This window comes from Rhea pennata, chromosome 20 (assembly GCF_028389875.1).
Source record: "Rhea pennata isolate bPtePen1 chromosome 20, bPtePen1.pri, whole genome shotgun sequence".
Taxonomy (NCBI): domain Eukaryota; kingdom Metazoa; phylum Chordata; class Aves; order Rheiformes; family Rheidae; genus Rhea; species Rhea pennata.
The window spans coordinates 7577046-8153761 of NC_084682.1; the positions used below are offsets into that span (position 1 = coordinate 7577046).

General features: G+C 44.7%; 12 protein-coding genes across 25 annotated transcripts; 7 read left to right on the top strand and 5 right to left on the bottom strand.

Annotated features, from left to right (window-relative positions):
- Positions 1–8777: 8777 nt before the first annotated feature.
- DTX2 (deltex E3 ubiquitin ligase 2) lies at positions 8778–54886 on the top strand. 5 transcript variants are annotated; one of them, XM_062592244.1, is made up of 11 exons: positions 8778–8837; positions 15326–15712; positions 20536–21130; positions 32800–32858; positions 40511–40642; positions 48524–48568; positions 49852–49922; positions 50911–51069; positions 51159–51320; positions 52050–52139; positions 52880–54886. In XM_062592244.1, exons 2-11 carry the CDS (start codon positions 15409–15411, stop codon positions 53102–53104), a joined length of 1842 nt encoding a protein of 613 aa, XP_062448228.1. In that variant the 5' UTR covers positions 8778–8837; positions 15326–15408; the 3' UTR covers positions 53105–54886. The 5 variants fall into 5 exon arrangements, with proteins under 5 accessions (XP_062448228.1, XP_062448231.1, XP_062448232.1 ...); XM_062592246.1 differs by lacking the exon at positions 8778–8837 and adding an exon at positions 9425–9499; XM_062592247.1 differs by lacking the exon at positions 48524–48568.
- A 1974-nt stretch (positions 54887–56860) lies between these two features.
- On the top strand, positions 56861–58164 carry LOC134149596 (uroplakin-3b-like). The gene is made up of 6 exons (XM_062592834.1): positions 56861–56918; positions 57059–57208; positions 57288–57507; positions 57584–57660; positions 57749–57872; positions 58017–58164. The coding sequence occupies exons 1-6, from the start codon at positions 56861–56863 to the stop codon at positions 58162–58164; spliced, it is 777 nt and encodes a 258-aa protein (XP_062448818.1).
- Positions 58165–58522: 358 nt separating this feature from the next.
- Positions 58523–60639, top strand: LOC134149597 (uroplakin-3b-like protein 1). Its single transcript, XM_062592835.1, has 6 exons — positions 58523–58574; positions 59276–59425; positions 59507–59738; positions 59856–59932; positions 60262–60388; positions 60534–60639. The coding sequence occupies exons 1-6, from the start codon at positions 58523–58525 to the stop codon at positions 60637–60639; spliced, it is 744 nt and encodes a 247-aa protein (XP_062448819.1).
- Positions 60640–63409: 2770 nt separating this feature from the next.
- On the top strand, positions 63410–73642 carry LOC134149598 (ras GTPase-activating protein 4-like). Its single transcript, XM_062592836.1, has 21 exons — positions 63410–63518; positions 67154–67210; positions 67397–67510; positions 67865–67926; positions 68117–68246; positions 68394–68475; positions 69050–69181; positions 69282–69373; positions 69803–69920; positions 70051–70204; positions 70305–70369; positions 70766–70878; positions 70988–71180; positions 71597–71611; positions 71770–71907; positions 72151–72295; positions 72372–72541; positions 72800–72937; positions 73015–73150; positions 73237–73357; positions 73441–73642. Exons 1-21 carry the CDS (start codon positions 63454–63456, stop codon positions 73640–73642), a joined length of 2442 nt encoding a protein of 813 aa, XP_062448820.1. The 5' UTR covers positions 63410–63453.
- A 363-nt stretch (positions 73643–74005) lies between these two features.
- Positions 74006–75440, top strand: POLR2J (RNA polymerase II subunit J). The gene is made up of 4 exons (XM_062592740.1): positions 74006–74106; positions 74259–74348; positions 74464–74638; positions 75388–75440. The coding sequence occupies exons 1-4, from the start codon at positions 74054–74056 to the stop codon at positions 75421–75423; spliced, it is 354 nt and encodes a 117-aa protein (XP_062448724.1). The 5' UTR covers positions 74006–74053; the 3' UTR covers positions 75424–75440.
- A 393-nt stretch (positions 75441–75833) lies between these two features.
- LRWD1 (leucine rich repeats and WD repeat domain containing 1) lies at positions 75834–92777 on the bottom strand. Of its 3 annotated transcripts, XM_062592735.1 has the most exons (16): positions 92570–92777; positions 90801–90947; positions 88341–88575; positions 87163–87282; positions 85397–85549; positions 84225–84365; positions 83283–83624; positions 82520–82646; positions 82168–82277; positions 81507–81714; positions 79818–79890; positions 79588–79728; positions 78693–78790; positions 77947–78108; positions 77127–77251; positions 75834–76225 (listed from the first exon to the last, which is right to left on the bottom strand). In XM_062592735.1, the coding sequence occupies exons 2-16, from the start codon at positions 90878–90880 to the stop codon at positions 76082–76084; spliced, it is 2259 nt and encodes a 752-aa protein (XP_062448719.1). In that variant the 5' UTR covers positions 90881–90947; positions 92570–92777; the 3' UTR covers positions 75834–76081. The 3 variants fall into 3 exon arrangements, with proteins under 3 accessions (XP_062448719.1, XP_062448721.1, XP_062448720.1); XM_062592737.1 differs by lacking the exons at positions 88341–88575; positions 92570–92777 and having other exon boundaries at positions 90801–90877; XM_062592736.1 differs by lacking the exons at positions 88341–88575; positions 90801–90947; positions 92570–92777 and adding an exon at positions 87512–87643.
- Positions 92648–94812, top strand: ALKBH4 (alkB homolog 4, lysine demethylase). Of its 2 annotated transcripts, none has more exons than XM_062592738.1 (3): positions 92648–92787; positions 93449–93646; positions 94107–94812. In XM_062592738.1, the coding sequence occupies exons 1-3, from the start codon at positions 92686–92688 to the stop codon at positions 94743–94745; spliced, it is 939 nt and encodes a 312-aa protein (XP_062448722.1). In that variant the 5' UTR covers positions 92648–92685; the 3' UTR covers positions 94746–94812. The 2 variants fall into 2 exon arrangements, with proteins under 2 accessions (XP_062448722.1, XP_062448723.1); XM_062592739.1 differs by lacking the exon at positions 92648–92787 and adding an exon at positions 92998–93321.
- A 5369-nt stretch (positions 94813–100181) lies between these two features.
- ORAI2 (ORAI calcium release-activated calcium modulator 2) lies at positions 100182–113906 on the bottom strand. Of its 6 annotated transcripts, XM_062592379.1 has the most exons (5): positions 113135–113201; positions 111291–111336; positions 109816–109872; positions 108407–108647; positions 100182–102661 (listed from the first exon to the last, which is right to left on the bottom strand). In XM_062592379.1, exons 4-5 carry the CDS (start codon positions 108632–108634, stop codon positions 102116–102118), a joined length of 774 nt encoding a protein of 257 aa, XP_062448363.1. In that variant the 5' UTR covers positions 108635–108647; positions 109816–109872; positions 111291–111336; positions 113135–113201; the 3' UTR covers positions 100182–102115. The 6 variants fall into 6 exon arrangements, with proteins under 6 accessions (XP_062448363.1, XP_062448364.1, XP_062448362.1 ...); XM_062592380.1 differs by lacking the exons at positions 109816–109872; positions 113135–113201 and adding an exon at positions 113663–113723; XM_062592378.1 differs by lacking the exon at positions 109816–109872.
- A 2043-nt stretch (positions 113907–115949) lies between these two features.
- Positions 115950–125120, bottom strand: PRKRIP1 (PRKR interacting protein 1). Its single transcript, XM_062592385.1, has 6 exons — positions 124991–125120; positions 123424–123502; positions 121833–121933; positions 120927–121012; positions 119065–119132; positions 115950–116693 (listed from the first exon to the last, which is right to left on the bottom strand). Exons 1-6 carry the CDS (start codon positions 125108–125110, stop codon positions 116578–116580), a joined length of 570 nt encoding a protein of 189 aa, XP_062448369.1. The 5' UTR covers positions 125111–125120; the 3' UTR covers positions 115950–116577.
- Positions 125121–128020: 2900 nt separating this feature from the next.
- SH2B2 (SH2B adaptor protein 2) lies at positions 128021–146905 on the bottom strand. The gene is made up of 9 exons (XM_062592422.1): positions 146900–146905; positions 139126–140013; positions 136826–136927; positions 134842–134933; positions 133463–133557; positions 132763–132957; positions 132321–132514; positions 131041–131212; positions 128021–130502 (listed from the first exon to the last, which is right to left on the bottom strand). The coding sequence occupies exons 2-9, from the start codon at positions 139984–139986 to the stop codon at positions 130210–130212; spliced, it is 2004 nt and encodes a 667-aa protein (XP_062448406.1). The 5' UTR covers positions 139987–140013; positions 146900–146905; the 3' UTR covers positions 128021–130209.
- Positions 146906–157334: 10429 nt separating this feature from the next.
- CUX1 (cut like homeobox 1) lies at positions 157335–428201 on the bottom strand. Of its 2 annotated transcripts, XM_062592854.1 has the most exons (24): positions 427968–428201; positions 375986–376096; positions 317399–317446; positions 304117–304195; positions 292912–293049; positions 289468–289591; positions 287435–287511; positions 286556–286622; positions 255471–255519; positions 245280–245384; positions 242437–242625; positions 236885–236943; positions 231743–231791; positions 230573–230669; positions 228803–229474; positions 227749–227814; positions 226259–226360; positions 223139–223965; positions 221520–221685; positions 220830–220886; positions 199962–200264; positions 195339–195527; positions 190332–190596; positions 182248–184858 (listed from the first exon to the last, which is right to left on the bottom strand). In XM_062592854.1, the coding sequence occupies exons 1-24, from the start codon at positions 428028–428030 to the stop codon at positions 184141–184143; spliced, it is 4620 nt and encodes a 1539-aa protein (XP_062448838.1). In that variant the 5' UTR covers positions 428031–428201; the 3' UTR covers positions 182248–184140. The 2 variants fall into 2 exon arrangements, with proteins under 2 accessions (XP_062448837.1, XP_062448838.1); XM_062592853.1 differs by lacking the exons at positions 182248–184858; positions 190332–190596; positions 195339–195527; ... (5 more) ...; positions 227749–227814; positions 228803–229474 and adding exons at positions 157335–157991; positions 158091–158155; positions 158559–158639; ... (4 more) ...; positions 163695–163761; positions 164132–164268 and having other exon boundaries at positions 427968–428190.
- Positions 428202–536980: 108779 nt separating this feature from the next.
- Positions 536981–559001, top strand: MYL10 (myosin light chain 10). Its single transcript, XM_062592575.1, has 7 exons — positions 536981–537083; positions 544637–544723; positions 547509–547584; positions 549075–549179; positions 552828–552906; positions 557948–557996; positions 558749–559001. Exons 1-7 carry the CDS (start codon positions 537081–537083, stop codon positions 558845–558847), a joined length of 498 nt encoding a protein of 165 aa, XP_062448559.1. The 5' UTR covers positions 536981–537080; the 3' UTR covers positions 558848–559001.
- Positions 559002–576716: the final 17715 nt, after the last annotated feature.

The following is a 576716-nucleotide window of genomic DNA, read 5'->3' on the forward strand; positions in this document are numbered from 1 at the left end:
GGATTACTCTGCTCTTTCTGCTGCTCCTGAACTCCAAGTACCTGGTGCGACCGCCTGCAATGAGGGATTCCAGAGAAAAGAAGCAGCAGTGCTGATTCTAAAAAGTACATTCCCTAGTGACAGCTCAGGACCATGATTTCCCTCCTTCCTCATGACCCAGAGTGCTCCCATGAGATCACAGGACCAGGAACCTGTCCTCCTCATGCACATGAATCTGTGTTGGGATCCCAGCAATCTGAAAGGCCTGTGAGAAGGCTGAATCAGGCCACCACCAGCTGTGCTTAGTTTTCCGTAGAGAAAATCAGCCCTTCAGTCCTCCCTCAACTCCACAGGGCCAAACTCAATATAAGAACTGGATTTTCAGTGGTATTTGCACATATCTGAAGGGGGCTTTGACCAGGGCTTACCATGATGATTTCAGCTAATACTGGTCAGTAGAAAGGTACTTTTGGAGTTGGAGCTGATTCAGGATAGCTCTTGCATCCAAAACAAAATGGGCTTCCATAGCCTTAGGAGAAAGGGAAAGACCTAATCATAGTATGAGACCATATATGTTTCACCTCCTGTCCAGGTGCATAAATTCTGCCTTGGTGCAGCTGGACACATGGCCCAGAGCATCTTACTGGTTAGCTTTTGTCTCATTTGATAATTATTTTCTATTTTTAACACATACTCTGACAGCTCTACACACCATTAAAAGCAAAGGGAAGGAAAAGGCAGTGGAAACAGCAGCTGCAGCCTCCAGAAAGGAATGGCATTTGCACACGGCTGCAGCAAGATGGAGTTCAGCAAAAGGTACCCATCCCCTTCCTAAACAAAATCACCTTTGTTTGTTCCAGTAATCTGTTTCCTGACAGAAATGTGCTGCAGAAACCACCGCAGCCAGGTGAGAAAGAGCAGCTCAAGGACACCACATTAAAGGAGGCTCTCAGAAGGGCCAGCTGATCTGTGCTGCCCAGCTGGGATCCGGAGCGGCAGCACAGCAGCTGCAGTCCTTAGGGGGAAGGAGGAGATGGGACCCTTGAGTAGCTGCCTCCCTTCTGATCACCCAACCAGCAGACAGTCTCTGCTAAGGCACTGGATATGGGCTGTTGCATGGGAAGCACAGAAGAACCTCTTCCTAAAAGCACCTTAAGGCACACAAAGAGACACTGCACAGTCAACGCCCCTAGGGAATTTCAGCTGTTTACTGAATGTGTCTAAGCTAGGCAGCTATTTATCTGTGGGACCTGAGTACCCAAAGACCACTGACGACAGCAGAGAGGGTGAAAGTTTCAGGTTCTTTTCCTTGCACAACATGAGCAGGGCTGAATCTTAAGATGGTGCCCTGGAACAGCCTGGAGACAAAACTACTGCCCTGCTGCTAGTTAAAACCTGTGTTTGCACTGCACAACTGCAAATCATTACTGCTAGGGTATGCCTGTAATTCCTTCACTTTTCTGCATCCCCTTTCATGACATTACTTCTCCTTGGGGCAAAATTTCAAGCAGGCTCCAGGCAACAGGATCCCATGGGACAACAAACACATATGACATGTCCGTTGGGACTAGCACACAGTGCACGTTTCCGTTTAGGTCTGCGGCGATGGTGAATGCAGACAGCCTGCTTTTGCTGAAACATTACTTATTTTAAACAGGACTGCTTACGTCACAGGATTAGAGATTTTTAGTAAAAACCATATAACCCAAACCTCTCTGAGGTTTATGATGTAGGAAGTGCTGACCCATATGGGAATATACAGTCTAAGGTAGGCAGTGGTGGACGCTGCTGCTTTCCACATGTGAGAATCTGTATGGGGCAGAGATGCCATGTCTGAGCCACCTTGCTCATACATGTTCATACAAAGATGGCTCTGATCTTCCACAAAGATCTAGAAAAGCAACCATTTGTTCCAGAGAGACCTTGAAGATTCTAAGTTTACACACTCTCCAAACAAAACTTGATATTAATAATAAAAAAAAAGGTTGCATAATCTTCCCCCAAATAACTGAGTTTTACCAGCATCTCATTATAATCCCTGGCCCTTCCTTCTGTCTCCTGGGGATGAACCCGGTTTTAATGAGCCATTTTCAGGAAGCAGAGTGGGTTTTTGCTTTTTCAGCTGCCACATAGTTCAGTATACACTAGGTGGCACACATTTTCAGGAAGAAACACTTGATGCAGCTCCAGCAGGATTTAGTTTGGGAAGAGACCAAAGCCTAGCTGTTCCCAGCCCACGGGTCAAAGACTAACACAACAGACTGGGTAATTAAAGCAATTGGCAAACAAGCCTAATCCAAAGTCGGGAATGTACGCTGCTAGTCAGCCACAAAGCAACAAACAAACAAGAAAACAAAAACAAAAACAACAGAGGTAGGGAAAGCCACTAAGAAAGAGAGAAGGGAAAATGCTTTCTGTAATTAGCACTCTGGAGCTAATGTCAAGGTCAGACCGGCTAGAGCAGGAAAGATGAGCACACGACTGCAGAATCCCCGAGGACTCAACACTGGCAGTTCCTTGGCTGCATTCCTCTAGCTCTATAAAGGTAGATACAAATTTCCCCAGAGAATAAATGAAAAACACGAGGCACAGAAAGGTTAACAGATGTTGATTCTCCTCCTACCGTCCCACTGGCATAGTATGTAACCTCAGGCAGGTCTCTGACACTGCAGCTGCCAAATTCTGTCTCCACTGGGAAGTCTCTGTTTTGAAAAGTGCCTTGCTGAACTTCTAAGGCTCTCCTACAGATCTGCATCAGCCTCTGACTTCAGCGGGAGCTCTGAATGTTTGGATCTTCGACAATATCCCAAGTTCAGTACCCTGAGCAGTAGCCACTACTAAAACATTTCACTTAAGCAGCTCGAACATCAAGTAAATCAAGCATCGGCAAGGAGAGAACACCAGATCCTTAGACTGCAGGCTGGCACCATGCCACATCCCTGGCACTGAAGGGCACCCTGGGCATCTCCCGTCACAGCGAGGGACAGAGGACATGCCCTCTTCCGCAGCTAAAGCGATTGCTGTTTCCAATGCGTCAGAAAGCAAGGTCACACAGTAAAAGAGGAATTTCCATAACAGATCAAATCTGTGGTTTGTCTAATCAGTCCCTGACAGGAACCAGCACCAGCTGCTACAGAGAGAAATAAAAAGAAATGTCACCTATTACACTCTGCCTGCAGATGAATTTCTTCCTAATTCCTGTCACTTTGGGTTTGTCTGCTCAGGGAAATTAATCTGAAATCAAGTAGGCTGTGAATTTAGAGTGTCACAGCAATCCGAGAATAGCTTGGTCAGACGGTTTTCTAAGTGGTTGGGTTACTTCCCAAAGCACAAGGCTAACCCTAGCAATTTAACTGAGCCTGAAGCATGAAGTTTTACATACATTAGTGTAGAACTTTGAGTCAAAAACCTGTGAGATGGAGCGATCATAGCGAAATTAATTCAACAAACTTGCAGCCTTGCTGCAAGAAAAGAAATAGAGACAAGAAAATTATTTAGATAGTTACCCCAGGGTCTAGATTGCTCAGACAGAAGATGATCCCGTGTTGGAAGACTTACTGTTTTACATACTGATTTGGGGAACATGCAGACAAGGTCATTTGAGTGCATGTGCAAAGGAAGTAAGGCAGCTAGATGAAAAAAATGCATAAAGAACTGTGTTAAACTCTGGATTGTTAGGGTACAAACTATATTGAACATTTCTGGAGCAGTGAGGACTATGAAGTCTGCATCCACGTGAACAGTGTCCTCGGTGTCCAGTTCTCTTTGTGGACTCTGTGGGGGACGTTTCAAGCTTAAGGAACACACAGCTTCTTTGCAGACACTCTCATACAAAATAGTTGAGGGAATTTGCTCAGTGAGATCTGAAATTCACAAACAGTTTATCAGACCCAGAATTCATACTGTATATGATACCCGGGCTCTGCTTCCAGAGTACTTGAACTGCCATGGTATAAAAGTGTGGCTTGTACAAGTGAAGAAATGCTGTGAGAAAAGGACGACTGAGATCCAGCAAAGAGCTTGTGTTGCCAAGGCGCTCAATAGCTCAGCAGCTTTGTGCGCATTACAGAGCTTCCTGGCTATTCTGCTGCAGGATGTTCTAGTAGATCAGCTAACGAATCTCTACCTTCTCCCAATAGCTCAGCCAGCGCACTTGTAGCTTGTTCCTACAGCTCACCCAACATCTCTCTAGTTTATTCTAATCACATACAGACCATGTCCCTTTGCCAATAACCACACCCAATGCCCTGTTCTGCTCTTTAACCTGCCAATGCCCTGCAGACCTCATCCGTAACATCTGCCAGACCCTGGGGGTCCAAAGCGCTCATCCAGCTCCGTACATTTTAGCTGACACCCCTCAGTCCTTATCTGCAGCATATCTTAATATTCTAGTCATGCCTTACTATCTCAGATGTGTAGCTCTGCCAGTGGCCCACAGGCTTAATACAATATATTCTTACCCTTCTTAATTCTCTCCTGAAAACTTTTTCCTATTTAGGATCAGAGGATATTTAATGCCTGTGCACCTCTGCAACCATACAAATAAGAGTCTGTTCACTGCATGGTTTTATAAAGCATACCTATCCTTTTTCAGGCCCATGTGTTCCTGGATATAAAGGAAAGAAAACTTAATACTGCTCTTCTGGTTCCTTATTATAGCTGCAGGGAGACATGAATTCTAAGCATCTATGCCGTAAATGTGGAACTTATTGCTTAAATAGACACATTACAAGCCCACTATCAATCACATTTGGCAATTATTAGTACTTTGTGAGTATTTTGAATTCAAGTATGTGACAGTCTCATCTATCCTGGAACAGATAAATCTATGCACATTTGCATACAAGGCTAAATTGCAGGGAGCTACAGCTCAGGAGAATTTTTATTTAAGTAGCAATTTTAACATGCTCAGCACTATGCATGTAAGATCTGTAACCAGAAAACTGACCCAACATTAGTGCTGGAAAGATGCATTCCAGGTATCTAACCTAGGAAATAAAATTTTACAATACTGTTCCATGTCCATCGTGTAGAGCAGCTCTATACAGCACTTTTCCTATAATTACTGATTCCAGACAGAATTTATTCTATAAGCTTTTTTTTTCCAAGCATGAGTGTGTTCATAATGGAGACAGCATTTCTACTACATAACAGTGGCAGTACTGGTACAGGCCAACAGGGAAATAGGATTCCTACAGGGTAATAGCAGCAGTACTGGTACAGGCCAACAGGGAATCTTTTCAAGACATTATTGAATTAAAAGTGTGTAATTATGAGAAATACTATTCTGTCAGATGGTGGTCACAAATCTTAATTAGCCCATGCTCCAGAAAGACTGATGGTAAAATTGAACTGGAGGAAATGAACAAAATTTATTCAAATTGAGAAAATGAGTGGATGGCAGATGATATTGAATTATGTACCTGAAAAACACAACAGGGAGACATTTGGTACATCAAGATACACTATATCCCAGCACAGATGAATCAGTACTGCCAGCTGTAAAGTCCAGAAAAGTTTAAAGTCCAGAAAGGTTTGATAAGGATTGGCAAATGCTTCCCGATTCTGAAATATCTTGCTGATCCTACCTGTAATGCTACATCTAGAAATAATCTACCTATCAGCAAGGGGTTCCAGAACTAATAATTAATGTGTTCTCTAAATAAATGCATATGTCTTACAAGAGGTTTGATCAAGATTAAACAGGCAGCTCTCTGATAGAGCAAAATAGTACTCTATTGTTAGAGATCTGCTGTGCAAATGTATTATATTTAATGATTCTCATTCTGTGCTTAAACAACCGTCATTAATCTCCAGGGAGTTATTTCTGATTTACATGAATGTAAATGAAACAAAAAAATAACCTCTCCTCAAGGACATTGTTGAGCAGCTGATCAATCTCTCAGCTGAATTTGGTTTTAGGTAGTTACAACCTCCCTAAGAATCATGAGCCATCTTCAAAGTGAATTAGTGCCTAGAAAGCAGTGCCTAAAGTCTACACCTAGAAGCACTAAGCAGCGTTCCTAGCTGTAACTCTATAGAGACATAGATATCATATGTATTCATGTTTATATACATACCTACAGTGTATCTGTGTGTTCTACTCAACTGTGATCATGAAGTTAACAAGACTAGGAACACAGGACTAGGAACACAAGTGTACCTGCCATTTCTCTAAAAAGAACAAATTCTTTATTCTAGCATCCAAGTTATCCTAGGATCTGAGGCAGAAGGAGACCCCAATCCAACATGTTCCATGGAAACTATGACCACTGCAAGACATTCATCTCTGGCAATGAGCAACAACGCACACTACACCGTTATTCTGATGCAATTTGCTTCGCACAAAGCAAAATAGCAGATAAGCGATACAAGAAACATAGAAAAAAGCAGCTGCCAGGCTACTCAACTTCAGATTTATATTCTCCTCAAGATCTGAAGTTTGAAGTTTTGACAGCCTCCCAAACTTCTCCAGTTGTTTTGCAATTCTGCAGGTGTGCACTCAACACTTGGCAAATCTACAAAGCATTTCAAATCTTTCCCAGCCCTGTACACCTTTCCCATCACTGAGATCAAAATTTGACCCTTGCTAAATCCAAAGGGGAGGGAGAACAGAGAAAGCAAAGCTTTAGAAGAGAGCTAAAGCTACATATCAATTGCTAAGCAACAGCTCCAGTATCTTTCTTGTTATATATGACAAAAAGATTTCAACAAAAGGCATCAAAATAAAAATCTTCAAAGTCACAAAAGTAAGGAAGAGTGAGGTCATTTTATCTCCTGCTCTTTCTCACTAATCCTGGATTTTCTCTGCAAAAGTACTTGATTTAGATTGTCCCAGAATTTTCAGCACAGAGAACTGACAACTTCCCTTTGCTTCTCTCCATGTTTTCAGATCTTTTAAAGACTCAAATCTCATTCTCTCTTTGTTGCTCACCTTTACAGCAATATACAAAAAGGTCCTTTAATCCAGCAGGTGATTCTCTTTTTCTGTTGCTTTTATAATCCTCCCTTTATCACCTGCAGGCACAAATGCAATGATTAGTGCTCCCTGGATGCTGGTTATGAAGCTCTGCTTCTTGTTCAGTCCTATTAGGCCCATTTCATATTAGAAGTGTTACAGAATTAAGCAATGCAGAAAATTTAACAGACATTCAGGATAAAGCTGTATATATAAATCTTCTTAAGGACCCTAAATTATTGATAACCAAAGTACAATTTCTATTTTATGAGACTTTCTGTTCTCTCCCACACAAAAGCATCAGATCTCCGATGTTTGTCTTTAATCATAGAGATAACTAGTAAGGCAGGTTGTTTCTATCATTATGCTTGAATAATAAAATCCACACCATTTAACTGAATAAAACAGCTTTTCTCCAGACCATCTCTGGAAATACAGTACAAGGACTGACTACATTTTTCTCTCTTTGTCAGTAAGAGGTGTAAACAAGGAAAGAGAAGAAGCACAAAGAGAACCTGAACGGAGCTGATGGACAGATACGTGTGGTTCTTTCAGGTGGGAAGAGACGCAGAAGTGGAGGTTCTTGGGCTAAGGAAGATGAAACAATGCAGAAGAGCAGAGTTGTCCTACTTGAACAGACGAACAGAAGGAGAAAGGAATAAAGATTTCTGGATCAGTGATACAAGAGCCCTTTGTACTGTATGCGCTGCATAAAGAGGCCTTCAGCTAGGAAAGAGTAGCCTGCTACAGAGGTGCTGCAACCAGAGCACGCCTTGCGCAAGGGGTTTTGCTCCCAGCTCCTAATAAAAGGAGAGAAGTACGTGGGTCAAGCACAACAGCCACTCTCGGCTTCTCAAACACTGCTCTGCGGCGTAACGCAGGCTCCGGCGCGATTATAAAGCTCCTCTCAGCCACGTTAAGGACTGTTAAGAAAGAACAAAAGTGGTCACAAAGCCCGAAAAGGCAAATAAGCTTCAGTCCACGTACGCCGCTGCACGGCAAGGTTGTCCAATCCTGCAGCGCGGGGTTCTCAGAGCGGCAGCGCACACGCGGTGCGCGCGATTTAGCGCACACACCGAGCCGCCGGCCGCCTGCTCCGGCGCAGCCGGGCCCGCGCGGGCGGCCACCCCCGGCCCGCTCGCCGCCCCCGGCCCGCTGCAGCCTCCAGCCCCAGCGGCCTCGCAGCAGCGACCGCCCGGTCCCGGCTCCGGCACACGGGCTGCTGCGCACGGACAGGCGTGCGCGCGCGCCGGCGCCCTTCCCGCTCCCTCACCCGCGCCCGCACACGCTTGCACACGCGCTCTTGCGCAGTCGCTCACATCCTGTCACTTATTCCCACACCACCGCGGACACGCTCGTCCCCTCCCTGCACAGCTACCCGCCCGCTCACCACCACACACACGCCCTCACAGCCCCTCCGGACACGCGCCTGCCCCGTGACACGCGCGCTCCCGTCGCAGCCGCGCACACCCGCACGCTCCCTTGTCACACACACACACACACGCTCTCACACCCCCTCCTGACACACGTACTGTCTCACACATACACACACACGCACGCACACACACACACACGCTCTCACACCCCCCCGACACGCGCGCTCCCGTCGCAGCCGCGCACCCGCGCGCTCCCTGTCACACACACACGCTCTCACACCCCCTCCTGACACACGCACTCTGTCTCACACACACACACACACGCTCTCACACCCCCCCGACACGCGCGCTCCCGTCGCAGCCGCGCGCACCCGCGCGCTCCCTCTCGCGCACGCGCACTCGCGCCCCCTCCCCCCGCACTACATCCCCCAGGCGGCCCCGCGCCGCGCATGCGCGCTGCTGCCGCGCCGCCGCCGGCCGGGAAGTGGCTGCCCCGCCAGCAACGGCCGCCGCCGGGAGTCACGGTGAGGGGCTCGGCCGGCCGGCGGGGAGAGGGGAGCGGCGGGGGCGAGCCGCAGCGCGGCCGGGAGCGGCAGGCCCTCGGCGCGGCTGTGGGTGCCGGCGCCCGGGCGGAGGGGCAGCCCGGCGGCCCCGGCGCGGCCGCGTCCCCCCGCGGGACGGGCGGGCGGGCAGCGGCGGCCCCGCGGGGCGCGTCGCTCCCCGGCGAGGCGCTTCCCGCCCCGGGCGCCTTCGAGGGGCGTTGAAGATCCGTTGTGCCCTCTGCGCGGCCTCGCCGCAGTCCGGGCGGCGGGGGCGAGCTTGGCTCGGGCTCGTGTCCTCGCCTGCCCTGGGAGCTCTCCGGGACTGCGGGCGGGCGCGTGGGGACGGGCGCGCCGCGCGTGGGGACGGGCGCGCCGCGCGTGGGGACGGGCGGCGCGCCGGGGGCCCTGGCAGGGCTGTCCTCGCCGAGCTGCAGCGGAAGGGCTCTCGCCTCAGACCTCGGCCTCCTGCCGTCGGGGCCTCGCTGCGCCGCGAGTGCTTTTACACCGCGGCTTAACCGTGCAGTTGCTCCGCGACTTGGTTTCCTAGATGTGCGCAAGGTCTGAAACAGTCTCCCCTTGTCTGTGGGTGACAAGTGACCCGGCCTTTTCGCTGGAGAGCTGAGTCTCAGCACCAGCCTCGGACGGTGAGCATCTCGGATGGGTTATAAGCATAAATAGCAGAAGCTATGGTAATGAGATGTCTCTGGTGCTGCAAAACTACTCTGCAGCTGTGGTTCTGCAAGCTGTTCGGTGCCGCTAGGTGGGCGAAGTCCTCCCGCCGGTCCTGCTTGCGTCTCCTGCAGAGCTGCCTCAACTCACCAACCCAACAGAAAGCCATCTGCGTTTTCCCCTGGTTGTGTTTTCTGCCCGGTTAGTGATTTGATTAATTCTGTAGAGGGGCCTGAGGAGCAGCAGAGCTCGTACAAAATAAAATGTCAGGGACAGGTAGTTGGGAATGGGGTCTCCGTCTTTTGGAAGCCCTGAGCTTCCAGGGCAGCTCCTTTCCTGTAACAAGGAATCACCCGATAGTGCTCTGAAAGTCTGCTGCCTTAACTTTTCTGTGCTTAATGAATTGTGCTGTAGTTATGTGGCCTAGAGAACAAGGACATAGTTCTCCTTTTACGAGACTCTGAATTCCTCCTTTGCCTCCAGCCCACGATCTCTCGTGTTTGTGTGGGTGTTTGCTACTGCCTGGACAACTCCTGCTTTACCTCCAAAGCTGAGGGCAGGTTTTGTAAAAGGATCTTGGAAATAGCAAAGTATCTGCAGGTAATTGTATGTGCTCTCTGGTATTCAGAGGAAGAGATGGTGTATTTAAACAAGGAAATGGTAAGACTTTGCTGATGTAAATCTGTTTGTGCCATGTCATGTTTTATTTAAATCTTCTATGGTCATCTTTAACTACTAATGGGTGTGCTATATGGCAAAGTGGCAGGACTGGCTGTGAAATGAATGAATCACCAGCTCCCATTGGCAGGGACTTGACTTTTGACTTCTCATACAGTGTCTTGGGATCCTGCTGCATGATCCGGCAGGGAGCTTGTCCTCTAAACGGCATGAGTATTGGCGTCTTGAGAGAACTGGCTTCCTGAGACTGGGTAGGAGGTTTTCTTTCTACCTGCAAAAAGCAAATGGGGGAGGGGGGAGCTTTCTTGTTACTAATTGAAGTTTTGAGGAAAATGGAGAAGCCTTCCTGATTTTGCCAGGTTTGCATTCCCATGAGTAATCTCCCCACAAGTAAATAATCTGCTGTTTCAGTGCCCTGGAAGGACCCTGGAGCAAGTGAGTGGGATGCTGGGTTTGGTTTGATGCCAGGCAATTGTTCTTATATTCAGGCATACCTACCCTGTTCCCTTTGCCTCAGCATTCCTATTCATTCGTGCCTAAAATAAGCTCTCTGCCTAGTTGATAGGCAAATGCTTTGTTCTGCTTCAGTTGCACTCTTTATTTCTTCCTCCAAAGAGAATTTTCTTGAAGCTTGTTTTGAATGGAGGGAATCCCGGTTTTGTGTGGACAGGTTTTATTTCTTCCATTCTTTTGGCTGTCATCCTAGCCACCTTGCGCTATAATTACCAGCAAAGGTTACGAGAAAACAGGACTGTGTTGTGGTCTGGCTGGTACGCATTGGCATTGCTGGAGTTCTTGCTGTGACATCCCCTCTACCACTTTGCTGCATTCTTCCCCATCTCCTGGGTCACTGCTCTCTGTTGTGCTACTTGGCACTGGGTGTATGTGTATCCGAAGATGTGCTTACAATAGCCAAAGCAACAGAAATCAGATTGTTATAGATAAATTGTTGATAAATTAGAAAAAAATAAATGATGGCCCCAAGATGGCCAAGCTGGGCAGGAGTCTGGCCTCTCCTAATGCTCACTTGATTAATCTGTTCCCGTTTCTCCCTGTAGACACCACTGTGGCCTGGTGAGGCATCACCTGCTGCTGATCTTCCTGAGTTCCTGCTCAGGACTGAGTGTCTTTTTGCAATATGTTCCCTAGTTTCCGAGGGGCTTGAAACAGCACTTATAGCGTTTTTTGCCGGCAGTCAGACTACAGATGGGTGGGGAGCAAAGTCTCTGAGCAGCGGTGGCCTGAGCTGGGCAATCTTTCTCTGTGGGTGGAGTCAGGCTGAGTCCCGTTTGGCCCAGAGCACCCAGGAGCGATGAGGTGTTTGGGATTTGTGAGTTGAAGGCCCATTTTCCCTGCCAGTATATTCCCTCAGATATCCAGCAGGAGCTTCAACCCCTTGCAGAGAGCCTCCAGAGAACCTGTTGCACAAGCGTGTTTGCAGCTCCTATTGCACTGGGTGCAGAAGGGCGGATTAGATGTCACAGGGTGCCGCAGGGAGGCTAGCTGAATACTGTTCCAGTGACGCACCCCCTCTGCAAAGGGTCCCTGGCTTATTACAGTGCCCCCACTGCCTTCTTCTAATTTTGCATGCACTTTTAGTCCATGTATAATATTTCCCAGCAGTTATCTATAAGGGCTTGTTTGTAACCCTCCCAGTGCCATCTCTCACATGCTGTTAGTGGCACTTATAAATCTCTCCTGGGCACTCTCTTGTCTGAACAATTTGCTGAAAGGTCTCTGTGCTCTGAAGGCCCCCATTCTGCTGATTATTATTATTTTCTTTTTTTGAAAAGTTGCAGGGCCTGCAACTTCAGCCCAGCTCAAGGACTCCCAAAGCCTTGTCTTTTCCATTTGAGGTACAAACTAGCTCATCACTTAACTTTCTATCAACGCTGGCAATTTCAGGTCAGAAACCTAAAAAGGGATGTAGGATTTTTGGAAACCATCTCTGACTTCTAAGCTCTTGCTTTTAAAGGAAGAATCTGTTTTATGTGAAGTAGAGCAGCTCTGAGAATTAAATGTGGCTTTTAAATGCTTTAATTCCCCTCGTTCATACCTGCCCTTCCCCTGGCTTTCTCACAAGGTTTTGCTGGAGCTTGAGGAGCAGGAGGGGAATCTGCTGGGAAACGCAAGTGAAATACACCAAATTCTTTAACTTATCCAAGTCTCCACTTAAAGCCTTGTGGGCAGATGTTGCAAAAGGTCTGTTAGGGCACAGAGAACAAACCAAACAAATCCAAGTTCAGGATCTGAATCCAAGTTAAAAATCACCTTGTAAGTGGAGGACACTTGGCTAGACTGTTCTAAGTTTCCACTTCAAGTAGCTGGGTTTGTGCTTTCATTTGGGACATGGTGGTTCGTTAAGATTTCTAATTGGAGCCAGAAGACTGACTGCTGAATAAACGTAGCTTTTTGGAGTAAGTTTGACTTTTGGGTCAAAGTGCAATTTTATGCCTTTTCCCTCCCTTCTTTGCCTTAACTCATGCACTCCTGTAATTTTGGCTTACCGAAGTTCTCTCCTGCAATGGATGGTGTGCACCCCTTGCTTCCCAATCCTTGCAAACAGCTGCCAGCTAGAGCACTGTTCAATGATAAGAACTGACAGGAGGCTGAAACGCACCCCTTGTACCTCCTTTGGACCAGCAGTCCCAGTGCAGGAAATAGCTGTCCTTACTGACAGGAAGCGTGCTCGTGTGCAGCCAGTTGGGTACCTTTGCTTGCATGTGGGAGCAGGTTGATGCACGTGGTCCAGAATTCAAAGCATCGCTGCCTTCCGAGGAAGTGAATAATAGACCTTTGTTACCTCTCTGGTCTCAGCCAGTGTCGTGGTGAGTGCAAGGTGGTATGTGAACGAGATGGTGTTCAGTGCTTTTCTACTGTGATCTCTTCTTTTTTTTCCATTTTTTGCCACTGTATTTTAAAAACGAAGAAAAACAAACTGGTGGCTCCCTCCAAAAAGGCTCTTACTGCTTGTCTGCTCTGCTGATGACTGTAGGATCTGCAAATCAGTGTTTGGTGACAAAGACTTTGGGGAAAACAAGGTGTCAGTTCTCTAATTGAGGTTCAGAGCATCTAATGAGAGTGTACAGCCCCATAGTGGGTAGGACAAATTCATACTTCAAGCACAGTGTGGGAATGCTGATGATCTCTGAGAAGTAATAGTACTGGTGTGAAACCTGCCCTGAAAGAACCAGTAGAGGCAGGTGTCAAATTTGATATCAGATGTTTGTGTAAAGTAATTTACTGTTTTGAGCAGTAAAATAATCATCATTGGTGTATTAGGTGGAGAGTGAATTACAACAAAAAAGATTTTTTTTTGTGACTAGAGCCTTCTGCTAGAGCAGTTTGTCACCAACAGCAGTCAAGATGAAGGTGTTCTGTAAAAATTTAATAGAGCAGCTCATAACTAATTTTCAATGAATTCTCGGAGAAAACGTTAGTTTCGTCTTATAAATGCAGACACGTGGGTGTGTCTCTGCTCCCTTTTTTCTCTCCCCCTCCCCCCTTTCTAAGCTAGCAAACCACGCAAGAATGATGGTTGGGACGCTCCAAGAGCTTAGGATCTTCCCCCATCCAGCAGGAATGTCATTCTCCGTGCAGATGGCATCCTTCAATAGGTACCACCCACTGCTTATCTGCATCTTGGCGACCTGAACCTTTCTATTTTATGGGAAAGAGCCTCATAGCTCCCTGTTGAATGGTAGTAGTAAAGTGAGCAATCAGCAACATGAGACCTTAGGAGGAAGAAAGTGATTTTATTTTAAAATGAAATTGGTTTCATTTGTTCACACTCATGCTGTCATACCCACCTGCACAAAAGCACCAATATGGGTCTCTCCAAGTGTCTGTCCAGCACTCAGGCACCAAGATGCACATGTCCAAATGGTCTGGACAGGATTTCTTGTAATGACACAGCAGACAAGGGATGCCAAATATTAAGTCCTCCTGATGTCTCTTGAACTCTTAGCTTGGCAGTTGTGCTGGCTTGAGTCTGCCTTTTTATATCCTTTGGGAAGTAACAGTAATTGTGATCTTTTGTCTTTGCATCCTGTCACTCTTCTGTGAGTCATCAGGATTTACTTGCTAACCTTTGTCTCTTTATCTGGGTGTCTTAAGGCTCCTATTCCCTCTTCTTCTCAAGATCATCTCTTAATGGCTTGTGTCTTTGTTCAACTGACACTGTCCCTTGTTTCAGGATGTCCCTTGTTTTCCAACCTGAGAAGCTGCAGGTAGGTATGATAGGATCTTGATGACCCACTGAATTTAAGTACCATAAATGAGGTTTCATATGCCCTTTGATACTTCTTGTGCCTCCATACTTGCACATTTCCATTCATTTTTCGTTCAGATCAATCTTAACATTTTTTTTTATAGTGTGATTTGTAGACTCTTGGGTTGGGCAGAAAGGATTACCTTCTGGCTTTATGTGTATGTATAATGCACAGAGGGAGTCAAAGGACTGATTCTGGATCAAAACTGAATGATCAGAAGCCTGAGCAGAACTGGCTTCGTAGCCTTTAGGTTCAGATCACAGCAAGAAGAGTTTATGAACAACTTGCACACACAAACAACTTGATTAAACAAGTGCTCAGAGAGCCTCTACTCACAAGCTGGCAACTTGCTTTGGGGTGGTTTGAGAGCTAAACGCTGCCAGGACCAGTTCTGAACGTGGGGAGGAATGCAGGATAACTGCCTGTGATGGCACATCCCTGCCTGGTGAGCCTCTGAGCTCTGGTCAGGGCTTACAGATATGCCAAATGTGAATTATCCTCTGCAGCTTTGGGGTAGTTCTGCACAGGTCTGCAGCAGCTCCAGTAGTATCTGATTCTACAGGCTGTAGGAAGCAGTTTCTCCAAAATGCTTACAGTCTAAGCTAGTAAGAAAAGTTACCAGCTTTGGTAAGGAAATATGGACTGTGGGGGTGGTATGTGATCCGTCTTTGACTGGAGAGGATTTTGAGGCTGATCTAGTTCTCTGTAATCTCCTGAATGCATCAGTGAGCATCTTCTGTGAAAGGCTGAGCTTGTTTCTTTCTCTTAAATGGTTTGTGATGTGGATTCAGGGTGGCATGGGTTTGGGGTGTCATTCTCAGCTCAGTGTGCTCTCTTTGTTTCTTTGTGCAGGTCCCTCAGAAGAAGATGATATAAAGCCAGCCAGTGCAGCTGCTGCTTCCAATTGCTTTGTACCCTAGACCTCAGAGTGGAAAATGGCAGCAGCCCAGGGGGCAGGAAGCAGTTCGGCTGGGCCATCTGGGCTCCCCAGCTCTGCCCCAGGGCACAGCAACTCCCCAGCTGTGGCAGTGTGGGAATGGCAGGATGAATTCGGGAGGTGGAGGCCCTACCGAGGGAACGTGTGCAGCTACATTGAACAGGTTTTCCAGGCCTCTCAGCAGAAGGGCCGACGCTTTGGGCCAGGGCCTGTCAACAGCATCCCCTTAGGACATGCTGATGCTGTCTTGGCCCCCTACGTCATTGACATCCCAAGCTTGACGCAGTTCCGACAAGATACAGGTAAGGAAGCCTCCCAGCCCATATTGGATTTTGTTGAGACTGCATGTGTGCTTAGAGTCAAGTGGAGCCTGGTTCTGGCAGGAGAGCCCTGCAAAGCAGTGCTGTCTGCTGCTGCTGTAAGGCCGTTCTTTGGAGGGTCTCTGATGGGTGGTGTGTCTACTCCTCTCCTGGTACTGTCTGCCACCCAGCTTACCAGCACACGTGCAAGTTGTTATTGGCCAATGTGAATATGCAGGGCTGTGCGGCTGGGCTCAAGCAGGCCCAGCTCCTTCCCAGGGCAATGATTTCAGGCAGCAGGTGACCTCTTAAGGAGCCTTATCATGGGAACTCTGGAGCTCAGAGCTTGTGAGCCAGAGCCCACAGAGCTGGAAGCTGTCTTCCTGCCCCCATCTGCATTCATTCAAGACCACTCACACAAAAAGGCCTTTTTACAATTCAGACTCTCCCAGTTGATTCCTTTGTTCCCTCTGTGACTGGAGTGCCAGCTGCTTTACCTTGGCATGCCGCCCTGCACAAGCTGCTTTGCAAAAGCCTGCAGCCCCCGCACAGTGCTGAAGTGCTGCAGCAGAATATCCCCCTGCTTCTCCTGTTATGTGAGGCTTGCTTGCTTTCTCCCAGGCAAGAAGAGGATGGGCTGGTCTTAGCAGCAGGACTGAGACCTAATTTTCATTCTCATCTTGTCCCCTTTGGAGTCACTGAAGCTAGCAGCTCAGAATTTGTTGAGATGGCTCTTACCCTCTTTTGCTCCAGATGTGCTGAGCAGCTGTAGCATAGAAAAGGAATGGGGGTGGAATGTGTGCTCTTCGTCACCAGAAAATTCAGGAAGATCCCAAATTACACACCCTAAATGAATGTCTGCTTTGGAAAATTCTCCATGAATCAATTCTCCTCTACCAACACCCTTCTTGTTATCCCAGGCTGCTGTCAGATGGGAGATGCAGGAGATGGGGCAGTGTACTGGTTTCTTGCCACTTGAAGCAATAAGTGAGCAGTATCTTGAATCAACTGATCACACAATTTTTAAAGGAAGGAGAAGCAGCTGGAGCAAAATAAATGGTTGTTACAGCTGCATCTGTGTTCATATCCTAACATTATAGCACTCACCAGTGGCCTTGAGATTAGTTCTGCCCAAGAGTTTCCTGGGCAGAAGGAAACCAGAGCTGACACTAGTAACCGTTTCTTGCTTTCTTAGTGCCGAATTTGTGAAGGAACCTTGGGGTTCTTGCCTTTTCAGCCAGTCTCCAAACACGTAGGCAACAGTCCATCTCTCTAGAGTACCGTCCGTTTTCAGAAAATGGCCTGTTGATGATTGCTGGGTTGGCACGTGATCAGAAAGGCTTTTGCCATCAGTTTGTTGTGGTTCTGATCTCAACCTGCAGCAGTGGATTATCTGTGGGAGCCTGTGAGCAATATGTCCCAGGGTAAATAGGACATCCTTTTTCAGCAGTGGAGTGGTGTCTCTGTAGATGTCTTGCGTCTCTTTAGTCCCTGGGAAAGATCTCAAAACAGCTGGAAATACTGTCCATTGCAGAAGAGTTAGAATTTAGTCATCTCTTGGGGGCTAGCCCTGGAAGCACCAGCATTTTCAAAACCGTGTTGGCTGACATAGCCTCATCATTCCTCAGATGATATCTGTGGTGGAATCTTTAATAACAAAATGTCTAATTCCACTTCGTAGCACTCCCACAGTGTTTCACACTTCATCAGAGTGGTCAGACCTGTGAGTTTTCTTCCGTGAGTAACTGTGCCCAAATTGTCTTTCAGTGTGAGCCTTGAAAGTGCTCTCATATCCCCTTGTTATGGCCTAGATCTAAGCAAAGCTCTTTTCCTCTGCAGGGCTCCCTACCTTAAACATGAACCTTTCTGAACAAGCAGCCAGCTGACCTTTGTCATGCTGGAGAAAAGAATCTCTGCAGGAAACACCCTCATGAAAAATCTTTAAACAGAGCAAAAAATAGGCTGTTGTATTCTGCTCATTAGCTGTTACAGACAAATAGGCTCTTCAAAGGAAGCCAGGGAGAATAACAGGAAGCCAGTGTTAGCTGGATGAGCATCCCCACCAACAGGAATGACAGCTGTGGAGGGGGGGTCTTGAGTGCAGGATTAGCCACAAGCTTCAGCTGCTAGTCTAGGCAGATTAGCTGGAAGTGAATGTAAGTGAGCAGCAGAAGTTGTCCCCTCACTACAGCTGTTTGCCCACCCTGGAGAGAAATGCCAGTTTGCCTGCCAGCTTGGGGGAAGGGGGATATTTTCCAAGAAGCACTTGCTCTCAGTCTTGTTGTTGACTCCTTAAAGCTCTTCTCCTTGCTGCTGTTTTGGGATCATAAAGATACAGGTTGCTTACCAACTCCTGAAGTCCTTTCTGTGCTGCTTCTGTTCTGCTAGTGCAGCAGGGACAGCTTTGCTTATCCCATCTTATGTGTGTGTCCTGCTGGGCTTTCTGACACCTTGCTTAACATGGGGAAGTCTCTTCTCTGCTGGGAGCAGGTACCCTTACTTGTCTCTAAATATAGTGCATTTCTCACCATCTCAGCTCCAGTACAATCCTATCACTAATCCTCCCTCCCCTGGAGAGTTCTTCTCTGCTGTAGCCTGCCTGTTAAAACTGTAGATTTGCACATGCCTTTATTTAAAGCTTGGCAGGACTTGTTTGCTGAGTACGAACAGTTATTGCTTGAATTTGCTCTTGGCTGTGTGCTCTCATTTCCCATATAAGAAGCTGCTTCTTGGCTGGGGAAGAGCAGCTTGGAGCTGTTGACACCTTTGACCCTGATTTCTGCAAGATGAAGGTCTTGTTCTGGAGCAATCTCTAGACTTTGTGGTTGAGCTATTAGAGTTCAACTCAGTTGAATCTTGTACAGAGGAAGCTACTGTATTGCACTGTTGGGTGGTAGCTTCTTAGTTGGTTTGATTAGATGTTTCCTGTTGGATAGCGTCAATGAAGAGCTGCAATAAGCAGGGAATGCTTAGTGCTGCTCGTTAGCTGAAGCACTAGATTGGGATCGTCCCTGGCTGCTTGTTCTCTGCATGTACGTGGACAAGTTGTTTCAGTTCTCAGTGCCTTCAGTTCCCTAGCAGGAAAGCAAGTCCTGGTATTCCTTACTCTGGCACATTCTGCCTTTGAGAAATTGTCAGTCTTTATTTCAGCTCTGAAACTCGGATCTTTTTTTTCCTGTTTTAGTTCCTGGAATTACACATTAGGATATCTCTGTTCCACAGCGCAGGGTCCCATTATGGTCACACTACCAAAGCACTGTGCGGAAAACATAAGCATCGTTTACAAAGAAGCCTGGGAGTGTAATAGGAGGAAAAGATAAGACTTCCATGCAGTCTAGTACAGTTTTTAGCAGGGATATATGAGGCATTTAAGTGCCCTTATGATTTAAGTCAAGTCCTAGCAGTTTTCACAGCCTCCCAAAAGTAAGAGATAGAAATGATAGCAGTGTGAAGTAGAGATGCTTGAACCAGCATCAAACCAGCCAGAGCTTGAACACAGCTAGCAATCAGGTTTTGGTGGTGTGGAGTTCAGAGTGCGCTGTTCCTCATTCCTTGGGGTGTGATTGTTGGTTGTTAAGCTTACTTGGATTGCCTGCTTCCCACAGAAACATGAGCAAAATTCTGGGGCAATTCTCTGCAGACCAGAGATGCCAAAACTTGTAAATGGGCCCTTTTTCACCTTGGCTCCTGAAACTTGGGGTCATAACTATCATGACACCTGTAGAGGCTTTTCTTTCTTTCTCTTGTTGCTGTTCTTGTCCAACTTCTCCTTTATCATAACAACTTCTTCACTTCATTCCTGTTTGCCACCCTTCTGCCTTTATGCCCAGATGTGCTAGCCCTGCAGCATTTCCTGCCCCTCTTTCTCAAGGCTGAGGGCTGTTGAGCATTTTCTGAGCAGGAGCAGTTTTGACCCTACTGCAGGAAGCCATTTTTGCAGAGGTTAGACTTCTGTTCTGTTAGGTAGCTTGCTTCCTTCTCATTAGACTTTTCCTTTAAAAAAGGAAAAAAAGCAACCCAGAGTGAAGTCACCTTGGAGAGCGAGGCTTTCAGCAGATTTTGAGCTCTGGCTGTTGCTGCAGAGCAGCCTTGGAAAAGCAGTGTGTCTGTTTTCATTCTTCTTCCTTTGTGTGAACAGCTGTTCTCTGCAGTTTCCAAACTACTTTGCTGGCTTTTCCTTTCTAGTCTGGCTACGTCACCCAGCAGGCAGGAGCCTCAAGAAGTTGGCTCTGTTGGTCCTCTGTCAGGAGAAGTTCTTGTCCTGCTCTTGTAGGACTTTACCTACTCCCCTAGAAGGGAAGTTGTCCGGTCCCTTGTGTAGTCAGAGAGTAGTTGTTTAGCCCCTAAGTGCTTCTGCAAAGCACTTCCCAATGGTGTCATGTCTCTATAGTTACTCTGTTGTCAAGGCTTTTTACCAGATCTGTGCCTCAGCCTGATATTTTAACAGCAGAGAGGCATATGTTATCACTGTGTCTTTACGCTTGGGTGTGTCTGTCTCTCTAGCCTCTCTCTTTCCCTCCCTTCCCACCCTTCCTTCCAGCAGCTTTTGAACCTGTTGTCAGCCCTCAATCGGATTTGGCACAGGGACAGAGATCTTGGAGTTATTGCATATCTCTTAAGTTTCTCGAGCAAGCACAGCCATCTTGGAGAGAGAAATTCTGTTAGCCTCCCTGCTGAGGGAGAGGTGAGGGGGATCATCCCCATTTAGACACTAGCAAATCTGTGCACTAATGGGTCACTGAAACCACATCCCTCTTTTTATTTATTTATTTTTTTTATTTCCCTCTGCTCACAAAATGGTGCATGTGTGTGTTTCCCCCATCCAGGGACAATGCGAGCTGTCCGCAGGCACCTCTTCCCTCAGGACTCTGCTGCCGGGCAGGGCATCGTGTGGGAGTGGCAGAATGATGAAGGTGGGTGGTCCCCCTATGAGATGAACGTCTGTGTATTCCTGGAGCAAGCCCATGCCACAAACCATCAGCGGGTAGATCTTGGACCCTTAGGCTACAACTATGAAGTTGACTTTGTGGCTCAAGTCCAGACCAACAAGACCACGAAGTTCCGCCGAAGCGTTCAGAGGCGCTTGGATGTTCCTTATCCAGTGACAGCCACCTCGGGGGCTGTTCACTCAGGAATGGTTTGTTCTTGTCAACAGTGCTGGTTTAACAGTGGGACTGGTCCTATCACCACACGCTACCGGCACTCAATGATAAACTTTCCCAACTCCTCCACTGCACATCAAGTTTCCAGTAGGACGACGTCGATAAGTTCTTCTGGCGTTGGCTTTGTGCCCTATAACAAACCAACTTTGTCTGGAGCAAAGTCAGCACCAAGACTCAATGCACAGAGCACGTGGGCTTTGTCTCAAGCTGGAAGTGCTGGGGGCCCCAGCGCAGGACTGTCTGCATCTAATGGAGTCAGGTACAGAACCTCATTCACCTTAGAATACGGTGTGAGTGTCTGAGAGACCTGGTGTGCTCTGATCTTCGTTGTCTAGGAGCCTTTCAGGCCCAGAGGACTTTACAGTGGCCTTTTCCCTAAATGGAAAAGGAGGTGTTTGTGCCTTTGTGTCCTGTACGGTGGATAAGAAGGCTCAAAAGCTTGTCTTCTCTGCTTTCTCTTCCTTTTCTCCTGCTTGAAATATAGCCCCTATCTGCTCTGCAAGTCTCCGTGAACCACTGGAGAAAGTAGTTAAGTTGTACTTCAGGTTTGAGGAAGCTAAAGGTGATTTCTGTTTACATTTAAAAACAGCTTAGGGGTGGGGGCTGGATGAATGAGAATAGGACTTGTGAATACCCATATTTTATTCAAAGTATGCAGCAAAGGAGCAGAAAACTGCTCTGTGTTCAAAGCTCTTCACCTTCAAGGAGGGACTGCAGAACTCCACATGTGACTGAGGCCCTGTGAGTTCTCTGACAAAATTAGAAGGTCCATGTTTGACCTTTCTAAGGTAAACGAGCAGAAACAAAACAAAACTAGATTTGCTCAAGGATTTTTAAATCTATCGTGAAGATGTTCAGAAAACTGTAGTACTGAGTCAGTATTTTACTTTCCCTTTGCTCTGCTCTCCCTTTCTTTGAAGACTTCCTTAAGCCATATTGATCTCCATCTTACCTGAAATCAATGGGATAACATTAGCAGTATTAGAGTGGTTCCAGGCTATTCATCAGACTAAAAGCTGATGCAGAGCAGAGATACCGCTAGATAATCGTGGAAGAGGTTCCATGTGTAAGTCACTAAGTGACTTTAAAATCTAGCTAAAGCCTTACGTGTTGAATGTTTTTGGACATTTGCTTTCTCTTTGCCTTTCTTTAGATGGCTGAGTATTCAGGGTAGGTTCAGGCAGCTTGGCAGGAGTTGGTTATTTCAAAGGAGGGCCTGCCAGTAAGTTGTGTTGGGAGTTTAGTTTTCCTTGGGGTCTCCAAGGTGCAACCCCTCAAATACTCCAGCTCACCACAAATACTGTGGATCAGCCTGTGCTACCTGCTGATCTGTTTTCACTGTAGTTGTTCTCTAGGACTGAAACATATTTATCTGGCAGCACAGAATGATTTTATCCTTTGTCTTGGAGTGATCGGAGCTGAAGGAGGGCTGTGTTTGCACATTGCCAGTGTCAGAGGAATTGTTTCATTTCTTTTCAGGTCTTTCAAGTGTTGCAAGCTAAATGAAAAGCAGTGTCTCATGGGCTCACAGCTCAGCTCCCCAGCCTCTCCCCCACCCATGGGCTGTTTGACCAAGATATATTCATTATTGCCTATGGCCTGGAATGATTCAGAGGCGGCATGCTCCAGCTGGGGAGCGTGGTGCTGCTGGAGAGAGGCACTTCCCTTGCAAAGTGAGGGATTTCCCTCTGCATTCTTGTAGGATGGCCTTTATGAGGCTTTGGTAACCCAAACTAAGCAAGATATCCACCAATGGATTTTTCAGGGGCTTAACTCTCCCTTGGCACACAAGCCTTCTCTAACAACACACACGAAGGTGTTTGTAGCCTGTGTATTTTTGAGGGTTAGATGATGATAAATAAATTAATCCCAGATACATTTGGATTGAACTGAAGACTAAATAAGTGCTTCTCCCTCTATAAATGGCTATAAATGTATAGAGCAGCATAAACATTTCCTAAATAAACCAGAGACTGGAAGATTGTGTGAGATCTGAGAAACAAGAGGCAGACTGGCCAGAGCTGGTGTAATTGTCCAAGCTAACTCAAGTGCAAACAATAAAGATGTGGACAGGAAATCCAAAGGCACAGAGGCTGAAGGTTTGAGGTTTCTTTTGAAGCTCACTTGTATCTTCAACAAGACTGTGAATCTAGAGATACTTTTCTGTGTAATATGAGGATTTTTGCTCTTCAGTCTTATTTGCATAAGATGACTTTCTGCATCTTGTTCCTCTGTCCTGTATCCTCTTTCTGGTACCGTCTTTTCACTCAGTGATGTTTTTTGTGGCATCTTGAGCATCTGCAGCATTTCTGTGTTCCAGTCATCTTGTTTCGTCTTCAAATGGGCTGAAAAACAGAGCTCTTTATCTGCACATGCCCCAAGTAAGGCTCTTAGTGTGATCTGAAGAAAGTGCCAAATTTTCCTTCTCACAGGAACTGCTGGTCAGTGTGCTGTGCCATAAGGCTGCCTGGAGCCAGCTTTCCTCTCCAGTTCATGAGGGCTATGTCTTAGTCTACAGTGGATCTATGTTAATATGATTTATGAAGTGCCTTTTGGGGTGGGAAAAGATAAAAACAAAGAGCAAAATGCTGCAGCGGCTGCCCTATAAGCCTCTGCCTGTAACCGATAAGGGGTTGTGTGTTGTGCGCTACTGATGAGGAAAGAGCTGTCATGAAAGGTGGGAGGAAGGGAGAGCAACATTCAAAAATAAGTGGCACAGTTACTTCTCACAACCTGGGGTGCCCATGGTCTGAATGGTGCTCACTAGAGAAGAACAGCCACAAGATCTGTAGGTGTAATATCTTATTAGCTCAACCAGAGTGGCCGAGAAGATTTTCTTGGCACCCATCACTGCAGTGCCCTGTCAGATGCTGGGTTGTCCTGTGAGCTCTTGGGGCAAAGGGCAGCTCTTGGCAGGCCTGGTCAGCTTCTGCATAGAAAGACTCTGGCAGGTGAGTGCTGGCAGATCTCATGGTGGGTCAATGTGACAACCCTCAGCTGTTGACCCCAGTTCCTGTGGTTGGATATATCCATCCTCCGAGCAGTGCTGGCAAAAGGGAGCCTTTGCTTCCCCCTCAGCTGCTGTGGTTCAGCCATATCACCAAGTGCTACTGAAGGTGGCTTTTGTGGCAGGTACATCTGTTCCCCTCCACAGCTGCCAGCCTGGGGACAGCAGCAAAGAGCAGAGCCCTCTGATCATGCCCTCCTGGAGCACTGGGACCACTGCATTGCTGCGAGCCATGTTGGCAGTGGACAAGTAATGTGGTGGCCGTTTGCGGTCTGACTGCTGTAATCTTTTTTGCAGCTCAGCTGTTTGTGGTTTGGATTAGGTGGTGAGTGGCATCTTTGCAGTAATCCCTGGATAAGTCAGCCCTTCTAGGGAACATGGAGGGATTGTACAACTAAATCTTTCCTAGGGTCAGCAGAACGTGCAACACAGGGAAGGTGCTGAGGCCCTTGGAGGGGAGTGGGAGTTCTGCCAGGCTTACGTGAGAGTCGACACCCTCTGTGCAAAGTCTGCACTCCCCAAGTTGTGATCGGAGTGCCTTAGAGGAGCTCTTCTGGCTGTTGGCCATCTGTCACTGTTACGATGCGAGGGTTGAGCAGGGTGTATTGCTGGTAGTTGCTGTGGTGAGTGTGAAATGATCCCTTGATAGGACCCAGGACTGGTCTGGACAGGGAGAGCACTGCTGATTTTCTTCGTTGAGTGCACACCTGGCAACTGAGGTTGTCTGAGAGGCAATCATGCAGGCAGGATGTTACTATCTGCTGTGTTTATCTATTTAACTCCTTTTCCATTCTTTAACGCTGACAGTTTTCTGTGGATATATCTGTGGAAACCTCTGTTACCATGTACTCCCACGTGGGAGTGGATTCCAGGTGCAGGCTGTGGTCCTGCACCGATCCCAGAGGGTGAGCCAAGATAAGGGAGGCAGGCAGCAGCTGGGGAACTAACTCAAGCTGATTCTGGAGAAGAGAATCCTTTGGAGTTATTTTTCCTAAGAGTTCCCCGCCTGACAGGCAGACAGATCCACGCCGGGGGGATAGCGGCAGTCTCTGGCTTCCAGTGGAGTGCAGTATGTGAAAGGGAGTTTTTCCAACATCAGCTGACAACTCAAGATGGCTTTTCCTCTTTCTTCCTGTGAGCATTCCTGGGTTACTCTGTCCACTAGGTTTCCCGTCATTCCCCTCGCTCCGCTTTGCTTCGCGGAGCAGTTAGCTCCCCTCGCAGCTCTGAGTCTTCTCCTTCCTCGCTCAGTGAGTAGTGAGACTTCAGTGGCTGAGAAGATGAGGAAGTAATTATCCTGCAAAGGGCTTACGTCCAGCAGGCAGCTTAGCTGTGACGTGCAGTCCTGTGCCGCTGCGGGGCCCTGGTTGTTGGTGTGTACTTGGAGGTCCAGGCCTTGCAACGGCAGCTCTGCCGTGATATCGCAGCAAAGCCATCCGGGGCCGCGCAATAACTGCGCAGCAAATGTGAGGCTGTTCTGTGACCTCCCGGGTGCACAGGATGGGCCTGGAAGTGGCCATCTCCCTACCGGCCCCTGCAGCTGGTGCTTACCGGCCAGCTAATGGGTTTCCTGTTTTGAAAGGGAGGAAGGAGAAAAGACGGATAAATCATACAGTTTGGAAAGACGCCTGGCTGCGAGCGGCTTCCTCGGCAGGGAGAGGCCGTGAGGCTCGGCGGGGAGCTGCACGAGGCCCTGCTCAGCCGTGTTTAAGCAGGGACTGCGCAGCCCTTCCCTCTCCTCAGCTGTGACTGCAGCTCAAGGGCACCACGGTGGCGCGAATGGTTAATCGAGAGAGGAGCTGTGCTGGGAGCAGCAGAGCTATGCGTGTGCTGCAGGGAGGCGAGCAGCAGGCTCCTGTGGTTTCTCTGGTCACTAATAAGGGTTGTGTTGCGCTGCCCCTGCAGCATTTAGCTCCAAAGCACACGTGGTGGTGGATTACTTGCTCTTACTGCTTCTCTTCAAAAAGCTTTCGGGGGTGTCCTAGCTCTGAGCTTTCTCCCTCTTTGAAGTCGAGTTGTAGTTGGCGGAGGGGCTCAAAAGCCGTTACGGAGGGACTTAAGACAGCACAGTTGTATATGCTTTTTTTGAAGGGGGGGAAATGATGTTAAAAATGGCAGCACTGAAGAAAACATTTCTCCTGCAGGGCTGAGAAGAAAGTGTATTTCATCCTGGAAAGCTGCCTAACTCCCTGTGCGGTTGTGACAGTTATTTTTAATATGTAGGCAGTAATAGCCCTCAGTAGGGGCTGTTAGTAGCACAGACTTGTCTAGGGTTTTGTGGCATTGGCAGCAATGCAATATATTTCCTGCTTGCTGTGGGGATGGAGGGCAGGCTCCAGGTGTGGGAGGGTGGAGTTCAAACACTTCAAATTGCATGTTTAATTTCCCCGTTCTCTCAAGAGGGTCGAAGTTGCTTGGAAAGCCCAGATAAGAGCGTTGTGCAGTTCAGTACAGGGAGCAAACCAAGGCTTAAATAGACGTTAATATTCTTGCTTCTGCCACTAACTTACTAAATTAATGTGGGCAAGCTATTTCGCTTCTTGGTGCCTTTGGTTTCCTCCCGTGTATTAAACAGAGTTAATGAGTCTGGCCTCCTTCACAGACTGCATAGAAATCCGCAGATGGAGCGTGCCACAGCAGGGGTTGTGTCCTTATTGCCGGCACTGTTAAGTGGATTTGTAAAATAAAAATCAGCACCTTCCTGTGTGGAGTTCCCCGGGCTCCCATCCGCCTCCTGGTGCGATGCGAAACGCCCCGTGTGGGAAAGCGTCTGTTCCCAAGGACGAGAGCTGCGTCGCTCCCTGGTAATTAGAGAGAGAAGGGCGCTGCCGGGACTTGGTGAGGAGTGCCCTGCCTGGAATAAGAATGAGCAAAGCTACAGGAAGCTGCCTTTTGGGGGATAGGTTAATTTGCACCCGAGCCACCAAATCCCTGTTGTCCCTCCGTTGGCCCCACTGAGCCTTGTGTAACCCTTAGGTGCCTTAGGTCCAGGGCATGCTTGCAAGTAAGGCTTGCAGCTCGTGGGGGAGTTTCTTGAAAAGAGTGTATGAGGTCTTGGGGCTGAAAGGAACTTGTGGTGTTCCCAAGGAATAGGTCTGGTACTAGGACCCCAAATTTCCCAATGGGAATGACACACTCAGCACTTTGTAGGATCAGATGGCGAGATCTAGGCACCAGCACCTGGATGGGATGGTTTGCCTTCTCTCTCCTTTTTCTCTTTCACACCTCTCAGCATTTTTTGCCCATAGCCGCAACAGCAAGCTCCTCAGATCACTGCAGAGAGAGTCTGTACAGTCCCTGGCTCATCATGATGCTGATCCTCACCAAGCCCATGGAAGCTACTGTGACATGTCTTTCAACCCTTCGCTTGTAACTAACCTGCCGTGGCTCTGTGTGGCCCAGCAGGACAGTTCTGCTATGCGCTCCATGCACATGTCACGGTGCCTGAGCCAGAGCAGGTGACTCTGCCCCTCTTGACACTGAGAGTGAAACCAAAGGATCCACGTGGCTGTTTGCAGTGCCCCAAGAGGTCCCTTTTAGAGGGATTTAGTCTAGTTTTGGGGATCCCCTTTAGAAGAAAGGGAGGGGAAAATATGCTGTATTTGAGGTTTTGAGAGACTGCATGGACCAGAAAGTCTGTTTTCACAGCTGTGCCTACAGGGCTGGGGCCGAGCTCATTTGTTTTGTAATGAGGATGTGCAAGTTCAAAAGCAGGTCAGATGTAGCTGTGTTAATGCTGATTGATAGATCAGTGTGTAAGGCTGCCAAGGAAGCCTAATACAGTCTCCAAAAAATTGACGGGTGGAAAGGGGCAGGATTATCGTCTCACTCAGCTTTCCCTGGGCGGGTGGTTAGATCTTGGGGTTGCCGTAATGCTTGGTGCCCTCATGAGGCAGGGCGGGATATAGCCTTCAGCTGGGAAGAGAAGTGCCAGCTGCTTGCCCAGAGGACTACAAATACACTGATACAGGAACACGCAACTTGCTGGCCTGTGCGCAGGGAGAGAGGAAAGGAGTCCCCTGCTGTCTTCCTCCAGTAGGTCTGTGTCTACAGCAGGCATTAGAGACCAGGACTGAGTTCCTGGTCTGCCACATGCTCCCTGCATGGTCTTGGAGACATCGCTGTCTTCCTCCACATTCATCCTCCCGTGGTAGTGGCTGCATCAGTAGTTGTGAGGAGCTTGTAAGGGCTGTATTGGGCAGAGTGTGCAAGTTGTCACGTATATCCCTTAGGATACATGTGCTCATGCAGCTTAGGTGATGTTCAGCTTGCATCTGGCCACCTGGTTGTAAAAACAGCAGCAGGTGCCTTATCCTCTGGTCTTGTAGTTTGCTATCTCACTAATATTACAATATCTTGAAATTCTGGAGAAGCAAATGCTTTTGTCATGCTGAAATATCAGTCTTGGGCATCTGCCCATTGTAGCAGATTGACACACTTTGTCTATAGCCACTGGTGATAGCAGATGTTACCAGGATTTTGTTGCTGAATCTTTGAGGAAAGTGTCTTTCTTTGTGTCCCTTTATTCTCAACCTGATTTTTCCCTATTGCACTCTCTCAGCTCCTGTGTGACAGGGAGAGTAGGAACTGCAGTGAACAGCAGGGCTGAACTGGACTGGGGAGGAATCAGCACCATGCAAACATGCAGGGATTTCATGCATTGACTTCCAGGTGTTACAAGCACAGCCTGCATATTTGGCTAAGAATTAAAGACACTGATTAGATAGAAAGCTTGTTTGTGAGGAGTGAAGCTAAAATCCCCTTCAGCAAAGGAGAATGATGGGCAGCAAAGGCAACAGGAGCAAGCGCTGCAGTGAATTCCTCTCATCTCTTTGCACTGCAGTGCTAGCTCTTGTATTGCTCTTCTCCAGACTTCCCCTCACCTGAGTCCTCACTGTCCTGCTGGATCCAGTTTTCTCATAACTGAGCCTCACTTGAGTAAATCAACAGCATCTCAGCCCACCTTGGCTCCAGGACTAACCCTTCTCTCTTCTGCGAAGCCAGTGCTGATATGACAACACTTGAGTGGCTTGAGTCCTCCTGCCTCCTGTTGGGAACCATGAGTCAGGCTGAGGGACTAAATACAGGCTGTTTGTGCTGCTGGTTAGCCTGTTCAGAGTCAAGGCACAGCTTGTCCTTCCCTGTGATAGCAATATCCTTCCTCATCACCACCCCCACCTTCCACCAAAAAACCCTCGATCTGAAGAGTAAGTTCTGCATAGCATTTCTGTATCTTTTTTGGCGTGGCAATACTTCCTCCTACATACTGTGGCTTCAGATCTACCCGGCAGTGTTGTGGCAAAGGTACTGCAAAGCAACATGAATTTCCCTTGATTTCATCAGCCTTGTGTTTGGGATTTCTACGGATGTAAAAGAATGTGCGTGGCAGCCTTGAGAATTCATTCACACGGTATCATGCAGATAAGTTAGCACTTCCTACAGTGTTGTTAGCTGAGATGCTGTTAGCTGAGTGTGTGTGTGTGTGTTTGTAGCTCATGCCAAATGTGAAATAAAAAGTATTTGGTTCTGCCATCATCAAATCAGTTGGCTTAAAGCCTCCCAGCAGTCAAAGCTGACATGCTTTGCATTTACCATACACCAGGAGTGCGTCTGATCAGTGACTATTTTCTGGCTGATGGATGGTAATCTATCTGCAGTGCATTTGCAGCTTCCAAAACTTGATTGCTTGCAAATGTATCAATTGCTTATTCATTTCCATCTGTAAATCTCAAGGGCTCTTCTCATTTTGTAAAAGCACTCGCTGCTGAATGGCTTGGTCTTGAACCTTGCAATGAAGGAAAGAGTAGTGAAGTATTTCTCAGCCTGTCTTCGCAAAGCATTGTTACTTGTGATCCTCTTTCCAGAGCAGCTGTGGGTTTGCCTTCTTCAGCCTCTGGTGTAGTGTGCCCAGAGCTCCAACCCTTTTCTGCATCTTTACATTTAAAGGAAATGTCTGAATGATAGTTCTCATTGGTGAAGTTTTGCTACTGCTTTGCAGGTGGGAGGACAGTGCTCTTACCAGTTCAAATATGGCTGTATCAGTTGTATGAGGACCTCAGGAGCAGTACTGTCTGCCTTGCTAGCAAAGGTGGAACACGTGAAACATTCACAAAAGAGAAGGTGAAAGACTGTTCCAGGCTATGAGGATGCAGCAGGCAATTGTAAAGAGAAGAGATGATCGGCTCTACTTGGAAGGTCAAGAAGGAAATCCAAGCCAGGAAGATTTTAGATGCAGGACAAACACTGAGTAGCAGGACTGAAATATTGCCAGAAACTAATTAGGCAAATTGTGGTGCTCCTTGTGTTAGACATTTTCAAGAACAGATTAGACAAAGAGTTGCTGGTGACAGTTTGTGTCCATTTGTCTCTGTCTCAACGCAGGGAGGTGGACTAAGTGATGTCTGGAGCTTCATTTCTACAGTTCTGTCACCCACGTCTTTTATTCTCCAAAAATACGAGTTGGAAGAACTCCCTGTTGCCCATTTACTTTCCTCACAGAGCTGAAGGTTCAGCTTTGTGTTCTGCCATTTTCTTTTTTTTTTACTTTCCACAGGAAGGGGGAAATGAAAGTACCCATGGTAGCTGAAGCTCTTTTTGGTGTGATGAAGCATGAGTTTTTCACCATCAATCACATGCAGGGATCACAGCCTGGGGGCAGAGGAGTGGAGGGGATTCCCAGCCCCCCTACTCCCTTCTGTGCTGTTGTCTTATGGGAGAAGATGGGGGGAAATACAGGATGGAGTATTTTGGTGGGCGAGAGCAGAATGCTTCACGTCACTGATTTTTGGGAGTAGGTTTCCAACTTCCTTTCTGCCTGCTGTTCCTTGAATTCCCTCCTTGTCTGCAGCTGAAGAGGATGCAGTCCTGCTATTAGCCATCATCCAAAGAGGACCATAGGTAGGAGCAGACTGAAGCAAAGAGAAGGATAGTAATAGGTATTTGTTTCCTCCTTCTCTAAGAAAGTACTGTGACGAAGAGGCTAAATTAGGAAAGAAGGATGTTGTGAAGAAGAGTCACACAATCTAATTCAAAGCTGTCTGAGGAGAGAATTTCCACTGTATTCAGTGAGTCTTGAATTGGACTGTAGTGAGAGCAATCCATTGCATCATTTGGAAACATTGCAAAATTAGGTACAGCAGAGGGGAAAACACAGTCTTTGAAACAGGCATAAGGGAGACCTCTGCAATCTGGAGAACTTTTTAAGGGTCTGGAAGAGCTCTTGTCTGGGTTGTCAACGCAGTGCCAAGCCCTGGGTTTTGCCCAGGGATATCTTCAGGGAGCTCAATGCTTGTGTGCGAAGCTCTGACAAACTGTGGCAGGTAGGAGAAGAGGGAGGTGGGGGTGCTTTCTGGTTGTGAGGGTGGAGGACAGGGGTGTGTTGCTCCTCAGTCTCTTCAGCTCTGCTCATTGTTAAGGAAAAGCGGACAAAGATTCTGGCAAGGCTGAAGAGCGAGACCTCTGTCAGTGATATTATTCTGGATACAGTGGCTGCTTTTGCATCGTATCTAGGGAGAACTAGGTTCCCTGTGGATAATGAATGTTATTTGGGGCACTAAACTATCTTAATTTGCTGTGTAAATTCCCAGGAAGTTGGCCAGATTTGATGTAATTTTGGATGTCTTTGGGAGTCCTTTGAGTCCTGCTGTCTGACTGTACTATGTGATTATTTTAGCTGGTGTGCCTGAGCCTGCATTGCGACAGGTGTATGCATCACACAAGACACAGTCTGCGGAGGGCTTCTCCATACCAGCGTGTTAGATTTTAAATGCTTCTGCTCTGCTCCTGTGGATCCGGCTTTCTTTTGCCTTTAGTGACTTCCATGCTACTGCTTACACTTTTCCTTCCTAATTCCTGCTGTCAGCCAAACATGTCCCCTGTCTGCCCACGTATCCTCAACTAACTTGAGGTGGGGTTACCAGCCCTGGGAAACACTCCCAAAGGAAGTAAGTTGGGAGCCTGAAAGGAAATGTTTGGTGTCCAAATCCTCTTGATTTCTGAGGGAAGGTGGGTGCCAAACTCTGAAGATTCTTTTGATATTTCATCTCCCGTTCCCATATCTTGCAGTAATCTAGTGAATGCATAGTGAGAGTCGAGACTTGGTTGGGCTGCAGTTGCATGTGCTCAGGGCTGCAGCTAGGTGCGTGCCAGCAATTTGCATGGCTTTTTGGTGCCTTGATTTCTCCATCTGAAGGGGGCGGGGTGGGGCAGGGGCAAATGCTTTCCTCTTTTAACCTGTACAGCTGCAACATCTTGTAGAACGTGGGTGTGTGTTCTCTGGTGAGCCGCTTTTCCTTCACTGTTGCTAACAGCATGTTTAGACCAAGTCATTTGGAAGGTTTAAGATCTGTTTGCTGCATCCAAGCCGTCCCTGGCTGCGTATTTGTGCTGTGGATCTGCTGGCGTAGCAATCTGTACGTAGCATGAGTCAATGCTCTGGGGAGGCTCTGTGTCAGAGCAGCCAGAGCAAGGGGGTGATGACAGGGTCTGTTGGCAGGCCTAGACAAGGGAAGGTGATGAGTCGGGTCCTGGCTCCTTCCAAGGAATCCATTCAGGAGCAGTAGGAGACAGGACTGGAGCCAGGCTACCTTCGGTGCCGTAAGTCTGAGGTCCACCCAGGAGACAAGGCTGGAGACGGGTACACCTACAACACAGCTTAGGCAAGAACTGGGCTCCTTAAATATAGCGGCTGGATCAGTGGGCAAAAGGTCCCAGATCCTGGATGAGGCCGCTCTGGGAAACGAAAGCCTGTTATGATGCTCAGGGCCCTGACACTGTGGATTGAACATGATGTGAATTGTTTCTCTTTTGTCTGGTGATTGATCTGTGCTATTGAACTTGTCTCTCTCTCTCTCTCTCTCTCTCTCTCTCTCTCTCTCTCTCTCTCTGTCTCTCTCTCTCTCTCTCTTTTTTTTTCCCTCCAGCACCCTAAGCCTGCCAGTCAAGATGCCCAAACCCAGCAGAGTGAACCAGGCCTTGGCAGGTAATGATTCCTTTCTGCTTTATCTGCTTTGTCCTTAGGGTTATGCAGTTAAGTGTTTTCATTCTCTATGGTGTGTACTTTCCTTTTTTTTAGTTTTCAGAAAGAATTTAAAACCTCTCTGAGGATAGAAGGGTGTTAGGCCCAAAGACTGTTCATAAAGGCAGAGAGAGGGCATATTTGAGAGAGAATGGGAAGGTCAGACCTTAGCAACGTTTTTTTCTGCTGTGCTAGTCGCAAGGCTTTGTGTTCCTGACCCACTTTGAGCGAGGGTTTGATGCTGGTCAGTACCTGAGGTTGAAGGCCAATGCCCTTCTAATGCAAGCTCTAACAGGACATGATCCAGTGTGTAGTCAGTCTCTCTTAATAGAAGACATAAGCGGATGGAGCTTGCTGAACGGGTCTCTCGAGCACATTTCTGAACCTGTGGTCTGTGGTTTAGAGGTGGGTCACAAGACAACAGAAGTTGGCACGGAAAATGAATGGGGTTATTTTGGGTTTGGGTTTCTTCTCCTGTACATGTGTGTGAGCAAGTAGCACAGGGGAGCACATGGATCAGGCTAAATGGTAGCTGTTCTCTCACTACTTTTGTTTTGTCAAGGAGAAAGGCTGCACTGCAAGGTGGTATGTGGAATTTTTTAATGTAACTTTATTCTGCAGGCTGAGGTGGTCCTTTAGACTGAAAAACAGTTGTGGCACATTGTGCTTAGGAAAAGGAAGAGCCCGAAGTTGAACCAGATGTTCTTTCCTGTAGCAACAGAAATGAAGGTTTCTTGTTATCATCAAAACCTGTAAATGATCCTAAACATGCTTGGGGAGACAGTCTAGGAAAGATGAAAGTGCCAGTTTTCAACCTTCGTTTTCAGAGCAGACTTGCCTGTTAAACATGAAGTAGCATTGCCTTGAAAATGACAACTTGTACTTGCAGCTTTCAGTGAAAGCGTTTCTAGTTTGTGTGCCAAAACCTGTCAGGTGTTTGATCTATTTCGATTCAGCTAGCTCCAAACCCAGGGGACTCTGGTACCTTAGGAGCCACATGTTCTGCTGGTAGCAGGTGTCTTCTCTGTACCAGGACTGACTGTGCACTTGAAATCATATCATGATGCTATACCCCAGAGGCAGATGCGTGAAAAAGACCTGCCATACGGTATTTTCCATGGTTTTCTATACCAGCTTTGAACACAACCAAATATCTATTAATCATCTCCTTTCTCCGTCTTTGTGCATGGTCTATTAGGTTGTTAGCGCCTTGAAAACTGTGGACTTTGCTTCTGAGCTTATACATGCATGTTCTTACTCTCTTGAAAAAACGTTTACTACCCTATTCCAGGAAAGACTATTGTGTTTTTTCTCCTGAGTGTAGAGTTTTATCCTTCCTGAGAATGATCTACCTGTGTTGATGATTCAGTTGTCCAGTGTTAGTACCATCTTGAAAATCGTGCCTTGTGTGCCTCTAAAGCAAACTGGGTGCTACATAAAAACTAATACTGGATGTCCTCTAATAGATCCAGATGATCTAATCTCCTGGTTAGCAAATCAGTCTAAAAGACTTTGTGGAAATGAGATGTTATGTCACGCTCAGACCTGATACAGGTGGATGACCTGCTTGCTTAAAAAGCTGTGAATTTGGTCCCCTGGCTAATAGCAGTGACTGTATGATTAATTAGTTAATCACATAGAGGTAAATACAGTCAAGAACTGAAGAGTCCTGCTTGATCTAACCTATGTGAATGTTGTTAATTGTGACTATGTGCAAGTCACTGGAAAAGCTGAATATGCCTGGTCTGTTTTTCCCTCATGTGCTACATTTGGATGTAAAAGGCTACTGGAACCCTCTATAGAATTTAATAATTTAACATCATTTCATAAAGTAACGTGCAAAGGTTATATTTGCAATCATTTTCTCCTGTTGTTGGAGGCTGGGGGTGCAGCAGAGAGAAATAATTATTTATTTTAATAATAATCTGTAGCTCTCTGTGAGGCAGCTAGTGAGAAGCATGCTGAGCTGCAGTGGAGTTCAGAGCTGTTTATGCTAGGATGAGTGTGGTCAGTGCAAGCACCCCTCAGGGCTGACATCTCCTTCAGCTCCGAATCTTCCTAGGAGATGGCTCTAATCAGTGCTGTGCTACTTTCTGCCAACTGTGGCAAACCTGAGGTGCAAGGGAGGAGAAAAGTCTAAATGTGTGTCTGTCTGTTAAAATAAAGTAGAAGCAGAGGAAGGATCTGGACGAGCTGATTAGCAAGTGAGAGGAAACTAAATGGCTAGGAACGTTTCTGGTAAAAAGCAAGCAGTGGAGTAACTGGTAACAAGGCCAAATTTTACTGGAACTTTAATTGGCTGGGACTTTAGGGACATCTCCTCCCCCTCTTGCTCTGCTCTGTTTCTAGGACCTCTTCTGGGACGTGTTATTTTGTTCATATTTAAAATCCTGCAGATGGTCTTTGATTTACTTACTCTTCAGATCATTCCACAACACATAGCCTAGGCCCCTTCTGTTTCTCAGTCCCCATGGCAAGACCATTTTCTTCAGAGTATTAATGATGAGAGGGGAAAGACTGGGGACCCAAAGGCCTCTGCAACGACCATGTGGGAAAGGGGTGTTTATGTGGTCTCAAACGTGAAATGCGGTTTTATAGGGTCTGGCTCACAACATACGTTGCTCTCGTGGCCTGTCTTGGGGTGTGTGGCCCTTTTGGGATGGTTAAAATGCATGTGTATCTGTCTCTGGCTAGCTAAAAGCTGGATGTCTAAATTGCTGGCCATGTATGCTACCTCCCCAGTCAGTAAAGAGAAATTAGTCTCCTCAAGCAGTAAAGCACTGTCAACCCGCAGCCCACGGGTGGTTCTGATGATCATCAGAAATGCTTTCTCAGCCATAGTTACAAAGATGAGCTAGGTGAGCCCCAGCCTCGCTGCTGAACTGGAATTCTACAGAATTCTGCCTCACTTTGTTGAAAAAAAAAAAAAAAGGAAAGTTGTATCCAAAAGTGTCACAGCCTTTGGTCTCCATCCTGAGGTGCCTCTCAGCAGCTTTGATTACAGTTTGAAGTAGGAAAAATGAAATCCCTGAATCTTGTGGATTTTCTCTGGAAAGGCTACAGATACCTCTGGAAACAAGGAACTTCTGATGAGTAAACAAGTGATCCTGCTGCTCTGAATGAGGAGATGGGTTTCATTTGTGTGGTGAGGGTCTGGGGATCCCTGAGTGAGAAATTCGTAGCATTGTCAACTCCATGTGTTTTCAAAACACAGCTTGGAATCACAAAAATCGTGAAGCTGACTTTAAAACCCTGGCTTATGCAACAAAAAGTTCTTTTTCCTTACTCTTTGCTGTATTAACATTTCAAGGTGCATCATGCATGGGGAAACTTGTCTTCTAAGTTTTTTTTTTTTTTTCATTCAACATTTGATTAGTATGGTGAAATGCTAGCGTAGAGGTCTGAGCAGACTGTTGAACCATAGTGTTGGTGTTTAAGGATCAGCTGGACTAACATCTGTAGGGAGTAATGTAGTTTATCTGGTGTGCCTGGGGGCTGGGCAGTGGACTAGGTGGTCATATGAAGTACCTTCTAATATTGTCTTTAAGATGAGGGTTGGAAATCAGAGCTTTTGTTTTTTAATGAAGCCAAGTGTTCTTTGTTCATGTGATTCCTGGATCTAGGACATTTTGAAACACACCAAACTTAATGATTTTGCTGATGGATATAATTGTACAAATTAGCAGTGCTCCACTCTGACTCCAAGATCTCATGACCTTTTCCTCAAGTTCTGTCATTTCCCCTCTACCTGCTTAAGTCCAAGACTGGAACCAAATGCATAAGCAATCTGCGCAAATATACCAAAAGTCTGTGCAAATACAGATTAGCAGCCAGAACCAGTGACCAGAGGGACATGTAAGACTGGATGCATGAGTAAGTGGTTGACTGACGCTCATTATATTATGCAAGCGTGTTTTCCCTATGCTGAACTCTGGCACGTTACAGGATATTGCAAAAGTGCCTTATTTACATAGCAGACCGAGAAAAGCTGCTGGATGTTGTCATGGCTGCAGTGAAAATAATTTTAGCCCCAAGGAGTTGGTGATGTTGTACTTCTCGCCAGATAGACACCTTGAGCAAGAGAGAAGAGGCAGTTTTCTTTGTGTGTGTGTGTATTGCACACATTCATTGAAATGTATCTGATGCCAAAGCACATTTTGCAAGGCTTTCTGTCTTTGTTCAGTCCTTGCAGGGAAGAAACCCAGTGGTCAATGGAAAATTCAGTAATATTTTTCAAACTCCTAGAGGTTGGCTAGTGAGCAGCAGTAACTCTCTTAATAATGCAAGGGCATTCAAGCAGTCTTGGTTTGTGCAGAGTTTTATCTTGTTGCATCTGGGGCCTCATGTCTTCAAGTGAGAATTATCCAAGTCCCGGGCCAAATTCAGTCCGTTCATTTGTGTGTCTCCCCAAAGGCAGCAGAGGGTAGAAGTGGAAAATAACCTTTACCTGGCCAATGTAAGATTGTCACTGGGAGAACACCTGGTGTCAGATAATCCTCCTAGTCCCACACATGGCCTGTGATTTTATGCTCCTCTGCAAGCATAGATGTGTTTGCAGCTCATGAAATAGATAAAATTTCCAGAATAAACGTTTATTTTCTTTGTGATGACCCATGATACAAGCCAGTAATTTTGGAGTCGTTGTTCAAGGCATCAGTAGGGCTATGTTAAAGAACTAAGCTGGGGTTCTGTGACTCATGTTTTCACTTAATCTAATTTTGAAGGAAATAATTTTGAAGGAAATATTTTTGTTCTCTGACTTTAGGAATCTCTGAATTCAGTTCATCTTCTGCTTCTGTTTATATATATATATGCACACACATTGCTTAGAAGCAGAGGTTTTGGAGACGATTTTACCACTTCATTTTCTGCACCCCAGCTGAAGAACTGCATTTTGTAACCTTTGTTGGGTTAGATTCTAATAGCCTGAGATATTCTGTCTTTGCCACAAGGAGATCCAGCATCCTTCCTGTTTCTCAAGAACACTTTTTTAGGGCTCTTGAATCAACTGCTGTTCTGGTAATACCTCTCTTTGTCCTTTAACAAGCTGAAAGTGTAAAGTAACTGCCTGTTGTGCATGCAGGTGATAGCTTTGGTGCTGTAGCTGAGCTTCAGATGTTCTGCTTCATTCCCTTAGAAGGCAAGTAGATTTTGTTATGGGAACATTTAAGCTATTGCTTAAGGGTTTGTGGAAGTATTGAAGGACTTTTGGCTTGAATTGGAACAGAGAGCACAAAATAGTCTTGTGGTCTGTAGTTCAAGACTTAAAAAGGAAGTTATTTTGATTGGGAAATTTCTGGATCTGATTTTCAGTTAGAGGCATGCTAATTTATACCAACTTCAGAGGTCTGCTTGGCTCTAGCTGCTGAGAACCTATTGCTGTGCCATTAGTAGGCTGAGGGTTGCTAACTTAATGTTTTCATGCCTTACAGATCCTCTTCTTTCCCTGTAGCTCTTGGGGACAAAGGAGAGGGGCTACACATTGGATCTAGATTGACAAAGGTGGTACCTGATGGGGATGATCTGAGCCTTCCTGATTTGGTGTTACCTATTCACGTTTGGAAGTTCATGGTACCCCATGCAGAAACTCTTCCGTGGTCAGGAGCATGAGCTTCTGGGGCTACACATGGCAGGAGCTACAGAGGAGAAAGTTTCTTCATGCTGAACTGCAAATTTGAGAATCAATGGGGAAGGGTGGGAATAGCCTAGACAGCTGCGTCTGGGCTGGTGCTCATACATTGCAACTATTTTCTGTGCCTATTTAACTCATTTGCTGAAGTAATCTTTCTACCATCACTCTTTTTTTCATCTTTTTAACACAACTACATTTTGATCATGTTTCTGTGATGCATGCCCATTGCCTTGGTGTCAGTCAGAATAATTGTTTACAGTGCTGGAAGGGGCTAGCTTGGCCTTTTGCTTTCTGGTGTTATTTTCCAAAGAGGAAGTGCATGTTTAGTTGTTAAATGATCCATTGGGCAGCCTGATCTGCTGGCAGAACCAGCTCTGCCAAAGGTTCTTGGGTAGCCTTCTGTGCCCCTTTCCTCATCTTGTGAAATCCCTTCTCCCAGGCTTAGCATCTGTCTATAAGTCTTTTCATGTTCTTAGATGAGAAGACTTTACTAAAGCTTCTGACTGTGGATAAAGAAAGAACTCAAAACAGCTACTGGAATGTTTATTGTACTTCAGCCTTTGGGAAATAGATGCAATACACAATCAGGACGGTACAGGAATGGTTCTGACTGTGGGGCATTTCACACAGACTTTGCAGAAGGGATGTTCGGTTACGACATGTGGGTTCTTCACTAGCTGTATATTTCAGGCAGAAAATAGTCTTACCACTTGCACACAAAGCTGATCGATGTTTTCCTATGATAACCTGATCTTCAGTCATTTTTGCTTTGCAGGTGCAAGGTACCTTGTTTTATCCTGAAAGAGCATGTTTGCTTTTACATCTTCCTTTCCCAACTCAACTGAATATAGACTTGAACAATAAAATCTGTACAAATTTCAGCTTTGCTTATGAACTTCTGTGCAGGGTGCTGGCAAAATTTTCCTTAGTGTGGTTTTACATGGGTTACTGTAAGAGGTAGCCTTTGAGGAAATGCTGGCTTTCAGGTTGTCTGCTGTGAGTCTGTATTCATGAGCATTTCTTTTTTTTAGTGCTGGTGGTAGCCTTGGCAGGCAAGAATTTGCTTCTTGGGAAATCCAGGACAGGTGTTTTCTTGAATAAAGCAGTATTATTACCTTAGAAATGTTATGACTTGTAACTGGCCTGGTTTTCATGGGCAAACATTGTATTAGATCGGCATGATCAGTCCTGTAGCTCTCTGTGTGCCAATTTTACCTTCAGGGAATTACTGTCCTTTTTAATGATTCATTAGTTTTAACAAAGTGCATCCAATGAATGCAGCTGCTCTTGTTGGCTGGGATGGGGGAGGGTGAGAAGTCACAGACTTAAATTGCAACTGGGGGCACTAGGAAAAACTTAAGTGCCAAGGAAGAGATCATGCAGGGAGAGAAGGGAGCTGCCATCGCAGATCAAACAGGCCTCATTTGGCAGGGGTTGAAATGGAGCAGCTCCAATTCACTATCAGCCCAGCACCGTGCAGAATTTAAAGATAGAAAAGCCAAATTCAGCATTAGCATGGGGATTAATTCAGCGTGATGCCTTTGAAACACTTAGCTTTATGGGGGAGTAGCTGAGCAGGGCCATGAGAGGTTGCAGTCAGTGTACCCGATCTTTCAGGCCCTGAGGGTCTGTGCTGCTTGCAGGGCTCCTGGGAGCTGAAAGAATTTGCACCATAACAGACCTAAAATGCAAAACCAAGGCAAAGGGAAGGGTCCTGTTCAAACACCAGCTCAGAGTATTGTGGGTGAGACTTGTGCCCATATTTCCCTGTGCTTTAATTTGCTGTCAGAGCTCCTCCCTCTAAAGGCTACTGGATCCCGTCTTTGTACTGACTCCAACCTGACTGCTTCTCAGATGTTTTGAATCAAGGGCTGGGTTTTGTTTTATTTTATCTTTCTATTTTTTCTTTGAAAGATTTTTTTTTTTTAATGAATGTGTTTCCCCGTTGTTTCCTTCCTGCATGTTGATCTCGTATCCGCTGTAGGCATGACGGCTATTCTGATGTCAGCCGCTGGACTCCCCGTGCACCTCACCTGTGTGCCGCAAGCTGCCAGCACCCATAAAGCCACTAAAAAACACAGCTCAGTTAAGGAGGGGAGGAAAATGTCCAAGAAAGGTAGTTTCTGCTCAAACTCTGATATTTGCTTCCATCTCCTTCTTTTTATCTCTCTGCACTTATTCTGCCTCCTTCCTTTCCTCTTGTCTTTCCCTCTACCCTCTTGGCTCTTCTGATTTGACTGATGATGTTCATCCCATCAGGACGAGAAGCAGGGCACTTCTTCTCTGGTCTGCATGGTCTCTGACAGGCTGTAAAATAAGATGATGAAATAGACCCTACCCTGTGGAAGTTCTGCTTGTTTTCATCAGTCGTTAAGGCTGGAGCAACCCAGCAGTTCTCTGTGCATGTGAGAGGCCTCTGCAGTCTCCCCCATGATCCCTCTATACACTCTTGGGAAGTCCTGGAGATCCATGTGCCATGACCTTCTCTGACTCATTTGTGGAGCAAGACTGGGAGCTGGAGAACCCTGATGGAGAGCATTTATCCATGTGTTCATTCAAGAGAAGGACTGCTCATGAGCCATGCTTGTCATGATTGAGCCATGGGATGAGAAGGATCTTTCAGACGAGCAGATCCCTGAGTTATTTAGGGCTTTTAAGGTCAAATTATGTTGCATTTATTTTCTCTGCTCTGCCTAGGGTGGAAGGTGGTGAATTCGAGCCCTCTCTGGTAAACATGCTGCAGCAGGAGGGCTGAGAAAGGCCACGCTACCCCAGCTCTCCTACCAAGCTGAGCCATCTCCAGACTAAGGTCTTTGTTCCTCCTCTTGTGTTGCTGGTATTCTGCACCCTCAGCCTTGTGGAGCCTGAGGGCTTCCAATTTACAGCACTCAGCAGAGCCTGGGTCCCATTAGGGTGTGCTGACCATGCCTTGGGGCCCTGCTAGGGCTAGTGAATCCAGCATGGTGTCGCTGTATGTATTGCTTGTCAGCCCACGCACAAGTGTGCTGGGACAGTTAACTTCCACCACCAAACCTAAGATGCTTCTTCAGTTAAGAGGGGAGTTACTAGCTCCAGATTTCTACCTGAGGGAGGCATTTAGCATGGAGATAATTGTATTTAAGAGAAAGAGGGAAGAGGCGTCTGCTGTCTCAAGGAGTGTGTTGGTGCCAGTATCTCTGTCCCCGGAATCTGTGCATGCAGTGAGGAGCAGTGTGGGTCAAGGCGTGACAGGGAAGTGAGGTCGGAACCTGTTTGAAGGAGACAAGAAGGAGGATTGAAGGAAAATAGTAAATGTGGAGGGAAGTATCTTGCAGAATGTTTTATGGAAGGAATTGGGGGGGGAGGAGATGATGATGGCAAGAACAGGAGAGAGCAGACAAATGTGGAGTAGGATGTGTGATAGAGGAGGAGGAGAAAAGCAGGGGGTGGCAGGAGAAGCAGGAAAGAACAGGTGGAGCAAAAGAAAATGTGAAGTAGAGGAGAAAAACCAAGTGGAGGTGGGTGGCAGAGGGTGGCTGAATGAGGAACTCGCTACGCAGAGCCAGCTGGCAAGGTGGCAGCTGAAACCTGTTCCTGGTATTTAACTTTCTTGGTGCAGGCAGTATCGATACAGCCCTCTGCAGCAACAGTTTCTGCTTCAGGGTGTTCCTGGCTGCGTAAGAGGGATGAGGCTGCACAGCAGAAATGCCCTGTAAACTCAACAGTGCAGAAATAGAGCTGCTGAGTGTCCAGGACCTCCTACAGAGACACTTAAACACGTCTCTTGCTGTTAGTGCAGCTCCGACAGCTCGCAGCGGAGGTGGATATCAGTGGTGTCCTGCTAGGGAATAGAGCCTGGCCATGAACTTGCAAGGGATGGGAACAGCGTGGCCCCATAGGTGCTGCTCATGGTGAGACTGAGCTATGGGAAGGCTGAGAGCAGAGCCTGAGAAACCAAAAGCAGGATCTGCAATGGGTGTCAGTCACCTACTGCCAGTTTATTTAATAAACATAGTCTCATTTACTGCAAGGTGTGACCATAATCATAGAGTCATGGTCCCCTGAAGTCCCTCCTGCCCTGCAGTGTGGTTGTCTGTCAGATGCTTTGTGGTAGTGTCCATCTCACTACAGCACTGAGAGCAGAAGGGTTCTGTGCTGCTCAAAGCCTCCAGCATCATCCGGGGTTGGAGGATAAGCCATTACGGTGTAAGCGTTTGGGTGGTTTACAAGAATGTGATGTTATTAGGAGGATACATCTTTGGATTGTCGAATGGGATGGGGAGAGCAGCCTGCACAGAGCATGAGATGAGTGAACGGAGATGGCTGGTGGGTGAAAAGGATGGGGCAGGAGGTGGGTGTGTGAGTGATACCTGATCAGGTATCTGCTGAGCGGGTGGGTTTGGAGGGAGCAGAGGGGTCTTTGTACTCATGCCAGACATTACATATCCAGTCTACCAGCCCAGGACCCCATATGCTATGCAAGATGCATGTTCGTTGGTGCTTGGGGCCGCCCCTGGGAGGGAGCACACGCTTATTGCCAGCGTGGGCTGTTAGCTGCACGCCAGCCAAAGGCAGGGTTTTACTCAGGCAGGGGCTGAGCAAACCTTCCTGCAGCCCCGTGCCCAGCCTTGGGGGAGCTGGCCCAGCCCCAGCCCCAGCCCCAGCCCCGCGCCGGGGCTTGCTGGGCCACCCCGGAGAGCTGGGCCCTGCGTGTCTGCCAGCTCCCTGCCGCGGCTCACCAATGCCATCTGCTGGGGCGAGAAAGCTTCAGGCCTGAGGAGCGCAGAGGGGACACTGGGAGGAGGGATGAGTGTCTGTGCAGGGACCAAACAGCTGCTTCTCCCACCTGGCAGTGCAGGATTTGCCGCAGCCATCCCAGTCAGGATGCTGTAGTGGAGATGCATTGCCTGCTCTGCTGGCTCCAGCGCTGACCCGTGAGAAGGGAGAGCCTTTCTTTGTTCTAAATTTGTTAAAATCCACCCACTTACTTTAGAAAATGAGATTGCCAGTCCTGCAGAGCACTGAGTGTACAAGTCCCTAGAGGCAGAGGGTGCTTAGTACCTCCTAGAAACAAGCTCTGCCTGTACCACACCCCTCCTGGCTTAGAAACACTGTTCTGCAGTGAAAGTAATGAGCCTGGCTTCTGATCAAACTGTTCTTTTTTCCCTTTACAGACCCTGTAGCTGTAAGGGGCAGAGATGGGCCTATTTCATGCTCTACATTTGTGTCACATGCCCTTCTCTTTCCTCTGTCTCACCCCTCCAGATTTTTCCATCAAGCACTCCAGCAAAAGTTGTGCATCCAGGTGCAAGAGCATCGGTATGCTGCTGCAGTAGGTTGTGGTGGGTGCAGCATGCCCCTGCCAGGCCGCTTCTTGCACCATATATTTCAAGTACACGGAATATTTTAAGGATGAACCTGTGTCTGCGTGTCAGTCCGGCTGCATGCTGGTTGAGGCAGGGTTCATGAAACTGCAGCCAGTTTTGTGACTAGCTGGGTTATGTTAAACAAAGATGCTAATTTGTCAGGACTCGTTACGGTTGTCGCTGTTCTGGCAGTGATGTGCCTGGTGCAGATGAATCCTGGGCTGTAGGTGCTGCAGTTCTCCGTCTCGGGGAACGCGCGGTCTCTAGGCAGGCGGCGTGCCGCCGGTGCTGGCGCGTGGCCCGGCAGCGGCTCTGCCCTCGTGATCGATGAGCACTGCATTCCCGCTGCTCGGCAGGGCTCTGCGCTTCCTCAGGCTGCTGCAGTCGCTGCTGTAAGCCAACGCTTGGGCCGTGCTGTGCAGTCAGTGCACGCTGAGACTGCGTTGGGTTTTCTGAAGGCGGGTGGGTCGTCCAGCTCTCTAATAGTGCTGCAAAAACAGTGGAGACTGCAGCAACGGAGCTTCTCAGCCTTCCCAGGGGACTTCAGAAGGGAGAATGTGCCTTCTAGGGGCTGGAGGCCTCTTGTTAGCTTTTGGCTGATGGGATCAGCATGCGCTGGTGTGGAGGTTTCTCTGCAGGCCCTCTCAGGGGAGGACGCTCGCGTGCAGAGTACAGCAGTCACAAAGGCAGAGGAAACGAGCACACGTGTCCTTTCCTGCCAGGCACGACCAGATCTGACCAGGCAGGCAGAGTAATCCCAGCTGATTCTTTCAGATTGCTCCCCTGTGTCCCGTCCATCTGCAGCAGGTGCTGCTTTAGTTGCCAGCAGACCATGCCAGTGCCTGCAGGAAGGGTGGCACTGGGGAGTCCATCGGAAAACAGGGAAGCTCGCTGTTCCGGTGTGGGACCGCTTCTGTAAAGCAGACGGGCTGTGGTAACAGGGAAGCTCTGCACCACAAGCAGGGCAACCTGATCGTTAGGCTTTCCTACTGAACCGCTAAATATGAAGAAACTTGTTTCTAATGCTAGGCCTCCCCTCACCCTCCTGCTCTTTGGGCAGCCCGCTTGGGAATTGAGACCAGTAGGTCCAGCCCTGGCAAGTCCGGAAAACGGAGGGCACAGATGATGAGAGTTAAGTGGCTGTCCATGACATTAACTGGAAACAACTTGTGTCTGGCCTATGTAGGGTATCAAAAGAAGAGTCTGCTGTCAACCATATGGATCACTTTGGGTTGTAGAAGGAGGTATGTTGCTGCTGCAAGCATTTGGTTGCTGAGCAAGGATTCAAAACACATCTGTTAAATGTTACCCATGGAAAGCCCTTGCTTCAGCAAGCAGTTTATTATCTACAGGCAGGAAGGCGAAGCATTAAGAAAAATCATTATACCTCTCTTCGTAAATGAAAGAATGGTAAACATTCCTTCACATCCCAGATAAATCAATAGCACAACGTTAGGCCAGCTGGTGATAAACAACATCAGTCAAGTCTACCATAGCATTTTCAATACGTTATTGAATCCTGATAACTATAGGGACTGAACAGGCTTTGATGATCCCAAGGGATCAATAAAACAAAGGAAATTTGGAAGCAAATATGTCTATAGAGCAAATGGTCCAATAAGGAAGAGATTCATGTGCTGAACAGTGGTGGCTCATGCTCTGCTAGGTGCTGTGACTGCATAGGCCTGGTTCTGCGTCCCCTGTGTGTCACTGGGAGTTGACTGCCAGGTATGCTGGTCTGCCTGGGGAAGAGCCTCTCTGAGGCAAGGCTGTGTGGGCTCAGCCACCTGTGCTGAAACCAAGTCGTCAGTGTCAAAAGGCTTTCTTGAGACTGGACATTCAAGCACTTACAGCTGGGAACAGATTTCCTAAAAGCATTTGGGCTTCCTAGCTCTTTCTCTAGACAACCTTGGTGGAACTAGATGCATCAGAACATTATCACAGCAAGGTGATAGGAACACTGCATTTCCTATGCCCAAATCAGGGATGCTACCATGCAAACCCATCAGGTGTGAGTTTCCTGGGGTAGACTGAGGGTTGCGTTCTCCCCTCTTCTGCCCATCTGGTTGCCTCCAGCTCCATGCTAATCCTGGTTGGTGAGATGGTGTTACACCATCTGCTTTGTCCAGAATCCCTGTTGTACCCTGCAAACTGCAAGAACATTGTCCTCACTTTTACTGAGCTCTGACCCTGGGATTTTTGCTGCCTCTTTTTGATCTCAGTTGAATGAGCATGGCCAGTTCTTGGGCAAGACATCTCTTTGTTTCTCTGGGCTGCTACAGAGGAAGGAAAGACTACAGTGAGAGTTCTGCACAGCAGAGGCTGCAGGAAAGGAAAGCCCTCCACTGTCTTGATCAAGGTGAATTTCTTTAAAGCTGGTCAAATTTGTTGTGCAGATTGGAACAGGTGATCTGGGGTGTTCTGCCAACTAGTGGGCTGGTGTCTGTGTGCTGGTGTAACACAGCCTGTCTGCTGGCTTTTCTTCAGCCACTTCATCCATGCATCTCTCTGACATAGCCTTCTCCAGCCCTTTGGCAGAGGCTCCTGGAAAAAAACAATCAGAAGGAGAGGACTTGCCAGTCAGTCTGGCAGGCAGCATGGGATCCTCAGGAATGGTAACATCATGGTCACTATGATCAGGTTTTCATGGAAGCAAGTGGAGGTATGGTGGATATCATTTCACCCTGCTCACATGGTGTTCTTCAGCAGGGTGCTCAAAACCTGCAAAGCAGAGGGAGCTGAAGCCCCCATCTTCCCTGTGATAGTGAAGGGCTCTTCCCATTACAGACTAGAGCTTGATTCCAGCTGCCACATGTGAAAGTGCTACCCCTGTATTTCCCAGTTATTAGCCTGGAGCAGGGTCATCTCAGAGCACTACTCAGCTGGGAGGGCTGCAGCCACAGTAAGCACCAAGCTATGCTCTGATGATGAGCTGAGATGGTTCAGACTGATCACATCCCCCTGTGACTCATTCCGGGCTACCACCTCTGCACGCATTGCCTGTGAGCAAGGTCCCAGCAGAGAGCATTTCTGGATCCATTTCTCTTCTTTGGAAAAGGCAAGGCAAGGAAGAGGTTTTCCTTGTGAGGTTTGGTTATGAGGCCTTGAAGCAGCTCCTTGCATTGCTGAGCGCTCTTAACCTGAGAGCTGGAAGGCTGGGACTTGCCCAGCCACTTGGCTCGTTTTCCCCACCCTTGTGGCAGCTCATGTAAACATGATTCCCAGGGGATTTTGGCATGCCATGAGGTAGAAAACACTTGTTTCTGGGTTTGGCTTATTATTAATGCTTATTTTATCCTGTTATCTCCTTCCTGGCTAAGAGACTCTGGAGGGCTAGATGGGTGATCCTCAGAGGACTTCTCTGCCTGAAGTATCAGGCATACCTTCTCCTGCCCAGTGCTGGAGCCCAGCACCAGCCTGTTTCTGCAGGGACTGCAGCAAGGAGCCTGGGGGGAGGCTTTCTTTTCATCTTCTGGCTTCTTGCTCTGTGCACTCAGTCATACCTTGTTCCTTCTCCCATTGCCAGAAGCCTAGTGTTTCAGGACGGCCAGGAGTCCCCTTCTGAAAACATTTCTTCGTAATGACTGTATCTTAATTTAGGAGAGCTTGACTCTCAGTTCATCTGTCTTCCTTAGCTAAATGGTTTTTCCACCCACTGTAGCTTTCTGCCTCCCTTACTTGTATTGCTCCAAAGCTAACTTGTTCCCAGTGAAAAGATATATAACTGATTGCATCTCACCAACTGCTTCTGTCATGAGGGCTTGTTCTGTCCTCCAGGGTGCCCCCAGAGTGCTAGCTGTGTGCGGAGGTGGCTGTTTGGGGAACAGGAATCTCCTACTTGATTCAGGATATAAGGAAAGGACCTGAGCCATCCTGGTCTTTGCCTCTTTAATGACAGGGCATCACTGTGACACGTGAGCTGTCCTCCCCTTCTGCTTCACCATGTTTGCCTCTACCATGAAAAGTGACTATCCAGAAAATGGCACCCATCCCTTCCTCACGGTGACAATAACTGCTTTTTTTGGGTGACAGAACAGCTCAAAGAGGTAGTGCTGGCTCTGGTGTGGCTGTCTCTTTGTCCAAGCATGGCTTATTCAACTGCAGAGACAACTCTCATGAACCCTCCATCTTCCCTGAAGTTGACAGAGCTGAAGATGTGTGGTGTGCAAGTACACCCACAGGTCTGACACTCAACTCTTGCACATGGCGATGCCTCATGAGGTACACTGGTGCTCTACTTCTGCCTGGGATTGTGGCTGTTAAAAGCATATTTCTGTATTAAATCCCAATCAGTCCATGCCCGACAGTAGTTTAGAAACTTCTCCAAGAGCAGAGTTCTTTATGAGAAGGTGTCTGGAAGTCAAGGATGCCCTGGAGTGTTGGGCATCGATGCTCCTGAGGTGTCCAGCCTTTGTTAGTACTTTCCTTGCTCCCAGAGCAGCATCAGCAGCCAGGATAAGAGAAGAGAACACACAAGAGCTACACCTTAACCAACCTATCACTGCACGGCTTTTCTCCCTCATCTCTCCCAGAAGTAGATTTGGGGCAGAGCAGGAAAGACAAGGAATTCCCCTAGCCAAGTGACAGATCTCTTTTTTGCGTCCTGCCAGATGGAGTCATAATGCTGCTTGTGCAAATGTTTCCTTTTATAGGCTGGTGGAAGAACCTGGCAGCCTCCGTGATGGGCCTGATGACTGGTAAGGAGCTCATCATCTCTTGCATAGGACTAGGCGCCCTGCAGAAGTGTTGGAAGTGCTTGCTGACTGTCTGTAGGGTGACAGGACCAGCCACAGGTTTGTGCAGGCAAGGCCTTGCTGCGTAGCTCTGCTTGCAGCAGAAAGACTGGCTGGAAGTTGAAGCTATATCTGATGGCCTCACCAGGAACGTGCTCAGGATACTGTGTTTTTGCTGCTTGATCCTTTATGCTGGCTCTCATAGTGCTTCAGAGGGGACAGAGCATCTGCGAGATCCGCTCTTGCATGCAGATAGCATGCAAAACTCCATCCCTGGCTTCTTGCAAAGTGGAGGCCTGCATTTGAGAGGGCAGGGCTTGTGTGATGGGGTGGGGGCCAGGCCTACCTGGCTGGCAGGCTGCACTGGTGTCTGTGCTTGGGGAGAGGGGAGCAGGGATTACATTTAGAGAAAGATGAGGGTGTCTGTGTCCTGTACTGCAGATAGGATGCTTGTTATGACACTGGTTTATTTTTTATGCCTTGTGACTTGTTCTGTGTCTTGCTGAATTTGAGTATGTGAAAAGCTCACAAGAAAGGCTGCTGTTTCTTGTTAGGGATGCAAGACTAATTCTACGGTGCTAAAAATAAGGCCTGAAGTTTAGTGTATTGCTGGATTTCTGCTTGTCAGCTGCCAACAGCAGTGTTTGGCTATGTCTCACCTCGATGTGGAAAGGTCCAATGTCAACTAGGGCAATGTGGGAATGCTTTTTTCCCTTTAACAGCACAGAGATCATAATCATCTCTTTCCCACTGAGACTGCAACATCCTTGAGTTTTGTCATAGCTGATTTCTGGTGTGTGCAAAGAAAATAAAGCCAGAACCTGGTTGTCATCCTTTGGGGTATGTGGGGAAAACTGGAGCTCAGCAACTACGAGCAGACCTCCGGAGTGCTGCACAGCAGCAAAGATCTGCTGTTCTGTAGCAGCTCCTGCCCTCTTGAGAGAGAACCTGCAAGTGAGCAGAGGTTCAGGCTGGTGAGTTCTCCAGTCTGTGTCTCTCACAGTGTTAGTGCTAGCCATCTGGTAGCAAAGCATTTGCAGGGCTTATGTGGATCAATTGGAGCAGCTGCTTCAGCAGAGACCTTTTCTTCCTCTCTAACCCTACCTTTCTTGTTGGCGTCCTGGCCAGCTACTTGCTCTTCTCCCCTTCTCCTTGGCATCACCCTTGCAGCCTGTCATATTTCATGGTGTGTCTGATTTTTTTATTTTTTTTTTTTGTCTCTTTTTCTCACCTCTCTCCTTGTGCAGCAACACCAACTGAGCCAGAAGCAGTGGTGAGGAAGTACCTGGAAGAGCTGAAGGGTGCTCCTGCTGATGAGGTAAGAGGGGAGGAAGAGGCACGCATGTTGGACTACTCACTTTATCTTGCTGCTTGTTGGATGAAAGGCTACCCTAGCTTCCTTCCTGCCTGCCTGGGTGCCCATGGATGGTGGTCCAGCCTCCTCACCTTAGGAGGAGTGCAAGAGTGAGAGTGTGCAATAAAGGAGCAGAGGCAGTCCTAATTTTAGACTCAGGATCTCAAAGCCAGTGTGGTCTTGGCCTAGGTAATTGTTACACAAGGCTCACTTGAAATGTCACCCTCCTTGCAACTGGAGCAAGCTGGGATCCAGCTGATTCAGTTGTTTTATAGGATAATTAGCTCAGAGGTAAGTGTTTACATCCCCTTTCCAGTGAATTGACTTTGGCATGCAATCCTGTGCTGAGCAACTAAAAGATGCTGAGTGAACTGTGCCCTGAAAGTGCCCGTTGCTTTTCAGTGAAGAGAGGAAAACTGTGGGTAAGGGTTCAGATGGAGACCTGCAGGTACCCATGAGTAGGGAAATGTCTCTGGCTGTTTGCCTGTCTTTTACTTGCAGAGGATTGTGGCAAAGGAAGCACTGTGTGGATCAAATAGCCTTGTGATTCTACCAATGCCTTCTGATTCCTCTTGGAACAGGCTGCAGGGTCTTGGGTGGAACAGGGAATTTGACTGTTGTCTCTTCCCAGAGCTCAAATTCACAGACTCTAGGCCGTGAACTGCACTGAAGCTGCTCTGTAGAAGAACAGAACATAAACATGCTCAGTTCCCTACTTGTTCCTTTTAACTGGCAGTTCTTGTTCTGAGCTGTCCAGGAGGTAGTGGAGTGAGATGGAACCAGCTGGATGAGGAAATCTATCTTGACCCTTAAACCTCAAAGAGGAGGTTTAAATTTAAAGGCAAATCTTCCTAAAATGTCTTCCTGATCATTTCCTTAGTGGGTCAGTCACTATGATTGGCTTGGTGCCCACAGTACATGGTGGTTTTGTCCTTGCTGTCTTGGACTCTAGGACTGTATGATCTGTATGGAGAAGCTGGCCTCCGCCTCGGGTTATAGCGACGCATGCGAGTGCAGCACAATCAAGCCGGAGATGGTTGGTCGCCTGACAAACTGCCAGCACTCTTTCCACATGCTCTGCGTGCTGGCCATGTACTCCAATGGAAACAAGGTACCAAGCCAGCCCATCTCCAGTGGGGTCCTGTGCCCTGTATCCAGGTGAGTGTGGAGGTCTGATGCCTGTTTCTGTTTCCCCTACAGGATGGGAGCTTGCAGTGCCCCTCTTGTAAAACTATCTACGGAGAAAAAACTGGTACTCAGCCCAAAGGGAAGATGGAATTCTCCACTTTTCCCCAGTCCCTTCCTGGCCACAAGGACTGTGGGACAATCCAAATTGTGTATCACATCAGCAGAGGCATTCAGGTGGGTACAAGGCATCTTGCAGGAATGGCTGCTGTTAGACAGTGCTGAGGCTGGCGGGGAGAAGCTGTATGAGCCTCCCAGAGCAGTACCGGGAACCCAGTACAGTACCTGTTGGGACAGCCCATCTTTGTGCAGCCTGTTTAAGGTGCCTGGAGCTGTTAGCTACACAGGGTGGTCTTCAGTGTATCAGTGACTTTAGTCTCCTCCATGAAGGATGTTTGCCTACTTTATAGACCCTGGGGCCAATCTGCCTCTCACTAGCCTTTTACTTTTACCTACTGTAAAAATTGTCTACCTAAAGCAGGGAGGAGACTCCGCCAGTGCTTACAGGGTGGGAGAGATTCCAGCGTCTTATTTCACAACTCACATCTGAGCTTTGGGAGGTTGCAGTGAGCTGGAAGGCTAGAGGCAGGTGGTCTTTCTTTTAGGGCATCCTTAGACTATGTAGAGAAGCCGTGGCTTGAGGCTGCCTCTGAAGAGCTGACTTTACACGTATCCCAGCCTGAGGCATCTCATGGAAGATCTGTGGTATTAGCATGTCCCATAGGAACAAGTCAAATACCTCATACTCTTAATCAGCAATACATTGCTCCTTTTGGATGGAAGAGCTGGTTTGAGATGGTCCTATCCTAAACCCTGCTGCTGATCCTAACTCTTACTACTGAAGAATTGTGCAATCCATACAAAGGTGGAAGTGTCCATGCAGAATATGTCCTTTATCTGTTGCAGGGCCCTGAGCACCCCAACCCTGGGATGCCTTACACAGCAAGAGGCTTTCCTCGCTATTGTTATCTGCCAGACAATGAGAAAGGCAGAAAGGTAAGGCTGCACCTTGATTACATGACCCCTCCACATTAGTCTCTTGGCTCTGTATTAGTGGCTTTAAACAGTAGGGCTGTTTCTAGGAGAGCTGCTCCTGTGATGCTAACCAGCTGTTCTAGCTGGTTGTCCATGCTGTTGTTCCTTAGGTGTCTTCATAACCCCTCTGGCCTTAAAGGTTTTGCTTTGTGTTTACAGCTCTGACTAGGAAGATTAGTTCTCTTTCACCCCTTGGCTAAACAAAAGCCCACCTCTTTTTTTTTCTTTTTTTTTTGAGAAAACACTCCTGGCCTGTTTTGAGCTATGCTGTTATAAGAGTTTGCTCATAGAACCACTGAGCTTGAAAAAAATCTGTCTGCTGACTTTTCCATCACCATTTCCTGTGGGTGAATGTTTGTTTCAACTTGCGCCAGTATTTTTCAAGTCCTAGAGGACTGGCATGTAGAGGGAGTTAATTGTCCTTCGCATTAGAGACACTGCATAGATAACTAGGAGATGGAGTTGCCTCTGTTGCTGGTATCTTCAGTTTCTTGTTGCTACAGCAAGGATGTAGGTTGTTAAGCTTCTGGCAAGCAGCTGCGTCCATGTCTCACCTGAATGTTTCCCTTGGAAAGGACAATGGAGGTGTTCCCACAGCCTGGCAGGAAGGGGCTGCTCATCTGATTGTTTAGTGACTCAAGTCTCCTAGCTGCTGGAAAACAGCTTTGATATTTTCTTTTCCCCCCTTCTTCCACCTCTAGGTCCTGGAGCTCCTAAAGGTGGCCTGGAAGAGACGCTTGATTTTCACAGTGGGCACCTCTAGCACCACTGGTGAGAGCAACACAGTGGTGTGGAATGAGATCCACCACAAGACAGAGATGGACACAAACCTGAGTGGCCACGGCTACCCTGACCCCAACTACCTGGACAATGTGCTGGCAGAGCTGGCTGCGCAGGGCGTCACTGAGGACTGCTTGAGACAATGAGTTGCATTGTGGGGCTGGCTGGGCCATGCACACCTCCAGGGCCGTCTGGTTTGGAGGCCTGTCTAGTGCACTTACTCCTGTTGCCTTAAGTTCCCGCGTCTGACCACTTGTCACACTGAGCAATAACACTGTAACGCGGGAGCTGTGCGTGCTCTGAGCAGTCTCTTTTTCTGGAGGGAAGGCTACTTTTGTAGAAAGTGGGCTCGTGTCCCCAAGTAGGGCTTATGGCCACAGCCAGGACTGGATAGGAGAATTGCTGTGAGGTGACAGATCCCCTTGCAAAGGTAGGACCCTCACCCTGGTAATACTTTGGGGACAGGAGCAGGGAGAAGGGAACATCTCACTCCCACTAGATCACTCAAGGAAACTGAGGGCCTCCTTGCTGCAGCATGTCACAGCTCTGTCTCTGGGGTGGTTCTTACAGTAAAGCATCCTGCCCCTGTAGCTGATGCCTGTATCTCTGCTTGGTCATAATAAACACTGCATTGCCATGGAGAGTCTCTGCTTTGCCTTCAAACTGCCTGATGGCTTGTGGTGTCTCCTCTCCTGTGGCCCTCTTTGAGGGAGCAGCCTGCTCTGTGGAGCTGGGGACACTCGATCCAGCCAGGACAAAGGAGGAAAAGCTCAGCTCTGCTAGAGGAACATGAATCTCTGCAGGGGCAGGACACCAGGCACCCATCCCTGGGGTCTTGGGTTGAAGGCCGTCAGTGTTTTCATCTGCTTCCCTCAGGGGCTCTCCTAGGGCTGTGCTGTGATTCAAAAGCAAAGGTGTTTGCTCTGTTTCCTCATTGTGGCTGCACACCTTAGCCAGTTACTCCTTTCTCTACCTGTAGCTGTGCATCTCTACCAGGCATGGTGATTTGGGCAGGGCCCCCCTTCACCCGTTCTGACTCCACAGAGGTTTGGGGGTTGCAGCCATGGTGCCTGCAGAGGTGACCCAGCAAGAAGGAACTGGCAGGACCTGGCCCTATCTATCTAGGACACCACAACCCCTGCTCTTGCTGTGAACCATGGTTCCTATCACCACTCCTATCACCCTAAAGTCCTCGTGGCAAGGCATGCTCCTAAAGTATATCTTCTTTTTCTCATGTGTTAAGTGCAGCAACAGCCCAGCAGTTTGGGGGTTGTTCCTTAGTGCTTTGTGTCCAGCTGTTCTGTGTTTGCCTGCAGTGAAATGGCTGGCAGAAGGAGGGGCTCTGTCTGCTTTGTGCTGCTGCCATCAGACAGCCGGGGATGGCAGAGGGAGCGCTGGTGCCACCAAGTGGTGACAGGGCCGTTTGCTCCCCTGGTCTGTGCTACGGCGCTTGGCTGGGAGCAGATCTGTCCCTCTGGCCGCAGCGATGCAAGTCTGCTAGCAAAGATGGTCTCCAGGCAGGAGCACGCTCCTGCGCGGCCACGTCTGCTCGTTCAACGCGCCGAGGCCCCGGGAAAGGGGCATTGCTCCAGTCCCCTTGACCTTGGGCTCATCACCACCTTGGTGCCCAAGGCTTTGTAAGAGCAACTGCTGGTTGCTCCTCTCCAAGGCTACATCCCCCCAGCTTGCAAGTCCCTAGAGCTCTGCCTCCGTTAAATCTGCCGTTAGTTCCCTTCGGCACAACAGAGCCCCCGGTGCCTTCTGCCGCTTCACCGCTGGCCTAGCGGCTCTGAGACGCAGCCTTGGTTCCTGGTATCTGCCGGCCAAGAGTCCACATAGGACTAATATGTCCTATGTCACCAAAGCAAGGGGCAAATTCTGCTTTCTGTCACCAGTAAAATAAAAATGAAAGATTTTTTCAGAGCTACTATGAGCTTGGGGAGTTTTCCCTGGTGTCTACCTTGTACTTGTGTATTCTTCTTGGTTAACTCTCTGCTCACCGGACAGCAGCCTAAGCTCCGGCCGGGCTTTAGAGAGGAAACACTCAAATACCCAGCCACGTCTGGAAGTGCTGCAAAAATGGGAGCTTCCGGGGAACAGCAGGTACACGTCTGTGATTTGCTGAGCTCTAGTAAATGGTTCCGTCTGCTCTTCTCCCACTCTGGTTGCAAAATGGAGTGGTTTCTAGCTTAAGCCTCAGCTTTCAATCCGCAAATCACGTTTCCCCAGCAAGTGAAACACTAGATTGAAGAGCAAATTGGGTAGGGTTCACGTGGTCTTGTGCTAAGCAGGAATTTCCTGCTGAGCACGGCTGAGGGCACACGAGCCCTCGCTTTGGCAGATGCTCTTCTGTGCATGAATCAGAGGGAGCCACCCTGTGCCTGGGCCGCTCCAGGGCTGGGGAGCTGCAGGGTGAGCCAGGCGGGCTTGACTGCTGACCCCGAGTCCTCGCCTTCTCCCCTACGAGGCCACAAGAGGTCTCCAATAAAAGCCTGTGCTCTGCACAAGCTGGAGGTGAGCCCTGAGGCAGCTCAACCGGCCCGGGAAGGGGGTGCAGGCTGCAAGGCTGAGCTGTGCGGTTAAGCAGTCCTGGGTGCTCCACCACTGCTGGGCAGGAGTGTTGGTCACCTCCCTTTGCCCTGGGGCTGGAGGAGCTGCTGGCTGAGGGCAGACTGGTGGAGGGCCAGTGCACCACGAAGGCATGACTGCAATGCCGTGGTGCTGGTCAGAGCTGGGAGGGAACAGAGCTGAATGAGTGCTTATAATGCTGCCAAACAGGTCCGAAAGCCTTGCTCGCCTGTCGTCCTCCAGCCTCGCTCCTTCCCAGAGCCCTCTCTGGCCACCACATGGCCAAGGGCTGAGCAGGGCTGGTACCAGCTGCTCCAGGTGCTGCCCTGAGCCACTGCTGCTCCAGCACCCGCCGCAGCAGAGCAGAAGCCGGGGGGGTCGGGCCAGGCAGGGCCAGGTCTCGGGTGGCAGGTGCTGTCCGTGCATGCAAGGCACTGGAGGAGCCCGTGGCGTTTGCTCTGGGACAGGCCGGTGCTGCAGCCCCATCAGTGAAATCTCCCCAAGAGGCAGCAAGTCCCAGCTCCCTTGGTACCCGGCCAGCCTTGCTGCGCCATCAGGCGCGTCGTTGCACTGGGACTTTCCAGGAGCAGTGTCAGGGCAAGGGCCGGGCTGCCCGTGCCCCGCCATCCTCCGGCTCCCCGCAGCCCCTGGCACTGCTCTGGCTGTGCTCACCAGCCTCCTTCCTTCCCCGGCCGTTGGGCGCTGCCTCCCCCTGCTCCTGCTGCGGCTGGAGCACCCACCCTTTTCTCTACCCAGTAATGCTGCAGGCGGAGGGGGGGGGGGATTTCGGTTTTCGGGTGCAGGCACCTGGGCACCAGCTGGCTCGTCATGCCCACCCCACGGCCGGCCCTTGGGGACCGTTGCCTGCAGGGCAGCCCCAGGCTGCTTCCCCTTGGCGCTCAGCCCACCCCGAGGAGAAACCCGGGCAGCCGCAGGCAAGGCTTAGCCCAGCGGGTGAACTCCGGCCGGCCGGCTGCCCCCGCGCGCAGCCGGGAGGGCGCAGAAGGGCCGGTGCCCACGGAGCGCCTTTCCCCCCGCGCAGTGCCGCGGGCTCGCTTGCAGCGAGGTGGGTGAGTGTCAGCCGAGCCCGCGGGAGCAGCAGCACGGCGGGCGCCAGGGCGACCCGCAGCCCCCGGCCGAGGCGCCTCGGTGGCGCAACCGGCGCGGGGGCGCGGAGGTGCGCTCGGCCCCGGGGGCCTGGCCGGGCCGGCGGGGCGGGCGGAGGAATGCGGGGCTGGGAGGGCTCCGGGGGCGGCTGGCCGGCACCGGCGGCCCCTCGGCAGTGGGACGCGGCGAGCGGAGCCGGACGGCGCGTCCTGCTCGCGGCGCCGGCCATGGAGCTGCTGCGGGTGCTGCTGGCGCTGGCCGGGACGGGCGCAGCCGCCGGCCTGGGTGAAGCAGCCGGGGGCGGCGGGGCGGGACGGGGCCGCGTTTCTCCCTGGGGTCCCCGCAGGCTCCCCGCCGGGGAGGGGGTGGGCGCAGGGGGCAGCGGGGCGCCGGGCAGCGGCCGCTCACCGGCGCCGCCGCTCCAGCCCTGCTGCCCTACGTGCCCCGGGTGCCCCGGCAGCCGCTGGCGGGGAAGGTGACGGCCACCACCTTCGCGCTGGACAAGCCCTTCTGCGTCTTCGACGGCTACACGAACGCCACCGACGGCGTCTGGCTCGCCGTCGTTTTCGCCAACGGTGAGTGACGCCGCCGTCGCGTCCATCCCGTGCGTCCCGGCGCCGCTTCCTCCACCGGCCTCTCCCTCCGCGCCCGCAGCCTCGGCCGCCTTCAGAAACCCGGCGTCCACGTGCGACATCCCGCCCTACCGGCGGCTCCGGGCCGCGCTGGGCTACATGACGCTGGAGACGCCGGCGGCCGCCTACGCCTGCGGGTCGCGGAGCGCCGCCGTGCTGCGGGTGGGCGGCGAGGCGGCCTGCGGCGCCGCGCGCGGCCCGGCCTCCTGCAACGGGCCCCTGCCCTCCCCGGGGCCGTACAGGTGGGTCGGCGGCGCGGCCCCGCGCCGGGCGCCCCCGCGGGCCCGGCCCCACGGCGCGGCCCCTTCCGCTCCCCAGGGTGAAGTTCGTGGCGCTGGGGCCGCGCGGCCCCACGGCGGAGACGCTCTGGTCGGAGCCCATCGCCCTGCGGCAAGGTGACGCGCCGGCCCCCCTCCCCGCCCAGCCGCCGCGGCCCACGGCGCCGGCCGCCCCTCGGCACCGCCTCACCCGGCCCCTCCGCAGCCCGCAGCCCCGGCACCCTGGAGCGCGGCGTCGCGGGCCGAGGAGCCAGCGCCGCCCTCGTCATGGCCTCCGTCCTCGCCGGCCTGGGCGCCGCGCTGGCCGCGGGGCTCTTCACCGCCGTCCGGTACGGGGGGCTCGGGGCGGAGAGGTGCAGCCGCGGGCGGGCGTTTATACTTTAAAAAAAGGGGGAAAAAAAGCAGAAAAAAGCCCCTTTTCCCGACGGGGGGCACGCGGCCCCACCTGACCCCGCTGCTCGTGCCTCCCGCAGCGCCCGCGCGCGCCGGCCCGAGCGCCCGCTGCAGCGCCGGCTCCCGGCCGCCGCCGGCTCCTTCGCCCGCCGCTCCTACCGGACCCACCACATCCCGCCGGCCGCCCCGCGGCCCCCCGGCGCCTGCCCAGCCCGGGCCCCGCGCTGAGCCCGCCGGGCCGCCCCGCGTGCCGCGGGCCCTCGCGCCCCCTTCGCGCCGAGTAAACTCCCGTTTTACGCCTTCCGCCTGCCTCCCCCGCGCCCTCCCTCGCCCCGGCGGCCTCCCCGCGCGCGGGCCGTTCCCGGTCCCGCGGGCGAGCCGGCCGGGCCTCGGCGCGCCGCCCCGGGGCGCGCTCAGGCGTAGCCAGCGCTCCCCGCGGGGGAAACCAGCTCGACCTGTTTGCGGCGGGGAGGCCGCGGGGCGGGCAGGAATGTGGGCGGCCGCCGGCCCGCGGGCGGCTCCCGCCGGGACGGGCTGCGCGGCCCCTCGCCGTGCTGCCTGCACACGGGCCCCGGCCGCCGGCGCGATGCTCCCGCTGCTCCTGCTCCTGGCGACGGCGCCCGGCGCGCTCGGGCTGGGTGAGTCGGGCGCCGGGGTGGTGGCGGCCGTGCAGCGTGCGTCCCCCCGAGAGTGGGGGGGCTCTCGTGCACAGACACGGGGACCCTTCCCGGGTTGGGATCCCTCATGCACGGACACAGAGACCCTTCCCGGGGCGGGATCCCTCGTGCACGGACACAGAGACCCTTCCCGGGGCGGGATCCCTCGTGCATGGACACGGGGACCCCTCTCAGGTCAGGGTCCCTCGTGCACGGACACAGGGAGCAATTCCAGGTCAGGCTCCCGCATGCATGGACACACGGACCCGTCGCAGGTCGGGGTCTCCTGTGCGCAGACTCACGGACCCATCCCAGCGCATGGTGGTTACCGGAGGGTGCAGTCCGTCTGGTGACACCCCTGTCCGGGTTGTCACCCCCGGTCCGGACGACAGCTTTCTACCTTATCTGGGTTCGCTGGAGGACAGGCGCAGCGTGGGGGGTCTCATAGGGGTGTTGCTCCATGGGTGGTGCCATGGTGGGGGCTTTGCCACTTATTTTCATGGATCTTGGTGTCTCCGAGTTGGAAACTGGTGGTGGCGGGGCCAGGCAGCCGGCGTCCCTCGGAGCGGCTCCTGGCTGGCCCCGGCGCTGCGCGGCCGCCCCGCCGTGCCCGCTTGCTCCGCGGGCGGCGTTCCTGGTGCTCCTGGCAGCGCCGGGGGCCGGCGGCTGATTTCTCGTCTCAGCCAACATCGGGTACGTGCCCACCCTCGCCAACCGGACCCTGGAGGGCCGGATAACCGCCTCCACCTTCATCCTGGAGCAGCCCCGCTGCGTCTTTGGCGATGCTCAGCCCAGCACCCGGAAGATCTGGCTGGTGGTGGCCCTGGATGCGGGTAGGCGGGACGCGGGGGGCAGGCGCGGGGGCCGGGGGCGCGCGGAGCCGCACGGATCCCTCCTCACCTGCCGTCCCGCAGCCGCGGGGCAGTTCAACGCCAGCGCGGCGGCGCCGGGGACCCCGCAGCTGGCTTTCCAGAGCTTCCCCAACAACACGGCGTACGCCACGCTCGGCACCTTCCTCGCCAACTACCCGTGCCCCCCTCGCCCCGGGGACATCACGGTGCTGCGCGTCGGCAGCGAAACCGCCTGCCGCCACGACCCGACGAGGCCCAGCTGCAACGGCCCCCTCCCGGGGCCCGGGCCCTACCGGTGAGCCCGGCTGGCCGCCCGGCGCGCGGGCTGCCCGGGGCAAGCGGTGCCGGTGCCACCGCCGGCTCCGCTCACCGCTCCCGCCGGCGCGGCCCAGCCTCTCCTCCTCCTCCCCAGGGTGAAGTTCGTCACCTGGGACGAGTCCGGACCCCAAGCTGAGACCTACTGGTCCGAGCCCATCACCCTGAAAACAGGTACCCGCCGCACGGCTGGGGCAGGTCGCGCCGCCCCGGTACCCTTTCGCGGCGGGGGTGGCGCACGGCGTTCCTGCTAGCGGTGGGGAAACCGAGGCAGGACGCGCGGCTGCAGGCACCTCGGGGCGGCACCGGCACGGGAGCCTGCTGCAGCTCCGGCCCGGCACGCAGCCGCCCCCATGCGCCCGGCAGAGCCACGGCACGATTGCACGGTGCGATTGCACGTGCGCGCGGCGTGCTCCCCTGGCTGCAGCTCTCCGCCCGGCCCGGCCCCCGGGGCCGTTCGTTTGCCCCCGGGGGCTCTTCCTTCCCTCCGGTCTCCCCTCCAGCTCAGCAAGCTGACAACCTCCCCGCGACGGCCGGCGGACGCAGCACCGGCATGATTGTCCTCACCTGTGTCCTCTCCATCCTCTTCGCCATCCTGCTGGCTTGCCTGGTGGCCCTGCTGGCCTCCTGGTGGTGAGTGCCACCCCCGGCGCGTCCCGGTGCCCGCGGTGCCGCCGCCGAGGCGTCCCCGGGTGCGTGGGGCAGGGCTCGGCGCAGCCCGCGGGGACGCTGCCGGCACCCGCTTCCCGGCCCTCATCCGCCCGGCCCTTCCCAGCTCCGACTCGTGGGGCAGCAGCAGCGTCTTCAGCAAGCCGGATGCGGTGACGGTGAGGCGCTACAACACCCACCACGTCTACGACCAGCCGGCCGCCCGGCTCTGAGCCCCCGCTGCCGCCGCCAGCCGCCCGCCCCAGCACCGGCTCTGCCCTGGGAGGAGTCGCCCCCCGGCGCCCCCCGCTTCGCCGCTGCGATTCCCGCGGCCGGGGCCCCCCCGCGCACCCGCCCGGGGGTGCTGCCGTGGCCCTGCAAGGCTGATCTTTCCGCCCGCCCGTGACGCTGGGGACCGGAGGGGATGCGCCGTGCCGCGCCGTGCCGTGCCGCGCCGGGGGCTGCGTCCCCGAGGAAGGGTCCCCGGCGCGGCGTGGGACCGGCGGCCGGGGCGGGGAGAGGGGCCGAGGCGGCGCGTCCTCGCCGGCGCAGGGTGCGGGCGGGCACCGGGCGGGAGCCGGCGAGCCGCGGCGCAGGGCGTTCCCGCGTGCTTTGCGAAGCCCGAGGCACGCGGGCCGCCCGCCAGCGCCGCGCTTCGCTCCCGCCCAAACCCCCCCCAGCCCGCCTGCTGCGGCCTCCCCCCGGTCGCCCCGCCGGCGCGCTTTCCCTGCACCGCTGCCGCGTCCCTCGGGGAAGAAGCCAGCAAAGGCGCAGGAAGCGGAGCGGCGCCCGCTCTCCCTGGCGCTGCTTCCCAACCGCAAGACCTTGTGGCCCAGAAGCGAAATAAAAAGCTGTTGCTTTACTGATGAACGCTAAAAAGGTTCGAGAAAAGGTGCTTTTCTCACGTCCCTCATGCCCCGACGTCACTTGGAGGAATGCGTGGGGTGGGCTCCCCGCTTCCCGGCCCTCTCGCCGTCCTCGCTGCCGTCCCTGCTCCCGCGGGTGGGCTCGGCTGCCCGGTTCCCGCGGGCGGTCCGTCCCCATAGCGGCGTTTGGGCGCCTGGTCCCCGTGGGTGCTTTGGGGCACCCAGTTCCCCCCGGGTGTTTTGGGGTGCCCGGCCCCCCTGGCAGGGCGGGTGCAGCGGCCCCTCTACCCCCACCGCCTATCACGGCAGTTCCCCGGAGGCAGGCTGTGGGCCTGCCCACCCGCATTTCAGCCTGAAATAAGCCGCAAAAACACCACCCCGGCGTTTTCTTCAGCAGCCGGAAAGGGGAATACAATCTCCGAAGGCGTCGCGCAGCCTCTTCAGGCACTTCGCGGCCAGGGCGCCTTTGGCAGCTAATTCCCCCGCTGCCGTGCCGGCCCCGGCGGTTCGGCCCCGGAGCCGCCGCAGCGCAGGGCCCTGCGCCAGGGAGAGAGCTGGACGGCGCTGGAAAACGATGCCAAAAAAAAAAAAATGGGGAAATGTGGCTGTGATGCCCAGGGTGGCGGGGGAGCTGGCAGGGGCTGTCGAGGGGCTCGCCCCGAGGGCCATTCCTGCGCTGGCCCTGCCTCGCCCGCGCTGCGGAGAGGAACGTCCCCGAGACCATCCGGGCCGCAGCGGGCGGCTCTTCTCTCCTCCAGCAAATCCGCGTTCCCGCAAACTCCCCCCGAAGCGAGACGCGCGTTTCGCCGACAAAGCGGCTTAGAGCGGCCTGGCGGGGTTCAGCCGCGAAGGCCGCGCGGAGCCGCCGCGCAGGGCGTCCGCTCGCCGCGGGCGGCAGCAAATGCCAAGGCCCCGGGACGGAGCGGGGCGGGACGGCGGCGGCGGCAGGGCCGCGCAGCCCCGCGCCGCGCACGGCGTCCGGCTCGGGTTTCAGGGCACCGCTCTGGCCGGGATTCTCCACGGACGGCGGCGTCCCGGGACGAGGCCAGCCGAGGCGTCCCGGCCCAGCCCGCGGCGCTCCTGCCCCTCTCGGCTCCCAAATGCACCCGCGGGAAGCGGGAGGAAACATAAACGCCCTAAATACGGAGCGGGGCCGGGGAGCCGCGGCGGCGGCGAGCCCCCTGCGGCGCGCCGCTTCCCGGCCGCTCCTCCCGCCGGGAGGGGTTTCCCATCACCTTTTCCTTGCATTTCTTTCCCCAAGCCCCCTCGGAGCACCCCCGGCGGGGGCGTTTCTGGTCGAGGAGCAGCAGCTGGGAGCGGGTGCTCTGCCCCGGGGCCGGTTTGGGAGAGCCGGGGGCCCGGAGAGAGGAGCAGCATCGCCCCGAGCCGGGACGGGCCGGAGGCAGCCTGCCTGGGGTTCCCGCGGGAGCGGGCCGGGATTCCCGCGGGAGCGGGATTCACCCGCCCCCGCCTTCGCCCCCCGGCCCTGGCTCCGGACTGGCAGCGGTTTCCCAGCGCCTCCGCCAGCCCCGTGGCGGAGGCAGAGCCGGGATTTCGGGATGTGCGTGCCAGCACCCGACGTGGGGTCCCCAGGGGGACCGCGGCGGCGCAGGGTGTCCCTGCCCCCTGCGAGACCCACGGCAGTGCGGGGCGACCCGTGAGACCCACGGCGGCGCGGGGTGTCCCTGCCCCCTGCGAGACCCACGGCGGCGCGGGGCGACCTGTGAGACCCACGGCGGCGTGGGGTGTCCCTGACCCTCGTGAGACCCACGGCGGCGCGGGGCGACCTGTGAGACCCACGGCGGCGTGGGGTGTCCCTGACCCTCGTGAGACCCACGGCGGTGCAGGGCGACCCATGAGGCCCACGGCGGCGCGGGGTGTCCCTGCCCCCTGCGAGACCCACGGCAGTGCGGGGCGACCCGTGAGACCCACGGCAGCGTGGGGGTTCCCCCAAGGCCGCGCCCCACGCGAAGCCCCGCCCCCTGCCGGAGTGACTCCGGATCGACCCCGCCCCCTCCCCACCCTGCCCAACCGCCGCCGGGAATGGCCCTGAGGCTCCGCCCCTCGGCCCTCCCCCGCGCGCGCATTGGCGGCCCGCGGCGCCGGCCCGCACATGGGCGCTGGGCGCGGGGCGCGGCGCTGCCAGGGCTGCGGGTTCGGGGCTGCCGCTCGCCGCTCGCCATGGCCCGGCGGAGCTCGCTCTCCATCCGCATCGTGGAGGGCAGGAACCTGCCCGCCAAGGACATGTGAGTCGCCCGCGGGGGTGGCCGAGGCTTCGGGGCTGCCCCCCGAGAGGGCTCCGGGTTCCCCCCCCTGCAATTTTTTGGTGCCTTGGGGTGCCCCTCTGCTAGTGTCAGGTGCCTCGAGTGCTCTCTTGCAATGCCTGATGCCTTGGGGTGCTCTCCTGCCATGCCTGGTGCTTTGGGGTGCCCCCCAGGCAAGCCTTGGGTCCCCCCTTGCTGGTGTCAGGTGCCTTGGGTGCCCCCTTGCAATGTGTGGTCTCTTAGGGTGCTGTCCCTGCTGTGGCTGGTGCTTTGGGGCACCCTAGTGCTGCCTTGGGTTGCCCCCTTCCAGTGTTAGGTGCCTTGTGGTGCCCCCTGGCAATGCCTGGTGCTTTGGGGTGCCTCCTGGCAGTGCCTGTGCTTTAGAGCTCCCCCAGGAGCCCCTGGTGCCCCCATGCTGCCATGGGGCAGGGCTGCCCCCCACCCACCCTGTGCACCCTCTGCCTGCAGCTAGCTTGGAGCTGTGTCCTCGGTGGGGCCCGGAGCCCCCCGGGTGCCAGGGCACGGACACGCAGTGGGGCCCTGGGCACAGCCGTCCCGCGGCCTCTGAGAGCAGCCGCGGCAGCCCTGGCGCTTCCCGTCCCTCCCGTCGCTTCTCCTTTCCGAGCCCTGGCTCGAAACCAGCCGCCGGGCGCGTGCTTCGGTGCTGTGAGCGCTGCGCCCGCTGCTCTTCCCGTGGGACGGAGGCCCGGCGTCGGGACGGAGCGCACGGGGGCCCGGCCGCGGAGCCGGCGGGACGCTCCGGAGGGTGCGTCGAGGAGCTGCTCCGAAGCCCCGCTGGGAAATCACTGGAAAATTTTGCTGGAAAATCAGCAAAAAGCCTCACAGCTGTTGTGGTGGACGGAAAGAGGATAAACAAGAAAAAAAATCATGCCCCCCCCCCCCCGCCGTGTGTCAGACCTGATTTAAATCCTTTGGAGCAACTCCCTGCTGGGAACCTGAGCTGGTGACAGGAGGTGGGATTTCGGGAAGGCTGCGGATGCAAGACCACGCTTTAACTGGAGGTTTCCAAATCTGCGGGCAAGGCAGCCGGGGAAGGGGCAGGGAGCCCCGGCCGGGGCTGGGGAAAGGGAAACCGGAGACCCGCCTGCTTCCTTCACCCGCCGCTGCCTGACCTTGGCCGCGTCTCCTCCCGGCTCGCGGACAGGGATTTGCGACGCCCCTTCGCTCGGCCGTGCCCGGCGTTGGGGGGGTTTCGCCCCCGCGCAGCGTTGCCCGGGGGGCCGGGTCCAGCCCAGCCGCCCTGACCTGCCTCCGGGGTCTTTCGTTCCCTGCTGGTTTCCCCGTCCCCGGGGCTCGTTCGCAGGTCTGGGACCACGAGACCCGGCACCTTCGTGGGTGATCCCTGGCCTTGGGGACCGGCGAGCAAACCCGAGCTGTCAAACGCCCGGCCAGTGGTTTCTCCTTTGCCCTTTTCCTGAGCAAATCCTGCCTCTGGCTGTGCTGGGTTTGCACCCACGGGATTCTCGTCTGCAAGCAGAGACCTCCCCCGTGGCGGTCCCCGGTGCCAGGAGCGGGTTTCGGCTGCGGCCAGGAGCTCTCTGCAGCAGCCTTGTGCCGAGGCGCCCGCTTTTCCCCTCCCGCTGCAGTAACGGCACCTGTTTCCGCGGGGTTTAGCCCCGGGGCTGTGAGTTTGGGACGGGCTGTCTGGGGGCCGGCGCCCGCCCGGGGCTGCTGCACCCCGCTGCAGCGCCGGCACGCTGGCTTCAGCCAAAACGCACCCGTCGCTCTGCCCGCGCGCTTCCTCCCTTCCTCCCCCCGGCGCAGAAAAGCCGGAGTTTGTTTTTGTTCCTCAAGCGCTTTGGCACCGGGTCCCAGCCCTGCCACGAAACCATAAAGCTGGCTGTAAACAGGCAGGAGCTGGCTCCGTCTGCTGTCCTCTTCCACGTCACCGCGAGTACCGGCGAGCGAGCCAAAACCTGCAGGAAATGGAAGAAACCCAGGCAGAAACCCAAAGCGACCTGCTGGGGCTGCTCCCGCTCCCCCTCCTGTCCCCGTCCCCAGGGAGGCTTGAAAAATCCAACCCCCCCCCCCCCCGGATCCTTGTAGCAGGAAAGCAAGGAAAGCTGCGTTTATTTTTTTTCTTTCTTTCTTTTCCCTTTTTCAGCCTTACTCCCCCCCTTCCCACCCGTTTGCCCCCCGTTACGATGCACCAGCCCTGCCTGGGGGGCGCAGGCAGAGCACAGCCTGTTTTTATGGGGGGGGGCAGCAGGGTGCCCGGCGCCTGCCAACCACCTTGCCGGGCGCTTCGGGGGCTGCGACGCCGCAGAGACGTGAGGACCCGGTGCCGGCTGCCGGGCGCCGCTTCCCAGCTTGCGTTTGAACAGGGGATTCGCGTTACCCCTGCGCGAGCCGCGGGCTCAGCGCTGCGGCCCGTGGAGGCGCAGGCGGGTGTTTCCCTTGCTCGCTGCCCACCGGCTCGTTTGCACAAAGCGTCTCCGGAGACGTCAGCAGTAGCTTCTGCTTAACGGTGTTTAATCCGCTGCTCTCGTTTAAAAGCTGGCCGGAGCGCGGGCGTAGACGGAGCCTGGCTGGCAGGAGCGCCGCCGGCCCCCTTGGCAAGCTCCAGCGCGACGCGGGATTTGTCTGGAAAGCTGCGCCGGGAAGGGATGGGAGGCAAAACGGCCCCGAAAACGTGCCCCCCCCCCCCCCCTCCTTGGGGATGGGGCCGGGGGGGGAGGAAGGGCCCTGCTCCTGCTGCGCTCAAAGAGCTCGAGAGCTGCCAGGTTTGGGGTGGTTTTGTTGGCGGTGTTGTTTTGGGGTTGTTTTTTTCGTTGTTCTTCCCCGCGATCCGCTGCGCAGCGGTCTGAAGCCGGCTCCGTGAGGGCAGGCAGGCGTCCGTCCAGGCGTCCGTCCGGGCGCCCGTCCGCCCGGGCTCGCTCCAGGCGCGACCTGTCCCGACCTTCCTGTTTTCGGGAAGGGAAGTTCCTCCGTGCTCGGGTCTCCCTCGCCCCCGCCGCCTGCCCCGGTTCCTTCCCGTACCTGGAACCCCTCAGCCGCCTCCGGGCGCCCGCGTTAATGAGTAACCCGTCGCTGGAGCCCGCTTCCCGGCGCCCGCATCCTCCTGGCAGCGGCTCGGCTCCCGCCTTCCCTCCCCGCTCACCTGATTTCCCGGGAGCTCGGGCCGGGCCCTAAAACGGAGATTTTCTTGGCGGCGGCTCGCGGGAGGGTGCGCGGCCGGGAGAAGCGGCGCAGCTGGGCGTCCCGGGCGCGGGGTCCCTGGGGGCTGCGAGCGCAGCGCCCATTTGGGGGAAAAGGGAGGGAATTTGGCCTGTTCCTCGCCTTCCTGGCGGGAGGAGAGAAGCCGCGCTCCGGCTGCCGGCAGGGCGCCGCGGCCGGGCGCCGGCGCTGCCTGGGGACAGCGGTGCGTTCGCCGCTCTCCGGGGGCGATTCTCTGGTGTCTGATAAGGGTTGTGCTTCGCCTCCTAGTCCTCTTCGGGTTAGCGCCTGCCTTCAGCTCCCCGTTTCTCGCGATCCCGCGTGGGCTCGTGGCCGACGGGACTGCTCGGGTGCGCGGGTCTCCCGCCGGCTGCGCCGCCCGCCGGTGCCGGGCCGTCCCGGGTCGGCGGCGCTGACGGTGCCGGGCCGTTGCGTTTCAGCACGGGCAGCAGCGACCCGTACTGCATCGTGAAGATCGACAACGAGGCCATCGTCAGGTGAGCGGCCGTGGCACCCCGCGGGACGGCTCCGCTCGGTTTCGGGCTAAAAACGCCCGCCCCGGCCCCCAGACTTCCCCTTTTCCCGCTCCGAGTCCCCGCGCGGTTCAAGCCCCCGCTCGGGGGGCGGGCGGTCCGCGGCGCGGGAGCCCCGTCCCCCCGCCGCCGGAGCCGGCCGCCCCGCAGGACTGCCACGGTGTGGAAGACGCTGTCGCCGTTCTGGGGCGAGGAGTACGAAGTGCACCTGCAGCCCGGCTTTCACAGCGTCTCCTTCTACGTCATGGACGAGGACGCGCTCAGGTACGGGCAGAGCGCCGGGGGGCCCGGGGGCCGGGCCGGGCCCTCCAAGCTTTACCGCAGCCCGCAGGACTGAGCGGGAATGGGTGACTGCAGGGGAAAGCCTGTCCACGGGCAGGCTGCTCAGCCCCATACGAGGCACTAGAGAATCCCCCCGCTTGGCCGGGACGGGCCGGAGCGGCGCGCGGGCCCCGGGGTGCGAGCGAGCGCAGCGGCTCGGGAAGGGGGTGGCGGCTCCGGGACACCGGGCGCGGGGGCCGTCCCGTGTCCGGCTGCCGCCTCCGAAGCGCTCCGCGGCGCCGGCGCTCGCGGCCGGCCCCTCCGGACCGCCGGGGCTTCCCTGGGTTTGTTTTCCAGCCGCGACGACGTTATCGGGAAAGTCTGCATCACCCGGGACACGCTGGCAGAGCTCCCCAAAGGTAGGAGGGAGCCGGGTGCCGCCGGGCGGGTCGCCCCGAAAGCAGAGATGGGCGATCGCTTCTCCCCCCCCCCCAGCACCCCCCTTGCAGCGAGTCTGGGGGCGCTGGGAGGAAACCTGCTAACGACGGGGAGGAGAAGACCCGCGGCGCCGGCACGCGCGGGCCTGACGGCGCCCCGCGCTCCCCGCAGGCTTCAGCGGCTGGCTGAGCCTCAGCGAGGTGGACCCCGACGAGGAGGTGCAGGGCGAGATCCACCTGCGCGTCGAGGTCCTGCGGAGCGAGGCCGGCCGGCGCCTCTGCTGCCAGGTGCTCGAGGCCAGGTGAGCGCAGGCGCCGCTGCGCGCCGGGGCGGCCGGTCCAGCGCGCCGTTTGCGGTTGGCCGGCAAAACGCGCCCAGGGGAGCTGCCGCCTGGGGTCCGAGGAGACCCCGAGGTGCCCCCCCCCTGCTTCTCTGCTCTCCTCCGCAGGGATTTGGCCCGGAAAGACCGGAACGGCGCCTCCGACCCCTTCGTCAGGGTGCGCTACAACGGGAAGACGCAGGAGAGCGCCGTGAGTGCGGGGCTCCCTCCGGCGGGGATGCTTTTCCTTGGGATTTTGGGCATCGTAAAGACGAGGGGTTGGCACAGCTAAATTTCTAACCGGGCTTCGCATTAGTAGTCTGAACGGTCTCGAGGGCCGCGGTGGTTGCTTCCGAAAGTCGGGAGACCGACTTGAGAAACAAGCCTGCTGGGTTTTTTTTTTTTTTTTTTGTTGTTGTTGTTGTTGTTGTTTTGGGGTTTTTTTGCCTAAAAATATGCCTACTGTGTCTTGAAGCCCCGGAGTGCGAAATTCGGGTCGGTCTGCCTTTCTTCCTGAAGATGTCTTTGAGAGTGTTTTATGTCTCAAACCGTCTTAACAGATTAAAGTGCCTTTAACAGGAAGCGTTTTCTGGTGAAGAAATTCTTAGGAGCAGAGGGCCACGGTGACCGCCAAACGCGCTGTCCCGGGAGCCGGCCGCCCAGCAAGCCACGGGCCCGGCTGGGTTTAATCTTGCGCCGGAGCCGGGAGCCCCGGGGCCGCGTCAGGCCGCTCCGCGGCGCCGGCCGGGGGAGGCTGACGCCGTTACCTTCTGCCGCTGCTGCAGGTGGTGAAGAAATCGTGCTACCCGCGCTGGAACGAGACCTTCGAGTTCGAGGTGCCCGAGGCCGCCGGGGAGCAGCTGTGCGTGGAGGTGTGGGACTGGGACCTGGTGAGCCGCAACGACTTCCTGGGCAAGGTGAGGGCCGGCGCGGGGCCGAGGAGGCGCAGAGGACGGGGGCGGGCGTCCCGCCTTGCCGGCCGCCGGCCCGACCCGTGCTCCCGCACGCCCTGCCCAGGTGGTGCTCAGCGTGCCGGGGCTGCAGGCGGTCCGGTGGGAGGAGGGCTGGTTCCGGCTGCAGCCGGACAAATCCAAGCCGAGGGAAGCGGAGTGAGTCTCAGCGGCCGTGCCGAGGGCTGGCGGGCGGTGGGACGCGCCGGGGACGCGAGGTTGCGCTGGCGCCGGGGCCTGGGCAGTGCCGGGAAGGGGATATTGCTGCCAAGCGCCCTTCATCGGAAGGGCGGTTACTGGGAAGTGGCCTGTTCATGGCCAGGTTATTCCCTTCCCTTGGGAAGGGCACTTTCCTCCAAAGGGTAATGCCTGGAAAACGCTCTTTCCTTGGAAGGACAATTCCTAGGAAAGCCCTCTTCTTGAGGGACAATTCCTGGCAAAACCCTTTGCCCAGAGGCTGGGAGCGGGAAGGGTGAGGGTGAGGCAGCTCAGCCTGCCCTCCAAGGACGTGCAGGCCTGGGGGCTGGCACGTCGGGCTGCCTCCTGCTCCGGGAAGTGCCTCTCCATCCTGCACTCGTCCCATCGCAGAGGCACCCTGGGATCCCTGCAGCTGCAGGTGCGGCTGCGGGACGAGACGGTGCTGCCCTCCAGCTGCTACCAGCCCTTGGTCCAGCTGCTGTGCCAAGAGGTGAAGTCGGGGCCCCAGGTGAGCGTTGCCCCGGCCGAGCATGCACCGTGCATCCTGGGCACGTCGGCTCCTCGACGCGCGGTTGTTCACCGAAGCAGGGGTATCTGCTTCCCTAGTGCCGTCATATCTTCACCCCTGTCCCCACCAGGACGGCAAAGTGCACCTGATCACCCTCCTCGACGAGACCACCACGGCCGAGTGCCGGCAGGAGGTGGCCATCAACCTAGTTAGGCTCTTCCTGGGCCAGGGGCTGGTCAAGGAGTTCCTGGACCTGCTCTTCGAGCTGGAGCTGGCGAAGCCGTGTAAGGCTGGGAGCCGGGGCTGGCACGGGATTGCTGCGGGGCGGGTGACATCTGTCCGTTGCCATCCCCAGCATGGGACCGTCCATCTCACGTTTTGCAGGTGAGCCCAACACTCTCTTCCGGAGTAATTCGCTGGCCTCCAAGTCGATGGAGTCCTTCCTCAAGGTGCCGTGTGCCACCCTGGCATGGGAATGTGCTCTGCCCTTCCCGCTGTCCTGCCGGGCTTCGCTTTGCCCACAGCGGGATCCTGACGGGAACACTGGGCCAAACCCTGGCATTTGCAGGTCATCCCAGCTCTTTGGTGTCCCTGCGGGTCAGTGCCCCTGGGAGGGGGGCTGGCTCTGGGCAGGAGGGATCCTCACAGGGATCGCATCCCTGGCTTGCAGGGATGCGTGTTGCTGGGTGCCAGGAGGTGCGTGGAGGCACTAGGTGGTGGGGAAAGGTGTCAAAGAAACCCCAGGCGGCTCTTAGCAGGCGGATTTGGGTTGTCCGTAGCAGGTGCTGCCGGCAGAGCGGCCGCAGCGTGTCCCCAGCACCATCCCCTGTGCTGTCCCTCGCCAGGTGGCCGGGATGCAATACCTGCACGCCGTCCTCGGGCCCACCATCAACCGTGTGTTCGAGGAGAAGAAGTACGTGGAGCTGGACCCCAGCAAGGTGGAGATCAAAGACGTCGGGTAAGGGGCAGTGCAGCGGTGGGACGCGGACGGAAGGGGAAACGGTGGCCCGCAGCACCCGTGGGTGCCCCTGCCCGCGGCGGGGGCTGATGGCGGGCTGTGCCGCCAGGTGCTCGGGGCTGCACCGCGTGCAGACGGAGAGCGAGGTGATCGAGCAGAGCTGCCAGCACCTCCAGTCCTACCTGGGCGAGCTCCTGGCCGCCGTCGCCACGTCGGCCCGGGCCTGCCCCGCCGTCGTTCGCGCCGCTTTCCGCCAGCTCTTCTGGCGCGCCGGGGAGCGCTTCCCCGAGCCACAGCACCAGGTGGGCATGCGGGGAAAGCCCCTGGGCAGTGACGGATGATCCACGGCCCCGCTCTCCCTCGGAGCGGCGGCTTCCTGGGCTGGGAGCCTCGGCTCGGGCTGCGGCGCCCCAGGGTCCCCTCCGTGGCAGGGAGGTGGGCGCACCCCCCTGGGGTCGGTGCGCGGGGGAAGCAGGGGCACGCAGCGCCGATCTGCAGCTCCCGCGAGGCCCTGTGGCAGTGGCTCAGAATGGCAAAATTTTCTGGCTTCAAATTATTTGCAAATTGGAAGTTCCCTTGGAGATCCCCAGGGGATGGAGGACTGGAGGCATCGCCCCAAATCTTGGATCCTAACTCCTGGGGAAGATGAGTCTCTTCTTTGCAAGAAGAAGCTCTTCTGGCCCTTATCACCACAACTTCACTCCCACCCTGGCTGCAGTTGCATCTCACACAAGTACGGGATTCCCTTTCGTGCCATGGAGCCAGCTGCCACAGCCTCCCCAAGGCACCGGGGAGGAGCCCAGGGAATAAATCAACACGGGCCGTGCCTGGGGGATGTCACCACACGTCATGTGTGTCTTGTGCCCTGATGCATGTCCCATGCCCCTGCAGAACGTGAAGTTCATTGCCATCACCAGCTTCCTCTGCCTCCGATTCTTCTCGCCAGCCATCATGACCCCCAAACTCTTCCACCTCCGGGAGAAACACGCTGACTCCCGCACCAGCCGCACGCTGCTTCTCCTGGCCAAGGTGGGATGGGGATGCTGAAAGGGTTCCTGGCACCTGCTGTGGGTCACCTGGGCCGATCTGGGGAGGAGGGAAGGTGGGGCCCTGGTGCTTCTGTCCTCCTGGCCAGGGTGCTGTGTGGACCTCCCAGAGTTTTTCAGGTGCCTAGCCACCTTCTTGCAGGGCCAGCTGGTGAGGAAGGGCCAGGAGACCTGGGCTCCCTCACAGCGCCCGTGGCCCTGACCCCGCTGTCCTTCATGGCTTCAGGCCGTCCAGATCGTGGGGAACATGGAGGTGGCAGCAGGGCGGGCCAAGGAGGCCTGGCTGGCCCCGCTGCAGCCCACACTGCAGCGCGGTGTCGCCCAGATGAAGGACTTCATCACTGAGCTGGTGGGCATCGAGGAGAAGGAAGGTGAGGAGGAGAGGCCGAGGGGATGGGCGCAGCCCCATGGTGCCTTCCTTGACAGGCGCGGGGCTGTTCCCCACAGAGTTGGACCTGCAGAACACCCTCACCCTGCAAACACTGGTCATCAAGGAGGGCCCGCTCTTCATCCACAAAACCAAGGGCAAGGGACCGCTGCTCTCCTCCTCCTCCAAGAAGCTGCACTTCTCCCTCACTAGTGAGGCCCTCAGTTTTGCCAAGACCCCCAGCTCCAAGGTAAGGGGGAGAGGGGATGTGTCGCAGTGGGGCTGGCGTTGCATGGGGAAAGGTGCTGGCAGAGCCATGGGCCCTGTCTTTGGGATGTGTGCCACCTCAGGGGGCCGGGCACAGGGCTCTGTATTGCATGGTGGGTCAAGGCTGATGACAGAGACGTGGCAGTGCCCCGTAGCTCCCTCTCCTTGGTGGCTCTCGGGTGTCTCTAGGGGCTGCAGGAAGGGTGCTAAGCCCCACTTTCTCCTCCGTCCCCCATGGCAGAAGAGCGGCTCCATCGCGCTGTCTAACATCCGGGCGGCCGAGAAGGTGGAGGAGAAGAGCTTCGGCAGCTCCCACGTGATGCAGGTCGTCTACGTGGACGAGGCAGGGCAGCAGGAGACGGCGTACCTGCAGTGCAAGGTGGGTGCGGGGGACCGGAGCTGCTGCGTGCCCCGTGCCCCCCTCGCTGCCCTGCCCCGTGTCATCCCACCCCGCAGTGTGTCAACGAGCTGAACCAGTGGCTCTCAGCCCTGCGCAAGGCCTGTGCCAACAACCCCAACATGCTCTGCTCCTACCACCCCGGTGTCTTCAGGGGGGACAAGTGGAGCTGCTGTCACCAGAAGGACAAGACGGGTACGGTGTGGTGGTGTGGGGGGGCCGTGGCCTGGCTCCCCACTGGGAAGCGGTGGGTCCCCAGCGGCGGCGGGTTTGTCCCCTAGGGCTGGGCTGCGACGCCACCCGCCACGGCGTCACCCTGCGGGAGTGGAGCGACCCGCTGGACCCCGACATGGAGGCGCAGCTCCTCTTCCGCCACCTCTGCGGCCTGCGCGAGCCCATGCGGTGCGGCGGGGCCCGGGCCGGGGCGGGCCGGGGGGCACGGCGGCGGCCGCCTGGGCCTCACGGCTGCGTCCCTCTCGCTTCAGGGAGAAGTGCCGGGAGCTGCTGGAGGCCGAGGCCGCCCCCGGCGGGCCCCCGAGCCGCCGCTCGCCGCCCGCCGCGGGGGCGCCGCTGCCCGAGGGGCTGGGCCGGCTGCTGGCGGCGCTGCGGGACCTGGAGGGCTGCCACGGCCGGGCCGGCGCGGGCCGCGCGCCCGCCGCGGGGCCGCGCCCGGAGCTGCCGACGTGACGGGCCGCGGGGCCGGCGGCAATAAAGGCTCCTCGCACCCCGCGCCCGCTCCTCCTTCCCGGGCGCGGCGGGGCGGGGCGGGGGGCACGGCGGGACATGGGGGGCGCCACTGCTGACATCACTGCTGACGTCGCCGCTGACGTCGCCGCGGCCGTCGCCGTGACCCGCGCGTGGCGCCACAGGGCAGCGCCGCCGCCGGCAGCATGGCCCGGCGCGACGTCACTGACGGCGCCGCTGCTGACGTCACCGGAAGCCGCCACCGCGGGTTCTGCGCGGAGCCCTCCGGGCCGCGGCGGGGCGCTGGAGGCGCCGCCCACCGGCAGGCGGGGCGGCCGGAAGGGGGGGGAAGCAGGCGGCGGGCGGAAGTGACGTGGTGGGCGCCGTGGTAACGGCGGGGCGAGCGGCGGCGGGATGAACGCGCCTCCGGCCTTCGAGTCCTTCCTGCTCTTCGAGGGCGAGAAGAAGTGAGCGGCGGCGGCGGCCGGGGGGGAGGTTCGGGACGCGGGGGGGGGGACGGGACAGCGGCGGCTCCGCGAAGAGAAGCCCGGGAGGGGGAGGCCGGGGGCGGGGGGCGCGGGCGCCCTGTGCGGCGGTGACGGGTGCGTGTGGCTGGCAGGATCACCATCAACAAGGACACGAAGGTGCCCAACGCCTGTCTCTTCACCATCAACAAGGAGGACCACACGCTGGGCAACATCATCAAGTCGTGAGTGGGGCAGGGCGCTGCCGCAGCCGAGGCGAGGTTGCGGGGTTTTTTTTTTTTTTTTTTAGAGGGTGGTCGCGAAAAAGCCGTTGGGCCCTCACTGCTGCGGCCCTTCCAGGCAGTTGCTGAAAGACCCACAGGTGTTATTTGCGGGCTACAAAGTGCCGCACCCGCTGGAACATAAAATCATCATCCGCGTTCAGACCACGCCTGACTACAGCCCCCAGGAAGCTTTCACCAATGCCATCACAGATCTGATCAGCGAACTCTCCCTTCTGGAGGAGCGGTTCAGGGTAAGCTTGGTTATGTAGTTGTATTTTATTTAATTGTAGAAAGTGCATGTACTTGACAGTTAACCAGAAGGACTAGTGTGTTAGAACTGCTGCAAGCTTGTGGAAATGAATTTGTCTAAAAGTCAGTGAACTGAGACCTTTGATAACCACACAGCTCCTGTCAAGGGATGGTGGAAGTCTGGCTGCTCTTATGGGGGGGGGGAAATGCGCTGGCAACCCTAGAGGAGTTAAATGTGTGCTTTGTCTGCCTTTGGTGTCCAGAGTTGGATTTCTCATAGCTATACCAGTGTGGAAAGCTATTTTCTAGTTCAAGCTTCTTTCCCTTACCCTGCCTGCCAAAACTCTTTTTATGAGACAGTTTTGTTTTAAAATGCTGGTTAAATCTGCTCTACTGTACAATCTCCAATATTCAGCTCCAGATTTCTCAGACAATCTAGTTGAAAAGTATGTATGTATGTATGGCAGACAAAATGGTTTGAATAACTTACTTAGTATATGTATGTGTAATATGCTTTGATATGCTCATAAAAGGTAACAGCATTAGAAATTCTTTCATAAGTATGTTTTGATTTTACTTTAAATATTATTTAGTATGTGGTCTAGAGATTTCTTTTGTGCCTTCAGCACTGTTGTTTCATAGTTGTTCTTCTGGTTTACAGGTATCATCAGTCTTCTATATTTAAAATAACTTTGGACTTCCATCTTGGTGATACTTCTTGTCTTAGTGTCTGTATTTTCTTGTTTTACAGGTTGCCATCAAAGACAAACAAGAAGGAATCGAATAAAATTATCATGTTTAGAATGGTCTGTATTTCTGATATAGAGTGATACGGCTATTTTAGTTGAATGCTTTATTTAAACCTTCATTTGTAGCGAAGATTTCCTACTTGTCCCACTTGTTTTCTAATTTTTGACAGCAACTACACTAGTTTGGGGGATTTTTGGACTAGTTTTGCAGTCTGCCAAGAGGATAAAAGTCCTGTTTGATGGATAATTCATTAAAATAATTTTTACTTTCCTAATGGGAACCGTAAGGCAAATACTTGTGCTAGGCTGTTGACAGGTGTGTGTGTTAGCCCAGTGACTGTACTTCCAGCATGAGAAATTGCTGAGTAGTGAGGTAGATGAACTCTCCTAGCACTGCCCCATTCCTACTATTTTTTTTCCCCCTCCAAAAAGTCTAAGCACTGCCAACTGAACTGGTATTTTGTTTTATTAAGTGTCATTTCTATAAAACAAATGCACAAATTGTGAAAACTTACAGTAAAAGAAACTGGATGTTTACAATGACTTGATGAGTTATAACAAACTCTTCCCCCCCCCTTTTTTTTTGTTTTCTTGCACAATAATAGCTGGTCTAGAAAATCTCATGGTTACATGGGTAACAGTCACTAATACTGCACTATGTCAAAGCACGGGAATGAAACGTTCTGTTACAAGTAACTATGACTTCTTCTTCCAAATGGCTGTTATGTTCACACTAGTTAAAGCAACAAGATAAGTGAAGGTTGGGTCTGTTATCACATTGTTTACTAGCACTTCAGTCAGCTGTTCCCCATTTACTCGAAGCTCTGGCCACTTGAGAATCTAGGAAGAGAACAGAGTTTGTGTAGAAAAGGAATGTAACTTGGAGGATACTAACTTTGCAAATCTTGGTTTGACCACTGGGTTGCTGTGGAATCTGCTTCCAGAGCAGTGCTCTATCCCTACCAACCTGGGATCCCCTTTCTCATGGTAAGACATGCACCTTTTTTTGATTGTCTTACATTGACCTAGTTCTCTCATGTCTTTTTCAAAAGGACTAGGATTTAATGTAGAAGGATTTCATCAGAAAGGCAAAATTCAAAGCAGCTAGCCCTCACTCCTGGAAGAACTGACTTGATTTGGGCTTACAGTCATAGTGAAAGTTTATGTATGTTACTGTTCTTTGAACATCTTTTATCATGCAGGAGGATACTACACACCTAAGATAGGACTGTCTCCAGAGGCCAGGAAAGGACTAACCAAAAAAGTGGCAAAAGCATAGCAAAGCAGCCAGCAGGCTTTTGTATGTGCAGGTCTGCCTGCAAACAGCTGCTATGATTATCTTCCCCTCAGCAAGTCAGTGAATCAGTATCTATCTGCACACTGGTTAACTAGGTGCAGAAATTAAATCTCTTGTCAGGATGTCAGTTTAAGCATAAGTTTTGTTATAAAAGGCCCTTCCTGCTGGGAAGACTTGTCAGGCTGCAGAGTGCAAGAGTAAATAGACTTGTTCTACAGCTCCTTGATCCTTTCAGAATTGTGTTTCTCTGAGTTTTGAAAGATGGCCTCGGTCACGCTCTGAAAAGATTGCTTTTAAAGGAACAAGTCAAAGGTGAACGTTAGAGAAAACAATAGGCCAGCTTTGGTATAATTGTGCTTAAGAAACTCAGGCCAGGTGGCACCAGTCTGAGCAGCTGCACAGGGAAGGACAAGAAGCCAGTTCCAAGGGGAAAATGAGACCTACCTGCGTGGGAGGGATTCTCTTGTCTGAGCGTTTTCCTTTTGCAGTACTCCATGCTGTGGTGTAGTTTGAGAGACTGTACATCCACACACTTCCCTTCTCATCACCACAGAACACATATTCTTTTGCTGTAAGAGCAAAAGAAGCAGCTGGAAAACTACTGTGAAGCTGAGAGTGCATTTCTCTATAAAGTACAGCTCAAGACAGTGCTGTAAGATCCTAGGAGAGGATGTCACATTTCAACAACATTCTAGCACAAAAAGCCTAAGTTACTTAGCCTTGGATTAAAATTCTATTTTGCTTAAATATTCTAGTCTAGTAAAGAAAAGCTAGTTATAAATGTTTTGGGGAGATCTCTCTGACTTTTAAACTTTCCAAGGCTGAAATAAATGAGTTGGCTTTGGAAAGTGGATATCAGATGAGGTTTGTTTATTCTTTGTTCATTTTAAAAACCAGATGCCTTCTGTGTGGAAGGCTTACCACTTGTTTTAGATGCAGTAAGTAGTAATATGGTTTCAGGAAAGCTTTATCACCAATGGAGTGCCTCAAAGACCCTACAGGGAAGACGATGTTGGCACTATACAGGCAGTCTAACACTGTAAGCTAGAACTGTTCCCCCTTCTATGGGAAATGGTATGCCTGCATTTATATAGCCCGAACCCAAACCCTGCTAATACAGCTGCAGAGCTCCCAAATAGGAGCTGGTGCCTGTCTGCCGCTACGCTCTGTTGGAGCGTGCAGTGCTGAGGTGAGAGCTCCTGCTGCTCGCAGGGAGGCTGATCAGAGGCTGTCCCTCAGCTTGTGCAGGAGCAGTGCTGCCTACCTGGGCAGGTGCTGAGCGTGAGGTAAGACATGTCTGTTGTGGACCACTCGAGCTCAGCTAGAATAACTGCAGATACCGTTCGCTGACAGGCTTTCCCCTTTCCATCAAATGATCGACTCCAGCTCCATAAGTATATGCAACCTAGTTTAGAGCTCTTGGAAACTATGGATAAAAGACAAGAGATGCAGTGTCAGCTGCTGATAATGCCCCAAAACAAAGGCTAGCACTGAGGTCAGGTGTTCTGTCCTGACTGTGAACCATTACAACCTCCTGTGCCTTGTTTCAGGATAATGTGAGGCTGCAGAGAGGATTATTCATCCCATGTTTATGTTCCTGGACTGCTGGACAAGTGTAAGCTTTTCAGTGGCAGAAAGACCTTCTCCTACCCAGTGCTTTGAGCATCTTTCCAGGCTGGGGAACCCTACTTTCCTGTAAAACACTGCTGCCTCCAGCCTTAAAGGCAAAAAGGACTCATCCGCTCCAGTTCGGCAGTGCCAGGCTGAGTGTGCTCACTGGGACGGGTCCATCTTCCCTGCTTGAAGACAGGTTTGTGCCTCTCGTCCCTGTCTTGCAGGAAGCTAGGTGACTGTGAAAGACAACTGGGTTCTCTGTAGCCCCCAACAGCCTGCAGGAGTGGTAACTGAACCCCACGCAGCAGCCCCTCTGCTCAGCACACTGGCTTCAGACTTCCTTATTCTCGGGCGCCCAGCTCTTTTTGTGGATTTGAGTAATGTGCTTATACTCACCTATGACATCGTCATTCAAAAATGCCAAACCATCAACCCTGTGAGAAGTTGTCATATCCCCCTCATCATCAGGAAATTGGAATATGGCTTCAAAAGGCCTGCAGAGGAGAGGAAGGGTGAAATACTGCACAAGGCCTGAACAGGCACCAAGATCTTAGTGGCATAGCCTAAAGATAACTGAACTGAAAGGACACTTGGACACACAACCCAGGAAATGAAGCTCTGTCATTACTGAGCCTCTTGCTAAAATGAGCAGAAGAATGCCCAGTTGAGACTGCTTATGCTTTCCACTAGCTGGGTTAGTTAATACAGCAAGACCTCCGCTTGTGTAAGCGATTGCTGTTTTAACTTTCGGTAGGCATCAGGATTACTATCTGTCAGCATGGCAGGACTTCACTTGCTCCTTTCTTATAGTATTTTTCTGGTGCCTAGAATGTGCTATTCTAGCATAGCTGTGGCAACTCATGTTGTCCTGTATACTGCCAGTTTCCTGCGTAATGTCACATACCAGAACTAGGGTATGTGCTACTATAAGAGGAACTTGGTCCAAAAATGAATGCTCCCTTCAAGACACATTTAAGATGACAGCCCCCTTAGTTTTAGGCTATTATACCCATTTATATTATACCCATTTCAGCCTTCCTTCAAAGAAGTCTGTAACACTGAAGCATCAGTGGAGCTTAATAAAAGCAGGGCTTCAAATTTTGAGCACACCTTTAGCATTACGCTAGTATTATTACGCCACTACAGAGGGGAAAAGCATGTTCTAAGTTTGGTAGGACATGCTGATTTCCTTGAGCAGCCCTTGAACAGAAAGGAAGTCGCTGTTAGGATTAGCTGCTTGTTCCTGCTTGTTACGGAATGTGAATGTACATCCCCAGCTTTTGGTTCTCACCTGCTTTTCTGCTCCTTATCCAGTTTTATATTCCAGGTAAAGCAGCCTTCTTCACAGCCAGCCAGCAGGTACTGATCCGGGCAGGTGGGGACCAAGGCAATCCGTAAGGGAATAGAGAGGGCTTCCAGCACCAGCAGCTGGCTAACAACAGAAAACAAACAGTTAAGCGGTGCTGCAAAGTGACAGTTACAGGCTCCTGCACTGGCCACATCTAGTTTTTGAACCTTTACCTTGCTTTGAAATTGTAGTCACAGTCTGGAATCCCAATATCCCAGAGTGCAATTCGCTTGTCATAGGATGCAGCTGTGGGGCACAGAAGAGAAGCAGGTAGTGGCACCACTGCCCATCTGGCTCTTTTTGGGCCAGTTGGAAATTCTACCTGTGTCACAGGCGGTAATATGCTAAGCCTGTGGCACCAGAGAGTGCATTAAAACACAGCAGCAGTCACAGAGGCTCCTGTCTTAACAACACTTCACAGATGTTGTCAAACATGCACATTCACTTATTTGCATTTTTTTATGTGTACACGTTTAGAGAAGTGGACAAAAGGAAAAAGTCTGTTTCCTGGTGTCCATTATTAAACTGTGGTTTCACAAGGTCATTAATTAGTGCCAATTCGAGCTCATTTTTCTGATCGTTCATTTGTCCTAGTGGAACTCTAAATTGCTGGTTTCAACTCCTACTTCTCAGGCATATGCCACTCTATTCTACATATCCATGGCTTACTGTGTTCACATCTACAGCAACTCCCATTGGGAATTCAAGCTCAAATCTGAAGAGTGAAATATTTTTAATGTCTTTTTGTTCCCAAGCTGATATACTGACAGTAAAAACAACCTCAGAGCAACCTGGATTCTAATCATATAGAATCCCTCACATTCAAGAGTAAACAAGTTACTAGCCAGTCTCCAAAGAGGCACATAATGGCTGTCAATTTATTAAATTTATCTGGGCAAATAAATGAACCTTGCTGTGCAACCTAGAGGGCACCATCAAGATTGTAAACCTTTGTCAACTGAAGTGTTATAAATGGATGTGCTATCGACCTCCTCATCACTTTAGGCTACTTCCTACATTCCTGAGCATACTCTTGAAAAGCATTCACTATGATGTCTGTGTTTAAAGAAACAAACAAAAAATAAATAAATAAAACATTCTTAATGGTTCGCATAACAATGCAGTTACTCCAGGGTGTGGGTAATTCCAGGCAAAAGAAACAATATGTCCAGCAGGGTGAAGGTGTGGGCAGAATGACTCCAAAACAGCTTACTTTACAGGCATGACAATGCAGCTGCAATTTGTAATACAATGGTTCATTTCCCACCAGTCCTTAAACCTCAGTCTCTGTGGACCCTGCTGTGGTAAAGCTCTCTTCTACCTCAGGACCTAATAAAAACTTCTGACAAGGCACAAGACTTTATCAAAAACAACTAAGCACACAGTTTTGCTCACTGGAAAAAAAATGAAACCCAACAGCCCGTTATACGCTGCATTGCTCCAGTTGCCGAGCTTGACAAGAGCCCTGCCAGCTGACCACTCACTACCTGGCCCCAGCCGGCCGCTCTGACTATCATTCTTCTTACTTATCCCTGCGGAACTGATCTGCTGCTCGCGTGACAGCCACCCTGAGAGGTGGCATGCCAGGAAGCTACTGAGCAAGAAACAGGAGCTGCCACACCTCAGCTAAAGTGCCAGACTTTGTGGCTGAAACAATCTGTACCTTCTGTAGATTAATGCAGTAGGAGATGTACATGACTCACTCCGTAATGTCTGTCCATGCTCTTTGTACGTGTGGTCCCTCTGAGTGTCCACGTACCAATACCTGCTTGCACACTGATGACAATTTCCCCCTATTAAGGAAGCCCAGCCTTTTCTGTGTTACTCACTAAAACTAAAGAGATTTTGAACTAGAGACTTACTGAAGAGGTGAGTTTTGTGAGATGGACTGAAGCAGATAGTAGCAATGGGCTTTTTATGAGCCTTTATCTCTCCGTAGCAGAAGTCAGCCGCCACATGAATCAGTTTGACAATCCCTCTCCTCCCAGCAGCTGCCAAGATATTATGAGTTTTCTTCCGACTGTCGCTGATTACCATTGTGAGAGTTGTCCATGCAACACTGAAAAACTCCTAGCATAGGAAAGAAACTAAGAATAGCATGAAAGAGAACAGTCAGCAGGATGGCTGCTAAGTCAGAGATAGGACAACCATCAGGAGAATTATTCAAGTGAAATGACATGACTATTCAAGCCAGAGCATTGAATCTCAAAACAATCCTCAAAAGAACACAGACTATCAAAACAGACTGCTGTCAGACATTCTTAGCAGCCTAGATACATGTACATACACCTGTGTGAGGAAAACAGAGGTGGACTAATCTTTTAAACTAACGAAAAGCAGGCTAAAAGGATCACCAAGAAATGTTTACCATCTATCTTCATCCTCTTCAGACCTGTCCACACTAATGCTTGAAATCCTCTTTGAGAACAGTTTATAATATATTATGATGTTTACATATACGCATTTATTATAATGTATTGTGGTATTTCCACTTAATGTTTACTGCTCCCATTTCCAACCTACCTCTGTGGCTACCTTATACTTTTTCAGCACCATCCCAGTCTCACAATCAATCAGACAAACAGACTCCCCTCCACAGGTTGCCACAGTTCTAGAGGAGCTCACAATGGGATCTGAAAGACGAAAAGAAGTGAGAAATTCCATGTTAATGGGTAACACCTGAAGACTGCAGTTTACCGCTGCCTGGTGCTTTTTCAGCCTTCTGTTTTCAAAGTCAAAGTAGTATGTTTGAAAGTCTCTTCCTGACAACAAAGACTACAGCTTAAAGGAGGAGCAGGGGTCTAGCACATGGAGCCTGTTGAGATTCCAGAGCCAGGGGCTTTGGGGAATCCTGCAAACTGCTTTAGTAGCTCACCTTTCCTGGATCCACAGTCTAGCAATGGCTCGAAGACACAGGACCAGAGCTGCGTTTTAAAATCCTCACGGCTGTTGCCTTTGCTGTGACACTGAAGAAAATGCAATGGCTCTGCACTGACATCCTCCTACAATAAACCATCCACATTTAGAAAATTCATTCCCCTGACAGTGGTTTGTGTGAAAGACATGCCTAAGATTGCCTCAACAGACCCCTCTATTGAGCACAGCAATCTGAGTTAAACTGAAGTGTTTTTCAGCCCTCTGTGCTACATACAGAGAACAGGAGAGACTGAGGTGCCACCAATGCTCAAGACTCCTAAACCAGCAAGAAACTGTTTAGAGAAGATGTGTCCAGAAGACCCCAGCAGTGAACCCCATATCCCACTGCAGAGGTATGTGAAAACCCTCTAGATTCCCACTGAGCTAAGCTGAGGGGGAAACACCTTCCCCCATCCAGCTGTTTGACCTGAAAGCAAGTCATGCCAGTCCCGTTTCTAAGAACAGGCTTTCAGTGCACCACCTCAGAGCGCTGGTCCATCCATCCCCTGCAGAGTTCACTGTCTCCAGGGGGGTCCTTCCCTCATGCCTCTGAGAAAGATTTAAAACAAAACAAAACAAAAAACAAAACTAAAACCATAACTCACAATAAACCTGGCCAGTCATGAGCTCCAAGATGTGCAGAGCTCTGCTGAAATCTGAACGTGGCTCCTTCCGTTAGACCAAGAGGCCAAAAGCCTTTCCCAGAGGGCTGATGGACATACCTTGCCCTTGAAGTTCTTTACTGGGGTCAAGCTAACAACCCCATTGTCTTGCTCTTGGCTTTTTTGTTCAGCTGTCAGCTGGCTGGATCTTCTATTGCTTTGCCCCTTGGGAAACTGCTCTCCATTCCTATGTGTCCCTTCAGCTCCCTGGTCAGGAGTTGCCTCTTTGGCTTGCTGGTTTGATGCTCTCGGTTTATCAGGAGCTGGGTCATCCTGCAAGTGACTGGACTTTCTGGGACTAAGCGCAACCTCCTCCTTGGTGTTTGCCTGAGACTTGGACCTCTTGTTTCCAGAGCCTGGTGTTGAATGATTTCTTTTTCTCTTGCTGGGGGTCAGTGTGACCTACAAGATATGCTGTCAGTTTCTGCAGAAGTCAGATACATTCTATATTCAAATAAAAGTACCCTCCCACAGTTACCGACTGAATTCCCAAAATCACAAGCAAGTCAAAACTGCAGAGATCCTAAAGACAGAAGGTAATGAAAATCACATAGGCAACCTGATTTTGAATTTAATTCCCTTGCCTGAGGTATTTGTGATTTATACACGATATAGAAAAGCAAATCTGTCCCCCAGACCAATGGGGCTCAAAATGCAGCCATTTCAAAGAGGCCCAAACCCATCATGTTCTAGCCATGTCAGCCCAGCTTTCTCATTAAAAATATCCTTCCCCAAAAGAGCGGTCCTATGGGTAGGACTATACCCACTAAATCTTTTGGGTCTCCTAAGAGAATGGAAGCTCTCTCCTCTTGGATAACAACCAAACTTTCTCATTGCCAAGAAGGTTTCAATATAACCATAATAAATGAGCCACAGCTGTTGAATATAGTCCGGGGCCCAGGACTGCCCACAAGGTTACCAAAGAAAGTAAACTGACAAGTGCTACTGAATATGTACAAAATAAAAAGGAAGTTGTTAATTTAAGGGGAAAAAATCACTTACTTGACCAATGTCCTCTGCAACTTCCCTGGGGCTTTCTGTACTTTCTTCCTCATTCTCATCCATCTCTTCCTCTGGTACGGGATCTGTATTTTCTTCAAGACCCAGTGAGGATGCCAGAAACTCTTCTGCAATCATTTTCACCTTAGAAGTAAATACATGCATATGTACAAAAAGACAAAAAACAACAGCAGCCAAGCTCTGGTGCATAATGACAAGGCACACTTCACTGGATTTCTAGTATCTGCTCCCACTATTCTATGTGAATTTGCCAGCTGATGGAAGAGCCCTCAGCTGACAGACCAAAATGTACTGACAGAGCCAAGCAGAGAAGTTCCTTGTGCTGTCCCTATACAATATGCCTCAATCAAAGGATCACGATTCAGAAGCTGGAGTTCAGACATATTCAGACTGCAGCCCCTCAGCTGCAATTGAATAGCCAGAAGTACTTATCACCGTGTGCAGAAAGGGACAGAGGTGAAGAGTAAGACTGTGCCCTGGGAAAGTACGTGCAAGTCAACAATGACAAAGGAGCTCAGTGAAATCACTGATCATATGGAAATACAGCAAAGGTTGGAGCATCAGTGCCATGGCCCCTCTGATCAACCACGCAGAACACCTGGATGCTGCAGATGGCTCAGGACAGACCAGCACACGAGGTTCTGCCCAACTTAACACTGCAAATGAGTGATTACAGTGACTCCTGTAGATGACCACTCTGCCGTGCATCAGATAGTAAAGTACCAGCCTGCTGGACTGGACAGTTCATCTCCACATATCACATCACTGGTGGTTTGTGTTGCTGACTAGGTCTATGTTATGTGAGCCAAGAACTTCACTCTATCATGGAGACTAAAGGCTGCCATTAGTTACTTGTCATTTGCAAACAATTAAGTGCTAAGGATATTATAGTCATGTTAATAACTCTAAGTATCATCATCGCTTATAAATTAAAAAGCAGTGTTCAGTAACAGTCATTGAATCTTGGTGTGCATTTATTCCTAGTGCTTCTGTAACTGCTCTACAAACTAGCAGGCAAAATCACAAAAAATGATACCACACCTTTGTAAGAGTCCCTGAATGCAAATCCATAGAGCATTTTTAATCAATCTGCTCAAAATCAGGCTGCAGAGTCCTTGCTTCAACAACAGGAGGGTGAGTGAAGCGTGACCTACCCGCCAGCGGGTGAATTCGCTGAGTGAGCTGGGTCCATATACTACATTCGTTTGTACTGACTTCAGGAATTTTTTCTTGATAGACTTCACATGCTCAACTGTATACTTCTCAGGAAGTTGGTCACGGAAGAATTTTTCCCAGTGAGCAGTAACCTAGGCAGAAGAACTGGGTTTACTCAACAAAATATGGCCAAAACCACAGAAGAAAAACACAAGAGTACCTGTAAAAGCATTTAAGAAGCTGCCAACCCTGAGGCTTCATTATCTACATAATGGCATTGCTTCCATTTATTTGGTCACTCTTCAAACCACCAGTTCAGCTAACAAGACATCCAGTCCCTCTGAACAAAGCTTAAGTTAGTGCGGCTAAGCAAACACTGTCAACACAAATCCAGAGCAATGCCTGAATTCATGCCTCCAAAGCCACAGCAAGAGGTCTTAAGAAGTCTTGCGCTGTGTGATACTGAAAGGGAATACCAGACAAGTACCTAATTTGTAACAGGCATGGGACAATGGGGATGTTTGGGTTTTCTTTTAGTTCAAGTGTGTACATGAGCAGGACAAGTGCACACCCTCTCACCATCCAGAAATAAAGACACTGCGATTCCAAAAGCCATTTAAACTAGGGGTACAGTGATGCAGACACTCACCTATCAGTGCAGTTTCCCATATGAGGGTTTCTGGTGGGTAATATCACATCCACAAGTTTTTAGGCCCAATATGCATTCAACACCTTACAGACACAGCAATAAGAACTGGGGAGCCAAATACATAGCAATAACACTAGGAAAAGTATCTGGGGCACAGGCACCCGCACAAAATGAACAGTACAGGGGAACATACTGTGTCTCATAACTGATAATTCCAGCGGCTACCCATGCCCAGTTGGCTGCAGGATGACAGGCTGAGCAGCCCTCACCAAGACCTTTGCGGTACAAGGTATTACACAGCTGATACTTAGCACAAAAAGCCATCTCAGTCGTCAGTGTCTGATCTCTCCACCACTGCTACTTGGAAGGAATTAACAAGATCAGCTAACTAGAACATAAAGAGTAAGAGCAATAGTCTACAAAATACTCTGTTCATAATGGAACAATATTTATGCTCAAGACCACGACACATGTGCAGGGAGAATCTGTCAGGAGACAAACTAAGATGTAGGCAAAGAGTGAAAGTAGTGCTTCAAACACGCATGACCAAAGAAGAAAGACCGAATCTTTGTTTCTGGTATATGTTGGAGAAAGCAAGGTTATCCCAATCCTGGTTCTGTGCTCCCCGTCTCTGGGGCCTGACTAGTAACATCAACTAGATGGAGATGTGTATGCAGCTGTTCTGTCAGCACCTGCATTCTCTCATTTATGAATGCCTATAGGAATGTCCCAGAAAACTGGAGGCCCAGATTCACATCTTGCTAGCCCCTCTCCTGTGTAGGGCACAAATCCTTTCTCCTACACAAGAATCTTCCAGCTGTCGGTTCCTGCCAGCTTTGCAGCCCTGGTATACAAACAGTAGCCAGCACCCAGAATCAAGCCTCACACTGACTGAAACTGAAGACAGCAGCTGGCCACACGGAACAGGAGAAACAAATGCAATTGGTGAGCAGAGAAAGTAGTAACAAGGCTCATACTGTGGGCTGTGCTCAGATCATATCAGCGTTATCATAACTGTTTGATGCCTATCTGCAACTCTGTCATTCAGCTGAACACAGCACTGTATGTCATTATTTGTCAGGCATTCACATATGAAGAGTAAACCACAAATCTTACCTTGCTGGTGAGCTTACGACTATTCACATGCCTCACATGATTAGCCAGTTTGGTTATATCCTTGCCATTGAGTAGCCGGAGATTTTGCAAAAGAAACATCACTTTATAGTCATCATTGGGCTAGAAAGAGACGATATTAGGGTTATGAAAATTGCACACATGGTACTTGCTTTAACTACGGATATATGTTCTTTATTGAAATGTAACCAAAAAGGACTAGAACGTATTTATTCAGGAAAGGACATTTCATAAAATCCTCTCAGGACTTCCAACTCAATATCATCTGTTACTTGTAAATTAACATTTTCCTAGAAGTTGGGATCTTTACCTCTGCAGACACAAACCCTACCTCACACTTATGCAGTACTAACATCCAACACAAGGTGGCGGCGGTGTAACTAGGCTGATCTGCTCCTGCCTGAGTGCAACGTGGGGTATTCCATTCACATCTTCTTGCTTTGAGCATCTAACACAGAGGAAGGCCTGCCCTGTGTAAAGTGAATACCAGCAGGGTTTTTCAGCCGGTAACTTTTAAGGCAGACCAGTTCCCCAACCCAGTTCACCAGGTAGCCACACAGATCGAACAGCATCTGGGACAACATGGCTTATGCCAGCTAAAGCACATATAAAATTACAGTTTCACACGCCTACACTGAGAGCCTCAAGTCCCATACAGTCAGCACACAAGTCAGAGAACCTAAATTAGAATAATCTCCAAGTTTAACCTAAATTAGAAAAATCTCCAAGTTTAACCTTTCAGCAGAAGACTAAATCTGCTTTTCCAGGGCTGGGACTGGAAGAAGCACCAGATGGAAAAAAAATTTTAACATATGAAGAGGAGGACATTTCTACATAGTCTTGACTACATATTACACCACTAAAGTTTTATACAAGTACAAAGGTAAGGTAAGGCGCTTGAGAAGCTGCCCAAGATGGGACTCTGGCCAGGAGAATCGGGAGATTCAGGACACAGGGATTTTAATCTGTGAGCAGTCTGTGGCAAGTCATCAATTTGTGCCACAATTTCCCAATCTGCAAAAGGGAACTAAAAAGACTAACTACTTTCTGAGATGTCCTAACACTTGCTGATTAAGTGTGATGTATAAGAATGAAGCATAACTGTTATTTATTTCTCGCTCCATTTAACACTTAGTATGTAGGGATGGGGAGTAACTCACTGTCAAATACACATTGTTCTCATAGGTTAGCTCCTCAAGCAGAGGGAACTGTTTCAGAGCAGTTACATCTTCCAGCTGGTTGTTGTTGCAGTTTAGGACACGCAGATCAGGCAAAGTTAGACTGTTGGGAAATTTATCCAATAAGTTATCAGAGAGATCGAGTTTCTGCAGATGCCTCAGACGGGAAAACAACCGTGGGTCTAAGTCTCCAGTCTTCAACTGCAGCTTGGATAGGCTGAAAATAATAGAGAACACAAACTGTCTGCAGTTTGTTGGAAAAACAAGTGCTGAATTTCCCTGGATATAAGGTCTCATCTTTGTGGCACTTCTCAATGTAGCACAACTCACTGGGTAAATCTGACCAAAGCCCACCTTTGTTTTGGGAGAGTTTGTTTTTTGTCTGTATCATTCTGGACCTCAAATACACATACTTAGAGAAGCTGTGTCTGAGATAATAAACACAGCCAGAGATTACAGTCTACTGAATTATTTGATGTACAACTAATCTGAAACTGTGATAAATTTCCTATGGATAACAAAGTTGGTTGTAAGCAGTGAATCACTAGAAAAGTTCTTGGTCCTAAAAAAACCTATTACATCTCCAGGAATTTTGATACATTTTTCCTTTGCAATGTAAATTCAACAGAATAAGCTGTAGCAATATGAGACAACACTTTTTCCACTAGACCATCCATCTATCCTGTCCACAGAATCCAGTAGATGCATCATTTGCCTCATTTATGTAAATTACAGTGTTACAACTGGTGCAAGCAAAGGCTACACTGTTTCTGAAAAGGCCAGTCCTATTCTCCCCTTTACTTCACGCTGGCACTTGCATTTACACAGCTTTGTGGAAAGTTTGATCATTTTGCTGATCTGGCTCAAAATTTCTTTATTTCTGCATTAGGAGTACGTTCAGGCTAAAGGTAAACCAGCTTCCCAAAACATTCAGCCGTTTCCTAAGAACTTTTTTTTTTTTTTTTTTTTTAAGTGATTGATGATTACATTTATTTTACCGCAAATTTGGCTGCAAAATCTTCCACTGGTAAGTATGGGAATATATCTAAAGTTCACAATGCTGCCACCAAAACAGGCACATTGTCGTGTAAGAGGAAGATGTAAAATACTTTATGAGGGGGAAAAATATACCCTCTTGAGAGAAACTGAAAAGCACACACTGTAAGAATGGAGGTTATTTAGATCTGTCTGGAAGGGGCTCCAAGAGGCCCTTCGGGGTCCAGTTCGGCTCCAGAGGGAACATCCAGTCCTGAGAGCTAACATCTCTTGAGGATGCAAGCCTGAATTTCTTTAATAAACAGAATCTCTATCCACTATGATCAGCAAAAGAAGACCTTCTAAATGCAAATGAAACGTGAATAAATGAGATAAATTTAAGACGCAAGACCGCTTCTCATTCACTTATCATTTCAGAAGCCTAACTAGTTGCTCAAAGCACATAAGAAAGAAAGGTTGACTGCAATTCAGCTGGCTGCAAGGCTGACTGTGACCACTGTGCCATTTTGGTTTCACGCATGAACCATTTGGAAATGAGATAGGGACAAGGTCTGTGAGAAACTCAACACAATGTTCCACAAATGGACCTTTTAGAAATATTACCCTTCAAAATCACAGTATCAAGCTCAATGGGAAAAGCTGTACTCTAGAACACCTCAACATCACTTTGTCACACAGATTATTGCAACATACATTCCTCAGATAAACTTTTTAGTTTATCTCTAAAAAGAAGTATTTTATCATAAGACACAAAGAAAAAAATAACAACTTAAAAGTATGAAAAACTCTTGCATCAGCAACAAAATCAGCAAAGGCACCAGCTGGAATTCAGCTAGTTTAGTCACTCAGGTTGACAAGTTCCGAAATAACAAAATTCCGCTGTATTAAACACGTGGAAAGATATTTATTTTCAATTACCATAATTAAGCATCTGAGCAACAAAACTGTTTTTAAAGGTTTCTGTACGTGTCATAGTTTATTTTTGCTCTCTGCAATGCTTGAATAGTCATAATCTAGGTATTGGATTTAGAGCAGATGGAAAGTGATGGAAGGATAAAGGAGGGAAAATAATGCGAAAGCCATTAATAATATCCTCTAAAATCCATGCCAGAAGTGATTTTCCTATTCACATTAAGCAACTGCCATCAAAAACAAAGGTGAAGGGGGCAAGTAAAGTACCTCTTAGGACAAGGAAATCAAAATCTAGTGCTAAGCAATTTTACAGAAAAAATGTGGCATATACAGAATACATATGGTGAAGAAAGGTAGTAACTGCTGCCAGCTGAACTAATGTTCACCAGTCCTGCACTAAGAATGCCATCTCCTATTCCAGTGTTTTGTAATGGTCTCTCTTTATTTCAGTAAAAGTACTTAAGCAAACAAAGACAAAAAGGATCGCCCATGTTGAATTCAGCTGGAATTTTCCATGGGCCTGTTTGCACTTACTTCAGCGTCTCGATCTTTCGCAGCCTAGTAGATCTTGGAACTGCTCTTTCCAAAAGAAGCTCTGTAGTAATTTTTGACATTTTTAATCTCCACCTCTCTTCTGAATTCACAAGTCTGCCAGTTGTAGGAGCTCTTCTTGTAACCCGCCTGGTGAAATGAACAGGAATGAGAGGAAATCCTTTGGAACTGATTCCAAAAGAGGGGAAAAGAAGTTATCAGCTTAGCTACTGCTTTTGCTGCTGTGTTTGAAGTAGCCCCTTTTCATATGGTTGAAACGATGCCATCAGGGATCATTATTAAACCAGGCACAGGCTCCCAATAAGCTGCCCAAACTGTCTCCAAAACACTGATGATAAGTCTGCTGCCTACTACAGTACAAGGCTTACTGCCAATAATAGTGTCCTCAGGGTGAAGGCACTCGGGATTAGGGACAGTCTTCCAGGTATCAGCTTGTACTTCTCCTGAACAAGAGGGTTCTGGTCCAAGAAGTCCCACAGGCAGATAAACAGGAACTATATGATTAAATGCACCTACACAGATTTCTTCCTCTGAAAGTAATGTCACGCATCCTTGACTGGCCTGACCTGATGGACAGACTCTTGGTTAACAGTCCTTAAATTCTCTAAAATGTTGCAAAACTGGATTACCTGCCATAAATGTAAGCACCACTACTTGGTAACGTAATTTCCACTCCAAAAAAAAAAATCAACAGCAACATTCTGTACATTTGGGGGAATTAACAGGAGATATTTTCAGGCATCACTGTGGACAGGGCAGTGCACGTGCGCACAGAGATTCACGGCGACAGTTATAATAAAGCTGACAGAGCCAGCGCAGCTGCATAAACTACTGGATCACGTCTTACCACTCTTCCCAACGCGGAGCGAGAAAAGAGGGGAAGAAAAGAGGGAAGAGGTGCAAGGCCAGGCTCACAGCTAGCTTTCTGGGCTGGTCTCATCGCCGCCCAGCGACCGCTGCCCCGAGCCACCAAGGCCGGGCGAGCTCCCAGGCAGCCCTCAGCCGGGCGCTTCACCCCGCAGCGTGCCCTCGGCGTCCGGGCCAGCGCGTTTGGGGAGCTCCGGGCCGCTGCTCTGCCAACTCGTGCAGATGAGGACGGTCTTTGGTTTAAGGCACATCCCGCGTTTTTAGGTCTGAGTAGAAGATGCAGAGTCTGGGAAACCGCTTGGAACCGCGATGCGATCTAAGGAAAACTCGGCAGCAACGACGGCGGCTGTGCTGCCACCCTCTTTCCTGTCACCCTGGACGCGCCAGGCTCGGGCGCGAGGCCCGCGGGGCCCCTCACGGGGGCCGCGACCGCCCGGGCGCCGGTCCGGGCACCGGCCGCAGTCGCGCAGCCACCGCGAGGGGCGGCTCGGCGGCAGCCTCGCCCGGGCCCGGCGCGACCGCGGCGCCCTGACGCCTCCGGGCCGCCCGCTTCCGCCCCCGCCCCAGCCCGGGGACCGCTGCGAGGGCCAGATCGCCCCCTCCTCCCCACCCGCGGCGGGGCCGGGGCCGGGACCGCGGCCGCCCCCGCGGTGAGGCGCCCGGTCGGGGTGGAGGGAGGAGAGGGGAGGAGCGCGCGGGACTACGACTCCCAGGAGCCCCCGCGCCGCCCCCGGGCCCTGCACCGCGGCTCGCAGCCGCGCGGCCTGCCGGGAAAGCGAGTCCGCAGCTCAGCCCACCCCCGCCGGCCGCGCGGCCTGCACGCCGCCCGCTTGCCCCGCCGCCACCGCCGCGGCGGCCTCCCCCGCGCCCGCCGCCCCCCTCACCTGGAAGCGGGCCGGGCCGCGGCAGGGCGCCGTGAGGAGGGGGGGGAGGAGGGAGGAGGAGGGGCGGGAGGGGAGGGGAGAGAGGAGAAGCAGCGTCCTCAGCGGAGCCGGCGGCGATGGAGGCGGCGGGCGGCGGCGAAGGCCCGGGCTGCGGCTGCAAGGGGATCCGCTCCTGCCTGCTCTGCGAGGGGCCCGCGCAGGCCGCTCCGCCCCCGCAGGTACCGGGGAGGGGGCGGCGGGGCGGGGCCGGCGCGGGGCGGGGCGGAGCCGGCGCGGGGCCGGGCGCGGCCGCCATGTTGCCCTGAGGGGCGGCCGGGCCCGAGCCCCGGCACCGCTGCCGAGCGCCGCCCGGGAGCACCGGGGGCAGGGGCGAAGCGGCGCCCGGGGCGCGAGGCCGGGCCCGGCGCCCCCCGCGCCGCTTCACCCCCGCAAGGGCGGTTTTGAGGAGAATCCCGGATTGCGGGAGCGGGCCCGCCCGGAAAAACCATCACCCTCGACCTCCGTGCGTTAAGAGTGGTTCTCTAGAGCCTTTCCCCCCCCCCCTTTTAAATCAACTTTCCTCATTCAACGTTTAGTGATAGGAGGAGCCTTATCACTCCGCTGGGCCTGAGAAACGGCAACCATTAATCTTAACATTTGGCACCAAGGATCAGCTGCCCTTCCTCGTCTTTGCAGCATACAGATATTACTAGGAAAGAGGGAAGAGTCGTTCCCGCAAGGAAGCTGTAATATTGCTCATGTCTGGAAGCTTTGTGCGTACAGTTAACACGCTGCCACATCAAGGTTGCAGGGCTAAAAAAAACTGTAGAAATACCTTATTGTTAGAAGTTCTCTCTCGCCCCCCCCCCTTTTTTTTTATCTCCTCTGTTATTTCCACAGGGAGAAAATAATTTCACTTACTGTCCAGCAACAGGCCTAGCTGTTGGAAACGAGCACTCAGAGTTTGCTGGCTGGGCATTTCCATTTCCAGGGGTGTTTTTGACGGAGGAGTTCATAAGTGAAGACGAAGAATCCGAGATAGTTGAACTGATGGATCAAGATGACTGGAAACCATCACAGTCCGGCCGAAAGAAACAGGTTTGACTTTAGAAGCTCATCCGTCCCCTGGAAAAGGAGAGCTGTCTGCACAGTTGAAACCCCATGCAGTTATATGTTTAATAAAACGCTTTCTTTTGGAAACCTTTCCTGAAATCAACTGCAAGAATTGTAATTACAATCAACTTCTTGCATAAGTGTCTTTATGATAATTACAATGAAGAGCACCTATGGGTGCATGTGCGGGCATTACAAATTATACAATATCAGAGTGAGACAAGTGTTTTTCTTGCTTGATAGATGAGAAGCCTAATCCAAAGAGATTAATGCAATTTAGACTGAGTCATTTGGTAAACTGATGACCACGTCATTGGAAGAGAATAGAGCAGAACTCTTTAAAAGTAGTCTTGACCATCATCCCTGTAGAGGTCACAACCTCTCCAGAAAGACTTACCCCAGATTTTTGCTTAACATTCGCTTTTCCCCTTTTCTTTCCCGACAGGACTATGGACCCAAAGTGAACTTTAAGAAGCAGAGGCTGAAAGCTGGTAGCTTTATTGGTTTGCCAAGTTTTAGTAAAAAGATTGTGACACAAATGAAGGACTACTCTGTGCTAAATGGTTTCTTACCTGTTGAACAATGTAATCTGGATTACATGCCAGAAAGAGGTTCTGCTATCGACCCACATTTTGATGACTGGTGGCTTTGGGGAGAGCGCCTAGTTAGCTTAAACTTGCTCTCAAAAACCGTGCTGTCCATGTCTTGCGATTCAGAGGAGAGCATCCCATTACTTCCCTCTTTCAGTAAAGAAAAGAAATCAAGTCCCTCCGGATATCTTGCACAAACGTCAGCATGCAAAAATTCAGACAAACAGAGAATTAGCTGCACTTCATCCCCAAGGCTTGTTCCAAGTAAAGAAGTGACTGTTGCCATTCAGTTACCCAGAAGGTCCCTGGTGGTATTGTATGGTGACGCACGTTACAAGTGGAAACACGCGATTTACCGCAAGCATATAGAGCATCGCCGAATCTGTGTCACGTTCAGGGAGCTGTCTGCAGAGTTCAGCGTGGGAGGAAGGCACGAGGAACTGGGTAAAGAACTGCTAGGAATAGCGCTTTCATTTCAAGGAAGACCAGTATGATCAACAGAGGAAGCTGGAAGTGCACTCTGTTATAATATTTGAGAAATAAAGTACAGAATTTTTACAACTTGGTTTATTTCCGAAGTATGTGTGAAAACCCGGTGTGTACAGACATAAGGTCAATCAAATAGAAATCTAACAAATAAGAAGGTGAAAGGAAAAGTTGTTTGTTTCTTTGAAGACTCTCCTGGGCAATGGTAGCTCTTAGGCAAAAGTCAAAAAATAGCTGTGGTATTCATTAACTATATTGTAACCAAATGCAAAAAGCAAATAGTCAATTTTAAAATACTTCAGTGAAAACAAGACACAAACTTAGGATCATTAAGCTGATCTGAGTAAAACACCCCTTGGCACTGATTCAACCGAAGTCCTGGAGCAGATTTTAACCTTTGTTGACCTATACTCCGTTCTATCATAACTGCTTTTAGAGCACCGTGCCTGAGGGACACAGCTATCTTCTCACCCACTTCAGATGATTCAGATAGATCCTTTAGAGATCAGTCCTCCAAGGGAGGAGGGTAAGCAAGCATCTCTCCAGAGATAATACAACACACAGACCTAGTTAAAGTAATTATCCTTTGCTGAAGATTCATGCTGTAACAGTGAGGATTAATCATAAATACAGTGTGTGACCTATATCTTCTGGGACCAAAGAGCAGTATTTGCAGAGGGCCAATGCAGACGCTTCTGCAGAGACAGCTTGGACAGGTCATTTGTCGTCTCTGAACCCTGCTGCCAACTCTCAGTAGCAAGAGTCTAATTTTAAGAATAAACTGGGAGACAGACTGCAGCTCTAGGGGCTATCATTTTTTTCTTGGCACCTCTAACTATCAGGTTTGTGTCATACCTTGTACCTAAGATTCAAGGAGTTGACTGTAGCAGAAGCCGCTCAGAACAAACTTCTGTGCTCTTGACAAATGAAGGTGTGCCATGGAAGGGATGTGATCCTTTAATAAACACAGTTGTGTAATCAAAACCATTCAGTGCAGTCTCACCTACAGTAATAAAACAACAGTTAACAACGCTGTCTGGTTTTGGTCAGTAAGAGAAGAGGGTACATTACATGGGATTTCAGCATCCCTGTATAGCCATATCCTGTCTTAGGAGTACTTCTTGGCACAATGAGCAAGTCTTAATGTACTAGTAGCGCACTCATATAGTAGACACTGCTCTCTGCATCAGGCATTGCAGCGGAGGGAGCTCTTCAGCCCAGTGAAATTAACAGTAGCTAGAAAAGCCTTGAATCAGGATATTTTTAATCATTTTACGTATTCAGATACAACTACAGTCCTCCATGTTTACAATGAACCAGTTTCAGTTCACCCCAATATTTAACCAGAAGCGGAAAACAGCTACATAATAGTTCCAAGAGGGATCAGCAAGGGCCGCTCCCACCAGCAGACCTAAAACACAAACCTCCACCCAGCCATCTACACGCTCTGGCAACAGGTAAAACATGTCCCCTCTGATCGAAGACAGCCAAGCTAAACAGAGCCAGCTGAAACTTGCTTACAGCTAGTAGGCTCACAAGCTTTATGAGAGAGATGTTTCCCATAGGATACAACCTCTTTAGTTCACTCCCAAAAGCAGGGCCAAGTAACCTATGCTCTTAAAATAAGGGTTCCCAACCTTTTCTGGTAGGCCTTGTGGGATCTTCACCATACTGCTGGTCCCCTACGGACTAAGACAGCAGGTAAGAGCGCTCTATCCCAAGGTCAGTACTGGGTGTCCCAATCGCTTCCACCAGATCTGGGCACCTTCGGCTGAGCAGGACAGGGCCGGTAGCCAGACAGAGCTCAATACAAAGCCATGTTAAGCAAGGAAAGAGAGTGGACTTTAATAGACATAGCCTCTTCTTCCAGTACTTAGTCTCTTCAATAATCAGCTCTTAGCTTAGCCAACTGCAGCAATAAAGTATTTTCTCTAATGTTTGGCCCTTATTTGCAATACCCTCTTTTACATTTACATTGTGTTCTCCGTCTGTTCAAATACGTTCTGTGTGCCTACCCATTTCATTCTTTCTGCAAAGGAAGGCTTCCTTATGAATCAGAGCGCCACAATAACAAGATAAACAATATTAGCTCATATTGTGCTCCGCCTTTATTAGCTGAATTCTTCTGCCTTGTTCAAACTACAGAGGAAGGTGCTGTTCTTGCCAGAAAATTTCAGCTCTTCCTAGTTGATATCTTAATTGTTTTTAAATGAAAATTATACTGAGCTGAAAGCCAAGGGCTTTATCTTAAAAAGGAAAAAAAAAAAAAAGTGCCCCAAACTTAATCTAGTCACTATTCAGTCATTACTATGTCTAGCTTCTGACAATTTTCATCCATTAAACAGCACCTTGGGCATCTTCTTAGAGAGTTCAAAACAGCATAACACACCCAGCTGCCCTGTATTGCTTTAAAAACTTTATGTACATTCTCTCCTAAAAAAGCTAGAATTGCAGCATTATAGAACATTCACAATTAGTTTGGGTTATCAAGTATCATAGAAAACTAGGGAAAGTATAAATAGATTTTAATCTCAACTAATTAGCTGTTAAAAATAATTTTGGCTACGATGCTAGTATCATTAATGTAAGACAAACTTCAATGGTTTTCACGCTGTAGTATTTTCTACTGCAGCTGTTTACCATCTTAACCAAGATTAGCACTTGTAAAACATGCTTTTAGTAAGGGCCTGGTTCTTGAAACAAGTGCATCAAACTGGTATATTTTAAAAGGAGAAGGGTAATATCTGACAGAGCTACAAAAGAAAACAAAAAAAACAGAACAAAAAAAACCAAAACAAAACAAAACAAAAAACACACAAGTTAACCAACAGAGGATGCTGGAGGGCTTGAGAAATGAAAAACTTTGCATGTTTATCCAGTTTCACTCATACAACTAGACAACAATTGATACAGGTGTCATTGTGCATAAAATACTGTTCATGCATAGATAAAACAAAAATAGGCAAAGTTTAAGACACAGAGACTTTTTTTCCTGCTACCACTTAACTGAATCAACATCCCGCTCATTATCGGTCATTAACAACTCCAGGAAGAAGGCAAGTGCCGAACTGTACGTACAGGTAAATATTCAAGTTTTTCAAATTCAATCAGTAAATAGTTACTGGAACTGTTTTCTTAGACAGCCTGTGAGAAGAGAATCAGAAAGCGAACATGCTGGCATAGCTGTGCTGGGATCCAAATTCGAGCTTGTGGCTCATTGGCAGGGGTTTATTGAAGAAGCTGTCTTAAAAGTAGAAAAAATAAGAATTAGAAGACAAAACTATAAAAGCAGGGGCTCTTGAGGGGTGTCTGTGTTTTAAAGGAAGGGAAAGAACAGAAAGGACGTCGTGAAATCTCCAAAAGGAGCCGTGAGTGCGAGCAACGTGATGCTGGCTCACCCCGCTCACCGCAGCCGTCTGCCCATGCGGCGGGCTGCAAACAGCAACCCTCCGCCCGGCGCCCCACAGTCAAGAAACGGAAGGGTTTTAGGGTTTTAGCTCTGCGGCTGCACCTCATCCACCAGCTTTCTATAAACGCTTCCACATATCTGAGCACTTACGGCACGGCGCGCTCCACCCGGGGCCCTTGCACAATATTGCTTTCATCTGTCACCTGGCTCAGGCCCAGCTTGTTGCATCTAACATCTCTTTCATCCCCTCCCGCATAAAGCTCTCCCGTAAGAGCCATATATCCAACGACACAACAGGGGCAGGCGAGGAGAGAGAGGCCTGCCCCAGAGCTAGGTTAAAAATAGGTAGCTTGCAAAATGAGAGCTGCCACTACCCGCAGCCGGAGAGCGAACCCGATACTGCTCCCAGGTGCTGTGAGCTTCTCACGCTCGCTGTCAGGCCCGGCCTCGACTCCTGCAAACCGGGAAAGGAGAGAGGAGTCACCTCCTGCTTTAGGAGGTGCCTGGGAACAAGCAGCAGCAGGGCCGGGGCGCGATGCTGGAGAGCTTCATCCCCTCGCTAGGGAGGGCAGGCAGCAGCCGGCCGAGGAACCCTTCCAGGGCTGGAGTCGGCAGCGGGATGCTGTCTGCCAGGGAAAAACTGCTCAGAAGCACTGGAGAAAAGGAGGACTCGAGGCTCTGGAGCAAGGCGGTGGCTGTTGGCCCAGCAAGCCCCGGTGGAGCCCGGGCCCTGGGTGAGCCTCGCTGAATAAGCAGAGGAATGGCCTGAACGAGGTGAGAACCGGCCCGGAGACTCCCAGCCCAAGGGAGCTGAAAATTAGGGCAAGAGCCACCCCCCAGTGCAGTACCCCAGGGCCCAAGATGGTTCCAAACACCAGTAAAACCATGGGGGAGACCCTGGCCAAACCGCAGCCGGAGCCCGGGACCCTCAGGAGAAGCATCCCCACGCAGGCAAGGGAGGAACCGGCGCGCCGGCGAACGGAGCCGCGCGAAGGCCAAACCCACGACAGCAGCGACGCTACGGCGCAGGGCACCCGCGGCCAGGCACCCGCGGGCAAACACGGCCGCAGCGCGACGCGCTGCCAGGTCCGCTGGGGCACGGTGCGGACAGAAAAGCATCTCCGTGCTTCACCGACGGGAATCCTGCCGACGGCCACGGGGGCAGCAGCAGAAGCAAGGAGGATTTCCTGGCACCGCAGCACAGAAACAACTTGTCTGGACAAGTACAGCGTCCTCCTTGATGGATTAATTCCCAATTCTGTTGCTCACAGATACCACAGACAATCTTTCTGCAACACAAGTCTGGACCCAAACAGCAGCAAAGATGTAAGAGAGATCGAGGAAGAGAGGCAGAAGCAGGAGAAGGCATCGCTGTTCTTGGGAAAAACGAGTAAGAGGAGCTACACTGAGAAGGCGACGGATAGACTAGAAAGATCCACGACGCCAGAGCCAAAGAGCAAAATTCTCCCGTGGGCTTTCGGGAGAAAGGAGAACTCAGTGCCCAGAGAGACAGCAGAAAGAACTGTGAACAAAAGCAAGGGGAAAAGGCATGATTATGCTGTTTTAAGTGTATTCACCCTCGGGAAACTATCTCAAACTACCCCAGGCTCCCCGCTGCAATAAGGCGATCCCTCTCCAGTCACAGCTCTGCTGCCTTGAGACCATCTTGAATCCAATCCTAGCAAAGCCGTACCAAGTTATTCTAGAAAAAGCGAAGCACAGCCTCTGCTGCATTTCTCCGTTTGCTGAAGTTTTATATTTGCAGTGAATTAAGTGAACAATTTGGCTGTTTCAAAGTGAGCTGCATTGTGTTCACAGCACTGCGTGCGCTCTGTGAAACTTGACTTCTTTTTTTAATTACAAAAACAGCTCAATACTTTCTCCACAACTGATTTCAAACCTCCTGGGCTCCACAGCAAGCACAGTAGTACAGATAAGAGATTCATCCTGTCTGGTCAGGCCCTAGTCTCACAACAGAAAGCGTGTTGGTAAAGGAGCATACATACGTAATAGCTGGCAAAAAACTCAACTCTGATTTTATTATATAAACCTTTAATTTTTATTGTGGTAAAAAAAGAGACAGGAGGGAGAAAGGGCAGACTCCTGAGGACACCAAATGAATTTTATGAATTTATGACCACCCACTTCCTGGAGGACACTCATTTTTTGCATATGAGCACAAGCAGTACAGACTAAGCATTTAGCACACATTTTCTTTGCTGCAGATCAGCCAATATGGTACACACCAACTGGGGTAAGAACAACAGATGAAAGCCACAGACATAGCGCTAAGCAACTTGTTCAGCAATGATCAAATTCAAATGTAAACAAGAGAGATTAGAGTTTGGTTCCCAAGGCTCTCCTCCGAGAGAAATATAGGGATAATGTCTCCTGTTGCCCTGGGATTTACGTGTACCCTCCCCTCCAGGAAGCTGACATGTAGTATACTGACATCAGATTTCTTGAATCCCAGTGGAATAAAGGACCAGGGTAAAATAGAACATTACAAACATCCTGAATGATTTCAGAAACCTGTGGCCTGAGAGACTGTAAAAACTGTGATGGTCAAGTGCAGAGCAGGGCCAAGAAAACGTGCTTATGCTTCTTTTAGTGCTGTGTGTCAAAAAGCCTTACTTTTCCTTAAAAGAGCTCATGGTTGCAAAATACTTTTCCCTCCATAAAGTTACCATAAATCATAAAGTTATTTTTTATAGAAGTTTTCACTGAAGAGGATGCTAGTAGAATTTACAGACTTTTCTTGCTAAGCAATACAGACATGCAAGGGTTGTTTTTGCTGCTGCTGAAAAAAAGCCAGCTTAAATGAAATGTGATAGCTCTTTAACGACATACAGCTCTCCCACTGGAGCCAGCTCCATCAGACTTATAACAACTCCAGGTTCCACCAGAGAAGTTGTTTGCTTTGGTGGCAGAGAAGGAAACGTTAATTTTCTGTGGGCTAATGCTACAACTGACAACCAAAAGTGATGAAATACAGAGAGTTGGGGCTTGCCCTCTCCAGCAAACCAGGCTAGCAAGAGACATTGCAACCATACATAAATGAAGGCGACATAGCAACAGATTTCCACAGTATGCTATACACTATTGCTCCCTACCTCCTTGAAACTTGCTTTTCTAGTCCTTCAAAGTTCTATGTCTCATTAAATTCCTTGCCACTGTTCTGTTTTAAGAATGTCCTTGTTAAAATTAACACACCTGTAAGCCTTCCCTGGGCACTCTTGCCTTGTATTGGAAAGATCACACGATCTTGGCATTTGTTCGATCTAAGTTGACAAATGCTGTTGAAGTAAGTACGACAGAACTTCCCAGCCTCCAGTAATCTGAAATTCTACCCTCCCAGCTGTAAAAATATAGTAAGGAATAGCAAGAAAAGAAAATAAAAGCTAAGGCTGATTTCTTTCTGGTTTCCTATTTCTAGAGCACCCGTTTTGGAGCAAAGGTGGTGAACAGTCAGTTTCTATTGTGCTTTCTTGAATATCCTCAAGTCGACTGCAGATACCATCATTAACCAGCTCAGCTCTAGAAAGAAGCTGCCAGTTAAGTGCTGCTGCACTGACAGCCAGGGAGGTCTGACACACAAGACAGGTCCTACACACACACTGGCTTTTTAGACAGCTGATGCAGTTTTACACTTGGCAAGAGAATGTTGCATTTGTAAAAAATATAGATATTTGGCTACTTGTACCAACATTAATGTAGATAAAGTTTTGGCCTTAACTCCATGGCAGTGTCTATTTAAATATACAAGTGTGTAGGACCAGAAACAGGCCAGAAACCACAGCATCTGAAACAGCACTAGAACCCACAGCTACATATGGCAGGCAATTAGCATTTAGATATTTAAGCCTCAAAACAATCCATCATTGGTGTGTCTCGCCAACTATCAAAACAGGTGTTTTGCTCTTAGCCTCAGCTCAGTGGATTTGCTGGAAGCAGCCCTCTCCCTCTTTGTCACACTACCTGCATGCCTCGGTCATGCCCGTCTAACTGCACTTTCAGTTTGTGAAGCTCTTCAATCTCCCGGTTGTGGCGCTCCGTTTTGTGCCGCACCAAAGACCGGTAGAAGTGAATGGTGAAGACGACGAAGATCAGACCCACTGGGACCATAATGATGGTGGAGACCAGGGCTGCCTGCCAACCTGCATGGCCACTGGGCTTCTGGATGGTAGTGGTGTCATTTTTCAGCATGGAGTCCACAGGCAGAAATTTTATCCAGCAGAGAAGCACAACTTCCGCCAGGAAAAGGAGGATTCCCAACACTGTGGAGAAGCCCCATGCCAACTCTATGTAGGGATGCATGCGTTCATGTGGGGATTCACTAATGGAGTTCAGGTTGTGGATGTTGCTCACCGCTTCCACATTAGGCAGAATGCAGGTGCTGATGAGCAGGGCAAAGAGATGAACTGCCACTAGCACTGTTGTGCAGGCACTGAAAGCAATCAGCAGCATCTGGGGGTACTTGTACTGCATTTCCAACTGCACCTCCACCATGGCAACCTAGAGAGAAAGGAACACAAAGCAAACAATAACAAAAAGCTGTCAACAGCTGCTAGTCCTCCTATTTTCCTCTTTCCAAGGCTCTCATCCAGGAAAGCATCTTTACTCAGGAAAAGCACCTAAGGTTAAGTACACACTTAAATGCTTTCAGAATGGCAGCCCAAATCAATCATTCTCATTTCCCATGAAGAAGACATACATACAGTCTGCAGGTTGGCCTTGCTCAAGGCTTGTGAGCATATTTCTGCACTGTAGTTTTCTGAAATAACAGCTCTCTCCTTGCAACCACGAACCATACGTATTCCATCAAACCAAACACACAACAGAAGGAACACATTAGGCAGCCAGCGTAGCTTGGCGGCAGCTGACAGCCCGCAAGCCCTCTTGCTCATCACACCTTCCTCTTCCGCTCACCATTAGAGATTGCAATGCAGGAAGTTTCAACTTGAGAGTAAAGAAACTCAACTTGAGCCTAAGGAAAAGCAAAAGCAGCAGCCTTTCTGGCCAGCTACCAGAAAGGTTACACTACCTCCCATGGGAGGCATGCAAGCGTCTTTATAGCTTAAGTTATTCCACAGTTAAAATAGCTGCCTTCTATTCTTGGAACATCTTAAGTCCTTTTTATTACAAATATGCTCAGATACAAGTTATTTATATCCCAAAATTTCTCCCTCGAGATCTAATACCTTACTGATTTATTCAACACAAGTGGACAGTTACTGGTGTATGGGTGTGTTAAACAACTCCACTAAAAAGCTTTTGTTTCCAGAAAATAGACTCGGATCAAGTAAGTTACTAAAGCTATTCATTTTGTACGCAGTGTGGAATTTTTTAATCAAGTAAAACTTAATAAACAGAGTAAGTGCAAGAGAGCAAGGAACTCTACCAGAGCAAGAACAAGAATCCAGGTACAGATTTGTAACTGGTTTAGTGTAAGAAATTGGAAAATTATTTAACCTATCTATGAAATAAAATAGTTAACCCCAAAACTTCCTGGGTTAGTTTGTAAAGTGTCACCCCTCAAAGGACTGCAAAAAACTTCTGCTAAGAGAAGCTACAAATACCGTTGACAAGAACATCAGCCATTCCCCTCTACTACCTCTCTAGCAGCTTGCTTGAATCTGCAGCTGCCCTTCACCATTTGGGCAGACAGTAAAATAAAGCCTGTCAATAGGCCAAACCTCTGGCAATCCCAGGCAACTTGCTGTTCTTATGCTGCATGTGATAAGAAAAGCAGAAGCTGATGTTTGCATACCTGCCTCAGGCCAGCTCCTCTCAAGACTATCATGAGAAGGCAAAGTCAGAACAAAGAGCTTGATTCTGGGAAGCAGAGATGGATTTTGCAGAACAGACACATCATTTCTTTATCCAGCCCTCACATAAAACTAGTGCTGCACAGTCATTTCAGTCTCTGTATAATAATCTGCATCATTCAGTCTGGCATTGCTTGTGGATAATAATATTTAGGCAGTGGATAATACAGGATAAGCTCATGTTCTCACTGCTGGTGGCTCTGAAGATGTTTAGAAGGGGACAGAATCAGTGCTTGTATTGGCATGGCTACTGTCTTATCTACACTTACTTTGCTACCATCAGTAGTCCGGATGAAGGTGTGTCACAGTCAAGCCTGGACACATCTATTAGCAATCAACATTTAATATTTGGTGGCAAATAGATTTTATACCTACATCAGCTCTTTAAGATATTAGAGACACCAAAAGTGGACAGTGCTTGGACATTCTTTGCTTTTGCTCAGGTTACAAAGGCTTTGTAGGATTCTTGTTTGCACTTCAGAGGAGTCCTTATCACACAGTGGAGAAATAAATGAAGGATTAGCTTCATTATCTATTGCAAGCAAGGCCCATTTAATTGAAACATACATCACACTGCCTTGCCTATGTTCTCTTTGCAGTTCCCCATGCATTGATTCAAGGAGATGAGACTTACTCACTGCTGTCCTGTTCTGTACAATATGCTTGTACAGTGCTGTGACTGTCAGCCACACCATATCAGACAGGAAAAGCTACAGGTGAACTGTTTGCTACTGGGTGCTGTAACACCCAGAGACCTAGCATTCAGCAAGCTGAATAGGAATTGTACCTGCATGTTCAATTTATAGCTTTATATTAAAGCTGAAAGCCTGGCTGATGTCAACATATCAATTCCTACTTGTTAGCCTTCGCATGAGCAGCAGTTTTCAGCTAATTGGATGTTTCTTCCCACACTAACCTATTCCCTAGGGCTAGCTTCAGCTGTGCAACGTGATGAATTTTTAACACTGACTGATGGCTCAGTAAGAGGTATTTCAGGGAAAAACATCAACAATCCAGATCCAGGGCAGCAAGGCAGAAAAACAGTTCATTTAACCAAAACAGGTACTGGAAAGGTGAGCGATCTCTTACCACTTTACACCATGATGTATCATGTCATTCCCTGACCGGGATAAGAGAAAGAGGACAAGCTGACATAACCCATTTAAAAATCATTAAATACGCTGCTTAGCCTGTAACACTACTAATACGTCATGTTTGATACAATTATACTCTTCTGTGATAACAGACCCTTTTATTTTAACCTGCTCCCAGAAGCCAAGATAAGGGGCTTGACTTTGCAAGGCATTAAGGCACTCTGCTGAGTAGCCAAGTATTTCAGCACAGACTTAATTTTAACCTGGAGAATTGTACTATTGAACTCAACATTCACAGGTTTGCTAATGGACCATGTGCTCAGAACAGTTTAGAATTAAACTGCAATTAAATTACATATAATTATGTTTTTTTTTTCAGATCAGAATAGTGCCCAGATTGTCTACAACAAAGATGATGCTCATCTTGAGAAATTTAGATTAGGACTGATAATATCATTCAAGAAGATGACAAATGGCTTAACATAAAACATGACATTCACACAGATGGTTTAGCAGTCTGTAATAAATATCAGTCCAGTAGATCTGTTGGATTTTTTTTTTTAATATCAAACATACCTCTCCTGTGACATTTGGACAAATGCTGAGAAGGCTGGCAAACAGCAACAGCTCTTGTCCCCATCAGGAAAATGATCAAGGAGGTTTATGAAGCTCTAAAATAAATGTAGTACTTCTGAAAAATACTAAACTAAGAGTATTAGGAACTTATCTCCTTCATCTGCAGCCTTCCCAGGGCAAATCCAATAGCCTCAGCAACCTACCCACCTCCAAATAGACCTGGAACCAGAATGCAGCCACATCACTCTAATCTGCCCATCTCCCTGCCAGAAATACCAAAGATAGCATCAAGTAATGAGGAAGGTTTGTATTATTCTACAGCCTGTCCAGAAGGAGTTGGATCAAAGCCACTGCCTGTTAATTAAACAGCCATCAGCTAGTAATAATTTTCAGCCAATATGGAACTGGCTTGAATCAAACACACTGGCAGGGAGGTAAATAAAGCACTAGCCAAGCCATGTATAATGTTTGTTGACATAGTTAAATGCACATAAGACTCAGGGCAACTATTTAACTCTAAATAACTGTGCTGCTTTCATCAATAGCCAAACAGATGCTCTTATTAGACCAAAGTAAACATCTGCTTACTAAATACCTGTCTATCAAATTACCAGTGAAGAAAGAAACAGGTAGCAATGGAGAAATAGATCACCTTTAACCAGAAGGTCCAATATGATCAGCTGAGGAAAAGTTTAATAATAAACAGAATGCAAGCACTGCAATATTTTTATTTCTGAGTACTACCAATTCCAGATATACTTAATATGTTAAGTTGGTGATCCGAAATTAACACTGCCTGCACCTATTTGGTTATTTGATGTGATTTTTAAACAGTTTAAAAAGGAAGTCAGCAGCAGTCCCTAGTACCAGCTCTGGTGTCCACTACAATCAGACTGAAAAACCGAGTGGTAAAGGAATCCTTTAACAATTGATCAAATAACGTGAAGTAAAGCAGACAACTGTAGCAGACAGCTATATGTGTCATAAATAGAAGTTACATAGTTTAGTCTGTACTTCTGCTGAAAAGTATTCAGCACTTTCTGTTCTGCGAGTTGAAAACAAATGCTTTGTTTTCAGATACGTGTTTGAGCCCTGCAACGCAGGTAGGCTCCAAGTTTTTGTGGTGCGCGAGGGATGCCAGCCGACAACACACCCAGGCACAGACGCCTGCTTGCCAAATCAGGCTGCCTAGGTATAGCAAAGTTCACAACACTATAAAATCCTCCCTATATTCATTTACTAACCATGCTAAAAGAGGACAAATACAAATAATTAGCACAGAACTCAAGTAACCTAGAGGCACAGTCAAGAAGTGAACTGCTTTTTAGAATAAGAAAGTTTGCCAGTCTGGAGAAAAAAAAAAAAACAAAAAAACACACTTCAGGAGACTACTCATCCTTTTTAAAACGAGAATGTACCTTCTGCCTGTTTCAGCACGTAAAACTTGGTTACAAACCAACATATGTTGAATGGACTGTTTTACAAGCATCCCATGGATGCAGTCAGCAAGGAAAGAGAAATTGCAAAGGAACCAAACACCCTTGCAGACTATCCTCACTTTACTCCCTGCTCACATTTTTGCAACTTCTGTCCCAAAAAACATGCTTGTCATCCAAAACTAGAATTCACTCTCATAACGTTATAGACAACTCTTTTTCGGGGAAGTGGGGGGAGAACAAGGGCAAAAGAGAGCTGAAATAAAACAATAAAAAAGCTATCTGAAAAGTTTCCAAGATCTCTCTCTCTCCCGAGCTTCAGGATATAACCCCTTTGCATCATCTCCTGCTCTCACACCCTGCCCTCTGCAAGTATGCCCTCGGTAGCCAGGCTTGGAAAAAAAACATGTCTGCTCATTTCCTGAGCAGAAAACCTCCCTGAAACAATTTCAAGTCTCACTTTCAATATGCCAGAACCAGAGGGAAGACCAGAAAAAGTTCATCCTGTCACATCACGTCAGTGTTTTGCTAATGCCACTGCTCAAATGGGTTTGAACACTTGACTGCTGATGGTCCATGCTGTTCATTTGCTTGCTGCCTGACATGGTTCTGATCCATGCAAATAGCTTCCAGATAACACCCAAGTGCTGCACCCAAGAAAAGCAACTACTAGGAATTACTTCCAAGAGGCAGCACTGACAAAAATATATTAGGTTTGTCTCCTCTCGAGACTACACAATCATCTCAATACCAGCCCTGGTGTCTGAGCGTGCAGAGCCTCTGGCACAGGCACTCGAAACACTCCCCAAGATATAACACGATCTCTCGGTTCATGCTATGGAAACTTCTCTCTGGCAGACTATGACCCAGCCTCTGCCTTATTTTAAGGCGTTGTAACCTGAAAAAAATGCATACATAAATTAAGATAATATTTATAACTACAGCAACCACAGGGTGCAGAGGAGCTGCACAAGCAAGCGCAACCTTATGTATGTGCTGAGCCAGTGACATCTGGCCTCAGGGCCAAGGGAGAGCTTGGGTCCCATTTGTTCAGCAGTACTGATGCAACACTTAGGACCACTGGCTGGTAAAGGACCAGTATTTTACATGGCTGATTTGGGAGCCATACATTCTGTATGGCTCTCTGAGAGAGAGACAACATAAAACTTTTCAACAGCAGCCATACAGAAACCCACAAGCAAATGCCTCCTACCTCTTCAGGAAATAAGAGTACATCCTCCTTCACAGGAAGGAAACAACACTGATTAACAGATGATTTTACAGAACTCAAACTTTCACAAAGTTTTTTCTGTGAAATAAACCTACCATGGCAAATCCAGAGAGCAGAGCAGAGGTTCTGCTGGAAGCTTTGAGTTTGGCTCGGCTCAGGTACAATTTTCTCCATGAAAGGGCCTGAACGGAGTGGTGATTTGATGTGACCAATTCCAGATAGCTGCGTCGGACCCAGTCCCGATAATCCATGCCTTTTGTGCCAGGTTCAGAGCAACAAGCAGGAGTGGAAGGATCCACCGGAACATTTAATTCAGAACTCATGATGAAAGAAATGCTAAGGAAATAAAAACAGTCATATTCAAAAGGAGGTAGCAGAAAGAATAAGTATCAACTACTGATATAAAAGACTGGAGGACTAGTCTAGTGAATGGGCAGGATAGGAAAAAAAGCTATTTTAAAAAAGGTTACGCTTAGTCAGTAGATAAAAGATGGACCAAATCGTATCAACTTGAGACACACAAAGCAGACAAAGGACCATCTGTAATTGCTAAAAATGACCATGAGAACTAGAAAAGATTCTACAAGTAAGGCTGGGAACTGTTCCAATATGAATTCAGGAAGACAATCTGACTTTTCATTTCAAAGCTGGCATCAGCTTAAGTCTCAACTTTCCCCTTTAATGCCCTAAAATACCTACCCTTCTTGCCCATGATTACTTCTTTTTGTGTAAAGATTTTGTAAATATTTTGCAATTTGTTTACATATTTTTTAAACTGACAATTTAATTCCACATTGCATCATGAGCCAGATTCGATGCATCTTACAGAGCACCAAACTAACTCTAGCAAACGTATTTAGTTTTTCCCCACGCACACTTGAAAAACAGGGTTTTCAATTAAACCAGCACTCATCATAGCAGAGTTCTGATGGGCATAGTTCTACCCCAAGACTGTAAACAGTCACACAGCTGAATGCTGTGTAGGGTTAACAAACAAATTTGCTGAGCTCCTGCAGTGAAAAGTTAAAATTCTTAAACCACTCACACCCACACTGCATTTATCAGCCACATCTGACCACTAACTGCATTCCATTGCTTCCGTCAGTGCCTCTTAGCACAGGGAAAGAAAAATGCAATTCCAAGGGGAAAAGCAGGCTTCCTTCCAGGGAATTTGAGTGTCCTCAGATGCGAGAGACTGCACTGAAAGATGTGAGAAAGCAGCAAGATGCTATCAGGTCATTAATGCCATAGCTGTCAGCACAGACAAGTTCTAGATCCAAACCAAGCCCCTCCTTACACCACAGCTTAGTCACGCAGTTGCCCAAAGGACTCCTGTTGTCTCAGTGTCACTCTCAGATACAGAACAGTATTTGGATTATATTTTGCATAAGAATTTGTCAAGTCTGGCAAACATCTGAAACTGGCAATCTAATTCCCCGTCTGCTGAAAAACAGAAACAGTGATTTTTCCGATTAGTCCTCACACCCACAAGTCTACCACTGACCTCCCTGGCAGTGACAGGTAGCAACGTCAGAGCTGCATCACATGGGACATCCAGCTCCTAGAAGGAGTAGACATATGCAGAGAATCATGCATGAGGTAGTACTAATTAGGCTCAGCACTACGCTTCGAGGGCGCCTTGCTGTTACTTTGACACGAGCTTGAGCCCTGACTGCATCCCCCCTGCACCAGCCAGTTCTCCATATACACAGGCCATATGGCGACTGAGATAACAACTAATAAACCAATGTTTGCTGCAAGACTTAAGGAAGTGGCAGAGATAAAAGGGCATCAACTGCCCACAACTCCAAACGTCATTTTTAAAGAGGAACAGGGCTATTCCAGGCACAGTAACCCAGATTAGACTGCAGCAGCAAATAAAGGAAAGCATCACAGGTTGTAAGAATCTGTCCCTCCCAAGCACTGCTGTCCCATGAGCTTTCAGATTTTGACACCCTCAGACATAAGGATGAGAGCGAGAGCGTAAGACCACTCTTCTAGGCAGTTTTTGATAAAGTGATCATTACAGCCCCTGCAGCACTTGGGTGCTATCTGGAAGCTATTTCCATAGGTCAAAACCATGTCAGGCAGCAAGCAAATAAACAGCATGGACCATCAGCAGTCAAGTGTTCAAGCCCATCCGAGCTGTGATGTTAGCAAAACATGCTGTGACAGGATGAACTTTTTCTGATCTTCCTTCTGATTCTGGCATACTGAAAGGGAGACTTGAAATCTGTTTCAGGGAGGTTTTCTGCTCAGGAAATGGGCTTTTTTTCTCCCTGAGTCTGGCTACTGAGGGCATACTTGCAGAGGGCAGGGTGTGAAAGGCCCAGTCTGGCTCCTGAATTGCTGAGGAACTAAGAGTTTTCAAACTACTTGAGGGGAAAAAAAAAGATCTGTAAGTGTAAAAGACAAAGGTTGTTTATAAAAACACCCCAAGAATCACAACAATGCAAAACAGAACACAGTAACAGAGAGAAACCTCCCTGTTTGCTCTGTATTTCCAGAAAAGGCAAGAATTGCCTATTTTTCAGAGGGGGGAAAAGGCCTGCTGCAGGACATGGAGCAGAGAGACTCTGTGAGCAGCGAGACTATGAAGCTCTGTTTCCTGTGATAACATCCTGTGTGGATTCTCTGATGCCTAGGTGGGGTGAACTTATTAACTTTCTCCTCCATTAGAACACTGAGGGCCTCTATTCTGCCATTTATTTTCACAAGATGCGTAGGAACTTAGCATTTTTAAAACATCAGCCCCTCCGACTAACTCCACTGAAAAGGGTTCAGAAGGTCTAGAGGGAGAACGAGAGCATCCAATCACATCTGCTTGTTTCCTTTGGAAAATAAGCCAGAAATACCACAGGGATGAACTTTCACCCTGGAGCAGCTCAAGAGATGTTCCCAAAGAAGTAAACAGAACTCAGAATAAAATCTGTAAACACAAGCTCAGCTCAAACAAGCAATAGTGTGCAACACACTCACCTTGCTGACTACAGACATGGAGGGACTGGGTGAAGGGCTCTGAGGGCTGAAATACAAGACCAAAGAAAGATTTTTATATGCAGTTACCTTAAGAAGCTTTACTCCAGAAGTGCTCTCGAGCCAGGTAATCTGTGTTGCAGAGAGCTATTCTGGAAATTTCACGCTCCTGACTTGCAGTTTTAGGGTTCAGGACACTGGCTCTTAGACAAATACGAACTTTCCTACAGGGCTTTACAGCACAGCATCAGCACAGGGCTGTTCAGCTCTGGCCTGAGGATCAGGACTTCCCCAGGAGACCTCTCCCTCAGCCTAACAGTCAGCTCTGGCTGTTCCTCCCCGCTGTGTCTTTACTCACCTCTGTCGCACCACCAGCGCATTTGACCCCACTTCATTTCATGCCACGGAAGATGGAAAGCTCTCTGTGAGCGCTACCTAGTATTGATTTTATTATCCCGCCCAGCAGCAAGCCCAAGAGGGAAAGGCTTTGCCACACTTTAGCTCTCAGCTGGCTCTGTACAGATGCAAGCGCACGTGCAGGGATTTCCTCACGGCAGGCAATGAAGCAAGCAGCCAGGCTGAGATACGTGTATCACCCTCCCACCTCCAGCATCTCCGGACACCTCAGCCTGCAGAACGCAGTCTCGGCAGTGCTACCAGCTCCTCTGCGCAGCTTCAGCACTCCAGACCCTTCCCCTCGTACCTGGTTTCTCTCCTGTGCCTTGGCTGCCAGCCTGAGTTCGCTGAGCATATTTGCACCATCATCCTTCTCTCCTGAATAATAGCACTCAAGACCCCATGCACCATGGCTGAGCCTAAGCCCTTGACCCACCGCACTGCCTGCCTCCGCGCACGCTGTGCTCAGACCCTTTTGCTATAGGCAACAAGAAGATCCTCATGTGGTGCTGAGCTGGAACCCCAGTTAGGGGAGGCTCCTTCTGGCACTGCGGGCACGGGGCAAACACGGCCCTAACAAGCAGCTAGCAGCAGGCCAGACTCCTGCCTGATGGAGCACCTTTCCCTGCATCTGCTTCCCTCGTTTCCCTTTCCCCAAAGCCAAGATTTCACATCCCTTAAACACGTTTTTCTTCCTCCTCCTCCATCACACAGGTAAGATGCGGACCTCTTCCACTCCTCTCTAACAGACCCCAGGCAGGGACCTCATTCCCAAATCTCCAGGGGATCCCCCCAGCTGCAGCCCTCGTGCCCTTTTCCCCTCCGCTCCAGCGCACAGCGGAGCTCCGCGGGGGCCACACGGACCCCGTCCCCTCCTCAGCCGGGACCCTCCTGCCAGCCCTCCCTCCCCTCTTTGCTCCTGCCACGGGCTCCCTCGGGAGAAGCTCTTCCCGCGTCCCCTTCTGACCGGGGAACACCCTCCAACAGCACCGCTGGGACCTCACGTCCCCAGGCAGCACGGGACCCCCACAGCTGAGATCCCCCCTCCAGCAGGGCATCTCCAGCAGGGGCTCCCCGTGCAGGACGGGACCCCCTCGCCCCCCACCCGTCGCTCGCAGGGCACCTCCTGAGCAGAGGGTCTCGGCGCCTCCTTCCCAGCTGCTCCCTACACCCCTCAGGCAGGATGGGACCCCCCACACACACAGGAGGGTCTTTCCTCCAACAGCACCTTGAAAGAAACGACCCCCCCGCCCCCATGCAGCCCCCAAGCAGCCGCCGCTCCCCCCCCCCCGGCACCCTCCGCAGGGGACGATCCCGCGACGGCATCCAAGGCCCGTCCACAGCCCCCCGGCAGGGTGGGACCCACCCCCGCCTCGGCCCCAGCCCCTCGGGCAGGACGAGCCCCCTCGCCTCGCCCCGTCGGGGGGGGATGCGGCCCCCTGCCCGCTCACCGCCGCGGCCTCGCCACGCCGCCCCCTCCGCCGGCCCCGCTCGGCGCCGCCGCCGCCTCCGCCGCTGCCACGGCAACGCCGGGCACCCGCCACGTGACCCGCAGGAAATGCGGCGGCGGCCCCGCCCGCGCCACGTGACCGCCCGCTCATTGGGCGGCGGCGGCCGAGGGGCGGGGCTGCGAGGCCACGCCACGCCCCCTCCCCCCCTCCCGCCGCTGTGCAGCGCCGAGCACCGCGGGGCTCGCCCGGCGCGGGAGCGGCGCGGCGGCGGCCGCCGCCCTCGGGGCGCCCCCTGCCAGCGCGCACTACGGGAGAAAGTCCGGCCCGCCGCTCCAAAGGCTCACGGTCTGACTGAAAAAAATAAAATAAAATAAATAAAAAGGAAAACGACCACTCTGATAAAAGCGTTACCCCGGTCTGGACCGTGCACCTCTAAATCTTTCCACAGAAAAAGTGTTAGTTCAGCGGGATCGAAATGTGCTTTTATTCAATTATGAATTATATACACACCGCCGAGTCACCACTTACATAAGTCCAAAAGGCAGCGCCGACTTGTGCCTCCGCCGAGCTGCAACAACCTCTGGCTGAAGTACAAAAAAGACTTGCAAACGAGGGCTATCAACGCCAGACGGCCATCGCCCTGCATTCCTCCTTGATTGGCTCAGCAGGAAATCCTGAATAAACCCATCAAAGAGCAAGGACGGCAATAGACTTATGGGAAAGAGGAAGGAGTTCCTTCCCTGAACTCGAGATAAAATGCTGCAGGGCAGTGCAATGTGTCAGCTTTATCGCAAAGCAAGCTCATCCTCCTGAATTTGTTTCTGTTTGGGGAAGAAAAAAAGATAAACAGAGGAAAACAATCCCTAAAAGCTTATCTCATTAAAGAGACAAATGCACTTGTTATCCTAAGTGCGCCTTTCACCTTTAAGATTGCAAATACCTCTGCTGGGTTGCAGCACTAAGCTGTCGCTGTGGTCCCTTGGGGGCTCACATGCACGTGGAAATGGAGCAGCAGCAAACCTAGCCCCCCCGAAGGTTAGTCTCCTCCATTAGAGGAAGGAGAGGGACTGCTTTAGGAAAGAATCCAGAGCAAGGATCGAACTTAAGCAGGTCACGTTTCTTGGCTATTTAAATCCTTTGTTTTATTACTCCCTTTTCGGTGCTGTATTTGGAACAGAACAGTTGTAGAATTGTTCCTACTTCTACTACAGATAGGAGCACTTCCCTTTCTGTACTCCACAGATGATGTTTCCCCGTTTTGAAGTCACAGAGTATTTGCATTTATTCTTAACAAGTAAACACCCCTTCAGCCACTCACTAGGAAGTGTCTTTGTGTTCTGGAAGACGTAGTACTGATGCTGAAACAACCACAATATAGCACAGTATTTTTCAGAATTCATAGCAACACATACCAAATACAGCTCCTACTGCTACTTCCAGCCACCCCAGCAAGGAAGACTGTCAGGCAGATACCACCTTCAGCAACATGTTCTCTTTGCTTTTTATGGATTTCACAAAAAAGCTTAGCATTCCTTGAAAATGTGCGCATGAATAATTCAGCATGGGTAATGATGGAGTCCTAAGGAGACAGGACAAGGCAGCACAACCAGAATTCCTTCAGTTCACCAAGACTGATTCAAGTCCATCTTCTCCACAACAGAGAGACGATACAGCACATCTGCCCTACTTCATGCAAAATAACACTTATTTATTCAGCTCAAAAGCCTGACAAGCTCAGAGGCAGAACAATCTTGGTTTATTTGCGAGATGCCTGCTTCCTTTCTATCAGCAAAGACCAAAAAACAATATTTTTAATCTCTCAACCCACCTCATAGATATATCAACATGGTTTACCTACCCTAAGGGAGATTCAAGTGAAGCAGTTCTCATAACTCATCTCTCTCCAAAGGGAAAATGTCAGCCACTGCAGAACATTCATTCTGCATCTTCAGTCTACTCTCAGATTGGAAGTGCTAGAGAATGAAACACTATCAAAACTTATTCTGAAGTACCTGCTTCTACAGAGGTTAAGTGCAAAACAGTTCTATGCAGATCTATGCCCCTAGAGAAAAAAATTGACCTTACAGCTCAGAAAAGCTATTCAGTGCAAAGTCTTTGGGAATGTATGGGGAAAATGAACACAAACATCACTTGCACTTGATCACATCTGCTTCCCCTCTGCCACGATAATGCCACAGAGAAGCCACTCATAAGCCCAGCTCAAACAAGATGCCCAATTTCTGGCAGAACTGCTCAACAAAGGCTTAGTCTAAAAAGAGATTCTTCCATTTTTCTTGTTTTTACTTTAGGTAATTTGGCATTAACAAAGGCTTGAAAAGAAGTGGCACCACATTCTGGATGCTGAGGTCCTGGGATGAGTGTGTCTAAAAGATGACAGGCACTTCTAATTCAAAGATACACTGAAGACAACAACCTAAATTACACACAAAACCACAATTGCATATGTTTTTCATTTACGCACCAACAAGCGTGTGCGTGGGGCTGAGCAGGGAACCCACAGTTCAAAGCAGAAAGCTCAAGCAGAGGTAAAGCTAGGTATCATTACATGAAGTTGCACAGAAGCAAAATCATGCCATTCTGAGCCTTTCTACCACAGGATTTGGAGGCCTGATAGACACAACCTTTTGGAAAACCTTAATACCATTCTAATCCCAAAGCCAAAAGTATGCAAAATGCAGCTTCTAACAGATTTTCACAGATGCCACATTACTCAGTCTTTTTATCCTTTTCTCCAGCACTGCAAACAAATCTTCATTTTACCAATACCCTATTCAAATAAAAGCAGACAGAACAATCCAATACACCCCCTTTATTCATTTAAAAAACCACGGAAGAAAAGTAATAGGGAAAGTTTTAGCAATAAAAAAAGGGATCCTGCTTAAAAACGTACAGAACTTGTCTAGCAACATAAACTGATTTCTTTGGGTTAGAGATGACCCCATACAAAACCCCAAATTCAGAACACTCACAGTGCAGGGAAGTCTGGCTACAGACCACTTTTCTACTTTAGGCTAAACACTTCCCTTAGATTCAGGTATCCCATTGCCACCAACTTTGACATAAGTAGAATATGTAGCCCTCACAGTAGTATTTTCCCTTAAATGATAACAGGTATGTTTTAGATTTCAGACAGAAATACACTTTGGGCCATGTTAGAAAGAACTCTAGGGTCACAGAGACTTCTGGCTGACTCTTTAGAGCAAACTTAGAGCAGACTGCACAGCAGTTACAAAAGCAGTTAAGAAAGAAATCTCTTATTTGGCATTTCTCTATCAATAGCTCTTGGACTGGTGGCGTGAAGGTCATCCACCATTAAGCAGATACAACATAGGTCAATGGGTTCTGCTTGGCTGAGATGGAAAGGCTTTCATGCTCCTGAATATAAAGCAATGAACAGTGTTTCCAGCTGTCCCTGAAAGGCCTCATCCTCTTCCCATTACAAAACTTGGCTCTTCAGCATCATCTTCCTTCTCTTCCTCCTCCTTGCTGTCCTCTTCATCATCCTCGCTGCTTGCTCGCTCTTGAGATTGATCAGATTCTAAAAACACAAACAGTATGAAGCGGTAACATACTCCCACGTGTCTTCCTTGTTAAGCAGCGCACAACAGAATAGTCTCAGGTGCTAGGCAAAGGTATTCTAGGTCATACTAATTAGTATGAATTGGTAACATATTCCCTCGTGTTTTCTTTGTTAAGTATCTCACAACAAAATCGTCCCACATACTAAGGAAATACATATTAGGTCCTAATAATTTTAACAAGTGATGCCAAATTCTGAGCATTGAATTCTTCCTCAGAGAAATACTCCCTTTACTTCATTATTCAAACTATACTATCCTCTGCCTAGTTCACCATTAAACTACTCCACCTCCTTACTGAATATTATCTCAGATGCAGGTCATCAACCACTAAAGCAGCAGATTATCTTCTTCCCAATCTCATCTCTTCATGAACTTCCAAACATCACAAAGTATCATCACAGAATGCAGGCACTGGGAAGTCACGTGCCAGGCTCAGGGTATTTCAATGCCTATCCAAGCTTACAGAAATTCCATAAGCTGCCAAGATCTTTTACACGTTGTTTGGTCTATTGCAAGTACATGAACTCTAAGACACGTGTCACGTTAAGTTCACAGAAAACTCATAATGTCTTACCTGCTAAAAGACCAGAAGAGAAAACACCTACTGGTAACCAAATACTGGATAACGGAAATTAGTCATCACACAAAGTGGGACCTGGACCTAACAGCCATTCTACTGTTCCCAGTAGCTCTTATATCGTTATTAATAATCTTCCAGAGCTAGTTATGGTCAGCTCAGGTTCTGAACATTTATACTTAGCATTTAGGATTCGTTGTCTGATGCCACCATGCGGTGAAGTTCTGTACTGTCATTTTATATTAGGGGGATCTTTAGAATAATGCAACTTAACAGCTGACATTAAGAATAAAGCATGGCACTAAAATAATGTTTTTACTATAACAAAGGTGAAAGATGGCATATCAGACTGAGGATTTATTTATTCATGTAAAAAAGAAAATAAATACTTGACTACTACATCCAACAAACACACTTTAATTACTTTTTAAAAACTGTCAGATTGCAACCTGAGGTCCACAAAACAAGGAAAAAAAACAAACAAACAATAAAAAAGCCTATTTTCAGTAGACTAAAAATGGCTATCAGTGGCCTGTACCTCCATAGTTTTGGGGTTTGTTTGTTTTTACATAGAGGACCAGCAAGTCTGAAAACCTAAGAACTGTTTTAAAGACAGAGAGAGGAGTTTGGATTCTGGCTTCCAAAAGATGCCTTGTTTGTGCGGAATAAACATTTGAGCTCAACAACCTGTATAAGGCAGTTCCTTACCAAAGTGCCAGTCCAAACCCCTTTCCCTCAGCCACTCTTTAAAGGGATGTTTTTTCCTTTTTTTGTTAAGATTCAGACTTAAATTCTCCTCCCAGTCACAATTTATAAACTTGTAGGTTTTAGAAAAAGCTACAATCACTTCCTGTCACAAGTACAATTAATCCAAGGATTAATTTAGCCTCCCACGTTTATATGGGAAGCTGGCAATGGTTCAATTCAAATATATCTAACAGCTCATTGTTCTAACAGAATTATCAGGAACTGTTGTAACTTTGAGACTAAGAATTACTGCAGAGTTACTGTGTTAATCCACAAAAGGAGAACTATTTTTGAGTAAGCTAAAGTGCACACATTCAAAGGAAGCAACCAGCATTCAAAAGTTTGAATAAAATACTGATGTTACTGAATGTTAATTTTTAAGACGATGAGAGAGAGAGAGAGAGAGAGAGAGAGAGAGAATCAGATTTTTCATGTTTGTTTTTATGTAAAATAGTAGAGTTGTGGGGAACAGATGGCACCAGGGCGGCTCAATTTCTTGCACACAAAATCCTAATTCAGTTTCTTGCTGTCCAAGATGTGCATTTTGTGTGTGTGTGTTTTTTTTTCTTTTCTTTTTTTTAAAAAAAATCTCACTGTGGTTGTTTTCCCATATGCATTCAAAATACACATAGAAAAGAACATGCTGTAACAACACTGGTTTTTCAAGATATTCTAAATTTTCAGTTTGTCAGAATATCCAGTCAACAAACTCAGATTATGATGTTAGCTGTCCAAAATTTCCCCAATAAAGGGAAAATATTCATAAACAGGCAAGTTATGTTTAAGATTAAATCTCAAGTTTTCCAAGTTATTTGCAAGATTAAATTTCAACCTAAAGGACATTCAGAATGAACTTTTGAAATATTAGCCGAAGTATCAAAGTTAAAGTCCAGGCTTCCTATCCAGGAATGGTTGGGGTTGGTATGAAGGGTGGAACAAACCTTTCTAGGCTTAAATTAGGGAGCAGAACTAAGTCTTGACAAAATAAGATTAATTTCACTGACCTTTTTCTTGCTTCTTTTGTTCAAGTTTATTTTTCTTAGCTTGCAGTTTCTTCTCTTTTAACTTCTGACTATCAAGAGAAAAAAAGTCTCTCAACATTTTAATGCTTCTACACATTCTAATCACGTAGTGATAAAGGACATATTGGAGGCATTTTGGAAAAAAACAGAAAAAACAGACTTGAGAAGAGAAGTTCAAATTAAATTTGGTCTCAACTAAAAATTCAGTGCGGACAAATTTAGACACAAGATCAACAGAAACTTTTATATGTAGTTTTTTGTCCAATGGAAACTTTTTTTAAAGTCTATTCCTTGACATGTCTGCAATGAAAACTACGTAACACACAACAATCTCCAGGAACAAAAATGAAACTAACTCTATGTTTTAACTACTCGACCTAACAAATAAGAAAAAGGAAATAGTGCCAAGAATCTGGACTGCTGAAATTGAACACAGAAGAAAAAATTAAGTCATCACCAGTAACATATACTCTAACTGAAAAAATAATGCATTATGCATTGATTTTTCTTAGTCAACATGATGGGTGCATTGGGTAACATCAGGGATGAGGGGTGATTTCAGTTCCTATGACCAGTTCTGTTTGCCTGGCGAAGGTAACAAGGCACGCCAACTGCAGGCACAGGGCAGAACCACCTGCAGTTTGTGCCCCCGCTCAATACCTTGAGTGAATTCTCTAGAAACAGAGAGCCAGCTACCATACCTGTTACCTGGGCCTGAAGAGAATGGGTGGTGAGGGAGGTCAGAGAGGCTCCTACTGGCTGCCGCCATTTGGTACCATTAGACTACTCTACAGAAGAGGGTGGGGAAACGAGGAGTTAAATTGTTCAGGCAAAATTTGCTGCTTGAATAGCTGTTCTCCACCTCAGCAAGGGAAAAGGCAGCAGGCCAGATCTGACTTGCTGGCCATCTGTTGGACCACATTAAATGAAAGCAAAATGGTAACAGTGTTTTTGTTGTGTAGGTTTGTGCTAACATACCACTGAGTCACTTTGTACAGGCCTTTAAGAATAAACTTTAAGCCACAAGATGTGAAACCCTGACTTTCAAAGAGGCAAGAAGGAAGCTGCCCATGGTTAGCACCTCTGAAAGACCCAAGCCATAATACCTTGCTGTTTCTAGAAGTTATGATTGTCACAGAGTATGAAATTTCAATTCCTCCATTACAATTCTCAGACCATTTCTTGAGAGCATCAATCTCTGTAACTACTGTTTCACTTTGGCTAAAACATGAGAGTGAAGCATTTTATATTTCTTAATGTTTCCATGCAATTTAGTAGATCTGACCTGGCAGACGTATCACTGAGATAGGCAGAAGTAGCTGCTGCTGCTAACAATATTGCCTTTCGAGTATTCACAGACAAACTATGAACTGGACTAGTCATATCGATGTACAGACAACAGTATCCTGCGAGGCCCATCACACACTGCTAGCACAAACCTGTACTTGCAACCGTGATGCAGCAACTATTTTTGCACTTAAAACTTCTTGATGTCAGATATTACAGACATTTCTTGAAGCCAGATGTACATACAAACATATGTAACAGATACACAATAAAGTATGTTGCAGCCTACACCAGCGTCAGTAAGAAATGCTTCCATAGTCAAAGTTTTCCTGCTAGCAATGGCACTGAAAATAAATCACCCCAACAAAACCTGTCAAGCTTATAGCTGCCTTTAGGAACTACATAATGATATAAACAAAATTAATTTCCACAGCCAGACTTCTCAGGTGATAGATGTGGACGCAGAATGATAGTATTTATCCAAAGTACATAGCTACAGATCAGGTGCACATCAGGAGGGCTCTATGTCAAGCCTCCTGGGAACAACCTGCCCTTACCGCTTCCTTCTGCGTTTTGCTGTTTGCTCTTCCGCAATCATCTTATTCCTCTCCAGTTTCTTCTGGAATTCCTCATCTAGTTTTTGCTGTAATTGATCACATGTTACACTTTGGTCACAACCTAAATTAAAGTACTTCTTTCCAAAGTATTTTCTTTTAGGGAGAAGTATTCTAGCAAAATACAGAAGGGAGCTTTGCCAGATTTTGTCCAGCTTCTTTTTTTAACACTTAACCCATGCTCCAAGGGATGACTTCTATACAGATAGCATTTTTTATCTGTAGTCTGGACCAAACGTTAAAGATTTATGAGTGAGGAATCCTCACAAAAAAAAAAAAAAAAAAAAAAAAAGGAGGAACTTTAGGCTTCTAAGAATACTCCAGTAAAAACAATAGAATAATTTGAGTATAAAGCAATAAAATAATTTGAGAGACATAAACATTAACACAGGAATCAAAGGACTCATCTTGCAAAGACGGAGTATAAGAGCACAAGTCTTTGAAAAAGATGCTATTCTACTACTGGATTAAACTTAGAGAGATTTGGACTCTGTGTACACGCACTTCCTTTGATTCTGTCTATGCAAAGTAAGTAATACTAGGGATTTAATTTCATTATCAGAGACATTTCTACTAGTTTTTAAAGCATTTCTAATCCAGCATGAGAAATAGAACATTCTTTTTCTGTCTTACTGGGCCTTAGATAGGGCCACCACTGAACAGAGAAGATAGAGTGTGCCTGATAGAAAGCACCAAACATATCACGTATTCCTACACCGTCTTCCTCTGATAAGAGGTGGTTTGTAACTGAATTCTATGCACATGATTTTAAAAGAAAAAAAAAGAAAGAAAAAGTAATGAATACCAAGTGGCCAGAATAAAAACAATTGTAAGAAGAGGCCTGCTGACCTTCTCAGCCATGGCATCCATGAAATCTTGCCTCTGGTACTCTCGCCGACGAAGATGCCGGTACACGTGAAACTCCCCACTGCCAGCTCCAGCACTGGAACCTACAATAAAAAAGGGTTAGTCTGCTAGAAAATAATACATACTAGATGTTCACAGACGACTATAGCTAGGTGCTGAGGAGCAGGACATACTAAAGGCCATTGCAGGATGAAAATCTACTGGAAATAAATAACAGCATATAGAGCATGTAACCAGTTTTTATAAGCTCAAACCACTTGCAATCAAAAGCCGAAGTGAGGTGCAAAACCACACACTTACGGTTCACTACAGCTTTTACTGGTCAATGCAAGTATCAAAACATCAGCTACCTCCTTAAGGATAACTCAGACTTTGCAGAACATCCAGACAGTAAAAGAACTACAAAAATCAAACTCATATCCCATTTTCTTCTAGATAGAGGCCAACTAAAATATCCTACTGAGGCTGTTTCTCACCTATTTTCACATCTCATATAAAAGTGAAGGTCAACAGAAAGGTGAGAAAACCTGTCACCTTACATTTTCGCATGCAAGATGAATACCGCTGACAGTTTTTTGTTTTGTTTTCTTTTGTTTTTTAAAGAGCAGATCCCTACAGCTCTGTCTTCCTGGCATTAATCTGCATGTTAGCCACATAGAAATTTTTCATTCAACATTATACTCCATTCCCTCCTTGTCTCCTGAGCCATTTCTCAATGCAAGTCACATGTGTGTGTGCAAATATATGCTTAAAAAAAGACATCTAATACTTAAAACACAGAAGCTGGGACTGCAACAGGGGTGCTCTTAACTATCAATACAGTCCGAACACCTCAAGTGTTACCGGATAAACAACCCAGTCCTGCTCCAGCACATGCCAAAGCTATTTGGAAATGCCACAAGGGAACTACAATACGCAGAACAGTTTATTCAAAACTGTATATAACCTTTAGTCCAAGATAAATTATTCTGAAAGAAGAACAAATCTTCTAAAAAGAATCATTAATAAAGACAAAGATCACAAATAAAGAACTTACACATGCAGATACAATTTATACCACAAATAGTAAAATTAATCCAGCAACCTTGTCCCCACAGATAAAACTTAAGTGTTGCCAGAATACTTAGACTTGATTCCCTGCACAGATGCTAGCTCCTTACTGACCATATACAAACAAAAAAAAAGTTTGTTTCTCACTAAGATTCAGACACAAAGCAATCAAAGGAGGGACTTCACAATTATAAGTCTTCAGAGCACTCACTGAACTATGGAAAGGAGAGATTTACTTGTGTTGTCATCAAAAAATACAGCAGCAGCTTATTTCCTTGTATACAGTCAGGCACACAGTCCACATGGCGGATTGCCTTAGGCACTGTTCACTTTGCATTCTGACAACAGAAGTAAACCTCAAGAACAAAGAAAACTTGAAAAAAATCAATTCTAAAGGCACATTTTGTACTCTTTCTCCAGCAGAATGAGCAACAATAGAGAACTGTCTCTACCTCTTCGATTAAATACTTTTCTAAGCTTAATGTAGCTGATCCTGCAGTTATCTGAAGAACAGTATCTTTACCCATCACATCTCTAACAAACTCCGGGGGAGGTCGTGGGGCCCATTCATTCAGTTTTTCAGGAATTGGTACAGTCTTTTCCTGCAAGAACAAACCAAGCAGCCATTAGTATCTTCTAGGAGCAAAGCGTGCAGTTTTAACACGTTGTAGAAAGGTGGTATACGTATGACAACAGACTCTTCCCCCAGCTGACAGATCTCAGAAGGAGCAGAGCTGTAGTAGTTTCTTCATGTGCAGGGACTGGGAACATGCAGAAAAACACGCCCCCGTTCCTTCAAATTCAGCCTGCAAGTCAACAAACCCTAGGAGGATTACAAGGGTCCACACTTCTTTTCAGTATGGAAATCAGGGCAGGTAAGTTAGCACCTCCGTGTACCTGTGGAAGTTGGCTACATCCCCACTGAAAGCACGCTGGGAAGATAGGAAGGGCACTCGTGCACCCTCCGTCTCAGCTGTAAGGAGGGCAGGGGACGGAAGGGAAGGCAGGAACACGCGGCGCAAAGTCAGAGGAAGAACACAGAGCGCGAGGAAGACTCGGCACACAAGCGGGAGGCTGAGACTCATCCAGCGGATACCTCCACCACCTCCTCCTCCTTCTCCTCCTCAGGAGGAGGATCACAGCAGCCCGGCAGAGGGATCGGAGTCAGGCCCTGGCCGTCCCCGGACCCGCTCCTCACGCGCTCCCGCGCAGGGGCAGGCCGACCCCCGAGGGCGCGCCGGGGCCCTCCCGGCTCGGCCCCAAGGAGGGTCGCTCCCCCTGCAGCACGGCGGGGGAGCGTTTGGGTGTGTGGAGAGGACTCAGTGCTGCTGCGTGCGGGGGGGCCCGGCCTCTCCCCTCCCCACATCCCTGCGGGGGTCCCCTCCCCCCCGGGGGGGGTCTCTCCGCTCCCCTCCCCGCACCCCCAAACCGGGGGGGTCTCTGCCCTCCCCTCCCCGCACCCCCAAACCGGGGGGCTCTCTCCCCTCCCCTCCTCGCACCCCCAAACCGGGGGGGTCTCTCCCCTCCCCGCACCCCCAAGCCGCGGGTCTCTCCTCTCCCCTCCCCTCCCCTCCCCGCACCCCCAAGCCGGGGGGGGGGTTCTCTCCTCTCCCCTCCCCGCACCCCCAAGCCGACGGGTCTCCCCTCCCCGCACCCCCAAGCCGGGGGTCTCTCCTCTCCCCTCCCCACACCCCCAAGCCGGGGTGTCTCTCCCCTCCCCTCCCCTCCCCGCACCCCCAAACCGGGGGTGTTTCTCCCCTCCCCTCCCCTCCCCTCCCCGCACCCCCAAACCGGGGGTGTTTCTCCCCTCCCCTCCCCGCACCCCCAAGCCGGGGTGTCTCTCCCCTCCCCTCCCCTCCCCGCACCCCCAAACCGGGGGTGTTTCTCCCCTCCCCTCCCCTCCCCGCACCCCCAAGCCGGGGGTCTCTCCCCTCCCCTCCCCGCACCCCCAAACCGGGGGTGTCTCTCCCCTCCCCTCCCCGCACCCCCAAGCCGGGGGGGGGTCTCTCCTCTCCCCTCACGGGCGCCGCCGCCCCCGCCGGGGCCGGGCAGCGCTTTGGGGCGGGGTGGGGCGGGGGGAGCGGCCTCACCGGGTTCCTCATGAGCCGCTCGAGGCGGAGGCGCTGCTCCTCCGCGGCGCTGCGCGGGATGACGAGCGGCTGCGGCTCCTTGCGGGGCCGCGGCGGCCGCGGGCCCGAGGGCGCCGCCATGCTCCGGCCCCCGCCCGCCGCGCGGCTGATGGCGTCAGCGGCGCGCGACGGGGCGGCGCCGCCCTGCGGCCGCGGGGCCGCCGCGGCGGCGACATGGCGGCGGCGACATGGCGGCGGCGGCGCCTCGCCGCGCGGGGCCGCTTCCCGGCGGCGGGGCCGGCGCGCTCGAGGCCGCGCTCCCGCTTCCGAGTAGCTCGCTGGAGCGCGTTTACCGCCGCCTTTGCGCTCCCCCTTCTTCAGCGCGGCCCCCGCGGGACGCGCCGCAGCCTCGGCGGGGCGCGGGGCGCGGGCGCGGCTCCTCCGCGGGGTCGTGCTCGCCCGCCCTGCGTGTGCGAAGCGCCCCGCGGCCTCTCGGCCGTCCGCGAAGACGGCCCGAGCGGCGCGGCGGGTTCAGGCCTCGCGCCGCGGACCAAGGGCTTTCCAGCCTCTTCCGAGGTTGCTATGGAGACAGCGCCGGGTTTTGCCTCCCGTTTGTCTTAGCAAGCTGATCTGTAAAAGAGTGGTGTGAATTTAGGGTTGGCCGCGTTCCCAGCCAGCCGGGCTGCCCTGGAAGGCGTCCCTGCAGTCGCAGCCCTGGCCAGAGCCGTGCAAACGGCTCCCCCCCCAGCCCGCCGCCCCCCAGCTCCTGCCCTGCGGCCTCCCCGGCCCCGGGTCCGGCTCTTCTGCCTCCCCCAAAGAAGTCAAAAAGCTCCGTCTGCACCCGGCCTCCCGCTGGGGACCGGGAGACACCGGCCCCGCTCGCAGAGGCCAGGGCAGGCACGCGCCCCCGTCGCCTCTCTGTCAGACTTGGGGCAAATTCCCTGAGTTTCCGCTTCCCTCTGGTCTGCTGAGTCCTAAGCACAACGCAGGCAAAGCTAGCGCAGCAGCCCGTCAGTGTCCCCCCGTTTCTTCCTTCCCAATGCTGTGCCCCCCCCCCCCCCCCCCGGGCGAACCACAGCCTCCAAAAGCAGGGACCCAACTCGCGGGGTGAGTGATGAGCTGTCGGGTCTCAGTGCTGTCATGCCAGCCCCACTGGGAGAAGGCAGAGCAGCAGCGGTGCCGGCAGACACAGCCCTGACCCGAGGAGCCGTGGGAAGCAGCTGGCTGCCTTGATTAACTAGCCCAGAGCGTGGGTCGGGCCGGTGACAACGTGCAGCCCTAGGAAACAACAGGCAGTTGCCCGTCATCCCATGGAGCCCACACAAGCAGCGTGGGCAAACAGGCCTGGGAGCAGCCAGCTCCCAAACCGCATGGCCAGGGAATGACTGCAGGCCCTTGGTGTATTATGCACGTGTTTCTTTTGAGATGTATTTGGGGGAAACAGGATTATTATTTGGGTCATATCAAAATGGGAAGTATTTCATCTTGTCACCAAAGATGAAATCAGAGCACTGGGCTGGGATCTGGACAGAATTACCGGGAGTTTTGCATTAGAGCAGGGAAGTGTGTTCATAGTTCCGTGCAAACCAAACAACAAAATTCAGCTCCCTGATCTGTGTCAAAGCAGCATCTTTGTGTGTCAAAGCAAAGGCATTATGAGGTGTTTTATTAAGAGATTCTTCTGGAAGCGTGTTAAGCCTTCGGTTAACCTGCTCAGGAAAGTGCTGTGTGCCAATCAGGCAGGAGCAGACATGGACAGCTCCAACGTCCACCCGGCTGAAATGTGGGCAGCTGCAATGCTGCAATCCTTTTGCATCCTTTATCCTCTCCGAAACATGTGCGAGCACGCAGCTTAGCTTCAGCGGCCTTGCGGCTCAGTCCTGCTCCGTCCCGTCGCAGAGGCAGGGCTGGCAGTGTGCACCAGCCCTCTCGCATGCTACAGCTGCGTTTTTGTTGTCTCGCTGCTAGATCTCTGGGTTTGATGCACAGGGCTGTGGTGCCCTGTCCCTGCCCTCCTGGGAATGCTATGAAAGCAAAATAAAACATGTTTTTTTCCAGCAATAGCACCTTTCTGCACAGCCTTCACCACCTGCCTAGCGGGCTCGGAGAAGCTCATCTGCTCTTCTGGACGGCTGTTACCTCGCCAGCTGCCCAGGTCCCGACGGATGAGCTCGCCAGAACTAGTTAACATGCTCTGGAGACTCTTGTGGGGGAATTTTTTTCCTGAATGAATCATGATGCAATCGTGGCCTGACTGCAGAGTTGAGTCGCTCTCGCCACCCCCCAAAAGCCATGTGTTAGCAGTGTCTGGGAGCCGTGTCTGTCACGCTGCTTAGTTGTGACAGCGCAGTCTGGGACAACGAACCAGCCCTCCCAGGGGATCCTGAGCAGAAGACAGCATGTGGGAAAAAGGCAGACACGGCCGTGTGCGCGGCACTGCTTCCCGGGAGAGACCGCAGCAGAAGAGGAGGGAGAGAGGCTAAGGGAAACGCAGCTCCAGCAGAGGCCTTTGGCAAGGGAGGAATATTTTCACTCCCCAGGGCTGCTAACTCATTATCATCTGCACTGGTGTCTGCTTCTGGGTTGACCTAACCAGTGACAAACCAAAGGAAATAACAGACGGGGCAGAGGGGAGATGCATCCATCCGCTGCCACAGCACGGGACGAGCGCCCGAGGCACTGCCGGGAAGAGAGCTGGCGGTGGGACCGCCGCGGCCAGCCCGGCAGGAGCCCGCTGGTCGGAGGGAAGAGGAACGACGGTCCTCGTGGTTACAGGTGCCACGATGCAGGCTGACAGGCTGCTCTTCCCAGCGAGGCAGCCGGGGTCCGGCAGCGGTGCTGCTTCCCCTGCCCTGCGTACATCCTCCACCGCCCTCCGCTCAACGGGGACAAAAGACTCCTCTCCTCCGTCCCCTGGACTAGCTCCATCGGGGAAAGGTGGTCTGAGCCCTGCTGCCTCAGGAGGAAGAAGTCTACACGTGTGACATGACAGCACCCGTGCTCTCTCTTTTCTTTTTTTTCATACAGCAAATCCAGGAAAGCCCCAAGCTCTTGTTAATGTGCTGTTCTTTTTGTGAGTGGTTTTATTTCAAAACTGAAACTCAAGTTCTCCAATTTTTAGCAAGTCACTTTTTAAAATAAAATTAATTTATTCTACAGAACAGTAAACTCTTCCAGACTCTTCCTTATTTACAAATTAACATTTTTGCTTGCAGATCATTGCTCCCCCATCCTTTTCCTATCCTGTGATGCAGAAGACTAAAAACCAGCCAAGACGCAAAGGTCTCTAAGGCAGTGCTCCCATCCACAACACCTGGTCTGTTGGGACCTTGGCGGAGACCAAGAGTGATGATGTCTATGCCACATCCAGTGCTCCTCCCATGTGCATGTGAAGGAAGCAAGCCCACATTAAACCCAAGGACCAAGAGCATCTGGCCTCTTCCTGCAGTGCTCTGTAGCATCCTGAGAGCTGCGCAGGCTCCTCTGGACGCCTCCAAGCTGGTAGCTGTGCTGAGCAAGGGCACATACCGCAGCCAGCTGCAACGGCTGCATATTGGGGTGATGGGGGCATTTGCAGCAGGAATGAGACTTCCCAGCCCTCCTCCTGGCTGCCACCCTCACGTCCAGCCTGCCACAATAGCAGCTCTTACACAGCAGGAGAGACTAGGAGCCTCCAAGACATGTTCCCTGCCCCCATGAAGGGGGAGAGACAAGTTAGGCTCAGGCAGGGCAGCTGGCACAAGCTTTGCTAGCTCGAGGAAGAAGGCACCTAAAAAAAAAGAGAAAGCCCAACCCAACCCAAAACTGCCCAATGGAACAACTCTCCAGGCAAATTCAAGTGGTCTTGAGCCAGATTCTGGCTCTGCTCGTACCATCCCTGCCCTCAGGATACCTTCTGGCTGGGCACAGCTATGCAACAGGGCATCTGTCTCGTGGTGGTGGTGGGCTCTGCTGTCCATGGAGACCCACCAGCCAGCTCCAAGCCCCCCATGGTGCGGAAGAGGCAAACTGGGAGGGATGTGCCTCTGCTGTGGCCATCTGCAAGCGAAGCTGCCCTTTAGGAGGGTCTCTCACCCCATGTGAAGCAAATAATCCTCATGAACATCCTGGCCCATAAACCTGCTCCTAAGGGCTCGAGAGACCCAGAGGGAAGGCAGTGATAGCTGTCCACCGGCTGGGTTTACCCCTCCCGGCTGAGCCTCTGCCGGGGAGGGAAATCCCAGCTGTCCACAGTCGCCCTGACCTGACCCCTCCGTTTCATTTAGCTGCCAAGCCTCCAGGAAGCAGCCCCGTTCCTCTTGCTCTTCCTGGGTATTTCAATTTCTATAAGAAAAAAAATCTTCAAAAGCATCCACTGAAGATCCGTAGTGTTTTCCTTTCTTGGGAGCCCAGCGGGGCACCTGCCCATTACCTCCGGAAACGAGGCCACTGATGCAGCGTGGGCTCACTGTCACATTTGTCAAGGTGTGCCATCAAGCGATGGACATTATTGCCTAGCCATGGCAGCAAAAAGGCAAGCGGCTGAGCTGACACCCTTGCAGAGAGCTTAGGTTTGAAAAACTGCAGGAGAGGAGGACGAGAAGGGTTATTCAGGGACTCTCTGTAGCTCCAGTGAGGAAGAAAAGGCTGAAGGAACGGAAATAGCAGGAGAGCAGGAAAAGCCTTCCTCCAACGGGGGACATTCACAGGTCTCCTGGCGGAGAGCTGACGCACTTAGTCGGGGCCTCGGGAAGCTGGCCTGGATCAGCCCCTTACGGCTCCCGCAGCAGTGGCGGAGGGCGAGCGCGGGGGCTGGCGGACCCGTGCGCGCGCCTGGCTGCACCTCTCGTTTCTTGGAGCATCCTGAAACGCCAGAGCCCTGCGGCTGCTCACTTGCAGGACTCGGGGGACATCGGCCACGTCGAGGACATTGGCCTCGCTCTGGCCCCAAGCCGAGGTGCTTGGCTGGAGCAAGGAGCACCTCAAGGCTTTGCACTGCCGGCCCAGCACGAGCGGCCCCCGGGAGCCCTGCTCGGCCCCGGCCGCCTCCCGGCCGCCACCGCAGGCTCCGCAGCCTCCCGAACGGTGTGGATGTTTCCAGCCTCCCAGCCCCGAGCGCGGGCACAGCGCCTGCCGCGGACGTCGCTCCGCAGAGCGGCGGGAGCGGCTCGCGGCCGGGTTGCTGGCGGCGAGTCCGGCTCGGCAGCTCGGGGCACCCGGGGGGGCGGTGCGCGCCCCGCCAGCCAGCCCCGGGCGCGGGGTCAGTAGAAGGAGTATTGGTTCTCCACGGCCCGGGTCCGGCTCCGGGCGCCGTCGGCGTCGTGGTAGTCCTCGGCGCTGGCGGCGGGGGGCTCCGGCCGGCGCTCGGCGCTGTCGCTGCGGCTCCGAGCACCTTCCAGGCGGTGGTAGGGCGGGGGGCCGGCGGCGGCCACCCCCTCGGCGGGCGGCGGGGCCGGGGGTCCGGCGGAGGACGTGCCGCAGAAGTAGTGCGGGGGCGGCAGGTCGGGCCGGCAGCCCGGCTGCTGCGAGGCCGGGGCTGGCGGGGGGCCGGCGTCTGCGGGGGAGAGACGGCGAGCTCGACCCCTCGGACGCTGCTGGGGAGCTTGGCACAAGCTCTCCGTCGCCCGCCTCCCCCCCAGCCTCTCCTTCCCCAATCCTCCCCCACCTTGTTCAGTCTCCCCCCGACCCTCTCCCCGGGCAGGGGGCTCTGGGCACCCGCGCAAGCCAGGCAGACCCCCGCTTTCCCCCGGCCCGTCGGGAATGGGACAGCGTCGCCGCCCGGCGCTTGCTCAACGCTTTGGGGTCCCAGGCGGGAGTTTATACAGCAGCAAAATCCTCTTTCCTCGTCCTCGGAGAGGGCTGCCTCCCCGCGGGAGCGCGTCTCCGGAGCGAAGCAAAGCAGCGCTTGCTTTTCCCCGCGGAGACCGGCGCGGGGGCAACCTTGCCGGCAAGGGCGCAGCAGAAGGGAGGGCGCTGGTGGGGAAATCCCGGAGAATGGGCTGCTTTTGGCTCCACGCAGGATCCCAGCCCAAGCCCCGCGCCTGCAAGCCCCACGGGCAGCGCTCCCCGCGGGCCCGCCCCCCGGCTCCTACCCGGCAGCGGGCTCTGGGCCACCACGTAGCTGCGGAGCGTGATGTCGGCCGCGCCGCCCGACTCCAGCGGGATGGGGTGCGTGTGGAAGTGGCGCAGCATGTCGAAGATGGTCTGGAACCAGAGGTGCTGCACGTGGCACTGCCCGCTCTCGTTCAGCGACAGCCGCAGGTGCTGCAGGGGACGAGGCGGGAGGGTGAGCTGCCGCCGCGGGTCCCAGCCGCGGTTCATCCCGGCCACAGCGGCAACGTGCCGCCTCCTTCCAGCCAGGGAAGGTTTGGTTGCCTCCGAACACAGGATTAGCTTTTTTCCTGCCTCGTGTCCCATTCCTGCAAAACCCTAGTCGCTACTACCCGGAGGGAGACGTTTGTCACTCCTGGGGCCGAGCATCGAGCACCGCTGGGGAGCGCGCAGAGCACAGCGGGTGCCCCGGGGGCAGCTTGCACTCTGCGTCTCGGCAGGACACTCCAGCTTCTGGCTGCCTGCAAATTCAAGGCATCTGGCGGGCAACGCGCAGAGCGTGCACAGACCCGCTACAAAACCACACCGCAGCCTGGAACAAATGCAGGGGACGGGGCAGGGGGTGACATTCAGGCTGTACGGAGGCTCGCTTGCGGTGTTCACCGCTACGCCGGCTCGGCAGGCGCTGATCCCGCTGAGAGAGGGCTCAGGCAGTCCTGCCGCGGCAAGGGGCAGTGGCGAGGCCGAGCTGCGGCGCAGCCCGCGGCAGCGGTGACTCGGACCACGGCAGCGTGCCTGCCTGCTCGCGGAGCTGCAGCGGCCGACGGGCACGGCAGACCCAGCGTGTCACCGTGCTCCCCTGTGCCTCTCCACCAGCATCTCCCTGGCTCGAGCCTACAAGGTCCCTATGTGCCCTGGGAACGTGTCCCATCCTGCAGGGATACGAGATGCAGGGTCTCTCCTGGAAACTCGGTGCACGAACGTCTCCAGTCCCCCTCCTCACCCTCCCGGCTGACTGCAGCATCCCAGTGTTTCTCGCTCATGCTCTCCGTCCAGCTTCCAGATTTCAGCTCCGTATCGCGCCTTGCAGCTCTGGACAATTGCACCCTCCAAGCAAACGCCCTCCCCTTTGCCAGGCAGGCAGCTCTGCCGCTGCGTGGGAAGCGGAGCCGAAAGCCGGACCCAGGCAAGTCAGGGGCAACCAGGGCTCCATCGTGCAAGCCGTGCAGGAGCGATGCCGAGCCCAAACGAGCCCGGGGCAGCAGGGCTTGGCTGGGCACCGAGCCCACGAACTGGTCAGCGAGAAGTCAGCAGCACCCACCTTGGCTTTCCCCTGGAAGTTGAAGGTCAGCACGTACTCCCCCGGCCGCGTTTCGCTCTGCCGGATGACGAACAAGCCGTGGCTCCTGGTGCCCCCCAGCAGCACCAGCTGAGCTGCCTTGATCCGCGACAGAGTCCCGTGAAACCAGGGGAAGTCGGAGAGGTTGATCTCCACTTCTGTCTCGCTATCCTCCCCTGGCCGCGAGGACAAAAGGATTTTAAGGCGAGAGAAAGCAAGACCAGGACTACCTTGACCCAGGGCAGGCACCACCTCGATGCAGAGCCTGGCCCAGGGACAGCAGAGGAGATAGCTGCAGCCTGCCCTGCTCCCAACCCTTCGTCCTCCCCTCCTCACCCTCCTGAACGCCCGTTTGGCTCAGGAGCAGTTTCACACGGACACAGTGACAGGGCCACGTGCAGCAGCCCGGCCCCCGCCCAGGTACCTGCCGGGTGCCCGCCGGCGGTGCCGGGAGACTCCAGGGTCTGCAGGAAGCTCTCCAGCGGGACATGGGCCAGCAGCTCCCCCACCGAGTCCCTGGCCCGGCCGTGGGGCGCAGCGATGACGGTGGCCGTGGTGGCGGCAGAGGCAGCGTTGTGAGTGCTGGGCATGGCACATCTGTCGGGCGGCCTGTGCACATCTGGAAGGGAATCCGCAGAGGGACGTGCTCACGTCACGTCACGGGCTGCCTGCACTGGGTTTCCTTCTGGGGGAAGCTGGGTGGCTGGGGCGGGCGAGACCTCGGCGTGGCTGTGCCTTGGTTGGCCATGGGGACAAGGGTGGGCAGACGGAGCTCGACAGCTCGCCGGCGTACACAGACCCAAGCGCTTGGAGCTCCAAGCTCCATTTTCTACGCGAACCTGTGCAGATGTCTTCAGGAGCGGTGGGCCACCACCCCAGGGCAAGTGGCAGGTGCAGCCGCGGGCCGGGCTGGGAGCCCCCCCGGCTGGCTGCCAGGCCGGGGACGAGGAAGATGACGGGCAGAGGAAGACCCATCCCCAGGGCGCGCGGTACTTGACAGCGGGAGGGAGCCTGAACCGTGGCGCCGAGAGGATCCGGCTCCCCAAACCGGAGCTGAGGGGCAGAGACACCCTCCCTCCCACAGGGACGTTTCCGGGCACCTTTGCTTTTCGGGGCACCCTTACCGTCAGCCAGAAACTCGCAGCTGCAGGAGGCCGCCCGGCCCGGCAGGCAGGCTGCCTGCGCGCAGGCGGCGAGCTCGATGTCGTCCCCGCTGTCCCTGGGAGGAGAGCACAGAGCCGAGGGTCGCGCGCCGCCGCCGCCGGCCGAGGGGGCCCCTCCGCTCGCGGCCGCTTGTTTCGACCGCCCGTCGCCATCGCGGTGAAATTCAGCTCCAGGGGCTCATCCGAGCCCGCAGATCGCGGCTCGGCTGCTGATCGCTTCCTCCCGGCGGAGCAAAAGCCCCCGCGGCACGGCACGCGCGGCGGAGCCGAGCGGCGGCCTGCAAAGCTGAGGCAGCTGCCGCCGTGCCCTGAGGGCGGCTCGGAAAATTCCCATCCCAACGACAGGGCCGAGGAGCCCACGGCGGGAGCGCTAAACGCTCCCCCTCGGTGCAACGAGCGCCGAGGCCGGCGCCCGCCCCGCTGCCCGCGCGGGGAGGCACGCTTGCCTCGCGCCCCGTTTTTAGGCGGGCCGCCGCGGCAGGCTCGGTCCCTCTCGCTTAACGGCGGGCGCGTGTTTGCAGGCAGCCGAGGAAGCGGGCTGCGTTAGCAGCAATGGCTCGCGAGGGAGCTGCTGAATAATTTAGTGACCAGTAAGTGAATCAGCCATTGGGAGTCATTCAACTGCAACCGTTGGGGAGGGAAAAAAAAAAAAAAAAGGGAGGAAGAAAACCAAAACAGACTGAGCTCTGCACAAAATCCGTTGGCAGGGCACTTAGAGGCTTCAGCTCGGAGTCCTTGGCAAAGGGCTCAAGCGCTGCACGCGGGAGCCGAATGAAAACGCGCTGTTGGCACCGCGTGCGTGTGCCGGTGTATTAAGCAGCTCGTTATTATTTGCTTTAGAGTTCATTATTATTTGCTTTACAGTCATGTCCGGAGGCTAAAGCGGGATTGTGTTGGGCGCTGAGCAAACACACGCGGATGAGAGGCTGCGAGAAGCAGAGCGAGGGGCGATACCGGGCTCTGGCTGAAGACACCTGGGCGCCTTCGCCGCCGGCCCGGGGAGCGCGGCCAAGGCACCCTGCCCCTTCGGCCGCGCCGGCCCCAAAGCAGGCGCTCGCAGGAAAAGGGGTTTTCTGTGTTTGCTTGATTTTTTCAGCTTGCACACCTCACTTTCTGTCCCGTACGCAGAGGGATCCCTCGCCCTGCAGCCCCCCGGGCAGACCCGAGCACGGGGAGAGGGCAGCGACGGGTGCCGTCGCCCTCGGCCAGGATCGCGCCCCGCGGAGCCGGCGGGGCTGCAGGGGGGGAAATGCAATCTGTGCTCGGCACCCTCGTGCCGCGGGAGGTCCGGGCGCGGCGAGCGCCGGCCCTGCCAAGCGGCTCCCTCCCGCCGGCCTTACCCGGGGTCGATGCAGTCTTGGATGTCCGCCACCCAGGAGTGCTTCTGGAGGGAGTCGATGGTCTCCAGGATATACTCCGCGCCGTTCTCCACCTGGAGGCAAGGCGGGATAGCGCCGTTGGCCAGGTAGGAAAATAAACGCACGCTCCCATGCCGGCGAGCAGACTCCGAGGGGGACGCAGCACAGGGAGGCATCGCCCGGCACGGGACTGAAGTTGGGGCCGGAGGAGAAACTCTCCTATTTTGCCAGCATCCGCAGCCGAACCTGGGCGGAAAGGCCTGGCGGGGAGCCCGCAGCCCAGGCGCCCCGCGCCGCGGCCCAGCCCTGCCCGCGCGGCCGGGGGTCCCGAGAACCTCCCCGAGAGCCGGCGCTGCCCGGGCAGCAGCTCGGGAGCCTGCTGCCTCTCTCAGGGCACCGAAATCCCCCCAGACCCCTGAATCCAGGAGTCAAAACCCTCTCCTCTAGGTGCTTTTATTTATTTATTTTTTTTTTTTTTTTTTGCCTGCTGGTCCAGGAGGCTTCTGATTTCCCAGCATTTCTCTGCAACAGGGTGGGAGAGAAACCCACTCAAACAGGAAAAAAAAAATAAACAAAGGAGAAGGCAAAGGAGCCGGGAGCCGCCCGTAACCGCAAGGCCGAAGGAGCCGAGCCTTGCTGGGGACAGGGAGCAGCCAGAAGCACAGGTTTCCACAACCTGGCAGTAGGGCACGGACACGGAAACCGGGGCAGAGGGACTCCGAAATCGCCCCGTGCAAAGTTCAGTGCCGGCTTTCCCCGCTCCGTCCCTCCCAAGCGCGTTATACAATCCATTACCTAACCGGCCAGGCAGCCCCGACTCCGGAAGGGTATCGCGTTGCCAGCTGAGACAACCTTCTAGCAAATTTAATTAATCATGTACAACTGAATCATTGCCCTGAAAATAAACAGGGCGCGCAGGGAGCCGAGCCCAGGGCCGCGGCGGCGCGAGCCTGCCCCAGGCGGGGTGGCAGGATCCCTCCGCCCGCCGTATCTAACGGGGCGAAGCGGCGTCTCGGGCTCTCCGAGCAGGAAGCACGGCGCTGGCTTGGGAGAGCGGGCTGCCCGCTCGCCCGGCCAGCAAAGGAGGAATGCAAAAGACCAGGGTCCCGGGGAAAAAGGGCCGGTGCAGAAAGTCAGACACAACTAACACGGGACGGGAAGAATGACACGAAAGCCTTTGGTGTGCGTGTTTGCAAGGGGAAGGGCAAAGGACTGGCGGGTCAGCAGGAACGGGGGAGCAGGTGACGCACAGGCAGCCCGTGTGTTTAATGCCTTTTTTTTGCCCTGTGCCTCGCTAAAAGGATCAATCGCAATCAATTAACCCTGCGCCGGGGGTAAGCGCTGCGGCCAAAGCGAGGAGGCGCAGGTTAGAGGGCACCTCCTAAATCAGGCTTTTTCACATGCTGCGGCTCGATGCATTCGCCCCCGGGGTATTTAAGGGAACGGCCGAAGCGATCCCGGCGACGCTTCCGGCACGGTCGGACGCGCCTCGATAGGGAAACCCAGCGCGGAGGAAACTCTCGCAGGGGGATCAAAAGACCCGATCGCCCGGAGCGGAGGAGCCGCGTTCCAGGAGCGGAGATCGACGGCGAGCTCGCGGCATCGGGGACTCTGCCTCGCACGTGCTCCTTTTCATTAATGATTAGCACAAAAGCGAAGAGAGGACGACTAATAAAGCCGCGGACGGCGAATAATAAATTCGCCAGGGTGCCAGCGGGTCGGAGGACGAGGCGAGAATTCAAACGAACCCGTCGGCTCCCACGCGGAGGCGGGAGAGGAGGCGCTGGGGCGTCCAAGGGGCCCGGCCAAAGACAGCTCCCGCGCCGGCAGAGCGCCTTCAGCTAATTAATCTCATTAGGCAGAAAGGGCTTTCTCAGGGGGTCGCGAGCTGCAGCGCGAGAGATTTTTGCTCTCGGCTTTCTCTGGTCTGCTCGGCGCGGCGCCCGGCGCAAAGCCCTGCCTTTACCTTCAGCACGAAGGTGTTGTCCTTGTCGGGCATCTCCAAGGGCATGGTCGTCCGGACCTCGATGATCGCCGACAGCGGGACGCTCACCTTTGGTTTGGAAGCCTGGAAAAAATGAACACGAACTGATAAGGAAAATAAAATAAAATAAAATATAAAAGCGTGCGACCGCATCGAACTCTTCCTCTCTTGGCCAAGACGCGCCTGGCGGGAGAACACCGCTGCCCGGCCGGGGCAGCCTCACCTGTGCGGGGAGTTTGATTTGTATTAAACTGAAGGAGAGCGAGCGTCCCGCGGGGGCCGGCGGCTCGAGCCCCGGCCCCCCCAGCGCAGCCCGGGCGCCTGCCCGCGAGCTGCCGGGGCTGCAGGTTGCCAAAGGTTCAGTTCCCGTTTTGGGGAAAACCCAAGACGACTAGCAGGGGCATGATTATAACAAAAGAGGAGACTATTTTCACAAAAGTTATCCTAAAGTCATTTTGCAATTGATTTTTTTTTCCCAAGATGCAAATCAAAATGCATAAAAACCCAACCCTACGAGCAACCCGTTAAACGCTCCAAGAGCAGCTACTGCTCCTTTCTAAGCCGAGCTCCTCGGCCCCGGCTCGGAGCCCCGCTCCCACGCACAGCCCGCGCGCCCGGGGAACAGCGCGGCGCAGCGGAAAGGCTCGGAGCCGGCGAACGGAAACGAGCTCTTCCCCTCGTCTGATGACACCCGCCACGGTCTCGCCCTGATGGATTTTGCGTGTGTCCTGCCGCGGCCGGGGGTCGTTTCCTTCCAGCTCGGTTTCACGCGCGTCCCCAGGGAGAGGCAGGTTCCTCGGCTGAGGAGGACGCCGGAGCCAGCTACCAGGGACGTACGTCACGCGTGCCGGCTCAGAGCCTCTCTGTGCGAGAGGTGCGCTCGAGTTAAACCCAAAATTTATAGTCCAAGAGCGAGAAGAGAAGATCAAGTGGGGAAAAGAGGGCATGGACTAAAAGCGCCGAGGTTCATTTTCGTCTCGTTACAGCAGAAAGCACTTTAAAACAAGAACTATTAAAACATGAACTATCCCGCTGCCCTGCGTGCAATGTATGACACCATCTCTCTACGAAACGCCCGCCGAGACCGACGGAGAAACCTGCCCGGCCCTGAGGCCGCCCTGCGGAGGGGCTCGCACCAGCCCGCCTTCGCTGCCGGAGGCGGGAATACGAGTGGGAAAATCCTGGAGAGAAGTAAACGAGTTTTTTTTTCTTCCCAAGTATTTAAATAACCTGAGATTTCATTACCAACACATACAGCTAGTAAAACCCCAGGGAACCGCTTAATATTTGCACAGCGCTCTGCAAAGCTGAGACCGCGGCGTGGGCACGGGTCCGGGTCGCGCGGGGCGCCACGAGCATCCCCGCGTTCACCCCACGGGGCGAGACGCTCTCGCCGCGGGAACGGGAGCTTCGGGAGACTGAAGGCGAATCCCCCGACACATAACCCACGCTGCTCGGGCGAAGCATCGCGCCGCTCGGCCCTCGCCCCGGGAGGCAAGGGGACAGCATTCCCCGGCGTCCTCGGGAAAGCGGGTGGCTGCGAGGCGTCGGAGCGATGGGAGGAGCGCGCAGGAAACGCCGGGTTTGCTGCTTTCACCGAGACGCCAGCAGCAGGAAGGATGCAGGCACGGGAAAGCGGTACCGTGGATGATGACAACCATACAATGGTGACGACAATAATAATAATAATAATAACAGCAATAACGGGTGCTCCTCCGCGGAGGAGGGTAAGCAGCCGAGGCTGCCTGGGGGGCGAGCTGCAAAACCAGCACGTGGCCGCGGCGCTCAGCCGAGCATCGCCGGCATGGCACAGCGCGGCACGGCACGGCCCTGGCGCCTTTGGGCTCCGCTACCGGAGTCCTGCCGGCGGGGCGCCTTGCGGCTGCCCAGTTCTCCAAAAGGGTTACTTCGAAACGAAAAAAATAAGCTTTCGGAAAGCGGACTGGTGACCTGCAGAGATTGAAAACACGAAGGACGTTTCAAAGCCGGGCGGGAGCGGCGGCCTCGGCCCTCGCGGGTGCCGTGCCGGGGCCAAGCCCGGCGGCGCGCGGGAGCGCTCGGGGGAACGAAGAGCCCGCAGGCGAGCAGACGGCAGCCGCTGGGGCTTTTCCCGACGGAGCCGCTCCGAAGGCGCCGTCCCCACCGTCCGCAGAGCAGAGCTGGAGTTCATCCCAGCTCAGCAGCAGAAACGAGCAAACGAAGAAAACTAAAGAAACTGCGAGGCCACGGAGCGTGACGGCTACGGATGCAGGAGCCGCGTCCCCGCCGAGCCCGAGACTTACCTTCGGGGGGACGTAAAACTCCAGCAGGAACCTCTCCCCTTCCACCTTCACTGCCTTCCTGAGCAGCAGGCGGCACTTCTGCCACTGCGAGCTCCCCACACAGTTCGTGTCGTCGGCCACCATGTAGCGGAGGGTCCCCTCTCTCTGGATGTCCACCAGCTCCACCTTGGAGGACTGCGCCTTGGAAAGCCGCAGCTTGTGGGTCCATTTCTCCCGGGGGTCGCCGTGCTCCTTGCTCCCCGCCGGCCACGGCTCCCTCTCGGCCCTCCTGCCGCCCTGCGTGGCCTCGGTGCCCGGCTCCGGAGAGGACTTCCGATGCCACATCTCCTTGACGCCGTCCACCACGCACAAGCTCATGTTCCTCAGTGAGAAGCCCTTCTTGAACTTGGGCTTGGAGGTGGCGTGGACGGACACGTCCTCCGAGCTGCGGGACTGGCCGTAGGAGGACACCTTGCGCGCCTGCGCCTGCTGCGACGGGCTCAGGTACCTGTGGGCACCCAAGGGGTGGTCCATGCTGTCCAGCGACTCCGTGGAGGTCTCCTCCTTCCGCTGGGTGACGTCTCGCCCGTAGGGCACGTGGCAGTTCTGCAGCCCCACGAAGGGCACGATGTTGTACTTGGTGGGCGAGTCGGACATGAACACCCGGCTGACCTCCAGGCTGAAGATGTCCAAGAAGTTGGCCGCAAAGTGGTGGGAGAACGAGGCCTCGGCGCCGGGGGTGTCGTAGTGGGGGTTTTCCTTCAGGAACTGGCAGAACTTCTGGGCGAAGTCGACGGCGGCCGCCTGGGCGTGCAGCTCGCAGAACTCGCGCCAGTCGGGGAGCGGCGAGGAGGGCTCCTGGCAGAGGGCATCGCCGTTCATGACTGCCCCATTCCACCTGCCGGCGGGCTGCGGAGGCAAACCGGAGACGGGGTTAGCGCCGGCGGCCACCCTGCCCGCCCGCCCGCCCGCCCGCCGCGTGGCTCCCGCTCCCCGCCGCGGCTTCGGCTTTTCCTGCAAATGGGAAACACGGTTACGTGCTACGGTTTTCTTCCCGCGCTGCCTAAACCCTCTGGGCCGGGGGGTCCCCTCGGACGAGCCGGGGTGGGGGGCAGCGCTCGCTCCAAAATACCAGCCCCGACCGCAGGCAGCAGCCTGGGGGGCACCTCCCGGCGCAGGGTTCCCCTTTGGGCGCCCGCCCCGGCGCCGCGGGGGAGGCTCCGGCAGCGCTTCTGCTTTTGCCGGGAGCATCCTCCTCCGGGGATGCGGCGGGGGGGGAAGGGGCCCCCGCTGCGGCGCCCGCGGCAGGCGGCCAGAGGGAAGTGGGATTTCGCGGGGCTAGATCGGGAGCTGCCTTGCCCCCGCGCCCGAGGCCGCCGCGGGCTCCTTCCGCCCCCTCCGACGCCGCGCCTGCGGAAGGAGGGGTGAAACCTGCCTTCCTCGCTGGGAGGACTAGCAAAAACACCCCCCTGCCCCCCTCCCCAGGCCCTCGCGGTGGGCGAAGACGAGGACAGGCAGCGCCGCGGGACGAACCCTCCTCCACCAGCCTCGCAGCGGCTCCTTCCCCACGGCCGGGCTGGTTCCCCCATTTATCTCGCCGAAACCCCTGTGCTCCCCCAGACGCAGGCACAGGGGCACCAGAGGCTGCAGCAGCCCCAAAGCGGGTTCCTCCCCGCGGCGTCCTCCCTTCGGACCCGCGGAGAAGCGAGTTACTCGCTGGCCCGGCTCAGCCTCAGAGCCCGCTGGCGGGAGGCAGCGTGGCCCCGCACGGAGGCGGCTCCCGTCTCCCCTCGCTCCTGCACCTCCACCGGCACGTCCGGCCCCGGAGGCTGCGCGCCCCGCGGAGAGCCGGAGCAAGGAAACGCGGCGGGAAGGTGTTTTTGTGTAGTTCCACTTCTTCCGCTGGACAACTCGGCCCTGGCAGCAGCCGTAAGTTGTTCGTTTTATGATTACGACCATGCAAAGCATTATTGATTCCTCGTAAAGCCACGAAGGACTCCCAGCCTGGAGGAGCCAAGGGGGATTCGCCTGCGGGACTCACACTGCTCACCTTCTGCCTCGGTGGCGTGGCAGCATTTTTTATTAATTTATTTGTTTTTATGGTCCCCGCTTGCGTGCAGACCCTGCAGCCCCCTTAGGACCAGAAGGGAGGTGGGTTTGAGGGAAAGGGACGGTTTCCCTTCGTCCCTGCTCAGCGCTCCTCTCCAAAACCCAGGTGTGGGTCATGCCATTTCTCAATCTGTATTTTAGGGTTTTTTGGCTGTTGGTGTTTCCCTTTGGAAGGGCTGCCTTAGAAGTGATGCAGCTCTTACTTGTTTGGCTAGCAAAGAGCAGTGGGCAGACCAACAGCGACTCAAGGAGATGCTCCAACTCTGCTGGATCTCTGCTTCGGCGCCTCTTCTCGTGGCCCAGCTCCGGGCAGACGCACGCGAGCATCTCCAGCTTCCTTCCTCACCCTGCAGTTTCCAAACCTCTGCCCTGTTCTGAGCGACCAGGCACCTCCTGGGTCTCCTCTCTTCAGCCAGAGACTTGACTTGCGCCATGGTTTTAGCTCTTCTTTGCAGCATTAAGGCAGGAGGCAGCAGCGAGGGGAGGCACCAACCCGGCGTGGTGACAGCTTTGTCACAGGCAGGGATGGTGATGGGGCAGCCAGGCTAACTGGACACATGGACAGTTCCCCTGATCTTGATGTTTTCTGCTCACAGAGAAGCTCCTTTGCTTGGGAAAGTTGACTATTGCTACTGATAAGTCATTGCAGCAGCTTGCACGACCAGTAATTAACCACCAGTCGGGGACCTGCACAACACCTGGGATGGGGCAGACATCGCGGACAGCATGAACCTTCTCCTCCACCTCCAGCCCCCAAACAGCCCGGTCTCCAAATCCATAGAGCATCAGGAGCAACCTAGGGAGAAAACCAACACCTTGGAAGTGGCTTGGGCTCCAACAGAGCAACCAAAATTACCTAACTGGATGGGCCCAATTTCTCCTTTTTCTTCGAGGCAATAAAAGCACTTGAGGATAAAGAGAAACCTCGAGTTGTTTGCGAGAGCCAGACCTGGGGGCACATAGGTTCTTCCCATCTTCAAGATCAGCCACTGCCAAATTTGGCTGGAAACGGGCCACGGGTTCAAAAGCCGCGTTTACGGGAGGGGTCCCCAGCGCAGCGGGACGGCGGCGGCCGGCCGCGAGGGCAGCGCTGCGGGGCCCTGCGCTGCCTTCGCCAGCACGGGGCTGCGTTTCCCTTCCTCCTCCTCGCCCGCGAGCCCTCTCCTGCAGCAGCTCGCTCACGCCGGCGCGGCACCGCGCAGCCCCTCTGCCCACGGGCCGAGCGCTGGCAGAGGTCCTGCCAGCTTCGCATGGGGACGTCGGAGGGGGGCCCCGAACCGCTCTCAAAACGACTTCTTGCGCCGTGGACGGCTGCTGCCAGCAGAGTGGTGGAGGTCGGGGTGGAAACAGGCAGCAGATCTAGGCTGCTTTTCCCCCCAAAACAAGGGGGATTTGCTTCCAGCCCGGCTTGCCGGAGGGCGCAGCACGCTCCCAGGCTCCTCGCGAAGGAGGCTGGACCCCTTCGCAGGTGCTGCCTGCCAGCTCAGCCGCCGGCGCAGGAGCTCTGCCCCGTGTTACGTGGAAGTGGAGACAGAACAAGCTCAAAAACCGCTTCCAGGCTTAAATAAAAATAATTAAAAAAAAAAGTGATTAAAAAGAAGAGGAGGGCTCTTCCCAGAGGAAGCTGTGTGGCCACATAAAGTGGAAATTGAGATACCAGACCGGTGTGGACTTCTGCTGCTGAGCTCCTAAGCCACGTGCAAGTTAGTGCCCAGCCATCTCTCGGAGCAGAGCAGGGCCCTACTGCTGCTGGCACTTGGGAAAGCAATTCTGGATTTTAGAAAAGGAAAAAAAAAATGTCTGGGGCTCAGCCAAGTGGAAACCCTGGGTGCAAGAGGAGGTGGGAGGCAGCTGCTGGCAGCGCGGCTGCGACGAGCTCTGCTGATAAGCTGCGATGATGGATCCTGCGCACCGGGGACGCGTGGCAGCGCGGGCGAGGAGCAGCGAGACCTGAAAGTCGAAGTAAGCTCCTGACCTCACGACGAAATGAAATTCAAACCGTCAGCAGAAGCGCAAGAGAGCGCAGGGAGGGGATTTCTCCGGTCAAGCAGGCGCCAGGAGCACATACCGCGGGGCTGATCCAAGCCCAGCGGCGCCCCGGCGCTTGGAGCGCGCGGCGGGCGCGAGGACGCCCGGGCGGCTGCCGCCCCCCGAGGAGCGGCTGAGCTCAGGCGCCTCCCGCGTGCCCGGCGAGGGGAGATCCCCGAGTCGCGAGCCGGCCCGCGAGCAACGCGACACCCCGGCAGCCGCCGGCACTCGGCCGCCCCGCCGCCCGTGCGAAGCATGGGCTGAATTTGGGAAGGGAAAGCTGCAGGGGAAAAACGCCATCTGCACGTGCTCGCTACGAGTTCCTCCAGACACACTTCCCGTCCCCACCGCAGGGCTGGGACGGGAGAAGTTTACTGCTCTAAAAACGCTTTAGAGATCTTAAAAATCAGACAGAAGTGGAAACAGTCTTTCCTCCCCTCCTTTACCATCCATCCCCCTGAAATACTAATTGAACAGCAGCTTGGCCTCAAATTCACTGGTCAAACCACCTGCCTTGAACAAGTCTCCCATCAGATGCGTGCTCGGACTCGCTGCCCAGATGGGCCCTCTCGTCATCCGGAGCCTGGAAAACATCTGTCCGGAGCGAAAAGGCTTCTTGGGCGCGTATCCGCTGCCCGAGCGGCGATTCCTCCAGCCGCGGCGCTGGCAGGAGCGGCTTTCGGAGCAAACGCCTCCAAACCACCACCAACATCCCCCAACAAGAGAAGAACCAGCTATTCCTGGGGGGGGGGGGGGGGGGGGAAAGAGGTTTTGGTAAAGGAGGCAAGAGACCTTCTTTTCCCTCTGCCAGCTGCCTCCACTCAGTGCTTCCAGCGTTTCTGCCCGCGGTCCGGCGGGTCCTGGCGCACACGCGTTATACATTAACCACGGGGAAGAAAAGAGAGACCTTGCTGCCGTCCAGCTGTGCCCACGGGGTGGGAAAAACGCTGATCCCGCCCGCGTGCCCGAAAGCCGGAACGCGGCGGGCACAGGGAAAAGCCCCACGATGTAAAACCGGCTGCAGCGGCACCGGGGGACCCCGGCCTGGGTGACCAGGGATGAAGGCTATGGTGGGCTTCAGAGCCTCGGCCACAGCCAGGGACTTTCCTCTTCATTTGGGGAAAGGCAGGGAAGAAAAAAAAAAAAAAAAAAACCCACCACACACCGCTCAGTTCCAAGACTGCTTTTCAGTTATGGAAATTCAACTTGGGAAGTTCAATTCTACCCAGCACAGTACCCAAGACTTCGACAGTCGCTGCTAATTGCTTAAGTGGCGTATTAAGGAAAACACCTTGTAAAAATTCCAGCAGGCTTCAAAAAACCCTCCTCAAACAGACGACGCCAAGAACTCCCGGTTACCACTGCAGTGCCTGGCCAAGGATTTGGCCTCAAGAGCCGCGTTCGCGTTTGCTGTTGCGGGGAGCTCCCCGGTGCGCGGAGCTCCGGGCGCCGCGGCAGCCCCCGCCGGCGAGCGCCTACAGCAGCGGGTCCGCGGCTGGGACGGCTGCAGCCCGCGAGCCCCGCGCCCGGAGCGGAACAGCACCTCGGTCCCCAGCACCTGCCTTTGCTTCTTAATCCACAGCCAGAGCTGGTGAGTCTCCTGAAAAAAATCAGGCAGCAAAAGGGAGACCTGCGGGCACAAGGGCTTGTCGCTAGACTCGCCTTTTAACTTCCTACTTCTGCAGCCCGTGCTTGGGAGCCGCCGCGGAAGAGGCCGGAGCCCTCTGGAAACACGAGCCCGCTGCAAGGCCAGGCTGGCCCAGGACCCCGCACCAGCGGCACGGGGTGCTCCCAGGGCAAGCCGGTGCTCCGAGTGTTTGTTTTCCCCTTAGCAAAAATAAGGTCTGGGATGCAGGCTTCTCCCCATTAGCAATACCCCCTCATCCCCCCTTCTGCCCATGGAGGCAGCTGGGATTCCAATCTGTCGTTCCTGGGAGCGAACACCATGCCCCAGCGCCGCCAGGCCCTCCGAGCCAGCCCTGCCGCGCTGCGCTCCGGGCTTGTACCGGAAAGCAAAGCCCCGAGCCAGGCACAAGGTCTCCGAGGCTGCCACAGCACCAAGCCCAGCCCTTCTCCCATGGGCTCCCTGTCCCAGGGTGGGAGCTGTGGGCACGCACAGCATGTGCAGGGAAGGGGAACGATGCAGTGCTCAGTCCCACGGTGGCCAGTGCCGCCCAGCTCCTGCCACCCCAACGGGTCCTCCAGTCAGGCATTGCTGGCACTTTTCTTTGGGAAGCAGGACTTGCCATGCTGTCCCACTGAGCCCTCTGAGAACACACCCCAGTGAACATGCCCCCTCAACCACTAGGATGTGCCTGCATCCCCCAGGAGCTTCCCCACGAGCACGTCGCAACGACGGCAAAAGGGGCACAGACCAAAGCTGCACCCCGGGGAGCATGCAGGGGCACAGGTAGAACAGAGCAGAAGCTAAGCTCCTGCCTGAACTCAACTCGCATCAGGGCCTTGAAAGTCCAGCCCAATGTCAGGCTGGGGCTCCTGTGACCATCCAGCCCACGGAGCAATGAAAGAAGCCTCCTGCATGCAAGCAGGACCAAGAGCAACAGTGTAAACAGGAGGAAAGTGCCAGCTGCAATGGTCTTTGGGACTGAGAAGACCAGCAAAGCTGGCATCATCTCCCAAGACACCCCAGACAGAGCCCAGTTCAGCAACCACAGCAGATATGCAGCCATCACCAGTTTTCTCAGCCTGACCAAGAAGAGGAAGAAGAGGAGGAGAAAGAGGAGACGAGACCTTAGCCAGCAATATCCTCATCTAAAGGGGAAGAGGCAGCAATTTGCATCCAAGAAGGAGGGACTACTGAGGCAAGAAGAGGTTGAACAAGATGACCTCTTTGAAAGCCCTTGCCCTCTTCGGGAACCCAGGAGATCGGGGGACAGACCTGAAGATCAACAGGAGCAGCCAAAAGATGCAACTCTGGAATCAAGCAACCACTGCACCCTTAACAGCAATTTTTACCCAAAAAGCCATACCCAACCATGCCAAGACATAAGGAGCAGGACAGGGGAAGCTCCATCCTCTTTTGGCCCCATCAAACATTTCCACTCAGTGACGCAGGGAGAATTTGCCGCCTTGCTTTGGGTGAGAGACGGCACAGGCTGGCAGGCACAAACACACGGATTTCAAACACGCATCAACAGTCTGGAACATCTCAGCCAGAATTATGCAACTTTTTTTTTTTTTTTTTCCTCCTTTGGAAAGAAGTTATTCAACTGTCACCCTGGGGTGCGATGCAGCGTTACAGCAATGGAGCAGCACTGTGAAGCAACACCGAGGAATGTAAGAGAGGGGAAGGGTTGACAACACTCGGGATTTCGTCTGAGCACATTTCCTGGCAACGTACAACCACCTGTCTTTGCAAATGCGGTAACCAGCAGTGCCGAGGCAGGAGGCCTGACCTTTGCAGAGGAACCTCGGTGACCAACAAGCACGAGCCCCCTTTAGAAGCACAGCTCCAAATGCACAGAGTCAATCCCGTTCCCTCTCTGAAAGAAAAACATTACCCACTCCACCCTGTCCTCCCCACCTTCCCCCCTAAAAAGGAGAAGAGGAAACCGCTCCAAGAAGTGGTGACAGCAAAGTGAAGAGGCTGCCTCGCATGGGTTCTGGGCAGGGTGCTGAGTGGACAGAGCTGTTTTACCTCCTCTCCTGTTCCACTTCAGAAGGTCCGCGAGGAGCCAGCAGCGAGGTTCTTCTAGGTCAAGTGCATAATTCAAAGGGTGAATTTCTACACAGGAACGAGGGGCCAGAACAACTCAGAGGGGCCTGGAATGCAAGTTTTTAACAGTCAAGCCCCGGCATGAGTGCACTCATCCCCAAACCATCATCCCAAAACACATTTCATCCCCGTGACACTGCTCCGCTGCACTTGAGCCCGGCCAGCTACTTCAGCAGAAACGGGAGATAAATGGCAGGGCCGCAGAGAAAGTCCCCGAGCTGCCCGTCGGCCTCCCCTCGGCGGGAATCGACGGGCAACTTCACCAGAGCTGCAGCCGGGGGAGGCCGAGGAGACGCGGCCGCCCCGGGGGTCTCCCGGAGCGCTGCAGGGGTCGGAGCCGCCGGCTCCCCGAAGAGACCCGGCGCTGCTCAGCCCTTCCCGGGACCCGGCTGGCAGCAGGGAAAGGCGCTCGCCGAGAGGTAAGCGCAAACCGGGCGAAAGCAGCCTGCAAAGCTCACGCAGGAACCGAGCGCACAACAAAACCCCTCCGGCGAAGGGAGCTGCCCGCCCCCGCGGGGGGCCGCCGCCTGCTCCGGCCCCGTCCCTCGGGGGCAGCGCCCAGCCCGGCCGGGCCCCGGCGAGGAGCCGCCGCGCACGCCCCGAGCCAGCGGCGCCCTCCCCGCCCGGCACCTGCCCCGGGGCCGCGGGCGCCGCTGCCCGCCCCGCCGGCCGCCCCCGCAGCCCGGTGGTGGTGGTGGGAGGGTTGTATGGGGGGTGCGGGGGGGGGGGGGGGTCCCGTCCCCTCGGGGCCGGCGGCGGCGGGGCCGGCTCCACCCACCCGCCGCTTCCCGCAGGAAACACCCCCCCCCCCCCCCCCCGCCGCCGCCGCCGGCTCCGCGCTGCTCCGCGCCGGCGGGCGCCACCCGCCCCAAGCCGCGGAGCGGAGCCGGGGGGGGTGGGGGGGGCGCCTCTCCGGCAAAGGCCCCCCCCGGGCAAGCGCAGACCTCCCCCCTCGCCGCCGCAAAAGGCGAGAACGAAAACACCCCGAAAACGGGAGCCTCCCCGCCACCCCCCCCCCCCCCCCGCCGCAAGGCGATGCGGTAGCGGAGGATGCGCTTACCGGCGCGGTGCCCCCGCGGCGCCCGGCTCGGCGCGGCTCGGCTCGGCGCTCCCCGCTCCGGCTCCGGCTCCGGCGCTGCCCGGCCGCCCCCCGCGCTCCGCCGGCAACACCGCCCCCCGCTCCGCCCCCCGCCCGCCGCTTTAAAGGGCCCCGCCCGGCCCCGGCGCTCCGCGGCCCCGGCACCCGCTGTCGGGGAGGGCGCCGGGGATGGTCGCCGCCACCCGCCCCCCCCCCCGGGCACGCGTTTTCCTCTGCTTAGCGGCCGTTTCTCGGGGGGGGGGGGGGGGGGACGGACCCCGGGGCTGCTCCCACGTCTCCCCCGGGGGCCAAATCCAGCCCTCGCCCGTGGCACGTGGGGCTGCGAGATGCGGGCAGCTGGCACCGCGCCGGCCGGACTCATCTCCAGGTCAAGGTGTCCAGGCCGGGCCTGGCATCCCCCCTTAGCAGATGTATTTATAGAGCCCTTCTCTGAGCACCTGCCTTTGCCAAGGGGGGTCAGGACGGATTTATAATCTACGGCTCGCAGAAGGGGAGCCGAAGCACAGAGAGGTTTAAGTGATTTAGCCCGGGTCACGGAGGAACCGGACCCCGCGTAGCAGCATCCTCCTCCAGGCCTTTGCCGAGCTGTCCTTGGGGCCCGCTCAGCTCGTGGGCCTCCCTGCCCGCGGCGGCCACCGGGGCGGATAAGGATGACTCACCAAAAAAAGGATTTGCAGGAGGAGCAAATCCCTTTTTACTTCTGCAAAGCACCTGTAGGATTAAGGCAATGACTGTTATATAAAGGGCGTCGAGGGTGGTGGCTCGCAGTAAGCGGTGCAGGGACTCTCAGGTGGAGCGGGGCGGTCGAACAGAAGTGATGAAAAGTAAAATGCAATGACTTCAGCGCGAGTTTTGCGCCCGGGAAAAGTTCAGGACCCTCCCTGGAGGTGGGAGGGCGTAGTTCCGAACTACGCTTCGTTGCTGTCCTCTTACCCAGCGCTGCTGCTAGGTTTTGGGAGAGGCCAGTTTTGGGGAGGGCACCGAGACTGGGTGAGGGAGGTTGCTGTGATGCATTTCTTTTCCTTTCCTATAACCCCATGATGCAGAAGAGCAGGCCCACTCATTCCAGCTCAGCACGTGCTCGTGTGCGTTGCAGCTATTAGCCAGCTGGCAAGCGGGGAAGCTGAGGCTCGGCGAAGATACATGGGTCTCCCCAGCCTTGGGGTGGTTGGCAGGAGAAAGCAGCAATTTCTGGTGTCTTCTTTTAGCCCACGGCCCCTGCAGGCCTCACTGCATGTGCCCGCGCACCGGGGACACAGCAGCTCTGTGCCACAGCGCGCCATGGCAGCTTGCAGCTCGGGGCGCTCCGTATGAACCAGAGAGGTTTGGTCAGTGCATTTGAGGATGTTATCTGAGTCGTCCTGGTCACCGTTCTTCGCTTCCTCCTCTGCCTTCATTCCGCCTTCCTTCGCTCAGCCATTAGTTATTTTGAGAATAACAACTGTAACGTGCATCTAGGAAGAGGGCGTGCGTTAGGTGTGCATCTGGGGAGAAGATGTGCGTGCCGCGTCAGAGTGCTGCAGCCCCGCTCTGCGATGCGAGGAGCCTCTTGCCCAGCTGCAGCAGCAGCAGAAGCAAAATATTGCTTGTCTGGAGTTGGCACCTTTCGCCTGGGCTCTGCCGCGGGCCCTGTGGGCCCTGGCCAGGCTCCCTCTCGGGCTGCTCTTGTGCCTCCGCCGCAGGAGAGCGGCTGGGCATGCGCTGGTGCCGGCTGGGAGACTCTCCTCGCACTGCTGTGCTTGGGCAGCCTTGGGCAAACCACCGTCACGGGCAAGGCCCTGTGTTGGACAGCACGCAGGAAGCCTCCGTAGGCACAAGTCGGCTTCGCCTGGCAGGCATCATCTTTTTAAACCTCCTTTTTGTGTGTTTTTGGCAGCTGGAAACAAAGGGCAAAGGGAATTTGTAAAAGCCAGTGTCCAGGAGACACAACTGGGCCGTGGAGTCTTGACTTCTCTTCCTGGTTTCATCATCCCTGTTTATACGATTTGGGGTGAATGTCCACTCTTTGGACATCCTGCTTTCCCAGGGCAGTTTTGAGGGTTAATGAGTGCTTGCCAAGAGACTGGAGCCCGCTGCGGACACATGCAGCCTGTTTTGGACTGTTTGCGTTTGCACATGTCCTTGTAGCCACCGATGCGTCTCTTTACTCCTGCCCCCTTTTCCCCAGGCCCTCCTTCAGAAAGCCTCTCTCCCATTCATATACATTTTTAAAGAAAATATACAATCAATAGTCTCTTAGGCTGAAATTTCATTAACGGTTTCATTGCACTTGGTATCGATTGCCCCGGGAGTGCTGGGAGCTGCGTGGCAGGGGAGCAGCAGCTCCGACCGACACGCAGACGATGCTCCAGCCCCATCCTCGCCGCGCTGCAGGACGCCAAGGCAGGATGCCCTGGCAAAGCCCGGGAGCCTCCATGGCCCGTACTGCCATGCAGAGCCAGGAGCCAGGAAAGAGAAGGGAAACCGAGGCTTTTTTAAAGCCGATGTTCACGTGAGCATTAAACCTCAGGGGTCCTCTCGTGGCATCCTGCACGACGCCGTGGGCTCCCTGCCGTATCGCTGCCTGCCTTTCCAGGCTGGCTCACCCAGGAGCTGTAAAGAAGCTGTAGAAATCACTGGGGAAGACTCCTTGCGCTTCAGCTGGCAGGGGAAGTCCTCGGTCACCTTCTCACCATCCCCACGCAGTGCTGTATGGGAATTACTCACTTCAAATCCTGCTCTTTGCCCCTCTTAGATTCCCATTACCATACGGACTTCAGAAAACCCTCCTTCCTAGCTTTTATTGAACGTCGCTCCAGAGCAAGCGTGCATTTCTTTATGCCTAAACCACACGCCCTTGAAAGGGGAGAGCAGCTCCGCAGCGCGTGCTCCGCGCAGGGTGTCCGCCCTCGGCACGGTCCCCTGGCACGCGACAGCGCCCGCGCCGCCCCCCGGCTCCTCCGGCCGCCCCGGAGGCGCTCGCTCGCCGACGACGGCTGAAAACAGAAACCTCCGTAGGACTGCTTCCAATTTTATTAAAATGTTTGTATTTAAAAAAAAATTACAACAACAAAAAACATTTTGACAGCCTTCTAAAACCATCTGGTCTACATTACGCTTTCGGCAGCGCGAGGAGGGAAGGGGGAACCCGTTTGCTGCTGGCTCTACATACAGCCTGCCGCTTCGGCCGGCACCGATGCTAACGTCGTCTCAGGTGCGATGGTCACTGCTTATTTTCTGCCGGTTTCCTCCCGTGAACAGGAACAAATGCTTGGAAAGAGCCGGCTTGCAACGGAGAGGCTCTTCTCCCTTCCCTCCGAGGGAATGATTTAAAACTGGTGGTGAATAAACTTAATATCTGCGCGCTCCTGCCAATTCTAATTACGACGGGGCTCCCGCGGCGCTATTAGCTGCCTTAAAAATCTCTACGAGGAGTAAAGAGAGCAGCTCTTGGAGAGAGCCGCCGCTCTGAGCGCCGCGTGCCCACGAAACCCTTGGCCCAAAGGCAGGTACCGGCGCGGTGAGGGACGCCGCACCCTTCGCTGTCCGCCCGTCCCCCGGCACTGGGGGGAAACCAGAGAAACATGAAGCACCGTCGCAGCTGCAGATTGCCCAGGAGTGGTCTCTAATGAGATGTAGGCGAAGGATTTGCTGGGGGGGGGGAGATGCTGCAGGGATGGAAGAGGAAAAGGAGAGAAACGGGGAGAAATCGGTGTTTATTTTTTTCATCTTTTTTTGTGCAGCAGAAACTGCTTTAAAACGTCCTTTGGCATGTTAAAGAATGCAAACACCCACTGACAGCTTGTCTCTACAGCTATAGAGCCTTCGTCTGAGGATCGCTTTGATGTGAAGACCTTGACGTGTAAATTCCCGTCTCCTCCTCAGCCCCCGTATCAGGACTTACCTGCCAGAGGGAGAAAAGCCCTCCCCTTCCAGCAAAAAAGGTCCTGGCTAACGTTTTCTCTGCACCCAGAACTTCTCTTTCTCTTGATTCCCAGGGTGTCTCCTCACCCTGGTGGAGTGGGGCTCTCCCAAGATGACTTTCTTGCCCTTGTGGAGGAGCAAACCTTGCTGTGGACTTGCCGAGCAGGAGCAGGTTGGTCAAACCCAGCCACGCTGCCTGCAGTGGCCGAGCGCCTGTTGGCACAGTTGGAGCATTTGCAGATGGAGAGCAAATGGCCAAATGGTGTCTTCTCCCTCAGAGGCTAAGGTTGGGTCTCCAAGATGTGGCCAGCAGCTTAATGGTCCTTGCCTTGCCATCAGCAATGGACCAGCTCTGACCTGTGAGAAGCTGGTGAGAAATGATGAGGAGTCAACAAGAATGCAATCCTTGGAGCAGCTTGTGGCATCAAAACTTCATCTGGCGTCCTTCTTATCCTCATGCAGCCAGTCCCCTGCCGTGTCCCAGATCTGCTGTGTCAAACACCTGTTCGGGATTGCATCCTGTGACCTTACAGCGTCTCGCCCAGCCAGAAGGAGAGCTGGAGGGAATATTTGGGATGGATGAGCAGGGAAAGAGCCCAGCCTCCCGAGCACACTGCTTTGCATGTCAGGTGGAGAGGGGCACCCAGCTCTTCTGCTGTGTTTCTAGAGGCGCTGGGAGTGAGGTGAGACATGGGCAGAGATGCCCAGCTCAGCGTCAGCAGGCATGACCAAGGGCTTCAAGAGCGATCCCAAAGTGTTTGCCTGAGTAATCTTGATACCTCCAGGCAGGGGGGAAGCCTCTTCTGCTGCATCCTGCTGGCTTATCCATCCTGAGCTCAGCAGGCTCCTTCGACCACCCCGACCCTGCTGGGGTGCAGGCAGTACCCATGATGCGCCCAGGACCTGGGGCCTGGAGGAACCAGCAGGTAACGAGGACACTGAAGCAGCCAAGAGTGAGAAGCACGTGCAGAAGCCAGTGCTTGTCCTTCTGAGGCAAGGTGTGTGGCAACTCGCTGAGCATCTCTCGGGCGCGCGGTCTGGGAAGAGAGCGCTGCATTCACGAATTCAGAGGACTTGTCCCTCGCAGCGAGCAGCGAGGTCCGCGGAGGAGAAGCAGGAACACGCTGCCGACGCTCTCTCTGCTCTTCTTCCTGCTGATGCAAATGAAGAGCGATGCTCTTTCGGTGCTAGCCCCGCCAGCGCGCGGGCCGGCGAGGCAGCAGGTGGGGAGCCCGCGGAGCGTGCCAGGATTTGCATGCCGCCTGCAAAGGCATCCGTCGGGGCGAGCGCCCTGCCGCGGGGGCTGTGGGCGAGCAGGGCCGAACCTACGTGGCTCCGCACCTGGGCCTGCAGGGCTGAAGCTACGGCAAAAAAAAAAAAAAACCCGGTGCCGCTCCGAGCAGGCCTTCCCGGGTGCCGCTTACCCAGGTGTGAAGGTTTCGCCTTTTGCTCAAGGCCGGAGAACGCCCTGGCACCAACCTCCGCTCGAGCCCAGGCGCACCGCGGCGGGTCGGCTCGCCCCGCCGGCGCCTCCGCCGCGCTTGGAGGCGGCTCCGCCGGGAGCATCTCTGAGCGCCTGCACGCACGTGTGTTAAAAAAAAAAAAAAAAGAAAAGAATTAAATATTAAAGGAAAAAAACATTTTTGCCTGGACTCACAGCGCCTCTTAAAAATGTTGGCAGCGCCGAAATCCCAACTCTCCCTTAGCTCTGAAAGCTTCCTTGGCCTTTCCACCACCCCGCGGGGAGCCGGGAAGAGGCGTGTGGCCGCAGCGAGCCTGGTGGGCGAAGCGCCTCCGAAGGGCTCTGCAGGGCCAGCCCGGCCCCCAGCGGCAGCAGCTGCTGGACTCAGCCGACCCCTCCGCGTCCTGCAGGACCCCCCCCCCCCCAACCAGCTTTCAGGTGCCCCCCCCCAAAAAGCTCGCAGGGAAGGCGGAGATGCTCCCTGCGCTGGCAGAAGGGGTTTCCATAGCGACCGACTCCGGCGCGGCGCGGATGCTCGGTGCAGCCGCCGCGGTCCCCGGCGACGGGCGAGCAGGACCGCGCCGGCGGGCCGGGCGCGCTGCAGAGGCGGCAACACGTGCGCGCCGGCCCTCGCCACGTGCCCAGCGCGGCCGTCGACGGCTTTGCCGCAGCACTTTCCAAGCGGGGCGCGCGGTCCGTTGTGCTCCACACCGTCACCGCGTCTCATGGACCTTCATCTGCTCCGTGCGGCACCCGAGCACGCTTCTCCCTGTATTTTCTTCCCCTCTGGGGTGTTTTTTTCTTTTCTTTTCTTTTTTCTTTTTTTTTCCTTTCCCCAAGCAAATGTGTAACTTCAGCCCAGCTCAGGCTGCTTGCGAAGCTGCAGTAGCATGTGCATGGGCTCCTGCTCGCCGAAGTTGTCCCCCTGCCACGTGCCCTGGGCGCCTCGCGTGGCTCACGCAGCCTTTCCCTCCGTGTCTCCGCCACCGCGGGGCTCCAGTGGGCCGCTGCGGGAACCTGGCACCGCCGTGGGACCCTGGCACGATTGCAGGAACCTGGCACCACTGTGGGAACCTGGTGCCACCATGGGACCCTGGCACTGCTGTGGGAACCTGGCACTGCCATGGGAACCTGGTACCACCATAGGAACCTGGCACTGCTGTGGGAACCTGGCACTGCCATGGGAACCTGGTGCCACCATAGGAACCTGGCACCGCCGCGGGAACCTGGCACTGCCATGGGAACCTGGTGCCACCATAGGAACCTGGCACTGCTGTGGGAACCTGGCACTGCTATGGGAACCTGGTGACACCGCGGGACCCTGGCATCACATGGCCTCCCCGAGGCCGAGTGGGACAGTGCTCCTATGGGTAAGTGCCGAGCACCCAGCCCGCCGCGACGCAAAGGCAGCGGGCGGGTGGCAGGGAGCAGCGAGGCGCCCAGCCCGGTCAAAGCAGATGGCCAAACTGCGCTTGGCTGAGCAACACCTTCTACTTCATTAACCTCATCAGAGCTCAGCCCGGGCTGCGCCCCGGCGGGGGCCACGGCTGGGGCAGGCTGCCGGCGCCTGGCCGCGCTTGCACGTTAGGACATAACTGCAGATGCACTCGGTGGGCAAAGGGCAGCGCCGGCCCGCCGAGGAACCATGCTGCATCCCTGGGCTTGTAGTCATAAGGATTCGAGATCGAATTCCTAACTCCTGCCCCTCTGCAAGGATGCATCACGCGCTCTTGGCCCGTGCCCGGCGGAGCCCCTGTGCTCCCGGCGCGCGCTCTGCCCCGGGCGCCCGATGCTCGGCCCTGTCCCTGCACCCGCCCAGGTGGGTGCCAAGGGCTGTGGTTTTCAGCTCCGGTTTGCAAAGCAGCCTGTCCTTCCCCGGGGGCCTGCACAGCAGGACGCACGGCGCCTGCAGAAACGTCACCCGCTGCCAGCCCTGCTGAGCGTCTCTTCGAAAGCAGAACCGCGCTCGCTGGGCTGGAGCCGGCGGCCCGATGGAGCGGCCCTCTCGGTCCGGTGCCCTGGGCCCCGGGCTGCCCGGGGACGCTGCTGCACAGGGCGAGCGCGGGGCTTGGAGGGAGCCCCCAGCGCCCCGCGGAGCGGGACGGCTTCCCCTCGTGCCCTCGCTGCCCCCGCACTCTCGCTGCCCCCGCACCCGCCCTGGCTATTTTCAGCCGCTTACCCAAGCGGCCGCGTGCGAGCCCTCCCCGCGGGGGTCGGTGGCGGTTATTCTGGGCGAGAGGCAGCGTCAGAGGAGGTTGCTGCTGGGGCCACGGTGCTGGCTCCGACCCGAGCCGGGGGCGGGGTGGGGGGCAGCGCCACTTTGCTGCTCCAGCGTTGCGGAGTTTCCACCTCATTTTGCATTACGGTGTCAAGTTCAGAGCGGCAGCATCTGTGCGGCAGGGAAAAAGCACCGTGCAACGGGGGAAAAGCATCGTGTGACGGGCAAAAAGCAGCACGTAATGGGGGAAAAGCATCGCGTGACGGGGAAAAAGCAGCACGCGAAAAGCATCGCGTGATGGGGAAAAAAGCATCGTGTCATGGGGAAAAAGCAGCACGCAATGGGGGAAAAGCATCACGTGATGGGGAAAAAAGCAGCACGTAATGGGGGAAAAGCATCGCGTGACGGGGAGAAAAGCATCGTGTGATGGGGGAAAAGCACCGTGCGATGGGGAAAAAGCACCGTGCGATGGGGAAAAAGCACCGAGAGCGGCTCGCTGTGGGCACCTGCAGCCAGTGCGCCCAGCCCGTGGGCCGCGGCAGCCTGCGTGCCCCGCCGGGCCCCCCGGCCGCGGGCTGCCCTCCGCCGGGGAGCCCGTCCACCCGGCCAGGCGCAGTCGTCTGCAGAGCCGAAGCCGACCAAGCCGTTCTCGGCTGCCGGGGTGGCGGGGGCGAGACTGGCTCAGGCAACCCACGTCCTCGGAGCTTCTCGTCCTGGCGCCGGCACGGCCCCGCCGGTGAGCGGCTTAGCGGCAGCCGGCAGGTAACCTTCGGCCCGTGCGCGAAAGCTCCTTAGGAGGGTATTAGCCCTTCCCAGGACTCTGCCGGGGACTTTGGAAGAGCAGGTTGGAAAAACAGGAATTTTTTCCCCAGCCCGGTGAGCCTCGGCGGCGGCGGCCTCCCCGCCGAGAGGGGCGAGGGGCCGGGCGCGCGGCTCCGCTGGCAACGCCGGGGATTTGCGCCGGGGCCGCGCAGCGGGTGCGCGCGAGCCACCCCCGGGACCTTCGCTCGGGCCGAGCCCTCGCCGGCAGCCCAGCCGGCTCCGAGGCCTCGCAGGTCGAGCAGCCGGAGAAAGCCCTGGGTTTCCTTTAATTATTTTCCTGCCTACGCGTCAATACTAATTAAGATTGTTTCCCGTAATTGAACCTAAAGCAGCGAGGGCGAGCAGAGCGCAGCCGAACCCTTCCCTTCCGAGTCACGTCCTGGTCAGATGAGCTTTCAAACCAAATTAGCAAAAACATCCATGCACAAACATGCAAACATGCACCCATGCGCACCCCCATGCACCCACGCACCCATGCACCCCCATGCACACCCCCATGCACGCTCGTGCACACATGCACACCCCCATGCACACGCGCACACACGTGCACACATGCACACTCCCATGCACCCCCATGCACTCACACACCCATTCACACCCCCATGCACCCACACATGCTCGTGCACACATGCATACACATGCACACACACACACACACTTGCGAGTTGGCCCGGCAGCAGTCCCCAGCCCTGCAAGGCAGCAGGTGCTGGAGCTCCTGCCATGGATGTCCAAAATTAGCTGCGCACTCTGCCCTTGCGTTCGAGCAGGACATTTCGTAGTTGTTTAGTATCAAAAGGTAAAAAAAAGGAGGAGAGAGAAAAAAAAGAAAAGGAAAAAAAAAGCACAAAAGCAGTTCAGTCAATGCAAGTCTAACTTTATTTGATAACTTGTCCTGCGTAACTCTATATCTATTTTAAGTCATTTTTGATGAGTACAAGTAGCTATGGAAGTTCTGCAATTCTAAGACATCACATCTAACTCCTAAAAAAGCAAAATTACCTTTCCCTACGAAGCCTGAATGCGAATCCCACCCTTCCCAGGATCATGGCTCTGCGCTCCCGATTTCACACACCAAAACATCATTTCCAAAGCGCCCAGCGTTCATTAGCTTACGGAGAAGCGGGAGAAGCTGCCCTCAACTCCCCGGCCGGGGAGCCAGAGCGCGGGTGCCGGGCGCCCCGCGCCGTCCCGTGCCGTGGATGCTCGGTGCCGCGGACGCCGCTCTTCCGGCCAGGCTCCGGTTACGGCGCCGAGCCGAACAGGTGCCGTTTGGCGCCCGCGCGCTTATCCCTCGCTCTGACTTCGGAGCATCTTGCAGCACCCGCCTCTCCCGCGACCCTTTTCACCCCGAATCAATCCCGATCCCTTCCCGCCCACCAGCAACGGATCCGTCCAAGCCGCGCGGCTTCCCGAAGGCCGAGGCGGCGCCGGGGGAACGCGGCTCCGGCGTCACTGCCACATGGCGCCGGCGTCGCCGTCCTCGTGGAACCGGTGCACGTGGTCGGCGTACCTGGGGGGAGCCGCCGGCGGGTCAGCCGAACCGCGCCCCTCACCGCGGCCCCCCGGCGCCGGGCCGGGCCCCCGCGCCCCCCGCCGCCCCCGTACGCACTTTTTGGCGCAGTACGCGGCGCAGTCCCGTCCCACGCTCTCGCTCCAGGCCGTTCTGTAGAGCACCTGCGGGACCGGAGAGGCCGTCAGCGCCGCGGCCGGAGCCCCCGCCGGCGCCGGCTTTCCGCAGCCCTTTTGCGTCTCCGCGGAGCAGGAACCTCCCGGCCATGTAATATTTATGATTTCTCTTTTCTTTTTAGGTTAGCGCTTTAATGTTTAATGACGACAACTTTTTATTTTCTTTGCTCCTCTCCTCACCGAAACAGCGAGAGGTCGATCTAACTTTGAGAAGAGCGGGATGGAAATATTGTTCCGATTCGTCTTTCATCTCGTTTCACTGTTTAATTATTGATGCTCTTTTTTTCTTATCCCCCCCCCGTTTTTTTGTTCCCCTTGCAGTGATAGATAACCCCCCCGAAACCGCGCGGGGAGGAGGGAGGCCGCAGGAGCGGCGCGGGAAGGCACTCACCAGGAAGACGAGGCAGTGCAGGAGCAGCGTGTAGAAGAAGGCGACGGTGCGAGCCGCCTTGCTGGACAGGACGAGCCGCCCCTGCAGCCAGAGCACGCGGCGGGGGAGAAAACAAAACCAAACCCGTTTTAACGCCGGTCAGCAGGAACGGCGCTGCGGGCACCCAGGCCCCCCGCGCGCGGCCGTCCCCGTCGCGAGAGCCGCGAGGGCCTGCGGGCATCGCCCCGCCGCGGCCCCCTGAAATTTCTATCCCTGCCCTAAGAACTAGGGATTCGTTACGGACCTAAGTAAATCCCCCGAAACGCCACGCGGGGCATTTCCGAAGCGCGCTCCGGCCGGGCCGGCTCTGCGCCCGAACGCCCCGGCCCCGGCGGCCCCGGTGGCCCGATGCTCTTCACCGTCCCCGAGGAGCGACTCGCCCGGGGCCGGGTTTTTCCAAACGCCTTTCGTTCATTCTCCGTGGTGCGGGCCCGCCACCCGATCCATATTCATGCTGCCATTTGCTTGGGATTTATGCAAATGGCGACTTTGCCTTCCTTACAGTGTATTTCTGCCTTCTGCTGCGGCCCGCGGTAGCCCCCGCCCCCTCTTTTCTCCGCCGCTGATTTTTTTTGGAAGGGGGGGGAATAGCAGAACGGGGCAGGGAGGAGGCTTTCTGCCGCTGGCCTCGGTGGTGGAGCGAGGCCACGGCGCAGAGGCCCAGCTGCCGCGGCGGCGTCCACGGCGGCGCCGGATTCCGGCCGAATTAGCAGACGGGAAGGGAGCGGTCGCTGCTCCCCGGCCCCCCTTGGAGAGGGGCGCGAGCCCGGCGGAGCCCGCGCCGCTGCTCACCATGCTCAGCGTGGCTTTGTCCCAGGGGCTGAGGCTCAGGTACTTCCTCTGGCGCTCCTGCGAGGAAGGAAGCGAGCGGAGGCGGTGAGCGAGGCGCGCCGGGCCGGGGGGCCGCGCGCCGGGGCGGGGGGCCGCGCGCCCGGCCCTTTCCCTACCTTTCGGCTGAAGGAGGAGAAGGGGTCGAGGCGCTCTTCGTACTGGGAGGAGTAGCGCAGCTCCGTGTCGTCCCGGCTGCCGCCCTGCGGGCGCACGGGGGGCCGGGTGAGCCGGGGCGGGCGCCCGCGCTCCTCCCGACGGACGGGATCGCCTTGGCCACGGGCAGGGCCGAGGGCGCTGGGGACCCGGCTGGGAGGAGGGAGGCGGCGGCCGAGCGGGGGGACGCGGCGTTGGGACGCGCTGCTGTTACCAGCCGCGGAAACGGGGGGCACTCCGTGAAGGAAGTGCAACATTTAGACGGCTCCGAACCAGCGCAACTCGCGCGCTCCTGCCCGGCTGCGCTCCGGCAGCGCCGCGCACAGCTCCGGCCCAGCCACGATCCCGGGCTGAGGCGAGATCCCGATTTGGGGGCTAGGAATTCCTTACGCCCCGGCCTTACCGAACGACCTCTGATGATTATTTTTAACTCGTTACATGCCCGACTGGGTTCCCAGTTACGTAACCCCCCCGCCCCGTGCTGACGCGTCGAAGGCTTTCGCCCCCTCGATCACGGGAATGCCTCGGGGGGATACGCGCCCAGACGGGACCTGCCACGGGAGAAGCAGGCAGAAACGCCAGAGGGGCCGACCCCGTTCCACCACGGGGATATAAATAAAAACGCCACATAAGGTCCTGGATGCCTGCAGGAGTCCCCCACCCCAACGAGCTATCAACACATCAGCCAGTGAAGCGGACCGAGCCCCCGCGGCGTGGAAAGGCGAGCGCTCTGGGGAGAACTGCGGTACCGTCGCCACCGTCGTTTTCAGTTATTAGAAAAGCCTGGGGATGCGATAGCCCAGCTCAAACCAAAGAAACGGCTGCAATCGGCCGTCTGAACTTGCTTGGTGGCCAAAGCTGGGGCTCTCCTGCCACCCATGCTCAGGGCATCTCCGGGGATGAAGCCTCGTGGGAAGCAGTGCATGCAGAGGCGGTCCTGGGCAGCGGTGCCCACACCGCAAACCCGGCGTCCTCGCGGTACCTGGCTGGCCCTGCCCTGGCTCAGGGCTCCTTTCTGTTCCCAGGACCGGCCTTGGTGGCCCAGGAGCAAGGGAAGCAGAGGAGCTCTCTCTGCTGGTCACGAGAAACTCAGGCTACGAATGTGCCAGATGGGTTTGTGGGTCAGGCGAGCGGGGGGGGGGAAAGGCGAATTTCGCAGCTAATCATGGGCAATTGGACACGGTGCGCGGGAAATCAGCTGCTGCTTTCAGTCGGCCCCACAGGAGATACAGTGAAAGGTGCCGAAAACTGGTGACTAATGCACTGGGAACGATGCCCGATGCCCGTCCACCACAGACACGGCTACGAGGTCTCCTAGCCCAGCTTGTGAGACGGAGAGCTTGCAAAAGTAGCACAGGTCACTTCCAACCGCCTGATACAACCCTCAAACAGTGAGAATGAGTCACTACATGAAAGACTGAATTGTTTTTCAGCCTCTAACTATAGGGCTTTGTTGCCGGAGGTCCCAGTTTAACGACGTGCTCTCCAGTCAACCTGGAGCATCTGTAGCTCACCAGCTGGAAAGCAGTCGTGGGAGCATCAAAGCATCTCCTAGGGGCTCTTTGAAATAAAGTTTCTAACATCAAGGACGTTGGACACACTTCAATACAGTTAAAAAACTGCCCCTATGGGAGAGGGGCTGGGTACCTGCTCCTCTAGAGGGAGCGCTGAGCCCCTTCCCACTCCAAACACTTCATGCCAGATGTGTGTGGGTAACTTGCAATTTCCCCACCACTCCCAAACACTCAGGGCGGTGGTCTAAGTTTGGGGGATCTCTGCCTAGAGTAGCGCGAGCCCAGCCAGCAGGACGGCCACTCACCCGGCCAGGATAGCTCTGGAGGAACTTGATCTTCTCGTAGAGCTTGATGTTGTCAGCCCGCAGGTTGTCCAGCTCGCTCTGCAGAGCGTGCACCGTGTGCTGCATCATGCGGTTCTCCTGCAGGGCAGAGCAAGGGGGATGCCATCAGGGCCTGGCAGATGTGCAGGGATGGACCTAACCTGGTATGAGGGAGATGGGGGTGTCTGCTGCAACCCAGGAGGGCTCAACCCAATGCTAACAGCCCTGCTCCACAGCTAGTTCCCCCTCCTGACTGCAGCTTCAGAGCCAGTACCTTGAGCACAGGTCTGAGGAGCATAAGAGTGGGGTGGCCAGATACCCAAGGTCCTCACCATACAAACTTGGGTGATTTGCTAACAGTCCCTGTAAAACCATGCTTGCTGACAGAGCTTGCAGAGAAGCTAATTAAATCGAGTCATGCTGCTCCAGTGGCACTGGGAGATGACCAGGCTATTTATTGATCTAAAATCCCCAGTAAAAATCCTTCACGTCACGGGTACAAAGCTGCATGGCTTAGTTGGCTGTGTGGCATCTCCCCCGAACCGACCACGCCGCTGGTTTGGTCGGGCCTGGCAGACAACGGAGATGCAGTGGCAGCGGGGGGGCCCGGTGCAGAGCTCCCAGGCCGTGGCGTTTGCACCCGGGATGAGAAACGAGGGCAGGAGAGGAAACGCTGAGATGCAACCCGGTACCGTCGCAGCAAGCTGGGGCACCTTGTTCACAACCTCACTGTCCCCTCTGGGCAACCTTGCTCCTAAATCACTCCTGCCTCCCTCCCTGCAGGGCTGGAGAAAGGCCGGGGACTGGCTGTAGCCGTCCCCCAGGGAGGCACAAAGCCCACCCACCCGCTTCCCAACACCAACGCTTCCAACACCCACAGAGGCTGTCTTGAACCGCTGATAGCTGTAGAGCTATTGGGTAACACTCTGCCACATTCTCCCTACGTGCCCTTTAGGAGGAACTGCAACAGCAGGACGAACTCAGACCGGTCCTTCAACAGGAGCAACGCTGAGGGTCCGGAGAGGAGGTTTTGGTCTAGGAACCCGCCAATACCAGAATATACTTTTCTCTCTCCTGCAGCAGTAGGAGATGGAGGTAAATGGAGTACCAGCCCTCGGAGACGAGCACGGGGCGCAGGGCTGGGCCGTGCTGACCCAGCAACGGCGTGGGAAGGTGGCACCGCTCCAGCGCTTGGCTGCCAAGCGGACGTGGCGTTCATGGACGCACATTCAGCAGAAAACAGGCTACGGAGGCCCTGGCTTTTGTGCCGGGGCATGAAACCTGCCTGGCACACTGTTGGAGGGCTCAGAGAGAGCGCGGCAGTGCTGCGCGGCCGGCCGGCCCCAGCCAACGTACCCCTTCCAGCTCCTGGTTCCTGGCCCGGAAGCGCTCCCGCTGGCTGGAGATGATGGACAAGAGTGAGTCCATCTGCCCCTCCGGGAACGATGTGCTGGGGGGCGGTGGGTGACCTGAGGAGCAAAGCTCAGCATGAGAGATGAGTGGGCAGACAGCCACCGTCCCCCAAAGAGCAACCAGGGCTTGTCTGAGGTCCCCCCAGCGTGTGGGTGGATCTCATGGCCATCACACTCGTGCCCACAGGGGTTACAACAGGGCTCTGCAGCCACCACCGCAGGGTCCTGCGCGCAGCCAGCAAGCGCTCTGGCTGACTGGCTGAGCCTCCCCGTCCGTCCTAGCAGCGGGAGGCATCTGCCGCCAAGGAGAAACGTGTCCTAGGAGGCAGTGACTCAACCCGTCTGCACAGATGGACTATTCATAGCACAGGATGGGTGGCTGCAGGTTATTTGGCTTGGTGGAACTGTTGCCATGATATTGTTTATTATGTGTTTTCAAAACCTTTCAAAACAAAACAAAAAAAAAAAAAGAGGGAAAGGAAGCGGGTTCTCCTCCAGAGGAGCCAGCCGTCATTATTGGTTTGATTCATTTTCTCCAGCAGGCTGCGGAACAGGAGCCAACGTAAAGAGAACATTTAGCTCGCTGGCTCCAGAGGTGAGTTTGGGGTGGAAAGCTTAGGAGTCAGAGCACAAGGAGCTGGGTTCAGCCTGGATGTGCGGGCTTGGCATGCATCTGCTGCATGGTCTTGGTCTGTGGGGCAGGAGAGCGTGTAGAGGAAGGCAAATCACGCTGAACATGGAAAACCAGTCAACAAACAACAGGCTGAGCAAACGACATCCACGCTCAGGAACATCTGCCTACTGCTCATCTTGTGCCGGTGGAAGAGGTGACCGGACTCCGCCACAACCACCCCAGCCTCTTACCGTAAAACAGAGCCGTTGCCTCCTTGATGGGCTCAGGAATCTTCTCCAGGCTGTGGACGGCTGCGCCCTGGGCAGCATGAGAACAGATTAAACGCTTCCCACCCGTACCACAGTGCACGAGCAAAGCAAGTCCTCCCAATGCTCCCCTTGGGTCCCCGCTACGGCCCGGACACCTGGGGCGCTGGGGGATGCTTCGCTCTCAAACAGGCCCCAGACAAGGCTCAACGGCTGGGACAGCACAGAAGCAGCTTCAGACTGTGCAAATAATCATTTCAATTACGTCCATGAGCAAGCAGAGCAAATACCAGATGTGATCCCTCCAGCGCGCAGGGGAGGCCGGTGCTTGACCCTCGAAGCCTGTCCCATCCCCGGGGAGAAGGAAGAGGAAGAGAAGGGCTGGCTGGTGCCGGGGCCTACCGCAGCGCGGGGGGCATTACCTCCGCATCCGGGCGACGCATCGCCGACAGGGCCTGGATGGTGCTGAGGTCCTGCTCCAGCTTGGCCACGAGCTCCTTCTGCTCGGCCACCGTGGAAACCGTCTCTGTGAGCTGGATCTGCAGCTCCGTGCAGCGCACTGCAAAACAGAGCCCGAAATGCAGGGGCGTCACCCACCCGCGTCCCCTTCGCCCTCCCGGGGTGCCAGTGTCCCACGCGCGCACACGCAGCCCCACGCGTGCAAAGCTGGGGGCAAGCCTATTGCCAAGCACGGGGCAAAGGCACCCCAGGCGCTGGCTGTCGCTCTTTGCATGTGTTTTGCCCACTTTGAGCTGAGACCGTTCTGAAGCGGCCGCGGTGGGAATTGCTGCTCCACGACACGTGCCTTTAACCCAGAAGTTCTGCTGAGGGAAGGCCGAGACTCTGCAAAGTCCCTGCCCGCAGCACGAAAGCAACGTTCAAATGAGCCCGTCTCCTCCGCATCTCCGTCCCCGTTTCGGGAGCTGGCAGAGGGGCTGGCTGCAGCGGGGGCCGGAGCGGGCCGGCTCCCGGCAGGGCTCGGGCGCAGCCGAGCCAGCCCCAGGGCCGCCTGACACCTTGGGGCCCCTGCTTGCCCCCATTGCCACGCACGAGCCACCTTACAGCTGCCCCCAGAGCCAACCCGCACCGCGGGCGCTTGCTGAAGGCTCCCGGAGCAACACAAACATCTCCAGCTCCCTTCATGTAACCCCCCAGCCCAGATGCAAAGCGAGGCAGAGACATTTCTGGGCAAAAAAAGAACTACGGAGGGAGGAAAAGGACCAGCACGGTAGTACACGCTCCTTGCAAGATCTGCAACTCCAACCACACCTAAAGACCGAGCATCGGCAACAAGGATTCTCATCCTACAGTGGAAATCCTGCTTCTCCTTCCTCCCTTGTTCCTAGCAAAACCTTGTCCTCCGTCTGGCAGAAAGTTCAGCTCAGATAAAGATTTAGACCTGCGGTTCTACACTGCCAGGACAGCAGGATGCGTCCCTCCGTGCCTGTATTTCCAGGTGGGTGAAAGCTCAAGTACCAGCTGCTCACGTCCCTCCCTGCTCATTCCCCATCGTAATTATCCCCCTGAATTCCAGACAGCTACAAGGTAAAAAAAAAAAAAAAGAAAAAAAAAATCCTCATTTATCAACAGCCAGTGAGCAAGAAATGCAAAAGCCGCCTGGGAAGGAGCCGGGCTGGGGGGAGAAGTCGGGGCAGACTGTTACACCCACGGGCCTTTCCACCCCCTCCGAAGGCTTCAGACAAGAAGGTGCAAAGTGCACGGGGCAGATCCCAGCGCACCGGTTCCTGCCGGGCTCGGAGGCGCCCGACGCGGGGAGCAGGAGCGGGCCCCTCCGCGCAGCGCGGGCGAGCCGCGCGGCAGACCCGGCGCTGGCGCCTGCCGGCACCGTGCCGCAGCGGCGCCGTGCTGGGAGGTTTGGATTAGGAGGCACCAGCGACAGCGGTTCAAAGAGGAGTCATGCCGAAAGCAAACCCTGCTTTCCCGCGGAGCCGGGGCTCTGTTAGAGCATGTTTTTATCTTTTTTTTTGTCTGAAATGTAATTTTTACATTATTTGTACGAGACCAAACCTGTGTGCAGGGAAAGGCGATAACACATACTTTGGACACAACACAAGGACTTTTTTTGTGTGTATGTGTCTGGAATCTATGTATCTGCATCTTAGGCCCCAAATCAAAGGCTCAGAAGAGACCCACCAGCAGCTGCAATGAACGCGCGCTCCCACTGGAGGTCAGTGTTCCTCAAGAAATGGGGAGTCACTGTGCGTGCCCAAAACACGGGTGGCCTGATGCAAAGTATTTGCATTAGTAAGGCTTGGAAAGAAGAAAACCTCTTCCCTACGGTTAATTATTTAATTGACTGTCTCTTCAAATTTAATTGGGAAGCGATTACTAGCCAAACATGGGCTGTGGGGCCCAATTCTGCACAAGTCAACTCTGACGAACTCACGAGGGACCCAAAGCTCGGCTGCGGAGTCTCCGGGGACCGCGAGCCGCCTCGGAGCGGAGCCGGGTGCCCTCCTCCAGCCGGGAAATTTCAGCAAAACTACATTTTGACACCCTATTACAGGCAAATCGGAGACCCGGAGTGGAAGCTTTCCCAGCTCCTGAGTTTGCCTTAAATTATGTTTATACACTTGAGTTAAATACACTGAGTTTTTCAGTTTGCTTAGGAGAAAAAAGGTCACCAAAGAAACAACTGTCCCCATTTTAGAAAAGACACGTCCTTCTTTTGCTTGGGTGCCAGGTCCTTGGCTCTGGCCCATCAGTCTTCCATAAACCTTCCACGAAAACAAAAAAAGACTGGAGCCACTTCTAATACAGAAAGCAACTGAAATGCATAGAGCTTCCATCTGATCTCCCCTTCCCACAGGTGTACTTTTTTAATAATAACTTTTATTTATTTTTTTAAAGGGTAGTTGCCACCTGCAATCTCATCACTTCTCTGCAAATGATCCTTAACCTCCAGCGGTAGGTAGATGTTCTCTCCTAGGAAGTCAGGTCATTTTAAACATTGAGCTTGAGCAAAAGAATATCTGCCTTTGTCTTCTCTAAGCTGCTGTGCTTGAAAAACCTCTCTCTGACCCTTCAGATGTGCAAATACATCAAAAACTGTTGAAGATGGAGAGATACTGCAGAAGATAATGGGACAAAGAAGGTGAAGCCCTAAGGAAACTACAATTTTAAATCACACTTCTTTATTCTCAAACTCCCTCCTCTCTGACTTTTGAGGCAATGGAGGAACCATCTCCAATTTGCAAGGCCCAACATTTCCATTTTTTCATGAAGAAAAGTGATGAACTGCAGCAACTGAACAACCCAACAGAGGCAAAAGTTATCAGCCCTGCCTGTGACCTACCACTTCAGGCATCAGTGCTGCTCAGCACAGGAAGGGTTGGGGTTCCTTGCCAGCCCTACCTGATACAAAGAAAAGCAGCAGCTGAGTCTGAAATACTAGTGGAAAAAAAAAATCTTTTGCTTTCCCAAGAGTCCTTGGCAAGGTGACAGAGCAGATAGGAGCCGAACTAAGAGTCTTCCATGGGGCACAAGTGAAGTTATTAGGCAGCGGTTGGCTAGGTGAACTTGTGCCTTCTTGATCAGGATTTACTTAATTCACACCCCGATGACACCAATTGTAAATTTTTGAACTTCCATCTGGCCTGACCACTCCATAACACATTGATCATTATGAAATTTTCATGGTGTCTGACAACAGGCTCCCAGGAGTATGACACAAACCACCTACACAAACACAGACGGGACATGCAAGTCCCCAGTGCAACCACTGAGCTATGGCTACCAACCATGAAACTACAGCTACCAACCACTGAACTTTGGCTACAGACTTAACACTGCAGCTCTGTAGGCACAACTGCAGGATTTCCCTGGGGAAGCCAGGGCTTCAGGAGAAGCACCTTTCACTACAGCTCAGTGATCAACCATGGGCTTCTTTCCACCACCGTACACAGTTCAGACCTGGAGAAGCAATGAGGGTCCCTCCTTGCTATTAGGAAACTCTCTCAGGAGAGAAGAGCACTGATCTGTCACATTTTAATTAAGTAGATACTGGAAAAAAATCACAGATATGAAGTAAGGATGAAAAAGCCTAAGTCCTCCTTCCCCCAGGTATCACCCTGACTATCTTCCCATCTTGATCTCCCTCTCCCAACCAGAAGATCTTGAATTCTTTCTGCTATATCACAGTTTCCCCAGGAAGAGTAGAAGGAAACTTCTGATTTCTATTTTCATGAATATCTGGCCTGATGAAAACCTAGCAACAGTGAGGAGACAGATCAGGCCCTCTGCAAGGAACCAAACACTTTGCAGAGACTGGTCATCCAGGAGGAAAAGTAATATTGATAAGGTTCTTGAAAAGGATCACACCCTGCCCAAAGCAGAACGAGTGATTGGAAGTGTCCTCTGCTCAGAGGGGGTGCTGTAAGAAAATGCCAGTCCTGTGCAGCCCATGCTCCTCCACCCCCTGCCTGAGGAGTGCAGCTATGGATGATGTGGCCAAGAGATGTGTGTCAAAAGATGTCAAGTGTCTATGTGGAAAGGGTATGTGGGTAATGACAACAGTGTCTCAAGCAGAGAGAAAACCGAATGGCCTCTAAGTAAGTTGAGAATAAAGGATTTAGGTCAATCTCACACTCGTTTTGAAGAATATAGTGAATCTCACACTCCCCCTGAAGCTGCAAGTTAAAATTCTTGTACTGAATATCAAGGGAGGAAAAAAAAATCCTGAAGCCATAGGTTCCAAGGGCGCGTTTCTGGGTAGCTCCGAACCCAGCAGATGTACGGCCTCATCGGGAGCGGTGGCGAGACAGTGAGTCCGGTACCATCACAGAGCAACAGGAACTTTGACTCCTGCAACAAGCCCCAGCAATTGGACTCCCTTGGCAAATCATCCAAAATAAACAGCATCTGTTTTCACAGATGGAGAAAATTAAGACATACTAGCAACTTAGTTTGAAGTTATAAGGCCAGACATAAATAAATGAGAGGCAATCTTTCCATAAGATGGTGGCTTGATTACTGAGGATACAGACAGATGAGTAAATCACCTTGGGGTGAGATAGGCTGTAACTTGCTACACATCCCTGGGACTGGAGTAACTGCTCATGTGTATCCTCTTAGCCTGAAGGAAATGAGAGGTAAGTGATATTGCTGAAGGGATCTGCAGGGTAGGAGCACACACATGCGTAGTTACTGCAAATTAGCTGATGCTCTGCAAGATCCCACCCTGATTTGCCTTATGGTAACTTTTTAATTTGCTTCCATTACTGTCTGGACTCCTCGGATTTACATAACTGTAAAAAAAAAAAAAAAGAAAAAAAAACAAGACAAGAAGTGATGTGGCACGCTAGCAGCTTTCTTTGAAAAACCATCCTCTCAGAAGTGAACTGAAGTGCATTGAAATTAAGTACTTCAAAGGTTTTAAGCCTACTTTATTGACTGGAAGGAAGATGATGTTACAGATAACTAAGTCTTGGAGTACCTTGACATTAAGGCTGAGAAACTTGGGCACAAAGCTGGAGACTCACTTCACACAAAACACTAGAGTTTAAGAGTGCCAGGACGAGGAACATGATCCAAAGCAAGAAGCCGGAAATAGGGGATGCGACTGGTCCTTTGATTTTGCCACCTGACCGACCCTTTCCCCATGGGCCATTCCTGTTAACGACCGCGTTGCTGTGGACAGTTACATAGATGTGCAGAGCTGAAATGATCATTCTTCCCCATACAGAAATAAATAGCAAGGCTTTTTGGCATCTCTCTTTGATGAGCATTTCAAGCCAATAAAGTCTTAGCTCCAGCTCCACCTGATGCCAGAGCTCCCAGGTTTATACATAAATTAAGGTACTATTTCAGGCTCTTTAAATACTTGGCATTTGGCTTTTAAGGAAGTCTGAAAAAGACGGCACTGTTATTGCCCAAAGTCCTGCTCCCCTTCCAAGACAATTAAGGGAGATGGCCTGATGCTGCATTTCATATCTGAAGGCGTGAGGGGGACACTGTCCATACGCTGCAGATTCAGTCCTGGAGGAACCTGTTTCGAAGCCCAGCCAAGCCACTTCCTTATGTCCATGTTATCTCAGAAGACAATGAAGAAAAATCACCAACCCACCACCTAAAAGGCTTATATTCTTCCAAGAGTCTCTCCAGAGTGAATGAGGACGTTGGTGATGAAGTCAAGAGCTCTAGAGACCCCACCAGCACTATGGAAGTCACACAAGGATTGGGCTTTTTGAACATTTTGAGGCAACCTCTCTAGAGGTTGGAAGAAAGCTCAGTCAAGTCCAAGAGGACCTGGAGGAGCCAAATTGCCCACATCATATCAGTCTGGAAATCATCCTGGCCTGCAACTTTACCCACAGGAAGCAATCAGTCTGTACCTGTTTATCATTTCTGTACCTATCACAACATTACTCTCAAAAATCAGAGGGCAAAAAAGAAGGTAAATGATGAACAGAAAGGGATGATGATGTCTATAAAAGCCACCTGCAATTCCTAGGCACAATCTACTTAGTCTTTGGTTACAGTAACCATCCCTGGAAAAGCTCCAAGGATAAACTGGACAGATTGTTCTGCAGATATAGGAGAAGTCAAAATAAACCCTTAGCGAGCTCCTTCAGGGGTGCACATGGAGTATGTGCAGTTCCAGACAACAACGAAGGCAGCAAGAGCAACCCTTCTAATTTTTACTTTAAGAATCTACAAAACTGTACAAGTGTAGAATGATTCTGCAGCAGTGTATGTGCACTGCGAATAAGAGGACAAAAATAGGGACAGCAGAGAGCAGATCACGTCTAAGATCCTGAGGACAAAGTTCTAGGTGTCGCCTGCCCCCGTGACGAAGGGTTTGGCGTACAACGGGACCTCAGTCCTAACGGACTCGTCACAACCCACGAGGATCCCTTCTGGATCTCTCGCAGCCCTTCTTCATCAATGCCCTAGAAACAGCAGTGGAGGTGGCCGTTGAGAAGAGCAAACCGAGCTGCCAGGACTCGCTGAGACGAACGCTCCCCATGCTGCACGTGGAGCAGATGCCGCGGTGCCAGACCACGCGGCACGGTAAGCACCGCGCCATCGAAGTCAGCCGAGTCGCCCAGGCCTCCACCCAGGTCGACGATCTGGCCTAACTGATCAAACCATTTAAAAAAATGCCTCTCTCTCCGCACACACGCGGAGATGGCCCCTAAGGTGCAACCCTAAAGTCCTGGGGGAATGACCATCACGTGAAAACCAGAGGGGCCTCGTGCTTCGACACGTTAGCTCGGCGCACCGGGGCGGCCGCAAAGAGCCGCGTTCGCCAAGTCCCAGCGCTTTCGCTGCCAACTGCCCGGAGGGGTGGTGCAGGCGAGATTTCTGCTCGCTCCGCTCCTTTCCCCCCTTTTTTAATGACAGCTTTGGGATCGTGAGGGCCCCCCCAGGAGAGGAAGGTTGGAGAGATTCCTCCTTCCCTTTCCTCCTGGCCCAGACGCTCCAAAATAAACAAAACCACAAGAAACACGGTACCACTTAATAAATTCATCCTGTAAGGATAGATAGAGATTCCACAGAAGAAGGGATTATTTCTAAGGCTACTGAGATAATTACATGGGTAAGCAGGAAGAGTTCAAGAGCACAGGTTGAATCTTCTTATCAGTTTTCTATAGCTTGGAGCAAAAAGAAAATAAAATGCTTTAATATAATCAAATGTTTTCTGAAGTCCTCTGTGGGCAAATGCACCATTTGTTCACTGCTTCCCTTACCACAGAAATACCTAGAAGAAAACGCTAGCATTTTGAGACAGACCGCTTCTCGCCGACCACAGGGCCGGCACGGGCACACCGCCAGCACCCGTGGCCCTGACGGGCTTTCGCCGGGCGCGCTGGTGCTGACTTGCTCCCGAAGCTGTAGCCTCCAACCACCAGGTTTTCTCCTACTCACTTAGCAAACACCTGTACTACTTCCAAAGCAATCTCCTACTACGTTAACCAACGCCTGTAATACTTCCAAAGCAAAACCTCGCTCTCGCCACAGCGGCCAGCTCCAGAAGGAGCTGTGCACCACCACCAGTGACACACAGGTCCACCCCAGCAGCTATTGGATTGGATCCAAACACCACCAGGAAATACCCTGAAGTATCTCGCTCCTAACTTCTGGGACGTGTCCTGGTGGTTTTGGTTGCCTTCCTAGTTTCCAAAAATAAGCTTTTGGAGATGTAAGCTCATCCTGATGTAACCTGCAGCCTGGTTTTACAGTGGATATACGCTTCTGAGCTACAACGAAGAACCTTCAACCTCTTTCGGACAAAGGCTGCGCCTTCACAAACATAACACATCTTTTGCATGATTGTATTTGTGGATTCAGTCCTTCAGCATCGATACCACCATACCTAAAGAAAAGTACAAGTTATAAACATACACATTAACCAACTTGAGTCATAACACTTTAAAAACGTAGGTGCATAGTATCAAGCTTAAAATGATTAGGTCACATACACATATACAAGATAATACCATTTATAGCAATCAACAGTTTGACCAGTCATTAAATAGAAGGACAAAAACAGTATGTTTTAAAACCAGAACTTTTACATCATGTAGAACAAACGGTCACAGACGTTTCGAAAGCAGAAAGCATGCATTTACAAGGAAATGAGGGCATTCAATAGCATTGTCAACACGTTTTAAGGAACGACCCGCTCCTGCTGTGCTAAAGATGGCAAAGACTCAGGACAAACACACGCACTGACTTAGGCAAAGCGCTATGTTGAACCACGGAGCCTGCGCTTTAAACCAGCTGATCACATCTCAGCAATACCTTGCAGGAGGAGCAGAAGCTGCTAAAGCGCCGCTTGACTCTCTGCTCTCCAAGACAGATAACTTGCAAGTCTGGATCCATCCTGCTCCCCAGCAAACACGCTCTAACAGGCGGCAGGCAACATGTACGCTTACAGCCCGACAGCACAAGTATGTGAGAGAGAGGCATGTGCAAGTGCAGGGAAGGAGGGGACAACGTGCAGGTCGGTGGCAGCCTCGCGGGGCTCGAGATGTCCTTCCATTCGCAGGGCAAAGAACGGGCCAGGCGCGGGCAAGGACGTGCACGCCTGTCCCGGACTAAGATCTCCCTCCCTTACCAACACCAAGCTTCAAATACCAGACTCTCTGAAATTACTCTGTATTCTTACAGGAACAACATTTTATAAGGCACTAGAAGAGGAATTAAAACTCCTTTATATAAAGCATCTGTAAAAATACGCAGTGAGCCAACCACCTGGCACAATTCTGCTTCGTTTCTGAAAGCAAAGCACTTCTGACCTCAGATAACGTCTTCAACCTATATTCTTAAAATTAGTTAATATCTATTTTAGTCCTCAGAACGATCCCTCTTCCAGTCTCACGCCCAGCACACATCTTTTCCGCCTGTGAAGCCAGGTGTCCACCTCTCGCTGCCCTCAGCGGGAACCTTCCCGCACCAATTTCACTGAAAACAGACACAGTTCTGAAATCTGACACTTCCAAAGTTGATTAAAAAAGAGAATTAACAAACAAAAAGTAGAAAAGTAATTTTTCCTCCCCTAGTCAGAACAACCCTCCCACCCCCAAACCCACCTCTTCACTCCCCTACCAATGTAAATGTTTGCTGCTTGGACTCAGCTCTCACCTCAATAAAAGACAGCCCACGCGGAGTTGTGTTTGTATAAAAGATATTTACTTCAATTATCACACCTAGGGTGCTAGTGAATAATAATAATAATAATACATCGTGTGAGTTTCATACAGTGATATTGCTTCTCCATATCATATAGGGACCGTTGTACAGTGCTGAGAACAAACATTATATGGCTAACCAAACGAGACAGGAGAGACAACGCCGTTCTGCTGACGGAGGGAGCGCTTCCCCGCTACTGCCAGCCATATAAACTCTTACTTTAATGTTTAAACAAATACCAAGAAATAAAATGTTACAAAAGATGAGTCACAGCAACACAATGTGGGCTTCTCAAAGCTACTTGTACAAAAAAAAAAAAAAAAAGACATTTTTTTTTTGGTCAGTCGGGTCTTTGTGAGGATCTTTTTTTTTTCCTTTTTAAAATCTGTGATTGTGAATATAACAAACAAGCTCTAAAAACATCTAAGACTTAGTGCGTTACAGAAAAAATATAAAATACTGCTAAAAATGTAAGACACCACAATACACTGGGGTAAAAAACTGAGCTTATTATTTAAAAAACAACGAAAAAAAAAGTTCTCAGGAAAAAGTACACCACTTTCTGTTCGAGTTCATCTTGTGCTGTGTTAGTAGTCGGGGCATTTCAAAGGTCTGCCCATTATCATGGCAAGTAGTTATTGCACAAATGCAAAGAGTTAATTTTTTTAATTAAAAAAAATGAAAAAGGGACACGAGGGAAACAATTAAAAAAAGAAAAAAAAAAAAAAAAAAGACACCCACCTCCCCCCCCCCAGCCAGCCTCCATTTGCTTTGGAAATCACATCCAAACTCATCCATTTGACATTCTCGGAGCATTTACAGCGAGCGGGATGCACGGTGCCCAGTTTTGCAAGAGGAACGGTAGAAAAACAGTTTTTGACACAGAAATGCATAGAGTATTGTGCCGGAAACAAACTTTTTGCAGAGGTTATCCCATAGTTGCCGTTTTGGGATTTTTTTTGTGTGTGTGTGTGTGTGTCGTTCAGCCCATGCCAGAAGGAAAGAACCTCGCATCGGAAATCAAGCGGGTGTTTTTAGTGGGACCCCCCCTCCCCGAAAGGCAAAGTGCAAAGTTGCTTCCGACCCACGGAGGTGGCACGCGCCCTGCCCGGCCCTGCACCCTGCGCCCGCCGCGCCGGCGCCGGCTGATTTTTCTCTTTTCATTTCTTTGCTCGCGGCCCGGCCAGGGGCTGCCCGGCCGGACGCGGTTTGGCACGGCACGGCACGGCACGGCACGGCGCCGGAGCGGCTCGTCCCCGGCGCGGGCCGCTCCGCAACGCGCCGCGCGCCGCGAGAAGCTGCCGCCGCGCAAGGCAGATTTTCTGCTTTTTGTTGTTTTTTGACCAAGGAGAAGGAAAATCGGCTTGGAAATCAGAAATCAAAACAGATGCCAACAAAGATGAACATCACAGGAAACCAGTCTCTCATTTTGAATCAACCCTCTCGAGTGAACGGCAATGTACTTCGACCCGGGGCGCTGCGTCTTCACCACTTTCTCAGTAGAGGCTCTAGGAGGCTAAGGGTATTTTCTCTCTCTGTATATTGTAAGTCTCTTCTCTCCCGACTGAGGCTTTTGCATCTCAGTCCTAAATTATCTTTTAAACTATTTAAATAATATTATTTATTAGGCATTTAGATAAAATACTTTTTTTTTCCTAAAAAAAAAAAAAAAAAAAAAAAGGAAATGATTGCTCTAGAAAACACAACAGGGGCACGGTGATATGGATACCAAGACGAGCAGATACCACCCCGCTCAACCACCAGCTCAAACTTTCTCCAACGTCCACTGACGGGATATGCATACTCCTGTTGTGTTCATATTTAAAACAAGAAAAAAAGAAACTGTCAAGAACAATTTCATCATAAATAGGAAATATTAGATTGTTCCTCCTAATTACAAAACCACCTGTATATGTTTCGCCTTATGATGCTGTAAGAGAGAGCAAGCTTCAAAGCTAACGCACAAGCGTTGGTAAGGGCTGAGGACGTCGGGGTTAGGTAAAAGCCTGTCCGAAGCCAAGGCCGGATTAAACCTGGGATGACTCCAGAGGGTCTCGCCGCCGTGCGGGGCCGCCGCGGCCCCGCGACGGGCAGCCGGGCCGGCCGGGGCGGGAGGCAGCGGCGGTCGGAGCCCGCGAGCGTCTCGCCGACGCCGGCCGAGGGCTGGCGCGCCGGGTGGGATTTTGCCGTACGGGGTCCAACGCTGCCGCGGCCCCAGCGGAGGGAGATTCCTCCCCCCGGCCCGGGACGCTGCCTTTTCCCGGCCCGGCCCGCGTGCCCGCTAGCCGAGGGAGCTGCCACCGGCACGGGCCGCCGAACCGCGGCCGGCGGCGCACGCGGCAGCCTAGATCGCTGTGCTTTCGGCCGTCCTCCGCGGAGAGATCCGAAAATAAGGCACGTAGCTTTCCGAGCACGGAAAGTCTGTTCAGCAGTAAAGTCTTTGAAAGCAGCTGAAACAAAAAACTTCCTGGGAACGCAGTCGTGTACAGGATTTTGGTGACATGCACGCTGAGCTAAAATAAAATCATTGCAAGCTCAACTAAAATCTTCTCTTCCCCCCCCCCCCCAAAAGCTCTGCTCCAAGATCTTCATCTTTCTAGAGGAGGAAACAGAAGCCCTGAAAAAGCGCAACGAAAAGCACGACGCAGATGGGACCCCGCTCCTTCCCCGCGCGCCTCCCTTCGGAAGGAGCCCGGCGAGCGCTCCCCGCACGGGCTCGCCGGCGCTCAGAGGTAACTGGGTACTTTGGAAACACTTTTAAAGCTAGTAATAATTACCCACATCCAAATAATGCATGAAAATAGTACCAAGGGTCTAATGGCAGCTAGCAGAAGCCAGCGAAGCTTGCCTGAAGGACTGATCGTAGAGAAAAATTATTATTTTTTTAGTTATTTGGAGAGAGGGTTGGACTACGGAGCAAGTCACGTGCCGAGAGTTTTATTTCTCCTCTTGCAAATGCAGGCGACAACCTTCGCAGAGGAACTTCAGTCTCACTTCTAAGAATTCTTAATTTTTCAGGCTAGTAGGGAAAGCAAGAAGGAACTGCTGCTTTTAATTTGATACTAGGCTTAATTTATCCATCAATTGTTTTAAATATCTTGCAAATGTTTGCACTGTTTACCTTCCCACTGCACTTCCAGACAGATTATATTTTACACGTGACAATACCTACGGCACCAGTTTTCTGCAAGCTGCCTCAAAGCAACGCCCACACGCCTGTGGTTGCTGTATGCTACCAATGAGGTTAGACCCTTAATTTCAAATTACTTTGCTTTTGCACATCTCAGACCCTTGGCATTATTTTTGTGTATTCTGAATGTGATCTTTTCCCTATTCGTGCTTGCTAAACCCGCGTGTTTCAAACAATCTGATCTCTCAGAAGTCTAATCCTGACTTTACAACATGGATCTTACTGAACAAGTGGGAAAACAGCATCTTATGCATTAAAATACACACTGGTTTTAAGCCTCCACTCACCTATGTCCCAGATGATATTACGCACCCGGCCGCCAGCAGCAGTCCTACTCTGCCTTTAAGGTCTAGCAGGTAAATAGGACACACATAGGGGGGCTTTTCCATACTGGAATCATGCACATATACACACTTAACTCCTAAAAATGCATACTGATTACCCGCATAGACAGAAGATGATAATACAACACCATTATTATTGTTACCAATAGAGAGGTTGTGCTGTTATGAACATTACCATAAAATTACACAGTAACTATGCAAAAAGCAGGCATGCCACCGTAACAGCAGGAAATTCCTGGGATGACTCTCCATTTTTCATGGCTCTTTGGACGAGTATTGTACTTAGGTAGCACAAATACCTCTAAAAATCAAATGAAAAGTCAAAGACGCAGATGTCACGGGGAGTTTAGACATCTACTTCTGTTGTACTGTTTCCCACACGCTATTCTGCTATGGTTAAGGATTTAGTCATTCTCTGCACTTGACTGTTTCAGCGTATAAAGAAGCAGAAATGATACTCTGAAGTCAACAATTTCAGTAATAAGAAATCTAGAGAACCATGGCAAAACTCTTGCATGCGCATGACTTCTGCTAACACCAGTGAGAGCTACGCAAACTTGGGCAACCGCAGAAACTGTCCTTTGTAGCATAGCTAGACAAGGAAAAATGCAATAATCTCATTAATTTTTGAAAAGGACAGATTTCCTTCCAACGCCCTTTTGTGCTTGGACATGTTTGTTAATAACAATGAAAAAAAAATCAACCCTGGAAACCAAATTCTTTTTTTTTTCATCCATCAAATAGCTGTAAAAATGCACACTTCCCCCAAACCACCGAAGTACTTTGGGTCGGAGGTCGAGGTCTCGGGGTTTGGGGAAAGCAGGAGCGCCGCCTCCGGGAGCTATCAGCCCTCAGCCCTCCCGGAGGACGCCAGCGAGGAGGCTCGCTAACAAAATCCAATGAACGACTTCTGTCAACTGGAAAATGACCTTACAATAAGTTATATTACACATGCCACAGTACCGCTTGACTGGGGTGAAAATCATCCCTGAGGAGAGAGGTGGCACCACGTAACATACCTACTTTTAAGGCTTTTTGAAAACTTAAGTGCACAGGCCTAATGCTTACCTTCTCCAAAAGGATAAATTTCATCTTCTGAGCACAAAAACTTTTTTATCCTTGCATATTAATAGGTTAGGGTTTAATATAGGACCTGGTCATGTAGGACAGATCAGTCCCTAGGCATAGCATAAAGAGCTTGTCTCGCTTTTAAGTTCAGTATTAAATATATTTTATATATGGCATAGTCAATACATCCCATAAAAGGGATGGGGAGGAAAGAACGAATCGGTGGAACAGTTCTGCATTTTAGAGCTCAAACACATCTGTGAAGGAGACTGGGACCACCAGGTCACTTTACTAACCCAGCGACTGAGCCAGAAAAGAAATCTGGATCTTGTGCTTTCCGAGCCAGTGATTCTTCTTGCAATTTAGAATCAACTGGTATGAGTACAACTGCTTAAACACTTTTTTTTTTAATTTGTACAGAACTTTAAAATTCTCTTTTTTAAAAAACTAAGTTGATTGTAATGCAACAAAAAGGAAGAAAATGTTGATGTTCAAACAGTGGGGCAACAGAAAGTGCAAGGGAAAGCAGCATGCCAAACTTATGACTAAACTGAATATTGCTTTACAGGTGTTTTATCTGTGTGAGTTATATTTAGGAATATGAGGATATAAGCAGCTTGTCGCATTACGGGACAAAAAGCCACTTACGTAAAAGGAAAGACTTGATTTGGTTTTCCTGAAAGTTAAATCAGGCCCCCAGCTAAAAATCAACTTTTCTTCTCCTCTGCCCTCTATTTCTGATAGTCTTCAAGAAATGCTCACAGCACAGAACTCGGTCATACAGAGTGGTTTTAAGACAGAGAATACTCTGGGATATGTACACTGAGGGAGGCAAGCAAGAAACACAATTTAAGAAACTCATTTGTTAGGAGACACAAATGAAGCAAAAATAGTGCCCTCCATCTGCATGTTAAAAATGTCACTACTTTTCTTTCTGTTTGCAACAAATTGCTCTGTTAAGTAAGATTACTGATCTCCCTGCAACCTTGCTAAAGGCACTACTCCAGATTACTGCGTCGTTTCAGTTTAAATAAAGAAACTGTTCTGGATTTAAGTGCAAAGAAGTGTCCAAACCCAACTACTTTCTCTTGTGTATTCTCATAATTTATGTATGTCAAAATGTTTTTTCGTTCCTAACCTGCCCTGTTTTTGCCAAGAGCATTTTTATTTCACCTAAGTTCTACAACTACCTGGAAGTAGTAATTTTATGATGGCAAACGACAGACCTCTGACTGCAACTGTGCTAGTAGGCACTGCAATCACTGTCAGCCTCTTCCACTACTTCATTGCATTAGTTGGTCACAATTCCCCTCAACTTTATTTTATGTAAATTAATCAGCTTTAGAATTCGAGTTATCACCAGAATGATGCACTTCTCTGGCTTCCTATTTCTACTGATAAAGGACTGAAAACAGCAACTTCTCAGTAACTGGATCACAGAATATGGCATAGAATTCCATTAACTTCCTCTCTACACCATTCCCGTAGGAAAAGGTTATATAAAAATAATGCAAAGATCTCTTAACTAATGAGAAAGGCACACAATTTTGTTTTTTCTAACTGCAAGATAGATGTTTCTTATTACAATGAAGAATTTAATATTAAAACATCCACTAATTCACAATACGGGCAGATTGCACTGATACAGGCTGCCTTGAAGAGAGGTGTTTATATGCATTTTACAGGTGAATTATATGAAATGGTCAAATTCTGTGGCATCAGCAGCAACTGCAATTAAAACATTTCTGCCAACGAGAACATGCAATTCTGTTGGCTGAAATCTGTATCCTCAAAAATGGAAGTGTAACGACAATCATATCGTATCTGCCCTCTGCCAAGGGACACTTTTCACTTGCTTTTAGCTAAACAAAGTATTATGCTTTTTCTCTTCCCTAATCAACCAGAAAGAAAAATGACAATTTTAACTGCAGTATAAAGGTATTTATGTTAAAATAGCCTAGGCCTTTCCTCCACTGCTTTAGTAAGATCCCAAGGAATTGGGATCAGAAAGAAAATAAAAATACTTTCAAAGAACGTTAAGAAAAAAAGAGTTTTGAGCAAACCTGTAAAGCCAGAGTCTACCTGTGCTTTTATCTATCAGGAAAAGAAAAGTCTTCGGCGAGTGCTCTATTTCCATGTTGTCTGCCCACAAAATGACTCCCCGAGAGCTTAGCCCGTGCCATCACGAGAGCCTAACAGCCTTTCACCTTTCCATTTTAATCAGTGACTCCAGAGGGTAAAAAGCCACAATGTCACTCTCTGGAATTTCTTCTCCTCCAACATTTTTTCCCCCTTTTTCTTTTAATCAAGGAAAAAAGTTATTCCAATACACTCTTTCCTGAAAGCGTTACTTTCAGAAGCCACACTCGATTAGAAATACAGCTAAACGCTTTCAACCTCGCGGAAGTCACGTCTTTAAACCAGGCAGGTCTTTGCCAGGTTCGAAAGCCAGTAGGTAGCTCATCTCCAAAAGGAGAATCGCAGCAGCAGGTTAAGCTAATCCGTTTTACTTTGCACTGAAAGAGAAGAGCAGCTGTGACCTTGGCTAAAGATCGGTAACAAACAGCTGGGAACGTAACTTAAACTAGACGATCTGAGAGCGTCCGCCTGCCCGTGCCCTGAACCACGGCGGTGCCTAAGGAACGCCACAGAGGCTCCCGGCCGGAGGGCCGCGGCTGCTGCAACAGCATCTGAGCTGTCTAAGCCACATGCAACGCAGATCATTAAATACGAAACAACAAAAAGAGCTAAGCCGTTAATAAAGTGCCAAAAATATAGGAAATACTGACAGCATTTTATTTGATTAATTTCATAATAGATATCAGTGACAACCCTTGGCAGGACGGAGTGACTTCTCACTTATGAATGCTGTCTTTATCCAGCAAAATTACATGATTCAAATGTAATAATGATGCTTAGAATTAACAGTTAGTGTTATGAAGAAAACATTTCCTCTAGGGCAAGCTACAGATATGCTTTTAAAAAAAAACGTTATAGCATTAAAAACTGGGCAGACACTAAAGAATGCTAAAGAGATAGTGGAAACCTGGAAAGCAACACAGAAAAAAAAATAAAGAAAAAAGATACAAGTTTCAAGGCACTTACGTATTGCTTATTAAGAAGAGAGATTGACCTTAAAGGCTGCATTTGTGTTCATCCTGTGAATACAGTTCTGCAGTTCTGTTATGCAGCCAGAGCTCTCAGTAAGCATTATGGAATGCAATCATATAGACACAGGCACAAGAATAGTTTGGGGAACATTAATTAAAAAAAATATCATAAACCAGAAGAAAATCACTATCAAGAAAGAAGAGCATAACCACTTCATTGCATCAAGCACCTGGATCGCAAATTAGCAAAAAAGGACAGTAGAAAGACAGGCAAATGCATTGCCTAGAATTAACAACAACAAAAACCCAACCCGAACCAAACAACAACAACAACAACAACAAAAAAAAAAAAAAAAAAAAAAGGAAGAAAAAAAGAACATAAGAAAATACCTGGGTCTTCTAGCTAGAAATTCTATTTCTCAGCTGAAGACACATCTTGCTATGACTTGTATTAAGGTACGCGTACTTTGACGGGACGTGCATTTATAGGTGGAACTGTGCTTTCTAAGTCAAACCGGAACACTGTATGGATGCAGGGAGGTAACACCTGGACTCACCGCGTTATTTTCCTTGCTAACCATTCTGCCAGACTAACTCTATCCCAGAGAAGAAGAAGCCGTAACTGCCTCCAGCAAGTGCTCTCATCTGCCGGGGTTTGTTATGAGAAATGGTCTCCTCAGCTCGTCACAGAAAGGGGCAGTTGCTCTCTCTGTTTCTCAATTTTAGTTTTGCATCACAAGTCCCCAATTACCCAAGGAGGTATCCTGAAACAACTAACAGTAAATATAGGAAATAAATCCCTGCCTTTCAGCCTCCTAGAGCCTTCTTTTCTTAATTGTGAAAAGGATTGGTTTTAGTGTACTGATTCTTAATTTGTGAAAACTTGCGCTAAGTGCTGCTGTTGCATGTTAAGAGACTGTAAATGAAATACATTAAGTTCTAAAACATCATGCAAGAAATGTGGTTTCACATCTTACAGTCAAAAATCCTACTGATGAATTAATACAAGCACACTGAGGTGTAATATTGGGAACATACTTTTAAAGTCGGAACTCCTCTCCCCAACCCTCCCTCCCCCAAAATCAGAAAAGTAATATTAATTAAACTTAAGAAGTAATGAATGCACCATTAAAGTGTCATCAAAAAGATGCTGACCTAAGACAAAAGTTCAATGATACACAATACGGTCAAAAAGTCTTCAATCAATAATATACAGTATGACAACTACATCTTGTAAATTATACCCAATACTGCCGGCAGTCTATCCCTCTAAAGAATATTTGCCCCCTTTCATCCCTTCCTAACAATCAGATAATAAAATACAGCACCTATAAATAAGCAAAAAAAAATTATATATATATATATTTTTATATATATATATATTCCGAAATCATCTATTGTTAGTTTTAAAGATATGGCAATAAAGGAGTCTAAATTAGCAAACTTGTAGAAGCCATAACTGATAAAACAGCTTATTGAAAAAAGGTGGCAGTAATGCACTCTATGTGTGCACAAGTACGTAAGAAAATACACAGACGTATAAAATTGCACGCACACACTCACGCACACACATCCTTCCACACACCTCTATGCTCACGCATATACATATAGACAACAGGAGGAGTTAGAGACAAATTAGAATTTGATTTGTACTTTGATCAGCCCTAACCTGTGCATAAAATAATGGGAAAAGGCTGGATTTCTGCAGGGCAGAATAGTCTAGACTGGGACTCGAGAGCGCAAATGTTTTGGTTTGGAGGTTGGGCTACGTACGCCTCGGTAGGAGCCCATCTGGTCACCGCCATGTACTCTCTTTTCCACACAAAAATAAGCTTCCCACAACTAAAACGTATTTAAAATCAGTGCTTGTGGTGGGAAGAGAGTCAGTAAATGGCCACCAACAGCAGGAAAAATTCTCTATCTGCGGCAGCTCCAGTCCCCTCTTAGTGGTGTGTGACAGCAAACGTACACATAAACTATACTTAAATTGACTCCAGGTAAGTTCGACACTTCGGGTTACAGAACATGTCCTCAAAGTAGCAGGCTGAAATGTTACTGGCCAACATTTTTTTGAGTTATCTATTTCTTAATGAAAGGAAATTGGATACAGGGCAAACCGAGTGAAACGATCAAGTACAGGCTGTTCTAAGTTGTCTCCTAAACCTCCCAGATATGAGGTCTGATCAGCGTGCTCTGTGGTTAGAGGTTAAAAAGCAGATTACAAAATACCTAGATTCAGATTTTTTTTTTGTCCTGATTTGGCCTAAAATGGAGTGTATTAAACAAATTCTGGTCTGCAAAAGACCAGAATCAGTTAAAGCTATGAAACAATGTGCACTACGTGTCAATATTCTATTTCACTTACAAGAAAACACTAAGTCAGCTACCACAAATTAAGATATTTTCCTGATGTGACTTTTTTTTTTGTTTTGTTAAAAAATATGTGGAGTAAATGTGTTTTTTTTTCTTTTTAATTCAAAGTTTCAAACAACAAGATTCTTTTCTTTTCTTGAAAATATGTAGGAATCCAAACTAGTGTGTTTAGAGTCGGTTGACTGTGCAATCTCTTAGTGGCAACTGAACAGCTACAAAAAACTTTTTTTTTTCTTTTTTTTTTTGAAAAATCTCCCCTTTTTTCCTGGTTTAAGAAGATAATAGTGTATTATCGCTCTGTAGCCATTAGATGGCAGATAAAAAGCCCCCTTTTAATATGTGGGTTTGATTTTTTTTTTTTTAACGTTTTTGTTTTTTTAAAGCCCACACCAAAGAGGAGGGCACAAGGCAAAGCTGTATGAGTTATTCCAGAAACTGTGGAAATCACTTAGGGCAATAATAAAAACACTTCAGGGTACAAAAAAGCTTGACTACACATTTCAGTTTTCTTCCTCGAAAACACAAACATAAATTGGGCTTAACGCTCCTTTTTTTTCTGTTTTCTATATGCACCTTGGCCTATGGCGTTTTTGCCCTGTGGCCCGCAGGGCGGTAAGTGCGCAACACAATAAAACCAGTAGAGGTCCAGTTTAACTTGCCCAGCTCTCTAGAGTTGGGTGAGTTTAATCTCAAAACTCCCACTCGACGGCCTCTTCTCGACTAGCGGCCTTCTCCAAGCGGTGGATTATGTTGTTCAAGTTTGCGGCTTTCTTTTTCCTCAAGGAGTTGTCTCGCGTGTTCTTGGAGCTCGCCGCCTCCGAGAAGCTGAACAAGCTCTGAATCGAGTTGGCTTTCTGTGAGCCTGTGGCCACCGTTGAGCTCGTACTTGGCACACTGGGAATTTTCTCCGAACTTTCTTTCGGCTTGTAGGAGCTCTCCCCTGTAAGGACTGAGGTGGAGGCAGCTGAGGTAGAGGCATCCCCTTCCGTAGCAGAGTTTGGCAGTGTCTCCAGACTCTCCCCTGAACGCTGAGATCCTGGTGGAGAGCTTTGCCGTGGCGCTTTGAGCCTGCCCTCGTCATCCGTATCCTCCAGGCTCTCCATTCCCAAGTGGAATGGCTCGCTTTTCTCTGAAGACCTGGCGCCCTGCAGTGCCTCTTCCCCCGCCTCGAAAGCCGACTCTGCTGGCCCTCCCTGAGACTTTGTGGTTGCATTGCTGTACTCATCCGCCTCCGGGCCGCCCGCCTTCCCTTCGGGTGGGCCTTCGGCGTCCACGCCGTCACAGCTGTCCCCCTCCGAGCTGTGCACCGCCCTGTTGCTTCTAGCCGAAGGAGAGTCGCTCGCCCCAGCCTGGCTCTGGCTTCCCGCTTGGATTTCTTCGATGAACAGCTCTCGACGGATGCGAGATCTAGGAGACACAGGAAAGGAAGGGTAAGTTGGCCACTCGGAGCCTCACCGATATACAATACAGGCTTGCACGATGGGGCACCAACGAGGAAAATTAAAAAGCACCTTTTCAGACTAAGCCCGTTTTCCTTGGGACAGAGGGGCCAAACTGGGCTGGCAGAAGCGTTCGCATACCCAGATTCAAAGGGCTGGCTCAAGGGGCATCTGAGAGAACGTAAAGCACCGTCTAGATGCCCTTAATCTCATTTTCCCCAGCCATGCACACACGCTCTTAAGCCTCTTGGGCTGGAAAGGACCCAGTCTGCAAAATCTAGCTCCACACGAGAACTCTTCCACAGTGCAGTACCGAGGAAGGTGGGTTGTTTCTGGCATTTTGAGCAGAATACCATGTTTAATAGCATGTGCAGATATTCACTATACAGCAACACTTAATTCTGAGATTGATCAATCTGAATTCAAGCTGTACTTTGCAAATTTATTGTCTGCCTGACTTCCAACGACTGTTCATTCTAATAGCCACTGCTGACATTCGGCAATATAGCAAATATATAACCTTTACCCACATAACTACTAAAATAGGTGGAAAACAAGGCGAGATCATTTTTCCTTCTTTACACTTTTAAATTTAAGTAACATGCATACTTCTATGCCAAATGTCAGCTGTCCTGGACATGGTTTAAGGGACACAGATGAAAGACTCTGCTGTCTCCCGTTCTCACTGAAACTGTGACATCAGGAACAAGAAACTTTAGAATATACTGTATCACTGAAGGTACGATTTAAAAATATAAATACATTTTTAGTAGAACCAGAGGAAAACAGTTTGCAAATACAACAGAATTCAGATTCCTGCTAAAAGGGAGCCACGGTTTGTCTAAACAAAAAACATACAAGGAAAAAATCTGGGAAAGAAACCACTAAGAAGAAACCACGATGAGAACAAAGTCTGTCATTCTGAATCCGCTCTAGGAAAGCGCAGCCTTTTGACAGCTTGTCAGTCCACGAGCTAGTCTGACTTCTGCCTTATTTTCTTATTTAAAAAAATTGATTTCAGAACATTAATAGTGACATGGCAAGCAGTGCATTGCAAGGGAATTAAGGCTCTTCACGTGTGGTTAAAATTGCCCTGTGTTCCACCTTGTGCTTCCTATTACACAAAGCGTGTAATAATTCCCAAACAACATATTGCTTATGTCATTTAACTTGTGTCTTTCCTCCTCATTCTTCCTCTGTTTAGCAGAGTTTCCATGGTCCTTACAAGCATAACTGAACAGTTCTTGAAAAAAGACTTAGGGTCTAGGTCAACTATTTCTCTCTACTGCTCTGTCCATTTATGACCACTGCACAGATCTTAATCTGCAACTAAGGTGAAGTATCAATAACCTGTAGTCAGAAAAGACATTATAGACACAGGAGCGGTTTAGCAAAAGTATCTTTGAGAATGAAGAAAACATTATTTGTTTTATCAAGAGAGAACTGTTTACTGTCTTCCAAATTACAAACGAAACACTGCCCCAACATCAATGTCTGTAAGGCATTTTCATTTTCACCTAGACTTGTTGCAAAAGCCAGCACATGAAGGAAAATATCAACCTAAAAGCAGAATGCCATCAGAATACTGTATTTGGAGCTAATGGTATTATTGACTTACTTCAAATAGAGTATTTCAGCAGTAACTGCTGATTCTGCATTTTTGAAGGATTTCAGGGGGTCTGTGATTTTCCCTGGGAGAATATTATTCATCTAACAGAAGACCATAGGTGCTAACAATAATTTTCTATTAACATTAAGAGCAGGCATACTGCAACATCGATTATCGGGCTCTATTTATGCCTGTAATCTCCCTGCATGGACATTGATCCAGAACATGCTGCTTTGGTAAGATTCCCCAAGTCAGCAGAGGAAACAGGTAAGAGCTTCATGCCCGAATAGCTTTTAAAACACTACAATTCCAGCTCATCGAGTATCTGACCAGAGCTCTACAGAAAACAGGTTTGATGCCTGTGGAAATCCCTGGACTTCGTACTGAGCATGTTGCTCCTTGAATCTAATTTGTCTCCCGATTAATGCAGTAACTAAATCCCCAGACCAAAGAAGACCTGGCGACAGTGCTTAGGGAATTCTAGGGAGTGCATCTCTCGGTGGAAGGTGCTGACCACTACATCAACACAACCTGAAGGCATTCATCAGTGCAACTCAAAATATCAGAGATCCCTGGGGGTGTATTTGTTTGAGTTCACTGTACAAGCCTTTACACAACTCCAGCAACACATCTAAACAAGCAGAACACTACAGTTCACTGAGAAATAAACCCAGACTAAAAGCAATGAAATTTAGGTTACAAGAGGACTGGATTATAATTCAAGAAAGCTGGGTTTAATTCCCAGTGCTACTACAGTGATATCTCTGTAACCTCACTAAATCTCTGTGCCAGAGTTTCTATGTCTGATGTGGGATAACAATCCCTTTCTCCTACTCTTTTGCACAGACAATGGAGCCTCAAACTCTGATGGAGCCTGTGAGTGCTTCACTAATGCAAAGAAGTATAATTTAACGTATATTCTTATGTTCCCAGAACTCTGCAATCAGTGTAGATGCAAAGTGAAAGACTGGGATGAGTTTGCAGACACTGCAAAATCCCCGATGCCTATTTATATTCTGAAGTGAATTATTTCTTCTCCAGCTGAGGATTTAAGTTTCTTTTGCTGTGGTGAATAAATGCTAATACACACTTCCCATACAGTGGATAAAAAGGTGGCTTCTAATGTAGCAACCACCTCTGGAAAGTGAGCTTTATGCTGAATCCCAAAGGAAAAGCATCACTGCAACAGAATTCCAAAGAGACAATATCCAAAGGGACAGCACAATTTTGGGGGCTGAGAAGAGGGATGAATGAAAAGGAAGTATCTTGATATGTAGAGGCTCTGTATTAAGAAAGCAGATAGCATGGTAACAAACTACTACATTCTTGAAATAAAGACCACAAGAGATTTTCTCTTGAAACTAGGCTCTTTCTAAGAAATAATCTCTCTCTGATGTTTTAAGATTGCCTATATGTAGGAAGACAAACTTTTCCAAACCTGTACCCTGTCTCATGTGAAGTTACTTTGAAGAAAAAGTCATACTGAAGAACAACTAGCTCTGAGATGGGGAACTGCTCCTGCATGAAGACTCTTCAGGTTTGAAGAGAAACAGCTGAGGGAGAATATAATAGAAATACAGTTGAGAAGATGAACAGGGGAAAGACTATTCATGTCTTATAATACATGAACTGAAGAACACTCAGTGAAATTATCAGCCAGTGGGTTCAAAACAGCAAAGGAAAGCACTTTTTGACAAAACACACAACTGAGCTGGGGATCTCCTTGTCACAGGATGTTGTAGAGGTCAAAAATATAAACAAATTCAACAAGCACTTAGAAATACTGAAGCAAGGAAAGTCCATCATGGATTTCTGAACACAACACAGATACAACATCTGGCTCAGAAAAGCCCTAAGACAAAGACATTTGGAAACTAAAAAGACATACTGACAAAAGCATCACCAAATGTATTAAAGCAACACAGAGCAGACCTTTCTTTGGCACCTGCCTTGGATCACCATCAAAGATGGTGCATGGGCTACGGGGACAATGGGTGAGACTCTGTTCCCCTAATAGTAAGTGAACCTTGCATCTCTTTAGCGATGTCCTGCTAAGGATTTAAGAGTATTTCACGCATGAAAACTATGATAATACATGCACTCCAGAAAACAGTCATATGGTTTGATTTTTCAGTGGTGGTAACCACTCAGAGCCGCCTGGGGTCCAGCAAACTGGGAGCAGTTCTTGGAGATCCTGCAGACTCAGCAGCACATCTGGGAGCAGGCCCAGATCACTTAGCGCTATCAGGCCTGTGCTGCCCACTAGCTTATAGTACCTTGTTTATAAATCTTTTATTTTGTATACAACTGTCAGCAGCTAGTCTACATTAATGTATAGCTTGGTGTGGCTCAACACACTGATCAATCATGACTTGTCACGCTTTCTCACAGCGTGCCTAAACAGGGGATCTCATGGTAATAGGAAGATGACACATGCCACCAGTGCTCCTTCCTTCGGCAGTGTAAGTGAGAACAGCACATTTTGCTGTCAGGCTGAAGGGAACGTATTTTCATAGGCATTCCTCCAACTTGTGTATAAATGCCTAGAAGTGGGAATTGCAAGAGGCCTGTATTTGGAGAAATCTGAACAGTTAAAAAGACTGCTTCAGTAGCAAACTTAAATCAGTGAAAACCAGTGTAAATGTGTTGCATTGGTTATAATTTAAAAGTTTTCCACTGTTTAATGTATTATTCTGCTACTGTACGTAGTATTTCTGAGATAGCTCTTTAGACTGTGCCTCCTTTCCTTCAGTAACTTTCCTGTTAAAAGCTGAGAAGGGCTAAAGTGGAAAATACCCTTTTAATGTTAGCAGTTTTCTAAAAACAAACAAGTTTAACAATCAACCGTTATGATAATTAGGAACATTACTGGCTCCAAGTGAAGGAGCAGAATGGCTTTAAATCTGGTCTCTTAACTGTACCTGTCCAATACTTATTAGCACAAATTTATTGGAGAAAAGTCTGCTGAACTAATTAAGATACCCAATCCCAAGCACAGCCAAAAATATGTTTATGCAAATACTTCTAATTCTTACATGCCATTCCAGCATTGTTTATTTTTTATTGGTGTCTTTGTATGAAAACCTACTTCCACTGTGCAGATGTTGGGAAGTTTCCTTCTAATAAGAGAAAGAAACTAAACAGACCAAAATACTATTTTATTTCAGTATGACCTGATGGTTTAATCATGATAATGAAATAGATCTCTACGCACATCTGACTTCAGTGTTATCAGTTCTCTGTGGCTGCACAGAACTACTCAGAAATACAGCACATGGTTTCCCCTATTTTCAGGGCTTATTGGACCAAGAACTGGAAGAAAATCCTCCTGTTGTTCTTATGCCTAGAGAATGTATGATGGGAAGAGTGCAGTTCTGATGCCATCCAGTAAAGGACGCTTCCCAGCACCTCCCACCAAGTGGCCTAGGCATAGCACATTTTACACATGCACACAGGTATATAGCTATATATACATGTCTGCATACGCATGCAAGAAAGATCTGTCTTGGGAATTATAAATATTTAACATGACACTGGACTTTCACATCAATTTTCAGTCTTAGGCCCACACCAAAAGCCAGACTTTCCGCTCAAAAGCGCCACTTACACCAGTACGTGAATATTTCTGTTCCTCAGGGATGACTTAAAACCAGTCTATAGCATTACTGTTAGTTAGAGCCTCCCTGCTGGTGAAACAGCTCGTTTTGTACAACCGCGCAGCATCGGCTGGAGCGGCTACAGCCTGCTGAAGCAGAGCAGCACCCTGCCAAAGCAAATAAAATAAAAGGCTTCCCGAGCGGGGCTCCCGGGAGAGCTCGGCGGGGACGCGCACCTGTAATTGTGGAACCAGTTGATCACGGTGCTGGTTTTCAAGTTGAGCTGCGTCGCGAGTTCCTCAATGGTTTTTGGCGATGGGTATGGCTTTTGCTGGTAGGCTCGTTTCAGAGCTTCCTTCTCCTCCGGCGCCAGCACGACGCGGGGCTTCTTCAGCTGGTGCTGCGGCTGCGGGCTGGCCCCCTGGCTGTAGTCTATGCCGGCCGACGAGGACTCGCAGGACTGACTGTCGCTCACGGAGCTGTGCCGTCGCTTCATGTAGGCTGCGAGAGAAGCACAGGTACAACTGAGCACCGACAGAAAAATCGGTGAACGCGCAGTAACGGCCGCGGTGTCGGGCTGCGGGCGGCCGGTGGGCTATGCCGGGAGAGCAGAAGGGAACAGGCGCAGGCAGAGCCGAGAGGAAAGCACGCGCAGGACAGGCACGAGAGACAGAGGGGAAAGGGGAAGACGACAAATTGGCTGGAAACCCGTCAGTTTTCTGCATTTTTCAATGAATACGGGACATGAGCAAGGATCAGTTAACATGACTCGTTTCAAAGTCGCTCTCTCGTGAGGAGGGCGCTTCCACACAAGCACCTGATTAGGCCAGTTACACTTCATTTCAATTTAAATGTTTCTGATTGCTAAAGACTTACAGCCCCCCTCAGAACTGAAAACGCAGCTGCGGCGGCTGAACGGAGCCGCGGCCGCGGCCGACACACGATGGCGCTTGGAGCCCGCGCGATCCCGACGGCCACCCGAGCAACCCGGCGGGCGGCTGCTGCTTTTTCTTTGCTACAGCGCTGACAGGTTACGAAAGGAAAACAGCCCACAGCGCCTTCCTCCCCTACGCACGGCTCTTTTAAAAACACAGGCACTCTTCAGAAAGCCCTTGCTGCACTGATGCAGCTCGGCAAGGCAGACAGCAGAAGCCTGTGCGGCCGCCGCCGCCACCTCTCCTCCCCACCGGGGCCTGAATTATCCTGGCAAATCCAGCCAGGAAAGGGCCCCAGCAAATGGTCTCACTGACTTGATTGATTTCTGCTGGGCCAAGGGAGGTGGGATTTACCACACCTGGTGGTATCACGCACCAGCGTGGCTAAGGAGGGGGCTGCAAGCGGCAAATACAGATGAATCTTGTCAATAAAATATTTAATGGCCTGTTAAATACCTTCTAGATATTTAAGAGTTTAGGTATTCAAGAGCTGCAATTTGATAACCTCGCCTATTATGTTCCAGATTACACCCGGCTGACATCAATCAAGCAGGCACTAAATCTCCAGCAGCCAGGAGCTCCGATCGGAGCCAGAGAGCAATGTGGAGCACGTCACAAGGGCCAGCCACCGAAGCCTGCACAAAACAAATTTCTCTCTCCCCGCAGCTCCGCCTTTAGGCTGAGGGTGCATAAAGAATAAAAATTCAATGCAATTAAATTAACTAAAATGTTGAAAACCCTTCTCACACAAGCCAACTTCCCCTGGCAGAGTCCCTGCAGGAGTGTCTAGGTCTGCTGTCTCCAGCGGGTTTCATCATCTCCGTCGAGGGGAGAGGATGCTGTGTCATACTATCTTTGAAGTGAATTTTGAACACACTGTGTAACCTTTGGGGTTATCTGCATGGCCCTCATTTTGTTTTTCTTGAATATGACAGATTACCTGTGGATTGCCTACTGTGTAAGATCACTGATACGGAACAGAATGCAAGTTGCTCATGATCCATCACTTTGCCATGATACAGTCCTACACACGTTTGAAATAACTAGAAAAAGGGAAGTTATTCTATATTTTTTCTAATAAGTTCTATTAAAAAGCCATCTATTTAAGTTGTTCCACAAGATGCAGAATTGCAAAGTGATTACTGGTAAACACACTATTTCAAGGTGACCTTTTGGCCCTGTTTTTGCAGCATTCAAGGAACTGTTAGAGCCTTCAACCACAGAATTAATCACTGTAGCAATATAATCTTAAATTTATATGAGGTCTTTAATCTCAAAGACTCCGAGGTGTTATTTCAAACTTGCACTGACATTCCAACTCCAAGGTGTTATTTCAAACTTGTACTGACGTTCCAATACAGTACTCTCGTCTCCTTCAATAACGCAACCACCAGGCCTGAGAGATGGCATCTTATAGCTTCAGCAATGCACAGCAATTCAGAAGAGGACATGAGACAAAACAGAACATCGCATGGAAGATGGAGAAGGTGTTTAGGCTATCTTGAACTGGGATTTCTGGAATTTGCTCAGGCGGCTGACTTAATACCAAACACCCATGCATGGGGATGCCCAGAATCTCTGTTTTCTCTGTCCTCCAAAGGATGGTATTTGTGGCAGCACAGAGCTCCCATCTTTAGACTCACACAAGCAGCTCAGGTGAAGCACCAACAACAGAGCACGGAGCCCTGCCCTATGTGATAGCTTGCAAAAAATCTCATGCCTGAGACCTCCCTCGGCTTTTGTAACCTCACACTGGGTCTGCAAAAGGTTCAATGCCTTCTTTGGGTCTCTCACATGTAAGTGTAACAAACTGAATAAATGTAAATGTCTCCCTAACCTAGAAATATAGATTTCCCACTGTTATTCCACAATCAATTCTTTTTCTGGATGATAATATATTATAGGAACAAAATTCCACTGGGCAAAAGGCACAATTCTGGCACTTGTCAATGTGCTAAGCTAGTGCCTACGCTTTATGCTTTAATGGCATTTTCCAGAAACTCTGGATGACGTTCATCAAAGCATTTCCTTTTTAATTCTGATTTTAAACATGTGTTGAATGTAGACAACATAAGGAGATCATTCAGCACATTTTCAGTGATTGGTCTCCATGTCCCAGAGGACCTAAGAAAAAATCCAAATGTAATCTGGAGAAAGGTCTGGATCTGAGATCAACTTGTCAAAGCCAGCTCTATCCCCTGAGTTTTACTACTTTCCATTTCTTGTTGCTGCAGACCCAGCATCACCACATCCCTCTGGAAAGACTCCCCAGCATGTGTTTAGCTACAGATGATGCAGATGCAATTGCAGAACTAGCGGCTGCCCACCGAGGTAAAACAGAGCCCCTTTTAATATAATTTTTGTCTTATGCAGTATTGAACAAGATTATTAAAAAGTGAAATAATGGGGAAATAAAGGGAATTAAATTTTCTCCTGACAGCAGGCTTCAGTACTGTTCAGTGAGGAGTGTGATGTTACCAGCAGCACACGCAGTGGAAGGTTGTAAGAAATAGGAATGAAGACTTCGAAGGGAGGAAAGGTGGGGCAAAATGTCCTAGCCTAGTGACTAAAAACCTCCATCTTCTTTCAAAGAGGTTATTTAACATATATTGCAAATTTTCAGAACCCTTTAAAATGGACATTTATAGCATAAACTTCAGACTGGAAGAAGAGCAAAAAAATATATATATGCAGCTCACCTTTATCATAATTATCAATTTATTCCCTTAATAAAATGTGGCAGAGAAGTAATTGGTAATAATGTTTCACTGGTAACAGACACAGTTGCATTGTGCTTTAACTGACATTAGCTGAAAGGAAAGTTAAATTGTTAATGTGGCTCTAGAGCAATCTAAAAGGTTAAATCATGGAATCTTTACCTACATGAAAAGATTCTGCAGAAAATACAGGGTCGAATTCACTTTAGAGTGCTCTGCTATGAGGACTGCACTTACAGTTCAGGAGCTCAGTAGAGTCTCAAATGATTTATAGCCTTATTTCTATTCAGGTACAATCTATACAGCATATGTATTGCACAGTATTTGATAAGAATCCAGTTTAGAAAATTGTTTTGAAAGGATATTGTCAGTACTATTTTAAATTATTTTTATTTTATTTTCCTATATTATGTTGGATATTCTCTAAGACGCTATAAAAATCCAGCTAGTTGACAATTTTATTTCTGCCGTATTTCTAATATGGAAAAAAACATCATGGCTCCCTTTGGTTTACAGTTTTAAGTGAGAAACCCAAGTGGATTTTACTCTCAGTGGAAGCTCACACAAAATTTGCAATAAGATCCTGCACTGCACTGTATTGCATGCATTTACTGTAACAAGGATTTGAATTTCCTCTTGAAATTGTGTAAGACTGCTTTTCCCAGAAGCTACCTAACTACAGTTTTTAATATAATCACAAAATTCTTGATCAAATGTGTTAATGCTTTCAGGACATCAGTCAACAGCAGTGCTTTCTGCGCACACGGTTAGTACTGTCTGTGCTAATATCATTAAGGGATAGTTCTTGAGAGATGTATATATCATTAATTAGTTAACTGCTGATAATGACAGCCTACAAATCTCTCTGTTGTAGAATCACATGAACATACTAAAAACAGGGATCTGAATAACCTCTGTTTTTTAGGGATGAATTTTAAATATAGAGTAGGCTAAAATTCTCAGGATACACTCCCTAGTAAGATACCCAGTAATAACACTCGTGACCTACCTCTTTAGGCAAGCCTCCCTCAGCACCATCACCTTTCCCCAACCCTATAATGGCTACAAATTAAACTAAGCAAGTGATTCTCAAATACTTTTTTTTTTTTTTTTTTTTTTTTTACAAAGGCTGCAGTTTTTCTTCCTCCTAGTGACCGTCAGTGCTAGATAGCATGAAGTTCTCCCAGGAATTGGTGCACAGCAACTCCAGCCCGACATCTGTGACCAGCTGCAGCACTATTAACTAACAACCCAAAGCCGACTCCCAAACTCACATTTCTCATTTGGTAAGGCAAGTTATCAGCGATACACCAGGGCCTCAGTAATTAATCTATCGGAGAATCTAGCCATGATTTCCTGACAGCTGGTGAATACTCAGGGTTTGGAGTTTTTTTGTTTTGTTTTGTTTTTTGAGATGCATCTTCAGAAGCTAGTACCAAATCAGGCTATGAAAAAGCTGTCATGAAGCCCTTTTGCATAGCCTTTATAATACTGGATCAATGCTGCCTGCATGCTATTTACAGAGTATTTTAAAAGACATGGTCATTTCTGAACTATAAAAAGCACGAGTCCGCAGTCTGCTCCAACTTACCTTTTTTCTCCATTCTTTTCATATCCATCAACTTCTCCACGTTGTTGGGATCATTGAGCCACAGCTGCATGCGGACAAAGGGTTCCCGTCCCTTCAAACTCAGCTTGTGCCAGGGCTTAGGACGAGCCAGAAGGTCTGAGACAGAGCCTTGTGTTAGCCCTAGGATTGTCTCCCCAAACAAACGCTGACCTAATACGAAATTGAAAATCACATGTAATCATTCAGTTAAGAGACAAGATAAACAAAAAAAAAAAAAAAAAAAGCAGAACATGACTATAAGATCATTCACCAATTATTCTTACTTCAGAATGGCTTGAAAACCCAAAAGAAATATTCAGAGGAATAAAAACTCTCCCCCCACTAAAGGTGTAAATATTAAGCTTTAGTTTAATCCTTGGGATCTGACTGTGGCAAAGAGGGGACTCAACACCTTTTGGGATCAGGACCTTACAGTGGAAACAGTGCGCAAAAAATAAAATTAATGAGATTAAAAATAAACCAAACTTTTAGTTAAGCAGGCAACTTCAGGGAGAGCAGTGAGGCTACTTGGTTCTTATGAGGGAAGATACTGTAACAGCTTCAATGCAATTGAGTAAGACAAACATCTCAACCTGTGACTCAAAACCAACACAAACCCCCATTCAGCCATAGTTCTGTTAGTGTCCTCAAAGACACACGTAAATATTTTCTGTGTTGTTCAGTTATCACTGACATTCTAATAGTGTTTTAGCAACTGCAGATAGTAACATTTTACAACAGCAACTTTTTTTTTTTTTTTTAATAACCTCTACAGTACTTCTAGTTAAGAATACTTTATCTTAGTTGTCTTTCAAAAGGCTGTAGTCTACTATGGCAGAAACTACACATGCTTTTCAATGTATCATTTATACATGCATTAATAATTTTATATAGTTAAGATCTAACTTATTAAGGACTATGCAAAATGCCTGTGGAGTTTAAACCCAAACATGTAGCTGGTTCCCTAAAAACCTTCACTTCAATATTCCTCCTAAGCTAAACTGTTTTGATACATTACAGCTTTTGTTGCAAGACTGAGCCTGAAGTCTTCTGAGTCATAACTGGCAATTTCTGATAGAAGTGTAGCTATCATGCATTTCAAGGTAACCCAAAGATCTTTCCCTACCTACCAAGTTTAGGCCTCAGGGTCTCGTGTCTGTTCCTCAGCTTTTTGAATGCCCTCAACTAACATGCAAGGCAGAATGCCCTTCTCGGCTTCCTACATGTGCCAGCAGCATTAGCCAGTGGCACCACACAGCTCTGGGGCTGGTGCAGATGTGCAGGGGCTCGTGCTGCTCCAGCTGGGCAGAGCATGCCCACACTCAAGCTCCCTCGTGAAAACACCACAGCAAATAGCTCTTCCACAGACCTTTTTCTTGGCATCTCACTTTGTGAAACTCCTCTCTTTTTTAACTTTTTTTTTTTTTTTCCTTTTTCCTGCCTGCGTGGGTGGAGTGGAGAGAAGGGATGGTGGGATCAGTTTTAAGCTGCTGGGCTCCCCCCACGGACGAAGGGGCCTGCTGAGATTTTGTAGGAAGCAGTTGAGATTGTGAGAGGTGGAGAGGGGAAACAAAGACGGGGTAGAAAGAGAGCCCACTAGCAATCTCTAAAACTAACCCTGAGCTTGGTTCTTAGAGATGAAACACAAATCTAAATTCAGAATTTACTTAAGTTTCAAAGTAATACGTGATTTTCAACTAAATGGCTTAAATTCAGACTTTTTTTCTTCCAAACCCTCAGTATCAGAAAAATTAGGAAAAAATAATTTGTAATTCATGGCCAATTTTGGATCATCAATATTCCAAAGTTAACCTGCTCGCTGTTTCTCTTTGTAAATCTGAATATGCTATTTAAAAAGAGCAGCAAGGCCTTACCCATTTATCTTTAAAAGGGCCAACTAGTTGCAAGTATGCACACTATGACAGCTCTCTTAAACACCTCTTTTCTTTTGCCTTTGTGAACAACTTGTCATCAACATTTCCCACCACTTCGAAACCCCCGGGTGCTGAGGCTGCGAAGGGAGAAGCGTATCTCTCAGTGGCCATGAGAGCTCCCAGGGCCGCTGTGCTGTGCCCTGAGGGCCGCCGCAATCGCCCGTGTGGCTCCGTGGTAAATTGGAGCAGGGAATTGATCTAAGTCACACTAATCTATCAAAAATATGGTGGTCCCTTTTCACTCAGACCAACTCTCTGCTCTGTTTTACCACGTGAACACACGAACAGGAATACCAGCATGGATTAGCAATTCTAGGTCAGAAATAACTGGCCCAGGGCAGGTACTAGCAACGCTGCCAAAGGAAAAGAACTTCAAACTACAGCCTCAAATTTTTAAATCCAGAAGTGGAGGGGGGTAGCATCATGTTCTGTAGATACTATGGGCAAAGCTAAAGATGTTTGTGCTATTTATTCTATTCCAGGATACAGCAGGACGGGTTCAAACACCTGAAAGACTCCCAAGCTGACTGGGAATGTATTAGAAGTCATTCTCAGGAGAGAGTGGGTGTATCACACTCCATCTTCACCAGAAAGCTATTAGCTTGAATAATTTTAGGATCAGTTTTCATAAAGCTCCTTTTAATTCCTCTATTTTTTGCCTAATATCCTTTGTGCATGTTCCCACTGATGCAGCTCCTGAAGGACCAAACTTTCTGTAAATTATGCTAGCTTCCTGGCTAGTCCTGGCCCATCCTGCAAACTCCCCCCAGCACTGCAATTTTTCAATAGCTCATTGCATTTTCTTCCCTCTGTATCTAAATGATATGTCGCCCTGACATATGTAAAACTATGATATTTGTGCCTAGGAATACTAAAAGGAATGGGAGGAGAGACCCGCCAAACATGTTCTGGTTTGCCAAGTCATCTAAGATAGTTTCATGCAATCATGGTCTTTAGTGGCTGCTAATATTTGAACAACCCAGCCACAAAGACCTGGCCTAGGACAGGTTCACAAGGCCCTGTGGCCTAAGACAGAGAAACCTGAGCACCAAGTCAGTCTGGTGCACTAGCACACTGAGGGCGCAAAAGGAGACATTGAAACTGGTTCCACACCTAATGCAGAGTTTGGGGCACATTTCCTGGCTCTTCTGCTGCTTTTTAGGCTTGTCAGCCACACTGTAGGAAAACAAAAATCATGGGAAATAAAAAAGACTAAGTAAAAATGGCATCAAAGCAAATGTAAACAAAAATACTTTTCAAACCTCTCTGGAACACCAGAGCAGGTACAGCACTCAACAGCATTTTGCCCAAAAACTAGGGGCTTGAACCTGCTAACTCTTACCATGACTTGTGGCTTTATTTCTACATTGACTCCACTGAACAAGCAATTGCTGTCTGCCCATGCCAATGTGCATGAGTGGGTAATTTTGCTGGGTTCAGTGGAACACACTCTCATGAAGGAGTATGTCCAGAATCAGGTCATTTTCTTTCTTTCTTTCTTTTTAAAATTATGCTAAATGAGAACTTGCCACCTCCCTTCCCTCCACCCTCAGAATTCTTCCCATTTTTTAAAATCTAAGATAACACCATCTGTTATTTTGTGTCTAGCTGAGAAATGGTCCCTTCTATGAAAACAAGAGAGTCTTTACTTATACAGTTACAACATTCAGATGATTTGGGTAGAACCCTTCTCATACGAATATTATCAGTCTAAATGCAAGCTTATCATTTTGGTCCCCCCCTCTAGTGAATGGAGAGAAACTGGCACCTCTGGAGAGTGATTCATCCAACCATCTCAGATATCTGCTTTGAATGTCTAAACGCAGATGAGGTGAGTCCCATGCTAAGCATCAGAAGCACATATAGGTTAACACTGGAGCAGCCTTACTGCTTTCCAGCAAGAGATCTCAAAGAACTCCTATGGGTTTCCCAGTGCCTTGAGAGGGAAGTGACTGTTAAGCAGACAAGAACTAGTGACTTACTCAGAGGCATTGTGGAAGTATTAAGTGTGGATCTCCCAAACCTCCCATACTCAGGTCAGGTTATTCCCTTCGCCTACTCCAAATATTGCCAGCCATTAAGTATAGTCAACATTATACTTAACCTGGCACCCCAAAACTCATCTGCAGGCAAAAGCAGCCTTAGCTTTACAGGTGTCTAAGCAAAATAACTAAATGGCCCTGCAGACTTACCTACAGGTTCACATAAACCTCGACCGAGTCTTAATTCACCCTTCTAGCTCTACAGGCACACTACACTTTTGCCTCTGATGCCCTTCCCTTTCCAGCCACACTGGGACTCCTTTATTTCACCTATGCCTAAAATGCTGGGGCCCTGAATCTACAAGCATTTGGGAATCAGTATTTCTCAAGAGAACAACTCACTGGCTTTTGGATTTGCCGGACTGTATTTAGGGAGATGGGAGCAGTATCTGGCTGGTGAGCCAGAAGCAAAGCTTAAGAAGAGAAAGGGTGTGATGACATTTTGTTATGAAGCAGAGTACTACAATCTGAAAGCATTTTTCTATTGGGTTACGAAAAATTCTTCTGAACAGATTAATGTTCAGGCCAGAGCCTAAAACCAGGTGTCCTTGCCTACGGAAACATAACTTAAAAATCAGAGTACGAATATTTCCTCTTTTATCAACAAAGATGAGAATAAAGTAATTTACCAAGATTGTTGTCCGTTAGCACTTCTTTGACCCTTTTTGTAATGCCATAGGTATCCAACTCAGGTGACATAGCAACCAGCTCTTGAATGCTGAGGGCTGAGTGGCCAGCCAGAGGCAAAGGTGTTGTAGACTGGGATTCGGAGGCAGGTGGCTCACTAGATTCCTGTGATTTGCCATCCTTACTTGTCTCTATAGCAGGACAGGGTTGCTGTACCAATTCGGTCAGGCTCTTCACTGATTCACTGGAGCTCATAGGAGATTCAGGAGCAGGACTGCAACTGGCAGAAGTCTTTGGAGTGCTTTCTGTAATTAAAAAAAAAAAAAAAAAAAAAAAGAAAAAGAAAAAAGAAGACCTCACTTTAGCATAACTGTAATGTTTTGATTGCAGGATATTTAACTTTCCTTCTCATTTAAATTCTATCTACTTAAAGAAATGCCTAAGTACGCAAAATGCTACTTCTTATGACTTGGTTACTGAAAAGCTTCTTTTCAAAAACAGAATTATTTTGTAATTTTATCTAGAGTCATCTCTGCTTTCTCATAAAGGCAAGATGTACAAATAAAAAAAATAAAATTAGGAATAAATGAAGTGCAATACTTTGTAAGGCTGCAAGGAATTTCCTTGGTCAGGAAATCTCATTGTCTAGCTTTTCACATTTTCCTGTAAGAATGCTCTTACATTTACTGTTATAGACCAATAAGAACTCATTTAACCACTATACTGTAGTGTCAGTGAAGGATTTTCTAGAAATGATAGAACTTATCTTGAGAATATTGCTGATTTCATACTCTGTTCATCACTTGCATCACATTTTCACATATCTGCTCTTTGTCCAGAAATAACTTAATTATAAGATAACTTTTAATCTTGCTATGTTATGCCAGATAACACGTTCACAGAATCCAACATAAAGATAGCTAGGGGATCAGGAGACACCAAAATTTGTTATGTAAGCATTTTGTTTGAAAGAAAGCTTTCTGAATCTGTTAATTTTTCAGTAACAGTAACTTCCGTACAAAACGCTGTTTTCCCTTAATAAGTTCACTTTTATCTTTAAATAGAAGTTACCAACTACTTAAGGCAGAAAATCCAAACATCTAATGTAGAGTACAGTCTGAACTTTTCCTTTAAAGCAACGACATGTGAAGAACATGTTTTAGAAGAAAAATTCCCCACAAATGATAAGGAATATATTAGATTTCTCCATCCACTTTTCCCTTTCTGGAGGATCGCTTCCTCCTTGCTGTCTGTCCCTCTTTCATTACTTGACAACATTATCGTACGTATCTCGGTTTCACGCATCAGTGGATTCATCTCGAGCTCTCTGGAGGAAGCTTAGGAGTCCATCTCACAGCAAAAACTTGGTCTGTGCAACAGAACTGTGTGTGTTCCTGAGCACTGCGACACCACTGTGACACCAATTCACTCCGCAGCGCCAGGTCCTACCACGAGCAAGGCAATGGCTAACATCAAATTCCACTTTTTTTCCCATGTTTGTTCATTTTCCAGAAGATGGTCAAATAATTGCAAAATATGCAGATCATGCGGCATGGAAAGCATAGCCTAAATACTAGAGCAAAATGCTGCTTTAGCAAAAATAGGGTTCAAATGAAGCAGGCTTCACGGTAAAATGGTGTTATTCAAGTTAATAGACGCTTTTACCATACTTCATTTAAGAAAGATTCCCTGACACACTTACATAAAGTTACTCTCTCAAATCAAGCAATTGGGATTCTTTTCTCAGCGGTTTATGAAAGATGTAGAAGAGGCAGATAAAAAAAGGAAAGCCAGGTTCATATAAATCTTTAAGGCAATATGGATCCTACAAATCTTATTTCTTTTCTCTGCTTCACCCTAGGTCATCATACAACTGAATATAAAACCCAGCAAATGTTATTTTTGTATCAGGAGCAGCAAAGGAATTGTACTGTAAATTTGCCCTGATTCACCCATGCGAGGGACCAATTTGGCAGATCATCCATCTTGTTCACTGTACACTGTCAGGGATGGCATGAATTCCCTACATGATAAACAGATTTCTTTGCAGGTTTGTGTCCTTTAACCCACAGCAAGGTCAAAATTATGGCTGCCTAGCTAATAAACCGCACGGTGCTGGTTCAAGTTCCCTCTAATTTTGTCCCTTGTGCCAGCTTATACAAATCTTACTGAATAACTAGAGCAGCTGCAAATTTCCTATACAATTCTTCATCCGTGCACTGCAAACCACACGCACGCACGGAGTGCAGAAAAAATCCAACTCCCTCCCCAACCCACCCAGGACTAAACAAAAGCCTTCACAAACGCTGCCTCTTCCCTCTCCCTTCCCTGCCCAGCCTAATTATGTAAACAACAAAGGTAATCTATATTATCATCTATCACTGAAATGCTCCATGTTGCTCACATATTAGCTTATTTATTTTTTATATCGCATATCAAGAGCTTGCTTGAATTTCATTTTTAAGACCAATCTGCTGCTTATTTACTCAAAAAGGTAGGATTATCTGAATCTAATTTTGGAAGGCAGTACAGATGACAAACTGTTTTTTTTTTTCCTCCTCCAACAAAACGCAAGTGTACAGTGATTTCAAATGAGGCGTTATGCATGTATACTTCAGATCACTCAAAATATGCCCTCCATTCATTTTTAGCACTTTCCCCTTATGGAAAAACATTTTCAAGATCACTTAAATATTTGTGGGAAAAATCCATTATTTGGAAAACTCTATCCAATAATCAAATAATGCAAACATTTCCTGTTAATCTATTTAAAAAATTAAATAGACATGTAGAGTACAAGTAACTGCTGACAGAACAAAGGGGAAAATTGAATGTATTCACTATTACAGATTTAACTGTCAATCTACAGTCATTTCATATGTTTTATGAAATAATTTGTCCGTATTCATTCCTCCCAGGCTCCCCACAGGACAAAGAAACAAATTCCAGATATCTGAAAATACATATTAAGATTTCAAAAGTAGCAATTGAACATTTCCAACGAAAATAATACAGTGAAAGGATATTTCTTTAAAACATGCTCTCCTTTATTAACGTCAGTCTTCACTGAAGAACAGCACCAAGTTAAGAGTAATCCAGTTTCCTAAGGGTGCATAACTGATGCTCACCGAAGGCTTACATATGTTTGTATTTAGTGAGAAAGAGATCATTTTGTCAATATGAGTACAAAATTGCATTATGATAGGCTATGGGTATCCCATCATGCACAACTGGCCTACCTCAGGGCCACCACTTACTGACAAAGTTACTTTAATAAATTCCAGATAAACTTCACTTATTCCAAAGGGATGTTGTGTTTTATTTAAATTACTTCCCTGGGGACTTTCCTAGAAAATTTCCTTTTCAAGCTACATAGGAGAGAACAACTATTTCAACTGGAATATTTGCAAACATGGATTACTTGACTTTCCAAATGACTCTTGGCTGTGGTTTCAAAAAGATTTTCCTGTCATTTCGTTAAATATTTGCTCATAAATACCAGATTTCAAAGAGACCACTTGTAGCATAGAGTCTAGCCCATCCGGTAAGTGCTCAGTTCAGGAGCTTCCAGGGAACTCTGTGTCACCAAGTGCTTTCCAAGCCCTGTTAGCAAGCAAAAGCCCTAATGCTGCAGTAACAAAGTGCTAAAAGTAAACAGCTGGTGAGATCAAGAGCATCACCAACGTACTAGTTCACTGCAGCAGCTGAGAGGGTGATTTTATTTTTTATTTTTTAAAAAAGTCTCAGCCACAAAAAGTGAGCCATACCCCGCAATTTGTAGGAGAGGGCAGCAAGGACTCCAGCAAACCAGACTGCCCCCAAACTAACCTGGTGGAAAGATGCCATTCCCACTGTAATCTCGACAACCTATGTGCTTTTTAGGAGAGACAGGCCAGGGAGGCGAGGTGGTGGAGTTGCTCTTTATGTGAGAAAGCAACTGGAATGCAACGAGCTCTGCCTAGGGGGGGAGGAGGAGGAGGAGGCAATTGAGAGCTCATGGGTAAAGATCAAAGGACACCCACTATTGTAGGTGTCTACTACAGGCCACCTGACCAGGAAGAGAAAGTTGATGAGGCCTTCTATAGACAGCTAGAAGTAGCCTCACGATCACAGGTCCTGGTTCTCATGGGGGACTTCAACCACCCTGACATCTGCTGCAAGGACTACACAGCAAGGCACAAGCAGTCCAGGAGGCTGCTGCAGTGCACTGATGATAACTTCTTGTAACAAATGGTGGAGGAGCCTACGAGGAAGGGTGTCCTGCTGGACCAACAGACAGGGACTGGTTAGAGATGTGAAGGCTGGGGGCAGCCTTGGCTGCAGTGACCACGAGATGGTGGAGTTCAGGATCCTGCAGGAAAGAACTAAGGCAACAAGCAGGATTGCAACCCTGGACTTCAGGAGAGCGGACTTCGGGCTCTTCAGAGACCTAATTGGGGGAACCTCATGGGTTAAGGCCCTAGAAGGAAGGGGGGTCCAGGAGAGCTGGCTAGTATTCAAACATCACTTCCTCCAAGCTCAAGAGTAGTGCATCCCTCTGAGTAAGAAGTGCAGCAGAAGGGGCAGGAGACCTGCCTGGGCGAGCAAGGAGCTCTTGGTCAAATTCAGACAGAAGAAGAAAATACAGACTGTGGAAGAGGGGACAGGCTACTTGGGAGAATTATAGGAATGCAGTCAGAGTATGTAGAGATGCTGCGAGGAACGCTAAGGCTCAGCTGGAATTGAGCCTGGCAAGGGATGTCAAGGACAGTAGGAAGGGCTTCTTCAAATACATGAGCAGCAAGAGGAGGACTGGGGAAATGTGGGCCCACTCCTGAATGGGGCGGGGGCCCTGCTGACAAGGGACACAGAGAAGGCAGAATTACTGAATGCCTTCTTTGCTTCAGTCTTCACTGCTAAGGGCAGCCCCCAGGAATCCCAGAGCCTGGACGTGAGGGAGAAAGCCCAGAGAAGGGAAGACTTTCCTTTGGTTGAGGAGGAAAGGATTAGAGACCCTCTGGGCAGGCTAGACATCCACAAATCCATGGGCCCGGATGGGATGCACCCACGGGTACTGAGGGAGCTGGCGGATGTTGTCGCCAGGCTGCGCTCCATCGTCCTTGAAAAGTCCTGGAGAACTGGAGAGGTGCCTGAGGACTGGAAGAAAGCCAGTGTCACTCCGGTCTTCAAAAAGGGTAAGAAGGAGGACCCAGGCAACTATAGACCGGTCAGCCTCACCTCCATCCCTGGAAAGGGGATGGAACAACTCATTCTGGATGTCATCTCCAGACATATGGAGGAAAAGAAGGTGATCAGGAGTAGCCAGCATGGATTCACCAAGGAGAAATCCTGCTTAACCAATCTGATAGCCTTCTATGATGGAATGACTGGCTGGGTAGACGAGGGCAGAGCAGTGGACGTTGTGTACCTTGACTTCAGCAAGGCTTTTGATGCTGTCTCCCATAACATCCTCCTAGATAAGCTCAGAAAGTGTGGGTTAGACGAGTGGACAGGCACTGAAAGGCAGAGATCAGAGGGTTGTCATCAGCGGAGTGGAGTCTAGTTGGAGGCCTGTGGCTAGTGGTGTCCCCCAGGGCTCAGTACTGGGTCCCATCCTGTTCAGCTTTTTCATCAATGACCTGGATGAGGGGACAGAGTGCCTCCTCAGCAAGTTTGCTGTGAGAGCTGGGAATGTTTAGGCTGGGGAAGTAAAGACTGAGGGGGGTGGATCTTATCAATGTGGATAAGTACCTGAAGGGAGGGTGTCAAGGGGATGGGGGCAAACTCTTTTCAGGTGTCCCATGTGACAGGGCAAGAGGCAATGGGCAGAAATTGAAGCACAGGCAGTTCCGCCTGAACGTGAGGGGGAATTTCTTCCCTGTGAGAGTGACGGAGCACTGGAACGGGTTGCCCAGAGAGGTTGTGGAGTCTCCTTCTCTGGAGAACTTCAAGGCCTGACTGGATGCAACCCTGTCTAACATGCTCCAGGTGACCCTGCTGAGCAGGGAGGTTGGACTAGATGATCTCCTGAGGTCCCTTCCAACCTTACTGATTCTATGATTCTATGAACCAAGCCCCAAGCATGCCACAGAGATGCAGTTTGACAAGACAACGTTAAATGGCCAAGAAACTTGTGCAACTTTTCTACAGTGTCTCTTATTAAATCATTATAAGCTGATTGAGAGCAGCAATGAAAGATTAAAGTACACTATAAATGCATTTAAGTGATCCAAATATTCTAAAGCTGCAAATAGAACTGAGTCATAAAAGCTGAAAAGACTCCTCCATGCACCTTTTACATTATTCATTCAGAATATATGTGTTTAGGATTTTGAAGAGTTAGGCACTTCCAAACCGTTTTTAGAAAGCATACTCAAATATGCAGTGTAGAAAATAATAATCAAATGTAAATCAAATACTAGGAAGCGATGTCTGCATGAATGTGCCAACAGTCTGAAACATTTGAAAAGTGTGACTGGCCTCCATTCATATCTAAAATATAAAGGCAACTGAAATATCAACCCTGACTACTTCACAGCTGAAAAAAACACCTAGGAAGAGAGAGCTATGACCATACAGGGAGGGCCAGAACTCAAACCTTTGATGACAAATATGTCTTCAGAGACACAAACATATCTGATGCAGTTTGTGAATACCAGAGCACCATACTCGTGAGGCATCACGACTGGCAGAACATATGGTCCTTGTCCCTAAGTGAGGAAATTCTTCAGTTTAGTTTTCTTCTACTACAATCCTAGAAGGGTGAAGTATCATCCAAAATGAAGATATATAAATGAATGTAAACAAAGCCAACATTATATAAGTATCTTCCAGATATTTCTTTTTCTAATTTCTTTTTAAATGCTATTTTTCTAATGTAAAATTGCTCCTTGAACGACCACCAACAAAAAATAACACAGTCATTAGAACTTGCCCAATTTCCCTCCATTTAGTACCTGTCAGTTAAGAAAGAAAGTAAACATTGCAATTTAGAGTCTATGACTAAGGTCTGTTTGAGCATATAATGATACTGGCTGGGAACAGTATCAATTTGACCTTGCTTTAACTATATGAACACAGAAAATCGTTTGTGGTCTTGCATTCCTTATTGCAACAGATGAAGCCAAATGATGCTTTGGTCCCTTCCATCCTCTCTCTATGCCTTCCTCATAGTTTCTAGCATGACAAAGTTCTGGAAAATATGAGACGGTCTAAAAACAGAATTCTGGCTTCAGTTCACTGGTTATGGTGGTTTTCCTGAATCTAACATTAGATTTTCTTGTTCCTCCACAACAACAACATTTCCTGCCCCATGTTGAGGTTCAAATTCCCTATACCAGACCTACGTCCTGAATTACTTGAATACTGACTGTACAACATTTTGGACTATGATTATTCCACAGGTGTCCTCGAAACTACCTGAAAACATTTCCCTTAACACAGTGTCAGCCTGTTATATTGCTCTACAAGGTCTGATCATGTTCTCCCATCGTAACATGACAAAATTCCTACGGGGTTTAATGAAGCTCCTGCTGAGCAAGAACCAGCTGCCACTTGACGGAGCCAGGCTGCACTGCGCTCCTTTCTCATGCACCAGTGCGTTCCTGAGGATCACCTGCTTGGGGTTGCATCATCTCAGAAATTAGAAACACTTCACTATATCCTGCAAAACTGCAGGACACTGGTCAAGGGGGATCGTTTTTGAGATGTACAGTAACTCCTCTGACCGTAGGTAGCAATGTTTGCCGACAGTGTTTGCCCATACAAAAGCAGCAGGCAGCTCAGATCCATGGCACAGTCAGAGAGAACCTCCTGCTGAAGCTCAGGACACCACTGATGCAAAGACTTGCAGGTGACGCCTGTGACAATCCCCTGGAAAATCACAGACATCTACATTACCTGCCATCAGTCTCAGATGCTTTCCCATCAACAGAGATATCTAGACAACAGTGCAGTGTTGAGACACAGATACCATTTCACTGGTCCCAGAAGCATCACACTGCTGTCCGCCAGCATGCGGGGAGATTCCTTAAGTGGGATTTCTTGCAGTAATTTTAAGAACCTGGCAGATAAGGCATTTTTGTTCAGACCCTGTTTCAATTCCTGCACCCAAGGCAGCAAACTTACTTTTTACCCACTTGTAAATCGAAGCCACGCTCAGGGCAAAGATGTGCTACAAAAGCATTCAATTCTCAAGCAGAAAATTCAAGCTCAGTGCACCAAGCCTCTCTTCCCAGCACGCTTGCCTGTATATACAGAATACCTGCTACCTCTGTGGCTCAGGAGCTGCTGAGTGCCTAACTTGCCCAACCTTTGCGACGAACACAAGCTCAGCTAATAGGCTGCAAAAGGACTCATGGGGAATAAGGTACAAAACAGGGAGAAGTTGGGGGAAGACCATGCAAAACACAGAAGGTATTCAGGGGGCCTCTAAAAGGATTATGAAAAATATTATATTCTAAAGACAGCAGGCAGACAACAGCTGCCTTAACTTTTAGACAGAAGTGGATTGAAAAAGCAGACCCACTATAATTTTCAGAGACAAATCTCTGTAGTTTATCTGATCCACTATTTAAATTTCAATACACAATCCCTCTATCTGCAGTAATAATAACCTAAATTCCATTTAGTGTTCATTTGAGCAGTCAGGATAAAGTCATTTCTTATTATCTCCCCACTGTGTAAAAAACAGCTTGAAGGTAGGAAGTCAGCAAGCATTTTCACCAAAAAGTAATTATTGTAAGTGACATTTTTACTGCTGGCATGCCATAAGGCGAACTGCGCGTTTGGAAGGACAAGTTGCTAAAGCAAAATGACAGGGTACTCTGTGACATTCCGACAAGAACCCAAACATTAGTTAACTGGCGGTTGGTTTGATGTACCACTTTTTGTAATGTCCAAAAGCTCAGGCTTCGGGTCTCTGCCAAACTAGTCAAATTCAAAGTTACTTCTAAATGAACGGCAAGAGCGGCACCGCCGCGCTCGGCGCTCCGCTCGTTCCCTTTACAGCAAATTACTAGAGAAGATGAAAGCAGACAAACGCGGACAGGAGATTTCTCTGCAACCTCTTAAAAGAGCATTTGATACTGCAGGGCCTGCATTTACCTACTCTTACAGATGAGTTAATGGACAACAACAAACCTGGCAGGTTGCCTGAGATCAAAGTGTCTCATACTGGGACTGGATTAGTTTCCGTTTTCCCCTAATTATTAGGCTGCAGAGTCTGGCCAATTTCTAGACCGAAAAAACAGGGTAATGGCAAAAACAAGCAATGGCAACATAGGCAGGACAAGGGAGTTATTCTATTTTCTAGGTTCTGTAAATTTCAGACAGATTCTGTTCCTCATCCTTTGACTTAATTTTAAATTGAATTTTATGTCTGCCTTTACAGGATCTCCTAAAGCATCACAACTTTCCAGGTACCACTGGTGGAGCGCAAGTTGGAGCTATGTAATAAATCAGCTAAGCATTTGTGGCACGATACAGCAATAAAACCCTCTTATGACTAATTAATAGAATACATTTATGAACGCTGAACACTTTCTCACAGGTAGTGTTTTTAGTGGATTTGCTTTAAGTGAGTGGTTCTTGCCTAGTCACAATTTGCAAACTGATATGGTTTATAAATATACGAACCTCCTCAGAGTCATAAATTTGTGTGCACATATAATGATACAGAGTATGTAGGCACATGCATTCATGGTTGCAAGTGCTTGCTACAGCTGCAATTACAGATTTCCACCATGACCGTGGGGATTTTGTTTATTTCACAAATGTTAACTTTGGGGAAAACGTTATTTTGGTTTTTGCTCAGAGGGAAATCTTGTGTGTGTGTTGGGGGAGGGGGGAAACCCCTTTAGGAAAGCGCACAGATGTACGCTTATCTGCACTGAAAGGGGAGGAACCAGCTTTGGTTAACTCAAAAATTACTAGGGGAGTATTAAAAATAAAAGTCTCCATTCTGTCTATGAATATAGGAGCACATATCACTATCTGCATGATCAGGGTAAAGGTTAAAAGTACCTGAAAAAAACTGCTTCTGAGTATTGTTAAGGGATTACAGGATATTGTTGCAATTCTATGCTGCATATTCAACAGCTACATGTTAGCACCAACCTTGAATTAAAAAAAAAATAGTAATAATGTTAAGCCACGGGTCCTAGAAACCAGAAGCTAGAGAAATCAGACAAAATTCAGAGAAAAGAAAGATAAGGAGTTGGAGTTAGTCTCATGAAGAAAGATTGATGTCGGACTTTCAAAAGAACATAGGGATGTTAGGTGCCTAAACCTCATTTTAATGTGTGTGTAACCACAAAAACCTTGCAGACACTCTTGAAAATCCCACTGCAGTGCCCCAAACCACCGAAAGACTGCAGAGGCTCATAATCAAGAACTGACATCAATATTTGTTTGAGATAAACCCATCCTGGCTCCATTCTTTACTTCCCTTCCTGCCCTTCAGTGAACCACTGCTGTGCTGTCCCTAGAGTTTGGGGGACCAAAGCTGTGAATCATGTTTTACACAGCAACTCTCTCCCCAACACACACACACACACCCCCCTAGCAACAAAATATGGGGGGGAAGGGGCTAAGAATATTAGTCTGGATCTCCTTCCTCATCTCCTTCACAATTCAAGCCCACGTACCGCTGTGCCAGCACAGCCAAGGCGTGAGCAGGTGAGGGCACAATTTGTTATGTGAGAGGTTACGGAAGAACAGTCTCTTACGGCAACACCAATGTTGGACAAATTATGAGAGAAGTCCTAGTGCAGCCTTGAGAGTTCAGCGTTGCTTGCTGAATGATAACTGAAGAAAACACTGTGCTCAGGGACACCTGACCAAGCTTATAACTAGCCTGCAGTAGGTCTAGCTCCATGGCAATCTCTGACTGCTCAGGCTGGGTCATATTTAGCTAGAAACCGGGTTATTCGGACTGTCTTCTTCAGCTCACAAGCTTAGACTGGATCAGATTTTTCTTCCTGCTTCTTCCAAAGCTTTTGCCACCTGGCATAAGCCATTGCCATCACTCAGGTCCAACTCCTCCTTCTCCAGACCACTGGACAAGACATTGCTGAAGGCACCACTAAGGAAACTGCTTGCAGCCCTTTGCACACATCTTTCAGACCACAATACCTCAAGCAGCCTAGACCACACCTTGTATCAGCCGGTCCCCTACCACAATTTGATAGATGCTTTGTGCCCCACCAGTGCAAAACACTTAATAAACTGAAAAAACCTCTGTTCCGCATAAAACACGCACCGTGGTACAGCTGGATGTGCAGAGGCAAATTCAGTTTCTCTATGTAGGAGGAAAAGGCAAAAGCAACCATGTTGCAGAACGCTGAACAACAGTAGTATGGAGTAAACTCAAACCATCTAACCTCTCTCAAGTTAGGATGATTCTCACAATTCTAAGTTGATGGACAGCCATGGTGTGGATGGGCTTGTATGGGCAAGCATGGATTCCTATGAAACGTGGTTTGAACATCCCAAATGTCAAAAATATTGTGCAGAGAGATACAACTTGATTTAATCCATTGAGAAGAAAAGTTGTATTGAGATCTCCAACTTTGGAATGGAGGTATCACCAAAAACATCAGATAAAACTCTAAAATATAATGCTTTAAGGAATACTTCTGAAATAGCCTATAAGGAAGTTGGAGGTCACTATCTAGCCACAATTTTAAGTGCTGTTTTACAACCACGAAAGGGGGAAAAAGGGAGCTTGATGCTTCTTTTAGCTCGATGTAGACATAGACTCAGAAACATCAGAAAATCCCCAGAACAGATCAACAGCCCCCCCCCCCCCCGTGCATCCCCAGTCACAGTGGGCAAAAGTGGATGGCTGTGGAAGAGGTACACAACACAACAAGCATGTAGTGTTGATCTTCTCAAACACACAGCTCCTCCTGCCTTCTTGAGCCAAAAGTAGGGCCTTTTCAAAACAATATGTAAAATAATACAAAATAATGTGGGTTTTTTTTTTTTTTTTTTTTTTTTTTTTTTTTTTTTTTACTTCTCACCTTTAAACAATTAGAAAAAAGCTTTCTAAAATGAAATCAGATTTTAATTTAGGTGATTAACGGCAAAATCATGGCTGCTTTAAAATACATCACTCTCCAGTTCTAATCTTTACTTAATATTCTGATTTTTCTGTGTTTCCATAACTTAGTGAGAAGTCAATATTTAGAAATAACTGTTGGAAAAGACTTTTAATAACCTTCTTATTAAAACAGCTTGTGTGCAGAAGCCTTCTTAAGGATTTTCTGAATATTAAAACAAATATGTCACGAAGGCAATCAATCAAGATGCCACAACTCCACATATTTATATTTTTAGTATAATCAAAATAAATGAGTGCACAATACCTTCTGGAAAACAGACTTAAGTGCTTTTAGGGGGTCTGCTTCGGTTTACAGCGCCTCTGTTGACTTGCTGACCTTGTGATCAGGCGCTACGCTTTGCCGTGTTGCCATCATTACGACTTGTTTGCTGTCCTCCACCACCGTAAGCCTGAGCACGAAGGTATTTCTACGTTCCCCTTTGAGGTTTTAACCTCTTGTTTGCTTCAGATAGAGAGTATGAAGCAGAACACATGCACGCTGTGCATCTAACTCTACCATCAAATACATTTCCCCCTCTACAATGTAGATATTCATCTGCTATAGGCAAAATCCTCACGGGATGGATCAGAGGCTAATGACTGGATTCTTTCCCTCCTAGTAAAGTCCTATCTAACATCCAGGGCACAGCGGATTGTTCTTCATCTTAAAGAAAGCACTCAAAGAAGAGTGACCCTGAACATTGCTACACTCAGCGTGCTCCTATTCGGGAGCAGTACTGGCTAAAGTACTGAAACAAAATGACATTTACATTGCACGCATCAATATTATAAAAGCTATTAAGGTACATTATTTTACACATCCTCATAATCTCGCCATACTGCTTTACTTAATTTGTGATAAAATTGTTGAGAAAGGGTACTTAATGTAGGACAGTCAGTAAAAGTAATTTATCATCTTCCCGCTTCGGTGCTCACGTTATCAGCGAACTCATTTTCTGCATTCATCATGCAATCAGCCTATTATTTGCATATTAATCAGGCAGTGGACCATGAAAGAGCCGCATCCCAGCCAAATGCTGCACTATCTCAGGAGGAACACTCAGTAATTATCATACATCAGTGTTATGATGTGGTAATTGATTATAACATCTTTCTGTTGCCCCTGGGGAGTCCCACTGCTAACCCAGCTTCAGGCATTCTGTGCAGATTTTTCCCTGAAAATTAGAGAAACCATTGCTGTCCTTTTATTAGTTTTCCTTTTCCTTTTTTTTTTTTTTTTAACCTTTACAATAGGCAGCTCTCTGAGCATTTCCGAGGTACTTTTTTTTTTTCCTGTAATGAAACCTTCATTAGAAAAAAAACTCCATCTGCCTCAGATCAGAAAATTAAAACAAAAACCAGAAACAAAACAGTTGGGCTTGTTCTTGTTCATCCTCTCTCTTTCAAGGCCTGGTGGCTTTTTAGGTGCTGGTATTGCTTACATAATACCCTTCCCCATCAAACAAAATAAAATGTTGCAACTTCAATAGACAGTAATTGCAAAGTTCGTATAAAGGCAGTTAAGCTGCTTTATTTAGGTGCCAAATGAGAGGCTAATTTTGGTCCTCTCGGAAAGGACAAATGAAACATCTGCCAGTTCAAACTTGCACTATTTTTAGGATCCCAGTTGCAAAAGAGAGAAACACATAAGCAAACACAACTGGAGCCACACTGCAGGTCCCGCGCTCGTCTGGGCAAACCCCGGAGGAGGAGGACAGGACCCATCCTGGGCCTTTTCCTCAGAAACAGAACTGAAATGGGCAGACTGCTTGGGAAAAGACACCTGCGGGTGCGGAGGGAAAAGACACCTGCGGGTACGCAGTCAGAGACACGCGGGAAGGAGCTTCATCCGGGCTCTGCGGCGAGGCTGGTCCAGCCGGGGGAGAGCTGGCGGGAATAACGCGACGGGGCGAAATTCCTCTGCAAAGCGTCGTAGCCTCGTCAGAGAAGCTCCCAAGACCGACAGCAAAATGGGGATATTTTGTAGACCTCAGGTTTTGCCAATAAAATGGTGCTCAAGTCATTCCAGAGAATGGTCACTCCTTTCAGTCACATCATAGGAAATAATATAAATACAAAGATCTATCTATTTATCTATCTAGTTATCTCTCCAAGGAAATAAGTACCTTTCAAGTTACTGTTAGCAATACCTTTGGGATTTATAAATGTGGGATGTTTACGTATCAGCCTTCTTTTTTATTTCCTTTGGCTTATTAATTGGACAGACTTCTGCTTCAATTTTTATTCAAATTCGACTTCCAATCGATTTTCTTTATTTTTTAATGCAAGTGGTGTTTTTTTTATCAATTTAAAATAATCACTGGATTCTTTAATTTACAGTTTTTCTGGATGGCTGTCAGCAAATTTAAAAACCTCCAAAAGCTATCAAATTAGGTGAGACAAATTCATCAGCTTTTCCCCTGTCCTGCAGCACTCAAACACAGGGACAGGCTAGAAGGCAACTTAGAAGGTATCAATTTTCTGGTAATTTTTTTTTCCTTTTGGGGAATGATTCACTATCAACTAATACATAGCTCATAATAATCAAAGGAGCATTTGTTTGCTAGCATCTAACAGGGTGTTTATTTCTCCATTTCTCAGCTCTTTTGCAGAGAATGCAGCTGCCGTGCAGCAACAGCCCCGTTCCGTGATGGAAATCACAACCCGCACACCTTTTTGCAGCATTTCAGGAGCAAAATAACTCATCACCTGTCTCTTGCCTCCCAGGAAAGTGCTCTGCCCCTGCCTCAGGAGCGCTGCACGATCGCCCGGGCAGCCCGGCAGTGCCCGGGAGGGGAGCAGCGGCCACCCGGCACCCCACGGCCTCCGGCACGCACACGAGCCTCTTGCCCACGAGCAACCAGAAGACAACGTGAGCCTTTGCCAGCTGCCAGCACTCCTCTTCCCAGCAGGAAGACGCCCGGTCCCGTTGGAGCAGAGCCCTCCCGACCTATCTCGGAGAAGAGCCCTCCCAACCCATCTCGCAGCCGCCGGGGAAAGGGCTTCCCCACCACCTCCGCTCCTCGCTGCCGCCCGCCCCGGGGCTGCCCTCTCGCTCCAGTGCTGCTCCAGTGCTTTTTCTTCTTTGGCTTTCTAACGTCTCAGCGCATCGTTTTCCAGACAAGTCCTCGGTGGTTAGCGGCTGGCAGGAGAATGCCCAGCCTGCCTGCGCAGAGGGGCCAAGGTGGGCCCTCGCCCCGAAGAGGGCTCATGACCTCCAAAGGAGCAAGCAGAAGAAAAAGAAAACACTGGTAATTACTGAAATGAAATAATAAGTAGTGAAATGATGGAAGTGGAGCCAGAACATTTGCTACAGCATTTCTTTTGAACCTGACCGCTTCATGAACGACATCTACTTTTAGCAACTACTATGCTCACTGGCAGTTTTCCGAACAACCTGAGGAGCGTAGCAGCAATAATGGCCCCAAAAGTTTGTTTTTACATATGTTTTAAAAAAATATTCACTAATTACCTCTATTCTGATAATGAAGAGATTGCGGCGGAGGCATTAAGGTGCCTGGCTGAAGCTACAGAAGAGCCGCACGCATGTCCCCTGCTTGGGGATCCCTTTTCACTTGCACCAAAGCAGAGTGAATGCAAGACCCACGCTCCCAAATTAACCAACACAGCTGCAGCTTGACTGGGTCACTTCTCCCTGATGAGGGCTATGAACTCCTAACCATACTTCAGAGTAAATTCAACTCGCCTTCAGAATACGGTAGCAGGCTCCTCTTTGCCTTTTTAACGTGAAAAGTGTGTTGGTGCTTTGTCATTATAATTCAGCTGCAAAGAATACCTGCCTAGAAAATCATGTTTATTCCATGATTATGTATTTTATTTTAGCACTTTTATAACTGTAAAGCTATGACCAAAATGAGGATGGAATTATCTTAGGCAACTTTAATCACTGGGTGGTTCAACAAGCAGAAAAAAATACAAATAGGACAGGAGTTTCGCCTCAAATATTGACTGATGGCTGAAGAACTATGGCCACGCGAGACAGCTCATGGAGGAAAGCCGTAGGTAACAGGCAGAAACAAGCAGACGGTATCTAGCAATGCTATCCAACGTTATATTAAGAACTAACTGGAAACACTGACTTCACTCTGTGTTCCCAGGCCCCAGTAAGGTGCCTGGACAGTGAATCTCCCAGCTTTATTGATACCATAAAGGCTGCCAGGAAGGTTTTCATGGTCCAAATGTCAGGGAAATGGCACAGAGCATAATCACACACGTTACAGACAGACTACAACAGCTGCCCTTATGAGGAGCCAACCGATATCCTATGGTTTGAAATCAAGACAGCTCCGGCCAACTGCTTCAGAATTGCAATCTCAAGTGCACATAAAGAATGTGCAAGCTTAACCAAGACTCTTCACTATACTTTAGGGTTCGCATGAAGGTAACTGTTTTGTTCAGCTCCAAACAAACTTCTAAAATGTATTTGACATCTAGCGCAAAAACTCAAGAAGTGGCCATCAAATATGACCCATCTACACCAGAAACTCTTGCAGTCCTGCAGTCCTACAACTCAGCTGTTAAAAAGCCAAGTGAGCTCCCTTTTCTTCCATTTTATGGACCATGTCCACCAGAGCCGTTTCAAGTCATACACAACTTTAATAAATGACAGCACCAGCAAATTACTGCAGTATAGGCTCTTTCTTCTTTTGAATTCAAAAATAAAATAACCCAAATTTGGGAAGATCTATCAGCACGACTGACCATTTGTGTGATCTCAAGGCACCGAGATTTAGCACTCCTTGTGCTAATCTGAATTATGCTAAGGAGCACCACCTCAGACAACTATGTTTTTCCAAAACAAGTATAATGAAGGAAATAATCATGAAACATGGAGAGGGAAGGTGAGGTTAGAGCTCTCTCCATTGCCACCATATGGCTAGTGAGATCTTCCCGTAAGGATAACAGGACGATAATCCCGAATATGAATTGCACTGAATCCAAGACTGAAACACCCTCCCGCTCCCCTTATTTTTCCCAGGGTGGTAAATACCACAGCATCCTTCCCTTATTGGATAAACAGGAAGAGCTACCCCGTACACAGTTAACTACCTGCCCACCTTGCAGCTTCTGTTCTGAAAGATATTACAGAAGCATTTTAGAAATAAAAATGTAATAGATAGTCAGGTCTGTCATCATTCCACAATGTATCTGTTAAAATCTTTACTACACCAAACCATAGATTGCACAGGTTTTTTTTTGAGATTTCTTTCCCAAGAGATGATAAGAAGTAATCTCCCTATTGTTACAAATGTTTTATTTTGAAAATAAAGCTTTTATGCATATTTTAGTTGATCTAAATACAGTAGATCTTGGGTTTTTAAATCACCAGATAATATGCAATTATCTCAAGCTAGATTCTGATTTTGAAACAAGCTCTAATTAGCTCCCCATTTTATGCTGCTATAATCCTTTCTTCAACTCCCATGAGCGTTACTATTGCTAAGCAGCATGAGGTTAGGAATGATGGATGATACCCAGAAAGGAAGACAAACAAAAGGGAAATTCAAAATCCCCTGAGATCACCCGCAGCTGTATCGGCAAATGAAGATTTCCACATTAGGTCATAAGACGACCCTTACAGAAACACATACCAGAAAGGCATGTCTTTTTCCCACTGAGTATTTGCAAGTCTTTAATGTAGTACATAGAGAGTATATGTCCTTCACAAAGGATAAATACAAAAGTGAATAAAAATTCAGCTTGCCTGGAAGTAGCTTTGAAATCAACAGCACCAAAAGAGAAACTGTCCTAATGTGATATAGATGCTCCATAAAGATATAGAACCCCAAAATAAAACAAACTAACAAGAGCTATATACAGTACAAGTATTTAAAAAAACACCCAAGCATGTAAACCTTCTCCTGACACGTGGCTGCTCTCCAAGCCCAACCCAGTTCTGCCCATCAGTAATGGGCCAAATTCATCAAGAAAAAATGCTGATGCAGTTGGGTGACACTAATTCAACTTTTTTTTTCCATGTGATTTGGTCCATGCTTTTGACACACAAATCATTAAAAAGGCAGATTTACCCAAGGGCATTAGAGCATTTAGGTGGAAGGAAATACAGGAAAAAATGTTAGAAAAGGCACAGTGATATCATTTTTGATCACCTAGGGTACAGACACCATTTTTGTCTAAAACACATTCACTGGAACTTGCACAAAAATCTGTTAATCACTAAAGCCATGACTAAAGCTCACAGAAAGAGAATACAGATAAGTATCTGTATATATCTGGTTATAATTTTGGTACTGACCGTGTTTTTCAAAAACCCTTAAATAGAGCTTGAGAAAAGAAAAATGAGCTTGGCTTCTCTTTGCCATCTCAAATTATACATGTATCTGCTTATCCATTCATTCTTATATCTAAAAGGCTGAAATTCTTATATCTAAAAGCCTGATATGCCCATCTCTCCATTCGTGACGATGAAAAACTCTGGACAAAAGAACAGATTTCTCATGAATGAGGTGTTAATCAAAACCTTGTGATCTAAAAGTGAAACTATTTGGGTCAAAAATCCAGAAAATCCTGCTAGTTTGACATAATAATGCCAAACAGTAATGAAAATACTCACAGCTAATAAAAGCTGGAGACATTACTATGCATGTTGACACTCTATACACTGAAGACCTTCTTGGCAAAGCACTCAGGAGCCACTGGATGTATTAGTTTAATTTCACTTCTTTCCCTTCATGCATTCAACAAGTTCCTAGCCAATTATATTACGCAGAAAAGGCTCCAGATCCTTTCTTCGTTTTAAAGCTGTTCTGATTAATTTCTATTTTAAAATTACAAGTATGTAACCTTTTCTGCCTTGATTTTCCTGGGAAATGTTCTTGGAAGACCTGAAAATTGGAGCTGTTTTTTTTTTCCTGCCCTGGAGTGGAGGATCTTTCACAAATGCATAATTATTTTTTACCTTTTCCAAGCTGTTTGCTGTGCTTTTAATTACAGAACAGCTGTTAATAAAAGCAAATTATCAAACTGCCCTTCTTCATTCAAATAATGTGGTTTTGCTCGTTTATTCTGAGTAATGTCACAACCCTACTTATTCTTTCACATAGAGAAAGGTACCAAGAAAAGAATGTCTTGTAAAACAATTTTATTTTTAATCATCAGAAAGCAGGCAGAAAAGAGCATGAACCCATTTTCTCATTTGTAAGTTTGCTTTAAGGAAAGAAGGACAGCGATCATCAATAACACGATTTTAGTAGCTGATAGGAACGTGTCACATCACAAAATATTAGCTCAAGGGCAGGACCTAAGGAAGGAGATGGGAGTGTGGGAGTGGAACAAAATATCACAGTAGCAAAACTGAACTTCCTGAAGGAAATCACTTTTAGCTGCTGGTGACTGTCATGGGAATCCATAAGGTTGTCAGATTTTAATACTACAGGCTTGTCTTTCAATCTTTTTATAATTACAGTTAGAAATAAATATGATTATTAGCAATAACAATGCAGCCTTTTCCCAGCTCCTCTAATTTCAAATTCCTCTTAAAATGGCTTTAATTAATTACTCATATTTTCCATGCAGTCTTAGGCATTTGTAACTGTAACAGTTACTATTGCATAGCACTAATGCTACAAAAAACCCGTCAATGCATGCTTTTAATGAAGAGCAGCGTATAAAATGTCTCAGAAAATTTCCACGTTCTCTGTCTGCCTATAAGTAACAATAGCTCTATGATTATTTATAATTTTCTCCAATTTTGGTTGTAGTTTCATGGCTGTTTTTTTCCAGGGGCATTTTTACTTTTATCTTTATTTGCAACTGTTCTTGAGAAAAACATGGATTGAACATCATAATGGATTTTCTTCCAGTAAAATCTTTGAGAATGCAAAACAGTTTCCCAGCAGAATGAGGAAAAATAGTTCAGTTGGGATATTCAGAATAAACCCAACGAGCTACAGAAAAGACCAATGTTTCAGAACGGCACACGAGTGTGGGAAGAAGAGTATAATCCATCCTTCTCTTTATCCTGAACTGCTGTAATTCTCAAATACAGGGCACTGGCTATAAGTACAGAAGAGGGCACAAGTATTTTTCTAGAGGACAAAACAGCCTGAGTGGTTTACGTCAGTTAAACATATCACTGGTAAAAAGACTGTGTGGGTAGAGTTTGGTATCTAACAGCAGGAACGCAGCTGTTCTGTTCCAGTCTCCTTACCACACTGTGGCCATCTTCATAAAACCTTTAGCAATTTGCTTTTCTTCGACACTCATCTTTGCTACATCTGCCTTTTTTTTTTTTTTTTTTTTGCAAATGGAAAGGGCGAGGAGAGAGAAGGGATCCGCTTGGAATATTTACCAAAGTTTGACAAAGAAATATGTAACGTGGTCTCTCCCCCACCTTCAAGTTAACAAAGCATATTTTGTGCAAAAGAAAATGGGAAAAAATATGCCAGCAAATAAAGCAGCTGGAGCATGCAGATCACATTACAAACGAGAGGCTTGTTTTACAGCCATTGTCACATGTCAACTTGATAAGCTGAACCATGGTAAAAAACTGCAGAGCCAATGATCTCTACGATCAGACAGACTCTCTTTGCTTAATACACAGCTAAACGGGTGTACTTCCTGGATCTGCCATAGCAACAAGGAGAGGAGGAGGAATTAACTGTGTTAATCAAAAATAAGAGAAAAATTTAAGGTTTTCCGGCATGATACAACAAAACACAAGAAACCTCTTGGCGTCAAAGCAAAAGAAACTTAACCAAAGCACAGCGCGTTATTTCAGCGGAAATCATGAAAAGCGGCTGATTACCTGAGCTTGCACATCCCTGCTGGAGGGAATCCTGCAGTGATGCCACAGAGTGAAGGACTAGATAAGAGAGGAGAGGAAAATCAGGGAACGGTCAAAGGCGAAGCCAAACCACAAACCACCCAGTAGGCAGGCTCAACAAACAGCAAAAGGCCGAGCGCGCCGAGGGCACGCTGCTCGGTTAAGCCAGCGGCGCTACACGGGCACGGCCGAGGCCAGCTCTAGTCTGGCCTTTCCGTATCAACGGATGCCAGGATAAGAAGGGGCCACAACAAAAGTGGAATGGCAACGCTGCCCTCCCCCTTTAAAGCTTAATTCTTCTCGCTCGCCTCCTGAGAAAGCAATCAATATTCTCCTAGGGACGGTAATAGCCCCCTATATGACTCTAGAAAACCGCACACGAGACCTTCCAAGCGCATTAGCCAAAATTTGGGGAATTACGTATCATATTTATGCTCAATAATATTACCCTAATTAGGGACTTGATAACTGTTGCTTATCAATTACACATAAACGAGCGCTTCTTTTGTAAACATTCCCAGCGAGTCCTCTTAAGAACAGGCTGCGATGCAAGGGGGGACACTTCCACTTACAGAAATGCCTCAACTAACGTAGGGTTGAACTCTCGCTTACTGCAACTTTAAAATGAATTCCTCCTCCTCAACTCAAACAACATAGTGGAATTTTAATTACCTTGTCCTTGTTGCTGCCCTTGCGCGGGCAGGACACACTGTCCCAGCTCCCCATTCAACCAGAGCTGCATACGAATAAATGGTTCTCGGCCTTTTTGGGTCAATTTGCTCCATGGCTTTGGCCTGGAGAGCATGTCACTGACACTTCCTTGGGACAGCCCCAGTACCTGAAGTGAAGCAACCAAGAACGGCACGTTAACACCTTTGATTTGGAAGGGCATAACTTAAGTAACTTTGCTTTTCTTTACTCATATATTGCTCATGTCGATTTTATCTTGTCGAGGAGTAAAACTTTCAAGTGACATATATAGGGGCTTCGACTGAGTTGCTTTTTCCCTGCTGCGATTTTGTTCTGGTGCATATTTTTTTTCCTGCCGGAACAGCGCGGCAGTACGAACACCAAAACGACGGGGAGAGATTTGCATGCTTTTCATATTTTGTGTCAAATTTCATCAAATCTAAAGGAAAAGCACAGAGTCCAGGCACTGAGAGGTAGATAAAACAGCAGATGATTGTCATGTATTTTGTTCTCAAACAAAAATAATTGGGACTTTTGAGACTAGTCCTATATTTGGTTGTTTTTCATTTTTTTTGTATGAATTAGAATGATGTGTGCTTTCACCTGTAGCCGTGGCTGCTCCATGTAAGTAAATATTTAAGAATACAGCCAACCAAAACTAAGCTGGAATTTGAGACAGGCGGAACGTAATTACATTTCTGGAATTCAGCACGGGTACAGGAGTTAAAATTCATACTTAATGAAAGCTGCCATGGGATCTTTAATGACCCCAAGAGGTCAGGCTTTTCATTTTACATCTTATTGAAAAAATCATAGTGCAACGCTAGCTCCTATTATGTTATTATATTGATTTAATTCTTTATAAGGAGAAACACCAGATGTCCACCACTTCCCCAGCCTGGAAGGTGTTCGCTGGTGCTCTTCCATCTAACCCTGACCCTCCCGAGCTCCCACATGTTCAATGCTCAGAGCCCAGAATGCAACAACTTCAGAAAGACTCGTGTGTGGCGTATCTGTAATCACATACTGCTTAAAAAGTCCAACAGCACACTAAGATCCTGACCAACAGGCAGAAGCAATGACTGCGAGTTCTTGACTTAGGACTAAGGAGAGGGTAGGGGATTTTTTGTGTGTGTTTGCTTTAATACTCTTGTGCATATTTCTGAATTTGAAAAAAAAAAAGAAAAATGCTCTCATGTTCATAATCTTCATTTAAAACAAATTTTAAGACTCTCCAGTCATGACAATGGTATTACTCAAATATTCCCTGAATTAAATACATTAAGCATGAAGTAGTCTTGATAATATTTGCTCGAACTTTCAAAGTTTCTAAGCTCAGGGGCCCCACTCCTTACTGCAAGCAACTGAAGCCAATCTTTGTAATAAAATCTACGCAATTCATGAAACACAGGAAGACCAAGACTTTGCCTTGTCAGCTTATTTTGAAAATACTTAAAAAACGTTTTTGCTTAGTATGTTAAATTATATGTGGCATATCCCCTTCCATAGGCGTGGTTGTGTTAAACTCAGTTCCTTATCGACATAGGGAGCCCAGTGCACATTCAAAATACTGCTGTAACAAGAGAGAACCAGTGCTTTACCTTTTCCCCAAAGATCCTTTGGCAGATGCCATTCTTTGCTAGCTTCTCTTTGACCTGACGAGTTAGTTCTATCGTATCCACCTCCTGGTACATATAAATCTCATACTGCTCAGGTGTCAGTGGAGGAACCGAAGGTTTGGATGGCTTTGACAAAGACACAATAGGGGATGAGGGGAGGGGGCTATTCTGTGGTGTCTCGCTGCGACTTGCCCCAGTCATGCTCAATTCAGAACTCTGGGAGTACGGAGATTCAGCGTTTGGCCACTCTTTCCAATACTCTGAAGAAGATGGTCCTTGAAGCTGGCTACGTTCTGGCCTAGTCTGATTGCTGACCTTTTCTTTTCCAACACCGGCTTCCTCGACTTTTGTGTCTTCGGGAAGAGCTGTGTTTCTTCTCTCATGCTGAACAGTATTCCACCAATGGTCCTTCCAAACACCACCACGTCCCAACTCATTTTTAACGTGCCTCAACATACCCTGGGCAGAATCGCTTATTCCATGAAGCTCTAAACCAGATGCCTCCTGAGGCTCCTTTTTGAGCCCAGAGAGGTTCTGCAATGCAGAGATACTGGAATCAGTGACAGATGAATGTTTCTTCAGGGACATAGCCAAAGGAGAAAAGCTGGAAACTGAAGACATTGCAGGTGTAGATACTAGTTTGGGGGACAGGATAGAAATGTCAGCTTGAGATAAAGGTGGTGTTTTTAAGGCAGGTTCAAGGGCAGCCTGCTGTGCCTCCATTTCGCGTCGGGCTTGTTGCAGAATGGACCGAATAGCATCATCAGAATTGCCACTGCTAGATGCAGAAGGTGGCTGAGCCGGCTCAGCTATGAAAAACAACCAAAAGACTAAATGCAACACAGGAATATGCTTTATATTCAGCAAGTCATACTGTAAATATTCTCCTGCAAGAAAAGGGGCTGCAATACTTTTCTGAACGGGATAGAGAAGTTTTCACTAATCAGAGATTTTTGCTTTTCATTGCTTTTCAAAATATGGTAAGGTTTCCGAAGTTCTGTACTGGGAAATTTTTACAGTGGCCAAAGGGCTAGACGTTCGCATATGCACACTCAGCTACAAAAGTCTATTACTACTTGCCCATTTTCCACTGTGGTAATAATTTTCAAATAAATGCCTTTGAAAATCAAGCTCTTCCTCCCACACCTCCAAGAGCTCAATAGCTTTTTATGGTTCTGTTTACTGTTATTTAACCCTTCACTTCTCCCCATCTTCACAAGGGAATCATAACATGCATTCAGAACTAAATACAGCTACATCCACCTGGACAGACGATCAGTACCCTTTGACAATATAAATATGGCGAATCCTTTTAACTCCAAAAATACAATACATAAATTACAACAAATGAAGAACTTTAATAAAAGACTTTGTTATTTAATTTGACAAACTAAAGCTGCTCCTGCTTCCTGTTTTCTCGTTCCACGAGCCTCATCACTGAATTAAACAGCTTAAAAAAAATCACGTTGACATCTGGCTGCCTCTCTCGGCCCTATCAAGAGAAAGTCTCAGAAAGGAGCCGCGGGCCCTTCCTGAAAAGATAACACCTAACTCAACTATTTCAAGGGTGTCTTCAGTTTGTGGGGTTGTTTTCCAATAGTTAGTGGGTGAGGGAAAATTAGGACGTGGGTGAAGAATTCTCTCTGCAGGGCTGGAGGATTTTGGCAGCATGGCTTCTGTTTCGATTTATGTTCGTCTCTGCTGAGGTCTCCAGTGCTTGAAAACCAATTCCTCTGAGAGCTACTTGATGAGGAATGGGAAAAGTGAAGCCTGGATAACAGCGTGGGACCCAGAGACTATAAGAAGCAGCCTCAGAGTGAAATAAGGTTTCAAATGTTCTGTGCGTTATTCTAGTAATATTATACCTCATCTGAACCCATTTCTAAATTTGCCCCCTCTACTTTCCTTCCTGTTACACACTATAAAAACAGATGAAAAACTAAAAAAATTTGGGGGAAAAAAAAGTCAGCAGGACCATCTCTTCTGCTTTATCTACTGGTCTCATGACAGGGGTGAGGCTGAATTAATAGTTGAAAAAAAAGTCTGAGATTCTCAGATGACACATGCCACTGAACAACTTGTTTGCATTTTACTGCACAAAGACCATATTTTTCTGTAAGTAATCATTACTTCTACAAAGTCATATTATTTATTTAAATCATACATTGACTAGTCTTTTACAGTTTGCTGTGAGATTAGCTTGGTTTTCATTTCAAAGATGACTACCCAAAACTGTAAATCAGCATTTACTGTAAAGAAACAAAACAGAAGTAATGCAAAGGACTTTCTACTTCAGCGTCAGCTCCTTAGCAGCATTGGAAACTGTTTTAAAGTTGTGAGGGCTATAGAGTAGGCTGAAATGTTAGCTACCTGACAGCATAAAATAGGAAATTAAACTTATCTCAGGCCAAGCTGTTAAACATTTATGATGTTCTTCAGAAATGAAACGCTTTTTGAATTTGCCTGCCCGTTCACGGGAAAAAGAATGATTTCCTTGCATTCCACAACCAAAAATGCAGTCATGTAGAAGTCAGGCCAGAGTTTGACTCCATTATAATTTCAGGACATGATGTACACAGTGAGATTGTAATATATGACCGATAACTGCTGGCTCAGTCGTGACCTTCAGACAGCCACGAAGGAGACGAGTCTGTGCAGCTCCCTCTCCCATGCTGTTGTCCCTGGGGCCAGAATTAGCCTGGGGAAAAGGGAAAGCAGGAGCTGCTCCCTCTGCACGGAGGCACTGGTAGAAGAGGGAACTGGCAGATGCACGCTCCATGGTGGCTACCGGCAGCTGTGCAAAGAAGGCAAAGCTTTCGGCTTCGGAAAAGGTGCTCAAAAACCTCAGCTTCCATCCTGCAAGGAGCGAGGCGAGACTGAGGAGAGCACGGAGCAAAGCCTCCATCGCAAAGCAAAGTGCATCAGCCTGACTTGGGCTGCACTACAGGCAAAAACAACTCCACTGGAAGGAAAAAAAAGAAAAAGCTCCTCAAACCTACACTCAAGGTTTTAAGAATATAATTAACTGACCAGAAAGCTCATGATAATTGTTTTAATTAAATTCTGAAATAAAAAAAAATAGGAGGCAAAATGAGGCTGTACCTGTTTTCTGTACTTGCAGCTCCCTTTTGGCTTGTTCTAAAATGGATTTGATGGCTTCATCAGAGCCTGTCTCTGTGGTTCGGATCCTTGTGGTTATATTACCTGAGGAGGAAAACAAAACTAATGACACCAGGAAAACTTTTGTTTTTTTCTCTTTTTCCTTTGTTTTGTTTTAATGCAAAGACAACACACACTGATATATTGCCAGCACCGCCTGACAACAGTTTGCACAGGACGTTTACCGTCATTTGCTAATGTAAGAAAGAACTTCACGTAATAAACCAAAAATATCCTCTTTACAAAAAAAGCCTGTTTCACTAGCTACGCTGGAATGATGAAAACACTGAGATTATCAGTAGAAGAACTAGACGGTCATATATTCATTATCCATTAAAACACATATAGGTCTATTTTCTTCCTTTTCCTTTGTTTAGAGGAGGAGAGGAAACAGAAGGGTTAAGAATTGGAGGGGAAAAGAAGAAAGCTAAGATCAGGAATCCTCCTTCAAAACTGCATTAGCTTCTATGCAAACTAGGTTGAGTACATATTCAGCCCAAAACAAATTAAAAAAATAACTAGGAATAGGAAATTAAAAATAATTTTTACTTCTCTAGAGGTTAATACATTAAGAGAAACATTCATTTAAGCACTGATAACTATCTGAAGTGCTCTCCAGTTAATAGCTATTTGTTTTTTTTTTTTTTTTTTTTTTTTTTTTAACCACTAAGGGAAAAAATGGAGGGAAAATTCCTGTGATTTTGAAACCTATTGCACTTAAATGCACTGTTCATTATGTAAGTTATCATTTGTAAGTGATCTGGATGACTGACTGGAATCAAAATAACTGCAGATTTTTTGGGGATACTTCTTCGTTTTTTCTTCTTGTCTTGCTAACAGAAAAATTCTGCAACTAATCCATAAATGAAGAAAAATGTTCAAACTTCCTGTTCAATGATACTTTACTAACCTAACGTTCACTTATCGAGTGTTCAGACTGTTTCATATACCATACTGAAGCAAGTCTCACGCTAATTTAACAGTATCTTAAAGCGTATTTGTTAACATAAGCCCCATGAGGAGAAAGATGGATAATATATAGCAGAAGCAGTACGCTATTTCTGTTGGAATTACACGGTATTGTGTACTTCTCTTGCTCTAGAATCACAAAAATAGCAAAGATAGCATTTCAGGAGATTTGCTGGGAAGAGATTTTATAAAGCCACTTCTACCACTTCTCTCTTTTTATCTGCGTACATACTGAGGTTGGGAGTGGAAAAAGTATCCAAACAGGGTTAAGTTAGTACAGCGGCAGTGGAATTAGAAAAAGCAAAGTGTTCTTCTAACCCATGGTTTGTTTTATACTTACTGTCTGTTTTTCTATCAGATTCCAGGCCAGAATCAAACTGCACAGTTTTAAGGAAACACACAGCTAAAGCACACTCCACTCCCTAGATATCGACTGCAAAGAAAAACACCTGCCTGTGACGTACCTTCAGACCCATTTCTTCGTTTCGGTACTTCCTGAAATAGTCTGTTCAGGTTCTGGCCTGGATTCTCTGTTGAAAAACAAGTTTGGTAAGAACAAAACAATCAGGGGATGGTTGCTCTGACATCATGGGCTGTGCGACATGAAAAGATAGCAGCGTGTCCCTAAACGCGAGCGCTGGAGCTCGCCTCAAAGCCTCGAGTCTTTGAGCGCTGGAGGAGCTGGCTACTTTGGAAGAAGCAAGGCTGGCTGATTTGTTAATAAAGATTACAGCTACGTTCGGAAAGGAGATTAGACAGATATAAATAAATGCCTAGAGATACCAAAAATGAAGAGGTTAAAGATGGGCAGATAATCCCCTCAAGTGCAATCATCAAAAGGAAGAGCAGATTATAAATCTAACAGTGTTCGCTTTCAATTAAACAAAATCTAGGAAAATCCTGCCTGTCCTTTCCAGTATTTCTTGACTGTAAACAACTTACTTTTCGGTTTCTCTAAACGTAAATCTCAAGTCGTTGTTCAAGATGAATCACAATGAAATGCATATGTTATTTCTTAAAATCATTGTCTTAAATATGCAAAGCTGCTTTAAATTAGGATTTTTACCTAATTAGTCATCTCATGCATCACCTATGCTATTTTGTCAAAACACTCTGGAAAAATTGCACAAGTCAAAACAAAACTCTGTTCTCAGTAAACAATCCCAAATAAAAACTTTCAAGTAATTCAGAGGGCTGACACTATTAGTAGCTACTGACCCTTTTTGCACAGTATTTAGCTCTGACACACAGCTATTTTGAAGAAAGAGATTTAATATCCCTGTTGCTTGCCCTGCCTCACAAATACAAGTGGCTAAAGAAAGTATAAGCAAACAAACATACTAACCTGTATCAGTCCTGAAAATTAGACCTAGAAAACTGTACTTTCTGCACCTACATCTGATTGAGGTGAAAACAACAGCAAGGCATAAACGGCCTCATAGGCAGAAACTCGCACTGTTTTTTACATTTGTAACTAATAGAAAGAGACGGCAACCCCCTTAGCCAACAAGCGCTTACCTCTTTGTCTACCCTGGATGCTGCGAAGAGCCAAGATGTTCTGCTCGTCCGAGAGGAACTGCTTCATCTTATGAAATGGCTCCTTGCCTCTCACAGTCAGTTTATTCCATGGCTTTGGCCGGGCTAGTATCTCACTCACAGACCCTTGAGACAGTCCCAACACATAATGTCCAAATATCCGCTGTCCAATATTGTGCTTGATCAACTGCTCTTTCACCTGACGTGCAATTTCGGCCGTGTCTATCTCCTCGCCTTCAGAGATGCTCCCAGCACTTTCTGACTGGCTGGGAGACGGGGCCATGCCATTTACGTCCGGACTTTGTTGTAATGGACTTTGGGAAGATATGGAGTTTGTGCTGTAAGGACCTGTTGAAAAAATCATGCTTGTGCTTCCTGCTTCCTGCATTGCCTTGGAGTAGAAGGACTGCATTAGCTGTCGCTGGAGGAGAGAGTTTAGTGCAAATTTTCCTGTGGAGGCCAGGGGTAAGCTGGGGCTTGCCAGGGATGAGCTGAAAAAGTCTTGACTTAAACCCGTTGGTGAGAACTGGTGTGTACCATTAGTATTGGAAGCCTGCTCCCCCGCGTTGCGGAGCAACTGAGAAGGAGGGGAGGCCGGCAAGGTTGCAGGACGCTGACTCTCAGGCTGGTCTTTCCCTTTTCTCCTGGCTGACCCTACAAGGAAGGTCAAACATAATGCATTATGGGGGATTAAAGAGGGAAAAACCAAGATAAAAAATGCAAAGTTTGCCCCGCAAAGGGAAAAAAGTGCAGATTTACAAGGGCCAATGAGGTGGCGGTGGGACATTTTTGTTTTTGTTTTGTTTTGTTTTTGTTTTTGTTTTGTTTCATTTTTTAATAATTGAAATTTTAATAAGCCAAACAAGGCCCCCAAAACAAACAACATGCATTTCATGTTTGCACCTTTCTTGTATGTTGCAGCCTGGAGAATCCCCCTTACAAACATTAAAACTAGAACAATTACATGAAGTGCAGTCATACATTTAATATAAATTCAGTTACAGACAGCAAGTCTCTTTGATGTCTCTCATTCAAGACATTACTCATTGGACCTGACTGAACCCAAATGCAGCAAACATTTACATTTTGGAACAAACCAATTTGATTAAAGAAATCACCATTAGGTGGATGCACCAAGATCACTCAGTTTAAAGTCATAAACACTTCTGAATTCAGTAATCCCAGTGCCAGTGGCAACTTTTAACTTTCTTCCAGCTGCAAAAACCATAAGCATTAAAGTATCTGGAAATTCCATGACTTGCCATTTAAAAAATGTGCACACAAAATGTAAAAAGCCCACATTAGGAAACCTGAACGGCAAACACGCTTCGCTAAAAAGAAAGTATTTTGTTTTTCCAAAACTGACCTGCTGGTAGTATATCTAAGTATATCAGACAGGAAGATTATTGTGTTCTACATGCAAACATTTTGCATAACATTGTGTGTGGGGGAAGAGACTTCTGGTGCCACAGATGAATTTGTTCCCAAAACAGAAGACAGCCTCAAACACTACCACTTGGTACATCTTGTAATGCCTCGCTTCTCTAACCTTTAAAGAGTCTCTGAGGTCTCCAAGTTTTATTTTTACTATCCAGTCTACAAAACAGCCGAAATCAAACCTTATTCAATGTTCTTGTCGCCTGTTAAGTCTTTCTGCCATGCACGAGCACAGACTCTCATCTCTCATTCAACCCTCCCTCCCTCTACAAGATATCAAACAAACCATAATAGCGGAAAATCGTGTCAACCTACCACTCAGGTCACTATTAGTGATACGCAGCGTGGCGTTCTCAGACTGCAATGAGCGGTTCTTCTCCAGCAGCAGCACCTCCAGGGGCTTAGATGCATCCTAAAGAAAATCAAAGTGGGAGGTTTGTTTCCAAAAGCATTAAGAGACTCACTCAGTCACTAAAAAGGATTTCAGAAGAGGGGAAAAAAGTGCTCATCTTTGCTACGAATGTGGTTGGGGAATTCATCATACATATATCTGGAGGACTCACTGAATGTTCCTTCATGAGCTGTAGCACAAATATACTGTTTAATTTTCATTGTAAACCATTCATCAATTTTGTATTATTTTGAGATGTGTAATGGAACATTTTCTTAATCCTACTTATTTTAAAATGGTACTGGCATGCTTTCAAGTTAAAAGCTGCAGACTTCTTTTAATCTGATTAAAACAGGAGTTAAGATTATTTTATTTCTTCTACGTCAATAGACCAAAGTTAAGCATTTCCTTGATATGCTGTGTTTCAGTGTAAACAGTCTGTTGAAAAATAAAATCAGGCACAGAAACCTGCCATTTACTTTCCTCGAAACATCTAACCCATAATTATTAAAGAGTACACTGGAAATTAATCCTAGTACATTGATATTCAGTTCACATTTCAGAAGCAGAAATTTAATTCACAGCCTTCGATCTTAAGTGCGATTAACTTGCTGGAATATCAGAGATTTTTACTCCTCAGTACTCCAGAGGTTTATTTCTTTTCTTTCGTAAATGTTATATTCAAGGCTAACAAAGATTTAAAAATGCTGAAATCCTTGCCCAGTGTACAATCAGTTCAGGAAACACGCACATTTCAACACAGCTGTATGCCAATGCTAGTATCTCTATAATAAAGACTCAACTTCACAACGTTATGGTTATCCGTTCAAACGGCAGCTGAAACGTCATTCTTTGTCCTTGACCACTTACAAGAAATTAACAGACAAAAAATGTTCAGTTCAGCTTTTTACACAGGAAAATCAGGAAAGCAAAGATCCACCCATGTATCTCAGTATCTTACGGATATGTAGGAGATCACGGTTTACAGATCAATAGGAAACTGCCCACATTTACACAAATGAACTGTAGCTCAAATATTCTGTTATTTAATTGAACTGCTGAAATAATTAAGAAAACGAAAGTAAATTCAGTACCTGTGCACCAGAGCTTTCAGATGGTGCAAACTCCATGGATTTCAATATACTGTGGAAGGTAGAAAAACAATTATTTTCTATTTCTTCTTTTCATAGTAGCTCCACTAATGAGCATTAACAGTATAATTTCCTGCTCTCCAGCAACACTATCGGAGATACCTCAACAACTTTCCTTGCAGTAATGCAATCCGATAATGAATACAGAATAACTATTCAAACTTGTTATTGGATAAGAAAATTTTCTCAAGCGTCATCTAAATCATTCCATATGCAATCCCACCAGGCCAGTTTAAAGCGTAAATTTAAAGGTTAATAAGGATATAACATTTTAAGCTGTCAGAGACGATATAAATTTATCTGTGAAGCTTGAAGGGACTGAAAAAGTTGTAGCAAAGCAAAAAAACAGGGAAATCACCATTACGGTTATGATACTTTGTATAATATACATCAGCTCACATATCAAGAAAAATATGCACAAATAATCTTCCCGATCAAGACACTACAGGCTAAAAGGCAGTTTTTCATTTTAATAACCTTCTAGCTCTGTGGCAAGGGGATGACACAATGGCACAGTATTTCTTAAGAAATATGACAGATCCAAATATTTATAAATATATTAAGAGAAGAATCTGATAGTCTCATTGTCAATATTTTATTTAAAAAGTGAGTAGTCAAAGGACCTCTCTCTTCAAAGTCTTCAAGTTAGTCCAGTAAATGAGAATCTTACAGGAATTCAACCTTATTAATTTGCTTTGTCTTATAAATTTTTTTTAAATAGGCCTGCTGCAGGCAGGATGTTAAATTCCTAAGACTGAAGCAATAAATGATTTCAGCTTCTCACTGCACAATGAAGACATTCATTTGCTGAAGAAAAATACATAAACAGATATAGTGTTTATAGAGCATTTTTTCATATGTAAAGCACCAGGCACTTTGTGAGGCAGAGAAGAATAAATTTAATTATGTAACAAACGTGGAAACTGAGTCACAAAAAGCAGAAGGCCAGTGTTAACATGTATAAAATAGTTTAGGATGCTACTAGGAGTCAATCAGGAACCCAGTACTCATTAGCTGCCTCAGACCGCCTGGCGTCAAGCACCTCTATAAATCTGTCTGTGCATTAATCCAGAATTAGATGTACCATCAATTGACGCTCTGAAAATCACTCGTCTCAGTGACTCATACAAGATCACAAAGTCATAGCAAATCCAAGAGAAAAAAAAAATCATCCTGAGGCAGAACCTCATCTGTTTTGCATCTGTGCATTACCCATTGCATACAGTGTTAATTCTGACAGGCATTCTTAGAAATATAGTAATTAATAAACCCCACAAAATTCAGCCCATCAGATTCATAATATTACCACTGGACGACACTTCTCGCCAGCAGAAATCCCTGCAGAGGTAGCCTCTACATAACATGCAAGCACACGAAGTAAGACTGTCAAGACTCCTCTGCTTTACGCAGGCACAACAGTTCACCTATGTGCCGAAGTGCCTCTTTTCCGCCATTAATGGCAAAATTGTCAAGCAGAACAATTACTTACTAATGGCTTTAGTAGTTAAAGACCGTGACATTACATTGACATCACAGGCACGTTTGCCCAGGTTGCTAACCATTCCTGGAAGCAAGTGTTGCTTGGGACACCTACTGAGAGGCAGAGTTCTGTCCGCCAGGACTTGAAGGGTAGGGGAAGACAAATACAGAGAGACCCACCTAGGAAACAAACCCAGGCCCTGGGAAGTAACTTAGTTTTCACCCTCTACCCGTAGACTCTGCAGAATATGGGCTTCTGAGAGGTTAGCAAAGAGTGATGCATCTCCTTATGATGGTCAAATGAGGAGACTCATCTCAATTAACGAAATAACAACCTGTAACAGCAATTTATCACATGGCAAACTTTCCATACCAAATCACAGGCGTTTCTATTTTTATCATTTTAGTTTGAATCAGTAGTACACTTCCAAAGCAAATCTCCCAGTAACCCCCACTTACCACACTTGAGTTTGCCATGCAGAGCAGTCTTGGAGCATAGGAACTGGGTTCCCCTTTGGACGAAACTAAACCGACAGAAGCTGCGGACTCTCGGAGGAGCGTGCGTGATGAGCTCTGACAACTCACATGCTACGCTCACTACAGAACCAGACTAAAACTAGTCTGAGCTACACACTAATCCTGAACATGTTGAATGTGAATATTGGGTTTTCGGTACCAACAGTTCTTTTCTACCAAATCTGTTCAATTCCCAGGGCTCACTGTCACCTGGGACCAAACGAGATCTTGAGCGCTGCAGCAGTTACTATTCTCAGTGAGTTTGGAGCAGGCTTAACCCAAATTCAAACCTCTGCTGCAAACTTTGCAACCTTTGCCTGTTTAGAGACATTCTTTGCTACCTGAAATAGCCTTCTAGCAATTACACAGGTAATTCCCTATACTCTTAAAACCCCAAATATATTAAAAACAGGTTAATGGCATCTTGAATTGTCCTTGGAGGACTATTCAATACAAGTTTATTTTTCAAATCATGTGAGACTTAAACAACATGAAGCCAAAAATGACTCTCCAAATGAGGGAGTAAGATGTTTCCCCTTTGGATTCCAGAAGAATCTTTGCCCATGAGGTCTCAGCTCAATCCATTGCTCATTGAGATCAGTTACCAGTATTTTCGAAGAGTGATTCTGTGGCTCAAACCTGCACTTGGAAGACCTTGTTCTAAACCAAAATGTGCACTGAACAGCTCAACATTTTCTTCCTGTGATGCCAGCTGCAGTGCAGGAGGGTCAGTACCTGAGAGGCCTGAAGGGAGAATCAGAGCTCTCAGATCTCAAAGCCAGGTTTAAAGCCCATTTGGAACAAAAGCCAAACCAGACAGTAAGGAATTCTTCTGCCCCAGTGCTCAATATGGACTCAGTTAAGTTCCTCCAAGGATAAAGGTTGGCTCCTGTTCACAATTCCTCATTCTAGGATATCTCTAACATCTTTGGGATGGTAAAGGAAAATGGAGGTCTTATAATTCTTCCACTTTTGGATTCTACTAGAATCTCAAGCCCCTTTGGACAGGCTCCACTTAGCAATGTATGTCTTAACTCATACAAACCGATATGAGAAAGCTACAATTGTTAGTCAGCAACAGCCAGAGGTTGCATTTACTGTGGCTTTAGGAAACATGCATCACTGCTGGCTGTGCTGTAGCTGCTCTGGAATTAAATGAGAGTTTTGAAAATTACTCCTATTTATATAGAGTTGAGGAGCAGACAAACTAAACCACACAGATGTTCATGACTTTAAGATTTCATACGAATGACAACATATTAAGGTGAGCATGCAATTCCTCCTGTTTGATTTTGTGAAGAATATTTTAAATTACACCTATACTGTAGCTTCAAGTAACCAGTTGCTTGCAAGATGGACTATGCGCTGTCTGGTAACTAGGAAGGTGAGAGGAATTCACTTGTACTCCTTCCCTTCCTTCTCCTTTGTCAGCATGGAGCCGTTTTGGAGATTTTTCAGGCTCCAAGAGTATTCTCTGAGTCACAAACGGAGCCTTGTAAAACTGCCCCAGGAGGCCTTGACCCCCCACCAGCCAGCAGGATGGTGGAAAGACTCCAGAGCTCCGTACGAGCTGGCTGGCTGGGCCTCCAAAGCCACCCTTCTTGGAAAGCCGCACTCCCAGATGAGAAATGCTACCCACGAATCAGGAAATATAAAAGCAGGAACAAGGAACCATCTGAATTTTCAGAGATCCAGGAAAAACTTGTCAGTTCCTGCAATAAAGAGATGTCCAAGAGGACGGGCAGAATTCTGCTTTCCCAAAACACAGGGCCATATTAACACTACTGTAGCATAACTTCTCATGGACCTCCTACCTGCTTTCCATCTATCCCTCCCCTCATATACATTAGTCTTATAAAATATATATATATATATAAAAAGAAAGCAGTACTGCCAGAAATACAGAGATCCAAATGAGTTCCGTATCTAAAGTAAAAGCAATAAACCAGGCAAGATTTAAAATTCATTTGCTGTTTCAGTACATTCACGTACACACTCACAAAGTGAGTTTGAAGGCTCTGGCCTAATTCACATATGCTACTTAAATACGAGAGCACAAACTGGCTGAAATCTGAAGCTGCATTTACTTAAGTTAGGAGAGAAAACAGACATATTTAGCTGTGCCACTAAAATGGATTAGCTTTTTTTAAGACTAGTTAATATTCAGGTACAGTGATCAATTAAAAAAATGGGTAACTCATTTTATTTTATTGCAAGTTTATACCTACACCAGCAGGTAATGTAGCTGGCAACGAACCAGGGCTGCAGCCAGTGGGGCTTGAGTTAAGGGCAGCGGGAGCCGGACAGTCACTGGGCTTGCAAAACCAAACTGCCTTTGAATATTCTCCAGTGACTTGTAAATAAAAGCACATGACTCCAGGCTCATCTGAAATCCCTCATTAACGAAGGTAACATTGTTTCACTCTCCTTAAAAGCTGCACAAAAATGCCAGAATGAGGAAAGAAGAGATGCAGTTATTTAAACCTTGACACCAAACATATTTCTAGTGAAAAACTTTCTCTTCCGAACCTGACAGCTTATCTTGTTATAGTTTAAAATAAGGCTCTTTTAAGTCTCTTAAGAAAACCTTGCATCAGGAAGAGACTGTGGCATTAGTTTAAAACCACAACATATTAGCAAAAATATACTGTGAAACAAGCATTAAAATGGTAAGTGCTGCACAATGGCTGGCAGAGGTAGCGAACGGGTATTATGGCCAAAGGCCTGGTATTAAATTCATGGATCTGCATTAGAAAATCTTAACCAACAGTTTCATGTAGAGTCATCAATCTAAAATAACAGAGATTTTCCAGCTTTTTACCCTGAGTGGACCGTAATTTTAGAGCCCTTTCTTCATGGACACTGTCATTATTCGCTATTGCAATATCCTGCTGCAGCAAAAAAGGAGTGCTCTCAGATACAGCAGTTGCACTGGTTCTGGATGCAATTTCAGCCAAGATTCTTATTTCTCTGTCTTTGTGGTTTTGACTGAATTCTTTATTGTTCCAAGAACACAGATTTGTGGCTTTATTTAACAAGCATTATTAAACTAAAGTTTGTGAAAAAATTATGTAAGCATTTAACACTTACTTTAATTCTTTCTTAACCTCTTCATAATCAGCCTGTCCTTTCAGTTTTTCTTCCAGTTGCTTTAAAAGAAAGAATATGGATTTAATTATTTAGAATTTTTTTCTGATTTTTTTCAAAATCATCTTTAAATTATTCCATATATACAGCAGTGCACAAGTGAGGGTTAATGACTCATACCTAATTTACATATATTAGAAAACAAACTATAACCAATTCAACATAAACACAATTATACCTCACTCTTTCTACAGAGTGCCAAGCATTAGAGAATTCAGAAGGTCACAACTGGGCTGTTTGCAATGCCGCTATCACACATTTGATAGAGATTAGGGGGGAAAAGGCATTAAAAATGAAGGTGGTTCAAATTTTTTCCGAAACCAATAAATCGAGCAGATAAGAAGAATGCTGTGGCACACACTGTATTCTTAATATGACACTTCTCGATAACCTTATCTACATGATAAATAAATAAAAAAAACAGAAGCTCTTGTTGCCTGGAACGCCTTAGGTGCGTAAGATTTCTATAATGCCTCATGCCCAAACAAAACAGCTGGACCAAGTCATTTCACAAGCGTTACTTATTGCAATAACTCTCACGGTTGCACACCGGAGACACAGCATTGAGACCCGCTCTGCAGGTCTTTTTGCTCAGGTCCGCCTGACCTGGGGTGGTCTCAATGGCTTCTCCGTAGCGTGAAGATGCCACAAATGTCGAAACAAACCTCCTAACGCAATCCAGAATGCAATGCCACACATTCGGCGCTTACCCCAGAGCCCTTGCTCCCAACAACAGTGCTCAGCACTACAGGATAAATGCGTCAGGAGGCCTAAAACATAGTGATACATAATGGTTGCTGGTTACGTTGCTTGCAGAAGCCACATCAATTTGCAGTAATCGCTTCTTTGCTTGGTGCAGGCGCACCTGATCTAAGCAAAGAAAGAGCAAAACTCACGGGCTGGGCTTGCAACTTCTGTGGATAAGCTGCAGCTAGGTCTGCTTCACTTGAATATTTCGTGGCCAAATTGGCAAAGCATCCCCAAGGTCACAGAGCACAGAAGCAACACAAGGACGCGCTACTCTCAAAGAGAGAGCATCTACCTTGCAAAGCAGAGGAATATGAGACACAGAAAGAGAAAAATGGGCCCTTCTGCCTGGGAGAGGCTGTCTTCGGCAGAGAAATGAATTCCAGGAGATCCTACAGCTCCTCCTGAGCTGCGTGTTTGAATGCAGGGATGGGCGTGAAGTGCGAGTAAGAGCTGGGATCATCTCAACACCCCTGTTCAGAATCCCTGCCCCACCATTAGTATCTATATTGAAAGGCAGTGACAAAGTGGTCATCCGCATTATCAATATATGGGCCTTTTAAAGTTCTTTTTCCTGCTTTTTGATACCATAATCCACAATCCTGCAGTGCTGCTGTCAAGAGGCATCCTTCAATTTGCCTTCCTGGTAATACCCAGGTGAGAGCCACTTTGGCTAATTAGGCAAACCACCCTAACGAACCACCTTCACCGCCTACCGAGGAAGAGCAGAAATGGGTTTTAAATGTGGAATTTGTACTCTGTGGGACATTGATGATATGAACAGCCTCTAAAAAAGTGTTATGTCCTACCATATTAGCAATCAGTTATTTGTGTAGTTATTCTAACTGTGTTAAAAAAAGAAAAAAAAACAACTCATCTGAGCTAAAACAAATTTCTTCACCTGGCAAAACACAGCGCAAGCATTAGTGATTTCTCCTGACATCTCCTGCCTTACCAAAAGGAAGACACAGGAAGTATTGGCTTTGCTTTGCTTTTATATAGCAGGCATGGCACTACAGGTGTGTTAGCCTTGCTGAGAGATCCCATGCCGATGTAAATAGGAAAATCCTATGGAAATATCACAGCTGTTTTGATGACCTCCAATGCAGGACAAAATCTCATTATGCAAACCTAGTATGTAATTGCCTGGGTCCAAGAGCATCACTTTGGTTCTGGAAAATTGTCTGCAAGGCCAGTAGATGCCACAAGTTCAAGCAGCTTTTCGAGCTCCAGCTTGATGCTGAGCAGAACGCTGTTCACGTAACAAGGCCTCCAGATGGTAGCCCTGCCCGGGCTCACGAAGCCGCGAGAGCTGTCCTTCAAATGAAGGCAGTGAGCTCGCGAGCCCTTGAGACCGGCAGGGCGATTCTGCAGCGGGATGGACAGTCTTAAAACTTGATGCAGGTAAGGGAGGGCAGCGCAGGACTTCACACTTGCATCTGTGTGCTACCCTTGGCCGTGTTACTCTAATCAGTTCTAACAGCATTTTGCTTTTCTACAGCAAAGGTGCATTACAAGTCATCTTCCCCTCAATACTGCAACTCGTATGACAGCACAGCATTTCTGGGTCTAAGCAGAACAACTATTAAAGTAGGGACAACTATTTTTTATACTGAGAACTAGTGCAATAGAGTAAATTCAAAAAAAAAATATATGGACCTTGGTTTAATGCATTAGTTACTTATGCAAAGATATGTTAATAAAAAAGCCTTTTGTAGGGACAGACACAAAATACAGAAAAACAAATGATTCTCATTTTACAGTCAATATAAATAAATGTAATTCTATATAGGAATATGCTATGTCCAGTTCTCAGAAAAAAACACAATTTAAAAAAAGAAGCTATTGATGGAATTAAACTGCTTTAGAGTCTCAGGATACAAGATCAATTTTATGCTGTTGTAACACTCTGGCAACCTGCAATATTTTGCTTTGAACGGTATTAAAAAAAAGAAAGAAACATACATCCATCATTCCCAAGTAGCTAATACAGAGATTGTTGCCATGGAAAATCTGCACCTTAACATATACTCTTAACAAACAACCCAAACTAACATCTGAGAATGCCGTGTCTGTATATAAGCAGACCATTTAGGCCCTTGGCATCTTCCCAGGCAACGACTGTTTTAAAATATATTAGTATGGTAATTGTCTCAAAGAACGCTGTAAAACGCACAGAACACAGTATAACAAAAGTTCAAGCTGTGAGACAATCTGGAGGAACTAATCTCTTGCACTAAATATCAACCTGGTTAATTTAGACAAAACAAAGTATATTCAAATGTCCTCCAGCACCATAAAAATGCACCAAGGCAGGGGACAGAAGGAAGGGACCGGTGGTATTTCTACACACTAAATTTGGAAATAGCCCATATTAAGAAATCATCTTGCATTCACTGTACTAATGAACACAGAAACAACGATCTTGGATCATGCACGGACTGGGCCCCTTCTGAAGTTATTAAGTCAAACAAACAAACAAACATTATCCTATTAATAAATAATTAAAGTGCCTTTCCTTAGTTAAAACAGCACGAGTTGTATTAAGGGGCTTAATACATTAAAAACTCAATCACAGTAACAGTTTAGTTTAGTTCTCAGTGATAAACCAAAAAGCCTATACAAATTAAAAAGTGCCTTATTCAATTAACCAAGGTCATTTGATTTCACTGTGTCTTGGCTAACTAGCAGTAGCAGGGAAGCTCTAACTTCCAGCAATAAAGGGTTAATATAATTACAGTTAGAGAGGTCTTGTTACTAGAGGACATATTTTGATCATTAGATCAGATGAAGATAAAGAAGCAATGATTTTTCAAGTATTTCTGTATTGTTTCACTAAGTCATAGAATATTAAAGAATTCCCCCAAGATATGATCTGAGAACATTGCTTTAACTTGTGAAACTGGGATTCATTTTTTGCGGAGGCAATTACTACAGTCTTAGTTATTTTGGAAGCAATTCCTCTATAATCAAACATGAGGTTGACACATCATCACTGAGACTTGTTTTTGTGTACCACATATCTCAGACACAGGCTTTCCCAGCACTCTGGGGGAAAAAAGTATATTTAAAGTATTTTTTACAGTGCAGCAAATAAGGTGAAATGGCATTGAAATGACTAAAACTTATCAATAGCATCTCAGTATCACTGCATCAGACCCTATCAATAAGAACCTACATACAGAGCATTAGCTGGACAAGCCTATGAGAAAATGGAAGCAGATTAATGAAATGAAAATCAAAGACTTGCTCTGTCATTTCTATGATCCTATTCCCTTTGAAGTTAATGACTAAACTAATACTGACCTCAACAGGAACATGCTTTATTCCAAGAAAATCTGTCAAATGCAAGGACTCAAGATATTTTCTATCAGGTTTTATGGGGAGAGAAAAAAAAGGGGGGGAGGGAGGGGGAGAAAAACCCAAACCAAACAAACCATATCATCGGTGTGGCCAGCAAAATCTGTCCCTCCAAACAAGGCCAGCTCCTTTCTCCCTTATTAAGAGTGGTGCACACACGGTGACAGATGGACAGAGACTGATACCATCAGTATGGGAACCGAATAGATTTTCTTTGCTCTGTTGAATTTTCATGAAAATTCCGCAAGGTTGTCTTAAAACATGCAAAAGGCGTACTGAACACTTCTAATTTCATCCCTAGCAGACATTTGTCCACATAAACTATACTACAACAGAGCAAAACAAGTCTACTCTAGATGATATCAGAATCCAAGCAATTTGTGAGGGTTTTGGCTGAACATTAAATCATTCTGATAGAGAAAAGCTATCCACGCCACAGTTAGCTAAGTGGGCACTACCAGTCTCCTGCTTTCAAAAACTCTCAGACTATAAAAACCTAAGAAGCTGTGAAGCCTTTAATGGAATAGATAAATTTATCTTGTTTACCATGTAAAGCTTGTAGAGGGTAAAACAATGAAGGAGACAAGAGTTACAGGAAACGGATTCAGAACAGACGTCAGGAAGCATTTCCCAGGCTTACTGATAGATCAGAACCGTGCGGAAGAGCACACAAGGAAAGTAAAGCCAAAGGTAAAGGGGTCACTCGTGAAGCAGTCAGATGTTTCTGCTCCTGTGGTTTTAGGGATGTGCCACTGGTATGCAAATGAGCACAGGACTGGACCACTAATTATCAATGGGAATGACAGTGCAGCAAATAAAGAGCTGAAAAAAACCTTTAAAATTCTTATTAAGGCTAAAAAGCCTGCCTTCTGAGTCTTAATTTTACTTGTTTCCATGTACTCAACAATCCCCTTCTCTCTTCCAGTGGAAGGAGAACTGGAGGAGATAGCGGGTAACTTCAAAGATAGGCCCCATACAGCACAGTGAGCATCCCTGGCAAATCAGCAATACCAAACACTGGAATGAGAATTAAAAGTTTTACAGTCTAAACAGGATTTTCTGTGCCTTTTCCAGTTCAGCCCCCTTCACTACCTATCCACGGTAAATATGTTCGGGTTTTTGTTGCTGGCTTTAATTCTAATGGTGGCCACGTTCTGCAAAAACAAACTTCAAAACAATGAGAACTAGAAAAAGGTAAATTAGGTTTCAGCAAAACTGTGATCAATTAGACTAAAACATCCCAGAAACTGGAATTCAACAGCATTCTGAAGTAGTAAATAGCTTTTACGGTGCCTCTCAGAACCACAGAAAGCTTATATTAGTAAAACCCAATATTGGTATGTCAGTCATCTACTTGAAAAACTGCCGAGCGCGGAGCTGCTCCTTACTTTGAGCGTGCTGTTCTTGGCAGTCAGCTGCTGCTCCAGCTGTGAGATTTGGCTGCTGGAGTTCTCCCGCAGTTTGGTGAGGCTGCCCTGGAGTCTCTGGACGTCTTCTACGAGCTGGGCAATTTCCCGCTCCTTCGCAGCCAGTTCTACTTCCAAGCTGGACCGTGTTAGCACCTCGATGGCCTGCTCCTGATGTGAAAAAATTTAATATCAAACCACATAAATAAAGGCAACAAGCTTGAAGGAGGGGCGGGTAGGTAAGGACCAAGCACGGCACGAGAGATAGAAACCATTTCTAAATCTGGGACTCTCGAGATTTGCTATGTGGTCCTGGAAAAATTAACCTGTTTACTCCCAAGGATTACGGATTACTCTTCGGTAAAATGGGGATACGGGAGAGAATAAATTTCCCTATTTTGTAAGCGCACTGGGAAGGCGCAGTAGTGAAAGTCAAAGGGCTCTATTTAGCCCTATTCATTATTAATAGTCCAAGTGCTTTGACAACTATGAAAATCTGTGCTTACAAAATATTAATCAGACAAAATATTCTGAAGTAATGGAGCAGAATTTCTTAATCATGAACTGCAGAGACACATGCCTCTGGCTGTTCATATGTATGCCACTTATTTCAGGCAAAATTGTAAAAAATTGCCCCAAACTGCTACAATGAACTTGCTCCTTGCATGAAAATTGTTCACTGCTATGTTACTGCTAGCAACTAAAGCATCTCCTCCACGGGGAAGGGGGCACACTTAACAACCGTAAGACGCTGGCATTCTCCCCAAGGTCTCCACTTTTCAAAATTTCCTTCCTTAAATCACAATCTCTCTTCTACAGATTTCCACAGAAAAGGTTGTGAATTCAGTCCTTAAGACTAAAGCATCCTCCCTAGACTGACTTTCCAGGAGAGCACAAAATAAGAGGAGGACAGAAATGGAAAGAAGAAGGTAAATCTATTCAGAAAAGATAATATCCACTAATTGTACTATCTCTTTTGTCTGCTTTTTGCCTGAAGAGATCAATAGCTATAAGGCATCGGAGGATTCTGAACCTCTCTTCCTTAAAGAGCGTAACGAAATTTTTGCGTGGATGCAGGGAGCACCAAGTTGCCCAATAACTAACACATATTCCACCTAAACTCTAAAATGCATCTTACAGAGGTTAATGGCTCTTCCTCACAAAACACCAGTGAAGTAGGAGAGAATCCATTTACTGAGAGACACCGATAGTAAGCATTATACCAAAGATGTTATGGCGAAAGAGCTGAAAATTTAACCCACCTATGCTGTCACCCAAGCACTTTCCTTACAATTCAAGATGACATTGCAGCAGACTGAAATATAGTATACACCCTCTTTTCTGGAGAATACAGGCACAACTAAACACCTTTTCCTTATCTTCTAAACACTTAGCTTAATTCTCAGTGACTATATACCATTGTGCCTCTCAGAAAACTGCATGTACGAACAGCAGTTAACAACGCTCTCCTATTACCCTGAACTACACTTTTAACTTGAAAAAAACCCTCTAATTTGCTTGCATGAAACATCACAAGTTGTATAATCATCTGCTGCTTATGCCTATTGAGACTAGAACATAGAGTCTGAAATAAGATAGATAATGATCATTTTCATCCTGCAGTAGTTGTCATATTAAATATAAATGAAGTGCAGAAGTACTGTTAAATACAAGAAAGACCTAATGTTAAAATAATGATAAGACTAGGACACAAGATAGGAAGAGGCAGGTAATTCAGAGTTACAAGTGATATTCAAGCTTTTTATTATTACTATTTTTTCCTCTACAGCCTGTGTCCGTATCTTTTGACTTCTCTGAGAAAACACTGGGTCCTATTAAAAGCAGATGGAACAGATCTGGAGGACTTATGGTTTGTGACTCATTCTCTGCAAATACATTTTAAAGGCAACTGTGTGTCTCTCTGATACCAGTGTCAAGACTGTACATGGTTCACAGGAAAAAGCAACCTGAGGACCATGATTTCTTTTGTTGATTAAATTTGCTGCTTAGAAGTAGACCGCATTTTATTTAATTGCATATTTACATTTAAATACTCCTTTTTCTCCTTTGGCAAACAAAAATCAATATAATTTGTCTGCTCATCTGTGATACTTGCTAACCCAGAACCAGCTGGAGTCCTGCAAGGCCCCACTGGCCGAGAGGCAGTGCTACCCGCCTCTCCAAACGGAGATATCCACTTCATTTAGAAACCTTCAGAAGAAGGCAACAACCAAACAAACCTTTTGAAGGAAAGGCTATCTTCTCAATTCTCTGAATTTCTTCTATTAGATTTATTGCTGTATTTCACAGGATAGAAATATTCAGAGAAAAACAGAATGGTAGAGAATTTTGTCTCCAATTTCCCCGAAAACCATATGCTAAGTCCATAGCAATGGGCACTTTGGGGGAGATCAGCTCAAGCCCCTTAGCCCAAAACTTCGGGCTCCACACTGCGCTTGTGGCCACTCAAGGCACGCTTTGCTATATGGTATTGCTTTTATTTCTGCTTCGTTGAAGCTCCTAGCAATCCAAAGTAATTTCTGAGAGTTGCTGCTATCTGCCTGGTCTCTGGCAGCTGAAGAAGACCACAGACTCTCACGGTCACCAAGGCGCAGAGCGACTCTGTCCCCTTCGTGGTCTTTTGAAGCCTCTGACCACCTTCAGAAGTTTTAACAAAATTGCAACACTGAACAATACAATTCCAGTAACTCCAAGTTGAAAGCAGTATTCCAAACTGCTCTTTTTATAGCTGTGAGCATAAATTGAAAGAGCTGTACTGCAGGAATGTCAGAAACCTGTAAGAGTCAGTAAATATTTTCTCTCACCACATCAGGTGCCTTCTGGATCTGTGTAGCAAGTTGGAGAGATTTGTTGGCTGACGAGAGCTGCTCCCTTAAGGTCTCTGCCTCTCTCTGAGCCACCTCTGCCCTCTGAAGGAAATGAAAAGAGGTGAAAAGAGAAAGTACATTCAGTTTAACAACTGACAATTATTACAAGAACATTCATCAATTCATGCCTGACTGAATATAATTGATTTTCCTAAACACTCAACCTAATAAATGTTAGAAAAAAAACATAGAATGTGATGGATTTTTATTTTAAACAGTACAAGGAAGAAATAATTGAGCGATTATGACAGTAATTTAACGCTAGGAGCAAGGAATCCCCTGCTGATACTAATGCTGCGGCCCACTGAATTTCCCAGACTGAATAAATACAAGTAGAAATGGAGTCTTTTTATTCAATTTCTTTCCATTCTCATAGACCAAGCAGATTTTATTGCAAGGTTCCTCATGGGAATAATTCTCAGGGGTAAATGCTGAATTAAAAGATATTCTGACCATTCTCTCTAACACACATACAATGTTGCGGATTGTCTTTCTTCAGTAATTATTTCCCAAAACATGAATTGGTAGATTCTGTTCTTTCAGCAGGTCTATTTACTCAGCAATATTTAACCCTACACTGACAATTTTGCACAGATCAGTTATCAACTGCTGAGGATTTATGCAACAGCTGACAAGCTCATGACTTGGCTACTAGACAAAATTGCCATAAAAATATGCAATGAGAATAAGAAGGGGGAAGGCACAATTCTACAGAAAGTTTTTCCATACAGGAGCTTGGGCGGAGACAGGTGGATTGGTAACTTCAGGCAATAAATAGCAACTAAGTCTTTTCCATTACTGCATATCATTTTTTCATTAGGAAAAATGGAACAAAACCTGGTTATTTTTATAGTATATACTCCTTATGGCCTAGACGTGTTTTTTTTTCTTTTCTTTTCTTTTTTTTTTTTTTTTTTTTTTTTTTTGGAAACTGTTTATCTCACTATGTTTATCACACTGTTTATCTCCCAGAGTAATTGCTACTTTTCACGTGGGCTGCTCCATGCAGGACACACTTCACTTCTGGCAGAAAACAGCTAAAAATCATCTTCTATCTCCACTTCCAAGACATGCCGACTCTTCCAAACCCATGAGCTGCCACCCATTAAGGCCAGAACTTTTATTCACTAGCACCTACGCTTTACCCTGACGTCTTCCTTCCTTTATTGGATAATAAATTCACGCTTCCATCTTTAAGCCACCAAAACTCCCATACTTCTGCATGCCAAACTCCTCTTTTTCAGTGAATATAAAAACCTTTATGCCTTTGCATGGTCTCTGACTTAGACCCTAGTCGAGCAGACTGCCTGCATGTTTAATCAATCAGTAAACTAAAGGCAATCAAATCCTAAACACATCATCTGCACTATTTGCTCACAACATTGTATTAAGTGATTTTGCAGAGGTTCTACAGCAGTAATTAAAATGTAATTGTAAAAAGTACAGTTACAGGGCTCTAATAACGAGAACACAGGAGACAACCTATTGTGTGCACGAACAAATGGCAGCAACATTAAAAAGGCAGACCCAAAAAAGAGAAAGTGGCTGTTTTTGTGTCTGGATAACATTAGGATAAAAAAAAAAACCCTTAAGCTAACAATTTCAGACTGAGATAAATTATTTCCTCTCGTCTTATTCGATGCGTATGTGAATATATTGATCTAATAACTGCTAAGGATCTACTGCAAAGCAGGACAAGTTACTACACCGCGGTACTTGCTCTTGCATCTCGTGTTGTGTAAGTAATGGGTTTTGCAGCCTTAAGCGGTTCTGCTGATGGCTTCCATGCACAGCGGCATTGTTTGGAGAATCTATTCAGTTTGCATGCAAGGAAACCACAGAGGATATTTCTAATAGATGTTACATCTGCACATACAGTAAGCTGTCAGCTACCCTTCCTACAGTCTCCCCAGCCAATTTAGAACACCTGTTGCAATCCCGTGAATAATATTCGGTAAGGTTTCATAGGACGTGTTGTTAGAAATAAATCAGCAGAAACTTTGGATGATTCTGTTTGGAAAACACTGGTCAAATTTTCTTTTTTTCCCCAGTATGTAAGCCTTCTAAAGCCAGAATTATATACATCTTCAGTGTCTTATGCATGTCTTTTAGGCGCTATTGCAATATAAATTATAAATTACACCTCCAAAAAATGTTAAAGGAACGTTACAGGTTCAAAACTCTGCACTTAAAAGTTTTGAAAAGCTAGAGTCAGCCCTGGCTGTATGTTCAGCCACCCCCCTGCACACACTGCTTCATGACGCATGGTCCTGAATTGCATGTAACACGCTATTTCCTTTTTTCCAAGGAAGGCCCTACCCCATCCAACTCACCGGGTGAGTATTTCTCAGTGAATGAATATTATGTTTTCTCCTCCCTGTTCAGCGTGTGACCTCCACGGCTTGCGTACCGCACTTAAGCCCTTTCTTACAAGCAGGCAACCGGAGCAGCCTAACGACACCCACCGACCGCCAGAGTTTGTCTCACCCTGATGATTTCCTCTTTCCTCTTTCGGCTCACTGGTTGTTCTCAAAAATCTGCTTGATCCGGTCCCTGTCCACCCTCACTGCTACTTTCCACGCTCCATCTCCAACTCAGGCCTTGTTCTCTAGGATTTCACGCGGTCGTTGCCTCCGTTTTGCCAGGGTAGCGCAGAGGAACGGCCCCTATTCCAGTGCTCCGCGCAAAAACGGCTCCGGCTGATTGCAACAAAAAGCGAAAAACCCGGCGAGCGGCAGCCTGCAGCGTGCTTCGGACAGACGCCCACATCAAAGCGGACAAATTCAAACCAGGTTCTGTGGAGCTTGTGTGAACATTTTTTTCAGATGCTCCGCGCTGGCCAAACTTGGGGCTTTTTTGCTATTTGAAGCAACAGAAGATACAACCCTGAGAAAAAGGCAAATCCTCCCTCATGAAGTGCCAAGACCCTGCTCTTCACTATGGGCACAGCAGGCTTCTCATCAGAACGGCAACAACAACTTTTAACATGTGGGAAAGACTAGATTTTTTCCCCTAATCTTGTTCTTAGAAATAGTTGAACAAATTTTCCTGAAATAAAAAAGAGTATGCAGCCAGCGAGCCAATATGGAAAACAGCTAAAATCTAGCAAACTTACACAACTTGGAGCCACCAGGAAGTTCAGACAATCTTCACTTTGTATGATCCTACGTGTTTTACTGAAGAAACATGCATTTCACGCTGGAGTTGCCTTCGATCATTCAGTGCCAAAACATTTGCTTTCTTATTTCTGAACCTCCTATGAACTGCCTAGAAAAACGGCGATGGCCATTGACAGACACACTGTAGTGCCAGTAGAGACGACTCCAATTCTCCGTTAATGCCCAGTGACAGTACTGTACCTTGCTCAGACAATTCCTTATTTTCTATAGCGCTAAAAACCAGCACAGAGCTCCCTCCCTGCTGAAATAAATATTCCACAATACTTCAATTCTCCTTAATATCGTATGTAAATATTATACTGTTAACAGTGAACCCAATAAGTCGTGATCATAATGTTGCCATGTGCTTACCAATTTAAGAAAAAAAAAAAAAGGAACAGCCTTACACAATAGATCCAGTATAAATTATTCTCATTGTTTCCTGACAAGATAATGAATAATGTGAAGCGAGTGCTCTTCCACTTGCAGTAAAATGTTAATTTGATCAAAGACCAGCAGTGTGAATAGAAAAATGGGACGCTTACAAGCAAACAGTAAGACCTTTCCCTTAAAGTTCCATAAGCAAAACTATACTTTCTTATTACATGCTAACTACAGCGCTATACATTGCAAAAATCTTACTACAGGGTATATAAATGTATATTATCACAAGTATTTTGAAATTAATGAGCCCAATTACAGCAGTAATTACAATGATTGGTTTTAAGCACTTACAGTTCACACTCCCTTACTTGTAAGGCTACTGCACGAGCTCTGCTTTTCAGAATGTAAGCTCTATTAAAGCACACTGGTTCTGTGCGCGCTACAAATTTTCTAACTTTGGAGATACAAACACTTATTTTAAAACTTTAGCCCACCTCACCTTCCACAAAACAAAAGTAAGGCATCAGAAAATCTGTGGCATGAAAGACGGTCCATGGCTCTGGCATTTATTCTTTCCAGCAATGGAGAATTACATAAAAAAGGGAGACGGGGAAAAAAAAAAAAAAAAAAAAAAAGGAAAGAAAATCCAACAAACAAAAGAGGTTGGGTTGTCTTCATTCTTGTCTTCAGGCTATTGTGCTTTCCTTTCCATATTGAAAGACTGCCAGCTAAATGTATTCCCATCTGAAAGCCTGGCATTTACAGGAAACTCCCATGTTTGTATGAAAATATTAACCGTGTTTTCCCTTTATACAGCACTTTTCCACACAAGGATCTCAATGTACTTTATAAAAGTAAACATTATTATTCCTATTTTACAGATAATGAAATTAAATCACAGGATTAAGTGAATGACCTCATCTGCTATAAACTGCCATAACTTGACTGCAGTCAGTAGAGCACATGCATTAGCACAGAGCTAGCTCATTGCAAAGGGTGTTAGAAATAAAGCCCAGATATTCCAATAGGATACCTGTTAACCTTGGTGCAGAGGAAGGAATCATATCCAAATGAATACCCTTCTTCACAGAAACCTAAAAACAAGGACTGCCTTGTCACTTGTTTTGTTACCCTTGGAGTTTTTGAGGAAAACCAGCTTACCCGCTGCTCTTCCACTGCCGATATCCCATTGCACTCGTGTCGCAAATGCAAGAGGAGAGTTTATTTCATCTGTTGCTCAAAACCCATACATATTTTAAAGCAATCTTACTTAGCAGGAACATATTTTCAAACAACTTTCCAAAGAGATTTGTTAAAGACAGGAAGGGGCTATAACCAATGCCTTAAAAACAGCATTTCAGCTAAGATGACTTAATGAGTTTTTGTTTCTACTTTTACAGCAGACACTGCTTTATTTATTATTATTACATATTATATTATTACGTATATTTATGTTATTTCAGTGGCAGTTTAGTTCAAGAATGCTTAAAATCATTAGGTCTTCCTCTACAAAACTCAAAATCTCTAACATTACATTTCTTTGGAGTATATGGTGTTGACTCAGCCTAGATTCTTTATGAAACTCTCATGTACTTTAGAAAGAACATTTCTTCTTGTTTCATTAGTAACAGAAGTTTCTATATACTGTGCCCCCATTCAGTACAATGGATCTGGATACATCAATAATGTAAAAACACAGTTGATAAACTGATCCATGTGCAACAACTTAAGACTCAGTATCACAACTTAAAAATGAGTTTGTTTTTTTAAAGCGCTCCAAAGTATTTCTGTTTTCATAAAAGATGAATGATAGTTTTCAACAGAACCCTTAGTTTTTCTCATGCACAACTGAGCAACTCAAGGTTGCCAGATAAAATGCAGAAACAGAAGGATAATTCATTTGAATAAATTTATCATCTCAACTGTTTGTGACTTACTGCCATAAACATCTATGAAAAAAGTATAAGCTTGCAAAGGTACAGAAAACAGTCAACTCTAAGTATTTATATAAAATATATATTCACACACACACACTAACTGCTGTACATGCTGCAAAGTACACTGGAGCTTCATTAACATCACTGATTGGAAATGATAATATTCTGGGAATCAAACAATAAAAAATTCAAAAATTCTGTATCCCAAACTACGATAAATCATTTATTTTGACAAGTAAGGGTAGTTTAGTTTTAATTATTTATTATTATACTTCGTAGCATATCAGAAAATATGCAGTGATTTATTGTGCAAAATAAAATCTTAATAAAACAAGTCCCTTCCCCAAACTAACAAATAATTAAATCTTCATGGAAACGGGAGGGTAAACTCTTAGGTATTTTTGCTAGTGAGCGTGCAGATCATTAAAGTGAAAATAAGTAATTCCTATTGCATTTGGTTATATTTTAACTTCAATCCTTTACTGCGACCAAGCCATACAAGTAACACAACCTTGGGGATTAAGAGGGAGAAAGAGAGTGAATACGTACTCGACTGCTGCCGCCGACACTGCCTTTACCTTGTGGCTGACACGGGAGCGTTTCACTGCTAAAGCAAGCCAGGGCTATAGGAGTAAAACCGCCCAGCTGCCCACCCCTGGTGAAGCCACATGTTACGGAGTTGTTTAATGGCTCCTCTGGCGGGAGATGTTTGGAGGCCAGCCATCTTCATGTCCTACTCTCCTCTCTGTTCGTACCTCTCAAGTCTTCAAAATTTAAAGTCTGAAGTCTTTAAGGTCTTAAGTCTTCACAATTGTGTCTCATTTTTTGTTCTCCCTACCTTTGAGCATCACTCCAGCTCCAGTGTCCCCAGTGCAGGGCTCCCACCGCCACCTCGACCCCTCCGTTCATGCTAGTCATTTACTGCTCTTTGGTCAAGGGGAAAATTCCCATTATACCTTGAGTTAACGATACAATGAAGAGAAATCCTAACTTTGCCATCACTGCTCCTTTTTCTCTCTGAGCAGAAAATCACAGCACTCCCTGGTATTTAAAGTTAATTACTTCTAAGAGTTAATAATTGCTTCCGGGGACGACAGCGCACTGGCATCATGCAACAAGCCCAGAGTGCTCCTGCATGAAATTTTTAAGGAGCCGAACAAGGAAAACACAGAGGGACAAGAGAGGTGACAGAGTGGGGAGCTGAAAGGATGATCCACAGAGCTGTCACGCTTTGCCTGGCTGGACACGACGGGGGGAAATCATGGCATCGCTCAACCTCCCAGGCTCCCCTACCTAGAAAACCAGATGAACGTCGAGAATACGTCCACCCTCTTGTCACCTCACTGACCTCAAATCAGAGAAGGAAATGGCATTTCCCATCTCTAAGACTTAGAAGTGTGTCAGCAAGTAAAGCAAGGAAAGTTCAGAAATGTGAACTCCGGGTTTAAGAAGGGCAAGAAGGAAGAATGAGATTTTCAAGAAATATCAGCTGTTTAAAAATTTCAAGCAAATATATTTTCTGTCTTCAGCAGAAGCATGTTTTTGCTGTTTCCCATGAATTCCTCCTCTGAAATACAGTCCAGTTTAGGCCAGTGGTAATTTCGGAAGAGCAAAACATCACATCAAAATCGGTAAGTTAGTTTATTTATCCTCAAAGGAGGAATCATGTTGAGCATTACTTTTCAAAGGTGGCCTTAATAACGGAAAAAGTACTTACTGAAACGGTAAAAGGAAATGTTAGTCTAACTACTAAATACACAATTATGTTAAGTACTTGTTTCTGCATCAGTAACAGCTAAGTCTGATGCAAACGTACTTTTTGGCTTATGCAATGGATTTAATTTCTTCCAGTTTCTTTCAGGCATATAGTGAGGCAAACTGCAAGAAATGTTGCTACAAAAATTACTTTGTTATCATTTGTAAAGTGTTTTACAAAGGTAAAGCATTAAACGAGGCAAGGGCTCTGGGCATGGCTCAGCAATGCAGCCGAGCTAACCCAGCGGCTTTGCTGCTGCTGGGAAGAGGCAGTCCAGTTCTTCCGTCACTGAATTTTCCTTTTCCTCCTTTTTCCAAAAAAACAGGAAAAAATGCACAAAAAAATTACCCAGACCCCTGCCACCCCAAACTTAGGCCTTTCAGCAGAACGAAGGAGTTGATCTGCTGCAGGGAAAGGTCCCATGATTGCCAAAGCTGGCACGAACAGGGGCAGGCCCGCAGCGGCCAGGAGCGGGAGCAAGATACGGGAGAAATGGGGAAGAGGAGGCAGCGACACCTCTTCTGGTGGCCGTGAGCCGTCAGAGCAGCTCAGAGGAACTGCACGCTGATGGTTACGTACGGATCCAGGAGCTGCTGAATTACAACCAAAATAAGGATTACGCACATAAGCAGCTTTCAACCTTGACTCATTCAAAAAATCCCAGCAATGTCGAAAAGCACATTGCAGGTTTGCTCCAGTAAGATGGAGATTATCTTCTAAAAATACCTTTGCCGTTTCTGTACAGATAGATATATTCCATTTTAGTATGCCAATGAGGAAGCAAGAAATATCTGTTCTTTAATTACAAAGTCATTTCTTTAATTATCACTGCCTAAAATAAACACACTAGGTAAATCTAGTCATTGCTAAAACTTAAAAAAATAGACCACTTTAGTAAAAATTACAAAGTAATTTTACCAGAGCATCTTTAACACCCACATAACTTTTAACAAGACTACAGATTTTCATATACATATTAACACACTTATAAATACCTAATGCTCTATCTACTAAAGAATTTCTTTTCGATAGAACCAAAAATTCCACTGTGTAAAACCCATTTTCTTTTACTGACTACATAGTAAACACAAGAACTTACAAATCTGCCTTTAGCTTCATCAATATTTTTCCAATATATAAAGAGCTAATATAAATGACAATATACTTGCAGTGATTATCCAACCACAGAGAACAAGACACTACACAGGCCATGGCTTGGAATAACAAGAGTGAAGGACTGCTGAATTGATCTAGATAGGGATCTCTTCGAAAGGGACAACACTACTCTCCATCCTCACCTATGACTGCCCGTCCCTTCGTTGGGTGGCTGCAACCAGCATGCAGGAAGGGTAGGATGGGCATCTGCAACCCTTAAAATTCCTGATTTCTGATCTTACCTGATAGATGGATTCATGTAGCTGATTAAAAAAAAAAAGTCCCGATAAAGTTTCCCTCTATGAAACAACCCCCAGTTAACATCATTTGGCAATTCTGGATGTCCTCTGCAACCCCTCACCCCCGACATCTCAAACAGTTATTCGATATATAGAATAGACCAAAAGAGCTGTTTGTTTGGATGGGTTTTTTAAAACTTTCACTTTTAAAGCTTCACATGATGTCTTCCCTTCTCACGAATGTGTGCTCTGCTAAGGAACGCAGGAGAGGAGTTTCAGGGACAAGTTACCAAATTAGTATCCACAGGAGCAAATTACAATTTCTTTGTTCTCCTGTGCGACACAGCCCAATACAGCCCTCGCTAAAAAATAATGCATCATTAAAACACATCAGAAAATCACCGGCTTGAGGCAAGTCAGAGCAGCAACTTCTGACAGGTGAGACAGCCCCAAAGGTGAGGCCCAGCACCAGGTCAGGGACCAGCTCTTCTCACCTTCTGCTAATCCACTAGCTATAGCACTAGGTGAGACCTCCCCGGTCCTGCCTGGCTGCCCTACTATTGCTGCTATTTTTTCACCAGCAAAGAAAGGGTGAGGAAAGGAAAGAGAAGCAGCAGCACAAGACAGAAACGTGGCTGCCTTGGATGTCCCAGGAGCTGCCAGCTTCTTGGATCCCCCAGTGCTCACCCTGCCTCATGCCAGTGTGGTTCCAGTTTCCTCACCCCAGGAACCACCTCATCACACCTACTGCCCCTGGCTCTCGATGGCATGAGGGTATGCAGGAGATGGAAGGGGCAGGCATGGTCTCAGTCTGTCGGAGGGAGCTCAGGCAAGGAGAAAAGACTACCTCAGCAAGAGCCCAGCTCCAAGAAAGCCTGGGAACAATTGTGTGAGGACACCTTAGTTATAGAAAGCTGGTACGCCAGCATTTCCAAAAACATTGTTGTAAAAAGCATCTTGAATTCGCCACGCACTAACTCAGTCGTAGCAAGCTGATAAACATTACTATGCCTGAGAGTTACTCTTAACCTCTTACATAAAGCCTGCAATGTAATGTTCAGCTGCTGACATTAGGTTTGCATGAGTGGACCTGGTTAAAATGGCATACGTCAAAATTCCTTGTTTTTGAGTAATCCACTTCAGACCCTCCAAAAAGGCAAAAATATGTACATAAATCCCTGAGATGCAATTTTGGGATAGCATTTACTTGTGTGTCCTGATAGGGGCCAACATAGTGTACTTAGAAAAATAAAAAGAAGAAAAATTGTAATGGGAAACTTAAATTATTAGAAAGTAAATACATAGCAAGTACTACTCTACTGTGCATTAAGTCCTTAAGGAGTATCCCTGGAGATCTGTACTTTTCACTGATTTGCATATTTTCTTACTCCACACAATAAAAATTGCTAAGTGCATATAAACAAACTGATGAAATCCCAAAGATGAGGAAAAAAAAAATCATACTTAGAATTTTATGAGAAACTCACATAAAATCCTACCTGATTTGCTCTTTCGAGGTCTGTCATGATCATCTCAATTTCATCAGCCCTGGGAGAACAAGAGAGCACAAGCACCGTTACTACATGTTGAACGACACCTGCAATACAAGTCCAATGCAATGTATAACTGTAACATTCGTACAAACAACACCGATTTTCAATACTATTTTAAAAGGACACAGTGAAGACTGACTGACTTTTGACTGCTGAAATTCTCTTGGGTTTTGGCTGAGGTGACTGGTTTGTAAGCCTCCAACTCCTTTGCTTGTTCCCTTTCTGCAATGCAGTAGCGTATCAATAACTCAGAATATTTAACAGATCTTTGAAGATCTTAATGCCAGACCTTCTGCAGAAGGACTGTGTCATCTTTCCTAGATGTAAAGTGCTTCACAAGTGGTAATTATGAAGAAGTCAAAGACTGTAATTCTTCAATCAACTACTTGTACATATGAACACAAAAGTAACCTATTATTCTTCTGTTTTAGTGTGTCTAGAAGTTTGGTTCTAAATTTTACTAAAAGAAATTATGAGGTCAAAGAAACAGAGAAATTTAAGTATAAACTATGCAGAAGAGGGTTTTTGATACATTTTTTATGGAACTCTAAATTTAGACTCAGGCCCTTAATACATTTACAAAGCTGAATAGAAAAGATAATGGGTTGAAAACTATATAAATGGTAAAGGAAAGGTAGATCCATCATATGTATGTGTTAGGCACCAACCACTAGCTGTGATCCTGCAAGAACCCCAGCATTTCTAAGGCTTTGCTCATGCAAACGGATCGGATCCTTAAGCAATCTCTTTTACCGTCATGCTGAATTACAGGCAACTGTTTCACAACTGTACTCTCATCCATGAAAGACAGCAGAAAAGGGGCCTACATACCAAAAAAGTATGTTCTGTATCAGTACAGTAAGACATATTACATCTCCCTAGACACTTGCCTGTCTTACATCTCTCTAGACCATATGGATGCAATAAACACCATCCTCATCTCCTCCGAACAGCAGCTTTAACCAGCAAGTCCTTTTGCAATCTGCCAACACCATAATGTGTGCTTTTTGTTTTTAATCTGTAGCAGATCATTATCAGTAAAAGCTGTGAAATAGTGGAATTCCCTTCTTCTGCTGATGTACAAAAGTCAGCTTTTGTTTTCCTGCAGATCCTACAGAAGATCCATTTTTCTACACACACATTTGCTGGGAAAGATGGCTAATTGAAGTACACTGGGGTACTGGCACACTCAACATTGGATTATTATACTGGATATTGACTTATTCTTCAACAGCATTTTAGGTTTTTGCATGCACACTTAGGGAAATGCAATAAAGATCATAATAAGTAAATGTGTATGTATATAAATTAATGGAAAATTATTTTTAATTACAGCCTTTAATGTTGTTGGGGCAGCATGAATTGCCTTTTGAAAAATCTTTTGGACAATAATGAAAAACAGATTAACATGTGTTTTCTTGTGCAGAAGCAGCTAATGTGCTTTCATACTGGAAAGAAACACGCAGAAGATGCTTTGAATTAATAATAAATAATACACATTAGTTACTGAATTGAACAACTGCTCTTCAGGCAAATAAGGACCTTTAAAATCTTTGCGTGGACTAATCAGAGACTAACCTGGCCAGGTTTATACGAGCCTACAATAACTTTTTAGATCTGTCTAGTCTAGTTTTGAAACAACGCCTTTTGTTTTAGGCTCCAGCCCTAAAATTCTGTTCTGTCTTTTTAAACCGCAAATGAAAATTAAAGTATTTCACATGGAAAAGATGTCCATCAAAACATGCAAAAACGACCAATGCATCTGTAACAGAGTATGACAGAAGAGAGCGTCCTAAAACACCAAAACATATTTCCCAATGTTTTACAAATATTTTTAGCCATGATAGTTTAAGGATCCTCTTTATGTAAGCTTATGTATTCAGGTTGAATTTATATGTGGATGCCTCAGGTTATATGGAGCCACTGTGTGATGTCTGGACTATGTCACACACTGCTCGCGTCAGAGCCTGCGAGCGTCCCATTCCAACACAACGGTTACAGCTTAAGCAAATTCAGTTTTCTTTAGCTTTTTGTGTGGAGCAGGGGTTTGGAGAACAGCACAATTCCTGCCTCTCATTCCCAACAGGAGAACGCTAGTGTCAAATATCAGCCCAAGGCCTAGAAACTGCACGACCTGAGAAGACTGACGGACTCAGAAGCATAAAAATCTCTGACTGGGAGAGGAGACGAAACTGCCATGCTTTCTGGAGCAGAAGGGTCATTTTTCAGTTTTTTGGTCGAGGAAAAAGCCTAGCTGTAAGCAAAAGCAATAGACTCCGTGATGCAGAAGAGAGATGGGCATTGAGGAGGCAGAAGCATAAGAGGGTCTGGAGCCACCAAAGGACCCTCCGCTACATCTGAAGATCACAGGGGCAAGTTAAGGAAGTCAAGGGTAGAGAAATGGATGACCATAGCTCATTTATGTCTACTCTGCACACATCTATACCAACTTCCAAACCTTACGAAAGTCTATTTATTACACACTCGCAAATGGGTACTGAAGCCCCAAATGAGAAGGGGCTAAGAGCAGTAAAGCAGAAGAGCACCTCGGGTCAGGCGAAAGGTATAATGCTGCTAGCAGGACAGCAAAAACAGACTGGAAGGTAGGACAGTGCCTGAAAAATGAGCTACAAGGACTTAAAACAATCCCGTATTTAAAATGGACATGAGTATTAATAGTGGTATTTGTATGCCATTTCTGCCAGGGTCAGAATTTAAAACATCTATCGTTGCACTGGTATACGCAGTCAATTACAAAAAAAGCAATGGAGGATACAGAGCACCATAAAAATGACATTTCTGCCCATCAACGTGCACAGATAATTCTGACCAAATCCAGTAGAAGTGTCAAACTGTAGCCAAAGGCAAAATCGTCCCTTTGTCCTTGCATTCAGATACAGCAGCTGATGGCTCCTGAACTCTCTTTTCACTTGTACCTTTTTTAGGGCCTAGTTTTTCCCCATCTTTTTCCACATACCTAGTAAAAGAATATGAGATCTCCAAAAAACTTCAAACAAAGCATCTCCAGCCTAGCAATCTGCGCATCCACCAAGGTTAATGCTGCACCCATAAATGTTATCTTAAAGTACAGTAATGAATTAAATTACTCTATATTCTTTCCTAGCATAACTGTCAACAGCATTCAGAGGAATCTTCAAGCAGAATTCAGCCTTTTCATTTTAAAAGCTCAACTACCACATCAGCAGCTGGCACTTGGCAGTCTAAAGTCACTTATTGTGGATCTCTAATAGCAACGTTCACTGTTTGCTCAGCAGAAGCATTTATTATAAAGGAAATCACAGCTCTCGCACCTCTCATGCCCTCGCAGAAGCACCGTGCACCGCTGCGTGCTTTACTAGGCAGGCTGCTGTCGGCAAACCTGGGAGGCAGCGGGAATGCTGGTTTGGCGCCCACAGCCAGCCCAGCCTGGGCATTTGCGAGGGATTCACCATTTGCCACGTTTGCTCATTTTCAGACCTTCCTATTTTAATATTTCTTGTTCATTTCAATGGAACTACTGCTTGACAGGCGAAATACCATTACGCTTAAAGCAGGCGGTGTCTTGTCCTACTGGTTTTCATGTACGCTCTGACGGGGAACCTTGAAGACAGCGATGGCCAAGCTGAACAAACCTGCAGTTACATCGATCCTGAACCTCTGAGCAACCCAAGTGTGGACCCACTTCGCAAACCCAACTCCATGCGAACCCAAGTCACTTATCAGAGCTGCAGATCTGGTGATTTTTGCTTTTAACTTTCTTAGTTCCTGAAACAGCACATGACTTGGCTTCCTGTGACCACCTAGCTTGCCCTGTTCCCCAAGAGTGGAAGGCAAGGGAGGTAAAAAAAAAAAAAAAAAAAAAGGGGGGGGGGGGGAGGAAAAAGAAAGTTCTGTCTTTCTTTCTATGGATACAGAGAAGCAGGGTATTTATTTAGAAGGGACAGGACCTCTTGCTAAGTTACACTGAGGATTACAGTATTTTACAGAAGGTTTCCGCATTACAATGGTCAGGATTAATGCCACCACTATTCAGGGTTTCTCAAGGGTGATACTTTCTTAAAATTAAAAGAGAGGTAATAAAGAATGGGTAAAAGCTCTTTTCAAGAATGAAAACTATCTATCTTGTGTTATTTTATTCCATAAATAGTACAAACATTAACCTGATCTAACTCCTAATCTCTGTGTTGGAGCAAAAGTAATCACGCAAGCAAGACAGTGCTTCAATCTACATTACAGGGAGTCTGGTCTAAGTTTCCGCACTTTCAAGCTAAGGAACGTGGCAATCAAGTTTGAAGTTCAAGCGCTTGGAGCTACAGAATAAGCATCAACAAGTAAAAAGGACCTGAACAGTTGAAGCAACATGATCACGAAACATGCTGCTATTGCCTCACTTGCTGTTGGGTACAAAGTGAAAAACAAAACACACTAAACACAAAACTTTTTAAAAGGTATAAAATTTTACCAGTTATGAAACAGCCCTCAATACTAACACATCATCCATTAAAAAGAGAATTTAAGGAGTTTTCAAAAAAACACTCATTCAATTGAATCGCATAGGGGAAATCAAAAACAGAAAGGCTCAATTTTCTTTTTAAGATCAAGATAACCGATTAGGTTTGAACAGCATAACAAGCACACAAATTCCCAAGCAGGTAGAACAGAAAAATAGAATTTCTTTTTCTAAATGAAGTTAAATCAGATAAAAACTGCCAAACGCATGAAGATATTTGCTTGCAAGCAAGGCGAATCTGGACTTATGATCAAAATCCAGCTGATCCAACTCCTTCATTTAGCTGCTAACTGAAAGAGGCAGAAACAATTCCTTTTTATTAACATGACAAGTGAATGGTTTGCCAAATCTTGTGGCTACAGCCCCCAAAACATTAGGACTTACTGAACCTTGAAGGAAACTGCTGTTGCATTCTTTATACATGGAAGAACTGAAAAACGCAGATGACACTTCTGAAACTGCAGTCGGTGGTGGGGCCAAGAAACTTCACTAACAGGGCAGATTAATATTTTGGTTTGGCAAAAAACAAACAACATTTTTCTCACACCTTTGTTTTCTTTAAAAACACCTATAAGCTTATTGGTCAGAGCAAATGGTGTATGGGGCCACCGGGACTTGTTAAAAGGTTCTAATTACTAGAACATTTATGCACTCAATTTCAAACTAAAAGCATACATTATCAAATAATGTGCGTTTCTGCTTAATTAAATAAACATACTAACATGCATCTACTCTCATCACTGGGGCAAGGCTGAGCAGAATTTGGTGGAATTTGGTAAATACCCTCTTAATGCTGGAGGCAGTATAATCCAGCACTTTTATGTTACAGAAGAAACCCAAGGATCCTAGCAAGAGTTGTCTTGAACATTTGGAAAGGGGAGAAAAGAGAAAAAAAAATCAGAGTTAAAAAAAAATGCAGAATACTGAATCTTTCAAGTTTCAATGAAGTTTCTATCAGGAAAGGTTCCCGGGCCTAGGATCACTAAACCACCTGAGAACTGCCTGCTGCTTGATGAGCATGGGAAATCTAGCATCTGAATCTTCCATTTTTTTCTTTAAATAGAAAAGGAGGAGGATGAATTTCCTACCAAAATTCAAGACTGTTTATGGACTCTGCTAGAAGGATCTCACATCTAACCCCTGCATCTCAGCTTCTCCAAGTGAAGGTGTAAATGCTGCTGTCTTGCTTAATTTCTAGGATCTACGAATGAACGTCCAAACATACTTTCTTTTAAGAATACATCAGATAGAAGGCAATATAAAAAACACCAACTCTGTTTATCTTGCATATTATGAGTATCACTACAAACATAATTAAGGCATTTTTAGAATTCATAATAATTCTAATCCAAAAAACACCCATATGAGATAAATCCACATTTATTGCTAATTCAACCTCCAAAAGTCATAGACACAAGGGTCATACAAAAAAAAGCACATTATTCCAGTATCACCAGTATAGCACGTCAAAATGCAAGAACTAATACACATTTTAGGAATAAGTTTTCAAATCTACTTTTCAAATTGCAAGAGCTATAGGTTAATGTTTTCTTTCACAGCAACCCTCTAAGGATCTTCAGATCAGATAATCCTTTTTCCAATGTCATATAAATCTAGGCCTCTTGTAAAAGAATTTCTCTGTTCAGGGATTCATAAATCCACCAACTTTAGTAATAAATTGGGTGTTTCCTTTCCTCGGAACTCAATTGAAGAAAAAAATCCGCTCTCTGTTAAGCAGTGAAACACTGAAGGCTTTACATTGAGAGATCAAATACATGTTGGTTTCAGGTGCTCCGGCGATTATGCAATACGTCACCTGGATTAATCTGCAGCACAGTTAAATAGCCAGTATACACAGTTCAGGACCCATGCTGGAGTTATCCCACACTAAATCAAATTCTTCCCCTAGCAAAAAGGAGAGAGATTCAATGCTAACGTTTCCGTATTTTTTTTAAATGTTACTAGAATTCCTCTCACCGTGAGCCTCGTACCAGTGCAGTGCACCACATACAGGTTCAACCTGAAAGAAACTCCCCGTCTTGCAACGATTCCTCGCTAAGCACTAAGTTAGGATCCTAAGTATGGGGATCAAGTAGTCTCCCCTGCTGCGGGTAGGATCTTCAAACAAACCATGTCCTAAGTGTTTGAGAGATGTCAAGTGATTTTCAAATGTTGGCAAAGGTTAAAGAAACTGCTTATAAAGCTTAAGATATTGAGTAATACTTGGATAATACGAGAATCATCTTGATCGTTAGAAGGGGGGGAAAAGAAGACCCTATAGAATTAAACCTCTTTAAAGCTACAGAAAAACTGCTGTCCTATAAAACCTCTACAGCACTTTTTTTTTCCCCCTCCCTCTCTCTTTCATGCCTTAAGCCAGGATTTTAAGGGTAAAAAAAACAGGTTTGAAATTACAAAGTTTTAAACACAACAGAAATCAACTTCATTGCACTGATGCACTAGGGAGCAGAGTTTCTAAAGATCAGCAAAGGGTTTTATTAATTATTTCTCCAGAGCGAGAGAAATTGATGTGAGTGATACTAATTGATAATGCCCAATAAAAATCTAAAGAGAAAAAAAAATTCAATATAACAGAAAATATATACTTGCAGAATCTTAAAGTTGCATTACTCATAGTTTTACAAACACATAAGCTTGTCGCACTTTGCAAATGAAAGAACAATACATATCGTAAGCAGTTGGAATGAAGAAGGCTAAATACGTATTAGTTGTATTAAAAATTTAGCTCAATCTATAAACAAGTGGTCCACCTCTTTATTCAAAGAGGATACTATTTTCTGAAGTACAGTATATTTTGCAACACAGTCAATATGAACCTTTAATTCCCAGAACTAGTAATTCCTCCATTTAAGCATCCCCTATTCAACTATAGTTGCATTTTTTTCCCCACACGAGAAGATCTCCTGTGTACTCTGTGGCCAATCATCACGCTGCATGTTATGGAGAGGGATGTCAGATACAAAAAGAAAAGCATTTGATTGTTCTCCTTGTCTCATGATCAAACATGACCTATTTCCCCACGTATTTTCACTTTACTCCACGAAGCCTCAGGACTCGCGTTAAAATCATTAATCAAAAGTGTCCAGAATTGGATTATTCTATGTTCCCTCACCATGAGAAAGTGGGCAACAATCCTCTGGGTAAGAAAAGACTTCAAGAAGGCTGCTGATAATAGCCTGGAAATTCAGTTTGCCCCCCGTGCCCACATCTCCTGCTCTGCAATCTGAAGCAGCCCAATGTAATCCCTGGCCAAAGAGGCAGCCTTCTGCAGAAGAGGACACCTTGGTCAAAGGGGCGCTGGGGATCGTGTCCATGATTATGATTATGACTGAGAGCGTACAGTAGCCGTCTGAAACTTCCAGAAACAAATGATCTTCTTCAATCTGATCTAAAAATCGCTCTCCATTAACTTCTCAGGCAAGCTGACAAGAAGTCTCCAACCTCATGTGAGAGGCTGAGGCTCATTTTCCTAAAAGTTCTCATCCTAGCAGACAAAAAAAAGAAAAAAAAAAAAAAGAAAAAAAAAAAAAGTAGTCCCAACAAATCAGTTCTGGGAATCATCTGGATCCAACTTTAGAGGCTATGGAGAAAATGAAAACTGTTCCATGTTCAATTTTTGCTCTACTACTGCCAGAACCCCACCTGCTTTAATGTCTAGAAGCACCACCGCTGAGACTGAGATACTGGTGCTAGTAACCAGATTTGCAGGATAAAGTCCTCAAGGTGAGGAACACAATCTCTGAGCTCAGAACACGCAGAATATTCATGCTCAAAACAGACTATTTAGACAAACAAACATTTCCACTTGTCGTCCTGGTCACTGCCGATCGGCTTTGTGCCATGCCCTGGCTAGCAGGAGGCACTGCTTGATCCAATATGATGGCTCTGACCGTTTTCTAACAATACAGGATGACACAGATGCCGCAAACTCTCTATTTCCTGGTGCTTCTTATTACAAATTGAAAGAGCTCGCTGCAATTCTCCTCTCCTGACTTCAACTGATTCAATAACATATCGGAATTTAAACACAGACACTCTTCCCTCTCCCTCACTTAAACACAAAGTGTATCAAAAGCATGGAATTACTCCTGACTTGGCCTTGAGCAGCCAACATGATGTCAATTTTACATGTTTTATAAAGCAACAGCATGTAGAAAGCAACTCAAATGCAGGTCATATCAAGCATGTGACCCACACAGCAATCAAAGGCTGCCTGAAACTGTCATTCAAGGTTCAATCATCTTCTTGCAGGAAAAATGAAACATCTGTGGCCCAGAGAATTAAGTTATGTATTGCATAATTCATCTGGTGTCTGCCACAGCAGCCATTTTAATGCTCTAGTGATAAACATGCTTGATTATTTTTGTTTTGTTTCCCATTGCCTCCATGGTATTTCTATTTATCTATCCATACTACAATGCATATTGTAAATAATAAATATACAAACAGTGTTACAGTCGGCTGATAAGACGTGGGAAATCAGCAGTCTTATTAATCACATTAAGACGGCACCATCATTAAACCTTATGTTCGCTGTAATTGTACTCATTTTGCTTCTTTTGGGTACATTCTATAGTTAGATTTGATGATGAAATCATTGTTCCCTGAGCCTCCAACACAAGCTTTCCAGGTCTTTTTATTAGAAAGCTGCCTTCCTTGTTCACAAAGCACATTTCTCCCCATTTCGTAGGTATTCCCTCCCCCCTTTTTTTTTTGTTCTTGATGGAAGCAGGAGGAAAGAGCATCTCATGCCAGACAAGGCAGGACTCCCCCCCCCCCCCGTCCACTTTTTCCACTAATGTGTTTGTGGTCCCCACTTTGAGAAACTCTAATCTAAACTATCCCTCGCAAGCCATTCTGAGCAAAATCCTCAATATAAACCAGCAAATTTGCACCACTAAAAAACCTGATCAACTCTGGTATCGAGCTGTACGCGATACCTGAAATCTCACACGTTGTTTAAGTGTCTTGGATAGAACATATGTACCCAACCCACAATGCTCTTTGCAGAGGTGAGCCAGTGGACAGGACAACATATTATCCCGTAAGCATGCATAGAAATAAAGCACTGTTTCCAACGGATTGTTCCTATAAAGCTGTTTAGAAAATATATACTGCAATAAAATCAGCTGTCCCACCACTGCTTTGTAACAGCCCCCCATTGCTACATCCTCCTGCAATATTTCCAGGGCATTCCCTCATCCTCTAAATGTTATCTTTCCACTTCCCAGCTCACAAAAGGAAACACCGACAACGGATGAGCAACCAGCAGGTTGACAGGCAACTGCTGCTCTCAGACTGCAGCCCTCCTCTCGAAGGAGCCCTCTCAGGCTTCCTCTCCTAGCTGCTTCCAAATCTTACAAAATTCACCAGAAATACCTGTCCGTGAGACCTCTAATGTCACTAATTTCCAAGGAAATCAATCCTCGGCTTCTAAGTCAATTTAGGAGGGGAACTGATGAACTGCAAACTGATCAACAAGCAGGCTGGCAGCAAACCAGACCACGAGCTCATGAAAACTTCATTTCCTTAGGAAGCCAGGCGAAAAACAGCGCTCGTGCAGTGCTACCACCGGCTACATGTGAAACTGCTCCTCCAGGGAAACACAGAGACCCCAATCCAGGAGAGCAGAACCCTCACCTTTGCTTCTGCTTGAAAAAAGATGTAGCAAAGTATAAAGGAAGGACTTCCTTAAAGACCACACCTTAACTGATCAATTCTCTTGCTCTACAACTTGCAAAAGCTGTTTTATAATGTTTTCTTCAAATATATAATAATAGGGGACAGTTTGGGATTTTGAAAGGTACAGCACTTACAATTTCCTTCTTCCCACTGTTGGGGTTAAAACAGATCACTTATCCAAAAGTAGTTACATTCATTACAGGCATGCTATGTATCATTCTTTTTATTGGAATGACATATTTTAAATCAGCAGGAAGAGTTGTCTATGTTTTGATTAAAGAGCCTCTAAAAATACACACAAATATTTTAACTTTACTCAGTAATGTCACTGGACTTACAACGTGTAAAACATGCATCCTGGCACACTCAAGGGCATAGTTTATTTTTTAGAGGCACTATGACAAACTTGAAAAATTACTAGGGCTTCTGAATAGTTACAAAATGAACAACCTTCTAATTTCACACGGATGCTGATAGCAGATATTTTTGTATGTTTATTTTCTTTTAAAACAAGAATAACAAAAAAATGCACCACTTTTCTATAGTAACTGTTCACAACTTCATTATAGCAACATACCAGATTAATCTTTAAGAGCTTCTTCCAGAGCAACTCAGCATCTCCTGTTCTCCTTAACTGCAAGAGGAACTGAGGACCTCAGTTATTTGGAAAATTTAGGTTGACCTCTATTAATTTCTCCCCTTGTTTATTTTGTATCTTTGCCCACCACTATAAGAAACTATAAAATGTTTTCCTTTGACTTACCTTGGTCTATATTCAGTGAAATGAATTTAAGGTAGTTTGAAAATAAAACAGGACAATAAGGCAATTTTGTGTACATGTGTCACTCCATAGGCTTGTGTCACGGGAAAATTACTGTTTACCACCACAGCAATGACCGATCATCGACATCCTACCTGATGGAGAATGGTAATTTTCCAGTGGCCTGACCAGGTATTAGGGTAAATATAACGGGTTATCGAAGAGATGCCACACTTGTACCAACACTGGGTTGAAAAGCTGCAGGTCTCTTAAGTTATCTGTCCACTCTGTCCAGGCTGACTTTGGTAACTGGCACCATGGAGTATAAGGTAACATCCTATATGGCCTTTTGAAGGATTTACTGACATAAAACAAGGTAAGTGTCTAGTAGGCCAATAATTCCAACTTAGTTTTATTTTTATCAAGCTGCTTATATGTCCCTTCAAGCACATTTACTAACAGGCACTCAGATATAGTATCATGCTTTCTGATATCATCAAATTCACCTGTAACATCTGGTCACTGTTTTATGATTAAGGACATCAAAAAGCATTCGTCTGGCAACAGCATCTGTATATGATGGCAACCAACCAGTATCATCGCCATCTTTACAATACTGCATCCAATTACCCACACGGCTTGCTCTCTCCCCAGATAGCTCCGACTCTGCTCCAAATGGGAACGTCACTTTGCCAGACTCCAATTTGCAGTTTCAGTCTATGGCTACCAACAGTGTGAATCTTTCTGATTTGAGTGAGAAAGCAGCAAAAAAACTGGCAAAAAGAAGTTAAGGAGAGAACCAGAGTCTAAAGAACAGAGAAAACTAGAACAGGAGGAGAAAAGAGAATGGAAGGAGAAAGATATATTAGCTGTCTACAAACAAAAATAAACTGTATATATATTACACACAGAAAATTACTCAAAATAATCCTGCCTGGCAAAAAAGAACAACCCTAAGTCCTACTGTAAGGCCTTGGAGGACAGCAGTGCAGTATTTCCTAATTTAATCTTCTACAATTTTATTTGCAGCAATACTTCTCAAATTCTCTATTTCCCTTTCAACAGTTGTTTAGCCTTTAAAATACTGCTAAGGTAAAATAGCTTCAGGCTTGACTAATACTGTAATCTGTGGTATGGAACTATTTGATTATTCTGTTTCAACAGTTATTATAACTGGTTTAGTATTTCCGCAGAATGGGAGTGACTATGGAAATAGTCTTCTGTCAGTAGTGATAATTCCTCAACATTTCTATTAAATCTAAGGACATGCTGATGTCAGAAACCTTTTTGGTGGATGAAAATCATCCTTCCCAAATGTAACAAGCAGCTGTAGCAGAGCAAGGAGGCAAGCCAATGTAGATTTACCCTTTAGATTTACTTAGTTTTTAACGCAATCGTTACTCTATTAACGAATGGGTCTTATAGGCACCAGATTGGCATTTTGTCAATGAGAAATAACAATTGACACAGCTCATCCTGCCTCCGTCCCCCACCTCCTTGCTTCCACTTCCAGGCTGCTGTCGCAGCTCCATCACCCTCCCCATCCAGCTGGCTGACGTGTGCAATAAAGAAGTTTCTCTGATGTTGTATCTGTAACAAGATCCCCTCGCTGTCACAAAAAAAAAGGGGGGGGGGGAGTGGGACTATATGGACAGCATGCATCAATACACTGTAAAGCTCAGGAATTTCATCCAAGGACATTTTTCTTAAATCTGTTCCCAGAAGTAATCAATAATGAAGTCTTTCGTGGGCCATTCAGCTTTTTATATGGTCATCCACGTATAGAGGTTTGGTAAACTTCACTGTGCTACTGCTACTACATAGGTAGAAGATAAAAGGAAACAGGAATTAAGTAAAAAAAATGTAGAAAAAAGATTAAATAAAGTTTGGTTAAAATAATATAGGTATTGGACAATACAGTCTCCAAAAAAAGGTAACAGAAAGCATTAGAAAAAGAGCAAAGTTCATCACTCAGAATTAGCACTCAAAGCGGTTTCTAATTACCAAGCTGGATCAAAACTCTGCATTTATGTAACATTTCTCCTTTCTGCCACCTACCTGCCTTCCTCAGCTCGGGTCTAACGGCGTGCCACCGCCTTGCTGCCAATGAGCACGACAAAAATCAACCAAACAGTCAGAAAGACAAATAACTTTTCTGTATCACAACTAAAATATGTTTTGGATCAATAACGTAAAATTAACTCCTACCCCTTTGCCAAGAGAATAGATTATTTCCTGCGAGTACAGATAGATAGAGATGTTATGTAATCAAGACTAGCTCACTCTGCTATATTTAGTGGGCACTGTCTTTCAGGGAAGAGCGTTGAAGTCCGCCCATCATCAGTCACAAACCCTGAACCAAAATGGTTTTCTGATGAGTTAAACTGGTCCAACATACTTAACACCAAGATACCGCATATTTACAACTACAATAACAACTGTGCCAGTATGAAGGCAATGAACAGGGAAAAGACTGGAAAGGCACTGTTGTGGTGTGCATAGTCATCCAGCGGTGTTAGGAGGATCAAAAGAGATTATGAAAAGAATCCTAACCAAAATTTTTGTACCAGGGAACCCACAACAGCAATTTCTAATCTTTCTAATTTGCAGATTACCTGGAGTTTTCCATCAGAGCATCAGATATTGGTACCGCACATTTGCACTTAATGACTGGTTGCCTTTCACGGTAATTTTTGTGATCTCTTAGCAATAACCCGGGGACTTCCAGGAATGCGCGGAACACGCCCGGAAAATCACGGTGATCTCGACCACCAACGCAGAGCTCAGCCCTGCTATTACTGCAGCCTGAGCTCTCACACGGTGCAAAGCTAAGAGCCCTCTGCCATTTCTGAGGTCCACGGTACCTTAATTAAAAGGATAACAAATGTATCCGCGTGTAGTCCACCAGATGTGAACAGCAGCATCATCAACGCCATCGTCTTTCCTTTCCTCCACGTTCCCCACCACACACCGTGAGAAAGTTAATTCTGGAGTCAAACACTACTTCCAACTTTTACAACGGCAGATATGGGAAAATTCAGAGTAATAAGGCATTAGAAAAGCTCATGATTAAACTAATAGTTCATTTATAGGCCATCCACACTTTTAAAAAGTGAAAGAACCAGTCCATGTTCCCAACTGGAACGTGGAAGAAAAAGATGGTTTAGTGGTGTAGCTAATGGCGCTCAGAAGAATCAAAAACTTCACGCAGACTAAAAATTCTTCGTAATCACAATGTTTTACAACGGTAAGAAAACAAGCAGGATAAATAGAAATCAGACGTCCCTACTTCAGTGTAACTCTCAAACCCTTCAATGTTCCCTCAAAGGGGTGGGAAAGCTAGAGAGGAAAGGAAGCACCATGCCTATTAAAATAATAATAATAAAAGGTAATTACAGTTGGCTCCAAATGTTAATAATGTAATTGTTGCAGGATTTGAGCACTGCAAATGATGCGCAGAGCAAATGTATTCGCAACTGCCTACAAAAAAAACCCTTAAAAGCAGACAACTCTGAAAAAAAAACGGAAACTTTTATAATACATTACTCTGACGCGCATGGCATTGAGAAATCCTCTGCATTATGTTGCTTTGGGGACTGGCAACGAGAAGATCTCATTGACTTCCCATGAAGAGGAAAGAGCAATGACGTGTAATTTGGGAACATCAGTTACCTGCATGATTGGAGCAAAATATTGTATTTTTATAATTCTTCACAGAATTAGACATATTGAGTGACTTTCTTCTGTCTGCACAAAAAGTCACAAACTTCCAATACAGTATTTTAAAGATGGTAAAGCCATATGTAAAACCAAGAAAAGATTACTGATAAATTTACTTAATTGACAGCAAACTGGAATAATTAACCTAATAAAACTGTGCTGATTATTTACTATGTACCATTTTGCGTGCAAATCTTGTTTTGCCAGCAATACTGACAAACTGGCATGTCCCCTCACTGCGGCTACAGCTGTACTCTTAAGGAACGATCCCCAGATAATTAATAAAATATCAGCACGAAAATCAACCTATTCCCCCCAAGTTAAGTCCTGTAAACAAATACCAACTTGGCGTTGATTTTGTCCAACTAAAAGCAGCTCACGCACGCATCGCTAGCTGCACGTTAGAGGGGCTGGTTTAAAAGGGCCGCTTCTGCTCTCGACCCGGGCGCGCCGCTGTCACGCGGCCCCTGCCCAGCGGACGGGTGGCCCGGCTTGGCCGCCGGGCCGAGCCCGGAGCCACGGGACCGCTCCGACATTTCCTTCTTCAGACATGTCCAAGTGGAGACTCCCATTTATCTTCCTAAGCCAAGTGCCGTGCCGGTCCCTCCTTCCTGCCTCCGGATAGGAATTTCCCAGTGCTCCTGGCTAAGGAGCACTGCCCTGACGCTCCCTGCCAGGGGCTCCAGGCACCTATTTATCAAGGAGGGAATTAACAGGAAAAAAAAAATATTTCACAGCTAGCCAGAGCTTTCTGGCCCTCGTTTCCTTCGCGAGTGAGCTGAATTGAGCTAAAAGCAGCTGTTCTGCCAGCAAAACACAACAATATATTTTCTATTAGCAAACAAAGAGAAATTATGTCGAGTAATGCTTTCCTTCGTTCTGTCCGCTTGCAACGCTCTCTGCTGATGAATATGTCTGACTTGGTGAAAATACGATTAAATAAATCAGACAATGCCAGGATGCATCAGTCTCAGTACCAGTTCCTCATTCAAGATGTGAGGTACTTGCCCCGATGAGCAGACCTCAAACTAATCCATGTGCACTCTCAATTTTTATACCTTCTAATTAAAAAAAAAGCTCTGGTCTTCTTTTTATTAACCTCCTTATTTTTATTTACATTGGTGTAATGTGAGAATTACAGATTTTACATCTATCGTCACACTCATTCAAAGCATTTCATAAAACTCGATGTCTGGGAAGGAGGGAAAGGGAAACAGAAAGGCAAAAGAAAGAAGACGGAAAAATTCCTGCCAAGTATTTTGACTTATTTGGAGCTCGGGGCTCTTCAGGCACAGAAGGATCAGGTAACGGTGAAATGAGTGCTACGACTGACACTTTCAGATAAAGGAAATCAAAAGGAACAGCTCTGAAATCCAGGCCATTTATAATTAGTTGTCTACATATGATGTTAACAGGTCTAATCTTAAGTAGTCTAAGTGTTAAATCTTCATCTGTTGTGTAGAAGTTCACATCAGACCCATCTACTTGAGAAAGGAAGGAACGTCAGCCAAAGAATACGGTGATCCCTGCCACATCCTCTTTGTAAAATAAAGACAACTTTTTTTTTTTTTTTTTTTTTTTTTAAAAAAAAAAAACAAGGATACCAGTTGAAAAGCAACACGATTAAGAAGCGGAGCTGTGCCTGCAGGTGGCAGTGCCACCTCCCCTGCACTTCTGCCCGGCACGCCGGCATCGCTCCTACGGGCTTATCCCCAGCGTGCCCGAAATCCCTCAGAAACAGGTACTAGGAAATGACAAGCCAACGACAGGACTTTTTCTCCCTTCTAACAGGGTCATCTACTCTCTATAAAATTAGCTGCACATAAACCGAAACAACCCACTCCTTTTACTATAGACTACCAGTCTCCTCATCTTCATCAGGTTAAAATTCAGAGATGAATTTTACCCCCATATAAATAAGCCTCCCAGGCATCTCCTATTGCACTCAGGCTGAGAGCCCAAGCGCACAAATTATGAGGCTGGGAGACTCTTTTATTTGGTGAAACACATCTGGCTACTGCAGTCTAAGGATGAAGCCCCTCCTGCTCATGGAAGGACTGCTGCTGCCTAGGCAAAGCTGAGTCCTATCAAGGGTCATGCATCTGCCAAAGGGGGCTTTGTTGCAACTAAATTTTATATATGAAATATCAGACAATGCATCAGCTCATGGCTAAAAGAGAAAAGCTGTTGCTATCTTCAGCAAGTTAAGAAAAACAGTTAAAAAAAACCTCAGCATTAAGGTGAACGTTATTTCTGCTGGTATCACACACAAACGTTGCTGCTGAATTAAAAGTAAGCTGCTTTAAGGCATTAAACTGGCAAATGGCTACACCAAACGACTTCTCAGTTGCCAGCATTCAGGCAGCAGGCGCTGTGCGTTGTCACGTCCAGGTGGCAAGTTGCAACACTAATGCACATTTCCCTATTGGCTCCTGCAAGCTAAAGCAACCCAGCACTGCAAAGTTATTAAAAGGGCACTGTGCATTACTGATGAATTCCTTTTTACTGTGTTCTTCAAAGACACCAACTATCATGCACCCAGCTGGGATTTATTTCAGCCTCTGTAAAAAACATAAGCCATTCTCATCATTTACTGGCACTTGATTTTAAAAGTAGAATTTATATTAATTCTGGCTTTAAGCTACAAGTTTCAGCCAACATCCTTATTTTCTTAACATAACAAGTCCAGATACAGACTCCTGAGTCAGAGCCTCAAAAAAAAAAAAAAAAAAAAAAAAAAAAAAAAAAAAAAAAAAAAAAAAAAAAGGAAAAAAAAAACCCCACCCTCAATTGATCAATCTGAAATCTCAGTTTCAAAAAGCTGGAATTAAAAGGCATAACTTACTACAGCAGTTACTTTTCCCTTATCCCATGCAATTAAAACAAAATAAAAATCTAAGTTTTCTCTTGGGTTAGGAATGGGAAAAAATTCATTCCTGCAACAAGCCAGGCAAACTTCAAACCCCCAAACAGTCAGCGTGTCACTGAAAGTGCCTAAATTGAGATACTCCAGAAGACCCCAGCCTGCTTATCCCCGCACCGAGCCAGGCAGCGTCGGCTGGAGGCATCTGCGGCCTTTGGGCTGGGAGCCTCTGCCACGTGCTCCTCCCTGGCGTCACTCCCTTCCCCCCCGACATGGGAAGGACAGTAGCAACGAACTTGAAACAGTTAAACGCACTGAATTTGTTGATCTTTTTACTTCCTATGAGTCATGCTCCTCAACTCGACCACTATGCATATAAAAATCTGCTACAACTCATTAAATAAATATTTCCATTTTGGCTAAGCAAAGGAAGAAGACTCCCACATTAGAGCGCCAAACAGGTAAAACAATGGAAAATGCTATAATGGTTAAAACTGTGCATTCCAGTGAGTTATAATGACCAACCTAGAGGGCAGTGAGCAGTATTATAGCATTAATATTATGACAGATGCAGTATGCATCCTTTGCCTTTGCTGTGGTCTCGAAGAAAAAAATAATATTTCCATTCATCACAGAATGACCTAATGGATAGCACTTCAAATGAATCGTCAGCAAATACATTTTATGTGCTTCTATTTATGTGCATTTATTTTTACAGACTACAATGCATGCATCAGAACAGCACTTCCACCTCTCTATCTAAGGACTGAAAGACTATGCGCATTAAAAAATTAAGTCTTGCATTACCCCGCATGCCCTTTTCTTTACATATGGCAAAAGTGAATCATCAGACTTGCTTTAGGTAGTGTGTTTGACAAAACAAAGAATAAGATGTAGATCTAATTACCAGCACAAAAACAGTAGCGTCCCTCCCATAACACAAAGTCTTCAACCTTCTATCAAAATACACTGCTTTTTTTAGGGAAGTAAAGTTAATAAATGCCAAGAACTACTGAATGAAATGATGGGATTTCTCTGCATTTAGCAAAAAGACTTGAAAACCTTAATCTCATGAGTCAGTAACAACAGTGGAGCAAGTGAAGATGACAATCTTGGGCCTATAATCAGTAAGACAAGCTGCTTAAGAGACCTCATTGAAGTGAACGTGTGAACGTCTCACCAAAGCAGAGATGATGATTTATGATTAAAAAGTGTAAATGTACTTCTGTGGTACCAGTTAAGAACAACTTGCATGTCTCATTCACAAGGGCTTAAGGCAAACGGTTTAACATCACTAGAGTATAAACTCTTTGCTAAGTCCTGAATGCCATTAACACCTCCGCATGCTTGGTGTCCCATCTAATTCTCTCCTGCTTACACCATTCCTATGACAATTTAAATACCTCAGACCCCTTTTCCATTATCAAAGTTAAACCTACAAACGTCCTATTTTTCTCTCGAGCCCCCCCTGTTAAAGATCTGTGACAAGGCCAGCCCTGGGTGTGACATGCTCTGCTACCAAAAACAACTGGCTAAGACAAACCCCAAAGACTATGCCAACAGGCTTTGTAGAATTCGGAGAGCAATGTTTCTCTGGAGAGTACATCAGGACGGGTTTTGTTTAATACGTGAAAGGATGATTCAGAAAAGCCAATGAAAGGTGTAGTGGCACGAGCTGCAGGCAAAGCAGAATTACTCAGGTTTATCAAGAGTACAGAAGACTGAAAGCTCCAGACACTCAAAACCAGCCAAAGTGTATAGGCAGTCTGGTGACAGAGGGAATTCAATGCAGACACACATTTGCTAATGCCCTGAAGAAGCGGGACCACTCGTCTACACTACTGAGCTCTACATTTCTCACCGGGTAAAGACCAGAATAAGATGACGGAATAAGAGCACTCACACTTAACTGAGATGATAGTCCAAGAAGAACAAAATCCTCTCAGATAAATCAGCATGATTCAAGGCATGAATGACTGAATGATATGATCTAGAAAAAAATTCTTATGACAAATTAATCTACAATTATTCAATACAAAGTTACATAACTTTTCCCCTCCTTTGGGGGCATCTAGCATAACAGCACAGGTGATTATCAGAAATCAGACACTGGACGGGACAATGTTGTTTTATCCAACTGAGAACGACTGTATTGTTGTTGAACACCGGAAGAGTAACTAGCCTTAAAAATTCCTATTATTAGAAAAAGAGGAAAAAGGCTAAGAATACATACCATAGATTAAAAAAAAAGGGGTGGTGGTGAAATTCCAAGTTTTTCTGATACTTTTCCAACATAACATTATTTGGAAGCGCTTCCCACATGCCTGTATTAATCTACAGGGAAATTAACTGCTCCATACCGGGTAATGTAGGGGTTAATTCTGACTGATGTCGAATGCCCCAAGTCTGTGCTCTGTTCATCAGAGCATTAAATCTGAAAGCTCGAGAGAGCAGTGCAGCCGTGCTGCAAGGGCTATGTTATAAAGTTCTGCATTAAAAATTCATATCGTAGGCTTGCCACAGTACTCTGCTCTGGCTGAAAGGAGAGCTGGCGGGGAAATATTAGACACCCCACCGTCTTTCTGGCAATTGGAGACATTCCTCAGCAAACAGCACCTCAGGAAGGGAATGAAAGGGCAAACAAACCGTGAAACAAATCAATGAGTTCAATTATCTCCCTCTCTCTCAGAAAGGAAACTTTTCATTTTTAAGGCTGCTTCATGAAATCTTTTAATGATGGCCCTGAACAAGGATGCTGGGCGCTCTGGCTGCAAAACCAGCGGCTTGGCGGTGCTTTCGGTTTGTTTTACGCAAGACAGAGATTCCCAAACACACAGGGCGAAGCGCAGAGCCGGGCGTAAGAGTCTTGCTGCAGAACAACTCTACTTACCCTTTACATTAGCATGATCACGTGGGATAACAGGCTGCGGAAAGTGTTCCCACTTTCCCTGAAGTGTCTCCAGCGAAGAGTGAGTTTAGATTTATTAAGATGGTTAGTTACTCTGCAGTTAAGTCATGGGGTCTTCGCCGCCGGTTGAGGCTGCATGCGTTTCAGAGGAATTTACGGCAACTCAATCGGTGGATGCCGCTGTTCAGAGCGGTGTGCGCTGTATTTTTATGAAAGGCATATATGCCCCTCGGGTTACCTGTCTGACGTAACCGTTGCACTCAGGCAAATTAATAAGCCAGACACTGTAAATGGGGAAATACACAGGAAGGGAAACAACAGTAAATAGAATTTTTTGAGGAAACCATGGAAAGTTACCTGTTTCCGAGTGCCCCCAACAATCATTGTCTAGCACCCTAATAGAAAGACTCACTTTTCTCAGCACCGAATTTTAAATCAAAGGAAGGAAAAGGAAGGAAACTTAAGCTATTGGCCAAAAGTTGCCCTGGCTATATATGCACGTCAGTCCATTCAGAATAAACTGAACCCTGAAAACCGCTGCAAGTGGAATGAAGCAACACTGTAAGAATGAAGCACAGCTCTAAGAAACACACTTTTCTTGATAACTTCTGCAAACTGAAGAATATGTAAGCCTTTCTTTTTTAGTTTTTATCCTGGGTTATACCACTTTCTATCCTGTAAAGCAAATAAAAATTGCTTTGTTCTGAAAACTCCTGCTTCTGTATTACTGCTAACATCCTGGCACCTGAAGGGAAATAGCTACAGGTGTCCAACTGAATTAGGCCTGTGCTTGTTAATATAGTGGGAAACCAGAATGACTTCAAGCCAGCAATGCCGGTTATGAGCGGTGCAACCACAGGAGATCATCCAGAATGAGGTGTAGGAGGACAGGTTTATCATCAAGCAAGTGCAGTCAAGAGGCAACTGAAGAGATTTATGCCTGGTAGCCAGGACAAAACAAATTAAATCTAGAATAGCCTACAAACACTCACAAATAAATAAAAAAAAACCTGTCCTGAGGGAGAGGGAGTGAGAAGAGAGGAAAAGATACACTAACCACTTGAAAGCTCATTAGTTTCTGGGGGAAGCAACGAGGGGAGGCTGGTAGAGTCGGTGATCACAAGTCACCCAAAATCACTTATTACAAACCAGTGAAAAATGCTATTACAGAAGATTAGTGCTTTGATCAAAATTATTTTTTGTTCAGAATTTGTTACTAACAGGCACTTAAATCTGGCAAGTGAAAGTCAAACAGCCAGGTACAGCCTGGGCATCCAGAAGTTGCAGCTAAGTGAAAAACAGGGAGAAGTCCTTCCTTCTGCCCAGGGATGTCACTTCTGCGTTTGGATCCTTGCTGCCATGCCGATTTCCCTCCGAGGCCCTGACCAACCTCTGCGGGACTCCGTTTCTCAGGGTGTTAAAACAGGGGGAAGGGCTGCCGCAGCCCCAAGCTGGTTAATTAGCCTTTGCATAGAGCTGCCTCTGGAGAAACACACTAAATAAATGTTAAGGGTTAATATTATTAGACTCGCAGGATTGCAAATGCATTTGTTTATTTAAAGCATTACATGAATGCTAATGAAGTTATTAACAGGCCTGCATGATGTCTACTGTTTTGCTTGGTTTTGGTTATTTGTACCATACTTCATTATCCTTTTTGTTCCACGATCTGAACAATATCTTTCTCTTCCAAATCCATGAATTAGTTTGCAGTCTTGGTTCCTACCTCCTTATGTCAGTTTGTTATTCAAAGACATTATTTTAAAACAGCCACATTCATTGAACCTTTTTTTTTAAAAAAAAAATCATCAAGATAATGATATTCAGTTTCATAACACCAGGTATTTTCTGTGGCACACAAAACTGCAATCCCCCATGGTGTTATTGTCTTTTAATTGGGATCAGAGGATATGTAATATTTCTCAGGTCCCCTCTAAGCGGTGTCTGCCTGATGACCAGACCTTGCTGCAGCAGATAAAGCACGCTCCACACTCCTCTGGAGTCCGCACAAAGCACAACCAGCTTGCACATTGACCCCCTCCAGCCTGCAACTGCTTCCCAGAGAAGTCTTCTTACTGGAAACGACACCATTCTCAGGCCGCTTTATGAGATAGTTCCTGCAACCACCCTGCGGCAAATCACTGCCCAAACTGTCAAATGGCTCCAGACCCAAATCCTCCTCCTTTCCTGCAAAAGGGACACTGGGCAGATACAGAGAGGCAAGCTTTGAGGGTGACTCCTGCACGCAATGCCACCACAGACACTTCTCCCCACCTATGCTTCAGCTGTAAACATCTGATGATATGGGTTAAAATAGAAAGCAATTTTGCAAAGTGGGTGGGGTAGATAGGTGGGAGAAATAAAAGTTTAAAAGCTTTAACTAAAGCTGCAGAAGCAACCTGTAAATCTACTTTGCTACAGATTTCCCATTCTGTAGTCCTTACATTGAGCAATCTGGAGCATCCAAAGCTCATGATGTCAACAGTACTAATGGATAATACAGTAAAAACAAAACAGAACTATCTTTATTTTTAAAACAACTCTGGAGAGGATAATGGCCCTATTTTTGTAGTAAGGTGGCTTACAGTTGTGATATCATAGTTAAATTTTAAGGGAGTGAAGGAATCAGACACATTTATAAATATATTTAATAAGACACTGAAAAATCTGTCTAACGGGGAAACAGCATATGGATACTTTAATGAGAATTGTGCCACTGACAGCGACTATAAACATGCTCCTATTCTTGGAAGCTCCTATTCTTGGAAAAAATAAAAACAATATGAAAACATTGGATGAATTTGAAATCTGTCTGTATTATCAGTACAGGACAGGGAGGGTAAGTCCTCCAACTCACATGGCTCATGGCAAGCACACGGCTTTCCAAAGGGAAAAAAGGATACTAGGAGAAGAAAGAGATTTTTTCCAGATTATAGAGTTTTGGGGTTTGGGACCTTTTCTTTCATTCTTATTGCAGGAAGCCATCTTTTTCTATTAAATGAGGGAGCACAACATATCCTTGGTGACTCATTTGTTTGCTTGCACCATCGCCACCTGGGAGTGGGAAAAGCAGCTAGAGAAGAGTAAATGCTAATAAAGACAGCCTGTGTCTTAAATGCGTGCTTAGGTAGACTATTGCAGGTATTGCCAGCTTAGCTTAGTACCTGATGAAGTGCTTTGCTTTATGAGTGGAAATCCTGTATACCATACAAGACAGCTCGACTTAATATAGAGCAACCATTTGTTTGTGATGATTCAACTGTGCTACAGCCACGCTAGAGGAGTTCCCATGGACATCACAGGCTCTCCTTGCTCTCAAGGCCAAGACTTTGCAAAAAAAAAGTGGTACTATACCAAAATACATCTATTGCTTTGCTACTTTGGACCCAAACGAACCAAGACTATTGTCACTTCTTGTACATGTACATGGAACGGATTGTATGAAAAACCAAGGTCAGCTGAGTAGGGCATTAACGACTTTGGTCATGCTCAGAAAGATGTACCTACAAGAGATGGGTGCTGCTTCCCTGCTCCTCCTCTTCCTCATAGAACTTGTCCCTCCGCCTCAGAGAAGCCCTTCAAGGCAGCTTACAGAACACAGTTGCCATAGATAAAGTGAGCTATCATGGGAAGGTATCTCAAAAACATTGGATTCCCCTCTTGCCAGGCTAGCAAGGAAGGCCAATTCATGCCAGCAGGCTGAGACTAGGGGAGCATGCTCCTTGTCTCTTCCACTCAGCAGACTAACGCTGCCTGCAATAGCCCAAAGATACCTGGCTCCAGCCAGAGCAAGCGAGAACAGACAGGAGCACACGGCCACTTCTGCCCCTGCGATTTTGTAAAGACTCACGAATCGAGGAGGTGGGAACAGCAGCTTCTGCCATGGGACTTCATGCCTAGCAAGGTGCCACAGCACCAGTCTTCGTCAGAATGACCAACGGCACAGCTAGCATAACACCCTTGAATACAATAACCTCGTATTTATATAAAGATTTCCATCTAATTTCTCATCTCATCTAATTTCTCTTCTCATTTCAACCCTGGTTAAAGATAACGCAACAGGCCGATGACTAGAATATGCTGGTATATCGCAAGGCTATTTTTTACTACTTTGAGCTGTTAAATAACAATAGGTTTTAGGCTATGCTAGAAAAAAAGAACGGAACGGTCTCAGCGAAGGTTAAAAAAAGAAAAAAAAAGGGAAGAAAAAAGGATCTAGGGCACTTCTGTGCTATGAAAATGTTACATTAACTGCCAGGGTTACAACTCTAACAAAAGAGTCAACACAGGCGGCTACAACACTAACTCATACCAACTCAAAACGTTCCATTTATTTAGAGTTCCCAAAAATGCGCACTTAAAAAAAAACACTTTTTTTTTTGCCCATTTGTGGTTTATGTTTCTCATGTCTGCATATTTCTAGACTCCAGTCAAGACCAGATTTGTTGGCCTGGAACACGGTATTTATTCGTCAAGACTCAGTTTCTCTATCCGTAAGTAATGGCAAACGCAAGCATTTCAAAGCAAGCTCTTAGTGCTTTGCAAAGGTGAGTAAATATTTAGTAACACTGCATTTTACTTCCCCCAGCAAACCATCCTGCAATATTTCTGGTTTGATTGTAGGCAAAAACAGAAATTTTACCAAAAAAAAAAAAAAAAAAAAAAAAAGCAGCTGGTTTGCACAAGGGCTTTCAAGCCCAGTTTCACAGGACAGCTTTAGATCAACAGCAGAAACCTAAGAACTGAATCTCCAAAATATTCACATTCCTCTCCATAGCTAGTTTTTAAAGCAAAATGTTAAACAGGGACTTAAAGCCTGTTCAGTTTTGCATAAGGCACAGTCAAAACCTTGAAGAAATATCTCAAATTCTAAAACATATCCAGAGTTTTCTGCAAGTTTCAAGATAATTCAATTTTTCTTGTTCCCTTTTTACATTATTTTTCTTTAGGGAACACAATCTTTACAATAGGATTTTCCCTGATCTCTCATCTCCCCATCATCACTGGGGTTTCACTGATGGCAGTAAGACTAGGAGGTTTAAGAAGAGAAAGGACTTTAAGAAACAGCCCACGAAGTTCTCTATCTCCTGTTTTTAGGAAAATCACTTTAAATACAGCAATAATTGCAGAGACAAGCATTAGAAGTTAATGACTCATCGAAAGAACAGGAAATAGGAAACTTTAAGACCTTAAAGGCACAGCAAAAAGGAACTATTTCATGTCCCATACAACACAACCATCCTAACTACAGTATTTCATGTTCAATCAGGGGAAGCAACATTTGAGAACATCCATCACAGTAATTATGTAATGCTGGAGGGAACAAGACTACTTTTTATTCAGTTTGACCCTGAGCACCATCAAAATGGAAAACTACAAACATTTGAAAAGTGATATATTGGTACAAGCTGATACTTAAACAGGAAAGATTTGCTACCCTCCCCAAAAAAGAAAATCAAAGTAAATAATTCGTAGGCCAAATCCAATTCTCAGCATTCGCTGGGAATTATTCCACTGAAGTCAGAGTTAACCGAGATTTGCACCAACGTCACAGAATTTCCCATAAACATTTTAACTCCAATTCCATCATGTAACTTCAGGCAGCAGCAATTCTCACGACTAAAACCTGCGTCCCCACGCTCAGCCCTGGGCACCTTTCACGCAGCCGGCCCGTCTCGATCCCGCCGCTCGGCCCCCGCCGGTGGCTCCAGGCGCCGAGCAGCCAGCAGCAAGAGCGCCCTGCACCCAAAGCAGCCCCGCACCACAGGCATCTCCTCCCGCTGCGCTTCGAGGGATGTAAGCTCTTCGCTGCCCCCCGATCTGACACCCAAGCCCGCTGCACTCGGGTGCAGGTCGCGGAGGAGAAGCTGGCCTCCACGTCTGCTTCTCGGCAGCAGCCCTCCCGCCCGCGCTGCACCAGCGCTTGCCCCCCGTCCCCTGCGGCCCCCCTCCGCCAGCCACCTCCGACTGTGCAGATTACTTGAGGATTTACTTTCAGGCAGGGTAACGCAGATGTAAATAGGCATTACCTTGTCCTCCTGCTCCTGAGCTCCTACCTATTTGTTTCATTAACATCTTTCACGTGGCCCCACTGTTATACCGGGAGCTGCTGAGGGCAGAGACAGCCTTTGCACAAGACACACGTACAACACCCGCCCCCCGCCCCGTTATCTTCAGCCTCACCGACTGTGGCGTCTATGATCATCGAAATAAAAGTAGTATTAAATATTCATATTGAAATCCTGTGAGCCAAGTTTATGGATTCAGGCTCTCAAAACAATGAAAAACTCTCAGTTTTCTTAAATCTGGGACTACAGCTCACGGGCTGCACTTCCATCAGCCGCACTCCGTCCGGTTCCAGATTTAGTTTTCATTAAAAGGTAGTGCAGGATTCAAACCCGTCAGCTGCATCGATACGGTGGGGTGATCTGCGATACTGTGCCAGTGTACAGTCTCAGCGATGCTACACCAGTACCTCCACCCTAAGCACTTCAAAAAGATTTTTTTTTCAGTCTATGTATATACACGTATCTATCGATTTCAGGCTAATCTATAAAAGGAAAAAAAAATCCTCTGTTTCACATATTATTAGAAGACAATTTTTTTTTTCTAGACGTTACTGAAAGTTTTTTTTTAGGACTACTCCTTGTTTAAATAATAAAATCTTCTCCTCTCCATTGCATTTCCTAGGCATATACTCCTTTTAGAAGATCAAAACCCATGCATCTTTAAGACAGCCACATAAGCAGTAACAGTGGAGCCCAGCTGCTTCGACTGCCAACCTGAACGTTTTTTGGTTTGGGCTGTTTACGAAGGCTTTTTACTGCAGAGCCAGGTAGAGCATCTAAAATCCTCACAAGGCTATTTAACATTTACGGGGGAAAATGTACTATTTCAGTGAAATTCGATATTTTCTTTCATCAAAGGCACAGAGCCTCAACCCACATGTTAGCAGTAATGTAACAAGCCTACTGTATGTGCTACAGCTGAGGAGCCTTTTCCAATTAGATTTCATCTCCGGGGGGAGGAAGGGGCAGGAGCAAAGAGGTGGCTCTGGAATTTATTTTAAACTGGAATCCAAAGCCGTCGGGCCGGGAGCGTTAACAGCTCTGCTGGGGAGCTCGAACACTTGCTGGGGCTCTGCGGCGAAACAGAAGTGGAGGAGCGCGGCGGCGGGGAGAACAGTTTGTCCCCAAAAGCGAAGGAAAGGCATACGGGAATGTTTCTTTTTCTACATGGGGCGGCGGGGGGTGGGGGGGAGGGGGGCGGGGTGGCTGCACTAGTGTGAGAGGAAAAAAAAAAAAGCACTCTTTAATTTTCCTGAAACTTGGGTCACAGTTTGCTTTTCAGTTCCAGCTTTGATAGGATCTCCAGATCAAACTCATTAGTGCTGCTTAAAGCCAGGCTCGCAGATAGGAACGTGTGGGACAGCAAACAGAATCGGTATTAGGCCTCCGGAGAGGATGTGCCTCTTTAATTGAAAAAGGCAGAGCAATCATTCATTTATTTAACCCAGAGATGATTATAATCTGAAAACCTTGAAATCCTCTTACACAACAACTGTTTTGGCAAGCCTCTCTGTGTTCCAACAAATATTAAACTGTGCTTGCCATTTGTCTAAGGAATCTTGTATTAATAAACATGAAGAAGAACACTTTTACCTCCCACACTCAGTGACAGAAGAAAACAAAGACCAGCTGTATTCATCAATGGATCCTTGTTCTGCACATAAAGGCTAATTACATTTTACTTCAAGCCTACACATGGAAAACTTTGCTGCTGCCATCTTGTCAAGCGCAGCTTCTGATACCCCAGCTGACAGACCGCGCCGCCGGCGCACGACGATCTTCGTTCTGCCGTTAACGCCTTCGGCGCCCGGCGCCCGCGTAGCGGCGCTACCTGCTCGCCGGCCACCCGAAGGGGGACTCGGACGTAACGCCTGCCAAAAGGGGCTCGTCTGACCGCAGATCGGGACGGCAGAACCGCAGCTCGGCTTCGGAGGCGCCTCGCGAGCCAGGGGCGAAGCCGCGGGTCCGGGCTGCGCCGCGGCACCTCGCTTGGCGCCGAGCGCTTTGAACCGGGCCAGGCTGAAAACGCTACCAAAAGATAAATAAACAAGCCGGCCCGCTGATCTGCAGCGCCAGGATCCCAACAAGCGGTCACCGGGACAAAATCCAGACTCCTTCGCCCTGATCCTGCAGCCTCCCGCCTCCGGCTTCTTTTTCTCCTCTCCATAAGCGAAAGGTTTGCAAAGTTACAAACAGCTAAGGGGCAGCTCTCCTCCAAAACTGAAAATGTGAAAAGTACTGTGAGCTTAAAAAAAGACTGACAATTATCTTTTTTCTTTTTTTTTTTTTCCCCTGAAGGCATTCCAATTCATCTGCATCAAATAAGTGTCTGTAAAACTAACAATTCTGGCCTAAGATAAAAATCACATGTTCTTAAAACATGAAATTAAAACTGGCAATACAAGTAGCTTTTTAGACTTAGATCAAAAGAGAGTTTCTTTTAAAAAAGAATCAAACTGTCTTTCACCATTTTTATTGGTGAGTTTTCTTCCTTCACCGTTTCTTCCAGCTTTTACAATTGAAACAGATGATTCAATTTCACTGTCTATATTCAGTTCCCTTTTCATGTTTTTCTAGACTTCCACATTGCAAAATTTGGGCTACAAACACCCCAGATGACTGTTGTTATGCAAGAACTACGCCTGCCATAAAAATCCAAAACAATGATAAAATATTTCTGCTGTTATTAGGTTCTACAAGTTTGCTTTCACAGTACATTAGTTTAGGAGATAAAGTACATGCCTAATGCCTGCTTCAGCATTCAGCTCTGTGCTCCCTGTATGCCAGACCCCGGCTTCACAATCCTGCCGCTACAGAACCCAGTCAGCTCGTTACTGCACACCACTAACCACTTGCAGGTAATTTCCATGCATATCAGGCAAAAATCACGTTCAAGAGCGTAAGATATTTCCATGTGGATTTTTCTGGAGGAATGACATAAATCAGAAATGCTAACAAACAATTTAAATTAAATACACCTTTTGCCCAGTGTAAGATAAACTAGAGTACTTAGGGGAAATAACGTAAAAAAAATGAAGCAAGTGCTGTGCAAATAAAATATTAAAATGGGGGCGGAGGAGGCTGACTAGGTTCAGTGCCTCTGACCACAGAGCCTGAGTTCTGCCTTCCCGCATGGCAAAACAGCAACTGAGCCACCAGCCTCAGTTACACGCACGCAAGGAAATAAAGCCAATTTGCAGTAATTCAAAGCTACGTCAGACTCATCGTTAGTACGTGTCCCTTAGAAAAGGATGAAATCAGCGGAGAAAAAACCCTACTTTTGAGGACTTTGTAGGGAACTCGAAACAAACAGGCCTCACAGAGCAAAGCCAAAATCTACGCAAGAGATTATTTTTAATGGAGTAAAAGGTGTTTCAACACCAAATGCTCATTCTTAACCACTGTGGACTGAGTTTTGCAAGCGTCAAGTTCCTGACATACTCAGTGGGGAACGGGACCCTCAGTGCAGGCAGAGCCAAACAGAAGCAAATTAAAACTTGTTACCAATTTGACAGGTCTTGAAAACGTCTATTACCCGGACTCAGCCATAAGCCATACCTGAAAGCATTTACCTACAGACAAAACCAAGACCAACTCCTTGCTCCTAGTACACCTACGTTACCATCCCTCTCTTGTCGTATGAAGGAGATTGTAAACAGTCTTCTCCTAGCATATTTTATGTACGAGAATGTTTGGTGAGGACAAGGAGTAAGGATTTTCCTTGCTGTTGACCCCATCACTTGCCTCCTGGAGAAGATGGTGCAGCAGTGGCAATGTGGGTGTTTCACCCATGACTGTACAGCAGGCAGGACACACTGATCTGAAACTGCTTTTTCCTTTCCCATCTCATTTCCAGGAGAAGAAACTACTCTTTAGACTTAATAGAGTGATTATTGCAGATGATGAAAATTCCTCCTCTTTACCAACTTTCCCTAAGTACGAAGAGTTCAAAGAAAAACAACAGAAGTCTGTCTCTCTCATTTCCAGCTCTGGTTGTTAATAAAACCATGGAATAATTGAAAACAGTAATGACAAGGACATATATTTCTGAGAGTACCATCACGTTCTATTCTGAAATAGGGAAAATCTGCAGAAAATTACATTCTATGTAACTTGGGGGGAATTTGCCAAAGTGGTGACTGCTACCCCAAAACCAGAAACCCAAACCAAAGAACCCAGCTACGCAATAAAAATCTTTTACTTAACTAAATCATCTTTATCGTATTTCTGAAATTACCCTAATTCTACATAAAATATAAGAGATGTCTAACATAGTATAGATATCATGCAGCAGCATGTGGACCAGGAAAAATGTCATGGTGGGTGGAAGAAATTATGAAAACTAATAGTCTCTCCATTGGAGACAAAATTATGCCAATGGCTTCCAACAAATCTGGACTCCTGAACCTCTTCCATCTCATCCGTGTGCAACAGACAGATGCAATATTAAAGGACGATACTTTGAGGGAAGAAATAGGAAAAAAATAGTGAAATCTTACTTTGCAGTAGTTTCTTCATCGTATTTTGTTTTCAGATCAAATAGTTCTGTTCTGGTTTTTTCCAAGGCTAAAAGGCATAAACATGAAGCATTACAGCACTGTAACAGCTATGAAAAGCAAAAAGACCACTCCATTCTTTTTACTCAGCTACAAACAAAGCTGTACATCTCCTGATGAAAAATCTTTGCCCTATCTTTCTACCTAGACAATTATGACTTACAAAAAACATATCATTTGATTTTTCACATTTATGAATTATTTTACATTGCAAAAATTCTCAGTTTCTGTTCTGCTTAACAAAGACAGATGTTACCCATTTCTTACTAAGCTGGCTAAACTGTTCATTCTACTGAAATAATTACTGCAGTAATTTAGGAACTAAAATTTCTTGGGATCTCAGAGTAAACAAAAACAAATGTGTCCAGACCTGGAACACAAGTGTGCCAAGATGAACAGAAAATTAATGGCAAGCAATTCCTAGGGAACAGGCAAGACACGCTAATAGAAACTAATATGAATTAGGTTCATACTGAACCCAGATCACTGTTATATCATAGTTCAGAAATGTGTGAAACCAGAGCAAAACACAACATGGATCACAAGCTCCATGGCCTGCTTTAATTGCAATGATGTCCTAATGACGAATGTGCTTCGTGTTTGGACTCGTCCACTGAATTTACCAACAGACTGGCTGCAGCACAAGTGTTCACTTAAGGCGCAAAGCCCAGAAGCAGCTCTGATTCCCAAAGCGCTTTCAAGCTCTGTTGGATCTCTCTGCGCTTGCACGAGCTGGTTCACACAGTCCTGATCTGTTTAATGATCTCTGTCCTCTCAGCTCCAGTCTGATCATTGGTATAGGTCAGAATAGTGATGCCAAACCTGTTTGCAAAGCTTGAACTTTGTGTTCGGCTTCTTCCAGCTTTGAGGCTGTCGACATCTGTGTCTCCTGCAATTTTCTAGAAAGAGGAAAGAAGAGGTGAGGTCAGAGCTCATAACCACGTTAAACAACTTATCTGTATTTTTCAAATTTGGAAGACAGAGCGATTAACTGTCTCAGCTATAATCAGACAACTGACAACACCACACAGACTACAAGGTGCTTCAATGGGACCCATAAATCATGCCACATTGCAATACTGTTCATACTCCGCAGTCTCACTTATTAAAATTTTAACAGCATAGCCACCTCATAACGTAAGCTGTGAACATTATACAAGAGTTGACTGCTATGTAAATGACAACTTTAGTGCAAGGTTTTCTAGAGCACAATTTGTTTTGGAAATGTCACACACATAAAGAAAATTGTCACCAAGCACTCTCTGTTGTACAAAGTTAGTACAAGAAGAATGATACATCTCCATTTCAATGTCATAATGAAGAAATTTGTTGCCGTAAGTGATAGTGAACAGATGCGACAGCTGTTTCATCATAGCTGCAATGGATTCCAAATGCAGTAATATTAGCCACTCTTTTTTTAAAAAATGCATATTTCCAATCAAATCTCACACTGATATTTGCCATATAACATGATCAGGCCTTCCAATCTGCTCATGTTGCGCGTGTCCATTGGCAATACTGTCTTGCCAACATGTCAGTTATCCACGTTTCAACTTTGTCTGGCCATACAGTCACTATGCTAAAGGCTAGACTAAAGGAGTTATAAAACTCATCTTCAGAAGGGACTTGCTCCAATGTTTCCCAGGAGACATCGCTTTTTATGACATTGCTTTTAAGATATTCTGCAGATTTTAAAATTGAGAAGTGGCTCATAAAATGACCAGCATTGGACCTGTACTATATAGGATGCATAAATTCATTCTCAGCACTGTTGACCACATTGGTAAGTATTTATAGTGACAAATATGCTTCAATTCCTTTTATACCAAATTACAGACTTTGAAAAATTCAAAACTTCTCTTTTACACAGTTTGTTATTCACATTTCATCACCTGGCATTTCATTTTATTTCTAAATTGAACACCTTACCGATGCAGTTTACATGTTCCTTATCAAAGAGGAACCACAAAAAGTGAGAAAGAAAAAAGAAAAAAAAAAAACTTTTCAGTTCACATGTAGATGTAGATTTATCCTACTCGTACCTGAATTTAAACAACCGACCCATCAACTAAAGAGCTCAAGTAAACTGACAGATTTCAACACTAAACTAAACACTATCAGCCTCAGCACTATTGCTCCATGGGAGAAACAAGTTAAGGGGAATTTAGACTGAACGAACTCCCTGTCAGGATCCTTCGTCTTACCCAGTCAAATTTGTTTGCCCACTAACCTACAGGATTCAAACATTCCTTGTTAGCTTGTAAAAGATTTAAACTGCTTCTAAGATGCTTCCAAAATCGGTAATGAAAAATAAAATTGAATTACTTCCTAACTTGACACGTAACATGCAAACTATTTTCAGGATTAAGTACTAATAGAGGAACACAGCCCCTCCTGGATATTAGCATGCAAGCATGGCTGATGCATCTTTTACCCCTGTTGTGGTGTACAGTGCTTCATCTGAAGCAGCTCTGGGTTGTTGAGATTGGACAACTGTACTGTGACCCACAGAGCGGACACAGCAGACCGAATTACACCATCAGCTAACGGCCAAAGATGAGTGTCCCAAAGGACAATACAGCTAACGGGGAACAAAAGTGAGTTTGCACCCTCCCGAAAATGACATCCTACACACTACTGCCAAGCAACAACCTGTCCCTGTTTGACTTCTGCACTTTCACAACTGTCTTTCTGTGCAAAGCGGAGTATCAAACAATTCTGTTTTCAACACACAAATCACTCGAATCACTCAATATACGAGCTATCTCTGCGCGCTGACCTGGCTGGGAAGATTAAGCAGGCAGATGTGTCTCGCTTTCTCTACAAAACCTACGGGCACACGCACACACACTCACCTCTCCTTCTCAGCGAAATCATTTTGTAACTTTTGTTCTTTCTCAAGCGCTATATTCTCAGCTTGGTTCTTCAGCGTCTGTTCATATTCTCGGATTTTCTCTTTAAGTGCTTTTATTGTAACCTCTACAGAAAAACAATAGGCAAAGAGTGAGTTTACACAGCTCCACGTGGCTCCAGAACACAAGGCTTTCTCTACCCTGTAGGCTCAGTGTGTTTCAAACTTTAGCTCTTCAACTCTGACACAAAATCAATGGATACGAGTCCCTTTGGAGACCTTTTACTCCCTAAATGTTAAATTGAACTTTAAACATTTAGGTTGAGAAGGATCAATGGAGTTTGCTGGAAAGCACAGTGAAGGTTTCTCTAACATGACTAGGGGGAAAAAAAAAGAAAATCAATTGTAAAATATAATATCACCTTATTGACTAGTCTCAAATTAGTTCGCTGCTGAGTGGAGATTAATAAAGTCCCAGTGTGGGTTTAAGTATGCATTTACACATAGAACAGTTAATTCACATAACCGTGCTCATGTAAAAAGAGGCAGTTTTACTATGGCTCATGCACAGATGCAATCTAACACTAATTGAACACATAGCTGGGACACAGCTACGTTCTGCTTCACAACTGATGAAAAATACAGCAGTTAAATGTTAACTGCAGTATTAACAGTAGATCAGATTCAACAGACATGGTGGAGGCCTTCATATTCGGTTACTGTAGCAGCTGGTATCATCGATGCTGGCCTTTACATACAAGTATTAATGATCGTAACTTTCTGTGCACATTTTCAGTCTTCCATAGGAATTCAAAGAAACCTTTTTCTCGGATAGAGAAGATTTTTGCATTTACCGTACACTGTAACGGATGGCAAAAGCAGCACAGACCTGGCGGGTTACTGTGGAGCCTCTGACGGGTGGTATCTCGTTACGTGCTTTAATCTGTCTGTACATAAAACCCCTCTAATTCTACCCGCAGGAAAGGGCAAAAATCTTCTAGGGCTTATAATAGGAAAAGCAAGACATTCTCCAGAGCATGCTTTGTAACAATAATGGAATTTGGAAAAAGCGTTAGACTGCCAGAAGACTCGCAGCTAGCAATACATTTCAATGCACTTGCACAGAGATGTAAAGTGTTTTAAAGGCACCAGCTTATTAGCAGATGCTATTAACAATACTTTAGGGAAAAATACTTTTGGATGCAAAATGTTTCTGCAGAAACACGGTAGATAGATAAGCTCTACTAGGAAAATTAAAGCCTACGGAGTTAAAAAAACAATTTCAATAAAACCAGACAGAACTAAGAATAATCCTTTAAAAGTCAATGGGACCAGAGAACTACAAAATCAGACAACAAATACTTGGGGACAAGGTCTGTTGCACAGACAGAAGCCGGGGCCACAGGGACAACAAAAAGGGGGAACAGTTGGAGCCATGGAAAAACATGATTGCCAGCAAACCCCCAAATTTTGAATGAATGAGCTGGATCTTTTGCTAGTCAGAAGTCAGATGAAGCTCATTACTGATCAACAAGTCATGCAAGGGACTTGTCAGATTAAAAAAAAAGAAAAAAAAAGAGAAATTCTTTTCTGAGATCTGGGAAGTAATACGAATTCTGCTCTTTTCCTGAATGAGCAAAGGATGCTGTATTATTTATACTGATGCAACTTTTGCTCCAGATACTTCTAGACATAAATATGCAAAACTATTCAGGTATATGAAGAAGCACTGAGTGAAACAAGCAGGTTCAGCTCAAATAATCTCATGGAAATGCATGCAGCTGCATCCTGACAATGTTTGAATGTTACATTGGAAAAGGAAACAAAAATGCAATAGGGGCATAGCTACAGGAAAAAATTCATAAAGAATTATGATTTTTTGACACAATCTGTTTATATCTTAGGCACCTAACAAGTCAATGGTGTGCTGGGCAAGCACAGTTCAATTCTCTATGCTGCTCGAAGACCTAAGTGCTCTCTTTACAGTTCAGGTCAGCTAAAGGTTGTCAGCTACTTCCATTTATACTGGTTTTGGAAGAAGTTCTTAAAAGCACTGTACAGATCACAAACACTCCTGCAAACAAACAGATTAACTGATCAAAACACTCTTAACTAACAACAGGCTTTTTTTCTGGATGTTTATAATCCCTTTTTGAAAAACAATGTATAACTATTGAACGGGAGGGAAAAACACAATGCAAAGACTGAAGTTGCAAAACTCACTGCAGAGAGAAAGTTAGTGCATATAGGATCAAATTTAAAAAGTCAATTTATGAACGGTTTTAGTAAAACTACGGGAGTTAAAGATCCTTTCCGCTTTCTGGGATGAATCCCTGTGTCACACCTGAATGTTCAGGATACACAACCTCACAAAAGCCCTGCACAGTGAACTGTGATTACCGTATACTTCTAGCATAATTCTCTCAGGTTCGGAGCATCATAGCCCTCAGGACTGCACCTTTTGCAATACAGCCTGAAGCCTCGCAGGAAGGGACCTGTCCTTTCTACAGGTCACATCCTCTGCATTAAAAGGAAATATCTAACTGCATATGCTCCTTTTGCTGAAAATGAGATGCAGCAGAGCCAGCTTAGATGCTAATACAGCCTTCCAATGTTACCCATGTGGATGCAACAGTTTGACAGCACAGAACAGTCTTGTTTATGCCAAGTGCCTAAAAATTTTACTGTTACCACCATCCAGAACCGAGCACTACACATGGAAATGACAAGTCCTGCATAGAGGGAAGCAGGTGTACAACTGAGCAAATGGTGTTTCCTGTGCAAGGAATGTTCCTCTGAAATGTAAGAAAACCCGAACTGTTTCAAAGACAACAGGATTGTTTCTCATTGAGATTTTCATGGATTTTCATGTACCCCAGTTTCATTAAAGTTTACTTAAATAATTAAACAGCCTTTGGACAGTCTGTAGAGGAAATATAAAGCATGCTAAGTGTACTCTAATTACGGATTTGTATAAGGAAAAACAGTACAGAAGGATCCATTTTGTACAAATTTTTGTGCGTACGTAAAACTGGATATTGTGTGTGTGTATGTGTAAAATCTATGTACTACACGCATGCACACACACATTCAGCTTGCTGTCAGTAGGACAATAGTTTATTATAAAATATCTACATGTAACTTCACTATGTCAGCAGTCTCACTTTCAGGTAGAGCTCAAGGCAATAACCAAATACTTGGACGAGTAACTCCACTCCCTGGCTTGATCCTACAGAAGAAGAAACTTTTAAAGAACTCTGAAGAGTCTAACCAAAATCATACATATATGCATAAATATGGAAGTGGCTATAATAGACCATTATACTTTGTTTACTGAATCCTAATCCTACCACCAAGCCTACCAGTGAGAAATAATATTGAATTAATCCCAGGTTTCAAACTTCAGTATGTATTAAGAGCGGATAAATGAATACTTTTTGCAACCTACCCTGATTTTTCACCTCAGCGAATTCCTTATTGTATTCCTCTAGAGTTTCCCTAAGTTTCTGGTTCTCTGTTTCAATATCGTGCATACGCTGAACCTTCAGCTGAAGCTGCTGTCCTAAATCCAAGGCTGGAACTGGATCTGAAAAAGAAGGAATGAAATAAAACATAAGGTAACAGCAACACCTCTACAACACAAGCAGTTCAGACCATGTGTCCTTCTCTATTAATATCCACCACAGGTCACACAAAGGTGCTGCTTCAGTTTTCTTTTCCTATATGTTTCTCAACTCGTGTCCTACATACTTCTCCCCAAATTACATCTATGTTATCCTTTAAATTGGGGAGAACCTGCTAGCACCAAGTATCTCCTCTGGGCAGCTTGCAAGTGACTCCAAGCTGCTGCATACGTTAAAGCAGATGGCAAGGAGAGGAAAGAGAGCACAGCCAGCACGAGCATGGCCTTCACGAGTTCGGGTACGGGGCACACAAACTCTGCTGTGCACCGTTACTATAAAATCAGCTCTCCGTTACCCAGAGCATGCTTGTGCCTTGCATGAGGCCTTTGAATGGCCTTGGGAGGGAACGTGGTCCCTTCACGTATAGGGCTTGGCTCCTCCTTAACCAAATGCTAAAAAGCATCTTCAAAACAACAGCGTATTTTGACAGCATCCTAAAAACAATGCTAAGGCACATGGCAGTCTCAAGTTTCGATTTTTTTCTTCAAAATAAAAACATCTGGGGGGAAAAAAGCAACCAAATCTGTACCTCTCACCAGTAGCTAGTGTCCCTTAAATATCTCTGCTCCCACAAAAGTGAATTTCTCAAGAAAATTGTAGCCTTCTGCACAGCTGAGCACTAAAAGGTTATTTGATTATGAAGAGCTGCAATATTTTTTCAAACTGGGTGAATTTAACTGATTCCATGAACCTTAGATTTCATAGCTCTTTTGCTATTTTTCTTATACTGTTGATTTAATAAAAATTAGAAATTATGTTATATGTTTGCAGTATTAATTCCACCACGTTCCCTTCTGCTAAGGAGAGTCCTTAGAATACACCTGCCATGTATGCATGCATAATTCATCCTGGGATTTCTTCCCAGTCAGGACAGGAAAATGTTGGAGTCCAATGGACTTATAAAAGATTATTGAATACATTTCTGTTATGGGCGCCAGCATCTCTTGTGAAACGGCTGCAAAGATTTAGTCTCCTGTTGAGGAATGCTAAACACCAAACTCAGTGGATCAACAACAGTATATATTAGGGAGTTCACTTAATTTTCAACCACCACAGTCATTAATTTTTCAGACCACCCTCAGTCTCTGGAAACACATAATAAGTCTATTGTACCTCTGTTAACACATTAAGCATGAGCCTGTGTGTTTTTTCAATATGCCAGCGTTGTTTCATAGTTTATAAAAGAATAGTGCTGGGTTATGTTGAACTCGGAGACATTATAAGTAGCAGTCTGCTGCATTTTGTTACTTGGTTTCTTCAACAGCTTATGGCATTACCCTGTTCATAATACAAAATCTAGGTTGCTTGTCATCTGTTCTCTGTACATACATAGTTTATGACTACATAGCTTTTTCATTTATGCTTTTTAGGCCAAATACTTTTCGTTATTATTATCTGTATTAAAATATTTATAATAAATCAAACTTAAAATGTTATTGTGGCAGAGACAGAGGGTACAGGTAAGGAATTAAATATAAAGTTTAAGTCACAGCAGTAGCAGGAGTTAAAGTCCCTACAATATTTATGTAGGGTCCACTTAAAGTACAGGCTGTCACAACATCAACCTTCTCCCACGGAGGTCTGCCAGCCTCTATCCAGAATGACCATTCCGCCACCCTTCTGCAGCTCCGCGTTTCTCCAAAGGAGCTCACCCAGGATATTCATCTGCTGAACGTGAGGAAAGGCTGGATTGTCTTGATCTATCTGCCTTGAATTGCCATAGGAACCTCGAAGTAGATCAAACAAGGATCTAAAGCTCCAGCTATGACATCTCTAGAAATAGTGTTAAAATGCCATGATGAAAGAAATTGTATTCTACAAAACTGTGGCTGCGTTTTTTTTTTTTTTTTTTTTTTAATACATCCATTGTAAAAAGTTGGGACATCCACAAGATATATTTTCTTCCAAATACATAAGATTTTAATATTTAAATTACCAGGAATTTTAAGTCAAAAATAACATGGGCATTATAAAGTGAATAATGACTAAACTTTAGTCAAATTTGCAATCCCTGAGAAGCTTTATGTCCAAAATGAAAATGCTTGCGATCTCATAATAATTCATCAGCACATGTATATTTAATTTAGCTCTATTAAAGGTTAATGTTCAAGTAGCAAAACAGTGGCAGAACAAACAAAATGTAAAAACAGTCTCTGTGCATTGAACTTCAAACTTTACTAGAGCCTATCTGAAGGACCAGTGGCCTGCAGCCACTAAACATTGCTTAGGGACATGGAAAAAAAAAAAAAAAGAAAAAAAAACATGGCTGAAGCACCTTCTAGATTTAATTTTTATAAATAACATTAAAGAAAACTGACTGCGTGACAATAAAATGACCAAGACACTTCGGCCAGAGACACAAATGATTCATTTCTGAATGCCCAGCAATGAGCCCCAATACGCTCTTTAATCTCAAAAACTAAAAAGCCATGATTTTTGCATTTATAAACACCAATTAATCTGGGACCAATGTAAATCTTAGAGACAGACTGACTTTTTCGTACCTGAGTGGAGTGGATTTAAAAATAAGTAAAACTACTCTCTCCTTCCCAACATCCGCATGCATGGAAAAGCATACCTTTTTATATTAACCAGACTTACAAAGTGTGTTTCATGTCATTTAACAGGAGGTCACTGCATTTTTAAACAAGCAATGGACCAAAACTTTCAATTCATTACACGAACAACAGGCATACACATTTCAGAAAAATCAAATGCCAACAGCACAGGGAAAGCAGCAAAAAAGAAAAATGCCTTTTCTGTCGCCTTTAAAGGAGAAAAATCATCTTAATTAACACTAAAATGTGGAAAAATTCACTGCAAATTATTCTTGTAGTTTGAATCTTCTCTAGCTTGCAAATAATAATCCCTGCTAGGCACGGGACACGCGCAAAGTGAGGGAAGAGGCAGAGGAATCTCATCCTACAGAGGCGCCCAACAAAACCACCAGCGCCGGACTGAAGTCCGTCGAGATGTCCCGTTTGACGCTGAACTCTGAATTCGCTGCTAGCTCCTGCCGTTCTGTTCTCCTCCCCTCACGCCCTCGTTGCAACCCCAGGCTGAAGCCCTTTGCGTCGCCCTCCTGCTCGCCGCCGGGCGGACCGGGGCTGCCGAACCGGCCGCGCCGCGGCCGCGCCGCCCGCTCCCGCCCGCCCTTGCCCGGGACCTGGCGTCGCCGCGCCGCCCCCCGGCCCCGCGGGCCCCTCTCCGCGCAGCCCCGCGGCCCGGCCTGCCGCCCCGTCGCAGGGCGCACGAGGCCAGGCGGGACCGGCGCCGCGGCGCCCGCACGCGCCCCGCGCTCCTGCGGTTACATAATTAACCCAGCTGTCTCATTAAGAAAATCAACTGGAATTCAGGGCATAATTAGTCATACAGCAATTAGCATGCTGATGAGCAACTGATGAAAAGCTGCCTAGATAGCGAGTACGCTGGGACCACCCTCGTTATTTAAGAAGAGGGGGGACGCCCCCCGCCTCGGCTTGCCGCCGACTAGCATCGGCCTCGAAAGCGACCGCTCCGAACCACTTTGCCGGAGTTATTTTGGTTTGGGAAGGCAAAACCGTGAAGTCAAACAAAAAAAGAATAGGGGAAAACAAAACAAAACGCTGCTCGCCCTCCCTGATAGCTCAGGCTTGTTTAAAATGACTGTTTCAACCCGCTACGCAGTGGGCAGGGAGACGCGCTGCCCAAGCACATTTTGCCAAGCAAAGTGGAAAAAACATGTCATTGTTTAAATGTACGATTTACACAGCACCGGCCAATTATCCACAAAAATATATATATATGTATATATACTTTTTTTTTTTTTTTTTTTTAATTAAAACACTGCGGAGAGCTGCTCGGGTGGAAATCGCTCCAGCCAAGCTGCCCGCGAAACGGCGCCCGAGCAGGGCGAGCCGCGGGCGCCGCTCGCGAACGGCTGCCGAGGCGCTCGGCACCGCCTGGAGAAACAAAAATTATCGCGAGCCGACGGCGTCCCGGTGCGGCGCTACGCCGAGGACGCAGCGCGGCGGCGGCGGCCCCGGCTCGGCCGCGCCAAGCCCCAGGACTCGCTGTTTTGTTTATGCGCAAAATGTGAATAACCATCTAGCAACGCGTTCATCTGATATCTTAAAATGGAGCGCCTGGAGAGACTTTTCCAAAACAAAAGACTTTCCCTAAATCCCCTCCTCCCTCTTCTTTACGGGCCTGTAACACTGAAAACAGTAAGAAAGCAAGTTATGAAACAGTGCCAGAACTACAGGGGCAATTAATATTTTATATCGCTGGTAATGCGCTTCCTAAGGTTTGCATCTAAAAATAATCCATTGAAGGCAATGAATTTCCTTCAAAAATACTGCATTTTTGTTGCCTAAACCGCGCCATTAGTAAAGCTTTCTTCGTGCCTGCTCTCCAGAAACACCCACGCAAAACGATAAGGAAGGGGGAAAAAACCGGCCGCAACACAAGTGTGTTGTAGGGAATTACATTTTAAAAAGAAGAAAAGCCAGCGCTGCTATGGCACGCTACCGTCGTCACAAAGCTGACGAGGTTTCTGACTTCCGACCCGCGCCGCCGGGCAGCGCTTCGGCCGCGCTCCGCGGCGCACGGTCCCCGCGGGCAGCCGTGCCGGCCTCCGACGCGCTCAGCGCTTTCTCGGGAGGCTGCGTATCTGAAAATAACCTGAAACCGTGTTTTAGAAAAAAATAATAATTACACTGTCGCTTTTGAATATTCAAACACCTCACAGCATACTTAATTAATTCATTAATTATTCCCCAGAAATTTCAGGGGTAAATTGAAATAGCCTAGAGAGACTGAGACAAAGAGTTTGTGGAATAAATGATAGCTCGCCTCCTTTTCCCCCATGACTCTGCTAGCCCAGGGACACGCGACTTACAGCCGTAATTCTGCTGGAAACGAAGCTCAACATCTCTCCAGCTCCCCAGTTTATAAAAAAAGGTTCCTTCTTCGAAGAAGGAAAGTAACTTCCTCCCTTTCATTTCCTCCACATTTTCAAAGCATTCTCCTGCCTGCCCCTCCTGTGTTAGGACATTTTGCACAAGGGGCTGTACTAGCACCTGCAAGAGGGTGAGGAATTCTTTTTTTTTTCTTTAAAAAGAAAAAAAAAAAAAAAACAGAATCCCAAATTCTGCAGCCCTCTGAAATCATTCAAGTAGCCAAAGCAGCTCGGAGGCGATGCCGCTGTGCAGGGATGGGGAACCGCCAGCTTTGCCCTCCGTGCAGATCAGCTCCCCACGGCAGCACTCCCCATCGCCCGCAGGGCAGAGCGGGACGGCGCGAGGTGGGATACGGCCCGTTGAACACAACCGTATGGATCCCTCAGCCGCAGCGTGCCTCTCGATCTTGCGGGCCCCTATTTACAAACATCTTTTATTTCTTTACCAATTCTGGAATGGCTTATGCTGCTGCAAAAGATGCTCTGGCCCTGCCCTGGACTGAGAGAAGCAATTCAACTCCAGTAGCCAAAAAAAGCCAAATTAGGCAGGGTAAATTATTGCCTCCTTAACAAATTGCACTGTAGTTCCCGTTATTTTCAATGTAGTAACCAAAATAAATCTTCAGACAAGGTTTTGATGTTAAAAGAGAAGTATGCATAATGGGTGATACAATATTTTTAAAAGTTTTGGGGAACGGTTTATGCCAGCCAAAAAAAGATATAGTAAGTTAAAAGAGAAACTGCATTTTGAGAAACTCAAAGTCCTTCAATTTCATTTCCATTATTCTAGCAATTTGGTAAAGTTTGAATTTACTTTTGGCCAACCAAACTCAACGCAAAGCATCAGAGAAAACGCTCTTACTCTGAAAGTTTAATTTCTCCTACTTTGAAACTATAACTCTCCACTGTATTTGAAAGCATTTCAGCCACCACCATCCCTTCTTTCTCCTAAAAGCTTCTGAATATATGTAGCATTAAACAATCAAAAACTAGAGGTTATCCTAATTCCAGTTTTTCCTGCAAAGGAGCGAGGAAAAAGCCCAATATTCTCCATGGCATGTGCTATCAACAGCCTCCTTCACTCTGAATATCCTGCGCTGCTTGAGTCACTGGGCCCTAAAGCAGTATGTTTCAGAGGGTGCTGCAGTTGTCACCATCAGTGACATTACCTGTGCCCTCAGGGTTATCCTCTCTCCTATATGGCAAGTTATTCCTGCTGCTCCTCATTGCATCCTCTTACCCTTGCAAGCACCTCCCCTCTTCCCGCTGTGCCAGCAGCCTACCAAGTACAACAGGGCTTGACAACCACATACTTTTTTTTAAGCTTTAGGAATATTTTCCTTCTAATATTTATCCACTTTTTGCAAAGGAATTTATCCAATCATTCATTAAGCGAGATTAATTAAAAAAAGGGGGGGAGGGAACATTATCTGGCATTAAAGTCAGCCAGCTCGATCTCAAGTCAGGCTTTCAGGTAACAAAGCTGTTTTTAGCTACTCTGCCACCAGTTTCAAAACAGGAGGATGTAGTGAAGGAGTATCAAAGATCAGGACTGGCCACTCTTTGCTTACCAGCTGAAAATACCCACGCCGAACGCTGACAGTGTATGGTAGCGGCACGTGTTCACCCAGTGCAGCTGCATAACTGCATTTCCCGCTGCATGGCTACGAGGCCGAGCAGTCCACGAGCCCCGGGTGACCGTCTGCCAACAGGATACGGTCACAAGCTCAGCTAGCTCCTGCACCCACACGGGTTTATCACTTTTTACTCTTCCAAGCACTAACTAGGCTCAGCTTTCAGATTTTATCAGATTGTCAGGTATGTTTGGAGAGACATGCTGCTTCTCTGCTTAAGAGGGTGCATGAACTACTACTGGGGCAAGCGTCCTTCTGCTCCCTTTCCTCCTAGCGCTTCTCCCTGCCACGCTCGTTTCTGTTTTCCCCATCAGGTTAAGAGGCACTTGGTATGAATATTCATTTCTTCCCATTGCAAAGATAGGGACAGCAAAAATACACGCCCCTTTACTTCATGCTTCTATCTTGAATTTTATTTAACTATATTTTATTTGCAAAGGAATGCCCATTTTGAGACATATCAGTCCAGGAATTGCTTAAGATTGGCCACATTGTATGTACCTGCTGAAAACATTTCTCAGAAATTGTCCATGCTCCTCAGTCTTGACATGCTACAAACTCAGGGTATTCGCTAACCTGATCTCGCTCTGTATATAGGGTCTTCCCATGTGACCAACTATCAGCCCAATTACAAGGACTCTGAGAATTAACTTTTTAAATTTGTTTTTAGTATTCTACTTCCGGACACGCGTAACGTCTTCTCTTGGCAGGGACCCTCCTCTCATTCGCACCTTTTCACATCTTTCCTAAATTTCCACCCAAGCAGCTCTCCTCGGCAGGCACAAAAGGCTCCGCGGTTCTGCTGCAACTCAAGAACGTCGTGCAACTTTCTGGGCATTTGGATATGTAGAAGTCTATACGTATTCCTCCTATCTGGCTTAGCATTAATCTCTGTGGCTTCTGTTTAATATTTCACTTTACAAAAAAAATAAACAAGGAATATAACATATATAACTGTAAGTCATAAGCAAATGGAGCCACAGCAGTAAGCGCTCCATCTGCCCGTGTTGCCAGCATCAGCTCCTTAGCAAAGGAACGACGGTCTCGTTACGCGTGAGAAACAGATTTTCATTTCTGCCTGTAGAAATAATTCCCTGTCACTTATTCTAACTAATTACTTACGTTAAAAGAATTTTGTCATTGCTCAGCTAAATCACGACTTCAGTTGGTGCCTTGGAAAAGAAAGCCCTGTGCACGGCAGGCAAAGTGCAAGGCTAAACTGCGATTATGTGCAAACAAAAATACTACAGGCTGTAGTATCTGGAGTGGGCAAACATTTCATATTTTTCTCTTACAGCTTTAGAAAAGTACAATTATAAATACACTATTTCTGCAGAGGAACACTTCTAAGCTCTGCTCCTCCGAACACTTACCAAGCAGGGCTTCAATTTCACTCAAGGTGTTTGCAAAATTAAGACCCTTAAAGCGAGGGTGCAAACACAATACACTTAACTTTATAAAATTAGATAGAAAGAAATCCTGTACAGAAGGAAGAAAGCTTCCTCAAAATAAAGACACAGCTCTCTCTGCTTCAAAATAAACACATTCACATTATTTTTAAAGGTGAGTTGTGACAGCCTTGTTGATTAGTGCAATTCATGTAGCAGCACTCACTTTTCTCTAGATCTCTACTGCACACTGAAAATAAGGCAATTAAATGAGAAAATTAATTCCATTAATTAAAAATGTTCAGTCTCGAGCAAGACAGAATGATTTGAGCAAGAATTAAAGTTGTATAAATGTATATAAAACACATATTTTCTGTGATAGGTGCTTTCCTTTAGGAAGGATAAATTTTCCAGCACAAACCAATGATAATGTTAATTTAAAACTAATGCAAAAATGGAGAGATAAATCGGAAGGTCTACTTCATCTTTTAAGGAGAATAACATTTGATGTATACATGAACATTTACAAGTAAAACACCGCCCTTCTCACAAATTCTTTCCTGGGGAGCCTGAGTGAAAATTCTGGTCAAGTCAGGAAAGAAAATCATTAAACTTAGCTGAATCCATAAAGCACCGTAGCTGGAGTTTCTATATAGATCATTTTACAGCAAAATTAAAATAGAAGCCCTTTTTAATTATATAAAGCATGCACATTATCACTGACGAGAGGAATACACGCTTTCCTCAAGAACCATAAAATTGGCTGCTGGGAATTAGGCATCAGCTGCAATTATTATATAGTCCTATAAAGGATACTGAACGTCTGATAAAATTGCACCCTTGTTGTGCGCCAGCGATGCTTAATGCTAACTAGCTCCTCTGCGGCACTCCAGCCGCAGCTTTCCCAAAATGTCGCAGCTCCCTTCTCGCGGAGAAAGGAAAACTTTGCAGGATTTTGGAGCCAACTGCATACCTAGAGGTACGAAAACCCAAATGGACAGGCCAAAAGATAGGAACGCCCCAAAACAATGCATCTGATAAATGAACACTGAGGTCTTTTATAAAGAATAGTCCTCCTTGAAGGGCTACGAGAGGAGAGAAGCAACGAGACAAGCCCCTGACTGCACATGCCTAACGCGGCCCGACCACGGTGCGACAAATACCAGGGCCATGCATTCCTAATCACTGCTTATGTTTTCATTACTCCATTTGCTGTAAACTGGGCATATTCGTTATGCCTCCATATAGGTACGACAGCTTGGCTGGTCCTTCTTGTGAGCATCTGGACTTTGCTTTTGAACACCATCAAAAGGTCTTCGTGCGATTCTGAGGCCTGTAGATATAGCAGGAGCCTAAAACCTGCAAATATTTCTAATCCTGCAAACTCCACCACACTCACAACTTTGCCATTCCAAAATTTTAACATGGGTAGGAACATGAAACAAAGTTTTCTCTGACATGTAACACAAGGCACACACAGGGGAAGGCTGAGCAAGAGAGATTGTGGAGCGTGAACGAATGAGTGTAAATTGTACTCTTTCAAATGAAGGAAAAGAAAAGACTCCTTCTCCTGCAAACGAGCACTGACAACATTACTCCCTCAGTTCAGATGCTGGAGTGAGAGCAGGATACACGTCCTACCTCCTCCACTAGGCTTCAGCCTGCCTCTGCTACTCGGATTCGCGTGCCTGTGACGCTGAAGAAGCCCTGGCGCAAGGGCATGGGAAGAAGCCAGTGCTGGGGCCAGTTTAATACTAGTACGGACCATGAGAGATCAGCTGTCCCCACCCTAGAAAGCGCAGCAGCATTAGTATGGACGTCTACGAAAGCTCGCAGGCCACAGCAGAATAACCTGACAATCATCATTTCTGCTGCAATGCTAGTGCAGGACGAGTATGGAAAAGTCTTGTATCCCCCCAGATACACTGCGCTTAACAGAGCAGGTGCTGGCCACCGGGCACTACTCTATTATAAACATGACATTTAAAAATATCTATATACACTAGCTCTGCCTGGGCATCAGAAAAATGCTGACCTTATAGCCAGTTACGCTGTAAGTAAAGCGTTAAAAAAAAAAATTCTGAGCTGAAACACGCATGGAACGCGCTTCGTAAAACGTAAAACAAGTAAAAGCTAGTGTGCACTTTGCAACAAGGACTTAAAAGCCCTCAGAGTATTAATTTTACCTCAAATCCTCTTCTAAGATAATATTTTGAATATGTAGACAGAAAAAGATACTACAGATTTTTTATAAAAGAATAAAATCACATAGAGACATTGCCATGTGTCTACAGCTCAAACAGGGCAGCAGTTGGATTGAGCGATGTTGCAAAAAGCAACTCCTCTCCAGAAAAAAAAAAAACGTAAAAAACATAGGGAAAAAAATCAGCTCCCAAAATCTAAGAAGAAAGGACCTAGAACCTCATGATGCCAAACATAAAGGAAAGATTAAAACTCATACATAAAGGGCCTTTGTTTAAAATTGGTGATCACCCCGACATCGAACAGAAGGGAAATTTGATAGTGATCTACTTGGCAGAATCCAAATGCTTCTCCTTTTCACAACTGAATCGCAACAGAGTACCTGGGCTTTGCAAGTAACTACTGAGGCTTTTTCTTTTTTTTTTTTTTATGTGAAGGCATGAAAAATTCTCTGCCTTTTAAAACTACGGAGATGGCCTCTTCTTGATGAAACTTCAAGGTGCATCTTCTTTCTCAAAAACTTGTGAATCTTTTTATAAACAAATTACTCAGAATCATACATAAGAGTATAATAATTAAATATAAAATGATTCACACAAAAACTAAAATCTAAACTCAATGAATGGTTTTAAGAGGTATCATGAAACATGCCTCACAACTCTTCCTGTTAGAAATAATACTTGAGCATATTGGTTTCTGAATAAAAAGTTACCTATGTATCACTTAGCAGAGGCAGAAAAAATTCCCAGTAGCATTCACACCAACAGAAACCAGGAGATTTTCAGAATAAGGTAACAGCTCGCTTACCTGGAACATCAATTAATCTCTTATACACATTCAAGAAGGCTGCCTCGGCTTCTTTGCTTCTTTTACCCAATGCGTCAATCTAAAATGAGTGATGAGAAAAGAAGGCTTTAGACTTGTCCCAGTAAAAGTCTCATACTGACAGTTACAAAAATAAATGAATACATTTCATATACATACTTTGTTTTCAACACATGTACACTTCCTACAAAATCAGTATCTAAAAAGAGGAACTAAGTCTTCTGTGTGCAGCTACAGCCTTATAAGAATACTTCTGGGGTGTTTGTACCAAATGCAACGTGAAGTCCTGTTTCAGCGAAAACAGCAAGTGTCAGTATTTTTATGAGCAACGCTGTCTGTTACAAGTCTTTATTTCAATCTTTATAAAGGGCATGGTTACTGGCAAGACAGGTTTTCTGCCCCAATAACTGTTGTTTCTTGGGATTTTTTTTGTTTGTTTTTGCTTTTTTAAAAACTTCCTAAGCTCTAACACAATAAATGGGAGCAACGCGTTCTCCATGTCACCTTCAACCCTAACGGCAGCAAATATATTTCTCTATCATTTCCACCAGGCCCCTTGGAAGACCAAAAGGTGTATTCTTCCAGTACTCTGAGATACTTAATACTAAGCACTTGCCAATTTTATACTTGCAAAGAAGTTTTCTAGCAAAGCTCAGGCACAGACCCCTAAAGGCTAAACTGTCCCCTAAACACAGATCTGTATATAGCTCAGAGTGAAATACTTATTCCAATACTCCCCCCCAATATCTATTTTCCAATTGCGCTAGGTAACAGGATTTATAATTACTGCATGCTGACAAAAAGCAAGCAAACAAACCCAAGACCAGCTCCACTGAATTCCTGCTCCAAAGCAGAAAGAGACACAAGGAGGGAAGTCTGACAAAGTTCTCCAACAGCGGTCAGGAAACTAAAAGCATGGAGACCACCATCCCCGTATTTTAATAAAAAGCAAAGAATGAGCTGAAGAACTAGGGATACAAAGGCCTGATATCAATTCCTTTGCACTTTTGCAAAGCAGCTAGTATTATGAAACCCCTGAAAAGGTGTGTGCGTCAACACGGACTAAGAAAGGAAGGTCCCGTCTGAAAAACGTCCTTGAATTCTTTAGCTGCGTTATTGATTCGTAGATAAGCCAGAAACAATGGACAGCGTTTACTATCTGTAGCGCAGGGAAGTATCAGATATTTGATTAGTCGAGAGCAAGATCTGCAGAATTAGCAAGCGTGCGACGAACCCGCCCAGCGCGAGCGGGCTGCAGCCTCCCCTGGCACAGGAAACGAGGGTGCCGGGAAAGGAAGCCGCCAAGGGAGGAGGACAGATAAGCAGCAGGGTGCCGCGGGGTCACATTTGGTGCCACTTGTGTTTACTTTGTACAGAAACAACTCGGCCAAGGGAAGGATTTGGAGGGAAAAAAAAAAAAAAAAGCCGACAACATGGATGATTAAAATAATGGAGGGAGCCAGACGTAAAGTGCACAGGAGCAGAGCGCAGAAATGCCACGTGACTCTTATAGATTAGTCTTATGGCTGGTAAGTGACTTGTAGAGATCATTACGGAGAGGATTAAGGCCAGAAAACCAAAGGACGAGGACAACTGCAGAAACTGCCCAGAAGCACGAGGCACAACATACAAACGGCGACGAGGGGAGGGGTCGCGGAGGAGCAGGAGGACACCGAAAGCATCTGCACAATGTTTGGCAGCAGCCAGGAAACCTTGAGAGATACGGAGAGAGGTTGGAAGGAGACAAGTTATCTTAACGCAACGCAAGCCTGTATTTCGAGAAACAACCCAAATTCCAATTTCACTTACGCTGCCCAAAGCCTGCGTGAATGTGCGCAGCTTAGCGGAGGTGCAGCAAACGCCCCTGGCGTAACTGAAATCTGGCCTAGTTGTAAGTTATTCTTATCAGTTAAAAAAAAAAAGAGGAAAAAAAAAAGAAAAGGTATTGGGAAGACGGTAAGCAAGCAGCAGAGGGCAAGATGACTAAGGATTTAGAGAGCAGATATAAATTCAGCAGAAATCCCGGCCGCGCTCGTCCTTTCCAGTTTACCAAGAAAGGCTATAGAGAGGCACCGGAATCTCGCCGGGCAAGTGCTGTGCCGCAAAGCAAGGGATTGATGGTTGCGAACAACCCATTTATTAATTTGAATTCAAGCAACCACAGATGGACTGATGCTCATTAGGGAATGAGAACATAAGTAATGCAGTTAGACCATTTTCACACGACGACTGTTTGAAACTGGAGCGTGGAACAAACTGCCAAAGCCCGGAAAGCCCAGGACAGCGTAAATCACTGCTTCAGTCTCAGATGACATTTCTGCGCGGACGAGAATAGAGGGGGCAGCCATTAGAAAGACTTCAGCAGTTCAGATATTTCATGGGTATATAAAAACAGACTTTGAAGGCCAAAGCATGCCATATGTTAGGCTTCTGGATGTTAACGTTCCCACATACAATTTTCTCTCACTGCTGCTCAGCGTACTACAGCCAAATTTAAATTACTATTATTAAATATAATTAGCATTAAAGAACGGATTCTGTATTGTATTTTGAAAAATTCGTTTGCCTCTTCTATGAGAGCCATAGCATTTAAAGTAATTGGGCTTCCATTTCTGTGAAATAACTGAATGAATTGGTTTTCCTATCACAGTTTTTCACATTTTAAATGTAGGGCATTTGTACTTACACTCTCCCTAAATATTACAAAAGGTATGGTTTATTCACTCCTTGCCCGTTATATAGTGCCTAAAGGATAAAGCAGAATTTAAACAACATATACCAAGAAGATCAGTGGCTTTCTGATGAAGGCAGGTCATAAATCACGGTAACATTCACACATTCTTTTTTCTAAATTCAGAACCAGAATCCCAAACAGTTCCACCAAGCAGCAAGATTTTTTATGTTTAAGTAGTTTAACAAGAATCAATCAAGCTGCCTGGTTTAAAGTTCTATTTAAAATGAGCACCACAACTATTTTGTATCTTAAAGAAAAAGCACCATGACAACTTTAACTGGAGCAAAAAATAATTAAGTATGGCAGCTTCCAACTATGTTGGGAAATGAGGATGTATGGGAGGCAAAAAGGACATAAAAATAGCAAAATAAAAATTAAGTCCAGAGACAAAGGAAACAAAGCACCGAAATGACATGGAAGTAAGTTTGGAAGTTCACAGAAAATTTTTCAACTCAAAGTAAAACCTGTTCAGGAGCCAGCAAGCACCAGTTACAATCAGATCACATTAGAACAGTTAAACTACTTACAAAACTCTTGCTGAACATTTTTATTAGATGCTAAAAACTTGAGGGATCCAGAAAGAAGTCAACTTATAATTACACCAGCATAGTCTTGACATGAGCTTAGCTCCAAATCTTAATTTATCTAAAGCAGGCCCCATTATGTCTTCTCTGACTAGCAAGAAACAGCAGTGACCTCCGTGTTCCCCACCACCCCCATAAACATATGTTCACTTCTAAGTTTTGGCATACTATTTGTCTCGATAATACCGCTGGAGCTATACGGAGATAACAGAAATGAGACGTAGGAATCCTCCTGCCTCAGCCTGCTCTTCGGCTTTGAAATACCACCGGGGCTATACGGAGGCACCCCAAGCAAGACGCTAGGCTCCAGAGAGCCACCTTGTTTTTCCAGGTCAAGCACCTTCATTAGCTGTTGCAAGGGCACCAGGTTCGCCGTGAAGACTGTTGGACGCCGTCCCCGCCGAGCTAAGCCCTCTCCACGTCGCCGGCGCCGCAAGGGCAGCCGGCCGGGCGCTTCCGCTGGCCTGCCGCTCCCCTCGCGGGGACAGCAGCGGTAGGAGCGCTCGGGCCGAGCCCGACAGCCGCTACGCCTGCCTGAACTCAAGATATCGTCAATGAGATCAGTGCTTTTACCCCTGCGTTTGGGTAAACGTAATAAATCCGGCCGCTTACGTCAGGGAAGGTGTTGGATGTGGTTTTATATGACCGTTACCTCGCCCCGTTTTAGCAATGTGCAGCCAAATTCGGAAAGATCCGAGCGAAACCTATTGCTTTCGTTTGTAATCTGTCATTCTTCTTTATGCACTGCGAAAGAACTGCATTAAAGTCTGATGTCTACTGTGCCACAAATCACCTGGATTCGTGGTGGATAAATACCTGGATTCGGTATTTAAGATTTGCACAAGTGCTGTGCACACAAAACCAGTCTGCGGCATATTTTCGCATGCATTACATCCACAGACAGAAGGCTGCACTACTATATTTCAGCATTTAAAGATGAAACAGGAAGATAAAACTCTTAGCAGGGAGGCCAAATTGCCAGATGCCAGCGCATTTCGCACTGAGGCTTAAAATTCTCTGAACTTCCAGATACTGAAGTATTGACACATTTACAGAGAAAGAAAGAAGCACGTGGCCGCGACGGGATATTTCTGATAGGGACACCTAGATCATGCTGCTTTGCTATGAATCGTCTAAAACCAAAAGAAAAACACAGTATCAACTTCTTAGCGAAGGGATCACACTGTTGTCTGCATCTGTATGGCACTAAGCGTTAGTGATTTACTCGCAGTACCATTAACTGCATATCAAGCGTCTCAAACACAAGCATTCACCCAACCACCATGCTAAATATGAATTTTGTAGCCTTGACTCTTCTAACTTCTCATCATTGCTCTACAGCTGCAATTTTTATTCTCATTAGCCCCCTAACATTCTTAAAGATATGTCTTTCACTGTCCTCCACCCAAACTAGAACTAGCTTATCGAGTAAAAATATATGACGTAAAATAGATTAAAATAGAAATGATTTTGCTGTTCTGGTTTTTAACTAAATAGATGCCTTCACGAGACACACAGGTCTTCCAGAGCAAGGCTAACACACCACAGGAGAGCAACATGATCCGAGGTACAAGGAAGACGAGAAGGGTTCAGCTCCTCTACACACCTTTAGTCATACGTTTCCCAACGCAAAGTTTTTTCGTCGGTCTTCAACGTCTTTGTGCTACAGAAGTGTCATTAAGAATTGTAAGCAATGCGTTAAACAAAGGGAAGAGCATGGTAACAACTTGTTAACGCAACTTTATTTTATCCCACGATATCATCTTAAATAGGTGCAATGGAACCAAGCAGCAGTTATTAATGCCGTGCAATGGCACAACGCTTTCTTTTAAGGTATTACAATAGGGCTTGGCTGCTTTTTCATATAAAACAGTACATCAGTTGCTAAGCTGGTGCATTTTAACAGCTCTAAAACATCCTCTGTGCATGGATATTATACACGGCACGGTGCCATTTCACTTGCCTTGATTACCCTTTCTTTAACACCAACAGATAGCTATATAGAAATCTAATAAAAATATACAGTTCATCAGGCCAGTTAGAATTTTTTTCACAGCTGACAGAACAAAAAGTAAAAATACTATTTTTTCTCTTTGCTGTAATTAAAAGGTTTTTGAAGAGAAATAGGGAACAAAAAAGATTCTTGTGCAGCTGCTTAAAGCATATGGTGTGTATTTTGGCTGTGCTATAAATTCTTTAACAAAAGTGAGGACTTTACAGTAGATACAGTAGCAATCTGTTTAACAAAGCTGCTCAACATAGTGCCTAGGTAGGGTACCCACAAACAGCATGCACTCTTCACCAGCTTGGTAGTTTGGCCTCGAGTTAACGAGAGAACTTTCAGAGGGGCTCAAATTCTTCAGTTTTTCCATTTTCCCTCTTACCCTGAAACAGCTGCAACCTTGAACCCTAGGATCTTTCCTTCCTTTTGTGCCCAGATAAATCCCACTTTTCCAAACAGCCCCGGAGGAAGTTCAGGTCCCTCCCTCTCACAGGATGGCTTCTTCTTGCTTTTCCAATCCTTGATCTTCCTTGAAGCGGCCCAGCCCAAAATACACCTTGAGATGCTCAAAGCAGAACAACAGCTTTGTGCGAATAGCTCTTACTCTGCCACCCTGCCTTCAAAGCACGGCTACGGGAGGTCTGCTGATCCTCCGATAACCGCTTTACGAGCGGCATTTCCCAGTTTGTCCTTTCCCTCCGCACCTAAGGGCAGCCCCCAAGGGGAGCAGCCCTGCTCTCTCCTGCTGCCCTCGGCCAGGGGCTCCCAGGCCTCTCGCGTCAGACCCGGCGATCATCATGTTGTAGCATGATTCAGCTTGCTGACTTGGTGAAAAGTTGCACAGCTATGGAGAGAAGGAATTGATTTTCCGTCAGAGCAGCAAACAACTGACTCATCCTGTGCAACCGCTGGGCAGAGGGGAGGAGGTGGGAACTCAGGGCTGGGGCAAGGAAGCGTCCCAGCATCAGGCTACTGCTAGCCTGGGCTGCTCATGATGTGAAGCCAGAGCACACACCAAAAAAAGTCAAGCACATGGCAGAAAGAAAAAAGACGCTCTGCAGATGAATACGGCAGCTCAGTTCTTTCAAGGTAAGACAACAAGAAGCAGCTGTAATTACTGGCTGTGTGCGTTTACATTCACCAGGGGATGCTAACTACCTTTAACATCAGCTGCCAGTAGCTTCAGGGAACGTTTCTGCAAGGACAGCGCTCACTAGTGCTTGCTCCTGTTCATGCGAGGAGCTGAGACAGCACCGAAGCTCAGCACGCTTGCTTGGGCTCAAACTAGGGGGCTGCGAGGGGGGACGGGGAGACAGTGTTATACCATCTACAATCCAAAAAGGGAAGTGGACTTCCTGAAAAGCTGCTTCACGAGCTGGAAGGACTTAAGAGTTCATCGTATCTGATCCTCAAAATTTCTCAAAGAGCACAGGGCGAGCTGGAGAGCGTCCCCGCCTGCGAGACGCCCACCAGCGGGCCCGGCTGGGCTCCGCGCGCAGGTGCGCAGCGCAAGGTGCACCCCACACTCGAGGGGGGCAGGGGAGGAAGGCAAGAAGCAGCAGCTCCTGCCAGAGCCGAAGAGCAGTCTGTGCAATTTCACTTCCAGTTTCCCAGCAGAAGTAGCTACACAGTTAAAGGAGTGGGTGCTTTCACCTGCCTGTCAACCTCTCATCCTGCCTCTGTAATAAACAGTAACCTAGAAGGCACATTTGCTTTCTCTGTCTCACATATGACCAAAACTTTTGTTTATGTGTTTTAAAAAATAGGCCAGAGGAATTCTTGCAAGAATCTGCTCATTAACTGCCTTGGTGCATAATCCACCTGCGCATAAACACGGCGATGCAATCTTTTCCTAATATTTTATACTGATCTACCCTCTTACAAATCACTGCTGCTTTATTATAGCAGAACGAGGCCAGACACTGCCTTATATAGAGCCTTGCAGTAATTTTGGAATAAACAGAGGAATAATTCTGCACTTGGAGAAACAGGGAGTGGATTATGAGGACAGGCGGCAGAACGCTGCACCCTGCGCAACCCTCCCATCCCCGTCACTTCAGCACCCGTCAAGTTCTCCTTTCTAAAAGGATGTGAAGACGCTCTTTACCCTGCTAACTGAAACAGTGCTGCCTAACTGAATTTTGCATAAATAGTTTCCCACCACTGTTAGCATTTCACCCGAACGGGTGTCAGCAGTATAGCAGGCCTTAATATAGACAGCCCACCAGCTGCCAACACAAATTTCAGCACCTTGTCAATTATATAACAATAACAGGGTTTGGGCTGATCCCCCCCCCAGAGCTACCCTGGCAGAAACCACCATCTCCGTAGGGCTTGCTTGTGCACTAGGCGGGATGGAGGAGCACCTGCAGGAGCTTCAGCAGGGTAGACGGTGCCACTTCTCCCTTTGGGCTGGTAGGTATGAGGCTTGAGACCTGCTTTCTAATGGCCAGGGGCTAGCCTAGGGAGGCAGTGGTTTACCATACTTTATCTGAGCTGTGAGTTTCTACAGTTTTGTCCATTGGTCTTGAATTAAATACAGTACTGGCAGCAGGCATCCCACGCTCATCAGGGAGAGCGCATCTGCCCTCGAGAAGCTGAAGTATATTTAAATCACCTTGCTGAGCAAAGATGTTGTTTCAACTGCAATCAAGCCTGCCAAAAATAAATAAATAATTGTTTACATACTTGTGTAAACAGAGAAATGATGTGCCACAGAGCCACCTTTACCCCAAAAGCCTGCTGCATCCTTCTTCCACGCTAGGATCCCAAAGCAAAAATTGACCCAAAGCATAAAATTGTTTCTGTGGTCCTACTGTACAAAGGAAATAACCCAACACCCACGCCCTGCTGAGCAGACATTAAAGGATAACAATTATCCACTAAAAATACTACATTTACTCCACTTTGTTATACCAAGTGGTCTAATAGGACTTCCACTGAAAAGCTGCAAAGCTCTGGGCCTAAAGCGGCCAGACGAAGGCTCTGCATTTTGATGTATGCTGTTGACTTCCCCAACACAGAGCAATTTGTAATAGCTTTGTCACGCTGTTGTTTTCAAAGCTCCTGCTACATCACAAGCATTTATTTCTGACCACAAAATTACATTTATTCAACAGAAAGCAGCTCAGGGTCTTTAAGAGGTTAACTTCTGGAGTGCTTGGCTGCTCTCCAGCCTCTGTACTAGAATCAGCGCTAACGCAACAGCGCACAACAGCACCCAGGCTAGCCGTGATTAATAGAGTGCTGAATACGCTGCTTTCCACATACACACACTTTTCATTCCCTTGCTTCCATAGATCATGGACTTATCCTCAAAATATCTGACTGAAATTGAATTTGGCTTCTCTCTCAACCGTTCATTTCCTATGTTATGCAAGGTTATATCCTTTTCTGCATGAGCAGAACCAAACCAGCTGCAGCTTTTGCGAAGAAAATGTGTTTTCAATTATGAAGCTGGCCTGAATATTGAACCACAGTTCTACTGCTACTCTAATTGAGCCATCATGGAGTGAACCTACAGGAAAGAAATTGTATTAATTAGGTTTGTAAATTTAACATAAGGAAATTAAAGGGGGGGGGAGAGATGAATATCAGCCTAGGAATGCTCCTTCAAAAATGCAGAAGGAAAGCATGTTTCAAGTTGTTTAGGCACACACAATATTATATATAAAGTGCTCTTTCAAAGGCATGATTAGCAGTTGCAGCACACTGGTCAGGTTTCCAGCTTCTGTTGTCCACATATGGAAAATTATTAAATTACTCCTCTGACCAAATTAATAGTTTAAAGAGCAGTGCAGCTAAGCGGGGAGCCAGAGTGGTCTCATCAGAATGGCAGCAGTCTAAAAACAATTTGCTCTGCGAGAAGTAAATAAGAAATGGCTTTCACAGAAATAAAGTCTAGCGTGTTGTTTTGGAGTATCTGCCTTAAAGGGCTCTCCAAAGGAGGGATTACTGCATTACTGTTGGACAGTGCAGTTATGCCACATGAAAAGAATGCTAATGACCTCAGGAAATCCTTTCCCAGCCTTAAAATATCTATTTGATGACTTCACAGTGCGGATTCAGACACCAGATTTCCATACCACAACTTACGTTCTTGGGCTATGTTAATTTACAGAACTAAAAGTTTTTTGTATTTCAGATTTCATGTACAAATATCCATCCATGCACGTAAACGTGGTAACGCACAATGATCTACTGTGTTAGCACAGTTTCTCTAGATGGTCGCTTGAAGGTGCGCCTTGCAATCTTGGAAATTACATATAACCATTTTAATACTCAAATGATAAAGCTCTTCAGCCTTTACTGATTCTGCTCTGTATTTAGCCCTGGATACACTGAGCATAGTATTAAGAAGCATCCTCTGATTAACTGTACGCAAACAAAAAATGAGATTTACAATAGAAACAACAAGATTTTTACACCTCTTAAATGAATGACTTTTAACTGTCTTACTCACAATAGCCTGTTTACACCAGCCGAGCTTTAAAACTGCCAGGAAAGTTAGAAAAGCTACCCACAAAAATCAAAAGGTCAACACCATCAGCTGTGAATCAGATACAACTTTCTGTTCACTTCAAAAAATTGCATTCAAATTTCCATTAAAATCCTAAATAAGGAACAAGTACTATAATAAAATGATACTATAATGATGAATTAATAGCATCTCAAATTACACTCTGAATGTATTTTAAAATTTCTACCATGCTAAATTCCATTTCATAATGCTTTTACTTTAACTGTCACCAGAAAAAAACCCACACTTACTCAAACCTCCAAAATTTATACAAAAAAGTTATTTCCAGCAACTAATGGAAACTGGATATTTGATAAGTGGAACTGTTTTCATCTGCAATTTCTTTTGATTGAGATAAATATCCACAGAATACAAAACACCCTAGTTTGAGGTTCATTATTTGTAAGTTTGTATTATACGAGTCCAAAGTAGAAAGGAAAAACCAAAAAGGATAATTTATCAATATCCTTGACCAAACCGGGAAGGAAATTCAGCTAGCTACAGTGACCAATGGATTCATTCAAAAAACACAAAAAAACCCCCAACACCCCCCCCCCCCAAACTAGCCACCGGTTTACAAGCAACGTCCCATACAGCACACGAGGGAGGCTATCTAAATATGTGAGCTCAAGTTAACCTTTCTCCAAGTCACGCCAGGGCTCACTGAAGGTAGAGTTCAAGGATAGTTTAAGTCAACGTAAGCTGGCATAGCCGTGCTCCTCCTGCCCTTGGCTTTGCGCCTCCAACCTCTCTCCTGCCCAGCAGGAGCCTGCAGTGAGCTGGTTCAGGGAAAAAAGGGATAAACAAAACTTTCTGCACACTGTGGGATCAGACTAGCTGAAGCGTTGAGGCAAGGAAGGAGGTGGGAATGCAGTCCAAAGAAACACTGCAATATCCATGAAAGCCAGCCTTAAACAACCTGGACTGCCAGAGGACCTTATCTTCTGAGCTTCTGCCCCTCTCCAGCGCCCAGTGGGCACCGTTCTCACAGGTAGCACCGAGCCCTGCTGGAGGACAGTCATCCCACGAGGGATCTGCCCATACTCACTTCCTCTCTCAGGCAGAATTATAATTTAATACTACTTTGACATGCAAAAAGGACCAATTTAGTTCCCCATCAGGGAGAAAGAAAAGGATGCAGCAACAGCAGTAGAGGTAAGAAAGTAGGGGTAAACATGGTGGAGATTCTCCTACACAGAAGAATGTAGAAGCTGCCTCATGCAACAACATTTTTTTCTAGCTTCTATGTCAGAAACAAATGAGGAAGTGATGGTGCCCAAAGTCCAGTCATACCTATCTGTGCTACCTACAGAAGATGCAATCAGCGTTCAGCATTCCTGCAGCCTTCCCAACCTGCTTCTTGGAGAAGGACTCCAAAACCAGATGTTTTAACTTCTTCTCTTTTTACCTTCATTGTATTTATTTACTGGTTTTTTTTTTCAATATCCCTATTCCTCTTTCCTTGTCCATGTCCATGTCCCATGTGTGATCAAAAGGTCTCCCGGCACCCCTTCTCAGGATTAGATATCAAGTGACAGGCAACACTCACACTACCACAAATCAACTCCACTTTGCTCACGGGGTGGGTGTCCTGCTGCAGCTCTATCGCTTGCTCATCCATCTCAGGGCAGAACAAGAGCAGGCATCCCCAGTGGATTAGAAACGGGTGGAAAGCCTACACAGTTAACATAATTTATTCTTGACCTACCTAGAGCATTCCTCTCATGAACTTTCAGAAGGTCAGTCTTAACATAAACAGAGAGCAAATCTATATACTGAACAATAAATTGTAACTTGGCAGAACAGGCTAGTGCTCTTGGTATTTTGAAATGTCTCCAAAGAAAGGTAAAATAATTACATCTTCTACGAAATACCACATCTCGCAGTTAAATGTTCTGCATTTATGAAGTCAATGATGATTAATTCAGTTCTCTTAAGTTGCTAAAGTCTTGTCTACATTGGAGAGACTGGAATTATTGGGCTAGGAAATGCAGCAGTACAATCTTGTGGAATCTTTGTGCTTCACTAATGTAAGAGGGAATTTTACCAACAAACTTTACTCTTGTAATTTCTAAGGAAGAAGAGTGTGTGATGAACCATACCAAGATAGCAGTGAACTGGAGCACATTTCTCCAGCAGACAAGATATAAAAGGAGAATCTGCTTTCACTGTAGCAAAATTTGGATTATGACTCTTACTTGATCCTGAGACATTCCCTTCTTTAATGAAGTGCTGAACGCACACATACACTTCAATCAGTGCACTGCAAACTTGAAACTAAAGTGAAAAGTTTTTAAGAGCAATGCAATTCAGAGTAATCATCAAATGGACTCACACAAGTCATTCTTTGTCCTCACAAATTACTATCAGATATATCAAAGACAGAGCTGCCTTATTTATTACAGCAATATTTGGGAAATTGAGTAGTAAAATAAAAAATAGCATACTGCTTTTAAGATGAGAAATTATTGCCTATTTGGGATACATATTCAGCAGGATGTGCAGGTAATCAGAAATGTAACCCTCATTAAAGATAATAGTAGTTGTGCACTTAATTCCCTATGCAGACTTCTGAAAAAATGCTCCTAAATTTCTCTGCACTCTGATAGGAACTGCAGCAGTGTAAAATCAGCCCCCAACTTATTACAGATTTGGAAAGTAAAAAATGTTGCTGCTTTAATACAGCTGACTTTAAGAGTGGAGCTCTGCAATGAATAACAGTTTGAGGTTAAATCTAGATCTACTACCCCACTTATGCACTGATCTTTTTAAGGAGAAATAATTTTCTAATTTCACTTACAGCATTTTTTTTCTAACAGCACTGCAACAACTCCCATCTGCCCCAAGCACTCACGTGCTTCAGTGCTGTCCAAACTAAAATGTAAAATTCTGCAATTGGTTCAGCTGCCTTTCCAGACAGAAATTCTTCAAAATGACAACAGTTGGCTTTTAACGTTGCGATCATACTAATCATGTATTTCTCAGCAGAGATGTGAAGAGAAACAAAGGGCCAGCACCAGAGTTATTAACACTTTCTGTTGGTTTTCCAACAAACACTTGCTGACTTTAGGTTCCAACAAGCCCTTTAGAGTACGATGTTTCAGAGCCAAAAGGTTTATCTTGGAAACAATTGTAGTATCTCAGTATTTTTGCATGGGCACATCACATTGCATGCATTAAGTGTTCAAACCCACTACCAAGTCACGAGGCACTGTGTGTTTGCACGTGCCACCCGAGTCACAGTAATGGTGAGCTTACGCTCAGGTACATTGAATGCAAAGTGATTTGCCTAGTTTAGCTCACCACAAATCCACATCCAAAGTAATATGCAGAAAGGCTGAATCTTGGTAAGGCATTCTGCTCAGGGAGCTCTGTACCCACCAGGGAACACCATCAAAAGCAACCAGAGAAGCATAAGCTCTTACCTCTCCCTGGAAACTCTTCAGTAATGGAGCTACCTGTTTGCGCAGGTCCTAGAAGACAGAAACAAGATATTTCATCAGAGGATAAAAAAGGAAATGATACGTCATTGTCAAGTTTTTCCTAAAACTGTTTTCACTTCTGACATACTAGTTAAATCTTGATTGCATTTTACGGGAGCTTTAAGTTAAAAGTATACCTAGTATTCATTTTGAACAAGTCTGCGTTTCCAGTTTGACATATACCTGTATTTGTTGCAAAAACAGTATTAATTAAAAAAAACATAGCGATGTTGGGTACATACTAAATGCTTTCAATCTCACAATTCAGCTGAAACATTAGTACAATTAAAAGTAAATACCTCTATCTACCTCAGCATCAGCTACACCTCTGAACTTACGCCAAAGCCTCCTCTTGACTTGCATAAATTTTCACAAATGGAATCGAGGCCGAAGGAAGGGGACTCTGGGCCACCACTTCAACTAAGTATGTTGCCATTTTGGAAAGGGGTCATTTTCTTCTTTTTTTTTTTTCCTCAAAGGTGCTCTGACTTTATCCATTAGAGAACAGGAGAAAAGAGTACTATTAGTCAGCGTCTGTATAACCCAAGATTTCTTCTTCAGACTTATTATAACATGCTTAGTACTACAAAATTCATTAAAATGCTGCCCAAGAACCACCCTAAAAGTTTACAGCATATTTTTACTTAGCAACTAAGATTACTTAGGACAAGAGAGGCGTATCTATAATTCTCAATAGCTCCACTTCTAAACTGGTTCAGTCTAATTTACTTGCAAATTCTCAGAATGATCATTATGGACCTGCCTGACGAGTAAAGCCCTGTAACTCTGCAGTGGACACTGCATTATTCATGCATAACCATGAAGCTAGACGCCTGCTTTAGCTGCAGTAATCCATTGCCGATCCACAAGCCGCCACTTCGTAGTACATTCGCAGTTGGAAACGTATCTACAATACATCTATAATAACGCATGCAGTAACACTATGTTGCTGCATCATTTTGGAGGGCAGCACAGGGAGGGGTGGATTTCCTGTCCTCGGAGGTTTTCAAGACACACACGACTGCATTCATGGGCGTGCTGAAGTCCCATTTTGAAAGGCAGGCAGGACCAGAAGCCTCCAGACATCCCTTCAGCCAAGAGTCCTGCAATTCCCTGACAACATCACTCATAACTGGGACAGTCACGAACCACTCAAGGAGCCCCGAGATCTTTCCTCTACTTGATACAGGCCACAGTTCCTTAGCTGGAACAAACCCTGGGCCTTTCAGAAAAGTGGGTCACCTTAAAAAGTCATGAAATTCTCTTTTCCAGTGCAATAATATATTTATTTTAAGATCTCACGCAACACGTTGGACGTGGAACCTCTCACTGGTCCAAAATCTCCTCAGCCCCGGATTTAATCTGACTTGCTGAAGGAAAAGGAGACTTTCCAGACAACTGATTTTTGTCATTTAAATGACAAGTCATGGGGAGGGTCATGGGGAGAAGGAACTCTCCGCCTCCCTGAGAAGCAGCTTAGGCGGCCAAATGCAAAGGAAGCTACCAAAGACAAACCATCAGCCAAGCTTCGCTTGTTAGAAGGTTATTGCACTAACAGGTAGCTAATCCATACCAAGTTATACATAACACAGCAGCTTTACAAGCTCCATCTTCTTTTGTTCTTAGACCAAGCCAAGTCACCTAAATGTTTCCTGATATTTTTTGTTGCCTGTTTGAGAACAGAACAAAGGTAGATACTGTTCTCGTATATCAACAACGGCTATAAATTATGCCTCTACCAAAGCAAACCTAGCAGGTTTAGCAGCATTTCCCACTTCCTGACTACTCTAGGAGACCAGAGGGCTTTGCAACATTTTATAATGTACTTTCTGTGTAATCTGGCAATGATGACAGTGAAGAAAATAACAGTAACAATCAAATAACAATCAATGGCCAAATAAGTGCCTGCAAAGCAGGCCAAAATCTGACATGCCAGGTTTTATTGTGCAGTGCAATTACAAACCGAGACGCAAGAATTACAACTGGGATGCTGACATCTTTTATAAATTTATAAAAATTGGAAAAAATTACACTATTCAAGCAAAGCAACATTTCATGAAATAAAAACTGCAGTTCACAGGTTTACAGTTTCTGTCCCAGTATTGCCACTAAATTTACTGACGTGTTTGGCACCAACCGGCAAACCGATGTCGAAGCCAAAAGCAGAAATACAGGAGAGCTGATTGAAGACGAGCCCCAGGTCTCTTATTCGCGCACCTCTTAAGCACGAGAGCGGGGCATCATTCCCATGGCGTAAGCACAAGGCCTAAGCATTAGAAATCACCCCAGGTACCTCTGCAAATGACAAAGTGCCTCAATGACACAGTCAGTGAAATAACGCACTGGCGAGCAGGAGCCATGCTCCCCTCTGCGCGGGGGGTCGCGCTCTCGCCGAGAGCCTCCGATCCAGCTGCGTATTCCAACGCACACTAACTTCTCGAAAGACAGGATTAGGCGCAGGATTAGGAAATACACTGTATTTCATGGTATAAACTACGTCAGCGCTCTGCCTCCACGTACAGCTTTAATAATGAGACACATTGCTGTTCAAGTGGCAGAGAAGCAAGAAAAGGAAGAGGAATATGATGAGCATCCCAAAGCCAAAAAGCCAGTCGGTCAAGCTGTTGAAAAGAGAGAAAAGCTCTCAGGTACAAAAATGATCAGATTCCCATCATCCTTCGTTCAGCAAGCTCGGGATGCTAAACACTCCTCCCAGTAATCAAAACGTTACCAAGCAGAAGTCTTGCTATAGTGGGAAAACGTATCGTGCTTGATGTGGACAGCCGCTTTTGGTGTCAGTAAAGCTGTTCTGAAAACATCTTATCGTAGAGGTGAACACAGCTCAAAGCGACTCGGTCCCCAGGCAAGCCGTTGGTCCTACCGGCTACAGCCTGCGGCAATCCTGGGACACACCGACCATCAGAGCGCTTAGTTTAACAGGGTAAACTGCTGTGATAACTTGAAATCTTAGTAATAACTAGAGACTTGTTGCAACAGGACACCAGAGATGTAGCACCCCACGTTGAGGCTCTTTGCTTCATGGAGCAAGTGGTCTAAGAAAACCAGCTCCGAGGAGTTTACACCAGTATTTTCAAAGCAACCAAAGTACGCTATGGAGATAAGTGGGTGAACGGCACACGCTAAAACGAAAGGAATAAATAGACATAAAAGAATAACTAGTGTCACGCCATTTTTGTTTCTCTCCCTGATTTCCCCCTTGGAAGAGTTTTTGGTGCAGGCCATTTTTATAATTGCTTACTTGGCTAAAAAGCATCAAAACTTCAGAGAGTTCCGAACAAAAGGGAAGTAAAAGTAAACACACGCAGAAGTCAGGACTAGGTATGCCTCGAGACCCCAGAAACTCCTCTGGTGAGATTTATTTTTGGCAGTTGGGTGCAATCCCTCATCAGACTTTGTCTCAAAATATTAAGCTAACATCAAACAGAATTTTACCTTCCCTGCACAAAACCGCACAGAGCGAAAGGCGCTCAGCGCTGGCCCAGGGGAATCTGCAGCGCTGCTTAGCAAGGACACCGTATGATTTATTATCTGTTTAAAGGGTAGTGGCCTTTACTGCCTGGGCTGTGATCAAAACAGGAAAAGCAACCAACTCCAGCCCTCGCGTACAGCCAGCAAATCAGAGCGATCAGGCAGCGCGGCTGAAAAGGGAACATGCTATTGAACATTAGAACAAATGATAATTTATCAACCCAAACGGACTGAAATATCTGAGCACTCCTATGCGATCACATTACTAGCCTACTTTTCTGATGCCACCTGAACGTGCTCGTTCTTGCTGTGAAAGATTTATCGGGATAGAGCAGTGCTCTGCAAAAGGCTCTCTCACCGGCAGCCTCCGTATCTGGAGACTATGAATTAGGAAGCTGTATTCACTATCTGAATCAAATTCGATAGCTGAAAGCCAGTACAGCATTCTTCTCTTTACAGGGGCATAAACAACTAGTTGTATTTTGATCAAATAGCTACACTATGAAATCTGAATCCAAATACATTTTTTTAACTCTTTTTCCACTCCCATTAAAAAAAAAATCTCTCTTCACAGAGGATAAATCTACAGTAAGAACCTGGGCAGCAAATGCATCTTTCTGACAATTAAACTGCGTTATTTATCTGTCACAATCTTAATGCCGTGCGTACTGTGCAAAGGACACACCAGTGGTCACGCCACCGACGCCGTGTTTTTACTCGACGTGAGGTCCGAAGCTACCCAGCACCTTCTGCGCTCCTCTCGCACCGCTCGGTCTCCTCCGCTCCGTAACGCTCAGGCGCGAGCGCCGCGGGCAGAGCCCTGCGGCCCAGGCCTGGGAAAGCGGCGCAGCGAAGCTCAGCTTGCCCTGCGCACGCCGTCACCCGCGGAAGTACCACGCGCTCGTAAAACGCAACAAAACCCAAACCGGGGCAAGCGCTTCTTCCTAGGCCATGTCTTCCGCTCGCTGTACCATCTGCTCGAGGGCTGCGTCGGCAGGGGAACGGCACCGCGGCGGGTGGGGAAATCGAGCAGCAGCAGCAGCAAAAGCGGCAGCAGCAACATCATTAGCTCAGCTGTCACTACCTATTTTGGGGCTGGGTTATCACAAGCGCGATGCTACGGCTATCCTGCCATCTTACCCTCTTGCATCTCCTTCCCCGTTAGCCTCCACGTAAGAGGGAAATAACAGCTGGCCCTGTCCCGAAAATTGAAGCCGCTAGATATTGCAATGCTAGATACTTTCTCATGAGGACCTTGAAAACACCCCACCACCTAAAATCAGAACAAATCCCAATATGTATTTATATTGGGAAGGTATCTGCCAGCTCAGTCTGCAAGTAAAGAAGCCACAGGCCGACCTCGGAGGGCACTCTGCTTTCACAAGCTGGCAGCCAGCTGCAAACCCCTCCTTCGATAAACAGCACGCTGGTATGACGAATATTTGTTTCTTTAGAGCAGAGGAATGTTTATCCATGTATCCTCACGCGGGCAGAACTCCATGCACTTTGTCCACGCCTCTACTATCTCACTACTGCTGTTGAGTTTCTCCTTCATACAAACTGAGCTGAAAGGGGGAGAGGTAAACAGCAGCCAAGCATGAAGTATTTGGTAAGAAGCACGACACTGGCTTCAGAGATGTCTTTGCTTATTAGGTACTTCAAGGACAAGATCTGTCAACGTGAAACATGGAAAGCGACAGATTAACTATAATTATTCCTACTGTCATATCGGCTGCTTAATTAGAAAGATACAGCATTCCTCCTGCTGCAGGTAAATTTATGAATGAGTTCGGATAGACACTCACCTTCCAATACACAAGGTTTAAATACTATTTCTTTGTACCCATAATTGTGAAAGAAATACAGTACATACAGTTGCTCCATCAGAAATCCTGGGCAAACATGTTTGGAAGCTTACTAAGGGAAACACTGAAGTCTTTCCAAAGCTTAATAAGTTCCAGTAAGCTGCACTGGAAGAAACTGAAATCCCAGAAAGTTGTCCAAACAGGTATTACACAGTAGCTTAGATGACTTATTTAATTCCTAAAATGTAAGACAAATTAAATCATATGAGCAAACAATTCCATTGCTCAAGTCACACTATGATTTAACAAGATACAAAACCTTATTGCTTAAGACTGCTGAAGTATTTACTTGAAATCTGATCATTAAAGAATGAATCATGTTGTTATCAATTTGCTAAGATATTTTAGTTATTTTAATACATTAACGTGCCAATTTTTTCTCTACAAAAATCATTTTAAATTACATTTATGGATATGCTTCTGCCTAGCACAATGATAAATAAAAAATCTTGATTTACAGTAGCAAAATGTACACCACAGTACTTTCTGAAATATTTTAGCTCACAGATCCTGTGCAAATTCCATTAGCTTTAATTATTTATTAGCAGTAGATTTAGATTACTGTTCTTGACCTATTTTTCAGTGTATGGACCCACCCAGCAAGAAGTGAAAAAAAAATATTCCATTTGTGAAAGGCTGATTTCCTGAGAGCCGACTTCCAGCTTACAGTAGAAAATTAAGCAAAAAACACATCCATTGTAATTCACAGCGAGACGCCTGCACTTCAGAAAAGGTTATGGAGCAGGGCAAAACCCAGCTACAAAAACGAAATATAAAAAAGACTCCCTGAAAAGCAATGGGATTTGCGACATTTAACCGTCTCAGGTGTAACCTTGCACAACTCCCGCCCCGTGCCAGGCCCTGGCAGAGGGGAGCCTCCGCAGCTGACCCGCACAGGAAGCTTCAGACGCTCTTTGGGGAACCACCCGCGTTTCCATCAAACCCGACGGCCCACGCGGGTCTGGCAGCCCCGGGAGAAACGAGTCTGGAGCCGGCAAGGATTTTAGGGCTGGTCCGGTGGCTCATTGCCTTGGCGAGGAGGCAAACTCTGCTCTTCCCAGGCACGGGAGAAGTTGGCATCTCCTCAAGAGCATCCATCCGTAAAGGCGTCTACTTGCCACGCGCCCTTCGCTCGGGGACTGGCTTTGTACTTTCAGCAGAACTGCTCGCCTGAATAAGTCTTGCTGGAATCTTCTTAGAGTTTCTTCCAAGTTAAAATAAATAAAAAGCTAAGAAGCTAACTCTGTGCATATGTGGCAATGTATAAACACTCACTGGTTACCTTCACAACTGTTTAAAGAATCAGCTGTGCAAAAGAACTACTGCATTCATATATATATGTGTGTGTGTGTGTATATACATATAATACATACACACATACACACACGCATATGATTTTTTTAAATCTAACTTTACAAACTGATTTAGTAAACAGCATATTTTAGAATCAGGTTAAAACCCCACTGTCATTTATAAAACATTAAGTTAACGCTGCCTAAAAAAGACACTGAACAGAAACAAATCAGAACTTAAAAACTGGAGTTGCTAGGAAACAAAAAAAAAAAAATCATTCAAACACAACTGATGCAGGTAGGGCTTTTTCAGAAGGAGCTGATTCGAAGGGAATGAAAGCCTGATAACTGAAATTTCATCTTTTTTCTTTTTTTTTAAAGGCTTATTTTCAATAAACCAGGAAAATCATTCACCAATAACCTCAGAAAAATCAAGCATCATTTTTAACACACACGTCAATTTTAAAAAGCTACACACTGGCTACCGGCCCTGTGCCGACGTCTGCTCCTGCTGCCGCGCGCGCTCGCGTCTGGTTAAGCAGCGCAGCACCTGCCGACGGCTCCGGCGGCTCGGCCCGCGCTCCGGCGGCAGCCCCGTGCCCCCATCCCGTCACCAGAGCCACCCATCGCACGCAACCACCGCCGGCCTCCCGGGCCGGGTTAAAACCCGTACACAGGACTGCTTCAGTCAAACTGTTAAAAAACCTCGCTTTTTAGTTAGAATGTGATCGGCCAATTAAGCGAATGCTTCCGAAGCTCTGAAGTGAGCTCTTCCTGCCGAGAGGACGGCCACGCGCGGGCGGCAGCCGGGCATCTCGCCCGTCCCAGGGCTCGGGCCGCTACCTCTGCGTCTGCAGAAGATTATTTGTCGCCACGCTTGGTAAGCGCCTGCAGAGTCTGCTACGCGAACAAACCTTCCTAACGAAGCTGAAGGCGAACTCGCTGCTCGTGCAGCCCTGCGAGCACCTCGCCTACGCTCGTCAGGTGCTAACGAGGACCGCTCTGCTTCCCCCAAACCCACACAGCGCTTCCCTGGACTCCTCCAACTCCGGCCAGCAGAACAGAGGCTTCTCTGCAGCGTGAAAACGTGGAACTCTTAAAAAAGTAATTATGGCGAGTCTCAAAAAGTTAACGCGTCTAATGAGAAGCTAACGACGTGGGCCACGACACTGCAGAAATCGCGTCCAAGTCCTGGTCCCATTGCCAACGCCAGCTCAAACACAGACTAACGCTCCACAGGGTGGGCTGGAAAAAGACGGCTGAAAGAACGGCAAAGCCGTAATCGCGCCCGCGACCCTCCAGGCCGCCCGCACGGCCGGCGGGGCGGCGCGGGGCTCGCTGCGCCCGCCCGGGCGCTCCTCCTCGCGGCAGCACCGCGCCCTGCCTTCGCTCAGCCTCCCCCGGCGACGATTTTAGCTGCCCGCGCGCTCCTCGGGACGCCCGCGCCGCCCGCCCGGCGCCCTCCGCCGCGGCACCCCGCGTGCTGCTCGTGCTTCCCGCCAGGCCAGCGTCCTCGGCTCCCCCAAGGCGCCCGGCGCACGCGGACACGCGCGCTGCTCGCAGGCGGGCGGGCGGGCAGCGGCCGGCCGGGCGCCCACCAGGCCGACAGCACCGTTTAAATCGCGCTAAAGCGAGAATTAAAGATTCCCGTCCGAATGAGAAATCAGAAAAAAAAGTAAAGTAGAGCGCCTCGAAAACTTCGCTGTACGGGCTCAAAGGATTTACTCCGTGTAATTTAGTACACCTGGTAAAAACACCTCCGCACCAACCTAACTGTCATCCTCCTGACCCAAATCAAAAAATACAGCACGGATCTTTTCAGGTTGCTTTGGGAAGCGAAACAACTCAGAGGAAACAACCTTCCGCTGCCGCGGCGCTTCCTGGCACCGTCCGTGCTGAAACGCACCCGGGCCCAGCGCGGCGGCATCAGCGAACCGCCAAGAGGCGAGAGCAGCCTCGCGCTGCGGGCTTATCCAGTACGTTCGCTGCGCGGTAGCCGAACTCACGAAACAAAAAACCCGCGTAAAGCACTTTGGAACAGCAGTGCCTTCTCCCAACTGTAATACACAGTCTCAGCTGGGACCGGTTCCCAAATTCACATGCCGGACCGTGAGCTGCTCCAGTACAGTGTACGGAAAAAAACAGGGAAAGAAACCCAGAGGGCTGAGGATTAAAAAAAGGAGAGAGACAGGGAAGGACGGAGAAGCAAGCGCGCAGCCTCCCGTGGCTGCGCACGCTTCTTTTGCCGTCATCGAAAGCACACAAGCCTAGCAGAGAATCACAGCGAACTCAATAGCAGATTAAAATGCGACATGCTTGTGTAATAATAAATCAACTGAACCAATACAAGCTTATCTTCCACTAACTTGGAAAGGGGAGGTGACAAATTGCACTTAAGGAAAAATAGTGTTACTGTTGCTAGCCTAAGCTACGCGTCTATAGGAAACCGCTAAATTTAGAAAGCCAGCTTTTGATGAGAGCAACGGAAATTAATCCAAGGTTTCTTTTCCTTTTTTTTTTTTTGGAGCTCTAGAAAGTAACTCATCTTCCCCAAACGGTTACCGAAAGTCTCCCTGTACTCCCTTGCCTACTCCCTCCTGCTCTTCCCCCTTAAGAACACAGGACTGCTCCTCTGGGCTACGGCAATTTAGGAACTTAATGCGGTTTAACAAATTCTCTATCTCTTGGCTGGAGCTGTTTGGCTCTGACAGATGAACCGGAGAAGTCCATAAACGTCTGGAGGATTCGTGCAGGCTTTTCCTTGTATGACTATATATGGCAAGTACAGATCAAGTTATCTACAATCGTTTTAACCTCAGCTTCAAACTTTTTACTGTATTCCTATCTTTGTTGCAAACTTCCTCCATCAGCTATACAGGCTAAATGAGACAGCCACTGCCAGCCACTTCTCTAAAAAGCATTTTCCCACTCCTTACATGACTACAAAAATACATACAAAAATACCTGAATTACGATACACTGCAGTAAAAATGAACATTTGTGTACATACAGTCAGTGAACCAGAATGAGATGCTGTGAAGTTTACATTTTCGTTTATAGTATTCTACTGTTATCAAAGTCACGTCCCCCTCCAGACTTCACTTCTATTACTTCTTACTTGAAGTACTTATTTCCGCCAAATGCCATGAAAGGTCTAGCACAAACAGGTTAAAAAAAGTGAAACTTACTCTCAGAAAACAAGGGAAGTCAAAATTGACTGTGACCTCCTCCACCAGTGTTGTACACATGCACAACTCTGCAGACTTGCTCAATTCCTTAATATATCTCTATATTCCATATTTTATTGCTAAGACTGTAGAGCATTTAAATCACCAAAAGTGTTTTCTGGGGAAAGATCTGGTCCTGAGCAAGGAGAGATTATCTCTTCCTCTCTCAGAGATTCAAGATGCCATTGCTATTTTATTTTACTAATTTTTAAGTTAAAAAACCCCAACTTATTACTTTTATTTTTATTTTATTCCCTGAAGTTCATATCTCGAGTCATATGACTGCAACAGTGACGCAGACAGAGCCTCTATGGCAAAACCAATACAATTCTGCTGAGTTGTTGAATGCCAAGACGTTTATGTTGCATACTTCCAGTATCTTAATTACTTCGCTAAAAGTTCTGAAATTCTCCTATTTCTTATCCAGCTGGTTTAACTGTCTGAAAAAACGTTAGTGAGAAACAACCCTGAAAATCAGTGCTGTTCCTATATACCGTAAGGGCTCGCTTTTACAAGCCGTTTCGAGAGAAGATGCACAGACAGCCTCTTCCCGGGCAAAACATGCAGAGCAGTTAATTGCCCTAATGACCACGAGCTGCTTTGAAACCTTGCTCACTAAAAACTGCAGGCCAGATTTGCAAAGGACTGAACCGCAGACTCAGAATGTGCATACAGTTAAATTTCTTCATTTGAAATGATCTTGGGAAAGGCAGAGATAATAAAAGTTAAAGTATTCAGAGCAGGTTATACCTTACCCAGCTGCTTTTTAACGCTATGAAGCTAAAACTCATTATTTCTAATTTCAATGGAAATACTGTATTTGGAAATACAGTATCTGAATAAACTCTCTTCAAACCTGAAGTACACAGAGTTTTCCCAAGAGATTACAGTCTTAGAAGCTCCGTGACATCTCTGAACTGCCGCTTCGTTTCCTTCAGCTAAGGCAGGACAAGCGCTGAGGACTAGCCTTCGACCACAAAAAAGGCAAGTTGGGCAAGTGACATTATGGACTCTCTTTATCAGTATTCTTCTGTTTACTTTATCAGAATCAATATTGATGTAACAACTTATTTGACTTTACACTTCCACTTACTGGATCCAGTTTGTCTATACTTAGAAAAATATGTAAGAGTTAATTATAAACCTGATTTTGAATTTTCACCTTACTGAAAGCTTGCTGTAGCTTAACCCAGTCATGTTACCAAGCTGCCTGGATGGGACTTGCTTTCGCCTAGAAGACTAAGATGGATATGGGATAACCTACATAAGACTCTGGGGTGATCATGCCTTTTGTAAACCACTTGTACATTAAAAGATGGAAAAATTCAATTGAATACGCATCAAATTTAGATGAGGGGAAGGTTAATTTTAAGTACGCTCCTCGGAACTCCAGTTCCAGAACTGAGCAACTCGGATACTACTGAGCTTCTCCTTGTCACCATGCAAATTTGAGATTAGTCAAAGAAATGCTGGCGAGTGCGTGGCTGAACCAGTTCTGTACTTGCACGTAGCAATGACTGTTCAAATTCATTTTGGAAGCTCCAAGCCACTTTTTCGCTGGGGATTTTCCAGTGTCCTCCTCCAACTCCAAACGTGCTGAGACTCACATACCTTCTCCTGTGTAAAGTCCAAGCACTCCTGAAACAGTTGAATAAATAGGTGACTGACCACCACCCGCTGCAACACTTTTCTCTTTTTTTTCCCTACTTCATGTCCGTGCTTCATCCTGAAAGCTGGTGTGAAAAAGCCTGAAAAGTATGAAGTCTCAAATATCAGTGAAGCAGCTGTAGGATCAAAAGTGCCTTTGTCCGATACTTCCATGCGCGGTGTAATCTCTATGGATTGGCAAAAACTGCAGCACTACACAGTGATCAAATGGAAAATCCTGACTTAACAGCCCTTTCCAGCACTTTTTTCCAAAAGGTACTTGGTGCAAGCACGGGACTCTTGCAGCTTTTACATAGATCAAAATAACCATTACTATCTTTGATTTTTTTTCAGCGCGCGCATAGCACTAACACGTAATCACTCCTAGGCCCCCCTGCAGTCCTGGCAATGACCTCACCTCATTTAAGCATTTTGCAAAATGTAAAGGCTGGAGCATACCCCACTCTGATGTGTTTTTTCAAATATGCATATATAAAATATCTTCATCACATCACATCACATGTAAGTAGACTACTAGAACCAGTCAGCTAACTTTCTAATTAGAAAACTGTGCTATTTTATTCTAATGCTGTTCAAATGTTGAGATTTCATCACGAGGGATGTAATTGCAAGTTAGACAAGTGACTCCCATCTGGGAAAAAGAAATAAACATCTTTACACTATTATAACTGCATCCATATTCTGGAGTAGAGCAAGTCAAAATCTCACATACCCACCCACTGCTAACCGATATTTATTTCTATACCACTTTCAATCGTAAACCAGCCTCAGGCTTTCAGTATTTTCTGAGAGACAGATGACCTCCTCCATTGCACACAGCCCAGTCCCCTCTCCTTGGAGGCCGCATTAGCACAGGGCACCTTCAGAAACTTTCTACTGGACACTATTGGGGAGGGAAGGAGGAGACCACCACCCCATTGGAGGTCATCATGCAACCGAAACGACTACTGCAGCATTTGAGCAGTCCTTCAGGTCTGAGCAGGACGGAGGCAACCCAGTTGCGTGCCCAATTCGTTGAAGTAGATGATACTGCCTAACATACTATTTTTGATGCTGCTCTTGAAGTTGTTGGAATATTAAGTACAAGGAAATGTTTCAATGCCGTTATCAGGTGTTGGAAGCATAAACACCTGCTAGGTACACTGCAAGAGAAAAAAATATACTTCAGTTTCAGTCCATGAATACATTTTTTTAATAGTCCAAAAGGTAGGGGAAATGACTGCGTTACAAAAATGCATTGCGGAAGACCTGGAGCAACAGAAATCAAGGAGAATGAATGCATGGACTGGGTCTCTGGACTGCAACCTGCAATTCTCCAACCACGTCATCAGGTATCTAACTTTTATGGCTTTTCGTCCTTCTCTTCTGCCACGTGCCAGGCAGAAAGGACATGTTACACACCCAGTGGCCATACATCCTGGCTCACTTCCAGAGAGGTTCCTGCCAGACTCTCGGCACCAACCGTGATTTCCTAGGTGACCTTGGCTATTCATCCCCAAAGGAGCACCCTCCTTTTGATCACCAGCTCACTTTTCAAAAATGTGAATTATTAGTGTGGTCCAAATCGGCCAGGGTTTTTCCCCCCATAAACAACTTGTCCACTATTTTTACTTTTCTGCTCAATTCTTTTAACAACTCCAGCTGACACTCCAGAGCGTTATCCATTCAAAACCAGTACACCAAGGTGTGCTCCAGGTTTATAAAACAGAAATATTTGCCAGATGGGCATACAGAAATATTTAATTACTGGGTAAAATACAAAGACTTATGTTACAACAGCAAAAAGCACTCCTGAAAACCTGAAAATTATGGCTCATTTTTATGTAAGCTAGCGTATGAAAGTATAAATCACGCTACTTAGGTTAACTAAGCAAGAGAATTTCTACTTGTGCAAGTAGGGAGCCAGAATTATTAAAACCTTTTTCTGAACTAAGACAGTTAACTAATGGCTATTTTCCCCTTATCAGCTGCACAAATAACAATGGATTTTAAATCATCTGATTGACCTGTGAACTCTTCCTAAGCAGAGCATATATAATTTAAGCCAGCCAAGAAAGTTTCACAGGAGTCAAGAGGGCTCCTCACAAGGGGCACATGTGGAGAGAGCTAAAGCTTCAAACCACTATTTTTCCCCCCTACTCAAGTGTCAGCTGCGATAAGCCAAAATTAACAACCCTGCACTGTACCACTTGAAATCAAGGAGGGGGGAAAAATATCTTCTTGCTATTCAAAGTATTTTAAGTTGCATAGGAGCATGGTATCTAAATATAGACAGCAACAACAACAGACAGCATTGTCCCTTTGGGCACACTGAATATTATCGCACAATTCCCATCTTCCTGGGCTGAACCTTACATTCATTTTCTTGCTATTTTTCTTACTTACCAAAGCATGTATTAACCCCTACCTAGTTTTAGATAGACTAGTTTAACAAGAAGTAGAGCAAACAAACAAACATACATGGAAATCTGGATTTGACAAATTCATGAGAAAGATTTCCAGTAATTTATTAGCTCTGCGTTATTGTCCAACAAACAGAGAGCAGCTGCCTTGTGTTTTCAGAGTAAGCTGTGAACCTGTTCTTAAAATGTAAAGTTCATATTAAAACTGAAATCTAAATCAGTATTTTTAGATGTAAAAGTGTCTAAGTATTTCTCTCCAGGAGTCATGCATCTCATTTTCACATTTCAATCAGAAACGTAAGAAAGGCACCAATAACTACTATTTTCAAAACACTTCCTGGGAGCACAACACTGAATTTGGAAGCTGGCAGACTGATTTGAGCTTTTAAAAGTGAACACTGAATTGCAAGGCATACGGTTGGTCCTGACTTCTAAAGTATTTAAACACCTTACGAGTGTTCACGTAATGTATCTAATACACTCAGAATACTGACGTTTCATTTTTAAGCTGGTTTCTATATAAAATTTAGTTTTTAAAGGCATCTGTAAATTATCCGTAACACCCATTCTGAAAAACATAACTATCGTCCTTAGTGTGGCAGGATCCTTTTATTTTGTGAAACATATTCCTCACATTCAAGCAACTTTAAAGCCATACTGACATATGTTTTTCAAGTGGTATGTAACTATTCTAGGATTTCATTATTTAGACAAGTCCCATTCTAATGTAATGACAACATTAAGTAAACACAACTATTTCTGGTGCTATAATCCCATGGCTGTAACTACAAATGACGAAACTGTTAGTAAGCAGTAGGCCCAGATACCCCATAAATAAACCATTGTGCCCTTAGCCACAGAGTAAATATACTCAGGTGAGTTCACAGTCAGTTGTAGCAGGACCTAGATGGGGCAGAAAAATCTTAACTGCAAGGGAAAATGGAAATTGCCCTTCCCTGGAATTACTTGTTTACCTTAGGAAAAAGGAAAGACCTTGACATTAGCCCCTTTTCCCCCCCTTTTGCTAGAAACACCATGGAGTAACGCTAACATACGGGCCTGGTTTGCAAAGCTTAAACTTTGCAAACTTAAGATTTCCCTGAAACATACCTAGAAAGTGAAAAAGCTGAAAGCTCCCAACAAGTACTTCTTGACACCTGGAATTCAACTTAATGCATCCCTCCATCTCGAGCATGTTTGCTTGCCCAGACAGTGCTCCAAAATCGGGCTCAACATTTTCAAGAACAAGCTCTTAGAAGTTTTTCTGCTTGTTTGATTTTGGTCGTAATCATTTCCTTCCTGAAACCACAGATAAAAATACTTTTTCTCAACATGCTAAAGCCTCAAAACAGTTTCTGTTCAAACCCTATGTAGAAGGTGGTTAGAAAGGGAGCGTCAGGAGAGACGGGACAGAAGAGCTAAGCATATGCACAAGCAGGGGAATGAGGCCATCCTATTAAAACAAAAAAATATATATTTTTTTCTATAGTCAAACCAGTCAGTATATCTGATCATATCAACTCTGAGGAACTTGCTTGTTCTTACGCTTCTCTAGCCACTGCTCCTTTTTGAGAAATCCTATCCTTTGCAGCGCAGGATTGAGGCATCCCTCATTGAGGAACAGGCCTCCTTGCTTCCGACTAAGCCAAACCGCGAGCGCACGGCATCGCCGCGACGGGCGGCGGGAGAGGCCATCTCGCACGAGCCACTTAATCTTCTGATCGCTGCAGTGCAGCGGCGCTCCTCGTGACTCATACTTGCAACTCAGATGATCGCTTATTATGAGAACATACAAATAAGGCGCTTCAGCCACGCTCCCCTTCCACCCCCTAAATCCCATTCGGGTCACTCTGCTCTCTGATATTACTACACCGTCACAATTTTACATGTTCCTTAATTTCTTCAGCTGTTGCGCGCTAACGCTGCACCTTGTTAAGATGCAGTCAGGGTACTTTTATGCCCTTACCTACTTTACAGAAAAAGGGCAAAAAACATTTTTTAAATGCCTGTAGTGATCTTCGTCAAACAGTACAAACTATGTTCATCCTGAACACTTTATAATGATGCTACAGAGAATAAAAAAATCTTCCCCCCCCCCCAAACCTAATACACAGGGCTCTTGTCACCTTTCTTTTCAGTCTGCAACCAGTAAGTTACAGCGGTCACATTTGCAGAGAAGCATCCTCTAAATTCAATGCTAGGTTTCAAGAAAGTTTAATCTTGCAGCAATCATTGCAACAAGTACTCCAGTTCTATATGAACACATCATAAACTGTCACCAAGTCTTCATACCCAATTTGTCATTCAGCAGCAAAACAGACACTGCCTGCCTCTGCGTCTGTGACTGTGAGGCTCTGTCTAGTGGATGCTGAAATCCTGCTTTCTGGTCACGGCAAACATAAATCAAAGAAAAAAAAAAATCTGCTCTATTAAATCTATTTGCTCTGAGAGAACTGGGATTTATCATCTTCTAAAACAAGTGGTCAATAAGATTCAGAAGCGCTTAGTACAGATCTTGATGAATCAGGATGCCACCGGTGATGCTGTAATTGTATTTGAGAGGAATCCACAAGCAGAGGGGTGAACGCTGCATTTATTTCAGTGCACGGGCAGTCTGGGGATTAAATGCATCGCAAACATAGTAGGATTTTCCCTCTGCATCCCCTCGGGGAGGATCCTTAACAGATTGTCCCAAGAGATGAAAGCAGTAAGACAGCAGATAGGGCTGCTTTAACAACTAAATCTAAAATGGCTATTTCTTATACAACCGTCGCGGAAGAGACCGCTGCTAACAGTCTGTCAACCCGGCGCGAACCTTGAGCACGTCAGAAACGAGCGCTGCTGATTGAGGCGCTACTAATTTCTACCCACACAGCGCCCAGACTGCAGGCTTGTTAAGCCTCTCCGCAGGGGGAAACGAAACCACGAGCCAGGCTGCTTCTGGGCAAGGTGCAGAGGCTGGAAAACGCAATTCCTCCCCGGCTCTGCTCCGGGAGGGAAGGAACCACGTGACTGAGCGCCGCGCCGGGATGCACCGCTCCGGAGGGGCCCCAAGCCCGGACGAACTCTAGGGGCACTGACGGGAATCCGCGGAGCAGCAGCCGCATTCGCTGATGAATAAATACCATTTAATGGCTTGCGAACGGCAGGGGCAGAGCACTCTCTTTGAACCACATGATGCTTCCCAGCACAAAAAAGGTAGCTCGGTTTCTCACATAGGACAAGATTTGGTCCCGAAGGACAGAAAGGAAGCTTAAATAGCACAACCACGTAATTAATAAGGAAATGAATATAGTTATATTGCAGTGGCAACTCTGGGAATTATTAAATGAACCACAAACTGATCTCTCCTCCCTCTCCCTTTTGGAGCAGAGAAATCTGATTCTGCTGCTTTAACTATGTGAATTTTGTTGCAAAAAACACTGCAAAATCAATGTCCTTCCCTAACGCCACGGCCAGTTCTAGGACCGTGCACAAAACACTTGCAAATGATTCAAGAGTATCTCTCGTGGCGCGCAGCCAGCCAGGCAGCTTCGAAACTTGGACAGCCAATTTGCATCTGGTTTCACTTTTCGGTAACAAAACAAGAAACACAGGCACCATTATCCATGAGCCCCACCAGGAAGGCTTTCCAACGTACTTAGGAACTGATTAAATACTTACTTAGAACCGAAGTGAAGATAAATAGTGAAACCGAAACCGAGCGGCTCGACTGGCCCGGTTTGTGCCCGACTATCTTTCTGCAGAAGGAGCTCCTGGCGCTCGGGCAGTTTGTGCTGGAGGAGCAATTTCCTGCTCCCAGCGAGGCTGCTACAGAAATCTTCAACCCATTTGATTCAACTCGTGTCTAAAGCGTCTGCTTAGCCTTGGACACAGGACTAGACAAAGCTAATGGCTTTGAGCAGCTAAGATTAACGTTGTGAATTTAGGGCTAAACTGCACGGCTTTGCTGTTAGACTGCAGGTGGGAAGTCAAGGACAGTGACAGCCGTGGAGCTGAGCTGCGTGGTCAGACTTCGCCTTTTCCCAGGTGGAGTTTCACAGTACAGAAACCCCTCGTGCAAGTTCTCCAGCTCCTCATTTTGCTCTGTGTTTTGCTAACACGTGATCTATCCATTTTTGGCATTTGATACAGCTAAGGAGGGAAATGAGATTCATAAGCTATAGCCTTCACTCAGTTCCAAAATATTATCTTAGCAGCTAAAAACAGGCGTCTCTTGTTCTTGCTATTGCTCCCTTTGATAGTTCCACGTTACAACTAGCCTTGGTCGCGCCTTTGCCAATAAGGAATACAGGTTTTTAAGTCATCTTGCTAGATCGCTTATTTTTGCGCTTTCCACTCAAACCTATACAGCATACTCCTAAACGCAGACCCACATGGTCGGAGGCAGAGGGACTGAAACGAAGAGCGCTCGAACGGCAAACACTCAGCCTGCTGCTCGCAAGAGCCGGGAGGCAGCTCGACACGGCGTGCCGCACTGGAGCGGCGCAGGGCAGGAAAAAATCGCTCCAGTGTTTGCACTTCCACATGCCTCCAGCTGCACTCTCTGGAGGAGGAAGGCGCATATCCAGAATTAAAAGCACTCCTAACAGAGCATGCTACGCTTTTATTGCGATTGTTACGAGTCACTTTAGTATAAATGTGAAAAGAGTTTTAGCGTGTTTTCATTTGAGCTTAATTAATTTTCATAGAACTTTGAGCTTAATTAATTTTCATAGAAGTCTGACAATTTCCTCATTCGTTGCTGCAGTCGCAACATGGCTTTTTCCATATGTGAGGCAAATATAATAGTATCAGCTCAGAAAGTCACTTTTGGACTTGTTTTTGTATTTCACAACCAGAAAATACTTCCAATGTAAACTGTTAACTGAAGCCCTGACAAGTTTTATTATAAATATTCCTAGCTTTAAAGAGAAATTTGAATAAATTCACTTAGTGTACGTTCAAGACAGTTTAGGTCTGACAGCTTCAGATTATGCCTCATTTATATGGAGCAGCGATCAAACTTGTTAATATGTGAAAGAACTAAAGGAGCCGAGGATTGTGAATCAAACAGCATGAGCAAAGTTGTCTAGTAACATGAATAGCTCATGAGGATTTACGTAAGGACATAGTTCTCGTGGTCCCTCGTGCCACGGTTTCTAAACTAGATGACTACCCAGCGCACGGCTTGGAGCAGCCCCGGGCTCGGCGCGCGAGCCGGGGGGGCACCGGCAGCGCCCGCACCGTCACCCAGGCGGCGATTCGCTCCCCGCGCAGCCCCCGCCGCGCCAAGGCGAAGAGGAAGCGTCGAAGCTGTCCGTAACTCATCCCATATGCTAGAAGCGATAGGGCCCTTGCTGCTCAGTCAAGGTGAGCGATTTGACAAGACAGGTAAACCGGTTCGAAAGGTTTTCGTTTTTCTCTTTCGTTTCGGCTCTAGCGCTGCCAAACATCGTTTGCGACGCGAGTGCAACGGCTCAGTAATTTAGGCAGCGCTCCTGCGGAGGATCATCAAACCTCACTGCGAAGCAGAGTCTCCTTAAGAGGCGTTTAATCTCCCGATGACACAAGCTGCGCAAACACCATCACTGAAGATGATAGTCTGCAATATGTAGCACTAAGTCTGCTATTATTCCACTGCTTAAAAAGTGCTGTAACACTATTTTGTGCAAACGAGTACTACAAAGACAAGTGGATTAGGAGATGGAGCTCCATTGTGCTTCATTCCTATAACGGTATGGCTGCCTAATACCTCCAATTTATTACGTACAAACTGTTTTGTTCAGCCTGTTTTATGCTCCTGACGCTGTGTGAAAGCTCTGGAAAAAATGGTTTCTCAGGCAAGAATGTGAATCCCATACCTCAGAGCTTGGAGGGAAGGACAACCTGCAAATCAAAGAGATGTTCGCTTATTACTAGCTGTGCTTTTTCCTAAATAAATTATTCATCAACAGATGTACCCATTAGGAAGAAAGGAAATGCTGATACATTTGGCATAAACACTTCTGAAATAAAAATAACAGGTTACTGCTGTCCAACACAGACCACAAATGACATTCCAAAGTGACAATATTTAATCTTTAAGAAATATGGAGTGATTCTGAAGCAAAAGACAGAGGATTGAGAAATATCTTGGTCTCTTATTCTTAAAGCCTCTCATTCTCCATTCAACCAATCCTTAAAACATGGTATGTTCACTGCTGTTCAAGTCAAAGAAGTGCTAATTTTCAATGATACCATTCCTACTCAGGACTCTAAAATGATTATACGAATCAAAGAAAACAAACGCTGCCAAGGACGCTGCATTTCCGCTTGCAAGTTTCTACTTGCACGCGCTGCGCGGGGCGGCTGCCAGGAGCGAAGCCGAAGCCGCGGCGCGGCAGAGCAGCCCTCCGCCGCCAGTCCTCGCGCTGGAGCCGCCCCGCAACGCGCGCACGCTGCTTCCGTCCCGGCGGACCCGGCCGCGCTGGCCGTGCACGCGCTAGCCGAGCTGCGCTGCGCCTGCGCCGCGCGGTTTCGCCTGGGATTTCCTGCTCAGACCAGGGCACCAGACAGTCAGAGACCCTGGGCACAAAGCCAGAACTCTCAAACGCTGCTTGGACCAGCAGGCAGGCCAAAAGGAAGAAAAAAAGGAAAAAAAAAAAAAAAAAGAAAAAAAGAAAGAAAAAGCATGGTTGGAGAAAGCCAGGCTTATTTGAGCCCTTCACATTACTGAAAATATTTAATTTCTCATGTAATTTATGTGAATTTCAAGGAAACAAAGCAAGCATTAAAGGCAACGCACACACAACTAATCTGCTGGTATATGCCTCTGAATCCTCCATCCTGCCTCTCTCCCATTCTTCCCTCATCTGGAACTTAAAACTAGCTGCATTAGTGCAATATTGCTTAAGGGAAGAGCTAATAAATAAAGTTTAATAAAGCCACTCAGCATTGTTTTCAGACTATGGGCTTCTGCCTAGCTATGAGCTGATCCTCCTTCTACAACTGCTTATGTAATAAAACATCTAACCAAACTTTCATACAGAAAAATAATGACAAGCATGACTTCTTTTTTAGTCAAATAAAAACCGCTGGCAACAAAAAGATCAATTTTAAATTATTCCAACTGCAACATTCTCATTACGCACACTTTAAAAAACTGGTTCCAGCAAGGCTCATATAGCTCCCTCTTAAATTACAACAACAGTTACTGTAAATAGGATTTATGGTGAATTTTCCTACTTAAGCACAGTGATACAAACTGCTGGAAACTGGTTCTAGGTAACTTATTAAACACCACAGTTGGTGTATGTAAAATGGCTTTCTCAACTATCTTAACCTTTTCTGACCTTCGCCGTCCTTGTCACTGGCTATACTTAGTGCCCGTGTCCAAGTCCTGGCATTCCCAGCGCTTTATCTTTGTTAGCAATAATGCAGAGCCAGACAAATTGCAGTAATGTGCCATTTCCTGACATGAAGCCAAAAGGAAAAAAAAAAAAACAGTAAACGCCAGGATTCCCGGTGCGTTTCTTCGCCACTTTAAATGCAAGCCATTAGCAGAATAACCAGAAAAAAAAGTAGGGTAAGTAACATTTAGCTAACCAAGTCTGATTAATGTATTAACTTTTCAATTTGCGACATAGTTTACAGTGGTGCCCTATGAAACATTGCTAGAGCACTAAATATGTTAGGACAGCACTATTGATTTTTTTCCCCCATAAATTCCCATGTAACTATTTATTTTCCAACTGCAAAACATTATGCTAACCTGCACCACTCATTAGTTGATAAAAATAGAGGGGGTGGCAGGGTTAGTTCTTACCTCTCAGGGAAAAAATAAATAAATAAACCGATGTAATAAGGCATTTCATTCCAACAACTTCATTACTTTACAAAAATTATAGTACTGGTTTATAATCAAGCAGCTGACTAAGTATGAGAAACATCCACGTTCAGCTACAAATTGGTGGGCAATACGAAAGCAGTAGGATGCTGTGGTTCGGTGAGAAGTGACCTCCTGGGCTGGGAGCAGGAAGGGAGCTGGGAAGCGGCTGCCCCAGTTCACTGCGGGGGAAGTTACTTGGGAAAATTGGCAGTAAGCGTTTAATCGTGACTGTGCAAGTCACCTTAGACCAACGAACCTGCTGGTTTCAGGCTGGAGCGCGGGCGTTTTACCTGCGCGCCGGGGAGCGCGCGAGCAGGGGCCTGACCCGCGCGGCGAGGAAGAGCAGCGCCGGGGGCGACCGACCCCGGCAGCCTCGCGCACCCTTTCGCCCCGCCGTTCGCTTGGTCCTTCTGCTCTTTTAATGGAGTTTAAAGCGACTCTTAATCCTAGTATTACATGTAAATCTTAATAGAGAACATTTAAAAGTGATAATTACTAATCATTTCCCTGGATAATTAGCTTAGAAAAAGTGCATTTTTAATGTGGATTGCCAAACTCTCCACTAATCATCTCACACTACTTCCCCACAGTAACAATTACTGAAGAACAGTTTAAAGATGCATAAACAAGAGCATTTAGCAATCATTTACTTTAGACCAAGTGTCAATAAACCTCAAGAGACCGTGAACTAGGAGCGCAGTACAACGTATGCGGAAACTCGGCGTAAAGCCGCCGCCGAGGAACCGCCGGGCCCAGCCGTGGTCGCCTTAAGCTCAAGCGCACTTGCTCACCTCGACCACTCATTTCATTTTTCCAAAGCTTCCGTCTCAAACAACATCCCAGGAGAAAGCTCGGCCTGCCAGGGACACCCTGAAACGCAAGGCACTCGGCGTGCACGCGTTGCAGGCGCTGGGAAGAGCCGAGACCTCGTCCATCGACACTACTCAGCCGTTCCTACCTCGTTGCAACAGAGTGGTTTCAGCAGCGGCTTTGGTTATCTCCATCACACCTGCAAAAACAGCTCGTGTTTCCGACGGCGTTTACTTTGGTCGTGCGCAGAGCGAGGAAGCCCCTTCGCAAAGGCGTTCCCGGGCGCCCACTGCCTCCCGCGCCGGGCTGACTCAGGGTCTGCACGGCGCTGAAGGTGAAAGGATCTGAACGCCGGCTCTATGTACAGTATACACACAGCAATTTGTTACTGTGAAAAACCATCTGTTTCTCGGTATTACAATCCTCAGAGGGGAAATTATAGCTAGCGTTCAACATAAAACATCAATTTAAACCATCAACTATTCATAATTTCAATTCTTTATTGGAAACCAAGGACATAAATGTCAGGGAATAAAGCAATATTTCTTTTATTAACTGTTCCATTCATCTGGCTATTAAATAAAACCAGGGCCTTAATAAATAGCATTAGCCTTTGTACTGACAGCCACCCCAGCTAGCACCATAATTCTAACTAAAATGCATTACATTTCTAGCATCTTTTTTGTTTTAAAACAAAATCAGGACTAAAAGCATTTTAAAACATATGCATAAAGTATCTCTGAAGTGCAGGTGCTCCTGTGTAGGTAAACGTTTTAGTATTTGTCAATACTAACCAAATAAAAAAGCCTCTGTTTATATGCAAGTTTCCAGGCAATCCCGATATTATTCTACCATCATTAACATAACTAAAGAAGAGAAGGGATCCCAGTACTGATGCCACTTGCCTGCTGCCAAATGGAGTAATTCTGTTATTCCCCTGCTCCCAGTTAAGAGGTCTACTACCACAATAATAATAATAAAGGGTAGGAGGAGAGTGAGGGGGAGAAAGGAGGAATGGCATCAACGAGGAATGTGTTCTTCTTACAGTATATCATCACCCATTACTATTAGGAAAAAAGTCTGTTGACAGTTATGGAGCATTTCTGCAGCTTGGTATTTAAGAATTACAAAGACTGAAGTCCGACTGCCTGGGACAGAGAATGGAGCGAGTTGCTTGCAATTTTTCCGCCGAAACCGAGAAGCCAGACCTCTGCTCGCTGCTAGCAACGTCTCTAAGGGCGCAAATGAACTCCAGCTACTGGGGAGTTAAAAGTCAACAAGCTTTCTTTGAGGATTTAACTTTGTGCAATTAGGTAAGACTGTTTGGGGGTTCCTCCACATGTTACGGAGAAAGTATTCTGTAAGAGAAGAGGAATCCTAAGAAGTCCATAGATTCACTCTTAATGTTCACATAATTGTCCATTATTCCTCTTTAAGAATAGCTCCCCTGCTCTTAGTACTACCAGCATGGGGTACTCAAGAACACCATTATAGGGGAAAGGAAGCACAACTGTAATCAAAACAATGATTACTATCGCATTCATTTAAATGCAGAGTGAGAAATGAATACAAAAATACTCACTTGAAAGTGAAGGGTAAGAAATTAACTTTTTCCCCATGGACATCAGAAACCTAACCTCAAAACCAGGAATTACTTGTAAATTTTTTACATCCCTTTGGAGCACACATTAGTTTCTCCTTCTGCATTTAAATGAATGTGATGGTAATCATTGTTTTGATTACGGCTGTGTTTCCTTCCACCCAAAATGGTGTTCTTAAGGACCCCATGCTGCTAATTCTAAGAGCACAAGAGCTGTTCTTAAGAAGTTGTAACGGACAATTATGCAAGCATTAACAGTGAATCCATAGACTCTATAGGGCTGCTCATCTATTTAACGCAACCTTTCTTACAATTTCTCATGCAATAGCCTCCAAAAATACTCCCATATCATGCTAGCATTAAGAAAAAAAACAGCATGATTAAAATACATCTGTCACTGCGGTCAACATAAAAACATCTATCTGCTCTCAAAGTTTCTTTATGAAGATGGAACCAGTAGCATGAGGTCAAAATGAGAACATAACACGCGTACAGTTTTTGTGGTTGCTGATAAAGGTAACTTCTGAATTCCTCTCTGAGGATTGCTTCAGCACATAACCCATCCATTCCTACTCTCCATTCTTCCCATCTTAGCAGCTACGAGTGTCTTCGTTCATTTTCCCCAACCTTTACTAACCCTTACCATCTAGTCTAATCTTTTTTCTCTCTTCTCGCAAATGGCTACCACCTCCTCTTTCTGCATTCAATTTTAACTACCCTCTCCTATTTCTAATTTCACAACCTAAAGTCTGTCCTAATTTACTCTGCCTGAGAACCAGTAAGAACTAAGCCTCCCTCAAACATGGAAAGTTGCCTTCCAAATATCTATATTTTTTTGCTGCTCCCAAGTTGACAGTAGCAGGACTAAGTTCTGGAGAAGATGGATTTTTAGTACTACTCTGTTTTGATGATGATCAGACTTGCTCTATAACTTGCTTTTTCCATCAGCCTGAACATCATCTCCCCTCCAAAACAACTACTTAGCACCAGTGGCAGATGATGACTCATTCGGTCACTTCTACTACACACCCAAACCTTCAGAAATTAGAAGATTGAGGAAAAGTAACAACTATATTCAGATTCATTGATTGATGCTAACCATGTGTATCAACCATTGGGTTAAAATGAGGGATTGCAATCCAATAAATACCTGTACTTCCATCACAATAAGAAATGACAGACATGAGCTGCTTGAAACTTGAGATTCTCTTGCAGATAATTTCTGGCTGTGAAATATTTGTTACTGTTTATCAAATCTCTCATGAAGGTGCCTAACTGTGCCTTTACTGTAAGCATCATGTAACAGAATGATATTTCAGGAACTGTCAGGACTTCTAGTTAACCAAGTTTAATAAGATACTTAATTTTCTTACACCTATCTCTAGCATCTCCCAGAATGTTATCAATTCTGCCCTTGCACCCTTTGTCTTCATCCATTACTATCAACGACTTTTCAAATAAATGCATATACTTGCATAGCCCAACTAGATCTCCAATACACACAGTCAGGAGGTATTTACATCAGTGAATTCAGTAAATTCAATCACAGTGTCAGTAGAACTACTGCAGACTTGACTCTGCATATTTTAAGGACTAAAAATCAGGGCAATCAACTTCTGTCACACCTTGTTATTGCAGCTTTCAGGTTTTGTAGCAGGCGCTTGAGCATAATGCTGAACAGAACCTGCCATGGGATTCTGCTCAAAGGGGAGGCTGCATTGTGCAAAATGTACAGTGAGATGGAGCCAGGGAGAAAAGGGGCCAAAAAAGGGAAAGAATTGCCTCAATTATCCATGATTGAACACACTTGATGCAAAATTCAGATGCTTCTAGGAGACAGACTGGCTGAATGTCTCCAGTCACAACCATAAGCAGAAAACTCTATAGGAGCTTTTATAGTAGGAACCTAGTCTTAGCTCCCTAATGAGGAAAATTAGGTACAGAAGAAGGTTTTTTGAAACATGGCACCATTCAAGACAAGAGATGAACAGATCTGATCTCCAGAGGTCCTTCCAACCTCAACCATTCTGTGACTCTGTGATTCACAGAATTGGTAGATTAAGTCACAGGGGACACAAACCTAAGGGAAAACAAAGTTATTTAAGATTCAGCCAAGCTCTTCCTAACTGCTGTTAAAGACATAGGTCCAAACTCCCCTCGAAAAGGAGGAACAGGAGTGTCCAAATGGCTTAACGGCCAAGTCACAAGCTCTTCACTGATATCAAATGAGAGGAGAAGGCATGTGGGAAGTAAGATTTCGATGAGAATGCTGATAAAAGAAGAGCATAAACATTTAGAAATAAAATCAGGAATGTTCCCACACAGAATAGGAGAAAACTATCAAGAGATCTCATGGCGGAAAAGGGACGTCAACAAGAACACAAGGAAGGCTAAAACCAGGTAACGTCTTTTTTTTTTCCCCCCTTTTTTCTTTCCTTTCTTAACATCAGCTTTTAGTAAAAGGTCTGCTAGGCTTATATTAGGGGAAAATGGTGAGGGGGAGGTTTAAAATCTCCATCCAGAACAGGGTACTGAAAGGTCACCTCTTCGTAACGATTCCTAAATCCCTCACTTCCTAAATCCTAATTTCCTAAAATCCTAAAATCCCTAAACTACCCAAAGGATTTAGGTATTTTCAGACTGGCTTGGCTTCATGAACTTTATTGTTGTGTACACTAAACAAATGACACCAATAATCCACAAGATATACCTGTTATCTTAAAAAGGAGCTGGACAAAGCCAAACGTAGATCTTATTTATAAACAGGCAGAAAAAGGAGGAGAAGATGGAGGCCGGACATCTTAACAGCAGTCATGAAAAATTCTGTAATAAATAACCATCTGCTTGTAAGCACTAGAAGAAAACCGACAGACGAACAATAGCGAGATTGAGGTTGTCACACACGAGCCTTGTTAAGCAAGCTGATTTCCTTCTATGACAGGCTAAGGAGCTTAAAGGACTGAGGAAAAAGCAGTAAATGCAACAGTCTGAAGGCTTTTAACAAAGTCGCACTTGGCACACCGTTAAGCTAGCTGAGAAAATACAATCTAGATCTATTTATCTAGACCTGGCATCAAATGGGCTGGGTAGGTGCATCCATAAAGTAGCATCTAGACAGAAGTTAGCAGCAGCTTTCTATTAAGCCAGATACTGCTCAGAAAGCGGCTTCCCCAGAGTCTCTCCTCAATCAGGTCTCACTCAGGTGTCAACCTTGGTGATGGATAGAGGATGGATTTATTTAATCTTCAAAGAACAGGAAGTTGGATTAAACAGAAATATTGATAACAGATAGGATTCAAATTCAAAATGAACTTTACAAAACAAAGAAATTTGGAGAAAAAAGAAAAACAAAAACCGAAAACAAACCCCAAACCCCAAGCTTCAACAGAAATGTTTAACATCAAAGACCACGCTTGAGTGGAAACAATGAGTACTCAGCAGTTCTGCAGGGGAAAAAAAACTGGGGATGTTCGTGGATCACAAGCTGAACAGGAGTCCGCAGTGTCATGCTGCTTTAAAGGAGGAAGACATCGTACTGTGAAGAGCAAATCCGTAAGTACAGCCAATAAGACGTGAAATAATTCTTCTACTCTAGTAAGTGTTGGACAAAGTACTCCAGCTGAGGCCTTGCAAGCTTTGGGTATTGCATTTCAAAAAAGATATAGCTCAATTTGAGAAAGTCCAGAGCACTGGAAATGAGAGGTCTATGAACATCATCAGTTAGAAAAGACAACGCATGAGGACAGTTTAGTCTGTTCAGGAATCATTCCTCTAATGAGACCAGCACCTACCAGACAACGAAGCGACAACTGTGGCTCGGGATGAAGAAAGCTGAGGAACTGCAAAATGAGCCATGGGGCCTTTCAAGAGAAGCTCTGTTTAAAATAAACACGAGAACCCCTCATTTAGAAAAGAAGATGGAGAACACAGCCATTTTCAGAACGTAAAAAAAATGCTACAAAGAGGCAAATGATAATTTGTCCTCCATGTTGTGGATGTTGGGATAAGAAACGTAGAAACGAACTTAAAATTGCAGGATCACTAAGGCTAAATAACAGCACTATTTTGTAATGGAAAAGACCCAGAGACACCGGAAACAACTGTCTGTGACCCTTCAGCTACAGAGGCAACTCAGAAGAGGTTAAACAAACATCTGTCAGGTCTAGCTGATCGTGACTCAGGGCAGCCAGATGCACCAGATAACCTCTGGAGGATCTATCCAATCCAGGCGATCCTATGGGTTTTCGTCTTCAAAAATAATAAACCACTAGTTAAGTATGTGTGCTTAATCCAAAGTGCCAATTCTCTCTTTGCTCCATACAAAAGCCAAATGCTCTGTATACATTAAACATCCCTCAGCAGATCATCCTATATTAACATTAAAACACAGAGCCCTTAAAATTATGGAGGCGATATGAATTTTATATGCAGCTTGTCAATAAGCTTTCTAGAAAACTACAGTGGAAGTACAAATCTAGCTTTCCCTTTGACAAAGAAGTTGTCATGACTAAGTATCTTGCTTTCTCTTCTTGATTCCTACTGACTCACCATATTGGCATTTCCAATTTCTACCAGTAAACTCAACATTAATTCCTCATCTACTATATGAAGCTCATGTCTCCCAAATGCTTCTTAAAGTATATCCCACTGCTCAGAAGAAGGCACTCTATCCTAAAATTCATCACCATCACAGTGGGGTTGAAATTTCTCATGCCTCACTTAAAGAAAAATGACTTCTTCCTTTAATTGGAATAAAAATTGTTTTGAAAATATTAATGTTTTTGAATCTGACAAGGAAAACACCCTGAAGTTATTTTCTCTCAGCTAAGCAATAGATCACTGGAATTTAAATCTGCAGTCATGTAAACTGAAGAGACAGGGGAAGAATATGCATTTTTGGTAGGAAGCAAAATCATTAAGGAATGGGAAACTTTGCCTTTCTTATAGACTAAAGTGAGCACAGAAAGACACCCCAGAAATCACTGTCACCAATATACGCAGCCAATTGTTTAACTTCCAGCGTCAAACTCAAGATCCCCAGCAAACCGTCACGGAAGATTTGGTAACAATTTATAGCCATCTATATTTTCTAGATTATTTCATTCACGGTAAAAAGAAGGAAAAGTAGTTGTTTTTTAAAAATACAGTATCTATTTTACAGAGGCATTTGTTTACACAATAGAGGTAAAAAAAAATCAAATCTCATACTCTTTCTGCTCTGGGGTGAGTAGTGCATTTCCTCATGGAGTTTCTGAACATCCTAACAGCAAGGATCTCATTTTCCTTTGCTTCTAACCTAGACCTTTCCAGTAAGTATTCATATCTCAGGGGACCACAGTGAGGAACAACAATATTTGCACAAAGGTCTCCTTTGGTTGCTTTTGTTTTCATTAGCACAAGCTGACCTTAAGCTGCAGAGTCAGAATTTGCCTCGTGTCATGCTTTGGTACATCTGGGTGCCTTGCTATAAACTCCTCCTGTAGGTAATTTTCACCGTGCAGATGGAAAATTGAATAATTCCAGAGACAACTAAAGTGAAGCATTTAGAGAAACAACATGCTTAGTGCTAAAACGCATTTCAACATGATTTTGTTGCACAATTGAAAAGGTTTTAAAAAACTAAACAAGAAGCTGACTCACACACCTGTATAATAAACAGCAGAATCTGTAGCTTGAATTCTACATTTTGAGCCAAAGAATACGAAGCCATAAAAACAACACAGTTCCTTGCAGCAGTCTCATTACAAATCTCGGCCCGAGTTTCTTTCTTACTTTGAAAAGCTGCTTTCACAACGAAGCATTTAGGATTCCGGCCCAGAACTTGCTCCAAACTATAAAATTCTGAGCATGATTTGACATGAAAATCTGAGGACATCAAGCTTTTTGGAGACGCTCTTGCTGAAGGTGCCATTTCCTAATAGCTACTTACATATCACAGCCTCTGTTTATTCTTTTTTTTTTTCCCCCCATCCTTTCAGTATTACTGCTCTAGTTAAGCTGCCCATCATGTAGCATCTCTTCTTAAAAAGAAGAATGGCTACGTAGCTGGTATATCTATTAATTCCTTCCACCTCCCCTTCTTCTCTCCCATGCTGCTGGTTATTGTGGTGACTGACTGAGATAATACATGATGGCAATTCTAGGAACACAAAAATATTTATAAAATCTGCCCTAATTACAGTCTCCCAAAACTACCCAAGACCTCTTGTTAATTGGGGTTTCTGCATCTCCAGGACTGTGTGTAGAGCCTCCAGTGCTACTGATAACATTGCTGTGGAGAAGACTAATGTACCTGTTTTTTCCTGCTACAAAAGAGAATGTCAAGATGCTTTTAAATGACAAAATATCAACAATAGCTTGTGATTGTAAAATGAGCATGAGATGTACATATTTCAATCACTATTAAACAGAAGAAAATAAGTACTCTACAAACTAACGGACAGGTGAAGACACATGAGAAAAATTGAAGTTTTTTTCTAACATACTAGCTTTGATCCTACCAAAGAAAAAATTGTGTTACAAATACAATAAACACATGCATTTTCTGTCATGCATGAAATCAACACTGTATTTGCCACTACAACGCAACCACAATTAAACAGGAACACAGCAGATGTTTAAAAGCCAAGTGCAACTCAAACTATCCTACGCCATGTAAAATCCAATGTGCAAAACCTCTTCCAGGTAGTGAATTTGTTCCTAGGGAGAGATCAGCAAGACCACTTGTTTGGAAGATTCAAAGCAAAACTCTAAAAAGCAAAACTCTTTAAGAAGTGTGTAACACGGCATTCCTTCTTACAGGTGGCCTAGATCTAGATCTTAACTATCCCTAACATACTTAATCTACTCCTCTTCACAGGAAGTGTTGAAAACTTGCATAACTGCAAGAGATCAGAAACCCCATTGTAGGTCTGTCACATAAACCAAACTCTAATAGATCAGTAATTACTACTGACCTAACGAGTTTATCCCCCAAATCAGAAAAATGCTTCCTTTGAATCACAGACATTTTTCTGAAGCTCCTTCCAAGCAATTATAGCTATCTTAATTTAGGAATAACACGATTGAAAAAGGACGTTTCATTTGGTGTTTCAAAAGTAGAATACAGGTTCATTTTCTAAAAGGAGATTAGCTACTAATGAAATGAGTTGCAGGTGCTTTTTAAGCTTCTCTCATTAATTAATTATAAGAATGAGCGAAATCAGAACAACAGTTACTACTCCAGGGAAGCCCATATCCAGAAACAAGATCATTCTAGTATACACAGTCCAGAAAGTCCAACACCTCACATGACAACTCCAGGCAAGTCATACCGCCCCCCAAATCTCAGGCACTCAGTTTATGAAAAGAGTATTCGTTTCTCGGAAGAATGTACCTACTATTTCTGAACCACTCCAATTTCAAGATGAAAAATACTACATTAATCTTTTAATATGCATGTGTTAGCGTCTGCGAGACATTTAGGAATCTTTCATGAACAGAAGTTACCTATAAATATAAAATATACACCTGACATCTCAATGAGCCTATCAAGATAAGCTATGGAGCAAAATTCTGTGCTTAGGCTGCATGCAACCTAAGCCCATCATCCTTATTGGTACAGAGAATGCAAGTTTTCATCATCATTACAAGTGATGTGCTTTAGGTACATCAATACAGAAATCTGCTTGAGGATCTTTTCATTTTGATTATAACTGCCTTTATGTAATTATATATGAATTTATACTGGAGTATTTAAACTGCTGTTGAAAATGAGACGAACAGCAGTTAACAAAAAACAAAATCAGTATCATTGTCTATGTATGCAGGTAACCAGACCTATCTTTCTTTTTGTTGTTAATCTCCACCCTCCTTAAAAAAAAAAAAAAAAAAACTCTCATTAGATGCAGCTTGTTTTCTAAGCTATGCAATGTCACAAGATTCCCTGCATGGCATATCTCAGTATTAGATAATAGAGAAGTATTTTATAAAACAAAACTGGAAAAAAAAATCATCTCATTATATGAACTTGGAAATGAGGCCCCTTGTTAACTGAAACTAAAGAAGTGACATTTGAACACAGGTTTCTTCAATAATAATAATAAAAAAGATCTACCTATAAGCCCTCTAAAAGTAATTAAGATGTTAGTGTTTATTGCTGCATATCAGTATTTTAAGTACTTTAACAATAAGTGATATCTGGATCATGGAGAAGGACAGTTTTCCACAAATGAAACATGTTTTTAGATGAGTTGCACTATCATTGCTAGGGGAAAAAAAAAAAAAGGTAGTTGGCACAAGGACTGGGATTATACAGAAGCTAGGAGAAGTTCTACAAATTTTAACTGACAAAGCAATATGGATTTAATGAAAAGGGAATAAACTTGATAAATTGTCCTTTTATCTATAGTGAAAGCATGCCATTACTATAATTTTTAGGTGTTGCTTTATCATTTTAAGATACTTTTAAACAGCTGTTTGAAAGTACTCTTTAATAAAAATCTAACTGATAATAAAAGGATATTCTAGTCACTAAAACTGTATAAAAACTATGTTTTTGTTAGTTCTATATTAAAGAACAATGGCAGGATTAGCAGGAAACTATTATGAAATTAATCTGATTAATGCCTTATAAATAATGAAACTATACACTTAAAAGGGTCCACAAGCTGCACCATGTCAGAACTTGGAACTTACAATATGATGCAATAGAAAAAAGGAGGGCATTTTCCTTACTAATTAAATAGCAAAATCTGAATCCTCCCAAAAATCAAGTAAGGACAAACAGGGAAGGGGAAAAAAAAAAGTATGACTTGCAAAAAATAATAAAATTAACTACAATGTACTCCACCCGCTTTATAATCAGCTTCAGAAGAAACAGCAACACTTCATTCACATGCAGTGCTGCACGCCATCACAATTTCTCTATAGGCAAAATTTTCTTCCTTAATGTTTTCTTTTTTCTTTTTAATTGAATATGAAATCTTTCTCAAAAGAGCCAGCACGTCTTCCCAGGCGCTCAGAGATCCCTTCCCTGGCCGCCCTGCTTGCAGCAGCACCAGCACGTGGCCGGGAGGCAGGATGGTCCCTCCAAAGAGGACCACCTCCTCGGGCAGCAGCCCTCCCGCAGGCCCGGTCAAAGCAACGGCAGAACCACGAGATGAAAGACCAGGTTAGCTGTTTGCGGTTTGCTCTGTGCACCACGCTTAGAACCATTTAAAATCTGTTCATCCCTCACTTGCTAAGCGAAGCCTACAATCAGTAATTACAACAACCACTCAAACCCCAGACTTAAGGAGCTGGGATAAACACGACAGACCAATATCTAATCCTAACATTGGTTTCACTAATTGAGTGAGTCTTGGCAGTGATATTCTTCCAGCTTGGCTTTGGCTGTGAAAAACACAGTTTTGGCCTGCAAAAAGCTTTTCTTTAGAAAAGGAAAGAAAGACTTGTTGTAGATAGCAAAATACATATTTCCTGCTCATAGCGGGGAAAGCTGTATCACTTACTACCAAAAATATCTCTAGCAAAATAAAAAGGTATACACAATCCCTTAAAATAAGGCTGATTTTAATGTCAGTCATAATATTAATCACTGCTACCCAAACTCACTTTTTGAATAAACCACTAGCAGGGAAGAGAAAACAATTTAAAGTTCCCAGCAACAAACAGCTTTATGAACACAAGCAGGAGCAAAAGCTACATTAATAATGCAATTGAAATACCAGCTTCAGTTTTCTCTTTATTTTCATCCACTATTCAGCGACTAGTAACAACCGCAGCTCAAAGCCAAGGGCCGCAGGAAGACCTGACTATCACGCTCTTTAGTTCCAAAATAAGATGATTAAATCGAGCTGTCCTTATGTACAGATACTGTACAAAGCAGTGGGTCAATGCATTAGAGTTGATATTAATCCCATATTTCTAAATTCTCCTTGCTCAGAGGTTATCAGCGTTCTGTAAACGCCTTTGGGCTATGTCTCTTGCTGACTAATAGGGAGTTTTTAATCCTGCATGACTTTTAGAGCTATTCAACCACAGAATTTTATCTGCTAAACCTAAAAGTACCAGTACTAGTCCTCAGCTAGTATGTCAGGCTGCTTAAAACTGAGTATGGGACAAATAAATAAATCACTCAGTGGAACTTCCAAGTAAGACACACTTATTCTAACCTTTCAAGGTGGAACCGCCTCACACCTTGCAATCATTCCAACTACAAAGCAAATATAACCATGCTAGAATTCAAAATGATTTGGATGAAACGGCCTGTGAAGCACTGAATGCAATTATCGGTTAGTAAAATCCATTCAAAAGATACTGAATTTAAGAAAAAGAATACCTATTCCCATGAAGGCAAACATTATTTATCTACAGCACTCGTTAACATCTTAGATACCATCGCCTTTTATTTGTAAAACATTTCTGTATTTTATATACACTGTATTTTGTTTCTACAATATGCTGTACTATTGCTGCAAACTTTCCTTTAGAATAAGAGCCATCAAACCAGGTCAAAAAGAAGACAGTAGAGAGAACCAATGCTTTAGAAGTTATTATGTGTTTTCAATCGTGACCCTTTCAGCAGCCAGTCGGGATGAAATACTGGTGCTCTCCTTCCCGATGCGTGTGACACCGTTCGCTGCTCTCCGGACATCGCGCCACGGGGGAGAGGCGATACCCGGCAGCGGGAGCTTGAGCACCAGTGCTCGCAGCTTGCAAACAACCCCAAGCAAATGGTTCCCCTAACTACAGCTGCCTGGGCAGAGCTGCAGGATGCAAAAAATCCTCTTTGCAATATAGTTATTTACTGCATGAAAAAGAACAGAAGAGAGTGTAGAAATACTCATTATTTCCATTTATAGTTACCCAGACAAAAATCAAGAGGCTAATAACAGAGAATAATGCTACAGAATGAACTCTCCTGATAATGTCTATAATATTTTTAACAACGTATAATGATGTATTGGCCATCTGGGTATGGGCCAAATGCAAAAATGAGGGGGGGGAGTGTTTTTTTAATTATTATTTCTTATAGTAAGATATTGATATTGTGCCAATTGAGAAAAAAGGAAAATATTTAATCTTGAAGGTTTTGCAGGGTGAGAGTTTTGCATTTCATGCCCTGTTCTTTTCATTGACTGTTGTTAATAAAGAGCAAAAGAATGGTAGTTTTAAGTAGATATGGTAGTTCCATTAATGGTCGTTAATGGAAGTTATAATAAAAATACAGAATTGATTTTTTTTCTGTTGGAGTTAAGCCAAAGCATTACTCCTAAGGATGCTATCTAGGAATTCAAAATAAAGCTACAACTACAAAAAAACCCATATGTTTCAATATGTTTCAGCACACTACTAACATAACCAGTCTTCTTGTCAAAAGCACCATCTATTACAGACCATTGAACTAAAGTACTTCTTGCCCAATGATCTAGCCTTTAGCTAATGTTTAGAGAAATACAAGGAAATGTATTAATTCAGTTCTCCATATCAGATTAATAGGTGACACAATAATTAATAATAGCTGAGGTCACTATGGAAGTGAAAGAAATCTGCGAAAAGATAATCATTTTTGTTGAATGTTGAAGGGTAAAAGCTGGATCTGATCAGACAGACAGGCTCTTAGAAGTGCTCATCATAGAAATAACCAATCTATTAAAGCCATCATCCATGCACAGTATTTCAGAGTACATCCAACAACCACCAACCCTCTCCTCCAGACTGAGGAAAATACCACAGATTATCGAAGGTTACGTTTAGGTCACTTACATTAGCAACACTGAAATCAGAAAAATAGTTTTAAAGACATTATTCTGTCTCCTAGAATAAGGTAACAGTTTCTTGTCTCAATTTCCTCCAGCATGTGATGCTGATTTACAGAAGGACTGAAAATGCACATTCAAGAGAGCCCGAAGAAAAGGAAAGAACCACATGAATATAAAACTTGATATCAACAAGAGCGTAAATGCAATAATTTAAAAAGGTGTTACAAAAAATCTGCTTGCAAAGAGATGAAAAAAAAATCAAGTTCCCAAATGTACTTTCAATTGCTTTATTGATTAAAGTCCCTATTAAGGGTTTTGTAAAAGCACACATTGATTCTGATCAATCCTAAATATTGTCTTTTGTTAAGTGCAAGTATTGCACCTTGTCTTTGGTCTGTGCTAAATTGTATTAAAAACAAACTGTATAACTCTGATCTACTGTATTTATATTGTATCACTGCAATTACAGATCATCTCAGAAAATTCCCATCAAGTAATTTTCTTTACAACAGTAATTTAGTGGAGTCAAAATAACAGAAGAAGCAGCACAAAATAAAAGAATAGTGCAAAAATGGTAATTTTGCTATGGGAAGTTGGGACTTGCCATTTCAAATTAGCAGAAACTGTGAAGTGGGCATTACTGACAATGTGAATATAGTAATTGGGGTTGATTTCTTGGCACTTTGCCGAATCTGGCTGACTAGCGCCTTGCAAGTTAATTATAGCTCTCTTAACAGAGTGGGGACACTTAGCAGTGACGCAGAGATAAAACGAGCACATAGGCCTCTAGTGAAGCAACCCCGTGGCACTATGTGCGAGAGTGGGCAAAAGGACTTTGCTGCTCATCCTATTAAGGAAAATCCATCTGGAAATTCAGACTTCAAAGTGGCAATAGGATATCAAGAATAAATAACCTGCTAGGCTTTTACAAGGAAACAAAAAAAGAGTCTGTTGGACCAAAGGTTCACTATTCCATCTATTAAAAAAAAAGTCACCTATATCCAAAATTCAGTAAGATACTTATCACTAACCTTTAAGTACTAGTATATTTAATTAAATTTGGCAGAAATACGCAACTCCTTTATGAGCAATACCTAGCTACCCTCTTGGGTTGCTTCTGTAATCATTTGCTTTGATTAACTTTACTGTATTTACTCAAATTAACACATGTATTTCATACATGTTACAACAAATTAGAACAGAAGAATTAAAAAGCAGCCTGCCAACTAAAAAAACAGAGCGAGTGGAACTTCTAAATTAAAGCAGACGGAGTTATTAGCTGATGATTATATGGAGAACATTCAGAAGAAAGAACATGCCCTTTCCATTTTTATTTTGTATTGCTAGTGATTACATGATATATCTTAAATTATAATTTGAGGTAAAACTATGATTAAAAATAATTTAAATATTGCACAACAAGTTAATTGCTCTGGAATTTCTTCATCTTTGCTCCTGCTCTTTGATTCAAAGATCCCGTACGCAGGGCATCTGCTCCAGGAGTCTCACGCAAAGCCTGGGATCCAAATTCCTCAAGCAAGTAGCTCTGGGGTCTTTACTGGCGACAAGAAGGGATGGGGAAGCGTTACGGATCACGTTATACATCCAGCATTTGCTGCCAAACATTACGGCGTGCCGTGAGGCTGTCGGAAGCGTGTGGCAGTTCCTCCTTCCCGCGGGACGTCCTGGTATCGAAGGAGAGAAGCCGGACAAGGGGCACCGGCCCTCTCTCCACGGCTGCGGTCGCAAGGGGGGAGGAATCTGCCGGTCCGGAGCCTGCTGCGCTTCCAGGCCCTTAACAGGCTTCCACACGATAAGACGGAGCTAACCCAGAACAAGGCTGCTCGTGAAACCGGGGAGTCCTGTTCGGACCTGCTCGCTTCAGTCAATGAGAAAAGCAAGAACTTGAGGCAACTTTTGTTAGTTGGGGTCAAATTAGGGGAAAGGAGAGAAAAAGCAGGCGGCGAGGTTGCCTGCTTTTGGCAGCGCAGGCTCCTTGCAGGAAAAGCGACCAAACTGTGCCCGTGCTGCAAGGGCAGAAATCGTCTCAGCCTGGCGGCGCTACTTATTTTGTTAAAATTTTATCGGAAATTTTATCCTACAAGATCTGAGTCTTGACAAATGTGTTACGTGAGCACGGACAAGTAATCCCACATGAAGATGACTGATCAGTTTGGCCGTCGTTAAGTCAATAAATATCTTTGAAGCACAACAAGAAAGCAAGTCGAATCGACGTAAAAACTAATCACCAGCAAGGTGACGAGTACGAGGGCAGCGCTGGAGGAGACCGTCTCCTTTAGCAGCCCTGCAGTTTGATCTGCGTAACTCGACAGGTGCGTTGCTCCTCTGCAATTTTATACGGACTTCAAGAGAATCAACCAGAAAGCGCACAAGCCTCAGTGACCACCTCCATAAACTAGCTTCTTGGACAAATAAGGCTACCAAATTACTCAGACTACCAATCCGATGAAAATAACACTAAAACTTTAACTGTCTCTATGGAGAGAATAAAACCCACCACCAATCTTGCAAAAAAACCCAACAAACAAACTCTGAGCAGCTAAATCTCTGGTAAGAACGAACAGATGAACCCATAGGAGAGTCCTGAAGATACTACTCTGATCAGACACAGTCCCAACGGCCTATACAGGCTGCGGACAGAGACGGCGAGAGGGAGAGCTATGTCTACGTAGGACGCGCAGCCCGGCAGGAAGCACCCATTTCTGTCCCGAAAAACGGACCATTCGCATTCATTTGATACTCTGAGCGCTCCTCAATCTTTCTCACACGATACCGGAGTGAGGAGGTATTATCTTGTCTCGAGATCTATGGAAAATTGCACTTTCCTGTATGAAATCTCTGCCTTTCAAAATCTCACTCTTTTACATTGCATTCAGCCCTACGACATGATCAATACCGTACCTAGCTCCAATCTTTTTAAGGTTAAGGGTAATTACCACTAGGAGATATCTTGATGGTCAGGAAATAAAAATGAAACTTTATCCTACAGGCATTTCCAGTATATCTTCTCAATTACAGCACTATTCCTAGACAGCAACTTAAAAACTTGGGTTTGACACTTCGTGCTCCTAAGCAGCAAAAGGAGCGAAACAGCAGGCCTGTTAACCGGAGCTGGTTAATACGTGCCAGATGCCAAAGCCAAACGCACGACACTTTCGTTTATGATAATTCTAACATTACACTAAAAGCAGAGAATACATGTGAAGTAGCACAAAAGGATGTTGCTGTCAATCCTCGTATCCCTCGTCATCGACGTGTCCTGGACGCAAACTCTTCTGCCAGCTCAGCTCACTATCGATTTCCCTGCCATCTCGTTTCTCCTCGTTCGATATGCACACTGCTAAGCTGCAGCTCCCTGGTAAACATTTCTCTTTTACAGCTGAGAAGGAAGTTTTTTCTGGGAGGAATTCTTGCAGCCTCTGGCCGGGTTTCCTACATTGGCAGGTCCAAGCTAAGGGCCAGAATAAACACGTAGCGCTCAAAGTGTTAAGTAGTCCCACGAGAAGAATCTGTACTGGAAGCCCAAGCAGACTTTCCTGATACAGATTCGGTGATTTCTTCCTCCAAAAGAAGGTGCCAAAGAGCACGGCTGAAAGCATTTGACCACCATCACCAAAGGTAGGTTTGAAACAAAATACGAATCAGCAATCAGTGGGGCTAAGAATCGGCAACCAGTTATAATGCAAAAACTTCTCAGCAGTTACTACAAAGCAAACAACAGTGAATCTTTTGTAACAAACCCCCAAATTTATGCAAGTAGGAAGTTCCCTCAAAGTAATCCTTAAAGCATTTTTCATATTTAAAAAAGATTTCTACACCTAATATTTTTGGTAAAGTTACTTCACCCTGCTCCAGTTGCTCACAAATTACGCACAAATATTTATGGCTTTAAATATGAAAAACAAAATGCATCTAGAACTTGAAAGAAAGTACTAAGCTTGCAACAATCAACAAAAATATAGTTTAAAGACTACTAACTTGCCAAAAAACAAACACTACCTTTCCAAATTCTAAAAATGACCAATTCCTGGGATTTTGTTTTCAATGTGCTATTTTTGAATAGTCAATAATCTCTGACTTTTACAGCTCTCACCAACTTACTATGAACTACTTGCTAATTAACACAACAGAAAAAAAGTGCAGATGATATTTCAAAAGCAAGAAAATTTACTGACAGCAAGGATGCAGATTTCTGCCAAACTGTGCCATTTGAAAAAATGTTTTACAAATATCAGAGGAATATATATTGCTACTCCCCCCTTCATACAAACTGCATCACATCACATATAAAAATCTGTCATCTGCATATGACCTCAGAGGAATCTGTAACACTCTACAAAGAGTTACTTATACTGAAAAATGTATGCTTTGCTATCTGAATACATCACAAAAATACAACTTTAACTCAGCTCAGTCCAGTAATACAAAAAGGTAAATATTATATTAGAAATGTATACATTTTTCTCCTAAAAGTTATTTTAAAAGGAAAGTTTTAGCTACCACTTTGACCTTTCCCAGTAGGGTTTTGTACTACAGGTCAAGATTCAGTGCTACATTGCGCCTAGTTTTTTTCTTAAAAAAACCCTAAAAATTCCTAATTTTTCTGATTTTCTGCTTGTTTCACCTCCCATCTCCCTTTCTGCTCTTTAATATTAACAAATGCTTAGCAGCTTCCTATGGCACATCTACCACCACTGCACAAGCAAAAGATACACATCCCTATTAAAACAACAACTTCTTTCTGTGAGAATTCTGGGAAACTATTTAAGATATTTTTACAGAATTGATAAGTGAATAATCTTTGGATTAGAGAATACCAATTCACAAGCAATTGTTTTCTTTTCTGGGAATTTACTGGTACCAGTCAAGGAACTCCACCCAGCAGCTTTGGGAGTTGTCTTTTCTTACTTAGTCATCCTGCTTTGGAAGGCCTCCAACCAAAGATCCCAACCTGCAAGACCCTGTTTTTAAAAAGATAAATGTCATGATTTTTATCCACTAAGCCTCTTTTTTCCATCCACCCGCTGATAGAAAGGTTAATATTTCCTTTTTATCTAATAAAAGTCACTACAATTCTCAGAAACAGATCTTCCTCATAGATTTAAATACCTTTCTCTTATTGTGGCTCAAGAATGTAAAGCTTATAAGCTGAATTTATTGAAGATGAAACATCAAGGTTTTTTACTCAATCTTTTATCAAGCAAATATCATTCTGTTGTCAGCACCACTTCTGTTTGTATATCGTTGCATAAAAACATGCAACAGGCACAGCACTTCTTCCTAAATTTGAAAAAGGAAAAGAGAGGAAAAACGGAGATGAAACACAGTAGCCACAAATATAATTATTTACCTTTTAGAAACTGTGATGATTCACAGACATTTAGAAGCCAAACTTTTAGCTTTAAATATTGTCAACACAACAGAATACGCACAACTTTTACTAACAGACACTTCAATAGTAGTGTGTCCAAGGGTCTTAAATAATTGAATTAAAACCTAGGATGTTTCAAGCACAAAGTATTTATTTACTAGTTATCCCTTTATTATCTCCTATAGTCAACAAATATAGTTGTTGAATGTTCTGGATTTTAATCAATTCCAATGTAAAATTTTGATTCCTGGCACAAATTTAAAAGATCAGATTGAAAAATAGCAAATCCTGGAACACATTATGTTTTATAATGCATCTAACAAGAGATAAATCTACCCCTAAGACTGGGTTATTGGAATACTAATTGCCAATTTCCCTGCTCTGCAAGCAAGAAGTCAGTACATTGATAAAATTAAATTATTGATTTCAATAAAAATATTTTATTTCTCAACAGTACAGGTTTGGCAATAAGATTTTTTGTAACATCACTTGCACCTGATTGCGTTCCATTTTTAAAAAAAACTGCAAGGTAAAAAGCAAATACTTATGAAAGGAGCATGCAACTAATGCCAAAATTTCAATTATAGACTATCCTATTCGGCAGCTACGAGTCAGGACTTGTGAGTCATTTTCTCTTCCTTCAAATCATCATGCTTACTAAAGGAAGAAAGAAACACAGAGATGCTATTAGCACTTAAGTATTCTTAAATGCTGCAGATGATGCTGTACCCAAGCACTTAGCGTTTACTTGTACTGACAAGGAAAAAACACATCCTCTGTCACTTCCATAGAAAATGAAATAAAATAACACAAATAATACAGAAGCTATTAATAAGAATAATAAATTTCTGAGCATTAAAAGTTTTAAGTTTATATTTTCCAAGTTCCCCTCCCCAAAATGTCATATGAGGACAAATGTATAAGCATAAAGTAGTTGACCCTTTAAAAAGGATATATTTTTAAAATGCACATTTTTAGAATTTATGTCCAGAAAATGCATTTTTTTTTAGAATTTAAGTTCTGAAAACAGACAAAGATGATGCCCCTGAACTCCTTAAAATACTGATTTTTCTGAATGCATTCTGAAGCATGTAGATACCAAATGTAATAGCCTACTTTGATATACACTACATTCAAAAAAGAAACTGAATGTGTCAGAAAACTTAATATCTGATATTAATAATGAGAACAAAACACTGATACCAAAATCTACTTTTGCTTCTAAAAAGTAGTTTGACAAAAAAAATAGTTAAACACACACTTTGCCAACTAATTTATCTCCACAAAATACCTCTGGAATTTCAAAAGCTCATGTGCAAAAACCACGCTGCATCTCTTTCCTCTTTCATCAAAAAAGGAATGCAGAAATTTCTTTTTCTTTGCTCAAACATTACCCCAACCTGGGTAACAGCACAGCAATACCTACTTCTGGAGCAGCAACAGGATTTTAGAGTCAAATGCCCTGTAAAACATACAGTCAAAACAGATTTACTTTACTCAGATATAGCGCACGTAAAAATTGCTTATTAGAAGCTATTTCCTGAGACTTATCTTTACATACATTCACACATCCGAAAACATGCTAGCACTGTTGTTGAGACTCAGAATTTTTCGGAAAACCATGTCCAGTAGAGGGATACTGTACGCTCTCGCACTAAGACACCAGTATCACTTCTCTCTATAAGAGAAACTCCTTGTATTTGTGTGTACACACCTGCACACACACACATGCAGCATCTGAGCTCCTCTGCTCCAGCTCACAGTCAAAGAAATGCAAGAGAAATTTAAGCAAGCAATAAGAATTCACAAGAGACTTTCTTCAGTGAGTATCCTAGGGAGGGTTTTTTGGTCAATTAATCACTTTGGGGAGATCAACAAGACTTATCCTCCCCCAAAAAAGCAGTGAGGAACTTCAGGATAAAGTGCTAGTGGCACCTGGCAAACTTTTCACGCTGCTTTGCTGCTGACAAAGAACTAAGCCAGCTCTAACACTAACGAATTGCAACTTTAAGTCTAAAGACACTCATTTTTTGGTGAGGAATATTACTGTTCAGTAGAGCTTGTCTTTATGTGCCACCATCCAGTGGGGAAGAAGTCCTCAAAGCATTAAGCTTGCTAAGCTCCGGAGCAGAGGGAACTGCTGTTAAAATGCTAGTTAGGCAGACAGGCTTCTAAGGAAGACTGCTACAGAGGCTCATCAAACTCATTAAAACTAGCTTTAAATCCCAGGCTTGGGAATGTAATCCCTTTAAGAAACTTGCAGACCAGGCTAAGAGAGTAAGATATAGTAGTAACCAACCTGAAAAACTTATGAATCCTGTTCACCCACAGTCCGTACGTGCTAAGAATACACCGTATATTGCTGCTATTCTGAGATGTCACCACTGACGGACTGTTCCACGCCAGGGTCTCCTCACACCAAATTTAAACGCCACCATGGAATAATCTCCGAGGAAAACCATGCACAGACGTTGTGCCAGTTTGGTAAGCACGTGAAGGGGTCCTGACCCACAGCAGGGCCATCCCGTCATCTTCTACCCCAGGGCCTCCCCGTACTGCCCCACTACTACCAAGATTTCCAGTACAGTGACTAGCCAAAATGTGACTACTTGAAATTAGAAGGTTCCCTACAGGTTCAAAACAGTAAGATTGATTCTGATTAAGCTTTGTTACCAGATAGAAATCGGATCTCAGTAATTTACAGTGAGGCCAGAGTAAGTCCATCACTAATTACTGGCCATGGTTGTAATTTACTGAATTTAACTCCTTCCCTTCAGCAGAAGGGGAGCCTTCCTCTTTAGCTTCCCTTCTGCCCCTGAAAGGTAGGTAAGGAAGAAGGCAAGATTATTCAGTGTGATTTGGACTCAGTAAGTATCTCTAAGGGTATCTAATAACAAAACTCAGAATAATTTAGAAAACAGCTATGAGGTCAGGCATGATTCAAAATTGCAGAGGGACTTGTAAGAGCCACGCGTCCTTCCAACACTGGGTTGGCAGTCAGTGGCTTCGAAGTTCCCAAACGAAGGATCCTCATTTTCTACAGTTGTCTTTCAGCATCAGCAATCTTGGAAGAGGCAAACTTGAAGCTGAACAAAACACAACATTAAGTACCAACACAAGATAAAATAAGCTAGATCAATCACGGTCTCATGGTATTAATAATTTCTAATCCTCTGGGAACTTATTCTTGCCCTTTCTTCTGTAAGAAACCCATGCAGAGTGGCTCAGTTCATTTGCTCCTCTTCCACTAATGAGCAGTAAACATCCCACTTCAATAGCGCTTTGCTCCCAGAAATGATTACCTCAAGAGTTAGAACTAATTTGAAAGAAATTTATTCTGCATGATCATTTCCAACTTCCAGAGATTCAAAAAATAAAATAAAGTAATGCTATAATGCATTTATTGACAAGTCTGAACTAGCTGGTCCAAGCAGTCACCATAACGAGACCAGTAAGAATATTTTTTTTAATTAGTATAACTTCTTTATACTCCAGTCACCTACATGTTTTCCAATGCATATTTTTGAAAAAGTCATGGGGAGTCACTCCTCTTGCTCTCCAAAGCTCCCGAGCAAGGCTGAGGGTATTTTTCACATTAAAAACTGCAGGGTGGGAGGGAAAGAAATCACAGAAGAAAATTACCAGGGGGCTGCAAGATAGCAGCCGCGATGCTTTTTCTTTACCACGTCCTCGCTTCTGGATTGGACCCATCGTCTCTCTGAGGGTTCACGTTCCCAAAGCCGAGAGCGAACGGCGCGCTGGCTCTGGGAAGAGCGCGGGGATGGCTCGCGCGGCCGGCGCTTCCCCGCGCCTTTCGCTTGGGCGAGGAAGGCGACCGTAACGAGCTGCCGGCCACCCGCTGCGGGACTAGCGTCAGCCACCCAAGGTGGCGGTACGATTTCGTCTACAGAGAGCTTGTAAAGCACTTTGGGAACCTGCGGGATGAAAGGACTATATAAACGTAAGATATTATTATTATTAAATCAGTGATCTGACAAGAAGAGACAGCTTTTCAAATCTGTACAACAGCTTGAGCTGAAGAGATCAGGGAGTCCAATTTGAAAAAAAAAAATAATTTCAAACGAATTTGAGGATTAGAAGTGGCAGCTCTTTTGTGGATTCTCCATGGCAGGTAAATTTAGTAGGCTACTTTAATTTCGCATCGTTTTAACTCCTGGCAATGTCCTGTGCATTGAATCTGACAGAGAGAGAGAGTGTTTGAAGCTGTCGTGGCTACATTTTAGTCTCCCAATTTTACAATCAGTGTTTGAATCCGCTGTTACAACTCCGGATACAGAGATCAGAGACTTATCAAAGAGGCATCCATTTCAAAGACAAGCAGGAGCTTTTGCTTCATTCCTTCAATGCTTAAAATTCCTGAAAAAGCAGATGAGCGCACCGCAAAACAGGTCGGAAGGAAATCTCGCTATCGTCTGCAAACCTATTTCGGTATTAATTTTTAAACGATCTATTTTGGGCTCATGTAAAATGTGTGTGTTTAGCAGAGATAATCCTCTCAACAGGTGAACTTAATATACTCTTTTCCCTGTAACTGAAAGCACATTTTTAAACAGGCTTATTACTTTATCAAGCATTAATTAAAGAACTACTTCAACTAGTTACCTGACTTCTTTCTGACTAAAAACGTCTTCCGATTCCTAACAAGGCATCACTTCATTTCCTTTATTGGTGCCCTTGCTTTAACCGCATGGATGAACGAAGCGCACTGTAAGCAATAATACATTTGCAATAAGGCAGAGCATTTTAAAATTATATCCCATCCTGGAAGGGATTTGCTGCATGGCTGCAGCGTGCCACTAGCCACATTCAGCTCTGGGCTCTGAACAGAGTTTCAGCGTTTACACGAGCAATAGTTACTACAGACCCCGCCACCACGTCCGAGGCGTCTCCCCCCACGCCAACCTGCGGCTGGGTCCCCGCGGGAGCGGGCTGGCAGGGGGCGCGAGCCCCCCTCCTACCTAAAGAGGCAGGCTTCACTTTGTTGCCACCGCTTCCTTCTCAGCGACAAATGTTTTTGCCTGCGCACTGGTAATGTGAAAGCCACCAAGGCTTTGCCCACCCCCAAGCACCAAGCAACCCCTGCGCTGACTCCGATTGCTTTCTGCCAAAAGCGAGACTCTATTCCAGGGTTTGGATTGCTACAAAGTGCCCGAAGGATGTGCAAATCTGATCTAAATTCTCCAGCTTGGCTGGCCAAGGGAAGCTCCGGGCAGTCGCACACTGAGCACGGGAGAGCCCTTCGATACAGTCACGCAACCCGCTCTTCCGAAGTCAGGAAACGAACTTGGCGATTGCCACCCCAAGCCCAGCGCTAGCTGCTCGCTTTCACTGCGAACCCGGCGATCGTTTGCCCTGCTCAAGTTCTTCAGCTGTGCATCAGCAGGAGCTAGAGGCAAAGGGGGTAAATCAGTGACAAGTTAATTTGTCCGATGGAGCCTTTCGAGATCTGGCACGTAAAACCTGGGATGCAGCACGGTCCCCAGCGTCATGCTCAGCGAGCTACCTGGGAAGGAAGCTGCATACTGCTGACAGCAAAGGGAACGCATTAAGCCACATTTGAGACCACCACGGTCACAGCAGCAGACTTAGCAAAGTTATACTGCAGGTAGAGACATGCCCTAAAGTGCACCGAAAGTGCATGGCAGTTCAGCTCCTCGGCGCTCAAATCGCTTCTGACAAACACGGCTGAGAAGTCTTAACGCATTTAGGCATTTTTAAAGAGCAGTCCCAGCACGATCTTTCACTAAATAAAAGCATCATAGTTTCAAATGAGCTTTTAAAACCCCGGATCGTGCACAAGTCTCTCTTCTTACAGAGCAGTTCATTTATCAGCATTCACTCTACACACAGGAATGTCTTCAGCGATATCCTGCTCATTAAAAGGTTGGGTTTTTTCCCTCTCCACATTCATATAAACTACATAATCACAGGACAAGTACCTGAACATTTACCATTTCTGCTGGGCAGGATGCCGAGGAATTGGACAGAAGTTGTATAACACTTTAAAGCACAGTTATTTATCCAGTAGGGAGCAAACTCAAAGTATTTGGGAAAAACAACAGATGTTTTCACAAGATGCAATGATGACGTAACTACATTAGTCAATTCAAACTACTGGATTTTTTTTATTTTATTTCTGTTTGCAAAAGAACTGAAGCAGTCAGGTGATAGTTTCATTGCTCGCTGCAATTCAGAGAATCACAAGAAATTATACAAAACTAATTTTAATTAGAAGTGCACTGCACGTTGTCATTTTTAAGAGTTTTAATCTTGAGTTATAATCGAACTAGTTAGATCCTCCAAGCCAGGCCCGCTGCGCGCATTAAGGTAAGCATACAAGATTACCAAAGCACAAGCATTTAATTAACCTTCAATTCAGTGGACTAGCATCATAAGTCAGGGACAAACTAAGCAGCATATGTAGGAATATTTGATTTATACACACTCTTCGGTGTTGCAAGCAGCAGTACCCGCCTAAAATCTCAGCCCTATCTTAACTGCTAAATATTAGTATAGTGTTACAGCTTCCAAGAATAACTTTTCAAAAAAAAAAAAAAGTCACTATACATTCAATACATAAATAACCACCTCCGCAGTTATAAACAAGAAGAAATATAGCCATAAATAAGTATTAGTGCTTCAAAAATTGTAAAACCACAACTTTATGGTTTTTAAACACAGACAAGGTGGAAGCATGAATGGTAGCAATGTATTTCACATGAAAGCTTTCAAGTAGATGAGAAATAGAGTTAGAGGAATTGGAATCTCACTAACTATAGCTGCACTAAATTATTCCATCTGCAAGTCCATTAAAAATGTAAAGGGTTTTGTATGGCTCTTATATTTATTGGATGGGTTTATTCTTATGAGTCATACATATTTATTAACAGAGTCCAGATAATGGTTATTAATAAAACTTCTTTTATTTGCATACTGTCTTGATGCTGGCCTAAATATTTATAACATGACTATAAAAGAATCTTCAAAAAATTAACAATAGCAACAGGGATCCATCACAACTTCACTTTTTTTGTACTTCTTGATTACTTTTTCTTCTAAATGGAAAAAGCCCTAGTAAATACCCATTTCTTTTTCAAGTCTAAAATATGCTAATTCTTCCACAGCTTTAAAACACAATTTCTGTTTAGGAACTAAAATAAGATCCAAAACTAAAACAAGCTAGTTTTTATAATTAAGAATATATATATATTTCTACACGTAATTATGAACAGTAACAAAAGCTCAGTATTAAAATAAGCTCACTGAATCCCTGGAATTGTGCCTGCCAACTAAAACACCTACTATGAATTTAGTAATGGGTTATGCAAACATAAATTACAAGGCCAGACATTTTAAAAGGAAAAAAAAAGTTGATTTATTGTCACATTGGAGACATGGCAGGATAGAAGCACAATTTTATTTTTCCATATATTCATCAACACTGCAGATGTGTTAACGCAAAAAGAATTCTAAAATAAAAACTACTCTCAACTGCTCTAGTTCTCATATGTCATTTAATTTATTTAAAAATGGTTACCAGGAAGCTGCTTTTTTGTTGTTGCTGTTGTTGTAAAGTGTGCAAAACATACTTAAAATCTGTGGATGTAAAATCACTTTAACAGCATATTAAAAATACTCCTCCTCCTCAACTTCTGCCTCAACATTTCATCCAAAACTGACCGTAAGAGAGCAATCCTGCAGAAAGTTTATTACTCTTTTATTTTTTTTAATGTAAAAGCTTATATCTATAATCTGTAACCTAGTCATGTTGTTTGTGAGCATCTTCCCTTAACAAATTAATCGTTTCTGCTCTTGTTTCAAGCAGATCCAACTTTTCACTTATCCACTGTCAGAACAAGGAAAAGAATCTCCAGCAACTGGTAACTGTTATTAAAGGATTTATTCATGACAACACAGTAATTTTAATGAGAACAACATGTTCCTTTAATTATACCTGAATGACTTTGAGGTGGTCCAGTGGATGAACTGGAAGAGATTTAGAGCATATTTGTTCACAAAGTAAAAAGGAAAAGTACTAATTGAAGAGGTTTAATTATTTCTTCTTCTTGTACATATACCAAAGAAGGAAGGACAGGCATCGTGCTTGCCTGTTATTTTTGTATGTCAAATCTTAAAACACATCAACTGAATATTTAAATGCAAAGCAAATTTAGGAACTGAACTTCAGACTTGTTTTAAGAGTTCTCAGCCTTATTTTTGTGTGATCTATATATACATTCCCAGTCTTGTACTTACCTTTATAAATAGCATAATGCAGGGCGTAAGAATGGCTGTTAATCGTCAGCACAGCAGTGAGAAAAATCTCAGCTATTTCAACTAAGTGAATCCAAACATTTTCCCTTAAAAGTGACAAAGACAGTCAGTGAAGCACCCATTCAATCACGTTATTCTTCTTAATGCACATTTCTTTACACTACAGCCATTCTTCAGGAGGAAAGATGACAAATACCCTGTAAAATGGAGGGTTTTTTTCTTCACCTGCAAGCTCTGACCTTGCAAACGTACTCCGTACTCCTCTTAAACCCACACTCCCTAACCTCCCCCTACCCCATCGCTCCTTCTGGCTATGGTCCAAATGGGTCACTCCTAGAAAGTTCAAGCAACAGCAAGTACAATGCAGGGGAAAAAAAAAAAAAGTCTTAAATTGTTTCATTCTTAACAATAGCAGAAATTCATAGTTGCACTGAATGTCTAATGAGAGTAAACATCTGCTTACAAGTGTATTCCTTTGTAAACCACAGTAACGCAAAAAGGAAAAAAAAATCCACTATTCCCCTTTACTGTAATGGAAAATACAGCACTCTTGACATTACTGAAATCTAATACCTGCAACTGATGTTGCTAGAAGAAAAATGCATTCTTCACCTGTCAAGCATGTTTAAGCAGAAAAATGCTTAAACAGAACAAATATAAATTACTAAGAGCAAGTGACTTTAGAGCAATTAATTTCTTGACCAACTCTAACACCTTCAATTATATCAGAGGTAATTCCTTGAATATTTTTCAAATCTTCAATAAAATAATATATACACTTTCAGTTTTAAATAGAGATTTTTGAAGGGCACATATTGTAAAAAACTGATTTACGAATGTTTTTAGAGAAGAAAACGGAGACAGAGATGGTTACCCAAAGTAGCCTTATTTTTCTGCCTAGTAAAGTAACAATCTGTGCTCCTTACTTCTGTGGCTAAAGGGGGTTATTCTGTCAGACCTCAGAGCCTTACAAATGCTGTTGTTGAGGTACCCAGTTATACTGCAAACCTTACACATCAATAATAATAATAATAAATATTAATATATTCTGTGCAAGCTTCTCAAAATCCTGCTGCCTCAGAATGATTCTCCAAGGACCTGGCCAAGCTACCTAGCTAGAACCTTTGCTGCCCTCTTCTCCCTCCTGCAAAAAGTGAGATCATCTGCTTTTGGACAAGAAACCAGTGCTGAAGATGCAGCAAATTCAGTGAACCAGGACACTAGTTCAACGGTCCAATGAACAAACTGACCCAGTACTTACAAAGCTTTTTTTTTTTTTTTTTTTTTTTTTTAAAAAAAAACTAAACTATATGGCAGCAATCCTTTTCAAAGCTAAGTGTAACACACTGAAAATTTAGCAGCTATCCAAGACAGGCAAAAGACAACAAATAAGGGCTCATATGCTAAAAATGCTTATTTCTGGCTTGAATATGCTGTTCTCCAAAACACTGAGCTGCAGCAAGACTCACTGCTGGCATTAAGGAATGTGTGCACAGCAAACAGCAGGGGAAATGCCATCTGCCAGAGACTCCGGTTTAGCTTGCCGTGGGTGACAAAGACAATTTTTTCCTTTTAATAACATCCAGCAATTATGGTGGTGAGAAGAGTCAATGTGCAGAAAAATGGAGGTCAGTTTTACAAGAATACTAGAAAAATATAACTAAAATACAATTGTGAATTATAATTCTTTCATTGTCCCCTCACTTCCAATAAAGTGAAGAGGCAGCAGGAGATCACTATGCGGAAAATGCATGTCAGAAACACCGATGTTTTTCCCATTAACAATTAGTATATATGTGTAAGTCAAGTACGTATCAAATAATGACAACAAAATTATTAAGAACTGTTGAATAACGGACCTCCAGGATAAGGTTAAATAGGAACTAACTGATTCCAAACTAGTTTTTAAATGTCATTTAAAAACATGTAGCCATAATTTACTGCAAAAAGTTACAGAATACTAATGTACTATGTCATTTAGCTTTTGTAAAAACATACCCATGGGGTACGAATGATCATAAACATCCTCTAAACTGCAAACAGAACCTCTTCAGTTTATGGTAATCTCCAAATTTCCACCCCCCCCCCCCAAAAAAAAAAAAAAAAACAACAAAAAAACCCACCTTAAATGGAGGACATGGCAGCTAAATACTATTACGCTAAAGGAGAGAAGTATTCGTATTAGCTTCACATCCACAAGGTAAGTCATCGTTTTGATCTTTATAGAAGGAAATGGTTATGTTTTAAAACAATACAGAGAGTATTGTATGTTTTGAGCATTCTACTAAGGTTTTAAATATATAAAAAAATTAAAAACACAAAATAGACAATTTAATGGTAGAATTTTTAAAATACTGAAAGTTACATTTGAGTCATGGAAAATTAATAAAAGTGTCTCTTTTTGAGCAAACTATTTATCTGCAAATTCATTTCTTCTTACCAAAAGCTCATAAACTCTCCTTTTCAAATTCATGGTGAGAGAAAAGAAAGGCAGAGAGGAAAAAAGGGGGAGAACTTAAGCAGCACCTCTCATCCTTGTCTTCTTCCCTCAATACTGTAAGTCATGAAGTCTGGAAAGACACACAAATGTGTTTTACCTTGTTTTTCTTTCTTTAAAAAAAAAAAAAAAACCCACCTCCAGGCCATAGACCAAGACATTTGCTATTTACAAGTCGTGTTAACTATATTTAGTTATATACTACACCAGCTAACTTTTACACAACATGATTAACTTCATCCCTATTCAGGACTCAAATAAAAAATAAAAACAACCAACCAACCAACAAAACCCCAAAGCCAGGACTGCCAGGCTGGGCAGGGGAAGGGCAGGGAGCCCATCCACGTGCTGCGTGTTCTCAGGCGCGTGGGGGAAATGAAAATAAAGGAGTGGAGCAACCCAGCTCTAGATGGCAGCAAATCGATAGTCACCCCTGTGTACACAGAAGCCAGAGCATCCACTATTTCCCAACGCAGCCTGTGCATTTTCAGTAGTTTTCCAGGCACGTTGCTATTTTCACCTTGTTGCACACACCAGACCAGAGCTGACGGTGCAGCACCGTCAGGAATCCGCTACAACGCGCTACCCAACAACCAGAAGATCCTCGACTTATTTCAATAACTACTTCAACTAATCGATTTAGTATTCAGGTTTTTTACCTTGATTACCTTTTGCTGGAGAGACCAAGCAATTCAACAGAATGATCCAGAAACGCTGGAGAGTAAGGATTTAAGGTTTTTGTATTTAAAAGAAATTCAGCCTTCGCTTAATAACTGTGTTCATCTCCTTTACTAAGTTACGATTGTATCTTTAGTGGTGTTTTTGGAAAAAAAAAAAACATGAAACTAAAGAACGTATCACTCTAATATGTAATCTCACGAAGAAAAGTAGTACTTTTGCATCAGAAGAGCACGCGAGCCCAGCCGCGTTTCCGCGGGCTGCGACCGACGCGCGCCGCACCGAGCGGCACCGCGCGCTTGCGACGGCGACGTCAGCGTCACACGCCAGCTCCTGGGGTTAATTACGCTAGCGTTCGGGGTGCCACGGCAATCAGTCAGCGTTCAGGCACCCTATTCACAGGCTCATTTATTTTGCTTTCTGGCGCCTTCTAATATTCCATTTTCCAGACCATTTTGAAGCTGTTTCCTTGGAGCATGTACTTCTGCTGGCTCCGTTTAGAAAGTTCCCTTGTGTCCTTCTGTAACTGTTGATCCAATCTAGAATCAGCCGTACAAAACACAGCCGTCAGGGTATTTCAGGGCAACCTTGACTTCCTAAACGTCCCCGGTAAGAGCGCCTTTGCAACCGGGAAGCAGCAGAAGGCAGCCGTAAGGAACCCACGCTTCAGCTTCCCGTCAGCCCAGCCCAGCGACCAACGCAACGAGCCGGCCGAGAAAGCGCCTGCACCCCGGAGGGCCTTCGAGCAGCCGTGCCAGCGCTGCCGGTTTCGGGGCGCGCACGCTCCTGCGTTAGAAACCTGCTATCTTATTTTATCCCCCCAGCACAGCTGGCCCAGGCCTCTCAGGCTCAGCTATTTTCTTGCACTCATTTAACCAGCTGCGTAGCTGTTAAGCCTGACAGTAACCGCTGAACAGCGAAAAGCTTACTACAACACCTTACTAAATGTAGAAACTTATATAATAATGTATAATAATATGCTACATAAACTTTAAACTTTGAAGCAGATGCTCAGACAAACAAGTCCAGCCTCTGCAAAGGCTGAGTGCTTAAAGGAACACAGTTCAGCAACTCTCTAGTTTACGTGGCGGCTAAATCATCAACGCTAAAACTGTTTTCAATTATAATCTGAATAAAAAACAGACTAAATTGTTATTTCAAGTGTTTGTAAGATGCTTTGAACAAGTAAAAAAAAAAAAAATCTGATTTCAACTTCTTCGAATGAAGCGTAATCAAGTAAATAATGTCAGCTAATCTTCATGATCTCGTCTTACAAAGGCTCATGCAGAACTTTGCTTATCCTTATCCAGTTCTCGAAGACCCTCGAGTCTACTGCTTTCCACATCTAAAATCGGAAAGGGATCGCCTGCTCCGCTTTCAAATTGTTTCCCCCCGTTTCATGAGCATACGTGCCAATACCCAGACCTGGTCACTGCAGATGTGATGACTAAGACATACCTCAGCAAGTGAAAAATTATCTTTTATTCAAAGAACTAAAAAAAAAGGTTTTTGCATCTGTAATGCAGTATTGTCCTCACTGTCCTACACTTTGTTGTGTAAATAAAAATCAGATGTGCCTTGTCACATAATGATTTCAGCTTAGTAGCTGAGAATACAGCATCCAACAGAAACCACAAAGAAAAACTTGAAAATTGTGACTAGTCTTTCAGACATATAAAGCTTACTTTCTCTTCCAGACATCTGAAGATAGAGAGGCAGAAGGAAAGCAGTGGAAACTGATACATTAAATTGGGTTAAATACTATCATCTCCCATCCCCAGAGCACTTAACAATTAGCACTTATTTGCAAAGTCTAGGCTTACTCAGTTATTTGTTTTTTTGACATTTTTCACTACAGTTGTGAACTAGCTTAAACGTACACACTGACCGAAGCAGTAGGTAACCTTTTCAACATTTAAAACAGAAAGAGGTAAGCAAAAGTAGTTTCTCAACTAGAAATTCGTGTAGAAACCAAGGGAAGATTATCAGTATTAGAAGTATCTTTGCTTTGTGCCAAAAATTATCTGTGCAACCAGAATTATTTAGAGAGACTAAAAATGAAAAATAAAACCCTCACGGATGATCAAACACTTTTTGTTAATTCACATCAAAATCAGCATACGAGAACATCATGAACGAGATGAAGAATTTCAAAGTAAAAATACACAAAAGTATCATATCGGAGAGATGGCTGCATTAATCTAATTCCCTACAACATTCTGCGGTTACTCACAACAGGTCAGGAATTGTCACTATAAGAAAATAACGTCATGCAGGGTGGCAATTCACATGAAATATTTTGAGATGTCCTCCAAACAGCAGTTAAGTAAAATTGATGTTTCAAGTGATCTCATGACCAGCTATTAGCCTTCCTCAGTAGCTGGCTCATGATAAAACAAATTGAGACTGAAAACATCCCAAATACATCTCTAGGAAGCAGGTCTGATATGACTCTTAAAAGCTGTAAAGGGTTTAAAAGTTACTGCATTTAAAACCAATACTCAATTCTCTGCTCCCCAAATTCCCCACCTACAAGATGCTTCTTCCAAGATTTGTCTCTTAACATACCAAATTAGCAATACTATTTTTATATTAAAATACCAAGCCCCATAGTCATCCATACAACCACAAAAATATTACTGTATCTTTTCCAGCAATCTGACAATTTGCAAAGAAAGTAGAAATGACCCAAATAGATCTGTCACATCTTTTAAAATTGGTCTTCAGAAACAGAAGCATAAATATCCTCAATCTCATCAGTAGTTTTCCAGACTCTCTTTCTGCTAAACACCAGATTGCTTATAGCAGACATCAGGGAAAGTCCAAGGACATCCCCGGCAGCAACGGAGAGGAAACTTAAGGCAACTGACACTTGTCTCCTGATTTATGGGGAGGGAGCAGGGCTGAGGGAAAGAGATGCTCTCACAGACTAAACCACTCGGGCACCGACAGCGAGGCATACAAAACCAGAAACAAGAGGAATTTCAGAAAGAGAATTCTGAAACCTATCATCACATCTAGTAATTCTATTTGTTATGCCAAGAAAGATGGTCCTTCAGCTTGGAGATTTAGCTTACACTGTGTACTGGGTTACTTCTTTATCTACAGAATGGTTCTGCATGCACGTGCATTTTCTATTACAGAACTCCTTTTTCGTTATTAACAAGGGCATGTTTGAAGTTTTAGTAACGTAAACAGATCAGTTCAGGAAATGCCAGTGCTCACAATGGTGTTGCGTGTCCACCTCAAGGACATTTTCATCATGCCGGATTGGTTTTCAGACAAATTTGCAGTTTTGGGAAAATCCTGGTCAAGTAGTCCTGCCTTCTCATTTTTTCCTGTCCTCTGAAGTTGTCTAAACTTCAAGAATGATTCACACACTTCCCATTCTATTTAGGAGGGTAGAAAATAGCTGAAGACAAAAACAGAGGTGCACAATCTTTACCTTTTGTGACAAATTCATTAGACCAATGAATACTAGTAAAGTTTTCCAGTAAGTAGAGTTTGACACTGTCTCACTTATTCTGGTGGTACTACAGTTGTATTCACACCCACTTCTACCGCACCCATTACCTTAGACAGGAGAGGGTAGACCTATCAGATTTTGCATGTCTGAGCTACTTCCTCCATGTCTCTAGGAGAAACTATTGCGTATGAAGTCTGTTACTGTTGGTTACTATCACTGTTAAGATACTTTCTTCTGATTGTTTTTTATTCCATTTTAATTTTTTAATTCTGCCCCAAAAAGTAGGAGAGGAACTAGATTGTGTTGCTGCTCAGGAACAGAGCTACAGAATGCAAACCCCAGCAAAGAGAGGAAAGAGAAAGAACACCAAAAATCCATGCAAGCTTATAGAGAAATGTGATTTCATAGCAGTCTCGGGACAAGACCAAGATGTAGAATCTAGTACAGGTCCCAATTTCCCTAAATGCGAGGGATATTTTGAGCCATTGTTTTGAACCTAGACCATGAATGAATACAACATCTCTACTCTATTCCAAAATACTGCATGAAAAGCTTCAGAAATGTATTTTTTAAAAATATTTTTAAAATCTTATCACCAAATGATTTAACAGTGGGGGCCATTCACTTCCTTCCCTATCTTTCTTATTCACTGGAGAGAACAAATTGCATATTGTTTTCCTACTGTATCTGCTGAAGAAACTATACAGAGTATATAATTTTCTTTTGCATATCAACTCCCACTGAGTTTAGCAAGGTCTCCTCACAGTGCACTTAAAAGTACAATATTGGGGTTTTTTCTTCCCCCAGAAACCTTCTACTCCATAAAAATAAAGTTGTCATGAAGTAAAGAAATCATCCTGAAACAAATCTGTAAATACACTATCAGCTAGGAACAGGCAGTTACATTTGCATTCTGAAGAATTCATCATTTTCCTTATAGGAGGAGAAAAACATTCAAATGAGTTTTTCAGAATGAACTTAAGTTTCTAACACACAATTTGAAAACATGTCCCCAGGCATCTATTTATTTCCCACATTTTGTACAGTTTCTTGTACCCTCTGTGTTCTTTCGCTTCTCTCCATCTCCATGGTTTGCTCTCTTCTGCCATGTGAATCAATTCCTCACCCTTTTAGAGCTACTACATTTGCTCTCCATTTTCCTTTACGCCTTTTTTAAAGCTGTTCCTGTTCTTTCTAAGGTGCAGTCCTCAAATTGTTTCTTTTTCAAACCAACAGAACTGACTTCTGTCCCAGGGAGCCTCCTCAGGCATCGGTTAAACAATCCCACTTCCGCCAGCATCTCTCCTGCTGCACCAACAGGAAGCAGAGCGGCATCTGCTACTTGAGAAGCAGCAATAAAGGTTAGAAAAGCTGCCTACTGCTACTCTCCCAGGAAGATACTTGGAAGGAAATGATACTTGTGTATCAGTTATCTGGAAGCAGCTTTGGAAACCACAGAACGTTCCTGGATGAACAGATTGCTGGCAATCATCGGGGGGGGGGGGGGGGGAGAAAGGAGGAAAAAAAAGAAAGAAGAAAAAAAGCATTGCAGGGCATTCATTACAGTTAATGAAATGAGTTCGTATTTATTTCCTATATAATTACACATACACGTGCACATATACACAAACTGCATATTCTATCATGAGTATCATGAGCATGTAAGTTTTAAACACTATCAGCTTCCTATATACAAAATTCACCTTTCTGGAGCTTGACTAACATCGCACATGCCACCTTGCACATGCCACCTGGTAGCGTGTGATGCACATCCTCTGAGGGGAGCTGTCTAAAGAGCTCAGCACTAACCTTGTTGCAGTACTAGGGAAATCAACAGGAAAACTTAATTTGATTTTTGGTGGAAAAATAAGCACTTTTGAAGTTATGCCCTTGATATATTTATTTAGGCAGTGAAATGTCAGTTCCTACGTGCAAGTAGTAAGAACATTTGGATTACTGAACAAAAACTCTTTGCACTTCTCCAGGTTTTAGATTATTATGAAATTCAGATCAACCTGTTTGAAGTCTAATGTTCATATCTCCTTCAAAATACTCAGCTCATACTTTATGAGTTAAGGAATGCAGAAGCTTTCTGAGGAGAGAAGTCAAAGATAAGCAGTTGTGGTTAAGACAGTAGACTTAGCAATAGGTACAAGAAAATCATGGAAAAAAAAACATTACAGAAAAACTTAAATGGGCCTAGTAACATATACTATTTCAAGAAATTCAAAGGACTGAAATAGCTTTTCTCCTCACCTCTGGAGTGTTTTTCTTGAACTCGCGACTTTGCTCAATAAGTTTTTTCCTAGACTGCTCACTTTCATCTTGCCGGTTAGCCAATACTGTTGCTGTGGCATCAAGTTCTCTCTGTTAAGGGAGAAGAGGAAAAAAAAAAAAAAAAAAAGCAACTATAGTTAGAGACCTATTCATCAGAAAAATAAAAATATAAAGCTTATGCATAAATCATCTTGTTGACTATATGGAGATCGCTGGATTATAAAGCAATACAAAGCACCAAGCAGAAATCACACCTGAAAGCGATTAAGTGTACAACCTTTCCGATTCCATTTTGAGACCAAAGTATCACCATTTTTCTCCAAATCGTTCACAGCTTTACTGAAACATTAATACAGGACAGCAGCCAGTGGCATGCAAGACACAGCTCCCTATAATCCCCAAATCCAAGGAAGGTTACAGAGCTCTAACGAGTTCAAGCCAGGTCTATTTTACTCGACTACTTTTTGAAGATCCTGGCTTCTTACTTTCTGAGTTATTCTGAGAAAGAAGAATCACGACCAACTCAAATGCTGGCTCACCTTACACTTCAGCCTACACTGGCTATACTTCAGTCACTCTCAGTTTTAAATTACATATTGTATATAATTTTATACTGATATTCCAATGCTCTTTTTCCATTTACATCTTTCTTATTTGTATACTAACTTATCTTTTCCTTTTATTACAATCTGTTGCTCAAGATAATTAGTAGATAACTCTCCACTTAGTTTCCTCCCTCTAGAAGTACAGATTTTTAATCATCTGATGAATGCCAGATTAGCTTCCAGCAGCTTCTGCTAGGCAGAACTACAAACTCAGCTCACCAACTGCAGCCGAGCTTTGTCTAAGCGACTTCAGAGCGTTATCCCAGCATCTTCTTTACTCAGTACTGTGCTTCCAAATGTCACCATAATAGATTGAACGGGTCATTTCTAAGTGTGTGGAGCAACACACAATCTTCAGCGCCAGTTTGCTTCCTTTCTGCAGTATTTCCATGTAACAGGGAAGCAATAAAAGCTAAATCCTCTGCTCAAGTATGTGCATCATTCCCCAAACTGAGTTGCAACCAAGGATCAATAAGAAAAGTTTGGCACTGTTTTCCCACTTATGCAACTGAAGTTAAAAGAATTGGCTTTGCATAAGAGAATTGAAAAGCGAGACCAATAACTTGCTAAAGCAAGACATAATGCAGGTCTGCTCCTGGGCTACCTTCATCCCATTGCTCTGCCTGCGCACCCCATGCCTGCACTCAAAACCCCAACTATCTCCCCAGTAAAATCTGCCTCACTGCATGTGCTTATAACAAAAATCTGTGTGCGCATGAACACATACACACACACACGATGTCTATGGGACACCACTGGAAGCCTCTGTTCTACAAGTATTTTTTAAAAAAAGCACGTACAGTACTAGCGGGTAAAAGGCATTTCAGTCCCAGAACTTCTTTCCAGATACTCTGTGAAAAAAGTCTAGTTAACAGTTAGTAACATTTTTTGTACCAGTAAAAGCTGTAACTTTCAACTGTTTCTATGCTGGGATGGACATGCATGTGGTTTACATGACACTAAGTTTGACCTCTGGAGAAAGGAGAGTGGGGGGGGAGGGAGGGGGAGAAAAAAAAAAAGATTTCTTCTGCAGTTTCCCACTCAAAAGCATCAGTGTTCCCCCCTGCTTTACTACCACAAAATTAAGAGATATGCAAAGGTTTTTCTAATAAATATAAAAACCATAGTTATCTTAATCCTCAGAAATGAGCTAAATATGACAAATGGATTCTAGGCTAGGCAGCATGCTGGAGCCAGTGACCTAAATATTGCCACTGTAATGCTCAAAAAACCCAGTATTTCTAACTTTGAGGGAAAAAAATAGGGCAATATGTCCACCAGATCTTGGTTTGGAATTCTGTAACATATGTGAAATCTATTGCAGAAAAGTGGGAAATACTTAACAGTTGGATAAACCACATTTGAAATTCATCCCAGCTAAGTTTATGCAAGAAAAAAGAGCAACAGAAACCAATGTGGTTAAGCAGTACTATAAAGAGCAATATAACGGCTAAGCAGAAGGCTTTTAAAAAATATAAACAATCTGGTACGGCCGGCAACTTGGAAAACTATATTTAAAAAGGAAGCACATATTTAAAGCAAAGCAAAGAGAAAACAAATCATGAAGTAAGAGGGAATTCAACTAGACTAAAGAATTAAATGCTTTTTGTACACTACAGAGCGCTAGCAATGAGCTTTAAAACTGGAAAAGTAGATTTTTAGAGATCTTTACTTCCAATTTTAGAGACCAGAAAGAAAGAACTGATTCAAGCAAAGATCCTATTTTGTGCTATGATGAATGGAAGAGTCAGGTGGTAAATGAAGAATATCAGTCTTGCCCTGACTGCTTCATTGGTACCCGCACTCCAGTATATTCACTACAAACTCCTTCCTGCTCCTTTCCAAACTCCTCCTGGGACATTTCTCACTACAAAACATTTTCATTTGTACAGACATAGCCAAGGAAAAATGCAAGCATGCACCTAACATGGCTGGACCCAGTGAACAGTATACTGAAGCCCAAAAGCACAAGCTCCTGTCTAGTGCTTATGAACAGGTAGATGCAATTCCAATAGCAGAACAGTAAAATATCCAGCCTTATATATAAGATCTGATATTAGCTTAAAAACTAGATATTTAGTTTATATCATGACTGACAAGCCCAAAATCAAAACCCTTTGAAAATCACTAGTTTGCTCTGTCTTACTTGATCTGAACCATTTACACGATAAATTTATTTAAACATAATAATAGATACAGGATTACAACCAACAAGCACTAATGGAAGATTTTTCATAAAACGTCTTAATCTCATGAGAGACCACAATTATTGGAAAAATTCAAACAGCCAAAGCATTATTTTTGCATGCAGGCACATATTAAAAGGGTAAGAAGCATCTACTCAGGTTTGGGATCTCCAAGTTAGGCATAACGCACAAAGGGACAGACCTCTCCCAAACCTGGCAACCATTCCTTAAGGAGCCACTACATAAAAGGAGAGAGATGTAATACTATACACAGAAGTGTTTCAGACTCCTTTAGAGAGAGTTACAAAAATAGGAGAACATGTCTCAGTATCATTCTCCACATCTTGGAATCAAAAAGGTTCAAATGAAAAGTAACGGGAACCGAGGCTCAAAGGTACGCGAGTGGTGACCTGACTCCAGGAAGGATTCAGAGCCTGTAATCTTTAGCTCCATAGATTCAAAGTGGTAACAAACCTTCTGGCCAAGAATAACCATTTCTCAATTGTCCATGCAAAAAAATGAGTCAGGACTTGGAATGCATTTTGGAATAAGAAGCAAGAACAAGCAAGACTGTTACCCTTCTCACTCCTTTCCCTTTGCCCCAAAGTCCCATCGATTCAGGGCAGACTGAACAAGCAATTTGGGAAGCTCACCTTGCTTAAGCCCTGGATGACTAAAGAATTCTCTCTCCAAAGTTTCTGCTTTAACCCATTTCAATAAATTTATTGGCAGTGGGAAGGAGGCAGTGGGAAGAGAGGAGACAAGAAAGTCTTATGCTCTTAAGCACAGGAGTCATTAAAAGGAATCCTCGAAAGCAAACGTTAAAAGGTCTCTTTCATTCTGTATTAAAAAAAAACAAATAAATAAACTGAAACTAAGAGATCGATCTGCCATCCACTGTAACCACAATCAACTCAAAGCAAACTTGTATTCCTCGAACGCAGCTGCCGTAGAGTTCCCGGCAGCAGCTTCATCACCTCCTTTGGGCGCTGCCAAGGCCACTCCTGTCCACGCAGCCCCCATCGCCCTCGCTGTGCTGGAATCCAGCACCGCATGGCCGTGCGGCGAGCCCGCCAGCAAAGCGACCCTGCTAAAACTCAGAGGCCACCTCCTTTCAGTTAAACCAGTTCCCGGCTCGGGCTCGCTTTGCTCTTACAGAAGTGCTGGTCCCACTGCAAAGTGGAGGTGGGAAAACAGCCGGTGGCAAGCAGAGACTGGCGGCGTCCCCCCTTTCGGCACCCACTTGCAATTAGGCTGATCTGAAGCTCTTAGGAACCTCTGTGGGTACACTTCATTACTGTCCTCTTTCAAGGTGCCGCTTCTTTCCCCTGTAAGATGTGCACCTTGATAACCACCTAGCCAGAAGGTTACTCGCAACCCACACTGCACCAACAGCTGCCCAGTTCAACACACTGCATCTTCCTTCCCTTCGGATAACTTCGGATAGCTGCTCACTAGCTCCTCTGCCTCCTTAGCCCAAAGGGCACCCTGCAAGCAGCCTGCTGGCAGCTCTCAAAAGAGTCCCCTGGGCCTCCACTTGGGAAAACGCTTCTAAATAAAAATGGAGGCTTCTTGGCCATTTTAAATTTTATGAAAGTCTCTGTTCCCTCACCCACATTTCCAGAAGGTGGGAAAAAAGCAAGAATATATATAAGCTGACAAAACTACAGTGCCAAGGATTTACTCACACCCCCCCCACACACACTCCTTGCTTTTCTCACCCCTCATCCTTAGATGTGCAAGTGCAACAGGACCCAAAAGAGAACTCAGTTGAGGAGCAGCAAAGCCAGAGGCCAGAACAGTACACGATGCCATGGACACTCCGGAAGGAGAGAGGGGATAAAAGAAAGGATATACAAAAAATGTGAATCTGGGAGTGTGATGGCAGGAAAGGTATACATGATACACCTTTCATACACTCAGCAATGCATCGCTATCACTAGAGTGGAAGAGAGGCGATAGGAAATCACATTCATCACTTCTTTGTCTGAAAAGGAGCAAGAGAGGCAAAGAAACACAGTCCCCAATCTCCTCCTCCTCGTGGTGGCAAAGGACACTCTGGGAGAGAAGCTGCTTGCAGCACCAGCCGCCAGCAAACAGGAGGTTATTGGCTTTGCTTCTCTGCAACTAGCCCCAACCAGTTTCCCTGTAGCCATGCTCGCACTCTACAAAGCTAGTAGAAATGGAATAAATAAATAAGCAATATCATAAAAGTATTTCTCTACATTTTGTCCCACCCCATTAAGACGTCCAACTCTCACTAACACTAATCCTCTAAGTGTCTGGCCATGCAATCACTATTTGCCTCAGGACTCCCAGCACATTCAGCTGGAAGCTTGAGTAACAGTGACGGCCGCTGCCCCGATACGGGTATTTCAGGACTACGGCAGAGGAACCAAGCAATCAACACGTTTCCACATCCTGATGCCCCCAAAGTGCCTCATAATCTGTTATTACTAGTATTCTATTTCTGCTTAGAACCAGTATTTACTTATCCCACATGGAGTTATAAATAGTTGCAGTAATGACCTACAAGCACCGTGATGTAACTATATCCCCAAATTTTGTTTTTCACCCATTTTGAAGTGCTTACTCCGTACTGCATTTACCACAAAGCTCCTCGTCTGTGGCAAGAGACGCGTACCAAAACTGTAACGCCACCTTACTGCCTGCTCGCGAGCTCTCGAGGCGGGGAGGCGATGCCTACGAAGCACAGCGTGCGCCTTCAAAGGCCCGCAGCACCGCTGCGGATGGCAACGGCGCATTTTCACCATAAACCTCATTCTACGTATTGTAAGGATACATTTACTCTGTAGACATAAATCACAGTGATATCAGAAATTTTCTACCAGTAAAATATACTAGCAACCGTTTCCACTGAAATCTCCTATCTATGTATTTAAGGTATTTCCCTTTATCATCATTTTGATCGGTTACACAGTCTACACGATAACCTGCTACCGAAAGGAGTATTCAGTAGCCTCATTTTTTGTTTTCATCCTCTGTCAGGATTGCACGTCAGATCTATCCAAACTCTCAGAGCAGCTTTTTGCAATTTTTAATTTCCTATTAAAGGAAAACGGGAAGTAAAATTTCTCTGTGCGGTGACGACACCGACATACAAGTGCTTGGCATAAACCTGCATACACGCATCCCACTTCTCTTAGGGAAGTTTTACATTTCACTAGCTGGCACCTTTGGCAGTCCGCCCTCCGGTATTTAAAACCCCCGAAGTTCTCCGTCGTTCAGAATCCTACGTAGTTATTACAGAAATACTGCAGAAACGGGAAACTGCTGTGTGATCTCAAGGTGCTTCTCGGGAGAAACCAGCACGCACGCTCGCTTGATAGAGCTCTAGATTATCACCAGGGAAAAAACCACAAAGCTGATGACTGGAAATTTGTACTTTTTGTTAACGTTCCTGCGCTTATTTTTAAAAAGCAAGCACCAATTCCTTTGTAAAAGCGCTCAAAAAGGTAAAGACAGACTGTAACAGCGGAAGAAGCTCCGTTACTGTTCACATCTGCCTCTAAAGCCCCTTATTAAGGGGAGCAGAAGGAGAGGCCACAGAGAGCACCACCTAAAGACCCGCTGGGCTCCCCTCTCATAATCAACGCAGAGACAAACGAGTAACAAAGCAAGGGACAGAACAGCTATACGTGACACTCCGCAAGGGAGGGAAAAATAAAAATAAATAATAAAAAAAAAGTCTAAGCATTAAATAAACCATGTTTCCTAACAAGTATTTTGCTATTCAGCAAACTGATGCAACTACCTTTCACACAAAGAATTAGTTAGGAAGCTTCAATAAACACATTTTATTTCCGTGTACTACAGTAATTTGACTCCAGGTAGGCTTTTAAACAAGCTTTAACTGGAAAAAATTTTGTGCTCTACGCAATACTTTTGGACAGTGAGTCAACATGTGCGGTGCCTGTGGCTTAAAGCAAATAGAGAACAAAAACAGAGGTGACAACATAGATAGCAGCAAGATGTTAAGCACCAGGCAGTATTTTTTAAAAAGTTTGTCTAAAAAAAAAAAAAAAGTTTATTGTGCCTTTCTGTGTTCACAAGAACACCCACCACTACCACAAACGTAGGGAAAGCCTATCAAGAGATCTTGCAAGAGGGGAAAGCTAGTACTGGCTTCTCAGAAGGAGCTACTATCAGCATAAAGCAGCTGCATAAATAGCTAAGCCAGCAACAAATGCACTAGTAGGAGAAAAGACTGCCAGTGCCTCAGCCAACACAACACTGTGCCTGTCCTTTCGTCTACACCTAGAACTCAAAACTTCTTTAAAAATGCAAAGAATGAGAGAGATTCTCCAGAGCTGTAAAAATCTTAATGTCAAAGGTCTATAGGATTTATTTAATGAGCTTTTCTTGCTGCTTCCAAACACAAGGAAACATTACATATTTGTCCCCAAAGGCAGTTTTCATCTTCTGGCGTTATTGATTCCCTCCTTCCACTCTCCTCAAAATTAAACGTGTTCGGGGCTGAAGAATCCCTTCATAAACTACATGTCGGGTGACCGGAAGGGGAAGGCGCTAATGACAAGCCCACGTAAGGAGACGTCTCCATTTCTAGTAGAAGTGGAACCGTGCTGGCAATACTCTTTCCAACTTCTCTCCAGAAACAAGATTCACATCGTGTTTGTTCATATTCTTATCCCTCAGGTCCCCAGTATTTCCCTCCTCCCCGTTACGTTTAGGAGCCTCTACACTAGGCTGTCAGTCATCTCTGCCTCTGTTCCCACCAGGTCTGCTTTCACCTCGTGCCACCAGTGCAGATGCTTAGCTCATCTTGAAGTTGCCACCAAGGGCCAAGCGTTTGCTTCGGCAGCATCAGGCAACGCACAAGTCAGCTGGAACGTGCTGCTGTGACTCCCAGCGCAAGCGCTGTCTCTGCATCTCCTAGTCTGCTCTTCTCGGTGGGACTCCACGCAACATTAGGAACCCACCACCTGCCATTACCTCACCTACGGGATTTCTTTTAACGCCTGGCAACTAACTCTTTCAGCAAACTGACTTCCTCCGTTACTTCACACTTTCTAGTGGGCTTTGCGTTTTGTTTCATTACAGCTTCAAGGGACATAAATTTCCTGAAAAGCAAATTCAGGATTCAGGAGGAGGAGGAAGGGCAGGAGGTGTCTTTCATTTTCGAAAGCATGACCATGCCTACAATCCAACACAGCCCACCACAACTCCCACCCCTGCAGAGGGCTGCTTATGGCCTCCTCGACTTTCCCTGCATTCATTTTCACACTCTTTCACACAAAAAGCTCAAGCTATTTGCTTCAGTAGAGGCAAGAAAAGAGTACAAGGTAATCTGAGCATCCCGGCACGGGGGCTTCCCAGGCCTCCCTGTGCCGCAGAGCGAGCTACTCCAGGCTCAGCTTCTCTGGGCCACGCACCAGGAACGAGCCCAAACTTGGGTTACAGCTACAACAGATCCCGATTCTTAGCTCCATACAGTCGATGCCTTTTTACATGATAAAATTAGTAAACTCTGGTTAATTCATTTGAAAGAAACAACAACAAGCCTCAGCTTAAGACCTGTTACTGTCAGAGCAACTACCCAGAGTGTGCGGGGGGGGGGGGGGGGGGGGTTGGGGGGTAGAAAAAGGAAATAACCAAGCCACGGTTTCTTCTGCCAAGTAAAATAAATGACAAGAATCCAAAGAAAACCTACTGCTGCTTGATAAGGCTTGGCCTAGGCAAGACACAACCGCATCTCCCTGGCCACCTATCTCGCGAGCTGACCAAGGCGCGATGCCAGCCCCTGTAATCACAGGGGTGGTTACACACCGGAGCAGACGAATCATCTCTGTTCTCAGTGCAGCAATCACCCTGCCCAGGTCCCAGCCCGTTCGCTTCCACATGGGACACTTTGCCTTTCCCATGCCCCCTGCATGCGTGCAATGAGCCGGGCTCCGAGCAGCCCCTTTTCCGTTCCCAGCTGTGGGCACGGGAACTGCTGCAAAGGCAAAGGACAGAGGAGTAAAAAGGAACAGTCTAGCCACATTCCTGATACCAGCAAATCATTAGCTTTTAGCTAGGATGCACACCACAAGACAAGTTTTTAGCAGACAATTTTTTATGAGAGCTTTGGCTCTTAAAAAAAAGAAAGAAAGAAAGAAAGAAAGAAAGAAAGAAAAGAAAAAACACCCTTAACTGGTGAGTAATTACAGACTCCTGGACGCACTACCCTTACCATTTGTTTCAAGCACCTAGTGCAGCAGCCCCTGCGCACAGGTAAAAAGGGATCACGCTGCCATTTGGTAATAAAACTCCTTCACTAACTTTGCCTAATATCTTACTCACTAGTAAGATCAGATTCGTGTGCTGCATTAAATAATTCCTTTGACCACAGATCAAAGCGAAACATAGTCTTAAAAGAGCGGTTTAAATAACAAAAAAGTTCAACCCTTTAACTAAGCTCTATTACAACACTTAAGTATTTAGTTACTCCTCTTTTCAACCTAAGGTTTGCTAATAAATGAAGCATGACCACACACTTTAAGCAGGACACATACTGTAACACAGATGGGGATTTATTACTTGCTATAAAGGTTGCCACCAATAAATCAATAGTACATACACACGCAGTCTTGTTTCAGTGTGAGTCCTGAGTTCTCAGTACTTCTTAAGAAAATATAAACCCAATCTTTTTTTTTATTCTAACTGAAAACAAACTCATTTGCTGACATTTTATTTAACTTCATCCAAATCCTCACTTCACTAAATGTCATTCAGAAAACAAAAATTCATAATTATTTTTTCTTTGATGACACAGGCAATTTATTTTGAGGAGATTTTTAACATGGCTAACTATTAAAAATAGACCAACTATCTACCCTGAAGTCCATTGCAACACTCACGCAGTAACGTTCCAGCCTCCAAACGCAGTCACCAATTTGAAAGTTATTTATTAAGCCATTTCCTAACATCAAGAAATAAAATATTTATCAACAAAAATATAAATACACATTTGAAAAAGCAACCTAAAAATATTCTTGTAACCACATTCCAACAAAGTAATTCTTTGAAGGGTGGGAGAAAATTATGATGGACTTGAGCTAACACAGCACCTACCTCCCGTCTCATGTTTTGGGCACTGCAGAAGCTGTATGCAAGAGGAATATACTGTCCTACCATATGTATTACAAATATGGTTTGGAAAGATGGAGCTAGTCTTAACTTGGATTTTTTTTTTTTTTTAATCGGTTTTAAAACCTTCACAACAGATTGGTGCACTAGGGTAAATCTACAAAATACATCTTCAAAATTTTACCACGGTAGCCCACTTCTATTGACTTAAGAAATTTTACCTGCCTCTTCTAGTACTGATCAAAAGACACATTTAAATGCCGGTATGCAGACACATAAGTACTCTTTTTCCGGCCTGCAGAAAAGTTATATGCATGATTTCATGTCATCAACTGTATAAAACCAGACTAACATCTGATACAGGACAGCAACTGCAGCATTTTGCAGACGAAGCTGGATGGAAAACTTGAATTAAAAAATTAGTAGTAACAAAAACAAGATCAGAAGAAAATTACTGGCAAATGAAATTGTTGTTTGATAAACAATTTAAGCAGGAAGAATATTTGGCAGAGTGTTTTCAGAAAAGGGTCCTTGACTCCTGACTAATATGTTTCCTCCCTTAGTCTGAGTTTGTTGACTTTCTGGGCAAGCTGTAAGGTTTATGCATTTTCCCATGATGGGAAAAATATAGTATTTTTGAAGTTGCCTGTTAATGCAATTGGTGAATTAAAAAAAAAAATACAGATTTAAAACAGGAAACAAGAAAGCAACATTTAGTTTTTAGCTACTACTAAAATCCCATTTAGACCTCTTAATATTCTTTCAGATCTAAATCCCAAATAATGAGTCAGCTTTGTATGACAACACATTTCCTTGGAAACATTAAAATGTATGTCTGGTATTTAATACTGATAGCAAGCATTACATATTTTGGACGATTAAACAAAATCCCAGATTTTGAAGCTGTTCAGAAAATGTTTATAGCTTTTAATATTTCATCTGGACCATTATGGTTCAGCATAAGTATCACACTTTACATTGAACCAAAATCAAAATGTAGAGGCGTTGGAATGCAGAGTGTCTTTTCTAGCTAGGTGTTTCCTAACAACATGTTGCAGTACTTAGTTAAGCTCATTTTCTGTGACATGAAAAGGAAAATAGCAGAATTGACTCATGAAGTAAAATTAGCTGATATATAGTCACAAGGAGGGTGACAGCATACATAGCAGCATATAACAACAGCAACAAAGAAAAGTGCCTAATGTCAATAATGATGCAAGCTAACTTAGATGCACTGTACCCTGTACAGATTGTCCTTTTTTAAAATCAGCATTTCTGGTAACATCCCTTAATAATAATATTAACCATACACAAGGAATTATTGTAAAGGTCTTCTACAAATCCTGGATAACCGCTTATATTTGCGCATTAACTAAAGCATACATAAAACATTTTTTAAATATTGAAAACTTGGCATCCTCTAGTATTTAGAAGCGGTAAAATGCATCTGTACTGGGCTGAACACCGAACTCAGGACAGGCTTTATCTGCTTATTCCATAATTGCAACTAAGGTATGCAGAGTACAGCTAAAATAAATATCTTTTTAACCGTTAAAACTTCTTAAGTGATAATTTATATAATTCTAACACTATTCACTCTGACAAATCACACTAAGAAAAGATTTGCTATGAAAACAACAGATTTAGCTGCAGTGGCACTGTCAACCTTGCTATGATACACTGTCACTGAAAAGTCCTTAATTCTGGCTATCAGACACAATTTCAATTTCTTGCACTTTAAAGCAGTAAAAACAATTCTGTGAAGACTGTGTTTACAATCCCTCACTAAAGAATGCAGCTGTCTCAATCAGTGCTGAATGTCTGTTAATTAGTTCGGTTTTACAAGCTGATGGAACAGATTACTTCATTCCCTCCCCACACACAGAAAGAAACTCTACAAATACAGTTATCTACAATACAGAATTTCTCCTTCCCAGCAATTTCAGGAGGTAGATGATGTTCTGGGGATGTAAGCGACCTCTTTACCAAGGATCCATTTCAGTTTGTATCATTTCAAGGCATTCTGTCACACAGTAATTTTCAGTCCAATAGTAATAAATCCTGTATGAAAACTTAAATAAACAGCCCTACTTCCAGACATAGTCGGGCTGCCTCCTGTCTTTGTCACTGGGGCTGATCAACCAAGACCAAAGTTCTCCCAAGTCCTTCAGGAGCAACAGCCAGGTCCTCATGAACAATCCGCTTCCTACATTATGTTTTTAATCACTACCAGATTTTTTTAAAATCAAAAATAGCATTCAAATATATGACTTAGAGAAGCAAGTGAGATGTTTTTAGTGAACATTTTTGAAGTTGCTGTCATGCTTCCCCACCCCAGGCACTTTCCATGCAAACCACAGATAGCTGGATCACCGCTGATCTCCTTCGAGATTCACTGCCCCTCAAGTATCTCCCCACCCCTTATCTACAGACTCCTGGTTTTCAGATATACAGTTGAGAGTGTTGGACACTCTGGTCCAAATGTCAGAAAGCATTTCTGTAGAGAAACCCCATGAAATACTGTAAACCCTTGGGTGCAACAATGTGAAAGTCTGAACCAAAATGCCTCTGTTGAGATGATGCAATGTGCTACATGTTGTATCAAACAACTAAATTTTCACTTAGCAACTGGTTTTCTTAGTCCCTTATTTTAGATCCTGTGGGATTATGAAAAATGAGTTCTAGCTAAAAAACATCTTCATATTTAAAAGTAAAAACATATTGCTGGTACAAATTGAATATATAGTCACTAAACTAACTACAGAAGAAGCAGGTGTACAAATACAAAGCCCCACAAGACCGTGGAATTATCAGACCACCGGTACTATTATTTTTGGCAGAATATCTGGCTGAAAAGTACACAGGATAAATTAAACAAACTGCTATTTCTTCTACACAAAGGCATCTAAAGATGTAAACTTTAACAGAGGTATCAAGGAGAGCCTAAAACCTCTAAATACTATTCAGAGTTCAGTATTTCAGTACACCCCAAAAGAAAAAAAAAAAAAAAAAAAAAAAAAGAAAGAAAGTTTAAGTTCTGTGTTGTGAACACAGTCGTTCAAAGCAGACCACTGAAAACACCTTGCAGAAAATGCTCTGGAGCCACAGAAACACCATGGTGGGCAGAGGGGTTTGAAACATAGCAGCCATCCCACTCAAAAGAGATACTAACTTGATCAAATAAGAGAATTATGGACAAAGACATTCAGCCGAAGCCCTATTATTTTTTCTGCTACTGTTTTTCAGCTAACTTTAGTTAAATCATATTTCCACAGTCCCATAAGCAAAGGTCAAATTCTGCTGTTAAGCCCACCATAAGTCTATTCTTCTTTCCCGTCTCTCCATTTCGTTCAAACTACCTAGGGAAAAGAACATTTGGAACAAGACCACTGCCCTCCACGTCCTGTATACAGACCAGAAGTAAAAGGCAGTTTTCTAGCAGTTTTATCCTGCTATGGGATTTTTTGTTGTTGTTGTTGTTCTCTATCATGTTTTGCAAGCTGCCTTATCCACCCAGCCTTCAGGATGACTGCTTGGCTTTGCTGTTTAAATAACGTACAAGTCACCTTTGTTAAACACGCTGTATCAAAACGCTGCATTCACTACTGCAGACAGGAATACTACTGCTACAACGCTCAGCCGCTTCCTCGGCTTTTACGTGCCCGGGCCGAGGCTGTTACAACCCTGGGAAGCTTCACCAAAGTTCCTTCTTGAACGGGTGCCATTCACTTGGCTGCCTGATGTTGCAACATCTGAACTGCATCTTTTCCCACATGAGGAGCGAGGCAGAGCCATCCGTATAGCAGTGTGAGAAAGCCTGCACCGCTGCCGACTCGCTGCGCTCCCGCTGCTGCCAAAGGCAGGACTTCAGGCTCCAGTACAGTCAGTCCAGGAACTCACAGTAACATTAAATTCTTATTAGAGGAAAATAATTTGGAAAGGAATTGCTAGATGCTATTTGATGTACCACTGCAAATTAAGCATTATCTGCAAGCCTCCAGAATTATTTCCTGTAATGTCTCTAGTTATACCAGTTATGTAACTATAAATCAGTCTTCATTTTTTGTGCTTCATATGCAGTAATATACTGAATTCTGCAGTTAGAGATGAAAATCTCAAAAGGACTCGCCAAGCTTTATTCTTGATCTCTATCGGTGTTCAGTGCGGGACATTAAAGAGCTTGACTCACACATGTTTGCGGTGGGATGAACTCTAAAACCATGAGGAACACTGGGGGAAAAAAAGCTGGCGATATATGTCATAGCATTTACATTTGCAGGGCACCAGCACAGAGTAAGACACATGGAAAAGCACACATCTACACACGCTTGCTTATTTCTTTGTATAAGGAAACAAATCAAAATTGAGTTTATCCTTCACACTTTGTGTTGCACATTTCTAGACAGCAACACTGCACTCTAGTAAACTGCCTGCAGAGAAGGGGAGAGGCACTTGCACAGCAAAGTCAGAAACTGGGCTCTGAAGGAAGCATACTTCCTTCTGTGCTCCTGCCCCAGCAATAACGGCGACACACAATAATCAATAACCAAACCCAAAATAAACCAGAACGCAGGCTCTCCTTGCCCACGTATTCCTGACGGTCACAGCAGTGCCATACTGCCTCGCCCTTTTCGCTTGATCAGCGCACGTAGAAGAAGCTGTTCAGAGAAACAACGCAGAAAGTCTACTCTCCTTTTTATACTTCTGCTGTTTACCCTCATCTTGGGCTTCAATCCAGCCCTTTATGGGTAAGCAACAAGACTACTTCTGTATTTTAATGCTGACTATACATACCAGGACAAGTTCAGCTTCAAAAACCGTTGCATAAAGCACCTCAAATATTCAAGTGAAAACAATGACAAAATCGTTCATAACTTTCAGCTGTATATACTCTCCCTTACCAGGTGTCTATGGTAAGCAGCAGGGTATCTACATAACGGATTCTGCCCCAGAGCAAGGCTGGACTGCTATGTTAGTGAACCTGTGGTAACACTCCATCACTTATTTACTGCATCTCTAAAGCATTTTGGATTCTAAGCTGAATATATATTTCACACAGTACCAAAACTTTTAAATATCCACAGGAAGATTTCATTTTTATAGGCAATAAACATTAAATCTAAAGGACTGGAACATAAAAAGTGTTTTAATACCACATAAATCACCTTTCCCTAGACAGAATAAATCTCTGAAGGTTTTAAGCACTGCAATATAAATTTTTATGGCAAATTATCTACAAAGAAATTATCTGCATGAGATGCACTTTCACTTCTCTTTCTCATTTACATAGTGCTGACAATCTTTTCAATCACAACGTTCAGTCCAATTTGGAAAGTCCAGAACACAATGCATAGAAATACTAGCTAAATGCTGGGCGGTTCCTCATCCTCTTCATCAACATTTTCTTGACTGCTGCTCTCTTTTATCAAATACAGAAGTTCACTTTGCAGAGGTAACAAGACTAATATATAAAAAGCAAGGTTTATATGAGTAACTACACCCTCTTTCAAAAGGATTTTTTGGCTTTTCTCGCACAGAGGCCCTACTGCTTGCCCTGACAACAAAAGGAAGCTCGCTCTTTGCTACGAGCAACTGTTCCCCCAAGCACAAAAGCAGCAAGAGTTTGAATTAGAAGATCTTGAATTGAAGGGCAGCAGCCACAGGTTGTCCCCTTGGGAGGTTCAGAGAGGACACAAAGAGAACTGCCACGAGGAAGGTGGTGCAGCGCTGATGAGCTGCAGCAGGAGATCTCCATCCTTGGAAGTTCTCAACTCTCTGCTAAGACATAGGCAGAGCAGATCTGGTCAAGTATGAATGGTTGTCCCACTTCACACAGAATGTCAAACTAGAGACTTTCTGGAGGTCCCTCCTAACCAACATTTCCACAGTGCTATGATTTTTCCTTCACGCAAAAAACCAACCATGCATACAGCATGTCCCATTCCATTCCAAAGAACTGATAACTAATTTACTGGGAGAACAACAGGAACTACATTCTCCATCTTCTACAGAGGGAGGAATGAAATGGGCTAACATTTCCAGTGTCTTGTTTTGGATACCTCCAAATGAGAAAAGTTAAAATGAGAAGACACCTAGAGCCAGATGGCTCAGACTTCCAACTAAACAGTTTATACCTGCAGAAGGCAAGAGGCTGATTATTATCCATGGTGAGACAATAAATGATTGCTTCTGAAAGCCTCTGTTTTAGCCTGCCTGCATAAATACTTCCTCATAACCAAAGCAGAAACATGCACAAGATTGCTAATTCCTAAGTCTCTGAAGCACACACATTCTCAAAGGACAGGTACCGTAGAGGTGTGGAGTATCACTCTTACCAAAAATACTTCAGTTTATTCACCATTCCATTACAGGGAAAAAAATTGCTGACATGAGTTCTCATATGAAAGGACAAAATTAGCTCTTGGATAACCTCCTGTTGCCTTGGAGTCAATTCTGAAAGGAGCTCAGTACTTCACAGAATCCTTCCCTCGAGGGAAGCAAGAGTGAATACAAAGTAAAAGTACTTAAAAGAAAAGTCCCAAGGGGGGGAAAAAAAAAACACTTAGGTGGTTTGCAGAAAGAGGTAAGAATAGAACATTACTTCCAGTGTGTATTTTACAACAAAAATATTTTCAGGACTTCTGTATTTCCAATCAAATTAAGATAACACAACAGAGGCAGAAATACAAGCTGGTTCCCAGCCGTCTTCCTATGCTTCAAAGATATTTACTTAAGTACCGCCATGTATGGATAAAATGAGATCATCAACCTACTCATAAAACGGTAATCCAAATTTTTAATGAAACCTTGGACTGTATGATTTAAAGAGCAATTGTTTGTGCACAGAGACTCTGCAGAAACATGTGCAATGCAGCAAGCTCGACGGCCAAAATGCTCCAAGAAGTTGGAGGCTTTGAGCTTCTGTTCGAGACAGGGAGGGGGGGAAAGTGCGCTGGAATACACGAAACGCTGTGACTCGCAAAAGAGCCAGTTACAGGGTCATTTCCAAGACACCGATTTTTGGCCAATGAAAAGCAAAGCCTTTGCCTTCTATCTGATGAAAGAGTGACATAAAGCTTTCTTCCGTACAATTTCACAAGCTCTTATTACTTTCTTGATTTATCTTTGAATCTAGAGGATGGAACATTATTTTCTTTTGAAATGCCACACTGTTGCTAGTCTTCCCACTTGCTCAACCCGCAAAAACTATTAACATTTTCTGTAATTAATGCTAACACTTCAGGAAAAAAAGCCATTGTATTAAGAAATGCTTTAACAAGATCAAGAAAGAAAACAAGTGCTTTTGAGACTGTGCATAATTTATTCTGCTACATGATTTTTTTTTTCTTTTTCTCCCTCAAAGAAAAACTAAGTAAGGACTACGTATCACCGCCTTCCGGTGATCCTCATCTTTAACCATCCTCGTCCTCTCCCCCATTAACACTGGGCAAATTTTACAGGAGTATTTACTTCTTCCACCACAGGCTTAAGGACTTCATGTGCAAGGGGATGGTCAGAGCTTTGCTCTTGCAAGACTTCGAATCTCCGTCCACGTTCACAGCTTTGGCCACCGCGAAAGGCGGCAGCTGCAAGGTTTCACAGGCGGCGATCCCACGCGTTGCCGCTCCAGGCCCGCGGCGGCCTCGGGACCGCTCCGCCCGGCTCACGCACGACGCACCGAAGCAAGAACCGAGACTGCCCTGTAAAACCAGGCTGCTGCGCTTCGTAGTGCTGCGAGCAGAGCGCACCGGCTTGGAAAGTTTGAGTCAAGTTGCTGCTGTTTTCCCAAACAGCCCTTAAGTCAGAGCAGCCCAGCTATGCATTTTATGGGATACTTATCTATGAATCAGCAGATCGCAAACCGAGAGGCCAGACGTTGTTCCCGCTCCAGCTTTTAGTCTTTCCATCAGGAAAGCTACTAATTCCCCCAGAAAAAAATTTACCAGTACTTTTCAGGAAAAAGCAAGGGGTTTAAAAAAAAAAAACAAAAAAAACCCCAGACACCCAGCAACCATAAAACCAGCAAACAGAGAAATTCAGACAGGAAGAAGGGGGGAAATGCAATGCCTGAGCAAAACGTGCCTGTTCTTCTGGGTGGGGGCGATCTTCACCACAACGACCTTCTGTGGAGCGCGAGCTTACAGAGAAGGCTACTGCATAACACTACCAGCCAGAAGATAAGTAAATTATGTAGAAAACCAGTCCTTAGAGAAGAAAGAAAAAAAATTAAGAAAGGTTTGTAAATGGGTCAGAAGGCGCCTGTCAGTACTTTACCCACCACAGCTTTGCTCTTCAGCCCCATGGAGTTAGGAAGCTGCTGTAAACAAGCTGCACTTGACACTCTTGACTCCATCCATCATCCCCTTTTTTTTCATGTAAACGCACATCACACTCAAAGGTAGCACACTGGTCTAGGAAACCCAACCAATTCTTAGACAAAAAAAAATCCACAGACCTTGGACATTCCTACTACAATTTGGTGGCAGAAGAGGGCAGAGTGCTCAGCTCCTTGGGAAATAAATTGTTACTGTTTACTAAAGTTATAATCACTTGAACTTCACTATTACCAAAAAAATAATGCAAATCTACATCTGCCCACAGGCACCAGCCAGTAGTTAAAAGCAGGCTCCCTAGTTTGCTCAAAGACGAGCTCCAGCCTACCGCGCCGGCTGCACTGGGACGCCGGGCTGGGTTACTGGGAGCAGCACTTGGGGCTGTTTTGTTCCCCACAATTTTGTTCAAAGGCTACTTTTAAGTATCCCATGCAAGTACCATCACTGGCATGTGCAGGCAACAGCTTGAGCGACGTGGGTACAGGAGGAGACGACTCTTTAACACTTACATCTTCTTGAGTTACTTCATCTAAAATAATGTGGCTCTTTGTGGAAAATTGTAATGCAAAGCCTAAACCACAAGGCCTTTCTGGATGGTACTAGCAAGGCCACAGCACTTGCTCTCCAGCTTGATGAGCTCCCCCAAAGCCACACACAAACCTCAGATAAACCTGTAAAACAAAATCTTTTGCTTCTGGGTACAGGGCAGTTCTAGAGTTAATTGACTTTTTCAGACTTCGCCTCTAAGGGATGCCTCAGCTAAAAAGTGGAATAAATGGAGATATACTGCACATCTATAAATTCTGCATTGTGAGAGAACGCTGCTGCTCAAAACTTCAAATGTGTTGCCTCATGGAAAAGATTTTTTCTTCTTTTATTAACCCCCCAAAAAAGATTTGCAGGGACAGCAAGATCCAGCTAGGATACCCGCTGGTCCTGGGCAACTTGTCTGGCTTAGTTAGGTGTGCTCAACTGTATGATCAAGCTATGTTATTCCGCCTGTAAAAATATGCAGTAAGTTTTTCGCAAGCTGAAGTTTCTCCTATGTGCATCTGCTAGAAGGTAATATCCTCTGATTCAGAAGAATCGTCCAAATGTTTTAGCACTTACAAGCAGATCACTTCCTGGACATCGTGTAACATCACAGACCTAACAAAAATCTCCAACCTGAGGACCCTGTTCCCTGGCACAGTTATACACTTTGACATTACAGTAGCAAAGTTACTGTTATGATTCACAGCCCACTGTTCTCTACTTTACAAATTCCTATTATCTTCTGAAGAAAAACATTTTTCTAAGATTAAAAATATACTCTGCCCTTCGGTAATCTTCCAACACCGGGCTGCAGCCGAGCGCTCAGACAGTGCTCGGACTGTTAAAATCCTAGGCCAGGCTCAACCCTAGATGGCACTGCTTATCGCTCACGGCATCCTGGGCTCAGGTTCCTCTCTTGGATACAGGCAACCATGTTGATGAATGCATTCATCATATCATAAATTATACATTTAAAGATGAACATTAAAACCACAACTATTCCACAAGAGAGCAAAAAAAAAACCTACAACGCTGCTTTGTATCTCTACAATTTTCCTGGGAAGAAAAGCTCTATAGCAGTCTCTCTTTCATGGACACCATCTCATTTATGTAAGTGCTTCTTACAGCTCCACTGCTGCCATCATCATTTTATGCAAGGGGTATAACCGCTCTTTGGTCCACCACGTCTGAAGTCTACTGACATGCTCCAGGATAACTGCACTTCGGCACTAATGCCCGTATTTTAAGGCAATGCCTTGCTCTACAAAGCCAGTGAATAAACTCCCAAACTAAATCCGTAAGTAATTTGCTGAATAATACACTACCACAAAAAATAACCAAGAATCCTATGATATTTGGGGTACCAGAAACACTCTTTCGTTCTGATGGTGTTGCAAAATTTTGGGTATGTTTTAATTACAGTAGTTCTCTACAGCTGAAGGTGCTAGATTAGTTTTTTGCATATTTTTACTCAAATACAAGGTAGGATTACATATTGAAATTACTGAAAAAGAATTAAACAAGACTGGATAATGGCTATTTTCAGTATACTCAAAGATTACCTGGCATTTTGCAGTTAACATGGTCTAAATAGCGCTTGCTTTTTTTTTTTTTTAAGTATATATTTGTAAGCTTTTCTGCAGAAGCAAAGTACTCTACAATTTGAGGACAGACTCCAGGGTTCTCATTATTTTCTACAGAAAATTCTGAAGTGGTAACAAACGAAAACTCTCCTGTCGCTGCCCTGAAAAGAACTCGACTCCAGCTGACAGCCTGGTGCTCTGCCCTCTGACTGTAACAAGTCCCATTGTATTTCTGGATACGGAACATCAGGGCAATAAACAACATCTCAGGGCACCATTTGCAAATGGATGGAATTTACTGTTCCCCTTCACATGCGAAAACGGAGAACAGGAACTTGTCACTATGCTTTATAACCTGTTATGTCACTGAGGTGTCAGAAATTATTATAATTTCATATAGATTTGATAGTTTTCAGAAAGAAACAAAAAGCAAAAAATCACACCACAATCCACAGTGGAACTTTTTTGTTTTCAGGGGATTTGAAATAACAAAACAACCCACTGTCAGCTCACGGTCTTGCCTATCAACTCTTATTTATTTATTTCTATTAGCTGTGAGCCAAAATCAGGAGAACAATACCCATAACAGTGACACAGTAAGTAGAAGCGACAGGCATCTCTCTCGGAAAAGAAGTTATGGATATTCTCTTCACACGTTCTCCCACTCATCTCTTCTCCCTGCACCTCAGCATCATTCCACATTGAGATTTTTGTTTCCAACGAAAGGAACTGGTAAGGAAAATTTAGATGCCCATTTGAGAGAGAATTCAAAATCTCTTTTTGCACAAAGCAACCAGTTCATTTAAAGATGTCACATGTCCAGACATGTTAAGGCTAAACATCAAATAGTTCAAATCAAATTTGGGAGGGAAAAAATATCAGGGCGATGACTGGTAAGACACTTAAAAATTAAAATTTAAGAATAATTGCAAAGTTCTAATAAAAGCTGCTCTGTCTTCTCTATAATAAGGTAACATAGATCTACTTAAAAGTTCTTCCAGAGTGCAAGAATGCCTCACAACTGAGTCAATATTCCTGTTCCTCAGAAAAGCTAATTAGAAGATGAATTGGCATTACTGAACTCTGGGAAGAGGTTTAACATATCCAAGCTAAAATAACAGGTTAAAGGAGGTATTTTGTTTACAGGAAGATCCCAGTACTTCCTGTTGTTTTTTATTTGTAGAAGAGTTTCAACTCACATTAAAACATAATATGGTCTCCCTTCACAATTAACATTGGAATGGCTACGGTAAAACCTGTAGTGCGAAGTAGGCCCTATTTTTTTACACTGGTTATAGGAAAGATGTCATCAGATTTATCTTTGTATGGTATTGCCCGAGTGACCTATACCTCTCCCTACAACTCAGTAGATCTCCAAACACAAATGGGAAGTATAAAAGAACGCAATGCATTTCCTGCTATTGGTATCTGAATTACTGGCACACAGTAATTTCAAGCAGCAAAATATTGGTTTTCAGCTTGAACACAAAGAGCACAGACAGAAAAGTCGTCTTCAAAACAAACAAACAAATACATGGTGATAGATACACATCGCCTTGCAGGAAATCCTGCCAGATAGCATCTGCTGTATAAAATTGGGATTTTTCACAGCAATGACATAATTTGCATAGATTGTCTTAAAGAAAAAGAATCTTTGAAGAAAAACAATGTTATTCGCCCTAGCCCAGTGTGCTGCACATTCCAGGGGCAAAAAGAAAAAAGGAAAAAAAAAAAAAAAAAGATTGCTATGACTACTGAAAAAGAGTTTTTGTATACCTAATGCTTCATATTCCAGTGCAAGAATGTATTAAGTTTATGCTACAAAAGATAAAGAGAAGTTGGGAAACCTGTTTACATTTTTGCCTTTGCACAATCTTGTGCATTAGCAGACCAGCAATAGTAACGAAAGTAACTCGTCACAAACGGCTTGAGCCTGCCAGCAACGAAAATTAATGGGAAGGCAAGGATTTTCTTTTGATGTTGGAAAGGCTCCAGTAAAAACTGGTTTGTACATGGGAACATGGTGTCAGACTAGAAGAGAATCAGCTTGTCTGACTTGTGGTTTTCTTGACAACATTTATCTTCTCTTGGCCTGATAGAGAGCAATTAGTGCTTGTCAGTTGAATCATGTGTTATTAAGATCATTCAGGCATTTTTTAATTATGATTACCTAAACAGACAGCAAAAGAAATTCTCAAGCAACTTTAACACTCCACTTCCATTTTAGATGATTCCAAGTCCTTTTTCAACATTTTAAAAGTAACCTTAACATTCCACCTGCAAAAAAAAAAAATCTTTAGTACACTTTCCATTTTTAGTACATTTTCCAAAAAAGTTCTACAGCCTAAAATCTATGCACCATCTCATTATCAAACATTGTCTGAGTGATAATGATTTTTTGCAGTCAAAAAGTAGATCAGTCTTCTATAAACCCTGCAAGTTGCTCCATATGCCATGACTTGTTTTAAAACATCTAAAACAATGCCTCGTAAGTTGATAATGATACAGCATTCCTAATAAATATTTCTTTCTTTCACCATCACAGATTTAGAATCAGGATATGAACAGTGTCAGGAATGACATCATCCTTGGGAGTTGTTTAAAACTCCTCCCCAAATAAAATGGTTCCTTATCACTGACTTAGACAATTTTTCCCACTGAAAAGAAAGCTAAAAGCAAGACAAGACTAGACACAAAATTTCTAATTATTTAAGTTCCAGATATCAGAGTAATTGGGTTTTACATACTGTGCACAAAAGAAATCAGGATAGCTTTTTAGCTTTGTATTTGAGATCAGAACACCACATTTAAAATAACGCTATTGTTTCTTCCCTTTGGCATTTCTCCCTCTGCTTTATCAGGGGATTTTTCAAGTTTCTATATTAACATTTCCTTATTTTTTGCTTGCTCTAAACCCTGGCCTGCAGAACTTGCAAACTATTCTTGCTATAGCATCTGCTCCTGTGCAAGGCCAGCCGACGGCCTGTACGGCGTCTAAGAGGGATCGGAAAAGTAAGGTCCCATTCGCTGACAACACTGGGAGCCTATGACCTTTTTATTCCTAGCGGACCTGTGAACTCCGCATTTACAGCACAGATGCTAAAGAAGCTATTTTAAAAGGCATACACTTTTCAAAACAAACAGAGTAAATATTTAGCACGCACATTGATTTTAATAAGCGTTAAAACCTTGCTCCTAAAATGAATGATACTCAAGTATCTATTACCAATTCTCAGGAGTACATCTAATGAAGGATCCTTGAAGATTTTTCTTTTGGGAAGATTCTTGATGTTTGCTTGCAGTAATAGCAGAAAAACGAGAGAGTCGTAAATTTGCCTACCATCAACACCACATTTAACGGGGGACTGTCTCAAACAAGGAACAGGGTACTTTTTAAGAAAAAGACAGAAGCTATCAGTCAGTTCCCTAGAGTGAAATAGCTGAAGTTAATGGCACAACTTCTAATAAATATCTAAAAGCTTATTAAAATGGCAACTGGGTGCATGAAGGATAAGGGGACTACTTAAAGGTAAAGCAAAAAAGAAAGACTTATGATTTTTTAAATTTAGAATTTGGTTCTTTTATGAGCTCTGGTTCCGATATATTGTGTGTCTCACTCTTCCAGTGGGGAGAATCTTACAGACTAGTTCCGGAGTACTGTGAAGAATAAAGGAAATTACTCATTTTTGGCTGAGCTCTGGGCAGAGCATTATTTGCATGTTTATGAACTATTATGGCAATATTAAGGCAGAAAATGGTACTTTTTCAGCCTTTTTTTTTTTTAAAGTACTTTTCTAGGTACTGTCGCTGATTCCTAAAAAACTAGACCAACTACTCAAGAGACATCCAAGACTCTTCTTAGGAAACAGTTCGCTCTTTGCTGGCTAAGTTATCAAAAATCAGCATTCTGCTTCTTAAATTAGGAATCCTTTTGCTGCAACAGCTGATCATTATCCAGAGCAACTCCATCATCAACATTAGATTGGATATATCCAAGGAATAATTAAATAGGTCTAAGAAGAGTCTTAGAAATTAGAAGAAAAAACAGAAGCTGTTTTATTCTGGATTCAGCATCCCATAGTAACAAAATATGCTAAGAAATCTGATGTTCCAGTTTTGCTGCTCATTCTGTGCTCATCCTTCATAGTTTTCCTTACTCATAGGAGACAACAGTATTTATACAATATTTGTCCTTTGCATGGACTTGAAATATTTATATGGATTTTCTTTTTAAACCAGATCATAGAAATAAGAATTTTTTGCAAGATACTGTTTTATGGTTTAAATAATTTAATACTATGATAAATACAGCAAGAAACACTGCATACAAAGTTACACAATTAAGAGAATATTTTAATTTGTTCTTGCTTTAAAAGAAAAACTCTCAGAATATTTGAGTCATTCAGATTCTTCCTTCTAGACACCAAAGGATGCTAAAAGTTATGAACAGCAAACCAGCAATTCAGCTACTGCAGGTAATTTCTGCATCAAAATGACTTCTAATTCTTGGCTCAGATTCTTCTGCTTTCTGTCACAGGGTTAAATGACAAAAACATGCTACCATCAATTAAATACCATGTTTGGCAGCCAAACATACTTTGAAACACAAATGATGCTCGCTCTTAGAGCTGCCATGATCTATTTTGAATGAAAGCCTCAAGCTCACTGAAATGCTGTTCAGTACTACCACTGTTTAAGCAGACTGCCTTTTAATACAGTGGTGGATTTGATTACAGGCACCCCAATCCCTCCCCCCCCCCCTTTTTTTTTTAATTACTCCCTTTGGCTATCAGTAAAATACTCAAGCAAACCAGTTCTTACTAAAACAAATGACATATTGCTCTAACTCTCCATCTGCAAGATATAAGCAATTGCACTTATGGGTTTTTTTTTTTTTTTTTTTTTTTTTTTTTTTTTTTTTTTGGCTAGGGTTTGGGCTTTGTTCTTTTTCTAAATTACAAACCCAATTCACCTTCTATTAATTTAAACAGCCATACCAACTATTTTCAATATCATGCTGAGGACAATTCTTCTCATTCATCAAATTACCTAATATTTTCTCCCACTCTTCCATATGATTTTCCAACTTGTCTTGCACAAATTTAAAAAAGGATATCAAGTACAAAAATACTCTAAATCTGATAGTCTGGAATTCTGCTACTTTCATTTTCATTAGCCACACTTTCAGTTAATTCTTTGGTGTATTTATTCATTCTTGTTTCTAATACTCCTCCTCCTCCTGCAACTAATCCACTGATGTTGATATAATCCAAAAATACCATCAGTCAAATCAGTTTGCACTGCTGTCTTAAATGCTGCTGCAAAACACTACAGCCACTTAGGTAAAATTACAAAGCTCCGGCAATGACTCGAGCACAGCCACCTTGCTGGAGAGCAAAACGCAAGCCCCATTAGCAGGTTTCTCACTAGTTTATTAGCTTTGTTCTCAGGGTCTCTGAGCACCAAAGAACTAGCAGCTCTCCCACCTTCAAGAGTATCAGCAGAGGTTAGAACTCTCTTTTGATTACTTTAAGTGTACAAAACATAATCCCCAATTTTAACAAAACTCCGCAAAATCTGTAAAACCTCACTCAGGTCAGAATACATGTAATAAAAAGCACTCTAAGAACAAAGAAGCCAACTTGGTATTAGTTGCTGATTTATTTGGAACAAAATAGCACCTTAGAGTTCAACTAAATATTTTCATTTGCAAGCAGAACAACCGCTATGAAGCTCCAAGTATTATTTCTACAATTTTCATTAGGTTCATTCTGCAACAGCGTGTTCTTAAGATGGAAACCAACCAAAAAAATAAAGTGAGTTAAGTAGAGATAACGGAAAAAGATAGAACCACATCTTTCTCTTCTTAGCTTACACACTCCAACCATAAAGTATTGCACATGAACAGTTCCCTTCCTTGAATTTTCTGTACCACAACAGTGAAGAGAATTGCATTTTAAAAATGTAATTACAAGACCACAAAGAACGACAACAAAAAAACTGACTAGAAGGCAAAACTCTTAAGCTTGGTATTGTGTGCATTCACCACGTGAAACAGAGGATTTCTGTTTGTCTCTCAAGTCAGTATAGACATTTGAACAGAACCAAACGTAAAGTAAAACTTCTCTCATGGAGCCTTAAAAACTATTGGCATATACAGTCCCCTGCATAAATACGCAAAAGTATCTGATAATTCCATACTGATAAAAAAAAATACACATACAAATGACTCAAAATTGTGAGCAGCCATTTGTTACACATTTGATAAACAGAGTGTTTTATAAAAGTACTAGATGGAATAATTAGTCATTATGTTTGATTCCAAAGCAGAATTGCATATATTAACAGGCCTCCAGAAATTTTGCTGATCTGTTTTAAAGTTTAGTTTCATAGGGAAAAAAAAAAAAAAAAAAAAAAAAAAAGTTGTAAGGGCGCAAACTTCTGAGAAAGTAATGAAATCAATTTGACTTCCCCACCACCACCTTCCCCTTTTTAGAGGACAGAAAGAAGGAGACTTTGCATATTATGTTTGCCTGCAAATTTATTTATGAAATTAGAAAAAGGTATTCCTGTTCACATTCACCTGTTATCCAGCTATAGGATCAAATGTATGAACATAAATAGAACTATCATCCTAATTTGAAATCTGCTACTTTCAAAAATCGCTTGCTTGCCCACGTAATCTATTTGCGGTGCAATTGAGAGGGGCTAGAGCTCAGAGGGGCATGCAGGCCTCACTTTGCAACCTTTTGTTAGGCATCACTTAGCAGTCTGAACTGAGTTCTCTAACGAGTTTTGAAATGTTAAACAGTCTCTTGAAGTCTAAAGGAAAACAGCAAAGCAAAGATAATCAATGTTAGTATTTCCTTCAGGGAGGAGAATCCATCCAGTTTTAAATCATCCCCAAGAAAACTCTACTGTATTTTAAACATGCACAAATACAGAAAACCCAACCAGAAATTCAAGCAGTCTACAACAAATGGATGACCTTACTCTCTAAAATGAATGACACTCTAAACATATTCACTAGCTAAAAATACAGTAACTCTTCTCAAAATACACACCAGGCATCTTCGCAGAACCCTGCCCTCCACCCTAATCCTTCCCCTCCTCCCACTTTACTGTAAAATTTAGGCAGTCTTTAGAGGTTTGGAGTCTCACTGACTGCATTAGGATAGAGAAATGTTTAAGATCTCTGTTAAAAAAAAAAAAAAAAGAGTAATTAAATTCCTGAGTCTATATTTTCTTTAGTAACAGATGCTTCAACTGAAACCTGGATGAATGCAAAAGATGACTAAAACTCCTAAAAATTAAGAGCTTAAGAGCATGAAGTTTGTCATTTTACTGTGTTTACATTAAAGACTGAATCACCAGAATTCAAAGATGACTGAGATTATGGAAGAACCCATTACTTACCATCACCTAGCACATATCAACTAACAAAACCAAGCCTCTTGCCATCAAGAGAGGACCATCCATTGGCTGGAAGCATCATTCCAGATGACTGTTAGAACATGTACCAAGATGTTAACATGTGAAGACATTTATGCCTATATTACAAAACTCAGAACTTAACTCTATCAGTTGGTTAAAGCTATCTAAACCTTTTCATAAAAGGCATCTATAACAACAACAATAAAATCTAAGCATGCAGTGAGATGAACAGTAAGAACAGGCAATGAAGGGTTAGCAAGCACATTCACTAGTATGGGAGAACTCAGGAACAGTTGGGGCAGACATGCAACAACTAGATCAGTTCTACAATCTGTTTTTGTAAACGAAACAAAAATAGCAGGGCAGAGGAAGACAGGAAAATTGTTTCAGGGACTTGCTTCAGGAACAGCAAAGTATAAGACCAAAGAAGTAGAAAGTTTGGCAGAGATACGAGGCCAGGTGGTGGAATATGCAAAGAAGTAGACACATGGGCAGTGACAGACCTCATCAGGGAAAACAATTTTCTAGCAGATAAAGGCACCACAGAGAAAACAATTCTGATTTCCACCAGTACAAATGATAGGTAAAAGTATGCTACTGTGCCCTGAAGAGAGTGGGCTCAAAATTAATACACAGTTCCCATGAAGATTACAGATTTCCAAAAGAATAATTTACTTTTATGTGAACAAGTAGCTAATATAAAAATTCAAACTGACCGCTATCACCACTGCTCATTTCCACTGGAGGAAACAATATTTTCCTTACTCAAGGAGGAAAGGAGGGGAAAAAAGGAAAGAAGACACTGAAGTTATTCTTTTCCTTTTTCCTGCATTTCTTGCTCTAAATTAGTATTAATAGAAAACAGATAAACACTAGAGTAAAGTGACTTACAATTTGACTGGATAAGCACAAAACACCTTTAAAAGGCTGCACAATGTAAGAATCTTATGAACAAATAATAAAAAAAAAAAAAAAAGCAGCTGTTGCTGCTTTCTGCAAAATAGGCGGTACTTCCAACTAGCACATTCTTTCTTCAGTTCCTTGGTATGGTTCAAATCACACAAGCACCCAGATTATTCAGTACTTCTTTCAAAAGATGTTTGCTTGTAAGAATCATTAATCTTAATAACTAGCACTATTTCTGTATTACGGAAACACAGAACGGCAAGATGCTTCAAAATAAGGCAGCAAGAATGGGGGAAAAAAAAAAAAAAAACAGGTGGAAGAGCAGGCCAGATACCTGTTGAACTTGATGCCAATCCAATTAGCCTGTTTTGGCTTAAAACCAGACGATCATTTTTCAGCAGCTGTAGCAATGCATGGCATTTGCAGCTACGTAACATTTAGAAACTGCCATATGATTGTAAAGGTGTCTGAGAAGCCTCTCTCTGCTTAACGCTAATCGATTTACAGGCATTAACGCAGTGATAGTGTCCATGTCTGTGCAGTGCAAACACATCATTATACAAGACGCAAATTTTATGGATCAAAGAAGAGGCGAGCGCTGTCCTCCTGCGCTAAGCTGGTTCTCCGCATTTTATAAATGTCTTTTTGCGGTCAAGCCGAGGGTAAAAGCTCCACCATGTGGGAGAAGCCTAGCACTAGCCCAGGTGAACGCAGCGTTCGCTGGTGGTGGATCCACGAAGCATCACCCTCGCGGGTCCCACGCAACAGCACAGCCACTAAGATACTCAAAGTGCCCGGCAGCCCGTCCGAGGGTCTCGTGGCTCAAAAGTGATAAACGCCCCGCTCCATCTGTTGGTTTAAAACACATTATAACAGCAATATAGGCTCACGTATCGTTAACACCTGTCAATTACCAAAACTAGGTAGCTCAAAACACTTCTTATGCTTTTGTTTTGTGAAAGAGTAACTTTTTCCAGGGCTATGAATAATACTTCACGCTGCATGACTGAAAACGGTGAATAATCACAAAAAAGGAACTGTTCCACGTTACAGCAAAGAGACAGACTGCCAAAACAAACATATTATGGCTGCAAAGGAAAGTAATGTGTCTGTAATTTTAAACTTCGTCCACTTTAGTAGTTCAACAAGTTTTTATCTCACCCAAACAAGCAAAGCAGTAACATACAGCAAGTAAACTGCGTGATCCAGTGTGTACGTGTGGGAGCTAGAGACAATGCAAACAAAACGATAGCCGTGAAATTTCACGGTAAATCTACCTGCAAAGCCTAATACAGCTACACTAAGCAAGCAGGGCACTAATTCGAAGCTGATTTGTCAAAAATGTTTAAATGGGAGTACTAACAAGGCTTTCATTCTCACAAGTTGTCTCTCGACTCATCAGCAAGCCATTTTAAGAAAGAGATGATGAGAAAAAGAAAGATAATGTTGATTAAGAAAAAATATCAGCAAATGCTGACAAAGTTTCAGGACTGTATTTGCACCAGGAACAACAGGGAAGCATTAAGTGTTCTTCAGCATCAGAATAAATTTAAAGAGTGCATTGTCAAGGAAAATAATTGGGGAAAAATATCTTCCTTTTGGAATCTGAAGACATTCACCACAATTTTTTTTTTTAAAAAAAACAAGAGCCTAATCAGCAGACAGGGACTGGGATTTCAGCAGTAGCTACCGATTTTGCAGGAGCTTCTAGCAGCCCTATTTGAACAGCCACTCGATCTACCTAGTTGATTAAACACATGTGGGGAGGAGAAAAGGCAGTACTGTAGGTCAAGATGTGCATTTAGCAGGCATGCATTTCGAGCATGCTACCAAACGCTACCCAGATACAGATGATTCACAGCTGACGCGAGCAGAAGGCCAAACACTTCTGCCCTCACTATTTCACTCTACACAGAGTGTCATCAGGTAGGAGTCCGACACGGTGGATATCCAAGTAATGAGACAGCAGAATAAAGAACGATAATTGTTAAACAGAGGCAACTCTCCTGTTCTGGTGATGTACCATATAGGCGAAGCACTGAACCTGCTCTCTTCAGTATTTTATTTTTTAAAAAGGTAAAACAAAGATTTCAGAGGTAGCACTCTGAATAGCAGAAAAAAAGAAGAACATCTGTCTACCCTGATGCAGAGCCTTTATCCCTGCGGACAGCATTCGTCACCTAGACCACACTGGGTGGCTGCACTTACCAGCTTCTCACTCCTTCGCTACACCCCAGGCCTTTGGCACTGCCAACACGTTGCATGTAGGGGATCTGATCCAGCTAGGGACAAGCCACTAGGAGTCTGTCAAATGTGGGCAACAGGCTGACCATTGAAAAGTCCTACTCTGCGCGTGGGGCTTGTGGAGGCACCGAAGCTACCTGGCAGATTGAGACAGGTTCACAGTGTTTGGAGAAGTCCACGAAGGTTTTCAACACAGCGAACTGGCAGGATGCCATCAGCAGCAGCTCTCCCTGGACAGCCACGTTGCCCAGCATTAACGATACTGAAGCGAGTAGCTCCAGCTACGCACGTGAACAGCTCGGGAGGTTGCATCGGCAGTCCTGAGGACAGCTGCGCATCACGACCGATAGCCTACAAGCAGCCAGTTTCTCTGTGACTGTCTCTGCTGAGACACCCAGGTACAGAATTCATCCTAATTGAGCTCTCCCTATCTTGTTCCTAGAGCTGGATCCAAGCTGCTAAGTAGGTTGACTTCCAGGTATTTACCATTCAGTTGGATCCTCAGCACCCTGCGTGGGAAGGCAGGGGGAGAGCAGGGTGGATAAAATCAGCCTCTGTCATCGCTCCTGGGAACCTACTTTTATACCCACTTAGCCAGTTGGCACTAGCCAACCATATCTCCATTAATCTGAATTTATGTTAGTTCTGTCACTCACCATTATCTGTCAGTCACTCCTAAACCAGCTCTCTGGGAAACGCCCCAATTAAGCTCTAACCTTACTAAGGAAGGATGAAGCTAAATTTTAAGAATTAGTTTTTCCTTGAATAAGGCTGAAATAGAATTGAAGTTCTGATAAAGGAAAAAAAAAGGGAGGCTGTTCAAGTAGACATTGCATATGAGTAGCTGGTTCCCACCCCCCATACACAATCTTTTACAAAACTAGGTTAAACATTTAAATACCCATAAACAAACAAGCAAAGGCACAAGCTGTAGCAAGCAAACTGATCCTGACCTATCTGCTAAAAGACATGTCTGCTTTCAATGTCCAATCACGTCAACTGATTCTAACAGGATCAATGTTAACACTGACTTGGACCGGACTCCAAAGTCAGTTTATGGAACTTCATCCACTTAGGATACAGCAATTTTGTTTTTAAGGTACAAATGATTCTTTGACTAAGGTTTTTTTTAAAAAAAATATATGTTCAATTTTAAATTTACGTTCATTTTTACGCTCCGCAACTCTGGTGAGCTCATTTTCAAGACATGAATGTCTGAGTGCATTCACTGTGGAACAGTTTTCCACAACATCCCACCTACCTGTAACGCTTTTATTTGACCAAAAAGGAACAGTCACGTACAAATTTACTCTTGTTACTTCTACAAACAGAGGTAATCAACATTTTTCTTCTCATTAAAAAAGGTGGAACGCATCCTACAACATTCAGTACTCTAAAAAAAACGATTAGATGGACCAGGTCTCTAGTGCCCAATGGAAGAGACTTCTGCTTCCTTTTTCTAGGGCCAGAATCATGGTTGGTGGTAATGGATTTGGCTGTCAGCACTGTCTGAAGGGTATTCTTAGGTAGCTCTCCTAACTTTAGAGTGAATGCTTTGGTAAAATATGATTAAAAAAAACAATAAAGGAGAGAGAGAGAACATGCACGCCATTAACTTAACATTAATAAAACTTTTTTTTTTTAAAAAAAAAAAAAAAAGCTTGTAAATCATCAACTATTCACACACACAAAAACTAGAGAATGTTTGAGTAATGAGTAAAATGCTAAGGCCTCCATGCAAATGGAAGAGAAAACATTCAGAGACACGTGAGCTATTTTATGCCCCTTCTCAGGAATTACTATTATATCAGTATCTATAGCAGAACAGAAATGAATTCCAGTGACACACTATGTATTGCGGTCACCAGCATTCCTAAAGAAGTGAAATATTCATTACAGGTTTGACACCTAAATACCGACTTGCACTGATCATGCTTAACTTGTCAAATGTCTGATGATCCCAGAACAAGGCAGTATATTTATTATCAATCTTTTCAGTGGTCTGTAAGTTTGGGGTTCAAAATACCAAGTACTAGGGTATATTTTATTTATGTATTCAATGGCTATGGAGCATAATCTCTCGTCATTGTTCAAACTGCTTAATCTGCCTCAGCATTTAAAATTAAGTCGAAAAGAACCACTAGTGCTCTTAACTTTTCTTAAATTAACACTAATTGCACTGTTAAGCACTTTAACGACCTTATGAAGGAAGCCAAGTAAATCACTGCTCAAAAGTAAGTCCATACAACCACCCCCAAAACCCCACGCGCACCGAACAGAATGGCTGATGCTGCTGAAATGCAGAATGAAGATCTCTCATATCAAATCAAAGCAGAGGCTACTTCTACCATTTGCCCAGGCAACGAACTATGTCAACATCAGCTACTGTAACAGCGATATATTGTACGCACAGAGAAATGTGGACAGCACTGAAGTTATGCTGTCACGATTCTATTTACACCCTGTCCTGCAAGCAGGCAACTGATGTCATATGTCTGTATACAACAGAAACAAATTCACAACCTAGAAATTTCTCCTGGCAAAAGATCAACAGGCTGTAATGAGTACTGAAAACAAACCATCCAGCCTTTAGCCAGACCTCACTAATGCGACTACTTGGTCTATTAAACTAGGCTAAAAAACTGCTTCAGCTGCGAGTATGTCATTAATAGCTTCAGCAATAATTTGAAGCAAAGCCAGTGCCAGCGACCACAATCTTCTGATTTTTACACTAACTTATTTTATAGTGTCTGCTTTCTACATCTTACATAACTAAAGGATATACACAGGTGTGGTGGGCAAACAGTTTGACACAAATATTTTTGTGCACTTTAAATAAGTATACCTGCACCAACGTGCAGAACATTCAAACTTGTACATAAACAGTAGCATTTTGCTCACAAATTCCTATGGTAGCAACATACAGAAGTTGAACCAAATGTGGTTCAGACTGGCTCCAGAATAATAAGCATGTACTAAGAAATATCTGATATACCATGAAGGAACAATGAAATGAAATAAAGAAATTCCAACGTTTCAAACCATCTGTACATAAAAGCCTTGCTTCTTATATTCTTAGATCAGCTATAGCAAGCCACTAGCACCAGTGCCAAGTTTGGCAGCAGAGACTGTTTGGCCTGCCACCAACGAGAATGAGCTACCATGGCTTTTAGAATAAATTTTGCAGCAAACACCAAGAGGGTTGATCAACACAGACTATCACAGCTACAACAAGCCAACTAGTTTAAAAAAAAAACAGTATTTGCCATCCCACAGTATTTGATTTTATACTTGCATGAGAGCCTCTGCACTTTAAAACCAAAAAAAAAAAAAAAAAAAAAAAAAAGGAAAGTCAATAATTAACTTCTCACCATCCCTGTCTCACAGGGAGTGGTTTATCAGAACCACTCAATTAAACATGCTTTGAGTAACAGGACAAGTGCCTGCACACGGTGTCACCAAACCATCAGCTAATTCAGGACTTCACAGCCATATTCCAGCACATTAAAATCTGGCAGCAGAGAAAGGTGGCACGAGCGAACTGCACCACAAACTGAATCCTCAGGAACATTTTCTGAGGCACAGGTACACTCTCTGAAGGTCTCCCACGTCAGTGCGAGATGAGGTTTGCCTTCCCCCTTTTGAGACACTTAACAGGCCAACAGCGCCAAGCAACCCACGCTCATTTACTGTCTTCTCCAATTCCAATCTCTACCATTCTCCAGTACCCGGCTTTTCTCCCGGGAAATTCCATTGACCCTTTGAAGTCTAGCCTAAATTTCAAAGGCAGAAATACCAAAATATCCTTGAGGATAAAGATGCTGATGTAAAGAACATTGATTACCTCCAGTAATTTTATTTTCGTATTTTAAAGGGGCCCCAAAATAACTATTCACCACCTTTTGCTCTACTTGAGATTTTGAGAACAACATGCCTACCAGAAAGTCTAATTCTCTTAGCACTAAGAATTCTGCATGAGTGGAACTCTGTAGTTAAAAGTGATAAATAACACCTCTTCAATCCTGCAATCTCTAGACAAGAACTAATATATTAATTTGATTTGCAATGTTAAACTAGGATTTCTCAATCCTCTCTTAAAATCTTGCATGTTTTGCTAACACGTAAATAGCTGATGTAAGCTGCCTGGAAGAATTCAAGGCCTAGTTAGCACATGAAATTCAACAGTCTTAGTTATCTGATTTCTCCTGCACCTGCACTGTCACGAGAGTTTGTAAGTCTGGTATGGTTCTTGCATGTAGAATTATCAAATGGAACTTAGTAATAAGATCTAATACATCAATAGCTTATCCATCACATCCTGCAGAGAGTTTCACAGGACTCTCCGCTTTAGTAGGAAGTGCAAGATCAGCCCTAAACTGAAGGTACAAACCCACAATGCCAGATTTTTTTTCAGTATTCACGCAGCACTTAGCTGTTAAATCTGCAACATTAAGCAGCATTTTTTCACCCTTTTGTACAGTGTGTGTGTACATATATATATATACACATATATAAACAGTGCAAACTCATAAAAAGAAATGCTGTCTACAAGCTCAAGAACTTCTCCAAGCATCCTGTTCTCAACTGTACTATTAACCTACCATGTAATGAAATGGCCCCCAACACATCTTCTGTCAATGAAGTGGGCAGAATGTAAGTTTTTTTTAACTTATATATATACTTAATAAAGAGCAAGAGTAATTTCTAAAGTCTCAAATTAAAAGTACCAGAAAACAACAGAATAATCTCCTTTCCCCAACAAAGCATCTATTTGCACTTTAAACTGGGTGCATGTTTAACTCTCTTAGGAATTCTATTATGAGAAACTTATATTTTATGAGTCTACCAAAAAGGATGGTTACCAGAAGCATAATCACAGTTAGCAATAAAGGCTGACATGGAGTATATTTCTAAGCAATTATAGCAGGTGTTTTAAAGGCATAAAGCTAAAGAGTTATAAATCCATTTAGAGTCACAGATATGAAAAAGTAAAAGGCTACCAGAAGAGTCTACCCCCGACAACAGCAGAATATAGTGCTCCTCCTGCCCTACAGACCAAATCAGCTACAAGACCAACTCCACAACGAATTTTGGTCAGTCAAAAGAATATAGTATTAAGCAGTGAGGTACCATGATCATTAAAAATGAATTCAGCCTTCAAAGGAGGATGCAGCATACAGGTACACGCTACAGAGCTCAGAAAAATTTTACCACTTAAGGACTGCTAGATCTGCATTAAACTGCTGTTTCTTTTCAATTTAAACAGGGTTGCATGTGACACCTTTTATTATGTAAAGGCGTTTTCAAGAATAGTCTCTAATATTTGAGGGGAGAGCACCTAATGCTATACAAGCACTGTGGATTTCTCAAATCATGCTCCGCATCTTTATAGGAATTTGTACATGAAACCTATCTACAACATGGATTTGGTGGTGGAAATTCAGGGGAAGTTTCCTTGCCAACATAGCACGCATCTTTGCGGAACAGTCACCGGTTATCAGAATCGCCTATGCCAAGAGACAACACGAACTATAAATATGACTACCAGCTATTCCGCACAAGCCGGGAGCCTTCTGCCAAGCCCTCCTTCATGTTCTCTCTCACACAGACAAAGGCCTCAGAGCCATGGGACATCTGCCAGGGAAACAAATGAAGTTAAAAAACCAGAAGAACATGAACATGTACTAACCTAAACTTGCATGTTCTTTCTTCCCAATTCCTCCCCCCTACAAAGGGCACGTCCCGGCTTACCGTGCTCTTTTCCTTCTCCCAACCAGCCTTAACTCTGGGACCAACGTTTTAAAGTTTCCCTGCCTTTGAAAAAGTAATGTTCTTCCCCTTAAATGTTTTGCCAGATCTGGACCGCACCCTGCCTTCTCCCAAAATCCTGGGTGCTTGTCTCCTGTTGCACATAATCAATTATAGCACTTTCAGGTTTGTGTTTTGCATGGTGGGAGCTGATCCAAAAAAAGAGATTGTGCTTGTGTGAGCTTGTGTGTTTACACAAACATACATGAATACACACACACACACACAGAGCTTTATAAAATTGCTTTGTCTCCACATCTAGGGGATTTCCCCCAAATTATTTTTTTCACTTCTAAGCATATGATACTTGATATAGAGAGGTAGTTGAAAAATTTCCACTTACCAGGTCATTCTAATCACTCAGTATATGTAGGGAAAAAACAGAGCAGACAAAATCTTTGGTATGCTATCACCCCAAGAACGGACTACCAATTGTAACCCATAACTACAGAAAAAAATGCACAAAAACACTCAGCAGATACCTTCATTTCCATTCCCTATTTCACTCTCCCTGTTCTTATTCCCGGATTCAGTGTCAGACAGCAACTCTGATGTTTGACAAAAAAGGGATACGGCAGATTGCCCACCAGCCGCATCATGTGCTGCCAAGTGAGAAATACAAGCTTGGAAACAGTCTCGAGATTCCAGCCAGGACAGCAAGGCTCGAAGCATCACACAAGTGACATAACTACGCGTGGTGGGGAGAGGCTGCAGGGGACAAGGGAAGTTATTGCACGAAACAGCTCTAGAGGGCACGCAAAGGAGCTGCTCTCGGTACCAGGCAAGACAACTTAATCATTTAGAATTACCAAGAAATAACTGCAATTTTCTTCTTCTGATTTTTCATTTTTCAGCAAGTTTAACTGTAAAATCCCCCTAATTTTGTGAAGCTGAATTTTCCAATGCATTTTTACTTCCCTCTGTACATTCTACACCTAATGAAGAAAAATTAAGTACTGTCAAGTGACACCGCAACCAGCTTGCAGAGCGTTCAACAGAACAATAATCACCCTGCATCTAGTTCTCAACTTAGGACTCTTGTAGCATCTAAAAAGTTTACATCCTATGAAACACAAGAATCATCGTGTTAATTTGTTCAGTAGCTACCACAACACAGCGTGAATACATGTAGACAAATACTCAGTTTCTCTTCCGACAGCGTTTAGAAGACAGACATCAGCATAGCTGTTAACACTTTCCTTCAGAAAATATGTTTCGCCTGCCAGCAAACAAACAACAAAAGAACGTGTCATATCTGCAAAGTGAGCGAGAGAAATTATCAGGAATTAGCTTTAGAGTGCTGTAAAAAAGTAACAATAATCAGATGCCTGAGATCGCCCACAACACACAGCCGATGTTTAAGCCCGGCGCCTGCAGTCTTCCGCTTCCTTCTGCTCCTTCTCAATACCTACATCTCCATCCACATTAAAGGGAGGTTCTCTCCGATTCTGCTATTCAACAACAACCAAAGAAATCCGACTGTTAGCAGCTGGACTTGCAGTGGGAAACCTGGTGGCAAACACGATGGCTTACAACGGGTGCGCTACAAGCGCTTGTAAGCTAGAAAGGCAAGTGAGACGCAAGCTGGGAAAGAAAGCTGAAGCATAAAGTGGAGATAGAACTACTTGTTCAGAAACCTTCCCGTGAGTCAAAGAGCACGACTGCAGACAACTTGCCTGCTAATTTTAAGTACAACCTGGTTGAAAAAGAAAATCTGGAGCAAAATCAGTTATCTTTTCATTTAACTTTATCCAGCAACTGCTGCTAGGTTTTCAAATTTCAAATTCAGGAGCACAGAAGGAAACTTTAACCTGCAAACACTACAGGGGAGTATTTTTGAGTGAGACTTGCAAAATCTTGAAAACATTTTTAGTAAGTTCCATAAATTGTACTTCCAATTAAGGCTTAAATTTGGAGACTAAACACCTCTTTATTTGAGGGCAGGGAGGCTTAAATCTTTTTTGTATTAATGCTGAGCTATATCATCTGATATTTTTGCTATGACCAACCTATAAAACCTGTCAGCCTCACTCAGTTTACATAGGGCTCTAATTATGTTTAACTAGAATCTGAATGATCTAATTACTTAACATCTTAGAGCAGAAACTACTGAGGACATCTGGTTGAGCAACTGGCGAAGGAGTTGGAGAAATAAAAAGCCTGTTCTGTGCTCTGTCCAGACCCCTTGGAAACAGCTCTCCCACCACAGCCAGACTCTTTTTTCCATCCCACCTGAAATTGCTGCCTGCTGAAAACAGCCACCAAGAACAAGTCATCCACCGGTTCAGACGGCACAGTGAGGCAAAGAAAAGTTCTCCAAGCACCACAGGTAGGGTGACAGGGCCTTGAAGTTTTTCGTTTTACTTTGTTTTCATCAGATGAAAACCCAAATTACTCTGTTTCTGGGATTCTTAAGAAATCTGGAAACCAAAGATCATCACGAGTGCTAGAATTGATGTCAGCTTGACTACACCAGCGCCAGCAGGAAGCTCTGAGAGCAACCAGCCCTTACAGATTGCAAACGTTTTTGACTATCATGTTAGCTGAAGGGAGCAGATTTTTTAAGCAAAACCAGTGAAAACTCCACTGGGGTGCTGTGAAGACATTCATATTGACAGCACTAACGTTAAACTGGAAACAACCAGAAATACAAGCTGAAGGATCTTTTTTGGACTTGAAGCACTTTGCTAAAATGGTTTCCGTAATGTCAGTCCTGGTCGGAGTCTCTCCCTCAGACTTGGCCATCTGCCAAGGCGATATCGTACTACCTGAGGACTGTTCAAAGAAAAGGGTGCCTGAAACACAGGAAACTGCTATCGTGACCCATATTGTGCAGGCATGTTCCCACTTTGATCTTTTTTTCCTTGAAACCACAACGTACTGTACCCAACAGATTAACCTGACGCGGTCAGAGAAGAAATAAAACCTAAGTTCTGGTTAAAAACCCAGTTAAGGCTGCCGTTTTCTGCCTTTACTTTTGCTTAATGAACAGATGGAAACCAGCAATAACCATCTGTGTAAAACAGCAATAACTGTAGAGCACAATAATTTCACAAAAATACGCTAACAAGGTCAGATAACTGTTTCTTTAATTGTCTATTGCCCACAACCTTTTTCAAAGACTTCAGATCAAAAATAAAACCAAACCAACTTGTGAAAGATCCTTCGGCACGTTCTACAACACCACAGTTACATTTCATACCCTGGGAAAATTCTCGTTTGGGAAATGAAATTCTGCCTTCCAAGACATTCTTTAGTTTCACATGGAAATACCCCTCACTCCTCCCGGTGACCTGTCCAGTAGTTAATATCCAGCTTCCCCATTCCATAACAAAATCGATTATCCCTAAACAAGCAATAAAAATAAACCATTCCTGCATGCGTAATAGAGCAAATGTTTGGGAATCCTTCAAGAGCAAAGCCACTCCATTAATAATCCTATATTTTTATATTCCTTGCAGCTGAAAAATCCAGTTGAAACGTTACAGCCACCTTTTCCCAGAAAACCAACTACTGTCACACCGAGGATACAGTATCGGAACACGCCCGAAGTGGGGGGTCCCTGCAAAAAGCAATGATCCTGTTACAGCTGTTTTGCTTCAGTTGCCGAGCTGGTAAAGGATGGCCTAATTCAATAGAAAGATCTGAGAGGTTTTTATTAGGTCTCCAAACTGGTGTAACTGACAGTTAAACAAACAAAGCGTCAGGCCTTAAGTCAGCATTTAGAAAGTAAATTTATAATGAAGAGCTGACAATCAAGAAGCCTTACAAAGAGGCTGCTGCCAACCGGCAGCATGTTAGAAACCAGCTATAGAATTAACATTTCTTACCATTGAAATTAACTTCACAATTGGTTGCTGAAATGCTGATAGCAAATAAATAGGGCGTAAAAACACTGTGATATATGACTGCTTTTTGCCATGACATATCTAGAAGCAAATAACATAAAGAGCAACGAATGCCCTAAAACAATAGAAGTAGGTGTTTTTTCTAAAGCAGCCGTGCCTGCTAGGTTACCAGCTGCCATTTAATCTATCTGCACAAAACCAAAGTTCACTTAAAAGACGAAAAATAAGATTAATATCTGTCATCATCTGGTATCAGGAGCTTCCACATTCGCTTATGTGGTCAAAGCCTATGATGTTAAACGTTTCCCTACCATCACCTTTCACCAGGAAAGGTCCTAAATGGTATCAGAAGTTGCAAACCCACAAGGCTTAAGCCATAACAACCTTTGGCATAGAAGGCAGCAACCAAATACAGAAAGCACCTTTTACAACAGTGGGAAAAGACCACACTGAACGACAAAGTAGAGCTGCCCCTGTCTCCCGACTAACTTTTAAGACTCTGTAGTGAATTTATCTTTAAAAGATGACACCTACAATAGCTTTGGGGCCTTAGTGTCCACTTTCTCAGATTCCGAAAACAATCTGAACTACCAAGTTCTTTTTTTTTTTTTAATCCCATCTAAAGTAGGTTTTCACAGTTCCAATTTTGGACTTCGAGTCCCATTTGCAGGACAGAAAATCCCAGATAGCGACATTAATCAAGTTTTACTTAGCATGGTATAAGACATGGCACATTAAAGAACTAGCTCTTCTCAGGATATGCCAGACTATCTCAGATGGTAACGGACTTAAATTTATTGTCTAAAATACACTGATCGCAGCAGAGTGTGTGTGAAATTGTAATCATTCATGCTGTATTGAATATAGCACCTAAAAAAAGTGAGTTCTAATTTCAAGCGTTTATGGTATGCAGCACAAGGATAGAGAGAAACAAGTATCAGAAGCTACGTAGCAGAAGAAAGCAGCTTTGCAATACAGCCTTCCGACTGCGGGGCAGACCAAGGCTCCATCTGTACATACTTAAGAAATATGATTTATTTTTCATGCTCTTGGTGAGCATGAAAAATATAGAACAGTGTTTTATACATAGAATCAAGAGCATGACTTTGTAAGACCATTTCATTTGATTCACCTCCTGATTTAAAATAGGCAGGGAAATAATCTCCGGTCTCGCAGGGGCTGAGGACTTCAGCGACACACACAGCACCCATAGCTCAGAGGATCAAGGCTTGGGCTCGAAAAGTTTAGCTTCGTTACAAGAACACACAAGGTAATTTCCTGCAGACTGATTATTCTCCCTCCTTACCAACCAGATACACAATATCTGACGGTTCTTACATTGAGGGGAAGCAAGAGAACACCGGCTCCATGAGTTTATCCCTACAAAGCAGCAAATACTGACTCATTTTTTGGACTTTGGGAGAGGAAAAGAAAAATATTTCAGAATTCAAGAGCGGTAATTTGGAGTATAAAGTGTATTTGCTTGAGAAAATGAGTAGGGTGTTGTGAACAGCAATGGAAAGATGAGCTAAAGACACAATATTAGCAAGTTGCCCTTTTCCAACATCCTAAGAATTCTGATAGCAAGACTCCACGCCAAAGAAAACGTGTAGAAACCTATAAGCAAAAGAGAACTAGAGCTCCTGAAAGAGACAGGACAGAGCTGGGAGGAAGGGGAGAGAGATCAGTGCACTTGGAACATTTTTCTTTTTTTAAAATCATCCTCCTCTCAATTTTTCTTTTTAAATATATCAAACACTTCTTGTGCTCACATAAAAGAAACTAAGATTGCAATTGTGTAAGCAACTCTGTACAGAGGTCTCTCCACAGAAAAATCAATCGCAAGACTACTGGCTCCTTGTTTTTAAATGTTTAATATTATCCCATCTCCACAATTAATATTAGAAAAGCTACTACGCTCATACCAGACATACCAAACCAAAGTTATTTGAGTGCTATCAGCATTAACACACACAAAAGTTGCAACATAAAAATAGATGGGCAGTTTGCTGACAAAATTAACATTATCATATTTCAGATCGTAGACAAAGGGTACATTTTATTTATATCTGAAAACGAAGCAAACATCTCTGATAATATACCGAATGTACTTTGCTGTGCATATGTAATAAAATGTGTAAATATCCAAGTGAAAAATAATTACAGACAAAACATTCCACGTTTTAGTTTTATTAAGCTACTCCAATGACAGTCGTATTTCACATCAACTAAACAAGAGACAGCGCAGAGTTGACTGCAAACAAGAGGTAAAAGAAAACAGTGAGTAGTCAGTGGACATGGTAGAGTATCAGCAGAGTAAGTGTCCAGAAATTTGTCTTTATTCCCAACTTCACCACTGATCCATGTTCAACTCCTTCCCACCAATTAAAGGGCTAAGACTGTGCACGTGTTAAAAATGAAGCACGTGGGCTAATGCTTCCCTGGGTCAGGGCCTCCATGTGGCACTGAGCAGGGATAAAGCTTATTTGCCTTTGGGAAGCTCGCAGAGCCCCACTCGAAGCGGTGCTGGCTACGCGCTCAGAGCAGCACCTTCCCCGGCTAATAGCTGCTCAGGAAGTGAGCGCATGCAAAATGAGCAGGCGATCAATACTTCCGATGGCACAAGTAGACATCTAAATCATAGCCTCTATCCCTGCTGACTGTCTTAGCCTAAAGGTATCAATACTCAGACTACAAAAACTGCACAGTTTGGATAAAAGACAGAAAGTGCTGTAAGGAAAAGGTTCAACCTACCACATCATGTGTGTTCTGTGAATAAAGAATTTTAGTCTCCCGATATGAATCTCACAGTTTGCAGAAAACCACTCCATGCGTACCTCTCTTTTGCCATTTGGGGGGCTTGGGCATTGCAATTTATAGTCATTACAACCCCCAGCGAGCGGCTTGGATAAAGGCCCTCCAAACTGCCCAAGATTCTCATTTAACGAAACCGTGTTCCTGAAACAGGGAACTGTTTCAAACTTACGGCTGCAGTTAGCCAAAGATTGCAGTTTTAAATGACGCAACCACAAACTACAGAACATTAAATTCAACGTTTATATCACTGCACACGTATAATGTAAAATTTAAGCAGCCTTTAATATATAATAAAATCAGAAGGGAAATTTGATAAATTGCATATCTTGCCTTCAAACACTATTCCAGAAAGCACACAGGGATGTTTTTAAAAAAGAGCGTATGACTGAGTTATACCTCTACAACTGTTTGTGGGAAACGCTTTCTCCCTGGGATATGGCACCAATCATCAACAGTACTCTTATGACATCCAGCTGCTCAGGTATTTTTCCCTCACATACATTTCTACTGCTTCTAACAACAAGCATGAAAAACATCTACAAAAGAGCAGTAGTATATCCTCTGTCGTCTCTACTGAGAAAGCAAACAAACGTACAGAAAGATGCAACAATAACTAATTCTTTTTTTTTTTTATCCACAACACAGAATTAAGTAGCAGCAATAAAGAATAGTAAGTCCTAATCTTATATCTCAAAGTGCTTTACAAAGAAGGGTCAGAAGCATTATCATGTTTTCCAGATGGAGAAATAAATGAGCAGAGGCTGAGTGACATGCTCAGAGGCCCAAAGCAGACCCATAGCAGAGCTGAGGACAGACATGCATCAACAGCTAACAAGACTGAAACTCCCAACTTATTTCAAAGTCACTATTACCTAGTAACTATCAATCAAACTGAATTGGAACCAATTAAAGGCTTTGTATGTTAGTAGCAGTCCCCACCAAGCATTATTCCCAAAGCAAGCACATAGATTTTTGATGAACTGATGCATACCAGTTTAAGCACCTTTTGGTGAGACAGATCTTTCATTTTTCTTAAAACAACAGCAACATCATGCAACTTCAACTGCCTAACGGAGGTATCAAAGAGGGCAGACGGAATCAGACTAAACACATCAAAGCTCTATTGCTTTGCACTATCTGCAGCACTACATTTTAGCTGTGTAGTTTAGTTTCCATAAAAATAAGCCAGAACATTCTCACACAAAAGAAAAAGCCTTTCTGCACCTAAGATACAACTAGTATGAATCTCCATTTAAAAAGAAAGAAGTCAAAAGCTATTAAGTCACTTTTCAATTTCTTTCTAAGAGCAGTGAGAACGTATCTACGTATCAAAATACCTGAAAAGACAATCCAGTGATTAAAAAATTATTTAACACTAACACGAACATAAGACCTGCTTGTCTTAGGACAATACTAAAAGATGTGTCAGCATGCTCTGAAGCCATACCATCACCCTGGTATCTGATGTAGGAATCTTCCCAGGATGTTCCCACAAGAACTGCTTGGTGGTAAACCCCAGGCTATCCTTTTACAATATCCGTGAGCACAGGTGAGCTGCATTTGATTGCAACACCACAACCAGACATATGCTGGGAGACCCTCCATGCTCCCCAGCTGCACTGCCAAATATTTATATATGTTCTAAAATAAGCTCTCCTCTTCTCCCAACTGCAGTGTAAGGAAGAAGTTTCATTTCCAAGTCCTAGGCTTATGCTCACTCCTTAACTCCTTCCTTTCTTCACCACTTCCCTCTAACCCATCCAGTTCTTAGACAGTGTCATTTCCCTCCAACCCCCCCCCCTTTTTAATTATTTTTACTTCCCTGCAATGTTATAGTCCTTCAGCTTGTCACAGATGAGCCACAGACTGAGGCCAACATTTCTCAGCAAGGAAAGAGCTGTCACTTAAGCATCAGATGTGATTCAGGTTCCCGGCACAGGCACATGCCCCACCAGGGCACGATAGCACACCAGCATAGGACCATCCTACCTCCCTAGCTCAACTGAGGCTTCAAAATTTTAGCAGGAATTAAAGCACAGTTTAGTCTCACCTGCATAGCTGCATGCAATCCACTTCAGGGCACTCCTGATCGTTAACCAAATGCAGGACCGCTGGATTCAATCAAATGAAGGGCAGATCTCCACTGCAAAATTAGTCCAGCCATTTACCAGTACTTTGACCTAAATTTTTCTATCACTCACATATAGAAACCTTCTGGCACTTCTAGATGCTATTAAGTCCAGTTTTCATTAAAGTATGTTTTCATAAAGTTAAAACACGAGCAACAGGATCTGCCCTGCACTGGTTTACAAACTCATCTGAAAAAGCCTCTGCGACAGCTATGGCCTGCATCATTACATGCCTTAAAAACCTCAGAGCCAGATCCACCAAGATATGTGGGAATTTAAAGCATCTAAATAGAGGAGCTTAAATATCTGTGTGAATCTGCTTCTGAGCTTTTTGAAGTAAGGGCAATCTTTATCTCTGTTTTTCCAGCACAGATCGCTCTGGATCCATAAACCTGATCAGGAAGCAGACAAGTACCCAGCCAACTCTCCTCCCTCCACCTCTTAAAATGAAAGCATAACTCAACTCTCACAGGAAACTTCCTTATTATCCCATATGCAGACTAAATTATTCCAAGGCAAGGAAACAAGTAAATTACCAGGAAGGCAAACAGCTTTATTAGAAGACATTAGTCTGAAAGACTCAAGCTTCAAAACTATGTCTGGTGTAACACATCAGCACAGAACCATCGGATTATCTCCCTGCTTTAACGTCTTCATACCAAGAAACAAATTTATTTGTGCTGAAATACTTACTCAGTAAGTCACAGACTTGACCAAGCAATAGCACAGTATGAACTGCTGGACCCTGCTACAGTTAAAACATGACTCAGGGAACAGTTGTGGATTCAGTACAAGTTCTTTACTGCCTACTACTTTCTAAGCAATGCAAGTATTAGCTGACAACAGGGAAGACCACTGTTACATCCAACAAGCTACACCCAACATTCGTACACTTTGTGTTTAGTCTTCTGTAAAAACTTAACTCTGTCAACATTCAGTTATTTATTTGGATTTCTATGTTCTTTGCAACCCAAACATTGCAATATATTGTTTTTTCTAATTATAGTTAACTACAGAAATGACTGAAGTATTTGCATTGTCAAACCACAGAAAACAAAAACTAGTGAAGAACATACATTCCACAAAATGAGTAAGATTTGTCTTATCTTTACCAATTAATAAATCCCATAAATTAATGATATTAACTGTTCCTGTAGTGAGGTCTGATTTTCTTTCATCCTTGCTGTAAATTCAACACTACATCTAAAAACCTATGCACGAACACTCTTGTACAAATCTCTTCTGTCCTAGAGTTCTTGTGTTCTGCAAACTATTCCCTTCCATCTTTCTCCCACTCAGCTTCAGGTCTTCTTCCCCACTCCTTCACCTGTGCAGGAATACTGCCACTATACTCTGCATCCATAAAGTGCTGCATTTTCAGTATTTTGCCCACGAAGTATGTGGGAAACAGCCCAGTACTAGTAAACACCAGGATGTAAAGAACACATACAAGAGAAACTTAACACACACAAAATGGGAATATCCCCCCCACTTACATAAAAAGAATCCTGAGTCAATTGGCATTGCCAGCTTAGTGCTTTTAAAAAACCACTAAACATGCATATATGTATCTGTTCTGTATCCTGTAAGTAAACTGCCTTTATTGTCAGCTTTAGTGTGATCAAACTGAAACTTGGGATTAAGCATTTTCCTACATCCACTTTTTGCATTACAAATCAGCTAGCAAATAAAGAATAATTGTTCACTGGAATTTTAGACTGCATATAATTTGTTTCTATAACAGATGTTTCATCCATTACTTATTTGGTATTGTTATATACAGCCAAGAAGTGCAATCTTTGCTCAGAAAAATCCCAACTGTTATCATAGTCTGAGTCCTCATTACTGCATTTTTCGATAGATTATCCAATTAACCACAAACTTGGTGTAAGAGCAGACTAATTGAAATACAGACCACTTCTGCCATGTTTCAGATGGACAGTATTTCATCTGAGGAAGAAGGGAAGAGGAGAAGAGAGGCAGAAGATTTTACAAATTCCTTTCCATGGAGCAGGATTCAAGGAATCCTACGAAGGCCAAATTGTCCAGCTAGAAGTACAGTCAGAGGCCTTTCTTCCAGCATGCCATGCATGCCGGTTGTCCAGGGACACCACTCTGACCTCTAGAAAAAGGAAGGCTTTGGCTTTTGGGGGGATATGATGATAGCTATTAGAGCAGACTGGAAGCAGCTCCCTGTCTTCCAGGTATTTACACCCCTGGAAGTTTTTCGTATTGCATCTTCTCGCAGAACTACCGTGCTGCTTTCACTTTGCATCTCTGATCAGCTTGGGGGGGGGGGGAGCAGAAACATATTTGCAGCAGCTACAGACTCTTTTCTTGATGTACATTTAACTACCATTATAAATAATAAGAGTTTCTGTCCTAAAAGTACACAATGCTACAAATTCTACAGTGACTTGTATGGATAAACAAAACTAACACTAAATGTGACCGCTTAATTCCATTTTTGATAAAGCATGTTCATTCCTTCACTAGAAGCAAATCAGCTCGTCTTCTGGTACAATCAGATCCAGCTAAAATGATGCCAAGAATTCCACCTGTTTTTAATTAAATAATAGGATGGCTTCAGTATTTAAATGCTACTCATTACTACTTAGTTTTTTCAGACTTTGTTACAAATTTTATGTTGTAAGATCAGTGGTTTACTTAAACAATTAGTTGCAGCATACAAAGAACTAATACTCCATCCTTATTTTAATCATATATGACACAATACTGGGATGCGATTTAAAAAGAAAGAAAGAGAGAAAAGAAAAAAAGGCACAAGCAAGTGCCTTTTAGATTTTACCTCTCTAGTTTGACAGTATCAAGTTACATAGTTCTGTTCAACAGCAGTAAATAACTGCATTTGTTTACTAGTATGTGTGCCTGTCCTAAAAAGCTATGATGATATTTTGAGATTCGTGTTTATTGTCAAAACGTTTCAACACATAGTTCATTTAGTTTTCAGAGAGCATTAACTTTTTCCATTCATCCTGCAGATTTGACTGAGAGCTGAGACTCAAGCTAGAGCTATGCATAAAACATCGTTAGTCAAAAAGGTACAGTAGGACCAACTGTGTCCTCTACAATACATACACTCACAAATATCAACCAGCATCTTAAATAGCACTGTACGCTGTACCCATGGGAACATTTGTTCTCTTGTCTACAAGCACAGGATTGTTTTTATGGAGAAGGTGATGGTGAACGAGTGACACCAAAAACTACAGCCTTGAAACAGGACCGCACAATTCCAGGTAACCTTCATCCCACATTATGTCAAGCCTAGTCAGATCGCACAACCGTCTCCAAACAAGAGATGCAGTTATACCTCTTCAGGGCAACAGCATTTCTCCAACGATTTAAATCACACGTATTGTCACCATAGTCAGTGTTTCCAAGGATCTACCCTCTCTACACACTACAACCAACTGCTGGCAAGTGATCAGATATGGGTCCTCCCGCAACTATGTGGCAAAAAGATGAAGAAAATGATGTCATGCTGCTTTCGGTATTTTTTTTGGAAATAAAACTAGAAGAAAGATAACTAGAAAAATGGGTTAAATATTCATCTGCATGCACTCTAAGTGCAGTCTCAAGTGAAGAGCCATCTTTGATACCTGTAGAAAACTGCCAATTTTGTGTCTCATATTCCATTTTTGAGCAGACCTTTTTGTTCTTTTATCCACATTTTGAAATATTTAATCCTGCTCTTAATTCTTGAAATCTTTCTTCCTATAATTATTTATTTCCTTTCACTAAGTAACTTCTTATTTAAAAGTCTTAGACCCTAAAGTGTTTATGGCTCTTTTTTTAATTAATATTGACACAATCTTGAGAAACCTGCTGCTTAATATTACAGGCTGAAGCTCATCAACAGTTAAATGTCTTCTTCTAACAGACCGTAGAAGAGGAAGTTAGAAGCAGACAGTGTACATGTCATTCTACTGCCAGAAATATGGGACTAAACAGTCTCATCCTCAGCTTCTTACAACTTTAAGCAGAAAGACAACAGCTTTGAAACCAGCTAGATGCAGAGTTACAGGAGTTCTGCTTGACAGAGCACAGGTGGAACTATGTTAAACATAAATCCTTTAGCTTTTCCCTTGGCATAGAGTAACAAAAGTGCAGACAAAAGCTTTTTTTTTTTTTTTTTTTTTGGTGTGTGCAATGCCATACTCTAAATGCATTAGGGCAAATGAACGATGGGGGGGGGTATCCTGGACAATTCTGTAAGACTGAACTTCATACTCTGTAATGACAGTTTTTATAGCATATTGCTTCATCTGCAAGTGGGAGTAAATATTGCACTACCTCTTCATGCAGATGGGTGGATTAAAAAATAAATAAAAAGCTAGTTTGAAACAAATTAACTATTCAGCATAGAGATGAAAGGTGATCTCTACCTCTTGGTCACTCCACAGCTCTCCAAAGAGAGACTGCGCACAAAGTTCCTTGTACATAGACTGCTTAGTGCATCTGCCAAAAGGTGAACAGCCTCAACCCACGAAACATAAATAGTCAGAAGTCCTCAAACCCAGGTAATGAGTATTGTTCAAACAACTCGAAGCTAGCAATACCAGAATGCTTCAAAGGAAAACCTGCAAGCTGTTGAAGTCAGACTGTCACATTTAGTCTGCCAAAATGAGATGAAGATTTGTACGGTGATACTCCACAACAGGTTTTACAGTATGCACAGAAATTAAATTATGATAAAAGTGAGCTATTTTTTCACTAAAAACAGAACAGAACAATCTATCAAAATGCCATTTGGCTGCATTCATTACATTTTAGAATTTAATTTACAAGATAGATACTTTAGTGTAATACGTTTTAATCAATAAGCATTTCTGAAGGCTTTATTTTTATGGGAAATATTTAGACTTTCTCCATGCTAAATGTAACATCGTGGAAGTGACGTTAGGAGTGTTTATTTTTCTACGCTAAAGCAAGCACAAGCAGATATTCACAGAGGCAAAAGCAAAAAAACTCACAATTAGAGATGTCAGACCTTGTTTAAATACATCTTAATTTAATCCATTTTATTTTATACAATTCTACATCTGGATCTCATTTTCCTGTATTCCTGTCGGTATTCCGGGTCACTATTAAGAATCCTTTCAAGTTAGGAAAGTTCAGCCAAGTCTACCTTAATCCAAAACCTTTAAAAGAAACAATAAAACACGCAAGGAGGGGAGGGGGGGCGGACTGAAAAGCCTTCGCCAGAAGCGCTACTTTACCCCGCAGCGGCCCGTGCACCTGAAGGCCAGGAGGGACCGGGCAGGTCCGGCGCGGCGCGGCGCGGGCGCAGCGGGCTCCGCGCTGCCGGCGGCCGCCGCAGCCGAGCGCCGGGCGCGGAGGGGCCGGCAGCGCTGCCCGGCGCCGGCACCCGCCAGGCGTTTGACATCTCCCCCCGCCCCGCTCCAGCCTTATCTGTACCCGAGCGGCTGCGTGGATCGGCGGACGCGCAGCCTCCGCTCGCCGCCCGAGCGCCAGGACTCTCTCCGGCGGCGCTGCGGGCCCCCGCGCTCCGGCCGCCGGACCCGGCGGCGCCGCCAGCGCCGGGCGGCGGGAGAGGCCGCCGGGGACGCGGGACCCCCCGCCGCCCGCGCGCTCGCCCGGGCCGCGCTCTCGCCCCGCCGCCGCCGCCGCCGCCCCCCCCGTCACGGCAGCCCCCCGCCCCGCCGGCGGCGCTGCCCCCCCCCCGCCGGCGCCGCGAGCCGAGCAGACGCCGCCGGGGCCCCCCTGGCCGGCGGCGGCGGCAGGCGCGGGGGGGCCGCGGCCCGCGGCGGCCGGGGCAGCGGCGGGGGAGCGCCCGCCTCGCCGGCACCACAGCGCCCCCAGCCCCCGCCGCGCCGCGCCTGCACGCCGCGCGCGGCCGGCTCCCTGCGCCCCCACACAAAGTCCCAGCACTCGGTAAACTTTCCGCGGCTGCCGGGAGGAACGGCGGCGGCGGCGGCGGCGGGCAGCCGCGGCGGGCGGCGCGGCGCGGAGCGGCGGCGCGGGGAAGCAGCGGCCGCCGCCCGCCCGGCCGCCGCCGCCGCCGCGGCTGCCCCGCACGGCCCGCGCCGCCGCCGCCGCCGCCGCCGCGGGGGAAGGGGAAGCGGCGGAGAGCAGCCCGGGACGGAGCGGGCGAAGCGGCGGCGGCGGCCCCGGCAGCGCCGGCTCCGGCGCCATCTTGGGCTGATCGATGAATTGAACAAAGAGGATCAATTTCCGATGGGGCCAGTGATCAATGGCGGGGGGGGGCGGAGGGAGCGGAGCGCCGCGGCCGGGCGGAGCGGGGGGTTCCCTTTAGGCGGCGCGGGCCGGCAGCGGGAGGAGGAGGGGGAGGCCGGGCCCGAGGGAAGGCGGAGAAGGGAAGGCGGGGGGGGGGTCCGGCGGCGCGGCCCGGCCGGTGCGGCGAGCGGGGGAGCCTGACCTGCAGCTGCTGTAAATCAAAGCGCTTCCAATATTGAAACATCGATCCCACATTGGCCGCCATCTTGAGACATATTGAGACAGAGTGAGCGGCTGATAGAGAGAGAGGGGCTGGAGTTCGGGAGCCGGGAGGGAGGGGGAGGGAGGGAGGGAGGGAGGGGGGCAGGGGAGGGAGGCGGGTTGGGGAGCGCCCAAATCCCGGCCTGGAGCCCGCGCCCGGCGCGGAACACGGACTCAGCCCGTGCGCTCGCCAAGGGGGGGGGGGGGGAGGAGGGGGCACGGCGCGCGCGCGCTCCCGCGGCGGGGGGCGGGGCCCCCCCCGCGGCGTGGGGCGTGGGGGGGGCCCCGCGCTGCCCCCGCGGCGCCGGTGCCGCCTGCCCGAAAGGCGGCGGCGCTGCCGGCGCAGCCCCGCGGCGGGCTCGGCGCGGGCGGCGGAGCACCGAGCCCGACGGGAGGGGGGTTACAGCCCTCGCGGGCAGCGCGAGCCGAAAATTAGGCAAACGGCGAGAGCTTGGGGGGGGGGCGGGGGGAACGACAGCGAAAAAGTGGCGTTTCGAGCCGGCCTGATTCACTGTGTCCGGGGCGGTACGAATAAGGCTTTAAAAGAGATTTATTTAAATGCGGACCGGCACTTACTCATAGGGTTAGTGCCGCTGACCGCTGCCTCGAAGGGGCCGGCTCACCCGAAGGCTGGAAAATCAGATCATGGCTTAGCGCGGCACGGCCATGGAAACGGGGATGAGAGGGATGAAACAACTTATTTGCTTCTAAACAATAATGTCGCTATAAATACAAACATTTCCCTTGTTCCCTTCCTGAAAAGCACACAACCTTGTACCAGGCTCATCTCTTAACAAAATAGGGTACGGAATCAGTCTGTAAATACATTATCAAAAAAAAAATAGAAACAGTTCTTATTTTCTTACTGGGAAAGCAGCAAAATACAGTCTGTACCTGTTCCCACTGAAATCAATAAGCTGCATTGTATTTTTTTTTTCCAAATGCTGCTACTTTCACTGTTTTGCACTTCATCTATAAAAGGGGAATATATCTTCCTCTGGGTAAGTAAGTGATTGTAGATTTTCCCTCAAATTGTATTTGATCATCAAGTGAATTTAGTGCTCACTCAAGTCAATGAGTTGACTACTTGAAAATGGCTCTGTCTGTCTTTGCAAACTTACGGCAGAGGCAGCAGCAGAGCAATTGCTACAGATTATTTCCCAATATGCTGCAGTCCTCTTTTGGAGAAGCACCATCATTTCAGCCTCCATCTCCATTTTTTGCTGAGGCTGCTGCTCACAAAGATACTAATTGCGATGGCAGTTTTTATGTTAATGGGTTCCATGTAACGATCAGCCCAACAGCCGTAGCCCTTCGGATTGTTAGTTGACTGCGCCGGGAAGAAAACTAACGGCATTTGGGTACGAAAATGCCAGGCCTCCACCTGGTGAACTAAACTGGTGGCTCTGCCAGGTGAAATCCGCCCGCGGGGGCCGGGAGGCCGCAGCCCTGGGCGCGGGAGCTGGGGGGGGGCGCCGGGGCCGCCTGCCCCCCGGGGGGCTGCCGGGCTGCCCCCGAGCGGGGCCAGAGCTGCGCGAGCCTCCGAAATGTGACTAACGACGTAGCCGGTTTGGGAGCTCTAAAATAAGGTTTTAATCCTGGGAAGCATCATTTCACATTCCAGTGATCTAATCAAAATCCTTTCCTCTAATCTCTCCACGGTCCCCCCCTTCCTAGATGAAAGAGGCTGGAGTTCCTGCCTTCGCCCTCGCTCCGCCGTCTCCCTGCTCTACCAGTCTGTTCTGTGTCCAGGCAACTGCAAAGAGACATTTCAAAGACTCCTGCCGTGCCATGTAGATGTTTCTCTTGTTAGTTTGGACTGCAGGTGTGTAAGCCTCAAGGATGAAGTATCACGGTGCTGTTTTAGGTTCGGGGCATACAGTCATAGTACAATAAATCACATGGCAATGCTCCGCTTTGAACACACACGCACCAAAAAAAGGCAAAGAAGAAAAGCATCTGACCTGAATCATTTTCTGGAAACACATCTGGTTAAAATCCAAAGTTTTAAATTGAGTAATATTTTAAAATACATTTGGTAGGTATTAAATTGCAGTGTTATATCTGGTAATATTTATGATACTAATGTGTTAAGCAGAGGTTTATATCTGTCGAGAAGTATGAATGATTGTCATATGGGGTAGCAAATGAATCCTGATATAAATAATATTTTATGATATTTTTAACATTATTGTAATCTTTTTGCAGGAGTTACATCTTGTCACATTATTACCAATTTGAAATAAAAGCTGTGTGGCTAGATAGCAAAGCTCTCAGCTAGATCATTTTGAATAAGAATAAACAGTACAGCTGATTTTAGGAAGTGCTGAGAAACCTTAACTCTGCCGGAAGACAAATGCTGAGTACCTGTGATTCCTGTTGTCTTCGGTGCAGGATCAAGTCCCTTGTTTGCCATTTTGTGTGGCAGCAAGCCCAAGGAAATCTCGCTTGACAGCTCTGTTCTCTCAAAGTGCTGTATTTCTTAAGGCTGGATTCTGCATCCTGCAGCATGCGGAGCTCTTGGGGCAAATGGTAGTTTGTTTTATGTTTCTGCTAAAAGGTACCCATGTGAGATGGAAGAAGGATCCTTGAAAATTGGGTGCACCCTGGCAAGAAGGTGGTTAGAATAAAGTTTCCATGGATTAATATGTTTTGAGAAATCAGTCTCATGTGCTTGTCTGAGAGAACCTGAAGTATTTTCTTAAGGTTAGATTTGATCTGTGTAAATGCTAACTTCTTTCGACATGTGCTAATACAATACTGGAAAAGTAAGTACAGTGTATTTGAAGTTTAAAATGATGACAATAACTAATAGTGCTTAAATAATGCTTGCTACATCCAAAATATTTTTAAATATGTTATTCAGATTTCTTTTTCATTTTCTTCCAGGTATGGTCATAAAGGCACCATTTTAGGAGTTAGAAACATATCTAATTAAAATTTGTTCCCTATTAATGTCACTATGTCATAAAATATCATTAATATGGATATTTAACCAACACGTTTGCTCTATCACTTGCACTGGGCCATCAGTGACAATTGGTGTTATTATGCTTCGCATGTGATGGTCCAGAATATTATGGAAACTGGACCTTCATTCCAAGGGCCCAAGACTTGTCAGAAAAGATTCATTGTCAAAACTGCTCCTCTAGGCAGCAGTCTGGATTCATTAAGATATTTTGGACCATGAGTCCAATTTAAATCACTGGACTTAGGTTTCCCTTTGCCTTTGCAAATCTGGCTTTTTTCTTTGGCCAGGACCCTGTAAATTGAGGTGCTGCTTCTCCCAGGAAGACCGTGACTTTGAGTCTCTTCTCCATTGATTCTACTGTTTTCTTTTTCTCCCAATTTTCACTCGAACTGACTCCAAAATTTCTATCTGAGTTCCTGTACTAGAGGTTCTCTAGCACCTTCTCCATACCCTGCCTGCTCCTTGTTCGGCCCCTTCATGTCTCATTTTCATGGCTCTCATTTGCATTTTTTTCATCTTGTTTCTGGCTGTCTGGCCCCAAACGTCTGTGTCCAGTGAAAAGGAATACATCATCCCCAAATCCCATCCCTCTCCCATGGGATAGTGCCATTCTGTTCATCCGTGAGCGGGATTTGAGAGCTTTCCTCCATTCGTCTGTGTTCCACTGTGCCCGTTGCTTACTGAGACTCCATAGGGATGGCAGAGCATAGCGATAGACAGATATCTTATGTTGCTGGGAGACTTAGCCCAAATTAAGATCAAAAGCCATAGTCATCTTTCAAATTGTAATTTTTTTTCCAATTATTGTCAGTGACTCTAATTCGGCATTGATTTAAATATATTGTGATAGACAGAGGTTTTGCAGCGTATAAATTGCTAGAGGATTTGGCTGGTGATGTGGACACAGCGACGTGTACCCGCTCAGGGAATCCTCTGAGCTGAAAACTGTTGGAAGCCGGGAGAGTCCCTGGGGGAAGTATCGCCTGTGCCTGCCCACGCATCCCAGCGTGTCCACTTGTGGTCACTGGCAGTGACAGAGCGGGCTGGACCCTTGCTCTGAACCAGAATGGTGATTCCCATGTTCACAGGTCATTTGCAAAAGTTTTAGCACAAATCATACATAAAGTGTCGTATGTGACTTAGGCATGGAATCCCAACTGTGGTGTAGTCTCAGATACAGGCTGGAAAGTGGAAAAGAAGAAAGCAATTCTCAGAGGGCAGAGAAAACAGCCACAATTAAAAGCAAAGTGAATTTGGGCTGTGTGGTTACTTGTTCTTTAACTCTGAAGGCGTTCGTAAGTATCCTGCATAACCCACAAAACATCTTCTTTGAGGATTTGTGGATTAACCCATACCAACAAAAACGTGTGACAGCATTGTAGTGGTATTCTCTGCCATGCACAGCAGGAGTTACTGAAGACCCCAGCAGAAAGACTATACCAATGTGCCCACTGAATTGAGTCAATTTTCAGGTTGAATATGTTTGCAACGTTTCTCTTAAATTCTTCTTATGGTGTATTGCTAATCATATAGTATATTCTATCCAGATGCACGGTCATGTTTTGGCCAATGCAAGTAATAACAATACCCATAGGCAATCAAAAGAATTAGAGAAGGAAAGGACCTATCAGATTATCCACTCCCTGTAGCTGGCAGTGATAACAATTTCATACTAAGTATACCTAAGTGTATGGTTCAAACTAATTTTAATTTGTAAGCATTATCCTTGCTTCATTTTCCTTTCTTCAGTGCACAAGACGGTATCAGAGTGAGCTTTTTGCTGGATAAGAAGTGTTTTGAGCCTCCTGGTGCCCTTTCCCAGCTAGGCAGGGTGCACTCCCATGAGGACTTTTCTGCCTGACCTGTGCCGCTGCTCTTTTGATCTGGGCATTTATCTTCTTTTTCCCTCAAGGGGCTAGTAAACAAGTGAGTAGGTTGTGTTCCCAGGCAAAATGCCCACCTTATTTCCCCTTGCTTGGAACCTTTTTCTTATTTTTCCCTCTAGTTTTACTGTTTTCTATTAGTTTTTTTCTCTTTTTTTATTGCATAACCCTTTTCCTGGTACTTAGCAGTTTTTATTCTTACTATGACTAACCTCACCTGCTTTGTACAGTCCCTTCTGCATTCAAGTTCTTGCTCTTCCCAGTCTCTCCCTTCCTACTTGGCCAGGGACCCTTTTGTGCTGTTCTTGCTCTTCTGCTAGCTCTTTCCACCTCTGTCCCTGCCAAGACGATTCTCCTAATTTGTACAAATTCTCAGATAAAATATTTCACATATTGGTTAGAACACAAGGCTGAAACCAGCCTTAGTTTAAATGCCTTTTTGTTTTCCAAAATTCAGTTGGGATGGTTGTATTCTGTTTACTTTGCAGATGTTCCCCATGTGGTAGGAAGGTGGTTTACAGGCGCCAGCTTTGGAGGAGAGCTTGAGCGACTTGAATTCAGTGACTATCACAGATCTCTCCTGTAGTATTAAACAATTTGCTGAATGTTGCCTCAGCTTCTCCATTTTGTAAAATACTTGTGGTCACAAGAGATAAAAATCTCCTGGTGCCTGTGAGACACTTGTATATCAGGGCTTGCGTAACAAGTAAACTGCAAGAAGCATGCAGCAGAAAACAAAAATATGCAGCTCCAAGTGTGTGCTCTCACCTGCCATTTTCTCTTTCATTTGCTTCTGGATGAGGCCTATGAAGTGTGTGAGTGTAAAACAGATCCAATACTGGAAAAGAAAATAGAAATAAAAGGTCTTCTTTTGCTTTCCAACCACAAATCCTTCAGGCAGCAACTCAGCTCCTCCGTCTCCTCTGTGAAGGGAGGAAGAGCAAGCATAACCCACTGCTCCAGCCCCATGCTGTCCCCACCTCGTGGTGGTGGCCCTGGTGGCGCGGCTGCTCTCCGCTGTGGGTGCCACATGCTGGTTCTGATGTCGGTGTCATGGGAGAGGTGTCCACACGTGGGCCTGCTGCAAGACTCACGGTGGGGAGGCTTGTGGCGGATGGCATTCAGGGATGGAGAGACGGGCACGCAGGGCAACGGACAGACATGGAGACAGGCAACGCATCCTCCTCGTGTACAGAGCAATGCAAACCCCTCCACATGGGTCAGCAGCACTGGGCTGAGGCTATCAGGCCAATCAAGAAGCTGGAGAGGAGAATAAGTGAAGTACCAGGCACAGCAAGTGCAAAAACACGGCATAGAAAAGGAGTTTTTGCTAACTTTTCATGTGTGACATTGACAGCTGTGATACAAAAATTTTCCGTGAAAAGACATCTACCTGCCCCAAAATGCTGCAGAACTCACCAGGTACTTTTGCCATTTCGGCTTTTTGTTACGGTGGAGGTCAGCAGGAGGACTGCATAATAGTTGGCTTTAGGATGTTTGGAATGATTCTCCTTGAAATAAGGTGTGTGAGATTTCATTTTGGGAAGCACATCCTTCCTTAGGAACGGAGCTGTGACTTCGATGGCACAAGGATGATCTCTCTAATCGCAACGGTGTCTGTGGTTGTTCAATATGAATGCTATAGTATAAGAAACAGGAATTCTGGGTTCTAAAAGGGAAAAAATAGACACCCTGAGAGGAAGTTATAAGCTCACTGCAGCCATATGCTAGCAAAACCGATGCAACGTCCTGCAAGAAACACTTTAGTGTGAAGAACCTCCTTGAAGGCAGCATACCAGGTTCCCATCATGATGCAGCTGCTACCTGAAAGCCATTTCAAAACTATGCATAGCAGCCCCTGGACTGCCCCAATTTTTATGCTCAGCTCAACCAGCTCTCACGAAGGCAAGCATGTGGCAGGCACACACACTATACCTGGCTCAGCACTGGTATTTATGCAGGCACACGATACGGAGGCCATGGTTAGAAGGTGAATATCCATAAAGGTAGACAGTACGCTTTAAGATGAATCGGAGTGCTCAGGATAACATATCAAACTGCTATTTGTTTAGTAACATGTAGGAAAAAAAAATCTTTTTTCTTCCTCTTACCATTGCATCGTTTCCTATTTACTGTTCGGGTGGAGATAGATTACTGAATAGTTACCAAAAAATCCGTAAAATTTTGTGTTTTCAAAGGTTTCCGTCTCCTTAGAAATAAACAGCTCTCTCCTTATTTGGTCCATGATGCTCCACATTTATATCCTGGCCCTTGTTTACATCTGCTTGGCATTGTCCTAGATTCGGGCTTTAACCTGATATGAATCCAAAGAAATTACATGGGAATTGATGGCGTCACTACAAATTTCCATGGGTGTCGGCTAGTGCAGACCGTAGCCTATTAATCTCATTGTGCTTTTTCAGTAAATAGCAAGCTGGATTCAGCCCAACAAGAGTAAAACAAATTGAAAGCATTATTAACGAGAAGAGGTAAACGAGTTTATGATGAAGAATATGAAGAATAACATTTTGGGGGGATTGCCTCCAAGTATCTGGGTTTCAGAAGTACCAAAGTATATATAAAACATTAGTTTACTGTGTGCTTAAGTGCCATGCTGAGTGTGGCTGGCTGCTGAATCAGGGCCACGTACATAAGACTGACTTTACTGAGAGGATTATATAAAAAAAATTAACTGCAAGACGGAGAAAAATGTTCAAGGGCAGCCAACCTAGAGGAAACAAATATAATTTAATTATGTGAAGTGTTTATAAATGCAGTTTATGGACACGTATGAAAGCCAGTAATTCTTTACTTTTCAGACTGTAACTGTCACACAGGAAAGAAACAATTGATTATTCATCTTTTTCAAGGCTTTTTAGAGAATACATTGCAGTTCAGATATTTATTTTGACCTTTTAGTCCTTTTTAACAGCTCATTGTTTCGTGGATTAGTTCTGATTAGCATTTTTTATGTGCGCTCCTTCATTTGTGATTGATGGAAAAACATTTTCCTGGTTTACTTGAAAGTGGAAATTTATTTCAGGCTTTGTTTAAAATTTTGGACTTAGTTTTAATATACATGGGTTACTGAATCAGACCCATAAGCTTTGCTTTTTATTTCTCTTATATCACCAATATAAATCTGAAGTGACTCAGAATGCCTGGAATTGCAGTAATGTAGCGCAACAGAACGGACTATCAGGCTTCATATATAGATCACATTAATGCATAAATCTAATTTGATATTTTACATTATTGGGCTAATATTTTACAGATGTAATGCCAAGTTGTTAAGTAAATGAAATTCATGGAGAGTCCAATTCTGAAAGGATTACTCAGGCAAAAATCCCTGAAGTCAAAGGGAGTATTGCCTGAACGCAGTCTGCAAAATTAGAACTAGAGCCATATTTCCAAAACAGACAAGCAGATTTATCTTAGAGATCTGCCCATGAGTTGAATTCTTGTAACAGTGAAAGATATATTGGGAAAATGAATAAGAAGGTAACCTGAAATGTAAGGAGAGACTGATAAGATCGCACCAACCCTGAGCAAGCACTTGTGTGGCTGGTGATGTCAACAGAAGCCCTAGCTGTTTTAATAAACTTGTTCATAGTTGTCCTATACTGTTTTTTATATACTGAAGTACATAGATCAAGTAAGAGTTTAACAAGAAAATGATTCATATTAAATTTGCACGTAAAATGCCTCTAGAAATATGTGAAATGCTTTTGTTTCTTATACGATACCAGTAAAGTATTGATCATAAAACTCTGCCCTCCTACTTCTTTATATTCAGTTTCAGCTGGTGCTTTGCATTTAAAGTCTGATTTCGTGATGCTTGGTAGATACAATTATGGGACAGTTCTAATTGGTGAAGAAAGACCAATGCTCTGCTTGCTTATTCAGAAGAAAGAAATTAGGGAAAATCAGGAAGAAGCCCAGCAGAATCAATGAAATGTTGCATCTGTGCAAAATCAGAGGCTGTTGGTCCAAACTATGTAAAAGGTTGAAGCTCCTGTGAAATACATGGTATTGCATCTGTTTATAGCAGCTCAGGATCTGGCCCACGGACTTGGATGGAGCTAACCCAGGGATGATTTCTGCCCTTTATCATGAGTTTGCTCAGTGTTTTGCGTTGTAAATTCCCCTGACTGCTGCTGCCAAACTCAGCTCCCTGATTCACAGTTTCATACTCTGAGTGTGAACTGATACTGGTGGCAATCCAAGGGTAAAAGAATGGTGAGTATAAAGCACAGAGCTGTAGCACGGATCTGCGAGGAACAGCTTGACCACAGAGGAAGTTATTTGCACAAAAAGTATTCAAACAGATATGCACGGTTTACATGTGTTTAGTAAATCTTGTCTCAAAACTAAAACCAGCTGTATAGTGTATGGAGGCCGTGATCCCCAGCTTTCTGAGCAGCGTTTCATCCATTGGGATGATGCATTTTAAGTCACTTTCTCCATCTTTAACTTGGTGGCTACAGATTGAAAAATGGGGAGTGCGAGTCTGTCACAATTTGTAGCGGTCGTCAGCATCCTCAGGTAGCTGTTAGTAGCTCCAGTTCTCCTTCCCCTTTACCAGGCTCCATCTGCAGCAGAAAGCCCCTGCGGTGGCTCAGAGGCACGTATGGATCCTTTCAAGCCAAGCTGATGCTTCCATGCCGGTGTTAGGGCAACAAGCAGGGACTAGCTGAACCCTTGAAGTACCATTCTGACACGATTTGCCCTATGCGATGACAGCAAAATCGATTGAGCTGCTCCTAGTTCATGCTGAAACGAGAGGAGAACCAGACCTGAAAGCTAAATTTGCATGTAAGATGAAGAAAGTTGTAGATGCAAGCAAGATCTTTTCTTTTTTCCCCCAAGTGTGTCTAACTATGCAACAAATTTTGTAGCTGAAATTTACATACTTCTTGATTCATGAAATTATGAGCAGCTGCTATTTTGCTACATTCTTAAATTGAAAAGGCAGCGAAGAAAAGAACAGACACATTAGGCAAACTCCATCTGCCCCTCATGTCTATCACTTTCCTTCGCTCTCTCCTTTGCCAAAGAGGATACAATGGCATAATCAGATGTCTTGGTTTGCCTGGGAGAGTCCCCAAATTCATGTAGCTGTCGTATAAGACAGGGTTTTTGTTTTTAAGATAACTTCTTAACAATTTCCCGTTTGCCCTTGAAATATACATATGTATTTCAGCGAAAACCACAGAACACCATAGATCTTCAAGAAGAGAAGATCCTTGCAAATGGCTCACTGCCTTTTGGAGGCTCCCGGAAGTCTGCAGACATTCATTCTTAGGGGTTTTGAAGATTCCATGAAAAGATCACTTAGCTCTAATACGCTTTCCTATTTTTATTTTATTGCTTGAATCTTTTCATTCTAAATGTGGAAGTGGAAAGATTTTGGGTGCGAGGGGATGAAGTATAGCATCAAGGACTAGGATAGAGGGATTTTTATCTCCAGCTTTTGCAACATATCTCTGAACAAATTCAATCTACAGGTAGTTCCATGATGCTTGGAGTATTTTAAGGTCTTTGGAGAAGGGAACGTCAATCCTATTTGTGGCATAGTTGAAAACAGCCTGGCCCTTTCTTTGTACTAAATGCCACTATACAAATAACAACACTGCATTTCATCCCAATATAAATGCTTTAATTTCCCTCTTTTGAGTTAAAAGATGGAAGCTCAGAATTTTAAACCTATTTAACACCCGGTTAAACACTTAACACACTAGTAACAGCTGAGTGCATTCCTGTTAAGTGGAGTTTTTTCCTTTTGTTGCCCCACTTAAGAAATAGTCATTGTCATTCAGTCTCATTAACATAAATAGGTTCCCTAGGAGATGTCCCATTAAAGTGGCCATCCCTATTAAGCATGTCCCAATTAAGTAGTGTTTATTGCATGGCAGGTTCCAGACCTCAAAGCAGAGTAATTTTCAGTTCCTAGAGGGGGAAAAAAAAGTCAAAGAAATTACATATTTAAAAAAGGCTTAAATTGATACAAACTGATAAGAGCCCCAAAATGAAAAATGCAGGCTGACACTTCATCCTTTTGTTTACCCTGTAATGCGGCTTTTCTGGTTTTGAGTTAAGAACGTAGCCTACACCCTAACTATGAATTTCTTGGCTTTGATTTGATTGTGTCATAACTTAATGTTTTATGACTTACAATCACATTAGTCATAGGAGTCACTCAAGTTTAGAGATGATGGAAAAGACATAGAGGATAGACAAATCCATACTCAGAAAGACTATAATCTTGCGATTGAAATAGTGGGCTGGGACCCAGGAGATGCAGGTTCAGTGTCCAGTCTGCTCCACATGTTTCTGCCTCACTGAGAGCAAAACTCTGCAACTCTATACACAGTGTTATTTAGATAACTTGAGCAGATATTTAAATATTTTTTGTATGTATGTAGATTTTAATCTATTTTACTCTTTTCTCAGTCAAGGTGGATTTAAGTAGGGAGCTTACTCAAAGTGCTAACAGACAAGCTTTGGAAAAATCTTCCTACCTTGCCTGCAGATGATGCTACTTTCAGCTGTCTGCTGCTACAGGCTGCCCCTTATCCCCCAAACAATATTAGTGTCAGCCACGTCAGCATAAAATCTGGGTCCTTAGCACAAACCTACCTTCACAGGCAGCTGAAGCTACTTGCCTCGATTTTGTCTTTAACCAGTGGCAGTGCAGGCAGGTTTTCCTGCCTTGTTATTCTGCCATGGGAGGTAACCTCCAGCGCAGAGATTGAACAGAGAACTAGGTGTAATGCCATCCCCAACAACTGAGAAAAGCTTAGCACACCTACAGTTTCAGCAAGGGCTGTTGCTCCTCAGTTTTTACCTTGCAGAACTAAGACAGTAATTCCATCTGCGGTGTATTTAGTTTACTTTGGCCCTAATCCTATAACTTTTCCCTTCTGTGAAGGAGAAATTTGCACCTGGGCAGAGTTCAATACATACATGAAACATATTTGTGTTCCAGAGCCATGAACTGAAGTCTCTCTACGGCAGGACCCATTTGGTTCTGTAGGTGCAGCCCTACAGTCTGGCCTGAGACTTCAAAAAGTTTCTGTAGCACATCTAATAATTGCATTATGGCAGATTCAGATCTCCTTAGTAAACAGAATTTTGTTTCTTACACTGTGATGCCTTGTTTGCATCACTATCTGGTGCTTCTGGGAAACAGACAGTTTGAGTCATCCCAACTTCTTTGTTTCTACTCTAAGCTCCATGAAGAATGAATGTGCATTAAATGCTTTTCCTTAATACCTTTTCCAAAAAAGTGATTATTGAGATTATCTCTGGAGTATTGACTTCATACCAAAAATTTGTGATCAGTTCAGTGGTGCACAAGTGGTTCATACATTTAAATGTGAAGCTCTGAAGAAGTTTGAGATTCCTTTCTTTTATGAGAGGTGTAATACTTCAAAATGAAGCTTTGAGTAGGTGGTAAACTTTCTTCTGGGTCACTAAGTATCAACTGGGTGCTTTGAAACATCTCCCAGAAGCCAGGTAATCTGTGGTTGAGTGATGCAGATGTTCTACTGTGGTCAAATCAGAAAGAAAGACTTCTATCCTTAAGGCGGTAGGGTAATTACACTTGGTATCCTCATATCTTACTTCCAGTAAATAGGTGCAGAACAATGTGGCTTTGTAGTGCCCATTAATAATATTAGTGCTTGGCAGCAAGAACTTCTTCTATGAGAAAGTTTTTAAAGGTATACAGTTTACTGCAACACCACATCACTACATGTCAGAGAAACGGCTAACACTATTCAGAAGTTCATCTCAAAACTGAAAGACATAGCTTAATAGAAGCCTTAGAAGTTTGTATGACTGGGATGCTAGAGAAAGCATGCACTGCTGTTTCTTAGCATCTCTTACTTGAAGATGAGAGTTTATGCTTACAGATACACTAGTCTATATTTCTGCAGAAAGTGCAAAACCAAAATCCCAGCTCCAAAGAGCCACTGTCCTTAAAGGAAGTCCAAATCTGGATCTGGACTTCTGCTTGGCATTTAAGGTCTTCTCTAGTAATCTTTTCTTTTTTAAGTGGTGATACTATTACTACACTTGCTAAAGCTGCAGGTAGATTTGTGTCAGCATCTCTAGTTTGAAACCATTTTTCTCAGGGGTTGGGAATTTGGCCAGGACTTCCAAAGCTGGTGCCCAAAGTAGCACGTGAAAACCCAAACGTGTCCCAGTGCAGAAAGCAAAGCACAGCAACGTACCTGCATAGAGACTTAAGCAGATTCTTTTGGCTCTGACACAAATCAGCTGCAGGGCACTTTGACACATCCCAATCTTTCAGAGTGTATTTTTTGAGCTCTGCTCATTATCTAAGCCTCCATTCAGATGCTCTCAGCACAGATGCCTTCCTCATCAGCTCTGCACTAAAACATACAGTAAGTGAAATTCTGCCATATGTTAATACATATGTTTCAGTTTCAATAAGCATTCAATGTAGGGCTGTTTCTTTTCTTTCTTTCTTTTTTTTTTTCTCCTCCAGAGGGTAGAAATTATGGAGTTTATAATATTATCTTCACTTTCTATTTAAATATTCTACTGAGCTTAAATAAATTAATTAAATTAAGGTTAACTGTGTACAGCATAACCTGTCACATCAGTGGAAATATATATTGATTCTTAATGGTTCAGCATTTATCTGTTTGGTCCAAACCAGCTGGGGATAGCAGAGTCAAACTGTCTGAGACTCTCTGTGATGTTGTAAAATGATGGAGAGGCAGATAGCCTAGAGAAAAGGTGTAACCACGATTTTCACTTCATCCCCACCTCAAATTTTCCCATCTGGCATATCACAACATAATAATGTGAATGATGTCATCAGACTGGGAAAAAGGATCTGAATGGGATAGTTTTCTCCTTTACTGAACTTTGTCAGTTGGCCGCAGATTGTAATTAGCAACTGTCTACAGTTTACTTCTGGCGGAAGCTCAGTCCATTTTCCATGGGCTGGAATCAAACTGTTCAGCCACGATGATGCTTTTTGTTTGTTTGTTTGCAGATAAACTCTTAGAAAGACACAGGGCACATTATGGGATTTACAGATCAGCTGCTATGCTCGAGTATACAGCTTTTACTTTTACCAGCGCAATACCTCTGAGTAACGCTTTTGACTTAAATAGAGCTACCCTAGACTTGCACCACTTTAAGAGCCAAATTAGGCCCTGTAACTCTAACACACAGGCTTGAAAGCATCCAGGCAAATATGAATAAGAGCAGCATTTGGAAGATATAACAAAGAAAAACAAGCCAAAAAAAAAAAAAAAAAAAAAAAAAAAAAACCACTTACATCAACTTTGCCTGCTGGAATCTCTGCTTTCCAACCAGAGAAACATTTAAGCAGACCCTCAGCTAGTAGGAGCTAGCACAGCTTTGTTAAAAATCAGTGGAGCTTTGCTGATTTATATCAGCTGAGAATCACTATCTGCCCCCAATGACAAAATAAGGCATTGAAACATAGTGGGAAGGCAAGAGGGTTTATCTATGGTTGCAGCATTAAAACAGCATCATAAGAGAAACTAATTCTGGCCTTTCAAAAAAAAAAAAAAAAAAAAAAAAAGAGGCTGTCTATGGGAATACAGTACTGACCTCTCTCTCTCTCTCAGTGTTGACTTCTGATCACTGTGCCAAGACTGGCATCTCCTCTTCCCTTAACAAATCAGCATGGCTTCTGCAAACTCTTCATTGACTGCCAATGCAGTGCTACCAATAATTTACTACTATTGAGAAACGTCTCTGCTTTCACTCTGCACCAGTGAGTTTGCTCCTACATGCCTGGATTTGTTCAGTTACATACTTTATGAACATTATTAAAAAGAATCAAAGGATTCTTTTGGGTTCATTTTTCATAAAATGTCTCAAGCATTTGATAAATAAATAATCTTCTGCTGAAAATGGGCATGAATTCTCTAAAGACCCAGAGGTGCAAGCAAGTATGTGCCAAGCCCAGCTCTCCTCCAGGGGGATGTATATATCCATATACCTGTAATTATAGGCCGATAATTATATAATTCACTGCATGTATATCATCATTTGTGAATAACTGGGTACGCTGGCAACATAGAAGGGTGGGACCATATCATAAGCTAATAATAATAAAAAAAAGCAATTATATTTCTTTCTGATCCCGCTCTCACCTTCCCAGTGAGATTGGGGCATTGTGCAATAAGTGAGAAATGAGGAACCTCAGAACACTTGGAAGCAAGATAAGCATCCAAATGCCTGACTGTGTCATTCAGAGCTCAGCTGAGCTGTTTCAGTCAGGAAATTATGGGCTGCCATGGGAACAAAGGTCCCTTCCCAGATTACCAAAAGGAGTCTGAAGTGGGTCAGAAATGTTGTAAGAATAGGCCTTTTATTGGCATTTATATTATTTCCCGGGTTAATACTAGTTTGAATCTAAGCACTAAGGCTACTAAGAGAAATTAAATTTCAGCTTTATGCAATGTCTCCTCACTGTATACAAAATTCACCCCCAAAAGAGTCTCAGAGCAAGACATTACTGCAGTCTTGTACAAGTCAGCTGCTTTCTTATTTCTGTCTTGTGCTCATGTATCTATCTTCTTGTATCTGTCGCATTTGGTTTTAAACTAACTTTGTAACTATTTAAATAATAGGGACTATTTTAAATCTGCGTTGATGCAAAATCCTACAGAAGGTGCTTTTTGGTGCTGACACCCCAGAAATCATAAAATGTCACACAGACCCTAGAAATACGATAAACGATGAGCAGGCATTTTTGTTTTCTAATTCATAGAGTTCATGCAAGTCTGTAATTCTTTTCCAAGAGACACAGCAGAGAATCCCCAGTTGAACCAATGTATTTGTCCACTATCTTAACATTGAAACCCTTGGGACTGCTCATACTCTTAAAAGCTTAGAGACAGTGCCTAGCATCAGGGTCTGATTGAGCCTCTAATATGTAATCCAAAACTGAACAAATCCAGGCATGCAGGAGATAATTTAACTGTGCAGAATGAAAGCATAAAAGTTTCTTAATTCTGGTAAATTATTGGTAGCGCAGCATTAGCAGTCAATGAAGTGCTTGCCGAAACTGTGATGATTTGTTAAGGGTGAGAGAGAAGCCAGTCCTGGCAAACGAATTCCAGGCCATGGCAAAGAGAAAAAGCCTGCATTGTGCTTACACACACAGTCCCTCCTTAGAGCTTTAAATGAAACATAACTTTTTTTCAGAAGTTCAGATGCTGGAAACACAGATCAGCCACATTCGCTTCTCCATTTATTACAGCATTCTGTCACTGTGTTGCTGGCTGTAAAGCAGATAAAACTGCTAGGCTGTTTTTTTCTCTGTGAAATGAATATGACTGGAGCGGGACCAAGCTCTCCATTGGGGCTGTACTGGTTGTCTCAACTCTAGGTCCTACCCAGCAGAAATCAAACCATTATCAGCAGATAGTTTATTTGTACTGGAGTCTCTTTGGCTATTACAGAGTCCTAAGTGCTCTACAGGATGCTTTTTCTACTACTTCACTGTTAGCTCCCTTGCTCTGAAACCAGGAAATCGTAAATTAAATGGGGCTCAGTTCTAACGATACTGCCTCTGATCCAGCAAAACATGGAAGCATATCGTGAATTTAAACATCCAAGTATTTCTATCAGCTTCAGGAAGATTGCTTGCCAGCTCAAAGTGCATGCTTGGTACTTTGCTCAGTCAGCAAAGCTGACGATTCAATTCCCTTTGAAACTTGAATGAAGCTTGAGGTAAAGCTTTGCGTTTGGGTGACCTGTTTTGCACTTCAGGAAGATGCTGGAAGGGAGACAGCATGCTGGGAAGCAACAAAGGTGTCAGGGTTTAGGAAATGTTGAGACTCGCTCACCTAGACCATAACAAACTTGTAGAACCGACCACAGCTGTACCTCCATATATTTCATTCATTCATTTCCGAAAAGCTCCCTCTTGCAGGGAAGCTGTCCATGGTTGGTTTATATCCACATTTTTGTGTTCATGCTTATACATCTGTGTGTTCAAAATAGAACACTTTAGCCATTTCTGAATTCTGCAAGACTGAAATAAATACATTTTCCCTGTTTTTAGAGAAAATTATTGACATGCTTTTCTCCACCACATACATAACTCATGTATCTAATAACCTTGAAACGTGATGCTTGGCATGTAAATAGTTCTCACTGAGGGATATATCCATAGCTTCTGAAGGAAAAAAAGTCTTGTGCGGATAATACTGAAGTCTGAATGACTGAAAATTGGCTACTACATGCAAGAGTATTTCAGCGACTTTAAAAAGTCTATGTGATAATTTCTACAGAGTGGTGTACTGTGACTTCATGGGATAACTTTTAAAATATCTCTTTTAATTGAGTTTTTTTTCTCTGTTTAAGATCACTAAGTACAATTTGGTCCAAATGACATAGACTAGCTTAAATTTTTTCAAAATTGCACATATATATTTTTATGGTAGTGGCTTAAGTACATGCTTAGAGGCCCCATTGAAATCAATATGATACACTATGATACACTTAACACTAATTACATACTGCTGAAATAGGGCCCAGGTATTCATGCTTCTGTAAAACTCTGGTTTATGTTCTCTTCTGTCTTCAGGGTGGTACAAAATGGTATGTCAGCTGAGAGCACTCTTAAATAATACTTACACTTTTCTAGTGCACTGTAGTCAAGGATCCTCATAGGCATTAATGAGTTTAGGTAAAAAAGAAAAAAAATAAACCCTCTGTAAAACAGGTTAAGAAGTAAAACGACAGTTTACCACCTAGAGAAAACAGCCTCAGCTGATTAAGAAGGGTTTTCAAGTGCCTCACAAAGATATCCAGTTAGATCTTCAGAGATACTAAACATCTCAGAGCTTCTGTTAAGTTTATACCATTAGTAATTCCTAGAAAATGTGTGTAGTTACCAAAAAAAAAAAAAAAAAAAAAAAAAAGAAAAGAGGTTTAATGTGCAGTTCTACTCTGAATAAGGGACAATACACATTATCTTACATTGATATTTTGGGTTTTGTTAGTATCATTACCAAGTGTAACAAAATTTGGAAGCAAAAATTAGTTGTTGCACAGTCAATGCAGCTCTGGAAAAGTGAGCTGGCATCTGCACATCTCTGTTTCAGGAGCAAAGTTATTACTGAGCTCTACTGTTGCTTTTTAGGTTTCAGCTGTCTACTAGACAGTTAACCAAATCTGACTTCATGCACTCACTTACTAAATCATGTATTCAATGAGATTTTTCAATGAGGCCAAACGGACTTTGTGTAACACTAACAATTCACTACTTTTAGCAGAATAAAAGGAGTAAGAAATGAGAACTCAGAATGAATAATTGTTTTGTACTAAGTTCTTGCTGCACTTCCCTCCTGGACTGGCAGGAGAGAATGATAGAAATCTATCTGTTCCCAAGGTGAATGCTTGAGAATCTCATCTTAATAGGGTGGGAGCACTGCTAGATGGGGAAGGTAAGAAGTTTCTTGAATTTCTGAGGGCTAGTCTGGGCTAATTCCCTCGTGCTTGTCGGGAGATATCAATTCCTGAAAAGGGAGTTTCCTTTCTCTTTCCTATGACTAGTCAGGATGGTGCCTACACACTTAACATATCTACATATGGGCTGACTTCCCCACCCGTTTGGTGCCTACTGGCCCACTCCCTTATCTAATCAAGGTTCAATCAAAGTTAATTAGGGATCCAGCTTTCTATTCCTAGATTAGGAGCAAAGCAAAAGAAGCTCCTGGGCATATCTGATCAAGAAGCTGATCTATGTTATAACTATGTAATAACTGGCACAACTAGGTAATTACAATGCAGCCCTATCTAAGGTTACATCATTATCATTATGCTTAACACTAAAACAAAGTGTTGTTATCATGATTGGTGTCAACACATTTGTGATATGCCACCCAGGATGATGAGGCTATATACGTGTCATTCAAGCCCCATTTGAACCTGAAAAAGTATTTGTTCCTGCAGATACGGCATAAAAAGAAAAAGAAATGCACAGGACTTTCATTAATTTGTGTTAAATTTACCTTTCCTTTTCAATCTTCTGCTTACTACTTCCTTGGCCAGATTTCTACTTGTCAATGAGTATACTGGTTATGGAGTCACTGAAACATAATAGAAATGTGATCTGCGTATGTATGTCTACAGTCCATTTCCATAGGGAAGTGAACTTTGAAGTTCCAAGAACAGAGTTAACTCAACTTCATTACAAAGAAAACATATTTTTTATTCTTGATTTTCTGCTTAAGTAGGTGGCTTAATGAGTTAATAGTTATTTTTAAAACTTACTTAGATGCCACAAAACATATAAGAAGTGCAATTCAGCTGAATTAAGAAAGCTAGTGAAAATACTCGTTTGCATCTTCTGATTCTCACTGGGTTTAATTATAAAATATTAGTGGAAAATGTATTGCACAGCTTTCAGTGACTAATATATATGTGCACTCTTAAATATCAACAGCTTCAGCCATTTTTGTTAATGATAGATCTGGATGTGATTCCTTAGCTAAAGACAGCTTCCTTAGCTTACCTCATATCATGGCATCTGGTATCTCTAATTGGAATCATTTTCATAATAACCATGAGCAATATACATTACCATCCAAATATGAAAGCTGACTACAATGCAGACTTGTCTACAGCTCTTTAAGTATCCAGGATCCGATCCAAAGCCCCTTAAACTCAAGGAAAAGACTCCTGTTGTTGTTAGTCTTATCTAATTTAGGCCTAAAGTGCTAAAAAAACCCTCCTGAAACCCCATACAAGACATCAGAGATTCATTTAGTATTAATAAGTTTCAACGCAACTCTGTCAAATCCCTCCAAAGGTGGTGTCCCATTCTGTTACTAAAGAAGGCCTAATTCATTCACCATTTAGAAACTTGCATTACTTGAAATCCCAGAGTTGTTCTATGGATTTTGATGGAAGTTGAAGACACTTGGAAGTCTATTACTGATGCGTGCTTAATTTTTCAAAATTCTTCTGCTTCATTAGTATTAGTTTGCTATAGAAAATCGACTAATTCATAAAGAAACATATTCAACACTTTTATGGATATAAGCTCATCTCAAATGCTTTCAGCAAAACCTTGTTCCTATGCAACACTCATAAGTCTGTAAGATACTCATAGCCAAAGTCTTCAGATGCTCATTTACTGGTAGACATTTACGTTATATTCGAAGTGTAACATGCTATGTTCATCACAATCAGCAGTTCCCAGGAAGATAAAAGTAGATCTGAATTCATCTGAATCTGGAGACAGTTTCTCCAAAAGGGCAAGAAATCCTATTGTCAAGTTGAATTGAAAATAAGAGATTAAATGGAGTTCCCTAATAATAGCATGCACAGGGCTGCTTTAAGCTGAAATTTTACATTAAAAGGTGCAAATGCTTTTAAACAGAACCATCCCAGATTGCATTTTCTCCCTCTCTCCCATATAATTGTAAACAGCTTTGATTTCAAAGGGAAAATCAGACAATTATTTTATAATGAGAGGTGTGGTCTAGTGATTTGAGCATCAGACTGGCAGCCAAAAACCACTGGAGTTTTAATCCTGACTCTGACTCTGACACTGACACCATCTATTGCCTTAGGCTAATCAGTATGAGATTGAGGTCTGCTCCTTGTGAGTGCAAAAGGTAGGGATGGCTGCACAACTCCTGCTTTGGAGCTGAGGAAGCGAGTGAGAATCCTTCCCCCTGCTGCACCCAGCTCTTGCCCTGAACTCATGGGCAGTGCCTGTAAGACCAGGAAGAATTTAAACCTATGTAATGTCATTTTAGGCAGGCTGAGGTTTAGGACAGTCATGCTTGCTAAATGCCGTCAATAAAGGCTTTAAAACCTCTTTACATGAGCATATTTGAGTAGGTCTCCACTTCGAAGAAAGTCTACTGTTTAGGTTGAGGGATGAGCAAAGCCAATCTTGCCTTCAGAACACTCCTGGCACTCCTGGGAGGTTTTCTTATTTCCTTTAAATACCTTGTAGTCACATTTTTAGTCAGTGTTTTCTTTCTTCCTGCATATGCCCTTCCGCCAGTGACCCCAGCTTTTCCTTGTCCTTTGCTGCTCGGTACAATTCCTCCTGTCTCATTGAGTTGTCTGATTTCTTATCCTTGATTAATACGAACAGAGACAAAACTCTCTTCCCCAGGGATTTTAATTGGAAGGTTGATTGCCTTTTCTTCTTTGCTTGTAGACTTCCATCACTTTAGCTTCCTTGGGGTCCGCAGACAGACTTTCAATCTCCCTCCTCACATTCGCCAACATGTTCTTGATCTTTGTGTGCTTGGGGCTTGACTCCTTCTAATATGAATATTAGGCATCTTGCCATTTCAGATGACAGATCACCTCTTTGATGTGCCTAATTATGATGGAGAGGGGGCACAGAAAGCAGCACCTCCTGAAGCCGTGATAGATTTGCTGTCCTTATAAACACTAAGCAGCAGTATGACTTTCTGCTTCCTCTCTTGTGTGTGGTACCACCCTAAACCCAAATCCTGCTCCAAACCAAAACAGTTCCCATCAAAGGGAACAGAACGAATGTCTGAAAGGAAGTTTTCACATTTTGGCCTGATTGTGAAAGAGAAAGGATGGCTAAGGCCAGGATGCCGTCATAGCAGGGAGCAGGGGGCAGAAAGCATAAGTGGTTCACTAAAAGCAAGCTATTGAGAGGACTTGGTTCCTCCACCTCATGCAGTTCTCCCCTTCTCTCTTGCTATTGTAAAGTAACACTCAGCATTCATGCTAGTGCTTTGCAGAAATCATCATATTCAACCTCGCAACAACTTTCTAAGCTAACTTTTTGTTTGGTTTTATAGATGGTGTTCAAAGGGAGGAAACACACTGCTCTAAAACTAAGACGCTTAGGAGCACACCAGGCTCTATTTGCTTCTCTTGCTCTTATGTCATTTAGATACTTTGAAAAAAGACCCAGCTTGAATTGTTTCCCTGTGGCTAAGAAACAAACTAGTGGCATAGCCGGAACAGGTCTCACTCTGGAGTTCATGACAGCCTGGCTTAAACTCAAGCCATAGCTGTTTTCTGGTCCTTTAGTAAACTCTCTTCTCAGGCTACTTTGGGGACAAGCTGTCTTGCTTGCTAGGAGAACAAAAAGAGAGACAAGTGGACCATTTAGTGCTGAAGCCAGTTTAAGGGCTGTACTCTTGAACTCGTTCCTCTGTTGCACCCGTATGCCCACAGAACTGTTGTACAGTTCTCACCTGTGCTGTAGTAACATGTTGCTGCCCTATGTTCAGGACCAGGACTCTATTGAATTGCATGCTTTATAAACACATGAAAGACCAGGGTCCCTGCCTGAAGGTACTTGAAGTCTTGTTAGCAAATCTCACAGACATTTCTTAATATGAATTTATTGCTGATCTGTCTGCCCTAGAGCTTGAAATTCTTTATTTATCTGCCAAACAGGCACAGCAGGAGTTTCAGCATTGCTTCCCTTTAATATACCCTGCTAATATGCTTCAAGCCTGACCCACGATGATCATCCCCTGGGAAGTAAGGTTAGTTTAGTCTTCCTGCCATTCAGCATTCAGCCCTTGATCTTTCTACCAAAATGGGCAATCAGTACTAGTGAAATGAACACTGATCAACACTGACAAAACCTTTCACCTCATTTCATGCAATAAGCTGAGGTTACATCTCTGCTGTTGTCCTTGAGCAGAAAGTCTTGAGTAGAAAGTTTCCTACCATCTCTCTTACCTCTTCACTTTTCAGAGCAAAGGCAGAAACCTGCTTTAAATTAAACAGCCAGAAGGTGAAGGGAAGTAATGTTCTAGTCTGCAGAGTGACAATGTAAAGGGTAGTAGTGAAGAGGATCAGTGTGCAACAGGGAGAGAGGGAGTACAGGGAACATCTATCAATATTTACTGAACAGCATTGCTTTTCCATTTTCTGTTTCTCAGCCCTTCATCTTTACAGAGCCCTGTCCTGCAATGGCTTTTTGCTTATTGCTCTACATTGCCAAACAACGCATTGCCTAGTTCCTGCCTCTGATCGTTGTTGACAGGGTTGAGGAAGATTGTGGAAGCCTTTCTCTCCATGAGTCCTCTCTATCCACCACCCCAGAGAGATTAATAGTTTCTGAAAGCATTTCCACCCTACAGTAAAGGTCACCACAGTCCTAGGGAAGATGTATAAATAGGGCTTCACCAGCGCATTGTAATGACATGGGAGGAGCCTTTTCCAGCAAAACAATTTTGCCAAAAAAGCCTTATCAAGGGAGCTTTCAGCATGACCGGAGGTAGGCAGGTGATTTCAGGAGTGATTATTTTCAATAAGGTGCAGCACAGTCTAATCACTTCCACATTTTTTTTTTGTAAATAACAATTTTTGTTTGCATCAAGGGCTCATCATTATATGGTCTGTTATCTGTGGGGCAAGCTGCTTAAGGCTATAACAGAATATATTGCTGTTATTTTCTCAAGTCAGTCAGTTGTCTTTTGGATTCAGATGGAGCTGCGAGTTAGGGTGTGATTTTTACTTCAGTTAAGTTATGCCAGCTCTGTCATGCTGATATTGCTCTTGCTCTGGACAATAAAGTTAGTCCAAATTAATTTGTTAGATACCTTTGTGGATACTACTAGTGCTTCCCACAGTTTTGTGGCCTGATATACATCTTAATCTGACCATATTTGCTTCAATATTAAAGTAGAAAAAGCTGCTAGAAGAGCTAGCAGCAGAAAAAGCTTCACTTTTTAGGTTTTCAATTTCTTCATTTAGCATTGGGTAGCTACATTGCTGTGTGTTCCCTTTCTAACTTCTGTATGTGTGATGTATACAGACACAGACACAGACACAGACACACACACACACACACACACTGTAGTTCATTATCCTAAATCACAAAATCAATCTACCTAGGTCTAATAGTCTTCTAAAGACATAATGTTAACTATTCGTATTACTGAAAACTGAGGGAAAAGGGCCTAAAGTGGACTGATGCAATTTTGTCAGATTAGTATAAACTACCAACCTAAGCTACAGGGATAGATGATCCTGACAGATGCTTGCAGTTGGAGTGCCCGCATGGGGAGAGGTCTGCTTATGTATCTGGCGGGGAGGATAAAGATAGAAGAAAGTTGATTTGCTTTATCCTATCAACCTAAGGATTTATTTTGCAGGTCATACTTTATCTATATACAATGTTTATTTAGACAATGAACCATCAGTGTCACTGATAGAATTTAATATACCAGTAGAGATGTTTTTCTTTCACAGTATTTTTTGTTGTTGCTGGAATATATGTTCCTGCCACAAAAATCTTTTTATGGAAATAATATTTTGTTATAAGTACTATCATCCTGTATTGTAATTATTATTTTGTTTTACTCTGCCCACACAGAAAACTGTTTGCATTATATTCTGTTGAAAGATACATTTTAAGTTAGCTCTGCTAGTCATGAATAATGTAAATTGACAAGAACTATTATGGAGGGAGGTAGACAAAGAAACAGAAAGTTAAGTGGTTTCCTTTCTTTTTATGGCAGAGTGACATTTACCTGTAAGTACATTTGATTTTAACACAATAGGATGAGTCTCTGCTGTGCTGGATTAGGATTGAGGCATGTGGAGGAGTTCAGATAAAGAGTGGGCACTGAGAAATGCCCTCACCAGACCTCTCCAGGGAGGGTACTTTAGCAGGAATAGCATGTCAGAATGTCTTTTTTTCAGGCCTTGTATCCAGCTGACAAAATCTTTCCTTGTTTCTGTATCTGTAATTCCAAGAGATCTCACAGCGCTTCCCACAGCTGTCTAACAATCTAATACTTAGCACTTGTCACATCACTTTCTCAAAGAGGGTCAATGTCACTTTCCCAACCTGACAGATGGGGAAACCAAGGCACAGAGAACTTTTAGGTAACTCAGGGTCACTTGGAGAACCAGAACTAGCTTTCCTGGTGTGCATACCAATGTCCCAGCTAATGCTGTCTCTCCTGTTCAAGCAGCAGCTGCAAATTCCTTCAGTTCCCCTGTTTCTCCAACTTGCCAGAACTGTGGTAGTTGTGCCTAACTCTCCTTTGATAACACTGAGTATAAACCAGGAATAACTTCAGTGGGTCACACTCTCAGTTTTGTAAACAAGAGTGTTCACATTGAAACCAGTGGGGCTCAGGCATAGGTCTGAAGTGGTATAGTTGCTCTCCTGAGCTAAAATTGCCACACTGGCTCCTTTACTTCTTCTTGTATATTTACTAATAGCTCTCATCCAACTTGTCCCTGCAATGTAACTTTCTGTGTCCACAAGGTTATTTTGGGGGAAAGGGACAAAACCTAGTTGCTCCTTGCTTCCATGAAAAGAAACACAAAACAAAAAAGAAAACAGTCATCCCTATATGAGCAAGAGATTCACTTCTTCATGGCAGTCCCAGGTCTGCAGAGGCAGAGCTAACTGCCCTCTGTTTCTACAGTGCCCTGGGTGCCACAGTTTAACCTGTCCCACACTGCTTGTCGGAAGCCTTTGGAGAACATCCAGACTGCCTCCTAGAGCTTTCCCCCTCACCTGATCTCTCCTCTAAGTTTCTCCACAGGAGGAGGACAAGATCCTGCTGATTATAAATGTGACCTGTCCCACCGTGTTACTGTCGCATGCTATGGAAGATAAGCTTTTGCAATTCTCTGTTTTCTGGTGACGTAGTCTAGGGTGCATATACACACCAGAATTGTGTCTTGGGGCTTCAAATGCCTTTATCTATGTCATGCATTTGTTTTTACAGTTTGCTGTGAATCACTGATGCCTGCTGGGAACACATACCCGCTTCTGGTTATTTTTGTTACAATGTTATAATGGGCACAAGGACACTTAAAAGTGGAGCAACTGAGCATCTCTTGGTAGCCAATGATGTGCAACTCTCCTGGGCTGCCTCAGAACACTAAGATCTGCTGCTGAACTGTCTTATTGTAGTGAAAAGAAATGAATTCAGAGATTATGGCATGGTCTGTGACCTGTGCGGCAGCTCTACTCATGTGACTGACAGAAAAGTAGCTATAGCCCTGCCTTAAGTCTTGCAACATGTGATTAGACTTCAGTATGCTGCTGGTTTCATAGGTGAGGGTGGATCAGTCATTTAGGCACTCTGACCACATGTTAACAGTAGCGCAGATGCTCTCTGTGGCATATTTGTCTGTCAGAAACTAGCCTGGAAAGTTTTGTGGCTCCCTTCTGGCCAACATCTTCTGGTAGGTGTTTTCTGGCTTGTTGCTTTTCTTATCAGTGGGCAGAGGCATGGGATGCGTGCTGGGGTCTCCTTCTGCCGCAGAACTGAGCCATAGCTTGGACAAGCACCTGTACAGCATGTGAAGTGCTTCTGCTACCACAGTTTAGATATAGCTACAGATCTCAATTCCGCAGCTGTAGAAAGGGATTAATAGTATGCTGATACTTCACAGTGGTGTTGCAAGGATGAACACATGAATGTCTGTAAGGAATTCAGTACTCAGTACTATGATAAAAAGGAAAACATATACCCCAAATTAGATAACGGCTTGCTGGGGGGTAAGAGTTTCAGTTTTGAAGGTCATCATATTTGAAGGATATAAATTTCTGTTTCCAGATAGAGAAATAGGGAACAAAGTAACTAAACCTGAGAAATGCTGTGCAATCAGCTCTTTTGGTGTGAGTGCTTACTGTTCAATGATTTTGAAATGTTTGTAATAGATGGGGAACACTTAGCAAAGCATCAAGATACTCAGAGACAACAGTAGAGTGAATGTAAGAAACAAGCAATACAAGTTATAAAATACTAAAATTATCTGAAGCTCTATTGGATATGGAGATCTTAGAGTGGTCTTCTTTATCACTTCCATTACAAATAGAGAAACTGAGGCACAAGAGAGGACCTGCTTTGTCCAGGGCACACAGCCAGCACATGGTAGTACTGGGACTAGATTTCAGATCTTTTCATTCTCAATAGGAAGTGAGAAAATAGGTTCATCGTAATTTCAAAGAACATGGCTACCACAGGACTCAAAGTAGCTAACATTCTTTATCTAACTCCAATGAGTGAGCTCTGGCCTTCTTCTTGGATTCTGCTTGGTGTTTTTATTCTCCTGTGTGATTACACACAAAACAGCCACATTTACGGAAGAATCTTAGGCTCAAACTCTGGGCCTAAGTATTCTTGGGTACTGAAGGGAAACAGCAGAGAGGAGAAGCCAATGAGTCCAACTGATTGGGATAGTGGCTATGTGTCAGATGTCATCTTTTGTGGTAATAACACCTTTCCAATGGAAGCATGAGCTATTTGCCTGTCAAGATTTGTCTTTTTGTGCTTGGAGAATGCTGGCTGACCTTTGTCTTTGATGTTGCTGGGCCCTTCTCCTTGCAATAGGGCAGTTCAGGAGGCCATGACCACATCTGTTTTGGATGATTCTGTTATCAATTAATTTGTACTGCCACATCAAAGGAGAGAGATAAAGCTGTAGCATTTCCTTACCACAGATTTTTATCTTCACTCCCCAGTTCACCTCACAACACATGCACCTTCCACCTCCACAGCAAGCAGAGAGAGCGAGACAGACAGAGAAAGAAACTGAAATGACATCCTAATAGCCTCTCTTGAGTGCTGATGGCACCTGGGTCTGTGTGTACTGAGCCTTACACCCACTTCCAATCTGGCCTGGCCACAGCCAGTCAGTTGCTTACTCCCCCAACAAGTTATTTGTTTTTCTCTCTAGACAAATCAGTGATGTTAGAATGACAAATAGCAGTTATAGCTCTGCACTTAGCTGAGTATAATTTCAGCCCATCAGTACCATCTGTCTCCTTTCTTGGGCTGCAGCTCCATTAAGTCAGAGCCAGAGATCCTCAAGGACAGAGAACTGAACTCACAGCAATAGTATTTTAGGGGTCAGAATTTGTGACTCTTTGCCCTTTGCAGTTAATTCCAACAGTGAGCTAGAAAAAATGGAACTGGGACATAAAACCTAACTCAAATTAAAACTTGCTCACATGGCTATGCTGAGCCTTGGCTGTGCTTGTTCAGGAGTTCTGTTCTGAGATAGGTACTAATCAACATCCAAACATATTCAAAGATTTCTTGGGGTGACGCTGCTTGTCTAGGTTTTGAGACAGCACTGAGGTTTATTTCTAGGAAATTGTGTGTTCATTTACTGCAAATTGTAGATAAAAGAAGAAAATTCTTATGTGTAGTGGGGAACTTCATTATGAATAAACTAACCTAGTCTCTTTATGATAGTTTCACCCTGTTTTATTGAACCTCCTTGTGACAGAGTGACTCCTTTTGTCTTGTGGCACTCACTAGGCAAGAGGATGCTTAAGAGAACCTCTAGTCTCCACCCAGATTTGAGGATGAGACAGCTTCTATGCAATTCTATCTTCCCCTGTCCTATATAACATCCTCCTCTTTCCATCCACGATGATCTTTACAAGTTCCTTGTTCTCATTCTCTGTGAAGTCCAAAATCCTCCTCTTCACTTATAATTGTCTGTCATTCCCTCATTCTTTGTCTCTTGTTGTTTACCATTTGCCCTACTGAAACCCATCCATCTGTGTTGCCTCCCAGCTGGATTGCCTAAATTCCACTCAGGTACCTCTGCATAGAAAATGTAGTAGCAAAGTATTTTAAACAGTTTTTAGAGCTACTGAAGAGTGACTCAGAAGGCCACATTAAAGTACTGGACTGGGAGCCCCAAGCCAAAAGGGAATGCTAGGGACAAGGATTTATCTGCATGAATATGAAATAATTTATTCAAAATCTTTGGGCCCTTTCCTTTTAAAAGCTCAGTTCCTATTTTGCATACAGACAAATGATTAGATTTGCAATAGAGCTTGGTTTGCAGAGCACAATCTGAGTGCTATGATGTTTGAAAATCTGATCCTTCTATAACCTGGCATGCTGGCAACTGGGCTGGACCAGCACCTAAGAATGCTCATTCCCAGCCTGTTGATTTAGCCACATGTCCTCAGACTTTTCTAATTTAGTTGTCCTTCCTGCAGACCTTCCCTCTCTCCCCTTGTTTCCTATGTTTCCTGGGGACTAATTTGAGCATGTCACAAAACATGGGGAGAAATTGTTTTGGGAATCGTTTCGTATGTCCTATGAAAAAGCCCAGTCTTGTGCAGTGTGGCTGTGAATATCTTTCTCCCTCATTGACTAAAGGCCCTGTATACCTTGCAGGATCATTTGCATTCAAAAACCTGTCCTACCAAATTTGTGTAGGTAAAGTGCAGAGTACAGATGATTCCCAGAATAACTCTTCTGGCTTCATTTGGAATGACAGCAAAAATGAATCTGGACCAAGCTTTATATCTGAATGGAAGGGCATATGAGAAGCAGTGAGAATATGTCATTGTTCATAAAGAACAACATTACATGAGAGAGAGCAAGGGCGAGAGGCACTGAGAAAGAGAGAAATTTTTCCTATCTCCTAAATAAGGGCCGTTTTGAGATGTATGAGGACAGCAGGGGTCAGCGAGTGCTAGAACTGACTCTGAACTTGTGGCAGAACAATCTCCTGAAACTAAAACCAAGAATACCTTTATCTTCAGCGACCTACTGGGAGACGTTCCACAGTCAGCTTTCTCCACAAGAGCCAGGTTACAGTGTCTGTACATGACAGCAACTGAAGCAAAAGTGTTTTGTCTTTTAAAACAGACTAGCTCACATACAGCACAGTAGACTCCAGCCTGAAACCATGTAATATCAGACACTAAGCAAGAATCTGTTTCTAAAAGAGGAGCCATAAACTATTATATTATTTGCCACCTAACAGGGAAATTGTGGGTGGAGATGTTCACCTACCACATCCAACTAGAACAGGGACAAATCTGCTTACAGAAATTAGCATTCCTCGACACACTATTCTTTTTTGACAACGAAATACTTTATATATCTATGTCACTTATCACCCATGAAAACAATCTGGCAGACATTCCTTAAATCTCATCACTTCCCTGCCTTAAGTTGAGTGTAAAGATTATTGCCCTCCCTCCCCTTTGCCAGAGAGGTAGTTTCACTGAAGTTTCATTTTCCTTGCCTACGGATAGAGTCAGCACCAGAACTAGACATACAGCCCAGGAGTCCTAGTTCTTAGTCCCCTCCCATCAGCCATGTTCTTCTCAGCTTGCTTACCTGCATATCAGGAACTTTGTGGGCAACTACAGAGACAGAGAGCAGATTGCTCCCAAATGGTGTCTTTAATCACTCAATTTTTATCACTGAGAGTCAGTAGCTTCCCTCCCTGCCTCCTTGAAAAGCTTTTAAAATAAACATAGGTACATTAGAACAACAACCCTTTGAAAGGGTCCTCTTCCTCCCCCTCACCTTTCATGCTCTTCTGTCATTAAGCAGAGCGGAGCCATCCTTACGTGTGACATTTGAACAGATTGACCTCAGCTATTTACTTTAAGCTTTTCTCTCTCTCTTCCTCCCATTTAGGATCACTTTCATTCATTTTTCAAGTGTCTCCAATTTTCTTTTGCTTAATCTGTAGATCAGGGGAGACAGAATGAAGCAGTGGGACACGTGCCATTCTGATAAAACCACAACTGTGAAGCTTCCCTATTCCCCTCATAGCCACCTTTCTGCTTACTCCTTATTCACTAATTCTGCTGACAAGGGATATACAAGAAGCGGTAAGGGAAATCTCACTTTTAATTTTTTAATTTAAAGATTCTTTTTTTTCTTATCCATAGAGGCTACCTCTCTGGTTAAGCTATGCACAAAGTGTGTTCTGGGTCTAGAGTCAGTGGGTCAGATTCTGATTTGAGTTATACTATTAAAAGCACTCACCTCAGGACAGTCTTTAATCATGTGCTTGCTTTTAAACCAATGTGCTTACCTGACTGAGGATGCTTTCTTAAACCAAATCCCAACCTGGAATTACTACATTAATGTCAGTGGAATTGACAGATGACAAAGCTCAGACTCTGAACTCCAGTCACAAGGGTTTTTCTCTTTCTCCCCAGAGCAGAAAACCACCAAGCAGTTTTAGCACAATCGTCTCGACCTATTCTCCGTTCAGTAGAAACCCAGGAGCTTTGCTGGGCAGTTTAAAGCTGCAGTGGCACCAATGTATGTCTGAAATGAGGATGTGTCATGCTGGTCTGAACTAAACCTGTCTTAAAGCACGGCTGACCGCAGCATGGTACTAAATTCAGACCAGGAGTTATAGAAGATTAAGACCAAAGAGAGACAAAAAAATCTTTGACTCTGCTGAGTTCTTTTTGTTCACTCAGATATCTCTGCACTGTGGCCTTTTGAGTATGCAAGGGGCAAGGGTGTTTTGTTGTAGGGAAAGCACAAGGAAGAGAAAGGTGCACTGTTAAGGGGAGAGAACTGTGCTTATGTCTCAGATTTGCTCTGCTATACCCTTTTTTCTTTTCTTTTCTTTTTTTTCAGTAAATATTCATGTTCTGTTGAGGCTTAAAGGTTAGTGATGGTGCTAAACTGGTATTTCTACAAGGAGAGTGGAAATGGTTTTTAGAGGGAGGGCTTCAAACTTTTGGACTATGTTAGTTTCCTGGAGAAACCAAAAAAGTTTATCAAACCTCTTACTGCCTGGTTAATGTCAGTTCCTTGTGACTCTATATGCAACGCAGAAGAAATCAAGTGGACACAAGATGAACTATCCCTGCAGAGCAGACCCTCCATATACTTTCTGAAGGACAATAACAGCTGCATAACACCTCCCTCTATCCTCTAAAAATGAAACAAGGACACCCCACAATCTGTCACTCAGCAAAAAATAAAAACAGTCTTGAATTTAAATGTTTTTCGTGTTGTCTCTCCATGGTTACTGTGGCCTTTGGTAGCTGCTCCAGCATCTCTCTTACCTAGGTGAAAATGGTGCTGCTCCATTTTGCCAACACAGGACACAGAGGAGCCAGAGTTTTTTCATAATCACAAACCACAAGCAATCTGCAGATATGTTGCAGGTGATCTCACGACCTAGTAAAACAAAGTAACAGCTATAGCTCTTACATAGCATAGCATTCAGTCTGTCTAATACTGAATGCTAGGACTTCAGAGAATGTATGGAAAGTTGCAGGAACTGGAAAGCCTGACACAGTGAGACACAAAATCCTCAGATACTTTTATGTGAAACTATCTTTGTCAGAGATGGGCAAGGCCTTCACTTTTTCAGATTAATGGGTTTTTTTTTCCCCATGTTCATGTTGCTTTGAGGCTCCCTTTTCACACAAGCTTCCCAGTCTGACTATTACCATGACTTACACAGGTTATGAGAACAGTTAGTGGTCCCAACGGAGACCAGGGTCCTGCGGTGAGAAGGGCTGGACGAAAGTCTGCATATGGACAACCCTGTTATCATGACCTTTGGCAAGTTATTCTCTCTCTCAGCCACTGTTTCTCTTTCATTCTTCATTCTCCTTGCTTACTGGCAACTAGAGCAGTTGCTTCCTCAGGTTTCTGTGTGAATTTCTCCTATGGAAAATGTAGTCTGTCACCTCTTTTCAGAATACCCAAAGGAAGAACAGAGGGGAAAAAACAGAGAGGCAGTAGCAGCTGAGTGATGCTAAGTGATGTCCACGCTGCGGAACGGTCATTTTGGCACGTGGTCAGTTGGGTAACTGGAACTTCAGTTTGTGGTAGTCCTGGGAGAGCCAACTGAAGTTAAAGTTTAGGCTTTTTGTCTGCAGATAGAGTCTGAATTAGGGGAAATACTCAAAATATATGAACAGGAACTAGTCTTGCAGGGAAGATAAGCCTTGGAGTAGGGGGCTGTCTCTTCTCATGTGTATTTAGTGTCTGCTACAGTGGGTACTAATCTCATTTTGGGCCTCTAGATGCTGAGCCTCTCTTAATGTGTATACTGCCTTAATACACATAACTACTTCCTTCCATTTACTGCCTTTTTGTTACATTGTTTTGTGTAATTGACTCCCTTTTTAATCCAGAGGCCAAAGAGTGATTATTGGAGATTGCCAGCTCCAGACCTGAATTGTTTCATTCAGGAAGTTAATTAAAATCAACCCATCTCTTTAGAAAACCTTTTGAATATACTGTGGATGCTCCTTTCATCTCAGCATTACTTCTTCTTCTTCTTTTTTTAATCAGTGTTCCTTAAATCATGGAAATAACTTGGCAAAGAAGCTGAATTACAAGAAAAATCAGTTAGGAACGTAGGTAAAGGCACATAATAGGTCTTTAGAGGAGAGGAATGAATTTAATTGAGTGAAAGCTCAGAAAACCCAAAAGTAAACTCGGGGTCATCAGCATGCTTCTTTCACTTATCCCTCAGTTGCACTTCATAGATCTAGGCTTCCTTTTGCTCTGCTGTTATCACACTTTCCTTTTGCTGTGATTTATTAACTGTGGAACTGTCAAATTATGAAACTGAGGTTCTAGAAATACTTATTAATGTTTGAGAAATTCATTTCACACTTGAATACTTTTTCTAACACTTACTAATGTCCCTCATTTTGGTCATGTGGGTCTACAGGGCAAGAAAACAAGGTATCTTATTATATATTTAGCATGTGGAGATGAAGGATGAAAAAATATATTTAAAAAACCCTTCAAACGTTGCAGCAACTTTATGCATTTGCTCCTTGTGTTGCTTCATGTGGTGACTGCGTGAATATACGTGCATAAGCAGAGCAATGTCTGTATGTTCAGTGACACCATTCCAGCTTCCTTTCAGTCACTATTAAGAAAGCACTTCTAATCCCCTCTGAGAAGCTTGAACATAAAATTCCTTTCATGCCAGTTTTGTCTTCCTCAATTTGGCAAACACTGACCTCCCCCCTGTGATTCCAATGGAACTTGTAATTCAAAAGGCATTTCTGTTTATTATTACCCTGTTAGTGTACAGAATCATCAGGGATGCCAGTACTGCTAAGGCAACAAGACTACTTTATGAGCTCTCTGTTGCAATTTTGTACTGCAAAACAAAAATACTGTAGGTTATAGATAAATGGTGATTACTTTATTTACTATTTAAGCAGAATAATAAACCTAAAAGAAATCACTGAACAAATTCCTTGCCTCAAGATTCTTGAGAGCAAGGTCTCCAGATTCTTTTCCTATCTCACTGAAAATGTTCTGATGGAAGCGGATTTTTATCAAGACTGAAGAAATTTGTGTTAAAAAAAATAGAAACAAAGAATGCCAATAATGTCAAAACTTATAAATTTGCTCTTACAGTACCGGAACATTTCTACTTTGTATTTCAAAATGATACTCAGTTTTGAAATGTGTTATGTCACAACAGTATCAAATTTAACATCGGAAAATGGTATGCGCCAACTGACTTAAAATCAGTTTTTCCTTCAAAAACATAATTTTGCACAGAATACCGAGTTTTGTGCTTCCATCAGCTCTAATGATGTCAGGTTTAGTATTTAACCTAATCTGCTCAAAGAAGTCCTATTAACCTGCATGCCTAGAGAGACATCATCTGATAGGAAATGGCTGCAATACCTCTAGCTTTCCTAAAATACTGACAGTTTCAACCGTTGCTTGAGAAATACTCACTGGGGACTGCAGCTCTAAACCGGGGCTTCTGCTTTAAAATGTGATCACTTTCTTTAGCTTAGTGGTGTGACTCCTTACAATTAAAGCAGTGGTATTACTGGGATAACATTGATGGTTTCCCAAAGAAATGGGTGACCACCAGCACTTTTTCCTCAATACATCTAAGGGCAGTGCTTTTCTTCCTCTGCTGCTTTACTGCTCCTGTCTACGATATCGTATGGACCATAAATTTTTTTCTTCAGGCAAATATTTTATGCCAGCATTGGGAACACTGTTTTTTCAAGGGACAATTACTGCTTTGAAACACTAGCAGCCATTTACAGCTTTTCAGGGTAGCTTATGTTTGATAAGCTACCCTGACATAAAGTGAGTGGAGCAAAAGTACCCTTCTACAATGCGCAGGTGTCCACTGCAAGTTGAAAGTATCAGACTTACTGATTAGGGGAAAAAATGAAACCTTTTACATCCCTCTACGTCTGACAGTGCCATTTACACCACCACAAAAGGAAGAAAGCAGTGCCTTGGCAGAAGTATCATGGAAGGCACTGTGTATTTTTCTCACCTATTATAAGAGGTCTAAATTCTGGTCTCATTTAATCAAGCACAGAAGCCTATGGTGGGGCAGGCTGGAGCGTATACTTTGCCTTTTCTGCTGTTTCAGCTGAAGACAACACTAAAAGTTAATATAACAGTGCAAATCCTTGCTGAGACCCCATCCTGATTACAGCTGTGTCCCCCTTACCTTCATACTACTTAATGCAGATGGTTTCAAATCTGCCAATTTGTTATATTTATGTGCTTAAATTTAGCATGTACGAAAACACTCATGCATGAACGCAAACCTCTGTAGGGTCTGTACACATGAAAGTTCATCAGATCATTCAGATTAGCACTTACCCATTTGAAATTTTCTCTCAGAGGGTCTGTTGTTTTTTCTTCGCTACTGCTCTCCAGCTTTTGTGCCTGCAGACTTCAGTACTTGAGCTATGTGAAAGTGCTCTAGCTACATAGCTAACTACTTCTTCCTTAAAATCATGCACATTGGTTATCACTCACTTTTCAAATTGCTCTGGATTTGATAAATGTAACTTATATTTTGTATGGGGCAAGTTTTGAAAGGTTACCCCTACGCACACCTTTAAACTTCACAGGAGAGTTTTGTATTCCTGCAAATCAGTTACTTGTTTTAATGTTACTTAGCATCCATGAACCTAAAAGCATTTCATAAATATCATCCACTGATTGATTCATTAATAATGATGTAGCTTATTATTCCATTTCACAGAGACAGAAATGGAGATGCAGGTATCTGAAAGAATGGCTGTAATATTTGGAAAGGTTCAGCATGCATAATTGGCTTCTGATTTCTAGAACTCAGCTTGCTGAGCGCTCAGGTCTTCTAAAGAAATCTGTCTACAAGGGTCAGAAAGAAACTATTAAAATGCCTGACACCTATTAATCTACTCCTCTTTTAGGTGTGTAACTATGAAATGAGCTTTTTTGAAAAAAATCTCTCATATCTGTGAGATCATGTATTTGAAAATTGGTCCTGGTATGCTTGAAAAGTTGGTCCCACATCACATTTCCTTGCACAAAGAGCACTAAAATATTTATTTTTCCCCCAAAATATTTTATTTTAGGGAAATGCAACAAGAAAGAACAAAAGTAAAATTCCCATTTGAGAAAGCACAGCATGTGCAAAATCACTATGACAGGCAGCAAAAGGTCTAAGAACAAAAAAAAAGGAATACTGAGATCTGCATACAGTGAGATTCTTATAAATTAGCACAGAAAACCAAAGGTAGAGCACTGTGTGCTATGGAAACCTGGTATAAAATATTTTTAAAAAGCCTTTAACAATATTAAAATCCTGCTTGGAAACAGCTATTGTAATACAAATTTTCCTTCTCCTTGCTTAAAAATCAATTGTGCAGCTCTAGCCTTTGTTAGAAATTTTCAAAACTCTAAAAAAATGGAATCTGTTTCTACCCTGGAAAATGAACGAAAGTGCTTAATCCACTGGCGTTTGTGCACAAAGTGCATTTGTTGTGCTGCTGAATGTAACACGATCTGAACCAAGGAAGGAGATTGAACGCTTTGCAGCCCCTGATGGATTTCAGATTTATTAGACACTGGAATGTTTTTTTTCCCCCCTTGTCTATAAGAACATGGTGTGTAAGATGATAAAGGGCAGGAATAAAGAGAGCAGACGCTGTAGCCCTTAAAATTAAAAGAACCTTTTCTAAATTTTGAAAGTATCAATGTATGAAAAGACAGCCTAAATATAAGTGTTGCATTATTTAGTATACTTGCCTTTTGGAAAAAAAAACATTTTGCAACCATTGACAAAGCTACAGACATGTGACTAATACTACTTTCATTTTCCTATATGAAGAAAGCATCATCACAAAGCATAAATGGAATATTTATGCTGTAAGATAATACACACATACCTGCAAATTATGAGAGCAAGATGTAATAATTCATCTTTAGTTTCATTACTCATGCACTATGGAGCTTTCAAGATTAGGGATAGATTTGTTATGCCACTACATTCCAGTATATGTTTTCCCTTCCTTAACCCTCTCCCTCTTCTCTGGCACACACATTCTATACAGTAGGAGCAATTTTCTTAGCACCAACACATACAGACTGTATAAGCTACAGAGAACTGGCATCCTTTTCAAAGGACATATTCATGATCCATTTTATGACGTTAACTAGGCTGAAAAAATTAGCTCAGGGTGTAAGGATATAATTTCAAATACATTTGGGGGGAAAAGTTTCGTATTCAGAGAAGAGCTCCAAGGTGTAACATTAATAAAAGGCTGCTTTATTCTAATGTTACAGGATTGTTCTCTTGAGCTGCCTGGATGGGAACCTCAGTGGTCTGCTCATAGCATCAATACTTTTGTTTCAGTATCGGTAAGTTGCACTGAGAAAAGGAAAAACAGATGTCTGGAATGAATTGCTTCAATAATTAGAATTCCTAGGAAAATGTAAACAATGGAAGTATTTACTGAAAGCAAACTAATGTTTGATATATAAACAGAGGAATAAACAAGCTCTATTCTTCTATTTTTGACTCTATATGTATTCTAAGTGTCTGAAAGTGATGTATGTCTGACAGAGATGACAAGAGACCAAGGCAACATTCTGGGCTAGTATTCCACGTGCTGGGACTCCAGACTCCTGAGATGTCTGCTAGGGTCTGCTACTGAGTTATTGTGTAATCTGGGGTGAGTTATTCAAATTCTTTATGCACTGATTTCACCACTCTGTAAAATAGGTGTAATACTCCCTCCTTTACTTCAGACAGCAAAAATATCTATAAAATACTTTAGATGACATGTCGCATTCAGGCAAATTTTTCTTCTGTAAAAAATTCTCTCTCTGAGTTATATTTGTGTAGATCCTTTTGTCCTGCAAACCTCTGCCCCCAGACACACACATACACAGTCAAGTCAGCTCTGCCTGAAAGATGAGACAAGCATGCCTTTACTGTGAAATAGAAAACATCATTCTGCTCCTATAACTGCAGAAGAGAAATTACATTAACCATCAAACTTCAAGTCACTTCAAGAAGACTGCATAGGCCCATATCCTGCTTGTCTTAATCAAGTGAGATGTCCCGTTAAAAATCAGTAGGCTACTTTAGCCCATTAAGGGAAGTGAGATCTGGTCTCTTGTAGAGCACTGAGGTAAAACAGATACACTACTGCAGTTTGCATTGGACAGTTCTCAATTCGAATGTCAAGATTTATAGCATATTTTATCCGGTTTTCATTCTTCTCTGTTCAGTTTAACTTTTGACCTACCGTTACTGGCAGAAGGGGGCTTGTCCCAGAGGGCCATTAGTCCCTTCCAAAGAGGCCTTCTAAGAAGAGCCAAAAAAAGAGGGTGGGAAGAAGGTCTGTTTGTAATAGGACCCCTCCACCCTCTCTGAAACACACACTCAGGGTGACAGCCGGGATACAACAGGAGACCCTTTGGATTTTTCTGCAACAAGCCGCTAAGATCTTGCATTCCTGCTGCTTCTGTCCTTCCATATCAAGAGGTAGGGCAGAAATGAATCCTGTAAAAAGGGTCAGCACAAATTGTGTCCAAACTCTACACAGAGTTGGAGCAAGAGAAAACAGAGATTGCAGATGAATATAGCGAGCCTGTGTGGTGACCCTAGTAAAAGCCATGGTAAGCTGGGACATCGAGGTGTTCTTCAGAGGGCCGGAGTTCACAGAGCTCTCAGCCAATATGGGACATATCATCCCATAAAATGTATGAGAGAAAAACATCAGTAGTAGATACTCCCTTGCTTTTGAATAAACATATACAAGAATGGGTAGAGTTACCCAGGTCTGATGCAGTCCCTTCTCAAAGGGGGATGGCAGCAGTGCTGAAGGAGAGCCTGCCGGTATGTAACTCATGATAGTTCTCAAGGCTTGACCTTAGAATTTCTAAAAATATCAAGCAGGAGCCACGATCTTGACGCACGATTGTGCCAGTGATCCAGATTAGGGGCAGCACCGACAGTATTCCCTGGGAAGGCCCGTGTGATCCTGAGCATCAGAAATGAGAGGAAATGTCGGGTGGCGACCGCGTGGTGGGATCCGAGGCCAGGCGGTCGGGCATCGGTGACAGGAAGGCGCCGCGCTAGGCGAGGTGCTCGCCGGGTGGGAACGTCCTCACGGCAGCGAGGTTCGAGCGGGGCCTTCCCACAAACGCCAGCCGACGGAAATAACCTGGCTGCCTTCGGGATAGAGCTGGTTCGGCTTACGAAAGGAATTACGTAATGTAGCTGCCGCTGGCAACGGAGGACTAGCTTGGTGAACCAGAAGGGCCCTTCCAGTCCTATTGTTCCTGCTATTCCCAAAGTTAAATTAACACCAACCTTGCCTAGCAACATCATGTTCCCTCGCGTGGGGAGCTGGAGTTTGCCCTGGAGCTCCCCGGCTGAGAAGTCTCCTCTTAAATGCGAACTGAAAAGCTTCGCAGTGAAACAAATAACTAGAAGAGGTGCTGGATTAATAACTTAAAAAAAAAAAAAACAAAAAACTAATGGATTTAAAACTTGCTGCTTTGGGGGCAGAAGGGCCTGTGAAGATCCGCCGCGCTACAGCGTACCAACCTTGCGTTCGCCTCAGGAGCGGCTCAGAGCAGGCTGCGGCCCGGTTTAACTCCCGCTTCCACCTGCTCCCGCGGCATCCGTTATCCTCTGCCAGCCTGACGCTGGAGCAATGGGGCAGAGTTCGGAAAAGTGACTTTTCTCCACAAAACAGCCACCAGCTGAGGGACTCCTAGCTCCTTCCCCGAAGGCGGCTTTCCCACGGGCTTCGCCGGCCTGGCAGGGTAACAAGCCTCAGCGCCCCCCCAGCGTGGCAGTGATCTCTCCCGCCTGTGTCCTCCATACACAGGCACGTTTGGGTCCAGAACGTGGGGCAGGAGGGTGAAACACAGCCCCTCCTGCATGCCCCCTCGCCCAGTCGCCAGGCGGTGAGGGGGCGGGCGGCGGCGCAGTGCCGAGGCGAGGCCGGGGCTCCCCCGGGGCCCGCAGGGACGGGGGGGACCGTCCTCCTCCTCACTGCCCAAGCAGCTCGTAGCCTGCCCTTTCCCAGCGCGGCACTCATGACCTTCTCTGGTCCTGGACACGGCGCTGCGCAACACGGTGCTGTGGGGTTGTGCCAAAGGCAGAGCCAGGACGAGGCCGTGCTGCGCCCGGCGCTGCGCAGGCCTAGGGCGAACGCCAGCCCCTCGCCTTTCGCGAGCGTCCCTGGTCCTGCCGTGCCACCGTGACTGATGCCTGCTCCAGAAGGTGGACCTCCACGACAGAGAAGGTGCTTCAGCCTGTGTGACCTCCCTTCCTGGAAAGCCAGGATTGGAGAGAAGTTTTTGAAGGGATTGTAGTTCCAGAGCAAAGCTGGGACAAGTTCAGGTAATGAGGTGGGGGTGGGATGGGAGCAGATGTGCTCCTCCAGCTTCTCTCACCTCTAGATCAGCCGCATTAGCAGCTAGAGAAGGGAATTTTTGCATGAGCCATGCCGAGGACATCCTGGTCCTGAGAGGAGCTGCCCAGACACCAGAAGGTCTAGGCCTGGCCTCAGCTTTCTGTTGAGACTCCCAGCATGGTTCAGCAACGCGACAATTTGCTCAGAGGACACAGAGCAGAGCCCACCTACTCTTCCCTCTGAACAGCCGTGGGATGATAATGACTTCCAGTCGGTGGCCTGGCTTTGAACAGATGCCTAGAGGTGAAAGGATCTGTATTCCATTACCAGCCCCATGGACTAGCCAGGGTCTCCTAGGTTAAATATTTTTAGCAACAGCTTGTTTACATGTCAAACTTGTCAATGAGCTTCTGGGGCACTGCTGCCACGAAGCTGCGTCAGTGGCAGCCGGTGAGCTTTCTCTGTGCACTGAGCTAAAGCCTTCTAAAGGGCTTGTCAGATATGTTCTTCTTACCGTGTCACAAGAGCAAGACTAATTTCAAAGAAATGCTCTTTATTTCTACTTAAAACTGCTAAGGAAAATATCCAGCACTGTCTTTTTTCTTGTCATCTGTTCGACAAGTGTCTCATAAAACAAATTGAGAGGTTTAAATCTCCGAGACAAAAATCAATAAGAGGATAAGTAAAGAATAGGAGGAAGTCAGCAGGCTGAGATTTATTTCACTGGAAATGTTTTTTCAATGGATTTACTAATAAATCTAAAGTGGCTGGTGCAGCTGCCTTTGATATGCCGTATCCCCTTTACTTAGATGAAAGTTGCACATGAAAAGGAGCTTTGAATACTGATTTTTACAAGGATGTAAATCAAGGAAGTCCCACACATGAAATACACCACCAACATCTGCTTCAGGTAGAAGTTAAGGGAAGGGATTTGTTTGTGTGGCACAGTTTTTCTCTGCAGTTTTGCCCTTTTTGTCTAATACTTTGCAGTAGTTGGGATCAGCGCCTTGTGCTGAATGCTAAATACTCTGATGTAATAAAATCGACTCCGTCCAAAGAGGTTGCAGAGCTCCAAGGGCAGGAAACTCCACTGAACTATTGAATACAAGCTGACCAGCAGCAAAATTGCAAGGATGGAGTGTGTGATGATGGAACTGAGCTGTGACATCTCTTGAAAATCCACTTCAGTGAGTACTTCCCATGTGGTGATGGGAAATTGGGAAAATTTAAATTAAATGGATGATTCGATGCAGACTTACCGAGAGATAGAGTGAAGGAAACTCTTGCAACAGTCTAGAGAAAGTCAGAAGGACTTTCTGCCAGTTATTTTCAGGTTGGCTCCACAGCTGGCCGATGTTCTGGGCAGAAGGGATGTTATCCTACGTGACTGTAATGATAGCTGTTACTGAAAGCCATAGACTTCGATGGTAGCAATGAAGAAGACTGCACCCCTGTCTAGCATGCCTGTCCTCCCTACTGCACATTCCCAAAGACCCTGATCTTTTATGAAAGACTAGTAGATGAAGAAGGAGCTATAATGAACTCCTTGTTGAGTAATATTAGTGGTTTACTCCAGTTGGCACACATGATAGATAGCTGTGGTAGGGAGCTTGTTAATGGGGACTGTACGTGCATATATGCTAGGAGGGGTTCCAGAAAGGCACGGTTAACTATTCTGTTTCAAATTAAATGAATAGTTTTGGATGCTTCTACAATGTCAGATGGGAAATCAGCCAGAAACTAGCTGATATCTAATTGTTCTTTGTTTTTCAATTGGTCCTGCATTTTTGGAAAGACTTATACCTGACATGTATCAGAACATGGTTAAGCTCAGTCATCCTAGTTCACAAATGCAATGTTATAAAGGGATGCTAAAAGGGCAAATAAATCAACAAAAATGGTCCTTACATGGGTTTTCTCACATCAACATGAGAAACATTTCACAGCTAACTGTGAAAACTGGCACCTCATTACCTACTTTATTATTTCTTATGACTTATTAAGGGTTATTATCATTGTTCATTATCCCTCTTAATAGCGCATACCCTGGCTATCATATCATGTTACTACTGGATAGTGGCAGCAAATTCTTACATTTAAGTCACTTAAACAATTTGTATTTTAAAATTTCCATGGTTGTTATTCTGAAGAGTGCAACTGCGATTTTCACAAGACTTTGAAAACAGGAAGAGGAAATATGTGGAATGAAAATTTTGTTGCGACTGTGTGCTAAATCGCTGTGTCACAAAGCCTTAAGCACAGTGGGGCTGAACTGAAGTAGCATGGCTCACATGCTTACAAAGTCTGTAATTTCCTTCATTTTTGAGCACTTCGCTTTTCAGTGAAAACAATATTGCATTAACACAGTGTTTTCAATGCAGTGAACTATAAATATATTATGCAAATATACACACATGTGTACAAATATATTACTGTGGAAAGATAGAAGGCCATGTTGCCACTGTTACCCATAACACACCCTCATACACATTTAAATCCTCATAACTGAAATAGGAATATTACCTTCCCTATCTTATGGAGCTTTAAGGATATTTTATATAAATATATGGTTTTCACCTTGAATTAAGTGTCATAAAGTGATGGCTGTAATTTATACAACTTCCAACTTATATCACATGTTCAAGAGTTCAGTAGAGTTCTGCAAAACAGGAAAGTACGATCTCTATTTCATTGAGGAGGAACTGGAGAATTGTCAAAAGCCATGGTGTGAGTCAGCATTACAGCTAAAATTAGAACTCAAGGCTTAACTCTCAGCTCTGGCCAAAAAGCTTTCCAGCAGACTTTCATGACCAGGATTGGCCAGACCTTAGTTTGACTTCCAGGTCAAGAGCTGGACGCTTCATCTTTCAGCAGTAAAACAGTACATGTGAATATATACATATGAAGTTTTCAAACAGGCAGTAATATCTGCAGAGGGAGAATATTGCACATGCTATGTTCCATACCTTACCATATCATATTATCACAATGCCCTATCTGGGTATTCATTCAAAATTTACCAACCATGTCCTGACCCTGTTCAATCTCTTACAAGATCAAAGCCTAAAGAAGTTAAAAGACATACAATGACATGATTTATCCTCAGAGGAGCATGATGATTTTCTTTCTGAAATATTTGAAATTTCTTTCTCCCTTGGATTCTACACACTGTACCCCTACTCATAAGGTAGAACTACTGATTTTGTTTTTGGTATGTTTCATCTAAATGTATGTATGAGAACAGCAAATGTCATAGCACGGGGACAAGATGTTGCAAAGAAGAGAGGAATATTAACTCTTCCGCTCTTCTAGATTTCCAGCCTGCACTATAATCCTACAAAATTAAATAATATGATCAGGATTTCCCCCTTTCCTCTTGATCTGACTTTCAAGCTAGGGCTCAAAATTGCAGCACATTTCTTTTCCCAAGCAAAGCACAATCCTGGATAAAAGTCAGTTTAGTTGAGAGGAAAAAAAGTAAAACAAAAATAGATCTTTTCCATAAACAAAGCTGCTTTCCATTTTGTTAACGTAAACAGGCAGATGCATTAAGAGATCATGCCACCCAGGCCCTGGAAAAAGAAGCAGGGAAACATATTTCCCAGTATTTTTCTGAAGGTGCAAGGATGGTTGAGCCTAAAGCAGACTCAGGAAACAACAATACTTTATAGACAAAGCAGCTGTACAGGCTGTTTCACTTGAGACTAAGGAGAGCTAGCCTTGCATAGTTCAGGTCAAATGCAGCATCCACCCTTCCCCCCAAATGAAATGTCTGTTTACAGTAGGCACCTGTACTTTTTGTACGCTTTCAATAGCCCTATATGCTTGCAAAAATGTAGGTTTTAACAGCAGCTTCTATGGCTTTGCAATAGAATTTCAGGTTTCTGGGCATGGATCTGGATCTGGATGGATAATGACAAAAGAGCCTTTCAGAAATGTTAGTTCTCACCTTTGCAGACTAAGAGGCTAGGAAGGTGTTCAGGCTCTTGCTGCACTAGCTCTGCAGTGAATGAACCCTTCCCCCCAACCCCTCCAGGGACTAGAAATAAGAAGAGGAAACAAAAGAAATAAGAATTGAGTTGTGTCCTAATTATACACTGGGTTTTCTATCTACCAAGCTGAAGTTGAGCAGCTGGGAAGGAGCCTGTTCTGTTAGAGAAAGAAGTTCTTTTACTCTTCTCTATCATGTCAGTCATTCCTTAGTGGGAAACTCAGCCCTCCGTGCTGCAACACCCATGCAGTACTTAAGCCATCAAAATTAGACTTTCTGTAACTGTCTAGAGATGTCTATAGTCTAGCAGTCTATAGTCTATCGGCATCTGTAGTTAAATGATGCTTTGCCATAAATTGCACCCAGGAGATGCTACAGTCCTCTGATACAGCTGGTTTGTGATATATTTCAGTCATGCATTTAATTCATGTCTTATAGCAAACAGCTTTTCCCAAGGTAACGTCGTCACAGACTTTGAAGCATCTCTGGTTCTGTTAGTCAAATGAAGTAATCTGCTAACACTAATCTCCCAGCTAGCTACTGTAGGGTAAATTCTGCACTCATGCATGTTGCATTTGATTAAAGCTGGTGTGTATATATATATATATATATGTATGTATATGTATATATGTATATGTATATAAAACCGGTAAGAGCAAAATTCTTGGAGGAACTGATACCACATCTGATTAAGATCAGTTTAAAAGACATTGAATACACCCAGTGTTAAAATGGCTTCTTCCATTTTGACTGATATCAAAGAGGATGATTTGGCCTATAGATTTGGTGTTTGGATTCAGCCTGGAGATACCCAGTGTTTCAGGTTCCACTTCTCCAGATTGTCTGTTTGGAAAACAGTCTTAAGGATCTCAGCAGAACAGAATGATTTCTGCTTTTTCTTGCTTCCTCTTGGACCATGAATGCAGCAAAAAGGGCCTTTTGCAGAAGAGTTTGACCCTCTCTGCAGGAAGTTCATGTCTATGTGCAAAAGGAAAACAGTTTAGCAAGGATTCCATATGATTCCATATCTATCCTTTTTTTTTTTTTCTTTTTTCCCCCCAAATTTGTAAAGACACTGTAGTTCAGGTTGAGATGGAGGTATATCTGGAGAGGCATTTTCACTGATCTGATTTTGTTAATCTCTAGGAAGCCATTCCTCTATCACACTTATTAAAAAATAAGTGCATGGACAGAACTAGTTTAGATTAATTTATCCTTTATGATACTTCTCTCTCCTTTACTCTCCTCTCCCTTTTTCCTTCTGTCCCCTTGCAGATCCCATTAAGAACAAGTCAGTGACTCATAAAGATACATTTTCTCTTATTCACTACATCACAGCCCTACACGCTCCTCCACTACAGGGTACCTTGACGTTTGATCTTTGCCACCAGGAGCATCCAATTCTGTGGCCAGTTTTAAGGCCAAAGGGAACTCTACAAATCAGTTATTCTGTTTCCCCCAGGAACAAAACTGTGGCTATGTTACTGCCCTCTAAAGATGTGTAGATCAGTACTAAAGTGCTGACCTGTTCAACACTTCTAGGACCCTTTGAACCGGGAATCTTTGAAGCAGAGGCTGTAACAAACTAGTGTATAATAAGCTGCTGCCCCATGCCGGGAAAGGCAGAGGTATCAGGGACTGATGGAAGCTTTTGAAGGCACAGAATGCTATTAAAAAGTGAGAAGGACTTGGGGGGGGGAAGAGGGTGAAAACAAAATCTCTTTTCCAAGCAGCAATATGTCTATGCTTTGGCGACTTAGAATTAGGGCCACTAGACCAGGATTTGATGCTTATAAAATTTTGGGGTGACTGGCTCATGGTTTTGGCCTACATACACTTTTGCTGAAATTGCGACTTTACCAGGAGAGACAGTGCAGTTCAGGGCTTTGCTCACCTTTCTGCACCAATAAGTTGTTAGGGAGGGGAGAAGCAGTCTGCATAGCAATAATTATTATCAATTGTATTGTGCTTTTTATCTTCAAAGTGCTTTACAGACACAAACTAATTATTTCTCTGCAACACCCCTGTGAAGAAGATCGTAAGTATCATTATCTCTGCTTTACCAATGGGGAGACTGAGCCAGCGCATTTAAGTGATTAGCCTGGGGCCACAGGGGCAGTTACTGTCAGGGCTGGGAATGCAGGAGTGTCTCCGCTCCCAGTCAGCAGTAGGCAAGATATCTCTTTAGTAGGAACAAAAGGAAACCTTTCTCCAGACTTGGAACCTAAAAGAAGCTCCTCTTTTTGGCAGGGGATTATAAACTCTTTCTTTAAAATGTAATCATAATTGGAAAAAAAAAAGACTGTGCAGTAATGGCACTAGAGAGAGTTGAAAGTCAGTATGTCTGCTTTATGGATAATCCTAGAATTTGGAAAATTTGGGAAATTCCCAGAATTTTTGGAGGGGGAAGATGCTATTTCAGAACAAAAATGTAATGTATTTGAAATTTCCCATGGAAGGGAAAATAAATTATAATATTTTTTAAATATCAAAATGTTTCACTGCAGAGATTTTAAAATGAAACTGAACCTGAAAGTCTTTGCTCTGAAGTTCTGATTCAGACATGGCTCCAGGGCTTTTAAATTTCTGCATGCCTATCGGCTCTCAGTGAAGTTCTCAAAGCTTCCACTGATATGTTAGTCATCATCTCCCGACTGAGCACAGTGTTGGCTGTGGAGTGCCTCTTCAGTACTTCAGTGAAAAATTAGACTCATTTAAAACTACCTATGTGTTGGAATAGCTATTTGACTTTGCTCTGGAACAGAAAAAGAGCAGTCATGCAATGAGGTAAAATGACCAGCTGGGAAGCCAAGAACACACAAAGGCAGGAGGTCATTTGCTGGGCCAGATCTGCAATGGAAATATTTCCACTAGAGCTGATATTGCCAGGTTCCCAGCTTCCTGACCATTCTGATATCATAGAGAGGCTGTCCCAGACTGCAGATCCCAGAAGCCTGATTCTGTGTTTCTTGAATCTCAAGAATTTGTCATTTTTTGGATGCAAAGTATTTTCGGTAGTGAAATCTCATCTAGCTGTGAGGGACATCTCCAGTTTTTAGGTTGTTTCTCCTGTATGTCAGACTCCAATCTGCTGATTTCAGGAACCCATGTAAAGTTCTCCTCTTCCCTCTCCTTCCCCTTTCCCTTTAGCACTGCAACACCAGCTCAGCTCAAAGAGCTCTGTTTCTGTTAGGTATCAGCCTTGTAACTAAATGCCAAGAGCTATGCACTGCCAACATGACAATGAACATGGAACAGTCACTCACAGCCTATCATACTTACAGGGAGCCTTGATGGGTTCTGGTATTAGGTGGAAAGACAGCAACCCACCTGTCGCAGCCTAATGTTCTTTGGTGCTCCACTGTGAGGAGAAGCAGTGTTGGAAGGGATGGGGCTGGAGCAGGTTATCAGCAAGCTAATTACAGCCATGTCCTGTCCTATTCCAAGCGCAGACTAGAGCAATGGCCCTATGAGACAGTCCATCACCTCTAACCTGAGATCCTGAGTCCATCACCTGAGGATATTGCTCACCTCTCTCATCTGAAGATGAACCATGTAGTAGGGACTCTTGAGATGAAGACGCTAGCTCTCCCTTTTCATTGTGTTCTCTGTTATCTGAGTATGACCCTTAGAGCAATCATCACCCTTAGGTGACCCTTAGGGCAATCATCAACCTCAGACACTGCCCGAGGAATGGAACTGGAGAGAAGGTGAGTTTTCAGTGCAGAAGAATAGGCAAGAAAGATCTTTCTACTCTGAGCTTTGTATTTTTGTTTGGAATCAAGAGCTATGGAAGAACATAACACTTTTATTGCAAGGCTTTCTTAAAATATCTAAGTGGGGCCAGAAATTTGGAAAACATTGAATACTCAACAGCAAGTTGGGGTCTGACTTTCTACATAGCTCCAGTTCAATTTCAGCATGAGAAGTTGAGCCAGACACTCAAGTGCTCAGAAGCTACCATCTGGGTAGCTAGGCTGGATTTTCCAGAGTTCTGTAGCCCACTAGGTTGGCACTTCTGAAAATCTAGATATCAATTTTGGTGCCTAAATGCGAGCTGAGCTCTTTTGAAAATCTGCTTCTTATTGTGCCTGCTGAGCTGTTCTGCAAATTCTGGCTATCATTGCTCTGCATTCTTGTACTTCCTGGTTGTGAGCTGTGCTGGGAGCAAAACTATCAAAGCACCACAAGGAAACCACTCCTGCAATAATCAGGAAGCACGAAAAATCTCAGGAGCCAGACTTTTCAGCCTCCTATTACTATTTGGGCAGTCGTACTTCTGATACTGCTTTGTCCTTATATGGATCAGAGCTGTGCAATGGCAGGTGTTTTGCAAACCTCTAACAAAGAGACGATCCCTGCACTGAATGGTTTATAATCAAAGTATAAGACAAGGCAGAAAGTGTGTGCAACAGACAGACAGATCTGGCGTAAGGAAACCACAGGGCAAGTGTTCTGGTGAGTGTCTCCAGCACAGTTTGCAGAGCAGAAAAGAGCAGTCAAGGATAAGCCTAGCTGCTTACCTTACCTGACCCCCTAAACCTTTTGAGATTTGCCCACAACAATTAATTATTCCTCTGACTGGCCAAGATGACTCACAGCTGCTCATGCCATCCCAAAGCTCAAGATCTAAGTAAATTTATTGAAATTAGTGGTGGCTCCATTCCAGAAAGCTTGCATTTAGTTTTGACTCAAAGAGCTCTGCACCCTTCCCACCTCTATTTTTCTCCTTTTTTTCTCTTCCAGCCTTCTGAAAATGTGAAGCTATACAGCTTCAATCTAACGGTGATTAAGACTCAGGAATGAGAGTCATGAGGTCTGAGTCCTATTCCTGTCTCTACTACAGGGTGTTTTGGGGTGAGTCACTTCCCCTCTCTCTTCCTCAATGTCCTAATTTGTAAAATGGGGTTAACAATACTGATCTATCTCACTGAAAAGCTCTGAATTCATTAATATTTGTGAGTGCACCAGGAACCCACATTCTGGAGACCTTCACTTGCTTTAGTAGCTTGTACCTGGCACTGAACATTTACTTGAATAGTGCAAAGTTCAGGGTGTTAATTAATGGAGCTGTTATGAACTGTTAGGGTTTTTACTTCTTCTGAATTGACTGACACCTCCTTAATAATTAATATTGCCAGTAGGTCAGACAAGAGGGAAAGTAGATAAATGGAATTAACCCAGTTCTCGTTTCAGCAAGACAGAGTTTAAGAGCCTCTCACAGAGCCAGTGAATTTACTCCCTTTGGTGTTTACCATTACAGCACTTGCTGCAGTTTCTGATGAACATCACCCTTTGGTTTCAAGCACAGACAACATTCAGGGTTGTATCACCCCAGACCTAGCTGTCATGTCTATTTTGCAGATGCTGAAACAGAGGTGCAAGTAGGTGAAGCCACTTGCCTAATCCACTCACTAAGAACAGCTTTTTGCAGAGTCCTCCTTGCAATGATGACATTCATCCATTCCACAAAGACCAGTCACAGAATCACATAAAATCACAGAATCACAGAATAGATGAGATTGGAAGGGACCTCAGGAGATCATCTGTTCAAGCAGGGTCACCTGCACATTGCACAGGAAACTCATTGCTTTCCTTTAATATTTTAGTCTCCTATGAGAACTAGATATAGAAATGATCAATGCCAGATCTTAGTTAGATGAAAATTAACATTTCAGATATTCAGCTAATACTATCCTTATAGCCCTGATCTCATTTCCTGCTTCATAGCAGACTAACTTACTGCTTTGAGAGCCCAATTCAAACTTTTTCTATCTTGGTGGACTTCCAGCAAGGTCTATCCCAATAAAAGGTGACACTGTATCCATCTCCAGCTCCCTCAGTTAGGTTATCCTATCTTGTCTTGGGTCAGTGAGCTAGACAGCTTTCATGTTTACTTTGCCAAATTATACACAGGTCTTTCCTGCTGCTGGTGGGCAGGAAAGGATTGAGGGCTCAGAAGAGTCTCTGCCCAATCGCTCCACCTATAGGAAGGTGGTGGAAAATCCTCTGTGGCTCTCAAAAGTTTTTTTTTTTTTTTTTTTTTTTTTTTTTTTTTTTTTTTCCCTTTCTCCAGAAAGGGTTTGTGTCTATTGCACAGCTGGGCAGGTCTTTCTGTGTACTTCTCCTTTCCTTTGAATGATGCCACTCAGGAGCCATGACTGGCTGTAGCTATGGCAGCTGCACCAACCGTCAGCTTGATTGTCCTCTCTTGATGGAGAGGCTGATAGACTACCAGGGCAGGAAGGAGAAACCTGCAGAGTCATCGCCTTCTGCAGCAGCTGAAGCCACAACGGCCTGCAAGATCCAGCAGAGTGGAGTTGGGCCGGGGAGGGGGTTGACTTCCTGAAGCAGCCTCGACAAACCATGGGGAGAAAGAGAAATCGCAGAGAGGAAAAGCAGGCAGAGGAACTAGAACTGCTAGTTTGGGTCTCCCCCCAGGCAGAGGGAAACCATGCCACTTGTCTTCTGACAGTGCCTCCCTGTGACAGACTGTGGCCCTGAAACAGTAATAGCTATAACCTGAGGTTTTGAAGCAGTAGCCAAGAAGAAATAGGAGGTACTCCTGGCATAGTGCAGCACGTGTGTGGTCCTTATTGGAAAGTGTCTGAGACAAAAAGAAGAGATAAGAAAATGAAACAGAACATTTTCTTTGATTAGATCTTGTTGTTTTTACCATCTTGCTTTTAGACCTCTAAAATACTAAACATTCTCACCTGTGCTTCCTGTGTGCACTGAGGAATGGAACTACGCACTGCGCATTGCAGTAGAAGCGAGCGATCTGTTCAAGAGGCTCTGTATGCATGGCTGATTTTTTTTAGCTGGTGCAGTGAAACACATGGAGCCATACCACAGTAATGTGCATTTGGCACCGCTTTTCTCACCTGATTATACCATCCTTCCCCTCTAGTGTGAATGGCACCATTCATCTTCCTTGCCTGTATTCATGGCTCCCACACACTGGGCAAGTTTTCAGCCCATTAATACTTATCTTATGTCTATTTTCTTGAGATCAACTACCCCACTCTTTTCCTATCTTTTCTCCTTCATCATGTGTTATTTGGAAGGCAGACTTTTCAGATGAAGGATCATGTGTGTCTTCTATTTGTACATTGCATAGTACATAAGAAATAATAATAATAGCAACATTATAATCAGTCACAGCAGCACAGTTAACACACTAGTTTATGTTCCTTAAGATCCTATGTCAGCTTACTGAATTACAAGCAAACATATTTGGTACATGAACCAAAAGACTCAGAGACTTGCCAAGGCCCCCAAAACAGATCACAGGTTTACGTTTCTCTTTCCTGGCACCGCTGCTCTTTCTAAACCTCCAGCAGCAGTGTGGCATGGCCATTATTCCCCTACACTTGGAGCTAGATATGTTAGCAATCAGGAGAAATGCAAACAGACAAGGAGGAGGGCTAGAACTTGCTGTAAAGCAGGAGCTGATTTTAAACAACTATATTTTGAAGTCTGGGTATTTCATGTTTTAAAGTTTCACTTTTGAATGTCAGCATTTTGGGAATGTGGTAGGTGGATATTTAGTTAATACTTTATTCACCCATAAATAGAAGGCTCTATGTTCTCAAAGGCATTTAGATTCTCCAGTCTGTTCTTTTGTTGCAGAATTTCTACTGGTATAAATTGCTATAGCTCTGCTGACTTGAAAGAGGAAGGAGACAAGAAGGATGTCCTAGCTGGGGATAGGTTAATCCCCCTAGGGTTAGTAGACTGATGTTGTGTTCCTTATTTTTCTACAGATTTCTTGTGTGACCTTGGGCAAATTATTCTCTCTCTATATATCACAGTTCTCCAACTGTAAACTGGTGAGTGCAACAACCGCCCTGCCCCAGAGGGGTGTTTGGAGGATAAATATGTTAGAGGTTTGGAGCCACTTGAGTACAACAGAGACAAGGTCCTGACAAATCTTGAAGACAGATAGAACCTGACAATCATGCAGACTGCTATTAGCAGCTGATTCATTCTCTCTGGTTAATGCATATTTTTAGCAGTCTGTTATTGACTAGACAGGCACACGAGTCTGTCAATTAACAATTTTATAATGAACTAAATCTCTGCACCGGTGGCCTTTGCAGGATGATCTCAGAATTCCCCAACTCTGTGGCACAGCACCTGCAGTACTAATGAAGGGCAAGGATTCTCCTACAAGTCAAGTGTGGTACCATGTGCTATGTGAAGCAAAGTGCCCGAGTGCAGTTGGCATTTCCACCATGGAGTCCTGAGCAGCTTTGGTGTGCAGTACAGTAACAAATAAGAAATCTTAGGTGGCCATGGATTTATTACAGTGTTTTCATAATACCTTGTCAAGGCACCATTTCAATACAACGCATGGCCAGACATTCTAGTGATTGGTGCTTAGAGCCCTCTTACACGCTGCCCTGCAATACGATCAGGGAACACTGCTTAATTGTATTTCTTTTACAAAGTGATGAAATGTAAAACTCTGCTCCCAGCATGCTGGCTGGCACAGGAGTCTCAGCAAATATGTGATTCTCGCACTGCAGCTGGACTCTAATAATATGAAAGGTGCTAATGCAATGCAATTGGAACCTTTAATTATCCTAGTGACTAATAGGAAATCTCTCAAAGGGTCTAGGAGCAAGAGCCTCATTCTTCACTGAGAGTTCCCTGAACTGTGCTTAGAAAAGGGGACAGACAAATGGCAAGTCTAAGAGGAGACCTGACTCCCAAAGCTATAGTGTCTGGGAGAAGGTTTCTCTTTCCTCTGGCAAATACCTTGTCAGACATAGCAGGCAGAGAGAAGGAGAATAATGCTGGGCCCATTATTGACTTATACTAGTTGGTACTTAAACTTATTCTGCATCCTGCAGGTAACTGGATAAACCTGCTGATGAAACAAAAAGATTTGGATTGGCTTTGAATGTGTTTGTGTTCAAGGAAGAGAAAGAGTGACAGACAGCTGTCTCCCACTTGTTAATTGAATGGAGACTGTCAGATCTTAATGTACCTTGGGGATTATTTCTGTCTGATACAGAGTTTCAGACACCATTTCTTAATCTTTTTTCTTTTTTTAATCAAAACTCTTCCTTGCTATCTCCTTCAAGATGAAAACCATGTAGGCCACATTGCCTGGATTTTATAGAACAATGCACAATGCAAGTAGGGTTTGGGTAGTTGTTCGTATTACTTAATGTCATTCATTCAGCCTTGTGTCACCATCAACTATATTGATTTCTCGTCACTAATCATGGCAGTCAGAGGTAGAGAGGCAACAAGAGCTAATGTGACTTACATAATATTACCTTGAAGGCCAGAGATAGAAGAGACTCAAGAGAAAAGCTTTGGCTATGTCTTTATTCAGTCTTTCTCTCAGGCCTAGACAAAACTGGTGCTTGACAATGTTAGATAATAGAATATCAGATAAATGGATTTTAAGATCAGAAGAAATGATTTTTCTTCTTGAAGAAATGAAGAAATCAATTTCATGATCCAAGCTAAGGAAAGCTTGGATCCAGTGCTTTAATCCAGTGATTTCTGTCCCAAATACCGTAGGAATTAGGAAGCAGCTGAGCTGCTGCAGTAGCAGTAAGGGTTCCGGAGGTGTAGCAGGGTCAAGGGGACTCACAGAGAGTAAGAGAAACAAAGCAAGTCTCCCATTTCATGTCATATTCCTATAGCAGGGGACCCATTGCCTACAGCAATGCAGAGTGTGTGTGTGTGTGCGCGCGCGCACGTGTGTGCGCGCACATATGAACTACTGCCCTCTACCAGGTAGAATTACACTAGTTTCACAACTGTGTCCTGCACAGCTGCAACCCTGGATTTCTAGGATGAAACTGTTGATATGTTGGCCCTAAGCTAAACCAAACCAAACAAACAAATTCCCTGTAAAGCAGAAATCATACAATACCCGACAGTTGTAATCATGAGTCCCCCAAATGCAGAAGAAGCTATGTCAGTGCCTTTGAAGCATGTAAGCTTATTTGTTGCTGCCACCATGCAAGCCCAGGCAGTCCCAAGTCTGTTACTTCTTTCTGTTCCTGCTTTTCTGGTTAAATGCACCTGGGAATATGTAATTGTTTATGTCATAAAACATTCATCATAAACAAACGAGATGGGCAAGCCAGCTGAGCTAACACTGGGGAAATGAGTTGAAAAACCCTATGATTGGTATAGCTGGTAGTGCATTTCTTGTGAGCGGGATGAAAGATGTACGTTTTGAATGAAAGTATAAAGATGGGACAGGCGCTATGTGTACCTGGAGAGCGAAGACATTCCGTGTGTAACTGTGGCTTGGCAAAAGCATGGGCATTGTTGTTAGAAACACACAGAACATCACTGGTGGAGAAGAGGAGTGCTGTGATAAGAAATTTAAAGGCCTATTTTAAATCTCTTAAAGTGCTCTCTGATTTACATCAGTGCAAACAAGGGTAGAGACATGGCCTAAGTCAAAGCTGTAGGCATTGTTCAAACGTCTCAATTGCTTTGTTTTTATGTTGTTTCCTATGTAGATAAAAGATAAAGAAAGCATATATTCTTTGTTAAATAATGCTCAGTGCTAAGGGACTTTCCAGCCTTTAAAGTCTAGGGCTGAAGAAGTTAGCTTACATGTGCAATTGCAGCTGATCCAAAAGCACAGAAAATAAACAATGCATGTACCTCCATCCCTTGAACTCTGTGAGCTAGTTTTATGGTTATTGTTCCCTTCAGTGTTGCCTTATCTCCTGCCATGTTTACAGGATTCACCTTGTCTGCTACCCTGAGCCTCCCTGCCAATCACAGAGCATCTGAAAGTGCAAAGAGAGAATTGGTTAGCGTGCAACACTTGGAGTGGAGCACAACACATTGATTGCGCTGGATGAAGTGGTGAGGGGACAATTTTAACTGTCAGTGTGACTGTGGTCATAAGAACGGGTTTGTTGTTAATGGTATACTGAGGAAGGAGGTCATTAAAGAGGAGTATGTATATGGGAGAATCAGTGAGGTATGTGATAACTGTAAGCTGCCAGGTTTTTTTTGCAGCCATGATTAGATTTAGACTATTTCTTTCTTATTGTTCCATTAGCAAGCAACAGAGCAAGGTGGATGTGTAAGAAGGAAAACAGACCTCAGATCTAAAGTAACCCATCATCTCTGTAAAGTTAGACCTTTCCAGAGCAGATAAGAGAGTTCAGCCACTACTTTGCTTTTATTTTATTTTGTGACTAGATCAGAGACAGCTATTGTTACAGATGTTTAATTTTTTGCATATATGAACTGTGGTAGAGTTGCCCACCAGTGGCATCCTCTTCCAGACTGTTGTCCAATCTTAGTCTTACAATTCTGCCATACCTATCTAGATAGGTCCTAGATAGATAGATAGACATGCAGAGCTGTAAACACATTTCTCAGCAATGAAGTGACCTGGATAGGAAACAAACCAGTAGCAATATTAGATGAACTTACGTTGCCCAGGAGGCAAGTCAGTTTTCTTCTTTGGCTGGTTTTCAATTTTGGACTGAATAGCATGAAGTTAGCATCATTGCTTTCTCTTACAGCTGTGTAACAGTGAGAGAGGCCACCAAATGGCTGGAAGAGAAGCAGCACATTGAGCCTATTTCTAGGAAATAGAAAGCTCCTCAGTTCAAATGATATTTGGTAACTCTAAAATAACTCTAAGAAGCTAGAGCTGAGAATTGTTCGCTAAGATAGGAGCATATTACTCTAACCTGTAAACCTGAAAGTGAAAAAAAAAAAAAAAAAACTTGCAATTGTTGGCCTGCATAAGTCTCTCCATGCTACTGTCTATGATTAATTTTATACTTCTAACAAAAAACATTATAAAGGTAATCTGAAGTACTGCAGTATTGTAGTTGTACACCATAGCATTTTTGTTCCTTTTGGATTGTAAACTCTTGTGTTGTTTGGTAGATTCCTTAAACACCCAGCTGTTGTATATAGGCTATTGGCTGAAAATCTCCACTTTCACGGGAAAAATTCCCTTCCATGGCAGCCTAAATACTTCAAACCATGGCATTCAGGCCATGAATATACCAGAAACTGTAATTTAAACTAAAAATTATGATTCTTTTCTCACTCTCATGATTTTTGGTGAGCCTGACTCAAGATTTGCAGTACCATGTGAGGCAGATGCAATCACTACAGGACAGGTCCAAACAACCCCTTAAAAAGTCATTTACTAGTTCTCCTTTCCTCTATACTCCCTTTTGTTTGGTGCATTTAATTAATTAATTTTACATGTTCATTTTGCCTGTCATTTTTTAAAAATACTTGTGGATTCAGGGCGGCAATAAAAAATCCTCTTATTTTAAAATTGAAAGATGAAAACCAGCATAATGAACTTGCCACTTCCTTAGAGTTCTGGTAACTTGGGTGTGAGCTGATGGTACAGAATGATTCATGGGATAAAATTATAGACTTATGCAGGTGTGTACAAGAGCTTGGGTGGGGTGTAGGCAAGCAGGGAATTTTATATGGCAATAAACATGGGCATGTGGTATAAAGAAGTTGTACTGCCTTAAAAATCTTTTTAAAATTTTTAATTTGATAAGGACAAATTGAACAACTTTTAGGGTCTAAGAGAAGGACACCACTTTGCTCTTGTCCACCAGGGTCCAACAGAGATAGAGCTATATAACTACGAATGGTAGAACCCTTGTACAATTCTTAGTGTGATTCAAAAGTAATGAGCAGCTTTTGCCTAGATTGTCCTCATTCCTGAAGTCTGCTTTTATTGGAATTGGACAACATGGCAATAGTTAAGTTCAAGGAAGCTCTGTGCTTCCTTCTGAATAGAGTCTTTTCAGGGTTTTCTCCTTGCAAAGGCCTTAATGCTATGTTCTGGCTCACAGAGGCTCGTCAGCTTTTTCAAGTTCCCAGATGGAAGATGTAGGCCCTATCTAGCTGATTGGTGAACTAAATGCAAAAGCTCTGCCCCTCCATGCGTTAAGCTACAATCTCACACCTGGTCATAGTACCAGATACAGTGAAGGTCAGAAGGCCAAAGGTTGAGAAATCTGGCTTGCAAAGCAAACAGAAATGTTGCTGTTTGCAGACAGAAATGCTGACTGTACATAGAGCCACAGGAACTTCCAAACCACAAGAATTGCGTCTCACTGCTTCCCTCTTCATCTTCTGCTCCTCTACCGCCAACCTTTTCTCTTTCTTGCCACTGTTGGCCTGAGATTCTTCTTGCCTGAAGCCCTGCTGTCTGAGACAGCCTACACACATCTGCCTCAACACTTCTGTTGACTTCAGAGCTCACCAGAAGAAAGAGGGGGGAAAAAAGAGAGACTAACTTCTAAGGTGGTATTAAGTCTTAGAGCTCTGCTGAAATCAAGGGAGTTAGGCAAATGTGAATTTTTGAAAGGTCGGGGATAGATATTTCACCTTTTTTCTCACTGAATTTGTCCCTCCCTCTGTGGTTTGTTATCATTCAACCCTCCAAGACATTGTTTAGCTCTAGGAAAGGCCATTGGAACTGGAATTAGATCTGATTTTGTTTGCACAGGAGTGTGTGGCTAAGGCTGGGCCTTTGAAAGGGTGTTTTATACATTCTGGAGGTTTTAGAAGATCATTATAACTATTGCTTGAGTGTGCCAGGCTCACTTTCCCCTTATAATATATCTCCACAGCTCCTGCTTGCCTGAGGAAAGGACCCAGTAAGATATTTCTTGACAAAGATAACTGTCCCTTGCTCTAAGGCAGTTGTAACAAAGTGTGCTTTATGGGATAGACTGGGGTTTTGGTCGATAGGGAAAATTATTTCCCCAAATGCCAGCATTCCCCAGATCTTGACTAGAGCTGCGTGTTGGCCTTGGGAGTTCATGGGCTCCTTAGCAAAGGGTGGAGATGACAATAAATTGCTGAATTTTGTACAAGCCAGGTACAGTTCTTGGGCTTTTGATAAAAGTCAGCATAGTTGGTAGGGTATGTTCAGCAGCAGCAGCAGCTAAACAGCTATTGCTGATACCTTCTCCAGGCAGGGAGATGGGGTGCTGAAGGACTCAAGAGATGAAACACTGAGAAGTAGAGGTCTCTTGTCATCTCATTGCTACCAGCTGAGCATAAATCAAGTCTATTCAAGTGAGCAGTAAAGCCCACCCCAGACCATCCAGAAAACAAAATCAGAATGCAGCACGTTCTGTGGGTAAATAACTAGCAGTTCCTGAGGAAATGGGTCCCAGATTTCCCTATGAATTGGGGCCTTAAGTTCTGACATAGCGAGCTATTCATGGAGGAAATTCTAATCGAGTCAGGTTGGGCTTTTTCCACAAATTGTTTACCCTCTGTCTGGGTCTCTGCTGGAGTCCTAAAGGCACCTGTGTTGCACCCAGGTGCTGTGGTGTTTAGGCAGATTTAGGTGAGTACTCTTTGAATGTAGAAGTCAAATACTAAGGATAAGAAACATGTCCATGGTCCATAAGAGGGACAGATCATATGGTCACCATCTGGGACTCGGGGATGGCTCTGTGCACAGAAATAGCAATTGCCGTGCCTTGCATGTTTCCACAACAGCAACCAAAGATGGTGACATGGAGGAAATTAATGCCAACTGCCTACTCATTTCCTGATTCTTTGTTATACATGCTACAGTGTTTTTAAAAAGAGAGAGCGCAACCTAAGGAGTCTGGAGCCTGGTCTCTGACAGGTATGGGTGGAACTGAATGCAGTTATGCTGACTAGAGGTTAAAAGGAAGAAACAGGTCCTGCACTCTATGCTGAAATTCTCTTGTGAAACCTTTCCTGGAAATATCAAAGAATATTAAAGTCCTTTGGGAGCAGGGACTGTCTCATCCTGTGTGTGAACAGTGTCCGACACAGTGGGGCTTGCTCTTGGCAGAGACCTGCAGGAGCTACAGCAATAAGTGTAATAACATCTGACTACACCTTCAAGACATGGTGTAGGGAAGTACATTGTGTTAACTCAACTGAGTGCCTGTCTAGCCTGTGATTTAGAGGTGCCCCTCCCGCAGCGTTCAAAGGAGGAAATGAAATCTTCTCCAGGGAAGAAGTATTCTGACCTTTCAGTGGCAGGGACTGCGTGTATCGGCTGAAAAGGAGGAGCAGGAATTGGGACACTTAGAATCAGTTCCTCAGTTTGGCTACCTGGCCTTTGGGAAGTCACTTAATTACTCTGTGCTACAATTGCTCAAATGCCATAATTCTTCTTTTCTTTCTCATAGTGGGGTGGGGATGGATGGAAGGGAAACAAATTCTTCCTATATTTATGATTACAGAATGCTTTGAAGAACTCCGGTTAAAGGGCAAAGGGGCAGTAATAGATTATATTCACCTCTGCTAGCTGGTCCCCACAAGCATTTACTTAGAGATTAATGCTTGCTCATTGCCTTCGGTGGTAACTCTTTAAGGAAACAGTTGCTTAAGGTAGTGTTTTCCAAAGCATCCAAGTGAGTCTTCCAAATCCCTTTTGAAGTGAAGGAATCTCAGAAATTACATTTCAAAAATACTCCTGAGTCCCCAGTACATTTGGCAGAAAAAATCTGCACCAGTTTTTCCCACATGAAAAATATGAAATTACAGATCCATCAACTGACCCAAGGAATTTAACACACATATTAGCAAAATCTAGAAAACATATACCCCGTAACTGGAATGTCATTAAGCAGAAAAGATTTCTCTTTACTGCAAAGATCATATCGAAACCCTCAGCAGACTTGTCTGATTCACTAGCCATGAAATCTTGGTGTTATTCTTTGATCTTTCTTCAGATACTACTTCGTGTAGCATAAGACAGACTCCCTTGGCTTGCCTCCAGCAGGGAGAGATGAAGAGGGATTCTGTGCTTCTCAAGGCTAATTAGCCATTTGCAGGATCTCAGAAAGGTGTAATCCACAGTTTTTCATCACTACACCCATTCCTGTAACAGCTTGGATCCTGGTCTTTACTTTGACATTGTGAATTGTAAGGCTGTCAATCAGATTTCTGATCTCCAAAATAAAGTAAGCTTCCAGTAAGACCCAGTTCTACTAAACGACCAGTACTACTGGGCTAGATAAGGAGTATCTGAGGAGGTTAGTAGATATTGAGGTATTAGCTAGCATGGCTATTCAAAGGGTTAACTTTTTTTCCCCTCTCTTAATTACATAGTTACTCCAAAAGCTGCACATGGCTGTCTCAGGAATGGAAGAGGGAAGGGCAGAGAAACTGTCTGTGGGAAGATTTGCATTCCATACCCTGAACATCCACCGTAAGTTTTTCTTGCCTCTCTCTGAGTTATTTTGCTTTCTTGCTGTATATCTAACTCTCAAGGAAAAGACCTTGCTGAGTCAGCTTGAATCCTTTTCTGTTGAGTCACCCCCTAATTCCAGATTAAAAGACCAGTAATTGCCCGTATATGAAGATTTAGACAATTGTTGCCTTATACGCTCAGCATGAGCTACTGTGGAATTTCTCCTGTTATATGTGAAAAGATAAACTTAAGTGAGATTGTAGTTAGACACCAAACTGTTGGACTAGGAGTTCTGCCCTCCTGACATGGAACCAGGGCTCTAGATGTCCGGGTCCTCCAATACAAGATAAACCCTGCTGCGTGCTGCATGCTGAACCAAAGGCTGGTTGGGAAAGCTACCATCTGATATCAGATCCCAGCTGTAGTTAAGAACAGAAATGCATCTAACATGAGGCAAAGGACAACCTGGCCCTCTCTGCATCTCACATCTCTCTCCAATGGATATTTAACCCATTTGCTGGTTTCTGTTCCGAGTGCTCCAGCTACTTCGGTGCTATGTTGTAGCTCTGCACAAATCTGCCCCCAACCCACATCTGCATCTCTCAGTAGCTCTATTGATTAGTTTAACAGTGCTTCCCCTTCCTAGGGCTCTGCCCTTCCTTCCTCATGGTCTCAGGTCTTCTGCTATGATCACTTTCTCCAGCTGAAGTCGCTCCCAGCCACTGTCGTTTTGCTTTACTTTTGTTAGTTAAAAGTTACTATTCTCAAGGGACATTGATGCAGAACATGAACCTCTTTATATAACCACTTGAATGTGTCTTGCTGCTGCTTTGTAGGTGGCAGTACTGTCTGCCTCAGTGCAATGTGAAGCAGGAGGAAGCATGTGCTAAAGACTATGAGCAAAGAAGAATTCCAGTTTGAACTTTTGCCTTAACTTTTGCCTGCCTCAGTTTGCCAATTGTATCAAGATGTGTGGCACTTCCCTTCATGCCTGTGGTGCTGCAGAAACAAGTAGAGAAGGCGAGGTGATCTACTAGGAGGCAGCAAGGGCCAGCCGCTCCACAAGGAGCAGGGAGCCAAAGGGGTAGCACAGCCATCAGGGCAACATCAGGGTAGCACAGCCACCTCGCCAGGCAGGGTCTCTTCTCACAGTCCCTGAGCAAGGCAAACATGGCAGGCCTGGTGTGGAGTAGTCAACTTCAGCCAAGAGTCCAGATTATCAGGCAAGTTTGTGGTGACAAGGCAGGTCCAGGGACAAGCTGGGAAGTCAATCTGCAGGTCAGTATCTGGATTAGGTCTGGTGAGGGCAACCAGGGTCAGACACAGCCCAATGATCACCAGGCAGGTCCATAGCGATAAGGTAGATCCAAAATCAAGCCAGAAAAGTTAGCCTGTAGGTCAAGGTTGAGACCAACAGGCACAGCTGTGGCTGAGCTAGAGAGAGCCGAGGACTAATAGCTCAGGTGTGAACTGAAATGGGGCTCTGGATCCATCCACAGAGGGTGTGGGTGGAGGCCCCAGATGAGGCTGGTTAGGGCCATTAAGGCCTTTTAGTGCTCTAAGGGACCTAACAGATACTATTTCTGACTCTGCTGTTGATTTTCTAGTGCTCTGGAACGAATTTTCTCTCCTGTGTTTCTCTGTCTCCCCTGAGTTTCAGCTGGAAGGAATACCAGTACTGTCGTCCTCTCTGAAGCTTCACAGCTCTGCACTGCAATAGAAAAGTGCAATAAAGGTGCCATTATTATTCAGTGTGCTTTAATTGCAAGACCTGCACCTATCACAGGGATGGGAATTGCATTAGCTCCTCCATGCACAAGTCTTATTGTTCACGTGAGTAGATTCTCATATTTTCCTTTAACAACTTTCTGAGTATTTCCAGCAGAATTCCTGTGAGATTAAACATCTTATAAAATGTATTTGTCTTACACATGATCTGACTTGCTCCTGAACCATCAGCAACTATCCCAGCAACTGCTGGGGTATGTGACTGTATTTTATAATTATTGTTACTATTTTTCCTTTTTCTGTCTTGGATCTAATAAGCTGTATGTCCTATCACTAATTATGCTAAAGAGGTCCTGAGGTTGATTTGGAGGCTCTGTTTTAATGCCAGTCTCCCAGTTCACATCTTAAGTATTGGCATGTTTGTTGCAGATGTCTGTAGGAGAAGTCACTTTTTCTGTGCTTGTATAGGGAGTGAGAGCAGAAGACAGGGTTGAGGGGGCATGCTGCAAAGTAACACAAAAATGAGAAAAAGCAGATATCTTTGCTAAATCTGCAGCCTTCTCACTTGGGGACTGACATCTCCATGCAGTAGGAGGTTTGTCTATAGCTTCTTATGGGTACCTAACATTTGGTTTCATACATTCTTTCCCCAAACACAAAATGAATCGACCCATGAAAGAATAGTTCATTCCTGAGGGCTGGCACCCTGTTTGGTATGTTGATAACTTTCCAGAGCTGATGTGTATATTAGTCACCCTTGCTGGTTCATTGCTGATCTGAAAGACAGAGGTTAAATAATTGCAGAAGCAAGGTTGAAGTCATCATGGTGCCTGACTGAAGCTGGTACTTGGGAAGTGTTGAGAGAGATGTTTTTGCTTTGCTTTTGCTCAGGAAAGGGGTCACACCAAGCAGCAGTTCTCAACCTTTTCTCAGACATGCAGTCCAATGCAAAATGCCTGTGTGACTCAGTCACCCCTCCTTTCCAAACCACACACCAATGAGCATCATGAAGATGTGAACTGTCAACAACATATGTCCGCAGTCCTCTTTTTCTCTGCTTTTCTCTATTCCTCTCAATCTCAATCTTGGGTGCTGGAGCTTTTTTTTTTTTAATCAGATGCCTGGAGCTGATGCCTCTATTATATGCAGTGCCATGTGTGTATGTTCCAGCACGTAAGTTAGGATCTGCCTTATTGTGTATATAAGTAGACAGGTGTGTTGTACAGGCCTGTTCTACCTACCATATCATGTGTGTATCATGCATAAGCTAGGCATATGTTGTATAACCTTGTAGATGTGTATGGGCCTCTTCTACTTACTGTTTAATGCTGAGAATATGACTTGGCACTGTATGAGACATTAAAAAATAAAGACAGACCTTGCCCTAAAGAGTTTGCACTCTAAATGTCAGACAGAGAAAAGACAGGATGCACTGTGGTGAGGAAGATTTGTGATGTGTTTGTAATTTAAATAGGAAAAAAAAACTAAACTTGCTTCACAGGAAAAGTGTGTGCATGTTTGTTTTCAAGGGGACTTTAGACAAGAAAAGGCAACAGTTTTGTGACAGTTTGCTGGGGGAGAGGTTTCTTTAAACACCTGCACAGAAGTTCAGGAGAAGGAAATGGGTGTACGTGTCTGTGTGGTCTTGAGTGTCTGTGCCTATTGTTCCTGTGTTCTGAGGGAAATTCAGCTCTGGCTTTTGAGGGCACGTGTGTCAACCTCTTTACCCCTTGAACTCTTCCCTGTGGCTCTGCTGTGTTTGCCTGTCTCTGCATCTAATCCCTGTCTTACATTGTGTTTTATGCCTTTAATGAGAAGGTACAGGCAGCAAAGCAAAACTTTCATGCTGTGATCATAGGAGAGGAGCTGTTTATTTCTGTGTTTCATATGATGCTGTGAGTCAGAAATCTTATAGTTCAGCGCCACAGCATCCCCGCAGCCCCTTTGCAGATGCCAGCTTTATGTAGCACAAGCCCCTTGCAATATTGTTCTGCGTCGTCACAGTGATGGGCAGGCCACAGAAGTCAGAGAAGAGTGTGAGGGGCACACTTCATCTCTTTTGGGTGTGCAGGTTTTTCAGGTCTAAAACTTCCTAAACTCTTGGACTGTATCTTGAAGTCAGCATTTTTATTATACCTGTACATATTTGTATTATGAAAATGCTGCTGAAGATACGTGCTAATGCTATAAAGAAAACAACTATACAAAGCTGCCCAAAGCCTTGTATCAAAAGTCTGACAGTGTTTGACTCCAAAGTGTTGGGCTGAAGTGCTATGTAGAGCAGACCAGACACACTGTGAATTTAATAGTAATGCAGCAACAACATTCATCCTTAGCACTTGAAAAGGAAGTAATTGTGATCTCACATGCACAAAAAGATTAAGACACTAGGCAAAACACCTGGATGGAAGTCAAAAATAATGCAGTGATAAAGCAAGAACCCAAGCCAAGTCTCCTGACCCTTTGGTACTGGCCTTTTCCAACTGTCTCTAGCAAGTATGCTCAATTTGACTGATTATTGCAGAGAACAGGCTGTTTCCAAGACGAGGCCAGTAGCTGGTGGGAACAGCCTGAACTGCTTATGGTCTATGGTTATGGTGTCTCTCTTCCAGAGATCTGCCTGGGCCGGAGCAGTGGTTAGGGGAGTGGAATTAAACCTCTTTACTTGTCTCCTATTTTAGCCTGGCACCCACATTTTCACTCCCTACTGTTTACTGAGAATAACCAAAGTAGGCTCCGCAGCTAAGAGTAGCTAGAATACAGCACTGATCTGACCGCAGCCTCTCCTCCCCTACATGCAAAGTAGGATGACTGCCTGCCTTGGAAAAACATATTTTTAAAGCAATTCTTAAGACTTTTTACATGAATAACTGAAATTAATCTTCACTTGTGCCTTAATTTGAAGATCAAATTTAACATAATCAATATTTTGTGTGTTTTTCTTTTCTTCAATCTGTTCAAATTCATTTATCCAAGGAAATTATTTGCTCTGCTTCTGCATTTGAGGTAGAAATGGACGTAATCAATTCCACAAACTAAGAAATTGAAAGAACTAGGACTCTGAAGACAGAAGATTACACCATTTCCAAATTCAAGACTTCTGAAGTACATGCGCAGTCCACTTAATCTTCAGTGTATAATATATGACAATATTTCTTGTAAAACAATCCTTCAGCCTTTTATAAAGTTTCAGTTCAACAATGGTTGTAAAACCTGCTTCCCACCCCCATAAAAAGTGACTGTATAAGGTGAAAATAAACTTATTTGCTGAAATCAAATGTGAAATCAGATATGAGAGCAGACATGTACTACTGAATAAAATCCCGTGCATTGCTTTTGTCACTATCTGTTTTTGGATGAGCTACACTTATAACCAAGCAATTTGCTATCAATGTTTCATTGTAATTTACTCTCTAAAGAAATCATTATGTCATTAAACTTCACTAGGTACAAGATCAGTTTGTCCTAAATTTAAGATTGTATCATAAGAAACATTTCACACATTGTGAAATAAATTCAAGAAGCATTTAATCACTGCAAGTCTCTGTCATGCCCATCTTTGTCATCCTTAACAAACCTAAAAAATGCAACTGGGCAATTCTCAGCTAATGTAAAAAATAGCATCTAATAGCTTTCAGCTGTAGGTCAGACAAATAATCATCTTGTGGGGGCATGCCTCAACACATCTGTGCATTGGAGGCTGACAAAATAATATACCTTCTGTAATTCTGAAACTCCTGGTAGCTAAGGAGAAGTGATTGAAAACTTTGGTTACACAATCTTTGAGATCAACTGATTATTTGATAAAATAACTTTCTATAAATTATTTTTCTGTGTTTTGCAGAAGATGAGCTGGACAACTAGCTGGAAGGAAAATAAGCATCCTCATTTTCCATTAATCTGTAGAGAGTGATGCCTCCAAAAGTTAATGTTAGTCTTATTCACTGCTTGTGAGTAACAAAGTTCAAACCATTTGAATTTTTTGATTCTTCTTACATTTTCAGATATTTTCATGCAGTTTCACTGATGTCTTGCAGTAACAAGAAAACATATTTTTTTTATTACAGCGCAGCTGAGAGGGAATATGACTGTCAAGAACGTTTCATTATTTCCATGGTTTGAAATAAAAGTTTGTGTACATAGAGTAATACCAGTGCAAATCATCTAGAGTTATTCAAATGTATTTTTGTGTTTTTAGTCACTAACTTAAAATTTGTGATTTAATTTTTGAGAAAACAGAAGTTTGTGTTTGAGTGGATGGAACTTGATCTCACATAAAGTGGGCAGGGGATATGAAACAGTCTGCATCAAGTGGAGTTCCAGTTAAGTCAGTCAGCAGTGTCCCTGTGGGAGTGAATACCCACGTTAAGTCTTCAGGTAGTTTGCAGTTCTCTGCTGCACTTTGGCAGATCTCTCAAGCAGTAAGCTCAATGTAGGCGTTTCATGAGAGAACTGAGACAGAATGGAATAAATTCTCACTCACTTCTTGTCCTAAACTCAAAGGAGACCATTTCTCTATTAATTTCCACCTCGTAGTTTTGATTACAACTTCTATGATCCTTTAGTAACTCAGAGCACACTAGCAATGCAAAACAGAGTACCTTTTACTAAGTAACAGAGCGGTTGCTCTGCTCTGGAGCAACCTCCATCTATAGGCAGCTGAGCTAGGACAAACACTTCTAAAAGCTCTGGAAGGACCTTTACCTAGAAGTTTTGCAACACCTGCTTGCTTCTGTTTTAAAGTCTGTCCTGTATGTAATGTTAACTGTAACTTTGAAGTTAGTTTGCTGTGAGCAGGAGTTTGGACTAGGGATCTCTAGAGGACCCTCCAAGCCAAAGTGAGTTGGCCTAATAGCATTCCCTCTGGTTACCTATGGACAAGCAGGAAATAGGACCTAGAGGGATCTTCATCCATTCTCTGCTACTGGATTCAGGTTGTTGTACTGGCCTGATTTTGCTCAGGATGCTAATCTTTCAGGAAATTTAACATCTGAGCTTTACCCGCATTCAGAGTTATACATCATGGATGTCTAATCAGATTCATGGTTTTGTGTGTTTTTGTGCTTCCCCTCCTCCCCACCCTTGCAGCTGGTAAAAATCAAAGGATAGTAAAAAGAAACTGCAAGAGTTGCATCAATGTTAAATGTTTGAAACAGGACAAGCTGAATGTGGGGAGAAAAATAGGGGCAAGTGTGATAATTGTAAGAGTTCTGCAAAAGATGCAGAACTCCCCCCTTGGGAACAGGGGTAAAGTTGTCATCACATTAAGTGATTAATCTGTTGTGATTTTTTTTTTCTGATGTGAAATGGAGTGAAAAATGATGGGAATTTTTTTCCGTTTAATTTATTGGAAGTTTGAATGGCTCTCTCTGTTTTGCTTTAACATATTTTATATCTGTTTTATTTGGAGTGTGCTCTGAACAAATGAGGCTTTCTGTTTCCATACCTCTGTAGATCTTGCTTCTTGTGTCACTTTTTTAATATGCTGGAAGAAGAGTTGTGGGTGAAAATTAACCATAACATTTCTGATACTTAGTGCAAAACACAAAATTCATTCCTTTTAAGCTTGTGATGATAAAACCCCCAGACTTCTCAGAGTCACTCAAGAGGCTCTGCTCATGAGAGTTATGGTCAAACTTTTCTTCTTAACCCCACTCTTCTCTGCAGCGTACTTGAAGCTTACCCACACGGAAAGACCTTGAACCCAGGGACTCATCCAGCAGCAAACCCATCGTTCCCTCTTGCCAGCTTTCTGTTCCTACTGCCTATCAAAGGATATGAGCTGTTTGCAGACTAACTTCTGAAATCTCTTGATTTGTGAATAAACGGCACATTGTGGTCAGCTGTGAGCTGGGCTCCAGCATTCATAAAAGATGAAGAAGGTGAGTGACTTGTGACCTCGGAGCCAGCCCTTGCTGTCCAGCGAAATGTAACTTCAGAGCTGAACAACACTAGTAAGTCTGTGTCCAGTTCTGATTTTGGGGTAGAAATCAGATGACATGCAGCTTAGGGCTGAGTTTATGTTTAATTAGGGGATTATCTCAAATCTGAAATGGAGCTGCTTTGAAGCGTGTGAACCAAAGCTAGATAAAGACTCCCACAAAACCCCGCAAAGTGGAAATTTATAGGTTTCACCCTGTATTTATTTGCTATGGCTCAGCTAGGGGTGAAAGGTACAGCTCAGCTGCCACAGCTGGATTTCTTTCTAGTCCATGTTTCTTTCTGTAGTAGGCTGGTCTAATTTGTTTGTTTAGCAGATCATGTGAAATCAGATTGGCTAATGCTGGAATCACTCTTCGCCATTCCCTTCGCAAATACGTGAGCTCTGAGAGTCTAGCTGCATGTAATGAAATGAGCTGACTGGCACTTTAGTGTTCCCCTGTGTAGGAGCATCTTAGGAGTAAGACACTTAATTATTATTAACATTCTAATTGGAATGTGCGAGTGTGGATGTCTGTGCGTGAATGTGCGCCTAGATCTGGGCTGGCAGAAAAGCCATATCACATACTTTCAAATCAAGCTACCCCCCTCCCCCCGAATCAAGCAGAGACAGAGCCTGTATCTGTTAGAATTCCTATCTCTTAACCTTCAGCCATTTCCAGTAGCAAAACCCTAAACAGACAAAATGCAAGTTAAAAAAAAAAAAAAAAAAAAAGGAAGAAAGTAACAGTGTATTAAGGAAACATTAACAGGAAAAGAACATCTTGTAAAGGTCTGCAGATAAGAACAGTAAGAATTGTGCTCTCCGTGCAATGTCTGCAGTACAGCATGTCCTGTATGCTTTAGCCGCAGCTCTATGCCAGCATATAGGGAGGACATTAGCTCTTAATGTGAAACACTAGGTGTTTAAATCAAGAACATTTTTCCACAACGTGAGATTGTCAGGTGACTGCTGAAAAGCCTTGATTTAGGCTTCGCTCCTCGAAGTTACTTCCTTGTAAGAGGCTTGCCACCTAGTGCTTTAATTCGGTACTGCTACTCTCTTCGGCTGTATTTTTGCTGGAAAAGCTGATTTTAAAAATTGCTTAACTGACATAAGAAGCAGTTGCTACATGTATGGACTGTTTGGCTCTTGAAAAGAGCAGTATTTTCTCTGAGAGAAGCAGCATTACTTGCTGTTCTAATTAAAAGTGCTGTTTACACTGACAAACTACATCAGAAGGGAAGATTTATTGTAATAATGTCTCTTCACCTGGTTTTGGCAGAGTGAAAGAGCCCGAAAATGAATGACAGCAATTTATAGCGTGATGCTGCCTTAGTGTGTTACTGCAAATGACAACCAATTCTGCCGGGCATGAAGGTTGGTGTGTGTGTGTGTCGGGGGGTTGATTCATCCATGATTGTCTGGCAAAAAACAACCGCAATTCTTAAACTCACACTTTGGATAAACACGGAAGAAACTGGCAATTTAAAATATCTGCCTTTGTGTTCAGATCATTTCTCTGAAGGACATAATCTAACCATTCAACTGTGTTTTGAGCTCTCCCCTTCTGGTGACTTATAATAAAAACAGAAGCAAGAGCCTTAGCTTCCTGTATCTGCACTTAATTTAGCACTGACACAGAAATCATTTTATTCCTTTATACTGTAGGGATGGTTTCTACTACCTTTACTCTTGATAAGAACAGCATCTCAGACTGTGAGATGTTTTTACTGAAATCAGTGAGACTTAACTACTCTTAGAGTTAAGTCCCAAAATCTGACCTGAGGTTATTTTGCTCATGGAGACATCTCCTCTTTGGCAGAGTGAGTCTTCTTGCTACATATTGGGGGGGAGGAGGGGAAAATCACTTGAACTCAGACCCTGAAAGGTGCTGAGCTGCTGCAGTTCCCACCAAAGCCAGTGATCATTGAATATGCTCCACAGCAGTCTAGGCTCTGCTCATCATGTTTATTTGATGGGCAATAACCATTTTATTGAACCAGCACATTGCACTGATGATCTACCCTTCAGCAAATATGATTGTAATAATCACTTGGTATTTATTTAACAGCCAATTGCTGTCTTTTGGGAAAGAGTCAGTTTACATAGTTCTGAATTACAATTAATACATTTTGTAATGGTTATTTACTAAAGGCCAAGTGTAGGGGAATTTTCTACTGATTAGAGGTGAGGAGGAGAGACCAGGTGTCTGTGTGCAATACTTGATTCTGCCACTAACTTGCTTAATGACCTTGGGCAAATCACTTAGCCGCTACATCCTTTTATTTATTCCCTTGTAAAACTGGTATAATAATACCTTGGTGCCACAAAACTTATTACTGTTTGTAAAGGATTTTGACCTCTAAAGCAAGGAGCTGCATGAACTGTACTATAGCTAGTCTGTTGACCCTAAAAGAAGGAAATGGATGTGGCTTTTCATCTAGAGGAATGGCTAGACAGAACTGCATTTTAGGCCAGTGAAATATCTTTCATATAAGATTAAACACCTTCCTCCTCCTACACCCTCCACCAAATGTCAGAGCTTCATATTGCTCTTAAGTGCAAAGTCTAATTTTCTCCTGAGTACGCTTATTCAGGAGCCTGGACAACTCCCCTTGATATTGATTTCATTGGCCAATTGGCAAGGCATGTTTTCCTTTTATTATAGTATCAGACTCCAACTGCTTGTCCTGTTTCCTCCCTCCCTTTTCCCCACTCCCCTTTACAAAATCAAGTGCTTCAGAAAGAGGAGTAGGTTTGTAATAAGTTACTCTAATTGGATTTTTTTTTAAAGTATTGGTATGCACAGGTTATCTTTAAATGATTTACTGATGTACTGCCAAGCACTGCTCATTTAACCTCCTTCCTGCTCTCTTTGTATATAGATTCTTCTAACGATACTGGCAAACAGTCTTTTATGAAGTGCGCTGTGCATTTCTGCAATGAAAATCCCAAATGGAAAACTGGAGAGACACTGTTGTTTTGAGATGACATGGCCCAGTCTTACAGGTTATGGCACTCGGTCTCAAATGGTCTTGGTGGACACCCAGCACCTTTCAAGACAAGTCCTACCTACCCCCACTCCCAGGAAGGTAAAGGGGAGCCTATTCAATATCTTCTCTCCCCCTTTTCTTTCTTTCTTTCTTTTTTTTTTTTTTTCTTCCTGTGATCGTTGAGCCACTCCGACGTGAATTTATGTGTGTAATCATCTGTGTTGTAATTGGCAGCCTGGCATATGAGTCACTAACCAAATTAACTGAAGTTTCCTTTGGGGAAAAATGTAATCAGTTACTACACTCAGATACATTGCAACAAATTAACTCTTACTGTTTGTAGGGGTTTAGAGTTAGCCCGCTGATGGTGTCCTTTCTCAAAGCAAATGGCAACCAAAGAGAGGAGGAGGCCAAGAAGGGAGGCGGGGAGGGGGGGGGGGGGAATCCGCTAGGGACAGAGGTATCCTGGGGCATCTTTCTCTCTCGGCTTCTGGAAGAGTCATTTGCAATATTTGTGCAAAGAGCTCAAAAAATCACAGATCAATTCCATCTGGTATCACGAGATTGATCTTAAAATTAGTAAGATAGAAAAAGACATGACTTATTTGTCTGGGGCTTTTAAGCCTTTAGAGCTTTACTATACAGGCTTATGTTTGCAGCCCAGATTATCAGACATTTACTTTCTTTGGTAAGGAAAGCTGGGTTTTTTTCATGTAATCACATGACTCAAGAAGCTGGAGCTTTAAAAAAAAATCCACTGTTGCAGAGCTCAGAATTAACCGGTGAGAGTTAGCAACACAGAGCTTGATTGTTGTTGTTTGTATATTTTTTCCCCCATACTGAAATCTGTTCAGAGCCCAAATCTAAGCAGCACTGTGAAAATAATTGATTTTTTTTTTCTTTTTTTTTTTTTTGCTGGCTGAACCAAAAAGTTAGGGGAAGAATGTTTTGAGATGTTTTGAGTCAAATTAAATATTTGAGCTAAAATGAAACATTCATTTTCAAAGTTTGTTTACTTAAAAAAAAAAATCCAGTGATTTCCTCTAAAATAAAATGTCTTCACCTGTTTAAGCCTTTTTTCCCTCCTGAGCCTGGTAAATAGTCCTGATAGATCTTGGATCTGTGGTTGTCAGCAAATGAAATATTTTACTAAAATACTTGTACCTGTCTGCCTGGGAGGTCCTAGTCTCTCAAGTGACTGAGATCCTGGAAGACTCAAGCCTTTTAAGTGAGAATTTCTGCGTAATAGTCCTGGAGACCCAAATATACAAACATGTAAGCGTCAGCCTGTTACTTGTAATTCTTGAGGCTTTGGCACCTGGTATCCTTGTGCCTTTTTACCACTTACATAAGATGATTTCTCCTAGTTGAGCTATTGGTTGAATATAAGTATATAATTATATACTTATATTATTAATATAATATTAATACGTATGAGGAGATACTGTTTACCTCCTTCCTTGTTCCATTAGTGCCGTAACCAAGGGTCAGGGAGAGCTGTCAGGGGACCCTTGCAGCTGGTGGCCCATGCGGTCCAGCCACAGCCTGCTGGACAATCAGGCTTTTGTAGTGTCTTCTGTGTCAGACTGAACTTGGTCAGTTAGAAAAAAAAAATGTATGGTGCCTGGCAGAAGATAGCAAAGGAAGGCTGTTTGGAGAAGATAACTACGATGGGCAAAAATCTATAACTCAGGCATAAAAAACATACTCATCAGAGAATGCACTGAAACTGCTGGAGGTATAACCACAAGATTAAAAACTCTTGGCCCATTCCTGCTCCCACTGAAGTCAATCAGCTGGTGCAGTGCAACTTGTCAAGATAAATTATGACATCTGCTGAATGGCAGCCTCTTATTTTAACCTTAAACTCTCTCCAAAAGGACTCTCTCTGGAAAAGGGTTTTTTCCCCCCTACTTGGTGTTCCTGCATAAATATAGCACAGCTGTCTTAGCACCACTATGATTCTTTGGCATGACTCTCTGAATTTTGGCTATGCTAGTGTTACTTTTTTTTTCTTTATCTATTTTTTTTCTGCATATCTTCTAATAAATAGAACAATCTATTTCTCCAATTGGAAGAATGCAAAATTCAATTTATCTCACAGAACACCTAAAATTAATTCAGGCAGAAAGGGGGTGGTGGAAGATTTAGGTTCTGACTGCAAGTTTTTGACTGGAGTCGTTTGTCATTTTGCCTCACAGAACAGAGCAATGAAGGTTTTATAGTGTGAGACTTTAGAGTGACAGAGTTGCATGTGATTTCACGCTGCTGTGTCAGGATTTCCTTTTCCAGGCCTTTGTAAGCTGCCTATACAAACTCACATCTGCTTGAGGCTGGTGTGGAGGGGAGTTGGGTTGGACATGACCCTACCTTGTTCCTTTGTACTCAGTGTGAGATTCCCATCTCTATGTTGAGGATGAGCTCAGGGCACTTGGATCACATCCAGTTACATAATCGTGACTGAATAAAATGTGTGCACAGGAAGTTCATATGGACTTCTCAGTGGTCTAACTTGGTTCCATAAGACAGTCACTGAAAGGTTACTGCTGCAGAAATCAGAGAAAATAACTTCCTGGAAGTGTTTGCTTCAGTTTAATGAAGCCAAACTGGAGTTACATTCAGACCTTTGAGATGTTGTCTGGGATGATGCGACTGAATGGTGCTTTGAGGGAATTGGCTTGCTCACCACTTTCTGTTAACCAGTAGCTCTTTCAGCTAGTGGGTCCATCTTGCAATGGGAAACTGGTATCAGGGCAAAGAAACAACTTTAACAGGATTGCTTACTGATGAGGTGAAGCACAGGGCTGTGCATGTGTTCATAGTGGGTGCTATCGGAAATCCTCTTGGGCAGAAGCCTTGGAAGGACCAGGTAGCAAGGGCTTGTTATGCACTTCAACTGAAGCAGAAATTCACTGAAATGCCTTTCCACTGGAAAGGGAAATGCAGAAAGCAGTGAAAGCTTCTGAAGGTGAAGGGGCTTTGTAGCTGCGAAAAGAGGGAGGAGACAGTGTGCAGATTCCTGATCCTTCTAGTTAGCTAGTTAGTTTCCACAAGTCACTGCTTGTCAACACCCCCTTCCCCAAAGTGTGTGTGTTTTCTTTTTTTTTTTTTTTTTTTTTTTTTTTTTAATCTTCCTGTCTGTTGAGTGCTCTTGGATCTAAATTAACTGAATTAGTTAACACCTGCCATACAAACCAGTAATACTGTAATGAGTGAGTGGGCTTCACCACTGAGAGATGTGTGCATTTCAGGTGGGATGTGAATCTGCGCTCTTTGCTCCTTCTGCCTCTGCGAAGGAGAAAGGAGGCCCAACCCAGCCCTGCTATCCTTTCTGCCATGCTTTGCAGGGATGATGGGAGCTCTGGAAAGACTTCAGAGACTCCCTCCTTCCTGGCCCCTTCACAAATCTACTGCAGCTTTTTCTTCACCAGCAAGCAGTGATGGTGGGGCAGGCTGAACAGCAGCCAGATTTGCCTTGTAACAGTCCAGTAGCATGTTCCTTCCTCTGATGGTGACTGATGGCCTGACCTCTCTCCCAACGTCACTGTAGAACCAAGTAGCGCTCAAGTCCTCTTGTTGTGAGTCAGTGTGGCAAAAAGAATGTCCCTCTTGTCATGGGGGGAGGAATGGGTCATCTAACCTTCCCAAGGTGGCTGCCAGTAGCTCTGGCTCCTCAGCCTTTCACTGTTGCTGTGTTATTAGTGTTAGGCTGCTGCTGCTGAAAGATCCTTGAAGTGTGCGTTGGAATTGATGAAGGTAAAATTTGCACTTGGAGTGGTGTAAATAGTGCTTAAGTCTACTTGCTGTCTGTGCTGAGGTGAGTCTTGTCTCCAAAGCTTCCGCTATTCCCCCCCGCCCTTTTTTCCCCACAATACTGAGTTGATGGACTTTGTCTTGGCACTTTCTGCATCTTGCCGAAAAAAACCCCAAACTCAAAATAGCAGATCTTTCTGGAGTACATATCAGATGTTTTCTGTGCCAGTGAAAGAAATTGCATTCTTTGAAAGAACCACCGCTTATTTTACCAGTTTTCATCCTTAGTTTATAAATGGGCCATTAGTTGCCAGCTGAATGATAAACACATAAATGGTGGTGGTACTGGCTACATGTTAGATCCACTCTTTCCTCTCCAGGAGCTTTTCCCTTCTCCCTGGCTGTGGTTATGAGCTAGCCAAACTCACTTAACCTCTTTTTAGCAGCAGTGCCCTGCATTAATGTTACGAGTGCTTCAGGGTAAGGAGTCTTCATCTGTCACATCTCCTTTGAGATGCTTTCTTCAAAGTGTTGAATAGGTTGAACAATAATGCAGTTATTTAAAAACTTGTTGGAAGATCATTTCTGAAAGGCTAAAAATGCTGAAATTCTTCCCATACACTGAGAAAAAGGAAAGTTTTTAATCTAAGTTGTTTGGGATGTGGGAAGTCTCAGTTCAGCTTCCAGCTCTTCAGCAGTCCCTAGGCATGACCCTGAAACATGAAATCTCTGATTTTCTTGACCTTCATCTTTTTTGTAGCAACTTATTTCTCTGGAAAAGACTATCAGCTGGGTGCATGGCAGTGGAAAATAAAGGATTTATCTCCCTGAGCTCAAACCCTTTGTGTGTGATATGGGAGATAACAAAACTTTTTTGTTGTGCATTGCTTGCCCTTTATTTAGGTTGGGAGCACTAATCTCAAATGGGAGCATAAAGTATAACACAAAGATAAAATTTAAATGAAAGGCAGGGTCTTGTAATCTCTTGTCCACACAATTCCCTGGTTAACTAGTACTGGTAAAGTGACCTGAATCTTGTATGCTGCCACTCTAGGTTGTGTTTATATGCAGGTCTCATTATATTTCTGCTTAGTTATGAAGACTTGAGGAACAGCCAGAATCTATTTTACTTAGTAACAGGGTAGGTTGTAAATAGGTATGTTGCTGAAGCATTTATTGGTTTTTAACTTAAGTTATGGTTTTATATAAATAATATATGTAGCTAGTCAATGCTTGGGAAATGCATTCTTTTCCTTCTGAAATATTTATGGACTTCAGTGCCTACTCAGTACCCAGTCAATTTTGAGAATACAACTCTAATAAGTCTTGGTTGCCTTCAAAGTCTTGACCAGAGACTGGCGGGATGGGACAGACCTGTTAGCTGAAAGAAGCTGAAAGCCTGCCGTCTTACCTATTAACTTTTTTCCCCCCTTCCTCTTACGCACACCATGATTTTTAAAATTGATCTTATGTTGGTGAAAATTTCTATGCTGACAGTAAAGAGAACAAAATCCTTGACTTCACTAGGGGTCAGGTATTATTTGGGTAGTAGCAAGGCTGGTTTCTACTGTGCTAGATCCTGCCCACGCTTACAAGCTGACTCTTGGAAAAACTGGGATGGAGAAAGCCCCCTTTTGTGGTCCACTTAGATCTGACCCATTTCTGAGCTGGGTGAACTTCATAATCAAGCTGGTAATTCATACTGCATTTGACATCTATTGGGATTTTCACCTGTATTTTCAATTAAAATTATCTGAATAGTTTTAATAACAAACTAATTTCTACAATGCTGTTCACAGTGTAGTTTGGTCCAGTATAGAATTCCAAAATATGACTTCTACATTTCTCAAGTCTTTACAGTGGGAATGGGAATGAATCCAGGAATGGGTTTACTGGTAGAATAATCCAATGTGGCATGTGTGCTGGGGGTCACCTGAGACTCCACTCCCATTTTTGTAGCCTGGCAAGAGGTGGCCCTATTAATCCTTCTGTGATCTAAGACAAAAATCCTCATGCTCACCTTTGCCTCAGATGAAGACTGTAATATCAGATTCACAGCTGAAAACTCATATCCACTTTGTCCCAGAGTTTTGTCCTGTCCTTTGACTGGATGAGAAAAGTCTTTATAATGATCAAATCTTCAAAGAATAGGACACTAGATTTTTTCTTCCTTTCTCCCCTCAAGAAATCCGCATGCCAGTTTCTGAACTCCTTGAGGAAGGCACTTGGGGTGCGGAGGTGGGTGAGCATTTTGGCAAATCAGGGTTTTATTTAGTTAACTAGATGGGAATAGAGATGGCTAAAAACCTTCCAAGATGAAGTTCTGAGTCCTGAAAAACCCACTCTGAATTGGAGAATTTGCAAATCTGTTTTGAAATGGCTCAAGTCATTTTACTCACTTAGTAAATAATAGTTCTTTTTTTTTTGTCCATTCTGACTTCTACGTACTGCAAAGAGACATACTTTGCACAGACCAATGATCAGCTGCATTTGTAATGCTTACTGCTGTTTCTTATCTGGGTGACCTGTGAAAGGATTTTTTTTTTTTAACTTATTAACCAACCCTTATCTGTCTAAAACTTATACCATTAAAGTCTTAACTCAGCAATCTAAAATAGTATATTTTGTTTTCTTACCTGCATGTCAACTCACAGACATCAGCTTTAATAATAAATATTTCTATTTTATATGTATATTTCTATGCCTTTGTCCCAGTTGTATTTTCAAGGCTAAGGGCCTCAGTATGAGATTCTTGGTGCGTGTTTAACTAACAAATAGTGAAAAAATAAGATATGCTGATGTGGAGATTATTATACATAAATCATTGAAAAATGCTCTTTTTAGAGAAGGGAATCACAAAAGGAGTCATTGACCTGAATAGAAGAAGCTCAGCTATACTCCAGAGGATTTGCCATTTCTGATACATGTTAGTGCTTGCTAACAATTGTAATTTATTAATCCTGTTCTCTTTTTTTCTCCTCTACTTGCACATTTGCTTTTTATTGTAAACAAGAATTATATTTATTTTCTAAGAAAGTAAATTGATCTTGTGGTCACTGATCAGTGCTAAAAGCTACCTGATAGAAAAATTCTCTCAAAAGATTCAGAAGCAACATAGGTAGAGAAGGCTGCTTCACTAGATCATTCAGTTTTAATATTTTAGAGAGAAAAGGCAGTATTTGCATCTTGAAGAGCCAAGGATGTTCTGGCCTGACTTGCGTGTCGTAACACTTCTCATGGTCTGTTTGGAAACAGAAGCTCCCTACATAGTACAAATCAGTGTAGCTCTGCTAGTACAAATGAAATTCATTTAACTATGCTGATTGAGCCCAGGATGCAGACCAGCGATGATCAGCATTTTTCTTACTTTCTCGGAAACCAGGAGGTCTATTTTGCTACCTAAACAGGAGCCGAACTCTCTGGAAACTCTGCTTCTCATGCAGAGAAACCAGAACCAGAGTTTAGATAGCACAGCTAGGTTACTGAAGGACTATGATCGCTCATATTTTTTTTCCCTAGTATTTTGGTGTATAGAGGCTTTCTTAAAGAGCTGTCAGGTCTCTGCTTCCATCCTTGGCATCCCAAACTGCCATCTAATTTGTTACTTGGCAAACATGTACTCACATCCGTGTACTGATATATGTACATGCCTGCCCGCACTAACAGATGTGGTTGTTTTTGTCCTCATGTCTGCTTTTTTAATGAAATAAAGGATAGCTCAGTGTTTTAGCACCTGCAGCTTCCAGAACTAAATTCTGCAATGGAAGATGCAAGAAACCTAAAAATATTCCAGCGTGAGGTAATCTCATCTATGTGCCTATCTGGTTCTAATACGTAATTACCACACGTCTCTCTAAAATGTGAGTTTTCTCTCTCCCAATACTTTTTCCAGTTACCTGTAAATTTGCTTAACTTCACCTTCAATTGATCTGTAGTCTTAGCACCATGTTTTATTTCATGTAACAAATGTTGACTTTATATTAAAAAAATCCCTTTTTTTTTTTGCCTTTATTGGCGTCCTTGCATTTTGTCTGAGGATGTTTTTTGTGTCTTTTCCCTATGGTATGTTGTAAACTTATTGACAGAAGCAACTGAGTACTTAACTGATCATAAATCCCCTAGATTCTCCTTCAACTGAAGCCATTCTGCTGCTGAAAGTGGTCTGTGATGTGTCTATTGTCTGTATTCAAGTATTAAATCTTACTCTGATCCTGTAGAAGCTATGTATAGGTTAGCTCTTGTCAAGCTTGGAGGTTTTTTGTTTTCTGTTTTTGTTTTTCCTTTTATGTTGGTAGGGTGAAATGCTTGTTTGCTTATGTAGTAGGTGTGGGTTTTTTTGTGTCCTCCCTCCCTCCCCAACCCAAGTGTATCTTGTCTTTGAATAGTCTTGTGGAAAAGAGATAAAATAAGCCAGCATGCAAGGAGAAATAACTGAGAAATATGTGGTATAACTGTGCCATACATTTTGGTAAATTCTTAATATGAACAGAGTGATTTTGTAGATAAATTGCTTATACTCTTAGCGTTATTGACTCAGCAGTGTATCCATCCAGTATATAATGCTAGCAGTTGATTGACCTTTCCTATAACGTACAGTTTCCTTTTATTTCTCTAGTAATGAAAGAATAGTACTATGATTCTTCAGTACCTTTCTGCTAATGTCACCTCAGTATCTGGCTCCTGTTACTTCTGTGTACATATAGATCAGTTCAGATCCTAATTTAGAAGAATTACTTCTGAGTAAAGCAACTGTTTATATTGATGGGGTTAGAAAAGAGCTTCTTTTCCAAATGGAAACTATCAGACAGATTAAAGAAGCAAATGTCACTGTTAGCCCTCCTATGTACTTGAGCAACTTTGGAAAGAAGGTTCTAATTATTGGCCTTAGCCAAAGAGAGGAATACACAGGTCTGTATTTCATTGTCCTTCTCTACCTCTCAGGTACTTTTCTGGCCCTCTGAGGAAAACCTCTTGTTGCATTCCTCAGTACTACGAGGTCATAGTGTTCTCTGTCACATTTGCAGATTAACCCTTCCTTCTTTTTCTTCATCCTTTCCTCTTTTTCTAAATATTTCATAATTATTTTTTTTTTACTGCCTTTATTGGTAAATTTTGAAAGTATCAAAAATAGGGTGTCAGTAATTTGATATCTTTCTTTGACAGCTGCCTTATTTCACTCATTTGAGAGAACTCTCATTATTTTGCAATAATTAAGACCATAGGGAGGAACAGTCACTAGATGAAGGGAGTGGAAACCAGTTCTCCAGAAGCTGCAGAGAGCTGTAGCAAAGAGATCATCTGACTCTAACTACACAAGGATCTTGCACAATTCCTGACGGTTTATCTCAGAGACAAGGAACAGAAAAGTAAGACATTAAGAAACAGCAGTATACAGAAGGCAACAGAGCAGACCACTGACCTTTCCAGTGTGATCTCCAGCTATGCCTCTTAAAATACTGTTCTAGAAAAACAGCACACATTTGTTATAATATTTGGGGGAAAAAAAATCTCAGAGTTGTCAAAGAATTTGGGATCTGATTCACCTATTGAATGAGGCCTACTGAGGTCAACAGAAAATACTTCTCATAATGTGTATATTGGCCTCTTTTAGAAAGGGTTTTCCATTGCAGCCATAAAGCAGGCAGATGTTAAATGTCTGATATCAAACCAAGGGCTCCATTCTACAATATACTGAGTAAATCTAGATGAAAGCAAAATGTCTGTTTTAAAAAAACGAAACAGAAGGGAGGGTTTTGGCAGAGGGGAGACTGCTCCATATCCCAGAGGTTAGGGCTTTTGCAATGACTTTAGGAAGACTATGTCAAATCCTTGCTCTGCTTTGTTTGGAGCAGACTCAATCTTTCCTTTGTCACATGATATAAATCCACATTGCTGAGGAATGCTCTAACCACTAGCCTACTGGCTATTCCAGGATTCTTTCCCAATCAAGTTTTCACCATTTGGGCTGGAAGAGTCTTCCTAGTGAACGCTTTGTTGAAAGTGATGCGTTTCCCACACAAAATTCCAGTTCTGAGAGATCAGCATTTTCTGTCTTGTTGGAAAATTCCTGACCAGTGTGAGCACTGATGAGATCAATTGACTACTTGCATCCTTCCAACATTTGTCTTTTAATTTCAAGAAAGTTAGAGAGCTGCTCTTCTGGACAGGAAATTGCACAAAGCCAAGGCTGCATTTAAACAACGTATTCAACTGTAACTTGCACTGAGTGCAATTTTGAATAATCTTTATTTGGAAGATGTTGTCTCAACTGTCTATTGAACACACTAAGCCTCCCACATGCCTAAGCTTTCTGCTCTGCACTAAACACAAAATTAATCTCTTAAATACCAGAGCCAATACTGTAAGAAAGAGGCCTGGAAAAAGAGACTTTAGTAATATAACCCATAAGTCCATCTTGAAGTGACTTTCACTATCAGATAAAGACTAACTGGGAATGTGGTTGGTGGTGAGGAGAGGGAGAGATAATGGGGTTAGAGAGATCTAAAAAATTCTTATGTGAGTTTCTCCCTAGCCAAAAGACAAAGAATGCAAAATGAAGAGTTTTACTGGCATTGGAAATGTGACAACTACAGGCAACATGACATCAGACAAATAACTTTCCTCTTTGTGCTCTAATGTGAAGTAGTGTCAATGACATTTGTTGACTGTGTAAAAGCAGTTTGAGATCTGTGGACAAAAGAAATGACTTAGGGTTGTGTTGAATTCAGCAAGGGAAAGCACAACATTTTAGTCTACTATTAAACATTTTAGTCTGTCATAGTAGTGAGGAATTTTTTTTTTCCCCATTGGGAAGTAATGGGTTATTACAAATGAATGAACTTAGAAGTGGCCAACTCTCTTGGCCCTCTGCACTGTGTATCCAGATTTCCTGTGGTTTAGTTATAGGATGCAGATTATGCACACAGGAGAGCTATAGGTGATTTGGGAGCAATTAATGGGAGGCAGATGACAATTTTCTTGGTGCCCCCTTGCAAAATATGGTGAGCTAAATGCAAAACTGGATCAGAAAGCAATTCAGTGATGCTAACATCAGCATTAGCTGCTTTACTCAGCTGGAATTCAGACCACTCAGCAGCCCTGCCCCAGAATTATCCTATTGCTGGTCACGCAATGTATCTTGGGATGGGGGATGCCTTAAGATACCTCTGAACTCCATGTAACTTAACAGCAACAGGCTGGTCAGCCATGGGATAGCTCATACTTACCACTCTCCTTCCTTCAGGTGTCACTGCCTGTGCTTATTTGTGTGGTCCAAACATTTAAATATCCCCGCAAGCAGTGAATATTCCCAGAAGGTTCTCATATACATAGACAAGGCGCGCGTGCGTGCACACACACATGTTTTGCTCACAAATGTACAACAGGTCTGTGGCAAAGATATTAAATAGAAATGACCTAATATTAAAAAAAGCAACATTGCATTTTGCTATGTATAAATTGCCTGCATTTAGGTGACAGTAACAAAGTCTTTTAATGCCTTTAAGCGTGTGGGCCTTGGAAGCAAAATACATGCAAAGCAGCTGTATATAGTGACTTTGTTCTACCATTTGCTTCCCGAAAAGTTTTTTTTCATGACCAATAAGGAGACTGGGAACACTGTTCAAGAAACATTTTTTCTTGGTTGAGATCCCATACTCCAGTCCCAAAGCTTATTGTCCACATGGAAATCCAGCTGAGAAGTCCAGCGTTGTTTTATCAGCAAAGTTGCAAATATTTACTGAGGAACAGAAGTTGAATGGGAAGGACTGTCTAATCCAAGCTATGTATGCTTATAACTATTCTGGGCATGAAAACAACTGTTTTTTCTCAATTTTCTTGCTATAGGGGTGGTCTCCAGTGTTATCCATAAATAACCTTTTTTTGACTTTGTGCAGGATAAAGAAGGTAATAACCGTACCAACTTCACCAACCCATAGAGAGAACAGCTGAAGAGAGCATGCGAAATTGCTGTGATGAATAGCAGAAGAGGGGAAAGCTTCTTGCAGTGAGAGAGATCTGAGCAGCAATTCAGGCCAGGAGGCAAACTGTGAGAAGTTTTTTTCTGGATGTAGCCAGGTAGGTTGCTTGGATCACATTAGGAGTGTGTGGTATTAAGGAAGAGAAAACCAACAGGTGCTCCATGTAAGAGAAATCCAAAGAAAAATGAATGCTCTAAAATTTGTAATTAGAACCTTACCTAATTTATGAAAGCAAACTGAAATGCTATCCTAAAGAAAGAGCTTGAACTTGAAATCAAAGAAAAGTGATTCTAAAAAAGTCTGTAGCTTTATATGGGCATAGCAGTGAGAGTACTCTGAAAAGTCAATTGCACTTGCTGCAGTAGTTTCTCTCTAGGTACATCCTGCTATCTAATGTTCCAACTGATATTATAGCCTCGTATGCTCAGCTCTGTCCAGTATGCAAGCACTGCACGCTGGCACCATTTCCAGGTTCAGTCTACCCAAGAACTCATGAAAAGGTGAACAGCTCTAAAGAGTTCAGTCTTCTGACCATCACACAGAAGACTATGGTGTCAAATCTAATATACAGTAGTCTTTCCTAAGTTCCTAGTGGCTGTGAATCTTCTTTCCTTTTAGTGGCAATATGAGGACAGCTCCAGAGTCAAAGGAGCTAGGATACTGTGAAACTATCTCAAGTGAGAAGAGAACCTTTCTCCTCTTTAGAGATGTTGAAATAAAAGAAGTAGGTACCTCTCTATTGAGGTTCCTCTATTCCTCTATTCTAATACCTCTATTGAGGAATTAACTGCTGTTTGTTTGAGCTTCAGCAATCAGTGATGAGTAGAAGTGGTGGTGGCAGGGTGCTTCTTGGAGCTTGAGAAGCACCAACCTGCAAGCTTCTCTTCCAGAGGCAAGATCAAACTATTCTGTCTGTTAGAGACATTGACTGAATCCATGAGAACTGTTTGTGTATGTATGATACATGCAAACCACATATATGGCATCCAGGCCTCCTCACTGCTTTTACTGGCTGCTAAAGAATCCAGGGAGCTCAGACCAAAGAGATGCAAGCTGATTGAGCCCTTTAACTCCAGATGCCTTTGGAATATTGGCAGGAGCACTTGTTGGGCTTTAATCAGTGCCTCTGCCAGTCAACACACTTCTCTTGCGAAGGCCTCTGGCTGGTTTGACTTTATTTGACACCAGCAGCAGTCCAAATGCTAAAGATCAGGACATTAGATCAATATTAACTGAATTTCAGGCCAACAGTTCAGCAGTAAAATGCTGCCATGTGTTGAGTTGTCTTTTTCTTGATCTATAGTTGTCGCTGGTGCGAATGTATACTCCTGGCCCTTCTCAGTTTCCCCAGTGACAGCTGTAAACCTCTTCTATCAAGAAACTGGCTTAGACTATGACATGGTTGGCTTTGCCTACCTCTTTGTACACTCAACAATCTCCTTCTTTTCAAAGTGTTTTGGCAGCTCACATCTATCACGGCAGGACACTGAAGCTATTGCTGGTTTAGTGATGAACAGATGTCAGGAAAAAACTAGCAATAGAAGAGAAAGTCTGAAAAAAAGTATTTCTTCTGTGAGGAGCTTCCACCTAACAGAAGCATTAGTAAAATGCCAGAGAGTCTTTCCTCAGGTGGTTGAATGAGTTTGATGCTTCTGTTTAGGTCATTACTGAAACAAACTTTCCTAGGTCAATGAACAGGGAGAGTTACTCTTCCATCAGAGTGGTGGTAGAGCTTGTACTATCAAGCTTCACCTAGCATAAAGGTCCATTGAATGCACAGTACTGCCTCTGTCTCTGAGGAGGGCCTGCAAATCCTGTGGAAATATGTTATCGGAATAAATATCTGTATATGATTTATAAAAAAATAATTATACTCAAAAGATATTTGATTTTTTTAGTAGTTTTTGAATTCTCAAGTATCTAAACCACTTTTGAAAATATTAACTCCTCAGTCAGAACCTTTTGAAAGTATTATTTTTTGTTCTTGTGCTCCTCTTCAAGCACTTTAGTGATTTTTTTAAAATCACCCTTGGATTATTTTGAAGTTACTGACAGTCGTGAGTAGTCAGCAGCTCTGAAGAAGTTGAGAAGTTTGGTGCCTCAGTGAATTTGCTTACATTTTTAAAATAGTGGCCTCTGCTCTTATTGACTTTTGAGACAGGTGAAGTTGATAAAGTGAATGAGTATAAAACATTTCAGTGGGGCAGAGGATTAAAAAGAAGGGAAGATGATGAGAAGAGAGATTGTGGCAGAGATTAAAAGGCAGGCTTTCATTGGGATGTTTTCCTTATGTCAAGACCTCCTTTTTATTGCCTTTTTCCTTTATATGGAGTTGCACTGAAAAAGCTGCATCCTGACTCTCCCACATCCCTGTATTTTATCATAGTCAGTGATGTACCTCCTTGTAAAAAGTAGGTTAAAGATTTTTGTGGTTAAATGTCACCTGGCTTGGTGGAACCAGAAGGCTCATATATAGAACTGGTAGGAATGAGTCACCTTACAAGTTACAGACTCTGCTGCTCCCCCTCGTCTGGACCTGTTCTCATCCTAAACCTAGCAATGCCCTGTCACTAAAGTAATTTAAAACCTGGAATTGAGAATTCCTGGTATAGAATACTTCACTTGTATCCCGTAAACATCAGTTCTGACCTGGAACTGTGTTCTCTGGCTGCAGTTCCTTATTCTCAGCCTCCTCTGAAGCTTTATAGAACGTTTCACATTTAATTTTGGAGGTCTAAACAGTTCTGCTGCTTGGATCTCCTAAGTTAAACAGGGTCAGACCTGGTTAGTTCTTGGATGGGAGATCTCCAAGGAAAACACAGGTGCTAACCTGCAGGAAGTGGTGATGGTGATTCAGTAGGTGGCTTAGTTCCCTCAGAGTCGAGACAACTAGTAGGTCCCTCCAGTGCCAGAGTCCAGTACTGGCAGAGGTGACACCTTTCAAAAGTTGGGAGAGGCTGGAAAACTTATGTCTGTTTATTTTGTTTGCAAGGGCACAAAGAAAAGTTCCTGCCCTAGAAGAAAAGCACTTCTGCAGTTCTTTAAAGAAATAAGAGTTTTGTTGATTTTTTTTCTTTTTTTAATAAGTCAGGAAATGACCTCCTGGGAAGATCTTACCTATGGTATTCTCAGAGGCCCTGAAATACCATTCCTTAGTGTACAAAAGCCCAGCTCTATTATAGCCTTGCAGCCAGTGGAGAGTCGGTCCTGTTCTCTGTGCGAAGAATGTGCCTCCTTTACATACTAGAGACACGAGCTTGGTTACCAATATGGATCAGAGTACCTTATGCACAGCGCAGTTTTACAGCTGAAACACATCCAAAGCAGCTAGTGTGCTATTATAACAGCACCTCTATTTGTACTTCTACCTTCTTGAACAATAATAGCATGAGCTAAAACATTCCTTGTAGTATTGCAGGTCATAGGTAGCTCAAGACTTCCATTTCCTTTACCCTTTCTCTGTATCCTCAAGGTGACTCCTCTCTATGTGATGCCACGTATTGACTTGTGGTTTCTGTCGGCACCATGTGAAAGCATCTTCAGGGCAGAGCAAGGAATGTTGTTTCTCTGAAGAAAATTTATATCAAGTCTCCCAATTTCTCCAGGCAACCTCTGCCCATGTGACCAATCCACAGAGTGCTGTAATTGGGCAAATGCAAGAGACTGTAAAATGTCTGGGACAATTGCTACCTAACTTTCTCATCCTGCTTTCCTAGATGTTTTCTGCTATGTGCAAAGAGGGGAAGCACTCCCGGAAGAGTCTTCATCCCAAATCAAATTAAAAAGAATTATTCTACATGTCCAAGTGCCTCTCACAAGAGGTCAGATTAAGTAGGAAAAAACTTTTTAGACTTGGACAGTATGTGGCTTGTCTCGGATTTTTGCGCAGTAGATTAGCTTAGAATGCAGTTCTTGTTTCTTTTAAGTTAAATGCTTGTAGTTTACTTCTGAGTCAAATTTGGTTAGAGCTTTTCTTTAGTTTCTCAGCAGTAGTGAATGAGAGCTCTTTTATAACACACGTGTCTCTGTCTCTTTGGACCTACCCATGTATCTTACTGCTCAAAACTTCAGCTCTCTCAGTAAATAAGAAATGATACTGTGGTTCATTCTATTATAAAACTGGACAAAGAGCACACTGACATCACTTTTAGTTATGTGAAATGATATCTTTCTCAAATTAGTGTGAATCACTACGTGTTGTTATAGCAAAGTGCCTTGAGATGATATTTATCTGTAGGAAAGATTTTGCTTCAAATGAAAAGAGAATTTTTCAGAAGAATTGCTGTTGTTATTTCTGACTTGCATTGTTAGTCTATTGATCATGAATTTATTTTAGGACGCATCTTTGTCGAGGACAGTGCTGAATACATGCTTAGTTATAAGGTGTTGAGTCACTCACTCATTTATTGATGACTATAGTGGGAACAGAATGAATCAGTGCTAAGCATTTTTCAAAAGTGAAGTCAACTGGTTACAAAGCATATTCTTAATGTTAAGTGTCTGCTGAATGTTCCCCCAAAATAAGGACAGGTTGTCTCATCTTTAAGCATTTCTCATTAAATCATATGGGTGAACATTCGGATTTTGTTTTACTGATTCAGTCAACTCGGTAAAGATTACCTATGTCCTGATCAATCATAAGCACTGCTTTTCATTCAGATGTGCTCTTGGATGCTCTGTCTCACCCACAGCTTATTTTTCATTAGTGCTGAAGTTCTCTACATAGATTTTTGCCAACTGCAGCTTGAATTGCCTCTTACTTTTTGAGGGGAGAAGCGGGGAGCAAGTACAACTTCTAGATTTTTGTGGGTTTTGGCATTTTCATGACAGCTTTAGTGAGCTCACACATATTATGCTCTTCCTGGCATTTCCTCCTTTTGAAGTCATTAAAACCAATTTCATATTTATAAATAAAATGTCCTAATGCATCTAATATTTGATGAGGTCTGGCTGCTGCCTGCTTTTCTTTTTAATGTTTACACCAGGTGCCTCTTGCTATCAAGGAACCAAGCAATGAATAAATTTAACAGATTTTTCTTTTAATTAGCCCCCAAAGAGCTGCCAATGAAAAACACCCATCAGAAACATTTTACAGCTTTAGAAAATATAACACTTCTTCACAAAGCCACTACACAGAATTACAGAATGGCAATAAAATCATCACTTACATGCAAAAATAGATTGTTTACACAGGGATACCTTATGAACTATGCATTTATTAGTATTAACTTCTAATCATACAAACACTTCCACACGTGCATATGAGTAGAAGTATTGAAATCAGTGAGACAACTATGCTGCCTAACATTAGGTACATGCATTAATGTTTGCAGGATTAGGGCTCTGTTTGTGTATATCCCCAAGCGTTTCGCCTTCTCAGGAGAGGTGAGGAAAATTTATATTCCAGGTTGGTGTAATTACTGTAGCGCACACAATATTGGCACACTAGATTCTCTGAATGTCTGCTACATTTCAAAGTACTTTAAGATACAGGCTGAAGGCTGACAGTTTCTTATTCTGACTTATATTCTGCCCCCTTTCCTTTTGATTCTGCATTCAGAGCTGCCACAGGAGAGTCAGTGCTGCAATAAATATGCATTTATGTAGCACCTTTTTTTTTGAAGTTTTCTAAACACTTTACAGACAGCAACACACAGCCCTTTATATTCACAGTTCTCAAAACACTTTAGAAATCTCTGTGAGCATTTTTATCCCTCTTTTATTGAGAGAGAAATGGGTGTGTTTCAGGTGAAGTGACTGATCCAGGAACCATTGCTTTCAAGTAAGATAAATGAGAATTTTCCAAAGAAAATTTTCTCTCTCTCTCTCTCTCAAAAAAAAAAAAAAAAAAAAAAAAAAAAAAAAGTGGCTCTGTGGGAAAATACAAAGTTTTTATTTCCATGCTGCAGTTAGCTGATACGGACAGGATTACACAAGGTTAATAACCCTCTTGTGAGACAACAGTCAGCCTAGAAAACTCCTGTGAACCAGATATGCAGAATTATGGCTATCCTAGCCATTCTAGGGCTAGGATATTGTGAAGAAAATCCAGGAATCCTGACTCCAGTGTTGTCTGTTGTAGGTAGTAGACTATATATAGGTGGTTAGATTCTGCACTGAATCTCTCTCATAGGATGTTTTTACATGAGGCCTTAAGGGACACTGAAATTACAGGCAAGAGTCTCTTAGTTATGAGTTTTTTATCTGGACAGCAGATGAATCGTTCCCAGGTTATACAGATAATGTAGCTGACTACATGGGTCCTTGCAGCACTATCCTTGAAATAAGCACAATGCAGAGCAATGGGCAGTGAAGAGCAAATACATCCAAGTAGATCTGCAGAAATCACCCTGGTCTAAAGCACCCAGACATAGTAAACCTTTTGGACCACAACTGTTCCACCTCTGCCAGGTGTGCCTCTGCCACAGTTCCACCACATCCCATAAGACCTGCAATATTTCACTGAGGAATCACGTTCCCTGGGTAACAGAGTGCTCAGTGTAAAGGGTCATCGCACTGTATTGCTCCAACTCCTTAAAAAGCTAGTTGTGGGGGAAAAAAAGTATTCTCTCCTTCTCAGCTCTGCAGAAGATCCTTTATTAGAAAGCACTACTTAGGTACAGAAACATTCTCTGCCAGCATTCCCATAATGTTGTTATGGGAAATTTCTTAAAAGTGGCAATCAATTCTTCTTTGAAGCCATTAACAACCAAAAGTGAATGCAGGAATTGGTGTGAGAGGGTTGGAAATATGAGAAGATTTAAAGAGTTTCTCTTACATGTGCTATTGCAGAGAGAAGGGAACAGATCCAATTGCTTTCTTACCTATGGAATTTCTGTGTTAGTTTTAAGTGTGATGCCCTAATGACAAACTCCACACACACTCAAGGGTATGTTCTCAACTTAATCCATGGGGTACATGTCTGTAATATTCATTAATGTCAAGGAGAGTTAGGACAAACATAAATCTTTGCTCACTAAAGTGTGAATCTAGACTCTGATGTACACCATGCTACATCAGCTGCTGACTGAAGAGAAAGAGGAATTCCAGCACCTAGAAAGTCTACTTGAGAGTTCCTAGACTAAACAATTGATCCAGCCAAAAAAATCAGGGATGAAATTTCTACTCTGCACTTTGGTTCAGAAACACCAGCTGCGATAGGGAAAGGTGCGTACCCAATGGGCAGTCTCTGGCTCACACAGAAAGTCCATAAAATTCCTATTAATCCCTGATCAGCTAGACAAAGTCTCCAGTTCTAGCAGCAGCTTAAAGAACAGGTAAACAATGCATATCTAAGTAAATCTCCAGTGCTATATAGCTAGGGAAAATATCACACTACATATACACATAAAGAGAAATTGTGATGCTAAGAAACTGGAACAATTCTATAGCAGACTTCTGATTTGTGATTTCTTTGGCACTGAGCCTAACAAAAAATCACTGTGATTTCCAACTACAAATATTTTTGGAACCACCAGACTTGCTCCCATGTGTATGTTAAATGAAATGAATGTTCAAAACCCATATTAAAACCCCAGAGGGAAGACTCAGATCAGAATTTTAACATTAATCTTAGGAAGTCAGTAGGAACTATTCAAGTTATAATAATAAATTGCAATGAAGAAGGAATATAAGGGCTTTTTTCTGTCTGTCCAGTAAGCAGGTGTTACTGCAAACACTAATCTACACAGCACAGAAGTAAAATGGTTGCCCTTAAACTTTCCAGTTGCCTAAGATAAATAAATGACATTACCAAAATATGCACAACAATTCCTCTTATACTAGCTTAAGTGTAGTTTTGGGAATACTGCAGATAGTGAAATAATGTAATGCAGTTATCCAAGACAAGGCTAGAAAGTTTTCAAAAGCAATTATTCTATCAACAGCTTCATAGTGAAAAGCAGGACTTTGAGCCTCTTTCCAGATTTATGTAAGAGCCATTGCCAGTCCACTCACTTGTGACTGGGTCCCTGGTCATTCAGCCTGGGAAGTCAAAGGTGTCAGGACATGATGCTGTCACTTTGCTCCCATACTATAGCGAGCAGCTAAACTGCCACCTACACTGAGATTTGCCTTTGATTTTAAGTGGGTGAAATGCCAAAATGAGGTATCTAAAATGGTAGCAAAGCACCTTACCAATAATGGCTCAATTTTCAAAGCTAATGATCATTTTCAGAAGCAACTTCCACTGACTGTCAGTATCTAATCAGGACTGCTCAGCCTTGTCTTCATGCTCCAACTTAAGTTTGTCAGTTTAAATGTTTTGGCCATAGTCTCTAACACCAAAATAAAACTGTGCTTCTCTGTGCACAATATTTGTTATTGTATTTAGTAAGAAGGATCAGGACATGAATCAAACTGAACCAAACTTGCTATCTTACTTCTATTGGATTTTTTATTTTTTTTAAGTTTAGGGTTGTGAAATTTAAGTGATCAGGTGAAAAGTTTCCTTATCGTCAATAGAAAGGTAGACTCTACCACCACGCCGTTCTACTGGCAAGGCCATAGTACTTTCACAAACAGACAGGAAACAAGAGGAACTTGTAGAGGAACTTCCAATTTAGTGAAAGATTGCTTTCTGAGGAGGCACTGATTCCTAATGATGAACATATTTCTCTTGTCACAGAGAAATCATTTTTGACAGCTGGTGTTCACTGTATTTTGATGGCTTGGATTCCACGAGGTGTGAGAACTCCCACAGCAAAGCCTGTTCTAGGGAGATTTCCAGCTCAGTGGCAACAGTTAGCAGTCAGAAGCTTATCCCCACTGAGCTGCATCACTGGATCTTTTGAGATTCACTCAGCGCTCATTAGGAACAAGAGAGGTTACGTCTCAAATCACTAAATTCATAGCACCAAGACACCACAAAGAAATTTTTTGATTGTATATACAACGTAACTCACAAAGAGTTGTCTAAACATGTAGTGGCTTTCATGTGCCCCCAAGATGAATTTTCTGTCTGCAGCCTCATAGAATAACAAAATTGTCTTTCCAGGTATGAAGAGTGCTCTTTTGGTAATCCATTAAGTCTTCTGTACCAGGAGTGAATGACAGATACTTCAGATGACTTCTGAAAAATGGATCAGTATCTACTCTGAAATAGGACCCCAAGTATGGAAACATGAAATAGGTTGTGGCTATGCCAGATCATTTTGGGGCCATATGGGTTCTTACTCTGCTCCACTCTCCCTCAGGAGGCGAACATGACCCAGTACCTTGTGCTCATCTGGGTTAGTATGGGCATGTTATGTGAGAACACTTTGTCGAGCTGTTAGGAGCTTTGTTTCTTCATAACAAGCAACTGCTCTGGTAATGTCTCCTGACCCGTCATTGTGGAAAGCTCTTATGCAGGGAGAACCAGAGAGGCCACTCATTCTTTTCTTCATCATACAAATAAGTTGCTGGTTTTTCTCTTCACCACTCTGCTTTTATCTCTAGTTTTTCCTTTTCAACACGTCCCTCCTGCTGACTCTTGGTAGGGCAAGTCTGTGATTTGTTCCAAGCAAACACACGTGCACCGTTTCCACCATTGTGTGGTCTTGTGTTATGAACTTACCTGTGGGTGTTTACTTTGGTGGCATGACCTGGTATTTTGTAGCTCTGTATTTTTTTCTCCTTCCTTGATATTTTTTCCCTTCAGCCATGATAACTATATGTGAGAAGCTGCTGCATTTCTGCTTTGATCATATAGAACGTACCATATAGCCTCTGGTAACACACTACTCCTTAATACAGATGAAATAGCTACAAACCCTCTTAGAAGTCGGGTTTAAAAAGGGATACCAGTGAAATCAGATCCCTCTGGCTGGACAGCAGTCTGATAGGAGAACAAGAGCTGTTGTGGTATTTGGCAGCCAGACAGTCTTTATTGTTATTAGATGAAACAAAGCTTGTGATCTTTAGTCCTTGACCTTAACTGCAGCAGCACGCTCTTAATCAGTCCTTAATTTAACACCTAACATGGTCACAGAAGGGATCAGACATGGGCTGCTGGTTTAATTACACATAGCTGATATCATCCAAACCAATTTAACCTCATTGCTGTGTGCAGGGCCCTGGATAGGAATCACCCCATAGATGCAGAACAAAACAGTTCCCAATACAATAAAATAGCAACATGCCTTTTAAGGTTTAGTGCATTCATTACAAAAAAAAATCTCTTTTGGTCACTTCGAAAGTCACATTATAAACTTTTCAAGAAGAACTGGAATATGTGTGGTTTGCTAAATCTCTTTGTCCTTTATGCTTTCACGCCAGCATTTTAAGTATTTCTAATATTTAAAGATTAAGGATCTTGCTGAGGGGATTCTCCCATCCATGTTCATTGACTCTGTTGCTATGATGCATCATCCTTTGACTGAACTGTGTAACGCTTTCCTCTGATTTCATATCAGAGATTGGACTGGGTAAAAAGTAATATTTACATGTTTCATGATAAAATGTTCACGTTTTGATGCTGCTTGCTTTGCATTCAGTTCTTCACAAGCTGACACAATATTAACTTTTGACACGGAAATGTGAACATTCACATTTTCACATGTTTCAGCAAAAAAAAATGATATCTTTCCAAATTAGCCTGGGAAATCTGAAAATACCTAAAATCTTTCCTCAGAAATAGTATTATTTTGATTAATCAGATTTCGCTCAACAAAAATATAACCCCACCCTTATCAGCAAAAACACCTTGCGCAAACTCAACCCACAAAAAGAAATCTAAGTATAATAGTCTTCATTTTTTTAGTGACTTTGCAACTTTTCCGTGAAATTCCAGATAAATGGAAAAAGCTTGTGAACATCATAGGTTTGCTTGAATGAGATTGCCTCAAGTTTACTAGAGATAGGTATCTACTTGCAGTTGGTCACCTGAGGAGCAATAATGAATGTCAAAGTGCGACTGAGTACTAGGCAGAGTACTTAAAAAGGCTAATGAGTAAAAGTAACACAGATAAAATATTAACCAGTAGCGAGACAACAGCAACTAGTTACTGGGACATAACAGATATTTGGTCAGGGCATGTGCCTCTGACAGATGGACTCCAGTTGCTCCAGCTGCAGTGGTTTGAGATGTTACTGTTCTGCGTTGTCTGTCTGCAAGAGGTGACGCACCTCGCAGCAGGGATGGCAGGGCAGGACCCGGGCCAGTGCATCGGCCATTCGTGTTCACAGTGTGGCATGTTAGATTGCATTGCTGAGGAAGGCAGGTTTGCACTAAGACATTGGGCAGCATCCTGCATATCCTGCATCAGGATATGCACCTTGGATAATCATTGCACACGTAGGCGGGGGAGTAGGATCACTGCTACTCTCAGCAGGGAGCCTCTTACCTCCTGCCCTGATGGAAATGACCTCATGTGCTGTAATGCAGGGGAGAGTCAAGCCCTGAGATTTTAGGTTCAAACAAATGCAAAAGCAAAATGAATCCAGCTCTCCGTGTAAAGTCTTGAATACAATCTGCATTTGCTTCCTTGTGAGCTGAAACTCAGACCTTGTCCACGTAAAGACCTTTGCAGTTTGTCTAAAGGCCAGATCACTGCAAATCTTTTCTGCTGCTTTCAGTACAGAGGCTGTTTGAGTGTGAATTTAAACTGTACAAGATAGTATGTGTTGTTTCCCCAAGTGAAAGCTTTGCAAGTGGAATAGACTATTGTGTATTTAGTTCTCATTTTAGTTAGTTCAAAGCCCAGTATGATTTCATGTACTCCTGTGAGTTATGTTTTAACCTGCGGTTTGGGCTTTTTCATGATTGAAAGTTTTTGCGCGGCTCTCTGTGACCTTGTGCTAGGGCAAGTGCTGTGTTGATTTGAAGGAATGTAGATGGGTCTGCAGAAATGTCAGGGTCTCCCATTAAGATGTCTCTTACACCTCAGCAGGAGTACTCAGCATCGCCGTGAGTGTTGTTGCTGAGACACCACGTAGTAAGTAACACAGCACGAGAGCACAATTGCTCTGATGTATTCCAGTAACATGGTGTTAATGCGCCATTGCTTCTCTGTATTTCAGCACCAAGGCATCACTTCTTCGGATTACAAAAACACAGGCAAGAGGACTTCTGCTTTAAGAAAGCAGAGCAAGCCAGTCTTTGCAGTAGTGCTATGCACTGGGACAGTGGGATAAAATTAGCACTTCTTTTTATGTTGTGCCTGAATCTGAGCCATGATATCAAAAGCCTTCTTCATGTGCTTACTTTTACACTCTGTGGTCTTCATCCCAGGATCAGTGGAGGTCTGTGGCACACTCTTCCTTTGCTTCTACATGGCTTTGCATTCAGCTGGATCAATACTCCCCTCCATTTCAAAGGAGTCCCCCTTTCACAATATGTAATGTAAGCAGTCACAGTACCAGAATACACTGTATGCTGTAACTCATGTAGTATGTTTTGACTAAAGTTTTCCATTTGTAAGTTGGCATTTGTCCATACCAACTAATGCCTATCAGCTTCACAAAGGCACTCAGCACCTAAAAGTGCAGTTACATTTTCAGAAAGCTCTTGTCTTAGATGTTCATTATGCTAGGGATTGAACTACTGCAAAGAAAGCAGAGCTTGAGCTTTCTTGATAAAGAAAAACAACACATCTTATTTCTGTTTCTCCTGATTTTAGTGTTTTTCTTAAATCTAGAGTCCCTGGAGCAGACTGATCACTTGAGAATCTCAGTTTGGGTGAAACTCAGAACAGGAATTTTCTAGCTTTCCTTATCGTAGAGAAGAATTTGGAAAAAAAATACCTGCAGAAAGCAAATACCAGAATGTTAAGAAAGGAACCCAAAATCTTAAACTAAACTGTTGCAATATTGTGGCATAGAGAATAATTTAGTACCAGGTTGTGACGCCAATTGTTATTTATTAAGCAAAGTAAAAATATGTTTAATTTATTGCTTTTAAGGATACTTGATCAAACACAGAAATGTTTTTGTTATGAGATCAGATTTCAATTTTGGAAATGTCACATTCTGTATAAAAAAAAAACTAATAGCTTAAATTCACATCCAGAGTGAATTTGATACAGAATTAAACATTAGCCTTATCCAAAAATACCTGTATATGCATGTGTGCATATAACTGCGAGTTTGTGCCTATGCATTTTCATTAATTTTAAGTTAATATTGGCATTTTTAAGCCTGATTCATGATCTTTAAATGCTTGAGCTTTGCAACACTGAACATTTGCCTTTGTTGTGAGTGCTCAGCTCTTTTGAAATTCTAACCTAAATTCAAATTTTCAGCAATTAAAAAAAATTTTTTTTTTTAATTCCAAATCCAAGTTGTTTAGATTAGAAAAGCTACTTGCCAAATGCTAGGCTATAAATTACAGCCATTTCTTTTTATTACACTTGTAACACTAAAAAAATAAACCCCAAACACCTAAACCCACAAATCTAATTACTCTAAATGTGCTCTTCATCTAAAGCAGAGCTGCTGAGCTTAGCCTCAACCCCAAGTAGCCTGTATGGTTTAGCTGCAAACTAAATCTTTGAAAGAACAGGATCAGAAAAAGTAACAAACCCCAAATTTCCTATTAGCCCTGTAGGGAAGTGTATAAATAAGTAATATAATTAATGAAATACTGTTTATATGCATGTTTCATAAATGTGTTATTTATAAATAAAGGCAAAACAGAGTTGTTAGCCGGAGAAAACTGACACAGCTCCATTGATTGCAAAGGTGATTTACACAAGAGGTGAATCTGGCCCAGTCTTTTCCAGTGCAGCTGTCACTGCTTCAGCAGAGGCACGATGAGGAAGAGCTATGCCTGTGAAGTGTTGCATGGGTCTCATCTACTCTCAGCCTAGAACATCCTCTCACCTTGGAGGCCTCAGGCTTGTTCAGCAATACCTAGGTGTGAGCATCATTACAACCAACACAGGATCAGACTGCTAAACCACTGTTTAGGAAAACCTTTCAAATTCCACATCCTCTCTGGACAATCTCTTCTTCTGCTTGTCTATCCTTCCAAGTAGAAATGGTTCATAGTACCTAACTTAAAGTCTCCCACGTTGCAATTCAGCCCATTACTTCTTACTGTCATCAGTAAGCCCTAGGAATTAGAGATGACCATCACAGCTTTTTTAAAGAATTTTCTCCTGAGTCCTTTTGATTTTTTCTTGTAAGTTATGCTTCTAGACCTTGCTCCCTTCAGAGATCTTGCTTGTTCCCAGTAGAACTGCAGATTAGCTTCAGAGCTAATAAGGCACTGCTCTTGGTCATGTATTTATGAACAGAGAAAGGAAATACTCCCCTTCACATTGGGAACTCCCCAGACTTCAGAGTAGGAATGTTTTATCAGATCCATATCAAGTTTTGAATGGAACTCAACAAGATCTACCGATCATTTCTATAGAACAGCTCCTGATGTGAAAACACGTTTTGACATTGTTTCTAATTACAGGCTTCTGAGAGGGCAGCTTGTGACATCAAATTTTCAGTAGTCTTCAGGATCTTTAGAAAGGTCCTCTTACATACTTAACCTTGTAAAAGAGAAAAAAACATTGCAATAGCAGTGGGCGGGAGGAGATATTCTAAAATGGTGAGCAGAAATTCCATGAAAATATCTGAGGCCTCGTAGGCAATGTTGAACATCTCCATTCAGAAACTGCCTCTGAAAAGATGCTCTTGCCAGAACAGGTGACACTGAATGACACACATGGGCTCTGCAAGAGCAAAGGGACTGCCACAAGACCTGTGCATCATCTAAGACCATCATGCATTAGCTCTTCCTCTGTCACAGCTCAGGGATGGGCAGAAGGGAGTTTGATTTTTGTAGCACAGGAAGATGAAGTGCGCATGTTTGCATGCATTTTTGCATTTCTCTGTGAAATGTCCCTACATGTTGTAAAGCTTAGCCCAGAATGTTATGAACATTCAGAATCTGAAAAAAGGAGTTCGGCAGTTCTGTTCACTGCAGTGAACCAGGAGTTACTGGTTCACTTGTAACTAGTGAATGCTGTTACAAGAAGCTGTTTAGAAATGGTGAGTTCAACATATTTGCTAGTTTATTTTGTTTTACAGCACTAGCCAAGGGCTGTGTCTTGTCAACTGACTATTGGCCCAGCACAGTCAAAGGGCTACTTTGCAAGACAGAGGGGAAAAAAAGTGGAGGCATTAACTGCTCATTATAAAGAGCAAAAAATTGCAACTAATCATGGCACAGTGCTGCTGATAATGCATTTGAAAACCTCCCCCTCTCTCACCAAACCATATGCGGGTTCAAAATGTAAATACAACTTGTAATTGAGAGCAGCATTTTATTACTTGCTTTTAAGAGGCACAGGACATGGGTAACCCTCTATATGAAATTTCCGTTGGCTAGAAATAAATTCAGCTCCATGTTTTGTTTTTATTCCCGCTGCGACACCCGCCTGAGAAAGGTAATGGCTAGTCTGCAAGCTTTCACTCTCTCACTCAGCACTGAGGGGAGAAGTAGCTGGGAGCTGTGGTTTTCAGAGCCACACTACTGGCTTCCTCACATTGCACACTGGAGGCAAAAGCAAACACACTGCTGAATAAATCCACGGAGATGCTGAGTGCTGCTGAGCTACCACAGCCCGGGCAGAACTGCGGGCACTTGGCCCCTCTCTGCATTCGACTTTCGCTTTCGGTAGTGCACTGCCTCAAAGCAGCCTGTTCTGCTGTTGATCGCTGTTATTCATTTATTTATCAATCTTGCACTAGCACCTAGAACATGCGGTCATGGGCCCAGTTTCTACCACACTAGGTGCTGCACAGCTACAGAACAAAATGACAGTCCCTGCCCCAGTGAACTGAAAATCTGTTTGAGACAAGAAAAATATACAGAAGGAGGAGCGCGGGACGTTTTTGCTTCTCGTGTGGTATGGAAGATGGCACAAGAACTTATGATTCCTTGGTGGATTTATAGGTTTCCTTTAGGGAACCAAGTACTCAGGCTGTATTCAGCTTAAAGTTTAACTCCCAAATAGTATCATAACGGTGTTCAACTTCAAACTTTCAGGACTTTGGCTGGTCTGGGAACACAAAGTTCCTGTTTGGAGCTGGAGGCCTTGCAGGGCTGTAACCAAAGAAGCAATCATTTATGGGTACCTCCGTTGTCGTGGACATAACTCCCCTTACCCTTCCTGTCTTCCTTCTCATACTTAACTTCATTTTGCCTTGTTAGTCACTTTTCTGTCTAGGTTTGGGAAGCAGCAGAAGAGAGTTGCTCATAAATGGCACCGAGAGCAAAGTAACCTTGCCCTGCAGTGTTGCAGGATGTTAGTAGGGAATGAAAAAAGGAGGTTACTCACACTTTGTCTGGAAGGACTGGTGGCCTCTACCTGTGCAGAAGCCAAGAAGGCCTAGAAAATTAAAGAATGGTGAAGAGGCATTGATTCAAAGACAGATGGAGAGAAACCTCAGGATTTTAAGGTAAACCATTACACCATCTCCTGTGCTGGGTACTCACAGGGGCAAAATGGACAGTTTAGGGGGAACTGTAGGGAAAAAAAGAAACTAGCCAACAGTGGGAGACCCTGGGAACTGACACCTCTGCTGGAATTAATAGAGTTTATTTTTTTCAGGAAGGTAAATCCTATCTCATAATTCTCAATCATAGTAAAATAGAGAAAAAAAAAGTAAAACTGAAATGAAATAAGTAAAGCTTTGAATAGACTAGGCTGCAACATATGCCTCCAGTGGAAGTTTTGAGAGCTTACTGGGTGCTCAGCACCTTGCAGGGTTTAATCCACCACATACTTCCTTACTGGAGTAATCAAGAGGTCTTGATAGTATTGTAGGACTGGTAGTGAAGGCAACCATGCCCATGCCTGCCACTTCAGTGAAGAGAAACCTGGTCCGTTACTTCAAGACATCTCAGCTGAATTAATGGGTAGGACATCAACAGAGCTGAGAGTGACAATTCCCTCTCTCACTAGAAACCACTTCTGTTATTGCTGAGCTCCGTCCTCCTACTTCCATTTGTTCAGGTTCTGTCCAGCACTATTTACAACAATTTCATCCACCTTCCTTGTTGGATTTCTCAAAGGAAATGTGGCTAAGTGGGGTAAAAGATGTCTATATACTCAGTGGCTTTTTCATAAAACAAATTAGGAAGTCAGGTATGATTTACAATTAAAAAAAACTGCCTAAAGAGCTCTGGGTTGTTTTTCTTTAGCCCCTTAACATTATAGGACACCGAGATACCATATCTTACACATTAGAAACTTAAATTGTGTGTTCTGTCAAGTAGACAAGCGAGCTGATTAAAAAAAATGAATACCCAGGAGCTTCTGCTGAAGCCTCAGAGCATATTCTCTGACCTAAAGGCTGGAGCAGGGCAGTGTAGAAATAATCTGTCCACAGTTTCCTTGTTCTCAGGGAAACCTTTACTTCCAAGGTCTGTCAGCTTACTGGTAAGAAGGAAGCAAAATGTCCAGGACTGAGCCTTAGTGTTGAACAATGATTGGATTTGCTAAAGTTACTTCTCTCTGCACCTCTATTAGCTTTGAGTATTTTAGTGGGTATTTCCTTTTCCTAAGAAATAATAAATAGTAAAAGGAAAATACAGAATGACAGACAGCTAATGCCTCCTTGCACATTAGCTGTTTTTGTGTCACACTGACAAATATCCAAATGCAAATGACATCTCTTCTCTAACCTGCTTTTATCTACATGAGTTTCTGCACAGTGCACAACTGCAATGGCTAAGTGAGTGAAGGAGACTTCACCCTACATAAACACATTAAAACACATAGGTGAAAAGAGGGTCTAAATAGACTGTACATTTACCTACCTCAGCAAATATGCACTCAGTAGGCAAAAGACAGTGTCTGGCCTAATGAGGTTAATGAGAGTTGGATTTTTTTCTGCCTGGCATATTTTAGAGAAACCTTAGGCTAGGAGTTCAGAGCAGAATCTCTCCTGAGGGACTTTCATTTTTCTTCTGTGCTCTCTATGATGATACATACATGTGATCTATGAGGTCTGAATGGCATCCTTATGTCTGAAAGTGAACATAGAGAACTTACTGGGTTATTATGCATTTTTGCGTTGTAATACAGCACAAGAGATCAATGTCTGTCATTGCGTAATGAAGCATTATTCACGCTTCATAAGAAAATTAAAAGTCGGAAAAAGGCCTCTTCCTTACTTTCACCTTTTGAGTGAAAGTAAGTTTGTTAAGTTTTTGGCTTGCAAATATCTGCTGGCTATAGATGGTCATGGTGGTCCTACCTCTGCAGCTGCTGTTTAGATTCCCGACATTTTTTTCACTCATGGAGCACCTTAGTGTCCATAATTATGCTGAGCAGTATCACAGAAGTGTCTAATCTAAATTCATTTTGAGAATAGATCGTGTGCTTAGTTTCACTCCTTTGAAGGAACCTGGCCTGATCTAACGATGCAGCTGCCTGTGCTTCAGTGGAAGAGATGAGGCAACAGCAGTCCTCTCCTGCATTTGTTTCCTTCAGCAGGGAGCAGCTTTCATGTCTGCAAAGGGTACAACAAACAGCCTGTAAAGCAGTATCTCCACATGTGTACTCTGACCTGCAGCTAACTAGCAAAGCAGGTACCATGAGCAGTTTGCTGCTCTTCCTTTCAGGAGAGATTTTGGCTTCTATGGGCCTTAGTCTTGACTTCCACCAAAAGGTACTCTGTGGGTCAAATTTGTTTCTTGCAGAACTTCAGCTCTATCTGCATTCAGAGCATTTCAGTTTTGTCTGTTCTCATGATCGGATGTCAGACTTTGTTCTATAGGGAGTCTTTCTTTATGCCCAAGGACTCAGTTCACGGCCCAGATCTATTTCATTTATTTTTAAACAAAAAAACCTAAGTAAGAGGTATATCCTTCACAAAAAACGGGGACGACTAGAGCATCAGGGAGTAATTCAGCCCACTTGAAATGCAATTCCTAAAATTTATAATTATTTTTCAAACCTTGCTTCCTCTAAAATGTGATTCTGGGGGGGTTTTACTCATGATTTGGGTGTACTGGTGTGGAGTATATTGGAGTACAGTGTATATTTCTGAATGTGGCATTGGCATTTCCGTGTGTTTGAGTGACTGTACTGCAGATTTCCAAGCTGCCATGGGATTCTGTGTTGCATTTCTGAGTACATTGGAGTTGGCTCACATGTGTGCATAACTAATGTCTGTGTTTTGAAGTGTCAGGAATGTAAAATGGGCTAGCTAACTAACTTAGCTGAACAGCAGGTCAAGACATGTCACAACAGCATAATTCACCCAACAACATGAGGATAGCTTGGGGACGTCCTAAATTAAAAGAACTTGATTAGTTTCAGCTCAGAGTAAAGATTACCACAGACTGGCAAAGACAGGAGCAGAGACCTTCTGCAATGTCTTGGGGCTCCAGTTCTGTAAAGTTCTGTCCACAGTCACCAAAATATATAGGAACTAAGTCCCAAGTAAGTCAATTTGAAGGTACTCACGTGTTCAGCTTGTCTCACAAGAATTCACTGTCTGGCCAGGCTGGGTCCCATCCTGATTTCCTGTGCTGGTGGAATGAGCTGCTGCCCATGGAGCTTTCACTGTCAGTACAAGCCACTCCACTGCACATTTCACTTACGGCTCCTGGGCTAGAGTGGAGCCACAGTTTCCAGCATTATGAACTCCACAGAGAAAAAGGATACCAGGCTAGATCCTCTTCTCAGCTGCATGATGGTCAGTCCCAGATAATCCTTCTCATTCTAATGAGATAGCAATGAATTTAAGATATTGTTTGTGAGATCAGATTGTAACACCTTTCTTGTATGCCAGTCTCCTATTGCTTTTCATTATTTTATGCCAAGGTAATGAGTGTGGGTTGCTTCTTAAGTACCAACAGGAGGGTTTGTTGCTGTGCCATATGATGTTGCTCCCATAATGATGTTTGAGAAAAGTGCCAAAGAATTGAATTAGGGATTTGTGACATTTACAAAGAATTGCTAAATGCCTCTGCAGTTCCCAGCTTTTGCAGCTACTGTGCTGGTGGAATATTGCCCTGTTACCATGTCCTACATTAAACATCTACAAAGCAATGCCAAGTTACTACACTCATAATTTCTGATCGAAACAACTAATTCAGCTGGCATTTGTCACTGCATTTAGGTTCCTGAACTGTCCCTCATTTGGCAGTCCTTTTTCTAGTGCTGTTATGGATGGCACAGCCTAAAATCTGTGCTGGACTCAGATACTATTGCTACCTGTCTTCTGTTCGGATGTATGTGTGCTGTAACCCACAACAGAACATGAATGGCTACAAAACTCAGTGTGATGTGATCCAATGCACTCTGGGATTCATCTGCAATTAAACCACAAAATATCTGGCATTAATTTAGTCCCTTTGTTATAACCTTACTTCCCAGCGGCACCTTGCTGCCAGAAAGAACAGGCATTGTCAACAGAAGCTAATTACTTTCTCATCAAATCCTATCTTGCAGCAACTGTGTTGTGATTTGTCCCATTGCTTCCAGTCCCTCTCTGATCATACCTGTACAGATGAGACCTTCTGTGTGGCCAGCAGACTTAGGTGGATATGGAGGATAAAATAAACTGCAGATGTAACTATGTGCAGAACAGTGAGGACAGTCCACTAACCAGACTGGCTGGAAGTCAGAGACAGCTAAATGCTGTCACTGAGGATGTCATTGCTTGGGTTGTCTTGGCTGACTACTATCAGCATAAGGTAATAATAATAACAATTTCTAAAAATATGTTCTAGCTCAACCACAAGCTGTAGGCTTGATACACGAACATTAAATGCTAAGGCCCATATTAGACAGAAGAGGCTAGAGATGGTTCTTTGATAGTTTGATCTATAAAAGTCTAGAGAAAATTATGGAAGATTTCATTATAAACCATCATCATTTTGGTTACTGTTGGTCTCTTTTGTTTCTGTTCTGTTGGATGGAAAATAAGGCAGAGCTGTTGTGAGAGATTCAGTGCTGCACCAGAACACTCCAACTCCAATTATTATTGTTGTTTGAGGTTTTTCTTCAGAAATAAGACATATATACATCTGCTTTTTTTCAATGTGAAACTGGGCAATATAATGTAGCCAGGGGATGAATTATAAAGAATTAATGGAAAAGGCTAGGATTCTACTGCCTTGGGTTCTTGTCTTGCCTCTGACAGACTTCCCATCGGGCCCATAGTAAGAATTTTTTGTGCTTCTGCTCTCTGTCTATGAAATGAGGAACCTTGTCAGTGTGTTGGGAAGACAGATTCAGCCTTGATTTTGAAACACACACATACTGCGGTAATTAGAACAGTACAAAAGTGAATACAAATAGGAAGAAGAAGAGTACCTAACCCACAAAAGGATTTGGTTGATGTGCAGCAAATGAGATGTGGGACCACAGACTACGTGATGAAGTTAAAGAAATATTAAACAGCTGCTTTGCTACACATTTCTACAAAATGAAATGACATCCTGCAGGAAACATAGTGCAGTCTCATTTGCTACCCAAGAGGGCAGAGCTAAGGTTACAGGGACTGTAACAGTGTTGTCATTTCCTTACTCCCAGGAGCTGCTCTTTCCAACTTAATGGCTCTCCTAATATAATTGCATTTTATGTGATGATTTTCTTAGAACCTATTTCTTACTAGTGTAAATAAGGAAGAAATCCAACAAAGCCAATGAAGTGATCCCAGTGCAAAGATAGTGGGAGCCACAGAAGGACACAGAAGGATTAGGCACACTCATTCCATAATCTCCTCCTCAAATTCTACAACAAATGCCCAAAGCTGGAATAGCAAATAGGTATCAAATAAAAACACAAAACAATGACAACAGTGCATTTTTCAGTGGCCACATCGTATTATGTCATTCATGTCATGTTGAGTTACATTAGTCTGCTTTTCATTATGTTGTATTATGCCTTTTGACACAATGCAACATGCTGTAAGTAACATAAAGTGACCTCCAAGTATAAAAGAGAACACAGTTTTTGTCAGATTAGATAGTTGCTATGAATTTTCAGAGAGGGAGGGGGAAGTCAGGGAAGGAGATCAGGATTTGGCGTCCTGAACAACAAATGTAAAAACTTAATTAACAACTACAGCAGCCCTGGCTGTTTTCAAATAGGTCTATGTGTGTCTTTTCAAGAAAGAGAAGAGTCTCAGCGGGACTTGTACTGTTTAATTTTCTTAAAATTCTGCAGAAGTATCTTTAATAGCTCTTTCTTTGTTGTACCTGAAATGTAGGCAGCTCCATAAACAGGCAGCATTAAGACTCACCTTGTTGCTGGGCTCCAAGCTTAACCAATGGGGTTTCTGAACAGCAGTGTCAGAAAGAAACCTGTCCTCTGTATCAATAATTTAATCAGCCACTAACAAAACTGTAGGGAGAAAGGAAAAGGGGATCATTATGTCTCTGAAAGGAAGGGAAGGTCCTCATTAGTTTAAGGTGATTAAGGAAAAGTGGGTGGTTCACAGGAACTTGCTTATTCTCCCTAGTGGGCTTGAAATCCACCTTAGCTTGGTAGTTCTTGCTGGTTGTTTAGATGGAATAAACTGGTGTTCTCCCTTCAGTTCCTACTTCTGAGACACTTGGTCTGTGCTCATGAGCCAGGGTTTGCACACTTGCTAGGGCTTGCAAGACAGTGCTTCAGTTTGCTGCTTTGTTGCAGATTCCTATCTGAATTTGGATAAATCACTGCGTATATCTGTTTGCCACCTGCAGAATAAATGAACATTTGTGACTTAGAGTATGTTAGAAGCATATAGAAATGAACAAAGAGGTTACATGGCCAGAAAACAGCACAAGTTGGCAATCTCAGAAGGTACCTTTTGCCAGAGTGCAGAGGGCCAGGATGGGGCTCACAAGAGTCCTGTTTTGAGACAATGTCTGGCCTTGTCCTTACGCTCAGCACAAATTAATTATCAGCCCTAGAGATCAAGCACTGGACAGTGCATAGGGAATGGAGTCCTTTGGCGCAAAGGCTGAGACACATCCTTGCTAAAAATTTTGAGGATTGACCCTACTTATTGGCAGGATATGGAAAGTTTCAGTTCCCAACTGTGTTTAGCCATCATTTGTCTTCTTTTGAAGGCATGCCACTTGAAGACATGAAAGAAACCTATCTATGTGCAGAATAAAGTGGAACGTTGTGGTAAGAAGTTCTCGAAACTCAGTCCACAATAGCTGGAATTACATACAAGGTACTTTTTTATACATTTGCTATGGAACACATGCAGCATTAGTGTTTTTTCCCTCCTCATTGAACTAGGGGAAAAGGCTGCAGTCCATTCAGCTTCTCATCTCAGCACAAGAACTGTCACTAAATTGTGTTCTCTGCATCTTTTTAGCTAGTGATGATATAAAGATCAGAACACATTTTCATGACCAGTCTCAAAGATGGATGTCATAGAGGCACATGAATACATTTGACGTCATATTCCTGAGCAGCAATAGATACGGAATCTCATTTTAAAAGATGTTTTTAAGGTTAAGATTCAATACTGCTGACCATGGGAGAGCATAGGGATCTGCCTTTAAGTATCATTTTGCAGCATCAGAGACTCCAGAATTAAACACGAGACATTCTGGTAAGTATTGTTAACTTCATAAGAAAACCATTCCCCTTAGTACTTCAAACCTTGCTTATGGCCAGAGAGACATAGGGACTCAATGCTGGAAAATCTCACTCAGCTTTGCAGCCAGGCTGGATCTCAGGAGACTTCCTATTATTATTTTCTTTACTAATAAATCATTATGTAGTCTCCTTCACAGCACAGAGAGTTCAAATAAACCTGTCCCCATGAAAATCTGATTCTTAAAGGAATGTCCTGTTCTGTTGAGTCATGTGAGAGGAAAATACAAAGAAGTAGAAAGACAGATCAAAAAGGGGTAGCAGAAAGGGCCCTGGAGGCAGACTTAAGTTTGGTATTTAATATTTCAGGTAAAATATTCACTTAGCATCAATTATCTTTTTTTTTTTTTTTTTTTTTTTTTTTTTTTTTAATGAAATTGCCTCTGAATCAGCCAGCTCTCTAATTACCAGATTGAATGATTGAAATTTTTAGGGCAATTAAATTCAAGTCTTTCTTTTCCAGTCCTTATGTTATTCCCCCTTTCTCTCCCTCCCCTCTCCAGTCTGGAGCCTTTCTATAATTTGGAGGCAGTTGCAGAAGCAAGCAGACCTTTAAAGCCAAGATGTATGTCTCCCTTAATTCCTCTGTGGATTTGTTTTATAGACTAAGCAGAGAGGGTTCTGGTCTCACAGTATATGTGCATTACAAATACACAGTATTGTGGGGGTTTTTATCCTAACATGTCACTTCATTAAAAAATGGTTTGGCAGAATTCATTTAATGTAGAAGTTCTGTGAAAGGATGAAGATCAATATAGAAAATACATGCACTGTTGGAAAATGCCTGCAGATCAAGCTAAAAAACTAAGGAGCATATTGGCGATAATAATCGTGATTGATGATATACTAGATAAGAGAAAACAAAAGTCTCAAAGAAACAGTACAAAGCATCTGTTAATAGAGTTGTTAGGACAAACACATGAAATGGCTGCATGAAAAAATAAGTATTCTTCCAAAAAAAGGACAGAGCAGTCACAGGATGGAATCCTAGGGCTGGTGAAGTCAATGGCAAAGCGGCTGCTCGTAAGGCTCTGGTGTCGGGATTAGAGCGCTGATCCTGCAAAATGTGTAACCACATTCTTAAATGTAAATATGTGAGCAGTTACATTGATTTCAGTGGGACTATTCCTTCCCTGAAATTAAATACATGCTCAACAGCTTTGCTGAGCAGGACCTAAACCAGTGAACATTATAAGTCTTTGTCCCATTGCTTACAGGAAACATTTGAAATTCCATAAGATTTTCCTCAAAAGCCTTATTCTGAGTTTTTCAGCTTACCAAATTCAGTCTGAAGTACAAAGATGGGTCTGCTATCTTCCAGGAGAGTGGAGTGAGGGATTCATTTTTATGCTGCATTACACTAGATTTTGGTACAACTCCACTGATGTTGGAACAATGAACAGTAGGCTAAATTCTGACTTGTATCCACGACAGTTTTGCAGAAGCCAGAGTAATTGTATTATTCTTATTTAATACTTAATTATCTCTGTAGGTGCTCAAGATACTTCATAGCACCTAAAACAGTCCTTGCCCTAAAAAGCATGCAGTCAAATCTAAGATTAGAAATGACAGCATGGTAAGGGGCTGGACCTGAAGAGATAGCAAGGTTCTTGTTCAGCTAGATCCTTAAACGTTCATCTGTCTCCAAGTTCAGTTAATTGGTTAAGCACATTTCTGACCCAAAGTCAGAGTGATTGCTGTAGACCTGCACTTCAGATGCTAACGCATGTTCCTGAAAAACCTGTTGTTGCTTTTTTTAATGCACCATTTGTCCTGCATAGATACTCACACACACACATACTAGACCTTTAGTAAGTATGATTTCACTTCTGTGGAATTATGCCAGTTTGGACTGGTTAAAGTTTTGGGCCATTGTTATAATGCCAAAAATGATTTATGGGTGGGATGGAATGTGCATGCATTAATGTCCATGTGTGTCTCCCTGAGAGACATGGCCCATGTGGTTCCTATGCTGCCTTTTATTTTCTTCTACTCTCAGCGCTATGTTCATTCCTACACATCTCTCTTTTCATGCTTTGAAGTCCGTAACTCTTCATCAGTTTGCAGTAGCTTGAGATCTGGTTCCTGGACTTCAGGCATGTATGATAGATTCAGGGAAATCAGACCTGATCAGCCTCACTTTATTGCCATCTGTAGAGATTTTTTTTTCCAGCATACATCCCAATTACAGTTGCAGCTATACAGAACTTCACTGATTTTACCAGGGCTCTGAAAGAGGGCATCAGGCTCTGAAGCAACCAGCTGCCTCAGTGGCCAGGATTTACTGCTAGTTTCTTCTCTGTTTTCTCAAGGAGTGTGGTTCTCTTTCTGCTTCTTCAGGATGCCTTGTCCATTTAAAATCTCTTTAGTGTGTGCGTGATGTTCATTATTTAGAAGTACATTGGAAAACCCCTTCAGCTCTAGCTTGCTGTGAGTGCCGTCCAATTGTATCCCAACTGCCTACTCTGCTTATCTACTGCATTATTTCTGTGAAAGCAAAAGCCCTGCGTGGAACAGATGCTTGGAATGGTATTGGGATCCAATTACTGCACTTTTCCAATCTTACATCTATTGTCTAAACTTGGAGCAGACATATTTTTATTCCATGGTGACACTATATAAAGAGACAATTGGCATTGTGTTTGCTGGCTGACTAGTTGGCAGAGAAGGGGCGGAAGGAGCAGCAGCAGCATGGTAGGTTTTATATTTTCCCATGGCTGTCTGTTTACCTCTCTGTCTGTCTCTCTTTCTTTCTGACCATGACCATCCTAGCAGAGCAGTAATAATCACATTGGACCCCATGAAATATCATATTTAGTATCACATTCAGAATGAAGATATAGCCCATAGAGTGAGCTGCAAGCTTCAAAGGACTTTTGTGCAACAGTTTAACAAATGCAGAAAGTAGGGAAAAAGATGACAGTCTTGATTTATGCGACGTAGATGCACTTGCTAAAGGGAAGAGCTCATGCCTCTCTTTCCAGAACAAATCCAGTGGAGCAGCAGTGACTGGCACTGCTGGTATTAACTAGCCCTAAGGTCTGGTATAGCTTGACAAGGAGTGAGGGAAAGGGATATCTCTGTAATTGTAACTACATTGCTCTCAAGATGGGGGGAGAAGTAGGAAGTACTGCAGAGATTCCTGTCTTGCTTTTAGCTTCCTGGCTTTTAGCTCGGGGACTCAGATGTCACCTCGGCATCAAGGTGCACTCGGAGTCATTCCAAAGAGCAAAGAATCCCTGCCTAAGGGGCGGCAGGCAGATCTGGCTCTGCAAACTCAGAGGAATTACTACAACAATATTCCCCCCCCCCCAAAAAAAAAAAAAAGCTGGTGATTTCAGCTGTCTCCTCATTTTTCTCCTATTCACAGGTCCTTTTCAGGCTGTCTTAATATAATACTACCCAGTGGCTCCCTTAGGCTATGCATTATTTGATTCTGGAGGATACTGGAGAGGAAGCTGTGTGTGAAAAGCTTTCTCAAAGCTTAGTTTAAACCTGATCCCATTTAAACAGGTGATGAATGTGATCCAAGTGCTGTTCTGAGCAGGATAAAAGCATGTTCAAAGTCGTTTCTGAAACCCATGCACAAAACTAGGTTCCGATTTCCACCTGTGCAAGCCCTATGTAAAGTTTCTCACTGAACACGAGCCACTAACCGTGTTCTTCACCACCGTTTTAGAGACGAACAGTGTCTGTGCTGATTCTGCCTCTTCAGTTGTGGATTTACAGGTTTTCCTTTAATCGGCTTCGCTAAAGTCTAAGCCAGCCCTTTTGGGGGCTGGTGGGGGGAGAGTGCTGGGTCTTTCTTTTTCCTTTCCTTTCCTCTTTATTTTTATTTGCCAGTTCCTTTCCCTCCTATTTGGTGACATGACACACTACACTGCTTGACATTCTAAAATATTTCAGCACATTCTGTAGCCAAACTGCGTAAGTTAGGAGATGTGAAACTATAGCAAAAGGCTCTATTTGGTCTCCCTGCTCCCAGTTCAAGTAACGATTCTCTGTGGTGGTTCATTTCATTGTGCCTTTTGTTTTGGGAAAATATCTTCTGAGATACCTTACTGTACAGGGACACAAGAAACAGATTTAAAATGGGAAGGAAAAAATAGTCTTAATGAAAGAAAGCTGAAGAATATCTTTACATAGGAAGTGATCATTTTTTATTAATCAGAGGGAAATGTATATGTAATTATGCTAGATGAAGTCTGTGGGGAGGTTTTTTTCTCTCTTTATGATGTCTTAAGGGATTTATAAATATTACAGAGGTTTTATAGCATCATAATATTTCAGATGTGCAGTAAAGCTACTTTCAAAGGATTAGTGCAGACAAAGCAGCATAGTAAAAAATAATTACAAGTCAGCCAGTGCTACTAGGATCTGACATACAGGGCTGATGAGAATGAGAGAGGCAGGGTTCAGGGAGATAATTTTTCTAGAGCGCAGACCACACAAGTGCTGCGGGATGGAATCCTGAGCACTGCGGCTCCGCGGCTCTCCGTTAATTCCAGGGAATTTCAGCAAAGTTGGGTCTGCGGTGTCTCTACATGCACGATGCTGCTGGAGTGAAGGAACGAAGAGAGGTGAAAGACAGGAGAGGGAGGCCTTTTTCATATCCCCAAATATCCCTGTGTTTATTCAGTTCCAGTGACACCTTGTAGCAAATTCTGCAGGCTGAAGGGAACTCTGTTCCCAAAAATAGATCGCTTTCTAATCGAATGTGGTTTGCAGCCTGTGTAACTGCCTGGAATGTACCACCTGTACTGAACAAAGTACTGACCTCAGTGGAGCCAGGCTGATTTCACTAGCTGAAAATGTGGCCTGCTGCTTCACTGCTGAACTGGCTGTGTAGGCATGTGCACATGCATGCCTATGTGTGCGTACATGAGTGTGTGTGTGTGTGAGCACAGAGGACTGTGTGGGTGGACGGGGCTGTTTGTCTGTTCACATGAAACAGGAGGATATGTATATGCTAGAGAAAAAAAATTGTTGGGTGAGGAAAGCAGTTAGTGAATGTTGGGTCACGGAGGTTAAGCAATCTGTGGTTGGAGAGGTTATCTGCCTTCATAGATAAGTACTGGGAGGTAGTACATGCTCTCAGTCTAGCTGTGCATGTGGAGAAAAGGAGACTGTGACTGGGAAAAGACATTATGTGGGACAAAGGAGAATGTGTTTGTGTACATGAGCTTGAAGCAAGGAAGATGCAGTCCAACAGATTTTTGTATCTAGCAGGGATCAAAGGTGTGTGTGTTTGTGTGCGGGTGTGGGAGGCTGGGACTACATATGAAATGGAGTGAGGATGAGAGGGGAGGGATCTGTTTGTGAGCGCAGAGTGGGTAATAAAAAGATCTTGTGTTCCTCACTTCTGATAATGTGGGTTTTTATTTGAACGATCTGAGGCTGTTGCCTGTTTGAAATGCAAATTGTGCCCTTAGAGAAGTTTATGTTGCTTTCTCCTCTAGACTCTTCCCTGAAAAGCAAGCACTTGGGTTGGCCATATTCTGCTCATCTGTCCCAAAAGGACTTAAGCCATGCTATGGGATCTTTGTACAGATGAAATGTAAAATATCTCAATAGAGCAAACTCATGTGGCGGTAACAACAAAAAATCTCTTCAACACTGCAGAAATCTCTTGGATGAGCCTGAGATGTAACTTTTAATTCAGAGGCTGGATTCAGTAAAAACCAAAATTCAAAGACAGGGAGCATCAGCCTTGAGATTCCAGAATAGGTAGAAAACAAAGAGAATGTGTATTGGTTGAAAAAGTAATAGTAACTCAGAGCTGACATGGTACTGTGGATCACAGTGGTGGACAGAATTTGAACAACATGATGGATGATTCTGTTTTTTCTGTAGCCACTGATGTAGTTGCAAAGGAAGGAAGTCTAAAATGTGAAAGAGTGTAGTCAAAGCTGGTAGCATCTTAGGCCTACATTACCCCAGATTGAATGAATGAGTCAGGGTAAAAGACAACCAAAGCAGCCTCTTAATAGTGTACTTCACTCTTTTTCTCTAAAGAACGCCTTCCCAGGAGACCTGCTTATCCACTGGTGGAAAGATTTTGTGTCCTTTTCAGTTAAAGAACAGAAAATGCACAGTAAGTTGTTGAGTAGGGAGGGGTTTCTGCTTGTGTTTTAACTTTGGCTGTCAGCAATATCACACTGTGTCATCTTTATTTTATTTAGCCTATTTTCTGAGCATTTTAGGACATGAAGGACCAAACTGGGGACTGACCTCCCCAAAAGACAATGTCTACGTGAATATCATGAGGCAACCAAGATACAGCTCATGGTCAGATTACTGCCTATTTTGCCTGACTGTCCATGGAGACATTCTTGCTCTGCAAAAAAGGCTTCGTAGGAGTCAGCTGCTTTGTACTTGCAGCAAGGCAGAAGCACGTGCCTGAGCACTGAGCAGTCAGTGCAGAGTAGCTAACATCTCATGCAGTTGTACCTTTGCTGTCTGGCAGCAGCTCATCTGTATTAGCACTGCTTTCTGGGGTGTCTGAGAAATTCACTGAAGGAGCTAACTGGTTCTTATCTCTGATGTCATGAACCTACTCTAGCCCCAGACTTTTTTAAGTTTATCAGGGTAAACAAGGGCTTATGTTCTGAAGTAAGGATCCATGCCCTATTCTTGTACTCCCAGACTCTCTGAAACTACCGGACAGGAGAAATGTAAAGAGTCTCAGCAAAGGAAACACAACTCAAAGCAAATGCCTGGCTCAGTAGGGCTGTCTTGGGACCAGGAAAAAAAAGAAAAAAAAGAAAAAAAACAAGCAAAGAGACCCTTTAAAACTCAGGCTAATTGAGAGAGCACTAACACTGGTAAGACAAATGAGTGATGTGCAACAAGCCTGCAGTTTCTCTTCTAAAGTGAAGTGTTGTTCTGTTCACAATGGGATGATTAATACACTCAGGCAGGAATATTAATAGACTTGTTCAGTAGTTGCAACATTCTTCCCACTGCTGTGCTACCGAGGCCTTGGAATCCGAGCCCAGGGGACCCCCAGCTCTTCAGCCTCTTCTGGCACCTTTTGTATGTCAGTCTGAGAGCACACATTGTAAAGATAGAGTAACTATCTTTGCAAAGTGCAACTAGCTACCCTTCACATTTTACAAATAGTGAAATCAAGACAGAGAATAGTGATGTCTCAGTCCCCTTTTTGCCTTTCTGTAGGTCACCTACTACATACTCAACAGGTCTCAGTTTAGAACCCGTGTGTTTGCTCAATTCTGTGTTGCCCTTTTTGCTAGGTAACTCTTTCAGAGAGATACTCCTGAGTCAGAATCCTGTTTCTGTTCATTAAAGAACTCTGGAGAGTTTAGATCTGTCAGCCAGCAGCTCAGACATGTTTCTAGTCTCCCAGAGCTGCCTTTGCGTTTGACTTACCCATTAGAAAGGCAGTGACAATATTCCTGCTCCACCTCCTTATTGCTCATCCTTACTTGCCATCTCAGCTCCCTACCTACTAGTCATGCAAAATCAAGTCCCAGTTTCTTTCTCTAATTACAGATTTCATAGTTTTTTAGAACAGTCAAATTATGTTCCCAGTACTGCAACTACAAAAAGACAAGCAACTGATGATCCAGAATGCTGGATACCTTTGACGCCAACAGGCTTAGCTTGAAACTGGTGATGGAAACCCATTCCCACCCAACAGCTGTTCGTTGGCCCCTGTGAAATGCACTGGTGGTCTTAGTCCCATTCCACAAGTGACCAGATAGATCATAAATAGGATCTGCACTCAGAGCTTCAGCAGAAAAACTAAAGATAGAATGAGCCACATGGGCACCGAAGTCCTTTATCATCCCTGGAGATTATGGACGAAGAGTAACCACAACAAGTATCGTGCTGGAATGAAGTTGTCCTAGTACGGTGATTGTTCTCTGGATAAATAGGCTTCAAACTCTTCTGCTTAGAATAGAACGTCACTAACTTTAAGAAACTTTTGGGTGGTGTTTGCTGCTGATGATGATCTGTTTCTAATAGACTATGAGCCACAGCTTTTGTGTTTGTCTGACCCTTCCTTACCACTGTAATCCCTGTTTAAAGTGTTACTGCGTAGGGAACCCATCAAGCTCTGTTGAGGAAGAATGTGCGTATTGCCAGTGTTTGGCATATAAAGTTCACAAAACCTGGAGCTGGCGCACACTCTCTTTCCTTGTGGTGTTAATCTTAAAAGATGCAAATTGTTAACTAGCATGGAAAATTTTTACCATGTTGAATATCACTGGTATATTTGGCCACAGCAGAACAGAGTATGAGAACAGGAAAGCGTATACTTTGCCTTCATAACGATCACTACAAGATCACAGGAGAACCAGTTCTGCTGCTGCACCCGAAAAAGCTGAGGCTAGCCCTGTGCCGTGTGGTCCATTCCCCTAGACAGCTCGCAATACATTCCACTGGGTCACATCTGCTTTCCTTTTACCTCAGGGAACAAATACATTGTAAATACGTAGGATTGTCCTTAATATTTCCATTCAATCTGGAAGTGTTGAAAGCCTCCACCAGGCACCTCACGATACATGGAAGGCTGCCCATTGCTGCTCAAAATAACACTTATTTCATGTGTAGGAGGAGGAGGGAATCTCTTTATTCCAAAATCAATATTTCCACATTCATTAAATATTCCATTTATTCACTTTTTTCCATGCCTCCAATGGCATCTTATCCTTATTTTTATCCTCACTACAAATACTTTTTTTTTCCATTTGTATTCCTATTTCCAGATTTTAGTTCTTTGCATTGACCGATTGGAGATTGACAGGCATGCAGGGTGGGCATGTGGGTGAATGTCTACCATAGCCCTAATTTTCAACCTGGGATCTACAAGAGGATGGCTAAGTGCGGAAATCTGCCTGGCAAATTAAATTGATCAGACAGTGTATGCTTCTAACAGAATCAAGTGGGAATATTTCCTTGAGCTGCTCTGCTCCTCAGGATATTTGAAATCAGTATTGAATTTGAGCCTTCACAGGCTTTTTTATTTTGATGAAAGGAGACAGTAGAAGTTACCTTCTGTTTCATGCAGAATAGCCCAAACTGAATAAAACTAATTTTCCATGACATGAGAACCAGGTAGGACTGTGATAATGAAGTTTAAAAGTAGAAATGATACAGAAAAAAAATCTATCTGGAAGGGAACTCAGGAGACCTTGTAGCCTGTTGTCCTGCCCCAAATAAGGATAATGCTGTGGTTAAAACATTTCTGTAACCCACAGGAATCACCAGTTCGATTCCTTACTGCAAAACAAAAACACTGTTGTCTTAGGCAAACTGATTGGGCCCTTATTCAGAGGTATATAATTATGCCTACTTCTGATTCATTTTTAGTGGACATTGGGTTTTTCAGTATAATCACAGCTCTCTCCCCAATCTTTCTGTGCCTTAGCCTTCAGACTATAGCCTGGTGATAAAAGCCTAGCCTTCTGTTTATCGAAAATATTGTAGTTATCTAGGCTAGTAAGGCAACGTAGTGTATTATCAGGGCTTGGTGCAAGAATATAGACTTTCCTCCAAGTGCAGAAGGCATTTCTGCCTAGGAAGAATCTGTTCAATCAGTGTTGGTCCAAATACAATAGACTTCTAAACATTTCTGCGTCACCAGGAAAAGATATAATTTCCCATTATAGCTCCCTAGCTGAACCTTCATGCAGTGCCTCATTTTGAGCCTGGCTACCTACCCCTGCGCAAGAGGAGTTCTCATAGCCACTTACCTGAATTACTTGTATTTCTTGAGAACTGCAGGTATGGGAATTTCAGCCTACATCTCCAAGTGAGACTATAAGCTTGTGTCACTCCTCCCCTAGCAGAGAGCTCAGCAAAGCCAGTGCAGCAAGGGAAGCAGACTCCTATGTCAAAGGCTCTGGGAGAGGCTTTCCCCAGGGAACATGCAGTGGCCCAGCTGTGATTCTCAGCATCATACTTTGGGTCCCACATTGCTTTCTAAGCAGCACAGTGATGAGCTGTCCTTGTTTCTCTGAGCTGCCAGGTTCTAGTCTAGAGCAAGGCAATGGCAGAAACTCTTAATGAGAGATTAATCTGTAAATAAACCAGCATTTTTATATGCCATACACACACACACACACATATATATATATGTTGAAGAATAAAAAATTCATCATGACAAAACACAATCCTCCTGTATTATTTGACTGTATATATTCTACCTTCAGTTAAAGATGGAATTTGTTTTCACGGGTTCTTAACAAACAAGCTAACACATACTTGATCTTATATTACAGGCTCCGAAAAAGGCAAAGAAGAGGGTAGAAGGTGGTTCCAATGTATTCTCTATGTTTGAACAAACCCAGATCCAGGAGTTCAAAGAGGTTGGTCACTATTCTGCTGTTCCATATAGTGTCCCATCACTGCTAATGGATAACACAGGTTTTGTCTGTAATCTTTATTCGATCCTCCGTCTGCTTTAATAGAATACACAGTTGTTCTCTGAATCATCTCTGTGGTTTTGGCTGGTATATCATTTTCCTTGTGTGTTTGTTTGTTCTTTCCTTCATTCTTTCATTCCTTCATTCTGTCCCTCCCTAACTCTCCTGTTTCAAACCCTAGGCTTATTTAAAAAGACCCTAAGGTCAACAAAAAATAAAATTGTTACCTCATCTACTTTAGCCCTGATTCAGGAAAACACTTGTGCACATGTTTAAAGTTAAGTGGTATTTTAATAAGAAGAGTCTTAAGTGCTCAAGTGGTGTCCTGAATAGAGCTGCTTTATTGAACCAGGACTTTAATTAGTGGACTGTTCCACAATAGGAATAGAAAATATTCTTCTGTGCCCTACTAACACTGCCCACAAACTAGAAACAAACACACTGAGAGGCCCTCAGCCTGCTTGCTCCTTGAATGCCCATAAAAGAAAACAGCATGCTGAGGTTAACTAAGTAAGCATCTTTTAGCCCCCAAAGAATTTGATATTACTGGACATTGTGGATTCTTTCATCAGTTACCTGTGAGGAGGCTAATCTAATGGGCTGATGTAAAAGCTGATACATAATTAAAGAAAGGTAATTTGTTTGATGAGCTTACACTCTTGTTCTGATTCTGAAATGTCCATGAGGCCATCATAGTTTCCATTGGTTTGTCGTTATAATTTTTCTCCATTTTTGTTAACTCTTTGTTATTGCATTTTCAGCTATTGGTTAGTTATGACTGGTCACATAAGCACACATAAACACACACGTATCCAAGGTAAAATCCAATGCGATAAATAGGTATTGTAAATTTTGTACATCTGGCTTTCAACTTTTCATGAGGATTCCCACCAGTAAAGCTCAATGGTGAATGAGACTAAAAACCCATACAAAGGATTGTAAATATGGCTCAAGTAAATTAATTGAGATTGCTGACCTTTTCCACAGTTAACAGGCACATGTTTAATACTCTTCTCCCAGCTCCCATCTGAATCCTATGAACTTCCAGTTTTATTTTCTCCAAGGAATACTGTCAAGACCTAGCTTCAAAAATAAATACTAGTCAGAATGCTACTTTTGAACTACTTTAAATAAGATAGCCTTTGGAACATTTCTAGGGGGACAGTGGCAGAATGATGGCAATGTCTTGAAAACCAAGAGCTCAAGTGATGCTGCATTAAAAAAAAATGTATACTTGGGGGAAAAGTATTTCTTCATTTTGGTTGAAAAGTTGGTTTTGATCAGAACAGTTTCATCCAGAGATTTCAACGAGCTCACTAGAAAATGTTTCAGCATTGTAGTGATTATGTTATTTTTAAGTTCACTACTCTAAAGCTCTAAAGCTCTTCCTTTCTTCTGTGAACTTGCAGGGCTCTACTTTGGTCTTCATATTTCTGTCTGTTTTGCTTCCAAATTCTGAGGATGCTTAATCATCCCATAAAGCAAGTTTCCCAAAAAGGAATGAAAGCAACTCTAAAGAGTTAGGCTTAATTTTTCTATTAGGTGATGGCTTGGCAGGTAAATGAAGGGTTATGAGCATGTATGCTGCAAGTAATCACATGGGCAAACTGAAATGTGAGCAGTAAGGCTTTATAAGAAACTAGAGGTAAAATTACAGGAAGATGTGTTAATATAATATGGTCATGGAAAGAAGTATACCCTGTAGATTTTAAAACTTCGCAAGTTACTGTAGTTGCAATGGACTGGCTGCATTCTCATGGGAATGTTGTCTTTCATAATAATCCTGAAGTAAAATGTTTCCTGGTCGTTGTAAAGATACACTCTGATATTGATGTACATGTCAGACAGATAACCATCTTCAGAGACATGACTGGTTCTACTAATATTCCTCATAGTATGTTCAGGGGAATTTCAGGTCATTAAAATCTTTCAAAATCAATGAAACATGAAAAGTGTGATGGCAGCAAATAGACAGACATGCAAATAGGTAGAGAGACGGTTAGTGAGCTGGATAAATAATGGGTAGAGCACATAAATTCTGTGTTGGCTGAAAATAGAAAAAAAGTTGAATCAAAATCAAAAGTTGAATTTTATCTGACAAGAAGTATTTAAGGTCAGCACATTAAGGTCATTCAGAGCACAATTAGTAGCATCTAAAGGACACAACTTATTGGAAAGGGAAACAAACTTTGAATAAATAATACCATGAAACCTAAATTTCTGTGTACTCTTTTAAATTCAGCTTTCCTTCTGTGAAGCATTGTTTTAAGGTCCATAAGAAACTGAATTTAGGTTAATAGTAGAGAGATATCTACAGTAATTAAATGCTTTACAGAATATGATAGATGACCAAAGGACTGGAATGTGGGAAAGGTACAAAACACACAGAGTAACCCGTGACTAGAGCTTCCCTAGTTCAAACTTTTAAGGGTTAAGGCCTGAATGGCTCAAGCTGCCAGTGTTGGCTTCAGACCAGCTCCACGCTGCACTGAGCATTAATTTAGTAAGAAGAGGTTTGGGAGGGTTTAATTAAGCTCCTGGCCAAGATACAGTAATATGTTGAAAGTGAGGAAAGTACAATAATGTGGCATGATGTGGACGAATCAAAGGATGTTAAATATTCTTCCTTGCAGTATCGATATACTGCCCCTTGGACAGGTATGTGTGACTGTAGCACTGTCCAGTGCAACATGGCATTGACAGTAAATTGCCCCTTTTCTTCCAACAGGCTTTTACCATCATGGATCAGAACAGAGATGGCTTTATTGACAAAGCAGACTTGAGAGACACATTTGCTGCACTAGGTAAACTGATAATAATAATTAAATAATGAAAAGTGCAGTTAAATTTCAAGCACATAAGAAAGATTTAGATTAGAATTGGAGTGGGGGGATTCAAGAGATATGCAGGAAGCAAAAGGAAACCTGTTCAATTTTATCTTCCTCCTTCATAGTGATTGCTATCTTGACAGCATACCTCCAGCTGAAAAGTCTATCAAGCAGCCTCTTTCAGAAACTAAATGAAGGTCCTTCTGGGCCTCACGGGTGGGTGCTACAGAGCTGTGTGCCTGGCAACTCTCCAGAGGCACTGATCCCTCTCCTTCAACCATTTCATAAAAAGCCCACCCAAGTAGGGGTCTGTGCCAGGCATTTCTGATTTGCCTCTGAATCCAGGCTTCACAAGCTGTACCTTTTTCATCTAGGAGCCATGCAATAGCTACCAATTAACGTTCCTGTCATGGACTAGCTGCCCCTCTGCCCACACCAAAGTAGGAAGACTTCATGTGAGGTTCTGTGCTGTTGTGCCTTGATATGGGGTGGAATGTGCATGTCATAAGATTAAGTATTGTGCATTGCGTGTACATCACAGTTCTGCCAACATCGGCAGATTAAAGAAAATCTTCCCAAGTGAAGGAAAAGTCAAAATGCTCATGATCCCAAACTTCGAGCTGTATCCTTGTTGCAACATTCGAGGCTTGAACAGTGATGTAGGCATTTGGGCTTTGGCCATCTGGATCTTATTAAAAAGAGCTTGATAAGAATCTTTAGTGCTCCCTGGGGTGGAATCAGGCTCCAGCAGAGTCAGTGCAAAGAGCAGCAGCTCCTGAGCTCTTTATTGTGACAATGAGGTTTTCAAACTTTGGCCTGTAGCTACTGCTATCCTGAAGTATTTATTTCTTAAGGCCAAGTTCTGGTATCCTTCCCATTCAGTGAAATCCTTGAATGCCTATGAAGTAAAGTCACAGCACATTACCACTCAGTTTGAGTGGGGGTGCCAGGATCTAAGCTCTCATCAATAGTCCAGCACAATGATGGGGAAGAGATAGGATTACTGAGCTCATCCATCTGTTCTCTACTCACAAAGACATCTTAATATACAAGAGGGCAAAAACAGAGACATTGGATCCACTTCAGTCACTTTGAGCTCTGCAATTAATATCACTGGGGCTAGTATTTCACCTGAGGTTAAAAAAAAACACACAGAGACACAGACACAGACACACACACAGACACACACACAAACCATAGCAATTTATTTGGAAGTGGCCTCTTCTTTTGTCCGGGTCTTTTGGCCTGGTCTGTATTACTTATCCTTCCTACTCCTTTGCTCACTATTTGATCTTAGAGCCAATTCTGCCAGTTTGTTTTACATCACAGTGTTCTGGAGTTGTGTTCTGCCATGCTATTAGCAAAGCTGCACAGGGCCTTGAGTTCACCAGTGGGAGGAGGTAAATGGGAATCATTTTTTTGAAACACAATTTGTGATTTATTATGAAAAATGATCTCTGCTGCAGGTCGTCTGAATGTCAAGAATGAAGAGCTAGAAGACATGGTGAAGGAGGCGCCAGGTCCCATTAACTTCACTGTCTTCCTTACTATGTTTGGGGAAAAGCTGAAAGGTAAGTACCTTTGGGGGGTTGGAGAGGTATCTGTCAAAGATCCTCAGCACTGAAATATCTCAGCACCTTGCAAATTATAATAATATATCCACAGAAAAATGCTCAGAGGCAAGGAGTGATCTCCATTTCTGCAGACAGAGCTAAGGTATGAAAAGGCTAAGGGACAGTCTAGAGTACAATTCAAAGATGCGATTTCAGCTTGCATAAGCTAACATGAAAGTGGCACATTCAAGTCCAGAAAGTAATGAAATCATGGCAGCCCGGAGTCCAGTGCAGATGAGTTATTCACCATCTACAGGTCCCTAGTCTGAAGTCCTTGTTGCTCATGGTATACTGGTATCACTACGAGGGTTAGCTGTTTAAAGCTATCTTCAGTGTCTATGAATAAATCTTTTGGCACTCTTTTGGCTTGTTATGCAAACTTGACCTCTGCACCTTCTTTGAAATTACAAGGCATGAAGGAGCTCTAGGAGCAGCATGGACTTCCCTCTTTTTCTGGGTTAATTGTAACCCAAAGCCCCTGCCCTGGCCTGACTTGGCGTCAATAATAATTTTGCCAAGGGCTTCAGCTGGATGAAGATTTGATGGTATAATTCCTAATTAGTGGATAAATTAGGCTGATTTAATTTCAGTGGATTTCAACAGAACAATAAGGAAGAGGAATTTGGTCCATTGCCACACAATATATAGGAATTACTGTAAGAACTTCAGAAAACACTGGTACTAAATTATTTGTGGAAGCTAGTAATTTAGTCTTATCTCTCATACTGTACATGGCTGAAAACTGCAAGAGAAGAAGTGTGAGGCCAAGAGGAACCTCTAATCATCTTTCTGTATGCATTAAAGACTGGTGAAAGCCTTGACCTTCAGAGCAAGGTAGTTTGCCTCTCTCTGCTCCTTTCAGGCTTTAGCCAAGCACATCCCAGAAGTCCATTAAAGTAACTAACATGATTTGGTTCTCTCCTCCCCCTCCTTTTTTTTCTTGGGGGTAGCAATTATACTGATACAAATAAAATGAACAGAAAAATGGAAAAAAACCCCTCTCATCTTCTTAAAAGAAAAACATGTATTGCTACTGGGCTCAAGTTTTATACTGCTGAGCACAATTTCAATGAAAGATTCTTTACCCTTAGAATAGAAAGTAGAGAGGTCTGAAAGGAAGAACTAATATAACTGGTAAATGATGTCCTCAAAGAAATACACGACTGCTAAGGAATACAGCCTGTCTGGGAAGTGTAAGAGCTGATGGAGAAGGCCCTAGACAGACATGGAGGAGGGGATGCTGTTACCCAAACACTGGAGTGTCCTGATCATAGTGGTACCTGCACCTTTATATTCCAGATATTGTCTTGCACAGCAGATAATGACTGTCTCCATATGTGACTATTTCTGGTGGAGAGACCTGCTACACATTCCTCCTGTCTATTCACAATGTTCGTGATCGTACAGCGCATGAAAGCAAGCTCTTCTTCCTTTCCCTCTTTTCTTTTCTGTCTCTTATAATTGCTGAAGCTGGCAGAGAGTCCAGCCCTGCCAATTGTGTGGCTTAAAACCAGAGCCAGCACAGGAGGGTGAATGGTGAAGCATACCCCTCTTGTCTGCAGGTTTCCTGTTGGCTACTAGCAGAGGAGGAGGTTTTTTAAATTTCCATTTGGTGAAGGGAAAATCGCAGCTGTGCTTGTCATGCCCTTCTGGTTGGGTTTGTCATGCAAAGGAAGCAGAGCCAAAAGACTGCACATTCCCAATCAAAACTAATTGGGATGAAGAGCCTTTGTAGTGCAATTAGAAAAGGAGAAGGGGCTAGAGGAAGTGGATATGGCAATTTTGCAACACTTTTTATTAGCTAAGTACCACTCAGAGAATTTGGTGAAAGGTGCTTTCTAAGTAAAATTTGTTGTGCTATAATTGATTTCTGTCATAAAGGGGAAGCTGGGATTTTCGGGACGAGCTTTAGCTTTGTGTATCGAGATTATGATGCCAGATGAACAGCTAACAAAACTCAGTTTATGTTAATGCCAACCACATGGAGCTGTTTCTACAGGGAGTCAGAATAATACAATTTGTACAGAAAACAGAGATGCCGCACATCAAAGAAACCACTTTATTTACCAGCTAATCAATAAAGAATGCTTGTTGCATTGCTTCTCTTCAAAGCCAAAGTCCAAGGATATGACAGAGTAGAAAATGTAAAACACAGTAAGGAAAAAAAAAATCCCCCACACAGTGGTGACTACTTAAAATGCAGCCCCTTCCTTGGAGCTGGAAGTAGTTTCTTTTCATGGGACAATCAAAACACTCATTAAATACCAGAGCTTGTTGTATTGATCACATATTCATTGCAGTTTGATCACATTGCCTGCAGTTTGGCAGAATACACATGGTCAGAGTGTGACAAGAAGGAAGCTGTATTTGGGGTTATTGACCACTATATCTGCTAAGATACTGCTACTAATCCTTGAGGAATCTTTTAAATAAAAAGACTGGGGAGGTGTCAGGAGTGTATATAGTAATTAGGGCAGGCAGCCCTGCCTGGGTTCTATTCTGGTTCCATCTCGGTCAAACTTTGGAACAGAAACACAGTAATATTGACATTCTCAGAATACTTATCCTCTTTTATAATTACATTTTCAAAATTTCAGCATCCCAGGTAGCTTCATTTGTGCATGGCTCAGGTTACCTGTTTGTAAACTTGATTTCTTACAGTTAGGAATAATGATTTGTATTATGGTACCATAATGTTGTGAAATACCAAAGATTAGTCAGAAATGGAGTGTATAGGGTATACTTCAGTGTGGATAGAAACCGACTGTAAGTTAGAATACTCAGAATTTGCAGTATTACAGAATACTCAGAAACGCTAGTCAAGATTAAGACACTGTGAAAGCTGGTCTCTGAATAATTTTTTTCCAGTGTAAATAGATGGGACAGATAGAGGATGGAAGAAAAGGAAGACTATCACTATCATTTTATTGCTGGGAACAGAGGAGCAATGAAGTTAAAGTCATACCAAAAATCTGTGCTCAGCTATGAGCAGAAGCAAAATCTTGGAGCCATAATCTAGTGCTTTAAACCATCCTGTTTCTGTAAGTAACATTTAATGAAGAGATCCTTAAGTGGAAGTGCACTACAGAACGTAAGTGCAAATCACCATTTTACATTGATCATCTTGTTTCCATTGCGTTCCACTGACATTTTGATTTTATGATGAGCTCCATTCCCTTTAGAGCGGGGAAATAACCTCTTCTCTATATTGTGAAGAACAAGTAACATCAAAAAGTGTTTTTACAAGAAATGTACAGTAAAGGATTAAAGGAAGCCAGTCAGGGAAACAGTTTGTTATATTTTCATTTCTGAAAGCCACTAATCCTCTGGGTACTGATATTGGAGACCAGTTCCTGGAAGTTTTCTCTCCTGCAGACATAGAATAGATATGAGTTATTATTTTTAAGCTTCTGAGCATTGAACTATTCACCTCTATTGTTTATCTGACATGACAAATGCTGCCGCCTCAAGAAACCTTTGTCTTCAAACCTACAACTGCAGAATTCGCCATTTTGCTCTGTTTTCAAGTGAACGCAATTGCCTAGCAAGTATGCGGCAGCTATAGAGATATACCCTGGCTTCTAAATTATATTTCATTAATTTTAGGCACGGACCCAGAAGAAACCATTCTGAATGCTTTTAAGATTTTCGACCCAGAAGGAAAAGGCCACATAAAGGCAGACTAGTAAGTTTATTTCAAATCTTTTAAATAATAATAATAATAATTTCACAGTTTAAAAGACCATTTAAAAGCTATATTTTTTACAGTATTGTAAGAGGCAGATGAACTGGCAGACAGAGAAGCATTTAGCTTTGCAAGCCAGAGTTAAAAGACTAGACTATTGTATGAATGTATTTGTATACCAAAAAGAGAAGTTATTGTCTTCAGACATTGCAAGAGGCAACGGAAATATAATCACATGTAGGCCATTAGATAGCCTTTTTTGAAGGTCTGGATATAAATCAACACACGACTCTTTGTAGATTAACTCCATATGTAAAATTAAAATGCATGTCTGGTGCCTAACTCTGAGAGTGCTTGACTAAAATGAGAAGGCTAGTCCCCTTTTTTAAAAAGTGATCAATTTAATTAACTCTGGAACATGGTTTTAGCGAGGACATTTCCCTTCTTATGTGTTGCAGCCTTCTGCATCTAGAGAATAATTTACTGTAAATTTTGGTAGATACTGTGGATGCCAAATCAAGTATTACTATTAATAATATGACAATTATTATCAGTATAGCTCCCTAACCTATTTTTAAAGTAAAGAGGCAGCATCTAATTTGTATTCATAACTTGTTACACCAACAAAGCATGGTAAAAGGACTTTAACTGCTAATCATACAAACTTAAATCCTCATTATGCTGCCAGAGTGGTGTATGCAGGGTAAATGAGATAAATGGTATCAAATCAGGGCAATGGATGAGGTTTGACCTGTGACTCCAGTGAAATGCTTTATGTGCCTAGATATACGCATGTGCTCTTAAATTTCTTGATGAATTTGGTGTCTGCACTTTTAGTGCAGCAGCCAGTCTGGATAAGTTTTATAAAGCACAGTATGTAGAGTTAGCTAATTAGGGAACTATGAGTTACAAAACAGTATGTGCATCAAGGGATTCTGCTGATGTTGTGATAAATGAACCCTAAGTCTGTCACCAGAACCTCTGAGGTCGAGTTTTCCGGGATGTTATCTGCAATTATTGATGTCTTATGCAAGTAAGATAAAAATAGTAAATACAGGTACAATATTTCCTTCCACTACCAATATGCATTTCAATGACAGTGGCTCTTCAGTTCCTGGCTGGTATGAGAGTCCCATCCTGGTAGGCAATATGCAAACAAAAACCAGGAAGCAGTCTTTCACTGAAGAACTTCCAACTTAATTAAATCAAGACTCAATAGGTGGATGGCGCAAACAGTTGGAAGGAGCTGAGGGTTAACATTCCTCATATTTGTTGGGGGGTAGAGTAGCGTAGGGAGGGGAGGTAACATTATCCACATAGCTTGGGAAGAAGAGTCAGAGAAGTACATCAGAAGTGACTCAAGACAATCAGAGTAAAATTATCCTGTTACCAAACCGGCCAGATCACATGGCAGTGAAATCACAACCATGAAATACAACCTTCTAATGATACAAGAACCACGAAATGTTTTATTTTCTGCCACTATCTGTAACAATTTGCTGCATACAAAATCTGCAGCTTACCACTCTATGTCCAGTTCTACATTCCTTGCATGCCGGAAGCCCACTGAAGCCAGTTGGAGTTTGGGGAAAATTAGGAATGCAGAATCAGACTCTAAAATGAAGATGAGAGAGAAATACTTATTCTTACTTGATGGAAAAGGTCAACCTTGTCCCCACCCCCACAGCACTGCTAGCATTAGACAATTGTTTTAGTTCATCACCACAACAGAGCATAATGTTTACTTATTAGACCCGAGGGTAATGTTGATCATTACAGAACAAACCATTAAATCAATTCCGTGAATGTCTTTGAGGTTTAACTTCTATTCATATGCTTCCAAAATTTAGACATTTGAAGGTTTTGAAATAATTTTTATGTTGGCTCATGCAGCCCTTTCAATTTGACTGTTAATGTTAATAAATAATATTTCTCCATATTAAAAAATCCTGGAATATTTCTTTCCAAAACCAGCCACGCTGACCTTTTAATCAGAACTTCTTTTTATGTTCATGGAGTTAACATCCTTCTGGGGATTTTTATGTCTCTTCCCTCTGCGTGTTTTCACCTCTAGTCTGGAAATGACTCACTTAGTCCATCTGATGGTAGTTGGGATGAAGTCTCCTAACCTTTCCAGAAGCTCCAGGAGTTTATAGCTTACTTCCAAATTTGATGACAGACTTTGTTTCTCTGCGTCATTATACCACACATAAACTCCTTCCTATAGCATGATGTCAAAAAGAGAAAATGTTTTAGGTTCAATTCTCAGCTGGTGTAAACTGGCATAGCTTTTGGAAAGGTTAGATGATTCAGCGCTAAACACCATTCATTCATTGGATAAAGTGAGTCAGGCCAACATCAACTGTGGCTAATGCTGATGCCAATAAAACTTTGCAGATTCGTACCAGATGAATATGGGGCCCAAGGAGTTTAAATGTATTCTAGACCTTTGGAAATCAGTTTGGCTGAGCTAGTGGAGTTTCTCATCATAGGTGTAGAACACTTCTCATTAAAAATCACCTGGTTTTCTCCAAGACAGCTCTGTGTGAGGCTCAATCCTAGGGGAAAAGCAAAGTGCCCAGAGATTTCACAGATTATTTTAAAAAATATTTTAAAAATACAAGATGGCAACAAAATGTTTGTAACTGTAGAAGCAACTGATGTTAGCCAGGACAAAGAACAGCATTTTGACACCCACATCAAAACAAATCAGTATTCTTTTTTGCTCAGAAGACTTTTTTTTTTTTTTTTTTTTTTTTTTTTTTTTGAGGAACAGTCTTCAAAAAGAAAAAAAAAGATACACACAAAAAAGAAGAAAGTACGTAATCTAGCTTTGGAAATTGCAAGTGTTCATTTCCCTATAAAATAAATAATGGAAAATGTGCATTGGTCCTTAATTCAGTCCTTCTTCCTTGTGAGTGTGCCAGAGTCTACTGGGCTATGCATCAGAAGTTTATAATTAGACATTTGATCTTTTTTTCCTCCTAAATACTTCAAACATGTGAATAAAAGACACATAGCACCCAGATCTCTTTTTAATTCAGTCCTGTTTGTGATGAAGTTTATTTGTGACTTCTGACAAAATTGCTGTAAGTGCTTCCTTCTATTCACCAAGCTCCTTCCTGTATCACACTTCCTATTTACATTTGTTAATGCTGTTTGTCCCAGTGCACATACACCCAATAATCAATTTATGCTGATGAGAATGATCTCTGTAGCTCTTGCAACCACAGATCATCAGAGAATTCCACTTCAAAAACTGCAGTCACATAACAAATGACCTGGGTAAGAAGACAAACCCAGCAATGTGAGAGAAAGGGCTGGAGAAAGACTTTGCTAAGCAAAGAGCATGGGAAAGTAATGCAGGGAAAATATGTACTGTAGCTTGAGCTCTGTCTATGAATTCAGAGTATTTCCCCAAGCTTACATTAATATTTTCACTCTTGTCCTTTCTGGTAAGGTCTTTATTTGTTACCCAGAAACTTCCTTTTCCAGTTTTCCCTTTCTGTCCTTCCAAATGAGCACTTCGTATCAGTAAGAAAGAGATTCAGAAGTACGTATGCCTCTTATGCAAATTGAGATATATCTTTGTTTTAGCCTTTTAGTGAAAAAACAATATGTGTGTTAGAGATATGAGGAAGTACAGCTGTAACTCTGCCATCAAAACTACATTTTTATCTGTATGACTTGTTTCACTCGAGAAGCCTGTTGTATGAGAGCAAAAAGGGAAGCCGCTTTACTGTTTTGCCTGAATATCTGCATGCATATTAGGTGAATTTTGCTCATATAAAGGTGTTCCTGTGTAGGCATGATTTCTGTTATAAATAGCTATTTTAAAATATTCACTTTAAAAAGTAGAAAGAGCTGTTTTCAGAAGAGCTATTGCACTCCCCTCACTGCCAGTTTCCCCCCAAAGCAGCCTTTTACAAAGCTCCTGAAATAGGTTTCTTTAGTTGTTTCAGCTTTTGTTTTTGTCCATCAGATGGTACATTTGTTATCACTGATTTGTAATCTGTTTTACTGATCTAGAAAAAAAATTGATAACATACAAATACCTCTGGCAATAACAAAAAGAGACAACCTCTCTGCCTCTTCAGTGTGAACGCAAATTATTTAGGATTAATGTAAGAGTTTTTCTACAGGAAGGGGAAATTATCAGTGCAAGTGAAAGGGGTGTTAATGTGGTGTATGTGAGTTCATATTGGCAGGTGTTTTAGCATATGGCAAATATTCTGCCCTCAGTACATGAGTAACTGTGAGAAATATAAAGGTATTTTATCTAGAGGAGGTTAGACTAGAAGCAGTAATCATTTTTTCCCGACTTTTCTATTCACCTATAAACTTCGGTAAAAAAAACACACACTCAGCTGACTTCCCACTACCAGTTTGAAAACAGAGGGTAAATCAGCGGAGGGTCTCTCCCCAAAATATTCTCTTTGATGTAATTGCATGGGCTGCAGATTGTGTGTGGGATAAGGTCCTTGTTACAGTTCTGTAACTCCAGATCAAGACATTGTACCATGAAATACAACGGGTCTCACGCAGTTTTACAGTCTCTTCTGGGAACGCCTGCATGCAAATAAAGGGATTCTCAGATGATGATTCGGAATAGCTGCTGGAGGTCTCTTTCAAGTCCTCTTTCTCATTTCATGCTCTGTTCCTTTCATCCTCAGATTTTACAGAAAATATTCTCTCTTTTGGCTTTGTTAAGTGATCCAAACTTTAAACAGCAAGTGAGAAAACCTACCATTTTAGGTTAAGATAAGCATACAAAATTGCTGTATTACAATTAGAGTAATAACCTTAAACAATTTTAAACCTCTACAAAATGTCACAAAAGCAAAATAAGTTGGCAGAGCGAGGCATTGACACTGATGGGTGTCCACAGAAAATCTCTTACAATATCATGTAAGGATTAACAGCTCTAATTTATGCGGTCACATATATTTTCCTTCATGCAACTTCAGGAGGGATCTTGCCATCTGAATTGTCGTGTGCCATTATCGCCCTTTAATCAGGTTATTTCGTTTTATTTGAACAGCATCAAAGAAATGCTTATGACACAGGCAGACCGGTTCAGTCAAGAAGAGGTAAGGACCTTCTGCCTTATTCAAAATAGGAATAAATCTCTAGCAACTATTCAGCAATAAGCATTTGCCCCTCTTTAAATGCATGAGTTCAGCTCAAGTCTAGACTGTGAGAAGGTTGATGCCAGCTCTAGCAATTAGGAACAATTCAAAGTATCTCTTCTGAATAGTTCCATGGTTAAATCGAAGTCACACAGATTCTTTGGATTTCCATCCAAGTGTGAGCATGGCCTATCTCTTGCTGTCCTTTCCTGTGGTGAGCTGGACAAGGAATTTACTAGAGTTCACATGCATTTGGGCAGGGATTGTGATCTGGTTCCCATTTCTCGTGGGAGTTATTTTGTTTGAAATCTGCAGTGAGTTCTGAATTGAGGTGCTGACTTGGGCTGTGTGAGATGGAGCATGGACTCTGCTGCCCAGGACTTTGTTTCTAGAAGAGGAGGTTCAGAGTGGAGTTTGTTCATGGCAGGAACAGGCTGCAGAGCTGATGGGAATACGTTATTTGATCAGGGCTTACCTGGACTTTAGGGAGAGGGTTTCTTTGACAGGGAACTTTTCTGGACTCTAACAGGACTATGTTAACTAGTTATGTCCTGATTTTTATTTCAGTTTTATTGAAACTAGGGGAAAAATCTTTAATGTTAGTTAAAGGATCAGGGCAGAAGGGAGCTGAACTGGGTAGAACATGTAAAGCAGTGCATGTTGCTGTTCCACAGTCCCGTGTTTGTAATGCTTATCTCCTGTTTGCTTGGCAGATTGACCAGATGTTTGCTGCTTTCCCTCCAGATGTCTCTGGTAATCTTGACTATAAGAACCTCTGTTACGTTATCACCCATGGTGAGGAGAAAGACTAAGAGGAAAGAGATGAACTTCTCCTGTGATGAGCCAACACATTAAATTATTTCATAGCGCTTTTGTGTGCAAGACAAAGGAATAAACATTCAGTATGTGAAGCAATGTGGTCATCAGAAGAGAATTAATAAAACAATTGAAATTAGATTAAAGTTATTTAATGCTCCTGTTTTTATAAAAGTTGAAAATGCCAATTTTGTGAGTTTTTCCCATCCTTTTTTTCCTGATGGTGGTTTGAAAAGGAATTTTCTTGATGAACTGGTGCTTTCGTGATTTATTGACAGTCCTAATGTTCACCAGATGGCCCATTGGACACTGCAGTGTTGCTTAACCTCTTGTCTTTTGTACATAAGCTCCATGTGCTAATTGAGAAATCTTCTTATTGCACCAGGAAGAGCACTTTGTAAGTAGAATTCTGTTCCATTTCACAGCCCCCAGCAATGAAAGTGTAAATAAAACAATCTTAGGATCCTGCGAAAATGCAAGATGCCTTCTCTGTCTTAGTGTTGTGCTCAGTTTCAGAAGTCACTTGGCTCATTTACTTTGGTGCAATTGAAAATAGTGGAACGTTCCTATTTTGTTGTAATAGAATTACCCAGGCTCTATTAGAAACCTGTAATAGTGATTTTCCCACCTTCAGAGATACATTTATGATGTGTAAGGAAGTCCCATGAAGTAACAATAGCACCTAGTTTTTTTCACTAGCTGGTCATGATCCTTGTTTTACAGATGTGGGACATGCTGAAGGGATGTGTTTTGCCCAAGGTCATTCAAAACCCTAGGGACAAAGACAAGACAAGAACAGGGTTACACATGAAAGCAAACTACTTCTCACATTTACAACCTGAGATTAGTGCAGTTTCTAAAATGGGCTTCGGTTTCTCCTACTTGGGCTTCTAGGAACTGGACATGTTCCGCTTATGTGGAATACTGCATGAACACCTTCTGCATGGGAGTCAGAGGGACACTGCAACCAAAGAAAAAATATGTTTCTGCTGTTTTAGCAACAAATGAGAATGGTTTCCTTTTGCATCAGTGTTGTTGGCACTACAGCCGCACAGATAATGAGAGCAGGTCTCAGCTACTTCTTTTCTATTCCCATCTTGGTCTTTGTAGCTTGAGGGCAAGATGTCAAATTCCGCCCTCATCAGGAGAGGTAAAAATTACATACAAAATCTTTATCATCTGCCTGGCTCACGGATGTGACATTCAGCCCCATTTTTTGAGTGAACTTCAGTAATACGGTAATACTGGAATGAGAAGGCTCCTAGCAAGGACATGCACAGAGCTGGTACAGTAAATCTCATTCCTTGCCCCTATATCCAGAAAGCAGTATGCATGTTCCTGTAACAGCAGTGTTCTTCTAGAAATAAGCAAGTGATTCCCATATGTATCTATCAGGAATTATCTCTCTTCTAAATATTCGTGGACACACCTAGAAGCAAAATTTAGCCCTTTCTTGCCTGAATCTTGCTGAAGATGCAGAAAGGCTTCAACACTGTTTGGAGCATGTGCCTGCATCATTTGAAATGACTGCCCAGTCACACAGTCCCCTCCCTCCCAATGAGAGTTGGAGTATGCAACTTGACTATGTTTTTAAGGACTAATAATGCCCCATGCAATGGAAGAGTCTGCATTGATTCCTTTTCCACCTTGCAGCATCTCTGCCAGAAGCTGAGCTTTCCTGTACAAGCACAGATCCTACCACTGCTTGACATGGTGGCTCTTCTCCCCACTGAATGTGTTTCTGCTCATAGGTGTGGGAGCACTGCTTATGGGATGAGGCTGTACCTATACAATGCGTGGTAATGCGGCTGGAGCATTTTCAGTGGCATAAAGGATGATATATGAGCTTCTGCTTTGGACTTTTATGTGGGCACAAGTGACAGCACTTCTCTGCAAAGAAAGGATCTGCTTATAGGAGAGAGCTCCAAAGTGGATGTCATTTACAGACTTCATTTAGAAACTGCTCAGGTCATGGATCTGCAAAATACTCTTCTGTAGCACAAATACATATGCAAAGTCTCATACTGACTTATATTAGCTCCACAAAATCACATATTGGACCAAATGACTCCAGACAGTTTCACTGATGTAGGTTAAAGTCATTGAGAATCAGATATCGAGGAGGTACTCATGAGTTTTGCACTGTTTAAAGATTTCAGAATGAGACAGAAGAGTAGATAAAATGGCACACAGGCTTACCTTTGGCCTCCTACCCAGAGGAGTGTATTCTTCCCCCTATGTGCTAAAAACTTCAAGGCAAAAACTTTGAGGATACTGTGCTTGAAAGATGAGGTCACCTATTTTTCCATCAAAGCATGCAGGCTTTTTGATAGGTTCTTTTTCATCCGTTATTAATGGCTAAATGACTTCTTAGAGTGCAGTTCTGAGGCATATTAGGCTGATACAAGTCTGGGTTGAGCATTTCCACATCCTCCTCCTTCCCTGGCTGCAGACCTCCCCTCCCTCGTGTCAGCACTGCAGCTCACACAAACAGGGTGCTGATCATGCTGAAAACTCCTTGCTTGTCAGCCACATCAGCTCCCTGAATCTGTTGTCATCTGTTTGCAACTGTCAGGGCCCTCAGAGACCTAACAGGCCTTAACGGCCCTGACCAGTCTCACCTGGGGTCTCCACCCATACGTCTGCTCATGAGCCCAGGAGCCCTACTTAAGCTCAGCCCTGGGCCTTTATTCCCTTCCTGAGCTGTGTTGTAGAAGTGTTGTTCTGCAGCTCAGTCACAGCCATGTCTGTGCATGGCTATGGATCTCGACTTGTAGACTGACTTCCTAGCTTATCTTGGACCTGCCTGGCAATTGCTGTGCTGTGGCTGAGCCTGGCTACTGTCACTGGACCTCAACTATGGATTGACTTCCCAGCTTGACCTTGGACCTGTCTTCTTACCAAGAAGGTGCCTGATGATCTGGACTTGTGACTGGAGGTGGTTACTATCTCTGGCTCTGCTCTGCTTGCCTCACTCTGGTACTGTGGGATACTATGCTCTCCTGCCACTGTGTTGCTATGGTTGGTTCCTGCTCCCCCAAGGGAACAGTCTGCACTTGCTGCTCCCTGGCAGCAACAGGTGGGGCAGAATATAGAGCTGGTGGGGTGGATGGAAACTAAGACCACTTCAGTGCAGATTGCACTGAGCTAGGCTGCGTCTAGATGAGCAATCTAGTTGGGAGCAGTGCGATTTTGAAGCAAATCTCCTGACTGTCTCCACTGACCTTGAGTAAACTGGCTTGGTTTTGGAGGAAACTAAATGAGAATCTGCCTGAGATCCAGTCCAAATGCCCTCCAGCCCCTGATGGGGACTGACCCAAGGCGCAGGTTGCACACTGCGAGGTCCTTGGCATATGCCTAGCATGTGTATGCTGACAGTGCTCAACAACCCAGAGCTCTTGTGACTCTATGCACTACATAAAGGTCCAAATTCCACATGACCTTTCCTATTTGCCTTCAGGTTTTGGCAATTACACTGCAACTTCCTCATCCATACATTTTTTTTCAAAATCCTTTCCCTTTTTCTCTTGTCCATCTCAGAATGATAGCTGCATTTCAGAGGTGGCACAGTAGGCATTTACTTACTGCCAGGAACTGACTTGGAGATCTTTGGGTGAGACTACACCATCAAACTTTTGCTCATTTGGGCTTCTGCACCTTGGGTTCTTGAGCCATCAAGCAGGAGAATTTGGAGCTGTGACTTTGCCCTTTTATAATAGGGAAAGATAAATACCATGGAAATATTACAGGCTTGTTCTAAGAATTCTTATCAATCTGAATTTCATTTCAGTCCTCCTTGCTGAAGCCCTGCAGATAGGTACAGTAGCCTTTGAAATACACTGTTATAAAAGGCAGAGAGAAAGGCGCTCATGAGCTCCCCTGTCCGTTCTGCTTGGAGGCAGGATCCCTTTTAGAAATGTGTCTGACCTGTCTACACTTTCTAGATGGCCTGAAGTCCAGAGCAAACCTTATTCAAGTATTGGCCATATACTTACTCATTTTTTTTCCCTCTACTATCTTCCTGAAATCTTTGTCTGCAAACTGAGCCAATTTCATCCTTTCCATTCTCTTTGAAATAAACATTAGCATAGAGAAAGATTGTTTAGTTTTTTTTAAAAAAAAACAGTTTTCCCCTCTCTAGGTTTTCCTCTAAGGAATCTTTTCTACACTTCCAATTCTTTTCTCTCTGTAGGATTACCTTAACTTCATGTATATTTTTCTTAAAACTTGATATGCCAACTTGGACACAAAATTCCAGCACCTGCAAGAATGGAATAATTAATTCAGGGGTTATCTGAAAAATAACAACCAAAAAACCCCAACCAACCAAACCAAAAAAACCCCCCAAACCCTCCTGAGATTCAGCAGCAGGGAGGATTATGTATATATCTAGGCAATGTGTGTGTGGGGGGGTGAGTTTATTCCACATCTCTCTCTCTCTCTCTCTCAGTAATTCTTCTTGCTTCTGATCCTCCATAGCCTGCTCTTCCTACCCTTGAAATTTCCATAGCTCTGATTCCCCTCTACCTCTGTTCTGTCAGTAGTGTGTCAGCATGGGTTATCTGAGGATACATCTTGAATTTCTACTAATGTTAAAAAGGTGCAGATTGCCTGAAGTGTGAGTTTTCTATGTGAAAATACAATACCAATACTGTCTAACATTTTTGTTGATGATCTGGATGATGGAACAGAGTACCCTCTCAGAAAGTTTGCAGACAGTACAAAATTGGTTGGAATGGTTGATATCACAGATGATTGTGCTGCCATTCAGAGGAATGTCGCCAGGCTGGAGAAATGGGCAGGTAGAAGCCTCATATAGTTCAACCAAGGAAAATGCAAAGTCCTGCACTTAGAGAGGAATAACCTCATGCACTGGCAGAGTTAGAAGCTGACTAGCTGGAAAGCAGCTTTGCAGAAGAAGACCTGGTGGACAAGAAGCTGATTATGAACCAGCAATGTGCCCTTGCAACGAAGGTGGCCGACAGCATCCTGTGATATGTTAGAGTGTTGCCTGTGGGCCAAGGGAGATGATTCTTTTGCTCTACTCCACAATGGTGAGACCACATCTGGAGTGTTGGGTCCAGTTCTGGGCTCCCCCATGTAAGAAAGACATGGCTGTACTGGAGCAAGTCCTGTGAAGAGCCACTAAGATGATTAAGAGTTTGGAGCATCTGACATGAGCAGAGGCTGAGAGATGTCATTGTTTAGCCTCAAGAAGAGAAGGCTCGGGGGGATTTTATCAATATGTATGAGTACCTTTTGGGGGGGGGGGTAAAGAAAATAAAGTGAGACTGCTCTTGGTGGTATCCAGAAAAAGGACAAGAAGCGATGGGCACAAATTGAAATACAGGAAAATCCCTTTAAACATCTTTAAATGTAAGAAAACACTTCCCCCCCCCCCTTCCAGTGAGTGTAAACACTGGAACAGGTTGCTCAGAGGCTGTTTGAAGTCTCCATCCTTTGAGTTACTCAAAACTCAACTAGACAGGGCCCTGGGAAACCTGCTGTGAGCGGGAGGGTTGGCCTGGATGATATTCAGAGGTCCCTTCTAACCTCAACAAATCTGTGATTCTGTGATCTTACATACAGCAGCTTTTTAACATGTTCCACAGTGACACTTGCCTTTTACTCTCCTGCAGTATTGACTCGTGATCAGCTGGTGCTTCACTTTGAACCTCAGTTTCCTTTTTGAGGGGCTAATGTCTAGCTAATTATTCTCTGGATTTTTCTTGTTGATATTGGACTCCTCCAATATACCAAGACAACTCTGTGTTCTAACCCTGTCCTCCAAATTCCTTATAAGTTGCCCTAGTGCGCTGCCCATCATCCACTGATTTTATGTGCTTTCTATTTTGCCCTCCCAGTTGTTAATACCAGGCAGAATCTGACCCCAGAAATTCTCCTTCTCCTCCTTGTTCATCTCTGAAATGCCTTTTGATTTTAGCCATGATAATTAGTGTTGAACACTTCATTTGACTGCATTTTAGATCATGGGTCTTTAACCTGCCTGTGGGTAACTATGTTGAAAAATATCACACCTGTGGACCTTACTTCATTTCCATATCAATCTGTTTAAATTCAAGTGGTCACCAGCCAGCTGTTCCCAATGAACCACAGACAGCTACACCACTCTAAGTCAGCCTACAACAATGCTTATACCCATCCCAAAGGCATCCGGGCAAAGCTGATTTATATGCAAGAGCAAATTCACTTGGATTCCTAAAGGCAAGCCTGTGCCTTGCACCAGAAAAGAATCCAAAGCCCACAGATGTGATTTGTAGTTGGGGTTCACGGTTTACTAGGGAACCTCCCTAGGTATGTTGGTGCTGTGCATAAGCATCTGTGCAACTGTAGCTGCTACGGTCCATTGACATGGTATGAAGCCTCTTCCCATACTCAAGACTTCTTATGACATAAATGGGGTTTTGAGTTGAAGGAGGAAGACTTCAGATCCTAGAAGCACATGTGGGCACAGTATCTGAAATAATGGAGGTTTCTGACAGGTGCACCTGGGATTTTTACTTAGAGTTACGTAATCTGGGGAATGAGCGCAAGCGTGGTTACCTGGGTAGCTGCAAACGCTACTCGCAGAGCTCTGAAAGAGGCTGTTTTACACCAAACTGGGGAAAACCGTGGCTGATGTTACTTCTCCTGCCTGGTGCCTTTAAGGCTGAGGAGCTGGTGCTGGTCGCAGGTGCGGGTGTTACTGAAGTTATCCACAACACGGGGGTGAGGAGCCCTTGCCAGGCCAGGAGCAGGGAGGTATCTGCAGGCATGCTGGTAAGCCTTTAAACTATTATGTTTTAAAAGGATGCAGCAAAATACCAGCTACTAAGTTTTTTTTGTAGGACAGGAAATCAGTTACTTTTGGCAAAAGTCTCTGCCCTCCCAGCTTGGTCAGAAGCGTAAAGGCTGAGATGGGGTTTAATATCTGGAAAAATAGCACTTGGGTGAACGGGGTGCTGGAGCTGTGCTGCAGGCTGCGTGTTTAGTCTGGAAAACAAAGTGCTTTTGGTGCTTTTGGCTCACTTGGCCTTGTGAAAGGGCCTGGAGGACGAGGACCCAGGCCTGAGCTGGCCTCCAAAGGAGACCTGCTCCCTGCTGAGGGCTCAAGGAGCCTTAGATGGCTGGTGGCTACCCTCACCAGCAACATGAGGTCTTGCCTCCGCTCGTTTAAAACGATGTGATTTGCAAGTACCAGGGCAGATTTCTCTTGCCACAGGTTAAAAACAAAGTCCTGGTGCCATGGGACAGGCATAGGTGGCTCACGGTGGGCAAGTGCCCACCAGCTCTCCCTCTGGGTCAAGCTAATGGAGAAGCCATCAAGGGCAAAGCAAAGCCTAAGCTGTCCTCTGCAAGGACTGTGAACATCTGCAGGTGTTGTCAATCAGGCCCCATCTTGTTGGACCTTGGTGCTCAGCTGCTAACGAGCTGCACAGCTGGCCCTTGCTATTAGATGAGCTGTGGTGCTCTGTGTGGACTCTCATATGTCTAATACATTGGCAGTTAAAAGCATCTTCATCCCTTACCCGGCTGTGGAAACCCTCTGAATCTTTGAAACCTCTCCTGCTCTGCCAGGCTCGGCTGAGGTTTGTGGGCGGTTGTTGGAGCAGAGGACAGGCAAGTGCATGTTTTATTATTCTCTGTCCCACCTCCCCCAGGTACGCTTTCCAACGTGCGTGCGCACTCTGAATCGACGCCGTGCTGAATCCTCAGCTTAGCTGAATTTAACTGGCGGGGGGGAGCTTGGAGGCTTTGTTGTTTCTTTTCCAGTTGTTTCCTCCTACCGTTTTATGAATGTTCCATTGCTCAATAATGGGAGGTGGAAAATAACATCCTTTAAAAGCTGATCTTGGGATTTCAGTGACCATGAATGAAACCAATATAGTTAATAACAGCCCAGGCAGAGATGGGAGACTGCTCTCTTCTTTTGACTAAGAGCCAACATAGCTTTCTGATTATCCCCTCTAGAGAGGGATCTGGATATGAAGGGATAAGGCTAAGTGTTTCCTTCTTATACTCTTTATTCATTTATGCCTACTGTTTTTTGACATCTTTAAAGGTGTTTTTCAGCCTGTTTTGAATTACTTTAAAACAAATGAGTCTGTAAAAAAACAGTTCTTGAATCCACAGGGAGATTTACTAAATCCTTTTGATTAGAAGGACAAGGTTTTTATTCTTTAAGAAACATTCTGTAATAAAAGTCAGAAGAATCCTTAATTGGGAGGGTGGAAGGGAGGCACAAGGAGTCCAGACTTCAGAAAGCTCTACAGGGTGGAAGGAGCACTCTGTGTTCTTGTGCTCTCCTGAGTTAAACTTCGAAATTTGGAGGATCAACACTGAAGCACCGTGTCACATATGCCAGCACAGAATTACTAGCATAAAGTATTGTTCGCTTTTCATAACCAAACAAAAAAAAGTGGTAGAAGAAGTTATTTTGACCCTGGAGCAAGGAAAAGATAAGGAATGATTGGGCAGGGAGAAAAACTAAGCCCTGTAGGCTACTGAGCCTGATGCCTCTAGGTTTATCTGGGCTCCACCTCTCGCCTTTGTCAATGTATTCTTGGGTCTCCTCCTCCAGTCTAGCTGCCTCTTAACCTCATTAATACTTTGCTTTGATGGTCTTAAGTGTTGACAATTTATTCCAGATGTTTGCTACTTTGAGTGAAATAGATTTCCAAAGTTTCCTGTTTACTCTTAATGCCTTTTGTCTTTTTCTTTGAAAGTGTGACAATTTTTTTAACCTCTTAGCAGTCCAGACATGTATGTTCCCTGCACTCCCCTCCTTCCTAGCAGCATCTCCCAGAGCCTGAGGTGTTTTGCTTAAAGCAGAGGCTCCCTTTTGTCCTCTTCTCGCAGAACAATCTTGACCTTTTCCACTATCCTTAATTCTGCACACGTGAAATCGTGAGCTCCCAAGGTTGTGGGTTCCCCCCCCGACTCCGGCCATGGGGCTTGAGAGGTGGGGAAAAAGGACAGGAAGGAAATCATGAGAAAACACACTCCCGCTTTTCGGCAAGCTCTAGAACAAATGTTGCTAGGATCTATTGCTAGTTCCATCGTGGTGCCTCCCACGGTTGAGTTATCTGGACAGCTTTGAGTAGAAGTAGTGGGCTTGCGTCTCCTTGCTGAGCTGCTCAAAGCGCAAAACTCGGGGCTGCTTCAACCGCGTGGGCAGAACCGCCTGGAGCGCGAGGAAAGCTCGAGCGGCGCTGCCGAGGGCGGCCGCGCGGGTGGAGCGTCCCGCTGCAGCAGTGGGAGCGCGGCCGCTTTAAAGCGCCTGTATGGCTTTAATTATTCTGTTGTTTTCTTTAAAAATAAAACCCAAAACAAAACAAACCTTGAAGTGAACTAGTTCTTCAAGTACAAGAGCTGTGCCTAGGCCAGGCCTTAGGCCTCAATCTCGCAAACGCTTTCACACGTGCTTAACTTTACCGCTATGAGTAATCCTATTGATTTCCACCGGCGCTGCGCCGGCCGTCAAGAGCGGATTTGTGTGATCCGGGGCTTACCGTGGGGTATGTCAGAAGTCACTCTTTTGAAATTAATGATTACACCAGTGTAAGAGGGAGTGTCTAGCCCAGGATTTAGTTAAAATTAATAGTACTTTTGCTTGTAGGCATCCTTTGAAGTACTGGCCTGTCCTGTCCGGTCTCCTGAGTGCAATCTCTTGAAGGCCATTCATTTCTTGACTGGTGACTTTCGTTACCATGTCCTTTTTTAAAAATGAAATAAAATAAAAAATTCAGCTAGTAGTTGGTGTCCTGCAGCTGGGTATCACTTGGCTGACTGCAGCCTTCCACTGCGGCTCTGCCGCCTTTACAACGCCGTTTTCTGGTGCCCAGCACCAGCTGAACGCACGCTGTCTCTGGGAGCTCTCTCTTCTACCCATCTGCCTGTTTTTGCAAAACTTGTAGCAACGTGACAGCTTGGAAAGTCCTGGCCTCTCTCTCGAATGCAGTTGAAAGCAGCTAACTCATTCAAAAGTTATTAGGGATGCGTGCTCGTGCACACCATGATCATATATGCACTGTTTTTGAAGGAAGTCAGGCTGAAAAAATGAGAAGTGATTTGATTAGAGATGGACACATTATAATGCTTGAAAAAATGACTTTGCTTTATAGCCAGTCTTACAAATATCCTTTTCCCCAGTCATTCCTTCACCTGCACGAAAGCAAATGGAGAGAGGGTTATTTTTTTATGCAAAATATAGATGGACAGAGCTTTTTAGAAGCTACAGAAGGAAAATTCAGCAGTGTATGTAGGTTTGGCTTGAGGGTTGAGAGATCTGGGCCAGTTGCTGACGTAGTGGGTGAGTCATTTCAGCTCAGGTGTTTGCTGGAGAAGGAAATCTTTGAGTTCTGCTTAGTTAGAGAAATACTTTGGGGAAACAGCCCTGTTGTGTTAAAGCACCAACAACCTGACATCATATCCAGCTTTGCCCCAGCTGGCTGTGCTGCAGCTCGTTAAAGTGTTTTACACATTGCAACTTCTTTTCTCCTTTGTTTAAAAGAAAAGACCCTTGAATTTTAATTTAAAAATTTCAAAATAGCAGCAAAAAGCAAGGTGCTGAGAACAAGAAGAGAGCACTCAAAGTCAGTCTGAGCATGCAGAGGAGGAGTGACTGGCATTGGGGAGTTTGTTCCAGGCAGTTGGAATACCCCAATGTTGCGTGACATCGTGGCACATGGGATTAAAACCCCTGGAAGCGACAACTCTCAAACAGTAAGTGCTGTTACTGCAAGTAGCTGTGCTATGATGCACATGCAGGGAATACGTGACAGCTCTGGAAATCTCCAGTTTTGCAGAAATCATGGAAGCATTTTCTTTGAGCTTGGTGGCAGCTGGTCAGCGATATCTGATCTTGGCTCAAGAACTGAGGAAGCGAGTGTGAGGATGCAGGACCCGAGTTGAAGATCAAGAGAGCCAGAGTCTGACATTGGCTTAATGAACTTTAGAGCAAGGTGCTTCACAGTGGTGCGTTTCAATCTGTTTGGCTTAGCCCTGGGAGGGGTTCTTCACCCCCATACAGGTGGGTGCCTTGCAGAAGAGGGCTTGGGCACCTACAAGACAAGAGACATGATGATATCTTGCATGTTCGTTATTGTTTCTTGGGCTGTATCGAATGATCTCATTCAGACCCAATTTGCCTGTTAAGCTCACATGACAAAAGGCCGAAATCCAAGCTTTGGGAATGGGTGTGGAAAAGCAGCATTGATGCTGGTGCTGTTCCTTTCTCGCTGTTAAGCAACATGTGTTGCCTGTCCCATTCTCCCTCCTTCCTTTTCAGGAGATGTGTGATGTTTTGGAAGAGGATCAGGGTCACAGCTGGTTTGACTCCCTCCTCCAGGCTGCAAGGCCAAATTTCTGGGTGCAGCATTGAGTGTTGTTGTGCTTTGTCAGAAAATGAGGAGGCGATCCGGGCCCTTAAACAGCCCAAGCGGCTGCAGCCGCTGGCCGCCTTCCTCCGAAGGGTTGTCCTTGGGGCACTGCCACTGCTGCTGCCAGAACTAGAGGTTCCTGCTGTGAGCTCGGTTGCCTCTTTTGTAGCCTTCTACTTAAGACAGTTGCAAGCTGCAAACCTCAGGTGTAGAAGATTGGAAGATTGGTCACTTCTTGTCTTTTTTTTTTTTTTTTTCCTCCGCTATCTCTTTATTTGATTCTTAGCCATTTTGGAGGTGGGTGTGAAGGGCAATACAGTCTATAGGAATAATATTAACATTATAAATGATTCAAAAAGATATTTTTTCAATCACGGGGCTAGGACACAGTTGTGTGTCTGCATAAGGCTGAACCAAAGCATTTGGGTTTGAAGGCACCAATGTCCTGTGAAGTGACCTAGTGAAACCGGTACTAGGAGTAGGAAAATGTTTGTATTATGGTATCAGAGCCATGTTTTCTAATATCTCGAGTGGCTGGCAGCTTTGCCAACCAGCTGTTTTGGATTTTTTACTGTCAGCTTACACCACAGTCCATCCCTCTTCTGTCTCCCCATGGCAGGAGAGGTTCAGGTTCTGCCTTCAAGAAATGGCCTCAGTCAACATCTTCCAACCAGGACTTTCCCCTTCATTCCTGTCCTCTGGTGAAACAACATAGCAGAATCCTTAACGAAGAAATGCTGGTTACAAAATACCCATAATAGGCATTTAAGCATGTTGAGTTTGCTAATATTTTTCTTCATAACTGTCACATCTAGAAGGCCCAGCTGCGATCAGGGCTCTGTTGTGCTAGACGTTATGCAAATGCTTATTTTGTGCAAACAGGATGATGCAATCACTTGGAAAACTTTATAATCAAACAAGAAAAAGGGTAAGAGGAAAGAAAAACATGTGAAGTGGCTTCTTCAAGGTCATGTAGTAGGTCACTGGCAAAGACAAGACTAGAAGAGGGTCTCCTGGGTCCTGGCCAGTCTGTGTATCCGTCGCAGCATCTCGACTCCTCCAAAAAGCTCACGCCTGCTCTCGGCGTTCCCCAGCCTTTCTGAAACGCTGTGGCAGACCTGGAAAGCTGAGTGGGTTCAGCTAATTCAGTTTAACCTTTGTCGAGCCGCTTGCCTATCCAGAGCGACCGCCCTGCGTTGCTGGGAACGGAGCTGGACTTGTTTGCTTTCCAGAGAGGAAACGCAGCAAGCGGCAGAGGCGGGAGCGGGATGCCGTGCCGCAGCGCGCGTGCGCCAGCCCCCGAGCAGCTTGTGGTCGCAAACCAGGCTACCCGGTTGGAAATCGTGTCCAACTTCTCGAGCCAGGCGACTAAATATTTCTGAAGCTTATTAAATTAACCAATTAGACCAAGGCAATATACAAGGTATACAGGCCAAAGAAAGCAGCGTGGGTGTAACGTTCAGAAGAATTATAGTTGCTGCTGATCATGCTGTTACAGTAAATGTTGTGTCAGTGTTTCCATTATTGGTCTTTTTTTTTTTCTCCCCTCTCCCCACCCCTCCGTGAGTTGTTTCAGGACTAGCTGAAAAGGTTTGCGTGTAAGTGTAACGAAAAGGGTTGCACGTGCTGCAAAATGTAATGTGAAACCGAGTGACCCTGTTACCCAAAGGGTTCCCGCAGGTTGGACAGGGAAGAAGCAACCTCCAAAACTCGGATCTGAGCGGAACGTCAAGCCCCCAAAACGTCTGGGGAGTTCGGTTCTGCTGTGAGAAGTACTTGCTTTTGTTCTTCTCTAATGGTTTAAGACAGGACAAATCTTGAAGTCAGTCACGCGTCTGTGGTTTGACTTGGTGCACGCGACTAGAGCACCGGGGATCTGTCTCGTTTTCCTGCAGGCACGATGGTGCCGTGCAGGGCTGCTGAGACCGAGTGCAAGGTGCTGTACAGCACCCCCTGTCACTGCGGGAGCTCGGTGCACCTCGGCCCCCACAAACGTGCTGAACATGATCAGTCGTGTCCGTTACGGTAGTGTCTTCAAGCCACCAAGGGCTGCGTTATGCTGGGCACAGGAGAGCTCCTGAGAATCCCTCTTAAATCCGTTTCCTGCAAGACGTGCCAACCTGCTTCTCCACGCCAAACCTTGCTTCCTAATTCAGGTGACAAAATCGGCAAAAACCGTTTTGAGTTTTCTTGCTCTTCCATCTGCCTGGGCGTGCTTGGGAGTCCCTTAGAATGACTGAATTCTGTGGTTTCAGCTTTTCTTTTTCTCTTTTTTTCCCTCCCTTTTTGTACACCTCCCACAATAGCGCTGCAGTTGCTTCATCGTGGAAACGCTGACACCACGCTGCGGCCTCCGACTGCAGCTCAGCCCCAGAGCTCCTTCCGCCTTCCGTTGTTTGCCTTGGCCTCTGTGTACTGTATACTGCCGCAGCCTAATTGCTTAATTTAATAAACTTCTGAAGTGCTGTATCAGTTGCCTGGCTTAGCTTTTATCCACTAGCTTGATGAAGAAAGTATAAATTTCAAAAGCTTTCCTGTACGAAGCTAATCAAATAAAAGGTATCTCCTACTGTACTTTGCATGTGTGTCTTGGAAAGGCTGCTTGAACTGACACATTTTTACAATTAAAGCATTAAAGAGGGGGAAAAAAATTCTGAAAATCATTGTTTAGTTAATGTTCCTGATCTGACCCGCCTAACTTGACAAAAAAAAAAAAAAAAAAAAAAAAAATTAAGGGAGGAGGAAGGGGAAAAACAAGGAAATTTACGGTTAAGGCTGTGTAATGCTTCAGTAGCCACATCTGAATTATACGTTAGGCCAAACTGTACGTTAGATGGACCCTTGGGGTTGGAAAGGAGGGAGAAAAGAAGTGGGAAGAATGTAATAAAAATGATTTGAAGGCATTATGTAAGGGAAGTCCTGCAGTTCAGCCATGCATGTGAGACTTGGGTGAGCTGCGGTGAATTTCTGGTTCTCACTGAAGCCCCACGTAACCGTGAGCAGATCCTTTAAACACCTCTGTGCTCTGTTCCCCCATCTGGAGGTCCTTTTTTTTTTTTTTTTTTTTTTCTTCCTTTTTTTCCCCCCCGTTTTGTGTGTGTCTCCTTTATTCAGATTTTGAGAATTGGGAATTGCTTGTTAAAGTGAAGAAGGATCCTGCAATCCATTTTTCTCTGTAAGTGCAGTAAAGCTTCTTCCAGCCAGTGCAGAGCGCTTAAGCAAGGCCCCTTGTGAGGCCACATGTAAGGGAGAATTTAATCTCAGTTCAGCAGGGCCAAAGAGTGGACGTGCATGTAACATGAGCCCATCTTTGTCTATTTTAATCCTCAATTTGAGCATCCCAAGATTTAGGGGTATTCATCTATCAAGAATGATTTAGATATACTTGATCATGCCTCAGGGCAAGGGAACAGCCTAGGTTACTTCTTGATATCCCTTCCAGCCCTGTTTTTTATGACTCTATTAGATCTGACAACAACAGAATTGTATACTTTGTTACAAAGGATTCTTCCATTAATTAGTACTTTGTGGTGCATAGCTCCTCTTCCCTCGCGGATCTCAAAGAGGTTGACAAGTGCTAATTAAGTCCTACAAGAACTGGTGTGTTGGGTAATTATTATTTTACAGGTAGAGAAACTGAGGTGCAAAAGTAACCCACAGGAAGTTTTGGGACAGAATCTCACTTCAACACTTAGCATTTTAACTACTTAAAAGTTTCGCCAAGCTGTGCCTCTGGGCCGTTGTCACTAATGGACAACGGTGTTTCCCTCCTCCTGCCCACATCCGAGCTGTAGCTCATCGGGCTCGTTCTGACCCCATCGCCATCAGCAGGGGACAGTTAGCAAAATGAATCTGACCTGTCTGCCAAAAATAAGTTTACTTTGTCTCTGTTACTGTGCTTTTTGGACTTGCAGCACCACACTGATTTTAAAGGAGAGCTGCCCCTGAGTCAGGCATTTTGTCTTGGGAGGAGATAACCTTCTGCAGTCTACATGGTTCTGGTGTAATTTGTAGTCAAACAACGCTTGCCAGTGTAATTAATCTACTTCAGTATTCTCCAGTGTGGAGTGACACGGCCAAATAGTATTTGAAAACAGTTTAAAAGGAAATGGGTTAATTAGTTTAGCTCTGGGTCAACCATATATCAGAAACCATTGAGCCAAATTGGCTTCTACCTGGATCGTTGGTGTTTGAACTTCTCTGTTTAGTCAGCAAAACCTTGCTAAAGGAGGGGTGCTCTGTGTGAAAGATGAGGTGTGACTGGAATAGTTTCTTTTGTCCTCTACTAGGGTTATTATCCACCTGTGTATTTCTGGATATTTTATCGTACCCGTCACAGAGAGATCGCATGCTAGTTTTTCATGGTGCTTCTGCTGTCTCTGTGTCCCGCAAGATCTCTCAGCAAGACAGATATTGTGTAAAATTCTGCTGCTTCCAGAGACAGTAATGTTTACCATCTTCAGTCAAATTCTGCCATGAATCTTCAGTTATTCCACTGATTTCATTGGGTCCCTCTAGACTTTGCTCGAGGATCTGAGTTTGATCTCCTGTGAATTTGGATGAAGCGAATTTTGTTCCATCGAGCCAGTCCACAAACCCTCGACTTCTGAGTTATCCCAGTGAATTACCACCTTACATCTATGCACTTGGGTCAAGATTAATTTTACAAGATTTTTTTTTCTGGTTTCACATGAGACATGCAGTAAGTGCTGGCAACCCAGGAATTTAGATGTGAGAGCATAAATTTTGGAGTGGTATTAGATTTGTGCTCTAGTTGTGATGTAGAGGAGCTGGTTAGACAAGTTAAACTTTGATTTGCAGCTTTTGTGTGATAAAAATTATTGTCTGGTTTCCACTCTCCGGCTCTGCACATCAATTGCCTTCGTTTTTTCAGGTGTGGTCTCAAAGAAAGTTGCATACTGCAATTTATGATGTTGCTCAGCTTAACTGGACAAAACTTGCCAGGCCAAAAGTTGACTTGGTGAAAGGGTGAGGTGCTTATTGAGATGGTGAGGTTTTGTTTCACATTCAGATGCCGTCTCTTGTAGTCCAGCAAGCCATGGTGAAGTGCATGAACTTTGCAAAGCATCGGTGGCTGTAAGATAATAGGTCGGTCACAATGAGGATGAGGAGATGTTGTAAGAGTAGAGTCCCAGAGATATTTCTTATTTCTCTCCATCTTGCCTTCTCTTTTATGAAAAGACTTTTTTGAGCAACTGTGAGTAGCGCCGTACTGAGAAAAGATTTGCAAGAAACTTTGTCTCAAACTTTGCTGGATGTGCAGATATTCCTCGACTATGCTCCTCTTGTGCTTGGACTAGCCACGGTGCCATCGGCCTGGCTTGACCACATCTGTTCTGTTTTAGAGTCTCTGTGGATGTTACGGGGGAAGCCTCCGACAGGGTCATAAACCTTAGAGAAATTATTCATGCTGTTTTGAACATCGTTAACAGGCCATATATTTATTGTTTCAGAGATGGATTTTGTCTTGTTTTAAAGGTGTTTGCTGTACTATGCAGAAAGAGAACGTGCATCTCCCAGTTCTTTCCAATAAAGCATTCCGACCAGTTCTGCTGGAAAGGTGGAGGTGTATGGAGAATTGTTGGAGCACCTGGAGTTTCTCTCATGGGTTATAAGCAAAAGAGCAAGTGTCTCTAGACACACTCAGTGGTGTATCTAGAGAAAGCGTTGTGAATGGACATTAGTGGTCCAGCCTTCCCTTCCTTCGTGATTCACTGTGGGCCAAACCTCCTCAAACATGTGTCCCTCTCTGCTGTGTGTCCAAGAGTGGAGCCTGAGCCAACCAGGAAAGGCTGTGTTAATGGCTATGCAGGAAAATGTAGCTGCTAAGGGAGAGTTCAATGTTCAAGGCCTACACTTGTGAGGGGACCCTGATTAACCCAGAGAGCCCAGCTGAACAGATTAGAGAGTCACTTGCTGCTAAAAGAGCAAAGTTCTGAGCAGAAATGTTCCTGGGCATTGCTGAAACGGCCAGTGGATCTGTATCACATCCTACGTCCTCTCAAGGGATGGGGAGAGTCACAGCTGAGCGCTGGGCATCTTCAGCTGAGCATATATGTGAAATCAAAGTTGGAGCACAGGCGTGGGCAGCATCTGACCCATCCCTTGGTGTCTGCAAGGGTTATGTTAAATGCCTCCTTTCAATGCAACAAGCCCTCCTGAGCACATTAGCACCCGTCTGACTGGTAATTAGTTGACTACCTAGTTGAAGAATTGGTGAAGGAAGGGATCCCTCTTCCCACATCTCCATGTAGAGTGCTCACTCTAATCTTTGTGACATCTTGCTGGAGGGTCTCTGTATCTGTCATCACAGACCATTAAACTCCTTCAGATCCATCCATATGTTTTAAGTAGCTTCTGACCCTTTGGTGACAGTGAGTAAGGGGGAACCAACCTTTTTTTTCTTCCTTTTATTTTTTCTCCTGTGTTAGCACTATTTGCTTGACTGGAACGAGTCAAAATG

What these genes read in the sequence shown, in the direction of transcription:
- DTX2 (XM_062592244.1), top strand. Translation starts at nt 15,409, where the DNA reads ATGGCAGCAGCCCAGGGGGCAGGAAGCAGTTCGGCTGGGCCATCTGGG. An exon ending in GCAGTTCCGACAAGATACAG is followed by an intron (nt 15,713 to 20,535) that starts GTAAGGAAGCCT and finishes TCCCCCATCCAG; the next exon opens with GGACAATGCGAGCTGTCCGC. An exon ending in AGTGAACCAGGCCTTGGCAG is followed by an intron (nt 32,859 to 40,510) that starts GTAATGATTCCT and finishes TATCCGCTGTAG; the next exon opens with GCATGACGGCTATTCTGATG.
- LOC134149596 (XM_062592834.1), top strand. Translation starts at nt 56,861, where the DNA reads ATGGAGCTGCTGCGGGTGCTGCTGGCGCTGGCCGGGACGGGCGCAGCC. An exon ending in CGCCGTCGTTTTCGCCAACG is followed by an intron (nt 57,209 to 57,287) that starts GTGAGTGACGCC and finishes CCGCGCCCGCAG; the next exon opens with CCTCGGCCGCCTTCAGAAAC. An exon ending in GCCCATCGCCCTGCGGCAAG is followed by an intron (nt 57,661 to 57,748) that starts GTGACGCGCCGG and finishes GCCCCTCCGCAG; the next exon opens with CCCGCAGCCCCGGCACCCTG.
- LOC134149597 (XM_062592835.1), top strand. Translation starts at nt 58,523, where the DNA reads ATGCTCCCGCTGCTCCTGCTCCTGGCGACGGCGCCCGGCGCGCTCGGG. An exon ending in GCCCGGCGCGCTCGGGCTGG is followed by an intron (nt 58,575 to 59,275) that starts GTGAGTCGGGCG and finishes TTCTCGTCTCAG; the next exon opens with CCAACATCGGGTACGTGCCC. An exon ending in GCCCATCACCCTGAAAACAG is followed by an intron (nt 59,933 to 60,261) that starts GTACCCGCCGCA and finishes TCTCCCCTCCAG; the next exon opens with CTCAGCAAGCTGACAACCTC.
- LOC134149598 (XM_062592836.1), top strand. Translation starts at nt 63,454, where the DNA reads ATGGCCCGGCGGAGCTCGCTCTCCATCCGCATCGTGGAGGGCAGGAAC. An exon ending in ATGGACGAGGACGCGCTCAG is followed by an intron (nt 67,511 to 67,864) that starts GTACGGGCAGAG and finishes TTTGTTTTCCAG; the next exon opens with CCGCGACGACGTTATCGGGA. An exon ending in TCCAAGCCGAGGGAAGCGGA is followed by an intron (nt 69,374 to 69,802) that starts GTGAGTCTCAGC and finishes GTCCCATCGCAG; the next exon opens with AGGCACCCTGGGATCCCTGC.
- POLR2J (XM_062592740.1), top strand. Translation starts at nt 74,054, where the DNA reads ATGAACGCGCCTCCGGCCTTCGAGTCCTTCCTGCTCTTCGAGGGCGAG. An exon ending in CTCTTCGAGGGCGAGAAGAA is followed by an intron (nt 74,107 to 74,258) that starts GTGAGCGGCGGC and finishes TGTGGCTGGCAG; the next exon opens with GATCACCATCAACAAGGACA. An exon ending in CTGGGCAACATCATCAAGTC is followed by an intron (nt 74,349 to 74,463) that starts GTGAGTGGGGCA and finishes CGGCCCTTCCAG; the next exon opens with GCAGTTGCTGAAAGACCCAC.
- LRWD1 (XM_062592735.1), bottom strand. Translation starts at nt 90,880, where the DNA reads ATGTCAAAAATTACTACAGAGCTTCTTTTGGAAAGAGCAGTTCCAAGA. An exon ending in TTGCAGAGGACATTGGTCAA is followed by an intron (nt 83,625 to 84,224) that starts GTAAGTGATTTT and finishes CATATCTTGTAG; the next exon opens with GTCACACTGACCCCCAGCAA. An exon ending in AGTATAAGGTAGCCACAGAG is followed by an intron (nt 81,715 to 82,167) that starts GTAGGTTGGAAA and finishes TTCCTATGCTAG; the next exon opens with GAGTTTTTCAGTGTTGCATG.
- ALKBH4 (XM_062592738.1), top strand. Translation starts at nt 92,686, where the DNA reads ATGGAGGCGGCGGGCGGCGGCGAAGGCCCGGGCTGCGGCTGCAAGGGG. An exon ending in AGGCCGCTCCGCCCCCGCAG is followed by an intron (nt 92,788 to 93,448) that starts GTACCGGGGAGG and finishes TTATTTCCACAG; the next exon opens with GGAGAAAATAATTTCACTTA. An exon ending in AGTCCGGCCGAAAGAAACAG is followed by an intron (nt 93,647 to 94,106) that starts GTTTGACTTTAG and finishes CTTTCCCGACAG; the next exon opens with GACTATGGACCCAAAGTGAA.
- ORAI2 (XM_062592384.1), bottom strand. Translation starts at nt 108,634, where the DNA reads ATGAGTTCTGAATTAAATGTTCCGGTGGATCCTTCCACTCCTGCTTGT. An exon ending in TGCTCTCTGGATTTGCCATG is followed by an intron (nt 102,662 to 108,406) that starts GTAGGTTTATTT and finishes CTTTCTCTCTAG; the next exon opens with GTTGCCATGGTGGAGGTGCA.
- PRKRIP1 (XM_062592385.1), bottom strand. Translation starts at nt 125,110, where the DNA reads ATGGCGGCGCCCTCGGGCCCGCGGCCGCCGCGGCCCCGCAAGGAGCCG. An exon ending in GCAAAACGCAGAAGGAAGCG is followed by an intron (nt 119,133 to 120,926) that starts GTAAGGGCAGGT and finishes TTCTCTTGATAG; the next exon opens with TCAGAAGTTAAAAGAGAAGA. An exon ending in ACAAAAGAAGCAAGAAAAAG is followed by an intron (nt 116,694 to 119,064) that starts GTCAGTGAAATT and finishes TTGTGTTTTTAG; the next exon opens with AATCTGATCAATCTCAAGAG.
- SH2B2 (XM_062592422.1), bottom strand. Translation starts at nt 139,986, where the DNA reads ATGAACGGCGATGCCCTCTGCCAGGAGCCCTCCTCGCCGCTCCCCGAC. An exon ending in CTGCGAGTTTCTGGCTGACG is followed by an intron (nt 132,958 to 133,462) that starts GTAAGGGTGCCC and finishes ATTCCCTTCCAG; the next exon opens with ATGTGCACAGGCCGCCCGAC. An exon ending in CGCCGGCGGGCACCCGGCAG is followed by an intron (nt 132,515 to 132,762) that starts GTACCTGGGCGG and finishes CCTCGCGGCCAG; the next exon opens with GGGAGGATAGCGAGACAGAA.
- CUX1 (XM_062592854.1), bottom strand. Translation starts at nt 428,030, where the DNA reads ATGGCGGCCAATGTGGGATCGATGTTTCAATATTGGAAGCGCTTTGAT. An exon ending in AGTTCAAGCTTTGCAAACAG is followed by an intron (nt 286,623 to 287,434) that starts GTTTGGCATCAC and finishes TATGCCTTTTAG; the next exon opens with CCTTGGAAAAAACCAGAACA. An exon ending in CATCCAGGGTAGACAAAGAG is followed by an intron (nt 227,815 to 228,802) that starts GTAAGCGCTTGT and finishes GTTTTTCAACAG; the next exon opens with AGAATCCAGGCCAGAACCTG.
- MYL10 (XM_062592575.1), top strand. An exon ending in AGACACATTTGCTGCACTAG is followed by an intron (nt 547,585 to 549,074) that starts GTAAACTGATAA and finishes TCTCTGCTGCAG; the next exon opens with GTCGTCTGAATGTCAAGAAT. An exon ending in GGCCACATAAAGGCAGACTA is followed by an intron (nt 552,907 to 557,947) that starts GTAAGTTTATTT and finishes TTATTTGAACAG; the next exon opens with CATCAAAGAAATGCTTATGA.